Source organism: Patella vulgata, chromosome 5 (genome assembly GCF_932274485.2).
Source record: "Patella vulgata chromosome 5, xgPatVulg1.2, whole genome shotgun sequence".
Lineage (NCBI taxonomy): Eukaryota > Metazoa > Mollusca > Gastropoda > Patellidae > Patella > Patella vulgata.
The window spans coordinates 42,591,795-43,073,853 of NC_065883.2; the positions used below are offsets into that span (position 1 = coordinate 42,591,795).

Consider the following 482,059-nt stretch of genomic DNA (forward strand, 5'->3'; position numbering starts at 1 on the left):
TTTTTATGAATTTATGACTGATTTTCTACTGTTTTATGCAGACATAATTTTTTTTTCCTGACGAATTTTTAAAGGAGCTAAATCGCTAACATTTGGGACCTAGAAATTGACAAAAGTGGGTCGCAACGCATATAATACTGTAATATGAATGTATATAAACTGATTTACATTCAATGGTTTCCGTTTTTACTCCAATTTCAAATCAGTTATGTTCGGCGAAATAAGCCAGCAGTCTCAAGCGAGTGCAAATTTCTAGCGTCTGGTTATTCCAGTCTACATACGCCGTTAGATTTGGTGCAATGTGTCTAGCCTTGTCCCTCGAGTCTCTTGATACAACTGGGACTGAAGCGCATTATGGTACACGATTCGTGTACCAATGGTAAAATGTTTATTTTGTCTTAAATATTGGATATCAAAAGCACATCTTTTCCGGTAAGATCGCAACATGAATGTTGATTTAATTTGACAAATAAATCGTGTTTTCAATGTTGAAGATTTTGGATGATATTGAGTTAGAGACTTAGCTACTTTAACTGGTTAACTCCAACACTAACACTACGGTATCGTAGACTCACGCTAGATTGAACGAGATCGCCTGTCACTGTGTACAAGTAACATAGAGTTTCTCTATCGTACCATATCTATGATGGTACGTAATCGTCGTCAGTTCTTTCGCGCTTAGACTGGACAACCTGCTCTAAATGGCGTCAGGCTGGTTCCTACGTCACTGCGCTATTCTGACTTCAATATAGAGACAGGTAGCGGGCAGCCATCTTGCCAGGAGGAATTCCTCGTGCGCATCTCTTTCTGCGCACATTACCAATGTTTACAAACAAAAACATGATCGGACGCTGAAGATGTCAACACCAATTAAATGCAGCGGTAGTTTATGTTTAGCTTGTGGATTAGAGCCGAAACTATGCAATTTTTATACGCCCACATTTTCATATTGTCGTCGCCCCTGTCCGTCCGTCCACAATTGTTTGTGAACAGTCTACAGGTCACAGTTTTTATCCGATTTCAATGAAACTTGAAATATAGGTTTATCACCCTAGGATCTCGGTTCCTATCGATATTGGCATGTATCGGACTGTAACTTCATGGATTATGGCCCCTGATTGTACGAAAAATCACGTTTTTAGCTTGTGAACACTGTAGAGGTCACAATTTTTATCCGATGTGGTTTAAACTTGAAATGTATGCTTATAACCCAAAGATCTCGTTCCTTTCGGTATTCGCGCATATCGGAACGTAACTTCCTGAATTATGGCCCCTGATTGTACGAAAAATCGCGTTTTTAGCTTGTGGACCCTATAGAGATCATAATTTTTATCCGATTTAAAAAAAAAACGTATTATTGTATCACCGTTACACCCTAAGGACGGCTGAGTTCGAATTTCGTGACAATCGACCCAAAACTGACAGACAAAATGGCCGCCCTTCCTTCTCAAATAGCATAAAAATATGGTATATCAAGCTTGTGAACACTGTAGAGGTCACAATTTTTATCCGATTTTGTTGAAACTTGAAATATAAGTTTATAACCCAAAGATCTTGGTTCCTTTCGATATGCGCGCATATCGGACAGTAACTTCCTGAATTATGGCCCCTGATTGTACGACAAATCGCTATTTTAGCTTGTGGACCCTATAGAGATCATAATTTTTATCCGATTTAAAAAAAAACAACGTATTATTGTATCACCGTTACACCCTAAGGACGGCTGAGTTCGAATTTCGTGAAAATCGACCCAAAACTGACATACAAAATGGCCGCCCTTCCTTCTCAAATAACATAAAAATATGGTATATCAAGCTTGTAAACACTGTAGAGGTCACAATTTTTATCCGATTTTGTTGAAACTTGAAATGTAAGTTTATAACCCAAAGATCTTGGTCCCTTTCGATATTGGCGCATATTTAAGTTTATAACCCAAAGATCTTGGTTCTTTTCGACATTCGCGCATATCGGACTGTAACTACCTGAATTATGGCCCCTGATTGTACGAAAAATCGCGTTTTTAGCTTGTTGACCCTATAGAGGTCATAAATTTTTTCCGATTTAAAAAAACGTATTATTATATCACCGTTACACCCTAAGGACGGCTGAGTTCGAATTTCGTGAAAATCGGCCCCAAACTGACAGACAAAATGGCCGCTGTTCGTTCTCAAATAGCATAAAAATATGGTTTATCAAGGTTGTGGACCCTATAGAGTTCACAATTTTTATCCGATTTTGTTGAAACTTGAAATGTAAGTTTTTAATCTAAAGATCTCGGTTCTTTTCGATATTTGCGCATATCGAATTGTAGTTTTCTGAATTATGGCCCTTGATTGTAGGAAAATCACTTTCTTTTTAGCTTGTTCTCTATCCATCTCTCGAAAATGTGGGCGTATCCTGCCTGGCAGCCGCTGGTTTCTCAATAATGGAATTTAACGGAACAATAATTAATATTTTGGAATTTGAGAAATACGGCAATAAATCAAATGAAATATGAGTGATTTGCCATAGCCGGTAGGCCTGCGATTGTAACTGATAATAAGAGCTGATTTTAAACTGTCGCTTTGTTTGGGTTTAAGATAACAATAAGATGTCGCACGATCAACGTTTAATTTGGCTAGAGCAGCAATCTTAGACATTTAAGATAAGATTAACAAATCTTCTAGCTTACTCATTTTAACGCTGAACGCCATCATTAGGGATACCCGTTTATTTTTAGTAAAACTACGTCAAAACATGGCTGACCACTACCTGTCTTTATATGCAAGATTGCAAGTCAGAAAAGGAGTGACGTAGGAGCGAGTCTGACGTATTAGAGCAGGTTATCAAGTCTATTTCGCGCTATGGCTAGGTAGACTGGATAACCTGCTCTAATACGTCACTCCTTTTCTGACTTGCATATTGTGTAGGTACTATCTCCTTAGTTTTAAAAGACAATCTGAATAGTTTGTGAATTACAGATGAGTTCCTGCACGCCTCGTGATACCGGGATCTATAGTTTGGATCTGATGGTTGACATAATGGGAGGGGGGGCACAAATATACTCACTATATAGTCTAGTTGGTTACATACAAAACATTGTTAGCGAAATGAACTCCTCAAATGAGAAGGAGTATTCTAAATATAGTAAACCTACCGTGGCTCATGCGCGACAGACATCACTACTTATAGCTAAGCAGTTATATCGGCTAATCGCAATCGCTAACCAATAGGTCTCGGGTTCGCTCCCGGTGTTGGCTGATAAAGTTCATCGGGATTTTCCGGTGTTGTTCCACCTTGTAAGTTCCTTTTAAGGACAGTGTCTAGTTGTTCGGATGGGACAAAAGCCCGAGATCCCGTGTACACATTGGCGTACACCTAAAAGAATCCTTGACAGTTGGAATTCGAGTTTGTCAGGGCTAATTTTCCGTCACAGATCATTATATTGGGTAAGCTGTCTTGTTTTTTTAAACAATCTTTTTTCTATGTTTCATACAAAAGAATGGGGAGTTTGGTTATTTGTTGAAACAATCGACAGGTGACGAAGAGAACAAAAATGGTAAGTACTTCCATTTAAGTGAAGTAGTTTTCTCTATCAAATATAACCTTAGGCAATGGACTATGGAAGGGTATCGCTGCCAATATTAAATGCTCTGCGACAATGTCGTTTCCATTGATTATGTAAAAAGTAATATGTACAAAGTCCTAATACCGATAATGATAAAGTCAAAATACCTCTAAGGCAAGAGTTAAATGTAAAACGTCAAATGATAAGTGTTAAATGACAAACGTTTTGTGCGAAAATGCTTTTTTTGACGTGTCTACATTTTACATTTCTCTCATTACATTTTACATTTACGCTCTGCCACATCCCATTTGTCCTTCACGCATTTTACATAGCATCTTTCGCACAGCATCAACTTTCATATGCAAATGTAGGATATAATTTGACTTATAAACATATACGGAGACCCGGCACACTATAAACCAGCACACTATAAGGATATTCACCGCACGATAACAGTAAATCAAGCTGGCACACCATAAGAAACTATCTAGACGACCGTAAGTAATCATGAATGTGCCAGGAAATAATTGATAGATTCAAACAGCCAAAGAAACATACTTTCCAGTAATTTATAGAACAATAACTGGAATTTCGTATTAATACCCGTATTTTGATATTTTAAACACCCCCTACTCTTTCCGGTCTCTCTATAAACAGAGTTGAGTTCAGCCTAATTAACTTTGATCCATTAAAAAAAAAAACAATATATAAGCAGTGCCCAACAAATAAATAATATATTTAAAGAGAGGAATGACTATACATTTTTTAGTATGGACATAGAGAATTTTTGATTAAGCCCCGTATCTTTATTTAAGTTTAATTTAGCCCCCCCCCACCCTTCCTTCACTTCAACTTTAATCTTATTTTTTAAAGTTAAGCAAATATGAATATGCCAGAAAATTATTTGCATATTTGAAAAGAGCAATCAGTGATACGTAACATGGTATCTGGAATTTTGTATTTAGACCAGTATTTTTACTTGAATACCCCTTTAATAGTGTGATATTTATTGGATTTGAATTATGAAAATACGATTGTACCAGAACACTATTTACATATTTATAAACAGAAATGAACGTGCTTTTCACTAATATGTAACATGATACCTGGAATTTCGTATTTGGACATTGCACAGCCCCAAAGTGTCAAGGTAAGTAAATTTTTGTGTGCTAGGCTGATTTCCTGTTATAGTGTCGTGAATATCATTGATCTGGCTTATAGTGTGGCAGGTTTCCGTACATGATCCTACATTTGCATATGAAAGTTGATGCTGGGCGAAACATGCTATGTAGACTGCGTAAAGGACAAATGAGATGTGGCAGAAAGCAAATGTAAAATGTAACGAGAAAAATGTAAAATGTAGACACGTCAAAAAAAGCATTTTTCCACAAAACATTTGTCATTTAACATTTGACGTTTTACATTTAACTCTTGCCTTAGACGTATTTTGACTTTATCTTTACCGATATTAGGACTTTGTACATTGTACTTTTTACATATATATAATCAATGGAAAAGACATTGTAGCAGAGCATTTAATATTGGCAGCGATACCCTTCCATAATAGACACACACATTTTAGGTACCATATTTTATTTCCAGGTCCCAAGGAAAAGGAAGCACTAAGAGTAAGAAAATATGTAGATACCAATGATTACAGTAGTATAACAGTTGACAAAAGTTTAACTAGAGAAGAAAGTAAGAACAGATGAATTTATTTGAACAAAGTTTCACTTCAAACGAAGGGTCGCCAGGACAAATACAAATGAAATGGTATAGGATTTAAAGTGTGCAATGTGGATATTGTACCTGGACAGCGGCGTTGCCGCCATGTGTTCGTCAAATCCCAACTAACAAGGGTTCTTTAACGCGCACACCAATATGTACACGTATACAATAATTTTCACAAATCCGCCATTTTGCTTAACCTGCATCACTTTTATTTATAAAACAATACCTTGCTCTCCATTACAGGAATGAGTCGTGTTTTATATATATTTGGTTGTGTAGCAGCATTATTGATTTGTGCCATCATTTATTTATCTCTTTATCATTTATTTGGTAAAAAGTAAGTAAACATACCATTTTATATTTATTCATTTTCAATAATATATAGATGAATTTCTGAGGTGAATGGTTCAGACAGTAATTAGATGCACTACATGCATGAATCCCTATACAAAGAAACCCGCTTTGTTTCACTTACAGAAAGGCGATAAAGGCTCAAATTAAAAATAATGTATATATTTTTTTTTTCTTTGGGGGGGGGGGGCAGACTACCTATTTAGTTTGATAAACTCAGAACCATCATCAAATTATTCATTAAGAAAGAAAGATATAAGAGAATTCCGTTGTAGAACAGCGAGATATCCGATATCTTCTATAACTTTCACTAAAGTACATTAATTTTTTATACTCGCACAGTTTAGTCCACCAATGTTCGTCAGTCTGCCCGTCAACAATTGGCTTGTCAACAGGAAAGGGACTGAGTTTACAGTTTTTAATGGATTTTTTTTTTCAAAGTTGGCGTGAAGCATTGGGGTCATGAGAGAGCCAGTCCTATCGATATTCAGCGTCTCACCACCTTCCATTTCGCGGCTACCTCCCCATTCCCGAAAACCTTAGGGAATTTTCACATTTCATCAAGAATATAATTTCCAATCACAGGATCATGATTTCGAACAACTCAAAATTAGAATGGCTCGTTACGTATTATACAATAGTAATCTAAATTATTTTTTTTAATTTGCAACTCTACACATGCATGATGCACTTTACTATACCGCTCCGACGTGGTTTCCCCTTGTCAGTGGTGCAGAACTGAGGGCCAGACAAGGACAGCTGTCTTGTCTTTCGGATGATACGAAAACCCGAGCTCCCCTGTATACATTGGAATGCACGTAAAAGATCCCTTGGCAGTTGGAATTCGATATAAGAGTAGACTATAGTGCCGCTGCCCGGGCAAAATTTCCCTCATAGCACACTGTATGGCGTATGCCCGTCTTCATTAGCCCAGGTTAGGAGCAGAATAGTAGGACGTTAAACCCCATTTCATTTCTCTATACCGTATATAACAGTCTATCTGAATACGTTCGGTTCGGTTCTGTTATTTTATAATTTTAACAATTCAAGACGAGAAAGGGCTAAAATAAACAAAACAATTCTATGGATTTTTTATTTGTAGCCTATTATATATAATTATTAGTCGGTAGTCTAGAGATATCTTCTATATCTTTCACTAAAGTACATTAATTTTTTATACTCGTACAGTTTAGTCCACCCATGTCCGTCAATCTGCCCGTCAACAATTGGCTTGTCAACAGGAAAGGGACTGAGTTTACAGTTTTTAATGGATTTTTTTTTTCAAAAGTGGCGTGAAGCATTGGGGTCATGAGAGAGCCAGTCCAATCGATATTCAGCGTCTCGCCACCTTCCATTTCGCGGTTACCTCCCCATTCCCGAAAACCTTAGGGCATTTTTACATTAGGGTTGGGACAAAAAGTATTTATTCATTAAATCTCCCAAACGCATTACATTTTATGAGGCGAAATGGGCCAAATTTCATGAATTTGGTTGGGGCAGGTGTGAAAATTGAGTTTTTGGGTTGGGGCAGCGGCCATTTTCAAAATTGCGGTAAAAATTATTTTTTGCCGTTATTTTCGCTATAACTTGCGATTATCACGAACATAAGAACGAAAATAGGCGTGTAATATGTCTTTTTATTCGTTTTCCTGGGTGCTGAGTTCGAAAAGTGATGTTTCGGCAAATTCCAATAAACGGCCGCCATCTTAAATCCAATATGGCGGCCAAAATGGCGTCGAAAATGGCAAATTTGGCACTTTGTTCTTCATTATTCCGTTTCCATGACGGATAATATGTCTTTTTATAGGTTTTGAGAGGTGGCGATTTCAAAAATAAAGTTAACACAAATTCCGATATTTGTCCGCCATCTTGGATCCAACATGGCGGCCAAAATGTCTAACTAAACATGTTTTCTCAATTATTCGGTTTTCATGCCATTAATAGGATGACCCACCATAAATAAATATCTCCATATATCTCGACAATTACGCCACAATATTTATATATATGCCAAGCCTCAAATCAGTTTCACACAATTATAGTCACTAAATAAACGATCATGTTGTACTTAATAAGCTATGACCATTAATCATGTATAAATAATAGACTGAAAACTGGTTCCAAGAGTCGTCCATAACATCCAGACACTTTTGAGTAAAAGATAGGTTACGTGCCCTTGTTTTGAAATTAGTCTCGATTAACCAGTATATCGACCATTCTACGTCTGATTGACAGGTCGGGATAATCAAGACTACTTTTTTACGAAACATAACAGAAAGCTAGAACAAGAAATTGAATTTAGAAATAAGCACGTTAGGTAGCTCAACAATCGTTTTAAGAAGCTTGTAAAAGTAAAATGAAACTACTGCTAGTATCATGTTCCTGTCTAACCCGAGTGATTCAGAGATATTATTTGTACTAAACCAAAAGATGCCGCTCTTAACGGTACAGTTAATGATAAAGCGATTTAAAAAATGAAACGAACGTAATTTCTAAATCTGCTGTAATAACCAAGAAGCTTAATTTTACTGCTATTCAAAATCGTCAACAATAAATTTTTTACGGCTGTAATAGTTGATAGATTTGTAGAGAATTGCACGTGCCATGGCTATTTATAGTATCATACTGTCAGAAAGTTGGTCTCGGCTCGGCGAATGTGCACGCTTCAGTGGTAGTCTCGAACTATCAGCGGTGGACTGTATTTCTGTGAGTACATGGGTCACCCTACCATTAATTTGTTTTTTGTAGGTTTTGGTGGTTGAAAATTGCAAATTTGGCACTTTGTTCTTCATTATTCCTTTTCCATGACGGATAATATGTCTTTTTATAGGTTTTGAGAGGTGGCGATTTCAAAAATAAAGTTCTCACAAATTCCGATATTTTTCCGCCATCTTGGATCCAATATGGCGGCCAAAATGTCTAACTAAACATGTTTTCTCAATTATTCGGTTTTCATGCCATTAATTTGTTTTTTGTAGCTTTTGGTGTTTGAAAATTGCTATAAACGAGGCTAGAGTCAAACAAAGACTCCAGCAACGTTCTAAAAATCTATAGAAAGTATTTTAGAACGTTTCTGGAGTTACTGTTTGACTCTAGCCTCATTTATAGCAATTTTCAGATTCCTGGGGACGAGGTTGCTGAGATCTTCAAGTGGCTATAACTTTTGAACGGTTAGCCCTAGAGACGTTTTGAAAAAAAAATAATTTAGTAAATCGACCCCGTAGATATCGAGAATGGACACTAATTGGCACTCGAAAATCGGGAAGTACAATTTCCTGCTAGGTCTTCATTTTTGTAAAGGAAAAAGTCCAAAATGGCTGGCACCTTAGAGAATCACACGATTATGTTCAAAACTGGTGGGCATAGTCAGTGCACCTAACCCCCACATATACCAACTGGACCCGTGTATCAGACAAAATTTATGTTTTCGTTGTCACCCTAGGCTGCAAACTTGGTTCCAATATAGCGGCAAAAGTCCTAGGAAATGAAAACAATCTCGCGTAAATTTTCAGAAGATCAATCAAGAAGTGACGAAAGTATTGAATAATAATACAAGTATAATAGCAAACAATTATGAAATAAATATTTTTAAATTGCTTAAAACATCCACAAAGATGTACAAAGTACGACATTGATCACGATAACCAATAGGCCTACACTGTTACATTTGGGTCACTATTCTATTCAATCGCGTCCAAGATCAAACATGTGCAAAGTATTTCACTAACGTTGAGCATGATAATCAATAGGCCTACAATCCCATTGATTATCATAACGTTGTATATAGTGAAATACTTTGCACATCTTTGATCTAAGACGCCATTGAATAGAATAGTGAACCAAATGTAATAGTGATCTATTACGCCATCTGCAGCAAAACCAATATTGTTATTTTCAATTTTGATATTTTCAATATTTCCAAGACCATAATTTCAATTTTGGTTTTGCGTGCTGATGGCGTAATAGATCACTATTACATTTGGGTCACTATTCTATTCAGTGGCGTCTTAGATCTTTGTGGATGTTTTAAGCAATTTAAAAATATTTATTTCATAATTGTTTGCTATAGTATTTGTATTATTATTCAATACTGTCGTCACTTCTTGATTGATCTTCTGCGATTTTGAAATGATAATAAAGATGTGATAATATTTTAAATGAAAATTTACGCGAGATTGTTTTCATTTCCTAGGACTTTTGCCGCTATATTGGAACCAAGTTTGCAGCCTAGGGTGACAACGAAAACATAAATTTTGTCTGATACACGGGTCCAGTTGGTATATGTGGAGGTTATGTGCATTGACTATGCCCACCAATTTTGAACAAAATCGTATGATTCTCTAAGGGTGCCAGCCATTTTGGACTTTTTCCATTACAAAAATGAAGGCCTAGCAGGAAATTGTACTACGGGGTCGATTTAATAATTTTTTTTTTTCAAAACGTCTCTAGGGCCAACCGTTCAAAAGTTATAGCCACTTGAAGTTTTCAGCAACCTCATCCCCGGGAATCTGAAAATTGCTATAAACGAGGCTAGAGTCAAACAGAAACTCCAGAAACGTTCTAAAATACTTTCTATAGATTTTTAGAACGTTTCTGGAGTCTTTGTGTGACTCTAGCCTCGTTTATAGCTATTTTCAACCACAAAAACCTACAAAAAACAAATTAATGGCATGAAAACCGAATAATTGAGAAAACATGTTTAGTTAGACATTTTGGCCGCCATATTGGATCCAAGATGGCGGACAAATATCGGAATTTGTGAAAACTTTTATTTTTGAAATCGCCACCTCTCAAAACCTATAAAAAAACATATTAGTCATGGAAAAGGAATAATGAAGAACAAAGTGCCAAATTTGCCATTTTCGGCGCCATTTTGGCCGCCATATTGGATCTGAGATAGCGGCCACTTATCTAATTGTACCGGACTGCCAGAACACACTTTTTTGAGCTGACAGCTCACCCGAAATCCCCAAAAAATTATTTCATGCCATGAAATACGGTTAAATGAGAAAAAGGGGTAAAATTAGACATTTTGGCCGCCATATTGGATCTAAGATGGCGGACATTTATCGGATTGTGCCGAAACATCATTTTGTGAACGTAGCACCCCGAAAACCTGCAAAAAGACATTTGACACGCCTATCTTCGCAAGTTATATTGATAATAACTGAAAAAATAGCTTTTTGCAGCCATTTTGAAAATGGCCGCTGCCCCAACCCAAAAACTCAGTTTTCATCACTATTTCGACTAAAATCATAAAATGTGGTCTATTTCGCCTCGAAAAAATGAAATGCGTTTGTAGCCGATGTTGATTGTCCCAACCCTATTCACATTTCATCAAGAATATAATTTCCAATCATGGGGTCATGAGAGAGCCAGTCCTATCGATATTCAGCGTCTCACCACCTTCCATTTCGCGGCTACCTCCCCATTCCCGAAAACCTTAGGGCATTTTCACATTTCATCAAGAATATAATTTCCAATCACAGGATAATAATTTCGAACAACTCAAAATTATAATGGCTCGTTAAGTATTATACAATAGTAATCTAAATTAATTTTTTTAATTTGCAACTCTACACATGCATGTTACACTTTACTATACCGTTCCGACGCGGTTTCCCCATGTCAGTGGTGCAGAACTGAGGGCCTGACAAGGACTGCTGTTTAGTCCTTCGGATGAGACGAAAAACCGAGGTCCCGTGTATACATTGGAATGCACGTAAAAGATCCCTTGGCAGTTGGAATTCGTTATAAGAGTAGGCGATAGTGCCGCTGCCCGGGCAAAATTTCCCTCATAGCACACTGTATGGCGTATGCCAGTCTTCATTAGCCCAGGTTAGGAGCAGAACAGTAGGACGTTAAACCCCATTTCATTTCTCTATACCGTATATAACAGTCTATCTGAATACGTTCGGTTCTGTTATTTTATAATTTTAACAATTCAAGACGAGAAAGGGTTAAAATAAACAAAACAATTCTATGGATTATTTAATTGTAGCCTATTATATATAATGATTAGTCGGTAGTCTAGAGTTCAGTCAGCATGTTCATCGAACCCAACCATTCTGTTAATAAACGAAAGCTGATCCGCCACGTGCACATACTGTTTATTGTAGTTCATGTGACGTCACTCGCCAATCAACCTGATTATGGCAGTAATCGGAAAAACTGAAAAGCGTTTTAGAGCAGCTGACACACTAACTGCCATATATCGAAAAATTCAATCGGATTGGTGTGAAACGGGTGTAAAGTGCATAATAGCACAATGGCTTCAAGCACGTACCATTGTTGCAACTCGGTTAGCTGAGTCCAATATGTCTTCAAAACAAAGAGAAGCAATTCCAGCTTAACCTAATTCATGGCCATAAGCCACAAATGGAAAGATTGCAAATTCATATTCTAATAATAGGAGTAATCACAATGCCTGTCTGCGATATCACTACAGTGGAAGCAGATGTGAAACATCAACAACACGAAGAAGTATACCACTTGTATATGGTCATTTCATATGCTCTTTAATATTGCCAGCGCATCATGGTGTATTTCAAATTCTTTTTTTTACTAGTACACATATATGATTAAATCAAGTTGTTAAATACGTTAAGGGTGGAATTCATCTAATTTGCAGATTGTTCCAAAAATATAAAGGACTAACGCATTCAGCAAAGAATGTGTTGAATCAGGTGAGGGTTAATATCTTTAATTCTAAAATCTCAAGTCGAAAGTTTCGGTCAACTTTGTTATGGCTATAGCTATACCTCGTACCCTAACGGCCCTGTACATTCTGATGCCAGTTCCGCTAAATTCGCCACCCTATCCTATCACATGAGTACCGACTGAAACATATACTATAGCTTTTTCGAACTGACTGAAATTGCCAGATATCAACGATGTCCCTGTAATTCAATTATGAAGCCTTGGAGTAAAGACTTATGATAATTCAACATTTTCCACCGGAAAATAAACGGTAGATTCATATTTTCTAATCGGAAGGTGGAGCATCAAACTCACCTTATACACGGTGCATTTTATATTATATTTTTTTAATTCCAGGAGTTAGAGGAAATATCAGAAAAACTTGTCCCAAAAACATTTTGTCCTGATCATTCCCAAACAAATAACACCTTACTTGAATCATCAAACGATGGGGACTCTGTTGTAATACAGCAACAAGCTTCAATGCATTCTCGAGCTTCTATTGAAAATTTAGAAGAACACCAGATTACCGAAAATGTTTCAAAGCATTCATTAGAATCTATATTAATTGGTGAACTTCTAGAGTTGGAAAACGCATCTCGGTGGTCATTTGCTTTTGAGGAGGAAAAACCGCATGCTTTGTTTAATCCATTTAAACCCATAAGTTCGTATCCTTCGGTATCGCAAACATTTTGTGAAAGCACTGACAGTCTGGGCTTGCCACCTGCACTACCGCCGAGAAATGTAAACAAATTAATGGCAAATAACAAGCCATATAAACCCGATTTTCTCAGTTCAAAATCAACAAAAGGGCCAGCACCCCAACCCCCAAGACCATCACCATTAACTAAAGAAGTGTATCAAAAGAAATCACCAAAGGTAATCCCAACACCAATACCCGTGTCAAATATACCCAAACGTCATTTACCCAAAAGTAAACCAGCCCCCTTTCCTCCACTTACAGTACGCCCTGTCGATCCACCTTCATGTGTCTCATTGTCTCCTCTACCCAAATGTCTTAGCAAAAAGATGGGTTTGTCACCCAAAAATAAAATAGCGCCTCCTCCACCAACAACACTCACTAAAGATGGCACAAATGCATCTCTAGATGATATTGTTGCTTTTTCCCCAGTTTCAAGAACAGTTCCGCCAGCACCCACTCCACCCCCAGTACCACATATCGGACCTGCACAACCAGAGACGGCACACTTATCTACAAAACCTATTTTAGCACTGTCCAAAAAAGGACCTTTACCCTCGTTAAAATCTAAAATTGCGCCAAATCCACCCATGGATAGTCAACCTACAGTTCCTATAGCACCCCCACCTCCACCGACGCATTCAACGCATTCGAAGCCTAAGAGAGATTTTACAAAACCAAAGTCGAAGAAGGTGACTGCTACCCCCCATCCTGTACTTCAAAGAGAGGATACAAAGTCAAAATCTGTCGTGAAATCTCCCAAGAAGACTCTACACTTACCATCTCCACCACATGCGTTTCTTAATACAGAAAAACAGATACCCGGAAAATCTCTTGCCACAGTTCCTTTGCCTCCTTCGACCCCTCCAGTGCCTAATTTAGTCAGTACAGATCCAAGGTCAGCATCCATTCCTCTAAGAACTCCGGTTCCCTTCGTACCCCCACCACCAAATATCCTTGTAAAGCCGAATACACAGACTAAACGACCTACTACAATACAAGCACCGCCAAATTCTGCACCAAGTCCTACTAAACCAATCATCCCCTTGGCACCCCCACCACCCCCAATACAGAAAACTGTCACGAAAAAGCCGTATTCATCAAAGTCTGACAAGCCGGCTTCCCCAACATCATCTCAAATGGCTAAAACGAAGTCAAAGTCAACACCAAGTCCTCCAATTCCGTTAGCACCCGCACCGTCCCCGGTACCAAAAAGTGTCGTTGTAAAGCCGAAGTCTCCACCGTTAATGTTACATAAAAAGCCAAATTCTGCATCAAGCCCTCCCAAACCAATCGTACCCTTGGCACCTCCACCACCCCCGATACAGAAAACAGTCTCAAAAAGGCCATATTCATCAAAAACCAATAAGCCTGTCCCTTCAGCACCACATGCCCCAACAGCTTCTGAACTAGCCAAAACAGAACAGAAGTCAAAACCAAGCCCACCTAGATCCCAAATTCCCTTAATACCCCCACCTCCCCCAGTAACCAAAACCGCCAATGTAAATCCAAAGTTTGCGCTAAGCTCACTGAAATCAAACAAACCTTTGCCAATAGTATCATCAACGCCGTTAGTGTTAAATAAAAAGACAAATTCTGCTTCAAACCTTCAGAAACCAATTATACCCATGACACCCCGAACACCCCCAATACAGAAAACAGCCTCAGAAAAGCCAAGTTCTCTTAAATCCAATAAGATTTTTGGGCCAAAGCCACCAACCTCTCCTAAACAAGATTATGCACAGATTCCCCCAGACTTGAACAAGCCCGTGGTCCCTGGAAATCGTACGGTGCCAAAGTCCCTTATTACCAAAACCAAACCTGCCCCCCTTAAACCATCCGTTCCGTTAGCACCCCCGCCACCAGCGATTAAGTCTCCTAAAAGCCCCAAACCTGATGTTCCTATTGCCCCTCCTCCTCCACCTGTGTCCAAAAAAGGCAACACTAAATCTAAACCACCAGTAGCAAAACCCTTGCCAAACAACAAAAAACACACTACGGATGTTCTGAAGGGAATGAGGGATAATGCGATGTTAAAAGCAGCAGCAAACAAGTCTCCAGTCTTGGCGAACACACCCAAGACATCTAAGAAACAAGAGAAAATGACAGATATGATTAAGGGTGTCCAGTTAAAGCCAGGGGCTAAAGAAAAACCTAAAACAGATTTGTTAAAATCTTCTCTACAGTCTCGTCGCCTACGTGTAAGTTCTTCGGGACATATACCAGAAGAGTCATGGAATGACTAAGCATGCAGTTTCATTTTGGCAAGATGTAATACAAGTTGGTATTTTCCAGCGATGACAACCTATTTACTATTCAACCAGTCCGATTCTATGGTCAGCACATTCACAAACTCATAAAAACTCGACTTCATCGTGTCCGCATTTTTATGGGATCAAGCTGAAACATTATAGAAGAAATGTATTACAGGTGATGATTTATATTTAAAATCTGTAACACAATAGGTTTATATTATAATAAATGAATATTCACCACATTTAAATGTATTAATACTTTTACCATATAATATCATTATATGAAGAAGCTTTAAGCATTATCACTGTGATGATCTTTACACTCGAATCTGGCTACTGACGTGAACAGTATTTTGGATTTTCTTGTAGACAAAGCAAGTAAAATATTTTTACGGAACTATATACTGTAACCCAGGTATCGTTTAATCTTGTGTATCTAGCACTAATTTCTTTCACATTCGTTTAATATCAAATCTTTGTTTAAAAAATTCGTAAAAATTGTTTAAAATCACCAAAAATCATCTAATTTGTACATGTGTCCAGTTTATAGCTGACTGATTAATTTTGATAATGAGTGTCCAATTTACAAGTATTTAATTTCCTGATCACTGTTCAAAAATTAATCATTATACATCATTAATCAATTGGGTTGTTTATTTTTTTAACAATGATTGAGAAATTAAACACTTGTAAATTGGAAACTCATTATCAAAATTGAATGGTCATCTTTAAACTGGACAGAAGTACAAATTAAACGATTTATGGTGATTTTAAACAGTTTTTCAGATTTTTAAACAAAGATTTAATATTAAACGAATGTGAAAGAAATTAGTGCTAGATACACAAGATTAAACGATACCTGGGTTACAATGTTGCCCTTTGGGAAAATTAACGAGAAAGTGGCATGGTGGTTTGTTTGTTTCTACACGTTACGCAAAATTCTAAAAAGTATCCATCTTAAAAATTGCGTTCATACAGGCTATTTGTGGCGAAGTTTAACTGCGTCAAGGGCATTAATTCGTCTGAGATATTATGGGGGCAGACCACCATTAATTTCTCCATTGATTTCAATGTTAAAGGCTCAATACCACTCTTGTTGTAACTGAATAATATGTCCCAATCTTTATTCTGGTCAACAAATTGTACTATTTTAGAATATTCAATTAATTGATGATACAAATTTCATCTTAACACACCTTATTTAAAAATTTTGAAAAATTCAACATAATGATTTGAAACGTCTAACGTAAACCTTTTCAAATGAAACTTCGATTTAAAAATATTTTCGAACCCTCTGGACAAGTAAAATAGGATGTAATGGATAATTTACACAACAGGTAGGACACTTAAACATCTAGTACTTAGATAGAGATATTATTTATTTTCTGGAGCTTTCAAGCCAGCAGTGGTGTTATTGTCCCTTTAATTCTGGCCTCTTTGCCCACCTCCAACTTTTCCCCAAATTTTCGTTGGGCTGAATGCTTTTCACAAAACAGACAGAGGAACAAATGGTCATGTCTTTGCACTAAAATTTGTATGAGGTTGACCACCAACATTTTGCATTTTAAGTTATAATCGATCTTCGTGAAACGCATAAAATTTAAAATTTCATTTTGATTTTAGTTAAATCTATTTTAGTGATTTTAGTTTTTGTGAAACAGGGCCCATGGCCCTTATTCACGAAAAATTAAACTAAGATACAATCGAAATTTTAAGAAATACTGCAATTCGATTGGCTGACCAATATGCAAATTGGATATATGCAAATTGATTTTACTGATCAGCCAATCGATTTGCAGTATTTCTTAAAATTTCGATTGTATCTTAGTTTAAGTTTTCGTGAATAAGGGCCCAGCAACACAAATCCAAAAAGTTCCAAGCAATATGATTGCAATAACTCGATTTAGGGCCAGATCAAAATTGTGAAAATTGTCAAGTAACTAACAATTGTGAAGTTGACATAAAATTAAATATTGGCGAAAACACCCGATGCCTTTATCCTGTGCAAAGAATATGCTATTGCTTAAATTTTGATTTAAACCCAAACTCAGAAAACATAATGGACAGGTGAACATACGGACTTCTGGAAATCCATTTACGGTAAAAGGCGTTATCAACAATTATTGGTAACAATATTTTGTTTAAAGCGATAATTTTATATTTTCTAAAAAAGTCAAAACATAAGTATTACTATTGCTTAATAGGTTTGCAGTTCACTATTATACGATCATATGAATCATCCTAGCATTTAAAAAAAAAACATTCACATAAAAATTTGAAATACATGTATATTCTATTCGGCCGTAGGTGTTTGGAAATAAAATCATTTCATTTCACTGGAAAACTATGTCTACATAAGGAAGTAGGGAAATCCGCTCATTGCTCATGCTTGTATTACCGTAAACAATGGATTCTTGAGATAAGGGTGCCATTTGAACGTAGATGGGTAGTATCCATCTTGACTGTAATCATGATGACACTGTGAATATATTGACATGATAACCAAGTCTATAATAGTTTTAACCTGATATAAAAATAAGAATATTTCATGCAAGAACCTGATAAGCCTCATAAGATCTGATTTGTGTGCCAACGTGTCCATACAAGAACCTGATAACCCACTGGTCACACCCAATGTCATTTTTCTCGGGTTGGTTCCTTTCGATATTCGCGCATATGGCCACAGATCACTAATTATTTCCCCATTGACTTTAATGTTAATTCTCGTCTCTTAGACCGGCTCTAACTTTTTCCCAAATTTTCGTTGGGTAGAACGCTTTCTGCCACAGATGGAGCAACATGTGGCAAACTCTTGCCCAAAAGCATGTATGAGGTTCACCATGAAACACTTGAGATACACAAGCTGGAAGTAGAGACAAGTAAACATGCAATTTCCGGCCCTACATTTCAACGTAACCAACCTCACAACTCTTGTATCCTTCCGCCTCAGAATCATGAATATTCACCAAAACCTGGCAGAAAATGTATTTTCAAACCCTTTTTTTCGATTCTACACCAAAAAGTCAACAAAAATCGCTATGCAAAAGGGGAAAAAATAAAATAACTTTTGCCCTTGTTTCGTGGGGTGACGGCGTAGAAATATTTGGTAATCTGTGTCCATATTGGGTCGTAACTTCATGGATTATGGCCCCTGGTTGTGCGAAAAATCACGTTTTTAACTCGTAAACACTCTAGATGTTACAATTTTATCGGATGGTAACATCCTGGTGTAGTATACTGATACATACAATGTAAATAAATCACCACAGACTAGTACAGAACGATAAACCACAGAGACATCAAAACTGGATCGGGGACATGTATATTACCAGAAGCACATGTTACACTAAGACACTATGGGTAAAATGAACACCAAAATATTCTACTGGTATGACGCCATACATAATAATAATACGAAACGTAATCATAAATACTACATTCCTCCCCCTTTAAAAAGTTGTATTGTTCACATAAACTAAAATGTCTCTATTTGAGGGAACAAAACAAAATAAACGTTAATTATTTAAAAGTTCACACAAATAGTTCACATAGTTGTAGGTTACAGCTTTGTCATTTCTGGTCTACAGGGGTAAACTGGTTAGCCTATGTATTTTAGCTTATGCAATTCAGACCTCTCTTAGTCTTTCACTCATCAAGTAAAAACTTTCTTTTCTTTCTATACTTTATTGAGGACATTCTACTAAATCAGAACTGATTGCCTGAAAAGACAATAACAACAATTATAAATATATATACAAAGTAAGTGGGTAAGACGTTAGCTCGTTAACCTGGAGGTCGGGTGTTCGATCCCTGCATTGGCCGAACAAACACGATTTTTTTTTTAGAAAATCCAATTCGTAGTAGGAAACACACTAATGTGGCTCTCCTCGAGAGCCTCAAATTTATTCGTTTTCTTCTTCAGAAACAAAAATACCAGAATACCAGAAGTACCATCCAAGGAAGACCATCAGCGCCACCAACACCAAAAACAATGAAATCACTTTTGTAAATTAACCTAATGTATTGTATGTATTTTTAATAAAACTAGGAAATATCGCGAACTAACTTTTCATCATCCTAGGTCGGTGCTTATGTGGAGACTTAACCTCTCCCCCAAATTCTTAAACCTAACCCGTGAAAGATATTTTCCAGATCATACAATAATCTTTCGTTTCCGGGAAAAAATGATCACCTGACCAATGACCACAATCTATCGGGCGTACTGCTCACTTAAAGGCACACTGTCATGTAAATATTATCAAATACAAATTTAAGTATTTTGACCCTTACACACCGGCTCCCTAATATTAATCCCTTTAAAAAAGTTTTAATGTTAACCTTATAAGGGCAAAATTAAAGTAAACTAAACATATTAAATCAGTGTCAGTTCTTTCGTAATCTAAACAGTTTTCATAATATCCAACACAATATTAAATGAGGATATATCAATACTGATTAATATTGATACAATTAACGTTTCACTAACTAAAGTGTAAAGTTCTTTACTTAAATGTCCTGCTTAAAACATTATCGATCAAATTAAACACTAGCTTTCACAGATTTTGACAAACAGTTAATTTTTATGATCGTCAGACGTCGGTTCACCATTAGCTTCTAATATCAAACAAAGTTTATCAACCGGTCTCTGAAGTAAAGAATGTTTAGTTTTCACATTGACTATTCTTACAAGTCCTTTCTTGTCTTTAATATACTATTCAAAAAAAGTAGGGGATATTTGATTTTTAAGTGTTATTAAAGTCACCTAATGAAACTGACGAAGAAACAAATGACAAAATGAAATGAAGTTCACATTCATCGATTTATTCCAAATGATCGTTAGACTAAGTAAGGCACAGACTGACCATTATAAGGGTAAAATGATACCCGGGGTCAAACAGCAAAGTTACCACAGCATCACAACCAAGTCAGTAACGGGTAAATCCTCCTCTGTTTGCCAAACAAGCATTGATCCGACGTGGCATACTCCTAATGAGACGTCTAAGGTCATTTTGGTCCAGATCGTCCCATTCCTGTTGCAACGCAGCAGCAAGTTCTTGGACATTGGCAGGACGTTGTTGACGTTGACGTAACCTCTGTCCAAGCATGTCCCAGACATGCTCGATGGGGGAGAGGTCGGGACTCAGTGCTGGCCAAGGTAATGTGGTGATGTTCTGTTGTTGGAGGTAACCTGTAACGATCCTGGCCCTGTGACATCTTGCGTTGTCATCCTGGAAGATGAAACGGCGGCCATGACGTCGTGCGAACGGCACAACATGGACTGCCAAGATGTTGTCCCGGTAGTACTGGCCTGTAACACGCCCTGCAACAACATGTAAAGCCGTTCTTCCAGCAACAGTGATGCCTCCCCACACCATAACAGAACCACCCCCAAATCGATCATGTCTGATGACGTTAACGTCTTGGAAGCGCTCGTTTCGACGACGCCACACCCTCCTACGTCTGTCCAAAAAATCAACAGTGAACCTTGACTCATCTGAAAACATCACATTGCTCCAGCGTCGATTATCCCAGTGTTGACGATCCCTACACCTGAATGTGATGATCTCTCAAACAAGGGATCACGCGAGGACGTCGGGCGCAAAAGGTGACCCCTATGCAGTCGATTCCGAATCGTCTGGCCACTCACTCTCACACCAGTGTCTGTTTGAAGACGAGCGCTGATCTGATTTGCTGTGATGACACGATTTCTCAAGGCCAAGGTACGGATAAATCGATCCTGGGCTTGAGTTGTCGCCCTTGGTCGACCTGAGCGTGGTCTGTCCTGTACAGATTGTGTATCACGGTATCTGGACCATAGCCTGCTTATGACAGACTGAGAAACATTCATCGTCCGCCCCACAACCGCCTGTGTTGTGCCGATCTGTAGCATGCCAAGGGCACGTAACCTTTCATTTTGGGTAAGCCGACGCATATCAAAATTTGTTTTCTGGTCACTAAAACAATTAAACTGATGTTTCCACCCTGGAATTCAATGCCACAATGACTGTAACATTCAAAGTCAGAGTCGTGCAAATCTTGGGTTGGACCCCCATGATGTTTGGGCGTCACATGTAACTGGAAATGTTTCTTCTGTTAGGTTCTATAGTGACTTTGTTCGTAGTCATTTGCATATTTTAGTATTATGCCCCCAAAATCAAATATCCCCTACTTTTTTTGAATAGTATAGGTGGGAATCACGTGGCTAAGTGGGTAAGACGCTGGCTCGCTAGCCTGGAGGTCGGGTGTTCGATCCCTGCATTGGCCGAGAAAGTTCATCCAGATTTCCCGGCGTGGGTCCCCCTTGTCAGTGACCGAGGGCCTGACAAGGACAGCTGTCTAGTCCTTCGGATGAGACGAAAAACCGAGGTCCCGTGTATACATTGGAATGCACGTAAAAGATCCCTTGGCAGTTGGAATTCGATATAAGAGTAGGCGATAGTGCCGCTGCCCGCACAAACTTTCCCTCATAGCACACTGTATGGCGTATGCCCGTCTTCATTAGCCCAGCATAGGAGCAGAACAGTAGGACGTTAAACCCCATTTCATTTCATTTCATTTTGTCTTAATAGTGCTCTGTATGCGACCAAGTGACCAAGAATTACGTGTCTTTCTTGAAGTAAAGGTAAATATTCCTTGACAAACTTCCTCCAAAACACATCTGCAAGGTATTGAATTTGTCGCCATCTTTTCTGAACGAGTTGTCTTTTCTGTCAAACTTTCCTGGTGGTAGACACGGACCCTGACGCAACAGCAAATAATGATTTGGCGTCAAAACCTCCATATTTAAATCATTTGGGTCGTTCGATAATTCAGTTAGTGGTCTTCCATTCACGATGTTTTCAACTTCACAAAACAAGGTGACCAAACCTTCATCGTCACATTTCAGAGGTCGTTCCTTAAGAAGCGAATATAATACTTTCCTAACAGTTCTTATCATCCTCTTCCAAATTCCCCTGAAGTGGGAACCTGTAGGAGGATTGAAACCTCATAGTATTGACATCCATACTAACGGCAGTGAAAGAGGGTATTCAAAAATACTGTGACAAAATATACTCTCGTAGTGGTTTTAATCAAATGTGGATATTAAAAAATTCCAAAGAATTACTTGATGGTTTACAATCTAGATCACTTGCTTCAATCTCATCTTTTCAAACGTTTGACTTTTCTACTTTGTACACTAAAATTCCCCATAGTAAATTAAAAGCTCGGTTAAAAGACATTATTCAGTGTCTTTTCATCTAAATCAGGAAATGTTAGATATCAATATTTAGTTGTTAATTACAATTCCATATATCTTGTCAAGAACCATAGTGATTCCAAAAATAAATTCAACGCCAACAAGATAATTCAGATGTTGGATTTTTTAATTGATAATATCTTTGTTGAATTTGGAGGGGAAATTTATCAGCAAGTGGTAGGTATCCCGATGGGCACCAACTGTGCACCTTTGCTTGCTGATTTGTGTCTCTATTCCTACGAAGCCGATTACATACAGGCACTTGTTAAATCAAATAAACGATTAGTCAGACATTTTAATTTCACTTATCGATATATCGATGATGTTCTATCACTGAATAATCCAAAATTTAGTGATTATGTAGAATTCATATATCCTGATGAGCTCGAAATTAAAAACACGACTGACGGTGACAATTACGCTTCCTACTTGGATTTGCGTCTCGATTTTGACTATTGCCATAAACTTAGTGTTAAATTGTACGATAAACGTGATGACTTTGACTTTCCGATTGTTAACTTTCCATTTATTAGTAGTAACATTCCGATATCACCAGCTTATGTAGTGTTTGTGTCTCAACTAATTCGTTACGCGAGCGCTTGTTCATTTTATTCTGATTTTTTAAGTAGATCGAGGCATTTGTCATCTAAGCTTCAACTACAGGGATACTTGCGAACTAAACTTATTAAAACCTTTAAAAAGTTTTATGGCCGTCATATTGACTTGATTGGTAAATATAACATGTCTCTCTCGGCTATTATTCTAGATATATTTAATTGACGCGTATACTATCTCCCTGATAATGTATGTCTACTACATCGTTAACACTGTTCATCACGTGCATTTTGCATACCGATAGTCCATTTGCCAATCACGCTATTTTACCGAGATTTCGCCTAATAGTTTGGATGCAGCTATGGCGGGTGTGGCGCCAGGCAGGGTAAGCTTACTCTTCCGGACACCTGTTACCACTGTTTGTCGTGTATTTTGTACATGGTGAACAGTCCATATGCTGATTACACTTTTTTGCTTATAACGTTTTTTTAGGACTTCGAATTTTGTCTAATGGTTTGGATTGTTCGTACTTGGTTTTATTTTATTTATATCTTGAATAAAGGACTGCTGTATCTGTTCAACATCCCACTTTTCTATTTCTGACTTCAATTCCTCGTGTGCCCCCACTAAATTTGTATCATTGCCTGACACTATTTGCTTGGATGGACCTAGCTCTTCTTGACTGGAATCTACGAATTGCATTTATGCAAGAATTAGTGTCTAAAGAATGGGTCACTTCCAGATGAATGGCACCGGTAACCAGACAGGTAAAGATGACCCCATATCGCTTAACTATCGATCTTCCTCTCTTAATCTCAATGGGGCCAAAGTAATCCATTCCTACTCTACTAAAAACTGAATCTCCAATCTGTAGTCTATCAAATGGTAGGTCAGACATTTTCTGAGTACGAGCTTTAGCACTGTACTTTCTACACAGAACATATTTTGACATTATCACTTTTGCTGTTAAATTTACACCGATTATCCAATACTTCTGTCTGATATGTGCAATTGTAGATTTCTTTCCTAAATGCCCAACTGCCTTATGGCTATCTTTTATAATTAAACTTGTTAAAGGGCAACATTTAGGAATAACCAGTGGATATTTCTTATCGTAATTAATAGCGGCTCTTTACACCGATTATCCAATACTTCTGTCTGATATGTGCAATTGTACTTGACGCTGTTAGAGTTTTAGAATATCCGGACAATATCAGGAGATTAGTACAGAAATTTCCATATTATCTTCACGAAAGATTAAAAGACAATCATAAGCCTGTCTGTTTCAGTGAGTTTGCATCCTTTGTCAGAAACGTGTCTAGAAAGGCTAATGACCCAATGCATGGTAAGGAGGCGAGAGAGAGAGAGAGAGAAATGTGGATTAACGTCCACTCGACACAAACTAGGTCATTTCGGGACTAACATATGGTTTTTAATTTTATTTCAATAATTCGCTTGCGCGTAGGGGTCTTTAGCAGTGGGAGGAAACCGGAGGACCCGGAGAAAACCCACGAGGTTAGACAGGCGACCCTACTCCTTGTCACGTACAACCGGGGATTCGAAACCACGCCAGTCGACTCAGTGACAGACTTTATGATACAGCGTGCGCACGCTAACCATTCAGCCATCCAACCCCCCGGTAAGGAGGCACTTAAAGTTCATCAAGATTTTCCGGCGTGGTTCTCCCTTGTCAGTGATGCAGGACGGAGGGGCTGACAAGGAAAGCTGTCTAGTCGTTCGGATGGGACGAAAAACCGAGGTCCCGTGTATACATTGGCGTGCACGTAAAAGATCCCTTGGCAGTTGGAATTCGATATAAGAGTAGGCCGTAGTGCCGTTGTCCGGGCAAAATTTCCCTCATAGCACACTGTATGGCGTATGCCCGTCTTCATTAGCCCAGGTTAGGAGCAGAACAGTAGGACGTTAAACTCCATTTCATTTCGTATACAAACAAGCCAAAGTGAGGCTGATGTCCCCCGCCGAAATCCCAAAATAAATAGATGACACATATTAATTAATCGCACATTTATTTTTTTCAAAAGTATCAAGCACTCAAATTGATTATCAACTATACACCAAGTTTCATCCCTCTCACTTAACTAGAACTAAAGTTATCGTGTCCCAAAGCATCAACCAATCAAATTGCTTATCTCTGCTTACCCATCACAGCAGAATTTTCTATAGATTGGTCGCAAAAACAGGAATTGTAAGATTATTCAGCAGAGCAGGAATTGTCGTTAGATTATCCACCACAGCAGAATAATTTCATCACAATAGCCATCATAGCAGAATTTTCGCCACAATAGCCATGACAGCAGAATTTGTTTTCAGCTTGGTTCTCACAGCAGGATTTTCTATAGCCACAATAGCCATGACAACAGAATTTGTTTTCAGATTGGTTCTCACAGCAGGATTTTCTATAGATTGGTTTAAACAGCAGGCTTTTTCTTTAGAATATCCATTATATCAGGAATTTCTTTAGATTATCCATTACAGCAGAATTTTTCGTCAGAATAGCTATCACAGCAGAATTTTCTATAGATTGGTCGCAAAAGCAGGAATTGTGGTTAGATTATTCAGCAGAGTAGGATATTAATCCATGAGAGAAAAAATAAGCTTATCAATTTAGAAGAATGCATGAGAGAAAAATAAGCTTATCAATTTAGAAGAAATCATGGGCCAGCTATATTTATTCCCAAAATAAGATTTAATAAAAAAAAAGTCTATAGAATTCTATAGTACCCATTCCTACAGAAAACTATAGTGGCCCAATTTCCAAACTACAGAATACTACAGTATTCATTCCTATACATAACTGTAGAATTTCCTACAGAAAGTGCAATAAAAAACCTATAGAATACTACAGTATTTTCCTATAGAAATTTTGCCATAAATCTGTAGGAAAAACTATAGGATGTGCGCTACAGAAACTAGAATATTTGGGGCCGTTATTTCCTACAGGCCCCCAAAATTCTGTAGAATACTATTGAATTTTATCCTATGGAAAATGGGGCACGCCCCCCAAAAAACTCTATAGATTTTCTATAGAATTCTATACTGGTATTCTGTAGGACTTTTTGCTAAGGGTATGGCTGCCAATTTGCAACACATGGGCAGAAAGTAAATAACATTCTAATAAATTTACAAATACACCTCAATTTATGACTTATTTGGCAGGAAAGTTTAGGCACATTAAAGAGGGGTATTTTATCTACCTTTTTACATAAATTTAGTTTACATACCAAATTGTGTCCAACCAAAACTATAAATTTCAATTGGAACTAGACCAGCGCGTTTGGCAACATCAAAAACATACCAAAAAACCACATGCTAATAATTACGTAATACGTCATTAGTATCTGCGTACTGGGCTTATTCTTTTGGGCTTTACGTACATCCCAGACCTACTGGAGAGGCGTTTGGTCATTTCTTTTAGGGTACTTTTTGTGTGAAGTCTACAATTACGAGTCTTCGTTTATACAGCAGCAAATGAAAAAAGCCTTCAGAAATGAGAATATTTGTGGTGATGTCAAATCATTTTCGTAAAATGGTATTTTAAAATTACATTGATAGTTAAATCGCAACTAAAAGGCATACATAACTTCAGCGTATTGCGTACGTCACCGTCAACATATAACACATACAGTAGTTTCGTGGTAAGCACTGCCTTATATGGTAAGCGATTTTCGTGCGATAATCGAGATCGCAGGAAAGTGCCACTGTAGATGGGAATTTATATATGGTGTCTTAAAAAAAGTAGTTTCATTACGGAAAATAAGTTAACGGTTTAATAGCTAACAATAGACAGAGGTTTTGAAACTTATAATGACTGTCCATTGATTTATGGTGTTATATATGTGACAAAGTCAGTTTGACAAAGTCATTCAAGAAAACTTTATTAAATTAACAACAGATACAATCAAGAAATTTGACATAACAGCAGTGCTGTCCTTCACAAGCACTTTTGAGGTTGTTGACGCCTTCTGATCTTTGGTGGCAACGGCGACAGTGAGCTTTGAGAACACGTAAGTGATAACCAGAACATTTTCCAACCCATTTGAAGCAGGGTACAGCAAAGTGAAATCAAGCTGTTCTATACTCAGCCAAATTAAAAACTTGACACTCGGGATTTTTGGGACTAGATTTTTAATATTTGGTTTAAGGCAACTATTTTAGTGTTATGTTGTGCACAGACGACCTTGACATCAACAGAAAGCAAGAATACGTCTCGCCGAAAGTCCTTGACATTGATAACGTTCGTGATGTCACAGTGCCCCCCAAAATGAAATTCAGACTTGGAGAACAATCGGAATAAAGTGTTTAGTAACGGTTGTGGCCTCCTCTAGCGTCTCGTACTGCCACACAACGTCTTCTCATGGATCTCAGAACATTAGTAAACACTACCCGAGGAAGACGTCGCCACTGCTCAGCAAGAGCATGTTGAAGGTCCTGCAACGTTAGTGGTGGATTCACTTGCTGGCGAACACGTCGACCCAGTTCGCCCCAGATGTGTTCAATAGGATTAAGGTCGTATGGGGTCGAGCATTGTCTTGTTGAATCGTTAGTCCAGGCCCATTTCTGTGCATAAACGGAAGAACAGGTTGCAAAATCTGATCCCTGTACTGGACAGCATTTAAGTTCCCTTGGACAACAACAAGAGGAGAACGTCCATGTGCACAAAAAGAACCCCAAACCATGACGCTGCCACCACCAAATCGGTCAACTTCTTTGACGCATACTTGAGCGTAACGTTCACCTTGTCTGCGGTACACTCGGATCCTGCCATCGGCAAATCTCAAAGTGAATCGAGATTCGTTACTAAAGACAACCGAATTCCACTGTCTTTGAGTAAATCTTATGTCTTGTGGCCCACACAAGTCGGTTACGGCGATGAAGAGTTGTCAATATTGGTCCATTATAAGGCCTCCGACCTCGAAGACCAGCAGCCTGCAAGCGATTTAGAACAGTTTGTGCAGTAACTCTTCCACCAAACATCTCTCTACTTGTGGAGGTTGCAGTGACAATTCTGTTTCTAAGATGACGTAATCGTATTGCTTGATCTTCCTGGAGTGACGTCACACGTGGCGCTCCCGCCCTTGGGCGGTCGGCAATAGTTCCAGTTTGCAGCATTCTCATTCTAAGATTAATTATTGTCTGGCGTGAACAATTAAAGGCTCTTGCAACAGTGACCACAGACTGACCAGCATAGAGCCTACCTATAGCACTTCTAACAAAGAAGAAAAGAACAATTTTAATTTGTTTTCCAGTTCAAGTTACGTGTGCGTGTTCAGTTTAAGCAAACTTGCATCGATTGACCTCCCGAGTTTGTGTTTGCACGTGTTTTTCAGGTTTTTCATCTTTATATGCTCAAAGGTCACGTGATCCACGTGACTTTACAATTTTATGAAATTAAAGGCTTCTTACTACTTACTATCGTTAGAAACACTTTAAAATTTATTTGACTTACCAGAAGAAAAAAAAATTGTTGAAATTCATCAGTGTCAAGTTTTTAATTTGGCTGAGTATACAATACCGACGCCGGGATCATTTATTCGTCTGTACAACACATTATCCTTCAAAAATAGACGTTTACGCTGGCGGAAAAGCATTAAAACCACCCGTGGGAGGGTTAACCGTTCCAGTTTTGAAGGTATCCTATCATGGTCCCAAAATGATCGAAATGTTTTTATAGTTGCGTAAGCTTGAAAGTTGCTCCAGAGGATATGAGGGTAATGCCTGGTGGGTTTCACTTAATGCGAGATAGACAGGTTCGGGATTAGTATTAAAATGTACAGAATGCATTTCACGAGCCAAAATGTTTTCTTTGTGACTTCTTCCACCTTAGATTGTACATCACAAACAATCTTTTCAGAGTCACTGGATTCATGCGGCCTACGCGATAACGCATCGGCGTTGCTAAGTGTTCTTCCAGCTTTATATTTCAACTCAAAGTCAAATATGGCCAAATCGGACACTCAACGTTGTTCTACAGCACTAAGCTTTGCAGACTGTAAATGGCACAACGGGCTATTGTCTGAATACACGGTGAACTTCCGACCTAAGAGGTAGTCCCTGAATTTTTCACATAAAGCCCATTTTAGTCCTAGAAGTTCAAGCTTTAGGGAACTATAGTTTTGCATATTCTTTTCAGGACCTCGAAGTGTCCTACTGGCATACGCAATGATGCGTGACTGTCCATCCTGAATTTGGGATAATATGGCACCAAGACCCTCCATACCAGAACCAACCTCAACAACAAAAGGTTTTGAAAAGTCGGCAAACGCTATTATTGGAACGTTGACAAGTCTCTCACGAATGTCATCGAAAGCTTTGTTACACTCAGTTGTCCACAAAGATTTTAACCTTTGAATACCCCCGACAGAAACCACAAAATCCAAGGAAAGTCCGCAACTCCTTGACAGTTACACGAAGACACCGCAGAAACCTTCTTTAGATCCGTTGACACACCTAACGAAGAAACGACATGACCCAGATATGTGACTTCTGATCGACACATGTAACACTTGGAAGGCTTTAATTTTAACCCATGCGTTCTTAGCACGCGAAAACTCGATCATGCCTTTGCAAATGTTCATCAAAAGACTTTGCGAAAATTATTAGGTCGTCCAAATATATTAGAAGTATTTTAAAAACATCCTCCCTAAAACAGCCCTGCATAAGTCTCTGAAACGTTGGAATTCATTACACACACCGAAAGGCATAGGACGAAAATGAAATAATCCAAAAGGTGTCGTAAATGCAGTCTTGGCCTCATCCTTCTCATCCATAGCTATCTGATTGTACCCACTTGTTAGATTGAGGGAACTGAACCAAGATGCACCAAACATTGCGTCGAGGCTTTCCTCGATGCGTGGTAACGGGTAGGAATCTTTAATAGTCTTGGCATTTAAATGCCTGTAGTCCACGCACAATCGCAATTCGCCAGACTTTTTCCGAACAAGTACAATGGGACACGCGTAAGGACTATAGCTTGGTACTATAATCTGAGAATCTATCAGTTTGTTCAGTTGTTGTCTAACTTCTTCTAATTGTCTACGAAAAGGTAGTTTGACTGGCACGCCATCCTTGAGATGGATTTCATGACGTATGATATCCGTATACCCAATATCATCCCCATTACTAAAAACATGGCGATGACAGGCCAGAAGATCTCGCAACTTCAATTGTTGCTCGGCAGTTAGATGATTAGGAATATCCACAAGCGGCAAGTCAGAATGCTGCCCAACTTTGTCAGATAGACCTATCATTTCAACATTTACCTTATCAATAAATAGTTGTTTTGTACTGAAAGATGTATGCTGTCTGATTCAATGTTCCCTGTGGTTAATGTTCCAATTTTAGTGTAAGGTTGAGTCCATATGTCTGTATTTGAAAAGTTCGCTATCTGTACCGGGTATCTGTTATACGAGTGACCGACAACTGTATCACACACCAAAAGTCCATTAGGCAGATGTGTTCTATCTTGTAACTCCTTGAACACATAAATAGGTGTTTTTAGTGGTAGGGGGGCCTGTAGTCATAACAACATTTACGCTACATGCTGGAACACACACTGGACTTGCTCCCGAAACTTTCACAAAACCATAAATCTCCCTATCAACAGTCTTCTGATTACCAAAGGTAGCAGTCAAATGTCGAACAACAGCATCATGCTTGTCAACCTGGGTCTTTTCAACCTGTTCAAGAAAAGCACAACAATGGCGAATAGCATTCATTCCCAGAATTCCAGGTACCTCAGATTTACGCTTCTTGGTAGAAAGATCACTGGGGTCTTTCGTAACCAACAAACATTGTTTAGGTAACTGTTTCTCCATAACACACAAATCTGCATGCAGAACACCTAAATATGGGAGGTCAAAGCCATTAGCAGCTCGAACGCTAAGGAAGTCAGTTTTAATAATATCCGCACCCAACGGTAAGAGTTTTTCTTTATAGAAAGACTCCGTATGAAAAGATATTTGCGAGCCAGTATCGACGACAAATCGGCATGGAACACCAAACACACCCAGAACAATTGTGGGACAGTCTTCAACAGCATCCTGATAAGAAATTTGTTCATTAGAGCCAAATAATTATGATTGCCCTCGCCTTGGCTCACAGTTCAGGGCGTAGTTAGTGTTCCGCGGGTTTCTTTGAAGGACAATTCCGCTTAATATGGCCTGTCTCACCACAGCCATAACAGCGACAAAAGCTCCCACTGGTCGCTGAAAATTTTGACTGTTCCGCCATCATTCCCATTAGCTTGGTAAGTTGCTCCTGCTACGATGCTAACATCTTCTTCATCATACCGAACTCCCCATCGCTGATAGTAACAACTTCTGTCAATGCATCTTTGTATGCTGGGGTTGGTGGGTCAAAATTTGCATTGTCCTCTTCTGGCCAATCTAAAGCAAATTTCCGAATTGTTAGAAAAGTAATATTGGGACTTTCCCTCTTTTGTCGCTTGAGCTCCTTTCGAAGAAACGAATCCCGGATTTTGGTCAATCCTAGTTGGGTCACTGTTGCTGATTCACTCAGTTAATTCTCGTAGTACATAAGAAAAATCACGTAAAGACTCATTTGGTTTCTGCCGCCTCTCATAGAATTGCCGTAGCAATTGGGACGTCGCTAAAACCTCACCAAAAGCCTCCACTAATGCTGTAAATATACCTTTAACTTCGCTGACACGTCTGAGCTTCACCTCCGCCTTGGCATCTCCTTCAAGATGTGACACAATGTAACGAGATTCCTCCTCTGCAGACAGACCAAGCCCCGACATGATAGCTTTAATCTCCCCAATCCATTCATGCACTGATGGCTCACCCACCTTTTGTGGCCTACCACGAAACTTTCGAGCTTCACGTCCCCTTTCCATGTAAACAACAGACCTAAACGAAAACGATTGATTTGGTGAATCGGTCAATGGGGTTCTTAGAGAAAACCGAGGTGTTTGAGGTGTTGACGCAAGTGACCTCAGTCTTGAAGCAGCTAACTGTCTTTGTAAATCACGGATTTCTCCTTCATAATTTCGCTAATCACTAGGACTCCCAGCCATGGTTGCTAGTAAACAGGTAACAAAAATACAAATCAAATACATACACTTGTATATTCAAACCAATCCTCAATCAGAAAACAAGGCTATCCCCATCATCCGACACAAGAAAAATATATATAAACAGAACACGTAAAAAAATAATGATTAAGTATAGGTTATAGCAAAGCTATCTCCGCTCAACCTTATTTCTAAAAAATCAATCCACGACTACCGGTAACGACAGTCTCTGAAAACAACATACGATGACGTCACTAATTAAATGTCGCATCCAACACTGGGCCTATAAGCTATCTGGGTAGTTATGTGAATATCTTGCCCTCTTGCCGCGATTCTTCCGACACCGTAACAGGTCATTCGAGAATCCCAGAGTTGATTGATTCAGTTCGGAATTTAGAAGTTTTACTTCATTGTTTATTCGCGACAAATAATCTTTCACTCTACTATCTTCAACGAGAAATTGTTCCGGGTCCCTGTGGCCTCGTGATGAATTAAACGCACAAGCAGATATGGGGGACACTTCAATGAATTTAATTCTCGAATCGGGATATTCGCCAACAATTTGTATTGCTCGCCTATACTGACGTAAAACGGCACTCACTGGATCCTGATGTCTAGCATAAATAAAATCCCCTCGTTTTTCAGTGACATCACATGTTCCCAACCAAACATAAATTACAACAGTCTTACAATCAGCATGCCAAGAAGACAAATTTTGTTGAATAAAGTTAATACCACTTTCGGTGTTTCTGCCTTTGAACGCCTCGATTTTGATGTCAATTAAGTGACTGTGAGCAAAATGTCTCCTCAAATAATTACCCTTACTATCTGTTACTAAAACCGCCAAACTTTTCTGTTTACCCACTATATCTGGTAATGGTTTCGATATAAATTTTCTTAATTTGACTTCACTCATAGCACAGACAACAAAACATTTGGCAAATAATCAGGAAAAGTTTTGAATATGATAAGTATTGGAAAGCTCTCACCGAATGGACTGTTCTTCTAAACTTGAACTTGAAACACCGCAAATTTGGTTCTATCGTATCGGCTCGACGCCAATTGTGACAAAGTCAGTTTGACAAAGTCATTCAAGAAAACTTTAATAAATTAACAACAGATACAATCAAGAAATTCGACATAACAGCAGTGCTGTCCGATAGCCAATCCTCGTCTGTCCCTCTCTGTCAGTCTACTCCCGAGTGTGCTAAAAAATAGATCTGCAGTCAGCACTCAGGCCAACACAAGACCAATATCAACACAAGACCAATACAAGTTAATATATCAACCGGTCACATATACTATTAGGATAATATGTGACATCAAGGACTAGTACTACGGTGCTGTCGGTTGATATCAATGTGATTAAATTGTCCGGCAATGGAGAAACCACCGAGGCAATCACGTTGATAAGGTTGATACTCACTCTTATTGAATTGATAAATAGTCCGACAAAAGAGAAGCTATGACTTCTGTTCAAGATTAGATTGATGAATTTCCCGACAAAATAATAAGCCTGTCAAGCAAGGCAGATTAAGCTGGTAAACAAGGTAGGTGTATAGACGGTATAATACGATAAATACGCTGATCACTTAATTACCTAATCAATCCAGCATATTGTCAACAATAATCGGGATGAGTGGTAGTTATACACTCAGTACACTATATTAATCTTGAAATTCTGAATATCATTCATCATATCTTGATCCCCGATTGTAGATATTCCTGACCAGACATTTAGAAAATAGCGTAGGACATGTCCGGAATGTACGGACGAAATCCCAACACTTAAGATTTAAGAAACCGAAATTTGACACGAAAAGTGACGAATTTCGCATCTTTCGACACAAATTTTCTTACTGTTGAATGTTAGTTGACAACGATTTTATTTTTTATGTTGTTAGAACAGGTCAAGCTGCAAATAAAATGATTTCCATTTTTATCGCAAACCCTGCTCCAGTTGAGATATTGCAATTTGAAGAAAGGGTATAATTAAGGTGTCTGCAGACACTGAAAGAGAGGTTGCACTGGGTGACCATTATAATATGGTAGGGTGAGACCTGAACTATAATCACCCGGGTAGACTTATCACCGGAATTCATTTACAATCACCAGAATTCATTTACAATCACCGGATTTCATTTACAATCACCGGAATTCACTTCTAAAATCACCGATTCCTCCCACAAAACTCACTTATTTTAAATGTATAATAGATTTTGATCTCTCCACAGGCCAGATAAAGGCGCTGTAGGTGAATTTATTTGAAAGACTATTGACGCTCAGGCCCATTTCGAGTAATTTACTATCAAAGTGCCGATATATAGAAAAATACACTACGACAGTACGAGGTCAATTTTGAGATGTTGACAGAAATTGATTGTTTACTTTCTCAATTATCAGCTAAAATAAACTTTATTAAGATATTTGAAATAAAAATACCTAAAAATCGTGTAATTAGTAATCCAATCATTCCCTAAAAATTAAAAAAATGGGAAAAATTGACTTAAAACAAGCTATTTTCTAGCGGCCGTCATCGCTAAACTACTTGGGGAATCCCCATGTAAGTTACACCAAAATGCGCGGGAGATAATTCTCTCTGACGTCTTTGCAAAGAAAAACCGACCTGATCGCATTTTTAGCCAATAGAAACCAAGAAAAAAACTAATCCGGGTCGGCTTGTTGCCATGCTACGTCATCTAATTATTTATGCAGTGACTTCTGATTGGTTCAGAGCCGGGTCATTGCAGGTCACGGCTGCCCGCGCAATGCCTTGCTGGTAAACAAAGATGGCGGCGCCCATGAATTAAATTTTTAATCGTTGATATATCTTACAAATTACGCTAATTTCTTCGATGGTATGCTTGCCTATTTCTGATTAAAATATCTAGAATATGAGTAGAAGAGAAGCAGGTGTGGCTAGAGCTCTAAATGAATTGGAATCTTTTAATTTGGGGGCTGCTTGCACAGTTTCTTCTTGGACTGACGTGATTGCTACCTACTTTTTGGATGATGACGACTTCGTACCCTCTTCGTCAGATTCGGAGTCTGATTCTGACGATCCAATCGAAGTGAAAGACCTTGTTGTAGATCATAATGGTTCATTGCCTAGTTCCAGTTTTTTGGGATGACATTGACAGTGATGCTGCTGGAGGCTTAGGCCTAGTTCCAGAGGAAGAAAGACCAGGAGCCCCTGACCGGGTTGACGTCCAGGATGATGAGGTTGATTTTATTCCTGATGTTGTAGTTGACCAGGAAATACAAACCGTGACAATAGATATGGCAGGGTTCGTCGAGGACGAGATAGATAACGAGATAAAAAAAATTCAGGCTTTTCGCTGTGAGTGTTCTAAACGTGCAGACAAAAATAAGAACCAGGATATAAAACTCTCCTGTAGGCCTAGCTCTAAATTTGCTGATGGCTTTATATACAATTAAAATGTAGATTAGAAATTAGTGAACTAACATCTTATGAAAAGGACCTTGTTTTGCTCGGAAAAATCAGCACAATGGGAAACTTTAGCAAAATCACCCAGAGACCAAGAAAAAGAGCGCATTCGCAGACGTAAAGAAAACACCAAAAAACAGAGTATAGAGTTGAAGGCATAACAATATGCCGGGATACATTTCGATTTATTCATAAGTGAGTACACACTTCAGTGTTTTTCAAACTCTAATGTTTAATTGATTTCTCAATTATTAGGTCTACTCAAAACATGCCACCTTAGTGTTCAGTTACTGTTTGAATGTCAAACCCAATAATGATTTCAAGTTTAATTGACACAACATACTGACGAGGTCAGCTGGGGCAGTTTTAAATCTTTTGATCAGACAAGGGTCCCGGTAAGGAAAAAAACAAGTTCTTTGTTGGAGGATACTAAACGTATAGGAGTGCACATGTTAGTTGGAAATCGTAAAAAGAAGGAGAGATATCCTTGCTATTTAGGTAAAATTTCCTGCATTACACACCAATCGGCTAATGACCGTCTCAAATTAGCCTGATATGCAAGCTTTAGTGGGTCGTTAAAATGAAATGGTATAGGGTTTAACGTCCTTCTACTGTTCTGCTCCGACCGGGCTAATGAAGACGGGCACATCTTACCCTGGACAGTGGAGCTACGGTCTACTTTTATATCGAATTCCAACTGCCAAAAGGGACCTTTTACTTGCACGCCAATGTGTACACGGGACCTCAGTATTTCATCCCACCAGAACAACTAGACAGTTGTCTATGTCAGGCCCTCCGTCCTGCACCACTGACACGAGGAAACCATGTCCAAAAAATCCTGATGAACTTTCTCGACCAACCTGTGGGTTGTAAAGGAATGCCAGTCAAGTCGTCCACATGAAAAATCTAGTTAAGTCGTCCACACCCGTTGGTTGAGTCGTCCACATGACTAAGTTTAAAGGCGCTCAATCGATAATATTTGGTATCTAGAAATTGACACAAATAAGTAAATCATTTTATTCAATAAATATCATAAATAAACAACAAAGTAAATCATTTTATTCAATAAATGACATTTTCATAAATATAACAAATTTAATAAATAATCAATAACATCAAAATAATGACCATACAATTATCAAACAATACGATTAAATTTATTTTAAAAAACATCGGAGATCCGATCTGCAATCAAATAACAAAACAGTCAATGAGTACTAGCTATTTCTTCCATTGAATTAAATTGTGTACGAGTCTTATTCTTAGTTGTGGACAACATCACCAATAGTTGTGGACGATATCACCAATGCCTTGTGGACAACTCAACCAACGGGTTTGGATGACTTCACTGTGGACACCTTGGCTTGTGGACGACTTGACTGGCACCCTTTGTTAAGCCAGCAAAATTCAATTGATTGATTAAATTGTGTTTATCAATGGTGACTTTTTGCCACATATCTTTATTCTATTTTGTAAGTATAAATATTCTTCTTTCAGCATTTGCCAAGACACCCTCACACGACTTTTCAAACACTACAAAGAATATGGATTAACACCGCGCAAGAAAAAGAGTGGCGGTAGAGATAACTGCCGCCATCTTTTGAAGCATGAGGACATAGTTAAGGTAGTCACATTCATCACTAATTATGCGGAGGATCAGGCAGTGATACTACCTGGACGTTACCCTGGCCATAAGCGGTATGATGTAAAGTTGCTGCCATCAAATGTCACAAAGTCGATGGTATGGCGTTTATACAAGGCTGCCATGGATTCGCTAGGTAAGAAAATTTTGACTTTTGCTGTAAATTGAGAGCCACAGTGGCTCAATGGGTAAGGTGTTTGCCCACGGGGAGAAGGACGTTCGAATCCCAGTATCGAGTGATTAGGCAATGAGAAAAGAAAAGCACCAAGCCCTTCGGGTGAGACTATAAAGCGAGGTTCACCCGCATAAGAGTGCACATTAAAATGCCCTGGTAGTTGGAAATCGAAGAAAAGTAGGGAAGTTGTCCTTACTACCACTCTACCAGGCAAAATTTCTCGCATTGCACTTCGACTGGCATATATCTGTCTCAAATTAACCTGATAAATGGAGCAGTAATGGAAAGTTAAACACAAATCAATAATTCACGTTATTTCTTTTATTTCAGACTGCCGCGCAGTAAGACTAAGCACATTCCGAAAGTTGTGGAAGGCACTGGTCCCTCATATTCTTCGTACGAAGCCAATGGCAGACTTATGCTGGGTATGTCAGAAGAATAATTACCAGGTCTTCAGAAGCAACAATCTCCCAGAGGTAGTCAAGTCTGCAAAACTGAAAAAACAAGAGGAACACCTTCTTCTTGTTGAGAAAGAAAGAATATACTACCAAGACATGGTGAAGAAATCATAAGAAGTCTGTCAAGAATTAGATTTGAAGCTACAACCTTCACCCCCTGCCAGTAAAGAAATAAAAATGCACTACAGCTTCGACTATGCACAACAGGTATTTATTTTCACATTAGGCCGTGTTGAATTGATTCCTTGTTTCTCCTGCCACCACTCTGGCCATAATGTGCGGTAGTGCGGTAAACACAACACAAAGTGAATTTTAAAACACAAAGCATAATATCTATAGTCTGAGGGTTGTGTACCTCTTTTAATATTATAAATAATCTATTATTGGTTAATATAAAAGCACAGATATTTAATTGAATACATTTAATAACGACTAGAATAGGAAATAACCATATTTTGATATAAATTTTCCGTATTCTTGTGTTACATTTCAATGGAATCATTTCAGTAAGATGAAATTTGATGCGCTTGGAGTTTGTTAGTTTTGACAACAAAAAATTTATTAGATGGTATTAACATAATTTTTTTAATATTTTTTTTGTCTTATAAAAGGTAAGCGCACGATTTTCGGGGTCTTCAACCTAAGCGGGCGGGCAATAGAAACAAGGAATTAATTCAACACGATCTTAGATATTTTCTACATAAATACAGGATAGCATTCCTTTCGTCAGAAGGAATTGTTCAGTGTGCTGTATTTGTATCTCTCATAAACACGGGGGGGGGGGGGGGGTGGATGGCCGAATGTTTAGCACGCGCGCGCTGTATCATTTGATCTGTCAGTGAGTGAACTGACATGGTTTCGATTCCCTGGTGACAAGGAGAAGGGTCGCCTCTCCAACCTTGTGGGTTTTCTCCGGGTCCTCCGGTTTCCTCCCACTGCTAAAGACCTCTACGCGCAAGTGAATGATTGAAATAAAATTGAACCATGTGTTAGTTCCGAAATGACCTAGTTTGTGTCGAGTGGACGTCGTTAAACCCCATTTCTTTCTCTCTGTCTCATAAACACTGTGTAAACTGAAATTTATGATAGTCAGGCTTACACCCGTTCAGTTGTGTCTTTTTCTAGGTATTCTGTGGCATAATGGTACTCCTTTTGTTCCCTGTTCGGTTCTTAGACATGTGCTAATGATATCAATAATTGCTCAATTTATTTCAGGTACACTTTCCGTCCGATCCCTGGCAACCAGGACCAATGTATTTCTTGACGCCGAGGAAGTGTGGGTTGTTCGGAGTATGTTGTGAGGGGATACCCCAGCAGGTGAATTATCTTGTGGATGAAAGTATGGCTTCCAGCAAGGGATCTAACAGTGTTATAAACTACCTCCACCACTTTTTTGACAACTTTGGACTTGGTGAAAAAGAAGCAGGGCTACACTGTGATAACTGCTCTGGACAGAACAAAAATAGATTTGTTCTCTGGTACATGGCGTGGAGGACCATGCACAAGCTCCATAGTCATATAGGATTGCATTTCTTAATTGTTGGTCACACAAAATTCGCACCAGACTGGTGCTTCGGGCTAATTAAGCAAAAGTACAGACGGACAAGAGTCTGCAAGTTGGACGATATCGCTGTTGTAGTTCGTGAAAGTACAGTAACTGGAGTTAATATTCCTCAGCTTGTTGGATTAGAAGATGGCACGGTTTATGTGAAGGCTTATGACTGGCAGAATTTTTTTCAGCCCTACTTCCGTCCTTTGCAAGGTATCAAAAACTACCAGCACTTCAGGTGAGTCTCACATGTTTTGTTTTTACACCTGAAATAAAAAAAGGACACTTAGGTTAGAAAAAAAGAATACTTTTTGTATGTGACAGAGAGAAAAATGGGGTTTTTGCGTTTACTTGACGCAAACTAGGTCATTTCGGGACTTAACATATGGTTCAAATTTATTTCATTAAGAGCGTGTCCGCGAGAGCACCATGCAGGGGGTGATAACCCTTGGGTCAGGGATTTGGACCAAATTTTTTCTGTGAGATGGGTTAGTACCCAGATACATCCCCACAAAATATTAGATTGATTCAGTTGATACCGACCTGGAAAATTGGAAAAGTATTTTTTAATCGAAAAATAAGCCAAAAATAGGCAATTTTGGATCCAAATTTGAATGACCTGCTATTTGGACAATAATTGATTTGGATAGACAAAATTAGTAGGACCACTCAGGTTCCTCCTTCACACTGAGTTTGAAGTTTCTACTGCTAATGATACCTTGGTACTGGCCGGATACCCAACTCTCTCTGAAAATTGAATTTAATGAAAACCAATGTTTAAGAGGCTATAGCTCGTTCTTTGCAGGGACTAGGACCAAAGTTGAATGTTACCCACAACTAACAACCTTCCTACTAACAAAATAAAAAATAAAAATGACCGGAACAGTCATAATAAAAACAGGAGAAATATATTAAAAACATCAAAAATTAGGATAAAATGTCCCGTCTTTCAATACCCCAGATGAAGTATATGTATGGACATCTTTACAAATTTAATATATTCCATTTAGTCGTTAGCAAGGATGATTTAGACATGAGAGGAACAAAGTAAAATGAGATTTCAAGTCCACTGGACACAAACTAGGTCATTTTGGGACTAGCATAATATGGTGATGCATACTGTATCTATGGACATCATCACAAAGTTAATATATTCGTTAGCAAGGGTGATTTTGACTTAAGAGAAGAATGGGGTTTAAGGTCCACTCAACACAAACTAGGTCATTTTGGGACTAACATATGGTACAATTTTACTTCAATAATACACTTGTGGGAAAAGAGAATATCCATGAGGTTGGACAAACAACACCACACCACGTCACCGGCATGCTGTCACACCACTTAACTCAATGACAGACCTTAGGATCTAAAGTCTATGTGTTAGACCAGGGACAAGTTTCATGAATGTCCAATGCAATTTAAACAGAACAAATCGTCTTCTATAAATATGATATAATGAAAGGTGAAATATGATACACGATTCAGTGTAAGCATATTTTAGCTCTTGGGTAAAAGAAGTGTTTCTGAGGGATGTACGTGTTCGATCTTGTAACAGGTTTTAAAGATGAGGGGATTGTAGATGATCCAGTGACAGTAAGTCGTAGTCACACAATGAGCAAGACGACTATACAACACCTTTTCTACCAATGTTCCTTGTGCCAAATAGGTTATTTTGGTCAAACATATTTTAGGAATCAGACCAGCTTATTCCCATCTGTATTTAGGAGCCGATCATTGTATAGAAACATTTGGAAGTTTTCATGGAGAGTCATTACAGATCGGGAGGCTATGATGATTCCATATTGAAATCCCTGAAGGAGAAGAGGTCAAAAACAGTACTACAAAATAAAACAGTACTCTGGGGTCCAAAAACCTTGAAGGAAGGTCAGAGAGCATTTACACTCGAACGTAGGAATCTAAGTAAGTGAGCACTTCTGCTCGAACGTAGGTATATGTAGGAGTTTGGCACATGCGGTCAACATTATCCTGGAGTGCCATAAATCCTGTTGTGATCTATCTTTCCCTTCAGAGATTTCAATACCAGACATTAAATGTCCCTACATGAACACTTCTGAATGTTTCTTCTTATGGTTCTTCTTTACATGAGCAGGTGTACAAATTAATAGATATCAAGTTTATGATAGTCATGTCAGTCAAATTTATACGATGATCTGCTCATGAATACAGATCTTAATAACAGTGGTCTGATCCCTGCAAAATTACACACCACTTATGACTCTTCCCTATGGCTATCAAGCAAGCGTGAAAGTCAGATTTTGTCACAAAAATATTACGATTTTAAACAAAATAATCTATTTGACACGATTCACGTTAAAATTACGAAATATTACAAGTAATGGTGATGATCAGTAGTCATTTGAAGATAATCGTTGGTCATTGCTGAAAAGGTGCTGCTTTGGTTAAATTGTGCTAATATAAAAGCTTACTATGCCAGTCCTTACATTTATGCACTTCCGTGCTACTAACTAATGAATACAGATGAGAATAATCGTTGCCTGATTCTGCAAAATTATACACCAGTTAAGCCCCTTTCCTACGATGACCGCGAACGTCATATTTTGTCATAAAAACTTCATGATTTTTAACCAAGATAGTATATTTGGCACAAGAAACGTTCAAGTAACAAAAAATAGTACTAATGTTCATAATCAACGGTCATTGAACTCTTGAAAATAGTAGTCGGTCATCAGTGAAAAGACGAATTTCGTGGAAAATACCGTTTTTACACATTTTCAGAATATTACAGCACTCTAGTGGGTTGCGTTCCGGTCAGTTTTTTTCTTTTGACATTTACTTTGAGAAATGCCCTTCACAACCACACCAAGCAATTCTATGTCAGACCTGCAAAGAAGCAGCTACATCATGCATTTTAGGATAGCATAGTTTTAAACATATGTAAAATGACCACTTTATGATCACTCACAGAAAATTCCACACGATTCATTCATTCCCAAACGACTGCAGGATTTTAAGACGACTACTAGGCCTATCATACCTGACCAATATCAAAAATTTAGAGACACAACATTTCGGGTAGGAGCGTTTTGAAATTAGGGTAACAATTTGGTCGAAATATGTCAACTTTTGCCCCAAAACAACAATTTCCAGTTATACCGGAAGTTGTCCGTTCAAAATTTTTTCACTTCATCATGTGACTTCTGTCACCTAGGGGTGACCATAGACCAAGTATGGTTGAAATTTGCTGACCCCCCGGGTTATCGTTTTTTTTCAATTTCTGCATGGTGCTCTCGTGGACACGCTCTTAATTCGCTTCCGCATGGGGGTCTTTAGAAGTAGGAGAAAACCGGAGGACCTGGAGAAAACCCACGAGGTTGGACAGGCGACCCTACTCCTTGTCACCAGGGAATCGAAACCATGTCAGTTCACTCACTGACAAATCAAATGATATAACGCGCACGCGCTAACCTTTCGGCCACCCAACCACCTCTTTGTGTATGCAGACATTGATAGTCAGTGATAAGAAATAATGAATAGCTGAAAACTTTAAAATTAGTAACTTTAATGAATTATGATTAATGCACTTCACATTGTCATTGTACTTACATTGTTATTTTTGGTTTTTCCACCGTTTCTTCCTTTTTTATATCTTTTGTTTCAGAATGAATATCCCTTTGATACGTGTTTTTAGTTCTACTAAAAAGTTTGCATTGTTCATTTCAGTTTTGATTCCTCTACACCTGGACTGGTCATCGCAAGAGATTGTTCGGACTCTGAAAATGTGACAAGGTTTCAGCTGCTGAAAGATCCAGAGATCCTGCCCCCAGTCAATCTGCCACCAGTAATTCAACCACCAGGCTTGGATGATAAACGACAAGCCTACCTTTATGACCAAATCTGTGACTTCTGTGACGATGAATCAAAGGACATCTGTTGCCCGAAACCATGTGCTGAGGCCAAGTTCGGAGCAGAACAGTAGAACGTTAAATCCCGTCTGTCTGTCACACATTTTGGGACACAATAACTCTCTATCTAATTGAGCTAGAATGTTCAAACTTGGTGTAGGTGTTTATTAGGTCGATGCCTTGATGGAGTTCGAAGATGAGCATTTTCGGCTTAGGGTAAGCAGAGATAAGCAATTTGATTGTTTGATGCTTTGGGACACGATAACTTTAGTCCTAATTAAGTGGGAGTGATGAAACTTGGTGTATAGTTTCATTACATCAATACCTTGACTAAGTTCGATAATGAGCATTTTCTGCTCAGGGTAAGCAGAGAGATAAGCATGTGAATTATATTTCTAAAATAAAATATTTGTCAACTACAAGCTTCTCTGTTTTGTTTTAATACATTTACTTTCCACCAAGATGTGGAAATTACTCTTTCGGCCTTTTTATTATGAGAAACATTTTGTTCCCGAAATTTCCCAAAATTGCTTTTTGAAAATAAAAGTGCTGGGAGTATGCAATGTTATTTCAGGAAATTTCATCACAGTTTAAAGTTCAAACATGTTTGTTTTGTTTGCATATGCTCTCTAATATATCTGTGCAAAATTTCAAGCCTGTATCTTTAACCTAAGTATGTGGTTGCTATGGACATTTACCTGATGATTGAAATAAAACTTTGGCGGCCATTTTCTCAAAATCAATGTTTTCAAAATTCATTGAACATTACCACACATTTTCTGCTGTAGCTCAGCCAATTATTGAGATAATTCAATAATTTTTGCACCAATGCAAAGCTGAGGATATCTCCTTTTCAAATATGTACATATCTCAATATCTTATTGTGGAGCCATGTGACTGTTTTTGTCAGAGTGGGTCACATATATGCATCATGATTATGATAACGTAGGGCTCGTCGTATTACCCAATAGGCCGAACTCCAAAATAACACATAATAACAATTTGCGGCGAATTACCCAATAACTCCAAAATAACAGCCAATAACCCCAAAAATGTTTACTGTGGAAACACAATATAACAATTTAGTTGAATTTAAGAAGCCTCGCTGATTTGTGTCTAAATCGGAGGTTCACAGGAGATAACTCGTGTATGTGATTTTTGTTGACAAGAAACCGGCGCGTTGAATTACCCAATAACACCCAATGACTCCAAAATAACACCCAATAACTCCAAAATAACAACCAATAACTACAAAATGTTGACTTTGGAAACACAAAATAACAATTTGGTTGAATTTAAGAAGCATCGCTGCTTTGTGTCCAAATCGGAGTTTCACATTCACTCGCCTGAAGGGAGATAAAAATTTAAAAATGTTTCATATGAAAATATTATAAAGATAATAAAATAATTAGTCTGTAAAGAAATTCCAATTAACTGCCAAACATTCTACACACAAAGGCGCTACCTGACGAGGTAACGAGATACTTGGCGTTTAATTTTAATTCCTTTCCAAACCAATATTTTATTAAAACATTTAAACCTGTTTCATATGGAATATTTTATTAAAACTAACATAGCCACTCAATGAGTTTTTCTGCACGCCTTCGTTAACGTTGCCCTGGTTTTTTGCCAGACGTTTCTTTGGGCTTTACGCACCCGAAATCAACATTTTTTGAATTAACAATATTTACATTATATACATTTTTCTTCTTCATTAAATATTTATTCAATATGCGAGTTTTCTTGTCCGCTTCCATACAAGCCCATGTTTCAGGACGGATCTCAGATTTGTGGTCTACAAGTTGCCAATTGCCTGTCCCGTGTAAAGCCCGACGTATGTTGAGAATTTGAAATGTTGACACTCTAGCCAATTTTGTAACAAGGTCAGGTAAATTCTGAATATGCCAATCGGTTTCTTGTTTCAGTCTATTATGAATTGATTCTGCGTTGTTATTAGTCCATAAGTCTGAGATCAGTTTATTTTGGAGGGGCTTAATAACATATAATAACAATTTATGTTTTAAATATCTGTCCCAATGTTGTTCAAATCTAGGATATTTTTCAAAATAAACAGACAAATCATCTTTTTTCATTTCAAAATCCATGTCATTTTTCGAATATACAATTCCTTCCTTACCAAAAATTAAATTTCTTATAATTGAGCGTTCTTTTTGTGGTGTTCCCGATTTCTCTAAATATCGATATAAATTTTCCTTAATGTGTTTTGTACAAAGTAAGAAATTAGAATTTTGGAATACTTCATACAAAGATTTAGTCATAGATTTTTCTTCGTCGGTACCAAATATTATTTTATCACTAGCTAACTGGGAACGAAGATGTGAAAAGAAATAGTGATAGGTTGGTGCTTCGCCATCCCAATGGAGCATCACGGGGCCAAGCATTATGGGGTTTTGATTCGTTTTGCGATTAATAACAGCTTGGTTTTTATAAGACAATGGAGTAATGAAACATTTACCCAAATTGAAGGTTTGATCTATAATCCGAGCGAAACAATAAATTCAGGTAATATTTTCACAATATCTATTTCGTCCATTCTCAACTTATGAATTTTGGCAAATAGTCGATTGTTCGGAGAATTCTGAGACATTGTGGACCTAATCCAGGTTTTCAGATGTCGTAAGGTTGAAAAAATTCATCATTAGGGCATGGGTATACATGTATACCCCAGAAAAGAGCAGGGTACCATTTGGTACCCGGGTTCCGGCGCCCCTGCTTTCGTTGCAATTCTTTGTAATGTATTGTAATTAGATGTTGATTAATAGTTTATTAAAACAGTAATTATATGCATGAAACACATTATGGTAGATTATAGTGCAATAAACAATTTAATATTATAGCTATATTTATTTATTTATTTATAATTGCAAATTGTGTCGATTGTAACTTTCGGTCATCGACATCGTAACTTGTTTTGAAATAAATAAATTCTCATTTTCATGTTATCATAGTTTATTATGTTTGTTGGATGTGTGATTGTATGTGATTTGTCACCTTTTACAATGACAATTAACTGGTGAACGTTATCTATAGGTATACTATTTATGGCAGTGTATACAGGCGGATTGATAATCATAGCCGGCATTTTGTAATTTTGTAATAAACAACCACCTTAGCTGGCTTCAATCATAATTCAATTATTAATTTCTTGTCAACAAAAATCAAATATACGAGTTATCTCCCTTCAGGCGAGTGAGCGTGAAACTCCAATTTGGACACAAAGCAGCGATGCTTCTTAAATTCAACTAAATTGTTATTTTGTGTTTCCAAAGTCAACATTTTGTAGTTATTGGTTGTTATTTTGGAGTTATTGGGTGTTACTGGGCCGTTATTGGGTGTTATTGGGAAGTTATTGGGTGTTATTGGGTAATTCGACGCGCCCCAAGAAACAAAATTAAATATATACTTTTGTTGCAATTCGTTGTTATGTATTGTAATTAGAGATTGATTAATAGTTTATTAAAACAGTAATTATATGCATGAAACATATTATGGTATATATAGTGTAATAAACAATTCAATATAATAGCTATATTTATTTATTTATAATTGCAAATTGCACCGATTGTCACTTTCGGTCATCGACATCGTAACTTGTTTAGAAATAAATAAATTCTCATTCTCATGTTATCATAGTTTATTATGTTTTTTGGAGGTGTGATTGTATGTGATTTGTCACCTTTTACAATGACAATTAACTGGTGAACATTCTATACGCCTACTATTGGCATATTATTAAAATTACACTTCATTTTATCTGGACTTCTTCATGCTACAAAGGAATATCTATGAAAACTTCCAAAATATTATTGATGAGACTTTATAATTATTTGATTGGCTTATTATTACTAAGTTAATTTTCGAATAAACTTAGCTCATCTACATTCGAGAAATGTTAGGTTTGACATTCTACCTGGATTACTGCTGTGTTCTTATCATATTGTGTTTCCCCGAGTTGACCATCTGGAAATATCGTTTTACAGCAGATACGTTCTAGTATTAATATTAGTGCAAAATATAAGTAAATACAATTGTCTTAGGGCGAATTCCGATTTTGTCAAAGTGAATTCCGGTGTTTTAAAGTAATTTTTTATTAATGTAAAATATTAGTAAATACGAAGGTCTAAAGTGCGAATTCAGATATTTTGTAAGTGAACTCCGGTGTTTTAAAGTAACTTATTATTAGTGTAAAATATTTGTGATCGAGTACGAAGGTCAGAAGTGCGAATTCCGATATTTGAAAGTGAATTCCGGTGTTTATATGTTTTCAATGTGAATTCCGGTGATTTTCGGTGTTTAAAATTAATTTATTATTAATGTAGAGAGAGAGAGAGAAATGGGGTCAAACATCCACTCGACACGAACAAGGTCATTTCGGGACTAACATATGGTTTAATTTTATTTTAATAATTCGCTTGCGCATATATTTAGCAGTGGAATGAAACCGGAGGACCCGGAGAAAACCCACGAGGTTGGACAGGCGACCCTACTCCTTGTCACGTACAACCGGGGATTCGAAACCACGCCAGTTGACTCAATGACAGTCCTTATGATACTATTATTAATGTAAAATATTAGTTAATACGAAGGTCTTAAGTGCGATTTCCGATATGTTGAAAGTGAATTCCGATGTTTATATGTTTTCAAAGTGAATCCCGGTGATTTAAAGGACAATATTGGTGTCAGTCATTATAAAATATGTGAAGAAACAGGAAGTGACGACAAACACGAGTTATCCTACTATATAACTGATTGAAGCAACGAGCGATAACAGACACGCGATCGAATTTCATTTCACTGATAATTCAGTTGAAGATGAAAAGCTATTTTATGAGACGGTGAGAGGATATCTGACAATTCAAAAAAAGAATTGGCTGTCATTAGATAAAAGATAATGAACAAATTAGAAAAAGTCCGTGCATTACCATGTTTTTATTAAGAACAGAATGAATAAAAACAGGGGAATGCACAGGATTTTTTTATTTTTCTCGTTTATCCTTATCTAGTGACAGCCAATTCTATTTTTGAATTGTGAGATACCCTCTCACCGTCCCATATAAAAACTTTTCAACTTCAACGGAATTATCAGTGAAATGAAACTAGATTTATGGTCTGTTATCGCTCGTTACATCAGTCAGATACATAGAAGGATAACTCGTGTTTGTCATGTTTGGCGTCACTTCCCGTTACTTCACGTGGTTGTTACACATCTCCCGTAGCAATGATCTCTGTGTTAAAATTATATTTGGAATGTATTTAACCAGTTCTATCACATATGTAATTATGACTGACACCAATATTGTCCTTTAAAGTAATTTATTATTAATGTAAAATATTAGTAAATACGAAGGTCAGATATGTTGAAAGTGAATTCCGGTGTTTATATGTTTTCAATATGAATTCCGATGTTTGTGTGTTTTCAATGTGTATTCCGGTGATTTTATGTGTTTTAAAGTAATTCAATATTAATATTAATGGAAAATATAAGTAAATAGGAAGATTGTATAGCGAATTCTGACATCTCCAAAGTGAATTCCGGTGATTGTAAGTGGATTCCGGTGTATGGATTTGGTCAAATAAAATTGTAAGTTAAAATTAGGACTGAAATGCTGATAAAAGAGGCTTTTTGATGAATAACAAATAGATTCTACACATAATTGTTTTAAAACATCTCAAATTTGACGAGTTACAAGATTTTCTCCACATATGTCGAGTAATCTCCCTTATGGTCAAAATATCGGATTTACAAATCATATTAAATGTAAATATTGTCATTGTATAAGGTGACAAATCACATACAATCACAACATAATAAACTATCATAACATGAGAATACTCTGAGCAAAGACAATTAATTGTCAGCGGTACTTATTTATTTAAATTGATTTCATTTATTTATTTCAAAACAAGTTACGATGTCGATGACCGAAAGTGACAATCGACACAATTTGCAAGTATAAATAAATAAATATAGCTATTATATTGAATTGTTTATTACACTATATATACCATAATATGTTTCATGCACATAGGCGTAGGAGCCGGGGGGGGCATTTTATTTTCGGGCAATGAAAAATTCGACCTTTTTTTTCTATTAACGTTTAGAGAAAAAATATAACTAACTTATTTCTATGAGATCCACACTGCCCGATAAATATTTTCTCGTCTTTTTCTTGTCCACTGCATATGCCCGAAAATATGCCCGAAGCTCTCTTATGATAGGTATGCCCGAAAAAACGGTATTGCCCGAAAATAGGTATTGCCCGAAAAATGGGCATCGGGCCGGAAAGCGGCAGAGGAAACTAGCAGTAAAACGCGTTTGCGACCGTCAAATATTCCAAAATTTTCTTTTCAGGTCATTCGCCTCTCAAAGAAAACCGGCGCCGCTGTCTATAAATCCGAAATTTTTCGGGCATTTCTAGTTTTGCTTCCCTAACTGTCATCGAGCCCTAATAAAACACTAATTTTACTTTTCTTGTAATTGAATATCACGAATTTGTACTGAATTGACTATGGATTAAAACATTTTGTCTGGAGCCACTCTACTTTGTGCGACATTTTTCAGGCATCGATTATTATTTGTGAATGCAGATGCAACAGTCTGTTTGGATGGTTAGAATTCAGAGTGGGATTTCAGTTACAAAACCATTGGATACTTTTGGAGTTGCTTACACGGGCTAGAATAGCAGAAAACGCATTTACGGTGATTAAATTTTCAAATTTTTCTCTGGGAGGGTGAGGCCTCCATATACCGCGCGACGATTGATTGGTTGTTTGGAATTCGGGTCAGCCAGGTAGGCTATATTAGACCAAATTGAATAACAGACTGGAATAACAGGAAAACGCGTTTGCGGCAATTACATTTTCAAAATTTTCTCCCAACAGTCCCGTCTTCGTTGACTGTAAACGATTGATTGGAATTCGAGTCAGCCATCTTAATAAGGCTATAATATATATTCGACCACTTTGAAGTTGCTTTGTTCACCGGCTGAAATAGCAGGAAAACGTGTTTGCGACAGTTAAATTTTCAAAATTTTCTCCTTACGGTCCCGTCTTCGAGGACTGTAAACGATTGATTGGAATTCCGAGTCAGCCACCTTAATTAGGCTATATTAGACCGCTTGAAGTTGCTTTGTTCACTCTCTGATATTTTGGGAAAACATGTTTGCGGTAGTTAAATTTTCAAAATTTACTCCTAACGGTCCCGTCTTCGAGGACTGTAAACGATTGATTGGAATTCCGAGTCAGCCACCTTAATTAGGCTATATTAGACCACTTTGAAGTTGCTTTGTTCAACGGCTGCAATAGCAGGTAAACGTGTTTGCAGCCGTCAAATATTCCAAAATTGTCTTAGGGGGGGGGGGGTATACAAGGTCGCTGCTGTCTGTAAACCCGAAATTCTTTCGGGCATTTCGGGTTCTGCCCCCCTAACTGTCATCGAGCCCCTACGCCTATGTTCATGCATATAATTACTGTTTTAATAAACTATTAATCAATCTCTAATTACAATTACATAACAACGAATTGCAACAAAAGTAAACATTTAATTTTGTTTCTTGTCAACAAAAATCAGATACACGAGTTATCTCCTGTGAACCTCCGATTTGGACAAAAACCAGTGAGGCTTCTTAAACTCAACTAAATTGTTATTTTGTGTTTCCACAGTCGACATTTTTGGTGTTATTGGTTGTTATTGGATAATTCGACGCAAATTGTTATTTTGAAGTTCGGCCTATTGGGTTAATACGACGCGCCCTGCGTTATCATAACCATGATGCATATATTTGAAATGAATTCCTGCAGTCTTTCAAATAAATACACCCACAGATCCTTCTTTATTTGGCCTGTGGAGATATCAAAATAGTTATTCGTTACATTATAATGTATTATGCATTTAAAAAGAATTAGTTTTGTGGGAGGAATCGGGGTTTTCGAAGTGAATTCCGGTGTTTATATGTGATTGTAAATGAATTCCGGTGATTAGTCCGGCCCTAATCACCAACCAAAACTTAGTTCGCCATTTGTCGATTAACGGCTATGGCAATGCTACAAAAATGGTCAAAATTTGACCGGAAAATGACGAAAATCTGCCAAAAAACATTATCAAGCTGTATCTCAGAAACGGTTGATTTCTAAAATCGGCGATTTTGGCTGGGGAGTAAATATGAACTCAATCGGCCGACCCCCACCTTGGAACCTTCTGCATGGTTTTCTCGTGGAATGGCTCTTAAAAACAAATTTTATTTCAAAAATCTTTTTAAACTGTTTTGTTGTGAATGCACTTAGAAACACTCATGAAGCGATATATACATGTAAATCGAACAATAATAATTATAAAGTCAATCGGATGATAATTTTGGTCTTGAGAGTATCCACAACATTTTTCAAAATCATCAAGGGCCATAACTCAAGCAATAATTATCAGAAATTCTTTAAAAAATCAAACCAGCGGCTGCCAGACAGGATACGCCCACATTTTGCAAGAGACGGATAGAGAACAAGCTTAAAACAACAAGCGGCTGAAGGCAGGATACGCCCACATTTTGCGAGAGATGGATAGAGAACAAGCTAAAAACAAACAGGATTTTTTGTACAATCAGGGGCAATAATCCAGAAAGTTATGGTCTGAAATGCGCAAATATCAAAAGGGACTTAGATCTGTGGGATATAAAGATATATTTTACGTTTCATCAGAAATGGATAAAAATTGCGACCTGTGGAGGGTCGACAACCTTCGTATTGCATAGTTTTACACAATTTGCGTACAACGAGTGGCCATTTTGTTGGGCTGTTTCATTTCGATTTTCCCGAAATTGTGACCTCTAGAGGGACCTCAAGCTAAAAACGCAATATTTCGTAGAATCAGGGGCCATAATTCAGGAAGTTACTATCCGATATGCACGAATATCGAAAGGAACCAAGATCTTTGGGATTATAAACTTACATTTCAAGTTTCATCAAAATCAAAAAAAAGTTTTGACCTCTAGAGGGTCCACAACAATGATATACCATATTTTTACGCTATTTGACTACGAGGCGCTGCCATTTTGTCTGTCAGTTTTGGTTCAATTTTACGGTGATATATTCAAATGTTTTTTTAAATCGGATCAGAATTATGACCGCTAGAGGGTTCGCAAGCTACAAACACAATTTTTCGCACAATCAGGGGCGATAATTCAGGAAGTTATGATTCGATATGCACGAATATCTACAGGAACCAAGATCTTTGGGTTATAAACTTACATTTCAAGTTTCATCAAAATCAAAAGAAAATTGTGACCTCTATAGGGTCCACAACCTTGATATTCGTATATTTTTACGCTATTTGAGATAGATGGGTGGCCATTTTGTCAATCAGTTTTGGTCCGATTTTCACGAAATTCGAACTCGGTCATCCATAGGGTGTAACGGTGATATACTAACACGTTTTTTTAAATCAGATAAAGATAGGTTGCCAGGCAACGAAACATACGCCCACAGCAGCTAAATCGTCTGGGCAGTCAACAAGAGTTGTCGCATATTTTTACTTTTTTTGGTAATGAAACATTTATAATACACTAAAATTTGATTAAGAGCAACAAATCAGAAAACCATTAGAATTTGTTTGGTTTTTATAAACTTCTGCCCCATGCTAACGTTTTGTATACAAAACTTTTAATACTGTATCATGGATTTAGCTGTTCCAAGTCATAAAAAGTTGGATATTAACTTTGGCCTCTAGAGCGTCCACAAGATTTTTCAAAGTGATCAAGTGCAATAACTTTGGCAGTAATTATCAGAAATCTTTGAAAATCAATATGATTCTTCGCCTCGTGACCTCAAACACTGTGTATAAATTGAAAGTCAATCAGATATTAACTTTAGCCTTTAGAGCATCCACAAGGTTTTTTGAAGTGATGAAGGGCTATAACTCTGGCAGTAATTATCGGAAATCGCTGACAATCAATAGGCTTCTTCGTCTCATGACCTTCAACACTGTGTATAAATTTAAAGTCAATCAGATATTAACTTTAGACTCTAGAGCGTCCACAAGATTTTTCAAAGTGATCAAGAGCCATAACTCTGGCAGTAATTATCGTAAATTGCTGAAAATCAATAGGATTCTTCGTCTCATGACCTTAAGCACTGTGTATAAATTTAAAATCAAAAGGATATAATAACTTTGGCCTCTAGAGAGTCCACAAGATTTTTTTGAAGTGATCAAGAGCCATAACTCTGGCAGTAATTATCAGAAATCGCTGAAAATCAATAGGGTTCTTCGTCTCATGACCTTAAACACTGTGTATAAATTTAAAGTCAATCGGATATTGACTTTCGCCTATAGAGCGTCCACAAGATTTTTTGAAGTGATCAAGGGCCATAACTCTGGCAGTAATTATCAGAAATCGCTGAAAATCAATAGGCTTCTTCGTCTCATGACCTTAAACACTGTGTATAAATTTAAAGTCAATCGGATATTAACTTTGGCCTCTAGAGCGTCCACAAGATCTTTTGAAGTGATCAAGGGCCATAACTCTAGCAGTAATTATCAGAAATCGCTGACAATCAATAGGCTTCTTCGTCTCATGACCTTAAACACTGTGTATAAATTTAAAGTCAATTGGATATTAACTTTGGCTTCTAGAGCGTCCACAAGATTTTTTGAAGTGATCAAGGGCCATAACTCTGGCAGTAATTATCGGAAATTGCTGAAAATCAATAGGCTTCTTCGTCTCATGACCTTAAACACTGTGTATAAATTTAAAGTCAATCGGATATTAACTTTGGCCTCTAGAGCGTCCACAAGATCTTTTGAAGTGATCAAGGGCCATAACTCTGGCAGTAATTATCGGAAATCGCTGAAAATCAATAGGCTTCTTCGTCTCATGGCCTTAAACACTGTATATAAATTTAAAGTCAATCGGATATTAACTTTAGCCTCTAGAGCGTCCACAAGCAATTGTGGACGCCGGACCGACGGACGGACGGGGGCGACGACAATATACGACCACATTTCAATGTGGGCGTATAAAAATTATGACCTCTATAGGGTCCAGAAGCTAAAAACGCGATTTTTCGTACGGTTGAATATGCGCGAATATCGAAATGAACTGTGATCTTTGGGTGAAAAAATTACATTTCAAATTTCAACAAAATCGGATAAAAATTTGGACCTCTATAGGGTCAACAACCTTGATATACCATATTTTTTACGCTATTTGAGAACGATGGGCAGCCATTTTGTCAGTTAGTTTTGGTCAGATTTTCACGAAATTCGAACTCAGCCATCCTTAAGCTGTAACGGTGATATACTAAAACGTTTTTTAAATCAAATAAAAATTATGACCTCTATAGGGTCTACAAGCTAAAAACGCGATTTTTCGTACAATCAGGGGCCATAATTCAGGAAATTATACTATGAAATGTGCGAATATCGAAAGGACTCGAGATCTTAGGGTGATAAACCTATATTTCAGGTTTCGTTGAAATCAGATAAAAATTGTGACCTCTAGAGTGTTCACAAACGATTGTGGACGGACGGACGTCATGTGGCCGTATAAAAACGTTTTTTTGTACAATCTGGGGCTATAATCTAGAAAGTGATGGTATGAAATGCACAAATATCAAAAGGGACTGAGATATGTTTTAACTTTCATCAAAATCGGATAAAAATTGTCAAATTGTGTCCTCTAGAGGGTCCATAACCTTTGTATTACATACTTATACACAATTTGCATACAAAGAGCGGCCATTTTGTCGGGCAGTTTCATTTCATTTTTCCTGAAATTCCAATTCAATCTTCATTATGGTGGAATGGTGATACATCTAAAAGGTTTTTAGATGTGACCTCTAGAAAAACCACAAACTAAAAATGCGATTTTTCGACCAATCAGCGGTCATAATCCAGGAAGTTAAGTTCGGATATGTGTGATTATCAAAAGGAACCAAGATTATAATAAAAACATATATTTAAAGTTTCATCCACATCGGATAAAAACTGTGGCCTCTAGAAGGTCCACAACCTTAATATAACATATTTTTACACTATTTGCTTGCAAGGGACAGCCATCATGTCCGTCCGTTTTAGTCCAATTTTCACGAAATTGGAAATCAACCATATATTCACACGTTTTTATTTTAAAATCAGATAAAAATTGTGACCTCTATAGGGACCACAAGCTAAAAAAAGACGATTTTCGTAAAATCAGGGGCCATAATTCAGGATGTTAAGAATCGATATGCGCAAATATCGAAAGGACCCAAGATCTTTGGGTTATAAACATGCATTTCAAGTTTCATCAAAATTGGATTAAAATTGTGACCTCTACAGGGTCCACAACCTTGATATACCATATTATTTACACTATTCGACGGCCATTTTGTCAGGCAGTTTTGGTCCGATTTTCATGAAATTCAAACTCAACCTTCATTACGGTGTAACAGTGATATAATCAAACGTTTTTTTAAATTGGATAATAATTGTGACCTCTCGAGGGACCACAAGCTAAACAAGCCAACAGTGAGCCTGATGTCCCCCGCCGAAATCCCAAAATCAGTAAGATGACACATATTAATTAATCACACATTTATTTTTTTCAAAAGTATCAAGCAATCAAACCGATTATCAACTATACACCAAGTTTCATCACTCTCTCTCTCAGATAGAATCAAAGTTATCTGGTCCCAAAGCATCGGCCAATAACATTGCTTAGCACTGTTTAGCTTTAGCTCGAAATGTTAATCACTGAACTCAGTCAAGACATTCACCTTATGAACATCAACATCAAGTTTAAACATTCTACCTCAATTATGTTCCAAAGTCTTGACCAATCAAATTGCTTATCGATCCTTAGCCTAAGCAGAAAATTCTCATCATCAAACTTAGCCAAGGTAATGATATAATGAATCTATACACTGAGTTTCATCACTCTCACTTAATCAAAACTAAAGTTATTGTCCCAAAGCATCAAACAATCAGATTGCTAATCTCTGCTTACCCTAAGCAGACAATGTTTATCATCAAACTCTATCAAGGCATTCACCTAATGAATGCCTACACCAAGTTTGAACATTCCACCTCAACTAGAAGGAGAGTTGTTGTGTTCCAAAGTCTTAACCAATCAAATTGCTTATCGCTCTGCTTACCCTGAGCAGAAAATGCTAATTATCAAACTAAGTCATGGTAATGATGTAATTAAACTATACACCAAGTTTCATCACTCTCACTTAATTAGAACTGAAGTTATTGTGTCTCAAAGCATCAACCAATCAAATTGCTTATCTCTGCTTACGCTAATCAGAAAATCCTCATCTTTTAACTCCGAACTCCATCAAGGCATTTACCTAATAAACACCTACGCCAAGTGTGAACATTCTAGCTCACTTAGAAGGAGAGTTATTGTGTTCCAAAGTCTCAACCAACCAATTTGCTTATCGCTCTGCATACCTGAGCAGAAAATGCTCATTATCGAACTTAACTTAGTCAAGGTGTTGATGTAATAAAACTATTCACCAAATTTTATCACTCTCACTTAATTAGAACTAAAGTTATTGTGTCTCAAAGCATCAACCAATCAAATTGCTTATCTCTGCTTACGCTAATCAGAAAATCCTCATCTTTTAACTCCGAACTCCATCAAGGCATTTACCTAATAAACACCTACGCCAAGTGTGAACATTCTAGCTCAGTTAGAAGGAGAGTTATTGTGTTCCAAAGTCTCGACCAATCAATTTGCTTATCGCTCTGCATACCTGAGCAGAAAATGCTCATTATCGAACTTAACTTAGTCAAGGTATTGATGTAATAAAACTATTCACCAAATTTCATCACTCTCACTTAATTAAAACTAAAGTTAACATGTCCCAAAGCATCAACCAATCAAATTGCTTATCTCCGCTTACCCTAAGCCTAAGCAGAAAATGCTCATCTTCGAACTCCATCAAGGCATTGACCTAACAAACACCTACACCAAGTTTGAACATTCTAGCTCAATTAGAAGGCAAGCTATTGTGTCCCAAAGTCTTGGCCAATCAAATTGCTTATCGCTCTGCTTACCCGGAGTAGAAAATGCTCATTATCAAACTTAGTCAAGGTAATGATGTAATGAAACTATACACCAAGTTTCATCACTCTCACTTAACTATAACTAAAGTTATCATGTCCCAAAGCATCAACCAATCAAATTGCTTATCCTAAGCAGAAAATGCTCATCTTCGAACTCCTTCAAGGCATTGACCTTATGAACAACTACACCAAGTTTGAACATTCTAGCTCAATTAGAAAGAGAGTTATTGTGTTCCAAAGTCTCGGGCCAATCAAATTGCTTATCACTCTGCTTACCCGATGGACGGACGGACGGAGACAGACAGACCCATTTTAATAGTCCCCTGCTTTCTTCGAAAGGCGGGGGACAAAAAGGCGATTTTTCGTACAATCAGTGGCCATAATTCAGGAAGTTACAATCTGATATGCGCAAATATTGTAAGGAACCAAGATCTGTGGGTTATAAACATGCATTTCAAGGTTCATCAAAATCGGTTTAAAATTGTGACCTCTATAGGGTCCACAAGCTAAAGACGTAATTTTTCGTACAATAAGGGGCCATAATCAATAAAGTTTTGATCTAATACATGCCAATATCAAAAGCAATCAAGATCTTTTGGAGATAAACCTATATTTCAAGTTTCGTCAAAATCGGATAATAATTGTGACCTGTAGAGTGTCCACAAACAATTGTGGACGGACTGGGGCGACGACAATATATGAAAATGTAAGCGTATAAAAATTGTGACCTCTATAGGGTACACAAGCTAAAAACGTGATTTTTCGTACAATCAGGGGCCATAATCCATGAAGTTACGGTCCGATACATGACAATATCAAAAGGAACCGAGATCTTAGGGAGATAAACCTATACTTCAAGTTTTGTTGAAATCAGAGAAAAATTGTGACTTAGAGTGTCCACAAACAATTGTGGACGACAGGGGCGACGACAATATACGTCCACATGAAAATGTGGGCGTATAAAAAGGTTGTCGTCTCAGGACCATAAACACTACCTATAAATTTAAAGTCATCAGATGATAACTTTGGTCTGCAGAATATTCAAAGAGGTCAAGGGCTATAACTCTGACATTACTTATCGAATATCGGCTTCTTTGGGTCATGACATTAAACATTGTGTATAAATTTAAAGTTAATCGGATGATAACTATGTAGAGCATCCACAAGATTTGCCAAAGGATTCTTTGTCTCATGACGTTAAACACTGTGTATAAATTTAAAGTCAATCCGATATTAACTTTAGCCCCTAGAGCGTCTGCAAGATTTTTCAAAGTGATCAAGTGTCATAACCCTGGCAGTAATTATTGGAAATCGCTGAAAATCAATAGGATTCTTCGTCTCATGACCTTAAACACTGTGTATAAATTTAAAGTCGATCTGATATTAACATTTGCCCCTAGAGAGTCCACAAGATTTTTCAAAGTCATTATGGGTTTTAACTCTGGCAGTAATTATCGGAAATTGTTAAAAAAATCAATAGGATTCTTTGTTTCATGTTCTTAAATATGTCAATCACATATAAACTTTAGCGCCTAGAGCGTCCACAAGATTTTTCAAAGTGATCGAGGGTTATAACCCTGGCAGTAATTATTGGAAATCATTGAAAATCATTAGTCTTATTCGTCTCATGATCTTAAATACTATGTAGAAATTTAAAGTCAATCGGATATTAACTTTAGCCTCTAGAACATCCACAAGATATTTCAAAGTGATCAAGGGCCATAACTCTGGAAGTAATTATCGGAAATCGTTGAAAATCAATAGGATTCTTCGTCTCATGACCTTAAAGACTGTGTCTAAATTTAAAGTCAATCAGATATTACCTTTAGCCCCTAGAGCGTCCAAAAGATCTTTTGAAGTGATCAAGGGCCATAACTCTGGCAGTAATTATCGGAAATCGCTGAAAATCAATAGGCTTCTTCGTCTCATGGCCTTAAACACTGTATATAAATTTAAAGTCAATCGGATATTAACTTTAGCCTCTAGAGCGTCCACAAGCAATTGTGGACGCCGGACCGACGGACGGACGGGGGCGACGACAATATACGATTTTGCAAAGTCATTAAGGGTCATAACTCTGGCAGTAATCAATAGGCTTTGTCTCATGAACTTAAACATTGTGTATAAATTTAAAGTCTATCGGATAATAACTTTACTCCCATGCTTGTGGATGCTGGTCGGCCAGATGGACGGGGGCAATGACAATATACGACCACTTTTCAATGTGGGCGTATAAATCAAGAAATGGCACATGTAAAGAAATTTATTTACTTTTCAACAATGAAAGCAGCCAAAGAAAAGTAGTCCCCATTTGACATACATATAATATAGATACATACTTACATATATAATTCTCACAATATGCATGTAAATATTTATAATAATAAACAAAACGTTAGACAAAACCAGCTGATTATATAAAATCAAGATTTCCCCCATGTTAAAGTAATAGAAATTATCAAACCAAATATTAATGTTACTATACTAACAGTAATACTGCTCTATGATTAAGCTGTGAGTTTTTACATTCATTATGAAAGTGATGATTTCTATGAAAATAGTGTTACGCCAGAATAAAATATTTTGTTATTAAAGCAAAATAGGTAATATTATACTTCTATTCACAACTCCAACCTTACAAACAACAAGCGGTTACCATGCAAGATACGCCCATATTTTGCAAGAGATAAACAGAAAACAAGCTAACAAAAAATATGTAATTTTTCGTACAATCAGGCATCATAATCAAGTAAGTTAGGGTCCGATACCCGCAAGTATCGAAAGGAACCTCAATCTTTGAGATACAAACATGTATTTTAAGTATTTTTTTAAATCAGATACAAATTGTGACCTCTAGAGGGTCCACAAGCTAAAATTGTGATTATCGTACAATCAGGGGCCATAATCCAGGAACCAATATATCATAGACACATCAATAATCCATAACCCGGTCCTTTAGTTTTACTCATCTATAGAGCTTTGGGTTTTAAGTGAAAAATAATTATTGTGTTAGCTGCACAAGATTGTCCAAGTCTGCGACAATCTTGTGCAGCTAACACAATAATTATTTTTCACGAAAAATGAGAACCACAAAAAACTGGCAAGTGTTGGATGTTGTGTATAAATATTGAATGAGAAACATTTATAGTAACAATGGTTGTAGGTGATGCAAGCTAAGACCATGAAGAAATGGAGATTTATTTCAATTGTACAATGATACAGACAATTTTATATACACAAGATGCAGTGTGAAGTTTATCACATATAGGTTGAAGGTTTACAGTAGAAATGGATGTCTGATTATATACCAAATCAAAACCAATGATTTTTAATTACTTATCTGATTGTCCGGTGGCTGAAGGGGGGGAATCGCCAACCGAGCTGTGAATTTATGAGACCAAGTTTTTCTAGACCAGTTTTTTGCGTAGATTCCGAATCTGGGTGGTGATCAGGCGTTTGAGGGGGCGCTTTTTTGAGATATATGGGGGTCCAATGTCTACAATTGGGGGGCAATGTCATTATGTTGACATAAATGATTATCATGTTATATATTAATAAAACATAAATTTCTAGGCCTATATTTCAAGTTTCGTCAAAATTGGATAAAAATTTTGACCTGTCAAGTGTCCAAAAACAGATTGTGAATGGACGGGGCGATGGCATAATATCATAATATGTTCACATGAAAATGCGGGCTTACAATATCGATAATTTAGAACTTTCTACTAAAGACCAAAATAAAATTGACTAATTTACATATAGATGTTTCTTTTTAAGTTTTCAAGATAATCTGTTAATATTTGCATTAAAACCATAATCAAAATTTAACTAACCCGAATGTAAAATTAATTGATATTACAATATTAAACTAAAGCAAATTTTACATCCAAACTTTATCAAGCATAGTATTACTTTTAATAGATACTTTTCTGTTTAGAATAAAGTTCAATAATTTTTGTTCAGATTTAAAATCTACATGCTGGGTAAGATTAATTTTTAATCATATTCCATATGTTTCTTTAACCTGAAGTGAGACAATACAGAAATACACCTTATTTTATTCCATCTACGGCAGACAGTTCATTATAATCTGTATTCCTAAAGATCTGGGCCCATATTCAAAGGTTTCCTTAAAGTTATGTGAAAATACTTAATTTTTCTACTTAGCTATTAACAAGTTGCATAATTTCAATGCAAGTTATGTTCTTGTGCCAGCAACACTACTCTATTTATATCCTAGTTGTCTTTGCTAAAAAAATTTAACACATGGAGATATTCATACTACCTTCGAAAGGTAACGGTAGAATGAACATTTATGTCATACTCATAGGCTTATTGTGTATTTATTCTTTTTATTTAAATAGATTGAAATTACATTTTTTGTATCATGGTAGCATTTACAACACACTAAGATAGCCACGCAAAGCATGCAATACACCCACACAGCTGCTTTGTCTTAACTGCAGTTTATCCAAACGGAAAACTTGGATGTTGTGCAAATTTGATAAGGATCTAGGATCCGTGATAATCTCTAGGGTTCATCATCTTATGACCCCATTGCTTCCAACCAAATTAGAAAAAAAAATCTGTTAAAGTCTATAGCCTCTTTTGCGTTCAAACAGTTTTCAGCAAAGGGAGGATACTTGGGAACGTAAGACTGCGGATTATGAATAGTGATAGGGATCAATTAATGACCCCAAATTTTGTTAAAAAATGTAGCCTCTCTCTTGTCTTCACAAGGTTCTAATTAAAAGGGGGCATAACTCCGGAACGGAAAGTTGCGGAATGCTCAATATCGATAGGGTTCATCCTCTCATGACCCCAATGATTTCCACCAAATTTTAGAAAAATCTGTTAACAACTATACCCTCTATCGTGTTCACAAAGGGGATGACTCCAGAACGGAAACTAGCAGAACGCTTAATATCGATAGGGTTTATCTTCTCATGACCCCAAATTTGAAAGAGAGAGAGAGAAATGGGGGTTTAACGTCCACTCGACAAAAACTAGGTCATTTCGGGACTAACATGATTCAATTTTATTTCAATAATTTGCTTGCGCGTAGGCAATCCTACTCATTGTCGCATATGACCAGGGAATCGAAACCACGTCAGTTGACTCAATGACAGACCTTATGATACAGCACGCACAAGCTAACCATTCAGCCATCCAACCCCCAACCAAATTTGAGAGGAATCCATTAATAATCATAGCCTCTATCGTTTACGGGAAAATGAGGGGTGATTCCAGAACGGAAAGTCACGGTACAAGGAATATTGATAGGGTTTGTCCTCTCTTGATCACAATGATTCACACCAAAATTTGAAAACAGTCCGTCAAAAATCTTAGCAACTATTGCACTCACAAGGTTTTCAACAAAGGGATTGATAACTATGAAACGAAAAGTCGCAGAACGCTAATATCAATCGAGTTTGCCTTCAAATGACCGCAATGCTTATATCCAAATTTTACAAAAATCTGTCAACAATCGGTTGCCATGCAAGATACGCCCACATTTTGCAAGAGATGTACAGAGAAGAAGCTAAAAGCCAACAGTGAGGCTGATGTCCCCCGCCGAAATCTCAGAATAAACAGATGACACATATTAATTAATCGCAGATTCTTTTTTTTAAAAAGTATCAAGCAATCAAACTGATTAGCAACTATACACTAAGTTTCGTCACTCTCTATAAATAGAATCAAAGTTATCTTGTCCCAAAGCAATGACCAATGAACTTGCTTAGCTTTAGCTCGAAATGTTAATCATTGCATGAACTCAGTCAAGACATTCACCTAATGAACATCTACATCAAGTTTAAACATTCTACCTCAATTAAAAGCAAAGTTGTTATGTTCCAAAGTCCTGACCAATCAAATTGCTTATCGCTCCTTAGCCTAAGCAGAAAATTCTCATCTTCCAGGCAAGGCTCTACATGGCGACTAAAACACTCGCCATGGCGACCAAATATATTTTCCGGCTAATTAAAATTTTCACTTGAGTCGCCAGCTGGCGACTGTAAGTTTTTTTTCTCGTTTTAAAATAATTACAAAGTTTTTTTTTACAAAACTGAATTTGTTTATTCAGCGCTTCGTAAAACTGGAACTTACTAGGGGAAATAACTCCAATTTAACGACAATATTTACGACATTCATATATTTTCTTACCATGTGCCGAAAATCGTTCTAACTTCTAACTTACGGCAATGTATACAAAATGTCCGACTACGCATGTTGTTGACCCATTTTTCTAACCCATACATTAAAGTTATTCCCTATATATTAATAAAATGAATAAAAAACAAAATCTTTTAAGCTCTTTCTTTAAAAAAAAGGAAGATTCCTCTCTGACACAGTCTTCTGACGGAAATCTAGCCGGTAGTGGCAGTAGTTCAACTACGAGTCAAAGTGACCTTGTTGTTACTGACACTACTGACATCGTTAGGTCTAGTGCTTCGAGTTCTAATGTTAGTTCCATAAGTTCCACAGTAGCATCAATAGGAAATCATCAGGGAGTAGTCATAGAAACGCAGCCTACCCAGGGGTCTAGAAAGGGAAAACGAAAATTCATGCCTTCATGGAAGGATGAGTTTTCATGGCTCATGTTTGATGAAAGTCGGCAAGTAATGTTTTGTGATTATTGCCGAAAAGCTGGACCAGAGCTAGCTGGCAATACCGAATTTTTGACTGGTACATCAAGTTTTAAAAAAGAATCAATTGCTAGTCATAATAAAAGTAAAAGACATGAAAAATGCCGGTTTAAAATTTGTGGATCTTCTGAACCCCCCTTAAAATACTCCATTGTCCAATCTTTTGAAACTGGGATAGACAAACAGTCCCTAAAAGCTGAATCAGAATTAAAAATTAAATTCAATACTGCCTATGTAATTGCCAAAGAGGAGCTGGCATTTACTAAATTTCCAATACTACTGATGCTTCAGAAAAAGAATGGTTTGGATATAAGTGCCACTTATGACAATGATGTTAAGTGTGCTGAATTTATTTCCACCATTTCTCAAGATTTAAAGTTCTCTACTCTTCAAAAACTTCAATCTGCTAAGTTTATATCCATCATGATTGATGGTGCAACTGATAGGTCTGTGGCAGAAAATGAGGTTGTATATGTAAGGTTCATTGAAGGTGGCAAGCCAATTAATCGGATGATATCCCTGTGTGAAATTGAACATGCCCATGCCTCTGGTCTTGTAGAGAGCATAAATAAAGCTTTCACTCAGTTTGGAATTGAAAATTATTTAGAAAAATTAATTGGTTTTTGTGCAGATGGTGCATCTGTAAATTTAGGGCAAAGCACAGGGGTTGTAGCTAAATTAAGGGATTCAGTTGGTCATCTAATCGATATTCATTGCATGGCACACAGGCTGGAATTGTCTTTATTGGATATGAAAAACAAAAATACATTAATGCAAAACTTAAATGACGTTCTTCATTTAATTTGGAAAACAGTCCAAAAAATAAAAGAGAACTTAAAGTTATAGGAAATGAATTAGACTGTAGAGTTTATTCACCAGCACCAGTAAAAGGCACTAGGTGGGTTCCTCATATAGATCATGCCCTTAAAATCTTCTTAGATTCAAAAGGAGACATTTCTAAACAAGAATCTCAGTTTGCCATTATATACGCTCACATGGAACATTTAAGTGTGTCAAGTAAAGCAGCAGAGATGCAGGGAAGGGGTAAATTTGTTTGTAAAGAAATGTGTCAATTTTACTTTGTTACATTTGCACATTTTATTTGTGATGTATTTGGAGATTTGTCTAGAATTAGTCTCAATTTTCAGAAGCCTGACATGATTTTACCAAGTGCCATCAATATAATCAAGGAATGCACTCTTACTCTTAAAGAGTGTTCAAATAGTCCTTTGCCAGGGGGATATTTGCAAAAATGGCTCAATTCTGTTGATTCACAGTTAAGCACCTTAACAAACTCAGAAAATAGAATTATAACACTTAAATTTCAGGGTGTTGATATTAAATTTGGAAGTCAAGATAAGATAGCGAATTATGAAAACTGTATTATGGAGAAATTTTCTTCAGTTATTGATTTAATTTTAGCAGAAATAGATAAGAGATTTATAAACTTATTGGGGGCAAACAAAGATGACAACATTGCTAAGGTTGTTAAGGCTTTCTCAGTGTTCAATCATGACTCATGGCCTACTACATCAGACAGTGAATTATCATATTTTGGTTCTGATCTAATCCAAATTTTAATTGACTGGTTCCATGATTCTTTGGAAAAAGCAGGTTGTCAAATAGACTGCATTCTACTTGAGTGGAAACAATTAAAATTACTAGTAGGTAATGAATTTAAAAATAAGTCTTATAATGAGGTATGGGCTAAAATGTTAACTAAAACACCATACAATACAGACTTCAAAAACGTGTTAATGCTTGTTGAAATCCTCATGGTCCTTCCAATAAGTTCTGCTGATTGTGAGCGATGCTTGATGCTTTTCCGCTCAAAAGAGAATTAAGTCTGACACCAGGTCATCACTTTCAGTACAGAGATTGTCAGACCTAATATTTGTCAGTACTGAGGGTCCGGAAATAGCCTCTTATATTCCAGACGGCGCTGTAAAGAGATGGTTAGGAATGAAGAAAAGAATTTTAACAGCTAAACCAAAGTTTAATGATGATATTCATTTTGTACATTAATTGTTTTCTTTAAACTGTTCAGTATGTTGTGTTTCATTCATTATAAATGTCATTGTAATTTTTAATATTATTAAAATTAAAATTTATTTAAATCAAAACTGGTGTTCTTTTTTCTGCATTGTTTTATATTTAGCATTATGATAAAGATTAAAAAAAAACAACGCGTAATATCTAGTAGTGATTTACGTTACAGACTACAGTTAATAGCATTGTAATTTCTGGCTACTAAAATTTTGGTGCTGGCTAGTAAATTTTTAGCATTTAGTAGCCAGTGAAGACTAAATTTTCCATGCCCATATTGACCCTTGCTTCCAGGTAATGATATAATGAATCTATACTCAGAGTTTCATCACTCTCACGTAATTATAACCAGAGTTATCGTGCCCCAAAGCACCAACCACTCAGATTGCTTACCGTAAGCAATGTTTATCATCAAACTCCATCCAGGCATATATCTAATGAACACCTACACCAAGTTTGAACATTCTAGCTCAATAAGAAGGAGAGTTATTGAGTTCCAAAGTCTCGGCCAATCAAATTGCTTATCGCTCTGCTTACCCTTAACAGAAAATGCTCATTGTTGAACTTACTCAAGGTATTGATGTGATAAAACTATGCATCAAGTGTCCTCACTCTCACTTAATTACAACTTTCATCAACCAGCCAAAATGCTCATTACTGTTTACCCTAAGCAGAAAATTCTCATCTTCGAACTCGATCATGGCATTCACCTAATAAACATCTGTGCCAATGAGAGTTATTGTGTTCCAAAGTCTTGACCAATCAAATTGCGTATCGCTCTGCTTACCCTGAGCAGAAAATGCTCATTATCGAACTTAGTCAAGGTATTGATGTAATAAAACTATTCACCAAATTTCATCACTTTCACTTAATTAGAACTAAAGTTAACTTGTCCCAAAGCATCAACCAATCAAATTGCTTATCTCTGCTTACCCTAATCAGAAAATGCTTATCTTCGAACTCCATCAAGGCATTGGCCTAATAAACACCTACACCAAGTTTGAACATTCTAGCTCAATTAGAAGGAGAGTTATTGTGTTCCAAAGTCTCGGCCAATCAAATTCCTTATTGCTCTGATTACCCCGAGCAAAAAATGCTCATTATCGAACTTAGTCAAGGTATTGATGTAATGAAACTATACACCAAGTTTCATCACTCTCACTTAAAGATACATTATGGGAGATTTTTATAGAGAGTTGGCCATTCTTGCTATAACAGTTCAAAAGAAGATGATGAAAGAAGAATATATTGAAAAATTCAGTCAAATTACTTTATTCTGAACATAGTTATCATCGTTGTAATATTTGCCTAGAAATGGTAGCGAAATGTGTCTTCACCTTCCCCGATCGTTTGATTGACAGGCGTTAACTCCACCTACATATCTCGATTATCAAGTAAAGTTTTCAATGGCATACGGAAACGCTTTACAGCGGCCTCGCTAAGTACACTCTATCATTTAGCCTCGATCTAACTGACGTATTTTCATCAGGTTACCCCTTATTTGATTTAATCAATTAGTGAAATCCTATTTAAATCCGAGCTGTAGCCGAGCCATCCGTGGGTCTACAGAGTTGATTTTGGTCTTGTTGTTTAAATAAAGATCTAATTTATAATTTCTATAACATCTGAAGCCTAAATTAAGACTTGCAATAATCAGATTTAGCTCTTGCATAATGCATGTTTAATTAGAACTAAAGTTATAGTGTCCCAAAGCATCAACCAATCGAATTGCTTATCTCTGCTTACCCTAAGCAGAAAATGCTTATCTTCGAACTCCATCAAGGCATTGACCTAATAAACACCTACACCAAGTTTGAACATTCTATCTCAATTAGAAAGAGAGTTATTGTGTCCCAAAAAGTGTGACGGATGGACAGACAGACAGACAGGCGGACAAATCCATTTTAATAGTCCCCTGCAGGGGACAACAAAAAAAATTGTGACCTCTGGAGGATCCACAAGCTGAAAACGTGATTTTTCTTACAATCGGGGGTGATGATCCAGGAAGTTACAGCCTGATATGTGCGAGTACCGAAAGGAACCGAGATCTTTCAGATATAAACATTGACCAAAATCTGATAAACATTGTGTCCTCTAGAGGGTCCACAACCTTGGTATTACATAGTTTTACGTTTACACTATTTGCATACAGGGAGCAGCCATATTTTGTCAGGCAGTTTCGGTTCAATTTTAAAAAAATTCAAACACAAAACGTCCCTATGGTGTAACGGTGATATTTTTAAACGTATTTTCTTTTTTAAATTGGATAAAATTGCGACCTCTAGAGGGACCACAAGCTAAAAACATGATTTTTTGTAAAATCAAGAGCCATAATTCAGGAAGTTACGGTCTGATATGCGTTAATATCGAGCAAACTGAGATCTTTGGGTTATAAACATGCATTTCAAGTTTCATCAAAATCGGATCAAAGTTGTGACTTCTGGAGTGTCCACAACCTTGGTATTACATACATGAAAAAGTGGGCGTGTATCGCATTCACAAATTTTTCATCAAAGGGGGAATAACTCTAGAACGCTGAATATCTATAGGGTTCATCCTCCCATTACCACATTGCTTCCCATAAAATCAATGCTGGAATTAACTTTCGAATGTGTGTCTGACACCATGTCAGACTGGATGAACATTCTGCCTGACATTTAAAATTTTTTGGTCGGACATAATATTCTGACATTTGGGTTGGCACAATGTCTATCAAGATCTATTCTGTTGACTAATATCTTTTGCGATCCACATGACGTGAGCCAGGACAATTTTGCTTAGTTTTCGTTTGATCGAGGAAATAGGTTTTGATTCGTCACGCATATAACCAGCAGGATACACCCACATTTTTGAGAGATGGATAGAGAACAAGCTTAAACGAAAGTGATTTTTCCTACAATCAAGGGCCATAATTCAGGAAATTACAATTCGATATGCACAAATATCAAAAGGAACCAAGATCTTTGGGTTATAAACTTACATTTCAAGTTTCAACAAAATTGGATAAAAATTGTGACCTCTATAAGGGTCCACAACCTTGATATACCATATTTTTACACTATTTGAGAACTTACGCCGGCCATTTTGTCTGTCAGTTTTGGGCCGATTTTCACGAAATTCGAACTCAGCCGTCCTTAGAGTTTAACGGTGATATAATAATACTTTTTTTAAATCAGATAAAAATTATGACCTCTATAGGGTCCACAAGCTAAAAACGTGATTTTTCGTACAATCAGGGGCCATAATTCAGGAAGTTAAGGTCCGATTTGCGCAAATATTGAAAGGAACCGAGATCTTTGGGTTTTAAACTTATATTTCAAGTTTCATCAAAATAGGATTAAAATTTTGACCTCTATAGGGTCCACAACCTTGAAATACCATATTTTTACGTTATTTGAGAACGAAGGGCAGCCATTTTGTCTGTCTGTTTTGGGACGATTTTCACGAAATTCGAACTCAGCTGTCCTTAGGGTTTAACGGTGATATAATAATACTATTTTTTAAATCGGATAAAAGTTATGACCTCTATAGGGTCCACAAGCTAAAAACATGATTTTTCGTACAATCAGGGGCCATAATTCAGGAAGTTACAGTCCGATTTGCACGAATATTGAAAGGAAGCAAGATTTTTGGGTTATAAACTTACATTTCAAGTTTCATCAAAATAGGATTAAAATTGTGACCTCTATAGGGTCCACAACCTTGATATACCATATTTTTACGTTATTTGAGAACGAAGGGCGGCCATTTTGTCTGTCAGTTTTGGGACGATTTTCACGAAATTCGAGCTCAGCCATCTTTAGGGTGTAACGGTGATATAATAATACGTTTTTAAATAGGATAAAAAAATTTCATACAATCAGGGGCCATAATTCAGGAAGTTACGTTCCAATATGCACGAAAATATCGAAAGGAACCGAGATCTTTGGGTTATAAGCATACATTTCAAGTTTAAACCAAATCGGATAAAAATTGTGACCTCTACAGTGTTCACAACCTAAAAACATGATTTTTCGTACAATCCATGAATAATCCATGATAATCCATGAAGTTACAGTCCGATACATGCCAATATCGAAAGCTACCAAGATCTTTTGGAGATAAACCTATATTTCAAGTTTCGTCAAAATTGGATAAGAATTGTGACCTGCAGACTGTCCACAAACAATTGTGGACGGACGGACAGGGGCGACGACAATATACGTCCACATGAAAATGTGGCCGTATAAAAATGTTAACCATTAAATTGCCTTGAATGTCATGATACTTGGGGTAGATACGTGTCGGTTGAGAAATGCAGGGTGTTATTTTTTCTACGGAATCAAACACAAACACAGTGTTTAAGGAATGAATAATTGGGTCACGCTTCCTGTGGATTTAAAATACACACCACCCATTGAGAACTTAACTATTTGTTGTATGATTAAATACAGTATGATTGAGACTTTGAGTTATTGTTCATTACAATATAAATCCATAATTTCATCGGCACCCATCATTCGATAATATAGCTTCCGTCTTTGACAATGTTCGCCTAATCACACGACAATTTCCCGCCATTTTTATAAAGGGTTGAAAATACGATCTTATTTTGGGAAATTATTTGTTTGTTGTATTATTAATTAATAAAATATGATTTAGATTATCAGTTAATAAATGTTGAAAACGATACAAGTCTTGACCAATCTCCCATTTTATTTTGACCTTGCAAATCCTAAAATATAAATCCCTTTATAAACTGTAGTGGCTACGCAATCTATGTACACGTTACCGTGAAAACATGCAGAGATTACTACGCCGTAAATACTACATCGGAAAAATAATAATATAATATGGAACTACGGGGGTATGGATAATTATTTTACTGTAATATAAGAACATGTAAGAAATTATCAGGAAGCCTATTTTGTAAATATGCAGGAATATACATTTCATCAAAATTTGTAATAAAAGGTTCTATGCTGAAATACATACAACCAAATTACACAATTCGACTCACGACTGCTTAATGCATATCAGCATTGGATTTATTGAGAAAATATCAAATCCCTGAAGGGTGACATCATATAAATTCCACAACAATGTATGTTTCATCTCGTAAGATTCCCTTGAATATATGTGTCAAAAATCGTTAAATTTTAGTATTTGGTCATTTTACCGAAAATAAAGGGGCATAACTCTTATTGTTATTAAGAAGAATTCATACCACAATTAAAAATCACATGTCGACAAAATATTAAAATCCCGTACGTAATAAAAATTCATATTTACTTCCCGTACGGTATTCAATTCATACCACAATTAAAAATCACATGTCAACAAAATATTCAAATCCCATACGTAATAAAAATAGCTGAACCTCGCTATTTTTCATATTTAATTCCCGTGCGGCATTCAAATTTATGTCAGTAACATTCCTACAAAATTAAGCATTTTCGTAATACACTGAATGAAAGCTTGCCGATTCTGCTTCGGCATCAAATACACAACCGCAATATTCCTTCACATGACCAGGATGCTTCACGCCATATTTGAAAACAATCCGATAAAAACTCTAGTCTCTATCATATTCACAATCCAAAATTTGGGCGTATAAAAAGTGATCTAGAGTAACAACCCATAAGTAGTTATCAGAAATAATTATTGTTTGAAAAATATAAATGATGACCGCAGACTGTAAGATTTCCTTTAAATACAGACCCTGTTTTATTAGATGTATTTATAATACAATATCTATTATGACAATAAATCACAGAATTATAAACATGACTCCTATAGCATAATTACTTTTACTCCATTTTTGACATTTCAAACTTGGCGGTCATGATTTCTTCATCTGAATCCAGTAAACTTGGAAGTGCTCTGAAAAAGAAACAATAGATATTGCCTGGTAAATAGATGGTGCCTGGTCAATAGGATTCTCTATCAGAACACAAAATGGATTACAGAAGTTTTAAAAAGATTTCTCATCAACTGTAATTTATAACCTCATAACCTCATAGGTTATAAGTCCAGTAACTTACCTACTGCGAATAAGTCCAGGAAGTTTTAAAATAAACATTCTTGAAAGTTGGATTTGTGCAATGATTTATAGTTTTTGATCAGAGTTAAGGTGTAAATTAGGTGTAAATTGTCATTTTCAGATTATGACTATATATTTGACTTTATTCGCTTTTTAAGTAGATCTAATCAATTCTGCTTACAAAGCATTTTTTCAGATTCAAAATCGGATAAAACAGTTTTTTTCATAGAGGTTCAAGGTTGCGATTTTTTACTTTTTGTGGAAGAATTTAAGATTTGACATAGTTTGGAAAAAGTAATTTTTAAGGTTTTTTGTGATGCTCTATTTCATTTCATTGTAAATATCTATATGCCTTCTCTCAAGAGCTACTGTCTGTTCCAGGAGATACTCCGACTCTAAAATTCCTCGCCATTTCTTCAGTTTTTAATTTAAACAGCCAAACTTGGTGATATACCTGAAATTGTCATCCCGTTGCTCTCTTTGTCGAGCCTTAACGCCTAGAAGTTCGATAAAATTAACTATTTCGACATTGTTTCAGTCTCAAAACATAAACATTACAAAGTGCGTCTGCATAATGGGACACTTGCATTTTGCGTAAAGGGTAGACAGGGATCTCCGATACCGGGTACATTCGGTTAGAAATATTTAGTGAAGGAAAATTTGTCCGATTCTTTTGTGGCAGTAATACTTATTAGATTTCACATTGTGAATCCTGTGTTAAACACTCATGTGTTTTGGTTGGATTAATATTATGTTCTGTACGTTTCCACTCGGTTTTTGAGAGTAAGGTCTGAAGAGGTGACCTTTTAAATAAAAATTTTATTAGTTTTCCAAACTACATAGGTTCTGATCAGCCCTAAATAAATATTTAAAATATATTTATCTAAATTATCTCCCTTTGGCGATACAGTTTTTAGCAGTTATTTAGAGAAACAGAATTCTATACACAATAATTACATTCGTAAAATCCATTTTAAACTAAAGGAGGGCCCATCTACAAAACCGGGGGGGAGGGGGGACAAAATTATAGACCATCCATAGCCACATATGCCGTGTTCTGTAATGCATATTGGGGATCGCGTGGCTAAGTGGGTATGACGCTGGCTCGCTAGCCTGGAGGTCGGGTGTTCGATCCCTGCATTGGCCGAGAAAGTTCATACAGATTTTCCGGCGTGGTTCCCCCTTGTCAGTGATGCAGGACGGAGGGCCTGACAAGGACAGCTGTCTAGTCGTTCGGATGGGACAAAAAACCGAGGTCCCGTGTATATATTGGAATGCACGTAAAAGATCCCCTGGCAGTTGGAATTCGATATAAGAGTAGGCGATAGTACCGCTGCCCGGGCAAAATTTCCCTCATAGCACACTTTATGACGTATGCCCGTCTTCATTAGCCCAGTGTAGGAGCAGAACAGTAGGACGTTAAACCCCATTTCATTTCATTTCATTTCTGTAATGCATAACCTTGATTGAAGAAATGAAATGATGTAATTGATGTTTAATGGCACGCCAGCATCAACTGGGCGATAGTGCGCCAGACATAATTATTATATAAAAATCGTTTTCGCTTTTGTTGCAGACTTAATGAGAAATTAGGTTACGTATACTATTAGTTTGACCATCACCCCAGCCTAAATTCAACTTTTAAATTTCATGGGTTCTCAAGACAAAGTTTTAAGCAAAGGAATAACTATGCAACCTGCGATTACTTTCGCATTATTATGGACTGAGTTATTATTGTGTATGCCTATAGCCTCCTTTCAAATTTCCATCACGTTTCAGTTTAGAATAAAAATTTTATGTAGTTTAGGCTACACAAAATAAATGTCTTGTTTCTCGGGCAACTGACAGCTGAAACTGTAGGGGGGGAGGGCGGTTTCTTTTTTTTTTTTTACCTCATTGCTGGCTAGAGGATGGTGCAAAATAAAATTTGGCTATTGTTGAAAATTGTTGGGGCGGGAGGGCGGCCTTGTATTTTTTTTTTTTTTTTTTTTTTTTTTTTTTTAATGAGAAAGTCATTACTTGTCTACGGTTTTGCTTTCAGTTATATATTGTACATACTTAGAACATAAACCCAAAAATCAAGTCAACACTGACTGAAAGGAAAATAATTTTCCATATTTATTTCACGTAATGTAGCTTACAAATGGTAATGGTGACAACCATAATTGAAATTGTTTTAAAATAACATTCCGTACGACTATTAATAGCCGTCCATAATAACAACAATAATTTAAAGAGTAAGCCTCTGTCAGCATGTGTATCAAAAATAATCATCACGGTAAACGACACTTAGAACTAAATCTAGTATCGCTGGTTTGACCTAATTCCAACCAATGTATGTCACATGTCATCGGGATTCGTGAAATGACTGTTTCTCAGGATATTCGGTGTGTTTCTCAGGATATTCGGTGTTCTATCTGGGGTTTATATCGAATGACTATTTAAATTTAACTAACAACTGGTCAGTAAAACCATTAAATGTGTAATCCAATTATTATTTTCCGGATTATCAAAACTACCGTCATGTGCTAATGACCCAGATTCTAATTAAATAATTTGACTAAGGTTAATGGTGACTATAATCGTATCGTATTCGTAGCCACAAGTAATAATTAACCTGTTCTACGATTCATTGTTTTATAAGTAGGATTTTTCAAACATGGACCGACTGAAGCCGGCAATAATGAGCCGATTAAGATCGAATGATTGAAATACATTGCATTATTGTCAATGACTTTCGGTGTTTAACACTAATCAAAATCTAGGTCACCAGGGGAGGTAATTAAAATCACGTGATACAAAAATGGAGGTTCTTTCGATATCAATAAAAACGACCCGTAAATGAGCATTTACATCTGAATCAGTTTAATACATTTGAATGGATATACAAGTATGACGCATGTAGGTACATGCGGCATATTTTTTTTATGACTTGCTTATCGATGTTCGGGCGGGCGTTACATATTTTTTATTTTTCATCAAGACTAATAAATAGGCCGCACGCGCAACCAATTTTGCGTGCGGGCGGTGCCCGAGAAACAACTTATTTTATTTGTGTTGCCTTATATCAATATCAAAACGCTACAGCCCTTGGGGCCAATTAACAATTCAAGTCAGTTGGATAAACAACTGTGGTCTTAAATCCCATAAAAATGAAAGTTATATTCTACTGGGCCGAAACAACTTCATTAACATCCAAGTAGGCCGAAACGACTCAAAGCCAAACTTGCGCCCACACCCAAATCAACTATTCCAGATAACTAGGTCAAACATGGCTGATGTTCAATATCGCGATGTAAACAAACCACGATTTTTCAAGAGAGAGAGGTTATATAGTTTGATCTGAAATTGGTTCCCTCGTGTAAGAAAGTAATGGGATGGGAATTCCAGGTATGTCACTAAGTTTAGCCGTTTTAATTAATAATTGAAGAAATGGCAAGCAATTTTCGTGTCATAGTGTCACCTGAAACCGAGAGTAGATAATATGTTCAAATTGTTCATTTTTGTGGTCTTTTTGAGACATTAATAAAATAAAAAGGAATGGAGATAATACAAGTGAAATTATGTGAACATGTCAAAAAGTATGTGAATTTTTAAAATTACACATCTTTAATCTTGCATTTTGTTGTCATAGCAACCAAAATAGAAAAAGTGCAATTTTTGACCATTTTCAAAGATGTTTAACATAACAAAAGATAGGTTGCCAGGCATTTACAAGACACTCATATCAATTTCATAGAGATCAGATGATATATTTGTCAGCATATATAAAGGCTGTCAGTTATTTATAACTATAGGCAACAGCCTACAGTACAAATACAATAAATCTGAAAGATAATGCTATAAGTAATATCAAATTTTAAAATTAAGTTACAAGTTACTTTCTATATTGATAATACATGTGTTTAACGAAAGTAAGACATATCTCAACAAAATTGAAACTCATGAGATTTTAAATATAAATTATTCTTATTGTAGGCGATATTTACAATTTAAATCTTACTATTTTATTTAAAATATTCACAATAAATAGAGTAACTGAAGTTTGAGTTAATAGCAGAGCATTATTTGTCTTAATTCTATACCTTTTGATATAAACAAGGATAAATTCCTTATTACAATGTGATCAGTCGAATTGAATAGTGACACTAGATTACTTACTGTTGGGGATCTAATCTAATAAGAGAGAGAGAGAGAGAAATGGGGTTTAACGTCCACTCGACACAAACTAGGTCATTTCGGGACTAACATATGGTTTTAATTTTATTTCAATAATTCGCTTGTGCGTAGGGGTCTTTAGCAGTGGGAGGAAACAGCGCGCACGCTAACCATTCAGCCATCCAACCCCCCTCTAATCTAATAAACCATGACGGTAAGAAATTATGTCTTAAATCTTGCAAGATAGGACAGTATATCATGAAGTGGATTTCATCGCCCACTTGATAATGTTACACAGTTTTCATATACTTTCTACCCAGGGGGTTTTGTCCCTACGACCTTGTTCTACCTCGAGAAGAACTGTTGAACATTTTAAGTTTGCTAATGCAAATCTCAGCTTATGTGGAAGATTGCTGTTTAAGTATGATTCGCAATGTATACCAGATTTAAGTAGACTGTAAAACATACATTTTAAAGTAAGCCATTTAAAAAATATTTAAAACCAATGTAATATCAAATGATATGGATTGTGTATATACATTTGAGTAAAACAGTTTGGGTTGTTAACATAGCAACCACAGTTATTTTTTTTCAAAAATCACTACTTTCCAATAATTTTGACATCAATATTGATTATTGTATATTTTAAAACCAGCTACCAGGCAAAAGCCTGATGTCCCCCGCCGAAATCCCAAAATAAATAAGATGACACATATTAATTAATCGCACATTTATTTTTTTTCAAAAGTATCAAGCAATCAAACCGATTATCAACTATACACCAAGTTTCATCACTGTCTATCAGATAGAATCAAAGTTATCTGGCCCCAAAGCATCGGCCAATAAAATTGCTTAGCACTGTTTAGCTTTAGCTCGAAATGTTAATCACTGAACTCAGTCAAGAAATTCACCTACTGAACATCTACATCAAGTTTAAACATTCTACCTCAATTAATAAAAGCAGAGTTGTTATGTTCCAATGCCTTGACCAATCAAATTGCTTATCGCTCCTTAGCCTAAGCAAAAAATTCTCATCATCAAGGTAATGATATAATGAATCTATAGTCGGAGTTTCATCACTCTCACTTAATTATAACAAAAGTTATCGAGCCCCAAAACATTAACCAATCAGATTGCTGTAAGCAGACAATGTTCATTATCCAACTAGAAGTAGATCATGGCATTCTAGCTCAATTAGGAGAGTTATTGTGTCCCAAAAAGTGTGACCGACAGACAGACAGACAGACGGATGAAACCATTTTAATAGTTCCCTGCTGTCTTCAAAAGGCGGGGGACAAAAAATAAATAAACTGAAAACATTTAAATGCCTTTTCTCAAGAGCAGGAAAGTGGACCAGGAGTCCTAGGGCGTCAGCCTAACTTAAAAGTGTACCAATTTTTACTTATATGTTATCAATACATACATATCTGGTATCATCAGAATGTAAGTCTGCCGGGTATCTGGTGGTGGGTGTGGCTGTAAGGGCTGAGATTCTGGACATGAATTCCTGAGCTAAATTAGCTCAAAAGTGTACCACATGAAAATGGTACAGCAGTGTACTTTATATCTTCATGTATTACAACCAGCGGCTGCCAGGCAGGATACGCCCACATTTTGCAAGAGATGGATAGAGAACAAGCTAAAAACAAACAGGATTTTTTGTACAATTAGGGGCAATAATCCAGAAAGTTATGCTCTGAAATCAAGGGCCATAATTCAGGAAGTTACAATCCGATATGTACGAATATCGAAAGGAACTGAGATCTTTGGGTTATAAACTTAGATTTCAAGTTGCATCAAAATCAAAAGAAAATTGTGACCTCTAGAGGGTCCACAACATTGATATACCATATTTTTACACTAATTGTGTACGAGGAGACGGCCATTTTGTCCGGCAGTTTTGGTTCGATTTTCACGAAATTCAAACTCAACCAAAATTACAGTGTAACACTGATATATTTGAACGTTTTTTTAAATCGGATAATAATTGTGACATCTAGAGGGACCTCAAGCTAAAAACACGATTTTTCGTACAATCAGGGGCCATAATTCAGGAAGTTACAGTCAGATATGCGCGAATATTAAAAGGAACCAAGATCTTTGGGTTATAAACTTACATTTCAATATTTATCACAATCAGAAGAAAACTGTGACCTCTAGAGGGTCCACAACATTGATATACCATATTTTTACGCTATTTGAGTACGAACGGCGGACATTTTGTCTGTCAGTTTTGGTCTGATTTTTACGAAATTCAAACTCAGCCATCCGTAGGGTGTAACGGTGATATACTATAACGACTTTTTAAATCGGATAAAAATTATGACCTCTATATGGTCCACAAGCTAAAAACGCGTTTTTTTCGTACAATCAGGGACCATAATTCAGGAAGTTACTGTCCGATATGTGCGAATATCGAAAGGAACCAAGATCTTTGGATTATAAACTTACATTTCAAGTTTCAACAAAATCGGATAAAAATTTTGACCTCTATAGGGTCCACAACCTTGATATACCATATTTTTACGCTATTCGAGAATGAGGGGTAGAAATTTTGTCTGTCAGTTTTGGGCCGATTTTCACAAAATTCGAACTCAGTTGTCCTTAGGGTGTAACAGTGATATAATAATACGGTTTTACAAATCGAATAAAAATTATGACATCCATAGGGTCCACAAGCTAAAAATGTGATTTTTCGTACAATCAATAGCCATAATTCAGGAAGTTACGGTCCGATATGCGCGAATATCGAAAGGAACCGAGATCTTTGGGTTATAAACTTACATTTCAAGTTTCATCAAAATAGGATTAAAATTATGACCTCTATAGGGTCCACAACCTTGATATACCATATTTTTACGCTATTTGAGAACGAAGGGCGGCCTGTTTTTTTCTGTCAGTTTTGGGACTATTTTCACGAAATTCGAACTCAACCGTCCTTAGGGTGTAACGGTGATATAATAATACGTTTTTTTAAATAGGATAAAAATTATGACCTCTATAGGGTCCACAAGCTAAAACCCGATTTTTCGTACAATCAGGGGCCATAATTCAGGAAGTTATGGTCCGATATGCGCGAATATTGAAAGGAACCAAGATATTTGGGTTATAAACTTACATTTCGAGTTTCATTAAAATAGGATTAAAATTGTGACCTCTATAGGGTCCAGAAGCTAAAAACGTGATTTTTCTAGAAACAGGGGCCATAATCCATGAAGTTTCGATCCAATACATGCCAATATCGAAAGCAACCAAGATCTTTTGGAGATAATCCTATATTTCAAGTTTTGTCAAAATCGGATAATAATTGTGACCTGTAGAGCATCCACAAACAATTGTGGACGGAGGGGTGACGACAATATACGTCCACATGAAAATGTGGCCGTATAAAAACACTCTGACAGACATTTTTAGTGGTGTGGTACCCATGACAAGAGTTAAGTAATTGCCAGACCACAGCCAGGCTAGATTAGCTGAAATCTGTACCACCTAAAGCTGCTTGGAAGTTACAGAACTAACACAGTTATATGGGACAACATTCATTGGTTTATTATATACAAGCACGACTTTTGGATAAGTATTCTCTTATGTTATTAAACACAATGACATTTAGTTGTTGTTGTTGTTTATTAAAGATTTAACATCCAACACATTAGATATGATATTATGGACAGGTTGATTTAATTAAATTATTTACACTTAATGGGTTGAGAATTGGTAAAAACATACAATACAAACGTCCGTGTATATCAAAAGTCTCCTTAAAATTGGTCAACACACAAAATAAAAAGTCCTTGTATATTATAGATAGGTTGCCAGGAAACGAAACATACGCCCACAGCAGCTAAACTGTCCGGACAGTCAACAAGAGTTATCGCATATTTTTACTTTTTTAGGTAAAGAAACATTTATAATACATAGGCCTGCAGCCAAAATTCCTAGCGTAAAGTTCCGCTACAAAGTCCTCCCTAACAAACAAACTATACATTTTTGGAAAGCTTATAACACCAGGAACACAAATCCAGAGAGTTCCAAGCAAAAAGTTTGCACTAACTCAATTTAGGGCCAGATGAAAATTGTAATAATTATCAAGTAAATGCTATATTTATACGAACAATTGTGAAGTTGACATAAAATTAAATATTGTCGAAAACACCCGATGCCTTCATCCTATGCAAAGAATATGCTATTGGTTAAATTTTGATTTAAAGCAAAATGCAGAAATTATAAAGGACAGGGGAACATACAGAATTTCGGAAATCCATTTATGGTAAAATGAGTTTATGGAAAATATCAATAATTATTGATATAGTCCGATTTGGTTTGTTACATAATTCCCATCCGCTTTATTTTGTAGGTTTTGATGCTTGATTACAAAAAACCAATGTTGACATTTTTTCTTAGTAGGTCTTCATAGTATGGGAGGCCCTTATTTGAGGGTAGCCATTTTTTTGACAATATTCCAACTTATTTTTTTATTTTCATTTTATTTATAATGTCATCGACATATCAACTGTGATTTAACAGTATATTAATATTGGCGGCATTCATGACTATATTTCAGATTGTTTTCAAGCATTTCATGATGATATTTCCAAGGTGGCGACCATTTTTGGCGGATAATCGAACGATGTGCTGATTTCGATTAAGTAGTAGTGTTTGGTATCAATATATATGTTTTCTGGGTCACAGATTCCATTCATGACATTACCAACCTTGTAAAATGATCCGGGATCACATGGCTAAGTGGGTATGACGCTGGCTCGGTAGCCTGGAGATCGGGTGTTCGATCCCTGCCGAGAAAGTTCATCCAGATTTTCCGGCGTGGTTCCCCCTTGTCAATGATTCAGGACGGAGGGCCTGACAAGGACAGCTATCTAGTCGTTCGGATGGGACGAAAAACCGAGGTCCCGTGTCTTCATTAGCCCAGTTCGGAGAAGAACAGTAGGACGTTAAACCCCATTTCATTTCATTTCATTTTGTAAAATGATCACACGTTCATATACTTAGCATACTTAGCATATGGCGAGAAAATAGGACGATGTGTTGATATTGAGTAAGTAGTTGTCGTTGGTGTCAATTTTCAAAGGCACATACTCCATTTCGGTCAGTAACAACTGTGTAAAATGATTATAAGTTCACCTATTTTGCATATTTACAATATGACGGCCATTTTTGGCGGGGAAAATGGAACGATGTGCGGATATTGATTAATGTTTTAGTGGCGCAGATTCCATATCTGCCGTTTACAACTGTGTAAAATGATCGCATGTTCACATATTTAGCATATTTCTAATATGGCTTTCATGTGTGGCGGGAAAATGGGACAATGTGCTGATTTTGATTACGTAGTCGCGTTTTTGTGTCAATATTTTTTTTCGGGGGCACAGATTTGATTTCTGCCATTTACAACTGCGGGAAATGGTGGTATGTTCACACATTCAGCATTTTTTTGTTTGTGGCAGGACGTTTTCTAAACACATTACTGAAACGGTTTCTGAATACAATTCTGTGTAGAATGTCCCGGGAAGCCCGTGACTCATCCGAGTTGACCACTGAGCTAATATCGGTTTTGCAGGAAAATAGCACATTTACTTGGTTGATCGCATTGTAGTAGTTGAACTCCAATCTGATTTTAAGACTTGGTAGCGCCATCGAGACTTTCAGTTGATCTTGTCTGTCAGTTATCAATACAAAAGTAACGATGGTTAAAAATGTGAGACTTACAACTATTGAAAAGGTAATTAATAAATTAAAAAGTAGAACAGAAATGTATGATATTAAATATAAAGTGGTATACAAAGAAATAAAAACAAGGACTGCAAATGCAATAGTAATACTTGCTATAAGAAACCCTTATGGCATAAATTATACTATCAACTGACTCCAAGCTGCATGTGGAAGGAGTCGTTCGGAGGATTATTGTTGCCTTGGAAAAACAAACTATATCACCACTTAAACGATGCCGTGACCCTTCATTTAAGACATCTCTGCCATCTCCACTGAAAGAACTGATGGAGGTGATGTCAAAGTAGCAAGTATTTCATTTACAGACACGTCCCCACCACTATCATTCACGTTGCCACCAGGCTGGAACGGAGCTCCTGGCCATATGCTTGCTACGCTGTTACGACCTTTATGTCTATATAGGGAAGATACTAAGCTTCGACCATCAGCTCCAGTCAAGCATCCACGAAGGAAACATCAAGAAAACTATGAAGTGTTCTTGATTGCTTGACTTTTCGTTGTTCTCTGCTTTGAGAATGAATGAGGACGGGTGAGCATAACGCAGTCTCTATAGGAGTGGCGATAGAACGCCTTACGTCTGGTAGGCACATCACAGGAGTGTGGTGAGATAGTATTCCGGTCTGACTGTTAACCGCGAGATCATGGTGGGAACATTTTTCGTGTACTAAGATCTTGTAGTAAGCGCTTGGTGTGGTCGTGGCAGGAGCATGATGGGCACGTGGCGTAAGCACCACCCTGCCGCTATGCTCTCTTTCTCTTCATGCCAGGAATAGGCTTTTCTTTCCCAGGAAAATCAACATCAGCTCAGTGGTCATCTCGGATGAGGAATTTTCATTATTGGATAATAAACCAGATAGGTACGACACCGTACCGGCTTTCAGGAATGTGCCACAACCTAATAGCCTACGTACCAGACTTGGACTCAGAAACCAGTAAATATATACAAGTAAATAAATGATAATAATGTGTTTAGAAAATGTTCCACCATCTTGGAAATATGCTAAATTGGTGAACATACGACCATTTTATGTAGTTGTATATGACAGAAATCAAATCTTCCTCCCTGAAAACATATATATTGTGTGATAGAACATGTCTGGGATGAGATTGGACGCCATCTGTATCGGAGACCACAGATGCACAATATTGCTGCTTTAGAAGCTGCTCTTGTCCAAGAATGGAACAATTTGCCCCAGGTCTTCTTTCAAACATTGGTTAATTCCATGTGACGTCGCTGTACAGCGTGCGTAAGAGCCCGTGGAGGACACACGCGTTACTGACATCTGTGTCATACTTTTGGTTTTGACCTCTCTGACTTTGTACCGTTGATTACAGATTAAACATCCATAAGTCTCCAAATGTGTTGTTATTGATGTGTTCCCATTTGAATATTGTTCACGAAATGAAATGAAATGAAATGGGATTTAACGTCCTACTGTTCTGCTCCGAACTGGGCTAATGAAGACGGGCATATGCCATACGGTGTGCTATGAGGGAAATTTTGCCCGGACAGCGGCACTACGGCCTACTCTTATATCGAATTCCAACTTCAAGGGATCTTTTACGTGCACGCCAATGTGTACACGGGACCTCGGTTTTTCGTCCCATCCGAACGACTAGAAAGCTTTCCTTGTCAACCCCTCCGTCCTGCATCACTGACAAGGGAGAACCACGCCGGAAAATCTGGATGAACTTTCTGGACCAATGCTGGGATCGAACACCCGACCTCCAGGCTAGCGAGCCAGCGTCTTAGCCACCGTGATTCCCGAATATTGTTCACAATAAGAAGCAAAATAAATAAGATATGTTTACAGGGTCATTTTGTTATACGAAAAACTAAGTGATGCGTTTTCCATGGCGCTCAGTATATTTCAGTTTTTCGGTACAAGCATCAGAGAATGGAGAATGCAACCATATCTCATGGAAATATAATTGTGTAATTAATTAAAAATAAACAACCATCACAGCTTTGTGGAAAATTCATTTTAGTTAATGATTGATTCATTCAGAAAATTTGGGTGACAAAGAAATTTTTTTGGCAAATAGGCTCAGCCCCCAACCCCTAACTGAGATTGGCCCCCTACACCCATGTAGCCCCTTACCTTTTGTTCAATCCGATTCAGTTTGTTGAATCAAATATTGTTTAAACTATTGTTTTACCTCCAATCCGAACGACTGGGGATTGTCCTTTCAGCCCACTCCCATCCCGTACCACTGACAAAGGGGGGGCGGGAGTCCGCACCTGGGTTGTCTTGTACATGTACATATCTAATGTGAAATGTGAAAATGAAACAAAAAAGACTGTTAAAGAAACCGAATTTGATGTTTATACATGTAGTGACAGTGATGGTGATAACGATCAACTTTGATGACATTTAAAGTGCAGAGTAACTGCGTAATTTTGATTTTTAATAATTGTTTTACTTCAATAAATAATTAGTTTTTTTCTTATATCTATATTTGTTAGCAAATTACACAATTATAGATACGGTTTCAGTTTAAATGTTTGTGATTCGGCCTTAAATATCTGAACTAGTGGTTTACAGTTACCTGTAGTAAAAATAAAGTAGGGTATAATTGAAATGGTATGTGGATGTGGGTTTATGTTTTAGTGGAAAAAATCACATGGTTTCGATGCGTTTTGCAAAACTACAGACAGAGTCCGGTCTCCATTACTTCATAGACATATTGCTCAACCAATGTCAACATATCTTCTTGCTTATCAGACTAGGCGCTCCGCCGATAATTTCTGGGTAAACACCCACTCACCAACCCTAGCAGTCCCCTGGGACCCGATTAACAATATAAATAATGGGCTTGTGTGCTCACACATGCATGGTCTTGTGTGTGTGTGTCATACAGAATCAGCAGTCAACACACGTCTGAAATACTGTTATCAATTGCAGACATTTGACAGAAAGGGAGATAACTCTCTATTACCGTTAATGGATTTCCAAAATTCTGTATGCTCCCTTGTCCATTATGTTTTCTGCATTTTGGTTTAAATCAAAATTTAACCAATAGCATATTCTTTGCCGAGGATGAAGGCATTGGGTGTTTCCGCCAATATTTAATGTTATGTCAACTTCACGATTGTTAGCATAAATATAGCATTTACTTGAAAATTGTGTTTCTAAGCAAGCTAGAAATTTTGATTAAGAGTAACAACTCATAAGTAATTATCAGAAAATCATTAGAATTTGTTTGGTTTTTATAGAGTTCTGCCCCATGCTAACGTTTAGTATACGAAACATTTAATATCGTGGATTTAGCTGTTCAGTTATCAAACTTCATTGAAAATGAATATACTTCTTCGTCTCAAGACCTTAAACTCTGTGTATCAATCTGAAGTCAATCGGATGATAACTTTAGCCCCTAGAGCGTCACAAGATTTTTCAAAGTGATCAAGGGCCATAACTTTGGCAGTAATTATCAGAAATCACTGAAAATCAATAGGCTTCTTCGTCTCGTTACCTTAAACACTGTGTATAAATTTAAAGTCAATCAAATATTATCTTTAGTCTCTAGAGCATCCAAAATATATTTTGAAGTGATCAAGGGCCATAACTCTGGCAGTAATTATCTGAAATCAATAGGCTTCTTCATCTCGTGACCTTAAATACTGTGTATAAATTTAAAGCCATTCGGATATTAACGTTGGCCTCTAGAGCGTCCACAAGGTTTTTTGAAGTGATCAAGAGCCATAACTCTGGCAGTAATTATCAGAAATCGCTGAAAATCAATAGGATTCTTCGTCTCATGACCTTAAAAACTGTGTATAAATTTAACTTTAGCCTCTAGAGTGTCCACAAGATTTTTCAAAGTGATCAAGGGCCATAACTCTGGCAGTAGTTATTGGAACTCGCTGAAAATCAATAGGCTTCTTCGTCTCATAACCTTAAACACTGTGCAGAAATTTAAAGTCATTCGGATATTATCAACTTTAGCCTCTAGAGCGTCCACAAGATTTTTCAAAGTGATCAAGGGCTATAACTCTGGCAGTAATTATCAGAAATCGCTGAAAATCAATAGGATTCTTTGTTTCATGACCTTAAACACTGTGTATAAATTTAAAATTAATCGGATATTAACCCTGGCCTCTAGAGTGTCCACAAGATTTTTTAAAGTGATCTAGGGCCATAACTGTGGCAGTAATTATCGGAAATCGCTGTAAATCAATAGGCTTTTTCGTCTCATGACCTTAAACGCTGTGTATAAATTTAAAGTGAATCGGATATTAACGTTAGCCTCTAGAGTGTCCACAAGCAATTGTGGACGCCGGACCAACGGAAGGACGGGGGAAACGACAATATATGATCACATTTCAAAGTGGGCGTATAAAAAGTCAATTTAAAATGACATTTAGTAAACTGGAAGGTCTATATATATTAACATGAAACCATTATTATGTTGTGCATTATGATTAGAAGAGTTATTACATATTTAACAAATGTATAAACAACTAAGAATTTATAAAGACAACATGATTAACTAATTAAACCAGCGGCTGCCAGGCAGGTTACGCCCACATTTTCGAGAGATGGATAGAGAACAAGCTAAAAAGAAAGTGATTTTTCCTACAATCAAGGGCCATAATTCAGGAAATTACAATTCGATATGCGCAAATATCGAAGGGAACCGAGATCTTTGGGTTATAAACTTACATTTCAAGTTTCAACAAAATCGGATAAAAATTCTGACCTCTATAGGGTCCACAACCTTGATATACCATATTTTTACGCTATTTGAGAACGAGGGGGGGCCATTTTGTCTGTCAGTTTTGGGCCGATTTTCACGAAATACGAACTCAGCCGTCCTTAGTAGACATGGCAAGGTTTGGGGGCGTTTGGAAAAGTGGACAATGAAATATTTATGAAACATTTTATTTTTATTTCGCTGGAACAATAATAGTTTATCCTATCATCTTGTAAGATGTGGGGAAAATATATTCTACAAAATGTATTAATTTGTGGTGTTTTTCACCACAAGAGTTCCACAAGATATTGAACTTAGAAAACAAAATCATTTTTTTTTTTCCAAAAATTTCTTCTCAGACCTCCCCATGTGCCTGTGTGGTACCACATTCCACAAAATTTGCGACTTAGAATAGTTTTGATAGAGTGTTTTGGGTCTGTGGTGTTTTTCACCACAAGAGTTCCACAAGATATTGGACTTAGAAAAAATATCAATTTTTTCAAAAATTTCTTCTCAGACCTCCCCATGTGCCTGTGTGGTACCACATTCCACAAAATTTGCGACTTAGAATAATTTTGATAGAGTGTTTTGGGTCTGTGGTGTTTTTCACCACAAGAGTTCCACAAGATTTTGGACTTAGAAAAAATATTAATTTTTTCAAAAATTTCTTCTCAGACACCCCTCTGTGCCTGTGTGGTACTACATTCCACAAAATTTTTGACTTAATTCGACAAAAATCTCGGTTCCTTTCGATATTTGTGCATATCGAATTGTAATTTCCTGAATTATGCCTGGCAGCCGCTGGTTTAAAATCAGATAAACATTATGACTCTATAGGGTCCACAAGCTAAAAACGCAATTTTTCGTACAATCAGGGGCCATAAATCAGGAAGTTACGGTCCAATATGCGCGATTATCGAAAGGAACCGAGATATTTGGGTTATAAACTTACATTTCAAGTTTCAACAAAATCGAATAAAAATTGTGACCTCTATAGTGTCCACAACCTTGATATACCATATTTTTACGCTACTTGAGTAGCAAATGTACTAATCAATTGAGCAGAAGAGGAGTGCGCATCATGTGACTGGCTGTATTATATCGTCTGTTCTATAAATATCGTTTGTTGCTATATTTATAATGTGGGTTTTATGGATTTGGACTTTACGACTTTACTTACTTAATACGTAATTAATAATGACATGTTGCGTTAATTGAAATGTATGGAAACTTTATATTATATTTGTAAAGTAAAAGATTAAATCAACATTTTAAAAACGTGTTTGAAATAAAATTAAAATTTTATGTGTTTACCATTCTTGGTTGTACTTTATTAAGATCTTTATTAATATTATTTAGGGGTATTTCATGAAAACAAAACTTATAAACTAAGGCCATTTAATTATGAAATGTTCTTTTAATTAATAAATACGACAAATTTTAAAACGTTTTTATTTAACAATGTTTAAGACACTTTAAGCCTGCCAGGAAATTCAAGATTAATAACACTGAGAGAGACAGACAGGGGCAGAGAGGGAGGGAGAGAGACATAGATAGGGAAGAAGAGAAAGGCAAACAGACACACACAGACAGACCAACAGACCCGCAGAAAGACAGAGAGGGTGGAGGGAGAGGCAGGAGGGGGAGAGAGAGAGAGTGAGAGAGAGAGAGGGGGAGGGAGAGAGAGAGGGAGAAAGAGAGAAGGGAGAGACAGTGAGAGGGGGAGAAAGAGTGGGAAGAGGGGGGGGGGGCGAAGAGGGACAGAGGAGAGAGAGAGAAAAGAGGTGGAGGGAGAGAGAGGAGGTGGGAGGGAAGAGGCAGAGAGAGGGAGAGAGATGGACAAGGAGAGAGACAAAGAGAGAGAGAGAGAGGAGGGAGAGAGAGAAGAGACAGATAGAAGAGACAGGTGGGAGGGAAAGAGAGGGGCGATGGAGAGAGAGAGAAGGGGGAGGGAGAGAGAGAAGGGGAAACAGAGAAGAGAGGTAGAGAGACAGACAGGATAGAGAAGAGACAGAAGAGGGAGAGAGAGAAGAGACATAAGAGGGAAGAGGCAGAGAGGGAAGAAGCAGACAGAGAGAGAGATAGACAGAGGGAGAGAGAGAGGGGGAGAGAGAGAAGAGAAAGAGAGAAGAGACAGAGAGAGAGACAGAGAGAGAGAGGGGAGGGGGAGGGAGATAGGCAGAGAGAGAGAGAGGGAGAGAGACAAAGAGAGAGAGAAAGAGGAAGAGAGACAGACAGAAAGAGGGAGAGACAGACAGAGGGAGAGAGAGACATAAAGAGGGAGAGAGGGAGAGAGAGAAGAGACATAGAGAGAAGAGACAGAGAGGGAGACACACAGATAGAGAGAGAGAGAGAGTGGGAGAGAGAAAAGAGAGAAGACAGAGAGAGAGAGAGAAGACAGAGAGGGAGAGACATACAGATAGAGAGAAAGATATAGGCAGAGAGAGAGATAAACAGAGAAAGACAGTAAGAGGGAGAGAGAGAGAGAGAAAGAGATAGACAAAGAGAGAGAGGGGTAGAGAGAAGAGACAGAGGGAGAGACAGATAGAGAGAGGGAGAGAGAGAAGAGACAGAGAGGGAGAGACAGAGATAGAGGGAGAGAGAGAAGAGACAGAGAAGGAAGAGAGGCAGAGAGAGTGAAGGGGCAGAGAAAGTGAAGGGCAGAGGCAGAGAGGGAAGAGGCAGGGAGAGAGACAGACAGGGAGAGGGAGACAGACAGAGAAAGAGGGAGAGAGATTGACAGAAAGAAGGAGGGAGAGGGAGACAGAGATAAGATACAGAGAGAGGGGGAGGGAGAGAGAGGAAGAGAGAGAGAGGGGGAGAGAAGAGGGAGAGAGTGATAGAGGAGAGACAGAGAAGAAAGAGTGGGAAGAGACAGAGAAGAGAGGGAAGAGGCAGAGAGGGAAGAGAGACAGACAGGGAGAGGCAAACGGAGAGAGAGAAGACAAAGAGGGAGAGAGAGGAAGAGAGAGAGGGGGAGAGAAGGAGAGAGAGAAGAGATAGATAGAGAGAAAGACACAGAGGGAGAGAGACAGAATGAAAGAGGGGGAGAGAGAAACAGAGAGAGAGAGGGAGAGAGAAAAGAGAGGGGGAGGGACAGAGAGTGAAGAGGCAGACAGGAGAGAGAGACAGAGGAGAGAGAAGAGGGGGAGGGAGAGGGAGGAGAGGGAGGGAAGAGGCAGAGAGGGAAGAGACAGAGAGGGAAGAGGCAGGGAGAGGGGGAGAGACAGATAGGGGGAGGGAGAGAGACAGAGAGAAAGAGGGAGGGAGACAGAGAAAGAGAGAGAGGGGGAGGAAGAGAGAGAGAAGAGACAGAGAGAAAAGGGAGGGAGAGAGAGTAAAGGGTGGAGGGTGGAGAGAAGGGGGTGGAAAGAGGGGGGGAAGAGGGAGAGAGAGAAGAGAGAGATAGACAGAGGAAGGAGATTATAAATAGAAAGAAGAGGGAGAGAAAGAAGGGGGAGAGAGAAGAAAGAGGGGGAGGGAGGGAGAGAGAGTGAAGGGAGAAGGGCGAGAGAGAGGGTGGAAGGAAAAAGGGGGTGAGAGAAGAGGGAGAATGAAGGGAGAGATAGACAGGAGAGGGAGAGAGAAGAGGGAGAGAGAGAAGAGACAGAGAGAGAAGGAAGAGGCCAGAGAGAGAGAGAGAAATGGGGTTTAACTAGGTCATTTGGGAACTAACATATGGTTTAATTTTATTTACATAATTCGCTTGCGCGTAGGGGTCTTTTGCAGTGGGAGGAAACCGGAGGACCCAGAGAAAACCAACGAGGTTGGACAGGCGACTCTACTCCTTGTCACGTACAACCGGGGATTCGAAACCACGCCAGTTGACTCAATGACAGGCTTTATGATACAGCACGCACGTGCTAACCATTCGGCCATCCAACCCCCCCCCCCCCCCCGAGTGAAGAGGCAGAGCGGGAAGAGGCAGAGAGAGGGAGAGAAGACAGACAGGGAGAAGGAGAGAGACAGGCAGAAAGAGGGGGAGAGAGAGAGAGAGAGAAAGACAGACAGAAAGAGGGAAAGAGATAGACAGAGGAGAGAGGGAGAGAGAAGAGGGGGAGAGAGAAGTGAGGAAGGGAGGGAAGAGGCAGAGAGAGGAGGAGGGAAGAGGCAGAGAGAGGGAGAGAGACAGACAGAAAGAGGGAGAGAGAGAAAGACAGAAAGAGGGAGGGGGAGAGAGAGGGAGAGAGAGAGAGAATAGACAGACAGATAGAGAGAATAGACAGATAGAGAGATAGACAGAGGGAAGAGGCAGAGAGAGAGAGAGACAGACAGGGAGAGGGAGAGAGACAGACAGAAAGAGGGAGGAGGGAGAGAGAGAAGAGACAAAGGGAGAGAAGAGGCAGAGAGGGAGAGACATACAGATAGAGAGATAGAGAGGGGGAGAAGAGGGAGAGAGAAGAGAGAGATAGACAGACAGGAAGGAGAGGGAGAGAGAAGAGGGAGAGTGAGAAGAGACGGAGAGGGAAGAGGGAGAGAGAGGGAGAGAGACAGACAGAAAGAGGGAGAGAGAGAAAGACAGAAAGAGGGAGAGAGAGAAAGACAGAAAGAGGGAGAGAGAAGAGACAGAGAGAGAGAGAGAGAGAGAGAAAAGAGGCAGAGGGAAGAGGCAGAGAGGGGGATAGAGAAGAGGGAGAGAGAGGGAAGAGGCAGAGAGGGGAGAGGGAGAAATACAGACAGAAAGAGGGAGAGAGAGATAGACAGAAAGAGGGAGAGAGAAGAGAGAGAGAGAGCAAGAGAGAGAGAGAGAGCAAGAGAAAGAGGGCGAGACAGATGGATAGAGAGAGAGAATGAGAGAGACAGACAGAGAAAGAAGGAGAGAGAGAGGGGGAGAGACTGACAGAGAGAGGGAGAGACTGGCAGAGAGAGGGAGGGACTAACAGAGAGAGACTGGTAGAGAGAAACTGACAGAGAGACAGAGAGAGCCTGAACGAGAGGGAGAGACAGAGAGGGGAAGGGAGAGACAGAGATAGAGACAGAGAAAGGGAGAGAAAGAGGCATAGAGAGAGAGACAGACACACAGAGAGGGGAGAGAGACAGGCAAAGGGAGAGAGAGAAAGAGGCAGAGGGGGAGAGAGAGGCAGGGACACAGACAGACAGACAGGCAGGCAGGCAGAGACAGGCAGACAGACAGATAGACAGACAGACACAGAGAGGGACAGACAGATATACTGAGGCAGAGAGAGAGAGAGACATATACAGAAAGAAAGACAGACAGAGAGGGACAGAGAGAGACAAAAAGAGAGACAGAGAGACAGACAGAGAGAAATATCATTTCTTGGGTGTCAAAGCTCATGTGTGTAATGCTCTGTATTGAATTCTCTCAGTGCAAGAAAGACGTAATTTGAAGAGGTACCTCTGCAGGGTCTGAGGGAAAACATATAAAACTTTCAGGGAATTACCATGTTTAGGAGGTACATAGGCAGTGGTGTTCAGTTCTGCATTCTTTGGCAATTATATACCTTTTCAGGATATTCTCATGTATCACCCATGCTTTGTTTTGAAATATTGCAGCTATGAAGCTGAAATTTTTAGAGAATCATCCTACATGTATTCCTGGGTAGCTGTGACAATTTCTCAGCTTGCTAGCTCAAGTAGAACTTACATTTGAAACATTGACAACCTAAAATGATAATTTCAATGAAAAACTCCTTATATATATATTCGGTGGTTTTTTGATCAATTGCAAATGGTCGCAGTTCAGTTTGGCTGAAGCTAACAATGTTCAGGGTCTTCACATTATATCTATAGGAAGGTGGTGTTAAAATAGCAGGTTGCTTGCTGCAACAATAATGAAATGTGACCCTTTTCAATTGAGTGAAAGTGTTTTTTACTCAAAAACAGACTTGTTGACAGTTACTTCAAACTACAGGTATATACAGGAGTGTGGTATTAACATTTCAGCCTGCTGGCATCAAAATTAAGAAAATACAGTAGAACTTGCTCCGGCGTGCACTCCTAATCATTAAACAGACATTTTAGCGCCCCCTATAATATTACATACAGAGTTACATCCCCTGTAAATCAGTGATAAAATCAGCGATGTTTTTTGTTCATGTGCTTTTTTGATAAAATAAAATTAATTCATTGATTTTCTTCACAAAAATGAATAAATATTATCGAATGCATTACAATGGTAGACAGTAGTATCGAAGGTTGCTACAAAATGACAAGTTTACAGATGTTATGTTCGAGATTTGAGTAAAGAATTTTCATTCGGCGCAAGATTCAGCGACAGTCAAATTTATCGATGCAAGTATTGATGTTCGCTCCCAATGCACCCAAGCGTAATTAATTTATGTCAGCACAAAAAGCACCGAGATTTTATTAAGTGGTCGCGTAATCGCTTAAATAGTTGGGGTGGGAAATACTCAAATTCACGGCATTTTGAAACGCTATGATTCAGTATGATGAAAGTAAAAGAAATATTTTGGGGCCCGATTATCCAGTATTACTAAACAAACATGTATCCGCGACTACTTTGAATTCACAACTAGATGTATTGTTATTGTTATATTTTTACACTATTTGAGAACAAAGGACGGCCATTTTGTCTGTCAATTTTGGGCTGAATTTCACGAAATTCGAACTCAGCCGTCCTTAGGGTGTAACGGTGATATAATAATACGATTTTTTAAATCGTATAAAAATTATGACCTCTAAAGGGTCCACAAGCTAAAAACGTGATTTTTCGTACAATCAGTGGCCATAATTCAAGAAGTTACAGTCCGATATGCGCGAATATCAAAAGGAACCGAGATCTTTGTGTTATAAATTTACATTTCAAGTTCGAACAAAATCGGATAAAAACGAACGGCGGCCATTTTGTCTATCAATTTTGGGCCAATTTTCACGAAATTGGAATTCAGCCATCATTAGGGTGTAACGGTGATATAAAAATACGTTTTTTTAAATCGGATAAAAATTATGACCTCTATAGGGTCCACAAGCTAAAAACGCGATTTTTCGTACAATCAGGGGCCATAATTAAGAAAGTTACGGTCCGATATGCGCGAATATCGAAAGAACCGAGATCTTTAGGTTATAAACTTATATTTCAAGTTTCAAATAATTCGGATAAAAATTGTGACCTCTATAGGGTCCACAAGCTAAAAACGTGATTTTTCGTACAATCAGGGGCCATAATCCATGAAGTTTCGATCCGATACATGCCAATATCGAAAGCAGCCGAGATCTTTTGGGAATGAACCTATATTTCAAGTTTCGTCAAAATCGGATAAGAATTGTGACCTGTAGAGAGTCCACAAACATTGTGGACGGACGGAAGGACAGGGGCGACGGCATAATACGTCCACATGAAAATGTGGCCGTATAATAATTGTGACCTCTATAGGGTCCACAACCTTGATATACCATATTTTTACGCTATTTGAGAATGAACGGCGGCCATTTTGTCTGTCAATTTTGGGGCGATTTTCACAAAATTCAAACTCAACTGTCCTTAGGGTGGAACGTTAATATAATAATACGGTTTTTTAAATTGGATAAAAATAATGATCTCTAATGGGTCCACAAGCTAAAAACATGATTTTTTGTACAATCAGGGGCCATAATTCAGGAAGTTACGGTCCGATATGGGCAAATATTGAAAGGAACCGAGATCTTTGGGTTATAAACTTATATTTCAAGTTTCAACAAAATCGGATAAAAATTGTGACCTGTATAGGGCCCACAACCTTGATATACCATATTTTTACGCTATTTGAGAATGAACGGCGGCCATTTTGTCTGTCAATTTTGGGCCAATTTTCATGAAATTCAAACTCAGTCGTCCTTAGGGTGTAACGGTGTTATAATAATACGTTTTTTTAAATCGGATAAAAATTATGACCTCTATAGGGTCCACAAGCTAAAAACGTGATTTTTCGTACAATCAGGGGCCATAATTCAGGAAGTTACGGTCCGATATGCACGGATATCGAAAGGAACCGAGATCTTTGGGTTATAAACTTACATTTCAAGTTTCAACAAAATCGGATACAAATTGTGACCCCTATAGGGTCCACAACCTTGATATACCATATTCTTACGCTATTTGGGAACGAACGGCGGCCATTTTGTCTGTCAATTTTGGGCCGATTTTCACGAAATTCGAATTCAGTCATCCTTAGGGTGTAACGGTGATATAATAGAACGGTTTTTTAAATCGGATAAAAATTATGACTTCTATAGGGTCCACAAGCTAAAAACGCGATTTTTCGTACAATCAGGGGCAATAATTCAGGAAGTTACTGTCCGATATGCGCAAATATCGAAAGGAACTGAGATCTTTGGGTTATAAACTTACATTTCAAGTTTCAACAAAATCGGATAAAAATTGTGAGATCTATAGGGTCCACAAGCTAAATACCTGATTTTTCGTACAAACAGGGGCCATAATCCATGAAGTTTTGATTCGATACATGCCAATATCAAAAGCAGCCGAGATCTTTTGTGGACGGACGGACAGGGGCGACGGCATAATACGTCCACATGAAAATGTGGGCGTATAAAAACACACACATTAATTAGGGATTAAATAAATCTACCCAAAGATTTGGGAGAAAATGTCCCGAGTCCCTGTTTAATTCTGGCTTATGTTTTTGAACTTCTAGCGCTTCTCGTAGAATTCTATTTTTCCATGTTGATACATTTCTGGCTAGTACTTCTGTATTCTCCTATTTGATTTTGGGTTTTGGTACATGTGTTCTGCTATTGCTGACTTGTTATATTCTTGTTTTGTAACTGCCGTGTGATGCTCTTTTGTTCTCACTGAAATCAGTCGGGATGTTTCGCCAATATACGCCCCATTACACTCACAATTTATCTTGTATACAACACCCTTTGGATCATCTCTTTGGGTTTTGTATCCTACCACCAGTTTTTAACATAGTTTTGAGTGTGGTTCCGCTGCTGAATACTGCATCTGCGCGGATTTGTTCTGTTAAAATTCTTTTAATTTGGTGGCGAGCTGGTCCTATAAATGGGATGTTGAAAAATACTGGGGGATTTCTTGTAATGGGGAGAGAGAGAGAGAAAGAAATGGGGTTTAAGGTCCACTCGACACAAACTAGGTCATTTCGGGACTAACATATGGTTTAATTTTATTTCAATAATTCGCTTGCGCGTAGGGGTCTTTAGCAGTGGGAGGAAACCGGAGGACCCGGAGAAAACCCACAAGGTTGGATTCTTGTAATGGCATCGGGTGGTTTGCATGTATGCGTCAATAATGAAATAGATAAACAACTTGATGAGAAACTAAACATATCCCATCCAAAGCCACCTTATGCTAGAGTACAGGTTAAAATTCACAAAGACCCAATCAAAATTAGACTATTAGTATTAACATGTTCTCATGGATCAGTGTACTACAACACGGCACAGTATATTTCTAAACTATTATCACCCATTGCAACTAGTGCTAATTCCTATATCAAAGATTCAGCAGAATTCTGTCATAATGTGAATGGTCAGTTAGTTAGTTATGATGTTGATTTGTTTACGAATATACCTCGGGATGAAGCAGTACAAGTGTTAAGGCAAAAAATTGAATCCATTTACCAAGAACTAACCACAAATCTCAAAATTGACAGTATCATTCAACTAATAGAGCAATGCATCAATTCTTCATATTTCTCATGACAATCCGATATTCATGAACAGGTCCATGGATTACCCATGGGTTCTCCCATAAGCCCTCTCATATTATAACAGAAGTGTACATGACCTATTTTTAAGAATCAGTCCTAAAGACTACGCCTATCAGACCCTAAGTTGATGATGAATTTGCCATTTTGGAACCAGGTCAGAATCCACAACACCTTCTTGAAAATCTCAACAGCATCCACCCTCGAATGAAATTTACTGTAGGATTAGAAAAAGACAATCAATTACCTTTCCTAGATGTATTAGTAATCAATACATCGGCAGATAACCTAAAAACCACTGTTTACCGCAAGCCACCCCACGCGGACCAATACATACATAATAGTTCTAACCATCCAACCAAAGTCAAAACAGGAATCATAAGTATCTTAATAAGACGCGCAAAATAAGTATGTCATGATGATCTACTCGACGCTGAACTACAGCAATCAATCACGTCCTTACAGAATATAACAACTACCCTGTCAACACAGTTCAAACAACCATGAAGAAAACTCTCAAGCATATATACATGCAAACCACCCGATGCCATTACAAGAAATCGCCCAATATTTATCACCATCCCATTTATAGGAACAGCTGGCCACAAAATTGTTAGAATTTAACAGATCAAATCGGTGCAGATGTAGTATTCAGCAGCGGAAACGCACTCAAAACTATGTTAAAAGCTGATGGTAGGATACAACCAACGGCTGCAAGGCAGGATACGCCCACATTTTGCATATCTCCTTACCAAGATACGATATTTTGACGTTACATTCAAAGCAATAATAATTATATCAAATCTACTTTTATTTGCAGATTAAAGTGAAAAATGTCCCGGAGAATGCCGTCCAAGTCTAATATATTTCAGTCAAGAGGACAGATGCTACTAAAGATGGCTTTAGAGAAACGACATACAGTTTCAGAAACATCAACATGTGATTTAGCTGAAAGCGAAGTTGTTCCGACTCAAAATACAAATTTATGTAGTAATACACATATTGATGTGAAATTAATAAAAATGTTTCCGACCCATCCAAGTATTTTCAAATGAACTGCGAACTTCCAGAAAGACATCCGACACCGATATCTCCAATAATTCAGATTATAGAGCAGAATCTTACTGAAAGTTATGATGAACCGTTGGGGTCACCGCTAGACTCGACAGAAGAAATTGATTTAATCCAGTTAAATGACATTCACTCATCAGATGACGACAATGAACCGATCCTGAACAACAGTGTATTAGACGATATCAATCTATCCGATATTATTCCTTCTTTTGTTTTAAAAAATGATGAAAACAACATGGAATCTGATGTAAATAAATGCCCTGTTACGGTACCAGACGATGATAGTCCCAGTACACCAGAAATCGACCATGATGACGAAGTTTGTGACCCTGACTATGTTCCAGATGAAGATGGAACTGACAGTGACTCTCAAAAGGGAACTAAACCAAAACGTAAAATGGGCCCCCCAAAACTGGAGTTGGGAATCAAATAAACGGTTGCGAATGGAGGGAAGGGCTTATAAAGGTATGAAAAAAACTGGCGGACATTTTACTTTTAGTGCTGAGAAAGATTGCAGGAAAGTCCAAGACAGAAAGTGTACTGAAGCATGTGATAAAAGAAACCGACATTGTCGTGATTTTACAGATGACGGTAGACAGAAAATATTTACAGGTTTCTGGGAAAACATGGATTGGAAGGAAAAGAAAATCATCTTGAATGGTCTAGTTCATAGAGAGTGTGTACAAGAGGGGTGGGACGATTTACCCAATACTACTTAGTACCACCCAATACCACCCTAATACCATCTCAATATCACCACATACTACCCAATACTACAACATAATGATGCAATATTGACATATCATTTGATTTTTTTTCAAAAATAGAGAGTTATATCGCGGGAAATGTACTTCAAATGCGGTACCGATGTCTGTCTGTTCCATTTGCCTCCCTATACCACCCCAAAAAAGCTAATAATAACCCGATACTACCAAATACTCATCAAATACTACCAAATATAATCAAATAACAACCTAATATTGTCAAATTACAGCACATTAGTATAATTACTAAAATGAATATTCGATATTTTGCAGAAAATTGAAATGTTTACACAGTTATCTCCCTTTACAACCGGTAAATTGATTTTAGATTGCTGCTCGGCTTAATCATCTTCTTTGGCTTTGCAGTTGGTTTCCAAGCGACAAACTTAAAATAAGAAAAACAAGTATGACAATATACCATATATTATTCCCAAAATCCCAAAATCTATCTGTTACCACTTGATAAGGTCGTCTGTCAAACAACGTGGGTTTTCTCGGGTAAAGTGCCCTCAGGCCCAGTCCTCAAAAAATTAAAAGCTCAGTTACATATCGGCGCTCAATTCCATTATGCCATCATTCTTCAACTCCTTCTCTGTCTTATACTATCTCATCACTATAATATTCATAGTTACAGTGAATCGCCCAGTTAGTAGTACCACTAGTGAGTGAGTCGTGGGTCAAAAGGGTGTAGAATTGTTAGTTCTACTCTCACAAAACAGGCGACATTGACAGATAGGCCTCAAGATTCTGTCTCATTTCTTATCCTCTCGTTAACGAGAATTTGGATCCATTTGCCATGACATTAACTAAAATTGTCAGGCCCAGTCCCAAAAATTAAAAGCTTGGTTACACATCTGAAATTTTTTCGCGCCTGCAGGGATCCCAAATGACTCAAACCATCGACTCAAACACACCAGTCTGTGAAATAGCTCTTGGAATGGCTACAGATGCAAGGAAATGACGGATAATTTTCTTGGGACCCCCCCCCCCCACAGCGGCGTGCCCCGTCTCCGCGGTCAATGCCTTCATTTTGCAGCGCCCCCCCCCCCTTTTCAAAATTCCTAGATCCGCCCCTGGGCATCAGTCGGTCGCATTAATCGTTGACATGAAAAAATAAATATAAACATATGCATATGTGGGATGAAACTGGTGACTGTCTATTTATTTAGGTGGTAATGACATCGCCGCAACATCGTCACCTGTGGGTATATACCGTAGAATACTTAGAATTTGTTCAATAGTGTCGATATTCGAAGAATCGGTGAAAGTTTGACAAGAGGGTTTTATTTTTCAAAGGCCACTGGTTTGGAACCAGAATCATTTAAAAGACGAAGAAGACGCGTTAATAAGTCATTAAAAGACAGATGTAAAGATAAATTCATGTGCTTTCCTGACATATTATACGAAAATGATTTTTACAGGACTGCGTGATCTTGTAGACAGTGCGTTATCATACTAAAACCACCAGGATGAAGAAATAGTTATAGTATAAGAAGACTTTTGAGTAGGCCATGAGACCGTTAAATGAACATTTTTATATCAACCTCTAAAATACTCTTTTATTTGGATGCTTGGCTGTTTATTTTATAAACTGATTTTATTTTAATACAGTTTTAAATCTTTGTTAACTTCTTTTAAAACTCTTTTTTGTCTTGGAAACAAACTGCAAAGCCCAACAAGATGATTAATCTGAGTAGCAATCTAAAATCTATTTGTCCGTTGTAAAGGGAGAGAACTGCGTAAATATTTTATTTTTCTGTAAATATTTGTTGCAATTATTACATTGATGTGCTGCTAATTGACGATATTAGGTTTGCATTATATAATATTGGGTAGAATTAAGTAGTATTTGATAAGTATTTGGTAGTATTTGGTTATTATTTGCTTGATTTGGGTGATATAGGGAGGCAAATGGAACAGCCAGACATAGGTAATCACATTTGAAGTACATTTCCCACGATATATCTCACTATTTTTTAAAAAAATCAAGTAATATGCTCATTTGGCAACATTATGTTGTAGTATTGGGTAGTATGTGGTGATATTTGAGTGGTATTCGGGTGGTATTGGGTAATATTTGGTAAATCGTCCCACCGTACAAGAGCGAACAGTAGAAAGATAGGTTGCCAGGCAACAAAACATACGCCCACAGCAGCTAAATCGTCCGAGCGGTCGTCAAGAGTTGTCGCATATTTATTCCTTTGTAGGTAATTGGGGGCCTTTACAAGACAGTTCCATACAGATCAGATTATAAATTTGGTTGTTTAAGGGCTTACAAGGTTCTACAAACTGAAACTCTGGAAGTAATCTACAGAAATTGTTGAAATTTGACAGGCTTTTTCGTTTTACTAATTTAAATAATGCATATATATTTCATACAGATCACATGATCACTTTTGTCATTCAAACGTTCACAATCGCCATGAAATTCAATAGACCTGTTTCACAAATTCAAATGATGCATATAAATTTCATACTTATCGGATAACTTTCATCTATCGAGCATTAACAAGGTTTAACAAAGTGAAACAAGGGCAATAACTCTAGAAGTAATTATTGTAAATTGCTGAAATTCAATAGGCTTTTTCGTTTCACTAATTTAAATCATGCATATAAATTTCACAAAGATCAGGTGATAACTTTTTGCGTACGAGCGTTCACAAGGATCAATAAAGTGAAACAAGGGCCATAAGTCTAGATGTAATATACGGAAATTTCTGAATTTCAATAGGCTTCTTCATTTCAGTAATCTAAATAATGCATTATATTTCACAAAGATCGGATGATAACTTTTGGCGTTGGAGCGTTCACAAGGTTCAATAAAGTGAAACAAGGGCCATAAACCTAGACGTAATAAACAGAAATTGTTGAAATTCAATAGGCTTCTTCATTTCACTAACTTAAATATTGCATATAAATTTCACAAAGATCGTATGTTAACTTTTGGCATTAGAGCGTTCACAAGGTTCAACAAAGTGAAACAAGGGCCATAAACGGAAATTATTGAAATTAAATAGGATTCTTCATCTCACTAATGTAAACAACATATATCAATTTTAATACAATTGGATGATGAGTTTTGGCGTTAGAGCGTTCACAAGAAATTGTTGATGATGGACGGACGGACGGCAATATACGTCCACATTTCAATGTGGGCGTATAAAAAGGTGATACAGATTACAGATAACATCGATGATAACGGTATACCAATTAAATCGTCAAATTCACGTCGCTCAACGGATGATACTATCAAAGCTGACAGTGCCAAACAATTTCTGCAATTTCTACTGAAATTACCATCACATTACTGCAGATCAAGCAGCTCAAAGAATTATTTGGAACCAGTATTTTCCACAGGTACCGAGTTATACAGTTGCATTGAAAACGGCAAGGTTTGTTGTAGACGAAAGTTGTTTTTTGAAGTATTCAATGGACTGAACATGGCTTTGTTTTCTCCGAAAAAGGATAGATGCGACACATGTTGCTCTTATGAAGTAAAAAATCTTGACACGATTTATCGCGGGCATATCGAAGCAAAGGATATGGTGCGAGATGAAAAGGATCATGATAAGCAGCGTGTTGCAAATGATCCATCACTTGTCATACTTACAATAAAGTTGGGATGCCACAATTTCACGATTTATGATATTGTCAGCAAAGATGTCCAATGTTACTTTTCGTACGAAAGCCAGGGAGACCTCAGCACCAGCTCTTTTGCGTCAAAGTAAAATCAACGAAAGATTTCAAGAGATAATAATTTATTCCGATGGTTGTACGTACCAGAATAGAAATACTACTATGTCAAATATGCTGTCAAAGAAATGCGGTATAACAATAACTCAGAAGTTTTTAGAACGTGGTCACACACAAATGGAGTGCGACTCCATACATGCAGTTATAGAGCGAACAATTGCTAAGAAGTCGATTTATGTACCCCAAAACTATGTAGACAAGATACGAGAGGTGCGAGTGAAGCCATCTCCTTACAAGATGGAATTTTTGAATCACAAATTCTTCAAGGATTATACGTCTCTTGGATATTACACTTCAGTTCGTCCGGGAAGCAAGGTCGGTGATCCAGTTGTTACTAATGTTCGGGTACTCCAATATTCAGGTTCTCAAATTCAGTACAAAACAAAATATTCAGATCTCTTCCAAGATCTGCCTTGTCGATCAAAACAACGGGATCCAGAACCAAACGATGAAACACCAACTCTTCACCGAGCTGCAATTCCGTTAAAGAAAAAGAAGTTTGATCATTTGCAAGATCTGACACCTTTTATTCCTAAAGACTATCATGATTTCTACAACAATCTCCCCATTGAATAATCCTGTAGAATGTTTAACATCACTGTGTAATTATTTGTCGGGATCGATAATTATTAGCTCGTTGATAATTTAGTTTTTATTCTGTTCTTCACGTCAAATCCGTTTATCTTGGTTTATTGTATTGGATGAACAATCCAATTTCGTTTTTTTTGTTAGATATTTTTCTCTATTAATAAACTTCCAATTGTTGACTTTCAGTTTCTTGTTTCAGATGGGCTACCATAGGATTGGAAATGATAATGGTGGCGTACCTAAAAAAGTAACGGGGCCTGGGGTGGGGTGGGGTGGGGTACATACCATTGTTTGATTCCCCAATAATGAATTCACAGGCCCGTTCATCAAATATCAAGGATTTATTCATTCCGAAGTCAACTATCAATCCTAAATTACCAGCATACCCCAACCTGCCAAGATAGAGCACACCTCTAGTGCTATGCCATTGCATGATAGTACTTATATTCTAGTGTCATATTCACAGATATATACTCTAAATTGTTTCTATATTCGCATAATATTATGCTTAATCCTAGTATAAATCCAACGACACAAGATGCCTCTCCACCCCCCCCAGCCTTTATTGGATCCGAGCGAGAGATGTTTACCCACCACTCTGGGGTCAGTCACTGCCTTTTTGGAACCAATTATGCATTGCGAAACTGAAAATAGTCTGAAAATATTATTGATGAAAAGTCGTATCTCACTGAAATGATGTAATGGGGCGTCAAATAGTCTTATCTTGCGGGAATTGTCGTATCTTGAGATGTCGGCGGCGACAAAATGTTGTATCTCGGTACGCATTTCTCTCCGTCTTTTCAATGACATTTAATTTATTTCCATAAATTCATAGGAATTTCTCTTGTTTATACCTACAAGATGCTTTTCCTAGACAAAATATTACTAAAGTTATTTAGTTTTTTGTGTCTCCTGAAAAATTAAAAAATCTGATATACAAGGTTTTAGAAGCGCAGCGACGATATGTTTTAAGTTTTATCAAAATCGGATAAAAATTGTGACCTCTAGAGGGTCCATAACCTTTGTATTACATACTTCTACACAATTTGCGTACAAAGAACGGCCATTTCGTCGGTCAGTTTCATTTTGATTTTCCCGAAATTCCAATTCAACCTTCATTATGGTGGAATGGTGATATATCTAAACAGTTTTTAAAATCGGAGAACTCACAAGCTAAAAATGCGATTTTTCGACCAATCAGGTGCCAGGAAGTTACGTTCGGATATGTGTGATTATCAAAAGGAACCTTTATGATAAAAACATATATTTAAAGTTTCATCCAAATCAGATTAAAATTGTGACCTCTACAGGGCTCACAACCTTGATATAACATATATTTACACAATTCGTGTACAAGCGGCAGCCATTTTGTCTGGCAGTTTTGGTCCGATTTTCACGAAATTCGGCGTCAACCTTCATTACAGTGTATCAGTGATATAATCAAACGTTTTTTTAAATTGGATAATAATTGTGACCTCAAGAGGAACCACACGCTAAAAAAGGCAATTTTTTCGTACAATCAGGGACCATAATTCAGGAAGTTACGATCCGATATGCGCAAATATCGAAAGGAACCAAGATCTTTGGGTTATAAACATGCATTTCAAGTTTCATCAAAATCGGTTTAAAATTGTGACCTCTATAGGGTCCACAAGCTAAAAACGTGATTTTTCATACAATCAAAGTCCATAATTCAGCAAGTTACGGTCCGATATGTTCAAATATCAAAAGGAACCAAGATCTTTGGGTTATAAACATGTATTTCAAGTTTCATTATGAGCTCTAGAGGGTCCACAACCTTGATATAACATATTTTTACAATGTAATGGTGATATATTCAAACGTTTTTTTAAATCAGAATGAAATTGTGACCTCTATAGGTTCTACAAGCTAAAAACATGATTTTTCGTACCATCACGACCATAACAAATGAAATTTCGATCCGATACATGCCAATATTGAAAGCGACCGAGATCTTTTGGAGATAAACCTATATTTCAAGTTTCGTCAAAATGGGATAACAATTGTGGACGTCTGGACGGACAGGGGCGACGACAATATATGTCCACAAAATGACCGCCCCTCGAACTCAAATAGCGTAAAAACTTGATGAAACTTGAAATGTAAGTTTATTACCCAAAGATCTTGGTTCCTTTCGATATTCCCGCATATCGGACCGTAACTTCCTGAATTTTGCCCCTGATTGTACAAAAAATCATGTTTTTAGCTTGTGGACCCTATAGAGGTCATAATTTTTATCCGATTTAAAAAAACGTTTGAATATATGACGTTTACACCCAAAGGATGGTTGAGTTTGATTTTCGTATTAATCGGACCAAAACTGACAGACAAAATGGCCGCCCCTCGTACTGAAATAGCGTAAAAATAAAATATATATATCAAGGTTGTGGACTTATATCGGATCATGACTTCCTGAATTATGTCCCCTGGTTGTATGAAAAATCGCGTTTTTAGCTTCAAGTACCTCTAGAGATCAGAATTATTACCCAATTTAAAAAAAACGTTCAAATATATCACCGTTACACCGTAATTTTGATTGAGTTCGGATTTTAAAATCCATTTAAATATATCACCATTTGAATTTCGGGAAAATCGAAATGAAACTGCCTGACAAAATGTACGCAAATTGTGTAAAAGTATGCAATACAACGATTGTGGACCCTCTAGAGGTCACAATTTTTATCCGATTTTGATGAAACTTAAAACACGTCTTTATATCTCAAAGATCTCAGTCCCTTTTGATATTTGTGCATTTCAGACCATAACTTTCTGGATTATTGCCCCTGATTGTAGAAAAAATCCCGTTTGTTTTTAGCTTGTTCTCTATCTAGTGCTGATATCAAGTAAAATTTTACGCATCGATGCATCAGGAATTTGCCGCCATTTTGTTAATCAAAAATTACAGAAATAACATTAGTATTTCTGATAGAAACATAAATTTCCCTAACATTATCATTAAGCCTATTATAGAAATGTTGATTTATTTGAATAAATTTATTTCCACAATATTCTTCTGTTATTTATTATGACGTTAATATTGTCCGATTCACTTCAATTGACACTCGTTAGCCATTGTTCAAATTTGTTGTGAAGGCGTGAGGGGTGAGGTGATTACAAGAGACAGCATTTGCATTATTTATACGGATAGTATCAAAGCCTGTCTATAGGGGTTTATGAATTCTCTATTGCTCGTGGCAGAAAATAAGACTGAATCGTTTTAAAACTAGCGTTAAGAACCGACCGCAAAATATTATCCTTCTGACAGTTCGTTTGGTCATTTAAATGAACCGTGAAATTGACCTTGGGGTTAAAGGATACGATAGCCAGGGAACGTAACCAGCAAACGCAGTCTTTGTAGGCCTAGTCACTGGAAAATGGAGACAAACATAACGGAAGCGTCGGGTAAACAGGTCAAGCCTAATAATTCGTGCGGGATTCATTGAATTGTTCCGTTACATATATATTGTTTTATTTTGAATTATAAAAACATATTGAAAAGGTGTTTTTTTTATTCTAGTGGACGAACTTGTGACTCCTCGCATTCCTCGGACTCATAAAGCTAATTATTCGTATTTTTTGCTGATGCATCGATAATCCACTCGACACAAACTATGTCATTTTATTTCAATAATTCACTAGTGTGTAGGAGGTCTACAGTGATGACAGGAAACCGAGAAAACCAATGGATTGGAGATGCGAACCTACTCCTTGCCACGTACATTTGTGGATTCGAAACCACACGCTACTTTTCATAGATTCTCTTTGTTAGACCTAGATGATTTTGGCTTAAAACTATAGAACAGATGTATTTCTCATGGAAAATCATTTTATCTACTATTCTACAGTAATAATTATACAGATAGGTTGCCAGGCAATGAAACATACACCCATAGCAGCTAAATCGTCTGGGCAGTCAACAAGAGTTGTCGCATATTTTTACTTTTTTCGGGAATGAAACATTTATAATACACTAAAATCTGATGAAGAGTAACAACTCATTAAGTAATTATCATAAAATCATTAGAATTTATTTGGTTTTTATAAAGTTCTGTCCCATGCTAACGTTTAGTATACGAAACATTTAATTATGGAGTTATCAAAATTCATTGAAAATATACTTGTTCATATCAAGATCTTAAACTCTGTGTATGAATCTGAAGTCAATCGGAAGATAACTTTAGCCTCTAGAGCGTCACAAGAAATTTCAAAGTGATCAAGGGCCATTACTTTGGCAGTAATTATCCAAAATCGTTGAAAATCAATATGATTCTTCATCTCATGGCCTCAAACACTGTGTATAAATTTAAAGTCAATCAGATATTAACTTTAGCCTCTAGAGCATTTACAAGATTTTTTTAAGTGATCAAGGGCCATAACTCTGGCAGTAATTATCGGAAATCGCTGAAAATCAATAGACCTTAAACACTGTGTATATTAACTTTAGCCTCTAGAGCGTCCACAAGCAATTGTGGATGCCGAACCGATCGCCGGCCGGCCGGACTGACTGGGGCGTGGACAATATACAACCACATTTCAATGTGGGTGTATAAAAAGTACATAAAATACACTTACGATTTCTGTTTCGATCTTCAATAGACCTTAAACACTGTGTATATTAACTTTAGCCTCTAGAGCGTCCACAAGCAATTGTGGATGCCGAACCGATCGCCGGCCGGCCGGACTGACTGGGGCGTGGACAATATACAACCACATTTCAATGTGGGTGTATAAAAAGGACATAAAATACACTTACGATTTCTGTTTCGATCTTCAAAATTATCGCAGAGTGACACAATTAAACAGTCGCTTAGTGAACCAAATTAAACGCGAGGGAGTGTTATCTTATTACGTCATGGATATTTTCATTACGTCAAAATTGTTTTCTTTGGTATTTATGTCTTTAAAATCAAACGACAGTCAACTATCGCAAAAGAAAGAATTCCAAGAAAAATGTTAAATATTTTGGGCTACAATATCGATAAACACCTCCTGTTTAGAATTTAGAGGACTGTTCTAAACAGGAGGTGTTTATCTCCTAATCTAATACCCACAGCTGTTTTTTTAAATATATATATGTGTATATATATATATATATATATATGTGTGTGTGTGTGGGTGTGTGTGTGTGTGTGTGTGGGGGGGGGGGGTGTGTGTGTGTGTGTACTGCCCTACAAAAGAGAAAGGTAGTATCTGCAAAATCGTCATTTTGAGATAATCGACTGTAAAGTTTGTCACTTTCCTGCACTCATAGTTTTCAACAAAATAATGCGATTTTTTGAACGTAAGAAAATATTTTGTTTCTCTTTCGATATAACTTGTCGATTTTCATATATTTCTTTGTGCGACTGAGATAAAGCAGATACTGTGCATTTTATGACTCTGGACCAAGGTGAAATGCAGTATCTACATATACTTACTAATTGTTTCTGTGATGTACTGATAGTTTACAAACTGCATATTTAAGCATAAATATTGTTCGAGACATTTCCACATTCAGTTGAGTCTAAACACTTGACATAATTGCTCTTTTTCTCCTTAGTTATACCAGGGCAGTTTATATTTACTTTCAACGCCACGTCTTGGTGTTCCAAGGAGAACGGCAGTATCTACTCTTACTGCTTTTCTCCTCAGTTATAGCAGGGCAATTTCCATTTACTGCCATTTACTGGGTTGTCAGGTGTATTAAGGAGAACGGCAGTATTACACTTACTGCGTTTCTCCTTCTTTATACCGGGGCAATTTACATTTACTGCCCAAATTGACACTGTATATTTCTTTGCCTAATTTAGATACAGGCATAGGCGTTCGGGGGAATTTTTGACTGGGGGGGCGGTGGTGGTTGGTGCCCAAAAAATGTAGTTAGCATCTTAGTATGTTAGTATAGATTCATGTACCAGGCCTGTAGGATGGAAACGAAGTGTGCAGATTCTTTTACTAAACTAACGGACCGAGTACCAACTATATTTCCGATCCGAATCCTGCTAAGGGTGTCTGTGTTTTTTTTACAAAATCGCGTATGAATAAATATGCATTTTAAGTGATTCTGAGGAGTTTTTACCAAATAAAACAAAGTTCAATGTTTATTTGACAGGTTCTACAATATCTCTTTTGCGATGAATAAGTTCTTAATTTCTAATTCATCAATAAAAGAGAACTAAATTTTATTTACTTGTAATATATACAACTAAAACAGTTGTTTATGTAACTGTAACTCGTGACTTACTGTACTCCAAACAATAGAGGGTTTGAGTCTTAAGATTTCTATTTAATTGCCTAACTATAGACACTCTGAATTTAAATGGACTCATTCAAGAACACAATATTTTTTTATACAACTTTTACAAAGTACAATTGTGTGCCCAAATTTTCCCAGCATTTGGTGCCCAAAATATGGGGGCGGCCGACCCCCCAGCCCCCTCCAGCTCGTACGCCTATGGATACAGGATGCAATATTTTACATGTGATAGAACAGATACTGCTGATGACATTGATACCAAAAACGTATTTTGACCAAAAGTGTAGATACTGCCTTCTTCCTTTGCACGGCAGTATATATATATATATATATATATATATATTTGATCTCATTGTTGTTCTTATATTGTTTTGTTATGTTTCAAGGGCAGAATCATAAAAAGGCCTGGCCTAATTTCTTACCCTAATAAAGATATTATTATTATTATTATTATTACTTCCATTATAAAAATATGATGAGTGACAGAAGTGGTATGAGGTTTAATTGAAGGTATGTCCTTTCTGCCATGTGATAGAATGATGTAAATGTATTAAGAAACTTACTTATCAGCTACTGATGATGGAATGTTCTCCTCTACCCACTTTAAATCATCCTCCTACATAAATAATATATAAAATTGTCTAAATATGAAGCTACTACACTGAGTATGTCAAGAAACCATTGTTATTACTAAGATTATTATCGTTTTTGTTTTTTTTTTGGGGGGGGGGGAGGGGCACTTTATTTTTTCTCAGCAACTATAAGAGATGAGATCTGAAGTTTGATTTTCTCTAGGGAAAATGGGTGGTAGTTACTCCTTAAAGCTATTTCAAAATTTATGGGTTAGCAGAAATGCGTCAAATTTTTAAGGTGCATGAGATTTGAATATTGTACACAATTCTGTTAATTTTCAATCGATTTCTTAGATAGTTACATTTTTCAATAGCAGGAGACAAGACTGAGCAGATAGCAGTTTAAAATGATCGAATTAAGAAACTTTGTCATTCTCATTTTTGGGGTTTTCTCAGCAACTATAAGAGATGAGATCTGAAGTTTGATTTTCTCTAGGGAAAATGGTTGGTGGTTACTCCTTAAAGCTATTTCAAAATTTCTAGGCATAGCGGAAATGCGTCAAATCTTTAAAGATACATTATGGGAGATTTTAATAGAGAGTTGGCCATTCTTGCTATAACAGTTCAAAAATAGATGATGAAAGAAGAATATATTGCAAATTTCAGTGAAATTACTTTATTCTGAACAAAGTCATCACCATTGTAATTTTTGACTAGAAATAGGAGTCAACTCTCTCTTCACCATCTCGGAGAATGGCCGATCGTTTGATTGACAGGCGTTAACTCCATCTACATAATTTTGATTATCAAGAAATATTTTTAATGGCTGTGGTACCGTTAGCCTATCCGGTTTGAGACTGGGTTGCAATTCAATTCGTATCACATTTATTTTTACTACAAATCAAAAATAAGACTTTTAATATATAGATAAGAAGTGAAAGTTTGAAAGGAATGGACCAAATCAATGAGGCATAATTATAGCCGACTTCTGGTTAGCCTGCGTGTACTCTTGTACTGTAACTGGTAGGCCTACAGTACTAACTCCCGAAGCAGACAAATAGGAAACAGTGATCCAATGGGGTTGCAATTCAACTGGGGTGATGTTTATCAATTTTCTGTAAACGCAAGTGACAAAAGATCGTATAATACCGACATCCAAACTCTCATTTTAACCACAACTAAACATAATATCAAGGCCGTATATATCGAACTTTCAATCAAATTGACTGACATGCGGCCTCGCTCAACAGCGGCCTTGCTTCGTACACTCTATCATTTAGCCTCGATTTAAAATTTCCGGGAGTATGACGTCAACGTAACGGTTAATCTTCGCTTAGGACGCCATTTAAAAATAAAGACTTGCAATAATCAGATTTAGCTCTTGCATAATGTATGTTTAAGGTGCATGAAAATTATCCACAATTCTGTTAATTTTCAATCGATTTCTTAGATAGTTCCATTTTTCAATAGCGGGAGACATTGCTGAGCAGATAGCAGTTCAAAACGATCGAATTTAGAAACTTTGTCGTTCTCATTATTTGGGTGAAAATTGCAATTTTTTTTTTTAATTCTTATTTTTTGGAATTTTAACATTTTAATTATATTTTGGGATGGCGGACAACAATCCGATTAAAATACAGATCTATATTTTGTTTGTTATACTTTCGATGGCCTACACCACATGAAGATGCCATAACAGACCGTGTCATTGGCTAATTCCTCACATCAACTAGAACAATGTTATATAACAACTCTTGTGAAGACAAGTAAAATGTAATTTTGAACTATAAAAAATGAAACGAAATAGATTGTCAAAGAAAGGTTGCAAGGCAATGAAACATACACAAACAGCAGCTAAATTGTTCGGGCAGTCAACATGAGTTGTCACATATTTTTACTGTTTTTGGTAATGAAACATTTATAATACTATAACCGTGCTGGTTCTATTCAAATCTAGAATATTTCAGATAATACTTTAATTTTAAAGATAGGTTGCCAGGCAACGAAACATACGCCCACAGCAGCTAAATCGTCCGGGCAGTCAACAAGAGTTGTCGCATATTCTTAATTTTCGGTAATGAAACATTTATAATACACTAAAATTGGATTATAAATTTAAAGTCAATCGGATATTAACTTTGGCCTCTAGAGCGTCCACAAGATTTTTCAAAGTGATCAAGGGCCATAACTCTGGCAGTAATTATCGGAAATTGCTGAAAATCAAAAGGCTTCTTCGTCTCGTGATGTTAAACACTGTGTATAAATTTAAAGTCAATCGGATATTAACTTTGACCTCTAAAGCATCCACAAGATTTTTCAAAGTGATTAAGGGCCATAACTCTGGCAGTAATTATCGGAAATCGCTGAAAATCAATAGGCTTCTTCGTCTCATGACCTTAAACACTGTGTATAAATTTAAAGTCAATCGGATATTAACTTTAGCCTCTAGAGCTTCAACAAGATTTTTCAAAGTGATCAAGGGCTATAACTCTGGCAGTAATTATCGGAAATTGCTAAAAATCAATAGGCTTCTTCGTCTCATGACCATAAACACTGTGTATGAATTTAAAGCCAATCAGATATTAACTTTGGCCTGTAGAGCGTCCACAAGATTTTTTGAAGTGATCAAGGGCCATAACTCTGGCAGTAATTATCGGAAATCGCTGAAAATCGATAGGCTTCTTCGTCTCATGACCTTAAACACTGTGTATAAATTTAAGATCAATCGGATATTAACTTTGGCCTCTAGAGCGTCCACAAGATTTTTTGAAGTGATCAAGGGCCATAACTCTGGCAGTAATTATCAGAAATCGCTGAAAATCAATAGGCTTCTTTGTCTCATGACCTTATACACTGTGTATAAGATCTGGCAGTAATTATTGAATATTGCTGAAAATCAATAGGCTTCTTCGTCGGACGGACTGACGGACGGGGGCGACAACAATATACGACCACATTTCAATGTGGGCGTATAAAAATACAAACCTAATATCGTCAATTAGCAGCACATCAGTATAATAATTGCAATGAATATTTACAGAAAATTAAAGTATTTAGGCAGTTATCTCCCTTTTCAATAGTCAAATAGATTTTAGATTGCTACTCAGATATCTTGTTGGGCTTTGCAGTTTGTTTCCAAGACAAAAAAGAGTTTTAAAAGAAGTTAAAAGAGAGTTAACCAGCGGCTGGGCTGCCAGGCAGGATATGCCCACATTTTGCCAAAGATGGATAGAGAACAAGCTAAAAACAAACAGGATTATTTGTACAATCAGGCACAATAATCCAGAAAGTTATGGTCTGAAATGCGCAAAAATCAAAAAGGCTGAGATCTTTGGGATATAGAGATATGTTTTAAGTTTCATCAAAATCGGATAAACATTGTGACCTCTAGAGGGTCCACAACCTTCGTAACATACTTTTACACAATTTGCGTACAAATAGCGGCCATTTGTCGGGTCAGTTTCATTTCCATTTTCCCGAAATTCGAATTCAACCTTTATTATGGTGGAATGGTGATATATTTAAACGGTTTTTAAAATCAGAAAAAAAATTGTGACCTCTAGAGAATCCGCAAGCTAAAAATGCGATTTTTCGAACAATCAGGAGCCATAATCCAGGAAGTTACTTCGGATATACGCGATTATCAAAAGATAATATGGACTCTATATGGACCGCAAGCTAAAAACATGATTTTTTCTACATTCAAGGGCCATAATTCAGGATGATACAATCCAATACGCGCGAATATCGAAAGGAACCAAGATCTTTGAGTTATAAACATGTATTTCAAGTTTCATCAAAATCGGATCAAAATTGTGACCTCTACAGGGTCCACAACCTTGATATAACAGATGTTATACACTATTTGTGTACGAGGGGCGGCCATTTTATCTGGCAGTTTTGGCCAAATTTTCACAAAATTCGAACCATAACTCTAGAAGTAATTGACGGAAATTGCTGACATTCAATAGGCTTCTTCATTTCACTAATTTAAATGATTCATATGAATTTCATACAGATTAGGTGATAACTTTTGTCGTTCAAGCATTCACAAGATTCAACAAAGCTAAACAAGGGCCATACATATAAATTTCATACAGATCAGATAATAACTTTTGTTGTTAGAGCATTCACAAGGTACAACAAAGTGAAACAAGGGCCATAACTCACGTTGTAATTAACGGAAATTGCTGAAATTCAACAGGCTTCTTCGTTGCACTAATTTAAATGATGCATATCAATTTCAAACAGATCGGATGATAACTGTTGCCATTAGAGTGTTCACAAGATTCAACAAAGTGAAACAAGGGCCATAACTCTAGATGTAATTAATGGAAATTGCTAAAATTCAATAGGCTTCTTTGTTTTACTAATTTAAATGATGCATATAAATTTCATACAGATCGGATAATAACTTTTGTCGCTAGAGCATTCACATGGTACAGCAAAGTGAAACAAGGGCCATAACTCCTGGCGTAATTAACGGAAATTGCTGAAATTCAATAGGCTTCTTCTTTGCACTAATTTAAATGATGCATATCAATTTTAAACAGCTCAGATGATAACTGTTGTCATTAGAGAGCGTTCACAAGATTCAATAAAGTGAAACAAGGGTCATAACTCTAGATGTAATTAAAACAAATGGCTGAAATTCAATAGGCTTCTTTGTTTTACTAATTTAAATGATGCATATAAATTTCATACAGATCGGATAATAACTTTTGTCGTTAGAGCATTCACAAGGTACAACAAAGTGAAACAAGGGCCATAACTCACGGCGTAATTAACAGAAATTGCTGAAATTCAATAGGCTTCATTGTTTTACTAATTTAGATGATGCATATCAATTTCAAACAGATCGGATGATAACCTTTGTCATTAGAGCTTTCACAACATTGCTGAAATTCAATAGGCTTCTTTTTTTTACTAATTTAAATGATGCATATAAATTTGATACAGATCGGTTGATAACTTTTGTCGTTAGACCGTTCACAAGGTGTAACAAAGTGAAACAAGGGCCATAACTCCAGAAGAAATTAAATCCTTCTTCATCTCACTAATGCAAACAACATTTATCAATTTCAAAAAATTAAGATGATAAATGTAGTTTGTAGTTTGATTTTCAACGATTTCCGATAATGACTGCCAAAGTTACGGCCCTTGTTCACAAAATCAAATTTTCTCAGTTATACCTGCATGGATTTTCATCAAATTTGGCATGAACAATGCTAATTGCAAGTCCAAAGATAGGTTGACAGGCAACGAAACATACGCCCACAACAGCTAAATCGTCCGGGCAATCAACAAGAGTTGTCGCATATTTTTACTTTTTTCGGTAATGAAACATTTGTAATACACTAAAATCTGATTAAGAGCAACAACTCATGAAGTAATTATCAGAAAACAATTAGAATTTGTTTGTTTTTATAAAGTTCTGCCACATGCTAACGTTTTGTATACAAAACTTTTAATATCATGGATTTAGCTGTTCAAGACATAAAAATTCATTGAAAATCAATATACTTGTTCGTCTCAAGATCTTAAAGGAGCTAAATCCCTAATATTTTGGACCTAGAAATTGACCCAAATGGGTCGCAACGCATATAATAATGTAATCTGATTGTATATAAACTGATTTACATTCAATTGTTTCCGTTTTGACTCTTAATTTCAAATCAGTTATGTCCAGCGAAATACTGCCTGTGTCTCAACCCTATAGCAATTTCTAGCGCCTGGTTATTCCAGACTATTGAGCAGGTTCTCCAGTTGAATATGCCTAGCCTCGTTCTTTCTGGTCACTTGTTGCAAATGACGCTAAAGTGCACTATGGTACACGATTCGTGTACCAATGGTAAAATGTTTATTCTGTCTTAAATATTGGATATCAGAAGCCTGTCTTTTCCTGGTAAGATCACAACACCAATGTTGATTTGAATTGACAAATAATTCGTATTTTCAACGTGTATGACTTTGGATGATATTGAGTTAGAGACTTTGCTACTTTAAACCCTGTGTATCAATCTGAAGTCAATCGGATGATAACTTTAGCCTTTAGAGCGTCAAAAAATGATCAAGGGCCGTAACTTTGGCAGTCATTATCGGAAATCGTTGAAAATCAATAGGATTCATCATCTTATGACCTTAAACACTGTGTATAAATTTAAAGTCAATCAGATATTAACTTTGGCCTTTAGAGTGTCCACAAGATTTTTCCAAGTGATCAAGGGCCATAACTCTGGCAGTAATTATCGGAAATCGCTGAAAATCAATAGGCTTCTTCGTCTCAAGACCATAAACACTGTGTATAAATTTGGCCTTTAGAGCGTCTACAAGATTTTTCAAAGTGATCACGGGCCATAACTCTGGCAATAATTATCGGAAATCGCTGAAAATCAATAGGCTTCTTCGTCTCAAGACCTTAAACACTGTGTATAAATTTAAAGTCAATCAGATATTAACTTTGGCCTCTAGAGCGTCCATAAGCAATTGTGGACGCCGGACGGACGGACGGGAGCGACGACAATATACGACCCTAATATTTTGGACCTAGAAATTGACCCAAATGGGTCGCAACGCATATAATAATGTAATCTGATTGTATATAAACTGATTTACATTCAATTGTTTCCGTTTTGACTCTTAATTTCAAATCAGTTATGTCCAGCGAAATACTGCCTGTGTCTCAACCCTATAGCAATTTCTAGCGCCTGGTTATTCCAGACTATTGAGCAGGTTCTCCAGTTGAATATGCCTAGCCTCGTTCTTTCTGGTCACTTGTTGCAAATGACGCTAAAGTGCACTATGGTACACGATTCGTGTACCAATGGTAAAATGTTTATTCTGTCTTAAATATTGGATATCAGAAGCCTGTCTTTTCCTGGTAAGATCACAACACCAATGTTGATTTGAATTGACAAATAATTCGTATTTTCAACGTGTATGACTTTGGATGATATTGAGTTAGAGACTTTGCTACTTTAAACCCTGTGTATCAATCTGAAGTCAATCGGATGATAACTTTAGCCTTTAGAGCGTCACAAAATGATCAAGGGCCGTAACTTTGGCAGTCATTATCGGAAATCGTTGAAAATCAATAGGATTCATCATCTTATGACCTTAAACACTGTGTATAAATTTAAAGTCAATCAGATATTAACTTTGGCCTTTAGAGTGTCCACAAGATTTTTCAAAGTGATCAAGGGCCATAACTCTGGCAGTAATTATCAGAAATCGCTGAAAATCAATAGGCTTCTTCGTCTCAAGACCATAAACACTGTGTATAAATTTGGCCTTTAGAGCGTCTACAAGATTTTTCAAAGTGATCACGGGCCATAACTCTGGCAATAATTATCGGAAATCGCTGAAAATCAATAGGCTTCTTCGTCTCAAGACCTTAAACACTGTGTATAAATTTAAAGTCAATCAGATATTAACTTTGGCCTCTAGAGCGTCCATAAGCAATTGTGGACGCCGGACGGACGGACGGGAGCGACGACAATATACGACCACATTTCAATGTGGGCGTATAAAAAAAGCCACTGGAAATTTTTGGGCTATAGACTGTGGTTTGTCTGGTATCCATGGAAAAGCCCCATGCTAAAAAGAAATATCGATAATCACTACAGAAACTAGAACTGCGAACCAGTAATGACGGGTTTCACCGGTGCCACGTTTCCCTTGAACTTATGTCACTTCTCGTGCCGTGTTATCCTTGAACTTATGTCACTTACGGTATCAATGAACCCGTTAAACAGATTTCCAAATAAGCATTGCACAAATAGACGCAGAATCAACCAAATCTAGCAATATCAATTGCATCTATACATTTGTTACCATGTGTTACAAATGTCAAAAAAGTAATCCTGACAAAATTTGTCACTAACTTACCGATAACTTAGCTAACTTTCGAATGGGAAATTAAAATGGGAAAAAAAATTGTAAAAGTCATCCTGACAAAATTGGTTATTTCTCGACAAGGGAAGGTGTTGGAAGCCATTTTTGGACATCTATATGATCGTATTGAACCAATCTATATGTCCATTGGAATCAAATATCATAATGTCAAACGAATAATAAATATTACTCACTTCAAAACAAAATACAGTTTTTGCCCAAATGACATTACTTCCGGTGATAATGAAAACGTTAAATTAGTTCTATTAAATCATAAATGGCATAAGGCATCACATGGTGAAAGTTTTATGAAAATCAAATAATAATTTACACTTTTATAGACCAAAAACGTTGAAAAGTGACTTGAAGAAAATCCTCTATTTCTCTGCAACCGTATAAGTTAGAAACGTTGTTGTGGTATCTGTATGATCGTGTGGGTTCAATCTATTTGTTGATTGGAATCAAATATCATCATGTTAAAAACATTACAGATCAGACTCATTTGAATAAAATATCTGTTTTAAAGGCTAAAAATACAGTTTTTGCCAAAGTGACAGGACTTCCCGTGATAATGAAAATACTAAATTACTTCTATGAAATCGTAAATGGCATTAGGTATCACACAGTGAAATTTTTATGAAAATCGAATAATAATTGACACTTTTATGGACCAAAAACCTTGAAAACTAACCTGCGGAAAATCGCCTATTTTCCGCAACTGAACAAGTTAGAAAACATTTTGTGGTATCTATATGTTTGTATGGGTTCATTCTATTAGTTGATTGGGATCAAATATCATAATTTTGAAAACATTACAAATCAGACTCATTTGAATAAAATATCTGTTTTGAAGGCTATAAATACACTTTTGCCCAAATAGCGCCATTTCCGGTGACATTGAAAATGCTAAATTGGTTTGAACTAGTCAAAATTGACATTACGCATCAAATGGTGTCATTTTTATAAAAATCTAATAATACTTGGCTCTTTTACAGGCCAAATAGCGTAAAAAGTGAATCATGCAAAATTGACCATTTCTTGGCAAATACTCATATTACAAACTAATTTTGACATAGATTCTCTTCGTATGGATTAATGCTACAAGTTTATGAAAGTTGTGAAGAAAAATTTTGAAATATGAAAAGCCTGAATGGGTTGTAAATAGCTCATTTTTACACCTTTAAATCGAAATGGCGCAAATACAAAACCAAAATTAAAAAAACCGAGTCCGAGATTTTGTGCGCCTTTTGTAGGGTCATTTATCTTGATCTATCAGATTTGCAGAAATTAACATTTTAGCAAAATTGCGTCACATCCGGTGCCGATAGAAAACTTTACCGGTAATAAAACCAGCGGCTGCCAGGCAGGATACGCCCACATTTTCGAGAGATGGATAGAAAACAAGCTAAAACGAAAGTGATTTTTTCTACAATCAAGGGCCATACTTCAGGAAATTACAATTCGATTTGCGCAAATATCGAAAGGAACCGAGATCTTTGGGTTATAAACTTACATTTCAAGTTTCAATAAAATCGGATAAAAATTGTGACCTCTATAGGGCCCACAACCTTGATATACCATATTTATACGCTATTTGAGAACGAAGGGCGACCATTTTGTCTTTCAGTTTTGGGCCGATTTTCACGAAATTCGAACTCAGTCATCCTTAGGGTGTAACGGTCATATATAATAATACGTTTTTTTTAAATCGGATAAAAATTATGACCTCTATAGGGTCCACAAGCTAAAAACGCGATTTTTCCTACAATTAGGGGCCATAATTCAGGAAGTTACGTTCCGATATGCACAAATATCGAAAGGAACCAAGATCTTTGGGTTATAGGCATACATTTCAAGTTTAAACAAAATCGAATAAACATTGTGACCTCTACAGAATTCAAAAGCTAAAAACATGATTTTTCGTACAATCAGGGGCCATAATCCATGATGTTACGGTCCGATACATGCCAATATCAAAACGAACCGAGATCTTAGGGTAATAAACCTATATTTCAAGTTTCATTAAAATCAGATAAAAATTGTGACCTGTAGACTGTTCACAAACAATTGTGGACGGACGGATGTCCGGACGGACGTCCGGACGGACGTCCGGACGGACAGAGAGGGGCGACGACAATATACGTCCACATGAAAATGTGAGCGTATAAAAATTGAGAATTTGCACCATGGAGCATATGAACTTTGTTTTATAAAAATCGGACATTAAATAATTAACCTAGAACCGATAAACTGAATTAGCAAATTGCGGCCAAGAAAAATTATCAAGACAAAAAATGTTCACATTTTTTGTCTAATCAGATGACCTATTAACCCTGGGTAAAATGACATAAAAAAATTATTCATTATTTGTCCAAATTTAAATTTTCAAAATTTGGCGCCTAATATCTCCAAAGATTCGTCGAAAATCAAAAATCTAAACTACTGTAGCTATGTGCCCTGTCTCAGGCTATGTCAAAATGTATCCAATGTTAAAATCCGACCATTATTGTTAATATTACTGCAATATTTCAAAAAACGACAACTTCAGCAATTTCGGACATTTCGCATAGTCGCAGAACGTTCGAAATAGCTTTAATCTCTAAGTCACACCCACTTTCCCAGTAAAACCAAAGACATCGAATTGATCCGACAAGTAGTTTCTGAGATATGCTCAAGTGGAAAAAAAAAAATAATAATAATAAGAACTAGAACTGCGACGCAGTAATGACCGCTTTCACTGGTGCCACGTTATCCTTGAACTTATGTCACGTCAAGTGACACGTTACACCTGAACTTATCAGTTCCGGTACCACTTGAACCAATCAACAGATTTCCATATAAACATAGCAAACGTTTTATAAAATGGACACAGAATCAACCAAATCCAGCAATATCAAGTCTATTTATACATTGTTACATGTGTCAAAAAAGTGATCCTGACAAAATTTGTTACTAACTTACCACTAAGTTAGTTGACTTTCTAATGGGAAATTAACCAGCGGCTGCCAGGCAAGATACGCCCACATTTTCGAGAGATGGATAGAGAACAAGCAAACAAGAATTTTGGGCAGATTATCACGAAATTCGAACTCAGTCGTCCTTAGGGTGCAACGGTGATATAATAATACGTTTTTTTAAATCGGATAAAAATTATAACCTCTATAGGGTCCACAAGCTAAAAACGCGATTTTTCGTACAATCAGGGACCATAATTCAGGAAGTTACAGTCCGATATGCGCGAATATCGAAAGGAACCGAGATCTTTGGGTTATAAACTTACATTTCAAGTTTCAACAAAATTGGATAACAAATGTGACCTCTATAGGGTCCACAACCTTGATATACCATATTTTTACGCTATTTGAGAACGAACGGCGTCCATTTTGTCTGTCAATTTTGGGCAGATTATCACGAAATTCAAACTCAGTCGTCCTTAGGGTGTAACAGTGATATAATAATACGTTTTTTTAAATCGGATAAAAATTATGACCTCTATAGGGTCCACAAGCTAAAAACGCGATTTTTCGCACAAACAGGGGCTTTAATTGAGGAAGTTTCAATCCAATACATGCCAATATCGAAAGCAGCCGAGATCTTTTGGGGATAAACCTATATTTCAAGTTTCGTCAAAATCGGACAAGAATTGTGACCTGTAGAGAGTCCACAAACAAATTGTGGACGGCCGGACGGACAGGGGCGACGACAATATACGTCCACATGAAAATGTGGGCGTATAAAAAGGATAAAAATTCTTAAGGATAGGTTGCCAGGCAACGAAACATATGCCCACAGCAACTAAATCGTCCGGGCAGTCAACAAGGGTTGTCGCATATTTTTACTTTTTTTGGTAATGAAACATTTATAATACACTAAAATCTGATTAAGAGCAACAACTCACGAAGTAATTATTAGAAAACTATTAGAATTTGTTTGGTTTTTATAAAGTTCTGCCCCATGCTAACGTTTTGTATGCAAAGCTTTTAATATCATGGATTTAACTGTTTAAGTCATAAAAATTCATTGAAAACCAATATACTTGTTCGTCTCAAGATCTTAAACTCTGTGTATCAATCTGAAGTCAATCGGATTATAACTTTAGCCTTTAGAGCATCACAAGATTTTGCAAAGTGATCAAGGGCCATAACTTTGGCAGTAATTATCGGAAATCGTTGAAAATCAATAGGAATCTTCGTCTCATGACCTCAAACACTGTGTAAAAATTTAAACTCAATTGGATATTAACTTTAGCCTCTAGAGCATCCACAAGATTCTTTAAAGTGATCAAGGGCCATAACTCTGGCAGTAATTATCGGAAATCGCTGAAAATCAATAGGATTCTTCGTCTCATGACCTTAAACACTGTGTATAAATTGAAAGTCAATCGGATATTAACTTTGGCCTCTGGAGCGTCCACAAGATTTTTCAAAGTAATCAAGGGCCATAACTCTAGCAGCAAATATTGGAAATCGCTGAAAATCAATAGGCTTCTTCGTCTCATGACCTTAAACACTGTGTATAAATTTAAAGTCAATCGAATATTAACTTTCGCTTCTAGAGCATCCACAAGATTTTTTGAAGTGATCAAGGGCCATAACTCTGGCAGTAATTATCAGAAATCGCAGAAAACCAATAGGCTTCATCATCTTATGACCTTAAATACTGTGTATAAATTTAATGTCAATCGGATTTTAACTTTAGCCTCTAGAGCATCCACAAGATTTTTTGAAGTGATCAAGGGTCATAACTCTGGCAGTAATTATCGGAAATTGTTGAAAATCAATAGGTTTCTACGTCTCATGACCTTAAACATTGTATATAAATTTAAAGTCAATCAGATATTAACTTTGGCCTTTAGAGCATCCACACGATTTTTTGAAGTGATCAAGGGCCATAACTCTGGCAGTAATTATCAGAAATCGCTAAAAATCAATAGGCTTCTTTGTCTCATGACCTTAAACACTGTGTATAAATTTAAAGTCAATCGGATATTAACTTTGGCCTTTAGAGTGAGAGAGAGAGAGAGAAATGGGGTTTAACGTCCACTCGACACAAACTAGGTCATTTCGGGACTAACAAATGGTTCAATTTTATTTCAATATTCGCTTGCGCGTAGGGGTCTTTAGCAGTGGGAGGAAACCGGAGGACCCGGAGAAAACCCACGAGGTTGGACAGGCGACCCTAATCCTTGTCACGTACAACCGGGGATTCGAAACCACGCCAGTTGACTCAATGACAGGCTTTATGATACAGCACGCACGTGCTAACCATTCGGCCATCCAACCCCCCTGCCTTTAGAGTGTCCACAAGATTTTTTGAAGTGATCAAGGGCCATAACTCTGGCAGTAATTATCGGAAATCGTTGAAAATCAATAGGCTTCTTCGTCTCATGACCTCAAACACTGTGTATAAATTTAAGGTCAATTGGATATTAACTTTGGCCTCTAGAGCGTCCACAAGATTTTTCAAAATTATCAAGGGCCATAACTCTGGCAGTAATTATCGGAAATCGCTGAAAATCAATAGGCTTCTTCGTCTCAAGACCTTAAACACTGTGTATAAATTTAAAGTCAATCAGATATTAACTTTAGCCTCTAGAGCGTCCACAAGCAAGCCGGCCGGACGGGGGCGACGACAATATACGACCACATTTCAATGTGGGCGTATAAAAAGTGATCCTGAGAAAATGGTTATTTCCCGACAATCTATATGTCCATTGGAATCAAATATCATATTGTTAAACAACTAAAAAACATAACCCATTTCAAAAAAAATATTTGTTTTGAAGGCTAAAAATACAGGTTTTGCCAAAACGACATTATTTCCGGTGATAATGAAAATGTTAAATTAGTTCCATGAAATCATAAATGGCATCAGGCATCACATGGTTTAAATTTTATGAAAATAGAAGGCTATAAATACAGTTTTTGCACATATGACGCCATTTCCGGTGACAGCGAAAATGTAAAATTTGATCCACCCAGTCAAAAATGGCATTAGGCATCATATGGTGAAAAAACAAATAGAAAATCGGATTATAATTAACTCTTTAACAGGCAAAATAACGTGAAAGATGACTCATGCAAAATTGCCTATTTCTCGGCAACTGCTAACATTACAAACTAATTTTGACATACATTGTCATCGTATGGATTAATGCTACAGTACAGGTTCGTGAAAGTTGTCAAGAAATATTTTAAAATATGAAAAGCCTGAATGAATTGTAAGTAGCCCATTTTTACACCCTTTTTCAGCTTTAAATCAAAATGATGTAAATGCAAAACAGAAATAAAAAAAAGCAAGACATATTTTGTGTCTTTAGTATGAGCATTTATCTTGATCTATTAGATTTGTAAACATTAATATTTGCTTTTTAAAAGACCTTTCGACACGTCAAAATTGAAGTTTTGGGCAAAATTACGTCACTTCCGGTGCTGACAGAAACTTTTCTAGGTAGAAGTAAGTTGAGAATTTGCACCAGGTGGGCTTTTCTTTTACACAAATCAGGCAATAAATAATTAACCCAGAACCCATACACTGAAATTAAAATGCGAAAAATCTTAAAAAGTGATCCTGAGAAAATTGGTTATTTCTCAGCAAGGGAAGATGTTAGAAACAATTTTGTGATATCAATATGATCGTATTGATTGATACTATTTGTCCATAAGAATCAAATATCATAATTTTACACCAATAATGAATATCACTTACTTCAAACAATTACTTGTTTAAGAGGCTAAAAATACAGTTTTTGCCAAAGTGACAGGACTTCCCGTGATAATGAAAATACTAAATTACTTCTATGAAATCGTAAATGGCATTAGGTATCACACAGTGAAATTTTTATGAAAATCGAATAATAATTGACACTTTTATGGACCAAAAAACTTAAAAAGTGACCTGCTGAAAATCGTCTATTTCTCCGCAACTGAACAAGTTAGAAACCATTTTGTGATATCTATATGATCGTATGGGTTCATTCTATTAATTGATTGGAATCAAATATCATAATTTAAAACACATTACAAATCAGACTCATTTGAATAAAATATCTGTTTTGAAGGCTATAAATACATTTTGTTCCCAAATGGCGCCATTTCCGGTGACATTGAAAATGTTAAATTAGTTCGAACTAGTCAAAATTGACATTACGCATCAAATGGTGTCACTTTTATGAAAATCCAATAATAATTGGCTCTTTTACAGGCAATGTAGCGTAGAAAGTGACTCATGCAAAATTGATCATTTCTCGTCAAATACTCATATTACAAACTAATTTTGACATCGATTCTCTTCGTATGGATTAATACTACAAGTTTATGAAAGTTGTGAAGAAATATTTTAAAATATGAAAAGCCTGAATGGGTTGTAAATAGCTCATTTTTACATCTTTTTTCACCTTTAAATCGAAATGGCGCAAATACAAAACCAAAATCAAAAAAGCGAGTCCAAGATTTTTTGTGCCTTTTGTAGGGGCATTTATCTTGATCTATGAGATTTGCAAAAATCAACATTTGGTAGTGAACAGACGTTCCAACTCGACAAAATTGGAGTTTTTAGCAAAATTGCGTCACATCCGGTGCCGATAGAAAACTTGACCGGTAATAAAAAAATTGAGAATTTGCATCATGGAGCATATGAACTTTGTTTTATAAAAATCGGGCAATAAATAATTAACCTAGAACCGATAAACTGAATTAGCCAATAGCGGCCAAGAAAAATTATGGAGACAAAAAATGTTCACATTTTTGCTCAAATCAGACGACCCCTTAACCCTGGGTAAAATGCCATAAAAAATTATTCATTAATAAAAAAGTTTTTTGTCAAAATTTAAATTTTCAAAATTTGGCGCCTAATATCTCCGAAGATACGTCGAAAATCAAAAATCTAAACTACCGTAGCTATGTGCCCTGTCTCAGGCTATGTCAAAATGTATCAAATGTTAAAATCCAACGATTATTGTTAATATTATGGCAATATTTCAAAAAACGACAACTTCAGCGATTTCGGACATTTCGCATAGTCGCTGAATGTTCGAAATAGCTTTAATCTCTAAGTCACACCCACTTTCCCAGGAAAACTGAAGACATCGAATCGATCCGACAAGTAGTTTCCGAGATATGCTCAAGTGGAAACCCTAATAATCTTAACAAAAACAGTGTGAAACCCTAATAATCTTAACAAAAACAATAGTGTTTCACACAAGCTACGCAGTGTGAAACCCTAATAAGCTACATTTTGACACCAAAAACGTTGTTCATTATTTACTTTCAAACAAGATTTTGTGATTTTGGTTTGAATAAGTCCACAACAAATTTTAAGATTGGTTGCCAGGCAACAAAACATACACCCACAGCAGCTAAATCGTCCAAGCAGTCGACAAGGGTTGTCGCATATTTATTCTTTTGTAGGTAATTAGGGGCATTTAATAGGCAATTTCATACAGATGACATTATAATTTTCGTCGTTTCAGGGTTCACAAGGTTCTAAAGATAGGTTGCCATGCAACAAAACATACGCCCACAGCAGCTAAATCGTCCGAGCGGTCGACAAGGGTTGTCGCATATTTATTCCTTTGTAGGTAATTGGGGACCTTTACAAGACAGTTCCATACAGATCAGATTATAAATTTTGTCGTTTGAGGGTTTAAAAGGTTCTACAAACTGAAACAAGGGTCTCAACTCTGGAAGTAATCTACTGAAATTGTTGAAATTCAACAGACTTTTTCGTTTTACTAATTCAAATAATGCATATAAATTTCATACAGATCGGATAACTTTTGTCGTTCAAATAATCACAAGGAACAACAAAGTGAAACACGGGCCATAACTCACGGCGTAATTAACAGTAGATTGCTGAATTTCAATGGGCTTCTTCATTTCACTAATTTAAATGATGCATATCAATTTCAAACAGATCGGATGATAACTGTTGTTATTAGAGCGTTCACAAGGATCAATAAAGTGAAACAAGGTAGAGTGGTTCAATGGTCACTTATTTGTCCATATATAAACATGCACAGGTATCTGCCTGACTGCACCATCCATGAGATTTTCTGAAGTGAGCGGAATGTATTCTCGCGCACGTGAGTTTCGATGTCGCAGCAAATATACGTCATAAATAGCATTCCACGTGGTATTATACAAACATGAATTGGTATATAAAGCCAAGTAAAAATACACTCATTACACGCTTCGACTTTCGTGTTTATTTAATAGCGAACGTGAGCAAAAATTCCTATTGCACTCTTTGATTTAATTTTTAATTTTGGCGATTTCGGTACAGAGCTAGCTGTAATAGCTTCGTTTCGTTTCTAACTTTTTAATCCATGAGCGCGGCAAGATAAACTCATTACAACATTTTGGGATTTAATTTTATTTAGTGGTTAAAACCTTCGTTTCTGTAGCCATAAGCCTTGATCTGAGATTGAGCCCTGCAAGATGACGTCCACCGATGATTTGCTATCCAGCATTGGATTGGACAAGTACCCCTATGATTTAAGCACTATAACCAAACTACCCATGGCAAAAATCACAATAGGCTTATACTAGGCATTGTTAATAAATTTCCGACAACTACGGATTATCGGTCTATCATAGCTGCTTTACATGACGACTGTGTGACGTTTGGTGACAATTACATTTACAATAGACTGGTCAGACTGAAGACAAAGACTAGGAAGTTGGATAAAAGTAAGGCTAAGTCCAATAAATGTATACTGAGCGCCATGGAAAACGCATCACTTAGTTTTTTGTATAACAAAATGATCCTGTAAACATATCTTATTTATTTTCTTCTTATTGTGAACAATATTCAAATGGGAACACATCAATAACAACACATTTGTACACTTATGGATGTTTAATCTGTAATCAACGGTACAAAGTCAGAGGGGTCAAAACCAAAAGTCAGACACAGACGTCAGTAGCGCGTGTGTCCTCAACGGGCTCTTACACACGCTGTGCAGCGGCGTCGCATGGAATTTACCAATGTTTGAAAGAAGGCCTGGGGCAAATTGTTCCATTCTTGGACAAGAGCAGCTTCTAAAGCAGCAATGGTGTGCATCTGTGGTCGCCGATACAGACAGCGTTGAATCTCATCCCAGACATGTTCTATCGGTGCCATGTCCGGAGACATGGCTGGCCAGTCCAAGACATTGATGTTGTTAGCAGCCAGGTAGTCCATACTAAAACGGGCGGTATGCGGACGTGCATTATCCTGTTGGAAGTGCTGAAGTTGTGGGTGCGCTCGAAACATCGGAACAAGAACTGGTTGCAAGACATCATCACGGTAGGCTACAGCATTAACGCGATCCCATCAATTCGTTTCGAAGACGCAGCAGTCTGCAAGACGTTCCCCAAGATGTCTCGACACACGTTGACGGCCATCAACGTGATAAAGATGAAAGCGACTCTCATCGCTGAAGAGCACACTTTGCCAGTCTGCTCTTCTCCATGTCTGGTGTCCTTGAGCCCATATCAAACGCCGCTGATGGTGATGATCCCTGAGGATAGCTCCAACATAAGGTCGTTGTGCACGGAATCCTACTTCTCTTAGACGACGTCTTACGGTGTTGGCACTTACTGGTCCTTGTCTTCCGACGACTGCTGCACCTGTTTGAGTCGCTGGGCGGAATCTGTCACGCAGATGAACGACCCGGATGTAGCGGTCTTGAGCCTGGGTTGTAACGCGTTGTGGACCAGGACGTTGACGGTCACGTGTTGATCCAGTAACTCGAACACGTTCCACCAACCTTACAATAGTGGACTGATGACAATTGAAGTGTCTGGCAATAGCACGTGTAGACATGCCAGCCCTGGACATTCCCATGGCTTCATTCCGTTGATTGTCAGTAAGTCTCTAGCTCAATTCCTTCACACGTCCAACAACAAATTACGACAGATTGACGTTTCACAGTTCATGTACTGCACATTAAGTTGAAAACATGCTTTTAAAGGGCTCACACACAATGCTGCACGTGAATATTGGGTTTTTCATGTGCATCTCGTGCAATTTTTTTTGGTGCACACGGGCTGATATTTTTGCGTTTGGGAGCATTGTGTGAAACAATAGTTCATAGCATTGTATAATATTATACATACAAAACCACCTAGTAATAAAATATTTGGCACTCAGTATATGAAGTCATACGACAATTTTCTTGACACCCCATTTTTCCCGGGATAGTGGACAAGACTCCATCGGCAGATACTAGTGAATTAATTTAATAAATAGAGAGACTCAGACATCTGCCGATGCGACCTTGACTGATTTAAATAGCAAAAATAGGTATTTGCAGCGATTGTCAAAGTGTCATAAAAGCACAATCGCCCAGTTAAAAAAGCGACTTCGGAAGACTAAAAAAGAAATGATTCGCATGAAGGCTAATAATGAAAATAAAAAACAATGGGCAGGTAAAAAAAATGGTTGCAAGTCCAAAGCTTTTAGGAAGAACGAAGTAATTTTGTATAATGTCGAAAATCAAAGATACACAGCAGAATGTCATAATTTTGTCATGGAACTTGAAAATCTAAACATTTCGAATGGTAACGTAGCAGCGGTTATAACCGCAGGTTTGGCTGTCGCGGGACTAAAATCTAATTACACTCTATTAAAATCTACAGTTCAAAGAATATCATGTGAGCGCACCGGTGTATCTTTAAAACATGTTTCGGAAACCTTAAAGTCGGGGAAAAATACCACCCTGTATACTGAAAAAACTACAAAATTTAAATTGGTTGTGTGTACAGGCGATTACAATTAATAGATAAATTTAATATCAACTTAAATCATCTTTGGGGAACTTGTATTTATGTGGTATAATAGCTGACATGATAACATTGATTGTTATAAAAATATCTGAACAGACAGATATATGGTTATACTGTATAAGTACATGTATATGATTTAATGATGTTGCAAAAGACAACATTCGGTAGCAAATGCAGCTCTAACATACAGACATATTCATTCAGAGGGCGTTGGTCACGATGAAATGTGTTTTGGTAAATGTTATTGAGCGCTTGGAATGCCTGTATAAATGAATGCGACATAGAACAGATAACATAAATATTCGTGTGTAAATGCTAGCATACCACACAAGAGAACGTACTTGGTCCTAATTTTGAATTTTTTGTTAATATAAATTATCTTTTATGTTGTATTTATCCCTCCCCACTATACCAAATGCGAATTCAAATCTCCCTGAATCTCAATCGTTATTTTATTTGTAATCGTCCCCATACTTTATCCTACAATGTGTTCTTTTTTCATAACAAACATCATACGGCACTATATAGTTATTTATCTGTGGGACAAAAAATAAAGTGTTAAATTAATAGATTTATAGAGGTCTTTATCCCTCACTCTCTGCATTACATGCCATTATATTTTCCTTGTACTTTATCCGACAATTTATTTTTCATAACAAACATCATACTGCACAATATTTATTTATCTTTGGGACTAGCATTAAAGTGTTACATTATAAGATTTATAGACGTCTCTCTCCCTCTCTCTTTCGCTCCCGCTGTATAACATGCCATTATAAGCAGACCCGGTTGTCTGTGGGTATACAGAAATGAAATCACTGCTCTTTTCAATACATGCATTAGACTAATCTTTAAGCAATTCATGTCAAACTTCGATCTTTTCATATCCAGCTAAACTTGTATTTTAATTTATAAACATTATAAACAGTTAATATTAAGACATTTGAAGGCGTGGGTATATTGTTAAAACAACTAAGCGTTTGCGCATGCGCACAAATTCAATCGTCTCATCGAGTGTATTCCGTTACTTCACAGCAAGGAAATAAACGATGTTGTCCGACTGCAATAAATGAATTTCGTTTTAGGGGAGTATGTTTCAGTTTTACGGCTACCAAGGGACATAACTCTTATTCTCACCAAGAGTTATCTGCCTTCATTATGGAAGCCGGGTAGATGTTGAAGCATTTATAACATTATTTCTGAATGGTTATATTCTCAAAAATCAAATGTGGTAAGACTTCCATTGTTGATGAATGAAGTTTTTATGGTAAGTACTTATCATATGTTAAAATAATCCCGAAATAGTGTCTGTTTGTTGTTAAAAAAAATTGAGTATGAATCACTCTAAACAAGGGCCATAAATCCTGATGTAATAAACGGAAATTTCTGAAATTCAATAGGCTTCTTCGTTTCACTAATCTAAATAATGCACATACATTTCACAAAGATTGGGTGATAAAGTGAAACAAGGGCCATAACTCTAGACGTAATAAACGAAAATGGCTGAAATTCAATAGGCTTTTTCGTCTCACTAATTTAAATAATGCATATAATTTTCATAACTCCAGACGAAATAAACGGAAATTGCTGAAATTCAATAGGCTTCTTCGTTTCACTAATTTAAATCATGCATATAAATTTCACAAAGATTGGGTGATAACTTTTGGCGTTAACAGCATTCACAAGGTGCAGTAAAGTGAAACAAGGGCCATAACTCTAGATTTAGTAGACAGAAATTGCTGAAATACAATAGGCTTCTTCGTTTCACTAATTTAAATAATGCATATGAATTTCAAAAAGATCGAATGATAACTTCTGGAGTTAGAGCGTTCACAAGGTTCAATAAAGTGAAACAAGGGCCATAACTCTAGACGTAACAAGCCAACAGTGAGGCTGATGTCCCCCGCCGAAATAGGAAAATAATTAGAGGACACATATAAATTTATCACAAATTATCTTTTACAAAGTATTGAACAATCAAACAGTATATCTTTACTTATAGTCTAAGCATACAATGTTTTTGATGGAATAATTATAGCATATTAAGGGGAAAACATGCTCTATGCCTACAGATCTAGAGTTTGGTTGTATCAACGGGTCTATTTTCCATCTTGCTGCAAGTTGTGCAAAGTTCACTGTTTTCTTTCTGTCATTAAATGTCAATTCATTATTGCATACTACATATTTAATTAATTTATAATAGTTTCTTTTTCAATTTGTTTTTTCCATTTATTTGTTTATTTACCTTGCCTATATTCATTGTATTGGATTGTATTGGAATTGCTCAATTGATGCTTTTATCAATACCTGGTTATAATATTATGACATGTAATGTGGCAAGTTGAGTCGGGACATGTAGGCTATAATGTAACCTAAATGTATACATAAGTGGATTTCGTTTCATTTTTTTTGAAAATATTGTACAGATAAAAGAGGAGGAATTACAGGGGTAATACATTGGAAAGCTTCTTCAAGAACTAAAGCATAAACTATATAAACGAGCTTATAAAAAGGAAAAGTTTTAGTGGTATTAAACAAAACTCTCACAATATTCTACTACTTGGTGATTTTAATATGGATCCAACACAACTTGACAATATTCTTTTGAAACACAATTTACAACAATTGATTACATCTCCAACTCATTTCCATGGTGGTACATTGGATTTTATCATATCATCTATTCCTGATATAAATACTGGCTCATTCCCACTACCATATACAGATCATCATATCATATGAGCATCATTACCATAAAAATGTAAATCTTAAGTCCCATCACCATTTAACACAATTCTTTGCTCACTGCTCACATATAAATAGACATAGTTTTTGTATTTTATGATCTTTTCTTCTTCCATTCTCCCTCAAAATAATAACTAATGTGATTATTGTTATAAAAAATTTGAACAGTGAAAAATAAAGAGTTTAAAAAAAAAACAACATTGTCATTATTTATTCATAACTTATACCATGGATAAAAAGCAACTGCTAAAATGCACTACCTGGTGGCTTATTTGGCTTAGCCTTATGCAAAACTTAGTCAAGGCAGAACTTAGTCAAGGTATTCATGTAATGAAACTATAAACCAAGTTTGATCACTCTCACTTAATTAGAACTAAAGTTATCGTGCCCCAAAGCATCAACCAATCAAATAGCTTATCTCGGCCTATGCAGAAAATGCTCATTATCGAGGTATTCATGTAATGAAACTATAAACCAAGTTTGATCACTCTCACTTAATTAGAACTAAAGTTATCGTGTCCCAAAGCATCAACCAATCAAATGACTTATGTCGGCTTAGCCTGCGCAGAAAAGGTTCATCTAATTAGAACTAAAGTTATCGTGCCCCAAAGCATCAACCAATCAAATAGCTTATCTCGGCCTATGCAGAAAATGCTCATTATCGAGGTATTCATGTAATGAAACTATAAACCAAGTTTGATCACTCTCACTTAATTAGAACTAAAGTTATCGTGTCCCAAAGCATCAACCAATCAAATGACTTATGTCGGCTTAGCCTGCGCAGAAAAGGTTCATCTTCGAACTCCATCTAGGCATTGACCTAATAAAGGCCTACACCAAGTTTGAACCTTCTACCTCAATTGGGAGGAGAGTTATTGTGTCCCAAAAAGTGTGACGGACAGACAGACAAACAGACGACGGACGAACCCATTTTAATAGTCCCCTGCTTTCTTCGAAAGGCGGGGGACAATAAGCATACACACCAATTTTGAACATTTTAACTCAATTCGAAGGAGAGTTATTGTGTTCCAAAGTCTCAGCAAATCAAATTGCTTATCGCTCTGCTTAATCTGAGCAGAAAATGCTCATTATCGATCTTAGTCAAGGTATTACTGTAATGAAACTATACACCAAGTTTCATCACTCTCACTTAATTAGAACTAAAGTTATAGTGTCCCAAAGCATCAACCAATCAAATTGTTTATCTACTTAATTAGAACTAAAGTTATAGTGTCCCAAAGCATCAACCAATCAAATTGTTTATCTCTGCTTACCATAAGCGGAACGGACAGACAAACAGACAGACGGACGAACCCATTTTAATAGTTCCCTGCTTTCTTCGAAAGGCGGGGGACAATAAGCATGAACATTTACTCAATTCGAAGATCAACCAATCAAATTGTTTATCTCTGCTTACCATAAGCGGAACGGACAGACAGACAAACAGACAGACGGACGAACCCATTTTAATAGTTCCCTGCTTTCTTCGAAAGGCGGGGGACAATCAAAGTAGGAGAGTTATTGTTTTCCAAAGTCTCGACCAATCAAATTGCGTATCGCTCTGCTTACCCTGAGCAGAAAATGCTCATTATCAAACTTAGTCAAGGTATTACTGTAATGAAACTATACACCAAGTTTCATCAATCTCACTTAATTAGAACTAAAGTTATCGTGTCCCAAAGCATCAACCAATCAAATTGCTTATCTCTGCTTACCCTAAGCGGAAAATGCTCATCTTCGAACTCCATCAAGGCATTGACCTAATCAACACATACACCAAGTTTGAACATTCTAGCTCAATTAGGAAGAGAGTTATCGTGCCCCAAAGTATCAACCAATCAAATTGCTTATCTCTGCTTACCCTAAGCGGAAAATGCTCATCTTCGAACTCCATCAAGGCATTGACCTAATAAACACATACACCAAGTTTGAACATTCTAGCTCAATTAAAAGTTATCGTGTCCCAAAGCATCAACCAATCAAATTGCTTATCTCTGCTTACCCTAAGCGGAAAATGCTCATCTTCGAACTCCATCAAGGCATTGACCTAATCAACACATACACCAAGTTTGAACATTCTAGCCCAATTAGGAAGAGAGTTATCGTGTCCCAAAGCATCAACCAATCAAATTGCTTATCTCTGCTTACCCTAAGCGGAAAATGCTCATCTTCGAACTCCATCAAGGCATTGACCTAATAAACACATACACCAAGTTTGAACATTCTAGCTCAATTAGGAAGAGAGTTATTGTGTCCCAAAAAGTGTGACGGACAGACAGACGGACAGACAGACAGACAGACAGACGGACGAACCCATTTTAATAGTCCCCTGCTTTCTTCGAAAGGCGGGGGACAAATAAACAGAAATTGTTGAAACTCAATAGGATTCTTCGTTTCACTAACATAAATATTGCATATAAATTTCACAAAGATCGTATGTTAACTTTTGGCATTAGAGCGTTCACAAGGTTCAACAAAGTGAAACAAGGGCCATAACTCTAGACATAATAAACAGAAATTATTGAAATTAAATAGGCTTCTTCATCTCACTAATGTAAACAACATATATCAATTTGAAAACAATTGGATGATAATTGGACGGACGGACGGACGGACGGACGGGGGCAACAGCAATAAAAGTCCACATTTCAATGTGGGCGGATAAAAACTAAAACAAGGGCCGTAACACTGGAAGTAATCTACAGAAATTGTTGAAATTCGACAGACTTTTTCGTTTTACTAATTCAAATACTGCATATAAATGATAACTTTTGTCGTTCGAACATGCACAAGGTTCAACAAAGTAAAACAAGGGCCATAACTCTAGAAGTAATCGACAGAAATTGCTGACAGTCAAAAGGCTTCTTCATTTCACTAATTTAAATGAGCATATGATTTGGGTGAGAACTTTTGTCGTTCGAGTGTTCACAAGATTCAACAAAGTGAAACAAGGGCCATAACTCTAGATGTAATTAAAGGAAATTTGCTGAAACTCAATAGCGTTGTTAATTTTACTAATTTAAACGATACATATCAATTTCATACAGATCGGATAATAACTTTTGTCATTAGAGCATTCACATGGTACAACAAAGTGAAACAAGGGCCATAACTCCAGAAGAAATTAACGAAAGTTATCGAAATAAACATCATCTCACTAATGCAAACAACATATATCAATTTCAAAACAATCAGATGATAAATGTAAAAAGTAAATATCTACTTCAGTGCACTACTCTGTCGCTCTAAAAATCATTTTATACATTCAACCAGCGGCTGCCAGGCAGGATACGCCCACATTTTCGAGAGATGGATAGAGAACAAGCTAAAAAGAAAGTGATTTTTCCTACAATCAAGGGCCATAATTCAGGAAATTACAATTCGATATGCGCAAATATCGAAAGGAACCGAGATCTATGTGTTATAAACTTACATTTCTAGTTTCAACAAAATCGGATACAAATTGTGACCTCCATAAGATCCACAAACTTGATATACCATATTTTTACGCTATTTGAGATCGAAGGGCGGCCATTTGGTCTGTCAGTTTTGGGTCGATTTTCACGAAATTCGAACTCAGCCGTCCTTATGGTGTAACGGTGATGTAATAATACGTTTTTTTAAATCGGATAAAAATTATGACCTCTATAGGGTCCACAAGCTAAAAACGTGACTTTTCGTACAAACAGGGCCCATAATCCATGAAGTTTAGATCCGATACATGCCAATATCGAAAGCAGCCAAGATCTTTTGGAGATAAACCTACATGTCAAGTTTCGTCAAAATCAGATAAGAATTGTGACCTGTTGAGTGTCCACAAACAATTGTAGACGGACGGACAGGGACGACGACAATATACGTCCAGATGAAAATGTGGGCGTATAAAATTGGCAGTCTTCAATTCCTTCTGGCGTCATATCTAGATACACTTCAATGATCCAGTGTGAAACTGCTGCTGGACATGGCCATGATTGTTTACAGCGGATGACGTGAACTGTGTATACAGGGTCATAATTTATTCTTGTTTGCTGTAAATAGTTTTTCTTTCCGCTTGTACCTCTATTTTCTTTGAGCGGCATTTAACAATTGACATACGTAATACAAAAACATATGGAACACAATTACTATTTTAATTAAAGCGATGTTTCGTTGAGGGTTCTCTCAACGTTTTCAAGCAAATGATAATGAAAATAATGTACAGAAGGTTTATATACAAAAACAAGTAACAACTAGAACTGCGATGCAGTAATGACGGGTTTCACTGGTGTCACGTTACCCTTGAACTTATGTCACTTCCGGTGCCTCGTTACCCTTGAACTCATGTCACATTCGGTACCAATGAAACCGTTAAACAGATTTCCACGTAAGCATTGCACACGCGTTATGAAATGGATGCAGAATCAACCAAATCCAGCAATTTCAATTCCATTTATACATTTGTTACCATGCGTTAGATATGTCAAAAATGTGATCCTGACAAAATTTATTACTAACTTACCACTAAGTTAGCTGACTATCTCATGGGAACTTCAAATGTTAAAAAGGCTTAAAAAGTGATCCTGACAAAATTGGTTATTTCTCGACAAAGAAAGATGGTAGAAGCAATTTTTGGACATCTATATGATCCATTGGAATCAAATATCATAATGTTAAACGAATAATAAACATAACTCACTTCAAAAAATATTTGTTTCGAAGGCTAAAAACACAGTTTTTGCCAAAACGACATTACCTCTGGTGATAATGAAAATGTTAAATTAGTTCCATGAAATCATAAATGGCATCAGGCATCACATGGTGAAAATTTTATGAAAATCAAATAATAATTGACACTTTTATAGACCAAAAACCTTGAAAATTGACTTGTAGAAAATTGTCTATTTCTCTGCAACCGTAAAAGTTAGGAACCATTTTGTGGTATCTGTATGATCAAATTGGTTCATTCTATTTGTTGACAGCAATCAAATGTCATAAATTTAAAAACATTACAAATCAGAGTCATTTGAATAAAATATCTGTTTTGAAGGCTATAAATGCAGTTTTTGCCCATATGACACCATTTTCGGTGACACTGAAAATGTAAAATTGGATCCGCCCAGTCAAAAATGGCATTAGGCATCATATGGTGAAAAAATAAAGAAAATCAGATTATAAGTAACTCTTCTACAGGCAAATTAACGTGAAAAGTGACTCATGCAAAATTGCCTATTTCTGACATAAATTGTCATCGTATGGATTAATGCTACAGGTTCGTGAAAGTTGTCAAGAAATATTTTAAAATATGAAAAATCTGAATGCTTTGTAAATAGCTCATTTTTACACCTTTTTTCAGCTTTAAATCAAAATGATGCAAATGCAAAACCGAAATAAAAAAAATAAAACAAAGCAAGACATATTTTACGTCTTTAGTATGAGCATTCATCTTGATCTATTAAATTTGTAAACATTAATATTTGCTTTTTAAAAGACCTTGTAGAATTGAAGTTTTGGGCAAAATTACGTCACTTCCGGTGCCGACAGAAACTTTTATATGTAGAAGTAAGTTGAAAATATGCACCAGGTGGGCTTTTCTTTTATACAAATCAGGCAATAAATAATTTACCCAGAACCCATACAATGAAATTAAAATGCGAAAATCTTAAAAAGTGGTCCTGACAAAATTGGTTATTTCTCGGCAAGGGAAGACGTTAGAAACAATTTTGTGATATCAATATGATCGTATTGATTGATACTATTTGTCCATAGCAATCAAATATCATAATTTTACACCAATAATGAATATCGCTTACTTCAAACAATTACTTGTTTTAGAGGCTAAAAATACACTTTTTGCCATAGGGACGGTACTTCCGGTGATAATGAAAATACTAAATTACTTGTATGAAATCGTAAATGGCATTAGGTATCACACAGTGAAATTTTTATGAAAATCGAATAATAATTGACACTTTTATGGACCAAAAACCTTGAAAACTAACCTGTGGAAAATCGCCTATTTCTCCGCAACTGAACAAGTTAGAAATCATTTTGTGATATCTATATGATCGTATGGGTTCATTCTATTAGTTGATTGGAATTAAATATCATAATTTTGAAAACATTACAAATCAGACTCATCTGAATAAAATATCTGTTTTGAAGGCTATAAATACATTTTTGCCCACACTGCGCCATTTCCGGTGACATTTGAAAATGTTAAATTGGTTTGAACTAGTCAAAATTGACATTACGCATCAAATGGTGTTATTTTTATGAAAATCCAATAATAAATGGCTCTTTTACAGGCAAAAGTAAAAAGTGAATCATGCAAAATTGACCATTTCTCGGCAAATACTCATATTACAAACTAATTTTGACATAGATTCTCTTCGTATGGATTAATGCTACAAGTTTATGAAAGTTGTGAAGAAATATTTTGAAATATGAAAAGCCTGAATGGGTTGTAAATAGCTCATTTTTACACCTTTTTTCACCTTTAAATCGAAATGGCGCAAATACAAAACCAAAATTAAAAAAAGCGAGTCCGACATTTTGTGCGCCTTTTGTAGGGGCATTTATCTTGATCTATCAGATTTGCAAAAATTAACATTTGCTAGTGAAAAAACGTTCCGACTTGACAAAACTGGAGTTTTTAGCAAAATTGCGTCACATCCGGTGCCGATAGAAAACTTGACCGGTAATAAAAAAATTGAGAATTTGCACCATGGAGCATATGAACTTTGTTTTATAAAAATCGGGCAATAAATAATCAACCTAGAACCGATAAACTGAATTAGCCAATATCGGTCAAGAAAAATTATCGAGACAAAAAATGTTCACATTTTTGCTCAAATCAGACGACCCTTTAACCCTGGGTAAAATGCCATAAAAAATTTCATTAATAAAAAAGTTTTTGGTCAAAATTTAAATTTTCAAAATTTGGCGCCTAATATCTCCGAAGATTCGTCGAAATCAAAAATCTAAGCTACCGTAGCTATGTGCCCTGTCTCAGGCTATGTCAAAATGTATCCAATCTTAAAATCCGATGATTATTGTTAATATTACTGCAATATTTCAAAAAACGACAACTTCAGCAATTTCGGACATTTCGCATAGTCGCAGAACGTTCGAAATAGCTTTAATCTCTAAGTCACATCCTCTTTCCTAGTAAAACCGAAGACATCAAATTGATCCGACAGGTAGTTTCTGAGATATGCTCAAGTGGAAAAAAAAAAATAATAATAATAAGAACTAGAACTGCGAAGCAGTAATGACGGGTTTCACCGGTGCCCCGTTACCCTTGAACATATGTCACTTCCGGTGCCGATGAAACCATTAAACAGGTTTCCATATAAGCATTGCACACATCAAATAAAATGTATGCAGAATCAACCAAATCCAGCAATATCAATTCATTGTATACATTTGTAACATGTAAGTGATCCTGACAAAATTACATTACTTCCGGTGATAATGAAAATGTTAAATTACTTTTATGAAATCAGAAGTGGCATAAGGCGTCAAATGGTGAAAATTTTATGTAAATCGAATAATATTTTCCACTTTCATAGACCAAAAACCTTGAACAGTGACTTGTAGATAATCGTCTATTTCTTTGCAACCGTACAAATTAGAAACCATTTTTTGGTATCTGTATGATCGTATGGGTTCAATCTATTTGTTGATAGGAATCAAATATCACAATTTTAAAAACATTACAAATCAGACTCATTTGAATAAAATATCTGTTTTAAAGGCTAAAAATACAGTTTTTGCCAAAATGACGTTACTTCCGGCGATAATGAAAATCTTAAGTTACTTGAATGAAATCGTAAATGGCATTAGGTATCACACGGTGAAAATTCTACGAAAATCGAATAATAATTGACACTTTTATGGACCAAAAACTTTGAAAAGTTGCCTGTTGAAAATCGTCTATTTCTCCGCAACTGAACGAGTTAGAAACCATTTTGTGATACCTATATGATCCCATGGGTTCATTCTATTGGTTGATTGGGACCAAATATCAAAATTTTAAACACATAACAAATACGACTCATTTGAATAAAATACTGGTTTTGAAGGCTATAAATACAATTTTTGTCCAAATTACGTCATTTCCGGTGACATTGGAAATGTTGAATTGGTTTGACCTTGTTCAAATTGACATTACGCATCAAATGGTGTCACTTTTATGAAAATCGAATAATAATTGACTCCTTTACAGGCAAACTAGCGTAAAGGGTGACTCATGCAAAATTGCCCATTTCTCGGCAACTGCTCATATTACAAACTAATTTTCACATACATTCTCTTCGTATGGATTATTGCTACTAGTTTATGAAAGTTTCGAAAAAATATATTAAAATATGAAAAGCCTGAATGGGTTGTGAATAGCTCATTTTTTCGCCTTTAAATCGAAATAATCCGAAAACGAAATAACAATTAAAAAAACTGAGCACGATGATTTCTGCGTCATACCAGATTTGAAAAAAATAATATTTGCTTTCAAAAAGTGGTACCGAACTGTCAAAATTGCAGTTTTTGCTAAATTTATGTCACTTCTGTTGCCGAAAGGAAAATGTACCGGTAACAAAAAAAATGACATTTTGGACCGCGGAACATATGAACTTTGTTTTATACAAATCGAACAATAAATGATTAATCCAGGACTGAAAAACTGAATTAGCCAATGGGGGCCAAGGAAATCAGATGACCCTTTAACCCTTGGTAAAATACCACACAAAAATATTCATTAATAAAAAAGTTTTTCGTAAAAATTTAAATTTTCCAAATTTGGCGCCTAATATCTCCGAAGATGCGTCGAAAATAAAAAATACAAAGAACCTTAGCTATGTGCCTTGTCTCTGGCTATGTCAAAATGTATCAAATATTACAATCCGACAATTATTGATAACATTACGGCAAAATATCGAAAAACGACAACTTCGGTGATTTTGGACATTTCGCATTGTCGCAGAACGTTGGAAATAGCTTTAAAATTTAAGGCAAACCCACTTTCCCAGTAAAACCGAAGACATTGAATCGATCCGACAAGTAGTTTCTGAGATATGCTCAAATGGAAAAATAATAATAATAATAATAATAATAATAAGAATAAGAATAAGAATAATAATCCAAACAAAAACAGTACGCAGTGTGAAACCCTAATAATCTTAACAAAAACAATAGTGTTTCACACAAGCTACGGAGTGTGAAACCCTAACTAATTAATCATAATCAATAGGGAAACCATTTAATATATTAAGTCAATCTTTATGTACCTCTATTATTACACAACACACAGTCGGACTGTTTTGTGTCGTATGGGTTATTTTACACATGGAACAAGTGTGCATAGTAACATACCAGACACCAGCTACATAGTGTTTTCTATTCACAGGCATTACGATTTTTGACAATATGTAACAATAAAGAACTATTTCTTTCCTGAATAAACTCACTTTATTTTAAGTGCACTGCCAAAGGCGGTACCGGTACACAATTACGCATTTTAAAAGAAATTTCTAAACTTCCATTTCTTCAACATGCCAAGTTTGACATTTCTTATATAACCAACTACATATTGGATAATGATTCAATTTCAATTTTTATTTTAAAGGGACTATCCCGATATCAAGAGAGTCTCAACAAGCCAACAGTGAGGCTGATGTCCCCCGCCGAAATAGGAAAATAATTAGAGGACACATATAAATTTATCACAAATTATCTTTTACAAAGTATTGAACAATCAAACAGTATATCTTTACTTATAGTCTAACAATCAAAGTAGGAGAGTTATTGTTTTCCAAAGTCTCGACCAATCAAATTGCGTATCGCTCTGCTTACCCTGAGCAGAAAATGCTCATTATCAAACTTAGTCAAGGTATTACTGTAATGAAACTATACACCAAGTTTCATCAATCTCACTTAATTAGAACTAAAGTTATCGTGTCCCAAAGCATCAACCAATCAAATTGCTTATCTCTGCTTACCCTAAGCGGAAAATGCTCATCTTCGAACTCCATCAAGGCATTGACCTAATCAACACATACACCAAGTTTGAACATTCTAGCTCAATTAGGAAGAGAGTTATCGTGCCCCAAAGTATCAACCAATCAAATTGCTTAGCTCTGCTTACCCTAAGCGGAAAATGCTCATCTTCGAACTCCATCAAGGCATTGACCTAATAAACACATACACCAAGTTTGAACATTCTAGCTCAATTAAAAGTTATCGTGTCCCAAAGCATCAACCAATCAAATTGCTTATCTCTGCTTACCCTAAGCGGAAAATGCTCATCTTCGAACTCCATCAAGGCATTGACCTAATCAACACATACACCAAGTTTGAACATTCTAGCCCAATTAGCATCAACCAATCAAATTGCTTATCTCTGCTTACCCTAAGCGGAAAATGCTCATCTTCGAACTCCATCAAGGCATTGACCTAATAAACACATACACCAAGTTTGAACATTCTAGCTCAATTAGGAAGAGAGTTATTGTGTCCCAAAAAGTGTGACGGACAGACAGACAGACAGACAGACGGACGAACCCATTTTAATAGTCCCCTGCTTTCTTCGAAAGGCGGGGGACAAAAATAAAAGTTGGAGTACGTATGAAATTTAAGCGCCAAAATATAGAGGAATGGGGTATTTACCTTCTCTCAAAATTCCAGCTCAAAATATTGAGTCGTTTGGACGTGATTGTCAAAATTGCTCATCCGGACACGTAACCCTTTTAAGATTTCGGGTCAGTTTTTTCGTTTGGTGACCTGATAATCGATTCCCGTTCCTTGAGAGGTCTATGTAGTGAATGACCCATGTGCTGTACTTGATAACGAAGGGTAAATTTCAACTACACGTTATTTTTATAAAATAAAAGTCTGGTTTTATCCAGACACCACATAATACAGCTTGGGACACGGGTCTCCATTTCCAGACGAAGACTGAAGGGTTTAAGTGGTTTGAAAATATTGAGTTAGTTGCTCGGCCCTCAGCTAGAGGATTTTAAGGGATTTTTAACACAAAATTAAGCAGTTTTATTCTCCAAAAAATATCGGGATTAGCCCTTTACCTAATCCTTTCTGGATTATCACCCTTATTTTTATGCCTTTACAAATACACTTACAGAATACTATTTCTTCAGCATACCTGTTTTGCATTTCTTGTGTGGGGTATTATATATTATAAATTGTACAATTACATAATTTAATAATTCTGATTACTAGTCGCTAAAACTTGTAGTTTATTAAGCTTTTAACGTTATTTTATCTGGATTATCACCCTTTTTATTGTGATTATTTGTCACCTTTTAAACAAAATAACGGGATTTTTTTGTCACGCCATTCGGTCAGCAGGTGGCTGTCTTTCGAGACAGTCTACATTTCCTATTTGCTTCTTTGTATTCAGTTTTGTTTGTTTTTGTGACGGGTGGAACATGTGCCCTAAATGTATTCAATATACCTCAATTCTGTTGAATACCTAAACATTTCTTGATTGATTTAGAGCATTTAGTTTTAGACTAATTTTTTATACATTTCACCGCTGTGGTTACCTGTATAGTTGAATTTTACTACAATATACTTACATTTGTATTTCTCGTAGCATATGGCTGATCATGACTCATACTGGCATTAGACAATGTTTGGGGGGGGGGGGCTATATTCCTGATGGTTTTCAAATTTGAATGAAGTCTGTGTCACTACTACAGGCCCGGGACCGTACAGCGCAGTGGATGCTTACGGTTAGCCCTCGGATACATTCACTTTTTTTTAATTGTTTGTTTATTTGTGGTTTCTGAGTATGATGTCTTGTCCATGTATTTGTTTCTGTGTAAATTATGTGTGGTGCAGTCCTCCTGCACTTACTATTAGTAAAATTGGTGTTGAAAAGTTGGTGTGTATCTTAGCACTAAGAACTGCTAAAGGGTGAATCTAGCCACCTTATAATTTTCAATCATCGTTGTTATTTGTACGTGTATCGAAAGAAAATTAATTTTCCGACTATTACTCAGTATTACCGCGTTAAAACTGTAAATAAGGTGTGTTAATTAACAAGGGTGAAAAATTGTCTGAGAGGTGAGTTAATTAACGCTAGGGGTGAAAAACTGTGCGACAGTGCGTTTTCAGTAGAGGTGTGTTAATTAACCGACCTGTAAAAAATGAATGTCAATGTTGTGTATTGTTTAATTGGCGTGTTTTCTCGCTAGTTGCAATAACTGCATCAAAAGGAGTATAATCAAGGAACAAAAGGCTATATCTGACATGTACGTGTTACATCAAAATCTGGGAAGTAAAACTGTTTTACCGTGCGATTTATCATTCGACCGTGTGTTTTACGCAGGTCTTTGTATAATTAAAGGCAGGTCTTTTGACAGGCGTGTGTGCTCGCTATGATCTACGTTTCTCTTATGTGTCTTTGGTATTGCGTACCATATATATAAAGTTGAATTTAATGAAATAAAAGTATGGATCTATCGTATACGGAGCATTTGGAAAGGCGAATGTAATGTCGTCATTTATAAATACCCAGCAGTCAGCGCCCATATTGAATATCCATGGGAATATAGAGAGTAAATCCAGCAAAAACAACATAAATATATTTCTGCTTTATTACTAAAAAGACGTTAAATGATTTCTTCATCTTTATTATTAAGCTGGATTGGTTTCAAAGGTCCCTTGTTCTCAATAAATGATAGCTGCTCGGAATACCTGGGTGAGCTCTGATCAGTCTCACTCAACACCCTCTTTTATAACCCCCTAATTTCTGCACGTCCTAGACTGACCTTGACTTTAATTTCAATCTAAAATATGGAATAAACCTCCCCATTTCCCAAGACCAGGGGGGGGGGGGGGACATTACCTTATTTGGTCTACCAACCATATGTCATAAACAGATAGAATTTGATGGATATTTTGACAATGGTTAGGATTTTACCAAAATATCACTGTTTTTTTTTACATATACATTTATTAGTACGTGGGATTTGACTCTATAGAAAGAGTTAACCAATATTGTCTTAAGGACCAAAGTCTTTCAACTTGTCTTCTATTCTTTCGACTATACCTGGCGTTTATACTGCGTGCCATATAGTCACGCTACTTATAAAGTTGCATTTAATAAAATAAAAATATTGACCTTAATCTATTGCACGAAATGCAATGTTGTCATTTATAGATATTGAACAGGTAGGCCCCAATTTAAATATCCCCGTATATATAGCGAATAAGCCAAATTTGCCGTATGGAAATATACTTATTCTTGTAAATATACTTACTCTTGTAAATATACTTATTCTCGTAAATATACTTATTCTCGTCTTCCGACAAGTTATTATTTGTGTCTTCTAATTAATTTGTACCATTCAAATGTCAACCGAACCATTTCAGACTTCACGTCTAACCGTTTCACGCATAGTCCGTGCAGAGCAATAACAGCTCCTTGATCAAAGTAACAATTCTATCACATGTAACGGCGTGCACAAGCTTATTCGCTCGTATTGCTATTGAAGGTAAGATGCACAATTTACTCTTGTGCTTGTCACATACATATAACATCCACATTATCATTTGTATTTGAAGGTGATAGCTCCTTGGGATGGTTAAAGCAATTTTTTATCCCTGATTACTAAATAATATATCACGATTCCAAGGGAATTTGATGTGGTCAATGTTACCAACTCTTTTTACCCAGGATATGTAATATATGTTTTTTTATTAGATGGTACAATCAACAGGTCAAAAACTGTACAAGGCAAATAGATGTATAATATTAGGAATTAATTTCCAAAGGAATTTGATGTGGTCAATGTTACCAACTATTTTTACCCAGGATATCTAATTGTTTTGTTTTATTAGATGGTACAATCAACAGGTCAAAAACTGTACAAGGCAAATAGATGTACAATATTAGGAATTGATTTCGCATTTTTTTTATGAGTATTGTTTTATAGAACTATAACGTGTGTTTTTGGTAATTGTTACCCGCAGACTCATTTTGAGAGATGTTGTAAAATAAATTACATCTTTTTACATTTTGATACCACCAAATGATAGATACTTTAGTCTTGAGTACTCAGTTGCCTTTAACTATGATTTATTTATCTTAACATGAAGAAAGAGAGGACAATATTTTGTCAATGTTACAAACATTCATTTTAGTATGTCAGCGTTTTTACAAAAAATTGTAAAGTTTTTATATTTTTACTACATTGGTACATCAGGAAACATTCAAAACAAACAATGTGTTATTTACTCTCCAAATACATTTTGAAATTTTAATGCCCATGTCACACTTTAGGTGTCAACTTCATGGAATGACCCATATTCAAAAACATGGTTTCATATGGCACCCAGGCACTTGATCACAGGTGTGAATTAATAAAACAATAGCATTCGACCAATCAAATAATTAATCTATACTGTAATAACGTTCATTTATGATGTTGTCTTTGATGTTGTTTATTAAAGATTTAACGTCCAATACAATGAATATGATATTATGGACAGGTTGATTTAATTAAATTATTTACACTTGAAAATTGTTAAAAACACAAAATAAAAAGGTACTGGGTTACCAAAAGTTTCTTAAAGCACACTTATAAATTCGCTGTCGAGAGAAGAGAGGGCGGGTCGTCTTCTCCCTTTGCCATAGTAGAGTTAACACATAACTCCATCCTATATTCCAAATAACAATCGGCTGACCAAAAGGTGAATAGCTCATAATACCGTGTATACACAGGCCATTTCTGTAATTAATGTGTATGGGAATATAGATTAAGAGGAGATTAGTGAATAATATGATAATTGTCTGCGATATCACCTCGGTGGAAGCGGGCGTTAAATAAAGCTATTTCACACATAATATGATAAGCGTAGTTAAAAGACGACTTTCACAACATAAAAGTTGCGTTTATTTTGAATACTAAAATAACTCTGGCTTAGTTTGGCTTGGCTCTGAATTTTGTTTGAGCGGAAGATTTTTAAAGACACAGATTTTTATTAACAATTTTAACAGATTGTGGTATAGGATTTAAATGGTTCATTTACATTATCAATACATACAATTTGCTTGTTTTCCAATTTTGATTTCTATTTGTGCATGCTGCTATTTCTTTATTTATAAACCAGTGATTGTTTTCCAGTGTTGTGTTTGTGATTGTTTTTAGTATTTTATAGTGTACATACATATAAATACATACAATTGGTTTTTGTTATTAGATTATCATAGCTAAATATATGTTCTGTTTTATTTATAAACCCTTTTCTTTTTCGGGAATGTTGATTTTGAATCAGTACCAAAATTTAACACCTGTACCCAGTAATCAACTAAATTGCACACAAGCCCCCAATCAAGTAATTACGCCGTCTGAAAATGGGCAACAGCTTGTCTATAGAGATTGACAGTGACTCTTTTGACTTATGACCAAATGTACAGATGGAAGACTAGTTAATTCATTTGTGATTTAAAAAAAGATAGATTACTGGGACGTGACTTGTCTATGATATCACCTTGGGTGGAAGTGGACGTAAAACTCTAGAAACGAATGAACGAAGGGGACGTGATTTACCGATTTCCAATTGTATAATTACCTGGGACGTGATTTACCGATTTTTGATGTATTTGTCAGTGGTGAAATACTTATTTTATAGGGTAATGGATAATAAATAATACTACAACCACCGTAAGGTGAGACTCTATGGGTGTTTTTTTTTTTTTTATATTCACCTTTTTTATTCGTACTTCATATGTAAATAATCGTAATCAAAATGAACCGATCGGATAAATGGCTTGCGGGAAATTAAAAGGTTTAGCTAATAGTTCAACGCCGTAAATAAATTAATCGTGTGTTGATTTTTCAACGTATCTCAGGAAAGTAAACGGATCGTCTAATAAGTAAAGGCCGTGGATAAGTAAACCGTGTATTGATTTTTCATAAACCTGTAGCATTAATCCATACAAAGACAATGTATGTCAAAAATAGTTAATTTTGCAGGAGTCACTTTCCACGTTATTTTGCCGATAAACGAATTAATTATATTCTGATTTCCGATTTTTTTTCCACCATGTGATGCCCATTTCCACATTTGACAAGGGGGAACCAATTTTACATTTTCACTGTCACCAGAAATGGCGTCATTTCGGCAAAAACGGTATTTTTAGCCTTCAAAACAGATATTTTATTCAAATGAGGTGTATTTGTTACTTATTTAAATTTTGTTATTTGATTCCAATCAACAAACAGAATGAACCCATACGATTATATAGATATCACAAAGTGGTTTATAACTTGCTTAGCTGCGGAGAAATAGACGATTTACTACAAGTCACTTTTCAAGGTTTTTGGTCCGTAAAAGTGTCAATTATTATTCAATTTTCATAAAATGTTCACCATGTGATATCTAATGCCATTTACTATTTCATACAAGTAATTTAGGATTTTCATTATCACCTGAAGTAATATCATTTTGTTTATAACTAATATCATTGATTTCAATTAACAAATGGAATAAACCCATGCGATCCTATAGGTATCACAAAATGATTTCTAACTTGCGGAGAAATGGAGGATTTTCTACAAGTCACTTTTCAAGGAATTATGTCGATAAAAGTATTCATTATTATTCGATATTCATAATACTTTCACCATGTGATGCCTAATGCTATTTGCAATTTCATAAAACTAATTTAAAATTTTCACTATCACCGGAAGTATTGTTATTTTGTAGGGTGCCCCACCATAAATAAATATCTCCAAATAGCTCGACAATTACACCACAATATTTATATATATACCAATCCTTAAATCTGTTTGGCACATTTATAGTCACAAAATAAACAGCCAAGTTGTACTTAATAAGCTATGACCATTTAACCATCAATAAATAATAGACTGAAAAATGGTTCCATGTGTCGTCCCTAACATCCAGTCACTTTTGAGCAAAAAATAGGTTACGTGCCCTTAACCAATCTACCAACCATTCTTCATCTGATTGACAGGCTGGGAATATCAAGACTACTTTTTTACGAAACATGACAGAAAGCTGGAACAAGAAATTGAATTTAGAACCAGCGGCTGCCAGGCAGGATACGCCCACATTTTCGAGTGATGGATAGAAAACAAGCTAAAACGAAAGTAATTTTTCCTACAATCAAGGGCCATAATTCAGGAAATTACAATTTGATATGCGCAAATATCGAAAGGAACCAAGATCTTTGAGTTATAAACTTACATTTCAAGTTTCAACAAAATCGGACAAAAATTGTGACCTCTATAGGGTCCACAACCTTGATATACCATATTTTTACGCAATTTGAGAACGAGGGGCGGCCATTTTGTCTGTCAGTTTTAGGCCGATTTTCACGAAATTTGAACTCAGTCGTTCCTTAGGGTGTAACGGTGATATAATAATACGTTTTTTTAAATTGGATAAAAATTATGACCTCTATAGGGTCCACAAGCTAAAAACGCGACTTTTCGTACAATCAGGGGCCATAATTCAGTAAGTTACGGTCCGATATGCGCGAATATCGAAAGGAACCAAGATCTTTCGGTTATAAACTTACATTTCAAGTTTCAACAAAATCGGATAAAAATTGTAACCTCTGATATACCATATTTTTACGCTATTTGAGAACGAAGGGTGGCCATTTTATCTGTCAGTTTTTGGCCGATTTTCACGAAATTCGAACTCAGTCGTCCTTAGGGTGTAACGGTGATATAATAATATGATTTTTTAAATCGGATAATAATTATGACCTCTATAGGGTCCACAAGCTAAAAACGTGATTTTTCGTACAATCAGTGGCCATAATTCAGGAAGTTACAGTCCCATATGCGCGAATATCGAAAGGAACCGAGATTTTTGGGTTATAAACTTACATTTCAAGTTTCAACAAAATCGGATAAAAATTGTGACCTCTATAGGGTCCACAACCTTGATATACCATATTTTTCCGCTATTTGAGAACGAACGGCGGCCATTTTGTCTGTCAGTTTTGTGCCGATTTTCACGAAATTCAAACTCAGCCGTCCTTATGGTGTAACAGTGATATAATAACACGGTTTTTTAAATCGGATAAAAATTATGACCTCTATAGGGTCCAGAAGCCAAAAAAACGCGTTTTTGCGTACAATCAGGGGCCATAATTCATGAAGTAACGGTCCGATATGCGCGAATATCGAAAGGAACCAAGATCTTTGTGTTATAAACTTACATTTCAAGTTTCAACAAAATCGGATAAAAATTGTGACCTCTATAGGGTCCACAACCTTGATATACCATATTTTTACGCTATTTGAGAACGAACGGCGGCCATTTTGTCTGTCAGTTTTGGGCCGATTTTCACGAAATTCGAATTCAACCGTCCTTAGGGTGCAACGGTGATATATTAACACGATGTTTTAAATCGGATAAAAATTATGACCTCTATAGGGTCCACAAGCCAAAAAACGCATTTTTGCGTACAATCAGGGGCCATAATTCATGAAGTTACGGTCCGATATGCGCGAATATCGAAAGGAATCAAGATCTTTGTGTTATAAACTTACATTTCAAGTTTCAACAAAATCGGATAAAAATTGTGACCTCTATAGGGTCCACAACCTTGATATACCATATTTTTACGCTATTCGAACTCAACCGTCCATAGGGTTTATCGGTGATATAATACTACGTTTTTTTAAATCGGATAAAAATTATGACCTCTATAGGGTGCACAAGCAAAAAAACGCGTTTTTACGTACAATCAAGGGCCATAATTCAGGAAGTTACGGTCCGATATGCGCGAATATCGAAAGGAACCGAGATCTTTGAGTTATAAACTTACATTTCAAGTTTCAACAAAATTGGATAAAAATTGTGACCTCTACAGTGTTCACAAGCCAAAAACGTGATTTTTCGTACAATCAGGGGCCATAATCCATGAAGTTAAGGTCCGATAGATGCCAATATCAAAAGGAACCGAGATCTTAGGGTAATAAACCTATATTTCAAGTTTCATTGAAATCGGATAAAAATTGTGACCTGTAGACTGTTCACAAACAATTGTGGACGGACGGATGGACGGACGGACGGACAGGGGCGACGACAATATACGTCCACATGAAAATGTGGGCGTATAAAAACGTATGGTAGGAAACTCAACAAATGTTTAAGAACCTTATAAAAGTTAAATGAAACTACTGCTAGTATCATGTTCCTGTCTAACCGGAGTTTTTCAGAGATAGTATTTGTACTAAACCAAAAGATGCTGCTCCTAATGGTGTAGTTAATGATAAAGCAATTTAAAAAATTAAACGAACGTAATTTCTAAAGCTGCTGTAATAAACAAAAAGCTAAATATTACTACTATTCAGAATCGTCAACAATAGATTTTTTTTTATGGCTGTAATAGTTGATAGAGGTGTTGAGAATTTCACGTGCGATGGCTATTTATAGACTCAAAGAGAGTGCGCGACTAGCCAGAAATCAATTTGAGAAACGCCACTGAAGCGTGCACAATCACTTTGTCGAGTACCACTTTTAGTAAGGAAAATTTTCCGCACATGGGGCACACTATATTTTGGCAAAAAAATGTATTTTTAGTCTCTATAACAAATATTTGTTTGAAGTAAGTCATATTCATTACAGTGCACTCTGTCACATCCGACATCGTACGGGATCGTTACGGTATGTCGGATTACGCAGAGTGTTGGAATACCCAGTTTTCTCAAAACCGACCAATTGTAACCGGAAGTATTATTATAATGTAGCTTCGAACATTGAACTTCGAATCACCAGAATGTTATTCCCTTTCTGTACATTCAAAATTTTATTACATTAATTTTTATTTCATTTAACATGCGTAGGCATTTTGAATAGGTCAAGTCTGTCGTTAATTTATCTTCTTCGCCGTCTTCAGTTGATCACATTCTTGTCTTTACTATCATGTGTTCATTGATAATGGGCGTACTCGATTGAACGTTCCGGAATTGAATTCTCTCAATCCCAAAAATAGTGACAATCGAGTGAAAATGGGTACTTCGGGCTACAATGCATGCGTCGACTGGATATATAAATATCTCATCTAACCATTCGTTCGTTTCAGGAGCAGGGCGTAAAACTCTAGAAACGAACGAACGAATGCAGCCGAAACCTGTTCGTTGTGTTTAATTACGTCACAATTCTACTCACACTACCTCCGTCGTCGGGACTGACAGAACTGTGACAGGACTGAATTCCGCGTCACTCGATTGCAATTATGTCAATTCGGGACATTCCGGACTGTGAATTGAGCATCCCCAAGTCGTCGTCACAGGGTTCGAAGAGATCTGTAAGGTGACCATAGGTTATTCAGGTTCAATCGACATGCGCAACGAATGTTTCCAACAGGTGCTAGGAATATTTTTACGACTGTGAATTCGGGGGAAAATTCGTGGATATTCTTGAGTATTTGTCACAACTGTCGTACAAGAGATTAAAATTATCAAAGTAATCAACAAAGACCCACAGTAGCGAGTTTTAATCTCACAGATAATTGATTGGTGATTGCTTGTTACTCTTTTGTGGCTTCACACCCATCCAGTTTTAATCTCACGGATAATTGATCGGTAAGTGTTTGCTTCACACCCACCGATTGAAGGCCGGATTTCACGGTGTCGATTCAATGGAAATCGTCTGACGGGACGGCTGATTGATGTCGTAATCCGGAACGTACAGAGGTCGAATTACCCAGAGATTTTTTGGCTGAAGTAATAAGGAAATAAATCGTGACATGAAAATGGTGTTGGATGTAACAGAGTGCCCGAGTGATCAGAGGTCGGATGTGACAGAGTGCACTGTATTTGTATAAAATTATGATATTTGATTCCTATGGACAAATAGTATTAATCAATACGATCATATTGATATCACAAAATTGTTTCTAACATCTTCCTTTGCGGAGAAATAACCAATTTTATCAGGATCACTTTTTAAGATTTTTCGCACTTTAATAAGGCTTTATTATAAAGGGTTATTTCTGTTCAAATTTAAATCAATTTTCTGTCACGCAAAAGACAATCAAAGTGGTTATTTCTGTAATACAATTTAAATATTTTGTTGATAACGAAAGTTATGTCATTGTGTCGAGTCTATGTTGTATAAATGGAACTGATATTGCTGGATTTAATTCTGCATCCATGGACAAGGCTCATGTGGAAATCTGTTTAACGTTTCCACTGGTATGGGACGTCAGTTCAAGGGTAATGTGGCACTGGTAAAACCCTTCATCACATTTCTAGTTAAATTTCTAAATAACAATTTGTATTACATTTAGTTGGAGCTGAACAGCAGGACGTTAAACCCATTTCATTTCATTTTTATACACCCACATTTTCATGTGGACGTATATTGTTGTCGCCCCTGTCCGTCCGTCTGTTCACATTTTTAGCTTGTCACAATTTTTATCCGATTTTGATGAAACTTGAAATGTATGTTTACAACCAAAAGATCTCGGTAACTTTTGATATTCGTACATATCAGACAGTAACTTCCTTGATTATGGCCCCTGATTGTACGAAACATTGCGTTTAAAAAAAAAACGTTTGAATATATCACTGTAACACCCAGATGATGGTTGAGTTTGAATTTTGTGAAAATTGGACCGAAACTGCCAGACAAAATGGCCGCTCCTTGTACACAAATAGTGTAAAAGTATGTAATACCAAGGTTGTGGACCGATGAAACTTAAAATATATGTTTATATCCCAAAGATCTTGGTTCTTTTATACTCAAAGCCATTAAAAATGTAATGCCTATTTCGTGAAATATTTCTGGTAAACGTTTTCTTGGGCTTTGCTATCTTATGGCACATAGGTGAAACTTGTGATGGGTCTCTTTTTGTGGAGTTCTGGGTTTGAACCCAATATCAGTTCTCGAAAAAATGACATGCCTTACACAAGAAAACAGGAACAGAGCTATTCGCATGCTGGATCAGGGGGCTTTATAGGTAGCCGTCGCCAGACACTTTAATGTCCACCAATCGACTATTGCTCGCCTCGGACAACACTTCCATGCCAATGGAAGAGTTGCCGATCAACCCTGACCTGGAGCGCCACCTGTAACAACCGCTGCTCAAGATCGCCACATCCGACTTCAGCATCTGCGCAACAGGTTCCAGTCAGCTACTGCTACTGCCGGGGAACTGTTGGAACACGGCAACGTCAGATCAGCCCTTGAACAGTCCGAAGGCATCTGGCAGCTCTTGGGTTACGCTGCGGTCGACTGTACCAAGGTCAAATCCTTTTGCATCGTTATCGTCTTGCTAGACAGCAATGGGCTGCAAATCAGGGGTATCTGCATAACACACCATGGCGAAATACAGTTTTCCTGATGGACGTCACCGTATCTATCGACCTCGACATGAACGCTTTGCTCGTAACTGCGTGCTGGAAAGGGATCGTTTCAGGGGAGGTGGCATCATGGTTTGGGCCGCTATCAACGTCAACTTCTGGTCCCAGTTGGCGGTGGTCCAAGGCAATCTCAACGCTCAACATTATGTTGGCGCCATCCTTCGTACGGTGTTGCTTCCATTGCTGGCTCAACATGGCATCTGTCGACAGATGGCTTTCCAGCATAACAACACCCGACCCCACACTGCCAGGTTGACAAGAGACTTTCTGAACAATCATCATGTCCGTGTTATGGATTGGCCCGTTATGTCTCCCGAGATGAACTTAGATGACAGGTTCGAACTCAAGCCGTGCCACCACGAACTGTTGCAGAGTTGGCACAGGCACTCCAAAATCATTGGCAAACAATCCCACAATGTGTAATGAGACATCTGTGCCAGTCAATGCGAAGGCGACTTTAGGCATGTGTAAGAGCTCAGGGGGCACATACCAATTATTGACTTCAACTGACCCCTGCTTTGTTTCATGGTTCTCTGATGTTTCGGTTTTGTGCATTTGTAGTGAATTCTTTCATGAAATTATCCACAGAAGCTTGTTATCTCGATTTTGTCAGTTGTTATTACATGTGTAAAAAGTTGTTGCAGTAAATAAACTTTGAATTTGGCATTGCATTTTTAATGGCTTTGAGTACACTACAGTGCTGGAGTTTTCGACTAGAATCGACGAACACTGCGGAAAAACTCTCTATTTCGTGGTGGAATCGCTAGCGAAACGGCAGCTAGCCAAATCCCTGCGAAATAGGGTGTTTCGCGGTGGAACAGAGTGAATAGCTTGAGTGCCGATATCATCGCGATGTAACCATGTTGAAAAAAAAAATGTAATTTATTTAAGTTGAATACAAGGTATGTTAACCGTTGGCGAGGAAGCTAGGGTGGCATTTTTTTTCTAACGCACCGTACATGCATAATGTAGGGCCAAAATGTATGCAAACAATGACAACTTACAATTTTTTAAACTATCATTTCATCTTCGTCTATAACTTAGATGTTATAGAGTAGTGGACTTGAGCGCATAAGGCTGCTTTTTCAATCTGATTAAAATACAGATCTATATTTCGTTTTGTTTTTTGATACTTTCGATGGCCTACACTACATGAAGATCGGACAAGTTATAGCGATAGGTCAGGTCAGGTCAGGGGTCAAAAGACCGACTTTTGACCTATGACGTCAGACATTTGATTAACCAATCAGCATTGATGTTACTAGTGGATTACCCACAGTTCCGGCCAAAAAAGGTCAAACACTCAATTCGACAGACCATTTGATTGGCTGACCCCTCATTTCAAGCAGAACACGAGTTAAACAAGCCAACAGTGAGGCTGATGTCCCCTGCCGAAATCCCCAAATAAATAGATGACACATATTAATTAATCGCACATCTATTTTTTTTTCCAAAGTATCAAGCAATCAAACTGATTATCAACTATACACTAAGTTTCATCACTCTCTATCAGATAGAATCAAAGTTATCTTGTCCCAAAGCAGGAAATTGCTTATCTCTGCTATGCTTTAGCTCGATATGTTAATCATTGAACTCAGTCAAGACGAACATCTACATCAAGTTTAAACATTCTACCTCAATTAGAAGAAGAGTTGTTATGTTCCAAAGTCTTGACCAATCAAACTGCTTATTGCTCGTTAGCCTAAGCAGAAAATTCTCATCATCAAACTTAGTCAAGGTATTGATGTAATGAAACTATACACCAAGTTTCATCAATCTCACTTAATTAGAACCAAATTTATCGTGTTCCAAAGCATCAACCAGTCAAATTGCTTATCTCTGCTTACCCTAAGCCGAAAATGCTGATCCTCGCACTCCATCAAGGCATTGACCTCATAAACCCCTACACCAAGTTTGAACATCCAAGCTTAATTAGAAGGAGAGTTATTGTGTTCCAAAGTCTCGGCCAATCAAATTGCTTATCGCTCTGCTTACCATGAGCAGAAAATGCTCATCATCGAACTTAGTCAAGATATTGATGTAATGAAACTATACACCAAGTTTCATCACTCTCACGTTAGTGGAACTAAAGTTATCGTGTCTCAAAGCATCAACCAATCAAATTGCTTATCTCTGCTTACCCTAAGCAGAAAATGCTTATTTTCACACTCCATCAAGACATTGACCTAATAAACACCTACACCAAGTTTGAACATTCTAGCTCAATTAGAAGGAGGGTTATTGTGTTCCAAAGTCTCCGCCAATCAAATTGCTTATCGCTCTGCTTACCCTGAGCAGAGAATGCTCATCATCGAACTTAGTCAAGGTATTGATGTAATGAAACTATACACCAAGTTTCATCACTCTCACTTAATTGGAACTAAAGTTATCATGTCCCAAAGCATCAACCAATCAAATTGCTTATCTTTGCTTACCCTAAGCAGAAAATGCTTATCTTCACACTCCATCAAGGCATTGACCTAATAAACACCTACACCAAGTTTGAACATTCTAGCTCAATTAGAAGGAGGGTTATTGTGTTCCAAAGTCTCGGCCAATCAAATTGCTTATCGCTCTGCTTACCCTGAGCAGAAAATGCTCATTATCGAACTTAGTCAAGGTATTGATGTAATGAAACTATACACCAAATTTCATCTTTCTCACTTAATTAGAACTAAAGTTATTGTGTCCCAAAGCATCAACCAATCAAATTGCTTATCTCTGCTTACCCCAAGCCGAAAATGCTCATCTTCGAACTCCATCAGGGCATTGACCTAATAAACACCTACACCAAGTTTGAACATTCTAGGTCAATTAGGAGGAGAGTTATTGTGTCCCAAAAATTGTGACGGACAGACGGACAGACAGACAGACAGACGGACGAACCCATTTTAATAGTCCCCTGCTTTCTTTGAAAGGCGGGGGACAATAACGAGTCTTCCGGATCCAAGTGTAGTAAAGACACGTAAAACGAAATTTTGAACTATAAAAACAAAACGAAATAGGATCTGTGTTTTAACCAGATTGGCTGCTCGTTTTTTCTCTACGACATTTTTAAGAAATTCTACAGTTTCACGTTTATTTTAGTGTTTGAATTTTTACATGGATAATTCTATGACTATATAGTACTCACCAATAAGGTAATTTTAGTGAAACTTTTTGAAATTTGTGAATTATTGGAGAAATAAGATGTTATATGGTTATTTATAGTGATCATTCATGTGTATCATTGAACACAAACTCTGTCTAGGTGATGAGCGATTTCTCTTCATTGAACAAACTCACTGATCAATATGACCAGATTATACTCAAAGGACCAACTTTTACAATACTCTACGTATGACTCATTGAATAAGAACCAGATTCAATTCCTCAAGCATGTTACGAAACCAATCATAAAGCGAACCAGGCGAGGTTGTACTGCTGGGCGAAAATGCAGACAAGCAATTCCTGTTCGTGTTTTCCAAATACGCAACCATGTGCATACTTTGAGAGCTGTAAATCATTCAAATCTAACAGAACCAAAATTCGTAAAAGGCCTTACCACACAAAAGTTCAAGGTTTTACTTTTAAATGCCAGATCTGTGAACAACAAAGCTTCAGAGTTCAATGACACTCTTATTGATTCCGTATGTGACCTGTTTGCCATAACAGAGACCTGGCTAGGTACTGTCAATGACAATGTTACATTGGGATCTCTAGTTCCAAAGGGCTACAACTTTAAGCATGCTACTCGGCTTAAGAGGAGAGGTGTTGTCTCACTAATATACAAATCAACCATCTCCGTAAATGTTCAGAAACGTTTAGATCGGTCTTCTTTTGAATATCTTGATTCTATAGTATCGATTGTAAACTTAGGGTAGTGTTGGTGTACCGACCCCATCTAAATCACTGTTATTAGACGAATTTAAAGCATTGCTGAACTCACTTTCTGTATCTAAACTCAACCTGCTTATTCTTGGCGATTTTAATTGTCATGTTGACAACCTATCAAATCCATTTGCGTCCAGTTTCAAAGAGGTTTTAGACCAGTATCCCCTTCAACAACATGTGTCTTTACCAACACACCAAAACGGCCACACATTTGATCTGGTTATAACGCGGGATGGTGAACTTCTTGTAAGAAATCTTGGGGTTAATAACAGTCTTATTTCTGATCACTTTCTTATCAGTACTAACTTGAACATTGAAAAGCCCAGATATTTAAGGTAGATATTTATAATAGTTCAATTAAGTGTGTTATTGAGAGTGTCCTCCCGCTCCAGAAGAAATCTGTAGTGTTGCGACCTGGATCGGAATGGTATAACCCCAACATTGATGCAGCCAAAATGGTCTGAAATTCCAGTGAAAAAACATGGCGCCTTACTGGGTTACAAGTCCACAAGGACATTTATAATTCTGCTCGATTAAATGTACAAGCTAAAAAGAAAGTGATTTTTCCTACAATCAAGGGCCATAATTCAGGAAATTACAATTCTATATGCGCAAATATCGAAAGGAACCGAAATCTTTGGGTTATAAACTTACATTTCAAGTTTCAACAAAATCGGATAAAAATTGTGACCTCTATAGGGTCCACAACCTTGATATACCATATTTTTAAGCTATTTCAGAACGAGGGGCGGCCATTTTGTCTGTCAGTTTTGGGCCGATTTTCACAAAATTCGAACTTAGCCGTCCTTAGGGTGTAACGGTGATATAATAATACTTTTTTTTAAATCGGATAAAAATTATGACATTTATAGGGTCCACAAGCTAAAAACGCGATTTTTCGTACAATCATTGCAGGGGCCATAATTCAGGAAGTTACGGTCCGATATGCGCTAATATCGAAAGGAACCAAGATCTTTGAGTTATAAACTTATATTTCAAGTTTCAACAAAATCAGATAAAAATTGTGACCTCTATTAGGGTCTACAACCTTGATATACCATGTTTTTACACTATTTGAGAACGAAGGGCGGCCATTTTGTCTGTCAATTTTAGGCTGAATTTTACGAAATTCGAACTCAGCCGTCCTTAGGGTGTAACGGTGATATAATAATACGATTTTTTAAATCAGATAAAAATTATGACCTCTATAGGGTCCACAAGCTAAAAATGCGATTTTTCGTACAATCAGGGGGCATAATTCAGGAAGTTACGGTCGGATATGCGTGAATGTCGAAAGGAACTGAGATCTTTGTGTTATAAACTTACATTTCAAGTTTCAACAAAATCGGATAAAAATTGTGACCTCTATAGGGTCCACAACCTTGATATACCATATTTTTACGCTATTTGAGAACGAACGGCGGCCATTTTGTCTGTCAATTTTGGGCCGATTTTCACGAAATTCGAACTCAGCGTCCTTATGGTGTAACGGTGATATAATAATACGTTTTTTTAAATCGGATAAAAATTTTGACCTCTATAGGGTCTACTGTTTGAATGGCATTTAGTAATTGAACACATTAAAATAAACACAACAGTTCTATGGATAACAATTACTAGATTTAATTAAAGCTACGTTTCAACAATGATTCTCTTGTCGTTATCAAGCACAATACTGATACAGACGTTCGTTCGTTCTTGGTGAGAGCCGAAGCTGATTCCTGTTTTTTAGAATATGATTTTGCAATCTTTCCATTTGGCCTTAGGCCATGGATTTGGTTTAGTGGGAAGTTCTTCTCTTTATTTAATATAAAACATATCGTTTGGTAGATGATCTCGTCTGCTTCTGGATTGGTAGATGTCATCGTTTGGGGTTAGTGTTTAGGTGCCAGGCCTGTCTTATCGTGGCCTCCCCTTACTCCACTATCCCACTCTCTGGGTTTGGTATCAGTTTTATTTGCGGAATAGTGTTTAGGTGCCAAGTTCGTCTGACCGTAACTCCCCCTTACTCCACTATCCTGCTAGTTTGGTAGATGTCATCTTTGTGGGGTTTGTGTTTAGGTGCCAGGCCCGTCTTATCGTGACCTCCCCTTACTCCACTATCCCACTCTGTAGGTTTGGTGTCTGTTTTTGGTGGAATAGTGTTTAGATGCCGAGTCCGTCTGATCGTGACTCCCCCTTACTCCACTATCCTGCCAGTTTGGTATAAATCCCCTATGTAGTTTAGTGTTTAGATGCCGGGCCCGTCTAACCGTGACCCCCTCTTACTTCACTATTCTACTTAGTCCAACTGTGTCCATTAGGGCGTGGATTTGTTCGAAGATTTGCAGTTTCAGATCTGGTCTCGGGAAGAGTAGGTTCTTAGTGTTGAATGGTATGTTGTTGGACTCCATTGTTCTCACTAGTTCCCTTCTCTCCTCCTTGTATATCTCGCAGTCTACCAGGACATGGTTGGTGGTACATTCTTCTCCGCACTCACAGATGATGACTTGGTGTTTGTAGTCTCGCAGCTGCTCTTTCACCCTTAGCTTCGATATAAGTCTACAAATATCTCTTCTAGGGTGATTGAGTGTTGTCTTTGTGTAGATCTTGTCATCCAGCCGGAATCTGTATGTGTCAAGTTCAACGAGATTTAATTCCCAGATTGAATTGACGTGTCTTGACCATACTGTAGATTTCCGTGGTGCTGTAATCTATGGTGCGGAGTGGTGCTGTGTCCTTGAGACCTTCATTGGCGAGTCGATCTGCCTCCTCGTTTCCTCTAATGTTGACATGTGATGGAATCCACACGAGTTCTACTTTGATTCCATTCTCTAAAACCCTCTGGTACAGCTGCCTGATTTCCAAAATAACTTCTAGTCTTGAGTCCGAGTTGTCATTTTGGATTGAAATCAGACTGCTCAGAGAGTTGCTTGGAATGACGAACTTATTAGTCTTTTGATGGGAAATCCATGATATAGCGTCACGAATGGCCACAAGCTCTGCAGTGTACACCGAACAGTTATTGGGCAGTTTCCTGCTTATTCCCTGTTCCCGGTTTGGCAGGTATATTCCAAACGAGCTGGTGCCCCTTTCAGGATTGCGTGAGCCATCCGTGTACACATGGTCCCAGTCATCAGACGGCCAGTTGTCTTCCAGGTGTTCTAGAGAGAAAGCACGTGCAGCAGTGGGGTTGTTTTTCTTGTCGGTTTTCTGTAGTAGATCTAGATTAACCGGCGGTATAGGGAGCGTCCAAGGGGCGATCACTGGGGGGTCGTGTTCATTTATCACGAGCTCCCCCAGTCGCAGTTCCTTGATTGTTTCCCTGATACCCTGGCCGAAGCTTTTCTTTCTAGGATCTCTCACATATCTTGTATTTTGTAGACTGACAAAGGTTGGGGATCTTTCGCCCAGTTGCGAGATCTTAGCCCAGTACCTTGTCGCTAGTTCTTTTTTTCTTAGGGATAGGGGCAACTCCCCGACTTCCTGCAGTAGTGCCTCTCTCCCAATCCCTTGCCCTACGCCAGTCGCAATACACAGAGCTTTGTATTGGATGATGTCAAGCTTCCTTAAGAGTAATGGCACGCAGTTCATGAAGGCCAGAGAGCCGTAGTCTAATACAGATCGTATTAGAGCACGATACACCATCATTAGTGTGACTCGGTTGGCCCCCCAAGTGCTGCCCGTTATTTTCCTCATTAAGTTTAGGATTTTGGTGCATGTATCTACAGTCTCGTCGATGTGCGGTTTCCAGGTCAGCCATCGGTCAAAGATTACGCCAAGGAACTTGGTTTGGTCTTTAAACTCGATGGTTTTCCCGTTCATACACAGAGTCATTCTGCTTATCCCTCTATCCCTGCTTACAGGATGATAGGATGATTGGATTTATAATTGGAGGGTCTAGAGCACAAGTGATCTAACTACCAACCATTTTAGTTGGTTGTTAGATCACTTGTGCTCTAGACCCTCCAATTGATGTATTGATCGGTGTGCGTGGGCTTCCGATATACACTGGTTCCACAGTTTTCTCTCTCCATCGTGAATTTGATTCTTGGATGCTGGTTGTTAAGGTGTTGTAGAAGGCAGTCGGGGTCATCTTCTTCTTTCTCTATAGGGTCCACAAGCTAAAAACGCGATTTTTCGTACAATCAGGGGCCATAATTCAGGAAGTTACAGTCCGATATGCGCGAATATTGAAAGGAACCGAGATCTTTGGGTTATAAACTTACATTTCAAGTTTCAACACAATTGGATAAAAATTGTGACCTCTATAGGGTCCACAACCTTGATATACCATATTTTTACGCTATTTGAGAACGAACGGCGGCCATTTTGTCTGTCAATTTTAGGCCGATTTTCACGAAATTCGAACTCAGTCGTCCTTATGGTGTAACGGTGATATATTAATACGGTTTTTTAAATCGGATAAAAATTATGACCTCTATAGGGTCCACAAGCTAAAAACGCGATTTTTCGTACAATCAGGGGCCATAATTCAGGAAGTTACGGTCTGATATGCGCGAATATCGAAAGGAACCGAGATCTTTGGGTTATAAACTTACATTTCAAGATTCAACAAAATCGGATAAAAATTAAGACCTCTATAGGGTCCACAAGCCAAAAACGTGATGTTTCGTACAAACAGGGGCCATAATCCATGAAGTTTCGATCCGATACATGCCAATATCGAAAGCAGCCGAGATCTTTTGGAGATACACCTATATTTCAAGTTTCGTTAAAATCGGATAAGAATTGTGACCTGTAGCGTGTCCACAAACAAATTGTGGACGGACGGACAGGGGCGACGGCATAATACGTCCACATGAAAATGTGGGCGTAAAAAAATCCTTTATTGAATCTTCGAAAGCGCCTTTTATTCCGAAAAGATATCTAACAGTACAAATCAACAGAAGGACCTTTATAAAGTTGTTAATACTTTGTTAGATCTGAACTACGGCAAAAATACACTCCCTACAGAAAATTGTGCCAATCTTCCAAACAGATTTGCTGATTTCTTTTCTGAAAAAATATCTAAAATACGTAATGATCTAGCTATTTCAACTCCAGTGATTATTGAAAAGGTGACTAAAACAAATGACATTTGCTCTCTTGATAAATTTAGTGATCTAAGTGAAAAAGAACTATGTAACATAATCAACTCCATGAAATCTGCATCTTGTTCTTTGGATCCAGCACCTACCTGGCTCATCAAACAGAGCCTACCCCTTTTCCTCCTTACCATAATAGATATTGTGAACACTCCCCTTCAACTCGGTATATTTCCACAACCTATGAAAATAGTGCCTTATAAAGAAGACGTCACTTGACCCAAAGAGGTGACCCAAATATCGCCAAAAATTACAGACCTGTATCAAATTTAAGTTTTCTTTTCGAAAATCCTTGAAAAGTGTATTGCCGATCAGTTTAAGTCTCATTTGTGTCAAAATAATTTGTTAGATAAGTACCAAAGTGCATACAGAAGATTTCACTAAACCGAGACTGCTCTACTAAAGGTTCAAAATGATATCTTGATGTCCATGTACAACAACAAATGCGTGATGCTGGTACTGCTAGACTTGTCAGCCGCATTTGATACAGTGGACCATGAAATGTTACTGTCTAGGCAGTGGCGGATTAAGCTCCACCAAGGCCTGAGGCGGCAGTTGCTGGAGGGCCTATTTAGTTTTTAAAGTTAGAGCCAAGGTAGTTGCTAACATTAACAAGCGGTTGCCATGCAAGATACGCCCACATTTTGCAAGAGATGGACAGAGAACAAGCTCAAAAAAAGAAGTGATTTTTTCGTACAATCAAGGGCCATAATTCAGGAAGTTACAATCCGATATGCATGAATATTGAGAGGAACCAAGATCATTGGGTTATAAACATGTATTTCAAGTTACATCAAAATCGGATCAAAATTGTGTCCACTCTCTAGAGGGTCCAAAACCTTGATATATCATATATTTACATTATTTGCGTACAAGGGGCAGCCATTTTGTCCGGCAGTTTTGGTCCGATTTGTACGAAATTCGGACTCAACCATCATAAGGGTTTAACAGTTATATATTCAAATGTTTTTTAAAATCGGATAAAAATTGTGACATCTAAAGGGATCACATCCTAAAAATGCGACTTTTCGTACAATCAAGGGCCGTAATTCAGGAAGTTATGATCCAATATGTGTGAATATCGAAAGGAACCAAGATCTTTGGGTTATAAATATGTATTTCAAGTTTCAACAAAATCGGACCAAAATTGTGACCTCTATAGGGACCACAACCTTGATATTTTTACACTATTTGAGAACGAACGGCGGCCATTTCGTCTGTCAAATTTGGGCCAATTTTCACGAAATTCGAAGTCAGTCGTCCTTAGGGTGTAACGGTGACATAATAATACGTTTTTTTAAATCGGATAAAAATTATGACCTATATAGGGTCCACAAGCTAAAAACGCAATTTTTTGTACAATCAGGGACCATAATTCAGGAAGTTAAGATCCAATATGCGCGAATATCGAAAGAAACCGAGATCTTTGGGTTATATAAAATTACATTTCAAGTTTCAACAAAATCGGATAAAAATTGTGACCTCTATAGGGTCCACAACCTTGATATACCATATTTTTACGCTATTTGAGAACGAACGGCGGGCATTTTGTCTGTCAATTTTGGGCCGATTTTCATGAAATTCGACCTCAGCTGTTTTTAGGGTGTAACAGTGATATAATAATACGTTTTTTTTAAATCGGATAAAAATTATGACCTCTATAGGGTCCACAATCTAAAAATGCGATTTTTCGTACAATCAGGGGCCATAATTCAGGAAGTTACGGTACGATATGCCGCGAATAATGAAAGGAACCGAGATCTTTGGGTTATAAACTTACATTTCAAGTTTCATCAAAATTGGACAAAAATTGTGACCTCTATAGGGTCCACAACCTTGATATACCATATTCTTTGAGAACAAACGGCAGCCATTTTGTCTGTCAATTTTGGGCCGATTTTCACAAAATTCGAACTCAGTCGACCCTAGGGTGTAAAGGTGATATAATAATAGTTTTTTTTTAATCGGATAAAAATTATGACCTCTATAGGGTTCACAAGCTAAAAACGCGATTTTTAGTACAATCAGGGGCCATAATTCAGGAAGTTATGGTCCGATATGCCAAATATCGAAAGCAACTGAGATCTTATGGAGATAAACCTATATTTCAAGTTTCGTCAAAATCGGAAAAGAATTGTGACCTGTAGAGTCTCCACAAACAAGATCAGATCTCCAAACAATAGGGCCTATTTAAAATGGCGTGGGCCTAATTAATTTCGGGTGAGGGCCTATGTTGATTCCCGTTGGGCCTAAACCCCACCCCCCTAACATTCATTGTCTATGCGTTTTTAATCGTATCAGACAAGTCTAAAAAATTTTTTTTTACAAAATCTTTGGGCCTGAGGCTACAGCCTCATCAGCCTCACTGATAATCCGCTACTGTGTCTAGGCTATATTCTGAATTTAGAGTGTCTGGCTCTTCTCTAGCATTTTTTCGGTCTTATCTTTCACTTTCACGCCGACTGTACCCAAATATACTATTCAAAAAAAGTAGGGGATATTTGATTTTGGGGGCATAATACTAAAATATGCAAATGACTACGAAAAAAGTCACTATAGAACCTAACAGAAGAAACATTTCCAGTTACATGTGACGCCCAAACGCACCAATAGCTACCGCATGGAATGCATGTGATGCTTGGGATCATCATGGGGGTCCAACCCAAGATTTGCACGACTCTGACTTTGAATGTTACAGTCATTGTGGCATTGAATTCCAGTGTGGAAACATCAGTTTAATTGTTTTAGTGACCAGAAAACAAATTTTGATATGCGTCGGCTTACCCAAAATGAAAGGTTACGTGCCCTTGGCATGCTACAGATCGGCACAACACAGGCGGTTGTGGCGCGGACGATGAATGTTTCTCAGTCTGTCATAAGCAGGCTATGGTCCAGATACCGTGATACACAATCTGTACAGGACAGACCACGCTCAGGTCGACCAAGGGCGACAACTCAAGCCCAGGATCGATTTATCCGTACCTTGGCCTTGAGAAATCGTGTCATCACAGCAAATCAGATCAGCGCTCGTCTTCAAACAGACACTGGTGTGAGAGTGAGTGGCCAGACGATTCGGAATCGACTGCATAGGGGTCACCTTCGCGCCCGACGTCCTCGCGTGATCCCTTGTTTGAGAGATCATCACATTCAGGCAAGACGTCGTTGGTGTAGGGATCATCAACACTGGGATAATCGACGCTGGAGCAATGTGATGTTTTCAGATGAGTCAAGGTTCACTGTTGATTTTTTGGACAGACGTAGGAGGGTGTGGCGTCGTCGAAACGCGCGCTTCCAAGACGTTAACGTCATCAGACATGATCGATTTGGGGGTGGTTCTGTTATGGTGTGGGTAGGCATCACTGTTGCTGGAAGAACGGCTTTACATGTTGTTGCAGGGCGTGTTACAGGCCAGTACTACCGGGACAACATCTTGGCAGTCCATGTTGTGCCGTTCGCACGATGTCATGGCCGCCGTTTCATCTTCCAGGATGACAACGCAAGATGTCACAGGGCCAGGATCGTTACAGGTTACCTCCAACAACAGAACATCACCACATTACCTTGGCCAGCACTGAGTCCCGACCTCTCCCTCATCGAGCATGTCTGGGACATGCTTGGACAGAGGTTACGTCAACGTCAACAACGTCCTGCCAATGTCCAAGTACTTGCTGCTGCGTTGCAACAGGAATGGGACAATCTGGACCAAAATGACCTTAGACGTCTCATTAGGAGTATGCCCTGTCGGATCAATGCTTGTTTGGCAAACAGAGGAGGATTTACCCGTTACTGACTTGGTTGTGATGCTGTGGTAACTTTGCTGTTTGACCCCGGGTATCATTTTACCCTTATAATGGTCAGTCTGTGCCTTACTTAGTCTAACGATCATTTGGAATAAATCGATGAATGTGAACTTCATTTCATTTTGTCATTTGTTTCTTCGTCAGTTTCATTAGGTGACTTTAATAACACTTAAAAATCAAATATCCCCTACTTTTTTTGAATAGTATATATATCGCTTTTAATCCTGCCTCGTCTAATTATTCAAAGCAACAAATAATATTTGTGTATATCAGAAATTAAATCCTGGATGTCTGTTAACTTTTTAAAATTAAACAACGATAAAACAGAGTACATCCTTTTTGGATCCAAATCGTCTGTGTTGAAATTGAAAAGTGATGTTAACATATTTATAGGATCTCACATTAATTATCAAACCTGTTGAGTCAACCAGAAACATTGGTGCATTTTTTAACAGTTATATGGCCATGAGCAATCAAATCAATAATATTTGTAAAGAATGTTACTTTCACCTCAGAAACATAAGTAAAATTCATACAAATTTAGCTCCTGATGTTATAAAAACCATTGTAAATTCACTTGTAACTTCTAGCTTTAACTCACTCTTAGCTGGTATTCCTGATAATTTAATTCACAATCTTCAAATGGTTCAGAACTCAGCTGCTAGGCTCATCCCTAAATCTAAACATACCGATCATATTACCCCTATATTAATTAAATTACATTGGCTGCCCATTCGTTTTAGAATCGCATATAAATTGCTTCTCTTAGTTTTTAAATGCCTCAATGGTTCTGCCCCTTCATACTTAAGCAATTTAATTCAAATTTACACAAATTTGAGGTTCTCAGCTGATTGTTTACTGTTATGTCACCAGTGATCAAGATTCGAGATAGGTTGCCAGGCAACAAAACATACGCCCACAGCAGCTAAATCGTCCGAGCAGTCGACAAGGGTTGTCACATATTTATTCTTTTGTAGGTAATTAGGGGAATTTGATAGACAATTTCATACAGATGACATTACAATTTTTGTCGTTTGAAGGTTCACAAGGTTCTAAAAACTAAACCAAGGGCCATAACTCTGGAAGCAATCTACATAAATTGTTCAAATTCGACAGGCTTTTTCGTTTTACTAATTCAAATAATGCATATAAATTTCATACAGATCGGATGATAACTTTTGTCATTGGAAAATTCACAAAGTTCAACAAAGTAAATCAAGGGCCATAACTCAAGACGTAATTGACGGAAATTGCTGACATTCAATAGGCTTGTTCGGCTTCATTTCACTAATTTAGGTGATAACTGAAACTCAATAGGCTTGTTCGTTTTACTAATTTAAATGATACATATAAATTTCATACAGATCGGATAATAACTTTTGTCGTCAGAGCATTTACAAGGTACAACAAAGTGAAACAAGGGCCATAACTCACGGCGTAATTAACGGAAATTAATGAAATTCAATAGACTTCTTCGTTTCACTAATTTAAATGATGCATATCAATTTCAAACAGATCGGATGTTCACAAGGTGCAACAAAGTGAAACAAGGGCCATAATTCCAGAAGAAATTAACGGAAGTTATTAAAATTAAACAGGCTTCTTCATCTCACTAATGCAAACAACATATATAAATTTCAAAACAATCAGATGGTAAATGTAGTCTGATGGACAGTCGGCAATATACGACCACATTTCCATGTGGGCGTATAAAATTCAATAGGTGATAGAGCATTCAGTATTCATGCACCAAAAGTTTGGAATTCATTACCTTTTAACATCAGAAATTCTACAACAATTACAATTTTTAAGAAAAATACTAAAACTTATTTATTTAAAGAAGCTTTTAATTTATAACTAAAGTATTTTTTGAAGAATGTATATTTTAATCCAGATCGCGATATTTAAATAGTCTTATTTTTCTATTCAATAGTTTTCTTATATTATATTATTTACAGTTTTATGTATAAGTTTATTAAATTTTATGTTAGTTTATTTTATTTCTGAATTATTGTATTGTACCTTGTTTGTTTTATATTGTTTTTACTTTGTAAAGCGCATTTGAGCACTATGTGAATTGTGCGCCATGTAAATGTTCTTAATAATAATAATAATCCATCAATTATTGGCTGCTATCAAATCCAAACTTTAAATTATATACGATGAGCTTTTACACATTACTTCATTACTCGCAGCTTCGGTTAATCTAAATCAATCATCCATACAGCACAGTGCCATAAATCACTCCGCAATTCGCTTAACGGTAAGTCACGTGGTCAGAAACATGCCAAAACATGAGGGACTATATTCTTACGCCGTGTTACTTGGCGAAAAGTATTTAGCAAGTCTTGACCATCCCCGGTATCTGATAATAATGTATTCTGATGCATTAAAACGATATGGATGGGGGGGGGGGTACACTGTGAAGGTCAAAAAAGTAACAGCGCCATGTATTTATTATTTTACAAATTATGTATAATACTGTACATGTACATGCATTCAACCAAGGGATATTAACTTACAGGATTTTGCCCAGCCGTCGAAAAATCTCCACTGTATGTGGCCCATTTCATTTTGGTGGAAGTGAATATTAAATAAAGCCATTTCACACACACAGACAGGTGTACATTACACGCACATGTCATAACAATCGCCACGAGTGTATTAATTCTCACCTTCACCTGTTATAATTATATAGTCCCCGTGTCGAACCCACACTAGAAGAATGGTATCGTTTAGAACAGGGTTTTTAGCGCTGGAAAGTATGCATATAGTTTACTTTCAAAACATCGTTCGATAATTGATAAAAAATAGTTTAAGAATTACAAAACTGGTTTAGTTAGTACCATGGCTTAGTTCAGTGGTTCTCAACCTTTTTTGCTAACTGCACACTTTGGAACACATGGAAAAATAGCGGCACACCTGGCTAAATATGTATGAAAAATATTTGAACTTTGCAACATAAAAACATGGTAGTCAGATGACATACAACTGTAGACAGAGACTGGTCATAGACACATAGAACGACTCAGACTAAATAAAGAGAAACACAGCTATGAACTTATCAGCAGACACCCGTGAATACTCAATTGGGATCACATAGTTTTTCGCATAATCTTACTGTGTTGTTCAAAATTTTGCGGCACACTTAGGAAGATCTCGCGGCACACCTGTGTGCCTTGGCACACTGGTTGAGAATCACTGGTTTAATGGTAACGGGTTTAGTTTTCCGAGAGGCGTTTATAAATGGACGACCCGTTCACTTATTTACAGCGTTTATTTATTAGACGAGCCGTTCACTTTTTTATTCGTACTTCATATGTAAATAATCGTAATCAAAATGAACCGATCGGATAAACGGCTCGCAGGAAATTAAAAGGTTCATCTAATAGTTCAACTCCGTAGATAAATTAATCGTGTGTTGATTTTTCAACGTATCACGGGAAAGTAAAGGGCTCATCTAATAAGTAAAGGCTGTAGATAAGTAAACCGTGTGTTGATTTTTCAACGTATCTCGGGAAAGTATATGGCTTGTCTAATAAATAAACGCTGTAAATAAGTGAACGGGTCGTTCATTTATAAACGCCTCTCGGAGAAACTAAACCTGTTACCATTAAACTAAGCCATGATACTAACTTAACCATTTTTGTAATTCTTAAATGTTTTTTTTATCAATTATCGAACGTTGTTTTGAAAGTAAACTATATGCATACTTTCCAGTGCTAAAAAACCCGTTCTAAAGGATATCATTTTTCTAGTGCCAACCACTCAATCTTTTGGCGCGTTTATGACCATGTGACTTACCGGTATGCACATTGCGGAGTGATTTATGATGTGCTGTATGGATGGTAGATTAAGATTAACTAAAGCTGCGAGTAATGAAGTAATGTGTAAAAGCTCATCGTATATAAACTAAAATTTGGATTTGATAGCAGCCAATAATTAATGGAATTACATCTAAGTTATAGACGAAGATCAAAAGATACATTTAAAATACATTTAAAAGATAGGTTGCCAGGCAACAAAACATACGCCCACAGCAACTAAATCGTCCGAGCAGTCGACAAGGGTTGTGACATATTTATTCTTTTGTAGGTAATTAGGGGAATTTAATAGACAATTTCATACAGATGACATTATAATTTTCGTTGTTTTAAGGTTCACAAGGTTCTAAAAACTAAAACAAGGCCTGTAACTCTGGAAGCAATCTACAGAAATTGTTGAAATTCAACAGGCTTTTTTTGTTTTACTAATTCAAATAATGCATATAAATTTCATACAGATCGGATGATAACTTTTGTTGTTCGAAAGTTCACAAAGTTCAACAAAGTAAATCAAGTGTCATAACTCTAGACGTAATTGACAGAAATTGCTGACATTCAATAGGCCTGTTTGTCTTCATTTCACTAATTTAGGTGATAACTGAAACTCAATAGGCTTGTTTGTTTTACTAATTTAAATGATACATATAAATTTCATACAGATCGGATAATAACTTTTGTCGTTAGAGCATTTACAAGGTACAACAAAATTGCTGAAATTCAATAAGCTTCTTCGTTTCACTAATTTAAATGATGCATATGAATTTCAAACAGATCGGATGGTAACTGTTGTCATTAGAGCATTCACAACATTCAACAAAGTGAAACAAGGGCCATAACTCTAGATGTAATTAATGGAAATTACTGTAATTCAATAGGCTTCTTTTTTGTACTAATTTAAATGATGCATATAAATTTCATACAGATCGGTTGATAACTTTTGTCATTAGAGCATTCACAAGGTGCAACAGAGTGAAACAAGGGCCATAACTCCAGAAGAAATTAACGGAAATTGCTGAAATTCAATAGGCTTCTTCATTTCAGTAATTTAAATGATGCATATGAATTTCAAACAGATTGGATGATAACTTTTGTCGTTAGAGCGTTCAAAAGGTGCAACAAAGAGAAACAAGGGCCATAACTCCAGCAGAAATTAACAGAAGTTATTGAAATTAATTAGGCTTCATCATCTCACTAATGCAAACAACATTTATCAATTTCAAAACAATCGGTTGACAAATGTAGTCTGTAGAGTGTTCACAAGAAATTGTGGACGATGGACGGACGGACGGGGGCGACAGCAATATACAACCACATTTCGATGTGGGCGTATAAAAACTGCAAGTTGTTCATTGATCGCATACATGTTGGCCCACTAATGCATGTACATATGTACAGTGCGTTAGAAAACGTTTTCCCGAGATTACATAACTCATTTTTTTATTATTCAAACGGCCTGTACGTTATACATGTACACATTTTCATGACGAAAGGCTCGCGAATTCCTTGCGTGAAGCATGGCAAAACATGATGTATTCTTAGCGAAACACGGCAAATTCTTAGCGATACAAGGTAAATTCCAAGCAAATCTTAGCGAAAAATGGCTGCAGAATCAAGCGAAATTTCACCACGAAATTTAAGAAAATTCTGTGTGGGTTTTTTTTCGCTGCGTCGCCACGATTTTGGCACAAAAAATTTGAGAGGGACTGTATAGATATTCACGCATATCGGACAATAACTTCTGGATTATGGCCCCTGATTTATAATATTTATCCAATTTTGATGAAACTTAAAATATATTTTTATAACCTAAAGACTGGTTCCTTTTTGATATTGTTGCTTGTCAGACTGTAACAACCTGGATTATGGCCCCTATTGTATGAAAATTGCTTTTTTAGCTTGTTCTTGGAAAATATGGACGTATCTTGCGTGGCAACCGCTTGTTTATAACATTTGAAGCCAGGAAAAAAAACTGCAATAGACAAATTTAGGTCTAACATAATGCATCTTTAACAAAGTAGATAACAGATTGCAGTAACAGTGAATATAGCAATACTTACAACTTTATACTGATTATCTTTTTGTTTTGGTGAACCATTTGCTTGTGATTTAGTTCCTCTCATCTTCATACCCTCTTTATAATAATAATAATAATAATAATATATATACAAGTTACTAATACAGGTCTACAGTGATTCTGATCGTAAAATGATTAATCCATGCTTGCATCAGCTTGGATTCAATCAAATTAACTAGAGCATCGCTAACGCTGCAATATACGTCCACATTCCTGCTTTCATTGATATGTTACTTTTTAAAATCAAAAGAATGAAATATGAAATGGCTGCAATGACTGTAATATGACAAGAGGCAAAGAAGGTAATGCGTTAGGTTTGTTTTGCCAAATTTAGCGCCAAAATAAACAGTTGCTGTCTTTATGGTATAAGGAATCAAATTCAAAGTTCCAAGATGATCCATTCCGAATTGTAAATTGTAGCCTGTCGATGTTAACTACAACCAGCGGCTGCCAGGCAGGATACGCCCACATTTTCGAGAGATGGATAGAGAACAAGCTAAAACGAAAGTGATTTTTCCTACAATCAAGAGCCATAATTCAGGAAATTACAATTCGATATGCACAAATATCGAAAGGAACCAAGATCTTTTGGTTATAAACTTACATTTCAAGTTTCAACAAAATCGGATAAAAATTGTGACCTCTATAGGGTCCACAACCTTGATATACCATATTTTTACGCTATTTGAGAATGAGGAGCGGCCATTTTGTCTGTCAGTTTTTGGTTGATTTTCACGAAATTCGAACTCAGCCGTCCTTAGGGTGTAACGGTGATATAATAATACGTTTTTTTAAATCGGATAAAAATTATGACCTCTATAGGGTCCACCAGCTAAAAACGCGATTTTTCGTACAATCAGGGGCCATAATTCAGGAAGTTACAGTCCGATACATGCCAATATCAACAGGAACCGAGATCTTAGGGTGATAAACCTAAATTTCAAGTTTTATTGAAATCGGATAAAAATTGTGACCTGTAGACTGTTCACAAACAATTGTGGACGGACGGACAGGGGCGACGACAATATACGTCCACATGACAATGTGGGCGTATAAAAATTGGGAATGGTTAGATTTGAAACAATATAAATAGGTACCACCTTGTTATTGAAATGATTGATATGCTGAATTTGAACAAAATCTGTCAATTATAGCTACCTCTAGCGTATTTACAGACAAAAAAGTGGGTGTGGTAGCACACCCCTGGGGGTCAGGACATGTACCAAAATAAATAGTTGCTATCCTTACAGGAATAAATATGCCAAGTTCCAAGATGATTCATTCTGAATTCCAGCTTGTAGACAAAAACCACAAAAATTGGGCGTGGTTCTGCTGCTGGGGGTTGGACATGGACCAAACTAAATAGGTACAACCCTATGATGGATCATTCTGATTTGCAGGGGAGATTGGGGGGGGGGGGAATAAGCATACCAAGTATTAAGGTCATCCATTCAGAATTGTGGCCTTCGGGCGCTAAACACATAAATTGGGCGTGGCTCTGCCTCTGGGGATCGGGACCATAGAAAAAAAGACTAGAATAGCAATCACGTGACTTTTGACGTCTGGTGACGCGACTGTCAGGCGTCATCTTGGAAGGTGTAGTCAGTGTAAACAATATGGCGGATCACTCGGAGCACTTAACTCAACCACACACGAAAAACGATATGCGTGGACTCCAGTGTTTTGCTTTTGGATGTTTTCTCCACAAAAAGCCCTCGACGAAAGCACAGGGTGTTAGTTTTCACAAGTAAGTATGAACATTTAATTAAATAGGTTAGGAAAAGCCAAATCATTCTACGCTACCCACTAGGGCCTTGTGCAATTTTACCGAGCAATCGTAATAATTAGTTATAGATTATTTTCTAAACTCAGATTTTTAACAAATAAATCTAACAAATTGCATTGCATTTTCTCATGTGGTGGTGTTTTGATTTTTACCGCTAACTCCATACATCTAGGCCTATTGACAAATATAATATTAATTAATACACAAATGTAAACATTATGCCGAGGTTTCACAATTCACATACCGGTGCCGTCATACTCATACACAATAGCCTAGCTGTAATCCAGAAATTAGGTATAGGCCCAATCAATATCGATTATGAAGTTACGCTTAAATTTTAAATGAAGAGAGGTTGCTTAATCATATGAAGTGTAGCCTAACTCTAGCTTTTTCTATTTTAGGCCTAGATCTACTAGGCCTATACTATTTTAATTTTAAGTAAACTTTTACTCCTGTTTGAATAATCGCACACACGGTTTTTCTCGCATGCATATTTGAGACAATAACTACAGATAACAACGCGATCTCTTGACAGGCCAAAGATTAAAAATTAAAAACTTGAATATATAAGTTTTGACAACTTTTTAACTATTTCCAAGACTTTGGGAAAGCAATGTTTATAAGTACATGTAATCATATTTCCTCATTTCGTGAACATGTTATGACGTGGTATTTGTTTATTTATTTCATAATTCGTAATATTCCCCCCCCCACTCTCCCAATGAATTAGATCAGATATCGTTCACATAAGTTTTTGTTTATATTTTGTAGAAAACCACTGGTCAGTCTATGACACCTCAATAAAAGATCGACACACAGGCATAATTTTTAACATGTTTTTAACATTTCCCGAATTAATTCGACAACCAAATCATCCAGTCAGCTGTATTCTATAGCCCGGTGGTGACACAACAAATTTAAAATGGAAGAACCGACAGACTGACAGCACTACACACAACCAGGAATACTCTCTCCATCGCAAATGTCAGAGAGAGAGACGTTCACAAATTGGCAAGGCTAGGGCGGCCTTCTCGTCTATTGTACAGAACATTGACAAATTCCTCACAGCGATAGAAACTCGTTTGGATAAAGTAATAAAATCTTGATAGAACTTAACGTCCACAGAATTGAATTTACCGAAAGTTTTAGTAAAATTGAATATCTAACCCTTCAAGATGAGACTGTTCTTAAAGAAGACACTACGCTGTATGATATTACTGCAGAAAGAATACTGGGGTTCTAAAGACAGCTTAATGTAAAAAGAGATATTTTACCAGACAGAAATTTTGATGCCGAGACTGGAGCCCAAAGGACTCGTAGTTCCAGAAGTGGTAAGCGTATGACACACTCTCGGAAATCTGACAGACGACGTTCGGCTATTCTAGAATCCGCGATAGTCGAAATAAAGTCTCAGACTGAAAAGGAGAAACAAGAAGCAGAGATGATCAAGCTTAAACAAGATGAAATTCACTGACAAATAGAGTTGGAACACAACATGTTAAGAATCTGGAATTGAAAGTAGAATATTTGCAGTTAAAGGCAAAGCTGGAATCCGTCGATGATGACAAAATAAATGAATTTGAAGATCGACCAAAAAGTTTAATCGATACTTTAAAATCCTGACACCCAGCATCAATTGTAGATCTTGAAGAACTTACTAGAGAATCAGTGATACCGACTCCGATAACGGTAACTAAATGCGGTCAAGAGCACACATCCCATTTTTAAAGGAAGAAGTTTCATCATCGATTGATGTAGAAAAACATGGTCAATTAATGGCTACAACGACTCTTCCACCCCTCAAGCCTATTGTGTTTAAAGGTGACCGCCTACAATTCCAGAAATGGCGAAGCAGTTTCAAGATTTGTTTCGAAAAAAGGACTAGTGACCCGGAAGAACTTTTAAGTTATCTAGCCGATTACACATCCGGTGATGCCTACAGAATACAGGCTAATATCCCTTCTACGAATAACTTCTCAAAAGCCATGAGAAAACTTGACGAAGAATATGGTAATCCCATCGCAATTTGTAAAACCTACATGAAGAAATTGGAATCTTGGGAGAAGATAAAACCTAACGATGCAAAGTCTCTACAAAGTTTGCGAACTTTAATGAAAACTGCTCCGAGTCACTGAAAGGTTTTGGATATACATGTACATGTACTGGCCATGGACTTATTCCCTGTCTACATGAAAGGAAACTTCAGAGAAAAAATTCAACGACTGACACAGAGTAAAGAATATGGAACCTGCATTCGACATGTTGTTATAACAGATACGTGTAACTAAAAGTTTGTTATTACATACTATGTGTAACTAAAAGTCTGTTGTTATTACATGCATGTGTAAGTTATTGTAAAAGTTTATTGTTATTACATACTATGTGTAATTAAAAGTCTGTTGTTATAACACGTATCACAGAGAACTGCTAAAGGGTGAATCTGTGCACAGCCACCCTAAAATTCTCAATCATCGTTGTTATTTGTACGTGTATCGAAAGAAAATTAATTTTCCGACTATTACTCAGTATTACCGCCTTAAAACTGTTAATAAGGTGTGTTAATTAACAAGGGTGAAAAATTGTCTGAGAGGTGCGTTAATTAACGCTAGGGGTGAAAAACGGTGCGACAGTGCGTTTTCAGTAGAGGTTTGTTAATTAACCGACCGGTAAACAATGAATGTCAATGTCGGGTATTGTTTAATTGGCGTGTTTTCTTGCTAGTTGCGATAACTGCATCAAAAGGAGTATAATCAAGGACCAACAGGCTTTATCTGACACGTACGTGTTGCATCAAAATTTGGGAAGTAAAACTGTTTTACCGTGCGATTTATCATTCGACCGTGTGTTTTACGCAGGTCTTTGTATAATTAAAGGCAGGTCTTTTGACAGCCGTGTGTGCTCGCTATGATCTACGTTTCTCTTAGGTGTCTTTTGTATTGCGTACCATATATATAAAGTTGAATTTAATGAAATAAAACTACGGATCTATCTTATACGAAAAGGCGAATGTAATGTCGTCATTTATAAATACCCAGCAGTCAGCGCCCAATTTGAATATCCACGGGAATATAGAGAGTAAATCCAGCAAAAACAACATAAATATATTTCTGCTTTATTACTAAAAAGACGCACACTCACCGTTTGACATTTATTAAATTTTTAAAAACGTGCCACGTTGCGTAAATTGTGCATCTTACCTTCAATAGCAATATCCATAAAACAGAAATCTCCATATTGATAAATAATACGGCACAACCAACCGAACAGTGGTAATTTCCACACAAATGATATATTTAAACTAAAATTACTTTAGCTTTTCACTAAATTTACATCGCATACAATCCAACGATCCTCATTCCAAAACTTGTAATTTATATTTAAACTAAAATTACTTTAGCTTTTCACTAAATTTACATCGCTTACAATCCAACGATCCTCATTCCAGAACTTGTAATTTATAATAGCCGCTTTTACGCAATTACAGAATTGTCCCGTGATCTAACATATCAAAAAAGGACATACACCCGATATGACACATAATCATTTTTCGACACATGTCTTCTATTCTTAGGACTATACTTGGCGTTTATACTGCGTACCATATAGTCACGCTACTTATAAAGTTGCATTTAATAAAATAAAAATATTGACCTTAATTTATCGCACGAAATGCGATGTTGTCATTTATAAATATCCAACAGGTAGGCCCCAATTTAAATATCCCCGTGTATATAGCGAATAAGCCAAATTTGCCGTATGGAAATATACTTATTCTCGTAAATATACTTATTCTCGTATCTCGTAAATATACTTATTCTCGTAAATATACTTATTCTCGTAAATATACTTATTCTCGTAAATATACTTATTCTCGTAAATATAATTATTCTCGTCTTCCGACTAGTTATTATTTTTGTCTTCAAATTAATTTGTATTATTCCAATGTTAAACTGAACCATTTCAGACTTCACGTCTAACCGTTTCACGCATAGTCCGTGCAGAGCAATAACAGCTCCTTGATCAAAGTAACAATTCTATCACATGTAAAGGCGTGCACGAGCTTATTCGCGCGTATTGGAAAACTGTTCGGTTGCTTTATTTGAGAAGATACTGATATTACACTATAAAATTTGTCAATCTTTTCTTTGAAAATTCTGACAAATTGGTAGCTCTTCGGGAAGGTTGATCATATCGCTTACTTTGTTTGTGTATTGTACGTTTTTATAATAGCTAGCAAATAATTTATGATATCTGAATACTTTCTGAAAGAACATATAGCTCGTTATCAGATGTTAGTTTTTAATAGGCCATTTTTTTTATGATAGTCGGATATCAATCACAGATATCAAATATAAATCCCATTAATTAGATGAACAGCCCAACGCAGCTTTGAAATGAAATGAAATGAAATGAAATGGGGTTTAACGTCCTACTGTTCTGCTCCGAACTGGGCTAATGAAGACGGGCATACGCCATACAGTGTGCTATGAGGAAAATTTTGCACGGATAGCGGCACAACGGCCTATTTTTATATCGAATACCAACTGCTAAGGGATCTTTTACGTGCCCGCCAATGTGTACACGGGACCTCGGTTTTTCTTCCCATCCGAACGACTATAACGAGCTATAATTATGTTCTTTCAGAAAGTATTCAAATATCATAAATTATTTGCTAGCTATTAAAAAAACGTACAATACGCAAACAGGGTAGGCGATATGATCAACGCTTCCCGAAGACCAATTTATCAGAATTTAAAAAAAAAAATGACAAATCTTATAGTTTAATATCAGTATCTTCTCAAATAAAGCAACAGAACAGTTTTCCAATACGTGCAAATAAGCTCGCGCACGCCTTAACATGTATAAATAGAATTGACAGCTGTCCTTGTCAGATCCTCCGTCCTGCACCATAGACAAGGGTGAATCACGCAGTAATATCTGGATAAACTTTCCCGGCCAATGCAGGGATCGAACACCCGACCTCCAGGCTAGCGAGCCACGTCTTACCCACTTAGCCATCGTGCCCCTCAACGAACGCAGCTTTGAAACAAACAGCATTGTAATTTTATATTTGATTAAACTTCACATTTCATTTAGACCTTAGACAATTACATTTCCAACTGGTATGGAGAAGTAATCCAAATTTATTATTATCATCAGAGAGATGTTTTGCAAATAAAGGGGACAAAGTAATATTAATACTATAAATCGAAATTTTGTTACTATATATTATTATAGTGCACCCTTCCATGTAACTTACTTAGGGACACTTTACAAAGTGACAATTTAATCTTAAAAAAATCAAGATTATGGACATGTAGCGTTAGTCAAAGCCCGTTTAAATAACTGTGTTTCAAATAGTTTTTTTTAAAAAAAACATAGATATGTACAACATCTTAAACTAAATGGTAGATTATTCCATAAAACAGATACGCCTGTATCAAGAGATAATTTGTTACTGGTTGCAGTAAATTTTACTATACACGTTTCAATGTATTCATTCTATTTACATGCCATAAAAAGTTTTAACCATAAATTACCTTATTTTTCAGTTTGCACGATTTTTTAAGTTAGCGAAAACAGTCAATGAATAAATCTATAGACAAAATTAACAACCGTAATTCAGACAGCAACTTCTAATACACATTTTGGTTAAAATAAATAATCCGCGTGTAGTTTGTTAATTAGTTTATTACTTTATGACCCCAATCAAGTATCAAAACACCACATCAACCATAACAAAAAGATGGCAATACTTTCCCCCAGTTTGACTGTATTTACAGCATACTAGTACTCTAATATTGTAGTTTAAAAAAATGATTGGAAATGTAGACGGTGTTATTGATGAACTATTTAAATGTTCACATCAGGGATCTTAATCGGCTGTTTTTTGTCGGCTTAAGCCGATTGATCTTTAATCTAGCCGATTGGTAAAACAATGAACCGGTCACTAAATTATCACGAATCAATCTACTTTCGGCCGATTTACAAAGAATTAATTATCAGGCCGATTGGTAAAACAATGAACCGACCACGTATCATAAATCAATCTACTTTCGGCCGATTACAAAGAGTTAATTATTACTCGTCGATTAAGAAACCCATCAAAGAGTCAATCATTACAATGAATACCTTCGGCTTATTTCATAAATAAACAACTTAATTGAGGTAATCATGCCAAGTACTTGAACAACTCGCAGAATAACACCAGGAAACGTAAACGAGATTTAACCTAAGATAGTGATGGTAGCGTTGACCTTGAACTTCAAGCATGTGCGTCGTCAATGGAAATTCCAAAAGCTGGAGATCCTCCCACGTCCAATATAGGTCAACCAAATTATCGGCAATAAAAGACCATTTTAATCTCACGCAGCAAAGAAAGACGATGGCATAACAAAGAGTTTAATTCCCAAATCTATAGAAATTATTTCAAACCGGCCGTTAATCCGAAATGCGTATTTCATAGCAAAAAGAAACATTGCCATCGAAAATTATGAACAATAATTGAATAGCAGGGACATGAAACGACAAAAAAATTTATATCGTGATTTTAATTGTTTTGGTGAAATATCCAGTGAAATTGAGGAAGAGATCCTCTCAGATATCCGAACTAGTCCTGCTGCATTAAATCCGGACAATTGTATACTGGTAACACTAATAATATAAACTAATCTGAATCACGACAATTGGCCACGTGACCTTTCGCACACACAGCATATTTCCGACTTCCGACTATACACGGAAACTGATTTGTTCTACTTTGTTATTTATATACTTTGTTATTTTTATATATATATTAACATGTGCTTACAAATAAAATAATTTAAAAAAAAAACATTTGTATGTACTTGTAGTTTTTACTAATTTATAACTTCTGTTTACTTGGATGAAAGCAAAAGTAGGAATATGCAATGCAAGTTGCTGAAATAATAATATGACTATAAATGGATTAAATTTCGATATTATAGCGATGTATGAATACAAATATGCAGTTACAAAGGTCTTGTTTATTCAGAGTTTCAGCTATTATATCCCGAATACGTTATGCAATTAGTGAATTATGCAATTACTGTCGTGAATAGAGTATGCATAAACCAACATGGTTGTTGTTGAAAAGACGACTATTCGTTAGGCCTACCCGTGGCCGGTTCATTTCAAAATGGATTAAGAACCCTGGTTCACATCATGTCCCAAGTAATTATATCGTCTAGTTCTGAATCCACGGGACAGATACAATACCATGCTGATTTTTATTTTTCATTTCATTGCCAACGGCTCGGCCTTCAATGCATACCACCAATCAAAGGTCAATATGTGAACTTGCGCGTTTAATCAAATGAAACAATGTCTAAAATGATTATAAAATAAACCTGATATTGCTTTCTGATGTGGCTGGGTTATTTCAGGTGCCCGTCGTAACAATAAGAAGACAGTACATGTATATTTACATACGGCAAATTTGACTTATTCGCTATATACCCGGGGATATTCAAATTGGGGTCTACCTGTTCGATATTTATAAATGACAACATTGCATTTCGTGTGATAGATTAAGGTCAATATTTCTATTTTATTAAATGCAACTTTATCTATAAGTAGCGTGACTATATGGTACGCAGTATAAACGCCAGGTATAGTCGAAAGAATAGAAGACAAGTTGTAAGACTTTGGTCCTTAAGACAATATTGGTTAACTCTTTCTATAGAGTCAAATCCCACGTACTAATAAGGTAATGTCCCCCCCCCCCCCCCCTGGTCTTGGGAAATGGGGAGGTTTATTCCATATTTTGGATTGAAATTAAAGTCAAGGTCAGTCTAGGACGTGCAGAAATTAGGGGGTTATAAAAGAGGGTGTTGAGTGAGACTGATCAGAGCTTACCCAGGTATTCCGAGCAGCTATCATTTATTGAGAACAAGGGACCTTTGAATCCAATCCAGCCTAATAATAAAGTTGAAGAAATCATTTAACCTGTAGTTTTATATATTAGGATCACGAAGAAAACACAAGGAAGTCCAATCTACAAAGTCTCGAAAAATGATTACGTGTCATATCGGGCGGATGTGCTTCTTTGATATGTCAGATCACGGGACAATTCTCTAATTGCATAAAAACTGCTATTATAAATTACAAGTTCTGGAATGAGGATCGTTGGATTGTATGCGATGTAAATTTAGTGAAAAGCTAAAGTAATTTTAGTTTAAATATATCATTTGTGTGGAAATTACCACTGTTCAGTTGCACTTTACGACTGGTACCGTGGAATCTCGGGTAAATAGTGTTATTATCTAATCTATGTTAATGTAGAATTATTCATAAATATCATTGAATTTGTCCTTGTATACAACTTAAATCTCAACGTGCAATTTTGATTACCAAGCGTTAAATAACTAGTGTTTAGTTTGTCGACACGTGTCTAATTATAAGCGTTCTGCTTAATTTTCACGACTGTTCAATAATTAGTTGGACCGTTCAATTTCCCGAGTTGTGATTGTTGTTATACATGTACACGTTTTCACGGCAGCATTACTATATTACAACTCCTTCAATATAATCATTTCGTTAAAATCTGAACAACCATGTGAAATTGGATGTTCGGCAACAGAATTGAATAGCTGGCGTAATTGGACACCTTGACTAATTTTAATTATACGATACATCCGTATTTTTATTTCATTAAATTCAACTTTATATATATGGTACGCAATACAAAAGACACATAAGAGAAACGTAGATCATAGCGAGCACACACGCCTGTCAAAAGACCTGCCTTTAATTATACAAAGACCTGCGTAAAACACACGGTCGAATGATAAATCGCACGGTAAAACAGTTTTACTTCCCAGATTTTGATGTAACACGTACATGTCAGATAAAGCCTGTTGGTCCTTGATTATACTCCTTTTGATGCAGTTATCGCAACTAGCGAGAAAACACGCCAATTAAACAATACACAACATTGACATTCATTTTTTACCAGTCGGTCAACTAACACACCTCTACTGAAAAGGCACTGTCCCACAGTTTTTCACCCCTAGCGTTAATTAACTCACCTCTCAGACAATTTTTCACCCTTGTTAATTAACACACCTTATTTACAGTTTTAACGCTGTAATACTGAGTAATAGTCGGAAAAATAATTTTCTTTCTATACACGTACAAATAACAACGATGATTGAGAATTATAGGGTGGCTGTGCACAGATTCACCCTTTAGCAGTTCTCAGTGTATGTGTAACTAAAAGTTTACTGTTATTACATACTATGTGTAACTAAAAGTCTGTACTTGTTATTACACGTATGTGTAACTAAAAATTTATTGTTATTACATACTATGTCAATGTGTAACTAAAAGTCTGTTGTTATTACACGTATGTGTAACTAATAGTAAGTGCAGGGGGACTGCACCACACAAAATTTACACAAAAACAAATATACGGACAGGACATCATACTCAGTAAAACACAAACATACAGACAATTCAAAAAAAGTGAATGGATCCGGGGGCTAGCCGTAAGCGTCCACTGCGCTGTACAGTCCCGGGTCTGTAGTGACACAGACTTCACTCAAATTTGAAAACAATTAGGAATACAACCCAAAGAACCTATTGTGTAATGCCAGCATGAGTCATGATCTGCTATATGCTACACGAAATACGAATGTAAGCATATGTAGTAAAATTCAACTATACAAGTAACCACATCGGTGAAATGTATAAAAAAGTAGTCTAAACTCTTAAATTCAATAAAGAAACGCTTCAGAATTTAATACATATAGGGTACATGTTCCATTGTTACAAAAAACAAAAACAAAACTGAATACAAAGAAGCAAGTAGGAAATGTAGACTGTCTCGAGGGACAGCCGTCTGCTGACTGAGAATGACGTCATATCTTAGAAGGTGATAAAAAATCACAATAAGGGCGATAATCCAGATAAAATAACGTTAAAAGCTTAAAAACCATAAGTTCTAGCGACTAATCGGAATTATTAAGTTATGTAATTGTACAATATATAATAATATATTAATATAAAACCCCACACAAAAATGCAAAACAGGTATGTTGAAGAAATCGTACTATGTAAGTGTATTTATAAAGGCATAACATTAAGGGAGGTAATTCAGACAGGGTAAGGTAACTACAGAAAATCTAAAATAAAATTTAAATTGGATCATTATTATCCAGTATGTAGTCGGTTATATACTTAAAAGAAATGTCAAATTTGGTATGTTGAAGTAATGGAAGTTTTGAAATTTCTTTTAAAATGCGTAATTGTGTAGCGCCTTTGGCAGTGCATTTAAAGTAAAGAGATTTTATTCGGGAGAGAAATAGTTCTTTATCGTTACATAGAAAACACTATATAGCGTGGTATCTGGTATGTTACTATAGATTGACGGGTATTTTACTACTTCAAAACCAAATTTGTCTGTTTTGTCGAAAATACCGACATTAAAATTATTAGGGTTTCACACTGCGTAGCTTGTGTGAAACACTATTGTTTTTGTTAAAATTATTCTTATTATTATTCTTCTTATTATTATTATTTTTTTTTTTCCAATTTGCTTATATCTCAGCAACTTCTTGTCGGATCGATACAATGTCTTCGGTTTTACTGGGAAAGTGGGTGTGACTTAGAGATTAAAGCTATTCCCGGCATTCTGGGACATTGCGAAATGTCCGAAATCACCGAAAATGTCGTTTTTTGAAATATTGCCGTAATATTAACAATAATCATTGGATTTTAGCATATGATGCATTTTGACATAGGCAGAAACAGGGGACATAGCTATGTTACTTTTGATTTTTGATTTTCGACAAATCTTGGAAGATATTAGGCGCCAAATTTTGAAAATTTAAATTTTTACAAAAAACTTTTTTATTTATTAATATTTTTATATGACATTTTAACCAAGGTTAAAGAGTCATCTGATTTGAACAAAAATGTCAACATTTTTTGTTTCCGTAATTTTCCTTGGCCGCCATTGGCTAATTCAGTTTTTCAGTCCTACATTAATTATTTATTGTTCGATTTGTATAAAACCTAGTTCATATGTTCCGTGGTTCAAAATGTCATTTTTTTGGTTACCGGTAAAGTTTCCTGTCGGAACCGGAAGACGCGTAAATTTAGCAAAAACTACAATATTGACAGTTCGGTACCACTTTTTGAAAGCAAATATTATTTTTTACAAATCTGATATTATCCAAAAGATGCGCACTGTTAAGGTGCACAAAATCTCGGACTCAGTTTTTTTAATTTTGATTTCGTTTTCGGGCCATTTCGATTCAAAGGTAAAAAAAGGGGTAAAAATAAGCTATTTACAACCCATTCAGCGCCTTCATATATTAAAATATTTCTTTGATACGTTCATAAACTTGTAGAAATAACCCATACGAAGAGAATGTATGTGAAAAATAGTTTGTAATATGAGCAGTTGCCGAGAAATGGGCAATTTTGCATGAGTCACTTTTTACGCTAGTTTGCCTGTAAAAGAGTCAATCATTACTGGATTTTCATAAAAGTTACACCATTTGGTGCGTAATGTCAATTTTAACTAGGTCAAACCAATTCAACATTACCAATATCACCGGAAATTACGTAATTTGGGCAAAAACCGTATTTATAGCCTTCGAAACAAATAATTTATTCAAATGAGTTGTATTTGTTATTCGTTTAAAATTTTGATATTTGATTCAAATCAACTAACAGAATGAACCCATACGATCATATAGATATCACAAATTCCTTTCTAACTTGGTCAGTTGCCGAGAAATAGACGATTTTGAACAGGTCACTTTTCAAGGTTTTTGGACCATACAACTGTCAATTATTATTCGATTTTCATAAAATTTTCACTGTTTGATACCTTTTACCAATTATGATTTCATACAAGTAATTTCAGATTTTCATTATCACCGGAAGTAACGTCAATTTGGCAAAAACTGTATTTGTAGCCTTCAAAACAGATATTTTGGTCAAATGAGTCTGATTTGTAATGTTTTTACAATTATGATCTTTGATTCCGCTCAACAAATATATTGAACACATATGATCATACAGATACCGCAAAATGGTTTCTAACTTGTACGGTTGTAGAGAAATAGACGATTTTCTACAAGTCACTTTTCAAGGTTTTGGGTCTTTGCCATTTCTGATTTTAAAAAACTAATTTATCTTTATCATTATCACTGCATATAATGTAATTTCGTCAGGACCACTAAATGTATAAAATGAATTGATTACCAAAAGATGTTGGTTCCTGTGGTAATTAGCTCATATCAAATTGTTACTTCCAAAATTATTATTATTGTATGAAAAAACTTTCTTGTTTAACTTTCTTCTCTATCCATCTCTTGCAAATTGTGTTTGTTTTTCTTTCCTCCAATTTAAATGGCTGATATTTACCATATTTGTTGGAAAGATTTATAAAAACCTTCAGAACCATTTGTAGGCTATGGTCTGGTATCTTAAAGTTATTATCTGACGGTGTTGATACCCGTCAGTCATTATGCCTTAGTTTAGTACGTTTTTCACATTTGGCCAAAATAGGGGAAAGAATGAAAGAAAGTGGTATTATATTGGTTTTATGTATTATCAATGCGGAATTTTTAAAGGGCAGATTAACGCGTTTGTCTTTATTCACACGGGGAGCGTACATGTAATTTGTTGATGCCAATTCCATAATATTATTGATACAGTGCGCTTTGGTCGTGCGTATTGTTCTCCCAAGCAGAGTTGTCTTCCCTTGCAGATCACACCTGCGCTGGATGGATAGCGAGATGCGTGCGCATAAGGACCTGAAAAGACGCCATTTTGATTTGAGTTGGTAAGTAAGTACTGTACTGTATTAATTCGTTGGACGTTTTTTTCTTCTTTTGTTTTGAGTAGATCTCAGCAACTGATTGTCGGATCGTTACGATTTCTTCGGTTTTATCGGAAAAGTGGGTGTGACTTAGAGGATAAAGCTATTTTGAACGTTCTGCGACAATGCGAAATGTCCGAAATCACCAAAGCTATCGTTTTTAGAAATATTGCAGTAATTTTAACAATAATCATTGGATTTTAACTTTCGATGCATTTTGGCATAGCCGGAGACGGGGCACATAGCTACGCTACTTTTGATTTTCGGCAAATCTTCGCAGATATTAGGCGCTAAATTTAGAAAATTTAAATTTTTACAAAAAACTTTTTTATTTATGAATATTTTTTAGTCGTGTTTTACACAAATATAACGAGTCCTCTGACTTGGGCAAAAATGTGAAATTTTTTTGTCTCGGTAATTTTCCTTGGCCCCCATTGGCTAATTCAGTTTTTCAGTCCTAGATTAATTATTTATTGTTCGATTTGTATAAAACAAAGTTCATATGCTCCGTTGTCTCAATTGTCATTTTTTTTGTTATCAATAGTGTTATCTGTCGGCACCGGAAGTGGCGTAAATTGACAAAAAACTACAATTTTGACAGTTAGGTACCATTTTTCGAAAGCAAATATTATTTTTTTCAAATCTGGTATAACTGAAATTGTGCGCCCTTTAAAGGCGCACAAAATGTTGGGACCAGTTTTTTTAATTTCGATTCCGTTTTCGGGCTATTTCGATTAAAAGGTGAAAAAAGGTGTAAAATTAAGCTATTTACAACCTATCCAGCGTTTTCATATTTTAAAATATTACTTCGTAACTTTCATAAACTCGTAGCAATAATCTATACGGAGAGAATGTATGTGAAAATTAATTTGTAATATGCGCAGTTGCCGAGAAATGGGCAATTTTGCATGAGTCACTTTTTACGCTAGTTTGCCTGTAAAAGAGTCAATTATTATTCGATTTTCATAAAAGTGACACCATTTGATGTGTAATGTCAATTTTAACTAGGTCAAACCAATTTAACATTTTCAATATCACCGGAAATGACGTAATTTGGGCAAAAATTGTATTTATAGCCTTCGAAACCAGTAATTTAATCAAATGAGTCATATTTGTTATTTGTTTAAAATTTTGATATTTGATTCAAATCAACTAATACAATGAACCCTTACGATCATATAGATATCACAAAATGGTTTCTAACTTGTTCAGTTGCGGAGAAATAGGCAATTTTCAACAGGTCACTTTTTAAGGTTTTTTGTCAATAAAAGTGTCAATTATTATTCGATTTTCATGAAATTTTCACTGTGTGATACATAATGCCATTTACGATTTCATACAAGTAATTTAAGATTTTCATTATCACCGGAAGTAACATCATTTTGGCAAAAACTGTATTTTTAGCCTTCAAAACAGATATTTTATTCAAATGAATCAGATTTGTAATGTTTTTAAAATTATGATATTTGATTCCAATCAACAAATAGAATGAACTCATTCGATCATACAGATACCTCAAAATGGTTTCTAACTTGTACGGTGGCAGATAAATAGGCGATTTTCTACAAGTCATTTTTCAAGGTTTTTGGTCTATAAAGGTGGCAATTATTATAGGATTTACATAAAATTTTCACCATGTGATGATGCTATTTCTGATTTCATAAACCAATTTAACATTTTCATTATCACCGGAAGTAATGTAATTTTGACAGGATCACTGACATGTAGCAAATGAATTGATTGCTGGATTTGGTTGTTTCTGCGTCCATTTTAATTCATGTGTGCAATGCTTATGTGGAAACCTGTTTAACAGTTTCATTGGTACCGGAAGTGACATAAGTTCAAGGGTAACGTGGCACCGGTGAAACCCGTCATTACTGCTTCGCAGTTCTAGTTGTTAATTATATTGATGTTAAGGTCAAGAACAGATGCATTTATAGTACTGGAATTTTCTTTATTTAATATTAGTTGAGGAGGATATATTTCACTTTTATATTCGTTGAAATTTCTGTTATCATTGATAGGTGTTATGTCATCAATGTATCGGAAGGTATAGTTTAGACTTTTAGCTTCTTTGTAATCTGTTTTTCTTTTATGGTCTTGAAAGTCGAATTCGTATAAATAAATGTGCGTTTGCCATAAATGGGGCGGGGTCAGTTCCCATTGGCAAACCAATGGTTTGTTGCATTATCTGATCCCCAACCTCAAATATGGCATTATCAATAAGGAAATGTATGATATTTTGAAATTTTTCTTTATCAAAAACTACAGTGTCGGCATTGCGACGTTTTATAATCCATTTAGCATCTTCTGCATAAATGGCCATCAAGTTTCTGCCTTTCCCGAAAGCTCCATTAAAGGCTTTATCTACAAACCAATCTAAATTATCTTTAAGATCTGCATGTTGAAGCATAGTATACAAAGTAGAAAAATCGAACGTTTCTATTGTGTTTGCATTCATTTTTTTATTGATTTTTTCTAAAGTGTCTACTATAGGTTTATTTTTATCAATTATAAAAAAACTATTAATTCCAGTATAGCTACGAAGTGTTCTGCACCAAATGGCATGTTGGGTTTGGCATAAGTTAAGCCCTTTGGTGATAGTCTTGGCTAATGGTTTCGTTTGGCAGATACTGGAGGATATTATATATCTGAATTTTTCTAGGTTTTTATGGAATTTAGGTATAGAATAGATGTAAGGTAGTGCATCTATTTTCACATTGTCTTTAATATCATTACTCCTGTTAAATGTATATTGGTTAAGTAAAATATCTAGTTTAGTTAAATCCGTAATGGATTTATAAGTGTCATTATGGGTATTGGGCCAAAGTCAGTAAGAATATTTCTAATATAGTATTTTTTACAGATAAAGGCAATATTATTGCTGGCCTTATCGACAGGCGTTAGAACAAATCTATCTTGAAGAGAAGCAAGACATTCAACTACGGATGTATTATTTAGGATTTCGGGTGGCGGGTGTCTTGGGTTAAGTTTTATATATTTGATTCTTTTTGACAAGAGATCAAAAACAGTGTTTTTCCATTCTCCAAAAGATTCTAATGGTGCACGAAATTTATCAGACCAAGCTACTATGCATTTCCTGATTTGAGATTTAAGATTATTATGTAACTTTTTGAAATTAGTTTTACTAGGTTGTTCTCGAAATTGTGGTCCAAAGCGAAAAAGTTTTTTAAGATTTTTATCTTCAACAATATCGAAGTTTCCTGTCAGTATATGGTCATGAAACTTGTCTTTAAAGGGAGAGTTGGCGCATTGACATCTAGTATTATCGTAATTATTAATAAATTCTTGTACGTTAAGGTTTTCAATAGTTTGATGGTAGTTAAATAATTTATTACGAATTGGAGGTAAAAATTTGTATAGGACTGTAGGTGAAATTTTAGGAATAGTATCTGGTATAGATTTAATTACTGATTGGTCTCTAAAGATTCTATTCAATCCAATGTCTTGTATATGTTTATCTGTAAAAATGATTTTACATAACACGTCAGGTTTTTTCTTTTGCGCTTTATGAGGCTGTATTGAATGCTTAGGTGAAAATTTACTATTTATCAAATCGGTTATAACATCGTAATATTGAGGAATAAAGCGTTCATTAAGTTGATTAGAATAGATGATATCCTGTATGAGGACACCAAGTTTCTTATCTGTAGATTTTTTCAAAGTGTGTATAATTTGTCGGGCTAGGTTGAGTACACAAGTTGCACAGGACAATTTATTGGAAGTATGGTTATTACATACTATGTATAACCAAAAGTCTGTTATTGTTATTACATGTTTTTTAAACATACATTTTGTTCGAGCTAGATCTGCCTATTGCAATTGCCGGACTTTCTTTAGGCCAGAAATGTTACATAATCCATGATTAACTGCAAAAGTGGATAATCAAGACTTTCTTTACTATCGTTACAGCGGTAACAATGACAATCGAGTTTACAGTGTTTTTAAAATGAGATTTTTGGGTCGCTGAGTGAAGTAATTTGACTCTAATTGTCGGCATATCCTCTTTATATAAGAACTGCCTACTCTTTATCTAATCTCCTATAATGTATCTTTAAGTTACAACTTGAATTATGGTATATTAATTGTTGAAAATGAACCATTGTATTTCTTGACAATGTTATTAGTTGATTGTGAACCATATCTGGGATTTCCTCCCACTGCTAATTAAGACCTCTATTATTATATATTGTTGAAATAAAATGTGGTTTAAAGCCTACTGTTCAGCTCCTAATGAACTTATCTTGGTCAACACTGGGATCGAACATGGAACTTTAAGCGAGTCAACATCTTACTCACTGAGCCCCCATGTTCCTTGTATCAAGCCTGTAAATTCCATAAAGATATTTCTAACCAAAACATGTGTGATAGTCCAGGGCCTATTTTAACGTACCTCCTGATGAAAAATCTGTTCTTCGAAAAATTATATCTATGGTTGTGAACGGAGAAACGGCATTCGTAATAATTGGGATTGGTATCTAATCTTGTCTCACAATTTTTTTCCACTTGTGATTGTGGACACCCACCAGTCTCAATTTCTTTGTTCGATTTCGTTTTGGCTCAGATCTGCAACAATTATTGGCTTTTTATGCCCCCACAAGAACCTGTTCAACATGCAAAATAAACTGTTCCCAAACCCAGGGCCTCCCCTTTATGAAAATATGGTCAAAGCATTTAATGCATATACTTTGGGTTATGACCCCTGACTTTTAACTTTTACACAGAACGTCAAATATGTACTAAGTTTGTGTATCCTCCCATCATTTGTGTCCGGTTCTGCTGAAACTTCTGTGTCCATCATTCTATGAATTTTTGGGTTATGGACAAAATGTACGTGGAACAAAGTTTGTGGGCTTTCGTTTTTATATCAATAAATATATATTGAATAATTCGTAAATTGTGTTATCTTTAATAGAAAAACACTGTGGAATGTAGGACTGCTTTTTCACGACTTCATTATCTTTTATTTATGATTAAAATTCAATTGTCGTGCGACATTCCTTTAATGCAATTGATTGCCGCAATAAAAGTGGACTTTTATATTGAATATATAAAATAATATCGTTAATGAATGTCTTGAGTTCAAAGAATTTAGGCCTAATCTGATACAAGATTTTAATTGTAAGTATTTAACTAAAATTTTTAGAACCCAATACTCTTTCGCAACATATTAATTCTTCGGTAAATTCCACGCCAAATGATGAAATAACCGTACGGGCAAGATAATATAAATTGACACTACTTAAACAATTACATTCATTAGAAATTGTAACAAAAATGTGAAAACATAATTCGTCGCACGATCATAGTTCAATATAATAGGCTGCACTATCATAAAGACGCAAAGAATAGAAAGCGCTTCACACTATATAGTGCGAGTTGCAGTGTTTACTTTTCACGTCATACAACTTCCAAGATGGCGGACTTATGACGTCGTTGTAAAAGACGTCATTGCTATTCTAGTCTATATTTCTATGATCAGGACTTGCAGTTGTCATCCTTAGGCTATAAGGAATACATATCCCAAGGTTGAAGACGACCCATTAAGAATCGTAGCATGTATATGATAAATACAAAGATAGACTGCCAGGCAACGAAACATACGCCAACAGCGGCTAAATCGTCCGAGCGGTTGACAAGGGTTGTCGCATATTTATGCCTTTACAAGACAGTTCCATATAGATCAGATTAGAATTTTTGCCATTTAAGGGTTCACAAGATTCTACAAATTGAAACAAGGGTCTCAACTCTGAAAGTAATCTACAGAAATTGTTGAAATTTGAGAGGCTTTTTCGTTTCAAAAATTTAAATGATGCATATAAATTTCATAAATATCGGATGATAACTTTCACCAATCGCGTATTAACCAGATTGAACAAAGTGAAACAAGGGCCATAAGTCTAGAAGTAATAAACGGAAATTGCTGAAATTCAATAGGATTCTTCTCTTTACTAATTTAAATGACACATGTAAATTTCATACAGATCGGCAGATAACTTTTGATGTTAGAGCATTCACAAAGTTCAATAAAGTGAAACAAGGGCTATAACTCTAGACGTAATAAACAGAACTTGCTGAAATTCAATAAGTTTCTTCGTTTCACACATTTAAATAATGCATATAAATTTCAGAAAGATCGGATGATAAATTTTGTCGTTAGAGCGTTCACAAGGTTCAATAAAGTGAAATAAGGGCAATAACTCTAGACGTAATACACAGAAATTGCTGAAATTCAATAGGCTTCTTCGTTTCACTAATTCAAATAATGCATATAAATTTCAGAAAGATAGGATGATAACTTTTGGGGTTAGAGCTTTCACAAGGTTAAACAAAGTGAAACAAGGGCCATAACTCAGTAATAAACGGAAATTGCTGAAATTCAAAAGGCTTCTTCGTTTCACTAATTTAAATATTGCATATAAATTTCACAAAGATCGGATGTTAACTTTTGGCATTAGAGCCTTCACAAGGTACAACAAAGTGAAACAAGGGCCATAACTCTAGATGTTATAAACGGAAATTATTGAAATTAAATAGGCTTCTTCTTTTCACTAATCTAAATAATGCATATAAATTTCAGAAAGATAGGATAATAACTTTTGGGGTTAGAGCAGTCACAAGGTTAAACAAAGTGAAACAAGACCCATAACTGTAGAAGTAATAAACGGAAATTGCTGAAATTCAATAAGCTTCTTCGTTTCCCTAATTTAAATATTGCATATAAATTTCACAAAGATCGGATGTTAACTTTTGGCATTAGAGCGTTCACAAGGTTAAACAAAGTGAAACAGGGGCCATAACTCTAGACGTTAAAAACGGAAATTATTGAAATTAAATAGGCTTCTTCATCTCACTAATGTAAACAACATATATCAATTTTAAAACAATTGGATGATAACTTTTGGCATTAGAGCGTTCATAAGAAATTGTGGACGACCGACGGACAGACGGACCGACGGCAATAAACGTCCACATTTCTATGTGGGCGTATAAAAATTGGGTGTTGCTCTGTTCCACAGGGTCGGACATGCACCAAAATTAATAGATGTCATCCTTAGGGCATAAGGAATAAGTATGAAAAGTTTTCAAGACAATCGATTAAGAATTGCGGCCTGTAGGCGACACATAGACCCACAAAAAGAAAATGGGCGTGCCTCTACCCCTGGGGTTTGGGCATGCACCACAAACAATAGGGATGTTCCTTAGGGTATGAAATAAGTATGAAAAGTTGCGAAGATGATACGTTAAGAAATGTGGTCTGTAGACGACAAATACAAGAAATAGGCGTGGCTCTGCCCCTGGGGGTTGGGCATGCACCAAAGACAATAGGGATGGTTAGGAAATGAAATTAAGTGAAATCTAGTTTTATGGCACGTCAGCACCCACCGGGCTATATTGCACTTATGCGAGACAGGTTAAATAAATATCACAGAAAAAGTATTATATGCATAAATAAAAACAATATCACAGTAAATAAAATTAACCAGCGGCTGCCAGGCAGGATACGCCCACATTTTCGAGAGATGGATAGAGAACAAGCTAAAAAGAAAGTGATTTTTCCTACAATCAAGGGCCATAATTCAGGAAATTACAATTCGATATGCACAAATATCGAAAGGAAACCGAGATCTTTGGGTTATAAACTTACATTTCAAGTTTCAACAAAATCGGATAAAAATTGGGACCTCTATAGGGTCCACAACCTTGATATACTTTATTTTTACGCTATTTGAGAACGAGGGGCGTCCATTTTGTCTGTCAGTTTTGGGCAGATTTTCACGAAATTCAAACTCAGCCGTCCTTAGGGTGTAACGGTGATATAATAATATGTTTTTTTAAATCGGGTAAAAATTATGACCTCTATAGGGTCAACAAGCTAAAAACTTGATTTTTCGTACAATCAGGGGCCATAATTCAGGAAGTTACGGTCCGATATGCGCGAATATCGGAAGGAACCAAGATCTTGGGGTTATATACTTACATTTCAAGTTTCAACAAAATCGGATAAAAAATGTGACCTCTCCGTTGTTCACAAGCTGAAAAAGTGATTTTTCGTACAATCAGGGGCCATAATCCATGAAGTTACAGTCCGATTAAAATTGTGACCTCTATACACTAGGGACTGGGTATCATTCAGATTTGATGAAAAAAGGAAAGAAACTGAGCTTACCATCTATAATCTAATACCATCAAGATTCATCAAATAACGCCCAGTTTGTGCTACCGTTTAGTTTAAGAACCACCATTTAGTTTTGACATTGGTCATCTAGTTTATGACCATTTAGTTTAATTTTGATATTGGTCATCCAGTTTATGACCATTTAGTTTCATAAACTAGACAACCGATGTCAAACTAAACGGTAGCACAAACTTTGCAGTTTTTGATGAATCTTGATGCTATTTAAGAATGAGTTTGCGAGAGAATCGCGCAAAATTTAAAAAAAACGGCACAAGCGGTGTCGGGCGATTTTGACCAAACTTTGCAGATTTGGTCATTGGGTACCCCGTATACCCCACATGAAATATGAGGTTCAGTTTCTGGAGGAATGTGTCTATTATTCCAGTTTAATCAAATAGCTCCTACGTACAGTCTTTCGTTTAATCTGGGGTCTTTCCTAAAACTTTGGACAGTGATTTAAGGTATTAAAAACGGTGAAAGTATTGTTAGTCTCCAAACGGTATCGTTTACATTGTAGCCGTTTTGATAGCCTCGTTTGTCACGCAATTAGTTTTTCTGCAATATTCTGCTATGCACTGGTTAATGGGCGTAATAAATTTCGTGAATCATGACGTAACGTTATGTAAACACATTTGGAGCTCTGTTTAAACCCGAATGATATTGTTACGCAGTTAGGTATTGGTAATGTTAATCGGACTATTGACCAGTCATAATTTGGAACTGAAATTTGCCTACATTACGGCAGTGTTGAGTGGGATTCGGTCTAATCAAACGAAACACTGCGTGGAGTATGCTACAACAGTGACCTTATGCTCATATACTATTTGTATTTACCTTTTTTGAAATATCGCTTGATTCGCTTGTCAAGTATAGACAGATGTACATGACTACTACACTATTTAGTTTTTACGATTTGCTGTTCAAAAATTCATCATCCTTCTACTAGATCATGAGATTATATTGCCGAATTACTAAAATGTTGAAAAATAGTCTAGAGAGATTAATTGTATTTACCAAGAACAGCTCTTTTGGCATTTACAGTAAATTAAGCTTTTCAAAATTTTAACAGTGTAATTGTGAGCTCAGTTTTCGTGATTAGATACTTATTAGACATATATATAATATATATAGATAGATAGATAGGTAGATAGGTAGATAGACAGATAGATAGATAGGGAGAGAGAGAGAGAGAAAGAGAGAGAGAAATAGGGTTTAACGTCCACTTGACACAAACTAGGTCATTTCGGGACTAACATATGGTTTAATTTTATTTACATAATTCGCTAGTGCGTAGGGGTCTTTAGCAGTGGGAGGAAACCGGAGGACCCGGAGAAAACCCACGAGGTTGGACAGGCGACCCTACTCCTTGCCACGTACACCCGGGGATTCGAAACTAGATAGATGATTGATTAGATAGATAGTAGATAGTAAAGTATAGCGATATTTTTTAATTTGAAATACTTATTGATAATAAGTATTTGTAGTTTTGATAATGGAACATTTTTTAAACGTGAATTGTTTGATGAAAGTATAAAATGCGTTTATATTTATTTGTTTATTTCTATTTCTATTATGGCTCGTCCTTATGGAACTGGAACCCACGTTAATTTGGTTTCCAGTGCCATGTTGCACTTTTCAGTGTGTAAACCAGCGGCTGCCAGGCAGGATACGCCCACATTTTCGAGAGATGGATAGAGAACAAGCTAAAAAGAAGGCGATTTTTCGTACAATCGGGGGCCATAATTCAGGAAGTTATGGTCCGATATGCTCGAATATCTAAAGGAACCGAGTCTGTTGGATTATAAACTTACATTTGAAGTTTGAACAAAATCAGATAAAAATTGTGATCTCTATAGGGTCCACAACCTTGATATACCATATCGCTAATTGAAAACGAACGGCGGCCATTTTGTCTGTCAATTTTGGGTTGATTTTCACGAAATTCGAACTCAGCTGTCCTTAGGGTGTAGCGGTAATACAATAATACAGTTTTTTAAATCCGATAAAAATTATGACCTCTAATGGATCCACAAGCTAAAAATGCGATTTTTCCGTAAAAAGGGACCATATTTCAGGAATTTACGGTCCGATATGCGCGAATATCGAACGGAACCGAGATCTTTGGGTTAAAAACTTACATTTCAAGTTTCAACAAAATCGGATAAAAATTGTGACCTCTATAGGGTCCACAACCTTGATATACCATATTTTTTACGCTATTTGAGAACGAGGAGCGGCCATTTTGTCTGTCAATTTTGGGCCGATATTCATGAAATTCGAACTCATTCGTCCTTAACTGACCCAAGGCGACTTTTGTCGACACCTATAACGTTACCGTTAAGTACCCACAGCGACTTTTGTCGACAAAACCGGTTAGCCGAATGCAACGTTCCTAGCGTAATGAGAGTTATTTCCCTTATGAACAGAAGACTTTATCTCATTTGTTTACTTCCTGTTTGACATTTTGACAGTTAAAAATCTTACTGTTTCTCCTTGAAAAATTATAACAAAACGGTGATACATGTATGTCTAGACCTATTCGGCAACGTTCTCCTAATGACGGATTACCATCCTTATTGAATGACAGTGATTCAGATTTTATCTGTAGTGTAGATTTTTACAGTTTTACGTTAGGCCTAGAATAGAAGTAGGCTTAGTTAATCAACAAATTTCTATTAGTATTACGGTACTTAAATAAGCTTAAAATAAAAGAGATTCGTGATGAATAATTTTTAGTTCACAGCTGTCGAACAAAAAAAATAGAAATAACCATTATATGCATGAATTTTGCATGAAATGTCTAAATTAATTTTTTGTATAAACTTATATTTATGAAAATGGCATTAAATTTAGATTATTTCATCCATTTACATTAAGGGTGTATCTACAGTTGTTTATTAATGATATGACTTTAAAATGCATATCTATATTTTAATACTATTGACCATTATGACGTGGGTTTTTATGACGTTATGACGTCAAACCTCTGGGTCGTTTAAGAGTTAAGGTGTAACGGTGATATAATAATACGTTTTTTTAAATCGGATAAAAATTATGACCTCTATAGGGTCCACAAGCTAAAAACGCGATTTTTCGCACAATCAGGAGCCATAATTCAGGAAGTTATGGTCCGATATGCGCGAAGATCGACAGGAACCGAGATCTTTGGGTTATAAACTTACATTTCAAATTTCAACAAAATCGGATAAAAATTGTGGCCTCTATAGGGTCCACAACCTTGACATACCATATTTTTACGCTATTTGATAACGAACAGCGGCCATTTTGTCTGTCAATTTTGGGCCGATTTTCATGAAATTCGACCTCAGCTGTTTTTAGGGTGTAACTGTGATATAATAATACGTTTTTTTTAAATCGGATAAAAATTATGACCTCTATAGGGTCCACAAGCTAAAAACACGATTTGTCGTACAATCATGGGCCATAATTCAGGAAGTTACGGTACGATATGCGGCTGATTTTCACAAAATTCGAACTTAGTCGACCCTAGAGTGTAACGGTGATATAATAATACGTTTTTTTATATCGGATAAAAATTATGACCTCTATAGGGTCCACAAACTAAAAACGCGATTTTTCGTACAATCAGGGGCCATAATTCAGGAAGTTACTGTCCAATATGCGCGAATATCGAAAGGAACCAAGATCTTTGGGTTATAAACTTACATTTTAAGTTTCAACAAAATCGGATAAAAATTATGACCTCTATAGGGTTCACAAGCTAAAAACACAATTTTTCGTACAATCATGGGCCATACGGTACGATATGGGCCAATTTTCACAAAATTCGAACTCAGTCGACCCTAGAGTGTAACGGTGATATAATAATACGTTTTTTTATATCGGATAAAAATTATGACCTCTATAGGGTCCACAAGCTAAAAACGCGATTTTTCGTACAATCAGGGGCCATAATTCAGGAAGTTACAAGCCAATATGCGCTAATATCGAAAGGATCCAAGATCTTTGGGTTATAAACTTACATTTCAAGTTTCAACAAAATCTTGGGCTCACTGGCCAAGCCAGCTATGCCCTTGGTTATTATGAATGATGATACCTTCGATAGGTCAGTAGAGGGACTCTCAATTCAAAGAAACCTCGGCCATGTCTTTGATATTCTCAAAGATCATCGTTAGGGTATAAGGAATAAGTATGTAAAGTTTCAAGATGATCAGTTAAGAATTGCGGCCTGTAGGCGAACCACACACACACATACAGGGGCAATCTTTGTAATACTGAAAATAATTGGACTAATGTTTGGAGTGATATCATTAGAGACTCAACTGTCAGAATTTTGTAGTTTGGAAAGGATTCAAAATCCCTAAAATGACAATCAGAGTCTTTAAGAGTCAGACAACAATTATTATTATTCCTACTTAAAGCGTTCTCTACATTGTTTATTAGCTGATGAAGGATATCTCTATATTGTTCATTAACTTACGAACAATACACTTTGAATCTATTTGCGGAGAATGGTAGGCTACATACCGAATGCATCGTGCATCACATTTTCTTCTTCATCATCTTCAGCAGCATCTAACAATGGTGAGAATGCATACCTAAAACAAAATATTACAAGACAATTCTTAGTTTACCAAATAAATGATGTGCAGTATCAACTATTAGACACTTTATAAATAGTAAATAGGCACTGCCTTGTGGACGAAATCCATTATTACTTCAATCAAAGATAGGTTGCCAGGCAACGAATTATATGCCCACAAGGGCTAAATCGTTATCCATTTCATACAGATCGGTTAATAACTTTCGTAGTTGGAGTGTTTACAAGGTTCAACAAAGTGCAACAAAGGCTATAACTCTAGAAGTAATTAACAGAAATTGCTGAAATTCGTTGTTAGAGCTTTCACAAGTGAAACAAGGGCCATAACTCTAGAAATAATCTACGGATATTGTTGAATATCAACAGGCTTCAAAAGTGAAACAAGGCCCATAACTGTAGAAATAATTAACAGAAATTGTTGAAATTCAATGGGCTTCTTTGTTTCACTAATTTAAATAAATGCATATAAATTTAATACAGATCGGCGATATGATAACAAGTGAAACAAGGGCCATTGCTGAAATTCAATAGAATTCTGTTTCACTAATTTAATTAATGCATACACAATTAATACAGATCGGATGATAACTTTTGTTAAACAAGGGTCATAATAAACGGAAATTGCTGAATTTCAATAGGCTAAGTCTTAGTACTGTAAACAACATAATATATAAATTTAAAAAATATCCTGTGATAACTTTTGTTGTTGGTGCCTCCACAAGGTTCAAGAAAATGAAACAAGGACCATAACTATTGCAGTAATAAACGGAAATTGCTTAATCAATAGGCTTCTTTGTTTTACCAAATCAAATGATGCATACAAATTTAATGCAGATCAGGTGATAACTTTTGTTGTTAGAGCGTTCACACGGTTCAACAAAGTGAAAATTGTTAAAATTTAATAGGCTTCTTCATCTCACTAACGGATGGTGTGACGACAATATACGAGTACATTTAAAGCATTTAAAAGTTCAAGAGTTAATAATTTTTATATTAAATCTGACCCCAAGTTCACAAAGCATTCTTAGACTTATTCTATAAATAAATATTCTATTCTATAAATAAATATACTCTTCAAAAAAAGTAGGGGATATTCAGAAACAATACAAAACTGCAGAAATGCACTGCTGTTTTTATTAGAGATAACCAGTGTATGTTAATAACAGGAAAATTGCCTACACATGAACATAAACAGTTCATATGGGTGGTTATCTGACGGCCCCATTTCACTCGCAGAGAAATACTGTCAAAGGTGAAAATGGACGTTTTTGATTTTTGTCTTAATAATGAGTAATTGCTCCACTAATCCTCAGACATTCAGCAATTCGTCGTGGCGTACTCCTAATCAACCGTCCAATCACGATTTGGGGCAATCTGACCCACTCCTCTTGCTGTGCCACAGACAATTCTTGCAGTGTTGTCGGTTGAAGTTGACGTTGACGAACACGTCTACCGATCAAATTAAACGCAACACACTAAAGCAAAGATACGCTAAACAGTAAATCTTATGCAAGAACCGATAGGAAAGCAAACATGGATAGGATAAACCAGCAAGTGGCAGTTTTCATCAACCCTTCCTTGAAGTGTAGAATTTGACAATGAACCCCTCCCACGTGTATGGCGCTATTGCGTGTCGAACATGCAGCTCAGTGGTTCTGTTGGGGCGATAAGTTCTTCATCTGTGAACATACTCTCAAAGCATGTCAAGTGTACATGACTATTTATCATATCACAAACTGCATAGGTATTTGCATTTCAATATCCCCTACTTTTTTTGAAGAGTATATAATGAGGCCAGTTATCTTCTTTATATACACTAGGGACCGGGTATCGTCCAGACTTTACGAAAAAAGGAAAGAAACTAAGCTTATCGTCAAGAATTTAATACACGTATCCAGCTAATAGATTGCCGTCAAGAATGTGTTAAATGCCGTCAAGATTCACCAAAAACCGCCCAGTTTGTGCTACCGTGTAGATTAAGAAACACCGTTTACTTTTGACAACGATCGTCTGCTTTACGACCGTCCAGTTTCTCGGGATGTTTTTTTAGAAATGAACACTACCATTTAGATTTGAAAGGGGTTTAGTTTTTAGACAAGGCGTTTATTTTCAAGAAATGAACAGAGTGTTTAATTATTTAAGGCGTTTAGATTTTATGCCAAATTACCGCTTTACCGAGAGTCGTCTAGTAACTTACGGGTGAGTAGTAATGCAATGCCGTTTACTTTTCATGTCTTGTAATTAGTTTGCACAGTGTCATCTAGAAACTTAAGGCGTTTGTTTTTGTGTGAAATATTTAATTTCTGTCTCCCAATTTTAGAAACTCTGTTCAGATTTAGAATCTGAGTATAGTGTCTAAAATTCTCGAATGAATTGCATATTTGTTGAATATCGTCCATTCTTTGGTATTGCCGACGTCCGTTGGGAAAAGTCGATTTACAATGAATTGACAATTTTCCCGGCGTAGATAAAACTCACATTTTATTTATTAAAAAATAACAAAACAATGGACGTATATCTTGTTACTTATAATCTTGCTTTCTGTGTTATTTACCCGCTTCCGCAATTAATAACAAATGTATTTGTGAATTTACAAATTAATGTGTGCAGTTCTCGTTTTGGCCACAAATGAAACGTCATTTTCGCCATTTATCTAGACATCTTTGGGGGACTATTTTCGCCAACATTTATTTTTGTATCCCCACCCCTTGGGAATGTTAAAGAAATACCGAAGGAGGGGAATTGCTAACAATTGTAGGTACAGTTTCCCCACATTGAAACAGGCAAGGACCGCAAATCGTATCTAGTTTATAATTGGTCTTGTCACAATAAAATCGAGTATTTCTAATCAAAAAACAAAAGCAAAACAAGCAGGGTCATTATAATATCTAATATCCAAATACATGGAAAGTTCCTCTACAAACTATATGCACATATATTGCACATATAACACTTATCAGTTTACACACTAACATTCGGGATACCTCACATCCAAGTCTAAAACCTAATCCACATATTGTTTACAAACACAAAATATAAAAACATATTTACACAAAACTCCAAAATTTAATCGGCGATATCAGATTATATTCTTTGAATGACCTACTGCTATTGTTTTATAAATGACAAATTCCAGCCACGTCCTAGCTGTCTCTGTTCCATCCGAAACCATAGCCTTTGCCGTCGCTTGGAATATACAGTCATAAATGTTCGTCATTACAATTTAGATTATATTCTTTGAATGACCGCCTGCTTATATCACAAATTCTAGCCACCTGTCTCGGTTCCGTCTGAAACCATATCGCTCACAGACGTGTAATTACACCACCATCGCATGGAATATACAACAGTCATAAATGTCTGTCGTTAGATTCTTTGAATGGCCGCTACCTATTGTTTAATTAATCCCCTAATCCAGACATATGGTTTTGTAGTGAAGTATATTCGTGTTGTTATTTAATTGCTATTATGATTTTAGGTTTTTAGAATACTTCACCGATATTTTTGTAATAAAGTATACTCGTATTGTTTGTTAATTGGCTTTATGATTTTAATGTTTAGACAACATTTAATTGACTTAATATGAAATCTGAATATAAATTATTAGATGGATAAATAAAAGGTATTTTAAAATTACATATTGACAACTTAATCTCTCGCTAAAATACAATTGGATTGATATTATTTGCGGCATCATAATTAATTTTAAAACTAATCGTTGATTTAATTTCCGCACACAAAATGGAACTAAAGAATTCCGTATATGAATCAATTTAGAATACCAAAATGCGAATCGAAACACGTTGTGGTCAAAACTATGTAATAAATTATAAAATAAATCATAAATGAATGGAACCTGTTGTGAGGTGGACACTGCATGCTTTCTTTTAACGTTGGGTTATTTGAGGTGCCAGGTAGTCTGACCAACTGAAAATAACACGTGTCGAAAAAGTGACTATGTGCAGTTTATTCTTTGATCACAGGGCAATTCTGTTAGGGTGAAACCAACCTGCAGGAAAGGGATATATTACAAGTTGAAAGTTTTGCATTGAATATCGCTCGATTGTAGGCCATGTAATTTTAGTGAAATTGGTGCCGAGAATTGGTGTGTTCGGAAAATAAGCTAAAGCGTATGTAAAGGAAGACGTTGGACACCATTCATGATAAAATATTTATAAAATGGGAATTATATGAACTGGGGAAGAAAAGTGTACCTAGACTATAGAGGTGAGTCGTTTAGTGGCTGTGTAGTGATGTTATTTATTAATGAAATTGTTATTGAATAAAGTGATTTATTTTGTTGTTTGTTATTTATAAATGCAACCGCTCTAGATTGGCGAGTCTGTCACTTGGCGTAAAGAAAATTATACTTATATCAAACACTCATATTATACTGACTATGAATATTTCTGCGTCCCTAACATTACACAATGTCGCGTGGAAAAGTCAACCAATGCAGCGTGGATGACTTAACCAGATTTTTCGTGTGGACGTCTTGACTAGCATATATCTGACAATCGAAAAAAAAAATATTGACTGTCAATATGAGAAAAAGTCAGTGCATTACCATGTTTTTATTAAGTATAGAATGAATAAAAACAAGGGAATGTACGGACAATTGTCAATTCATTGTAAATCGACTTTTCCCAACGGACGTCGGTAATACCGAAGAATGGACGATATTCAACAAATATGCAATTCATTCGAGAATTTTAGACACTATACTCAGATTCTAAATCTGAACATAGTTTCTAAAATTGGGAGACAGAAATTAAATATTGCACACAAAAACAAATGCCTTAAGTTTTCTAGATGACACTGGGCAAACTAATTACAAGACATGAAAAGTAAACGGCATTGCATTACTACTCACCCGTAAGTTACTAGACGGCTCTCGGTAAAGTGGTAATTTGGCGTAAAATCTAAACGCCTTAAATAATTAAACACTCTGTTCATTTCTTGACAACGTCCTTGAAAATAAACGCCTTGTCTAAAAAATTAAACCCCTTTCAAATCTAAATGGTAGTGTTCATTTCTAAAAAACATCCTCAGAAACTGGACGGTCGTAAAGCAGACGGTCGTTGTCAAAAGTAAACAGTGTTTTTTAATCTAAACGGTAGCACAAACTGGGCGGTTTTTGGTGAATCTTGACGGCATTTAACACATTCTTGACCGCAATCTATTTATTAGCTGGATACGTGTATTAAATTCTTGACGATAAGCTTAGTTTCTTTCCTTTTTTCGTAAAGTCCGGACGATACCCGGTCCCTAGTGATATAATTCTCACAGTAGATTATTACAGGCTTCCTATAAGTGGTATAAATAACCAATGATGGATAACAACATTACCTTTGATTATTTGTTGATGGCCTCCATAATATCATAATAATAAATAAAACCAACAAGAACAACATATGCCAGAAAGCTTCATCCACCCATAATTCCTTCCAGTCCTTTAAAAAAACAAAATTCAAATAAACTGATAATACATGTTATCAGGAAAATGGTGAAAAGTACAATATTTCTGTTTATAATACTAGTCATTTATTTTAGCTGTGCATTGCTCCTATACAATATAGGCTGCAGTTTTTGGCAGATTTTTTTATTTTGGTGTGAGAAGTCACAAGAGGTCGAACCCTATCCATATTCAGCGATCTACGTTTTTCTGTTCGGTTATTGTTACTCTTTTTCGTTAATGACTTATCCCTTTTAAATTTGGTGAGAAGCATTGGGGTCATGAGAGAATGAACCTTATCGATATTAAGCGGTTTGCGACTATTCATTCTGGAATCATCCCCCCTTGTGAACCCGATAGAGGCTCTAGTTTTTAACAGATAAAATTTGGTGTGAAGCATTGGGGTCATGAGGGGATGTACCCTATCGATATACAGTGTTTTACAACTTTCCGTTTTGGAGTTGTGCCCCTTTTTCCGAAAAGCCTTGTGAACGCGATAAAGGCTAGTTTTTAATGGTTCTTTGTCATATTTGGCTTGAAGAATTGACGGATCGCGAGTGCAGACGTAGCCACGCCCCTTATAATAAAGCGAGATAACCCAATTTAAGCCCGTCACCAAGCCAAACAATAATGGCGGCAGTTTTAATGTATCTATATTGATTTGGGCCTGTATAAGTTTTTCAGCCAAACAGCTGATGCAAAACCGTAATAAAAACAATATCACTAGTTAACCCCCTCTGTTTTCAGTACCATAACAAAAACACAATGCGGTATTTTATATTCCATTTTTATTTCTCAATAAGGAATGGCATAAAATTCGTTTAAACACAACAGACAAGCCATACTTGATTAACACAGCTGAACAAGCCCAGGCTAACTTTATTGGTTAGGAGTTTAAACCCTATGTTCAGCTATTTTAATTGTCTCTGTAACGGCTGGGACACTCATTTGGGAGGCAGATGATGGCACAAATGGTGGAATATTTAAGCATAATCCAACATTATTGATTTCTTTTTCTATCGTAAATCCTTTATCGGCCATAACTCCATCACCTTCTTGAAGTTTACCACTTTGTAATAATGATTATAAAGTGTCCAAAAACCCACTTCTGTGCGTTATTTCTTTGTCTGAGATTGATCCAGAAAATAACATAGATGCAAACACAATAGATCCCCTTGGCTTGGGTCGACACCAACAAGACCCTTCAATGTGGTACAAGATTTATAGTCTGAATAACATTGGTCTCTGAATTTTTATTTCTGTGCCATCAATTATGACCATTGTGTAATTGGGATAATCAGTTTTAAATTGTTCTGGCATATTTTAATGATAATGTCTCTGTGTGGCCATATAGCAAGAGAGCCAAGTCTGAAAAACATAGTTGATCCAATTAGTAAATAAACAGCTACAATCTTGAGAAGAAATTCCAAACATATCTGATATGTGTTTAAAATCAAAGTTCTGTCTTAATTTTATTAACACTAATAAAAGCTGATCATCTAAAGAAACACTGACTAAGCTGCTAATATTCTTAGAAAATTCAAACGGTAAATCATTTGCTGGTACAAAGATAGGTTGCCAGGAGGTCGACAAGGGTTATCGAATATTTATTCCTTTGTAGGTAATTGGGGGCCTTTACAAGACAGTTCCATACAGATCAGATTATAATTTTTGCCGGTTGAGGGTTCACAAGGTTCTACAAATTGAAACAAGGGTCTCAATTCTAGAAGTAATCTACAGAAATTGTTGAAATAGGTAGAAAGGCAACCCCTTTAACCAGAGAAGATAGACGAACTCCTGGTAGATTATAAACTAATTTATTCTAAACGTTTCGGACTAAAGGTGTCCTTCCTCAGTAATGATTTGATGGAGCGAAGCGTACAGTATTTATAGGTAAAATGATTGTGACGTAATAAGAGTGTTTAGGATTGGTCTTGAGTGAATTGGATTAATCCTGATCAGCTAGGAATGATCAGGATTATTCAAGATGATTAGTTTATTTTTTGGAGATAGGTGTGCCAATAAGTGTAATTTTAGATTTTCAGAAATAAAGATAGGTTGCCAGGCAACAAAACATACGCCCACAGCAGCTAATTCGTTTGAGCAGTCGACAAGGGTTGTCACATATTTATTCTTTTGTATGTAATTAGGGGAATTTAATAGACAATTTCATGCAGATGACATTATAATTTTCGTCGTTTGAGGGTTCACAAGGTTCTAAAAACTAAAACAAGGGCCATAATTCTGGAAGTAATCTACAGAAATTGTTGAAATTCGACAGGCTTTTTCGTTTTACTAATTCAAATAATGCATATCGTCGGTGTCATTCTAAAACCTTGTAAGTCCGATCAACAAAATTTTACAGGAGGAACAAATAACTTCATAACTTATCAAATACTTGGCGGATTGGCTTAACATTTTCTTTTTGTACCTTTGAAAATAACCCCTATTTGATGTTCTGTCAAATATAAGCTGACGTTTGTTCATTTTTAAGATTTCGGACTTACGAGGTTTTCACCCCCAAATCTGTTTTTTTCTTACGACATACAAGGTTTCTGAACGTTTTTGTACCAAAACTGTATGATTTACGAGCTTCTATATTCGCGTTGCTAGAGATAAATTGGGCATAAAAATGAAGGGAAGTCATAAGTATTGTATTATGCCATTCTCTTTTCGGGTATTGACAGTGGGTAAGTAGGGGCGGCAAGTTACATGCGAATTTCGGCAACAGGTAGATATAGATACAAAGTAGACCCAAAAGATCAATACCTTAAATTGAGGGATTTTGAAGGTGGATCCAAGTCTTCAGGAGGGTACTTTAATTGAGGGATATTGCATGCAGCTAGTTATATACATTGTATGTTCAGTGGGGTAAGTGGCGTGAGGGATATGGCCCACAGGTAGATCTAGATGCTCAGTGGGGTAAGCTGCCTGGGGCGTATTGCCCACAAGTAGGTCTAGATGCTCAGTAGGGTAAGTTACTTGAGGGGTATTGCCCACAGGTAGGTCTAGATGCTCAGTAGGGTACGCTATTGATGGGTATTGCCCACAGGTAAGTCTAGATGCTCAGTAGGGAACGGTATTGATGGGTATTGCCCACAGGTAGGTCTAGATACTCAGTAGGGTAAGCCTAGGTGCTCAGTGGTGTCATTTACTGGAAGGGTATTGACTACCGGCAGGTAAAAATTTTCAGATGGCTAAGTTAGCTGAGAGATATCATCTATAGGTAGGTCTATATGCCCACTGGGATAAGTTACTTGATGAGTATTGCCCACAGGTTAGTCTAGATGCCCAGTTGGGTACGTTACTTGGGGTTTATTGCCCACAGTTAGGTCTAGACGCTCAGTCGGGTACGTTACTTGAGTGGGGTTATTGCCCACAGGTAAGTCTAGATGCCAAGTGGGGTAAGTCACTTGAGAGATATCGCCCACGAGTAGCTTACTTAAGGGGTACTGCCCACAGTTGAGTAAGTTACTTAAGGGCTATTACCCATAGGTAGGTCTAGATGCTCAGTAGGGTAAGCCTAGATGCTCAGTGGGGTAATTTAATGGAAGGGTATTGCCTACCGGTAGCTAAAAATGTTCAGACGAGTAAGTTACCTGAGAGATATCACGTATAGATAGGTCTATATGCCCACTGGGATAGGTTACTTGAAGAGTATTGCCCGCAGGTATGTCTAGATGCCCAGTCGGGTACGTTACTTGGGGGTTATTGCCCATAGGTAGGTCTAGACGCTCAGTTGGTTAAGTTACTTGAGGAGACTTATTGCCCACAGGTAGGTCTAGATTCCTAGCAGGGTAAGTCACTTGAGAGATATTGCCCACAGGTAGCTTACTTGAGGGATACTGCCCACAGTTGATTAAGTTACTTAAGGGTTATTACCCACAGGTAGGTCTCGATAATCAGCATGACAACTTACTAGATGGGTATTGCCTACAGGTAGGTGTAGGTGTTCAGTAAGATAACTTACTTAAGGGATACTGCCCACAGATAGGTCATGATACTCAGTGGGGTAATAACGTACGTGAGGGGTATCAACAGTAATATGAGAATTTTAGATGATTCCGAGAGACTTATTTGCTTGAAAACTGAAAAAAAGATCCATGTCAGAATTATAGAATTTGACTAAGAGATTATCGTGGGACGTTATTATTGCAGTGGCTTTTGTATATTCAATATAGAAGCGTAAAACTGACACATCTTATTACATCATATATCCTGCGAAATTTTGTCATATATACCGCTTTAAGGCCTTTGACATCGTCATCGATAACACGTTGCCTAGATACGACATTTAGAAAAGAACAAAATCAGGCCAATCGTGATACGAGGTTTGGTCACACGCTAATAAAATGAAAAGTATTTATCGCAGAACTCTGATTTTTTGATATATCATGTATTTTATGTTAAAAAATTAAATTATGCAAAAAAGTGATTTTCGAAACAATGCCGACTTACGAGGTTTTGTAATGACACCGACGATATAAATTTCATACAGATTGGATGATAACTTTTGTCGTTCGAACGTTCACAAAGTTCAACAAAGTAAATCAACGTAATTGACAGAAATTGCTGACATTCAATAGGATTCTTCATTTCACTAATTTAAATGATGCATATAAATTTCATACAGATTAGGTGATAACTTTTGTCGTTCAAGCGTTCACAAGATTCAACAATGTGAAACAAGGGCCATAACTCTAGATGTAATTAACGGAAATTTGCTAAAACTCAATAGGCTTGTTCGTTTTACTAATTTAAATGATACATATAAATTTCATACAGATCGGATAATAACTTTTGTCGTTAGAGCATTTACAAGGTACAACAAAGTGAAACAAGGGCCATAACTGACGGCGCAATTAACAGAAATTGCTGAAATTCAATAAGATTCTTCGTTTCACTAATTTAAATGATGCATATCAATTTCAAACAGATCGGATGATAACTGTTGTCATAAGAGTGTTCACAAGATTCAACAAAGTGAAACAAGGGCCATAACTCTAGATGTAATTAACGGAAATTGCTGAAATTCAATAGCCTTCTTTGTTTTACTAATTTAAATGATGCATATAAATTTCATACAGATCGGTTGATAACTTTTGTCGTTAGAGCGTTCACAAGGTGTAACAAAGTGAAACAAGGGCCATAACTCCAGAAGAAATTAACGGAAATTGCTGAAATTCAATAGGCTTCTTCATTTCACTAATTTAAATGATGCATATCAATTTCATACAGATTGGTTGATAAGTTATGTCATTAGAGCGTTCACAAGATTCAACAAAGTGAAACAAGGGCCATAACTCTAGATGTAGTTAACGGAAATTGCTGAAATTCAATAGGCTTCTTTGCTTTACTAATTTAAATGATGTATATAAATTTCATACAGATCGGTTGATAACTTTTGTCGTTAGAGCGTTCACAAAGTGCAATAAAGTGAAACAAGGGCCATAACTCCAGAAGAAATTAACGGAAGTTATTGAAATTAAATAGGCTTCTTCATCTCACTAATGCAAACAACATATATCAATTTCAAAACAATCGGTTGATAAATGTAGTCTGTAGAGTGTTCATAAGAAATTGTGGATGATGGACGGACGGACGGACGGACGGGGGTGACGGCAATATACGACCACATTTCCATGTGGGCGTATAAAAATGATTAGAGTAATTAACAAGTAAGAATATATAGATGAATAAACAATTACTTAAAATAGTTATTACAGTTCATAAGTGTTCTTCAAAAGATGATGTTATATTCGTTTAGTATGGCGTTGAAATCGAGGTCGTGATGTGCTGGTGCTGCGACATCATGATCTGAAGCAATCTGTCTTGAGGAGGTGCTGGTGCTGGGATCTAGTTTGCCGGGATCTGTGGTGTTGGTGATGCTGTTGAGATATTCGTCGAAATTAACGGCTAGGTCTGTGTTGGAATGATCCGGACTGATGGTGATCGCCGTGGCTTCGGTGTTAGAGATGACTTTGGCAGATTTGGGTGGTCGCACTCAAGCTTCAAACAGAGGGATCCATTGGCTCGGTTTTCCGGGACACAAGAGGAAGGTGTGTCTGGACGAAATTTGCTGAGTGAGCGGTCCGTTATGAGTTGTTTCTTGAGTTCGTTGCAGTGTTTAAAATTTCCGTCGGTCCGTCGGCAAGCCGACATCTTTTTATTTTGAAGATGGTGGGTCGGCTCTGTGAGCCAACTGTTTTTGTCAGGAAAAATATGTGTCATGGATATTTTGTTCATGGTTCTATCAAATTCTCCTTTGAAAATATTTATATTGTCCCTATTTATATCCGTAATATATTTCATCAAGATATTTAACTGTATTTCATTATTGGAAATGAAAATAAAATTGTCTACCGAAAAAAATCGTTGTAGGAGTGAGGTTGTGGTTGCAAATATCAGCACACTCCCAGAGTTCGGCAGAATATTATTTAACCATTTTGATCGAGTATGGAATAGATGAGTGTGTGTTCCGATAGTATGCCTTACTTACTGTCCTATTTGTCTTTATTGGATATTGAATACACATGCATAATCCGGCATATTATATTTCTTCAATTGTGAAATCCAAACGTGTACTACTAAACTAAGTCAGTCCATCTACTGTACTGTCATGAATCTAAGAATAAAAATTCACATGATATAAATTCTTTGTCTTGTAAAAATGAAATTGAAAAAGCAGAGCTGAAAATTCCCTGAAAGCCTAACTACTGGTAACAATACAATCCCAGTAAGGTAAAAACGAGTGGCCTTTCCCGCCATTCTTTCTAAATCTCGTGATTTACTAGCAGACTTGATTATCAAGTCTATTTCTTTAATGACGATTTCACTACCGTAATGGAGACCAAAGTCTTCAAGAACAGGCACATACAATATGTCATATATAGAAAGAATAACAAAGAGTTTATGGTTTCATAACGTGTGACATCAGGTCAGTTTAATAATGATAAAAAATGATGTGTCTTCTGCCAAACAGCAGTGATAGTTTACTTTCATTTTGAAAGAGGTCACAGTCTTTCATTTCACAGTTCCACACGTCATGATGAATGAAACAAATAAAATGATTGTTGCTACCGGACAGTAAATTTAACATGTTTATTGAAATGTAAGACATTAATCTATGTCTGGAAGAACCTGAATGCCAGTTTTATTTCATTCCATTTAAATGAACAATATTTTCTGTTAATTCTCGGAGAGTGTAAAGGGCCATTTTAATCCATAATCTTCAGATTTCTATGTGAATGGAATTTCGAGATATTATATTGTCAGTACTAGTAGACCTATATATAATCATTAAGATTATTACAACTACAAGTAAATATTTATTTATTACAGAAAAAATAAATATCAAGTCTGGGGTAAAATAGGGGTGGAATGATTTTTATCTTTCTATACACGAAGTATTAACATTAAATCCTTCAAAAGTTAAAATTGTAATGTGTACAGTCAATCAATATTGAATACATATTTTAATTTTTAAACCTGTCCCAAATGGCTAGAACTTAGAAATAAAGGCATTTCGGGTGGGGTAGTGTACGTATGTTTTGTTAATATTTATTGGGCCCAAAACTATATGTTAGAGCCTACAACTTTCATGAATGGCGTCTACCAGTGGGTCCTATTGGCCTACAACTTTTCTTGACCAATTTTATACACTGGTTCGTTGATTTCTGTAGTAGTGAAATTGTGGTCTTTTCTGAGGTGACGGTATAAGTTGGAGCGCCACTTGTACCGGCGGCCGCATTCTGAACAATGTTGAATGTGCATGATGAAATCTCTGTGTTTTTAAGTATGATCATTAATCCCTCCTGGTGAGCTGGTTCCTAAAAGTGAATCAGACTTTCTTCTTGTCTTAGCCGTTTGTTTAAATTACGTGACGTTGTAGTTAGAATAATGACGTCAGGTTTGTGACTGGATTCCTGGAAATAGTTGCTGACCGGGGTTTCTTTATTCCGTCTAATGTCGCTGAGTTGATTGAGGAATCTTTTGTTGCAATTATCACTGGTTTGGCCAATGTATTGTTTGCCACAAAAGTAGCAAATAATAACGTAAATAAGCAGTTTAAGTGTTCTTTGATGGTGAAAATAAATTAATTTATAATCTACCAGGAGTTTGTCTATCTTCTCTGGTTAAAGGGGTTGCCTTTCTACCTATTTCATCTTCTTCCTGAACCCCTTGTTTATCGCTGTTGTTGTAGTCTTCTACCACTTTTTTACCTGTTTCATCTTACTACGAACTGCATCTTGGTTGATCCTCTCATATCAAAAGAGACTTTTTGAGTGCCCTTGCGCCACACTCTATCTGGTCTTCATCCCGAACGCAAACGCCGCAGAGACGAGGATAGTCCCATGGGCGTACGGGGAAATTATTGACTGGAGGGGCGGTGGTGGTTGGTGCCCAAAAAATGTAGTTAGGTTCTTAGTATGTTACATAATAATAATAAATTCGCTGTTAAATTGGACACATTCAAAAAAAAAATATCTTTTTTTATACAACTTTTGCAAAATACAATTGTGAGCCCAAATTTTCCCAGCATTTGGTGCCCAAAATGGAGGGGCGGCCGCCCCCCGAGCCCCCCCAGCTCGTACGCCTATGGATAGTCCTATACCTTTCTTTTAGGCTACCACTTTACAATCTAATGCACGCTTACCTGACCTTTTGGTTCCTTACTTTCGAGCTTTACGCCGACTACGAATCAGCGAATTTAAATGCACTAATTCTTTTATTTACATTAAAACAGCTGCCATCCAGTACTATAGAAAATCGTGAAAATTCGGTAACCTTAAAGTCCTTAAACACTGTGTATCAATTTAAAGTCAATCGGATATTAACTTTAGCCTCTTGAGCGTCCACATGACTTTCAAAGTGATCAAGGGCCATAACCATGGCAGTAATTATTGGAAATCGCTGATTATCAATAAGCTTCTTCGTCTCATGACCTTAAACACTGTGTATAAATTAAAAGTCAATCGAACATTAACTTTAGCCTCTAGAGCGTCTACAAGATTTTTCAAAGTGATCAAGGGCCATAACTCTGGCTGTAATTATCAGAAATCGCTGAAAATCAATAAGCTTCTTTGTCTCATGACCTTAAACACTATGTATAAATTTAAAGTCAATCGAACATTAACTTTTGCCTCTAGAGCGTCCACAAGATTTTTCAAAGTGATCAAGGGCCATAACTCTGGCTGTAATTATCAGAAATCGCTGAAAATCAAAAAGCTTCTTTGTCTCATGACCTTAAACACTGTGTATAAATTTAAAGTCAATCGAACATTAACGTTTGCCTCTAGAGTGTCCACAAGATTTTTCAAAGTGATCAAGGGCCATAACTCTGGCAGTAATTATCGGAAATCGCTGAAAATCAATAGGCTTCTTCGTCTCATGACTTTAAACACTGTGTATCAATTTAAAGTCAATCTGATATTAACTCTAGCCTCTAGAGCGTCCACAAGATTTTTCAAAGTGATCAAGGGCCATAACTCTGGCAGTAATTATCGGAAATCGCTGAAAATCAATAAGCTTCTTCGTCTCATGACTTTAAACACTGTGTATAAATTTAAAGTCAATTGGATATTAACTTTGACCTCTAGAGCGTCCACAAAATTTTTTGAAGTGATCAAGGGCTGAAAATCAATAGGCTCGTCGTCTCATGACCTTAAACACTGTTTATAAATTTAAAGTCAATTGGATATTAACTTTAGCCTATAGAGCGTCCACATGCAATTGTGAATGCCGGACGGACAGACGGGGGCGACAACAATATACGACCACACTTCAATGTGGGCGTATAAAAATGATGATGCAATAGTCAAGTACAGGTTTTTCATTTTGTTTGAAAAAAAATATAGTAGGCAAGAAAGTCTATAGGCCTAAATGTTTAACGAAATAATAACCTTTGACCTTTCTCCGCTCACCCAGTATCGCTTCGTTTAACTGCTCGAAAGGCCGGCCGCATAAGTGTATCCATCGTCTGGCTTTATCGCGTGTTCTTCCAAGCTTTGGAAAAGGAATAAAGGTTATCCCTCCTGTCAGTCTCTCCGGGTATCTACTAACCCAATTACACGTACCCCAAGCACATCTCTTTACCATTATGACGGGTTGATGGTTAACGTCTGCTGGAAAAACGTTTATTTACGTCTGGCGGGCTTAGTTGACGGGCATAATGATGCACAAAATACAGCTGGCTCGCGCAGAAGGGAAAACGTTTTTTGATTGGTTGATATATTATTTTGATTGACAGCTGCGATCGGTCAATTTGGGTCATCGATCTCTATTGATATTTATAATCCACAGCCTTCCCTTCCTGAGTTATACCCCATTGCTGAAAACCTATAGGTTTTAACAGATTATTTTCCAAATTTTGGTTGGAAGCAATGGGGACATAAGAGGATGAACCCTAGAGATTAGATTTCTTCAATGATCCTAGTTCCTTATCAAATTTGCTCAACATCCAAGTTTTCCTTTGTGAAAAGCTGCAGTTGAGGCAATGCTGCAGTGTGGGCGTATTCCATGCTTTGTGTGGCTATCTTATTCCAATGTCCTGTGCGCAATGGAGGAAAATTGTGCTCAAAAAACTTTATTTTGAGCTTGCTCTTCTAATTCCAACTGCATGTGCTCTAAAAATCTGTAGAGTGACCATTAGCAACCTGGCTTGAAAGATCATGATCATTTTGCTTATGGTATATCAATATGTAATTTTTTAGCCTAAACACATGCATCCAGTAACACAGGACTACAGCAACTCTCAGAAAGAATTTAGTATATTTATTTTTGTTTTACAATGCTCTACCCCTGAGTGTTCCAACTTTGGATTTATATTTAGCCTTTTAACCCTCACAGGTGTTACCTCAACACCTTGTCTATATACTATCCCTTTATTGTTATGACAAGTAACAATGTTACAAACCAACCAAAGGCATCCTAGTTAGCAAAATTCGGGACACTAGCACTTCAGTCTAAATGATCAGTTCAGTTGTCAAACTTCTATATAACCCCGGTAAGCGAGCTACTGATCCCAGTAACAAATTCGCAAACCCCGCCAAGAGGCCAACCCCGGTAACCCCGCCAAGTTGTCAAATCTCTGTACAACCTCGGTAAGTCAGCTACCGACCAGCCAATTAGTAACAATGGAAACCCCACCAGGGTTTCGGAATAGTATAAATAAAAACACTCGCCAAGTGAGTCCAATCAGTCTTATCTGTTATAATTGTTTTGAGCTATAACCTATTTTGCAAGCTTGAAGAAATTTGAATGAAATATTGAGTTTCTACCAGTGGTATAATCCAGTGATTTTAAAAATATTAAGGTTGAGAAAATAAACCTACTACTTACAGTTAAACATACTTTCAGTTTATGTTGAGTTATAGACCAAATCATAAAAGCTATAGATGCTGAAATAATCAATAATTCATGTATGAATTTTACATTTCAACATTGCGATATTTCAGTATTCATATTGCGAGATCGAGAGAGAGAGAGAGAAATGGGGTTTAACGTTCACTCGACACAAACTAGGTCATTTCAGGACTAACATATGGTTCACTTTTATTTCAATAATTTGCTTGCGCGTAGGGGTCTTTAGCAGTGGGAGGAAACCAGAGGACCCGGAAAAAACCCACGAGGTTGGACAGACGACGCTACTCTTTGTCACGTACAACCCGGCAATCGAAACCACGCCAGTTGACTCAATGACAGACTTTATGATACAGCGCGCATGCGCTAACCATTCGGCCATCCAATCCCCCTAATAATAGGCAGCGATTCGTATGGATCCATTTTGTGTATATGTATGGAACATTTTGTTGTCCGTGAATGGAAAATACTTAAAATATTGTGTAATGGCAAATGGGCTGCCAGGTGTAACCACGTAGCAATTCTTACAAAGGTTACAGATAAAATTGAAGTAGAACAGCGACACAGGCGTGTCAGCATCGTCACGTTTGGGCAGTAGATAAGAATCAAAGCATTTTGAAAGTTATAATGACTGTCCATTTATTTGGGGTTTTATATGGTATGAGGGTCAGTTCATCCCACAACCGTTTCACCTTGGGCTATTTCATCCCCCTTGTTATTATAATAGTCAATTAACTGAGTTGTACTTATAAGTTATTGTTAAATAAACTGTTAAACACTTGCTTATAGTTAAAGATGGGTTCCCAGAAAAGTATTTATCGGGTGGTTATTTCCAATAGAAGTATGGCAATTTTGGTATATATGGAAAGTAGAGATATCCAATCTTACTAGAAAAATACTGGATTCCCCGAAAAACACTCATGGAGTGTGTACAGGACAAAAATGTAAGGGTTCCCCTAATCGACACCCCGACGATTAGGAATTTCTGCATGCGTGATGTAAAAAGTCACACGCGAATATTGAGCGCTTGATGTACAAGTTGATCAACTTTATGAAGAGTTAGACGTACAACACTTTCTGAGATAAAAATGACGGAAAAAGACGTGGGTAGTGGATAATCTGAGAATTTAATTAGGATTCGATATTTGTAATAAATAGTAAGCGATTAAGTGCTAGTCCACGAGAAAACCATGCAGAAATCGAGAAGGTGAGGGGTCGGCCGATTCCATTTATATTCACAGGTCATGCCCATGAGACTACTCGATAGCCAAAACCGCCGATCTCAGAAATTGACCATAGCTGATATACGGCAAACAGGTGATTTTTGGGGCTTTTTGCTCATTTTTTCGTCAATTTTAGGCAATGTTAGCTGCTGTTTTTCAGGTTGTAAATGAGTACTTATGAAACAAATGATGATTCGATATATGAGGCTAGGTAGTAATGTTTCAAAAGATAGGTTGCCAGGCAACGAAACATACGCCCACAGCAGCTATATCGTCCGGGCAGTCAACAAGGGTTGTCGCATATGTTTACTTTTTTCGGTAATGAAACATTTATAATACATTCAAATCTGACTAGGAGTAACAACTCATTAAGTAATTATCAGAAAACCATTAGAATTTGTTTGGTTTTTATAAAGTTCTGTCCCAAGCTAATGTTTAGTATACAAAACTTTTAACATCATGGATTTAGCTGTTCAAGTCATAAAAATTAATTGAAAATCAATATACTTGTTCATCTCAAGACCTTAAACTCTGTGTACCAATCTGAAGTCAATCGGATGATAACTTTAGCCTCTAGAGCGACACAAGATTTTTCAAACTGATCAAGGGCCATAACTCTGTCAGTAATTATCCGAAATCGTTGAAAATCAATATGATTCTTCATCTTATAACCTCAAACACTGTGTATAAATTTAAAGTCAATCGGATATTAATTTTAGCCTCTACAGCATCCAAAAGATTTTTCAAAGTGATCAAGGGCCATAACTCTGGCAGTAATTATCTGAAATCGCTGAAAATCCATAGGCTTCTTCGTCTCATGACCTTAAACACTGTGTATAAATTTGAAGTCAATCGGATATTATCTTTAGCCTCTAGGGCGTCCACAAGATTTTTCAAAGTGATCAAGGGCCATAACTCTGGCAGTAATTATCGGAAATCGCTGAAAATCAATAGGCTTCTTTGTCTCATGACCTTAAACACTGTGCATAAATTTAAAGTCAATCGGATATTAACTTTAGCCTCTAGAGCGTCCACAAGATTTTTCAAAGTGATCAAGGGCCATAACTCTGGCAGTATTTATTGGAAATCACTGAAAATCAATAGGCTTCTTCATCTCATGACCTTAAACACTGTGTATAAATTTAAAGTCAATCGGATATTAACTTTGACCTCTAGAGCATCCACAAGATTTTTTGAAGTGATCAAGAGCCATAACTCAGGCAGTAATTATCGAAAATCGTTGAAAATCAATAGGCTTCTTCGTCTCATGACCTTAAACACTGTGTATAAATTTGAAGTCAATCGGATATTAACTTTGACCTCTAAAGCGTCCACAAGATTTTTTGAAGTGATCAAGGGCCATAACTCTGGCATCTCAAGACCTTAAACTCTGTGTACCAATCTGAAGTCAATCGGATGATAACTTTAGCCTTTAGAGCGTCACAAGATTTTGCAAAGTGATCAAGGGCCATAACGTTGGCAGTAATTATCGGAAATCGTTGAAAATTAATAGGCTTCTTCGTCTCATGACCTTAAACACTGTGTATAAATTTAAAGTCAAACGGATATTAACTTCAGCCTCTAGAACGTCCACAAGCAATTGTGGATGCCGGACGGACGGACGGACGGGCGGACGGGGGCGACGACAATATACGACCACATTTCAATGTGGGCGTATAAAAAATGAAAAAAGAAAAATCTATCTTTCCACTGAGGGGTGCCATTTGGTTATTCCTGAAGGGTATAAATCGAACCCTATAAAGTACCCAACTTTATGCCCCGATATCTCCACTGCCGTGGGGTCCCATGAATTATTTTTGTGGTTGTTAGTAAACGGGTACAAGGTCTCTCGATTAAAAAAATATAATTTCATATATCTTCATACGCATGCGCGATAACATTGTCTACGTTTTGACAATTTTGATATTGGATCATCTGATACTTATATGTTCTAATCAATATAGTGACAAAATATGGATGCTAAACGACTCGATAGAATCGGCAATTGACAGACTAGCGTTTCGAACCCGCTCAGGCAGTCGTAGAACCCGCTCTGTCAAAACTATCAGTTCTGGTATCCAGCCATCCAAGATGGTGGCTGCTGTATGTGGTTTTTCGCAGTTTTCTACTTCAAAATGCGGCGTTTTCAATGTGTATCCTAAAGAGACTGAGCATGTTTTATTGAAAAAGTGTACTAAAGACATCAGAGGGTATCTATCATTGGTAGCAGTGGATTTATTATGCGGACGCTAAATACTAAGAGTGATTACTGGTGATATCTGAGGGAGCGTTTCATTGATATTTACTATTTACCAATGATAGTAACATCGTCCTGCTCATGATTTACTATTTATCAATGATAGTAACATCGTCCCGCTGATATTTACTATTTTTCAATGATAGTAACATCGTCCCGCTGATGTTTTCTATTTGTCAATGATTATAACACCGTTCTGTTGATATTTACTATTTGTCAATGATTATAACACCGTTCTGATGATATTTACTATTTGTCAATGATAGTAACACTGTTCTACTGATATTTACTATTTGTCAATGATTATAACACCGTCCTGATGATATTTACTATTTTTCAATGATAGTAACATCGTCCCGCTGATATTAACTATTTTTCAGTGATAGTAACACTGTCCTGATGATATTTACTATTTTTCAATGATAGTAACATTGTTCCGCTGATATTTACTATTTGTCAATGATAGTAACACCATTCTACTCATATTTATTATTTGTCAATGATTATAACACCGTCCTGATGATATTTACTATTTGTCAGTGATAGTAACACCGTCCTGATGATATTTACTATTTTTCAATGATAGTAACATCGTCCCGCTGATATTTACTATTTGTCAATGATAGTAACACCGTTCTGCTGATATTTACTATTTGTCAATGATTATAACACCATCCTGACGCTATTTAATATTTTTCAATGATAGTAACATCGTCCCGCTGATATTTACTATTTGTCAGTGATAGTAACACCGTCCTGATGATATTTACTATTTTTCAATGATAGTAACATCATCCCGCTGATATTTACTATTTGTCAATGAAAGTAACACCGTTTTACTGATATTTACTATTTGTCAATGATTATAACACCGTCCTGATGATATTTACTATTTTTCAATGACACCGTCCTGTTCATATTTACTATTTTTCAATGATAGTGACACCGTCCTGTTCATATTTACTATTTTTCAATGATAGTAACATTGTCCCGCTGATATTTACTATTTTTCAATGATAGCAACATCGCCCCGCTGATATTTACTATTTGTCAATGATTATAACACCGTCCTGATGATATTTACTATTTTTCAATGATAGTAACACTGTCCTGCTGATAGATCCTGATATACACTGAGGAGATTAGATTCATGAGGTGCTTCCACTATTTTATCCTTCTGATATTTTGTAAAAATTTATGAATGTAAATTGTGTATGATATTTTGCGAGGGTTCATGAATGTAAATTTTGTATAATACTGTATTTGATATTTTGTAAGGAAAGGACTCATTGAATGTCTCTGATATATTGTGAAAAATTATGAACGTAGTTTTTGTATTACATTTGATATTTTGTGAGGGTTCATGAATGTAATTAGATGTGATATTTTGTAAGGATTAGTATTCCCTCCCGAAAGTAAATTTTGTATATATTTGATATTTTGTGAGGATTAAGGATTGACTCACGGGGTCAATAACGGGCATTGCCCAATTTAGTATTTAATCTGCAATTTGTATATTCTTACCTCAGAGAGCAATCTGCGCTTTCTGCTTACGTACAACAAGTTAAAAAAATGTTATGAGTTAGACCAACATGTATAAAACTACTCTACTACTAGTACCAATAGTTGCTGTTCAATATTCTGATATATACGTACACCTATTGCTACATTAAGCCAATTGAAAAAAAAAAAAGTTTTTTGTTTATTTTTGGGGCTTTTTGTGAAGATGATGATCACCGTACTTTAAGAGTGTAGGACTACTACTTGTAGGTAGGGTATAGTCTAAATATAGATGATTAACTCATTGGTCGCAGGTAGAGGTAAAGATAACATCGGTCCTGAAAATTGAAAGAAAGGACAAAATCTTGCCTTTTTAGTTGTGCTGACCTGGAACTTTTTAGAGTGTAGAATTTATTTTCCAATCCTGAGGATTTAGGCCTACATTTTACTATTCAATGGCTACTGTGAGCTATGACAGTTCTCTCAACTGCAGCTTATAATAAGATCTGTACATATCAAGAGATTTAAGAGTGAAATAATGCGAATTTTAGCAAATTTTCACTTCCAGTTGCAGTAAGAGTTGTCATACGAACATTATGTTGCGAAAACATAGCAGCTGTGAAGGCGTCTGTATTATACTACATTTGTTTGAATATCAGTTTGATAATATTGGGGATAAAGCTTCGTAAAATTGTCGAATTTATCTGATTTTTGTCAAAATTACCCACTATTTTTGAGAGTGTAGTTATAGACATATATGAAATTTTATTTTTTTAATCGAGAGACCTGATATCCAGTTACTAACAACCACAAAAAGAATTCATGGGACCCCGCGGCAGTGGAGATATCGCGGAATAAAGTTAGGGTTCTTTATAAGGTTTGATTTATACACTTCAGGAATAACCAAATGGCACCCCTCAGTGGAAAGATAGATTTTTCTTTCTTCATTTTTTTGAAACATTACTACCTAGCCTAATATATCGAATCATCATTCGTTTCATAAGTACTCATTTACAACCTGAAAAACAGCAGCTAACATTGCCTAAAATTGACGAAAAAATGAGAAAAAAGCCCCAAAAACACCTGTTTGCCGTATCTCGGCTAGGGTCAATTTCTGAGATCGGCGGTTTTGGCTATCGAGTAGTCTCATGGGCATGACCAAACCCTATGAATATGAATGGAATCGGCCGACCCATCACCTTCCCGATTTTGCATGATTTTGCATGGTTTTCTCGTGGACAAGCACTTAAAGACAACATCGTCTTATGTATGCAATGAATTCTCCTCTGACTTCCAAGAGAGGTAAGTCATGTGACGTAAACATGACCTGGTTTGATCAAATTTTTATAGCAGGGCAATTCTTCGCAATTACAATGTTTGAGAAGGATTTGAAGCAAAATTATGATGACAAATTAATTAGTTTGAATATGTTTTTAGTCCATATATACCACTAAATCACACAGTTTGTACGCGGGACGTATCTTTAAATAAACAATAATGTATGAAATAAATAAGTTTTATTCGTCAATTTTTGTTGATTACCCCTTTTAAATAAGACAAATTAGATTGATATTATTTCGAAACCATAATTCATTTTAAAACTAATCGTTGACCTGCTCCCTACTATATATAGTTCATTACCTTGTGGTTCCCCATTTCATACATTTTAATCTCCTTGATATCAGCCGACTGTATGTATAAACTAGTGATTATAGATGTCACATATCCTAATAGTATATATTATATTCCACTATAGCACTTCGGGCTTCTCCAATTTATGATTGCATGTTTCTTGTGACGTCAATATAGATCTTTGCACTACATTCCATGGGTTTGTATTTCAGAATCGCTGATTCGTTTACCTTTTATCATCCATATTAATATTATACCTCTTTTATCATTGTTGTAGGCAATCGTGGACTAATCGTTGATATGTCCCTTATTTTTTTATTGTCTTATCGCTATCAATCCGTTGGGTTTATAATTACATTGTATTCAGCAGATATGGATAATTTTAAAGATGGTCACATACCATCTAATAACAACGATCTAATAATTGATTATGATCCTCTGGATCTTAATAAGTTTAATTTTGGGGCGACCTTAATTATCAATCGTCCAATGGAAACACAGCTGTTGTCAGCAATGTTTCTGTAGGTTTCCACGGCAGTAGTATTGCCATGGACCGTCTATATATCATGGTATTGCCAAGAAAGAATGTAAAACAAACCCTGGCGAATACAAGAAAACGAAAGGAAGGTAAAATTACATCTAAATAGCAATCAAAAGTCACAAAAGTCCCAAAATTGAGGGTAATTTAGTTAGTGCGATTGATACGACTGTTGTCGAGTCGTCTGAGAAGATCGCACCCAGAATATTAAAAAAAAAAAAAAAAAGCTGCAAATATTTCAAGGTCACTCAGCGTAATACTAATACCAAGCAATCTAACACTAGTAGTTTTCATACTCATGTTTTGGGCTCTACTTTTAGGAAGATAGGTTGCCAGGCAACCAAACATACGCCCACAGAGGCTAAATCGTTCGGGCAGTCAACAAGAGTTGTCGCATATTTTTTACTTTTTTCGATAATGAAACATTTATAATACATTAAAATCTGATTAAGAGTAACAACTCATTAAGTAATTATCAGAAAACCATTAGAATTTGTTTGCTTTTTATAAAGTTCTGCCCCATGCTAATGTTTAGTATACAAAACTTTTAACATCATGGATTTAGCTGTTCAAGTCATAAAAATTCATTGAAAATCAATATACAGTGCACTCTGTCATATCCGACATCGTATGGGGTCGTTACAATGTCGGATTACACAGAGTGTCGGAATACCCAGTTTTCTCAAAACCAGAAAGATAGGATGCCAGGCAACGAAACATACGCCCACAGCAGCTATATTGTCCGGGCAGTCAACAAGAGTTGTCGCTTATTTTTATTGTTTTCGGTAATGAAACATTTATAATACATTAAAATCTGATTAAGAGTAACAACTCATTAAGTAATTATCAGAAAACCATTAGAATTTGTTTGGTTTTTATAAAGTTCTGTCCCATGCTAATGTTTAGTATACAAAACTTTTAACATCATGGATTTAGCTGTTCAAGTCATAAAGATTCATTGAAAATCAATACACTTGTTCATCTCAAGACCTTAAACTCTGTGTACCAATCTGAAGTCAATCGGATGATAACTTTAGCTTCTAGAGCGTCACAAGATTTTTCAAAGTGATTAAAAATAACTCTGGCAGTAATTATCCGAAATCGTTGAAAATCAATATGATTCTTCATCTCATGACCTCAAACACTGTGTATAAATTTAAAGTCAATCGGATAATAATTTTAGCCTCTACAGCGTCCACAAGATTTTTCAAAGTGATCAAGGGCCATAACTCTGGCAGTAATTATCGGAAATCGCTGAAAATCAATAGGCTTCTTTGTCTTATGACCTTAAACACTGTGCATAAATTTGAAGTCAATTGGATATTAACTTTAGCCTCTAGAGCGTCCACAAGATTTTTCAAAGTGATCAAGGGCCATAACTCTGGCAGTAATTATCGGAAATCGCTGAAAATCAATAGGCTTCTTCGTCTCATGACCTTAAACACTGAGTATAAATTTAAAGTCAATCAGATATTAACCTTAGCCTCTAGAGCGTCCACAAGCAATTGTGGACGCCAGACTGACGGACGGGGGCGACGACAATATACGACCACATTTCAATGTGGGCGTATAAAAATTGTAACTTTGAAAACCGAAAGTATTATTATAATATAGATTCGAAAATAGAACTTCGAATCACCAGAATGTTATTCCCTTTAAAAATGATAAACCTTTCTGTACATTCAAAATTTTATTACATTACTTTTTATTTTATTTAACATGCGTAGGCATTTTGAATAGGTCAAATCTGTCGTTAATTTATCTTCTTTGCCGTCTTCAGTTGATCGCACTCTTGTCTTTGCTATCACGTGTTCATTGATAATGGGCGTACTCGATTTTACGTTCCGGAATTGAATTCTCTCAATCCCAAAAATATTGACAATCAAGTGAAAATGGATACTTTGGGCTACAACGCATGCATCGACTGGATATATAAATATCTCATCCAACCATGCAGCCAAAACCTGTTCGTCGTGTTTAATTACGTCACAATTCTACTCACACCACCTCCGTCGTCGGGACTGACAGAACTGTGACAGGACTGAATTCTGTGTCACTCGATTGCAATTCTGTCAATTTGGGACGTTCCGGACTGTGAATCGAGCATCGTCACGCGGTTCGAAGACATCCGTAGTGTGACCAAACTTATAGGTTATTCAGGTTCAATCGGCATGCGCAACGAATGTTTCCAACGAGTGCTAGGAATATTTTTACGACTGTGAATTCGGGGGAAAATTCGTGGATATTCTTGAGTATTTGTCACAACTGTCATACAAGAGATTAAAATTATCAAAGTAATCAACAAAGACCCACGGTAGCGAGTTTTAATCTCACAGATAATTGATTGGTGATTGCTTGTTAATCTTTTGTGGCTTTACACCCATCCAGTTTTAATCTCACGGATAATTGATCGGTAAGTGTTTGCTTCACACCCACTTGTTTGTCTCAAGACCTTAAACTCTGTGTATCAATCTAAAGTCAATAACTTTAGCCTCTAGAGCATCACAAGATTTTTCAAAGAGATCAAGGGCTATAACTTTGACAGTAATTATCGGAAATCGCTGAAAATCAATAGGCTTCTTTGTCTCATGACCTTAAACACTGTGTATAAATTTAAAGTCAATCAGATATTAACTTTAGCCTCTAGAGCGTCCACAAGATTTTTTGAAGTGATCAAGGGCCATATCTCTGGCAGTAATTATCGGAAATCGCTGAAAATCAATAGGCTTCTTCGTTTCATGGCCTTAAACACTGTATATAAATTTAAAGTAAATCGGATATTAACTTTAGCCTCCAGAGCGTCCACAAGCAATTGTGGACGCCGGCCGGCCGGACAGACGGACGGGGGCGACGACAATATACGACCACATTTCAATGTGGGCGTATAAAAAACAAGATTTTACGTACAATCAGGGGCCGTAATTCAGGAAGTTATGATCTGATATGCGCAAATATCTAAGGAACCAAGATCTTTGGGTTATAAACATACATTTCAAGTTCATCAAAATCAGATGAAAATTGTGACCTCTAGGAGTGTCCACAAGCTAAAAACGTGATTTTTCGTACAATCAGGGGCCATAATCTGTCAAGTTATATGCCAATATTGAAAGAAACCAGATCTTTGGGAGATAAGACCTATATTTTAAGTTTTGTCAAAACGAATAATAATTGTGACCTGTAGAGTGTCCACAAACCAATTGTGGACAGATGGACGGACAGGGGCGACGACAATATACCTCCACATGAAAATGTGGGTGTATAAAAACCCAAGCGTTTGCACATGCGTACAGATGTTGAAAATTCAATCGTCTCATAGAATGTATTCCATTACTTTGCAACAAGAAAATAAACGATGTTTCCCGACTGTGATGAAGAAATTTTCGTTCCTGGGACATAATTCTAACTTTTAATGTGACCAAGATCCATAACACGTTTGTCACAAAGAGTTAACTGCCTTGATAATGTGCTCAGAACATATTTTCAACCAATTTTTCAAACATGCCAAAATGATTATATCTTCAAAAACCAAACGTGGCCAGACTTCGATTGTTGACGAATGAAGTTTTTATGGTCAATCTTATCATATAATGCTAAAATAAGCTCGAATTATTGTCTATGTGTTGTAAAATTTGTTGAGCTTGGACCACCCTAACATCAGATTAACTTTTTAATCACTGTTATTGGATTGATAAATAGTCTGAGAACAGAGAAGCAACAGCGTCTTTCGTAATTGGGTACCGGGTATGCGCATTTTAACAACATTTTATGATACCCGGTACTACCGGGTAGACGCAATGAAAGGGTTAATGAATGGTCCGAGAAAGGATAAGTCAGTCAATCAAGGCAGATTAAGTAGTTAATCAAGGTTGGGGTATAGACTGTATAGCATGATAAATACTTTGATCACTTAATCAATCCAGCCTTTTCCAGAGAGAGAGAGAGGGGGGTTTAACATCCACTGGACACAAACTAGGTCATTTCGGTACTAACATATGGTTCAATTGTATTACAATAATTTGCTTGTGCGCAGGGGTCTCTAACAGTGGAAAAAAACGGAGGGACTCGGAAAACCCCCCACGAAGTTTGGACCGTTATACACTCAGTACAGTCAATATATTTTGGAATTTTGAATACTATTCACCATATCTTGATGTCCAATTGGGGATATTCCTGGTTGGATGTTTGGAAAATCACGTAGGACATGTCCGGAATATACCGGTGAAATAGCATTCCTGTGCCTAGTATACGTCCGACAACCACAACAACCATAGTTTTAACATTGTCATAACAATCCATGTCCATTCAACATGGAAACTGAAGAGATGCATCGCCACACAACTATATCCAGCATAAAAGCCTCCTAATGTACAGTATAATGTAGTCTCATTATACCAGGGCAGGATACTCACCTAACACAGCAAATATAAGTGTATTGGTAAAATGTCTATACAAAGACAATTTCACAATATTTCTTCGTAATCGAAGAGTTCTTGTGGTTTGAACTAATGCTGAGAATATGTGATTTACATTAAGGAATCATACTATCAGATAAATCAGTGTACAATACAACTTATAACAGTAAGCAGAAACACATGTGTGATTTACATGGAGGGGAAAGAAATGAAGTGAACATTGTACATGTTTACTGTTGTAACTTACCTCAATGCAAATATTGCCATAGGCCTACACTAAATAAAACCCAAGAACACATTCTGTTCTAGTCAAACTGGCAAATCATATAAATATCCCAACAACTGAACTTGCCATAGTAAAAATGTCATCTACTTAATTACTTGCAGTCTATGTCATAAACAATGTGAAGATGAAACCAAAAGATTGTTCTGCATTAGGCTGAAGGACCACTATGCATATATAAACTATAAGAGAGACAACCTGTTCGCCTCTCACTTTCTCTTACCGAGACACTCCAGTCGAAATCTTGAGTATCAAATAATTAAACAACTTGGTACCAAACCTGATCTCTCGAAATCTACTACCAAAAGACGCACCATTTAACTTCATGAATTATACAATTGAAAACCTTTCAACTACATGGTATCAACGACAAAATCTGAACTTGGGCATACCCCCATTTATTTTCTTTGTTGTAAAAAGTAGTTACAAGAAAAAGAATATAACTGTGTCAATGTATTATGATACCAAGAGGAATTGGAGCAAATTTTGACAGTAGTACCAAGTATATTATAATATAAAACACAAATTTATATGGAAAACAATCACTGGATTTATTTCACACTACATTTCAACAAGTTCCTCTTGTCGTTCTCAAGTAAGTAATAACAGTATAATACGTTCGTCGTTTCTGGAGTTTTACGTTCACTTCCACCTAAGGTGACATCGTAGACAAGACAGTATAATAGCAAGAAATCAAATATATACAACAAGGTAACAAAAACAATAACTAATATGAAACCATCAAAGGGCTAATAAAAAAGCAATAATAACATTACAAAATGAACATCAAAGATATTGATTAAGGATTAATTAAGGTATCATATCTCCTTGGAAGATATAATCCCTCATCGCTATTCAGTTGAGGTTTAAATCTCTTGATTTGGATGGCTTCTTGTAGTTTTCTGGATTTCTTATCATGAAGATGTTTGTTTAATACTTGCACTTCAGAATAGTTGACTTAGTGGCGTTTGTTCAGTTTCAGATGTTCATATACAGTGGATTTGTTGTCTGTGCTTCTCGATTGATGTTGTAATGATTAATGCATCGGATGATTCAAATTCTTTACTGGAACCCTTGAACAAGCAACACCCAAGGGCTGTGTGTACCAAATCACGTGTTCCTGTTCGAAGAAATACATTGGTGAAACCAAATGCCCACTAGTTAAGAGGTTGAAACAATATCAATCGAGAAGCACAGACAACAAATCCGCTGTATATGGACACCTGAAACTGAACAAACGCCACCAAGTCAACTATTCTGATAGAGACAAGGGATTATATCTTCCAAGGAGTTATCTTAATTAATCCTTAATCAATATCTTTGATGTTCATTTTGTAATGTTCTTATTGCTTTTTTATTAGCCCTTTGATGGTTTCAAATTAGTTATTGTTTTTGTTACCTTGTATATAATTTCATTTCTTGCTATTACACTGTCATTACTTAACTTGAGAAAGACAAGAGGTACTTGTTGAAACATAGTGTGAAATAAACCCAGTGATTATTTTCCATATAAATTTGTGTTTTATAAGGATTTCTTTAGTAACTAGTACTGTATAAATGGGGTTAATTAGAATTGAACCAAGTTTCCTAGAGATCGTCCTTTGAGGATTTAATAATATCTTTGATAAGATGTTTGTATGAATTAAATGTCCCCCGCCTTATAGAACTGTGATTTAGACCTTAAGATAGCAAACTAAGGGTTTTTATGTTTTGCATGGTGTAAGTCAATACGTTTTTCCCACAGAAGTTGAGCCTTTATTTTTTTACTCCATATTGACTTACAATGTAAGTTACATGTACATATGGATGAAATTTTTAAAAAATGACATAAAAAAAGATACGCCCACAGCAGCTAAATCGTCCGAGCGGTCGACAAGACTTGTCGCATATTTATTCCTTTGTAGGTAATTGGAGGCATTTACAAGACAATTCCATACATATCAGATTATAATTTTTGTCGTTTGAGGTTTCACAAGGTTTTACAAACTGAAACAACTCTTGAAGTAATGTACAGAAATTGTTGAAATTTGACAGGCTTTTTCGTTTTACTAATTTAAACAAGCCAATAGTGAGGCTAATGTCCCCTGCCGAAATCCGAAAATAAATAGATGACACATATTAATTAATAGCAGATAACTTTGATTCTATCTGATAGAGAGTGATGAAACTTAATGTAGAGTTGATAATCAGTTTGATTGCTTGATACTTTTGAAACAAATATCTTGTCCCAAAGCATCGACCAATGAAATTGCTTAGCTCTGCTTAGCTTTAGCTCGAAACGTTAATCATTAAACTCAGTCAAGACATTCACCTAATGAACATCAACAACAAGTTTAACCATTTTACCTCAATTAAAAGCAGAGTTGTTATGTTCCAAAGTCTTGGTCTAAGCAGAACATTCTCATCATCGAACTTAGTCAAGGTAATGATATAATGAATCTATACTCGGCATTTCATCATTCTCACTTAATTTAAACTAAAGTTATCGTGTCCCAAAGCATCAAACAATCAGGATGCTTATCTCTGCTTACCGTAAGCAGACAATGTTTATCATCTAACTCAATTAGAATGAGACTTATCGTGTTCCAAAGTCTCGGCCAATCAAATTGCTTATCACTCTGTTTACTCTGAGCAGAAAAATGCTCATTATGGAACTTAGTCAAGGTATTGATGTAATGAAACTATACATTACTTTCATCACTCTCACTTAATTACAACTAAAATTATCGTGCCCTAAAGCATCAACCAATCAAATTGCTTATGTCTGCTTACCCTAAGCAGAAAATGCTCATCTTCGAACTACATCAAGGCATTGACCTAATAAACACCTACACCAAGTTTAAACATTCTAGCACAATTAGAAATAGAGTTAATATGTCCCAAAAAGTGTGACGGACAGACGGATAGACAGACAGACGATTCCATTTTAATAGTCCCCTGCTTTCTTCGAAAGGCAGGGGACAAATATAATCACCATTTAGAATATTATCATAATGGCTAGAAAATGTCATTAAAATAGAATCTTTCTGCCAACATTACACATGTTTACATTTCTCACGAGAATTCTACTTTGTTTTTCATCAGTTCAATTAATCAATCATAAAAATTCTACTTTGCAAGCCTGTAATTATTTCTTTATTGTCCAATCAATAGATGCCTTCTATTTTACATATTCTATTATTAGTAACATTGTGTAAAGGTAATATTATCGCCATGCCTGGTGCAAAGAGAAACAGTGTGTGTATATGACGATACGACTTATTTCCCATAAAATATGGTATTCCAGTTAAATACGGTAATAAGTTAGATATAAAGGCTTGTATAAAAGGATATCCACCAACATATTACAGCATCTACTACAGCTAATGGTACTGCAGCTAATAATGAATCTTTCTGTGGAGCACTTTTTTTCTAAAAAAAAACCGAACAAAATAACATCATACTGCACTAAACATAATTATTAAGCAAATTAATCTTTGAGAAAAAATAATATTTGTATAATAACATTTGTATTTACAAATTGAACAGATAGTGTCATATATTTATGTCTACAGTTTAAACTAGTATCATTGTAATATTTATACAATATAGTCCGGTTGCAAAACCCAATATTTCGAGTTAACCTGGAAATTGTATACAATGTTTTTTTATGATTGATTTTAGTAGCCTAGGGTGTCCGCTTTCAGAATCTGCCGGGTGAACGTCGGTCACCCTTGAGCGCTTTGAAAAATTCAAGATGGCGTCCAGGACGGCCCCATATCAAATAATCAACTATAGCTCCCATAGTATTTATTCTAGGATGATAATTTTGGTGCCTAACCGTACATTTCTGGGGTCAAGGAATACACACTGAAATCGTTCATTACGTTGTGGAATGATTAGCTGACGGTAATATCCAAAATGCCAGAGTATGACACATTATCTCGTTAGTGGCCATTATTTCACCAAAATATCTAGAGACAAATTATATATTTCTGAATATAGGAGCATGGAAGAGATAGGATAACACCATATACATGTCTATCAGGGGCTCCAGGGCCACATGGGTCAGTCCTGAAAAGGGAGGCCCAAGCTGATTGTTGAAAATTTAAAAAAACAAATTCTACCCGCAAAACAGGAACATGAACTCCACAAAACTAGGTAATATCCAGTTTAATCCTTTAGTTGTGTTTCTGGCTGCAACCCGTGACAGCAGAAGCGCAAAATATGGTATATACTAAGTCATCCCTAGGGCTGCTACAAGCACAAGTACTACATAAGCTGTCACTCTTGCATCCACATCTGATTAGCAACATGGCAGACCTTGGAACAAGTTGGCCGGTTGTAATGTTCTCAATTTGATATCCTTCTCGGTGGATTCCAATCTTCCAGTGAACGTCACACAATAGCTTGGTGATGACCTCTTTTTACATTCTCTCCAAATTTATCATTCGTTGAGCAAGATTACATGGTTTGAGTGGGGAATAATGACGATACATTTCCAGTTTTAGATGTGTTTCAGACATAGATTTCTAGAACTTTATCTATAACAAGCTTATATAAATACAGTGGCCTGTGCAACTGTGTAAGCAATGATTCTATTGGAGTGTCTATTACTCGACGAGTGAGAGAGAATACAATCAAGCTCTAACCACTTTCAAAGCTGTTCCTTTTCCCAGTAACAGCATGAGCTGGCAGGATTTCAATGGTAATTGACATGTGTTTCTCCGTAGATTGACCGATGACAACGGTTGTTCTTTCCTCAATTGGCGATTCCACTGTAAGCTTGTTATGGACCGAGCTCTTGCAAATCGATGACTGAAACACACTGGGGGGTATAGGCATCTAAAACTGGAAATGTATCGACATCATCCCCACCTAAACCATGTAGTCTAGCTCCAACAGATGATGCATTTGTAGCGAACGTAAAAATATGTCATCGCAAAGCTATTGGGTGGTGTTCACTGGACACTAAATTGAAAACATTACAACCGGTAAACTTGCTGGGGAGTCTGCAATGTGGCTCATCACACTGAGAACTGCTAAAGGGTGAATCTGTGCACAGCCACCCTATAATTCTCAATTATCGTTATTATTTGTACGTGTATCGAAAGAAAATTAATTTTTCGTCTATTACTCAGTATTACCGCATTAAAAAGGTAAATAAGGTGTGTTAATTAACAAGGGGTGAAAAACTGTCCGACAGTGCGTTTTCAGTAGAGGTGTGTTAATTAACCGACCGGTAAAAAATGAATGTCAATGTTGTGTATTGTTTAATTGGCGTGTTTTCTTGCTAGTTGCGATAACTGCATCAAAAGGAGTATAATCAAGGACCAACAGGCTTTATCTGACACGTATGTGTTACATCAAAATTTGGGAAGTAAAACTGTTTTACTGTGCGATTTATCATTCGACCGTGTGTTTTACACAGGTCTTTGTATAATTAAAGGCAGGTCTTTTGACAGGCGTGTGTGCTCGCTATGATCTACGTTTCTCTTATGTGTCTTTGGTATTGCGTACCATATATATAAAGTTGAATTTAATGAAATAAAAATATGGATTTATCGTATACGGAAAGGCGAATGTAATGTCGTCATTTATAAATACCAAGCAGTCAGCGCCCAATTTGAATATCGACGGGAATATAGAGAGTAAATCCAGCAAAAACAACATAAATATATTTCTGCTTTATTACTAAAAAGACGCGCACTCACCGTTTGACATTTATTAAATTTATAAAAACGTGCCACGTTGCATAAATTGTGCATCTTACCTTCAATAGCAATATCCATAAAACAGAAATCTCCATATTGATAAATAATACGGCACAACCAACCGAACAGTGGTAATTTCCACACAAATGATATATTCAAACTAAAATTACTTTAGATTTTCACTAAATTTACATCGCGTACAATCCAACGATCCTCATTCCAGAACTTGTAATTTATAATATATTTAAACTAAAATTACTTTAGCTTTTCACTAAATTTCCATCGCATAAAATCCAACGATCCTCATTCCAGAACTTGTAATTTATAATAGCCGTTTTTATGCAATTACAGAATTGTCCCGTGATCTAACATATCAAAGAAGCACATCCGCCGGATATGACACGTAATCATTTTTTGAGACTTTGTAGATTGGATTTCCTTGTTGTGTTTTCTTCGTCATCCTAATATATAAAACTACAGGTTAAATGATTTCTTCAACTTTATTATTAAGCTGGATTGGCTTCAAAGGTCCCTTGTTCTCAATAAATGATAGCTGCTCGGAATACCTGGGTGAGCTCTGATCAGTCTCACTCAATATCCTCTTTTATAACCCCCTAATTTCTGCACATCCTAGACTGACCTTGACTTTAATTTCAATCTAAAATATGGAATAAACCTCCCCATTTCCCAAGACCGGGGGGGGGGGGGGACATTACCTTATTTGGTCTACCAACCATATGTCATAAACAGATAGAATTTGATGGATATTTTGACAATGGTTAGGATTTTACCAAAATATCACTGGTTTTTTTTACATATAAACATGTCATTCGCTTTTATTAGTACGTGGGATTTGACTCTATAGAAAGAGTTAACCAATATTGTCTAAAGGACCGAATTCTTACAACTTGTCTTCTATTCTTTCGACTATACTTGGTGTTTATACTGCATACCATATAGTCATACCATATTGACCTTAATCTATCGCACGAAATGCAATGTCGTCATTTATAAATATCGAACAGGTAGACTCCAATTTCAATATCCCCCGGTATATAGCGAATAAGTCAAATTTGCCGTATGTAAATATACATGTACTGTCTTCTTATTGTTACGACGGGCACCTGAAATAACCCAACCACATCAGAAAGCAATATAAGGTTTATTTTATAATCATTTTAGACATTGTTTCATTTGATTAAACGCGCAAGTTCACATATTGACCTTTGATTGGTGGTATGCATTGAAGGCTGAGCCGTTGGCGCCGAAATGAAAAATAAAAATCAGCATGGTATTGTATCTGTCCCGTGGATTAAGCGAAGATTTTAAAGTTCCATAAACTTATAATTACTGAACAAATGGATCTGCTCCCGATAGAACTAGACGATATAATTACTTGGGACATGATGTGAACATTTAAATAGTTCATCAATAACACCGTCTACATTTCCAATCGTTTTTTTAAACTACAATATTAGAGCACTAGTATCCTGTAAATACAGTCAAACTGGGGGAAAGTATTGCCATCTTTTTGTTATGGTTGATTGATAAGAATGTTTGAAAACGTTGACCTCTAGGTATTGCGTAACAAATGTGGTGTTTTGATACTTGATTGGGGTCATAAAGTAATAAACTAATTAACAAGCTACACGCGGATTATTTATTTCAATCAAAATGTGTATTAGAAGTTGCTGTCTGAATTAGGGTTGTTAATTTTGTTTATAGATTTATTCATTGACTGTTTTCGCTAACTTAAAAAATCGTGCAAACTAAAAAATAAGGTAATTTATGGTTAAAACTTTTTATGGCATGTAAATAGAATGAATACATAGAAACGTGTATAGTAAAATTTACTGCAACCAGTAACAAACTATCTCTTGATACAGGCGTATCTGTTTTATGGAATAATCCACCATTTAGTTTAAGATGTTGTACATATCTATGTTCTTTAAAAAAAAACTATTTAAAACACAGTTATTTAAACGGGCTTTAACCGACGCTACATGTCCATAATCTTGATTTTCTTAAGATTAAATTGTCACTTTGTAAAGTGACCCTAAGTGGGCACACTATAATAATATATAGTAACAAAATTTCGATTTATAGTATTAATATTACTTTGTCCCCTTTATTTGCAAAACATCTCTCCGATGATAATAATAAATTTGAATTACTTCTCCGTACCAGTTGGAAACGTAATTGTCTAAGGTCTAAATGAAATGTGAAGTTTAATCAAATATAAAATTACAATGCTGTTTGTTTCAAAGCTGCGTTCGTTGAGGGGCACGATGGCTTAGTGGGTAAGACGGTGGCTCGCTAGCCCGGAGGTCGGGTGTTCGATCCGTGCATTGGCCGGGAAAGTTTATCCAGATATTACTGCGTGATTCCCCCTTGTCTATGGTGCAGGACGGAGGATCTGACAAGGACAGCTGTCAGTTCTATTTATACATGTTAAGGCGTGTGCGAGCTTATTTGCACGTATTGGAAAACTGTTCGGTTGCTTTATTTGAGAAGATACTGATATTAAACTATAAGATTTGTCAATTTTTTTTTTGAAAATTCTGATAAATTGGTAGCTCTTCGGGAAGCGTTGATCATATCGCCTACCCTGTTTGTGTATTGTACGTTTTTTTAATAGCTAGCAAATAATTTATGATATTTGAATACTTTCTGATAGAATTGTTACTTTGATCAAGGAGCTGTTATTGCTCTGCACGGACTATGTGTGAAACGGTTAGACGTGAAGTTTGAAATGGTTCGGTTGACATTTGAATGGTACAAATGAATTAGAAGACACAAATAATAACTTGTCGGAAGACGAGAATAATTATATTTACGAGAATAATTATATTTACGAGAATAAGTATATTTACGAGAATAAGTATATTTACAAGAATAAGTATATTTACGAGAATAAGTATATTTACCAGAATAAGTATATTTACCAGAATAAGTATACTCAGCCAAATTAAAAACTTGACACTGATGAATTTCAACAAATTTTTTTTTCTGTTAAGTTAAATAAATTTTAAAGTGTTTCTAACGATAGTAAGTAGTAAGAAGCCTTTAATTTCATGAAATTACAAAGTCACGTGGATCACGTGACTCTTGAGCATATAAAGATTAAAAATCTAGTCCCAAAAATCCAGAGTGTCAAGTTTTTAATTTGGCTGAGTATATATTTCCATACGGCAAATTTGGCTTATTCGCTATATACACGGGGATATTTAAATTGGGGCCTACCTGTTCAATATTTATAAATGACAACATTGCATTTCGTGCGATAGATTAAGGTTAATATTTTTATTTTATTAAATGCAACTTTATAAGTAGCATGACTGTATGGCACGCAGTATAAACGCCAAGTATAGTCCTAAGAATAAAAGACGTGTCGAAAAATGATTACGTGTCATATCGGGCATATGTGCTTCTTTGATATGTTAGATCACGGGACAATTCTGTAATTGCATAAAAGCGGCTATTATAAATTACAAGTTCTGGAATGAGGATCGTTGGATTGTATGCAATGTAAATTTAGTGAAAAGCTAAAGTAATTTTAGTTTAAATATAAATTACAAGTTCTGGAATGAGGATCGTTGGATTGTATGCGATGTAAATTTAGTGAAAAGCTAAAGTAATTTTAGTTTAAATATATCATTTGTGTGGAAATTACCACTGTTCGGTTGGTTGTGCTGTACTATTTATCAATATGGAGATTTCTGTTTTATGGATATTGCTATTAATGGTAAGATGCACAATTTATAAATTTAATAAATGTCAAATGGTGAGTGCGCGTCTTTTTAGTAATAAAGCAGAAATATATTTATGTTGTTTTTGCTGGATTTACACTCTATATTCCCGTAGATATTCAAATTGGGCGCTGACTGCTTGGTATTTATAAATGACGACATTACATTCGCCTTTCCGTATACGATAGATCCGTATTTTTATTTCATTAAATTCAACTTTATATATATGGTACGCAATACCAAAGACACATAAGAGAAACGTAGATCATAGCGAGCACACACGCCTGTCAAAAGACCTGCCTTTAATTATACAAAGACCTGTGTAAAACACACGGTCGAATGATAAATCGCACGGTTAAACAGTTTTACTTCCCAAATTTTGATGTAACACGTACGTGTCAGATAAAGCCTGTTGGTCCTTGATTATACTCCTTTTGATGCAGTTATCGCAACTAGCAAGAAAACACGCCAATTAAACAATACCCGACATTGACATTCATTGTTTACCGGTCCGTTAATTAACACACCTCTACTGAAAACGCACTGTCGCACAGTTTTTCACCCCTAGCGTTAATTAACTCACCTCTCAGACAATTTTTCACCCTTGTTAATTAACACACCTTATTTACAGTTTTAACGCGGTAATACTGAGTAATAGTCGGAAAATTAATTTTCTTTCGATACACGTACAAATAACAACGATGATTGAGAATTATAGGGTGGCTGTGCACAGATTCACCCTTTAGCAGTTCTCAGTGTCAGATGTAGATGCAAAAGTGACAGCTCCTGTAGTAGGTGTGCTTGTAGCTGCATTAGGGGTGGCTTAGAATCGGGGATGGTTTTGCTCCTCCCAAAAATAACTGAAAAAAAAAAGTCACGCCTTCGTCCCGCTTAACTAGGGGGTCCAGGAGCATGCCCGATAGGAAAATTTTGTTCAATTTAACTTGAAATGGTGCATTCTGGAGACACTTTTTGGTCAAAATTGAAGTAGCAGTATATTCAAGTGGTACATCAAATGCCAGTGAAGTCAAAGAAAGAAAGCAACAAAAACTTCTAAAAATCATTTATTTGCTTGCAAAAGCAAGTCTGGCCTTCTTAGCTGCAGACAGCAAATGTCTTTTGATCTTTTTTTGGATAAAAGATTTGTGGTTATTTGCAACATGTTTTTATTTTCATCCTTTCTCTTTTGTTTTTTGCAATAATTCTTCTTTATATTTTCTACATGATGACATATTTTTAACCAGTTCGGGGTTGACTTTGTCATGAACAAAATCTTTTTTGGAGTAGTACTTAATAGCAGACTTGCCAGATGCAGTTAAAGCATATTTAACATGTTGTATTGAGTTATATATTCAGTCTACTTGTTTTTAAGTCGATGACATTGTTCATGACACTGAAGGAAGACTCAACTTGAGGCCCATGGAAACAGCTCAATAAAGATCACACCATCTTGAATGAAAGAGGATACTGATTACATAATTCCCCTTGTGCCCACCATTCATCTAATCTATCATTGTCACTGTAGGGAGGTAGTTTTTGATCAGTGATGTCTTTCCTAACTCCATATTATAAAAATCTTCTTCAGATTCTTCTAAGATATTTGTTACCATTGCTGGAAGTCTGAGAATTTAATTTAAAGTTACTGTATGATCTTGTGTGTGAGGATGAAGAACAGCTCGAGATTTAAGTAGCGTGTTTGTTTGTAAAGATTTTCCACAATTGATGTAAGCCTGCATCACCTGAAATGAGAATGTAATAGCATATATTTATTAAATGTCACTCACATACACATTCTATCAGATAATTACAGAACAATATAACTGATAATACTTAGATGTGTAACTAAATGCATCAATAGTATTTTCAGTCAAAATAAATTTTATGTTAGTATCTATCTTGTCAAGAAATAGATGCAAAGGAAAACTAACACATACTTTTGTCTGTAACTCTATCTTTTGGTTTTTATTCATCATCTTTAGCATATTTTCTGCCTTAACTCCTATAAAAAGATATTTTCCAGCAAGATGGTTTGCTGTATTTGACAGTTCAACAGCTTTCAGCTGCTTCGGAGAATGATTCTCAATCAGAACTTCTGGTCTCACAAAGCACTGGATGAATCCTTTGAATAACTTCACCCGAAACAGTTTAGAGCGACTAATTTTGTGCTTAAAAATGCCTGTGTGTTGTGTCCAGTTGTCGTTTAAGATTGCAGTCTATTTTGAATGCACTTTAAATGGTTTTACCGATATGTTTTTAATGAAACTTGAACATTCATTTTGTGAAAATATATTCACAAATCGGTGTACACTGATCATTAAATCAAGTGTGTCGCAAGTGCAGACCCATCAACCCCTCAGAGCTAAAATGCAGTAGGGTAGTGTAAAAAAAGCAGTAGAAACCATGATTTAGCAGTAGATTTCCAAAAACGAATAAATTCGCTCTTCCAAGCTTAATTAATTTAGGAATGATACACTGAACAATACAAAAATTGCATCAAATGGGTAATAGATCAAATATACACAAGCAATGGTAACCATATCTAAAATTATTTACGTAATTAAACCAAAATTGAATATATAGGCTACAGAAAGAAATAATTAGTAGCGTAAAAAAAAAAAAAAGAGATTACACCTGAATTAATTTTGGAAAAATGAAAAAACAAAGTTCAACCCAAGTTGCTATTAGCACAACTCTTGATATTATTTAGACCAAACATTTGAGAAATTTGTTTATTTAAGACAAGATCTAGCTCAAACATGCGCAAATCTATCAATGCTAGTAGTAATAATAAAGGTGGTCAACAAGCCATAGAAGCTTAATGGTAGACCGAAGAAAAGGTATAAAAGGTATTGTGTTGATGCAATATGAGGTTATACATAGGGGCATTTGACCGACATTCCAGTCTGTGGGAATCACAACTCCCGGTGAATGCATTCCTGGGGATTTTCTAAAGCAGTGAGCTACTGTGAAAAGTGTTTTTTGTAACGTAATATTATCTAAAGAGTTACTGTGTTGCACATTTGCGGTGCTTAGTTTTTACTGTGGCTTATCTGGTTTTTTTAAGTTGTTCGTGTGTTTCGATTTCTAATCATTTTACTTTTCTTTGTTTGCCGTGGCACTCGGATTATGTTTTGTTTTGTCACAATAATACGGGTGCCAAAAAATAGCGGCGGACAATAGTATTGTACTGTCAGACAGGCTTGTCTGTGTTTTTGTATTGTGAGCGTGTGCTGCGAGTTATGAACAAATTCCTTTCCTTTGTTTGCCAGTGGGACTTCCGCTTGGTGTCAGGTTTTGCTACAAAGGAAACTGTAAGTTACTTGTAATGGTGGATCCCCATCATAGATTAGAATATTTAATTGTCCATGTTTGGCTGCTATTTAATTGTCCATGTTTAGCTGCTATTAAATTGTCCATGCTTGGCTGTTATTTACTTTTGTCCAGGTTTGGCGGCCACTTATTTGTCCAGGTTTGGCTGCTATTTAATTGTCCAGGTTTGGCTGCTAATTAATTGTCCATGTTTGGCTGAACTGTTTAGTCCATGTTTGACTGAATTTCAATTCTCTATGTTTGGCTGAGTTTTAATGGTCCTGTTGCCTCAGCCTTTATATTGCCATGTTTGACTGACTTCTTTGTTTACCCTTTACAGTGGAGGATACCTTGCCCAGGTTTACCCATGGACTGGCTCATGTGTGGCTTATGTGTTTAATATTAACACATTTTTTTTACCCATTTCCCTTGTTTGGGCTTATGTCCCTTTGTTTTCAGATTCAAGATGTCTAAGAGAGCAGGCGGTAAGAGAGCAGGTGGTACCTGTACTAATGAGAGAGGTGGCAGTAATACACAATTCCTCTGCTTACACCAGTCGAGGACACATTTGTCATGGGGTCAAATCAATGCCGATTTGTGGCTTAAAGCTACGACTCTGCATGGTGCACAACTGGGAAAATTACAAAATATGTCAGGCCCAGTCACCTCCAGTCGAGATTTTCGCCAACAAGTGGGTAATTTTAATGAAGGGATCTGCTGGCAGTTCAACCGTCCATCTGGTTGTAGGCGGCAGTCTTGCATTTATAGCCATGTATGCTCTAGATGTGGTCATAATCATTCTGTGACTAATTGTTATGCTGGGATGCGCCAGGTCTCACGGTTTGGTTCTGGTGTTTCCTCCCTTGACTCTTCATTTCTCCCTTCCTCTTCGTTTCAACAGTCCCCTAGACCTGGTGGTGCTGCTTTGCCATCTGGTCAGGACCCGAGATTTCCTGTGCTCTTCAAGAACCGCTACTCCTTTCGTAGGGGTAGTTCATCCTCCGCAAAAGGTACCAACGCCGGTAAACGCTGATAGACTAAGGACCAAATTGTCTGATTATGACCCACTAAAGAAAAAAATTTTAATTGATGGATTTGTTGAAGGTTTCCGCATTCCTTTTCAAGGTGTTCGAACTTTGAGCGTGGCAAAAAATCATTTATCTTCTTTAAAAAATCTGGACATGTTGTTTTCAAAAATAAATGACAAATTAGCCTCAGGGAGAGTGATGGGCCCTTTTCTTACACCCCCCTTTTTGGACTTGAGATGCTCCCTGCTGGGTATAATTCCAAAAAGTGAGCCAGGAGCTTATCGTTTGATACACGACTTGTCTTTTCCTGAGGGGGACTCTATAAATTCTGATATTGATGTGTCTCATACCCAGGTTGGGTATGAGTCTATAGATGATGTTGTTAGATTAGTAAGGAGAATGGGTAGGGGTGCGATGATGGCGAAAACGGACATAGAGAATGCCTATCGTCTCTTGCCCATTCATCCACATGATTATAATCTGTTGGGATTTACGACAGAATATCATAGTGAACTTTATTATTTTGCTGATATGTGTCTACCTATGGGTTTAAGCTTCAGTTGTCAAACGTTTTAGAAATTCAGCTCGGCCCTTCACTGGTACATGGAGACCATGCAGGGTGCTAGCCTGAGTTACATGAAAGATGACTTCTTCTTTATTAGCTCAGCAGATTCAGATCAATGTGCCAATACATTGAACACATTCGTGCAATTGGCAGACTTTCAGTGTGTACCAATAAAGAAGGCGAAAACAGTTTATCCTACTAATAACATAACAATTTATGGTATTGAAGTAGACTCTGTAGCTATGGTCTATCGTTTACCAGCTGATAAAGTGGCTAAAGTTAGGCTTGCTCTTAAGGGGGCCTTACAAAAGAGAAAGATTACTCTGAGAGATTTGCAATCCTTAATCGGTCTTCTTAATTTTGCTACTCTTGTTGTGGTTCCCAGACGAGCCTTCTTGCGGCGCCTCTATGACCTCACAATAGGTATTGCTAAAGCACATTATAAGATTCGCATCACCAACGCTTCCAGATTGGATCTACACGTGTGGACCGAATTCATGCAAGGTTTTAATGGCCGCTGCATGTTTTTGAATGATGCCTGGACAGGATCAGATCACATTAAATTATTCTCCGATGCGGCTAAAACCAAGGGCTATGCAGCTGTCTTGGGGTCAAAATGGTTTTATGGAAATGGCCGGATGGCATGCAGGATTTGAACATAAGCGTGTTAGAGCTTTTTCCAATTGTTTTGGCCATTGAACATTGGGGAGTGCTATCACAGAACCACAAAATTTTGCTCCTAACTGATAATGCTGCCATTGTTTTTGTAATCAATAAATCCACATCAAAGTGTCCTTATCTCATGTCACTTATTCGACGTTTGGTGGCTACATGTATAAAATATAATATTCTGATTCGGTCTAAGCACATTGCAGGGAATTCCAACTTGGTTGCCAACTGCATTTCTCGTTTTAATTTTCAGGATCCGGCCTCTTTAAGGATCTGATGCCCACGGCAGTGCATTTAGTTGGAGCAGCTTTGGCACCATCCTCAAGAGAATCATACAATAGAGCATGGAAAAAATTTATATCATATTGTAGTCTGAAGTGGCTGTCTCCTTCCTTTCCAATACTCAATATTTTTGTTGTAAATTATTTAGCCTGTTTATTTGAAAGGGGCTGCTCTCCCAGTACAATTACATCGCAGGTTTCCGTTCTTGCATTTGTGCAAAAGATACTTGGCTATCCTGATACGATAAATTCGTTTCTAGTCAAGAATTTGTTGAAAGGAGCTTGTAATCGTCATTTTACAGACAAAGCTAGATTACCAATCACCGCAACTATCTTGGCACAGTTGTTAAGAGCTGTCCCAATTGTTTTCCCACTACGTTTTCACCAGATTTTATTAAAATCGATCTTTTCACTGGCTTTTTCAGGTTTTTTTTAGGATTGGTGGATTAGTGTCAAAATCTAGACTGTGTGAAGGGAATATTATTCAGACACGTAATATTCAGTTTGTTTTTCAACATAATGGAGTTTCCCATGATGACTTAACACAAAAAATCCAAGTCTACTTTGACGTATGCTCTCACTAATACTGTCGTTATGTCGTGTTGTCGGGTTATGAAAATGGCCAAAAATTATATGGCCACTATCAGCCACCATAGTATAGATGAAAATCTGCTTGATGTTTCTACTGACTAAGTACATAAATTTATAGGTTTTCACCATAAAAATACTCTTTTAGATAAGAATTTTCCCGTTTACTTTAGATTTTCTACTTTTTACTGTTGACTTTCTGCTTTTTACTCTAGATTGCATTTTGAACCCGATACCCCGCCATATAGGTGTCATAGGTACTGGAACTGTTTTTTTAATTTGTAATGTCTTAAACATAGGGTGGACACCATATGGTACTTGACCTTTTGTTCCATTTGTTCATACATGTGATTGGCCACAAGTAAATTGTCAGGAGATTTTTGTAAAAATGTCAGGAGAATTAAGGTCAAAAGAGGGAGACTTTAATCATGCGTTAAAATTACCCACCCACCATGAATAAAAGACAAATTAATTTACATATTTTATATATTTTAATATCATTTTAATATGCATGTAGGCCTACATTAATAAATTTAAAAACTTTTGATTAGCAGTTTTGGTCATTTGAGGTGCAGTTACATATATATACTCAATATTAATTAAATGTAACAGTTTACTTTTAATTTGCCTTGATAGCCCATTTACATTACGGTAGCTATGGTTATTAAATTTTGGTGGTTATTGTCATTTTGGAAAATATTATTCATATTTTGTGCATAACTTGCAAGTTACTGATATCGCACGGTATGAATTGTATTGTGGATGATATTTTCAACACCATTCATGTACGACCCTTTACGTGTGCTAAACAAATTCCAACTGCAGACAACATAATGTTGATGTCACGTGGTCTGAATTACCTTGCTGTCCACATTGGTAACATAACCGTAATGAGTTTGAAATCACACATTACAAATTAAAAATGTATGTAAAAAAAGCCCTATTAATTCATCCTGTTCTGAACATTCACAATACTATTTAATTATGTTTTATTGTGCAGAAATTGCCGTGAATACGAGACTGACGAAAGCGCGCGATGTCAAAGTTTCAGTTTTGCAAAGCGGTAGCTTCCGGGGCCCGTAGCTTCCGACTAATTACGTAATATTAGAGCGTTGTGTTGGTCATTGTAAAATTTATTTAACATCGAAAATCATGAATATTATGACCAGGACTTTATTAATTTCGTATAAAAACAATAATTATAGTGTTATTTAAATGGTATTGTTCCAAATACAAAAACATCGAAAATGTATTCAGACCGTGTTACTAATTATAGTAACGCCGTGTTACTAATTATAGTAACAACATTCAACACTTAACAAAAAAAAAGTCTGTCTCGTTTTATTTCGATGCTATTTGATTACAATTTTGACTCCCAAAAAATAAAATTACAAGAATTGAAAAAGTGGGTGAAATCGGGAGACTCCTGCGAATTGCGGGAGGTATCACATGTATGTTTGTTGAGGGCGTTCCAAATGCATCTTAAATAAAAAATAAATTGAGTTTGACACATCTCAACCAGGGGGATAGAATGTGTTAAGTTTTGTCAGTTTTACAGAACAATAAATTAAGAAAGAGCTGTAATATGTACATGTTTTTAGTATGGTACTTCAAGTTTGTGTATCTCAAAATTTTGGTGGTCAACCTCATACAAATTGGTGTGTAAAGACATGGCAATTTATTTCTCTGTCTGTAGTGAAAAGCATTCAAATCAACGAAAATTTGGTGAAAAATTAAAGCCAGACAGGAAACGGAATTAACATTGAAGTCAATGGGGAAATTAATGGTGGTCTGCTTCCTACATTGACCACTGGATAAAATTGTCCTAACCTACTCATTCGGCAAACCTTGACAGACTCCTGTACTCTATATATAACTAGCGTACCGGAATTAACCAATGTTTTCCAAATGCTGATCTACTCACACAAACAGCCCTGCTAGGCTACAACATCAAAATTTAAAAAAAAAAACAGTATTAATAAATTTCCTACCTGACAAACTCTGGTTCTGATCCCGTATCTTAACTAGATCGCAGTGTATTTTTTGCGTAAGATGCTGCTCCAGGGCCTTCCACCCCCCAACTTCAGTAATTGATTTCTTTGCTGCATACGTGGCAGTAGCCTTTTCACGCCTGACCCAATTTTCTGATGAAAAGGCCCACCGCCTTCCTGCCCACATCCTTCTCTAACCAACTCCATTTCCATGGATTCTTTACATCATTAATTGCCTTTATACCATGGATGTCATCTCAATAAATTATTTAACAACATTTCATTTTACTCAAAGCCGAGAAATCATTTGAATAAAATACCGAGGTGTACCGAATGTTCGACCAGCGGCTGCCAGGCAGGATACGCCCACATTTTCGAGAGATGGATAGAGAACAAGCTAAAAAGAAAGTGATTTTTCCTACAATCAAGGGCCATAATTCAGGAAATTACAATTCGATATGCACAAATTTCGAAAGGAACTGAGATCTTTGCGTTATAAACTTATATTTCAAGTTTCAACAAAATCAGATAAAAATTGTGACCTCTATAGGGTCCACAACCTTGATATACCATATTTTTACGCTATTTGAGAACGAAGGGAGGCCATTTTGTCACGAAATTCGAACTCAACCGTCCATAGGGTTAAACGGTGATAAAATAATAAGTTTTTTTAAATCGGATAAAAATTATGACCTCTTTAGGATCCACAAGCCAAAAAATGCGTTATTGCGTACAATCAGGGGCCATAATTCAGGAAGTTACCGGCCGATATGCGTGAATATTGAAAGGAACCAAGATCTTTGGGTTATAAACTTACATTTCAAGTTTCAACAAAATCGGATAAAAATTGTGACACTATAGGGTCCACAACCTTGATATACCATATTTTTACGCTATTTGAGAATGAAGGGCGGCCATTTTGTCTGTCAGTTTTGGGCCGATTTTCATGAAATCCGAACTCAGCCGTCCTTAGGGTGTAACGGTGATATAATAATATGTTTTTTTAAATCGGATAAAATTTATGACCTCTATAGGGTCCACAAGCTAAAAACGCGATTTTTCGTACAATCAGGGGCCATAATTCAGGAAGTTTCAATCCGATACATGCCAATATCGAAAGCAGCCGAGATCTTTTGGGGATAAACCTATATTTAAAGTTTCGTCAAAATCAAATAAGAATTGTGACCAGTAGAGAGTCCACAAACAATTGTGGACGGACGTCCAGCCGGACAGGGGCGACGACAATATACGTCCACATGAAAATGTGGGCCTATAAAAATGGGATATTTCGTCTCACAATGTTTATTCGTAGACCGATTCGTATTACAGGTTTCATATCCAAAGGTTTCAAATTTAATTTTAACACCTACAAATGGCTTGGACGACAGACCTGACTTGATACGAAACCACCCCTCAAGACAATTTCCGCAGATTATGATTTCTTGGAATTTCATTGGAAAATTATTGTAGTCTCGATCACCTTGATAATGAAGTAAACTGTGTTTACATATATAACATAATAACGTCTCTCCTAACTCTTAACACTTGGTCGACATGCATTACCCCCCCCACCACCACCTTTTTTTTCAGATAAATCACGGGAACAACCCATGGACGACTGTAATAGCGCAAATCCGTTAAAAAAGAGAAAAGAAATCATGCCTGAACTTAGAATATACAATATTTTGCGCTTGTGCTGTCACATGTGGCAGCCAGAAACACGACTAAAGAATTAAACTGGATATTACCTAGTTTTGTGGAGGTTATGTTCCTGTTTTGCGGGTAGAATTTGGTTTTATAAATGTTCAACAAACAGCTTGTGTCTCCCTTTTCAGGACCGACCCATGTGGCCCTGGAGCCCCTGATAAGGATGTATGTGGTGTTATCCTATCACTCATACGCTCCCAAGTCCAGAATATATAGTTTGCCTCTAGATATACTTCGGTTCGGTGAAATAATCGCCCCCAACCGCCATTAACGATGTTAAAGGGCCATATTGTCTGGCATGTTTGATTTTACTATCATCTAATCACCCCACAACATAATAAATGATTTCAGTGTATTCCTGAAACCTCGGTTAGGCACCAAAATTATCATCCTAGAATAAATACTATGGGAGCTATAGGGGATTATTTCATGTGGGTTTACCCAGCAGATTCTGAAAGAGAACACCCTAGGCTACTAAAATCAATCATAAAAAAAAACTTTGTACACAATTTCCAAGCATAGGCGTATGAGGCGGGGGGGGGGGGGGGGGCCGGGAGGGCCCACCACCCCCAATATTTTCATGAAAAATAATAGAAATCTGAAAAGAGCTCAGAGTTGTGTGATCGGTCATTAGCCGAGGAGTTTTTGAAAATGGGGTGGGGGTAGGGGTATGGCCTTGTCGGGGAAGGCTATGGTCTTGTCGGGAATGAATGCTCAGTTTGTCGGGAAGCGTCGCGCGGTTTGTTGGGTTTTGAATATTTTTAATAATATGGAAGCGGAAAGAAAGCAGTCCAGTCAATGATGAACACGTACGCCATCTGAATAGAACTAGCACGTACACATGGCCTTTCTCAGTTCTTGAGTACTGTGTTCCTGTATACTGGCATCCAACTCCATGCACCGGATGAGCCAAGTGAATGAAGTGAGCAGCTGAAAAGCAGTATAAACCCTCTGTTTATGCCTTCCCTATCCATACATACACTTCATATGCTACCTGTGGATGCCAGAGGAGGAGATATAGATATTGATAGATACCACTGATACCCCCCACTGCCAACATCAAAGAATATACAAGTCTCCTATACATCTGAGATCTGGATAAAAAATGTGAAGTCTCATAAAATGAAAAATGTGGCAAAAGTAAATCGTTCAACTTGTTCTTGTTTTCGTAGTAATAGAGCTTGTATTTTAAAGATGACTTTTTACCAGTTTTAATGCTGAAACTGACATAATTTACTACTCGCTCCAAATTACTAGAAAGTATTCGGAATGCCTGGAAATCGCGTCTACGGCCTCTAAAGATATATATTTGTCTGGAAAATATGCTGGTCCCCCCAAACAAGTTCGGCAACGTACGCCTATGTTTCCAGGTTTAGCCATAGTTCTGCTGGACTAATACTGTATATCTTAAAGGACAATATTGGTATCAGTCATTATCTTATATGTGATAGAACTCGTTAAATACATTCCAAATATAATTTTAACACAGAGATCATTGCTACGATAGATGCGTAATATGTTTCAACAATCGGAAGTGACGAACACAATAGGAAAATACGAGTTATCCTTCTATATAACTGACTGAAGTGACGAGTGATAACAGATACAAGGATAACGAGTTCTATCACATATGTGATGATAAGTGACACCAATATTGTCCTTTAAACAGCCATTTTTCCAATTGCACAAAAATAGTGAAAAGTTCAATCTGATCAAAATACAGATCTATATTTCGTTTCGTTTCTTATACTTTCGATGGCCTACACTACATGAAGATCTGACCGGTTGTTGCGATAGGTCACGTCAGAGGTCATACGAGCGACTTTTGACCCTATGTCGGACATTTGATTAACCAATCAGCATTGATGTTACTAGTGGATTACCCACAGTTCCTTGCAAAACACGCCTAAAGCTTGCCGTAACAGACCATTTCATTGGCTTATCCCTCACATCATTCAGAACACGTTAATGATAACAACTCTTCCAGATCCTAGTGTAGTAAAGATAAGTAAAACGAAATTTTGAACTATAAAAACGAAACGAAATAGGATCTGTGTTTTGATCAGATTGTGAAAAGTACAAACTTTAATGATATATTGGCTAGCTTTTGATTATTTTATGGGTATGGACCATCACTGTGTTTAATTGATAACAAGCCAACAGTGAGGCTGATGTCCCCCGCCAAAATCCGAAAATAAATAGATGACACATATTAATTAATAGCACATTTATTTTTTTTCAAAAGTATCAAGCAATCAAACTGATTATCAACTATACACTAAGTTTCATCACTCTCTATCAGATAGAATCAAAGTTATCTGTCCCAAAGCATCGACCAATGAAATTGCTTAGCTCTGCTTAGCTTTAGCTCGAAATATTAATCATTGAACTCGGTCAAAACATTCACCTAATGAACATCTACATCAAGTTTAAACATTCTACCTCAATTAAAAACAGAGTTGTTATGTTCTAAAGTCTTGACCAATAAAATTGCTTATCGCTCCTTAGTCTAAGCAGAAAATACTCATCATCGAACTTAGTAAAGGTAATGATATAATGAATCTATACTCGGTGTTTCATCACTCTCACTCAATTAAAACTAAAGTTATCGTGCTCCAAAGCGTCAACCAATCAGATTGCTTATCTCTGCTTACCGTAAGCAGACAATGTTCATCATCGAACTCCATCTAACTCAACTAGAATGAAAGTTATTGTGTTCCAAAGTCTCGGTCAATCAAATTGCTTATCGCTCTGCTTACTCTTGGCAGAAAATGCTCATTATCGAACTTAGTCAAGCTATTGATGTAATGAAACTATAGACCAAGTTTCATCACTCTCACTTAATTACAACTAAAGTTATCGTGTCGCAAAGCATCAACCAATCAAATTGCTTATCTCTGATTACCCTAAGCAGAAAATGGTCGTCTTTGAACTCCATCAAGGCATTGACCTAATAAACACCTATACCAAGTTTTAACATTCTAACTCAATTAGAAAGAGAGTTATTGTGTCCCAAAAAGTGTGACAGATATACAGACGGAAGGACGAACCCATTTTAATAGTCCCCTGCTTTCTTCAAAAGGCAGGAGACTAAAATTATCATAAAAACAACATACCTTAAGAGCTCTCATACACCCTTCAACTGAACTTAGAATAAAAAATATTCCTCCCACACATAACACTTTATGGAAAGTCTGACCTAATCTTGGCCTAGAAAGTTCAAGAAAATTTATAATCTCAATACACTGAAAAATTGGCAAATAATTGTTCAAAATCTCTGTTCATCACAAAATATTTCACTGGTCTTCATCATTCTTGATATAAGGAATAAGTCTGTGTATGAATCATGTTGTGTTTTCAGTAATCTTGAGTTTACAGATTTGAAATTTTATCAGTAATACTTTTATACGCCCACATTTTCATTTTTATCTGATTTTGTTGAAATTTGAAATATAAGTTGCTTTCGATATTCGCACATATCCTGAATTATGGCCCTTGACTGTTCGAAAAATCGCGTTTTTAGCTGAATTATGGCCCTTGACTTACAAATAATCGTGTTTTTAGCTTGTAGTCCCTCTACAGGTCACGATTATTATTTGATTTAAAAAAACATGTGAATATATCACCATTACACCTTAATGATGGTTGAAAATCGGACCAAAACTGATGGACAAAATGGCCGCCCCTCGTATAACGCAAATGGTGTAAATATGTTGTATGTCAAGGTTGTAGACTCTCTAGAGGCCACAATTTTTTTCCGATTGTGATGCAACCTTAAATTTATGCTTATATGACAAAGGTCTTGGTTCCTTTCGATATTCGCGCATATCGGATCATAACTTCCTAAATTATGACCCTTGATCGTATGAAAAATTGCGCTTTAAGCTTGCGGTCCCTCTAGAGTTAACAATTTTTATCCAATTTAAAAAAACGGTTGAATATATCAACGTTACACCCTAATGGTGGTTGAGTTCGAATTTCGTGAAAATCGAACAAAAACTGCTGGACAAAATGGCCAGCCCTTGTACGCTAATAGTGTAAAAATATGGTATATCAAGGTTGTGGACCCTCTAGAGGTCACAATTTTCACCAAATTTTGATGAAACTTGAAATGCATGTTTATAACTCAAAGATCTTGGTTACTTTCGATATTCGTGCATATTAGATTGTAACTTCCTGAATTGTGTCCCCTGATTGTACAAAAAATCACGTTTTTAGCTTGTGGTCACTCAAGAGGTCACAATTATTATCTGATTTAAAAAGATAGGTTCCCATGCAACGAAACATACGCCACAGCAGCTAAATCGTTTAGGCAGTCAACAAGAATTGTCACATATATTTCTTTTTTTTTGGTAATGAAAGATTTGTAATACACTAAAATCTGATTAAGAGTAACAACTCATTAAGTAATTTTCAGAAAATCATTACAATTTGTTTGGTTTTTATTAAGTTCTGCCCCATTCTAACGTTTAGTATACGAAACATATCAAAATTGTGACCTCTAGACGGTCCACAGCCTTCATATACCAGATGTTTACACTATTTGCGATCGGGAGGTGGGGTGGGGGAGGCGTCCATTTTGGTCCGATTTTTATGAAATTCGAATTGAAAGAGACACATATTCAAACTTTTTTTAAATCAGTTAATAATTGTGACCTCTTGAGGGACCACAAGCTAAAAACGCGATTTTTCGTACAATCAGATGCCATAATCCATGAAGTTACGGTCCGATACATGCCAATATCGAAAGGAACCGAGATCTTAGGGAGATAAACCTATATTTCAAAGATAGGTTGCCAGGCAACGAAACATATGCCCACAGCAGCTATATCGTCCGGGCACTCAACAAGAGTTGTCGCATAATTTGACTTTTTTTGGTAATTTAACATTTATAATACATTAAAATCTGATTAAGATTAACAACTCATTAAGTAATTATCAGAAAACCATTAGAATTTGTTTGGTTTTTATAGATTCTGCCCCATGCTAACGTTTAGTATACAAAACTTTTAACATCATGGATTTAGCTGTTCAAGTCATAAAGATTCTTGAAAATCAATATACTGGTTCGTCTCAGGATCTTAAACACTGTGTATAGATTTAAAGTCAATCGGATATTAACTTTAGCCTCTAGGGCATCCACAAGATTTTTCAAAGTGATCAAGGGCCATAACTCTGGCAAAAATTATCGGAAATCGCTGAAAATCACTAGGCTTCTTCGTCTCATCGTCTTCAACACTGTATATAAATTTAAAGTCAATCTGATATTAACTTTAGCCTCGAGAGCGTCCACAAGAATTTTCAAAGTGATCAAGGCCATAACCAGGGATCTTAATCGGCTGTTTTTTGTCAGCTTTAGCCGATTGATCTTTAATCTAGCCGATTGGTAGAACAAAGAAACGGCCACTATGGTATCATATATTAATCTACTTTCGGCCTATTTACAAAGAGTTAATTATCAAGCCGATCGGTAAAACAATGAACCGGCCAGTATGGTATCATTAATCAATCAATTTTCGGCCGTTAACAAAGAATTAATTATTACTTGTCGATTAAGAAACCCATCAAAGAGCTAGTCAATACAATATGAATACCTTCAGCTTCAATCCTTATCGGCTCATTTCCTAAATAAACAACTTAATTAGTTGAGTTAATCATGCCAAGTAAAAGAATGTATATAATCCGATGTCGATTCATTCATTTCTATCTAACACAATGTTGAAGTACTTGAACACCTCGCAGAATGACAACAGAAAACGTAAACGAGATTTAGCCGAAGATAGTGATGGCGGCGTTGACCTTGAACTTGAAGCATGCACGTCGTCATTGGAAGTTCCAAAAGCCGGAGATCGTCCAACGTAGGTCAACCAAAGTCGAAGTCCGGAAGATATTTTAAATCCGAATGGTTAACCACTTTCAAATGGCTTTCGTTTGACAAAAATTCACAGAAAATGTTTTGTCTCGTAAGTTATTAATTATTAATCTTCTTTTTTTTTAAGTCACTTAATAAACTACTGATCTCGTATATTATTATTATTATGTTAGCGTAGAGTAAATCTGGTAATAACCTACTGACCCGTATATAATTATTATGTTCACGTCAAGTTAACCTATTATTTTCACGTATCTTATATTATATTATTGTACCAATTTCAGATCTACCAGAAGCACAACCATAAAAATAAATTTGTAAGTGGCTCTATTAATTTCAAATTATCGGCAATAAAAGACCATATTAAATCCGAAGATCATACCTGCGCAGTAAAGAAAGACGATGACAGAACAAAGAGTTTAATTCCCAAATCTATAGAAACTGTTTCAAACCGGGCTAATAGTACAATGATTGCGTTAATCCGAAATGCTTATTTCATAGCTAAAAGAAACATTGCCATCGAAAATTATGAACAATTGATCGATTAGACAAAACAGCAGGGACACGAAATGACAAAAAAATTATATCGCGATTTTAATTCTTGTGGTGAATTTATTTCGTTAATATCTAGTGAAATTGAGGAAGGAATCCTCTCAGATATCCAAGCTAGCCCTGCTGCAAGTTTTATGCTTGACGAAAGCACAGATCTGTCTTCCGAGAAACATTTAATTTTGTATTTTAATTATTTGAAGGGTGGACACTTGCTGACTAAATTTGTAAAATTGATAGAGGTCAAAGAATGTAATGCGGTGGCAATTACTAATGTTATTATTGCATTCTTACGAACCAACAAGATAGATGTCAAAAAGATATTTGGCATGGGGTCAGATGGGGCTGCAGTGATGCTGGGAAAACCGGGTGGTGTAGCAGCCTTACTAAAGGAATATGTCCCACTTATAGAAGTTCATTGTGTTGCCCACCGTCTAGCCCTTGCTATTGTTGATGTATCGAAGGCCGATGCAGACATAGCCTTCTATGAAAGTACCCTGAATACCGTCAGGAACTGCTTGACCAACCTATTGTAAAGCCATCGGAAGTTCATAAAGTCTGATGGCTATCTATGACAAACGCCATAGAATCACTCGTAAAAACATTGCCAGCATTGTTGAAAATGTTGGAAGATAATGCAGAAACAGACATAATGGCCGATGCCTTATATTCGCGTTTAAAAACATATAAATTTCTTTTCTATACAGCATTTTTGCAAGATTTGTTTGGGTGTATCGGGGCACTGAGCAGAGCATTACAGGTACGCGACTTGGGGTACGAGGGTACGAGACAGACAGTAGACAGATTTTAAGCAGCAATGACCAAAACATACCTGGACGACGAACCCTCCTATGGACCTAAATTGGCGACATTTTTGCAAATTACTGAAGGGACAGACAAGTATTTGGGCGAGACAATGACAAGGACACATAAAGACGCTACGCTTTTAGACAGGGTACGCAAGACAGTGACTAGGGTGGTGGACAATGTAACTTCTCGGTTCCCCGACAACAAAATTCTCTCCGCGTTCACAATATTTGATCCAAAGAATGTTACCACTGATTCTAATTACGGCTTTGAGCAATTGGATATTCTAAATGGACATTTTTCAAAAGCTGAAAACTGTCCATATGACACCTGTGCAATTTTATCGAAATGGCCCATTATGCGCCAAATGATTATTTTTAATCTTAAGGGGTTAAATCATTCTGAATTACTTGTAAACTGTCATAGCAATTCTCTGAGAGAACACTTTCCCAATGTGGTAAGACTCATGGAAATAGGGAGGACCCTACCAGTTAGCAGCGTAGAGTGTGAGAGAGGTTTTTCCAAACAGAACCTTATCAAAACTAAGCTTAGATGCCGCCTAAATGTGGACACGTTAGATCGCTTGATGCGAATAAGTCTGGAAGGCCCCCCTTTATCTTCTTTCAATCCACATAAATGTCTACAAAAGTGGAAGTGCATTAAATCCCGGCAATTGTATACTGGTGATATTAAAAATAAACTTATCTGAATCATGACAATTGGCCACGTGACATTTCGCACATACGTCTTATTTCCGACTTTACACGGAAACTAATTTGTGCTAATTTGTTATTATTGATATGTGCTTATATACTTTGTTATTTTTATATATTGACAAGTGATTACAAATAAAATAATTGAAAAAAAAACATATTTATATTTACTTGTAGTTTTTCTTTTTACTAAATTATAACTTCCATTTGGTTGGATGAAAGCAAAAGTAGGAATATGCATTGTGCAAGTTAATGAAATTTGACTGTAAGTGTCGATATTATATCGACGTATGAATACAAGTATGCAATTAAAACAAAGGTTTTCTTTATTCAGAGTTTCAGATATTATTATTCCAAATACGTTATGCAATTATGGTCGTAAATAGAATATGCATAAATCAACATTACTGTTGATGAAAAGACGACTATCCGTTAGGTCTACCCGTGGCCGGTTCATTTCAAAATGGATTAAGAACCCTGGCCATAACTCTGGCAAAAATTATCAGAAATCGCTGAAAATCAATAGGCTTCTTTGTCTCATGACCGTAAACACTGTGTATCAATTTAAAGCCAATCGTATATTAACTTTAGCCTCTAGCGTCCACAAGATTTTTCAAAGTGATCAATGGCCATAACTCTGGCAGTAATTATCGGAAATCACTGAAAATCAATAGGCTTCTTCGTCTTATGACCTTAAACACTGTGTATACATTTAAAGTCAATCGGATATTAACTTAAGCCTCTAGAGCGTCCACAAGATTTTTCAAAGTGATCAAGGGCCATAACTCTGGCACTAATTATCTGAAATCGCTGAAAATCAATAGGCTTCTTCGTCTCATGACCTTATACACCTTTAGCCTATAGAGCGTCCACAAGAAATTGTGGACTCCGGACCGACGGACGGACGAACCGACGGATTGACGGGGGCGACAACAATATAAGACCACATTTCAATGTGGGCGTATAAAAATTGTTACCTGTAGAGTGCCCACAAACAATTGTGGACAGACGTCCGGATGGACAGGAGCAACGCCAATATACGTCCACATGAAAATGTGGGCGTATAAAAATTGGTAAGCATTATTACTCAATTGAAACAATCCGGATTATCAGCAAGTTGATTGACACTCATTGTAATGGTTAACCTAGGATATATATGATTAGAATTTTAAGATTTTTTCCGCCAGTTCTGAAAAAGAATTGTTATCGCCAAAATCCAAATTTTATTCACCACTTTCATATTTTTATCACAAATTGCGACTTTGGCGACCGACAGCGTGAGCCCTGAGAATTGCGGTGTGATCGGGGTTGAAAACAATAGCAATTGGCCAGATCAGTGGCTCAGGTAAACTTTTTATTTACTGGATTGGGAAGGGGCATCACTGCCAAGATGTTCGGCAGGGACAAAATTGATATTGAAAGGGCACCACCGGCCATGGTTAATTTCGAGGCCTGTCATTACCTAGAAAGAAATATATTTTGATATTTTTGTAGATAAAGATACCTGTCTGTGAGTAGCAGTTTCAAAGGATTGATAAACCATACCAAATAATTACATAAACATGATTTTTATACGCCCGCATTTTCATGTGATATACAATAATTAATAGAATCAATAAGATTTAGCCACCCATGTAGAGAAACAATATCAACACAATTCAAAAGTCGTATGCTCAAAAATGGCGGCGTATCGCCAAAACAACTATTTACTGTGGACATCACCAATCCAACCCGAATGCTGGTACAGAAAAGTCAACGACACTTTTGTAATGATTAATGCATCAGATGATCCAAATTCTTTACTGGAACACTTGAACAAGCAACACCCAAGAATTAAGTTCAACTATTCTGAAATCCAAGTATTAAACAAATATCTTCATAATAAGAAATCCAGAAAACTACAAGAAGCCATGCAAATCAAGAGATTTAAACCTGAATTGAACAGAGACGAGGGATTATATCTACCAAGGAGTTACGATATCTTAATTAATCCTTATAAACCGAAAGAGTTCAATTGTTTAAGCCTAGAAGTCTGATTCAGTGAAGCCGTCAAAATCCTCGCCTTCAGTGTCGGAATTAAAAATCCGAGCAATTTCTTTGGTTAAAACTGGTGCATCGCCATCATTATTTTCATCCACATTTTCATCAAAATTTTCATTTTCATCCGTCCTATTGATTATCTCAGCTTTAATAAATCCATTTATTATAACAGATTTCGATATTGAGGCCCAAGCGTTGCTAACCCACTGAGCTACTTCACTGTGGGTGGCACGATGCATCCTTTGTGCTGAAATAAATTAAATATTACGCTTGGATGCATTGGACGTGAACATCAATACTTGCATCGGTAAATTTGACCGTCGCTGAATCTTGCGCCGAACGAAAATTCTTTACTTCAGTCTCGGACATAACTTCTGTAAACTTGTCATTTTGTGCCAACCTTCGATACTACTGTTTACCATTGTGATGCATTCGATAATATTTATCCATTTTTGTGAAGAAAATCGATGAATTAATTTTATTTTATCAAAAAAGCACATGAACAAAAAAACATCGCTGATTTTATCACCTATTTACAGGGGGTGTAACTCTGTATGTAATAATATAGGAGGTGCTAAAACGTCTGTTTTACAACAAAGTGGCAATGGAAAAGAGACACTAGATGATCGTGACAAAACTCGGTACTTTTATTTTATTCAATCAGTATCAAATAATGTGTCGTTACGCGTGAAAACAATGATCAGGTTAGTCTTTTAATAAAACAAAAGATTAATTAACAGATAATCCCGGGTTGATTGTTATGTTTACATTTCTTTTTACCTGATCAGTGGGGGTCCAGTTCATTAACTACTACTCATGGGATTAGCGGGGGTGTTACAAAGAATGACAAGATGGTATCATTCAACAATGGCCGTTGAATTGGCGCTGTTTTGTTGAATTTATTAGTAAAATAGTGACCGCTGGCCGCGTTAGAGGAGTGACCGTTGAATAAAGAGATGAAACAATAGAATTTTTACTGGGGGAATTTATCGTGACCGCTTACAAGGAGATGTCGCTGAATAGGAGTGGCTGCTCATACAGATTCTACTGTATTTGTAAAACTGTGCTCCCCATCAGACATCCCATGTTCAGTTAATAACTTTCAGATCTGAAATCACAAGCCATTTGGGCTAGTAGATTACAATTTTTTACAAGCCCGGACCCGATTTCACTGGCCCAAAAATTCAAAAGTAGTAATACAACTTTTGTTTTAAATTCTTTATTCTCTTGAATACAAATATAATGGATTTTCATGTTTATTTTTCGAATCTCGTTAATGAAGAGCGGACCTGGAAAGCAAGATTCCATCTCATTTCGGACTCCAAAAAATATGGCCTTAACGATTTCGGACTCAGAAATAAGTTGAAAGGAAAGGTTGAATACAACTGTCAAATCAATTTATAGTAAGTCAAAAACGATTTTATAAAAATAACATGCGGGTAAAATTTAACGCTCAGAATCAAATACAGCACGTGGAGTCATGGATCACGCACAGTATAGACCTCTTATTAAGAAACGGCAAAATTTCCAATTTTGAATGTTTATGAAAAGAATGTTTTAGTTATTTGTGTCTGTAATATGTATATAAAAAAGCAGTTGATGAATTTATTCGAAATAGGCCAATTCAAAAAACAAAAGAAAATATTAGCACGAAACACTTGGTTATTAAAAGGCTCCACCAAATTGTAAAACATTAGACATTAGTTGCACAGGTAGCTTTTCTTCATACATGTCGCTTCAGTAACTAACCTGTAACTCTAAATTATCAAAGACCAGTCACATCACACAAATCCATACATGTAGGTACACAGACACTCTCTACGTACAATGTTCCATATAAATGTCGTAATATGAAACCTATGGGAATGCCTAAAAATTCTCGAAAGTCCACGAATCTGCTTTGCCTCGGCGACACCCAGATTCGTGCAATTCTATAATTCGTATCCACGTAAATTTATCCAAGTATCATGGTGCCAAACTTCCGTGCTAAATTGAATACTTCGCCGTTGACGTGTAGAATTCAGATTCTTAAATATCCGTAATAAATCTAATATCAAAACATGACTTGACACCTGTGGCTGTGCATGGCTGCATATTTACATGTACCGCGTGCGGAGCACAGGTAACGCCCCCTGGAATTTCTTTCTCACATCCATGTCTATCTTTACGCTACAAATTATATTTATATATATGGAACTTTTTCCCCGACCTAATTATTTGATTTTGTCAAATTTTCTAGTAAATTATTCATACTATAGCCTTTATTTATGGACATTGTTTTAAAATGATTAAATACACCAGACAACGAGCTGTTTGCATTTCCATTCCAGATATTTACTGTGGGGTTGTTATGGTAGAATAAGTAGTTCACATGACTTGGGGTGCGTTTTAATTTATTTAGACATAATAATTCATAATGCTATAAACTAGTGTTAAACAGGCGAAAACAAGCGTGGATGGTGTGAAATTTATTGTTATAAAATTGGCTACTTCCGACAGTGCGCAATGGACACAATGCAAATGGCGGCTTTTCGTGGTATTTCCGAGCTTAATTCTTGCATTTAGAAATGAATAATTAAATGTACGTGGCGTAGACGTGAGTATTGTGGTCTCAAGTCAGTTTACTGAACATAAAATAGTTTTTCTTGCTACCTGTCAGACGTAAAATTCGCCTGTCGCCGACAAGATAGGCGAACATTTCGAGCTGTGACTGATTTTTCAATCGAGAACCCCATTGCGGTTTCATGCCAGATCGCGTGACCTTGTAAAGGAAAATGTGTTTTCCATATAATATTTTGAGAAAAAGGCGAATATTTATCTTTCTTTCTCGAGTAATTTGGAATAAAAACGGTTGAAAGTTTTAAAATTTTCCACAAGCCAGTGCTTTTTAAATTTTTACTGGCCAAATCAAAAATCTACTGGCCACGGGCATTCGGGCCAGTGCTAATTTCGCACACTGAATGTTCCCAGGTCTTACGGAGTTCGGCCTTAAAACACCGGTTAACACTGATATCTAATGGTTGCAAGAGTTTTGTCATCCCTCCAGGAATTATTCCAAGAATTGTTTTCGTCGCTTTCACTTTTGCCTTTGTATCATCACTGATATGCGCACGCATCGAGTCCATGACTAGCATGCTTGTTTTGGTACGAAAAAGGCCACCGGCACGGCGAGAAAAGCATTTTTCTAACCATCTCCCTATCATTTTATTGTCCATGCACCCTTTGGGATTTACTTCAATGACCAAGGAGCTGGGAAACTTCTCTTTTGGCATGGTTTTTCTTTTAAATATTATCATTGGCGGCAATTTGCCGCCATCGGCAGAACAGGCTAATACTATGGTAAAACTTGACTTTTCGTGGCCAGCCGTCCGGATAGTGATTGTGTCCTTTCCCTTGGCATCTATAGTGCGGTTCATAGGGATATCAAATGTCAGAGGAACCTCATCCATGTTTATAATGTTTGAGTCACTCAAACCAATTTCTCTTATCTTTGTCTGGACAAAGTTCCGGAAACTGGCCAGCTTTTCTTCGAAATTTCTGTGGCATGGTTGTTCTTTGACGTATGCTTAGACCCTTTCTTCTCATAAATCTGAAGCACCAGGAAGGATTACCGTTGAAATTTTCAACGCCGAGATCAGTGGCAATCTGTCTAGCTTTTAGCCGTAACTGCACGGTGTTTAAACCCCTACACGGGGCACGTTGTGTCAAGACATATTCTTCTAATTTGTCTTCTATGTCACCCTATCTAGCTTTGCAGCCTCTGTTAGCTTTCTTTGTCTTTTTTGTCTTTCTCAACACCTCCTTCGTTTTTCTCCAGTCTCTTACACACTTTTCACTCACTCCATACATTCTATGCGCTGCCATGTTTCCACCATTCTCTTCGGCGTAGTTTACCACTTATAGCTTAAAAGCTGCTGTATAGGATTTGCGTGTCTTTACGGAAGGCATTTTGAAATATGACTGACAAGTATTTAAAACATCTTATTTACATACGTTGGGATTTATTTTGAAAAGTACACACATGCTTTTAATTTGATTACTTTGAACCAATACAATTTTGCCGACTTCGATTCATGTGTTTTAATCGCACGTGATCTGGTAAACTGTATATCCACGTTTGGGGGGGGGGGGGGGGTATGTAGGGGACAGGAATTGGTACCTAAGTGGGTGGCAGTAAACAAATCCAGGATGTTTGAGAAGCAGATCTAGCTACCTGATTTTTCTTTGATGACATAATGACATATGCTCCTAAAAAACATACACGCCATAATCCAGTGGTTAGGTTCGTTTGTTTAATCCTTATTTAAATACGCTAGTTTCCTCCAATAAACCATCTGATTCCACAGCTAAGCTAGTAACTTGAGTAGCCTACTAGTAGAATTAAAAACTATCAGATACAGGCTGGATCACCGGTATTATATTTTTTTTATTTATTAATCGGGAATCACTGAAATAAGTGTTGACAAAGAAGAGGGCAAAAATAAAATTAATTGTGAAATAAATTTGTTGGATTTAATACCCCGTTTCCGTTCTTTCACTAGTTAACTGTCTCTCAAACTAACGCGATAACTCGCGTGACTTGGTTTAACATGCGTACTACATGGCATTATGATTTTTCACTAGGATATTAGCGAGTATATGTTGACATATTGACGGCTATAAAATGCTAAAAAAGAGTCGAAGCAATTTTTCGAGCTTCATCCACATATACATCGAGGCAATTTTTCGACCTTCATCCATATATATGTCGAAGCAGAGTATAAGAAAAGCTCCCGATCATCATGAAAAAAAGTATCGACTCATACCCTGTAAAATACGGTACTTGTTCATCTCAAGACCTTAAACTCTGTGTATCTGAAGTTAATCGGATGGTAACATAAGCCTCTAAAGTGTCACAAGATTTTTTGAAGTGATCAAGGGTCATAACTTGGGCGGAAATCGCTGAAATCAATAGAATTCTTCGTCTCATGACCTCAAACACTGCGTATAAATTTTAAGTCAATCGGATATTAACTTTAGCTTCTAGAGCGTCCACAAGATATTTTGAAGTGATCAAGGGCCATAATTCTGGCAGTAATTATTGGAAATCGCTGAAAGTCAATAGGTTCCTTCGTCTAATGAGCTTAAACACTGTGTATAACACTGGCAGTAATTATCGAAAATCGCTGAAAATCAATAGGCTTCTTTGTGTCATGACCTTAAACACTGTGTATAAATTTAAAGTCAATCAGATATTAACTTTAGCCTCTAGATCGTCCACAATTCAGGAATGAAGTTAGTATTTTTACTGATCAAACGTTGGATAAAACGATGTTTTTTTTATATTGTATTCTATTAATTATTATATCAACTTATCTGAGTATCAAATGCATCAATTTCACTTAGTCAAAATTGATCCCATCAAACCGTCTGTAATTGGTTTGTGTTACCTATTTCTATTGATTGGTAGTTTCACATTTTCATGTAGACATATTGTCCTTCCACAATTTGAAATACAGGTCTATCTCCCAGAGAGAGAGAGAGAGAGAGAGAGGAATGGGGTATAACACCCACTCGACACAAACTAGGTCATTTCGAGACTAACATATGGTTCAATTTTATTTCAACAATTCACTTGTGCATAGGGGTCTTTAGCAGTGGGAGGAAACCGGAGCACCCAGAGAAAATCTATGAGGTTGAACTGGCAACAAGACTCCTTGTCACGTACAACCGGGGAATCGAAACCAGGCCAGTTGACTCAATGACAGACCTTATGATACAGCGCGCATGCGCTGACAACTCGGCCATTCACCCCCACCCCACCTCTCAAAGATCTTGTTTCCTTTTGATATTGACATGTATCGGACCATAACTTCATAGCTTGTTATGCATGTTTATAACCCAACAAGATGAAACTTAAATTATATCGCTTTTGATTTTTGCATATCAACAAATGTGGCCGTATCTTGCCTGGCAACCGCTCGTTATTTACTTTATACTAATTTATAGGTACAATTTTTAGATCTATCATTGTACAATATGATTTCTTCTATAGACATATATATATATGAATTAAAGGTGTTTTGGGTTTCATTTGTTGATTCAAAACTAAAATCTATCAGCTGTTGTACAACACATGTAAAAGATAGTCTTCCAAACAAAATTTTATAATTTGTGGCAGACAATATCTGTGTTCGGCTGCTTTTATTTCACTAATCTTTTGAAAACATTTTTTTACCAAATTCTGCTGAATTGTACATTTCATGATGAAAAGTAACTGAAACAATGAAATTATGTTTTTAACTTACTTGACAATACCAAATCCTAAACTAACAATTATCACTAGCATCCTTGCTAATGTTCTTTTGAATGAAGAAACTATTTCTCCTAAAATAACAGCTCCATCAACTGAAGATCCTGTTTTGGATATATTCTCATATTCACCAAAAAATACAGCTGCTTCTAGCATACCTAAACATAGGAAATATATAATACAGTCGGTTTCATTTAATAGAACAAAAATTTCACGATCATTCTTTATCAATCGAAGTAGATCTCAAGATGCTCGTTATTTGGAAATGATCATTGTAGGAGTCATAATTATGAGGAGAAGAATTCAGTGGTAAGCCAAAATCCACGCTGATTAATTTGTAAACAAAGGCGAATAATTTCATGAACGTGAGTTCAAGCAATAATCATAAAAGACAGTTTTTAGAAAAGAGAGCTAACCCCAATGCTTCACACTAAATTTGTAAAAAAAAAGATAGGTTGCCAGGCAATGAAACATATGCCCACAGCAGCTAAATCGTTCGGGCATTCAAAAAAAGAGTTATTACATATTTTTACTTTCGCCGTGTTGAGTTCAACTTTCTATGGGAAAATTTTCTCTGCATGGGGGCACCCTAACAATGTATGACACAACCCTACAAATTTCACAGGAAAGTTGTTTTGTTCGTGATGCATCATGTACATGCAAGGCCTCAGTTATGGGTAGGTGTAATCATGTCTGTGCCCTTTTGTTTGCCCTCGAAGATTTTATTGAAACAAAAGGAACAGATTCAAATGCATGTACCTCAGTACTGTGTGAGTGGAATAAAGGACGTAAAAAACAAAAAGATCCAAAGCGCATCACTAATGCAAGTCATGGTAATCAAAAGAAAAAACGGGTTGATGATATCATTTCACATGATCCCACACCAAAATATACCGGGACCCAAATATACCAGAGGATCCCAAGACACAGTAAATGACTTTGTACATCGCATGGAATCAGGGTCTTCAATTTCATTAAAGTCTATGTCCATGTGGCTCAATTTGCTAGTAAGGCAATATGAGGACTACCAGGTAAGCAGTGACCTTAAGGACAATTTAGTGAACAGGACAAAAGTACTACTGCATGAAATCTCAATAGCAGCCATCGGCGATGACGTCATTGAAATGCGATATGCGCATCACATGATACTCAACTCTGGCAGGGTCGTACAAACATTGGCACCAAGCATTGTAAACAATGGCCGAGTCTAAGAAAATACTCGTAATAAAATTATCTGAAAATGATGTTCCAGGGGCTAAATTTAGATGTAATGAAATCAAATAACATTCAGTTTGCGAATTAAAGCGTTGGCTGCAATGTAGAGGACTTCCCGTAACTGGAAATAAGTCGGAACTTGTTCGAAGGTTTGTGTACTTTGTTATCGTATTGTCAATGTCAGCATGGCCGATCTATTAGGCCTAGTACTATTACTACTATTATTTTTGCAAAACTTATCATTTACTTATCATTTATTTATTCATAGAAACATGTGAAACTATATTTGCACAAGCTATAATTTCCTTTCCAAGCTTTAACAAGTAATCAAATCAAAGTAAAGAAAACACAGAGTAAATCATTCAATCAGGCAAGTTTCAGTTTGCGACAAACTATGGAATTATAAATAGGAATAGGACGCTTGGTATTTCATTCGATATTTTACTTGATTTATACATATTTTGTTGCTTTTAGTTTTAAATAGTAAATATTATTTCAACTTGTGCTCAGTCTAGCAGAAAACACTAATTTTTAATTTATTTAACTTCAGATGTCTGTGCTGTATAGAAGCAAGCGAAGATGGAGAAATTGTAGTGTCTATTGATGGTGGAAGCTGGTACCAGAGAAAAGTTACTAAAGTTCTACAAGCTTCATGTGCTGATCAGTTGTCTGAAGTTCCACTTTTGCCAACTACAGGGTGGAGTAAATTTCCGTCAAAAAAGGTGCCAAGTGCTTTTTCCTATGGTATGAGTCATGACCACATCATAGCCACTGCTGTAGTGCATGAACCAGATGGTGATCAAACGTTAACTGACTTTGGCACATCAAAACCTATGCATAAAGGTCGACAATATTTTGCTAACGGACATGTCAAGGACATTGAAGACCAACAAAAGCATGGATGCTATTTTTTAAAATGCAAGGTATTAGCTTCATACGAGACCGATAAAAACTATAATGTAACTTTAACCTTAGACTCAAATTCGGCTAAAGATTTAGATGCCTCATGCTAATGTCGTGCGTCAGCCATGAGCAGGTGTAACCATGTGGCTGGTATCTTGTTTGCACTAGAAGATTATACGATTCGCTTCGGATATCAACCAACAAGTGCAACAAGTGAGTTGTGTAAATGGAATGTGGGACGGAAAGCGAAGCGTGATCCTAAACCATGCCATGAAGCTGCATACAACAAAAAGCTGAAATCCGACAGGATTATATCACATGACCCTCGTCCCCAACATATGATTGCAGATGATGAAACTTTCGTTAACAACTTTGTGGCAACAGTCCCAAATGCAGGCAGTAATTCCATGTTTGTGCAGATCATGGAGATCAAATACAATGACTATGTGGTGGACACTGACCATCTTCGTAAACTTTCCCAGTTAACAATAAATAGTTTAAAAGAGAGCATTCAAGGAAACCAGCCTGTAGAAATAGGCAATACGAAGGGGCAGACAACCTCGGACAGCTGGTATGAAACACGCTCACTTCGAGTTACTGCTTTAAATGCAAAAACTGTCACGACAACTAAGTCCAAGCAAGGACAGTATAATTTATTGAAGCGACTTCTTTGGAGTAAAAAAGTGCTGGACCTCAAAGCGCTAAAATATTAACGGGACAATGAGGACCACGCATTTAAAAAATTCCAAGAGGGAAGTTTAAAACCTGGACATACTCTGACCAAGAGTGGTTTTTGAGTAAACCCAAAATATCCAGATTTAGGTTGCAGCCGCGATGGCTTAATCTGGGATTGTAATAAAAAATTAGTGGGTGTGCTGGAAATAAAGTGTCCCCTTGTGCTAGAAAATAGTGGACCCACTGATTTAGAAAACTTATCAAAAAAACAAATAAACAATCTGTGTTATAAAATAGAAAATGGGGAATTAGTTCTGAAACAAACACATTCATACTATTTTCAAATTCAAATGCAGATTGCAATTTGTGAAGTTGACTTTTGTGATTTTAACATTTGGTCTCAAAAGGGAATGTGTATCGAGAGGATACAAAGAGATATTGGATTTTGGAATGCACTTTTTCCAAAACTGATAGATTTTCACCACAATATATTATTGCTAGAGTATTTGGAGCAGAGAATCCCTCGCCGACTGTTACCAGTCAATTTAAGCCAATCAGCCCAGTGATAAATAAAAACATAAAACTATTCATTTGATTGTACTGTATTTTCGCGACTGGAGAACTTCTTTAAAAAGGAATCCTCTGTCTGCTATTACTAAATCACCCAGGTTTAAATATTCTACCAATCCAGACTTTATGAAAATTTCTTTGTACGATATGCTCCCTTATAAACGTCCGACAAGAAGGAAATGCCTCCTGTCAAAGCAATTCCAGCAAGACATTTCAATGTGGAGTGGTGTTTATATGACGAGTACAAATTCCCATGTTCTGCAAAGTTCCTTGATGACTGAACAAAATTCTCGAAGCAGTCTATTATCACTCTAACATTCTTAAAAGATTTAAAAGATGCTGGAAGGTGTTCTCTGATTAATTCTCTGGATGGAAACATTCTCTGTCTGATACAGGCGGTCTGTTTATATAAAAAATGAATCCATGTGTTGATAATTTCAGACACACAGCTTATACTCAAATCAAATCTGTACGCTAAGTCTTCATTAGGGAAGGCATGTCTAAGTTTCATCAGGGTTAAGAGCAGTTGATTTTTTGGAGTTATTTTTCGGGTGATTGGTTTTCTAATTTTTATACTAATTGAACGTGTTTTTTTTCCTTTCCAGTATATATACTGAGCGCCATGGAAAACGCATCACTTTTTTTCCCAAATATTTTATTACTAGGTGGTTTTGTATGTATAATATTATGCAATACTATGAACTATTGTTTCACACAATGCTCCCAAACACAAAAAATATCGGCCCGTGTGCACAAGAAAAAATTGCACGAGATGCACATGAAAAACCCAATATTCACGTGCAGCATTGTGTGTGAGCCCTTTAAAAGCATGTTTTCAACTTAATGTGCAGTACATGAACTGTGAAACGTCAATCTGTCGTAATTTGTCGTTGGACGTGTGAAGGAATCGAGCTAGAGATGCCGAGACTTACTGAAAATCAACGGAATGAAGCCATGGGAATGTCCCGGGCTGGCATGTCTACACGTGCTATTGCCAGACACTTCAATTGTCATCAGTCCACTATTGTAAGGTTGGTGGAACGTGTTCGAGTTACTGGATCAACACATGACCGTCAACGCGTTACAACCCAGGCTCAAGAGCGCTACATCCGGGTCACTCATCTGCGTGACAGATTCCGCCCAGCGACGCGAACAGGTTCAGCAGTCGTCGGAAGACAAGGACCAGTAAGTGCCAACACGGTAAGACATCGTCTAAGAGAAGTAGGACTCCGTGTACGACGACCTTATGTTGGAGCTATCCTCAGGGATCATCACCATCAGCGGCGTTTGATATGGGCTCAAGGACACCAGACATGGAGAAGAGTAGACTGGCAAAGTGTGCTCTTCAGTGATGAGAGTCGCTTTCATCTTTATCACGCTGATGGCCGTCAACGTGTGTTGAGACGTCTTAAGGAACGTCTTGCAGACTGCTACGTCTTCAAAACGAATCGATTGGATGGGGGAAGTGTAATGGTGTGGGGAGGCTTCACATTTCATCACCGGACCGCCCTACACATTTGCAGGGGTCGCGTTAATGCTGTAGCCTACCGTGATGATGTCTTGCAACTTCAGCACTTACAACAGGATAATGCACGTCCGCATACCGCCCGTTTTAGTATGGACTACCTGGCTGCTAACAACATCAATGTCTTGGACTGGCCAGCCATGTCACCAGACATGGCACCGATAGAACATGTCTGGGATGAGATTGGACACCGTCTGTATCGGAGACCACAGATGCACACCATTGCTGCTTTAGAAGCTGCTCTTGTCCAAGAATGGAACAATTTGCCCCAGGCCTTCTTTCAAACATTGGTTAATTCCATGCAACGAAGCTGCAACGAGTGTGCGTAAGAACCTGTGGAGGACACACGCGCTGCTGACATCTGTGTCATACTTTTGGTTTTGACCCCTCTGACTTTGTACTGTTGATTACAGATTAAAAATCCATAAGTGTACAAATGTGTTCCCATTGATGTGTTCCCATTTGAATATTGTTCACAATAAGAAGCAAAATAAATAAGATATGTTTACAGGATCATTTTGTTATACGAAAAACTAAGTGATGCATTTTCCATGGCGCTCAGTATATGATTAATAACAGTATCGCCAAAACAATTAAATAAATGATTAAATTGGGCAACTGTTAGCCCTGAGTAAAACTTAAACAGTTTTCCACTTTTTGACAATTTTGTATAACTAAATTTTTGCACAGGTTTACTGTTTAATAGATGAATTATTTTTGTTAATTATTTGATGTATTTTTCCAGCAACTACATCACTGCAGGCATACGTCATTTGTGTTTTTTTAGATTCTCTGTAGCTACATGTACCGTTTGTCGTCCTGTCTGCCGTGTTGTCTTCTAGCACAGGGCTAGCACCAAATGATGACACATTCGTTAACGAAGGGCCAATATCCTGGAGAGACAATAGAGCTTCCGAAACCTTGAATAGCTGCTTCTTAGAAACTGGAGCAGATCTTGGTGTTGGTGTTTTCCTCTTCCTAGAAAATTTTTCCCTCTGAAACGAGACAAACAATAATATATTTAGAAATAATCGAGTAGTAGAAGGAGTACAAGTATGTGTCCTGTACAGGCCTATTATTGGGAGGGTGGGGGGAATAAATGAAAACAATTAAATCATAATTCAGTTGTTTTTTTTTTAGTACGGTACTCACTCCTTGCTTACTACACATCATACTGATTACTGTGGTAGACACGGTGCAACACTAGGTAGTTAGGGGTGGGGTAACTTACTGTTTAATTGTCGACAACCTACTTGTCAGTAAACAACTAGTAGTTCAATTTATCTATTCAATTTCATTGTGATTGGTTCTTAAAACTAGTCGACACCCGTACTACTTTACTAGTCCGTAGTCGACTACACAGTACAGTAGTCCAAACAAAAGTCAATACTTCAATAATTACTTTTAGTGTTTACTGGTACATTCATTGTTTATGATTTAATAGGCCTAAGTAACAAAATACATACCTGTTGCGGTGTAAATAAAGCTGGTATTGGATCAGGATGATCGTTTGTGGGACCATTTTCACCAACAAAATGCTTACTGCATATATAAGTCCATTTCTTTACGTTTTCTGTGGTGAAATTTTCTCGTCCACAAGCATGTGCCCACCACTGACATTTTTCAAAGTTTGTTTTAGGTTTCGGAAAAGTTAACCAAGTTACATTATTCATATAATCCCTATCAGAATATCTAGTATCACCTCTTTTAATATCATGGGTTTAGCTGTTCAAGTCATAAAAATTCATTGAAAATCAATGTACTTGTTCGTCTCAAGATCTTAAACTCTGTGTATCAATCTGAAGTCAATCAGATGATAACTTTAGCCTTTAGAGTGTCACAAGTGATCAAGGGCCTCTAGAGTGTCCACAAGATTTCTTGAAGTGATCAAGGGCCATAACTCTGGCAGTAATTATCGGAAATTGCTGAAAATCAATAGGCCTCTTCGTTTCATGACCTTAAACACTGTGTATAAATTTAAAGTCAATCGGATATTAACTTTGGCCTCTAGAGCGTCCACAAGATTTTTGAAGTGATCAAGGGCCATAACTCTGGCAGTAATTATCGGAAATCGCTGAAAATCAATAGGCTTCTTTGTCCCATGACCTTAAACACTGTGTATAAATTTAAAGTCAGTCAGATATTAACTTTGGCTTCTAGAGCATCCACAAGATTTTTCAAAGTGATCAAGGGCCATAACTCTGGCAGTAATTATCGGAAATCGCTGAAAATCAATAGGATTTTTCGTCTCATGACCTTAAACAATGTGTATCAATTTAAAGTCAATCGGATATTAACCTTGGCCTCTAGAGCGCCCACAAGATTTTTCAAAGTGATCAAGGGCCATAACTCTGGCAGCAATTATCGGAAATCGCTGAAAATCAATAGGCGTCCTCGTCCCAAGATGTCTTCGTCACAAGCAATTGTGGACGCCGGACTGACGGACGGAGGGACGGGGGCAACGACAATATACGACCACATTTCAATGTGGGCGTATAAAAAGGCATTGTGGGAAAATTATGATAAAGATTTTACAACAAAGGCCATGTTGTATGGCATTACAAATGAAACGAGTACTTTACAAGCATATAAAAAACAATGTGGTTTTCAGGTTCTAGAAACTGGTTTTTGGCTAAATTCAAAGTGCCCTGAATTGGGATGTGAGTCATCAAAATATGAAGTCCTAGAAGTCAAGTTCCCTTTTGTTTTAAAAGGAAAGGATGTGAGACATTTTGAAAATGAGCTTACAAGTAAGCAACAAAACACTTTCTGTTTACAGAGGTCAGGGGACCAATTCCAACTGAAGCGCAGCCATGCATATTTTTATCAAGTTAAAATGCAGATGGGTATAATGTGACTGGAATGGTGCGATTTTGTGGTGTGGTAAGAGATGAGTTTCTTAACTATACGATTCGAATTTGATAATGTCTTTTGGCTAGAACTGAAACAAATCAATTTGCTTCCATCATAATTGGCTATGTGCAGAGCTTTTGGAAATGCGTCTTTTGCCAATAAATTTGAATACGTGATTCTTTTAGTTGCAGAACTCAACATGTACATGTTGATAATAGTTGTCACAAGTAGCTCCTGAAAATTAATTTAACAAATTAACAACAAATATAATTTGAGTCATCAAAGCCTCCAAATTTAGTGGAATAATTTTTTGTAAAATTCTGAATTTTATTATTCTCTCAATGGACCGCTCGACATGTATTCTGTAATGGCAATGTCTTTTGTCAAGGCTTCTTCTTGAGGTCTTAGTTTTTCACGGCCAGCTAGAAATGGGGGAATGATAAGATCTACCTTTCGAGAGTTCGGTACATCTCTAATATTGTACCCCCTATTTGCCATAATAACATCACCTGGCACTAGATAATCCAAGTACCCTGATTTTAAAACAATGTCTTTGTCAGATATGGAGCCTTCAAAAGTATCGCTTACAAACATGAATGCACCATTTGGTGAAATAGTAGTTATCACTTTATATGTTGTGTGGGCTTTATAACCAGAATATAGATTACCCTGTCTATGAAAATTTCCTGGTCTCTGTGAAAAAAAACCCTGTACAATCAATAATACATTGTATATTCTTGTACTTCTTAAATGACAAGGGAATGTGTTCTTTGATTTGCTGTCTCGTTGCAAACATGTGCTCCTTGAGTGGGGTGAATTGTTTATAAAGAAATTGTATCCCGGTTAAGACTATACTTGATACTGTTGACAGGCTCACTGGAAATCTGTAGGCTAAATCCTTAGCAAGAAATCTTTGTCGGAGATGCATTAATGTCATTCATATGGCATTCTTAGGTGATATAACTTATAAGGTATTTAGATGTGTTTGCAGATCCACGGTTTCAATATTGCAAAAGACATACCGCTGATTCTAAAGATAGGTTGCCAGGCAACGAAACATACGCCCACAGCAGCTAAATCGTCTGGGCAGTCAACAAGAGTTGTCGCATATTTATAATACATTAAAATCTGATTAAGAGTAACAACTCATTAAGTAATTATCAGAAAACTATTAGAATTTGTTGGGTTTTTAGAAAGTTCTGCCCCATGCTAACGTTTAGTATATGAAACTTTTAACATCATGGATTTAGCTGTTCAAGTCATAAAAATTCATTGAAAATCAATATACTTGTTCGTCTCAAGACCTTAAACTCTGTGTATCAATCTGAAGTCAATCGGATGATAACTTTAGCCTCTAGGGCCTTACAAGATTTTTCAAAGTGATCAATTATCGGAAATCGTTGAAAATCAATGATTTTTTGGCTCATGACCTCAAACACTGTGTATAAATTTAAAGTCAATCGGATATTAACTTTAGCCTCTAGAGCATTTACAAGATTTTTTGAAGTGATCAAGGGCCATAACTTGCGCAGTTATTATGGAAAATCTTGAAAATGAAATGAAATGGGGTTTAATGTCCTACTGTTCTGCTCCTTTGCTGGGCTAATGAAGACGGGCATATGCCATACAGTGTGCTATGAGGGAAATTTTGCCCGGGCAGCGGCACTATCGCCTGCTCTTATATCGAATTCCAACTGCCAAGGGATCTTTTACGTGCATTCTAATGTATACACAGGACCTCGGTTTTTCGTCTCATCCGAAGGACAAGACAGCTGTCCTTGTCAGGCCCCCCATCCTGCATCACTGACAAGGGGGAACCACGCTGGAAAATCTGGATGAACTTTCTAGGCAATGCATGGATCAAACACCCGACCTCCAGGCTAGCCACTGAAAATGAATAGACTTCTACGTCTCATGACGTTAAACACTATGTATAAATTTAAGGCCAATTGGATATTAACCCGTTAAGCGTGACATTTTTAAACCGTTAACTATCCCCTATTGTGTACTTAATTTGACAAAGTGACGAAGAACTATGTACTATGTTCTAAGAATAGGTTGGGGAAAATACCTCCAAGGCGTTATAGTACACCCTACAAAATCGGATAATAATTGTGACCTCTAGAGGGTCCACAAGCTTCGTATTACACACTTCTAAACAATTTGCATACAAAGAGCGGCCATTTTGTTGGGCAGTTTCATTTCGATTTTTCCGAAATACGAATTCAACCTTCATTATGGTGGAATAGTGATGTATTTAAATGGTTTTTAAAATTGGAAAAAAAATGTGGCCTCTAGAGAATCAGCAAGCTAAAAATGCATTTTTTTCGAATAATCAGGGGCCATAATCCAGGAAGTTAAGTTCTGGTATCCGCGATTATCAAAAGGAACCAAGATCTTAGTGTGTAATGGTGATATATTCACACGTTTTTTTTTAAATCGGGTAAAAATTGAGACCTCTACAGGGACCACAAGCTAAAAACATGATTTTTTGTTGAATCAGAGGCCATAATTCAGGAAGTTACAATCCGATATGCGCAAATATTGAAAGGAACCGAGATCTTTGGGGTATAAACTTGCATTTCAAGTTTCATCAAAATCGGACCAAAATTGTCGCCTCTAGAGCGTCCACAGCTTTGATATACCAGATGTTTACACTATTTCCGTACGAGGGGCGGCCATTTTGTCCGTCAGTTTGGTCTGATTTTCATGAAATTCGAACTCAATGGTGATATATTTGAATGTTTTTTTAAATCGGATAATAATTGTGACCTCTAGAGGAACCACAAGCTGAAAATATGTACGAAAATAGAAAGAAATCAAGATATTTGGCTTATAAACATACATATCAAGTTTCATCAAAATCAGATGAAAATTGTGACCTCCTGATAAACAATATTGTGACACTATTTGCGAACGAGGGGTGGCCATTTTGTCCAGTAGTTTCGATCTCAACCACCCTTAGGGTGTAACATTGATATAATGTAACGTTTTTTTAAATTGGATAAAAATTGCGACCTCTATGGTGTCCACAAGCTAAAAACATGATTTTTCGTACAATCAGGGGCCATAATTCAGAAAGTTATGGTCCAATATGCGCGAATATCGAAAGGAACCAAGATCTGTTGGTTATAAACATACATTTTATGTTTAAACCAAATCGGATAAAAATTGTGACCTCTACAGTGTTCACAAGCTAAAAACGTGATTTTTCGAACAATCAAGGGCCATAATCCATGAAGTTACAGTCCGATACATGCCAATATCGAAAGGAACCGAGATCTTAGGGTGATAAACCTATATTTCAAGTTTCACTGAAATCGGAAAAAAATTGTGACCTGTAGAGTGTTCACAAATAATTGTGTATGGACGGACAGGGGCAACGACAATATACGTCCACATGAAAATGTGGGCGTATAACAAAATAAGATCTGTGTTTAAATCAGATTGCTAGAGGGTCCAAAACTTTCGTATTTCATACTTTTACACGATTTGCATACAAGGAGTGGTCATTTTGCCAGGCAGTTTTGGTCCGAAATTCGAACTCAGCCTTCATTATGGTGTAATGGTGTTATAGTTAAACAGTTTTTAAAATCAGATAAAAATTGTGACCCTTAGAGGGACCACAAGCTAAAAACGCCATAATCCAGGAAGTTACAGTCTGATATGCATAAATATACAAAGGACGCAAGATCTTTGTGATATAAACATATACTTTAAGTTTCATCAAAACCGGATCAAAATTTTGACCTCTACAGGGTCCACAACCTTGATATTACATACTTTAACACTACTTGCATACAGAGAGCGGGCATTTTGTCGGGAAGTTTCAGTCCAATTTTCACGAAATTCAAACTCAACCATCATTATTATGTTGTAATATATTCAAACTTTTTTTTAATTGGATCAAAATCGAGCTAATAACGCGATTTTTAGGGGTAATAATCCAGGAAGTTACGATCCGATATGCGCAAAGATAGAAAGACTCTGAGATCTTTGTGGTATAAACATATATTTCAAGTTTCATCAAAATCGGATAAAAATCTTGACCTCTAGAGTATCCACAATTGGATCAAGATAGGTTGCCAGGCAACGCCCACAGCAGCTAAATCGTCTGGGCAGTCAACACAAGTTGTCACATATTTTTAATTTTGTTGGTAATGAAACATTTATAATACACTAAAATCTGATTAAGAGTAACAACTCATTAAGTAATTATCAGGAAATCATAAGAATTTGTTTGGTCCATGCTGACGTTTAGTATACTAAACATTTAATACCATGGATTTAGCTGTTCAAGTTACCAAAGATAGGTTGCCAGGCAACGAAACATACGCCCACAGCAGCTAAATCCTCCGGGCAGTCAACAAGAGTTGTCGCATATTTTTACTTTTATTCAGTAATGAAACATTTATAATACACTAATATCTGATTAAGAGTAAAAACTCAATATACTTGTTTGTCTCAAGACCTGAAACTCTGTGTATCAATCTGAAGTCAATTGGATGATAACATAAGCCTCTAGACTGTCACAAGATATTTCAAAGTGATCAAGGGCCATAAATCTGGCCGTAATTATCAGATATCATTGAAAATCACTAGGCTTCTTCGTTTCATGACATTAAACACTTATATTAACTTTGGCCTCTAGAGCATCCACAAGACATTTTGAAGAGATCAAGGGCCATAACTCTGGCAGTAATTATCGGAAATTGCTGAAAATCAATATGCTTCTTTGTCTCGTGGCCTTAACACTGTATAAATCTAAAATCAATCGGATATTTACTTTAGCCTGTAGAACGTCCACAAGATTTTTCAAAGTGATCAAGGGCCATAACTCTGGCAATAATTATCAGACATTGCTGAAAATCAATAGTCTTCTTCGTCTCATGACCTTAAACACTGTGTATAAATTTAAATTCAATCGGATATTATCTTTAGCCTCTACAGCATCCACAGGATTATTCAAAGTGATCAATGGCCATAACTCTGGCAGTATTTATCGTAAATCTGTGAACATAAATAGGATTCTTCGTCTCATGACCTTAAACACTGTGTATGAATTTAAAGTCAATCGGATATTAACTTTAGCCTGGAGAGCGTCCACAAGATTTTTCAAAGTGATGAAGTGCCATAACTCTGGCAGTAATTATCGGAAATCTGTAAAAATCAATAGGCTTCTCCCTTTCATGACCTTAAACAGTGCGTATAAATCTAAAGTCAATCAGATATTAACTTTAGCCTCTACAGTGTCCACAAGATATTTCAAAACAATCAAGGGCCATAACTCTGGCAGTAATTCTCGGAAATAAATGAAAATCAATAGAATCACACGTCTCATAACCTAAAACCCTGTGTGTAAATTTAAAGTCAATTGGATATTAACCCGTTAAGCATGAAGTTAACTTTGATGAAGTGACAAAGAACTATGTACTATGTTCTAAGAATAGGTTGGGGAAAATACCTCCAAGGTGTTATAGTACGCCCTACAAACAGTGAGTGGCAGTTGTCTAGGATGTTATATAACGACCTACGCAGTTAACGGGTTAACTTTAGTCTCTAGAGCGTAAAGAGGAGATATTTCAAAGAGATCAAGGGCCATAACTCTGACAGTAACTATCGGAAATCGCTGAAAATCACTAGGCTTCTTCGTCTCATGACCTTAAACAGTGCATATAAATTTAAGGTCAATCAGATATTAACTTTAGCCTCTACAGTACAGTGTCCACAAGATATTTCAAAGTGAGCAAGGGCCATAACTCTGGCAGTAATTATCGGAAATCGTGTATAAATTTAAGCAATTGTGGACGCCGGTCCGACTGATGGATGGATGGCAACGGCAATATACGACCACATTTCAATGTGAGCGTATAAAAATTGTGACCTCGGATTTATATGCGTCAGTATTTCAGTTTGAACGTATTATTTAAATAACAAGCCAACAGTGAGGCTGATGTTCCCCGCCGAAATCCCTAGCATTAGTGGACCAGCGGCTGCCAGGCAGGATACGCCCACATTTTCGAGAGATGGATAGAAAACAAGCTAAAACGAAAGTGATTTTTCCTACAATCAAGGACCATAATTCAGGAAATTACAATTCGATATGCGCAAATATCGAAAGGAACCAAGATCTTTGGGTTATCAACTTACATTTCAAGTTTCAACAAAATCGGATAAAAATTGTGACCTCTATAGGGTCCACAACCTTGATATACCATATTTTTACGCAATATGAGAACGAGGGGCGGCCATTTTGTCTGTCAGTTTTGGGCTGATTTTCACGAAATTCGAACTCAGTCGTCCTTAGGGTGTAACGGTGATATAATAATACGTTTTTTTAAATCGGATAAAAATTATGACCTTTATAGGGTCCACAAGCTCAAAACGCGATTTTTTGTACAATCATGGGCCATAATTCAGTAAGTTACAGTCCGATATGCGCGAATATCGGAAGGAACCAAGATCTTTGGGTTATAAACTTACATTTCAAGTTTAAACAGAATCGGATAAAAATTGTAACCTCTATAGGGTCCACAACCTTGATATACCATATTTTTCACTATTTGAGAACGAAGGGCGGCCATTTTATCTGTCAGTTTTTGGCCGATTTTCACGAAATTCAAACTCAGTCGTCCTTAGGGTGTAACAGTGATATAATAATATGATTTTTTAAATCGGATAAAAATTATGACCTCTATAGGGCCCACAAGCTAAAAACGTGATTTTTCGTACAATCAGGGGCCATAATTCAGGAAGTTATGGTCCGATATGCGCGAATATTGAAAGGCACTGAGATCTTTGGGATATAAACTTACATTTCAAGTTTCAACCAAATCGGATAAAAATTGTGACCTCTATAGGGTCAACAACCTTGATATACCATATTTTTACGCTATTTGAGAACGAACAGCGACCATTTTCTCTGTCACTTTTGGGCCGATTTTCACGAAATTCGAACTCAACCGTCCATAGGGTTAAACGGTGATATAATAATAAGTTTTTTTAAATCGGATAAAAATTATGACCTCTATAGGATCCACAAGCCAAAAAATGCGTTTTTGCGTACAATCAGGGGCCATAATTCAGGAAGTTACGGTCCGATATGTGCGAATATCGAAAGGAACCAAGATCTTTGGGTTATAAACTTACATTTCAAGTTTCAACAGAATCGGATAAAAATTGTGACCTCTATAGGGTCCACAACCTTGATATACCATATTTTTACGCTATTTGAGAACGAACGGTGGCCATTTTGTCTGTCAGTTTTTGGCCGATTTTCACGAAATTCGAACTCAACCGTCCTTAGGGTTTAACGGTGATATAATAATATGCGCGAATATCGAAAGGAACCGAGATCTTTGGGTTATAAACTTACATTTAAAGTTTCAACAAAATTGGATAAAAATTGTGACCTCTACAATGTTCACAAGCTAAAAACGTGATTTTTCGTACAATCAGGGGCCATAATCCATGAAGTTATGGTCCGATAGATGCCAATATCGAAAGGAACCGAGATCTTAGGGTGATAAACCTATATTTCAAGTTTCATTGAAATCGGATAAAAATTGTGACCTGTAGACTGTTCACAAACAATTGTGGACGGACGAATGGACAGACAGACAGGGGTGACGACAATATACGTCCACATGAAAATGTGGTCGTATAAAAATGTGCATGAACAAATTATGTCAAGGCATTCACGTAATAGTATGAATGAATGAAATGTTGTTTGATGGCACGTCAGCTCCAACCGTGCTATATTGCGCCAAACATACGGTGAGGTTTCTCGAGACAAACTAGAAATAAATTATCACAATATTATCTATATATACATAAATAAAAACAAATATCACAGAAAATATCAAATAAAAATAAATATAAACTTTATGTGTATATATTTAAAACAAGAAAGAGAAAATCAGATATATAAAATTAAAATTTTCGATAAGAATTTCTCTTTTAAAAAATCTAGCGCTTTAAAATATAGACCTGGTTGGGCAAACAACCGATGAAGTCATTGGCAACGGTAATGCCGTAATCTAGTATCTTTGAGATGCTTGCACTCAATCACCAGCGGCTGCCAGGCAGGATATGCCCACATTTTCGAGAGATGGATAGAGAACAAGCTAACAAGAAAGTGATTTTTCCTACAATCAAGGGCCATAATTCAGGAAATTACAATTCGATATGCGCAAATATCGAAAGGAACTGAGATCTTTGTGTTATAAACTTACATTTCAAGTTTCAACAAAATGTGATTTTTCGTACAATCTGGGGCCATAATTCAGGAAGTTACAGTCCGATATGCACGAATATCGAAAGGAACCGAGATCTTTGGGTTATAAACTTACATTTCAATTTTCAACAAAATCGGATAAAAATTGTGACCTCTATAGGGTCCACAACCTTGATATACCATATTTTTACGCTATTTGAGAACGAACGGCGGGCATTTTGCTATCAATTTTGGGCCGATTTCTACGAAATTCGAACTCAACCTTCCTTAGTGTGTAACAGTGATATAATAATACGGTTTTTTAAATGGGATAAAAATTATGACCTCTATAGGGTCCACAAGCTAAAAACGCGATTTTTTGTACAATCAGGGGCCATAATTCAGGAAGTTACAGTCCGATATGCGCGAATATCGAAAGGAACTGAGATCTTTGGGTTATAAACTTATATTTCAAGTTTCAAAAAAATTGGATAAAAATTGTGACCTCTATAGTGTCCACAAGCTAAAAACGTGATTTTTCATACAATCAGGGACCATTATCCATGAAGTTTCGATCCGATACATGCCAATATCGAAAGCAGCCGAGATCTTTTGGGGATAAACCTATATTTCAAGTTTCGTCAAAATCGGATAAGAATTGTGACCTGTACAGAGTCCACAAACAATTGTGGACGGACGGACGGACGTCCGGACGGACAGGGGCGACGGCATAATACGTCCACATGAAAATGTGGGTGTATAAAAATGTGCTTAAGTGTCAAAGGAACATGACAGTGTTCACATTCTGGTTGAGGTTCTCGCTTTAAGATGAAAATGTGCGTTAAAAGAGTATGACCTATGCGAGAGCAACACAAGACAACTTCATCTCTCCTGTTCGCACGTAATAGACACCTACACCAATTTTGAAAATTCTAACTCAATTAGAAGTAGAGTAATTGTGTTCCAAACGTCTAGACCAATCAGATTGAAGTCTCTACTTTGCCTAAGCAGAAAATGCTCAACATCGAACCTTGTTAAGGTATTGATGTACAGTGGACTATGTCATATCCGACATCGTCCGGGATCGTTACAATATTTCGGATCACACAGCATGTCGGAATACCGAGCATTGCTCCAAAACCGGAAATACTGTAACTTCGAAAACCAGATGTATTTTTATATTGTAGCTTCGAATCACGGCTGATTGATGTCGTAATCCGGAACATACAGAATCCGGATTTACCAGCGATTTTTTGGCTGAAGTAATAAGGAAATAAATCGGGACATGAAAATCATGTCGGATGTCACAGCAATCCGGAGTGATCAGACATCGGATGTGACAGAGTCCACTGTAATACATGTGTAACACCACTATCACTCAAACAGCATCAAAGTTTTCGAGCTCCAAAGTCTTTGCTTAACTTGAGCCGAAAATGCACTCCTAATCAAACTTATTGTCTGAACCATCGTAAATTTAAACGAATTTCTTCGATTATGATCAAACTACTTAACTTTGGTTATTATAAACTTACCTGTGTGTTTGAAATCAACTCCCATTACGATGGTTCAGACAGTAGTCAAGGTATTAATGTGATGAAATTATACACCAAGTTTCATCAATCTCACTTAATTAGAACCAAAGTGTGCCAAAGCATCAACCAATCAAATTGCTTATCTCTGCTTACCCTAAGCAGAAAATGCTCATCTTTGATCTCCATCAAGGCATTCACCCAATCAATACTTACATAAGTTTGAACATTCTACCTCAATTTCACGGAGAGTTATTGTGTTCCAAAGTCTTGACCAATCAAATTGCTTATCGAACTTAGTCAAGGTATTGATGTAATGAAACTATACACCGAATTTCATCACTCTCACTTAATAAGACATAAAATTATCGTGTCCCCAAAGCATCAACCAACCAAATTGAATATCTCTGCTTACCCTAAGCAGAAAATGCTCTTCTTCGAACTCCATCAAGGCACTCACCTAATAAACACCTACACCAAGTTTGAACATTCTAGCTCAATTAGATGGAAAGTTATTGTGTCCCAAAACGTGTGAAGGACAGACAGACGGATGGAGACAGACAGACAGACAGACTAACCCATTTTAATGGTCCCCTGCTTTCTTTGAAAGGCGGGGGACACCAATCAGATATCAACTTGATCAAGGGCCATATTTCTGGCAGTAATTATCGGAAATCGTATGTCCTGAAACATTGTGTATGAATTTAAAGTCATTCGGATATTAACTTTATTCTCTAGAGTGATCAAGAGCCATAATTCAGGCAGTAATTACCAGAAATCGATGAAAATCAAAAGACTTGTTTGTCTCATGACCTAAAACACTGTGTATTAATCGGATATTAACTTCAGCCTCTAAAGCGTCCACAATGTGGGCGTATACAAACTGTCTCTACTGCATTATCAAGCCAATTCTTGATAGACTGATGGACATACAGGGGTGACAACACAATATGGCCATAATGAAATGTGAATGTATAAATTCAGTTACACACAATAAGTAGTATCCTTGTGATGGAATAGTGCACCTATTTAAGAATTTTGCTTTAAAACATTTTTGAATTTGGAAGTGGGTACATTTATAACTGTTTATTTCAAATTAACAAAATTCATGTTTGAATATAATGTTTCTCCAATAAAGCAACAGTAATATCAAACATATTTTAATGAATATTTGAAATACTTCACCTACCTAATACGATAACTCCACCAATCCAAAATTGAACTCGTAAAAGATCTCTCCAGTTACAAGCTAACAAAACTAACCAAACTAATCCTATGATTATATACAGTAAACCAACAAGCCCAAAAAACTGTAAATTAAACAGCAATACAGGTTACATACAGTAGAAAATATATAACAAATAATACACACTGTAGTATTACTAGTATTTAGTATCTAAATTGGCTGCATGACCTGTTGTTTTTTTTTCAAGCAAGTCAACAGTGAGGCTATGTTTCTCACCTCAATCATAAAACAAGCCAACAGTGAGGCTGATGTCCCCCGCCGAAATCACCAAATAAATAGATGACACATCTATTTTTTTCAAAAGTATCGAGCAATCAAACTGATTATCAACTATACACTAAGTTCCATCACTCTCTATCAGATAGAATCAAAGTTATCTTGTTCCAAAGCATCAACCAAAAAAATTGCTTTAGCTCGATATGTTAATCATTGAACTCAGTCAAGACGAACATCTACATCAAGTTTAAACATTCTACCTCAATTAGAAGTAGAGTATTTATGTTCCAAAGTCTTGACCAATCAAAATGCTTATTGCTCCTTAGCCTAAGCAGACAATTCTCATCATCGAACTTAGTCAAGGTATTGATGTAATGAAACTATACACCAAGTTTCATCACTCTCCCTTAATTAGAACTAAAGTTATCGTGTCCCAAAGCATCAAACAATCAAGTTGCTTATCATTACTTACCCTAAGCAGAAAGTGCTCATCTTCACACTCCATCAAGGCAATGACCTAATAAACACCTACACCAAGTTTGATCATTTTAGCTCAATAAGAAGGAGAGTTATTGTGTTCCAAAGTCTCGGCCAATCAAATTGCTTATCGCTCTGCTTACTCTGAGCAGAAAATGCTCATTATCGAACTTAGTCAAGGTATTGATGTAATGAAACTATACACCAAGTTTCATCACTCTCACTTAATTACAACTAAAGTTATCATGTCCCAAAGCATCAACCAATCAAATTGCTTATCTCTGCTTACCCTAAGCAGAAAATGCTCATCTTCGAACTCCATCAAGGTATTGACCTAATAAACACCTATAGTCCGATCGTTAATGTAAATCCGTCGGCTTTTCGGGTAGAAATCGTGGAATAAGCTTTATTTTGTAGGTTTTGATGTTAGATTACAAAAAACCAATGTTTTTGAGTAGGTCTTCATAGTATTGGAGGCCATTATTTGAGGGTAGCTATTTTGCGATAATAATCCAAATTATTTTTTATTTTCACCTTATTTATAATGTTATCGACATATCAACTGTGATTTGGCAATGTATTAATATTGGCGGCATTCATGACTATATCTCAGATTGTTTACCATCATTTCATGATGATATTTCCAAGATGGCGCCCATTTTTAGTAGGAAAATTGGTTGATGTGTTGATTTGATTAAGAAGTAGTGTTTAGTGTCAATATATATGTTTTCGGGGTCACAGATTCCATTCCTGACATTTACAACCTTGTAAAATGATCACATGTTCATATACTTAGCATATTACCAAGATGGCGGGCATTTTTGGCGGGAAAATGAGACGATGTGCAGATTTTGATTAAGTGATAGTGTTTGGTGACAATATATATGTTTATGGGGGCACAGAATCAATTTCTGTCATTTACAACCTTGTAAAATGATCACATGTTCACATATTTAGTATATTTCCAATATTGCTGCCACTTGTGGCCGGAAAATCGGACGATGGGTTGATTTCGATTAAGTAGTTGTCTTTGGTAACAATATATATGTTTTCGGGGAGGCAGATTCGATTTCTGTCATATACAACTACAACAAATGGTTGTATGTTCACCAATTTAGCATATTTCCAAGACAATGGAACGTTTTCTAAACACATTTTTAGCATTTATTTATCATCGATTTTCCTGGGAAAGTAAAGCCTATTCCTGGCATGAAGGCAAAAAGAGCATAGCAGAAGCGTCTTGCTTACGCCAGGTGTCCATCATGCGCCTGCAACAACCACACCAAGCGCTTACTACAATTAAGATCTTTCTACGCTCATGCCCAAGATCTGGCTGCGCGAAAAGTGTTCACACCATGATCTCGCGGTCAGACCGGAACACTTTCTCACCACACTCCAGTGACGTGCCTACCACAAAAACGCGACTACGTAATCAAAATCAGCACATCGTCCCATTTTCCCGTCCGACATGAAAGCCATATTGGAAATATGCTAAATATGTGAACATGTGATAATTTTACACAGTTGTAAGCGGCAAAAATGGAATCTGCTCCCCAAAAAATATATCCTGATACCATAGACGACTACTTAATCAATATCCGCACATCGTTCCATTTTCCCGCCAAAAATGGCTGTCATATTGTAAATGTGCAAAATAATCATTTTACACAGTTGTTACTGACCGAAATGGATTCTGTGCCCTTGAAAACATATATATTGACACCAACGACGACTACTTAATCAATATCAACTCATCGTCCTATTTTCCCGCCAAAAATGACCGCCATCTTGGAAATATGCTAAGTATATGAACATGTGATCATTTTACAAGGTTGTAAATGTCAGGAATGAAATCTGTGGCCCCGAAAACATATATATTGACACCGATTTTCCCGCCAAAAATGGTCGCCATCTTGAAAATATCATAATGAAATGATGGAAAACTATCTGAGGTATAGTCAAGAACCCTGCCAATATTAATACATTGCCAAATCACAGCTGATGTGTCGATAACATTATAAATAAGGTGAAAATAATAAAATATGTTGGAATATTATCGCAAAATGGCTACCCTCAAATAATGGCCTCTCATACTATGAAGACCTACTCAGAAAAAATGTCAACATTGGTTTTTTGTAATCAAACATCAAAACCTACAAAATAAAGCTTATTTCATCATTTCTATCCGAAAAGCCGACGGATGGGAATTATGTAACAAACCGAAACCGTCTACTACACCAAGTTTGCAATCGAAAGTACGATTTCATACTCGGCATACACAGACACTCATATTACGATTAAAAACGCATAGACAATGAATGTTAGGGGGGTGGGGTTTAGGCCCAACGGGAATCAACATAGGCCCTGACCCGAAATTAATTAGGCCCACGCCATTTTAAATAGGCCCTATTGTTTGGAGATCTGATCTTATTTTTTAAACGTAGGTCTACAATGTACGTTAAATCCTTGTAAGTTTTCGGTTATGTCTTGCTTAATATATTGTATCCACGTGAAGTCATTTATGGGCATAAAAAGTTACGTTACCAATATCAAACGACTTTGGCTTGTATAGTCTAAGACGCATTACTAGTTATGACGCGATTGTAGGCCCCTGGATAACCTCAGTAACGTATCTCGTTTTTAATGTTAGCAACTACCTTGGCTCTAACTTTAAAAACTAAATAGGCCCTCCAGCAACTGCCGCCTCAGGCCTTGGTGGAGCATAATCCGCCACTGATTCTAGGTCAATTAGAAGGAGAGTTATTGTGTCCCAAAAAGTGTGACGGACGGACAGACAGACAGACAGACAGACAGATTTTAATAGTCCCCTGCTTTCTTCGAAAGGCGGGGGACAATAAATGCATGACACATAAAAACACTCATGGATTAACTCTACAAAACATTTTCCATTAAAAGCAGACATGTACCAGAGTCTCAATTATCAAGAAAGCTTACAAAAAACTATTCTGTTAAATGTTATTTAAATGACACTGGATATCATAAACGGATGCGTATTTATGAGGAAATGGCAACCATCCATTTGCCTGCCCAAGTCTTAAGGATCTTTTAAGAGAATTCTACATGCAGTAATAAGACTTGAGAAAGTTATTCCCTGCTTGTAAATGAATTTTTTTGCATTTAGCTTAATGTACAGTAACAGAGGTATATTTAGGCTGATTTTACTTTTTAACAAGTGGTTGCCAATCAAGATGCGCAAACATTTTGCAAGAGATGGACAGAGAACAAGCTAAAACAAAAAAAGAAGATTTTTTGGACAATCAGGGGCCATAATCTAGGAAGTTACAGTCCGATACATAAAAGTATCAAAAGCAACCCAGATCTTTGGAATATAAACATATATTTTAAAGGGGCGTTATGTAAGACTTGGATAAAGACCTAGCTGTTTTCGCTACAATATTTAAAAGATTGGTTGGCATGCAACAAAACATATGCCCACAGCAGTTAAATCTCCCGGGCAGTCAACAATAGTTGTCGCATATTTTAACTTTTGTCGGTAATAAAACATTTATAATACACTAAAATCTGATTAAGAGTAACAACTCATTAAGTAATTATCAGAAAATCATTAGAATTTGTTTGGCCCACCTAAGGTTTAGTATACAAAACAATTGATATCATGGATTTACCTGTTCAAATTATCAAACAGTGGCTGCCAGGCAAGATGCGGCCAAATTTAGCAAGAGATGGATAGAAAACAAGCCAAATAAAAAGAGATTTTTCTTACGATCAAGGGCCATAATTCTGGAAGTTACGATTCGATATGCATAAATATCGAAAGGAACCAAGATCTCTGGGTTATAAAGATATATTTCAAGTTTCATTAAAATCGGATCAAAATTGTGACTTCTACACGGTCCACTACCCTGGTGTAACCGTGATATATTCAAGATCTTTGGGTTATAAACATGCATTTCAAGTTTCATCACAATCAAATCAAAATTGTGACCTCTAGAGGGTCTACAACCTTGATATATACCGGGCCCTGCCCTGTTTATAAAAACTTAAATTAAAATCACTAAAATAGATTTTAACTAAAATCAAAATGAAATTTTCAATTTTATGAGTTTCACGAAGATCGATTGTAACTTAAAATGCAATTTTAATAGATTTTAATTAAAATTGCTTGCGTTCGCGCAGTGCACAATTCCGGCGAGGGCACTCAAGGTGTAAGCTTAAACGCTTCGGAACTGAAAACTGTTGCCAGGTTAAACTAACCGTTACAATACCAATGAGGAGAGTTTCATACTTTGTAACAATGTCTGCACATGGTCAGACAGTATTATTTTAGTGGATTTTATCTAAAATGCTTAAAATCGTTTTGTGAAACGCATCTATCTTAAGTTAGGATGGAATTTTAGTTTAAGACGATTTTAAGGAGACTTAAGTTTTTGTGAAACAGGGCCCAGATGTTTACACTCTTTGTGTACGAGGGGCAACCATTTTGTCCGGTAGTTTTGGTCCGATTTTCACGAAATTCGAACTCAATCTACATTATCGTGTAACGATGCTATAATCGTACGGTTTTTATTAATTGGATAATAATAGTGAAATCTAGAGAGACCACAAGCTAAAAACACTATTTATCGTACAATCAGGGGCCATAATTCAAGAAGTTACTATCCGATATGTGTAAATATCGAAAGAAATCAAGATCTTTGGGTTATAAACATGCATTTCAAGTTTCATCTTTTGGAGATAGACCTATATTTCAAGTTTCGTCAAAATTGGATAAAAATTGTGACCTGTAGAGAGTCCACAAACAAATTGTGGATGGATTTATGTCTGGACATAAAGGAGCAATGACATAATCATCCACATTAAAATGTGCGCTCAAAAAATAGATAATGCAAAATGAATATATTGAAAATTTCATTCAAATTACTTTATTCTGAGCGAAGTTATACATTTGAAGCCAAAATAAAGAGCTGCAATTTCAGATTTAGCTCTTACATAATGCATCTTTAAATTACTTTTGGGGAACAAAAAAGATAGGTTGCCAGGCAACCAAACATACGTCCACAGCAGCTAAATCATCCGAGGGGTCAAATTTGACAATGAACCCCTCCCACGTGAAGGCGCTATTGCAGCTCAGTGGTTCTGTTGGGGCGATAAGTTCTTCATCTGTGCATATACTCTCAAAGCATGTCAAGGCGCTATTGCAGCTCAGTGGTTCTGTTGGGGCGATAAGTTCTTCATCTGTGCATATACTCTCAAAGCATGTCAAGTGTCCATGACTATTTATCATATCACAACCTGCATAGGTATTTGCATTTCAATATCCTCTACTTTTTTTGAAGAGTATTGTGGATGACGGACAGACTGATGGACGAACCGACAGACTGGAATGATGGCAATATACGTCCACATTTCCATTTGGGCTTATAAAATCCAGGTCAAATTCCATTACATCTAATAACAAATACCACTAGAACTGCGATGCAGTGATGACAGGCTTTACCCTTGAACAGACGTCACTTCCCTTACCAAAGGATCCGTTAAACAGATTACCTCATGAGCATTGCACACATGTTATAAAATGGACGCAGAAGTAGCCAATAAATCCAGCAATATCAGTTCCATTTATACAACAAAGACTCGACACAATGACATCACTTCTGTCATCAAAAAAATATTTAAAGTGGATTACAGAAATAACAACTTTAATCTTTGCATGACATAAAATGGATTAAAAATTGGAGAAAATTAACCCTTTATTAAAGCCTTATTAATTTGCAAAAAATCTTGAAAAGTGATCCTGACAAAATTGGTTATTTCTTGGCAAATTTAAATTGTAATCAAGTTGATATAATGCATATTTGCTTTATGCATCAAATTTAAAGTCAATCGGATATTAACTTTAGCCTCTAGAGCGTCCACAAGATTTTTTGAAGTGATCAAGGGCCATAACTCTGGCCCAAATATACCTCCAGTTCCCGTCTTCCCTTCTCCCTTAATTTGAAATTAATCCTGGCATCCCGTAGTGTAGGGACAGGCTATTATCAGATCAAAAGGTTTTTTAGCATCATGGGTGTTCCAAATATGCCACATTTGAAAACTTTCCAAAATTTGGAAAGCAAACTCCATGATGCCACAAAAACTTCTGTTCTGAAACACTTGTCTCAAGTGAGAGAAATTGTCGATAGAACATATGATAATGAAGGGTTGTATGAAGATCACGATAGTCTAAATACAGAATTAAAAACAACAAGGGAAAAGGGGGACATTGCAGTTATGTACGATGGTACGTGGCAGAAATGAGGGCATGAAAGTCATAATGGGGTGGGGACATGTCTTGATGTGGCCACGGGATACGTACTTGACTACCAGGTATTATCAAATTATTGTCAGGGTTGTTCATCAGCCCCTAATGAAGACGATGAAAATTATGCAGACTGGCTTATTGAACACAATCCCAAATGCACAAAAAATACCGACTCGTCGTCACATGCCATGGAGACTACGGCTGCTAAATATATTTGGGAAAGATCAACCACACAAATTCCCAAACTCAGATACCGTCAATTTCTTTGTGATGGAGACAGCAAGGCATTTCAGGCTGTTTCCTCTTTATCTCCATATGGAGACGATGTTGACATTATTAAAGAGGATTGTGCTAACCACGTAGCAAAACGCCTTGGCACAGCTCTACGTAAAATTACTGGTCTGGGGCAGGGAAACAAACTTTCAGAAGAGACAATAAAAAAATTAACTCCCTACTATAGGATCTCGATCTCTAATAATCGAGGTAATGTAGAAGGAATGTATAAGGCTATCTGGGCATCTTTTCTGCATTCAACATCCTCTGATGATGCCTACAACCATAATTATTGCCCACCGGGACAGGAATCTGACTTTTATGCTATAATACAATTTTGTGGACACAGTTTCTCAAAAAACATTCAACGGATTATCCTGAAATTTGGAAAATGTAATCACTGATATGTGTTGTATGCAATGAAAGAGTTTTAGCATTCTGATTTGAAAATTACTATATGTCGGTGAAGGTTGAAAATTTGATTTCCTACAGATTTTCGATCATTCGAATTTCAAGGGGCACAAAATATTTCAGAATCATCCCAGCAGGATATAATTGTTTCATTGCACAGTTTAGACTATCAGTTAAGAATTGCAGTTGGAATTTGCAAAATATATGAATTAGGCTTTAAGAAAAAGCTTCCACAAAAAAGGTGCGACAAAAAGTGGGCGTGGCCCGTTACCATGGCAACAGGCGAAAATTGGGAGATAAAATTTTTGCATTCCTGATCAACTACCCAGAGGGGATAATAATAGCACAAAATTGCAAAAATTCAGACATAAATATAGAATTTGACTTTTCGATGAGTGGGTCCCCTTAAACTCTGTGTATTGTGTATAAATTTAAAGTCAATCGAATATTAACTTTGGCCTCTAGAGCGTTCACAAGATTTTTTAAGTGATCACGGGCTATAACTCTGGCAGTAATTATCGGAAATCGCTGAAAATCAATAGGCTTCTTCGTCTCATGACCTTAAACACTGTGCAGGGATCGAATTTGACGGACGCATACATGCCAAATGTGTGTTGATTTTGTAGACTGCGTGTTACAAAATATGTCACACGAAAAAAAATGTGTGTAACATTTTTCGCTTATTGTTACTGAATAACATGATTTCTTCTACACACAATCAAGACCATAGTTATGACAAAAAATGTAAATTCTTTTGATTATTTTCCTTCCTTGCAAAATGTAAATAAAGTGATGTCTATATCTGGCATTTTGTGACATACGCGCATGCGTCATGTATTCAGATTTCTTCGTCAGACATTCGGAATTGTTCAGTTTTTTCCCGAACTGATTGTTTTTATTGTGGTAAAAATCTTATATTTTATCGGCTAGGAGTTTACCCTATTCAATGAAAACAATACACACATATCATAATTGACCTCTTTTAGTGTTCAACTATCTGTCCTTTCATTATTGTTATTCCCCCAGCGTTTTAAACCTCATGTCCATACCCATGCTCATACTCATATTCTCAAGTTGAAGTACATCGTAAAAATAAACTTTAAATCAAAAACCAAAACGAGTGTATTAATAGCTGGGACAATTGCTACCTTGAACCGTTTCCATGTAGCTATGCTACATTCAGTTTAATATGACCTGGACTTATTGATGTTAATATACCAAGTGAAACAAACCCAAATAAATACCTATTATACTTTATCAACATGTCGAACCAGGAAGAGAATTCAAAACCTACAACTTCTACACCTAATTATAATCCTGATAATCTCAACCTGGCAGAGACACAAGATGAAAGAATAAGAAATTTGAAATCTAGACGTGGCGTTGCTAAAGGATCGCTTACATGTTTAATGAACCAAATAGAATCCTTAATGGTAGATAACCTCAATACATCTCAGATTGCAGAACGTATGAAAACATTTGATCAAGCTTTAAAGGATTTCGGACAAGCCCATACAGAATATCACATTTTATTAACAGATGAAACTGAAAAATCAGAATCTGAGAGATACAGATTGGACGTCGTTAAAACAACAAATGACTTTAAAGATGTAGCTGGTACTTGGTTGGCTAGTCAGTATGAAGATGAGCCTCATACATCGGCATCAGATGTTGGTAAACAATCACAAATATCTGCAACACCTTCTGTTTATGAGTCTAGAATCAAGGCTACAGCTGAAAGAATTGCTTTAGGGAGAGAATCGATTGTTTTAAGAGAACAACGCGATTTAGAGTTAAAACAGTTTGAAGTTAAACACCAAGCCGAACAAAAGAAACTTGAAACAGAAAAACTTCTATTAGATCTCAAACAAAAACGACGTGAAATTGAATTGAAGTCCAAACTTGTTAGAGCTGAATCTTTAGAGCAGAGTTACACAGAGCCTTTTAACGATGTAGGTCCTACTGAAAATCCTTTTACTCACTCAACCCCAAGAAACCGAGAACATATCCCGACATCGGCTACACCTCAGTCTACTACTCTACACAATAATGCAACATATTCTGGTGTAAGACATCAACCAAAACCCAGACTGTCATGGGGAAATTCGACAATAAAACCTCCTCCAGTGTCTGCAGAAACTTGTGCCGCTGAAAACTCGCTTTAAGCTTCAGTACAATTCGTAGAAGCATTACAACTCCCAAAGACAGAACTTTCATACTTCGACGGAGACCCTTTGAAATACTGGTCCTTCATGAGATCTTTTGAAAATACTGTGGATCTTGATACTATCATTGACAGTGCCAAACTATCGCGCCTCATACAATATTGTACAGGACGAGCGAAGAAACTTCTCCAATGTTGTCTAGTCAAAGCACCGTCAGATGGATATAAATTAGCACTGCAACTTCTTAAGGAGCGTTTTGGAAATGAAAGTGATATATCGCAAGCCTGGATATCGAAGATTACAGCTAGACCTAGAATTACCAATAATGTAAGCCTTTTAGACTTTGCAGACGATTTACGATGTTGTAAAGAAACTCTAGACGCCATGGGATATTTGAATGAAATAAATAACAGCGCAAGTCTGCTTTCTATTATAGAGAAGTTACCCAATTATCTACAAACGCGGTGGTTAAAGGTTAACCACAATATAAAACGAACCCATCGCCAAATATTATTGATGTTGTTAACTTAATTAGCTCTGCAGCTGAAGAAGCCACTGACCCTGTGTTCTGGAAAATAGCTAGACGTACCACAGATAGGAAATTCGAGATAAATAACAAGGATCGTCGAGATAAAAGTCGTGCTAACTTTGCGGTGCAGACAAACAATACTGTTGAATCCTCTTCGGCACGAAATACGACTGACACACTAACAAACCCACCTTGGTCGTCAACTTGTCCCCACTGCGGACAGAAGCATTTTATTACCCAATGTCCATGTTTTCGAGCACTAAGAATCAAAGATAGAATATCTTTTGTACAATCAAAGGGACTTTGCGTCAACTGCTTTAAACCAGGCCACAGTGGAAAAAATTGCACGAGACAATTCGTCTGCAACATTCACGGTTGTGGACAAAAACATAATAGATTTCTACACCTACCAAAACTTTCTGATGACGCAACTGAATAAAGTCTATCTTCTCCAAGTGCTTCCGCTCAAAATAATACTAGAGAGTCAACTCTACCTCCGCCTATAAATTGTAACTTTGTAGGAGCCACCACAGGGAAAGTAGCCCTTCCAATCGTTCCCATATTAGTAAGAGGACTTGGTTATAGAAATTATATTGAAACCTACGCATTGTTGGATTCTGGATCGACTCAGTCTTTCTGCTCAGATGAACTCATTCACCATCTTGGTATTCCTCGAAAGCATAAAGTTACGAGACTAACTACACTTGACTCAAAAGATATGTGTGCTGATACCTTCGTCGTTGACCTACAAATCTCTGATTTTGGTGATACCCAAACCTTTGATATGCCACACGTTTTGTCAAGACCAAAGTTGAATATTGGTTTAACAAGTCGTGTGCGTCAGGACGAAATCAACAAATGGCCACACCTAGAGGATATTGCGATACCAGATGTAAATACTAGTGATGTTCATGTCTTGATTGGTCAAGATATGCCAGATGTATTAATACAAAGAGAAGTACGTATTGGTCGACAAGGAGAGCCATACGCCACTAAAACTCTACTGGGATGGACGCTCAACGGGCCTATAGAAAGTAAAGGCCTATCTACCCCATTAACATATTTTGTTAAAAATGACTATGATCTTCAAACACAAGTTGAGAGATTTTGGAAAATTGATGACCTAAAGGAAGATACCAATGCTTTCTCAATTAGCGATAAAAAGGTAATATCTGTTTGGGAAGATTCTCTGGAATTGTTGAATGGACATTACTCTATGAACATTCCCTTCAAAATAAGACCACCACATTTACCAAACAATTTACCTGTGGCAGAACATAGGTTACGATTGCTAAGAAGACGTCTTGATAATAACCAATCGATGAAAGAAAAATATACCTCTGGAATCACAGACCTATTGGTAAAGAAGTATGCTGAGATTGTTCCACCAGAACAGTTAGACAGAAATGACGGATATGTCTGGTACCTCCGACATCATCCAGTTATTCACCCTCGTAAACCAGATAAACCAAGAATCCTGTTTGATTGCTCATCGAAGTTTAGAAACATATCCCTTAATGATAAAGTCCTACAAGGACCTAATTGGAGTTCTTCGTTTCCGCCAAGAACATATCGCCCTAATGGCCGATGTAGAGGGTATGTTCCATCAAGTACGTGTCAATGAACCTGATCGTGATGTCCTCAGATTTCTTTGGTGGAAAGACAACGATACAAGTATGGAACCTGTTACGTACCGTATGACTGCACATCTGTTTGGAAGTATATGGTTTCCCAGTTGTGCTAACTTCGTACTGAAACAATGCGCTGAAGATAATTCCGGAGACTTTGATGCTTCAACTATTTCTACAGTTGATAAGAATTTCTATGTCGATGACTGTCTTAAGTCAGTAAGCAACGTAAAAGAAGCTATTTCTCTTGCCCATAGCTTACGGGATATTCTACAACGTGGAGGATTTCGTTTTACAAAGTGGATAAGTAATTCCCGTGAAGTCCTGCAAAGCATACCTGATACCGAACATGCCAAAACTTTTCCATCACTCGAACTTGATGACAACACACTTCCAGTTGAAAGAGCGCTTGGTGTACTCTGGAAAGTAGAGACTGATAGCTTTGGATTCAACACTTCATTACCAGAAAAACCACATACCAAACGAGGAGTTCTAAGTTTAGTAAGCTCAGTTTACGATCCTCTTGGATTTGTTAGCCCAATTATTCTTAAAGCAAAAATTATGTTCCAGACAATGTGTCGTATGAAATGTAACTGGGATGATCCTATATCTGACGTTTTAGCTAAACAGTGGAACCGATGGCTTCAAGATCTACCCTCTATTGAAAACTTTACCTTGTCTCGTTGCATCAAACAACATGGATTCGACGTAGCTACTGCACAATTACACCATTTTGCCAATGCCTCTGAACAAGGTTACGGAGCGGTATCATATCTACGTCTCACCAACCTTGATGGTAATGTCTACTGTGCATTCATCATGTCCAAGTCAAAACTTGCACCTTTGAAACCAATGACAATACCTCGCCTAGAACTGGCCACCGCTGTAGAGACAATTAGACTAGACAAGATAATTCGAAAAGAACTCGAAATACCACTTGTTGAATCAGCATATTGGTCCGATAGTATGATTGTGTTGTGGTACCTTAGAAATGAAGAGAAAAGATTCCAGACATACGTTGCAAATTGAGTGGCAACTATTAAGGATCACGCCTAGTCTGATCAATGGAAACATGTTAAAACCGAGGATAACCCAGCAGACAACACATCTTGAGGACTTGCAGCTGTTGACCTGATTAGTAAATCCCAATGGCTCCATGGACCCCAATTCCTTTGGCGGCATGAAGATACGTGGCCTTCTCAACCGAATTTTGAAATGGACATTGATACTAAGGCAGAGTTAAAGAATGAACCCTAGGGGTATGCTGTTACTGCGCAAATCGACATCATCAACACATTCTTCAATAGATACTCTTCGTGGTTTAAATTGAAGAAAGCTGTTGCTTGGATATTACGTCTAAAGACCATACTCCATAAGAAGAATAATGACTTCCCTAAAAACCTTACTGTCACAGAAACCCAAGCGGCTGAATTGGCAATTGCTACATACTTACAGCGAACTAACTTTACCGAAGCTGTCATCAAAGAGAAGAACCTTCGGAAATTATGTCCTTACTACAATGAACAAGGTGTTTTAAGTGTAGGTGGAAAGCTACTACTGAAGCTAAGCACCAGAAGATTCTACCCCCGGGCCATGTTACAAGATTGATAATTGAATACTACCATGCCCTATCCGCTCACGCAGGTGTTGAAAGGGTATTAGCCGATATAAGACAACATTATTGGATCCTTAGAGGTCGTGTGAACGTGAAAGGTATCCGGTCTAGATGCCTACCATGCAAGAAACTCAAAGCCCTTCCTGAATCTCAGTTCATGTCAGATTTACCAAAGGACAGGGTTACTGCAGGCGAACCTCCATTCACACGCACTGGTGTTGACTACTTTGGACCATTCCTGGTAAAACGCGGTCGCAGTGAAGTTAAAAGATATGGCTGTCTATTCACGTGTTTAACTACCCGCAGCATTCATATTGAAGTAAGCCATACTTTGGACACACACTCTTTTTTAAATGCGCTTCAACGTTTTATAGCTCGACGGGGTGAACCTCAAGAAATACGCAGTGATAACAGGACCAACTTTGTCGGAGGTCAAGCAGAATTAAGCAAGTCAATAAAACTTTAAAATTCGGATAAAATCCACAATTTTATGCTTAAGAAGGAAATCAAGTAGATTTTTAATACACCAGCAGCATCCCACATGGGTGGCGTTTTGGAACGCCAAATTCGAACTGTCCGATCTGTACTGAAAGGTCTACTCAATCAACAACCGCTTGACGATGAAGGACTAGCCACACTTATGTGCATCGTTGAAGGAATAGTTAACAGCAGACCCATTACAAAGCTCTCTGATGACCCCAGAGATTCAGAACCACTGACACCAAATCACCTCCTTCTACTAAGATCTGGTCCAACTATACCTTCAGGCATCTTCGTCAAACAAGATCTTTATCAACATCGTTGGAGACAGATTCAATATCTCGCTGATATATTCTGGCATCGTTGGTTACGGGAATATCTACCAGCTCTTCAAGCGCGTCAAAAATGGTTAGTACCAAAACGTAACCTGGAAGAAGGTGACCTCCTCCTTATCAAAGACGACAAGACTCAAAGATATCAGTGGCCGCTGGGGTTGATAGTAAACACTTATCCTGGAAAGGATGGCTATGTCAGATCCGTCAAGGTTAAGACTCAAATAGGTGTGTACGATCGTCCTGTGGATAAAATCTGCTTTTTAGATGGACAATTAAGTTACATCAAATCATGTTGATGATACCAGTGTTGAACCACAGTGAACTTAAAACCTTAACTTGTGAAACCATTGACATTTTTAACTGTTTATTGATAGTTCGCGCTTTACTTTGGATGACAGTTTGAGCTGTCATCAGGGGCGGAATGTTACGCTCACACTTACTGCATCTTTCATTTTATTGTTGTGCTACTTTCATTTTATTATTTTCAATTCTAAACAGGAAGTATGATTGAGTTATGTGCCCCTAATGAAAATGTTTGTTAAACCATGTGCTTTTGAACAAGCCCTTTTTGTACTTTTTGACTAAGATTATTCCCCCAGCGTATTAAACCTCATGTCCATATCCATGCTCATACTCATATTCTCAAGTTGAAGTACATCGTAAAAATAAACTTTAAATCAAAAAACAAAATGAGTGTATTAATAGCTGGGACAATTCCTACCTTGAACTGTTTCCATGTAGCTATGCTACAGTTTATACGTCACGTAACTTCTCGCTCACTTTTCCACCCATTAGCATTATCGGTTTCTGTTCAATTTCTATACATCTTGACAAATTGTTTATACGGATACTTTGATTTTCCAAAGGAATCATCGATTTTCAGATTGAAATAAATTTTAATAAAGCAGAAATATAAATAATGCCAACATTGCCAACTATATATTTTGAGAGTTCCGGTAGACAGATATAACTATCATTCACTGATTCAGTGTCGGACGTGTCATGCATAGCTGTCCGTGATCCGAAAAATCGCTATTTGACTAAATCAATGGACACTTTTTGACATAGTACTTATGTTTTATAGTTTAATTTACTATCCTTGTATTATATAATGCATCTTCAAGAAGGTATACGCTTGAATGAGAAAAAACAACTTTTCAAGGGTAGCTATAAAAATATGCACCACCGAAAGAACACAAACGTTTTTATATATATTTTTTGTGCCTCCGTCATATGTAAATATTTTTGATTTAAATAAAATATACTATTCAAAAAAAGTAGGGGATATTTGATTTTGGGGGCATAATACTAAAATATGCAAATGACTACGAAAAAAGTCACTATAGAACCTAACAGAAGAAACATTTCCAGTTACATGTGACGCCCAAACGCACCAATAGCTACCGCATGGAATGCAGGTGATGCTTGGGATCATCATGGGGGTCCAACCCAAGATTTGCACGACTCTGACTTTGAATGTTACAGTCATTGTGGCATTGAATTCCAGGGTGGAAATATCAGTTTAATTGTTTTAGTGACCAGAAAACAAATTTTGATATGCGTCGGCTTACCCAAAATGAAAGGTTACGTGCCCTTGGCATGCTACAGATCGGCACAACACAGGCGGTTGTGGCGCGGACGATGAATGTTTCTCAGTCTGTCATAAGCAGGCTATGGTCCAGATACCGTGATACACAATCTGTACAGGACACACCACGCTCAGGTCGACCAAGGGCGACAACTCAAGCCCAGGATCGATTTATCCGTACCTTGGCCTTGAGAAATCGTGTCATCACAGCAAATCAGATCAGCGCTCGTCTTCAAACAGACACTGGTGTGAGAGTGAGTGGCCAGACGATTCGGAATCGACTGCATAGGGGTCACCTTCGCGCCCGACGTCCTCGCGTGATCCCTTGTTTGAGAGATCATCACATTCAGGCAAGACGTCGTTGGTGTAGGGATCGTCAACACTGGGATAATCGACGCTGGAGCAATGTGATGTTTTCAGATGAGTCAAGGTTCACTGTTGATTTTTTGGACAGACGTAGGAGGGTGTGGCGTCGTCGAAACGAGCGCTTCCAAGACGTTAACGTCATCAGACATGATCGATTTGGGGGTGGTTCTGTTATGGTGTGGGGAGGCATCACTGTTGCTGGAAGAACGGCTTTACATGTTGTTGCAGGGCGTGTTACAGGCCAGTACTACCGGGACAACATCTTGGCAGTCCATGTTGTGCCGTTCGCACGACGTCATGGCCGCCGTTTCATCTTCCAGGATGACAACGCAAGATGTCACAGGGCCAGGATCGTTACAGGTTACCTCCAACAACAGAACATCACCACATTACCTTGGCCAGCACTGAGTCCCGACCTCTCCCCCATCGAGCATGTCTGGGACATGCTTGGACAGAGGTTACGTCAACGTCAACAACGTCCTGCCAATGTCCAAGAACTTGCTGCTGCGTTGCAACAGGAATGGGACAATCTGGACCAAAATGACCTTAGACGTCTCATTAGGAGTATGCCACGTCGGATCAATGCTTGTTTGGCAAACAGAGGAGGATTTACCCGTTACTGACTTGGTTGTGATGCTGTGGTAACTTTGCTGTTTGACCCCGGGTATCATTTTACCCTTATAATGGCCAGTCTGTGCCTTACTTAGTCTAACGATCATTTGGAATAAATCGATGAATGTGAACTTCATTTCATTTTGTCATTTGTTTCTTCGTCAGTTTCATTAGGTGACTTTAATAACACTTAAAAATCAAATATCCCCTACTTTTTTTGAATAGTATATTATAATTAATATTTTGAAAATCAAAATTGTAATTTAACAACAACTTTTGCAAGTTTGTAAATTTTGTTTATAAATTTGGTACTGTGTGCTAAAAATAATATTGACAATAAAATTGACTAGAAAGTGTTAAGTGAATACTCCAGGGGTATTTCCAACTTTTTATGCATGTTTATTTACATTTAAAAGATGATCAACTGAAAGTATTGACATTTCATAAAATATCGCAATATAGTGAATATATCACGTTATTCCCAACTCTAGTGTTGAGGGCAGTTTTGGGTGTTCATCATTGTGTTTTATTAGCCATTAGCTTTTTAATGAAATTGTAAGGAACATGTGTACACCCCAATGTATAACATTACTTGTATACGTAATCCAAAGATAACAAAAATATTTTCGTCGAAGGCTGATGTCCCCAAATAAATAGATGACACATATTAATTATTCGCACATCTATTTTGTTCAAAAGTATCGAGCAGTCAAACTGATTATCAACTATACACTAAGTTTCATCACTCTCTATCAGATAGAATCAAAGTTATCTTGTCCCAAAGCATCGACCAAGGAAATTGCTTATCTCTGCTTAGCTTTAGCTCGATGTGTTAATCATTGAACTCAGTCAAGACGAACATCTACATCAAGTTTAAACATTCTACCTCAATCAGAAGCAGAGTTGTTATGTTCCAAAGTCTTTACCAATCAAAATGCTTATTGCTCCTAAGCCTAAGCAAAAAATTATCATCATCGAACTTAGTCAAGGTATTGATGTAATGAAACAATACATCAAGTTTCATCACTCGCACTTAATTAGAACTAAAGTTATCGTGTCCCAAAGTATCAACCAATCAAATTACTTATCTCTACTTACCATAAGCATAAAATGCTCATCTTCGCACTCCATCAAGGCATTGACCTAATAAACACATACACCAAAATTGAACATTTTAGCTCAATTAGAAGGAGAGTTATTGTGTCCCAAAAAGTGTGACGGATGGATGGACGGACGGATGGATGGACGGACAACAGCCAGACGGACCCATTTTAATAGTCCCCTGCTTTCTTCGAAAGGCGGTGGACAAAAAACAAATTTAGTTAAAATGAAATGAAATGGGGTTTAACATCCTACTGTTCTGCTCCTAAACTGGGCTAATGAAGACGGGCATACGCCATACAGTGTGCTATGAGGGAAATTTTGCCCGGGCAGTGGCGCTACGGCCTACTCGTACATCGAATTCCAACTGCTAAGGGATCTTTTACGTGCATTCCAATATGTACATGGGATCTTGGTTTTTCATACCATCCAAACGACTAGACAGCTGTCCTTGTCAGGCCCTCCATCCTGCATCACTGACAAAGGGAAACCACGCTGGAAAATCTAGATGAATTTTCTCAGCCAATGCAGGGATCAACACCAACCCCCAGGCTAGCGAGCCAGCATCTTACCCACTTAGCCACGTGATCCCCAAATTTTGTTGATGTAGGCTATATAAATTTGCAAGTGGATTATTGTGTATAACAGTTGCAATTGTTGATTGTGAACGAGGGTTCAGTAAACAAAATTTAATTAAAACGGCCAGTAGAAATTGTTTAAAACACGATACTTTATCAAATTTAATGTCCATCACTCTAACTAAAGATAGGTTGTCGCATATTTATTCCTTTGTAGGTAATTGGGGGCCTTTACATGACAGTTCCATACAGATCAGATTATAATTTTTGCCGTTTGAGGGTTCACAAGGTTCTACAAACTGAAACAAGGGTCTCAACTCTGGAAGTTGTTGAAATTTGCCAGGCTTTTTTGTTTTACTAATTTAAATAATGCATATAAATTTCATACAGATTAGATGATAACTTTTGTCAAAAGGTTCACAACCGCCATAACTAAAGAAATTATTGACAGAAATTGCTGAAATTCAATAGACCTCTGTTTCACAAATTTAAACGATGCATATAAATTTCATACATATTGGATGATAACTTTCATCAATCGAGCATTAACAAGGTTGAACAAAGTGAAACAAGGGCCATAACTCTAGAAGTAATAAACAGAAATTGCTGAAATTCAATAGAATTCTTCTCTTTACTAATTGAAATGATGCATGCAAATTTCATACAGATCGGCAGATAACTTTTGATGTAATAGCATTCACAAGGTTTAATAAAGTGAAACAAGGGCCATAACTCTAGAAGTAATAAACGGAAATTGCTGAAATTCAATAGGATTCTTTTCTTTACTAATTGAAAAGATGCATGCAAATTTCATAAAGTTCGGCAGATAACTTTTGATGTTAGAGCGTTCACAAGGTTCAATAAAGTGGAACAAGGGCCATAACTCTAGATGTAATAAACGGAAATTGTTGAAATTCAATAGGCTTCTTCGTTTGACTAAATTGAATAATGCATATAAATTTCAGAAAGATCGGATGATAACTTTTGGCGTTAAGGAGTTCACAATGTTCAATAAGTGAAACAAGGGCCATGACTCTAGACATAATAAACGGAAATTGTTGAAATTCTATAGGCTTCTTCGTTTCACTAATTTTGAACGTTTGAGTAAATTCGATAAATATGGGTCCGGATATAGCGGTATGGAGAATGCAGATAGCGTGTTGCCGATTTAAAATGACATCGAGAAAGTTTAAGAACGGGTCAATCAGAGTGAATAGTTTGACATTGGCAGTTTTTCTTGTGATGAATGTTTTATTAGTGATATCAGGAGATGTCGAAACAAATCCCGGTCCATATACAAGGCAAGGTCAACTCTCAAAGACGGGGGAAATAATAGATCCAAATAACACCGAAAAAAGTGAGATTAAGTTGTTGACTGAAATGTTCCAGTCTTTGAAACAGGACATAGCAGATCTTAAGCAGGAGGTGAAGGATATTAACATTAAGGAAGAAGTGATTAAAATCAAATCGGATGTAAAAGATCTAAAAACTGAGACAGTAGATTTAAAATTAAAAGTCGACATGTGTGAAAATAAAATAAAGCAAAAGAATTTATTAATATTCGGAGTAAAGGAAAATAACCAAGACAGTGTTGAGGATTGTGAAAAGTTAGTTCGTGAGATTATGGTGAATGAATTTCAAGCTGAAGAGGCACGCGACACAAGTCTGATGGGTATTGAACGAGTTCATCGAATTGGTAGGAGAAACAATAGAGCACCCAAGCCAAGACCCATACTGATTATGTTTGAAAAGCTCAGGGACAGGGATACAGTACTAAAGAGTGGCAGAGAACAGCTTAAAACATCAAATAGTGAACTTGGGGTGAGTGAAGATTTTACAGTTCGTGTGCGCAAAATTCGTAAAGCACTAAACCCGAAACTAAAGGAAGCGAAACAAAATGGAAAGAAAGCTTTTCTGAGATCCGATAAACTGATTATCGAAAGTGAAATGTTTACATACGATTTGGATACAAATGAGATTATCAAGTTGACCCACGCTGATAAATAGCAGATAAACCTATCAGAGAAACACTCACCTATTAAAAACATAGAATTTGTTTCATGGAATATTGGAGGCTTGAACAGTAAATTAAAACAGAACCCAGTTGAAATTGTTAGTTTTATAGAGGCTTATGACATCGTGGGATTTGTTGAAACTTTTCATATAGTAGAAGGCGAATTTAATAACTTATCGGATAGAGTATATACCATTGACAGTGCTCGCAAAATATCAATAGGAAAGTATCGGGTGGGGTTGTGGTATTTATTCAGAAGTGGCTTGAAAAATATGTCTTACAAATTCTGTCGGATAGTGTTTATGAGGAAATGGTGTGGTTCAGAATTCACTTAGTGGAATTGGGTCGGGATTCAAATCTAGTTGTCGGTGTGGTTTATATCCCACCGGAGGGATCAGTTTTTTATAATGACAGGAATATAACTTGTAATATCGAACATGTCGAGAAAGTTGTTTTTGAGGTTAAGGACAAATTTCCCGATGATGATATACTTATAATGGGAGATATTAATGCCAGGACTGGAACACGCCAGGACTTTGTCGTACAGGACAGTGATCACAATCCATTTCTTAGATCATTCTATGAAGTTGTCACTTGTGATAGTCCCAAAGTGTCACGAAATAATAAAGATAAAATATGTAACAAATTTGGAACGATTCTTTTGGACTTATGTTGTGAGAACAACCTAGCTATTCTGAACGGACGTACACAAGATGATTCAGCTGGAAACTTCACGTATCTGAGTTCTTGTGGGACAAGTACAATTGACTATATCATAGTAAATGTCGCCTTATTAAATGTGATAATTTACTTTGCTGTGCTGGATACCGACATGTCTAAACATCACCCCGTCAGCTGTAAGATCCCAATTCAGTTTGTACAATCAAACAAGTCACACGGTTACTATTCAAGGCTCGTATGGAAACCACAAAATACGATAAAATTTCAACAAGAGCTTGAAACAAAGCAATTTGGAGACACTTTATCGAACATACACAGTCTAATTGATAGCGATATACAAGGTGCTGTTAATGAACTTGTTATGCTTATGGGGAAGATTGGAACATCATCGGGAATGTGTGTTCGCAGCAGGTGGTGAACAGAGGACTATGGATAAGCCATGGTACAACGACGAGCTGAGAACATTGAAACGGCACAAGGATCAGCTATTGAAAGAATTTTGTAGAGAAAACACTTCCGATACACTGAATGATTATCTTGAAAGTAAACGCCTGTACCAACATGCGTGTGCATATAGTAAGAATCAATATCAGGAACAACTGAAAGAAGATCTGGTGAACTTATGTAAAAATAACAACTCAAATGGTTTCTGGCAGAAGATTAAAGGCTGTCTGTCCTGGAAGAGACCACATATTCCAGATTTAGAAGAAAACACTTGGTTGTCCTATTTCAAGGATCTACTGAATCCAGCCGTGGAGTTTGATGATTTAGATTTTAGTGTCTTTTCGACGACTTATGTTCGCGATCATAATTTGGAGTGTCAAAAGTGTGAGTATGATACATCCCAGTTAAATGTACCAATAACTGTTACAGAAATTAAAGACGCTATCAAGAAAATGAAAAACGGTAAAGCGAGCGGCGAGGATATGATCCCATTAGAATTTTATAAGGTTGGGATTGACAAGTTGTTGCCAGTGTTGCTTAAACTCTTTAATACAGAATTTTTTAGTGGAACATTTCCAGAGAGTTGGACTTCGAGCATAATCCTCCCTCTACACAAAAAAGGTGATCGAAACAATCCGGGTAACTATAGAGGTATATCACTTCTTAACTCTATTAGTAAAATATTCGTATCGATTTTGAAAACTCGACTAACATTGTGGTCAGACGAGCAGGCGTTGATAGTCGAAGAACAAGCAGGTTTCCGTGAGGGATACTCCACAATAGATAATGTGTTTATTCTAAATGCCCTAATTCAAAAGTATCTATCGAAATCAAAAGGTGGTATATTTTACTGTGCTTTTATCGACTTTCGTAAAGCTTTTGATTGTATAAATAGATGTAAATTGTTTTACTTATTGATAAAAAACGACATTCATGGTCCAATGATAGACACACTCCAAAGTATATCCCACATTATTACTGCTAAAATCAGGATAAATGGCAATTTATCTACTCCCTTTACGTGTAACTCCGGCGTAAGACAGGGGTGCATTTTAAGCCCTTGGTTGTTTGGAATGTATATTAACGAATTGATAGAAATGTTGAAAACTGATAGTGGCCATGGGATATTTATTAACAACTCTATCAATGATATTTTTGCACTCTTATTTGCCGATGATCTGACTTTGTTTGCTGAAACGGTTGGGGACTTACAAAAGAGACTAAATATGTTAGATAAGTATTGTTTGAAATGGAACATGTCTATGAATGTTGATAAATCTAATGTTGTTGTTTTCAAAAATGGCGGTGGGTTATCACATATAGAAAAGTGGTATTATAGGGGAATTCAGATGAAAACTGTTAATCATTACAAATACCTAGGTATCATGTTTACCAGTCGTTTAAAATGGTCTTCTTGTTGTAAAACACTAGCCCTACACGCCTCCAAATCGTTGAACACAATTAAGCATTGTATGTTAAAATTAGGTAATAGAAATTGTACCCTAGCCTTTAAACTGTTTGACGCAATGGTTGCTCCCATCCTATATTACGGTTCTGAAATATGGGGATTGTCATTTCAACCCGAAATTGAAAGTGTACAAAATTCATTTTGCAAATGGCTGACTTGTACCGGGCAAAAAACTACGAATGCTATAACACGAGCTGAGTGTGGCAGATACGAACTAAGTGTAAACTATATGTGTAGACCTATAAAGTATTTCTTAACATTAAAGCAAATGGAAAATCACAGGCTCCCTAAGCAGTGCTACGAAATGTTATACAACTTGGATCTTGTAGGTAGGACAAATTGGTGCTCTGATGTTAAATTAATGTTATATAGACTTGGATTTGGTTATGTGTGGAATGCGCAGGGCGTAGGGGATACAAAACATTTTATGTCTGTTTTTAAGCTGCGACTTCAAGACATCAATTTCCAAGACTGGCATACATTCACTAATCAATCAAGTAGATGCGAATTTTACTCTGACATAAAAACAGAATTATTTTGTGAACCATATTTAAACAGTATCCTATCTCATGTTCTAAAATTTGCATTGGCTAATCTAAGATGTTCAACCCATACTCTTAGCATAGAAATGGGGCGCCGATCCAATACACCACGTGACCAGAGGTTATGTAACATATGTAATATGCATAAAATGGAAGATGAATTTCATTTCATTCTCGTATGTCCAGTCTTAAGAGATCTTCGTTTGAACCTCTTACCATTATACTGTCACAATAACCCTTCTGAATATAAGTTACGTAAACTATTTCAATGTAAATCAGAATTTGTATATAAAAATCTAGCTATTTATATCAAATTAGCATTAGACGTGAGAACCGAAATATTAATGTATTGAGTATACTGTACTATATTGTGATCTGTGTATATAGAATTGTATAAACGGCACATGCGATAAATATGTATTTTCATATTATTTATAATATTGGATTTTGTTTTGTTTGTAATATTGATCACTTTAGATAGGTTCTGTATTTTGATTGTTACACATGCTTTACTTGTACTATAGGCTGAAGGCCAAAGGTATTGAATAAACTGTATTTGTATTTGTATTTGTAATTTAAATAATGCATATAAATTTCAGAAAGTAGGATGTTAACTTTTTGGCATTAGAGCGTTCACAAGGTACAACAAAGTGAAACAAGGGCCATAACTCTAGACGCAATAAACGGAAATTATTGAAATTAAATAGGATTCTTCATCTCACTAATGCAAACAACAAATATCAATTTTAAAACAACTGGATGATAACTTTTGGCATTAGAGCTTTCACAAGATATTGTGGACGATGGACGGACGGATGGATGGACGGGTGCAACGGCAATATACGTCCACATTTCTATGTGGGCGTATGAAGACGTTAGTTGACATGTCTGATAACACGTGACATGCATCGGTAGAAATTGGGTCAATAAATCGGCATTACATACTTTTACACAATTTGTGTACAAAAAGCGGCCATTTTGTTGGGCAGTTTCATTTCAATTTTCCCGAAATTCGAATTCAACCTTCATTATCGTGGAATGGTGATATATTTAAACGTTTTTTAAAATTGGAAAAAAATTGTGACCATTTTGTCGACAGTTTTGGTCCGATTTTCACAAAACTCAACCAACATTACGGTATAATGGTGATATATTCGAATCACAAGCTAAAAACACCATTTTGGTACAATCAAGGGCCATAATTCAGGAAGTTATGCGCTAATATCGAAAGCATGAATTTCAAGTTTCATCAAAATCGGATCAAAATTATGACCACTAGAGGGTCCACAACCTTGAAATACCAGATGTTTACACTATTTGCATAGAGGGGTGGCCATTTTGTCACAAAATTCAAACTCAAACAAAGTTACGTTGTAACGTTGATATTTTCGAACAGTTTTTTAAATCAGATAATAATTATGACCTCTAGAGGCACCACAAGCCAAAAAACGAAATTTTTCGTACAATCAGGGACATAATTCCGGAAGTTACAATTCAATATGTGCGAATATCGACAGGAACCAAGACCCTTGGGATATAAACATGCATTCCAAGTTTCATAAAAATCAGATGAATATTGTGACCTCTAAAGGGTCCACAACCTTGATATACCATATTTTACACTATTTGCCTATGAGGGGCGGCCATTTTGTCAGACAGTTTTGGTCCGATTTTCACGAAATTAGAACTCAATCACCATTAGGGTGTAACGGTGATATTTTAAAACATTTTTTTAAATCGGACCACAAGCTCAAAGAGTGATTTTTCGTACAATCAAGGGCCATAATTCAGGACGTTACAATCCGATATGTGCGAATATCAACAGGAACCAAGATCTGTAGGTAATAGACATACATTCCAAGTTTCATCAAAATCGGATGAAAATTGTGACCTCTAGAGAGTCCACAACCTTGATATACCAGATGTTTAGTACTGTTTACACTATTTGGGTACAGGGTGGGGGGGGGGTGTCATTTTGTCTGGCAGTTTTGGTTCGATTTTCATGAAATTTAAACTCGACCAACAATACCGTGTAACGGTGACATTCGAACGTTTATTAAAATCAGATAATAATTGTGACCTCTTGAGTTACCACAATCTAAAAACGTGATTTTTCATACAATCAGGGGCCATAATTCAGGAAGTTACGATCTGATATGCCCGAATATCGAAAAGAACCAAGATCTTTGGGTTATAAACATGCATTTTAAGTTTCATCAAAATCGGGTGAAAATTGTGACCTCTAGAAAGTCCACAACCTTGATATACATATTTTTACACTATTAGCGTAAGGGGGGGGGGGGGCATTTTGTCTGGTGGTTTTGGTCTGATTTTCACGAAATTTGAACTCAACCACCATTAGGGTGTAACGCTGATATATTCAAACGTTTTTTTAAATTAGATAAAAATTGTTAACTCTAGAGGGACCACAAGCTTAAAACGCAATTTTTCATACGATCAAGGGCCATAATTCAGGAAGTTACCATCTGATATGGGCGAATATCGAAAGGAACCAAGACCTTTGTGATAAAAGCATAAATTTAAGGTTGTATCAAAATATGAAAACCAGCGGCTGCCAGGCAGGATACGCCCACATTTTCAAGAGATGGATACAGAACAAGCTAAAAAGAAAGTGATTTTTCCTACAATCAAGGGCCATAATTCATGAAGTTACAATTCGATATGTGTAAATATCGAAAGGAACCAAGATCTTAGGTTATAAACATGCATTTCAAGTTTCATCAAAATCAAATTAAAATTGTGATCTTATAAATGGTATTTAAAAAAAATGGAAAAATTCTGTTGGGTGGATGGTGTTCTCAAAAATTTCACTTTCCGAGAGACTGGTAAAACATGCCACAAATCGGAAAAGGGGGAATCCCAATGTTGCGCATGCGTAATGTGTCAAATACGCTTACGCTTTTCGCTTTATAATGTTTATAGCTGACAGTTTTAGAAGGATAGGACAATTAGATCTTAACAGAAGCTGCAATTACATGCAAGGTCATCCGAAACTACCACACCACGACCAAAAAGAGGGAAAAAACAAAAAGAGAAAACTGAGCATCAAGGGAGAGGGTCGAAAGACTCAAGAAAGAATAAACTGAGGGACTCAAGGTAAGAAAAAACTCTTTTTTTTTAATAAAAAATCTGTAAATAGGCGAACAGCCTTTCCAGATTTCTCTCAGCTACTAGTTTCATTCTTATTCGAACTCTTCAGACTTAAATGAGGATGTATGTAGTAGTATCCTGGTGTTTTACGTCTGCTTCCACATAAGTGATATCGCAGACAAGAAATAGGAAAGCTGAAGCTGCTTCCTGTTTTTAGAATATGATTTTGCAATCTTTCCATTTTCGGCCTTAGGCCATGGATTGGGTTTTGTGGGAAGTTCTACCCTTTATTTAGTAAAAAACATATCGTTTGGTAGATGTTTTCTTCTGCTTCTGGATTGGTAGATGTCTTCGTAGTGGGATTAGTGTTTAGGTGCCAGGCCCGTCTTAACGTGACCTCCCCTTACTCCACAATCCCACTCTATGGGTTTGGTATCTGTTTCTTTTGCGGAATAGTGTTTAGGTCCCGAGTCCGTCTGACTGTAACTCCCCTTACTCCACTATCCTGCTAGTTTGGTAGATGTCATCTTTGTGGGATTTGTGTTTAGGTGCCAGGCCCGTCTTATCCTGACCTCCCCTTACTCTCCTATCCCACTCTGTAGGTTTGATGTCTATTTTTTGCCGGAATAGTGTTTAGATGCCGAGTTCGTCTGATTGTGACTCTCCCTTACTCCACTATCCTGCCAGTTTGGTATAAATCCCCTATGTAGTTTAGTGTTTAGATGCCGAGTCCGTCCAACCGTGGCCCCCTCTTACTTTACTATTCTACTTAGTCCAACTGTGTCCATTAGGGCGTGGATTTGTTCAAAGATTTGCAGTTTCAGATCTGGTCTCGGGAAGAGTAAGTTCTTAGTGTTGAATGGTATGTTGTTAGTCTCCATCATTCTCACTAGTTCCCTTTTCTCCTCCTTGTATACCTCACAGTCTACCAGGACGTGGTTGGTGGTACATTCTTCTCCGCACTCACAGACGATGGCTTGGTGTTTGTAGTCTCGCAGCCGCTCTTTCACCCTTAGTTTCGATATAAGTCTGCATATATCTCTTCTAGGGTGATTGATCGCTGTCTTCGTGTAGATTTTGTCATCCAGTCGGAATCTGTATGTGTCAAGTTCAACGAGTTTTAATTCCCAGAATGAATTGACCTGTCTTTTAACCAATACTGTAGATTTCCGTGGTGCTGTAGTCTATGGTGCGGAGTGGTGCTGTGTCCTTGAGACCTTCGTTGGCGAGTGGATCTGCCTCCTCGTTTCCTCTAATGTTGACATATGATGGAATCCACACAAGCTCTAATTTGCTTCCCTTCTCTAGGACCCTCTGGACGTCGAGAGAGTCGGTGCTGGAGCTTTTTTTGGTTCCACCACCGGTTCTCTGACTACTTTTGCTTCTCTCTCCTTGTTCTTTACTTGCTGGGTTGCCTCCCTAAGGGTAAGTTTATCTTTGCTTTGCAGACGTAGCGCTGCTTTGGTCGCTTGTATTCTTGGGCATTGCGGGGAGTTGGCTGCATGGCTGCCCTTGCAGTTTGAGCAGTTAATTTTGCTACCCACCCTACACTCAGCCACCGCATGTTCTCCTCCGCATTGGGCGGATACGGTTTTTCCCTTACAGTACTTTACTGTATATCCTAGTTTCTGGTAGTTGGCGCACTGCCTCACCCTCTGAACATAGGGGTGAGTACGGCGGTTGAGGTACACGATTTTAAGGGCCTCAGGTGCGGTACCTTTCTTGAATGATAGGGCGACGCTTCCCTGATCCTTCCCCTGGGCCACATTAAACCGATATACCTCGGTAGCTTGGTACCCCCTCTCTGTAAGATCTTCCAGAATTTCCTCCCCGGTATATTCGGCCGGTATCCCATGAACAACCACCTTATCAATAGACAAGGTGATTGGTTCGGACACCGTCACGGTCATACCAAGAAGTACGTTATGAGCCAGCGCCAGATCCATCTCAGACCTACTTTTTAAGGCAAGTCTAAGTTGGCCTGACACAGTGATCTTTAAGTCGGGTATGTTAGTAACACCCCACTTACCCTTTAGTTCCTTCCCCACAGCCGTAAGTTTGGCTCCTTGAAAGGACTTGTCTTCCAGTGGCCTCACTAGTACGACGTGAGACTGTTCCTCGCTCCTTTTTGCCGCAGGAAAGAACTTCGGTGCAGGGCTGCTGTAAAAAAAGTCAGCCATGGACCTAGGTGCGCTAGCCTCTATCGCCATCGTTCTTATGCTGCCGAAAGATACAATCGAAAACAAAAGGAGGGACTGAACAGTGTTGATTAAGGATGTATTCTGTTGTTAATTAATGACGTAAGCTGATATACCTGTTGTTACCCCTTTCCACAAAGAAGCGCTAGTCAATCTGTGTTATTAATACTAATTAACTATGGGTTCCTATTGTTTGTATGAGTGTACTTAACAGTTATCAGGCTTATTAGCTATAGAAATAAATTAGCTTGTTATTGTTTTAAGAAGCTTGTGACGAGTTCAATCTGTTGATTGGCTTGTACACTGAGCTTCTTTGTTAGTAGATGATAGAAAGAAAAGTGAAATGATTAAATAAATACAGAATAGAGAAAAATAGAAATAAATAGATAAATAAATAAAGATAGAAAGGTGGTATATAGAGTTGAAAAAAGGGGTAAAAAGAAGTAACAAAAAATAGATTAACAGAACACAGTTTTTATGGGATACTATCACTAGTTTATTCTAAAAGCACGACGTTTCGACAAGTATCCTCTTATCGTTATCAAGCACAAATGACAATTTAGTAAACTTGTGGACAATATATATGAAATTAATAAGAAACCATCTGCATGGATTAAGAATAACAGTAATAGGATACTTGGTAAGACAAGAGGATACTTGTCGAAACCTCGTGCTTTTAGAATAAACTAGTGATTGTATCCCATAAAAACTGTGTTCTGTTAATTTGTTCCCTGATCGCTAAATGCCACTTAAAGAAAAATAGATTAGATTAAAAGTGGAGAAATATGAAATAGGAGAATTTAAGAAAATTAGCTTATATCTAATATATAGAAATAAGTTAAAAATAATATCCTAACAATTTCCTAACAATAAAGCACTGAGGAAGGAGGTAAGGAAAAGAAAATAAAGTAAATTAAAGAAAATAAAGTAAAATAAAATAAGATAAATTAAGAATGCAAAATATAAAGAAAATAAACCTTATACCTTGTGAAGGTAAAAATAAAAATAAAAACAAAGACAACCATAAATCTATTTTTGGACTAGATGATCTTTGTAGTATCTAGTAGTCTTTCTGGATTTGAGAAGTCTTTTTGGAGTCTTAGCTAGGCTACTTTATCTGAGATAAATTTAGTCGATAGCTTTGGAGCTCTGGTGCATTAGGTGTTATCAGTACGAGTATTAATTAACTAGGAAAAATGAGGATGTGCTGTGGCCCTCTATATATAGTGTCGGTGGGCACCGGAGCACATGTGATGTCACAGATGGGCCGGAGTCGATCTTTGGCACCGGAGTCGATTATTCCGAAAAGTGTGCAAAGATATTTGGCTAAGAATTTGCCGTCATGATTATGCTTATTTGCATTGACTCAAGGTTTAAAGTTTCCTAAACTAACGAGGGCTTAAAAATAACTCTACTTGGTTATGGGCGTGTATGCACTAATTTTTTATTAGCTTTCGCCGTAGGGGTACCACGGCTAAATTGATTGGGAACTCGTCCTTGTTTTTCACATTCGGCCTTGAGTTAGGCTAAGAATTATGCTACTATTTCGCATACTTTGAAAAAGTGGCTCTAGGAAAATATTTCTTAAATTCAACTAGGAGCTCACGAGGTTGAATTGATGGCAATGTGTCAGGTATTTTGAGCAGAGTCGATGATACGAGTTCCAAAAATGGGGATGCACACAAGAGAAATAGCTAACAGAATTTTAAGAACGTAGTGCAAAGGGGTCAGTGGGGAAAAAGAGTAAACAATAAAGTGGGGGGACCCCTCGGGACTACATCTTATCGTTAATGCCATCCGGTGCTAATGTTCTTAAAGTGTGAATCCATTTGAATTCATTGGCTTTCCTTACGGCATCGTTTTTGCCGTTATCTGGGTCAGTCTTAAAAGGCTCTATAATTTTAATCATAACATTTCTACTCGTATGTCTATCTAAGTTGAAGTGTATTGCGACCGGCTTTGGCCTGTTGTGTCTAATATCTGCATAGTGTTCCTTTATTCGTTTTGAAAAGACACGTTTGCTTTCTCCTACGTACGTATTGTTTTTTGGAGGAGCATGTTAATAGGTAGACTATAGTTCTACTTAAACAATTATAGCCCGTGCGGCAGGAATATTTCTTGCCAGTTTTACCACTAATAAAGTAGTTATTTTGGTTTAATTTGTAACAGATATCACAGTCCTTCTTGATACATTTTTCGAATAGATTTTGAACTGTGACTCCGCTGGTTTGCGGGTCCCGTGGTGGATAGATGAATCTTGCTTCCATTTTGATGAAAGCAAGATTCATCTATCCACCGCGAGTGTTAATAACAGCAGCGCAGCATCTGTACATGGAGTGGATCAGACGACTGATGAATGCCATTGGCACCTGGAACAACACTCTCAGAAAAGCCTGGCACAATCCATCGGCTGTGTTTGCTCTCGGTACGACGTTATTAAGTCTCTTCTGAATTACATCCCAAAGATGTTCAATTTGGTTCAAGTCCGGACTAAGGGCTGGCCAGTGTATAATGTTGACACCGTTCTGCTGTAAAAAGTCCCGAGTAACTCTGGCAGTGTGGGCATGGGCGTTGTCATGCTGGAAAACATTGTTTAGATGACGTGCGAAATGTGGTATGACGTGGGGTCTGAGAGCTTGATCGATGTAGCACTGCTGTGATGGACCAAGATTTTGGAACACCACAGGACCCACTCTCTGGTTCAGGCTGATTCCACCTCAAATGATTATGCTTGGACCTCCCCATGGGTCTCGTTCCATGACACATTGGTCAGAATAACGCTGGCCACGTCGATGCCATATTCTGGTCCTGCCATCTGCAGTTGATACGCAATACCGACTCTCATCTGTGAACAGAACAGTTCTCCATTGCCTGTGTCGCCAGTTCTGCTGTTGTTGGGCAAACAGTAGATGTTTGCGTCAATTGCGAGAACCGGTCCACGGTAAGGTCTACAGCAATGGATGTTCTCTTTGGTGAGATGTCGGCGCACTGTATCGGTACTGATGGGTCTTCCGTGTGTTCCCACTGTCTGACTTGCTGTCTTAGATGCCTGTGTGAAGGGATTCTGCACGTGCTGTCGCATAACATGGCGGTCTTGACGCCTTGTGGTAACCCTTGGTCTACCAGTTCGGGGGCGATCATCCGTGGTGTTGGTGGCCCGAATGTATTGTTGAAGCCTATAGATGGTCCGAACATTGACCTGGAAGTGATTGGCAACGGCTTAGGCACTGTGGCCAGTGTCGAGTCTTCCAAGCGCCTGGTTCCTCTGAGCTGTCGTGGCATGCTGCTGACATTGTAGAGTAAATGATTCAACCAGGTATGGGCGTGCATTTTATAGGGCTGGTCCTGGTGAACAGCATGTGCAGCATGAGATACATGAAAATCATGGAGAACACATTACCATCTCAGAAGTCAGGTTGCGTTTTTGAGAAAATTTCCTGGGTTCAATTCTGTGTTTGGGAAGGAGCCTTATTGCTCAGGTAAACTTGGAGATGTGGTCACAAATATACAATTTATGCAAAGCGTCTATTCAGAGTAACATACCAACCTGACAATTCTTTTGCTGCTTAGTATATATTTCAAGTTTCATCAAAATCTAATCACAATTGTGACTTCTAGAGGTCCACAACCATGGTATGACATACTTTTACACTATTTGCGTACAATGAGCTGCCATTTTGTCAGGCAGTTTTGGTCTGATTTTCGCGAAAATGTAACTCAACCACCATAAGGGTGTTACAGTGATAAATTTAAATGTTTTTAAAATTGGATAAAAACTGTGACCTGTACAAACAGGGGCCATAATCTAGGAAGTTACGTTCGGAAATGCATGATTATCAAAAGGAACCAAGATCTGAGTGTTTAAACGGTGATATATTCAAATGGTTTTTTTTAAATTGGATAATAATTGTGATCTCTACCTGGAGGACCATAAGCTAAAAATGCGATTTTCGTACAATCAGGGGCCATAATTCAGGAAGTAATGATCAGATATGCGCAGATATCGAAAGGAACCAAGATCTTTGGGTTATAAACATGCATTTTAAGTTTCATCAAAATCGGACCAAAAGTGTGACCTCTAGTGGGTCCACAACCTTGATATACCAGATGTTTATACTATTTGCGTACGAGGGGTGACCAACTTGTCCGGCAGTTTTGGTCTAATTTTGACGAAATTGAAACACAAACAACATTACGATGTAACGGTTATATATTCAAACGTTTTTTTAAATTGGACAATAATTGTGACCTCGAAAGGAACCACAAACTAAAAACGTGATTTTTGTACAATCAGGGGCCATAATTCAGGAAGTTATGATCCGATATACGCGAATATCGAAAGGAACCAAGATCTTTGGGTTATAAACATGCATTTCAAGTTTGATCAAAATTCAAGTGTGACCTCTAGTGGGTCCACAACTTTGATATACCAGATGTTTATACTATTTGCATACGAGGGGTGGCCATTTTGTCCTGGGGCCTATTTCACGAAATTTTAACTAAGATAAAATCCAAATTTTAGTAATTTGATTGGATAATATTTGGTTGATTTTAGTGCTTAGCCAATCAAAATTGAAGTATCTACTAAAATTTGGATTTTATTTTTAGTTAAAATTTCGTGGAACAGGGCCCTGCAGTTTTGGCTCGATTTTCATGAAATTCTAACTCAACCAACATTATGGTGTAACAGTGATATATTTGAACGTTTCTTTAAATTGGATAATAATTGTGACCTCTAGAGGGACCACAAGCTAAAAATGCTATTTTTCCTACAATCAGGGGCCATAATATAGTTATAAACATGTACTGGGTATTTCAAATTTCATCAAAATCCGATCAAAATTGTTTACACTATTTACGTACGAGGGCGGCCATTTGGTCTGGCAATTTTGGTCTGATTTTCACGAAATTCAAATTCAACCGACATTTCGTAAAATCGGCGGTCATAATTCATTATGTTACGATCCGATGGGTTATAAACATGCATTTCAAGTTTCATCAAAATCAGATGGAAATTGTGACCTCTAGAGTGTCCACAAGCTAAAAGATATGTTGCCAGGCAATGAAACATACGCCCATAGCAACTAAGTTGTCCGGGCAGTCAACAAGAGTTGTCACATTTTTTTTCTATTGTCGGTAATGAAACATTAATAATACACTAAATTCTGATTAAGAGTAACAACTCATTAAAGGGACTATCCCGATTTGAACAGAGTCTCAAAAACAAAAGTCCGAGTTCGTATGAAATTTAAGCGCCAAAATATAGAGGAATGGTGTATTTACCCTACCTCAAAATTTCAGCTCAAAATATTGAATTGTTTGGACGTGAACATCAAAAATGCTTATCCGGACATGTAACCCTTTTAAGATTTCTGGTCAATTTTTTCGCTGGGTGACCTGATAATCTATCGCCGCTCCTTTAGAGGTCTATACAGTGATTTGTTTTTATAAAATAAAAGTCTGGTTTTATCCAGACACCACATAATACAGCTTGGGACACCGGTTTCCATTTCCAGATGAAGACTGACGGGTGTAAGTTGTTTGAAAACATATCACAAATATTGAATTAGTTGCTCGGCCCTTAGGTACGGGATATTAAGGAGTTTTAACACAAAATTAAGCAGTTTTATTCTCCAAAATATTATCGGGATTGACCCTTTAAGTAATTATCCGAATTCATTAGAAATTCTTTGGCTTTTAGTTCTGCCCCATGCTAACGTTTAGTATACTAAACATTTAATATCATGGATTTAGCTGTTCAAGTTATCAAAATTCATTGAAAATCAATATACTTGTTCATCTCAAGAACTTAAACTCTGTTTAACAATCGGATGATAACTTTGGTCTCTAGAGAATCCACAAGATTTTTCAAAGTGATCAAGGGCCATAACTCTGGTAGTTATTATTGGAAATCGTTGAAAATCACTGGGCTTCTTCGTATTATGTTAAACACTGTGTATAAATTTTCGGAAATCTGTGAAAATCAATAGGCTTCTAGGTCTCGTGACGTTAAACACTGTGTATCAGTCTAAAGTCAATCGGATATTAACTTTAGCCTCTAGAGCGTCCACAAGATATTTCAAAGTGATCCTGGGCCATAACTCTTATCATTATTTAAAGATACATTATGGGAGATTCGATAACGAGTTGGCAGTTCTCACAATAATAATTAAAAACTAGATAACGTAAAGGCAATTTGCTTAAAATTTCATTCAAATTGATCCACTATGAACTAAGCGAATGAAATTTCTGCCTAGCCTCGGTCATCATTACAAAAATCATTACGATAAACAGCATAGTCTCGATTATCCACTTAATCGTTTAATCGAGAAGGAAAGTTATGCAGTAAATCGGCTCACAATCCACTTAAGATCGCAGGCTAGCGATGCCATCTAAAGTTGATTATGGTCTGGATAGGTTAATTAATGTCTAATGAATAACATTTCAGGCCTAAAGAAAGACCTGCAATAAGCAGATTTAGCTCTTGCATAATGTATGTTTAAGCAGGCGGTTACTGAAATCAATTAAAAATCATGTGTCAACAAAATATTCAAATTCATACATAATAAAAAAAATAGGTGCACCTCGTTATTTATCATATTTAATTCCCATACGGTATTCGAATTTATGTCAGTAATATTCCTACAAAATTACACGTTGTCGTAATACAATAGAATGAAAGCGTGCTGACCCGTACCCGTTTTAAATTCCTCCAATATTACCATATTTCTGGTGTATAAAATAGATACATTTTTCAGTAGAAGTCCGGCACTCGTCCTATACTTCGTTTCGACTTACATATGGAAGTTAAAAAAAATGACATCCCCAAATTTATTTGGTAGTAACCGTCACTCTACCACAACAAGCGAGTGACATCTGTCTGAACCATCGTAAATTTTAAACAGATTTCTTTGATTGTGAACAAACTACTTAACTTTAGTTTTACCTGTGTGTTTGAAATCAACTCCTGTTCAATAAGATCCATTGCACAACTAAATATACAAACCAATAAAAAAGTTCTCTCTTGACAAATTTGAGTATTTACTTGTAATTTCGACTGCGAGAAACACAATAGTGCTTTCATCACGTGTTGGGCTAAACCAATGCAGCTGTTGCGGGGGTGGTTTAATTTTGACAGATAGTTTGACAATAACGAGTTGCAATGAAAACAAAGCGCGATCATTACGATCGTTTGAGTTTGGGCGACGAAAATATATAACTGAAGGCAATTACATAGGAGATTTATATTGAAACCATTGATCGTCAGTCTATCAAATTTTATTCACAATGAAAATATCACTGATTGCACGGATACTCGTAAAAATGAAGTCAATTATAAACTAAAAATCTCCTATCTTCTTTATGTTATAAATAATTTAACAAGGATCATGAAGCTCACCTCCGAAGTCTCCAAATGTATTGTTAACTTACTTGATAGCATTCTTTCGATCAAATAATAACCGCTTCAATAACATTTACAAGCGTGTTGCTTACATATATCATATTACAGATAATCATAGGTAATATTTAAGGCCGGTAAAATGAATGTAACTGTTTTTGTGCCGCATGTGCGTTCAGAAGGAAATTATCCCATCCGAGTCGCTAATCAAATAATAATTAAAACAAAATATTCCAAAAGGTAAAGTTAGAAAATTTGCAGAGATTTTACTAGAATGTAAAAAACGGTAACAAAATAAAAGAATACAGACAGTTATGTGTGTGAACGCCAATACTCAATTCTGAGCCGAGATTTGTAGCTTTTTCTTAAACCAAACTTGAATTGTCGTAAAAGTGCCGAAAACCGTTTCGATTTGCTATGCTGTCAACCTGTGATGGGATTTCGCCCGTATATTCCGGATATGTCCGACGCTATTTTCAAAACGTCCTAAATTGTCCGACCAGGAATATGTCCAATCGGACATCAAGACGTGGTGAATAATATTAAAATTCCAAAATTAATATAGTGTACTTAGTGTATAACTACCACTCAACCCGATTATCGTTGATAATACGCTGGATTGATTAGGTAATTAAGTGATCAACGTATTTATCGTCTTATACCGTCTATACACCTAATCTGCTTTGATTGACTGACTTAATCCTTTGTCGGACAATTCATCAATCTAATCTTAAACAGAAGTAATTGCTTCCCCTTTGTCGGATTATTCATCAATCCAATAAGAGTTATTATCATTTTAATCTACGTGTTTACCTTGTGGTTTCTCCATTGTCGTAGATTTTAATCCCATTGATGTGAGCCAACAATATGTATAAACTAATCATAGATGTCACATATTGTAAGAGTATATAACACCCCAAATCAATATATTATCCGTTAACTTGTAAATCAATATATCCGTTAATTTGTCTGCGATATCACTTCGGTGGAAGCGGACGTTAAATAAAACTATTTCACACACACACACACACACACACAAACACATGGTTATAAGACAATAATCGAAAACTAAAGTAGAAATCTCGCGAGACGCGTGAAATTACAAGAGATGTAAACGTGACAATTATCACGTTAACTTATAAATCAATATATCTGTTAATTTGTCTGCGATATCACTTCGGTGGAAGCGGACGTTAAATAAAGCTATTTTACACAAACACCCACACGTGGTTATAATACAATAATCGAAAACTAAAGTGTGAAACTACAAGAGATGATAATATTTTGAATGGGGTTTATGTTTAAAAAAACGAAATAAACAAGCTGAGAAATGTCGACAAATATTTCGATTGGAATAGTGTACATGTAAGTAGTTAATTGTTTTACACGATAGCGCGTGCGAGTGCTATTATTTATCAGATGATGTCAGTGGCTCGATATCATGGAGCGACGATCACTGCCCAAAAAATTTTGGGATGTCTTTCTTTTTTTTCTTTTTTTTACCTCCGTCCGTATAGAAGTCAAAACGTAGTATAAGATGAATGCCGGATTTCTGCTAAAAAATGTATTGAGTTATACCCCGTAAAAAGGTTAATTTTGGAGGTGATTTTGAACAAACTATGGGTCAACAGTGTAGTCGGCACGCTTCCATTCTATCGTATTACGACAACACGTAATTTTGTAGGAATATTATGACACAAATTTGAATACCGTACGGGAATTAAATATGAAAAATAACGAGGCGCACCTATTTTTTTTATTACGTACGAATTTGAATATTTTGTTGACACTTGATTTTTAATTGTGGTCCGAAACCACCTGCTTAAATAATAAAGAGTTATGCCCCTTTATTTTCTGTAAAAATGTCCGACATGAAAAATTTTGAAATTCCATCACTGCTGTCACCCCTTATACAAAATGATATCTCCCGAAGAGTGACATAATTAGCTTCCATATTAGTATTTTTCTATGTCAAAAATTTGTGGGATTTCAATTTTTCAAGAGAGAACTTTTTTATTCGTTTGGATAATTAGTTGTGCAATGGATTTTATTTAACGGGAGTTGATTTCAAACACACAGTTAAGTTTATAATAACCAAAGTTAAGTAGTTTGTTCATAATTGAAGAAATGCATTTAAAATTTACGATGGTTCAGACAGTAAGTAAATAATCGCTATCAACTCTAGCACGTGCAATCAAAAACAGTGCTTGCATTGTCTAGTATTTATCGGATATGTGTGTGTGTGTGTGTGTGTGTGTGTGTAATAGCTTTATTTAACTTCCACCAAAGGAATATAACAGACAAATTATCGGATACAATGTATATTGATTTGGGGTGTTATATACTATTAGGATATGTGACAAATATGACTAATTTCAACAAGATTAAAATGTCCTAAGATGGAGAAATCAAGGGTTAATCACGTAGATTAAGTTTATAATCACTCTTATTGGATTGATATATAGTCTGACAAAGAAGTATTGTCCGACAAAGGATTAAGTCAGCCAATCAAGGTAGGTGTATAGACGGTATAACATGATAAATACGTTGATCACTTAAATACATAATCAATCCAGCCTATTATCAACGATAATCGGGTTGAGTGGTAGTAAGTTATGTACTCAGTATACTATGTTAAATACGTTGATCACTTAAATACCTAATCAATCCAGCCTATTATCAACGATAATCGGGTTCAGTGGTAGTTAGTTATGCACTCAGTATACTATGTTAATTTTGGAATTTTGAATATTATTCACCATGTCTTGATGTCCGATTGGGCATATTCCTGGTCAGACAATTTAGGACTTTCGGAAAATAGTGTCTGACATGTCTGAATTATAGGGGCGAAATCCAATCACTGCTTCTTCGTCAAGGGGCATAACTCTGGCAGTAATAATCGTAAATCAGTGAAAATCAATAGGCTTCTTCGTCTCATGACCTTAAAGACTGTGTATAAATTTAAAGTCAATCGAATATTAACTTAGCCTCGAGAGCGTCCACAAGATTTTTCAAAGTGATCAAGGGGCATAACTCTGGCTGTAATTATGGGAAATCGGTGAAAATCAACAGGCTTCTTCGTCTTATGACCTTAAAGACTGTGTATAAATTTAAAGTCAATCGGATATTAACTTTAGCCTCTAAAGCATCCACAAGCAATTGTGAGAAACTTCCAATCAATAGAAAGAGGTAACACAAACCAATTACAGACGGTTTGATGGGATCAATTTTGACTAAGTGAAATTGATGCATTTGATACGCAGATAAGTTGATATACAATAATTAATAGAATACAATATAAAAAAAACAGCGTTCTTGAAAGAAAATAAGTTGAGAACTACTAATAACAATATTAAGGACAAAAGTTCATACCGATGTCAACCTTCTTTAAGAAAATTATGTAAATCATGTGTACAAATCAAGAAATAACCAGCAAATTCATGAAATCATTGAAGATTAGAGACTCTGTCAACTGTGCCAGTACTTATGTTGTTTATTGTTTAACATGTAAAACCTGTAGAATGCAATATGAAGGCCAAACCATTACTCTATTCAGCACTCGGATAAATAAGCCCAGAAGTAATATAAAGCTTAAAAAACGTGGTCATTTACCCCATTTTAATATACCTGGTCATAATTTCGTGTATACCATAGTACAAAAAATTCATGACAATGATAAGAAAAGATAGGTTGCCAGGCAACAAAACATACGCTCACAGCAGCTAAATCGTCCGAGCAGTTGTCACATATTTATTCTTTTGTAGGTAATTAGGGTAATTTAATGGAAAATTTCATACAGATGACATTATAATTTTCGTCGTTTGAGGGTTCACAAGGTTCTAAAAACTAAAAAAAGGGCCGTAACTCTGGAAGTAATCTACAGAAATTGTTCAAATTCGACAGGCTTTTTCGTTTTACAAACTCAAATAATGCATATAAATTTCATACAGATCCAATGATAACTTTTGTTGTTCAAACGTTCACAAAGTTCAACAAAGTAAATCAAGGACCATAACTCTAGACGTAATTGGACGGAAATCGCTGACATTCAATAGGCTTCTTCATTTCACTAATTTCAACAAAGTGAAACAAGGGCCATAACTCTAGATGTAATTAACGGAAATTGCTGAAATTTAATAGGCTTCTTTGTTTTACTAATTTAAATAATGCATATAAATTTCATACAGATCGGTTGATAAATTTTGTCGTTAGAGTGTTCACAAGGTGCAACAAAGTGAAACAAGGGCCATAACTCAAAAAACGGAAATTGCTGAAATTCAATAGGGTTCTTCATATTACTAATTTAAATGATGCATATCAATTTCAAACAGATCGGATGATAACTGTTGTCATTAGAGTGTTCACAAGATTCAACAAAGTGAAACAAGGGCCATAACTCTAGATGTAATTAACGGAAATTGCTGAAATTCAATAGGCCTCTTTGTTTTACTAATTTAAATGATGCATATAAATTTCATACAGATCGGATGATAACTTTTGGCATTAGAGCGTTCACAAGGTGCAACAATGTGAAACAAGGGCAATAACTCCAAACGAAATTAACAGAAATTGCTGAAATTCAATCTAATTTAAATGATGCATATCAATTTCATACAGATCGGTTGACAACTTTGGTCATTTGAGCGCTCACAATATTCAAAGATAGGTTGCCAGGCAACAAAACATACGCCCACAGCAGCTAAATCATCAGAGCGGTCGACAAAGGTTGTCGAATATTTATTCCTTTGTAGGTAATTGGGGGTCTTTACAAGACAGTTCCATACAAATCAGATTATAAATTTTGTCGTTTTGAGGGTTTACAAGGTTCTACAAACTGAAACAAGGGTCCCAACTCTGAAAGTAATCTACAGAAATTGTTGAAATTTGACAGGCTTTTTCGTTTTACTAATTTAAATAATGCATATAAATTTCATACATATCGGATGATAACTTTCATCAATCGAGCATTAACAAGGTTTAACAAAATGAAACAAGGACAATAACTCTAGAAGTAATTATTGTAAATTGCTGAAATTCAATAGGCTTTTTCATTTCACTAATTTAAATCATGCATATAAAGATCGGGTGAAACAAGGGCCATAACTCTAGACGTAATAAACGGAAATTGCTGAAATTCAATAGGCCTTTTCGTTTCACTAATCAAAATAATGCATATACTTTTCACAAAGATTCGGTGATAACTTTTGGTGATGGAGCGTTCACAAGTTCAATAAAGTGAAACATGGGCCATAACTCTAGACGTAATTAACGGAAATTGCTGAAATTCAATAGGCTTTTTCGTCTCACTAATTTAAATAATGCATATAATTTTCAAAAAGATCGAATGATAACTTTTGACGTTAGAGCGTTCACAAGGATCAATAAAGTGAAACAAGGGCCATAACTCTAGACGTAATTAACGAAAATTGCTGAAATTCAATAGGCTTTTTCGTTTCAGTAATCTAAATAATGCAAATAAATTTCAGAAAGATTGGATTATAACTTTTGACGTTGGAGCGTTCACAAGGATCAATAAAGTGAAACAAGGGCCATAACTCTAGACGTAATAAACGGAAATGGCTGACATTCAATAGGCTTCTTCATTTGAGTAATCTAAATAATGCATATAAATTTCAGAAAGATCGGATGATAACTTTTGGCGTTAGACTGTTCACAAGGTTCAATAAAGTGAAACAAGGGCCATAACTCTAGACATAATAAACAGAAATTATTGAAATTAAATAGGTTTCTTCATCTCACTAATGTAAACAACATATATCAATTTTAAAACAACTGGATGATAACTTTTGGCGTTAGAGCGTTCACAAGAAATTGTGGATGATGGACGGACGGACGGACAGACGGACAGACTGGGGCGACGGCAATATACGTCCACATTTCAATGTGGGTGTATAACAAAGTGAAACAAGGGCCATAACTCAAGATGTAATTAATGGAAATTGCTGAAATTCAATAGGCTTCTTTGTTTTACTAATTTAAATGATGCATATAAATTTCATACAGTTCGGTTGATAACTTTTGTCATTAGAGCGTTCACAAGGTGCAACAAAGTGAAACAAGGGTCATAACTCCAGAAGAAATTGACGGAAGTTATTGAAATTAAATAGGCTTCTTCATCTCACCAAAGCAAACAACATACATCAATTTCAAAACAATCAGATGATAAATGTAGTCTGTAGAGTGTTCACAAGAAATTGTGGACCATGGACGGACGAACGGACCGATGGACGGGGGCGACGGCAATATACGACCACATTTCCATGTGGGCGTATAAAAATTGAACATAGCAGAAAGTCTGTGGATTCATAAACTTGATCCATAAGCAATTGTGGACGCTGGACCACAGAAGGACCGACGGACGGGGGCGACGACAATATACGACTACATTTCAATGTGGGTGTATACAAACTAGAAACTGTGTAAAATTTGTGGCCTGTAGTTTGAAAATTGACTGAGTCAATTTTACACGGTTCCTAACATATTTTTTTTTCTAGATTTTTTCGAGGGGGGCAATTTCCCACCCTTGGTCCACTTGACATGGAATGACCCAAATAAGATTGTTTGATTCGTGCATGCATGCTGTCAGCCAATTGTTACTGTAAATTTTCCCGCAGTTAGATGCTTCAAAACCAATCATAAAACAGTTATTTGGGGCATATATCACATGTAAGCCGATACCGTTGACTAATGACAATTTTTGTCATTATATCATATAAGTGGTCAGTATTCTAAACTAATGTTTAGTATGTATAGAAAGTGGTTAAAAATTATACAGTTGTTATTAATTAGCAAGTGTGTAACTAGCTGTAAAAAATGGGACTATTTATTACACCCATGATAGTCCGGCAGACCTATGACTGAACCTGGAAATTGTATACAAAGTTTTTTTTATGATTGATTTTAGTAGCCTAGGGTGTCCTCGTTCAGAATCTGCCGGGTGAACCTTGGTCACCCTTGAGTGTTTTGAGAAATTCAAGATGGCGTCAAAGACAGCCGCCACATCAAATAATCCCCTATAGCTTCCATAGTATTTATTCTAGGATGATAATTTTGGTGTCTAACCATATCTTTAAAAAAAACCAAGGCTCCGTCCTTGGCCCCATTCTTTTCAGCCTATATACTAAACCGCTTGGGAATATTGTTAGAAAACATGGTTTATCTTGCCATTTATATGCTGATGACACCCAACTTTACATATATTTTTTAAACCGTCTCAAAGTTATTTTGATATTTCTAAACTCAATATACAAAATTGTATATCAGATATTAAAATGTGGATGTGCAACAACTTTTTAAAGCTCAATGATGATAAAACCGAGTATTTAATTATTGGATCTAACACAAATTGAAATAAATTAAGTGATACTCCTGTGCAAGTTGGTCATAATTATATAACTCCTTCTAAATCAGCCAGGAAAATTGGCGTAATTTTTGATTATCAGATGTCTATGGAATCGCACATTAACAGTATTTGTAAAACCGGTTATTTTAATCTCCGTAACATCAGTAAAATAAAAAAATATATTTCAATAGATGGAATGAAAACCTTAATTAACTCCCTTGTTACTTCTCGAATTGATAATTCTAACTCACTTTTATACAGCACTCCAGCTAAACATCTTGATAAGTTACAAAAACTACAGAATTCTGCAGCCCGTTTTATTTCAGGATCATCTTATCGAGATCATATTACACCTGTGCTTTATGAGATGCATTGGTTACCAATTGTTTTTAGAATAGAATATAAGATTTTATTTTTAACCTATAAGTGTTTAAATAATTTGATCCCTTCCTATTTATCCGATCTTATATACTTATATAAACCTAGTCGTCAATTAAGATCTTCTGCAGATTGTTACCTCCTTGTTGAGATAAAGCAAATCTTGTGTCTTTTGGAGATAAAGCCTTTCAACTGTGGAATAAACTTCCTTATATTATTCGCAGCAGTGTGTCCTTACCCGTCTTTAAGAGTCAACTTAAAACTTTTTTGTTTAAGAAAGCTTTTAACTAGCTCCTGATGATGTCTGTTGTTATATATTTTAGATCAAATCTATTTTATATTCTATATTTAACAGATTTTAACTTTTTGTCATTTCTATTTTTTATATCTTAGATCAAATTTATTTATATTTTCTATTTAACAGATCTTAACTTTTGTTATTTCTATTTTTTGTATTTTATCATATCTTTGTGTGTATCATATTGTAAAGCGCTTCTGAACACTGTTGTGGAAGTAGCGCTATAGAAGTGTATGTATAATAATATAATAATAATAATAATGATGACTTTGATCTATTAGAGAATAATTATTGAAACTCAAAATAAATACGTATAAAAAAGAAAGGAAATAGATCCAGTCAGAACAGTGATCACATATGCAGTTGTATCCAGCTTCTCACATGATTTTCTATAATAAGCGTGTGTGTGTTTTTTAATGGTTTAAAGAAAAGAATTTACATTTTAATATTCCACATCACACATTATACATGTAGACAGACAAACACAATTAAATTGTTTTGGTTCTTTTTTTGATCCATATGAATATCATAATATGTTTCTTTGACATGACAGAAAATTTGAGCAAATCGTCGAAATAGCTTCCAGTTGGTGAGGGGTGGGGGTGGGGCAAGGGCTTCTGGAGGGCATCGATGTACCCAGGGATCGAATTTGACGGACGCAAACACGCAAAATGCGTGTTGATTTTGTAGACTGCGCGTTACAAAATATGTCACACGAAAAAAAATTGTGTGTAACATTTTTTTCGCTTATTGCTACTGAATAACATGATTGCTTCTTTTACTCAAAATCAAGACCATAATTATGACAAAGATGGGTTGCCAGGCAACAAAACATATGCCCACAGCAGCTAAATCGTCCGAGTGGTCGTCAAGGGTTTTCGCATATTTATTCCTTTGTACATAATTGGGGGTCTTTACAAGACAGTTCCATACAGATCAGATTATAAATTTTGTCGTTTGAGGGTTTACAAGGTTCTACAAACTGAAAAAAGGGTCTCAACTCTGGAAGTAATCTACAGAAATTGTTGAAATTTGAAAGGCTTTTTCGTTTTACTAATTTAAATAATGCATATAAATTTCATACAGATCACATGATCACTTTTGTCATTCAAACGTTCACAATCGCCATAACTCTAGAAATTATTGATGGAAATTGCTGATATTCAATAGACCTGTTTCACAAATTTAAATGATGCATATAAATTTCATACATATCGGATGATAACTATCATCAATCGAGCATTATCAAGGTTAAACAAAGTGAAACAAGGGCAATAACTGTAGAAGTAATTAATGTTAATTGCTGAAATTCAATAGGCTTTTTCGTTTCACTAATTTAAATCATGCATATAAATTTCACAAAGATCGGGTGATAACTTTTTGCGTTAGAGCGTTCACAAGGATCAATAGAGTGAAACAAGGGCCATAACTCTAGACGTAATAAACAGAAATTATTGAAATTCAATAGGCTTCTTCGTTTCAGTAATCTAAATAATGCATATAAATTTCAGAAGGATCGGATAATAACTTTTGGCATTAGAGCTTGCACAAGGTTCAACAATGTGAAACAAGGACCATAACTCTAGACGTAATAAACGGAAATTATTGAAATTAAATAGGCTTCTTCATCTCACTAATGTTAACAACATATATCAATTTTAAAACAATTGGATGATAACTTTTGGCGTTAGAGCGTTCACAAGAAATTGTGGACGATGGACGGACGGACGGACGGACGGCAATATACGTCCACATTTCAATGTGGGCAGATAAAACCAGCGTTTTGTGACATCTTCGTCAGACATTCGGAATTCTTCAGTTTTTCCCCGAACTGATCGTTTTTATTGTGGTAAAAATCTTATATTTTATCGGCTAGGAGTTTACCCTATTCAATAAAAACAATACACACATATCATAATTGATCTCTTTTAGTGTTCGACTATCTGTCTTTTCATTATTATTGTTATATTCAGTCAAAAAAATTCCAACATCGGTCAAAAATATATGTTATTGGCGAATGGTTTTAATATTTGTGTCCGTGATAATTAATGGAAACTGAACTTTTTTTTAAAATTAGGATATTAGTGTCTATGGCATGAAAACGATAAGCAGTTTGTATTTGGAATTTACCGTATCGCAACAGGTCAGTACTAAAACTAACACTTATTACAGTATTTCAACATCGTGCAGCAAAATAGACCATCGACGGCAAAACTGAACGATGACCCACAACGAAACACATCGTAATATCTGAGCATCGCACTGGAAATTAGATGTTTGACAACAAAATTGAACACCTTGCGTAATTGGACACCTTGACTGATTTTAATCACGGCTCGGGAAATTGAACGGTCCAACTAATTATTGAACAGTCGTGCTAATTAGACGGGACGCTTATAATTCAATAAGTGTCGAGAAACTAAACACTAGTTAATTAGACGCTTGGTAATCAAAATTAAACAGTGAGATTGAAATTCGATAGAAGTACAAATTGAGCACTATTTGCCGAAATTCAACAATATTTATGAATAATTAGACACAGAGTAGAAATTAATGCTATTTACGCCAGATTAAACGGTACCAATGTTACAGTAATTATTTACATTTAAAAGATGATAAACTGAAAGTATTGACATTTCATAAAATATAGCGAGGTCACAATTTTTATCCGATTTTGTTGAAACTTGAAATGTAAGTTTATAACCCAAAGATCTGGGTTCCTTTCGATATTCGTGCATATAGTACCGTAACTTCCTGAATTATGGCCCCTGATTGTACGTAAAATTGCGTTTATAGCTTGTGGACCCTATCGAGGTCATAATTTTTATCCGATTTAAAAAAACGTATTTATATCACTGTTACATGATAAGGACAGCTGAGTTCGAATTTCGGGAAAATCGACCCAAAATTGAATGACAAAATGGCCGCCCTTCGTTCTCGAATAGTGTAAAAATATGGTATATCAAGGTTGTGGACCCTATAGAGGTCACAATTTTTATCCGATTTTTTTGAAACTCGAAATGTAAGTTTATAACCCAAAGATCTTGGTTCCTTTCGATATTCGCGCATATCGGAGAATAACTTCCTGAATTATGGCCCCTGATTGTACGAAAAATCATGTTTTTAGCTTGTGGACCCTATAGAGGTCATAATTTTTATCCGATTTAAAAAACAATATAATTATATCACCGTTACACCCTAAGGACGGCTGAGTTTGAATTTCGTGAAAATCAGCCCAAAATTGACAGACAAAATGGCCACCGTTCGTTCTCAAATAGCGTAAAAATATGGTATATCAAGGTTGTGGACCCTATAGAGGTCACAATTTTTATCCGATTTTGTTGAAACTTGAAATGTAAGTTTATAACACAAAGATCTCAGTTCCTTTCGATATTTGCGCATATCGAATTGTAATTTCCTAAATTATGGCCCTTGATTGTAGGAAAAATCACTCTCTTTTTAGCTTGTTCTCTATCCATCTCTCGAAAATGTGACCTCTATAGGGTCCACAAACTTGATATACCATATTTTTACGCTATTTGAGAACGAACGGCGGTCATTTTGTCTGTCAATTTTAGGCCGATTTTCACGAAATTCGAATTCAGCTGTCCTTAGGGTGTAACGGTGATATAATAATACGTTTTTTTAAATCGGATAAAAATTATGACCTCTAAAGGGTCCACAAGCTAAAAACGCAATTTTTCTTACAATCAGGGGCCATAATTCAGGAAGTTACGGTCCAATATGCGCGAATATCGAAAGGAACAGAGATCTTTGGATTATAAACTTACATTTCAAGTTTCATCAAAAATAGGATTAAAATTGTGACCTCTATAGGGTCCACAAACTTGATATACCTTATTTTTACGCTATTTGAGAACGAACGGTGGCCATTTTCTCTGTCAGTTTTGGGCCAATTTTCACGAAATTCGAAGTCAGCCGTCCTTAGGGTTTAACGGTGATATAATAATATGTTTTTTTTAAATCAGATAAAAATTATGACCTCTATAGAATCCACAAGCTAAAAAGGTGATTTTTCGTACAATCAGGGGCCATAATTCAGGAAGTTACGGTTCGATATGAGCGAATATCGAAAGGAACCGATTTGGGTTATAAACTTACATTTCAAGTTTCAACAAAATCGGATAAAAATTGTGACCTCTATAGTGTCCACAACCTTGATATACCATATTTTTTACGCTATTTGAGACCAAACGGTGGCCATTTTGTCTGTCAATTTCGGGCCGATTTTCACGAAATTCAAACTCAGCCTTCCTTAGGGTGTAACGGTGATATAATAATACGTTTTTTTAAATCGGATAAAAATTATGACCTCTATTGGGTCCACAAGATAAAAACGTGATTTTTCTTACAATCAGGGGCCATAATTCAAAATTGGATAAGAATTGTGACCTGTAGAGAGTCCACAAACAATTGTGGACGGACAGACAGACGTCCGGATGGACAGGGGCGACGGTATAATACCTCCACATGAAAATGTGGGCGTATAAAAACTGTATTATTATATCACCGTTACACCATAAGGACGTCTGAGTTCGAATTTCATGAAAATCAGCCTAAAATTGACAGACAAAATGGTCGCCGTTCGTTCTCAAATAGCGTAAAATATGGTATATCAATGTTGTGGACCCTAAAAACGTGATTTTTCGTACAATCAAGGGCCATAATTCAGGAAGTTACGTTCCGATATGTGCGAATATCGAAAAGAACTGAGATCTTTGGGTTATAAACTTACATTTCAAGTTTCAACAAAATCGGATAACCAGCGGCTGCCAGGCAGGATACGCCCACATTTTCGAGAGATTGATAGAGAACAAGCTAAAAAGAAAGCGATTTTTCGTACAATCAAGGGCCATAATTCAGGAAGTTACGGTCCGATATGCGCGAATATCGAAAGGAACCGAGATCTTTTGGTGATAAACCTACATTTCAAGTTTCAACAAAATCGGATAAGAATTGTGACCTCTATAGGGTCCACAACCTTGATATACAATATTTTTACGGTATTTGAGAACGAACGGCGGCCATTTTGTCTGTCAGTTTTGGGCCGATTTTCACGAAATTCAAACTCAGCTGTTCTTAGGGTTTAACGGTGATATAATAATACGTTTTTTTAAATCAGATAAAAATTATGACCTCTATAGGGTCCACAAGCTAAAAACGTGATTTTTCGTACAATCAGGGGCCATAATTCAGGAAGTTACTGTCCGATATGCTCGAATATCGAAAGGAACCGAGATCTTTGGGTTATAAACTTACATTTCAAGTTTCAACAAAATCGGATAAAAATTGTGACCTCTATAGGGTCCACAAGCTAAAAACGTGACTTTTCGTACAAACAGGGCCAGGGGCCATAATCCATGAAGTTTCGATCCGATACATGCCAATATCGAAAGCAGCCGAGATCTTTTGGAGATAAACCTATATTTCAAGTTTCGTCAAAATTGGATAAGAATTGTGACCTGTAGAGAGTCCACAAACAATTGTGGACGGACAGGGGCGACGGCATAATATGTCCACATGAAAATGTGGGCATATAAAAATGACTTCGCACCTGTATATGACACTATTCTATTATTAACCATGCGCAGAGGACAGCTGATTGCAACCCCGGAATTCCTTTCTCATATCACAACTAATTTACTCCAAAAATCATATATCTTTTAAATACTCTTTTGACCAAATTGTTTTCTATTGTCAAATTGTCCAGTAAATTATACACAAACTCTATTTTTGGATATTGTTCTGAATTTTTTCAATGTTTAAATTTTCATTCAATACAAAATGGGGAACATCAAATTGTTACGGTGCAGGCTTTGTGCCAAACTTAGTGTCAATAATTATCAGGGGATCAAAGTTAAACTTCAGTTTTTCTTTCGGTGACTTCTGAAATTTGACTTTTTTTTATTTATTCTTATAAATATTGAAACATGTATCTTTATTTTCTAAGTATTAATGGTCAATAAATGGCTTCATCTGTGGTCAAAGTATAAAATACATAAATGGCTGCTCTATTTTGAAGAGTCTTTTTTGCAGGAGTAATATTCAGCTGTTGTAATTTTAGAAGAGATTTTTATAGCTTATCTATGTTTTTCAAACATAAAGCACTGCTTTACATGCACGCCAATGTGTACACGAGATCTCAGTTATCATCAAATCCAAATGACCATGTTGTCCCTTGCCAGCCCCTCTTGTCCTGCACCACTGACAAGGGGGGGGCCATGCTGAACTTTCTTGGCAAAACACCAGACTCAAAAACAGGATCTCCAGGTTAGCGAGCCTCATCTTACTCAGTTAGCCACTGCGGCTCCCTAGTCAGTTGGTAATACAGCTTTGATACAGATATAAACACATAAAACCTATCGATAATGAGATGATAATGTTTTAAGTATTCCATTTGTTCTACAATGTTTAAATACTTACTACAAGAAGAGGCCATTCAACAGCTGATATGTATCCATATTTACTCTCAAAAGAGACAGTTACTGAAATTATTATTATTATCATTATTATGAACTTTACAAAATGTGGTACAGAAAATGAAATTTACAAATAAAATAAATAGACTAAAATACAAATAAGACATACATATAAACATTGAAATCAAATTAAAATCTTATAAATTTCACTAATGCATAAACTATCATTACTAATCGACAAGAAATAAATGCATAAATCACATGCGATTGCAAAGCAAGATACGCCCACATTTTGCAAGAGATGGACACATGGTTAGATGCACAGTGTGTAGAACTGATCCTTGGGTATTTACTAACTGGGTTCTTTGTGAGTGTATCCTCATATCGCATAGAATACGTTAATTGTGGTTAGTATGTAAAAATAAGACGAGTCATTAAACAAATGGTACTGGACATGTGTTTATCAGTAGTTGAACCAATGTCAACGATTGTTCTTTCCTTGTTATGGACAGCGCTCTTGCAAATTGATGCCTGAAACACGTTGGAGGGTATAGGCATCCCAAACGGGAAATGTATCATCATTATCCCCAATTAAACCATGTAGTCTTACTCCAAAGAATGATGCATGTGTACAGAAGGTAAAAAGATGTCATCACCAAGCTATTGTGTGGCGTTGACTGGAAGATCGTAATCCGCCGGAACTTAAACAGGAACTATATTGCTGGGTTACGACAACATTATAACCTGTCACCGTGCTCCAGAGTCTGTCATGTGGCTCATCAGATATGGATGCAAGAGTGACAGCTCATGTAGTACATGTGCTTGTAGCTGCACTAGGGATGGCTTAGATTATATAGTACTTTGCGCTTGTGCTGTCACAGGTTGCAGCCAGAAACACGACTAGGATTAATTTTTGGGGTGGGTTCAAAGTTCAAGGTCTACCAATCAGAAAACACCGGTCAATATCTCAAAAACTATCAATGTTAGACCCTATAAATGAATTCCTATTATCAAGATATAGGAAGTCTATATTTCCGAGTCGAATAAAGCAGTCTGTACTAATGGACTTAAATGCCAGTGCCTGGGCAATGTTCCACCATAGAAAAAACAACCCATGGGGTTTTCCCAAAATGACAGGGGTAATGTGTTGACGAAAAATTTAACTGAATTTTATTTTATTTTTAAAAAAATTAAAGGAGCATTAGGCAAGTTTATAGTAAGGGAGCTACGAAAGATATTTGTGGGGGCTTTGGACACATGCTACTTACTTCGGAGGTCTAGGGTCGTTTGAATTCACCAATGGATTCTCCACATCTACAGTTAATTTGGTAGACACAGCCTTTTGGAAAGGTATAGGCTTTGCGAGGTTTGACTTTCCATTAGCATTTACTAACTCCTTAGTTGTTGCGCCTTTGGGGGTTGTGGTTTCTATGCCTGCTTCTGTTTTAATTACCTTCTAAATTGATTGGGGGTGTATGACGTTTTTGGTTTATCAAGTTTTGATAGGTTGGATAATGTGGCTTTGGTGAACTTGTTTACCATATGTTCTGAATAGTCGTTGTGTTCGATAAAGACGTCTTTTAGGTGTTGTACTACGGGTTGAGGGGTCACAAATGGTTTTGACTCTTTTAGTAAACGTGGTCGATGTGTGTTGGTTTTCTGAGGTGGTGGTGACATTGGAGTTATCTCTTCTTACCATTACATTAAAAACTTGGAGGCTGCTGTTGGTTTTATTATCCATTGTGAACTTCATTCTTGAATGTTAGTTGTTCAAGTGATTCAGGGGGATGACAGTATCATTTACTTTTGTAACATGATGAAGGTGTGATCCATCTTTCTGAACCAGAAAATAGGTTGAACTTTATATTATATATTAACTTTAGCCTCTAGAGCGTCCACAAGATTTTTCAGAGTGATCAAGGGACATAATTCTGGCAGTAATTATCGGAAATCGCTGAAAATCCATAGGCTTCTTCGACTCATGACCTTAAACACTGTGTATAAATTTAAAGTCAATCGGATATTAACTTTAGCCTCTAAAGCGTCCACAAGATTTTTTAAAGTGATCAAGGGCCATAACTCTGGCAGTAATTATTGGAAATCGCTGAAAATCAATAGACTTCTTCATCTCATGACCTTAAACACTGTGTATAAATTTAAAGTCAATCGGATATTAACTTTAGCCTCTAGAGCATTCACAAGATTTTTCAAAGTGTTCAAGGGCCATAACTCTGGATCGTAAATCGCTGGAAATCAATCGGCTTCTTCATCTCATGGCCTTAAACACTGTGTATAAATTTAAAGTCAATCAAATATTAACTTTGGCCTCTAGAGCGTCCAATAGATTTTTTGAAAAGTTCAAGGGCCATAACTCTGGCAGTAATTATCGGAAATCGCTGAAAATCAATAGGCTACTTCGTCTCATGACCTTAAACACTTTGTATAAAATTTAAAGTAAATCGGATATTTACTTTAGCCTCTAGAGCATCCACAAGATTTTTCAAAGTGATCAAGGGTCATAACTCTGGCAAAAATTATCGGAAATCGCTGAAAATGAATAGGCTTCTATAGGTTGAGGGGTCACAAATGGTTTTGACTCTTTTAGTAAAAGTGGTCGATGTGTGTTGGTTTTCTGAGGTGGTGGTGACATTGGAGTTATCTCTTCTTACCATTACATTAAGAAATAACTCTGGCAAAAATTATCGGGAGGACGGGAGCGACAACAATATACGACCACATTTCAATGTGGGTGTATAAAAATGGATGAAAATAACAAATAATGACTTTGGAATTTGTAACTTTTGAAAATATGAAGCAAATATACCATTCAGCACTGCGCAGCTATAGGGTAAACAACTCAACATGAGAAATCACAAAGTCTCACAGAGATACCTGAATATATACACTACAACCATCAAGACTTCAAATTTTGAAAACTATCTTTGTTTTAGCACACCACAGCCATATAATTAAACTTTTTTTTAAAATATCCTCCATTTTTTTCAAGGGACTACTTTCATGATGTATAGAAATTGTGACCTCCATAGGATCCACAACCTTGATATACCATATTCTTAAGCTATTTGAGAACGAAGGGCGGCCATTTTGTCTGTCAGTTTTGGGCCGATTTTCACGAAATTCGAACTCAGCCGTCCTTATGGTGTAACGGTGATATAATAATATGTTTTTTTTAAATCGGATAAAAATTATGACCTCTATAGGGTCCACAAGCTAAAAACACGATTTTTCACACAATCAGGGACTGTAATTCAGGAAGTTACGGTCCAATTTGCGCGAATATCGAAAGGAACCGAGATCTTTGGGTTATAAACTTACATTTCAAGTTTCAACAAAATCGGATAAAAATTGTGACCTCTATAGGGTCCACAAGCTAAAAACATGATTTTTCGTACAAACAGGGGCCATAATCCATGAAGTTTCGATCCGATACATGCGAATATCGAAAGCAGCCGAGATCTTTTGAAGATAAATCTATATTTCAAGTTTCGTCAAAATCGGATAAGAATTGTGACCTGTAGAGTGTCCACAAACAAATTGTGGACGGATGTCCGGACGGACAGGGGCGACGGCATAATACGTCCACATGAAAATGTGGGCGTATAAAAAATTGCCCCTTGAATTTTTTCAAAATCCTATTTTTGCTTGTACATTTGATATCAATCAGCAAAATTTTGCTTGTGTTTTTCAAATTAAGTTCTATCCCTGGATGTACGTACACTTGACAGTCTACAGTGCTTTTTCCCCCGGAAAATAGGGTTTGCACCTGAGGAGGGGAACTATGAAAATAATGGGAAATTTCAATTATGAGGCTGAATTTGTGTTATTGGCGTATTATGATATTTTGATATGAACATCATAAAAATTTGAAGGAAGGAATACGAATTCATTCGTGGGTGCCTAACCAATCTTACTTGCCATTATGGGCGCCCCACTAATTATGGAATGGGCGCATATGATCTCGTCGTGGGTGGCCCCTTCTGGGCACGTTGGTAGTTGGCTTCATATTACGTCCAATGGAAGGGGCGCCTTTGGCGCCTATTGGGGGCATCAATTTTTTCCAAGTTAAACATATATGTCCAAAATCATGCTTTGTATTTAATGTAAAGGCCAATGTCCATGCTGTTGAGAAGGTGTAGAATTTGGTATAAAATTTAATATATTATCAAAAATGACTTCGCACCTGTACATGACTCTATTCTATTATTAACCTTGCACAGAGGACAGCTGATTGCACCCCCGGAATTCCTTTCTCATATCACAACTAATTTACTCCAAAAATCATATATCTATAAAATACTCTTTTGACCAAATTTTTTCTATTGTCAAATTGTCCAGTGAATTATACACAAACTCTATTTTTGGATATTGTTATGAATTTTTTCAATGTTTAAATTTTCATTCAATACAAAATGGGGAACATCAAATTGTTACGGTGCAGGCTTTGTGCCAAACATAGTGTCGAAAATTATCAGGGGATCAAAGTTAAACTTCAAAGCACTTACTTAAAATTGGAGTGCCGTAGTAAAGTTTTCGGGTAGCATTTTATGTATATATTCACAAAAGCTTTCAAAAAAAAAAATATCTGTCATTAGAAATAAAGTACTAAAGAATGATGAATGAAAATGAAGTTATTTGATGAAGAAAAAAAAATCTCCTGGATTCTCCTGTTATTTCATTGCTGGTCTACTGTTTTTTCATACCTTGGGGTTGACACATCTGCTAATGTCTACCCACATGAATTTGTAATCTGCATCTACCAAGGCCATTAAGGTCAAGGTAAAGTGACAACATCTTGTTGCATAGTAGTCTCAACACCAACAAGGCTGAAGATATTTTTTCCCAACACAAAATAGTGGCCCTTGGATAAAAACGTTCAAAATAAACTCTTTTACTCACAATACACTATTTCACTGAAAATACCCCTTTAATTCGTACATCCGCGTGTTATCACATAAACAAAAATTTCAGTTTCATCACTTTCTTGCCCAATCGCGGTTACAAAACGATAAAACTTGGGAACAGCTATTATCTGTCTATACTCTGATCTATGTAATACAGTAGTCGAGTCTTAGATTTTTGAGTTGCTTTCCTATTTCCTTGTAGTGTGATTTTTTTTAATTTAAACAACTGGGAATGCGATTAATTCATAACAAAATACAAATGAGGTGTCATTTACGGGATTTGATCAATCTGATTAAAATACAAATCTATATTTCGTTTCCTTTTTTATAAGCCCACATTTTCATATGGACGTATATTGTCGTCGCCCCTGTCCGTCCGGACATCCGTCCGTCTGTCCACAATTGTTTGTGGACACTCTACAGGTCACAATTCTTATCCGATTTTGACGAAACTTGAAATATAGATTTATCTTCAAAAGATCTCGGCTGCTTTCGATATTCGCATGTATTGGATCGAAACTTCATGGATTATGGCCCCTGTTTGTACGAAAAATCACGTTTTTAGCTTGTGGACCCTATAGAGGCAGTGACCGCCCTAGACATTCGCCAATTCGTCAATGGCGACAATTATTTTTATTGGCGAATAAAGTGATGATACTGGCGAAAAATTTGGCGAATGAATTTTAGAGAGTGTTATTTCGTAAATCTGCTAATATTAAACTTGAAATCGTCTCGTTAAACGCTTCTTTCGATCGACTCGATGGAGTGTCTATTTTTAGTACATTAATTACTCTAGTCTCAATCTTACAAGTCGCAAATCAGTCAATGTTACAATATTACGCATTAAAACGACCGAAAGATCGAGTCTGGAGACTATAAAACACAGTTACGCCCCTTTTGTGTGGCACTGCGTTGTTTACATTCGCTTCACTACAAGTTTTCTTTACTTACGCAGCAAATAAATAAAACGCACATTAATGACAACTAATACTAGTAAACCCAAAATAAGGATAGATTCCTTTTTCCTTCCTACGACTACTGTTAGTCCAGAATCTACTTCCGTGAGTGAGCGTGTCATCTCGGACGCAAGTCCTTCGTTGGCTTCATCAACATGTGGACAAAAATTAGACCTTTAACCGAGACCGTCGAGCTAACCCTCAATGACCTCATGCTTATAAAAATGGATGGACCGGACATAAATTTCAAATCAGCGGTGTCTTAAAAAGAATCGTCGTGTCTTTTCTGTTATGACGATGAAGTAAATTAAATCATGTGACTGTGAAGTACGTCCTATAAACATTTTTTTGTTATCTGCATTCATTCTCTCAATAATGTGAACTTTTGCATGAACAAGGAGATAAAATAATATTCTTGTGTACTATATATAGAGGATATTTGTCGTTTTAGAGTGAATAACATATTTTATTTCATCGAGAAGCAAGAAAACTTATATTTTCACGAATGCGTAGCATGAGTGAAAACATGAACGTTTTCTTGCTTAGAGATGAAATAAAATATGTTATTCACGACAAAACGACAAATGTTCTATTTATTTTATGATTTTACAATCATTTTAGGTAAAAACAACTAGCCAGTGGAATAACACTTTTATTTCACTGATAAAACGCGATATTCCACTACTGATCATAAAATAAAAGTGCATATTAAACATTTATTTTGTCCGCGATATCACCTCGGTGGAAGCGGACGTAAAATACAACAAACACACACACACATTTATTTTCATTTTTAATTAACAAACATATGAATAAAAATGATATAAAATATTTGGCTAAAACTTTCTGAATTGGCTAATAAAATTTTGAATTGGCTAAAAATTTGGCTAAAGGTTTTAAGAGTCTAGGGCGGTCACTGTAGAGGTCACAATTTTTATCTGATTTTGTTGAAACTTGAAATGTAAGTTTATAACCCAAAGATCTCGGTTCCTTTCGATATCGCGCATATTGGACCATAACTTCCTGAATTATGGCACTTGATTGTACAAAAAATCACGTTTTTAGCTTGTGGGCCCTATAGAGGTCATAATTTTTATCCGATTTAAAAAAACGTATCATTGTATCACCGTTACACCCTAAGGACGGCTGAGATTGAATTTTGTGAAAATCGGCCCAAAACTGACAGACAAAATGGCCGCCCTTCGTTCTCAAATAGCTTAAGAATATGGTATATCAAGTTTGTGGATCCTATGGAGGTCACAATTTCTATACATCATGAAAGTAGTCCCTTGAAAAAAATGGAGGATATTTTAAAAAAAAGTTTAATTATATGGCTGTGGTGTGCTAAAACAAAGATAGTTTTCAAAATTTGAAGTCTTGATGGTTGTAGTGTATATATTCAGGTATCTCTGTGAGACTTTGTGATTTCCCATGTTGAGTTGTTTACCCTATAGCTGCGCAGGGCTGAATGGTATATTTGCTTCATATTTTCAAAAGTTACAAATTCCAAAGTCATTATTTGTTATTTTCACCCATTTTTATACGCCCACATTGAAATGTGGTCGTATATTGTTGTCGCGCCCGTCCTTCCATCTGGCGGTCTGGCGTCCACAATTGCTTGTGGACATTCTATAGGCTAAAGTTAATATCCGATTGACTTTAAATTTATACACAGTGTTTAAGGTCATGAGACAAAGAAGCCTATTGATTTTCAGCAATTTGCGATAATTACTGCCAGAGGTATGGCCCTTGATCACTTTGAAAAAGCTTGTGGACGCTCTAGAGGCTAAAGTTAATATCCGATTGACTTTAAATTTATACACAGTGTTTAAGGTCCTGAGACGAAGAAGCCTATTCATTTTCAGCGATTCCCGATAATTTTTGCCAGAGTTATTTCTTAATGTAATGGTAAGAAGAGATAACTCCAATGTCACCACCACCTCAGAAAACCAACACACATCGACCACGTTTACTAAAAGAGTCAAAACCATTTGTGACCCCTCAACCTATAGAAGCCTATTCATTTTCAGCGGTTTCCGATAATTTTTGCCAGAGTTATGACCCTTGATCACTTTGAAAAATCTTGTGGATGCTCTAGAGGCTAAAGTAAATATCCGATTTACTTTAAATTTTATACAAAGTGTTTAAGGTCATGAGACGAAGTAGCCTATTGATTTTCAGCGATTTCCGATAATTACTGCCAGAGTTATGGCCCTTGAACTTTTCAAAAAATCTATTGGACGCTCTAGAGGCCAAAGTTAATATTTGATTGACTTTAAATTTTTACACAGTGTTTAAGGCCATGAGATGAAGAAGCCTATTGATTTCCAGCGATTTACGATCCAGAGTTATGGCCCTTGAACACTTTGAAAAATCTTGTGAATGCTCTAGAGGCTAAAGTTAATATCCGATTGACTTTAAATTTATACACAGTGTTTAAGGTCATGAGATGAAGAAGTCTATTGATTTTCAGCGATTTCCAATAATTACTGCCAGAGTTATGGCCCTTGATCACTTTAAAAAATCTTGTGGACGCTTTAGAGGCTAAAGTTAATATCCGATTGACTTTAAATTTATACACAGTGTTTAAGGTCATGAGTCGAAGAAGCCTATGGATTTTCAGCGATTTCCGATAATTACTGCCAGAATTATGTCCCTTGATCACTCTGAAAAATCTTGTGGACGCTCTAGAGGCTAAAGTTAATATATAATATAAAGTTCAACCTATTTTCTGGTTCAGAAAGATGGATCACACCTTCATCATGTTACAAAAGTAAATGATACTGTCATCCCCCTGAATCACTTGAACAACTAACATTCAAGAATGAAGTTCACAATGGTGAATAAAACCAACAGCAGCCTCCAAGTTTTTAATGTAATGGTAAGAAGAGATAACTCCAATGTCACCACCACCTTAGAAAACCAACACACATCGACCACGTTTACTAAAAGAGTCAAAACCATTTGTGACCCCTCAACCTGTAGTACAACACCTAAAAGACGTCTTTATCGAACACAACGACTATTCAGAACATATGGTAAACAAGTTCACCAAAGCCACATTATCCAACCTATCAAAACTTGATAAACCAAAAACGTCATACACCCCCAATCAATTTAGAAGGTAATTAAAACAGAAGCAGGCATAGAAACCACAACCCCCAAAGGCGCAACAACTAATGGAAAGTCAAACCTCGCAAAGCCTATACCTTTCCAAAAGGCTGTGTCTACCAAATTAACTGTAGATGTGGAGAATCCATTGGTGAATTCATTGGCTAATACTTCATAAAATTAATTATGAAATCAATATAAGAAAGCATACCTTTGGATTTTTAAATACAAAATAAGTTTGATTATTCAACATCATCAAATTCCAAAGAATTTACTACACGTGTTACTATCACAAGCCATGCTGTATGGTATGGTACCAGTGACCCGTATGTCAATCTTGACCCCACAGCATTGCGCACTCAGTGATAATATAAACAATTTTACTATTCTATTTTAATATTATTTCATCACCTCATACTTGTTTCCATTTGAGATTTTGTTTATGGAGTGATGAGGTGAATCCTGTAACAATTAATCTGTCAATCAGTTGAGGCTATTTAATGCTTGGCAGCGAGTGCTAATAACGTATACAAATGTCAAAACTTCGAGCGGGGGGGGGTGGGGGTGGGGGGGAATTTAGAGTCATTAACTTCTCGAGACTTATTACAAATGGCAAGTGCTATTTGAAATATTTATGTGGTCTTAGTGAAAGAAACCAATGTTGTGTCTATCATTTCTGGGTTTGAAAGTCAGGTATCATATGAAAACGAATACCGATTAGTAATTTTTTGAACAGGTTCAACAGTGCAACCGAACCGTGACCGGTTAACCGAGTGACCGTTTACATCCTTAATTCTTACCAGTAATGCTGGCATCAGGGTGGTACGAATTAGTGGAAGGCACGACTAGACCAACTCCTCCCTAGGTAACAAAAAATCGCATCATAAAACAGCAAGTATCATCAAAAGCGAGTTAATAAATCTCTGAATAGTTCGAGTTGAAGTTCCAGGTTTAACCGCTATGTGTCCTAATCACCAAACGAAATGGGCAACGTTATTCGGGATTCGCCACTAAAACAGAACGACCTACGTTGCATTCAACCATTTCCTCTCTACCCCCGGCCATAGGGGTAAGTGAACGTTGAGTGACCAACTCACAAGGAGACGACCGTTTGTCGAGTGAATAGGGTGTTGGCTGGTTTGTTGGCGTGCACGGGGCTGTCATCTCCACCAATCACCTGTTGTATTGCCGAATCCCAAATCCCGAATAACGTGCTGGCTCGTTATTCGTGATTCGCGAATAGAATAGTAATAGAAAATAGATATTAAATAGATATTAATATTAAAATAGAATAGTAAAATGGTTTATATTATCACTGAGTGCGCAATGCTGTGGGGCCAAGGTTGACATACGGGTCACTGGTACCATACTATACAGAACGACCATTTCCTCTCTACCCCCGGCACCAGGGGTAAGTGAACGTTGAGTGACCAAGTCACAAGGAGACGACCGTTTGTCGAGCGAATAGGGTGTTGGCTGGTTTTAACGAAAGTCGAACTCAGTCGTCCTTAGGGTATAACGGTGGTGTAATAATACAGTTTTTTAAATTGGATAAAAATTATGACCTCTATAGGGTCTACAAGCTAAAAACGCGATTTTGCGTACAATCAGGGGCCATAATTCAGGAAGTTACGGTCCGATGTGCACGAATATCTAGAGGAACCAAGATTTTTAGGTTATAAACTTACATTTCAAGTTTCAACAAAATCGGATAAAAATTGTGACTTCTATAGGGTCCACAACCTTGATACACCGTATTTTTACGCTATTTGAGAATGAACGGAGGCCATTTTGTCTGTCAATTTTAGGCCGATTTCCCGAAATTCGAACTCAGTCATCCTTAGGGTGTAACGGTGATATAATAATACATTTTTTTAAATCGGATAAAAATTATGACCTCTATAGGGTCTACAAGCTAAAAACCCGATTTTTCGTACAATTGGTTGGCCATAATTCAGGAAGTTACGGTCTGATATGCGCGAACCGAGATCTTTGGGTTATAAACTTACATTTCAAGTTTGAACAAAATCGGATAAAAATTGTGACCTCTATAGGGTCCACAACCTTGATACACCATATTTTTACACTATTTGAGAACGAAGGGCGGCCATTTTGTTTGTCAGTTTTGGGTCGATTTTCACGAAATTCAAACTCAGCCGTCCTTAGTGTGTAACGGTGATATAATAATACAATTTTTTAAATCGGATAAAAATTATGACCTCTACAGGGTCCACAAGCTAAAAACGTGATCTTGAAGGGTCACATGCTCTTGAAGGGTCACGTGCTCGTGATATATGATTTCTTTTTCGTCTTGACATGTGAATTTTTTAGTGTTGACATGTGAATTTTTTAGTGTTGACATATGAATTTTTTCGACATGTGAAAAATAATTTTGTTGAATTGTTTATAAAAACCGAATATAGTGGTAAAATATTTCCATGAACAGTATAAACTGACTTGACTATAACAAAATACAAGAGCAGCAATGGAAAAAAATAATCTTTATTGAATCATTATACGTCGTTTTGTACAGAAAAGATGCTTGGAAGGTGATGAAAAAATTGTTATATACTCGATTTTTCCTCTTTCCATGCAGAAAAATGGTCTTGCAATTAATTCCACTTTGGCTTGCCATAATTTTCACTTCAAAATAAATAAGAAAGGTCTCTCTTGTTATTTATGATGACAATTATATGTCAACAACATGGAATCTTATATCCTTTTGAAGAGAAAATATACCTATTTGTTGGAGGGAACAATAGTTTGCTACTTTAGATATATTTTGGAACGATGACACTATACATTATGAGGCAGAAAATTAATTGGTGTTTGTACATTTTTGTGCAAAACATTACACGAAATAAGAAATAAATTGGTTGGTGTTCATTGGTAGAATTGTTATTGTTTGGGGTAAGGCAGTTTTTCTGTTATTTTTAGAGCAAAAGGAGATTCTGGTTGACTTATTTTGTCTTTACCTGATCAGACATAATAATTTTGTAGCAATAATTTTTCAGTTAGCTGATAGTAGTGAAAGTGAAAGAACTTCGATCAGTCAGAAGGTAATTGGTAGTTGACTAGCTAACCGCATGTGGACAGTTTGCTTAACACTGCATGTACTGAACGTGGGCGTGGCCTGTCTGTTTTTGTTACCCCTAAGCGATCGCAATGTTTCTTCTACAAATTGAAAACAAGTATGGCGGTCGTTTAGGGCGTTACCTTTTTTTATTTAATTATTTCTGTAGTTTTGTAATCAGAGTTCAGCTTTAAGAATTGCGGCCTGTAGGCGAAACACAAGTCATACATAAAAATTGTGTGTGGCTCTCTCCCAGGCGGTCGGAAATGCTCCAAACTGGGCTAATGAAGACGGGCATACACCATACAGTGTGCTATGAGGGAAATTTTGCCCGAACAGCGGCGCTGCGGCCTACTCTTATATCGAATTCCAACTGTCAAGGGATCTTTTACATGCACACCGATGTATACACGTGACCTCAGTTTTTCGTCCCATCCAAACGATTAGAGAGCTGTCCTTTTCAGGCTCTCCGTCCTGCATCACTGACAAGGGGGAACCACGACGAAAAATCGGGATGAACTTTCTCGACCAATGCAGGGGTCGAACACCCGACCTCCAGGTTAGCGAGCCAGCGTATTATCCACTTAGTCACCGTGACCCCCTCCAGGGGCTCGAGTATGCACCAAAAATAATAGAGGTCATCCTTAGGGTATAAGGAATAAGTATGAAAAGTTTTCAAGACGATCAATTAAGAATCGTGGCCTGTAGATGACACACAAAAAGAAAATGGGTATGGCTCTGCCCCTGGGGGTTGGGCATGCATCACAAACAACCGAGAGAGAAGAGAGAGAAATGGGGTTTAACATTCACTCAACACAAACTAGGTCATTTCGGGACTAACATATGGTTCAATTTTATTTCAGTAATTAGACTGCGTGTAGGGGTCTTTAGCAGTGGGAGGAAACCGGAGGACCCGGAGAAAACCCACTAGGTTGGACAGGCAACCCTACTCCTCGTCACGTACAACCGGGGAATCGAAACTACGTCAGTTGACTCAATGACAGACCTTATGATACAGCATGCACATGCTAACCATTCAGCCATCCAACCCCCCTCCACAAACAACAGGGATGTTCCTTAGGGTATAAGGAATAAGTATGCAAAGCTTCAATAGTTTCGACCTAATAAACACCTACACAAAGTTTGAACATTCTAGCTCAGTTAGAAGGAGGGTTATTGTGTCCCAAAAAGTGTGACAGACAGAAAGACGGATGGATGGACAGACAGACGGACGAACTCATTTTAATAGTCCCCTGCTTTCTTCGAAAGGTGAGGGACAATAACAAGACAATATTACCTTTAGCTGTGGTATCTGATCCATTATATGTCATCTGTAAAATAAATACATAGTAACCATCCACCCAGGCTTTTGCCAGATAATCTATTTCCTGAAAATACCAAAAATCAAATTTAATTAAGCAGTCAACATTTACCATTTTTCTATGAATAACATAATGAGTTTTGCCTGGACATTTGTGCTATTTCGAATTCCAACAGTCAAGGTTTCTTTCAAATGCAAGTCAATGTGTACACAGGACTTCGGTATTTTGTTGTCTTATTCCGAAGGACTAGACACCGTTTGGGGAGAGGCCCTTGTTTGAACCACTGACACAGGGGACAAGGGGAAACCACAATGGACATCTAGAGGTACTTTCTCTGCCAACACCGGGATTGAACCCAAGATCTCCTGGTTAGTGAGCCAGCACCTTCCCACTGAGCCTCCTATCAAAACACATTATAATTGTCTCAGAGGAATTCTTCAGAGGAACAGAATTTTTAAAACTTAACTTACAGATGTGTTTGTAGTAATCATTTGCATCGCTGTTGTTCCAGTTGCTCTTCTTTTCCTTTTATTTTGTTTAGGCAATACTGGAGTGGACTTTAGAGGTGTAGGTACATCAGGAGCCTGGGTAACATCTTTTGTAGCTGAACTATTGGGTTCCTTCAAAATATTCAAGTAATACAAATAAACATTTAAGAATCTGAAAAACCTCATGATAGTAAAGATAACTATATCATTAGACGGATCTAAAAACAATGTATGGGTACAAAAATGTCTTTGTACATTGGACAACTGAGAATCTTAATTTTACGGTAATCTTGTAGTCGAAAAGTTAACTTGGCTATTAAAATATTCAGATAAAAATACATGTTAATTAACTTGCATACTCAAAAAAAGATAGGTTGCCAGGCAACAAAACATGCATGCACAGCAGCTAAATTGTCTGAGTAGTCCACAAGGGTTGTTGCACATCTATGGTTTTGTAGGTAATTGGAGGATTTAACTGATCAAGAGTAAAAACCTATTATGTCATTATCAGAAATAATTCAAATTTGATTGGCTTCTAGATTTTCAAGATGCTAATATGTACTATACAAATCATGTACCAGTAACAATGATAAATTTAGCTGGTCGAGTCCTTAGAAATTGTTGAAAATATATGTTTCATCACATAAACACTGAGTGTTAATTTTAAATCAATCAGAAAATTATTTTAACCGCAAAGTGCATCCACAAGATTTTAAAGATAGGTTGCCAGGCAATGAAACATACACCCACAGCAGCTAAGTCGCCCAAGCAGTCCACAAGGGTGGTTGCATATTTTTTCTTTTGTCTGAAATGAAAGCATTTACAAGACACTAAGCAGCGGTTGCCAGGCAATATATGCCCACATAGAGAATAGAGAAAAATTTTTTTTATTTTTTATACAATCAGGGGCCATAATCCAGGAAGTAACGGTCTGATATGCACAAATATCGAAAAGAACGAAGATCTTTTGGATATAATCATATATTTTAAGTTTCATCCAGATACGATAAAAATTGTGACTTCTTGAGGGTCCACAACCTTGGTATTACATACTTTTACACTATTTGAGTACAATGTGATTTTTCGAACAATCAGGGGCTATATAATCCAGGAAGTTACATTCCGATATGCACGATTATAGAAATGACCCAAGATCTTTGTGATATAAACATAAATTTAAAGTTATCAAAATCAGATAAAAATTGTGACCTCTAGAAGGTCCACAATTTAAAAACGTAATTCTTCATACAATCAGGGGCCATATTCCATGAAGTTACAGTTAGATACATGCCAATTTCGAAAAGAACCAAGATCTTTGGGAGACCTATATTTCAAATTTCGTCAAAATCGGATAAAAATTGTGACATGCAGAGTGTCCACTAGTGCTGGGTATTGCGACTGCAGTCACGATACGATACGTATTGCGATTCATGTGCCACGATACGATACATATCGCGATTCATAACTAGGTCATAGATTTCACAATAAAACAACAGATTAAATATGTGATTGTGTTTTTAAAGAAGCTTGAACTTCTCCGCAGGTTGAAGTGACCGTCTTCTTAATCTTAGCAGACAAACGTAGACAGTCGCCACTATGGTGTCTTGTCAAGTGAGTGCTAAGATTGGTTGTATTACAACAATATTTTAGAATAGTTTTGCATATTCTACAAACAACTTTCGTTGTGTCACCTTTTAAAACCCCAAAGTTTTCCCAAACTTTAGATTTATATTTCGCTGGAGGATTTGTTATTGCGACTGTGTTTTCCGCCATTTTGATTTTTACAAGAGCTACTATCTATTATATTTACGTTCGAAATTGATAAAATTCTAGAGTAAAATGTTGCTTTATGTATTTAAATATGTATGTTTTATTAACTAAGCCTTATAACAAACTTTAAAATTCGGAAACAAAATGAAAAGGCGTTAAAATGTTGTTAATCTAAACCTACGAAACTAACGGTAATTACAGTCGTGCACTATCTATAGTAACACACATGTCAAGACTACTGGACATTCGTTTGCGAAGTGTCATTGTTTCAAATAAAGTTTAGGGTATAATTTAAAGTTTTTAAAGTTCATAATATATTTGAGAAAACGCAAAAAAGAATCATGAAAAATCGATTCGGCATCACGCGATTCAATACAGGTATCGTGAGACAGTGAATCGCGATACATTGATTCAACGATATATCATGCCAGCACTAGTGTCCACAGACAAATTGTGGATGGACAGGGGCGACAACAATATACATCCACATGAAAATGTGATATACAATAATTAATAGAATACAATATCAATCCAGCGGCTGCCAGGCAGGATACGCCCACATTTTACAAGAGATGGATAGAGAACATGCTAATCAAAGATAGGTTGCCAGGCAACAAAACATACGCCCATAGCAGCTAAATTGTCCGAGCGGTCGACAAGGGTTGTCGCATATTTATTCCTTTGTAGGTAATTGGGGGCCTTTACAAGAAAGTTCCATACAGATCAGATTATAAATTTTGTCGTTTGACGGTTTACAAGGTTCTACAAACTGAAACAAGGGTCTCAACTCTGGAAGTAATCTACAGAAATTGTTCAAATTTGACAGGCTTTTTCGTTTTACTGACTTAAATAATGCATATAAATTTCATACAGATCACATGATCACTTTTGTCATTCAAACGTTTACAATCACCATAATTATAGATGGAAATTGCTGAAATTCAATAGACCTGTTTCACAAATTCAAATGATGCATATAAATTTCATACATATCGGATGATAACTTTCATCAATCGAGCATTAACAAGGTTTAACAAAGTGAAACAAGGGCAATAACTCTAGAAGTAATTATTGTAAATTGGTGAAATTCAATAGGCTTCTTCGTCTCACTAATTTAAATCATGCATATGAATTCCACAAAGATCGGGTGATAACTTTGACGTTAGAGCGTTCACATGGACCAATGAGGTGAAAAAAGGGCCATAACTCTAGATGTAATAAACGGAAATTGCTGAAGTTCAATAAGCTTCTTCGTTTCAGTAATCTAAATAATGCATATAAATTTCAGAAAGATCGGATGATAACTTTTGGTGTTAGAGCGTTCACAAGGTGCAGTAAAGTGAAATAAGGGCCATAACTCTAGATGTAGTAAACAGAAATTGCTGCAATTCAATAGGCTTCTTTGTTTCACTAATTTAAATATAAATTTCAGAAAGATCGGATGTTAACTTTTGAAGTTAGAGCGTTCACAAGGTTCAACAAAGTGAAACAAGGGCCATAACTCTAGACGTAATAAACAGAAATTATTGAAATTAAATAGGCTTCTTCATCTCACTAATGTAAACAACATATATCAATTTTAAAACAATTGGATAATAACTTTTGGCGTTAGAGCGTTCACAAGAAATTGCAGAAGATGGACGGACAGACGGACGGACGGTATACCGATTACAAAGAGTTAATTATTACTCGTTGATTAAGAAACCCATCAAAGAGTCAATCATTTCAATTAATACCTTGAAAAGAGTCAAGCATTTCAATAAACAACTTAATTGAGGTAATCATGCCAAGTAAAAGAATGTATATAATCCAATGTCGGTTCATTCATTTCTATCAGGACACAGATCACCAAATATTCCTACGCCGTCACCCACGAAACAAGGGCCAAAGCTATTTTTAGTCTTCCTCTCCTTTTTCCTTTTTCCCCCTTTTGCATGGCGATTTTTGTTGACTTTTTGGTGTAGAATTGAGGAAAAGGGTTTGAAAATACATTTTCTGCCAGGTTTTGGTGAATATTCATAATTTTGATGCGGAAGGATACAAGAGTTGAGAGGTTGGTTAGGTTGAAATGTAGGGCCTGAAATTGCATGTTTACTTGTCTCTACTTCCAGCTTGTGTATCTCAAGTTTTTCATGAAGAACCTCATACGTGCTTTTGGGCAAGTGGTTGCCACATGTTGCTCCATCTATGGTAGAAAGCGTTCTACCCAACGGAAATTTGGGAAAAAGTTAGAGCCGGTCTAAGATACGAGAATTAACATTGGAGTCAATGGGGAAATCTTTAGTGATCTGTGTCCTGTCTGTGTGTGATAAGGCTGTCACTGATATGCCTTAGTTTTGAAAATATGAAGATTAAATTCTCAGAAAATATGAATAAAATAGTTGGCTACAGAAAAACTAAAAAAAGTTAATTAAAAAAAAAAAAAAATCAAAGTTGTGAAGAAAAATTGTGATTTTACTGCAAATTTCTCAATTTTCAATTTTTATTGAATTTTTAACAGTAAGTAAAATATTCTAATGCCCAATGTTGGCTTATTCAGTCTCAGAAAGCACAGATAAAGTGAACAGTATTGAAATTTCACCAAATTTTGTCTAAAGATCAGGAATATTCACAAAAAATCTTGAGATTCCCCCCCATTTCGATGTAGAAATTAATATTTTCATGACTACTAAAATGAGTCAAAATGTCTAAAAATGCCCATATTTTCTTTGCTAATATAACTTAGATGGGATCTACATGTTTGTCAGGTTTAGAAATAGCTCCAGCTTTCCTACAGAAAATTGAAAATTGGTAACACTGAGTTAATAATGTACAGCAGATGGGTTTGTACAAAATGTTCAAAACAGGGGTTGGCTCAATTTTGCCACTATTTTACCCAGAATAAGCATTTGTGGTTGAATTACAGCTAAGAATGTTATTTTTCACCCAAAAATATTTTTTTTGTGCATTTCAAGGATTTCTAACCCTTATTTGTTCAGAGTCAAACGTAGAACCCTGAGGCATTTCAGGCCAATGAGACCAGACTCAGATATAAAACTGGTGTAGATGTGTAAATGTCAGTTTAATGTTCAATATTTTCTTATCAAAATCCAGCATTTGTGGTGTTTGCTGCATTTATGTTGCCTATAAAACAATAAAATGTTAATTTTTCTCCTTTTCAGGCCTCTTTTTATGTTGTCAACTCTGTCATGACTACTTTTTTGACTTCTTTTTTCAGGAAATTAATGTAAAGTTCCAGACATCTGGCTTCAGCACAAGGATTGCAATACAAATTTGTAATATGCCTCTGAGGTTTGAGATGTTGGAAACATTGAAATATTCCCAAATTTGTGAAAATTGTGTATTCTGTGACCCTTCTGTTAGAGAGGGGTGATCATAGACCAAATATGGCATTTTTTTCATTCATCAAGGCCTATTTTTAACCATAATTCATATTTATTGCACCTATTTTAGTTTATATGTGCATATGTTAGCCAGGGATGGTAAAACATAGCTGTTAGACAGATTCCTTTGGTAACGTAAGTTCTGCAACCATAGATTAGATTAATTCAATCAGTGGCATGTTCAGGGGGTAGGCATACATGTTTCAGTATAGATCTCTAATATTACAATCATTGCAACTGGTTTGCATTTTTTCTGTTTGCATATTGTCCACAGATTCTAAAAATATATTTCTTGTCCGTCCTGATATTTAAAAAAGTGGAAAATTATTGGTATTTTGAGAGATGCTACATGTAAATTTTGTACATTTTTCATCACATGGCAGTAAAAAATTATATTTTTGAAAAAAATTCCAAATTATGAGTGTTTTCTATGTAGTTTCTTTGTAACTTGTCTAATTTTTTCACAGAACTCAGATACTGCCTTTAATAAGAAAGATTTTTAAATTTTAGCACAAAAGGCCTACGGACCTGAGATGCACCAGTGTACATAAAGCAGCATGTGTACTTAAAGGGCCATCATTTTTACAGTTATTCTTTGATTTTGATTTTCTTTCACCGGCATGTTACCAGAACACATGGGAAGGAAATAAAAAGGGCCTTTTGGTGATACAGAACTCAGATACTGCCTTTAATAAGAAAGATTTTTAAATTTTAGCACAAAAGGCCTATGGACCTGAGATGCACCAGTGTACATAAAGCAGCATGTGTACTTAAAGGGCCATCATTTTTACAGTTATTCTTTGATTTTGATTTTCTTTCACCGGCATGTTACCAGAACACATGGGAAGGAAATAAAAAAGGCCTTTTGGTGATAACTGAAGTTTCACCCCTATATAGGACACAGATCACCAAATATTCCTACGCCGTCACCCACGAAACAAGGGCCAAAGCTATTTTTAGTCTTCCTCTCCCTTTTCCTTTTCCCCCTTTTGCATGGCGATTTTTGTTGACTTTTTGGTGTAGAATTGAGGAAAAGGGTTTGAAAATACATTTTCTGCCAGGTTTTGGTGAATATTCATAATTTTGATGCGGAAGGATACAAGAGTTGAGAGGTTGGTTAGGTTGAAATGTAGGGCCTGAAATTGCATGTTTACTTGTCTCTACTTCCAGCTTGTGTATCTCAAGTTTTTCATGAAGAACCTCATACGTGCTTTTGGGCAAGTGGTTGCCACATGTTGCTCCATCTGTGGTAGAAAGCGTTCTACCCAACGAAAATTTGGGAAAAAGTTAGAGCCGGACTAAGATACGAGAATTAACATTGGAGTCAATGGGGAAATCTTTAGTGATCTGTGTCCATCAAACACAACGTTGAAATACTTGAACACCTCGCAGAATGACAGCAGGAAACGTAAACGAGAATTAGCTGAAGATAGTGATGGCGGCGTTGACCTTGAACTTCAAGCATGCACGTCCTCAATGGAAGTTCCAAAAGCCGCAGATCCTCCCACGTCAAATATAGGTTAACCAAAGTCGAAGGCCGGAAGATATTTTAGATCTGAATGCTTTCGTTCGACAAAGATTCAGAGAAAATGTTTTGTCTCTTAGGTTATTAATTATTATTTATTTCATTAGTCAGGTAATTATGTTAACGTAAAGTAAGTCAGGTAATAACCTACTGACACGTATATTATTATTAATATGTTCACGTCAAGTAATAGCCTATTATTTTACCAATTTCAGATCTGGAAGAAGCACAACCATCAAAATAAATTTTTAAGTGGCTCTGTTAATTTCAAATTATCAGCAATAAAAGACCATATTAAATCTGCCGATCACACATGCGCAGCAAAGAAAGACGATGACAGAACAAAATAAACTAATCTGAATCACGACAATTGGCCACGTGACCTTTCGCAAGTGCAGCATATTTTCGAGTTCCGACTATACACGGAAACTAATTTGTGCTACTTTGTTATTTATATACGGTACTTTGTTATTTTTATATATCAACATGTGCTTACGAATAAAATAATTCAATCAGCGGCTGCCAGGCAGGATACGCCCACATTTTCGTGAGATGGATAGAGAACAAGCTAAAAAGAAAGTGATTTTTCCTACAATCAAGGGCCATAATTCTGGAAATTACAATTTGATATGCGCAAATATCGAAAGGAACCAAGATCTTTGGGTAATAAACTGACATTTCAAGTTTCAACAAAATCGGATAACCAGCGGCTGCCAGGCAGGATACGCCCACATTTTCGAGAGATGGATAGAGAACAAGCTAACAAGAAAGTGATTTTTCCTACAATCAAGGGCCATAATTCAGGAAATTACAATTCGATATGCGTATATATCGAAAGGAACTGAGATCTTTGTGTTATAAACTTACATTTCAACTTTCAACAAAATCGGATAAAAATTGTGACCTCTATAGGGCCCACAACCTTGATATACCATATTTTTACGCTATTTGAGAATGAACGGCGGCCATTTTGTCTGTCAATTTTGGGCCGATTTTCATGAAATTCAAACTCAGTCGTCCTTAGGGTGTAACGGTGATATAATAATACGTTTTTTTAAATCAGATAAAAATTATGACCTCTATAGGGTCCACAAGCTAAAAACGCGATTTTTCGTACAATCAGGGGCCATAATTCAGGAAATTACAGTCCGATATGCGCGAATATCGAAAGGAACCGAGATCTTTGGGTTATAGACTTACATTTCAAGTTTCAACAAAATCTGATAAAAATTGTGACCTCTATAGGGTCCACAACCTTGATATACCATTTTCTTACGCTATTTGAGAACGAACGGCGGCCATTATGTCTGTCAATTTTGGGCCGATTTTCACGAAATTCAAATTCAGTCGTCCCTAGGGTGTAACGGTGATATAATAATACGTTTTTTTAAATTGGGTAAAAATTATTACTTCTATAGGGTCCACAAGCTAAAAACGTGATTTTTCGTACAATCAGGGGTCATAAGTCAGGAAGTTACGGTCCGATATGCACGAATATCGAAAGGAACCGAGATCTTTGGGTTATAAACTAACATTTCAAGTTTCAACAAAATCTGATAAAAATTGTGACCCCTATAGGGTCCACAACCTTGATATACCATATTCTTACGCTATTTGGGAACGAATGGCCGCCATTTTGTCTGTCAATTTTGGGCCGATTTTCACACAATTCAAACTCAGTCATCCTTAGGGTGTAACGGTGATATAATAGAACGTTTTTTTAAATCGGATAAAAATTATGACTTCTATAGGGTCCACAAGCTAAAAACGTGATTTTTCGTACAATCAGGGGCCATAATTCAGGAAGTTACGGTCCGATATGCACGAATATCGAAAGGAACCAAGATCTTTGGGTTATAAACTTACATTTCAAGTTTCAACCAAATCGGATAAAAATTGTGACCTCTATAGGGTCCACAACCTTGATATACCATATTTTTACGCTATTTGAGAACGAACGGCGGCCATTTTGTCTGTCAATTTTGGGCCGATTTTCACGAAATTCGAACTCAGTCGTCCTTAGGGTGTAACGGTGATATAACAATACGTTTTTTTAAATCGGATAAAAATTATGACCTCTATAGGGTCCACAAGCTAAAACACGATTTTTTGTACAATCAGGGGCCATAATTCAGGAAGTTACGGTCCGATATGCGCGAATATCGAAAGGAACTGAGATCTTTGGGTTATAAACCTACATTTCAAGTTTCAACAAAATCGGATCAAAATTGTGACCTCTATAGGGTCCACAAGCTAAAAACGTGATTTTTCGTACAAACAGGGGCCATAATCCATGAAGTTTCGATCCGATACATGCCAATATCGAAAGAAGCCGAGATCTTTTGGGGATAAACCTATATTTCAAGTTTCGTCAAAATCGGACAAGAATTGTGACCTGCAGAGAGTCCACAAAGAACTTTATTTGACAACACACAAGCAAAATTTTGCTTGTTGATTTCAAATGTACAAGCAAAAATAGGATTTTGAAGAAATTCAAGGGACAATTTTTTTCTTTGATGAAAATACTTTTGTTATCTTTGGATTACATGTACAAGTTATGTTATACAAACAAGTGAGGCTGATGTCCCCCGCCGAAATTCCAAAATAAAAAGATGACACATATTAATTAATCGCACATTTTTTTTTTTCAAAAGTATCGAGCAATCAAACCATACACTCAGTTTCACCAATCTCTATCAGATAGAATCAAGATTATCTTGTCCCAAACCATCGACAAATGAAATCGATTAGCTCTGCTTATCGTCAGCTCGAAATGTTAATCATTGAACTCTTGTCAAGACATTCACCTAATGAACATCTACATCAAGTTTAAACATTCACCTAATGAACATCTACATGAAGTTTAAACATTCACCTAATAGACACCTACACCAAGTTTGAACATTCTACCTCAATTAGAAGGAGAGTTATTGTGTTCCAAAGTCTCAACCAATCAAATTGCTTATCACTCTGATTACCCTGAGCAAAAAATTCTCATTATCGAACTTAGTCAAGGTATTGATGTAATAAAGCTATACACCAAGTGTCCACACTTTCACTTAATTAGAACTAAAGTTATCATGTCCCAAAGCATCAACCAATCAAACTGCTTATTTCTGCTAACCATAAGCTGAAAATTCTCATCTTCGAACTCCATCAAGGCATTCACCTAATAGACACCTACGCCAAGTGTGAACATTCTAACTCAATTAGAATGAGACTTATTGCGTTCCAAAGTTCTGACCAATCAAATTGCTTATCGCTCTGCTTACCCTGAGCAGAAAATACTCATTATCGAACTTAGTCGAGGTATTGATGTAATAAAACTATACACCAAGTTTCATCACTCTCACTTAATTGAACTAAAGTTATCGTGTCCCAAAGCATCAAACAATCAAATTGCTTATCTCTGCTTACCCTGAGCAGAAAATGCTCATCTTCGAACTCCATCAAGGCATTGACCTAATAAACACCTACACCAAGTTTGAACATTCTACCTCAATTAGAAAGAGAGTTATTGTGTCTCAAAAAGTGTGACGGACGGATGGACGGACAGACAGGCAGACAGACAGACCCATTTAAATAGTCCCCTGCTTTCTTCGAAAGGCGGGGGACAAAAAACATGCATAAGAAGTTGGAAATTCCCGTGCAGTATTCACTTAACACTTTCTAGTCAATATTATTATTTCTAGTCAATATTATTTTTAGCACACAGTACCGAATTTATAAACAAAATTTACAAAATATTATAATATTTTATTTAAATCAAAAATATTTACATATGAGGGAGACACAAAAAATATATAAAAAAAAGTTTGTGTTCTTTCGGTCGGGCATATTTTTATAGCTACCCTTGAAAACTCGTTTTTTCTCATTCAAGCGTACACCTTTTTTGAAGATGCATTATATAATACAAGGATAGTAAATTAAACTATAAAACATAAGTACTATGTCAAAAAGTGTCCATTAATTTAGTCAAATTGAAATAGCGATTTTTCGGATCACAGACAGCTATGTATGACACGTCCGATGCTGAAATAGTGAATGATAATTATATCTGTCTACCGGAACTCTCAAAATATATAGTTGACAATGTTGGCATTATTTGTTTTTTCTGCTTTATTTAAATTTATTTCAATCTGAAAATCAATGATTCCTTTGGAAAATCAAAGTATCAGTATAAACAATTTGTCAAGATGTATTGAAATTGAACAGAAACGGATAATGCTAACGGGTGGAAAAGTGAGCGAGAAGTCATGTGACGTATAAACAAAGCTCTGTATCGGCATATGCAAACTTCGTGGAATGAATACTCGGGAGTTTATAACAGTATTTATTCATCATTAAGCAATAAAATATGGCAGTGGATATTTAACCGTATACAGCACTTTACTTTATTTACTATTTTGCCGTTCACTTCCGTTTAACATGCGCAGTTCTCTGATACCTGGACTTAGCAGTTTTCGCTTTGGCAATGCCGACTGACATTAACCCATAACCCAAACCCAAAACCTAACCCTAACCCAAAACCAAACCTAACACTTCTATTTGTTTTTTGTCTAAAATTACTTCTTTTTCCATTTGTTAAAAAGGAACGAAATAGCCATACTTGAATTTCTATGGTAGAAACTGGAGAATTATTTTTAAAAGAAAATAAGATAATAAATGTAAATTGTAGAAAAGCATTTAGAATATTATTCTATTTTGGTCGAGGGCGCATTTCTGCGGATTTTGGTTTTTAATTAAGTACTAAGACTGTCAGTGGTTTATGTTTTTCCCGTAAAATCGTGCTTCTGCGCCGAACTTGAAAGACCAGTTACCAAAATGGCGGAATATATCTGTACTTTCCGCCATTTTGAATAAGAAAAAATGTACCGTAAAATAGCGGAAGTAGATACCTTGCCGTATACGATTAAATATCCACTTCGATAAAATATCGTAAATAACATCAAAAGGAAAACAATCTTTCAATATTTATGTTAAATATCATCCAGAAAAATCCAAACCGCGATATATCGTGATTTTTTACTATTAATATACTGTTTGTGTTGCGTGAAACTTGAAAAGGTTTCGCCAATAACGTATATTTTTGACCGATGTCGGAATTTGTTTAATGGAATATTACGACAATAATGAAAGGACAGATAGTCTAACACTAAAAGAGGTCAATTATGATATGTGTGTATTGTTTTTATTGAATAGGGTAAACTCCTAGCCGATAAAATATAAGATTTTTACCACAATAAAACGATCAGTTCGGGAAAAAACTGAAGAATTCCGAATGTCTTGACGAAGAAATCTGAATTCATGACGCATGCGCATATGTCACAAAATGCCAGATATAGACATCGCTTTATTTACATTTTGCAAGGAAGGAAAATAATCAAAAGAATTTACGTTTTTTGTCATAATTATGGTCTTGATTTTGTGTAGAAGAAATCATGTTATTCAGTAACAATAAGCGAAAAAATGTTACACGCATTTCTTTTCATGTGTGGTAGTGCCGCTCGAGGTGCATAAAGAATTTCAAACCAGTCGCCCAAACTCATCGATTTGTCTACTTGCTTGGCGTTGGCGAGCCAATCAACTATCGCGCACGTGCATGCTTCGACTATAAAACTGGGCGAGTATCATTCATCGGGGGAGTTTCAGTTAGTAACTCCCGAGGTAAGGTAACCTTATCATATGTAGACACAGACCGGTTGTCAGAGTCGATAATCGCCTCATATCAACCAGATTGTGTTGATTTTCATTTCTTTTATATTTGGGCTACATTGTTTGAGCGCATCACTACAAGATGAATAGTGTGTAAAACTGAGCTCTGAGTATTGAGTAACTGGCCTCTGCATTGGAATATCCTTCAAAAGAGTAGAAATGATTAATTGTGGTTACTATTCATGGAAACTCATGAGAAATATACGTGTTGTCAGTAGTCGCTTAATCCCGTCAGTACATGCACCGTACGTCAGTATTCCTCTAAATGGTCAGTAATAAACATAAGGTGAGTATTTAAGTCAATTGGTTAATATTCCTTACTTGTGTCAGTATACAAAAATAACGTGACTAATTAAACAAATTGAGTTTATCCGAACATATCACTAGTCAGACGCGTGCGGGAGAAATTGGAAAAAGCGTGACTAATTAAGAAACCGTCAGTATTTAGGCTAGCGCTTACTACCTGAGTGAAACCGCCAGTTATCTTTGATGTGCGTCATTAAGTGGAACCGTCGCCAGTAGAGCGTGAATTCGTTAACTATATAAATTTCTGAGTAGTGGTACTATAAGTGATTATTAGTATCCTGAATAAATTAACTATTAGTTATTAATATTCTCGAATTGGAACAAATTTTTTAAACAATAATGGATGGCACTGAACGAAGGGACTATTGTCGACGATTTCGATTACCGCCGTAGTTTACAAAAGACACCAAAGATGGTTAGATAGATTGATCTAATATAAATACCTTCATATTTAAATATGAATTTAAATGCTCAGTGGCAAGGTTTGATTCGTCGCACTATTTGTACCGTTCCTGTTCTTACAACGGGTTCCCCATGCAGAATACGGCGCGATGTGTATTGTTATTTAATTTACAATTGATATTTATCCTCGTTACATGCGGATTGGCACATGTTTTGGGGCAGGCGTCACTTTGATATCTGTATGGATTATTAAATTTGTAATGACAACTAATGGTTAAAAAAAAGATCATCAACACCAATCTGTTGTTGCAAATTTTATTGAAACAGATAATATGATAGCAGATAATATTGAATTTCATACACATACATATATACAAGCTGAAATTCTGAGCACTGAAGAATCGTGTGAATATCTATTTACATTTGAGAAATAGTAACTATCAAACAATATATATATAACGACGCAAATAGTAATAACATATAATAAGGCACGATATACAATGTTAAAATACAATATGATCGTACGTTACAGAAAAAAATGAATTTCATACATACAAGTAAACCGAAATTATGAGAACGGAAGAGTCTATTACTATTTTAGAAATTGTTTTATGTAGCACGCGATAAACATAACTGATACATTGCATGCAATGGTGAAATAGTAAAACCATGTGCAACGTTCGATCTTGGGATATCTCTCTTGTGCGAAATTCGAAAGTCATGTACATATCCCGGCCGATTATTTTTTTATTAAAACTAAGGCTGATAGAAATGCACATTGAAAATTATAAAAAAAAAAAAAAAAATACCACACAAGAAATTACGAACACTATAGCGAAACTTTTGTTAAAATATTTTCAACAAATAGAGAATTTTTATGTCTTAAAATTTGTTAGTTACATATCTGAAATTTTCGTTTGAGTTCCTCTACAATAGTCACACCGATAACAAATTTTCATTTAATGATACAGTTTATCAATAAACTTACCAGAAATTTATATAGTTAATGATTTTATGCTCTACTGACCCAATCAACATTTGCTGTTTTGTCGTTGAATATATCTTTCCATGGGTTTTCGGGGTGCTGAAGACGAAAATCATAGTAAAAATTTGATCCAACGATTTCCGCAATTTATTTGCTATTTTGTCCTTTAATGTTTTTTATTTAGGATTTCAAGGGTGCTGACGACGAAAATCGTAGTAAATGCACTCCTTTCGTAACGAAACATCCACAACACATACGGCATAATATTCACTTGATAGTGTTATATTGAAGAACAATCTATACATTAGTAGTCTGTTGTGCATATGTATATTTTAAGTTAATCTCATCAATTAAATAGCACCTTAGTGCCAGCTAGTGGTCAGGAGATGAAGATTGTTGATTGGATAATCATCAAAAAAGCCGCCACAGCTGTACGCGTGTTCATTTAACATGTGAATTAAAATAAGATTTTGCGTGTACGATAGGTCTATTATTATTTTCAGGTACCGTGACGTTATCAAAATATGAGTCCCTATAGAAATATCAATTTCATAGTCAAGAAATGCTTCCATTCCCTTTCATGCATTTTGGCTTTGATGTAAATATCAACATTATTCAGAGGATACCCAATGGCAGACTCGAGTATCCTCGCATTTCGGTTCGTTGGCCGTTCGCAATTTTTCGACCCATGGTAATATGAAGAAGCGACAGTAAACGGACTTCAGCTATCAATAAAATTCTCTTCGAAAAAAGAATTTTGGGACATTTTATTTATTTTCATTGAAGGCCTATAAATTATTTTGTTAAAGATGATTTGAGATATCAAATAATCACCACTTGGATAAATTATTCGGAGTAAATAATGAGTTGTCAACGGCTTTATCATTGACCCGTGACAGTTGATTAGTATTACTCAATGACACACTCAATAGACTATTCCGTGCTCATAATTTCGGTTAACTTGTATGTATGAAATTATTTTGTTTTCTGTAACGTACGATCATATTGTATTTTAAAATTGTATATCGTGCCTTATATGTTATTACTATTTTCATCGTTATATATATTGTTTAAAGGAGCTAAATCGCTAACATTTGGGACCTAGAAATTCACAAAAGTGGGTTGCAACGCATATAATACTGTAATATGAATGTATATAAACTGATTTACATTTAATGGTTTCCGTTTTTAGTCCAATTTCAAATCAGTTATGTTCGGCGAAATAAGTCAGCAATCTCAATCGAGTGCAAATTTCTAGCGTCTATTTATTCTAGTCTACATAACTCCATTTGATTTGGTGCAATGTGTCTAGCCTCGTCCCTCGAGTCTCTCAATACAACTGGGGCTGAAGCGCATTATGGTACACGATTCGTGTACAAATGTTAAAAAAATTATTTTATCTTAAATATCGGATATCAGAAGCTCATCTTTTCCCGGTAAGTTTACATCATCATTGTTGATTTAAATTGACCAATAATTCGTGTTTTCGATGTCGAAGATTTTGAGTTACGGACTTAGGTCCTTTAATAGTTATTATTTCTCAATGTAAATAGACATTCAAACGATTCTTCGGTGCTCAGAATTTATGCTTGTATGTGTATGAAATTCATTATGTATGTGTATGAAATTCAATATTATCTGCGATCATATTATCTGTTTCAAAAAAATTAGGGAAAACATATTGGTGTTGATGATCTTTTTTTAACCATTAGTTGTCATTCCAAATTTAATCCATACAGATATCAAAGTGCCGCCTGCCCCAAAACATGTGCCAATCTGCATGTAACGAGGATAAATATAAATTGTAAATTAAATAACAATACACACTGCACCGTATTCTGCATGGGGAACCCGTTGTAAGAACGGGAACGGTACAAATAGTGCGACGAATCAAACCTTGCCACTGAGCATTTAAATTCATATTTAAATATGAAGGTATTTATATTAGATCGATATAATCTAAGCATCTTCGGTGTCTTTTGCAAACTACGGTGGTAATCGAAATCGTCGACAATAGTCCCTTTGTTCACTGCCATCCATTATTGTTTAAAAAATTTGCTCCAATTCGAGAATATTAATAAATAATAATTAATTTATTCAGGATACTTATAATCACTTATAGTACCAATACTCACCAGAAATTCATATAGTTAACGATTTCACGCTCTTCTGGCGCTGATGCCAGTTACTAACGCACATCATCAATAGTGACGTTTTCTTAATTAGTCACGCTATTCTCAATTTCTCCCGCACGCGCCTGACTAGTGATATGTTCGGATAAATTCACGTTTGTTTAATTAGTCACATTATTTTTGTATACTGATACAAGTAAGGAATACTAACCAATTGACTTAAATACTCACCTTATGATTATTATTGACCAGTTATATGAATACTGACGTAAGGTGCATGTAGTGACGGGTTTCAGCGAATACTGACAACACGTATATTTCTCACGAGTTTCCATGAATAGTAACCACAATTAATCATTTCTACTCTTTTGAAGGATATTCTAACGCAGAGGCCAGTTACTCAATACTCAGAGCTCAGTTCTACACACTATGCATGTTACCGTGTTAGATAATAGTTATGATTTGGGGATAAATAGTAAATTTGTATCTACTTCTCGCTTCACTGTGGGGACCGCTGAATCGATCCACGTACTAAACCATATTGGAATTTGGTCACTTGATTCGTGAAGAATTCAGTGATTTCGTTTTTAATGGTGTTCTAGTAGTTTAGACATTGCGTTCTACTGCTAGACACTGGAGATATAGGCATTGCGGCCTTTTCACTTGATTCGTGAGGAAGAATTCGGTGATTTCGATTTTAATAGTGTTCTAGTAGTTTAGACATTGCGTTCTACTGTCAGACACTGGAGATATAGGCATTGCGGCCTTTTCACTTGATTTGTGAGGAATAATTCGGTGATTTCGATTTTAATAGTGTTCTAGTAGTTTAGACATTGCGTTCTACTGTCAGACACTGAACGTATAGGCATTGCGGCCTTTTCACTTGATTCGTGTGGAAGAATTCGGTGATTTCGATTTTAATAGTGGGTTAACGGGCTGTACAGGATCGATGAATCGATTCACCACAGTGAGTTAATTCATTCCGTAGTTTGAGAAATAGACGTTGGCGGATATAGATTTCATGATTTCTGTTTAGTATTTCGGGCAAATCAATCATTTGAAACATTAAAGGCACACGTCACATTTCCATAATCCATTGTTGTTTAATTTATAATAAAAAGTATCAAATTATATCTTGTTTATTGTTTGTTTCATGACATTAGCTGTCGCTGCATCCAGTATCCGAACCCTGTCCTACTACACATATGACATATTTTATAACACGCAGTCTACAAAATCAACAGGCATTTTGCGTGTTTGCGTCCGTCAAATTCGATCCCTGAAATACTTGTAGTTTTTCTTTTTACTAATTTATGACTTCCGTTTAGTTGGATAAAAGCAAAAGTAGGACATGCAATGCAAGTTGCTGAAATAATAATATGACTATAAAAGTCGATATTATAGTGATGTATGAATACAAGTATGCAATTACAAAGGTCTTGTTTATTCGGAATTTAGCTATTATTATCCTGAATATGTTATGCAATTAATGAATTATGTAATTACTACCCGATATGCATGAATATCAACAGGAACCAAGACCTTTGGGTTATAAAGCTATATTTCAAGTTACATCGAAATCAGATCAACATTGTGACTCCTAGAGGGTCCACAACCTTGATATACCATACATGGATCTTAATTGGCTCTTTTTTGTCGACTTTAGCTGATTGATCTTTAATCTAGCCAATTGGTAATACAATGGTAATACTAAGGTATCACAAATCAATATACTTTCGGCCTATTTACAAAGAATTAATAATAATTGGTAAAACAATGAACCGGCCACTATGGTATCATAAATCAATCTACTTTCGGCCGATTACAAAGAGTTAATTATTACTCGTCGATTAAGAAACCCATCAAAGAGTCAATCATTGCAATGAATACCTTCGGCTTATTTCATAAATAAACAACTTAATTGAGGTAATCATGCCAAGCAAAAGAATGTATATAATCCAATGTCAGTTCATTCATTTCTATCAAACACAACGTTGAAATACTTGAACACCTCGCAGAATGACAGCAGGAAACGTAAACGAGATTTAGCTTTAGCGATGGCGGCGTTGACCTTGAACTTCAAGCAAGCACATCCTCAATGGAAGTTCCAAAAGCCGGAGATCCTCCCACGTCAAATATAGGTCAACCAAAGTCGAAGGCCGGAAGATATTTTAGATCCGAATGGTTAACTACTTTCAAATGGCTTTCGTTCGACAAAGATTCAGAGAAAATGTTTTGTCTCTTAAGTTGTTAATTATTACTTATTTTATTAGTCAGGTAATTATGTTAACGTAAAGTCAGGTAATAACCTACTGACCCGTATATTATCATTAGTATGTTCACGTCAAGTAATAGTCTATTATTTTACCAATTTCAGATCTGCCAGAAGCACAACCATAATAATAAATTTTTAAGTGGCTCTGTTAATTTCAAATTAGACGATGACAGAACAAAATAAACTAATCTGAATCACTACAATTGGCCACGTGACCTTTCACAAGTGCAGCATATTTCCGAGTTCCGACTATACACGGAAACTAATTTGTGCTACTTTGTTATTTATATACGGTACTTTGTTCTTTTTATATACCAACATGTGCTTACGAATAAAATAATTTAACCAGCGGCTGCCAGGCAGGATACGCCCACATTTTCGAGAGATGGATAGAGAACAAGCTAAAAAGAAAGTGATTTTTCCTACAATCAAGGGCCATAAGTCAGGGAATTACAATTCGATATGCGCAAATATCGAAAGGAAGCAAGATCTTTGGGTTATAAACTTGCATTTCAAGTTTCAACAAAATCGGATAAAAACTGTGACCTCTATAAGGTCCACAACCTTGATATACCATATTTTTACGCTATTTCAGAACGAGGGGCCGCCATTTTGTATGTCAGTTTTGGGCCGATTTTCACGAAATTCGAACTCAGACGTCCTTAGGGTGTAACGGTGATATAATTATACGTTTTTTTTAATCCAATAAAAATTATGACCTCTATAGGGTCCACAAGCTAAAAACATGATTTTTCGTAAAATCAGGGGCCATAATTCAGGAAGTTACGGTCCGACATGCTCGAATATCGAAAGGAACTGAGATCTTTGTGTTATAAACTTACATTTTAAGTATCAACAAAATCGGATAAAAATTGTGACCTCTATAGGGTCCACAACCTTGATATACCATATTTTTACGCTATTTGAGAACGAACGGCGCCCATTTTGTCTGTCAGTTTTGGGTCGATTTTCACGAAATTCAAACTCAGTCGTCCTTAGGGTGCAACAGTGATATAATAATACGATTTTTTAAATTGGATAAAAATTATGACCTCTATAGGGTCCACAAGCTAAAAACATGATTTTTTCGTACAATCAGGGGCCATAATTCAGGAAGTTACAATCCGATATGCACGAATATCGAAAGGAACCAAGATCTTTGGGTTATAAACTTACATTTCAAGTTTCAACAAAATCGGATAAAAATTGTGACCTCTATAGGGTCCACAACCTTGATATACCATATTTTTACGCTATTTGAGAACAAACGGCGGCCATTTTGTCTGTCAATTTTGGGCTGATTTTCACAAAAATTCAAACTCAGCCGTCCTTAGTGTGTAACGGTGATATAATAATATGTTTTTTTAAATCGGATAAAAATTATGACCTCTAAAGGGTCCACAAGCTAAAAACGCGATTTTTCGTACAATCAGGGGTCATAATTCAGGAAGTTACGGTCCGATATGCGCGAATATCGAAAGGAACCAAGATCTTTGGGTTATAAACTTACATTTCGAGTTTCAACAAAATCGGATAAAAATTGTGACCTCTATAGGGTCCACAACCTTGATACACCATATTTTTACACTATTTGAGAACAACGGGCGGCCATTTTGTCTGTCAGTTTTGGGTCGATTTTTATGAAATTCTAACTCGGCCGTCCTTAGTGTGTAACGGTGATATAATCATACGTTTTTTTAAATCGGATCATAATTATGAACTCTATAGGGTCCACAAACCTCAAAACGCGATTTTTCGTACAATCAGGGGCCATAATTCAGGAAGTTACAGTCCGATACGCGCAAATATCAAAAGGAACCGAGATCTTTGGGTTATAAACTTACATTTCAAGTTTCAACAAAATCGGATAAAAATTGTGACCTCTATAGGGTCCACAACCTTGATATACCATATTTTTACTCAATTTGAGAACAAAGGGTGGCCATTTTGTCTGTCAGTTTTGGGCCGATTTTCACAAAATTCGAACTCAGCCGTCCTTAGGGTGTAACGGTGATATAATAATACGTTTTTTTAAATCAGATAAACAATATGACTTCTATAGGGTCCACAAGCTAAAAACGCGATTTTTCGTACAATCAGGGGCCATAATTCAGGAAGTTACGGTCCGATATGCACGAATAGATTATCTATAGATTTATCATAATTGTATTATAATATTATGTCCTATATTCAATTGATTTAATGCATGCCCAAAATACAAGTAAGAATGAAAATTTACCCTCTCACTCATTTTGTCCAATTGTTATAAAAATCCAATAAGGTAAAACACAAATTCGGATATGATGACAGCAGACAAAAGACGGCAGAGATTATGTAGGTGGAGTTAACGCCTGTCAATCAAACGATCGGTCATACTAAGAATCGGTGAAGATGCAATTCAATCCCATAAAAATTACACTGGTGATAACTATGTTCAGAATAAAGTAATTTGACTGAAATTTTCAATATATTCTTCTTTCATCATCTATTTTTGAACTATTATAGCAAGAATAGCTAACTCCTTATAAAAATCTCCCATAATGTATCTTTAACTATTACTTATTTTATTAGTCAGGTAATTATATTAACGTAAAGTAAATCAGGTAATAACCTACTGACCCGTATATTTTTTATACGGGTCACAATTTCGACTAGGCTTCTCTGGTCATTATCAAGCATCATAGCTTGATAATGACCAGAGAAGCCTAGTCGAAACGTCGCTCAGTAATAAGCAGTAATTGTATTCCATAGAATTGTGACCTGTTTACTCCAGTTCAATTACTAAATGCCATTGATAGGGTGGCCCATGCACCTACAGAAATACAGTCAACCGCTGATAGTTCGAGACTACCATTGAAGCGTGCACATTCGCCGTGTCGAGGCCAACTTTCTGACAGTATGATACTATAAATAGCCATGGCACGTGCAATTCTCTACAAATCTATCAACTATTACAGCCGTAAAAAATTTATTGTTGACGATTTTGAATAGCAGTAAAATTAAGCTTCTTGGTTATTACAGCAGATTTAGAAATTACGTTCGTTTCATTTTTTAAATCGCTTTATCATTAACTTTACCGTTAAGAGCGGCATCTTTTAGTTTAGTACAAATACTATCTCTGAAACACTCGGGTTAGACAGGAACATGATACTAGCAGTAGTTTCATTTTACTTTTACAAGCTTCTTAAAACAATTGTTGAGCTAGCTAACGTGCTCATTTCTTAATTCAATTTCTTGTTCTAGCTTTCTGTTATGTTTCGTAAAAAAGTAGTCTTGATTATCCCGACCTGTCAATCAGCCTTAGAATGGTCGATAGACTGGTTAAGCGACTCTAATTTCAAAACAAGGGCACGTAACCTATCTTTTACTCAAAAGTGTCTGGATGTTATGGACGACACATGGAACCAGTTTTCAGTCTATTATTTATAGATGATTAATGGTCATAGCTTATTAAGTACAACATGATCGTTTATTTAGTGACTATAATTGTGTGAAACTGATTTGAGGCTTGGCATATATATAAATATTGTGGCGAAATTGTCGATATATATGGAGATATTTATTTATGGTGGGTCACCCTACCATTGAAACACCGTGTATTATTATTAGTATGTTCATGTCAAGTACATGTAATAGCCTATTATTTTACCAATTTCAGATCTGCCAGAAGCACAACCATAAAAATAAATTTGTGAGTGGCTGTTAATTTCAAATTATCGGCAATAAAAGACCATATTAAATCTGACGATCATACATGTGCAGCAAAGAAAGACGATGACAGAACAAAATTGTATATGGATAACACTAAAAACAAGCCAACAGTGAGGCTAATGTCCCCTGCCGAAATCCCAAAATAAATAGATGACACATATTAATTAATCGCATTTCAAAAGTATCGAGCAATCAAATTACACATTAAGTTTCATCAATCTCTATCAGATAAAATCATGATTATCTTGTCCAAAACACCGACCAATGAAAAATTTATCAGCTCTGCTTAGCTTTAGCTTGAAATGTTAATCATTGAAATCAGTCAAGACATTCACCTAATGAACATCTACATCAGGTTTAAACATTCTACCTCAATTAAAAGCAGAGTTTTTATGTTCCAAAGTCTTGACCATTCAAATTGCTTATCGCTCCTTAGCCCAGGCAGAAAATTCGCACAATCGAAACTTAGTCAAGGTAATGATATAATGAATCTATATTCAGAGTTTCATCGCTCTCACTTCATTATAACCAAAGTCATCGTGCCCCTAAAGCATCAATCAATCAGATTGCTTATCTCTGCCTACCGTTAGCAGACAATGTTCATCATCGAACACCATCAAGGGAATCACCTAATGAACACCTACACCAAGTTTGAACATTCTACCTCAATTAGAAGGAGAGTTCTTGTGTTCCAAAGTCTCGACCAATCAAACTGCTTATCGCTCTGCTTACCCTCAGCAGAAAATGTTCATTATCGAACTTAGTCAAGGTATTGATGTAATAAAGCTATACACCAAGTGTCCTCGCTCTCACTTAATTAGAACTAAAGTTATCGTGTCCCAAAGCATCAACGAATCAAATTGCTTATCTCTGCTTAACCTAAGCAGAAAATGCTCATCTTCGAACTCCATCAAGGCATTGACCCAATAAACACCTACACCAAGTTTGAACATTCTAGCTCAATTAGAACTAGAAGGAGAGTTATTGTGTTCCAAAATCTTGGCCAATCAAATTGCTTATCACTCTGCTTACCCTGAGCAGAAAATGCTCATTATCGAACTTAGTCAAGGTATTGATGTAATGAAACTATACACCAAGTTTCATCACTCTCACTTAACCCATCAACTAGTATTAGTTTATTCAATCAGTATCTAATAATGTTTCAATAAGTGTGAAAACAATAGTCAGGGTTTGTCATTTAATAAAACAAAAGAATGATTAACAGGTAATCCCAGGTTTATTGTTACTTTCACAGTTCGTTTTCCCTGATCGGTGGGGTAGTAGATAATTAACTATTATCACGGGATTAGTGGAGGTGCTACAAAGTACGACAAGATGGTATCACTCAACAATGCCCGTTGAATAAGCGCTATTTTGCTAAATTTATTAATAAAATAGTGACTGCTGGCTGCGTTAGAAAAGTGGCCGCTGATTAAAGAGATGAAACAATAGAATTTCTACGTGAGGAATTTATCGTGATCGCTTATAAGAAGATTCTACTGTATACACTATTTGCGTACGAAGGGTGGCCATATTATTGTCCGGCAGTTTTGGTCTGATTTTCACGAAATTCAAACTCAACCATCATTAGTGTATAACTGTGATATATTCACACATTTTTTTTTAAATCGGATAAAAATTGTGACCTCTATAAGGACCACAAGCTCAAAACGCAAATTTTCGTACAATCAAGGGCCATAATTCAGGAAGTTATGATCCGATATGCGCGATTATCAAAATGAACTAAGATCTTTGGGTTACAAACAAGCATTTCAAGTTTCATCAAAATCGGATCAAAATTGTGACCTCTAAAGGGTCCACAACCTTGTTATACCAGATGTTTACAATATATTATTTGTGTACGAGGGGTGGCCATTTTGTCTGACAGTTTTGGTCCGATTTTCACGAAATTCGAACTCGACTATCATTAGGATGTAACGATAATATACTAAAATAGTTTTTTTAAATCGGATAAAAATTGTGACCTCTAGAGTGACCACAAGCTAAAAGTGTGATTTTACGTACAATCATGGGCCATAATTCAGGAAGTTACGATCCAATATGTGCGAATAGCGAAAGGAACCAAGATCTTTGGGATATAAACATGCATTCCAAGTTTCATCAAAATCAGTTGAAAATTGTGACCTCTAAAGGGTCCACAACCTTGATATATCATATTTTACACTATTTGCGTACATGGGGCGGCCATTTTGTCCAGCAGTTTTTGTCCGATTTACACAAAATTCAAACTCAACCATCATTAGGGTGTAATAGTGATATACTAAAACGTGTTTTTTTTCTGATAAATTAGTGACCTCTAGAGGAACCACAAGCTAAAAACGTGATTTTTTACAATCAGGGCCATAATCCATGAAGTTATGGTCCGATACAGGAACCAAGATCTTTGGGAGATAGACCTATATAAAAGTATATTTCAAGTTTCCTCAAAATAGGATAAAAATTGTGACCTGTAGAGTGTCCACAAACAAACTGTGGACGGACTAGGGCGCCGACAATATACGTCCACATGAAAATGTGGGCGTATAAAAATTGTGACCTGTAGAGTGTCCACGAACACATTGTGGACGGACGGACGGACAGACAAACAGGGGCGACGGCATAATACATCCACATGAAAATGTGGACGTATAAAAACCATCGTTTTATCCTACGTTTCATTAGTAAAAATACTTAAATTTAAATACAAAATTCCAAATTTGTACATCAACTTATCTGAATATCAAATGCATCATTTTGACTTTAGCTGTTCAAGTTATTAGACATCACTATAAATCAATAGGAATCTTTTTCTCATGATCTTAAACACTGCATATAAATTTAAATTTAAAACAGTTGTGGATGCCGGACCGCCAGGTCAGGGCTGTCGGTAATTTTTCACAGTTGATTACCAGCACTGCTAATTAAAAAGTCAATTTTGCCAAATTTGATTAGCAAATTCAAAAACTGATCAGCAGTTTTTCAGTTTCAACATAAAACATCTAAATAACAAATATTACTTTCATTCATAACAAATGATTAGATTTCATTCTTAGATTTTTTTAGCACTGCTACAAGTAGTTGTGACAGTTTGTGAAGTTATTGTAATGTAGAGGTGTGACGATTAGTCGGTTTAGTCGGAGTGGGTTCGGTTTTACCTACAAACCGGTTCAAGTTTCGGGAAATTGATAGTCGTCTAAAAAATACAGCATGATATAAACCAGTCGCCTGAATATTATAGCATGTTTTTTTATAAAAAAGATACATGTATTAACGATCGACAATTATGGGGGCGAATAAGCAATACGCTACATCATTGATAAATGGTCGTTAATAATGAGACAGTATATTCCATAATCGGTCGTAGATATTCCCGCGATAAAAAAATAATAATAATAATTAGCATTTCTAACGATTCCCACGATGTTTGTTAAATAAAATGTAACGATCATCAGTTACAACTTCAGTATATCGGCCGTGGATTATTGTGAATATTGACTATAGTTATTTAGTTAAACAGCATGTGTAAAGAGTTGATATATTTACTACCACATGTTTATCGTCAAGTAATAAAATACAACGAAAGAAATGCTTACCGTGTTTGTAAGTAAAAAATAAATTCATATCGTTTCCAGTTATTTTTAATTATTATCACAAGAAATAAATAAAACACTATGTCTATTGTAACGGTTTGGGTTTTTTTTCACAAAAAGAATTATCTAGTGGAGAGATTTAAAGTCGTATATCGTAGACCGCATTTACGTTTCTAATACAACTAGACTTATCCCAGACTGAGCTTACTTGGTGTCATACACTTGTAATACACTGTATAGTCATTTGCATGCATGTTGGTTTCACTATAACAGGATTGCCAGTGATAGAACAGATCAAAGGATAAAATTGCACGTAGACACTATTTCGACACGTGTTATCTTTAGATGTTCAGACTACCAGGCGTCTCAAATAATCCAACGTTAAAAGAAAGCATGTAGTGTCCACCTTCCAACAGGTTCCATTGATTTACGATTTATTTTATAACTTATCACACTGTTTCCACCCCAATGTGTTACGATTCGCATTTTGGTATTCTAAATGAATTCTTATTCGGATTTCTTATATTTGGAGATGTTTAGTTTCATTTTGTGCACAGAAATTAAATCAACGTTCAGTTTTAAAATTAATTATGGTTTCGAAATAATATCAATCTAATTTGTCTTATTTCAAAGGGGCTCCTGCGCAATTTAGTTGATTATTTGGTAATACGTAGAGTCCATGATGTATTTTTGGCGAGTGATTCAGCTGTCAATATGTAATTATAAAACACCTATTTATAAAGAAGATAAATGATGTTAGACATCATAAACTAACAAACAATACGAGTATACTTTATTACAAAACCATCGGTGAACTAATCTAAAATCATAACGGAAATTGACTAACAATATGAATAAACAATACGATTATACAGCGGTGAACTAATCTCGGCCGTGATCGGTAATCAACAAAAATCGACGAGTAAAGCTTATTTATTCCATACATTATGTCCGCCCTATTACCTGCATAATATGTTAATAATAATATATAAAAGGAAATGGAATGAATTTACATTCATATTATAATTATAGCGTAAGGTAGGCAGGCATATGAATTCTATATGCCGTGGTGGGGGGAATAAACACGCGAACCGTGGATAATGTAAAAGAGAAAATCGAAGTCTATTTTTATATGTTGTATTTATTACTTTTATTAAAAAGGTTAAACAGGAGATTTGAACAAACTAGTTAACTACATAGTACAAACAAAATTTTTTTAATGTACCGGACACATAAAACATAGAACTGTATGTCGCCATTACAGTTTTAAGCTCCGTATATAAAGGCCAGTATATTAGCGTGTATTGTAGACTATGGAAGACTAATATTTTTCAGTTAATTTTCATTACCGACTAAACCGAATTGGTTCGGTTTTTTAGCCGCCGACTAACCAGTTCAAGTTTTGCTTAGTCGTCACACCCTTATTGTAATGTAGACTTTTGGTTAGGTCTTATGTCAAAAACCAATTTCTTGGCAGTGGCTTCTGAAGCCCCACTCATTTTATTTGTTATTTCTTCGTTACGTTAGAAATCTTCGTCAAACCAGCGCCTACCAGGCAGGATGTGCCCACATTTTGCAAGAGATGGATAGAGAACGAGCTAAAAACAAAAACTAATTTTTTGTACAATCAGGGGCAATAATCCAGAAAGTTATGGTCTGAGATGCGCAATTATCAAAAGGGACTGAGATCTTTGGGATATAAAGATATGTTTTAAGTTTCATGAGATTCGGATAAAAATTGTGACCTCTAGAGGGTCCACAACCTTCGTATTGCATACTTTTACACAATTTGGGTACAAAGAGCGGCCATTTTGTCGGTCAGTTTCATTTCGATTTTCCCGAAATTCGAATTCAACATTCATTATGGTAGAATGGTGAAATATTTACACATTTTTTCAAATCGGAAAAAAAAAATGGTGACCTCTATAGAATCTGCAAGCTAAAAATGCGATTTTTCGAACAATCAGGAGCAATAATCCAAAAGGTTACGTTTGGATATATGCGATTATTAAAAGGAACCAAGATCTTAGTGTGTAATGATGATATATTCATGTTTTTTTTAAATCAGATAAAAATTGTGACCTGTACATGGACGGCAACCTAACAACGTGATTTTTTGTACATTCAAGGGCCATAATTCAGGAAGTTACGATCCGATACGCTCGAATATCGAAAAGAACCAAGATCTTTGGGTTATAAACATGTATTTCAACTCGCATCAAGTTGAAGGGGTCCACAAGCTTGATATACCAGATGCTATACACTATTTGCATACGAGGGGCGGCCCGATTTTCACAAAATTCGAACTCAATAAACATTACGGTTTAAAGGTGATCTATTTTCGAGAGATGGATAGAGAACAAGCTAAAATCAAGGGCCATAATTCATGAAGTTACAATTCGATATGCGCAAATATCGAAAGGAACCAAGATCTTTGGGTTATAAACATGCATTTCAAGTTTCATCAAAGTCGGATTAAAATTGTGACCTGTACAGGGTCCAAAACCTTGATATACCATATTTTTACACCTTTCGCGTACAAGCAGCGGCCATTTTGTCCGGCAGTTTTGGTTTGATTTTCAGGAAAATTGAACTCCATCTTTATTATGGTGTTACAGTGATATATTCAAACAATTTTTAAAATCAGATAATAACTGTGACCTTCAGAGGGACCACAAGCTAAAAGATAGGTTGCCAGGCAACGAAACATACGCCCACAGCAGCTAAATCGTCCGGGCAGTCAACAAGTGTTGTCGCATATTTTTTACTTTTTTGGGTAATGAAACATTTATAATACACTAAAATCTGATTAAGATAACAACTCATGAAGTAATTATCAATCTGAAGTCAATCGGATGATAACTTTAGCCTCTAGAGCGTGACAAGTTTTTTCAAAGTGATCAAGGGCCATAAGTTTGGCAGTAATTATCGGAAATCGTTGAAAATCAATAGGATTCTTTGTCTCATGACCTCAAACATTGTGTATAAATTTAAAGTCAATCGGATATTAAATTTAGCCTCCAGAGCATCCACAAGATTTTTTGAAGTGATCAAGGGCAGTAATTATCGGAAATTGCTAAAAATTAATACTCTTCTTCGTTTTATGACCGTAAACACTGTGTATAAATTTAAAGTCAATCGGATATTAACTTTGGCCTCTAGAGCATCCACAAGATTTTTGAAGTGATCAAGGGCCATAACTCTGGAAGTAATTATTAAAAATCCCTGAAAGTGAATAGACGTCTTCGTCTCATGACCTTAAACACTGTGTATAAATTTAAAATCAATTGGATATTAACTTTGACCTCTAGAGCGTCCACAAGATTTTTCAAAGTGATCAAGGGCCATAACTCTGGCAGTAATTATAGGAAATCGCTGAAAATCAATAGGCTTCTTCGTCTCATGACCTTAAACACTGTGTATAAATTTAAAGTCAATCGGATATTAACTTTAGCCTCTAGAGCATCCACAAGATTTTTCAAAGTGATCAAGAGCCATAACTCTGGCAGTAATTATCGGAAATCGCTGAAAATCAATAGGATTCTTCGTCTCATGACCTTAAACACTGTGTATAAATTTAAAGTTAATTGGATATTAACTTTGGCCTTTAGAGCGTCCACAAGATTTTTTGAGGTGATCAAGGTCCATACCTCTAGCTGGCAGTAATTATCGGAAATCGCTGAAAATCAATAGGATTCTTCGTCTCATGACCTTAAACACTGTGTATAAATTTAAAGTTAATTGGATATTAACTTTAGCCTCTAGAGCGTCCGTCGACGGACGGACGGGGGCAACGACAATATACGACCGCATTTCAATGTGGGCGTATAAAAAGGTGATTTTTCGTATAATCAGGGGCCATAATTCAGGAAGTTACGATCCGATATGCGACAATATCGAAAGGAACCAAGATCTTTAGGTTATAAACATGCATTTCAAGTTTCATCAAAATCAAATTAAAATTGCGACCTCTACAGGGTCCACAACCTTGATATACCATTTTTTGACACTATTCGCGTACAAGCGGAGGCCATTTTGTCTGGCAATTTTGGTCCGATTTTCACGAAATTCAAACTCAACCTTCCTTACGATGTAACGGTGATATAATCAAACGTTTTTTTTAAATCGGATAATAATTGTGACCTCCAGAGGGACCACAAGCTAAAAGATTTATTCCTTTGTAGGTATAATTGGGGGCCTTAATTACAAGAGAGTTCCATACAGATCAGTTTATAAATTTTGTTGTTTGAGGGTTTACAAGGTTCTACAAACTGAAACAAGGGTCTCAACTCTGGAAGTAATCTACAGAAATTGTTGAAATTTGACAGGCTTTTTCATTTTACTAATTTAAATAATGCATATAAATTTTATACAGATCACATGATCACTTTTGTCATTCAAACGTTCACAATCGCCATAACTCTAGAAATTATTGACGGAAATTGCTGAAATTCAATAGACCTGTTTCAGTAATTTAAATGATGCATACAAATTTCATACATATAGGATGATAACTTTCATCAATCGAGCATTAACAAGGTTTAACAAAGTGAAACAAGGGCAATAACTCTAGAATCAACTATTGTAAATTGCTGAAATTCAATAGGATTCTTCGTTTCACTAATTTAAATCATGCATATAAATTTCAAAGATCGGATCATAACTTTTGGCGTTAGGGCGTTCACAAGGATCAATAAAGTGAAATAGGGGCCATAACTCTAGACATAATAAACGGAAATTGCTTCAATAGGCTTCTTAGTTTCACTAATCTAAATAATGCATATAAATTTCACAAAGATTGGGTGATAAATTTTGGCGTTGGAGCGTTCACAAGGTTCAATAAAGTGAAACAAGGGCCATAACTCTAGACGTAATAAATTAAAATGGCTGAAATTCAATAGGCTTCTTCGTCTCACTAATTTAAATAAGGCATATAATTTTCAGAAAGATCGAATGATAACTTTTGACGTTAGAGCGTTCACAAGGATCAATAAAGTGAAACAAGGGCCATAACTCTAGACAGGGTGTGCACAACTCAGAACACTTAAAATTCCCAGAGTTTTCCAGGAGTTTCCAGGAGTTATTTACCAGATTCCAGGAGTCCCTATATAGAATTCTACATCATAATGTATCTTTTTTTTTACGCTTGAAGAACATTGTTTCCCCAGGACTCGAAGAAATAAAGGATCATATCAAAATTAGATTGACGAAATACCGAAGACGAGTCCATTTACAGTATAGAATCGCTCGTAACAATTTTGAAACTGAAATCCTTGAATATTTGCCAGCTAAAACGTATAAAAATCGTAATAATTTGAACGATAATATATAAAATATTTAAACATGTAGTCTATGGCTGTAATAGCGTGAATGGAAATCCCTGGAAACATGATTTCAGAGCGGTAATTTCCCGCTAGTGTTTCCTGTACATAAACGATAATTGCGCTTATATTTCGATAACTTTTGATTCAGATTATCTGCATGTATGGAGATCGATATCAAATTATTATAATACTATTGCTAGTAATATAATGAGATGAAAAAGTAATCCAAAATCGCAGATTGAAAGTCGGCTGAATGTCAGTCAATGGCTTCCGATTTCACGCTTAAGTCACATGGCGACGGCAATATACGTCCACATTTCAATGTGGGCGTAAAAAAAAGGCGATTTTGCGTACAATCAGGGGCCATAATTCTGGAAGTTACTATCCGATATAAGGAAATACCGAAAGGAACCATGATCTTTAGGTTATAAACATGCATTTCAAGTGTCATCAAAATCAAATTAAAATTGTGACCTATACAGGGTCCACAACCTTGATTTACCATATTTTTACACTATTCGCGTACAAATTATGATCTCTATAGGGTCCACAAGCTAAAAACGTGATTTTTTTTCGTACAATCAGGGGCCATAATTCAGGAAGTTACAATCCGATATGCGCGAATATCGAAAGGAACTGAGAACTTTGTGTTATAAACTTACATTTCAAGTTTCAGCAAAATCGGACAAGAATTGTGACCTATAGAGAGTCCACAAACAAATTGTGGACGGACAGACGGACGGACAAGGGCGACGACAATATACGTCCACATGAAAATGTGGGCGTATAAAAACGTGATTTTTCGTACAATCAGGGACCATAATCAATGAAGTTTCAGTCAGATACATGCCAATATCAAAAGCAACCGAGATCTTTTGGGGATAAACATATATTTCAAGTTTCGTCAAAATCGGATAAGAATTGTGACCTGTAGAGTGTCTACAAACAATTGTGGACGGACGGACGGACAGGGGCGACGACAATATACGTCCACATGAAAATGTGGGTGTATAAAAACAAATGCTTCTGCTTTTCATTTTCGTTCAATCGGACACACGAGAAGATTAACGAATAAAGTCAATTAACTAGACACACGCGATATAAACAATAATATTTTACTGGAATTCTTACTTTGATTTCTCATTTTACAACACGTTTACATATATTTATTTTTATATATTTCATTTACAACACGTGGGAGATACAATGGAAATTGACATGTCTTGCAACATGAGTGGTACTACTTCATTCCCTATTTCTGGTTTAATAGTCCCTAATCATAGAGTTAAAGAGTTATATCCCTGTATTATATAGTATAATGAATTGTGTCTGGGTAGTTCGAAAAGAAAATGACATACGAGTGACATCGAGTCAATCGAGTGAAAAGGAAAATTTCGGAGTACAACTTATGTGCCGACTGCATAAAAAAATATCTGAACCAATCATGGCAGCTGTAACATATTTGTTACAGCACCTCAGCTGTCGGGACTGACAGAACTGTGACAGGACTGAATTCCGTATCACTTATTTGATTGCAATTCTGTCAATTCCGGTCGTCCCGGACTGAGAATTGAGAACTCTCACGGAGATTTCGGTTTCGTTTATTAAATTATATTTGACTTTTTATACATATTGAAAGTGTTGAGAAAGCCTTCTACTTTTCAAAATATGAATAAATGTTCGTGTCAATATCCAAAATTACAGGCATATTAATGATTCGCAGTTAATTTTAATTTTTGATTAGCAACGGACAAAATATGTATTGCAAATTGCACTGCGATACTGGTTGTCGGCAGCCCTGCGCCAGGTGGATCAACAGACAAGGGTGATGCCAAAATACAACAACATTTCAATGTAAGCACATAAAAACAAAAAGAGCTGAAAATGATTAGGAGAAAATTAAGTCTACTGTATAATTACCATCGATTTCATTGGTTCTGTAATGTATTGTTTACCATTTCCCTGAAAAAAATTAAATATACCTTATTACCTTTATATGTAATGACTATACATTATCCCTTGCCAGACCCCCGTCCTGCACCACTGTCAAAGAGGAATCACTCTGGAAATGAGGTTTAATGTCCTACTTTTCTGGTAATCACGGTGACTCAGTGAGTAAGACGTTGGCCTGCTACACTGAGGTCTCGTGTTGGATCACTTCGTTGGCCGAGAAAGCTCATAGGGAATTTTCCGGCGTTTACAGTGGTACAGGACGGAGTGTCTGGCAGGGACAGTGGTGGCGTCAAGGGGGGGGGGGGGCATTTGCCCCCTCTTAAATCTGGTCTTCCCTCTGTTTGCCCCTACTGTAATTTTGGAAAATAAAAAAACAGCGGTTGCCAGGCAAGATACGCCCACATTTTGCAAAAGATGGATAGAGAACAAGCTAAAAACAAAAGTGATTTTTGTACAATCTGGAGCCATAATCCAGAAGTACAGTCCGATCAGCACGAATATCGAAAGGAACCAAGATCTTTAGGAGATAGACCTATATTTCAAGTTTCGTCAAAATCAGATAAAATTTGTGACCTGTAGAGTGTCCACAAACAAATTGTGGACGGACCTCTGGACATCCAAGGGGCGATGACAATATATGTCCACATGATAATGTGGGCGTATAAAAAGTGATTTTTCGTACAAACAGGGGACATAATCCAGGAAGTGACAGTCCAATACATACAAGTAGGTCTACCGAAAGGAACCCAGATCTTTGGGTTATAATCATACATTTTAATTTTCATTGAAATCTAAGGGTTTTGCTCTACTTTAGCAAAATGTGCGATTTGACATTTTACATGAAATACTAATCATGTTGTACTTCTAATAAACTTGAGTTGACAATCTGGAAAGAACGTTCTTGACTTGTAACATGGTTTTAAGTGAATTTCAGGGTTTTACAGGATTTTTTTATTCATTTATTTGAATTAATTTCTTGCATATAATCTTTCCTGGTATAAAATGGACTGGCTGTCCTGACCCCCCTTTATGCTAATATATGGTATCTTCTGCTTTATATACATGTTGCAGACCAACTCCTTACATCACCTGCAATGGTGTGGTAAAGCAGTCAGTAAAGCATGCATAGTTCGGGACAATAGGATTTTTTGATTTAAAAAAAAAAAAGAAAGGGGTTTTAAATAAGTTTATATAATCCACAAACACATAATACAGTATATATATTTTACGATAAGAGAAAAAGGAGTAAACAGATGTTGGTTAATATGTCTCAATCTTCTATACCATAAACGATAAAACCATTAAAAACCAATTATGATGACATTAGTGACAGCTACAGACACACAAACATATTTTATGCTTGCCCTGAAAATACATACAATAGTTGCCATAATTTGTGTGTACATAACCAATATTTCTGACAATATTACCATACAGTATTACATATTTACTACATAATTATATTTCAAACAAACTATTCTCATACTCCACTTTCAAAGTTACATAATCAAAAAATTAAATGAAATCTTTATAAAGTAATTAGCTTACCCATTTGTGGAATTTCTCTACATTAACACATGGTATTAGTTATCTTCCAATATCTCTGTCAAATACATAAGAGTATCCAAAGATAATATCTTCTGCTTTATACACTGGAACCAGTGTATTAGCCTTTTATCCAAATTTTCTACACTAATACATGGTATTAGTTTATCTAACAATATCTTTGCCAATAATACAACAGACAACAGTAATAAAAGATATCTTCTGCTGTCCAAATTGCATTTTTCTACAATAATACACACCAAGACCATGGTAATACGACCAGTGGAGTATGTACAACTAATGTATTTGATCATTTAGCCACTGTCTTGGAGCCAGAGTTGCTAGATCTATTCTGGTTATCTGATAGCCATACTTTCTGACTATTACATCGTCAACCCACATTTCATTTTGAATGTCAGTCTTTCTCATTTCTTTTTGTGGGAATATTTTTGTCCACTAAAGAATCCTTTTTAATTTCCTTAACACTGTGGGGTTTCCATATATTTTCATTTCGAACATTACAGACAACAGGAATGTTGTTGTCGACATCATTCTCATCATTACTAAATTTTTCATTACTGATCATCAGATAGATCACTTTGTGGTCTGAGAAGTAATTTTCCTGAACTCCAGACCTTGTATGATCTTTTGGCACATCAGTGTATATCAAATCTATCACTGTATCTGAATCAGTGGTAGGTTCATCAATCAACTGCTTCATGTCCTTCAACATTTCCCCAACCCTAGAGGTCTTAAATTTTTCAAATTTAATATTGAAGTCACCAAGAACTATAGTGAAATCAGTTTTATCTGATGTTTTGTTCACATCTCTAACAGTTGAACAAAAATGACTTCCAGACACTTTAGGGGGGTTCATATATCCCAAGTTTCTTTATATTGCTAATTTCAATATTTAACGTTATAACGTTCATCTCAATACCATTCATATTGAATGGTTTAACAACAACTCCTTCCAGTTTCATTTGATCATTGACATGTACAGCCATGCCATGATTGCTTTTCATTATTTTCTTTACAAGCATCATTTCTATACAAGGTATAACCAGGTATGTTATAAATATCTGAATTTATACTTGCTTTTACTCTTGTCTCTGCCAGTATGACGACAGATGCATTTATTTTACAAAGACTTGCTTTTACATCTTCAAAATATTTCTGCAATGATCTAACTTTGTTATAAACCACAATTATTTTATCTGAGCTCAGAGAACTTAAATCTCGCGTTCTTCACATGACTTTACGTATTGTACGCAATTCGTTCATTTCTACTTTTACATCATTACTGACTGATATTTTCTTATCAATCAGGTTTATGATGTGTAAACCTTCAATAGTTTTCACCCTGCTTAATCCAACATAATGAATATGTGGAGTTTTCCTGCCTTCGAAATCAACGACCACATTTTCTAAAGTATCCCCTTGTGACTGGTGAACAGTTTTAGCAGCAGCTGGTCTCAAAGGTATCTGCATTCTCACTACCTCAGCATTCTTGTAATTCCCAATTCTAAACTGTCGTGAAACAGCCAGAATAGGTGTCCACAAGGCATCAATTTCTGCACTGCAATGACTTTTAAAATCTTTTCTAGTTAATTTCCCCACATCTGGATTTTCCAACTGGACCACGACAATGGTGCTACTTGCAGACCTAGAAGCGCTCGACTGGATTTTTTTTACTACGCAAGACGCCCCATTTGTCAACCCATCATCCAATCTAGCATTTAAAGCTATTTCACACTTCAAACCAATTACCAATCTTAAAGTGGAATGTAGTTGCATGGTTTTTCTCGGATCTTCCGGAACTTTCTCTAGTATAGCTTTGCCCACAACTTGCGAAGCAGACCCAACTATACTATCTTTTGTCAAAATTACAATTTTTTCACCCACCATGTTATGAAAAACTTTATCATTAAAGTTTTTCATCTTTTTGTTACTTAAAAAGAAATGTTGTATGGCAAAAGGATACTCACTCTTTTCATTAACTTTCAACAATCTTGATTTAAGAATGTTGATATCAATACATTTTTCTTCTTCAGATATATAATTGCCTTCTCTTAATCTATTCAATAGCTCAGCAAAGCCTTTGCCATCTTTTTACCTCATAATTTCTGTAAGTTCATACATGCAGAAATTATCTTTTCATATATTACTCGCTAATGGCCCATAGGCACTATCGAGATTTTCAAATATATAGCCATCAAATACCAGTTTCAACTGAAACAGATCTCCAACACAGATAACATGACATCCACCGAATAAATGTGGACTGCCTTTGATATCTTGAAATCTTTTATTGACAAAATTCATCATTCCACTTCCTACCATGGATATATCATCAATAAAGACAACTTTCAAACCTCCAAGGCTACTTCTTAACGTATTTAATCTGCTACCATCAAAGCTTTTTTTATTGCAATGACTGACACACAGGGATTTTAAGAGCGCTGTGGAGAGTACTACCATTGATGTTGTAAACGGCGTTGGCGCTAACAATATTTGCTTAATAGTTTCAAAATCATCACCTGCTTTAGTTTTGTAATACCTCAACACACTTTGATACAAAGCAGTTGTTACAAAACTTTTGCCTACACCAGCTCCGCAACTGAAAACCTGATTCTGTGACAGTTTTATTTCATTCAAGGTATCATATACAAAATATAGCTGTTTCTGATTCAATGACCTCATCAGAGATCTGTATTTATAATCGGGCATTTCATACAGTGCCACCTGTTCAACATTACTTTCAGTGGGAAGTCCCAGATCCATACCAATATCATACTAGTATTTGGTAGGCTTACCACTTTCAGAATCATTCTTTATATCTAACATTTCTTCTATTTCATCATCCTATTCAACTTCCTGGGTAACAGGTGCCTGTTGATCCCAGGCATCTTCCAAATTCTGGCCTTCAGCAAGAACAGCTGCATATACAGCATCCCTATTCGCATCATATTGCTTAATTTGCTGAGCTCCATGGAAAACGCATCACTTTTTTTTCCCAAATATTTTATTACTAGGTGGTTTTGTATGTATAATATTATGCAATACTATGAACTATTGTTTCACATAATGCTCCCAAACACAAAAAAAAATATCGGCCCGTGTGCAGAAAAAAAAATTGCACAAGATGCACATGAAAAACCCAATAATCACGTGCAGCATTGTGTGTGAGCCCTTTAAAAGCATGTTTTCAACGGTTTTTATACCTTTCTAGATAATTACTTGATTGGATATTTTCACCTTCATCACCAAGGTTATCTAGTTGATCTTGCGATTTCAACAGATATACCCTTTCACACGGAGGATATGTGTTAATAAACACAACTTCCCTCGATGCTTTTCTCATAGGAAGTTGCAGTATGATATATGCAGCTTCCTGGGCACTAACTTCTACATTATTCAGAAACTTATTGCCAATTACCTTGACTTGGTCTCTGATGCCATAATTACCATTTCTCACTTCTTTCATTGCTTGCTTTAGCAAATCACTAATACCTCTTTGTGACTTGGCTATATATGAGGCTATATACATAGCACAAGCATATACATCAAGCACAAATTGAATATCGAGATTTGCTCTCCATGCCTTCAGAAGAAGAGGATTATAGGAATTAATCCTCAATTCATTCAGCGTTATTTTCAAAAAGACAGTTGCTGATCTAATTGATGAATGTACTGCCATAATACACTGCTCATAAGTGATAAAGACCTTTCCCAAGAAATCTTCAAAAGAAATGTCTTCACCCGCTTTCATTTCATCTAAAACTACCTTCACTTTGTCATAATCACTTTTATGTGAATTAATGACATTCTCCCCAACTGTTGCATCCAGCGGTTCTAGAATTACAGTGTTTAGCATTGGTGGTTTGTGAAATAAAACCTACAAATCTTTTGGTTCTTCCTTCTACATGCATGAGATTGTTTATGTGTCTGATAATTTACTCGTGGCTGTAAATCATCGTCGTCCACAATTCTTCTACATGATATCTTGCTATCAATGTACTCAAAAATTTCTTCATTTTCACTGCACTTGTATTTAGGAGCCCCATCAACCCGTAACAAAGCATGAATGTGAGGCGAGCCTCTGTGCTGGAACTCAACCCTGTAAAAAAAAAATCACTTATTTTTCCCAAGGGTGAGTTCTCTGCTTTCGGTACACCTCCCCGAACAAAAGATTGACCTGGTAATCAAATTGTCTAACACATTAAAAAAACAACACAGTTTATATGGAAATACAATCACTGTAACTGGGTCTGACGAAATAAGCTTACACTCTTTCTCCCAGTCCATGTTATCTATTTCCTCATCAGTATATTCCTCATCATCTTGCATCTTGCCTAACATTTTAAGCAAATGCTTCCACTTCGTTTCAGCGGCACTAAAACTACAAAAGTAGATGGCCTCTCCCAACATTCTTATCATCCCGAATAGATCGGATTTGGCTTTTTTAAAGTATGGTGGCGAACCTCTCAATGTTTTCAATACCATATAGCCATCATCAAATTGCACTAATTTCTCCAAATGACCAGGTGTCCGGAGATCACCAGCCACAAATGTTTACCAGCAGTTTTGTTTGACAAATCATAGTTTTCATTTGCAACTTTTTCAACTTGAAAAAGATATCGTCAACACAATTGGCAGCTCTTCTATGGTTCCTTCTTAACTCGGACTTACAAAGCTCACTGTAGTAAACTTTTGCTTTCCTTTCCTCTGGATCTACTCTTGCCTTTCCTGCAAATATTTGTGGAAATGACAGTTCTTAAGAGTATTTGTCTATAAAGATACTTAATGGAATGTTACCTGGACCAAACGAGTATATCTTTTCCTTTTCATCATCTTCAATGAAGTCAGGGGAGGTCAACATGGTATCCTTAGATCCAAGAGCTTGTTCACCTTCATCCTCACTCCAATCATCAACATTGCCATCTTCGGGTTTCCCCGAAGTAGTGGCTTCTTTTCTTGGGTTGTCATTCACAGTGACATCTTTCTCTGCTCATTCTCTCACCCTGGAGATATTTTATTACTTTCATCACAGCGGTCAACATGTTTGACCACGTGTTCATCATTTGCATTATTTGGTATAATCACTTCATTAAAAAGAACCTCTTCTTTACGGAAGAGATCACCATTTGCTTCCAACTACGCTACAGCTTCCCTTATCTTATAGGGTCTGATATTTTCAGTCATGACAACATGGTTGTACTTGAGTTGTGGTTTCAATTTAGCAGCTATTGTGAAACAATAGTTCATAGTATTGCATAATATTATACATACAAAACCACCTAGTAATAAAATATTTGGGAAAAAAAAGTGATGCGTTTTCCATGGCGCTCAGTATACGTTTTTTCACAGGAGCAGTTGATTTTGTAGATGGCTCCTTTACGCTGTGCGGGAATGGTCGGTTGCAGCTTCCCATTTGCTTTTAGGATCTGTTTTAAATGAGTCCATATATTTATCGTCTCTCGATAAAAGACCTATCTCTGAAAATTAAAATTCCCCGATTTGATTATTCTTTTAATATAACGTAATTATGTAACCTCATATAAAATATGGTAGAGCGTATACAAACAAATTATATGAATAGATTCATTATCAGAAATATTACAGGCCTTTCAAACGAACAGCCGCCATTTTTAGACCAACATAGATGTACAAATATATCTTTATCGTCTCGGGCAAGGTCAAGGTCACGATCTGTTCACGGTTGATGATTGTGTTTAAATCGGTTTACATCATATTATTTCTATTCACATTACAATATTTTTTTATAGGTTACGGTTATTGTTGTTATTTATCTAAATTGCTTCAATTATTTATTAAATATTTTTTGTTTGTTCGTTTGACCGGAACGTACGGAATTCTGGGATTTAAAATGGCGGCATAGGTTATTATTTTTCCCAAAGAAGAAATGATGCCCTGATTTAAAGTTAAATAAAGCTATTCCACACATACACACACGATTTTGGATTCAGCAAAGTAAAGTTGAAGGCAAGTGCACTTTTTATGCGAACTTCCGTTGACAGTATACCGATAGATCTAATGTTGATAAAAGAAATAATCTGGCCGTGGAAAAAGTTTGCAAGCAACTTTGTATATCAGACAGTCAGTATTTGTTTTTAACACGATGCAGTTACATTGTCCGTAAACCATACTATTCATAAACAAAATCAACATTGCTTTAAGTTATCGAAAGTAAGGCTGACCTTAAAAATATCTTTGTTTCGCCTAACGCGACCGACTAACTAAAACCACCCCCGACTTAAATTATTTTATTGCACTTTTCCGCGATCTTTTTATTTTATTTTGTGTGTCAACCTGAAATATATCACGAGAGTTATTTCCCTTTACTATGGCTATGGTTTGATTCATTATTGAAACTGGTTGATCAAGACGAAAGCGTCATAGGTGTCGCTTCTCAACAAAATGGTTGCAGACGAAAGCACGTCCATTCCCACGAAATGATTCTGCCTCTATGTCTGTGGGGCGTCGTTTTAAACATGACGACGATATTTTCAATATCCGTTTTCGAGAAAAATAAAGGCACAACCCGCACGATCGTTAAAAACGTGTTGAGGGAGTTTCAAACGTGAGTTTGTCGCAATTTGTGTGCGAGTCGTGCATCAAGAAAAATCCCGATGTCATTGATTTGTTTGCCAATAAAAGAAGACGAATGTTTGCACCCGGAAAATTATCAAGCTGTCAAATTAGCTCTTAAAAAAAAAAATCTGAAAAAAACCCCGACCTACCGACCCTTCTCCTCGATTGTGGGTCGGGTTTGGTGAAACAAAGATATTTTTAAGGTCAGCCTAATAGTGGTTCCAAAATTGTTTTTAAAAAATCTGGATCCAAAAATTATCAAACACATAACGAATTTATTAATGATGTAGACTGTTAAAATTCAGGCTGTGCTAATTATAATATAAGTACATGTAGTATTTTCTAAACATTTTTATGGGTGTTTCAGGTTGGGTTTTTTTGTTGTTATTGTACTGATATTTTTGCAAATTTAATAATGCATAATGCAACGTAGGTTAAGTAGGTATTTCTTGAGACTGTAAATGTTAAATTTTTTTAGAAGACATTTTAATGTATTAACTTGCTAAGTCTATAATCAAGTCTCAATGCCATCGGGTGCTCGAGATGTTCACAGATTCAAACACTGGCGGTTAATGTTAATGATTTAATTTAATTGAAAAATGGATAATCAAGACTTTAAGCTTATATACATAGGCCTATTTATATGATATAACATTAAATAACAAGTTTGCCCGTACATACTTGTACATAAAGGTTTCAGTCCTACTCCCCTGCTTATTTTTTCTTGTGGTGGCCAAGAAAGTTCATCAGGATTTTCTGGCATGGTTCCTCTTTTAACTGGTGCAAGACAGAGGGGCTGGTAAGGGCTAATGTACAGTTGTTCGGATAGGACAAAAAACCAAGCTCTTTTGTACACACGGTCCAGTCAAAATTTCCTCACAGCACACTTTCAAGCATTTGTCCAACTTCTTTAGCCCAGTTTGAGCAGAACAGTATGATGTTGAACCCCATTTCATTACAGATCCACAGTAGGTTGGCTGTCAGCTCAGTTGGAGCTGAACAGTAGGCCGTTTAACCCAATTACGTTTTTTTTGGGGGGAGTATAAAGTTGCTTTTTATTTATTTTGTTTTTTTTACAGATCCTACATGTATATTTGAGCACCCTTGGTGGCAGTAATGACAAAGAAGTTCTAAAAAGATTTATATGGGCTTTATAATGAAAGTTAGACAACAAACACTACTACTTGTCACATAATGTAATGATATAAATATATACTATTCAAAAAAAGTAGGGGATATTTGATTTTTAAGTGTTATTAAAGTCACCTAATGAAACTGACGAAGAAACAAATGACAAAATGAAATGAAGTTCACATTCATCGATTTATTCCAAATGATCGTTAGACTAAGTAAGGCACAGACTGACCATTATAAGGGTAAAATGATACCCGGGGTCAAACAGCAAAGTTACCACAGCATCACAACCAAGTCAGTAACGGGTAAATCCTCCTCTGTTTGCCAAACAAGCATTGATCCGACGTGGCATACTCCTAATGAGACGTCTAAGGTCATTTTGGTCCAGATTGTCCCATTCCTGTTGCAACGCAGCAGCAAGTTCTTGGACATTGGCAGGACGTTGTTGACGTTGACGTAACCTCTGTCCAAGCATGTCCCAGACATGCTCGATGGGGGAGAGGTCGGGACTCAGTGCTGGCCAAGGTAATGTGGTGATGTTCTGTTGTTGGAGGTAACCTGTAACGACCCTGGCCCATCTTGCGTTGTCATCCTGGAAGATGAAACGGCGGCCATGACGTCGTGCGAACGGCACAACATGGACTGCCAAGATGTTGTCCCGGTAGTACTGGCCTGTAACACGCCCTGCAACAACATGTAAAGCCGTTCTTCCAGCAACAGTGATGCCTCCCCACACCATAACAGAACCACCCCCAAATCGATCATGTCTGATGACGTTAACGTCTTGGAAGCGCTCGTTTCGACGACGCCACACCCTCCTACGTCTGTCCAAAAAATCAACAGTGAACCTTGACTCATCTGAAAACATCACATTGCTCCAGCGTCGATTATCCCAGTGTTGACGATCCCTACACCAACGACGTCTTGCCTGAATGTGATGATCTCTCAAACAAAGGATCACGCGAGGACGTCGGGCGCGAAGGTGACCCCTATGCAGTCGATTCCGAATCGTCTGGCCACTCACTCTCACACCAGTGTCTGTTTGAAGACGAGCGCTGATCTGATTTGCTGTGATGACACGATTTCTCAAGGCCAAGGTACGGATAAATCGATCCTGGGCTTGAGTTGTCGCCCTTGGTCGACCTGAGCGTGGTCTGTCCTGTACAGATTGTGTATCACGGTATCTGGACCATAGCCTGCTTATGACAGACTGAGAAACAAACATCGTTCGCGCCACAACCGCCTGTGTTGTGCCGATCTGTAGCATGGCAAGGGCACGTAACCTTTCATTTTGGGTAAGCCGACGCATATCAAAATTTGTTTTCTGGTCACTAAAACAATTAAACTGATGTTTCCACCCTGGAATTCAATGCCACAATGACTGTAACATTCAAAGTCAGAGTCGTGCAAATCTTGGGTTGGACCCCCATGATGATCCCAAGCATCACCTGCATTCCATGCGGTAGCTATTGGTGTGTTTAGGCGTCACATGTAACTGGAAATGTTTCTTCTGTTAGGTTCTATAGTGACTTTTTTCGTAGTCATTTGCATATTTTAGTATTATGCCCCCAAAATCAAATATCCCCTACTTTTTTTGAATAGTATATATGTATCTATGGTAGCACAAATATCATCAGAATGTAGGCCAAAGCTTTACAAGCATTGTAGGCCTAAAATACTTTCTGTCTGAACTTTTGACAGTCAATTCTTTGATGACTAGTTAGTTTAGAGCAGATATCCTGTCACAGTATTATATAACAGCTCTTTGGCTTAAAGTTTAAACTGAGTTGTATCAGTGAGTTGAAAATCATCTGTGTTCCTGTTATTGCTCCCTGCTGCAGCCAGTAAACAATAACCTTTTGCGTTCCTTACAAATCTTCCAATTTTTACTGATAGATCAACTATAGCAAAGATCTCTATTAAGATTACATTTGTAATGTGTGTAACAAATTCTATGACATTGGTATAATATTGGTGTAGTTAAGTATATACCATATTTATGCACACATTTCAATGTTGGCATATTATTAGTCTCTATCATCTAGAAAAAAATATTCTATATTCTACGAATATTAGTGTGGTTGCGTTGTCAACAATTGAGAATAATCGTTCATAGGCTAGATTATCCGGTCTTTTACATTATCATAAACAAAGTCTAAGGGAGGTAACTAGTCCTAAAACAAGATGTTGACGCCCATGAAATTTATATAAGAATGCCATTTCCGAAAATCCATTTGATTGCATTGTCAGTTCAATATCCAACACTCTTAATTTTTTTTTATTGTAAAATTTCTCTCTTCATGGGCCATATCTATGTTGTTTTTTTTATTGAATCCTAATTCGTCATCACGATTCATGTTTGTTTATAAATGCAAGTGTTATTGACAACTGTCCCAGACCCTCATTATTTATATGGCCCAACTTTTCTTCGGCGTACACCGGCACGGTTTTAGACTAGGATAACAGTCCCGAAACTCGTGGAGTTAAAAAACATTAGTCTTATATATACCGCCTCTACTTAATTATGGATGTAGGTCGGAAAAATGCAAAATTTGGCAATTTGACTTATACTCAACATCGACTTATACCCTGTATGGTAATGTTATGATGCCCCCTCTTCCAGACAAGACATAGGCTATAACTGTTTCAAATGACAGGTGCTAAATGAAGTATTTATGTGGTCTTTGGTGAAAGAAATGAAATGAAATGAAATGGGGTTTAACGTCCTACTGTTCTAGCTGCTCCTAACCTGGGCTAATGAAGACGAGCATATGCCATACAGTGTGCTATGAGGGAAATTTTGCCTGGGCAGCGGGGCTACGGCCTACTCTTATATCGAATTCCAACTGCCAAGGGATCTTTTACGTGCACGCCAATGTCTACACGGGACCTCAGTTTTTCGTCCCATACTGACTAGACAGCTGTCCTTGTCAGTCCCTCCGTCCTGCATCACTGACAAGGGAAACCATGCCGGAATATCAGGATGAACTCACAGGGATCGAACACCCGATCTCCAGGCTAGCGAGCCAGCGTCTTACCCACTTAGCCACTTGATCCCCCCCTTTGGTGAAAGAGAGAGAGAGAGAGAAATGGGGTTTAACATCCACTCGACACAAACTAGGTCATTTCGGGACTAACATATGGTTTAATTTTTTATTTACATAATTCGCTTGCGCGTAGGAGTCTTTAGGAGTGGGAGGAAACCGGAGGACCTGGAGAAAACCCATGAGGTTGACAGGCGACCCTACTCCTTGCCACGTACAACCGGTGATTCGAAACCACGCCAGTCGACACAATGACAGACTTTATGATACAGCGCGCGCGCTAACCATTCAGCTAATGAAGATGGGCATACGCCATACAGTGTGCTATGTGGGAAATTTTGCCCGGACAGTGGCACTACGGCCTTCTCTTATATCGAATTCTAACTTCAAGGGCTCTTGTACGTGCACGCCAATGTGTACATGGGACTTCATTTTTTTGTCCCATTTTAATGACTAGACAGCTGTCTTGTCTAGCCCTCTGTCCTGCATCACTGACAAGGGAGAACCACGCCGGAAAATCTGGAGTAACTTTCTCGGCCAATGCAGGGATCGAACACCCGACCTCCAGACTAGATAGCCAGTGTCTTACCGACTTAACCAACGTGATCCCCGTTGTGGCTACAATTCCTGGATTTGAAGGTCAGGTATGATATGAAATGAATATTTTGAACCGGTTCACCAATGCAACCAATCCGTGACTGGGTAACTGATAGAGGGTTACATCCTTGATATAAATATACTTGTCGCGGGTTTTAAAAATAGAAATATATATACTATTCAAAAAAAGTAGGGGATATTTGATTTTGGGGGCATAATACTAAAATATGCAAATGACTACGAAAAAAGTCACTATAGAACCTAACAGAAGAAACATTTCCAGTTACATGTGACGCCCAAACGCACCAATAGCTACCGCATGGAATGCAGGTGATGCTTGGGATCATCATGGGGGTCCAACCCAAGATTTGCACGACTCTGACTTTGAATGTTACAGTCATTGTGGCATTGAATTCCAGGGTGGAAACATCAGTTTAATTGTTTTAGTGACCAGAAAACTAATTTTGATATGCGTCGGCTTACCCAAAATGAAAGGTTACGTGCCCTTGGCATGCTACAGATCGGCACAACACAGGCGGTTGTGGCGCGGACGATGAATGTTTCTCAGTCTGTCATAAGCAGGCTATGGTCCAGATACCGTGATACACAATCTGTACAGGACAGACCACGCTCAGGTCGACCAAGGGCGACAACTCAAGCCCAGGATCGATCTATCCGTACCTTGGCCATGAGAAATCGTGTCATCACAGCAAATCAGATCAGCGCTCGTCTTCAAACAGACACTGGTGTGAGAGTGAGTGGCCAGACGATTCGGAATCGACTGCATAGGGGTCACCTTCGCGCCCGACGTCCTCGCGTGATCCCTTGTTTGAGAGTTCATCACATTCAGGCAAGACGTCGTTGGTGTAGGGATCGTCAACACTGGGATAATCGACGCTGGAGCAATGTGATGTTTTCAGATGAGTCAAGGTTCACTGTTGATTTTTTGGACAGACGTAGGAGGGTGTGGCGTCGTCGAAACGAGCGCTTCCAAGACGTTAACGTCATCAGACATGATCGATTTGGGGGTGGTTCTGTTATGGTGTGGGGAGGCATCACTGTTGCTGGAAGAACGGCTTTACATGTTGTTGCAGGGCGTGTTACAGGCCAGTACTACCGGGACAACATCTTGGCAGTCCATGTTGTGCCGTTTGCACAAAGTCATGGCCGCCGTTTCATCTTCCAGGATGACAACGCAAGATGTCACAGGGCCAGGATCGTTACAGGTTACCTCCAACAACAGAACATCACCACATTACCTTGGCCAGCACTGAGTCCCGACCTCTCCCCCATCGAACATGTCTGGGACATGCTTGGACAGAGGTTACGTCAACGTCAACAACGTCCTGCCAATGTCCAAGAACTTGCTGCTGCGTTGCAACAGGGATGGGACAATCTGGACCAAAATGACCTAAGACGTCTCATTAGGAGTATGCCACGTCGGATCAATGCTTGTTTGGCAAACAGAGGAGGATTTATCCGTTACTGACTTGGTTGTGATGCTGTGGTAACTTTGCTGTTTGACCCCGGGTATCATTTTACCCTTATAATGGTCAGTCTGTGCCTTACTTAGTCTAACGATCATTTGGAATAAATCGATGAATGTGAACTTCATTTCATTTTGTCATTTGTTTCTTCGTCAGTTTCATTAGGTGACTTTAATAACACTTAAAAATCAAATATCCCCTACTTTTTTTTGAGTAGTATATATAAAGGTAGCTCAAAATTCATCTCTACATGTACATAGGCCAAGGGGGGATCATGTGGCTAAGTGGGTAAGACGCTGACTCGCTAGCCTTGAGGTCGTGTGTTCGATCCCTGCATTGGCCGAGAAAGTTCATCCTGATTTTCCGGTGTGGTTTCCCATTGTCAGTGATGCAGGACGGAGGGCCTGACGAGGACAGCTGTCTAGTCGTTTGGATGTGACAAAAAAAAAACAAGGTCCAGTGTACACATTGACGTGCACATAAAAGATCCCCTGGCAGTTGGAATTCGATACAAGAGTAGGCCATAGCGCTGTGGCCCGGGCAAAATTTCCCTCATAGCACACTGTATGGCGTAACCTTTTGCGTCTCTTCAAAATATTTCAAATCTTTTGTCAAGGATCAACCATTGCAAATATCCGTGTTACAATTATATTTGAAATGTGTTAAACCAATTCTGCAACACATGTAATATTGGTGTAGTGTATATCTTTGTTTATACACCCACATATCAATTTTGGCCCTGTTTGTCCGTACACTAGGTGTGAAATGTGAATCATTCCGATTGTGAGAGGACAAGCATTATCAATATACAGCTTTTCAGGACTTTGCCTTCCTTGGTTAATTCTCCCTTTTTCAAATGCAATAGATGCTGTGTTTATTCTTAATTGATCTTTTTCAAATTTGTGTTACACACTGGAATCATGAGAGGACGAAACCTATCAATATTCAGCATTCCACAACATTCCATTCCAGTGTCGGCCGAGAAAGTTCTTCGTGATTTCCAGACTTGGTTTCCTCCCCTTGTCAGAGGTGCAGGACAGAGGGCCTGACAAGGAGGGACAGCTGTCTAGTTGTTTGGATGGTACGAATGACCGAGGTCCTTGGCAGTTTGAATTCAATTTAAGAGTAGGCTTTAGCGCCGCTGTCTGGATAAAATTCCATAATAGGACACTGTATAGCATATTTCCATGTCATTAGCCCTGTCGGAATAGGACATTAAACCCCATTTCATTTCACTCATTCCAAAGTTAACTCCTATTCCATCAATACCTTGAGCAAATAAGATAGAGGCTATAGGTTTTGGCCCAATTTGGTCAATATCCCAGCTTTTTCTTTCTTATATGCATATCAACACTTTCATAGCGCTAATGTAGACCTTTTTCGTGAACATTTTCCCTTGTCAGTGATGCCGGACAGAGGACCTGACATGGATGGCTGACTCAAGTGTAAACTCAAGTGTGTGTGTGAAAGATCCCTTGGCAGTTGGAATTTTATATAAGAGTACGCCATAGCTCTGCACACTGTGTGGCATATGCCCGTCTTCATTTCTCAAACAGCTGTGGATAAAAACTGTTAATATTTAAATGTGTATTTTGTATTTTATAACATTATATTTTTGTCTTTTAAATAAAGTATATGTATACATACTTGTAGTATATTTTGTCATATAATTCTGCAAGATTTTTAACTTTTCTATGCAATACATTTAGAATTCTGACTGGTTATGGGTAAAACATCCAATAGACATAAACTGTCCTTTGGGACTAAGTGATTCAATTCAAGTTGAATAATTCATCCGCACCAGGAATCTTTAGTAGTAGGAGGACCCAGAGAAAACCCATGTTCAAGTTGGGTGTGGAAACAAACCACTTGACTCAATGACAGACCTTATGATCTAAAGCGCACACGTTGGACCACTCAACTTTTAGCCTCACCCACGGGTCAGGAAAATTTGATTATTGGTTGAATGTACTTCCCATTTACTGCCGCAAATAATGAATAATTTTGAAGGTTTTAATGGTTGGTTATATTTTCGTAACTTTGCTCATAAAAATTTGACATTAGAATTGCATCCGTAAATGATGTTAATTTATTGTTAGATTTACGTTATAATGGTCGGTTAGATATCCATCATTTTGCTCATCCTTTTAACGACAATTTAACGTCAGGAAATGACGTTAATCTAGCATAAAGTTTACGTCATTTTTACGTTATATTTACATCATTTTCTGACGTAAATCTAACGTAAAGTTTAAGTCATTTTCTGACGTAAATCTAACGTGAACCTCCGATTTGGGCACAAATCAGCGAGGCTTCTTAAATTCAACTAAATTGTTATATTGTGTTTCCACAGTCAAATTCCAAATTCCAACATAAAACCCTTTATTTAAAATACATGATAATGAAAGAGACAAAAGCCTGATTATTCACATTCTCGTATCATGAGCAATTCATCTCATAAAAAATTATTTTTAATTTGACCTTCAATACACCAATCTTCATCAAGAAAATAGAATAAGCTTTTTGAACGAGACAGTAGATTTAGAGACACGATTCTTGCAAGAGCTCATATTCAAGAGCAAGTGTTGACGAGGCACTATAATGTGGAACTAATCCAGGTTTCAGATGTCGCAAGGTTGGAAACATTCATCATTAGGGCATTTGTATACCCTGGTACCCGGGTTCCGGCGCCCCTGCTTTCGTTGCAATTCTTTGATCAATAGTTTATTAAAACAGTAATTATATGCATGAAACATAATTATTATAGTAGATTATAGTGCAATAAACAATTTAATATTATAGCTATATTTATTTATTTATTTATAATTGCAAATTGTGTCGATGGTAACTTTCGGTCGTCGACATCGTAACTTGTTTTGAAATAAATAAATTCTCATTCTCATGTTATCATAGTTTATTATGTTTGTTGGATGTGTGATTGTATGTGATTTGTCACCTTTTACAATGACAATTAACTGGTGAACGTTATCTATAGGTATACTATTTATGGCAGTCTATACAGGTGGATTGATAATCATAGCCGGCGTTTTGTAATAAACAACAAGAACAACATAGCCGGCGTATTTGTAATAAACAACAACCATAGTTGGCTTCAATCATAATTGACACGTTTTGCTCAATTACTTTATTTACATGAAGGGCCTATATATAACAGAGATATCTTTAATCTCTCATGGTCGAAGGGAAAAACTCCACAAGAATGGAAAACTGCCTCAGTTATTCCCCTACATAAGCCCAGTCTCACACCCACTTTATGTAAAACACTAGAAACAATAATTACAAACAGACTAAAATTTCACTGGGAAAGCAACAACATCTTTACAAAACAACAAAGTGGCTATCGTTCCCACAGGTCGACAGCAGACCATATCATTAGATTACAACATGACATATCAAAAGCTTTCACAGCTAAACAATATCTTTGCGCGATTTTTGTCGATTTAACAAAGGCCTTTGACCTTGTATGGGTGGATGGTCTCTTACACAAACTCTATAACGCGAAAATCAAAGGCAGAATGTACAAATGGATAGAAGACTTTCTAAACGATAGGCACATTAGAGTACGTGTAGGTAACTGCTTAAGTGACAAATTTAAAATGGAAAACGGAACGCCGCAAGGATCCGTTATCAGCCCAATACTATTTAACTTAATGATAAATGACCTTCCTAGCTACGGGGGAAAAGGCACTGAATCCGCACTATTTGCTGACGACAGCTCGTTCTGGAAAGCTTCAAATAACATAGGCATAATCAAAATATCGCTTCAATATACCCTAAAACAAATCTCAAAGTGGGCAGACGACTGGGGTTTTAAAATCTCAGAAGGGAAAACAGTAGCAATGCTGTTTCACCCGACTGACACTAACAGGAAGATAGACTTAAATCTTAACGGCTTAAAAATTGAATTTAAATCAGAAGCCAAATTTTTAGGAATGATATTTGATTCTAAACTTTCTTGGAAAGCACACATAGACAGCATAGTAAGTCGCACATCAAAAACTCTCAATTTAATGAAATACATCAGAGGAATGGAATGGGGCGCAAGCAGAAGCACTATTATGCTAATATACAGAGCACTCATCCGCTCGGTAATCGACTACGGATGTCTAGCTTATGCAAATGCGAGTGATACACAACTCAATAAATTAAACATAATACAAGGTAAAGCATTGAGACTAGCTACAAGAGCCGCAATAGGAACCAAAACAGTTGCCCTTCTACAAGAGATGGGAGAACTCCCGCTTGATCTCAGACGAGAGGAACTGTCACTCAAGTACTGGGGCAAACTGCAAACGCTAAAGGAAAAATGTCCGACATATAAGTGCCTCCAACAATTCAAACGAATAGGATATAGAAAAAATACGCGTCCCATGACATACGGGCAAATGTCAAACAATGTCTTAAATAAGCACGGTCTAAAAGGAACAATAATAGAAACAAAAACTTATCCCGTCACCCCACCCTGGCAACTAAACAATCCAATCATCAAAACGCACCTAATTAACGTAACAAACAAACACGCTAATCCCATAGAGGCTAGAACAGTAACATTAGAACTAATAGACAAAAAATGGGCAGACTATCTTAAAATCTATACAGATGGGTCGAAAAACAATACACAGGGATTAACAGGGTACGGCATTTTCATCCCCAAAGCAAAGCTAAACATCAGGAAAAGGATACCAGAACATTGTTCTGTGTACACCGCAGAATTGATGGCCATTAAAACTGCAATAGAATGGCTCGCCACTCAAACACACCAAAAAGCCGTTGTCCTATCAGACTCCCTAAGTAGCATTAAATCCATCGAATCAGACTATTCCAAAAGCAGACAGGGCATAATCCACCAAATTATGGATATTATTCAAACAATCAAAAATAACGGAAGAGAGGTAGTTCTTGCATGGATCCCCTCCCACATCAATATCTTCGGCAATGAACAGGCTGACAAGCTAGCCAAGGAAGGGTTGTCATTAACTGATATAGAAAATTTAGAATACAGCAGTCAGGAATTCACAAGCATAGCTTAAGATAAAATTAAAAATGCTTGGAAGACCCGTCTAAAACAAGAGAATACTCATCGCTATCAAATTGATAGCAATCTTGTAGACAAGGTTTACACCAATCATCCATCAATCAAAATATGCAAACTCATCACGAGGCTTAAAACGATAAACGTAATAAAAGACTTCACCTATACACCAATTAAATGCCCATGTGGACAAATCGCGACAACGTCTCACCTGCTAATCGACTGCAATCAATTGGACAAAGAACGTCAATCCGTAATTAAGAATCTAGCAGAGAGGGGAAACACTCTCTGTCTCAAATCACTCCTTTCTCCACAAGCCGACGATAGACACTGGACATCACAACTTGTCTGGGATTTTATTCAGAATATAGGGATGACCAAATATATAAAATAATGAATTTAATCAATTAAAACTTTAGGGCGGAGCGCAAAAATGTCCTCTAGAAGGAAGCGTAAACCGCCCTACACAACTAATATAACTCCGATAAAATTAATAAATCAACTAATAAAACCAATCAATTAACAGTAGGGTGGAGTGCAAAAATGTCCTCTAGAAGGAAGCGTAAACCACTCTACACAACTAATATAACCCCGATAAAATTAATAAATCAACTAATAAACCCAATAAATTAACAGTAGGGTGGAGCGCAAAAATGTCCTCTAGAAGGAAGCGTAAACTGCCCTACACAACTAATATAACCCCGATAAAATTAAGAAATCAACTAATAAACCCAATTAATTAACAGTAGGGTGGAGCGCAAAAATGTCCTCTAGAAGGAAGCGTAATAACCTACCTACACTAATAATAAAACTCTGATAAAATTAATAAATCAAATTATTAACTGAACAAACTCCCCCAAAGATCTTTTAAATTTATGTCAAACCAAAAATCATTAATCTACCATTAATATAATTCATGAGTAATTTATTATTCTCATTATTACCATCAATCTACCATTAATATAATTCATAAGTAATTTATCATTCTTATTATTTATCTGCAATTCAGTTAACAATCTATTTTCTCTTATGCTCACTTACTATTTTTATTATTAGTTTATAATGATTCCCCCCCCCCCCCGAAGCCTTACTAGATAAAAATAACCACAAAACCGCAATAAGATCAGATACTCTCTTTTCTCTAGCTTTCTTTTTCAGGTGCTGGATTCTTCCTTCAGAGAACCAACAATAAAAGGAATGAATAACAGAAATAAAGATGTAACAACGCCACCATACCGGACAACAAAACCAAATGGAAGGAAGAATGGACCAGGACTCATACTCACCAACAAAGCCCCAAGGAAGAGTTGCACCGCCCTGCCATTCTACCGGACAGAACGACCAGACTAACCCAAACGACCCAATATATATATATATGTACATAATATGTTTATGTCTGTAAAAATGTCCGTCTTTGTCCATGTCTGTTCCGTCAATTCGCATGCTTGTGAACGTCTACTGGCACATCTCTCGTCCTTTGCACATGTCTATTGTCCTATGTACATATATATGAAAACCTAATTATCCTATTTTCTCATTAATCACATTGTAAATTAATGCACCTTGTATACATAATATGTCAATGTCTGCTATATCACCTCGGTGGAAGCGGACGTAAAATACAACTAACTCATCATCATAAAAGTGGATATTACCTTGGTGGAAGCAGACGCTAAATAAAGCAGAAGCAGATGTTAAAGGACCTTTATTGACTAAAGATATCTTCAAAGTACTATGGCAGTTGCAGTTTTATTTGGTAGCAGTTTTATCGTGAGACTAAGGAGATATTGTAGTGGGGACATGGGTGTACCAGGAGTCAGCATATTTCGTGGCAAGGGAGGTTTAAGAACTGACAGAATGGACAGTCAGTTGCTAGACAGTGCAATAAGAACAAATGCGGACACAGGATTTGTTCACCCATGGATATATACAGGAGAATTTGTGCAATTGTGACATCTTTCGAAGAATCGGGAATGACGGTGTACGTCGGTGAAATTTTGACAAGGGGGGATTTTTCAAAGGCGCCAGGGTTAGAACCTGAATCGTATAACAGACAAAGGAAGCGCATTAACAAATTATTAAAAAACAGTTACGGGGATAAATTTGTGTGCTTTCCGGATATTAAATACCCAGACGATTTTTTACAGGACCGCGTGGACTTGCAGACAGAGAATTCTCACACAAAGAACACCGGCATGAAAAAATATAGTTGCAGGTTAAGAAGAATTTTGTGTCCGCGATGAAACCGTTAAAATGAACATTTTTACACCAGCTTTATTCACTTATTTTAAACCCCATTATATTTTATGTTACATTTCCTTTTTCAATTCTTATGTAATCTGTATTGATACAATATTTCTTTTAAAGTCTATTATGGTATAATTTGGCTTGATATAAAATAACTATAACTAATTATTTTATTATATTTATAATATTTTCATAGGAAACATTTTTGAATATGTGTATGTTTTAATAAAATATTGGTTTGTAAAGGAATTAAAATTAAACGCCAAGTATCTCGTTAGCGCCTTTGTGCGTAGAATGTTTGGCAGTTTATTAGAATTTCTTTACAGCCTAATTATTTTATTATCTTTATAATATTTTCATATGAATAAAATATTGGTTAGTAAAGGAATTAAAATTAAACGCCAAGTATCTCGTTACCTCGTCAGGTAGCGCCTTTGTGTGTAGAATGTTTGGCAGTTTATTAGAATTTCTTTACAGCCTAATTATTTTATTATCTTTATAATATTTTCATATGAAACATTTTTGAATATGTGTATGTTTTAATAAAATATTGGTTTGTAAAGGAATTAAAATTAACAGCCAAGTATCTCGTTATCTCGTCAGGTAGCGCCTTTGTGCGTAGAATGTTTGGCAGTTAATTAGAATTTCTTTACAGACTAATCGTTATGTCGTCGGGTAGCACATTTTTGCGCTGAATTATTGGAAGTTAATTTGAATTTCATGAAACACTATAGTGGGGACATCTGTAATAACCTTTTGTTATTGCAACCGCCTGACGATACCCATTGAGGGGTTGAAATAGTTATTCCACATTTGACGCCCATGTACAATTAAAACGAATTGCAACGAAAGCATACATTAATTTCTTGTAAACAAAAATCACATACACGAGTTATCTCCCTTCAGGCGAGTGAGCGTAAAACTCTGATTTGGGCTCAACGTTGTGAGGCTTTTAAATTCAACTAAATTGTTATTTTGTATTTCCAAAGTCAACAATTTGGTGTTATTGGGCAGTTATTGGGCAGTTATTGAGTCTTATCAACAAAAATCACATATACGAGTTATCTCCCTTCAGGCGAGTGGGCGTGAAACTCCGATTTGGACACAAAGCAGCGATGTTCTTAAATTCAACTTAATTGTTATTTTGTGTTTCCAAAGTCAACATTTTGTAGATTTTGGTTGTTATTTTGGAGTTATTGGGTGTTATTTTGGAGTTATTGGGTGTTATTGGGCAGTTATTGGGTGTTATTGGGTAATTCGACGCGCCGTAGGGAATAAGTCAATTGCATGATGATCAAAATCATAGAATTGGAGAACACAGTCAGTACATCGCGGAGACCCCTCTTCGATCTGTTTTCAATGTGTACTGATCACAAACTAGAACAATACCTAATTAGGCTATTGAATTTTCTATTTAAATTGTTTCTGATTATTAAGAACAAATTTATTAACTATATGAAATAAACAATGGTCCTCACAATAGTTATTTGTCTATCACGATTTTCGATAATAAAACCAAAGAAGATGTCACCAAGGGCCATTCATTGCATACCTGGCTGATATGAAGCGTTACAGTACGGAGATCGTGAAAGTTTGACCAAACACGATTATTGTGTCTTTTTTTTTTTGTTGCCACGATAAATAACTCGGTGTAGCAGTCGCCATTGTGTGCAACTATAGTCGCGTGATACGATCGGCCTGAGTGTAATTTGATATGTAAAATTAACGATATTTATCAGTCATAAACAATTGATGTCAAAAAGATATACTGCCACGATGTTACAATCTAACGGGCTTTTAAATAATAAAATAAACAGAATTATGGCTGTACCGATACATTACTTCATCAATATGTTCGACATTTTTAAGACTTGCATCGATCGACTATTTCAAAGTCATTCAAATTACGAAAATTTCAAAATTTACACATATAGATGCTGGTCTTACCGTGGGCGAAAGTTATGTCCATCGAAATAGCCATTCCCATTCTGACAAATAAGTCACACAATGCATTTTAAATTGATAAATCACACCTGAACAAGTAATATAATATATCTTCGGGTTTAAATCACAAATGAGTTAAATGCCTTCATGTCCTGTTTTTAAGCACACAAAGCAAGAAGTCACAGTTGTAGTTCTATAGGACTTCTTCTTGTTGTGTTTACTTTCTGGTGATCTTTAATAAGACTACAGCATAAAATGGTTTCACAACTTTATTTCTAAGTTGTACTGGCTTTGCAGGTTCCTGGTTCTCAATGATAATGGCTGGTAGGAATTTCTGGGTGAGCTCTAATCCAGCTTGCCTCCACGTCTACACCCTAATTTATACCCCCAATTTCTGCAGGTCTTCGATAACCTCGACGTTAATTCCCACGCCATATAAGGAATAAAACTCTTTATTTCCCACAAATAAGATAGGTAACGTTACCCATTTTTGGTCTATCAACCATAGGTCAATAAACAGCCATATTTTGACAATGATTATGATTTAACCAAAATATCACTGTTTTTTATGTATAAATAACTATATATTCACGTTCATTAAGTACGTGTGATTTAACCCTATAGACAGAGTAAAGTAACAATTTTGCAAAGAACCAAAATTGTCTCAAGGACCAAAAGTGCTACACCGTCAACCTTGCTGAACACATGTACATTAACAGTATCAGTCGGATAATACCTTGATGGACTTTTCATTTCGGCACCAAAGAGACTGAGTCAATGCATACTGTCAGTCAAGATTCCTAATTAATTACGTGAAGTCACACGTGCCATCAAAAGGAATTGATAATTGACTAAAATAGAAGCCCCTTTAACAACAAGATGTTACCATGTCCTATTTTTATTCTAAATTGTCAGTACGGTAAGTAATCATTATCCAAAATAGTTGACCTCATTATTAAAGAACAATTACAATTGGGACGTGACCAATCTGGACTCTGAGGAGGAGTTAAATAAGGCTCTTTCCCTCAAGAAGGATAGTGCGGCTGGTGAGGACAAAGTAAAGTACTTGATGCTCAAACATCTGCCTAAAAATGCCAAAAGGATACTACTAAACTTCTTCAACACATCCTGGCTGGCAGGAGACGTACCTAAAGAATGGCGGAAAGCCAACGTCATCCCTCTTTCAAAACCAGGTAAAGAGAGAACAAAGGCAGAGTCCTATCGACCAACATCTACACTGTGCAAAACTTTGGAAACAATGGTTAACATACGACTACAGTTCTATCTGGAGAGCAACCGACTGATTGACGAAAATCAAAGCGGGTTCAGGAAAGGGCGTTCAACAACGGACCACTTGGGGAGACTACAGCAAGTCATGTCGCAGGCACTCCTCTCTGGGAACCTGTTATGTGTCGTGTTCGTAGATTTAACTAAGGCTTTCAATTTAGTCTGGCTAGACGGGCTGCTCTTCAAGTTAGGAAGTATTGGTATAACGGGCATAATGTCCAGGTGGATCAAAAGCTTTCTGAGCGATAGAAGGATACAGGTGAATGTTGGCAGATTCCTAAGTGCCGTGCAAACATTAGAAAATGGCACGCCTCGGGGGTCGGTTATCAGTCCCACTCTCTTCAATTTCATGATCAACGACATACAGAAATCTTCCTACCTCGACGCCAAAACTGAGTTAGCTAAATTTGCTGATGACAGTACCATATGGAGGAAAGGGAGGAACTTCTGTGAACTACAAAAAAACATGCAGAAGGCCTTAGACAAATTCATGGCATGGGCAAACGATTGGGGATTCAAAGTCTCGGAGAAGAAAACAGTCGGCATGCTTGTAAGCAGGGATAGAGGGATAAGCAGAATGACTCTGTGTATGAACGGGAAAACCATCGAGTTTAAAGACCAAACCAAGTTCCTTGGCGTAATCTTTGACCGAAGGCTGACCTGGAAACCGCACATCGACGAGACTGTAGATAGATGCACCGAAATGCTAAACTTAATTAGGAAAATAACGGGCAGCACTTGGGGGGCCAACAGAGTCACACTAATGATGGTGTATCGTGCTCTAATACGATCTGTATTAGACTACGGCTCTCTGACCTTCATGAACTGCTGCGCCATTACTCTTAAGGAAGCTTGACACCATCCAATACAAAGCTCTGTGTATTGCGACTGGCGTAGGGCAAGGGACTGGGAGAGAGGCAGTACTGCAAGAAGTCGGGGAGTTGCCCCTATCCCTAAGAAGAAAAGAACTAGGGACAAGGTACTGGGCTAAGATCTCGCAACTGAGCGAAAGATCCCCAACCTTTGTCAGTCTACAAAATACAAGATATGTGAGAGATCCTAGAAAGAAAAGCTTCGGCCAGGGTATCAGGGAAACAATCAAGGAACTGCGACTGGGGGAGCTCGTGATAAATGAACACGACCCCCCCAGCGATCGCCCCTTGGACGCTCCCTATACTGCCGGTTAATCTAGATCTACTACAGAAAACCGACAAGAAAAACAACCCCACTGCTGCACGTGCTTTCTCTCTAGAACACCTGGAAGACAACTGGCCGTCTGATGACTGGGACCATGTGTACCAAATGGCTCACGCAATCCTGAAAGGGGCACAAGTTCATTTGGAATATACCTGCCAAATGGGGAACAGGGAATAAGCAGGAAACTGCCCAATAATTGTTTGGTGTACACTGCAGAGCTTGTGGCCATTCGTGACGCTATATCATGGATTTCCCATCAAAAGACTAGCAAGTTCGTCATTCCAAGCGACTCTCTGAGCAGTCTGATTTCAATCCAAAATGACAACTCGGACTCAAGACCAGAAGTCATTTTGGAAATCAGGCAGCTGTACCAGAGGGTTTTAGAGAAGGGAAGCAAAGTAGAACTTGTGTGGATTCCATCACATGTCAACATTAGAGGAAACGAGGAGGCAGATCGACTCGCCAATGAAGGCCTCAAGGAGACAGCACCACTCCGCACCATAGACTACAGCACCACGGAAATCTACAGTATGGTCAAAAGACAGGTCAATTCAATCTGGGAATTAAATCTCGTTGAACTTGACACATACAGATTCCTGCTGGATGACAAGATCTACACAAAGACAACACTCAATCACCCTAGAAGAGATATTTGTAGACTTATATCGAAGCTAAGGGTGAAAGAGCGGCTGCGAGACTACAAACACCAAGTCATCATCTGTGAGTGTGGAGAAGAATGTACCACCAACCATGTCCTGGTAGACTGCGAGGTATACGAGGAGGAGATAAGGGGACTAGTGAGAACAATGGAGACCAACAACAAAACATTCAACACTAAGAACCTACTCTTCCCGAGACCAGATCTGAAACTGCAAATCTTCGAACAAATCCACGCCCTAATGGACACAGTTGGACTAAGTAGAATAGTGAAGTAAGAGGGGGTCACGGTTAGACGGGCCCGGCATCTAAACACTAAATTACATAGGGTATTTATACCAAACTGGCAGGATAGTGGAGTAAGGGGGAGTCACGATCAGACGGACTCGGCATCTAAACACTATTCCACCAAAAACAGACACCAAACCTACAGAGTGGGATAGTGGAGTAAGGGGAGGTCACGATAAGACGGGCCTGGCACCTAAACACAAACCCCACAAAGATGACATCTACCAAACTAGCAGGATAGTGGAGTAAGGGGGAGTTACGGTCAGATGAACTCGGCACCTAAACACTATTCCGCAAATAAAACTGATACCAAACCCAGAGAGTGGGATAGTGGAGTAAAGGGAGGCCACGATAAGACGGGCCTGGCACCTAAACACTAAAACGATGACATCTACCAATCCAGAAGCAGACGAGATCATCTACCAAACGATATGTTTTATATTAAATAAAGGGAAGAACTTCCCACTAAACCAAATCCATGGCCAAATGGAAAGATTGCAAAATCATATTCTAAAAAAACAGGAATCAGCTTCGGCTCTCCTATGTCTTGTCTGCGATATCACTTATGTGGAAGCAAACGTTAAACACCAAGAACGAACGAACGACCAATCTGGATTTTCACACAAAATATGTGCTGTTTTCATGGCTAAATTACGAACGGACTACAATGATAGCACACCCCCACCCCCTACAATATACATCATGTATTACCAGTAGGTTACAAGGGATTTTATTAATTTTATTTACGATAAAACTAGGGATTTAAAATATGTGGATATAAGAGATAATTCAATTTTTGAATCAGTACAGACTTAAAGGTTGGCGTATGCACTGTGTGAAAAGAATACTTAATCATCATATTCTGTTAATAAAATCATTCGTTGAACCGGTGGTGATATTTTTTATTTAATTTGGCACAAAAATCATCCCTTATATCTCACCATGCCCCTTTAACTAATGCATGCTTTTTTGTACTCTTTCATGTGTTCTCTTTGATGTTACTAATTGTCGCCTCAGTTACTATTAATAATCTAAATTATGTCCGACAAGATTTCATTCATAAGAACTTGTTGTTAGGTGTTTTATTGAAAGCGTCTTCGATATGTTCACGGAAAAAATGAAAATTAATATTTGTTTCTGTGATAATTATTGGAAACCGAACCGGATTATTATTTAGGATATTTATCGACTACTGTATAAATACGGTAAGCAGTTTGTACATTGCATTTATAAATAAAAGTATAAAAAAAGAAATATATTTAAAGGGGTGAAGGGGCTATCATGAGATAACGTCAATCAATAAACAATACGAGTTTACTTTATTACAAAAACATTGGTGAACTTATCATTATGTCTAAAATCATAAAGCTAATCAACAAACAATACTATTGCTCTTTATTACAAAAACATTGGTGAACTTATCTTGGTCATGATCGGTTTGCCAAGATAATTAATTATTGGGTAAATAAAACAATATAAACAACAGATTTACTCCATACAATTAAATTATTAAATATTAGATGTGGACGACATAACCAATACCCCCCTGTGGACGACTTACATTGTAACTGCGTACGTGTTTGCTTGTGGACGAGTTTACTGACACCCGTTCAATATATGAATGCAACATATAAACAGCTGACCGTATTCATGCAATAGACCATAATTATCGATTTTTACCGTAAAACAGTAATCACAATTTCTCGTTACATATTGGTATTACATGTAGGGATGGGGCGGGGGTGTCCAGCCAAATACAACAACCCTTTGAAACGTCGACGAATAACTTCATAGTTAGTCATTTTATAAGTGTTGCGTTGTTTTCTTTATTTTGACATTCTGCTAATTGAGAAAATATTTGAATAATAAATACGGGTTATTTTACAAGACATCTCTTTTGAAAATTTCCCTTACGTTTAATTTTAACCGAAACGCCCAAATTGATTGACATGCAAAGAACAAACCATTGTGACCCTTCTTGAATGCCAACCATTTGCATATCAGAACCATATTAACAACTGTGATTGTTTTTTTAATAAAGATGTCAAACCTTTTTTGGTAATTTTCACTACTGACAATTTACAGTACGACTTGTATTTATACAAGTCGTACTGTCAAGACGACTACAACAGGGTAACAATTTGTTGTAAAATGGGCGTCTATTTTCTTTTGATGTCAGGTGCCAATTCACATTATGAAACCTTGATTGACAGTATGCATTCCCCAGACTCTTTGGTGCGGAAATGAAAAAGTCAGCATTATATTATCGCCTTTATCGGACTTATACGTGACCATGCACATGTATTCAGCAAAGTGTGCTTCATATCAGGTGACGAAGAGTTTTAATTCATTTGTGATTTAAACCAGAAAAGATATATTAGTTGAGGTGTGATATACCAATAATGTATGCACCGTGTGACTTATTTGTCAGTATGTGAATTACTATTTGGATGGATAAAACTACACCCTGGTAAGACCACAATCGATTTGTGTGCATTTTATCATTTTTCCGTAATATGAATGAATTTGTAATAGTCGATTGACGCAAGTATTCAAAATATGGAACATATTAAAGAAGTAATAACGTATTGGTATCTTTAGGCATATTCTGTTTAGAAAAAGAATGAATAATACCCGGGGTTTTCCGAAAAATGTGTTTATTCCTGTTTCGATTTCGAACTAGCCGTCAAATATTTGTGATCAATGGAAAAATGCCAACGTAGTAACTGATCTATAATAATTAAAGTGCTACATGTATTTCACCTAAAATTAAAACACCGAGTCACACCGTGTTTTCAACATCGGGGCAGTGCTATCGTGTCACTCGATGTTCACTCGATATTCACTTGGTAAATCATGGAATTCCACGATAGAAAACACGGTAATATCGTGTTTTGTCAAACTTTCACGATCTCCGTACTGTATGTCGCTTTGTGAAATAGTTCCAAATCTTACTGCTGGTATTGTCTGGACACTATCATAATGAGTAGAAGTTTTGGAAAAGGCGGGAAAATATGGTTTACACGTGATTGGAATGAAAGGGGGTATATCCCTTTGATGGCACGTGATTTCTTGTCTGCGATATCACTTATGTGGAAGCAGATGTTAAACACCAGGATACTACTACTACTACGATTACTGTCAGACATTCAGACTTCGAGCGTAGATGCTGATAACAATTTAGAAATAATTTAGTGATTTGTATTGTTATGTTAGGCTACTTTAAAAATTTAGACATAATTTGTATCAATAAATAATAACTTATAATATAGATCATACTAACAACAAATGAGTTTCCATTAGATGGTTTTATTTTTAACTATAGTTCTAGAAATGGCGGGAGAATATCACGTGATTGCCACTGTTGACAGGCAGGTCAGGAAGCTTAGTCGCTTTGATGTTTCATTCATTACCGCATGAACCATTCCAACATCTATTATTGACATACAGGTGCCGATCACTCTAGAGAATGATATCGTAATCAACACTTAAAATATGATAATCACAACATGACCCAATTTTATTACTTCAGAAACACAGTGTTCGTGTTTGCTTCGTGAGGTAAAATAGTATCATGTGTTTCCCGACTAACAATGAAATATATCTACATATTAAAATTATCAGTAATTGTATCTGTATCGGCGATATATTTCAGTCAATATTTGAAATTGGTAAAACCGATAGGTGCCATATCGGACCATCACTAGAGAGAGAGAGAGAAATGGGGTTTAACGTCCACTCGACACAAACTAGGTGATTTCGGGACTAACACATGGTTCAATTTTTTTTCAATAATTCGCTTGTACGTAGGGGTCTTTAGCAGTGGGAGGAAACCGGAGGACCCGGAGAAAACCCACGAGGTTGGACAGGCGACCCTACTCCTTGTCACGTACAAACGGGGAATCGAAACCCCGCCAGTTGACTCAATGACAGACTGTATGATACAGCGCAGCGCGCACGTGCTAACCATTCGGCCATCCACCCCCCCCCTCCATCACTAGAACTACTATTATATATAACAAATACTTTGGGCGGAGGTAGCATTCCCTGAATTAAGATAAAGATAGGTTGCTAAGCAACGACACATACACCCACAGCAACTACATTGTCCAAGCAGTCAACTAGGGTAGTCGCATTTTTTTCTTTTGTAGGTAATGGGAGTATTTACAAGACACTGATATCAATTCAATACAGATCAAATAATAACCTTTGTTATGAAAAAGCGTTCACAAGATTCAACATGGGCTTCAATAGGCTTCTCCATTTTACTAAACTGAATGATGCATATAAATTTAATACAGATCTGATGATAACCTTTGTCATTAGGTAGAGCATTCACAAGGTTCAACAAAGTGAAACATGGGACATAACTCTCAAGTTATTAACAGAAATTGCTTCTTTGTTTAACTAAGCCATAAAAATTTCATACAGATCAGATGATAACTTTAGTCATTAGAGAGTTTACAAGGTTTAACAAAGTGAAACAAGGGTCATAATTCTACAAGTAATTAACAGAAATTCAATAGGCTTCATCTTTTTACTGATCTAAATAATGCATACAAATTTCATACATAACGGATGAGAACTTATGTCAATAGAGCATTCACAAGGATCAACAGAGTGCAACGGAAATTGCTGAAATTCAATAGGCTCCTTCGTTTTACTAATCTAAATAATGCAGGTAAATGTGATACAGATTGGATGATAACTTTAGAGCGTTCACAAGGTTCTAGAAGTAATTAACCCAAATTGTTGAAATTAAATAGGCTTCTATGTATCACTAATGTAAACAACATATATAAATTTCAAAATAATCAGATAATAAATGTAGTCTGTAGAGTGTTCCCAAGAAATTGTGGACGACAGCCCGATGAAAGAGCGAAAGCGTAAAAAAAAAACCTTAAAAGAAACAATTGGGCCTAACTTCCTAAACCTATCATCAATGTTATAGTTGAATCTTATGCATTAACTTACTATTAAGCTTGGGTGATCCTCACATCTCAGAACAGCGATACCTTTTAAAAAATCCACTACGTTATAGTTCATTTCATATGCTTTTTTATTTGGTGTAATCATGTAAAACTGTTGGAGTTCCTGCAATTAAAGATGTAACAGTTGAAAAATCCTTGAACTGGTTAACTGATCATTAAAAACCCAACCGTAACCGGTTAACCCATAAAAATTTTCTAACAAAATATTTGTTGCACCAAAATAAGACTTAATAATATATTTTTAAATTATTAGTATTACAGCTTTTAAGTTAACAGTCAGTACAAATTCCATTCATTCATTCATTCTTGATATTTCATTTCTCCATCTTGCAAGCTGACAGGTCAGGTAATGACATATAGACCAGTTGAATTGAAATCATGTTGATTTTTTTTTAAAAAAGCTTTACTAATACTTCATAAGATTAGTTATGAAATCAATATTTGAAAGCATACCTTTGGATTTTTAAATACAAAATAAGTTTGATTATTCAATATCAGCTAATTCCAAAGAATTTACTACACATGTTGCTATTCACCAGAATTCATTTACAATAGAGGCGTTTTTGTGAGTCGATTAGATTAGGTTTTGATTTGCTAGTATGATTTGGTATGATTTCGATTTGATTAGGTATGGTCCACAAATGTGAAATTTGATAATTACGATTTGGTAAGACGGCTGCCACCACGGACACCGATCAGAAAAAAAATTGTCTCTGCTAACATGACGAGTGGGGCGTGTGTTTCACGTGTAGTCCAAGTTACCTACAGATTACAGTGACACTGCTGGCACCCAGAGGGCCTAAAATTGCTTAGAGCCAGAGGTGATCTAACATTCTTGTGGACTATAAAGTTAACATTAAAGGAGCTAAATCGCTAACATTTGGGACCTAGAAATTGACAAAAGTGGGTCGCAATGCATATAATACTGTAATATGAATGTATATAAACTGATTTACATTCAATGGTTTCCGTTTTTACTCCAATTTCAAATCCGTTATGTTCGGCGAAATAAGCCAGCAGTCTCAAGCGAGTGCAAATTTCTAGCGTCTGGTTATTCCAGTTTACATACGCCGTTTGATTTGGTGCAATGTGTCTAGCCTCGTCCCTCGAGTCTCTTGATACAACTAGGGCTGAAGCACATTATGGTACACGATTCGTGTACCAATGGTAAAATGTTTATTTTGTCTTAAATATTGGATATCAAAAGCCCATCTTTTCCCGTTAAGATCACAACATGAATGTTAATATAATTTGACAAATAAATCGTGTTTTCAATGTTGAAGATTTTGGATGATATTGAGTTAGAGACTTAGCTACTTTAAACACATCAAATGCGTTTTAAAAAAACATTTTTTATGGAGAAAAACAACAATAAGCATTAAAAATTACTTACGATGTCAAACATTCCGCCATTTTGAAAACGTCAAATCTAATCGCCTAAACACCTCCTGGGACGATTAGGTCGATTTGCCTAATCAGTTGAGTTAAATCGTCTCACAAATGTAACGATTAGCATAATCAACTTGGTTCACAAATGCGTATAATAGCTAATCGGTCTAATCTAATCGGTTCACAAAAACGCCTTAGGTGTTGCAGCTAAATCGTCCAGGTATTCAACAAGTGTTGTCGCATATTTTTACTTTTTTTTGGTAATGAAACATTTATAAATCACTAAAATCTGATAAAGAGTAACAACTCATGAAGTAATTATCAATCTGAAGTCAATCAGATGATAACTTTAGCCTCTAGAGCATCACAAGATTTTTTAAAGTGATCAAGGGCCATAACTTTGACAGTAATTATCGGAAATTGTTGAAAATCAATAGGATTCTTTGTCTCGCGACCTCAAACATTGAGTATAATTTTAAAGTCAATCAGATGTTAACTTTAGCTTCTAGAGCATCCACAAGATTTTGAGAAGTGATCAAGGGCCTTAACTCTGGCAGAAATTATCAGAAATTGCTTACAATCAATAGGATTCTTCGTCTTCTAACCGTAAACACTGTGTATAAATTTAAAGTCAATCGGATATTAACTTTGGCCTCTAGAGCGTCCACAAGATTTTTTTAAGTGATCAAGGGCCATAACTCTGGCAGTAATTATCGGAAATCATTGAAAATCAATAGGATTCTGTGTCTCATGACCTTAAACACTGTGTATAAATTTAAAGTCATTCGGATATTAACATTGACCTCTTCAGCGGCCACAAGATTTTTTGAAGTGATCAAGGGCCATAACTCTGGCAGTAATTATCAGAAATTGCTGAAAATCAATAGGCTTCTTCATCTCATGACATTAAACACTGTGTATAAATTTAAAGTCAATCGGATATTAACTTTGACCTCTAGAGCGTCCAAAAGATTTTTTGAAGTGATCAAGGGCCATAACTCTGGCAGTAATTACCAGTAATTAAAGTCAATCAGATATTAACTTTAGCCTCTAGAGCGTCCACAAGCAATTGTGGATGCCGGACGGACGGACAGGGCCGATGTCAATATGCGATCACATTTCAATGTGGGCGTATAAAAACTACCAGAATTCATTTAAAATATATGCATCATGATTATAATAACGTAGGGCGCGTTGAATATAACTCCAAAACCACACCCAGTAACTCCAACCAGCGGCTGCCAGGCAGGATACGCCCACATTTTCGAGATATGGATAGAGAACAAGCTAAAAAGAAAGTGATTTTCCGTACAATCAGGGATCATAATTCAGGAAGTTACGGTCCGATATGCGGGAATATCGAAAGGAACCGAGATCTTTGGGTTATAAATGAGATGGGGTTTAAGGTCCTACTGTTCTGCTCCTCTACTGGGCTAATGAAGACGGGTCTTTGGGTTATAAACTTACATTTCAAGTTTCAACAAAATCGGATAAAAATTGTGACCTCTATAGGGTCCACAACCTTGATATACCATATTTTTACGCTATTTGAGAACGAAGGCGACCATTTTGTCTGTCAGTTTTGGGCCGAAATTCGAACTCAGTCGTCCTTAGGGTGTAACGGTGATATTATAATACAGTTTTTTAAATCGGATAAAAATTATGACCTCTATAGGGTCCACAAGCTAAAAACGCGATTTTTCATACAATCAGGGGCCATAATTCAGGAAGTTACGGTTCGATATGCGTGAATATCAAAAGAAACCAAGATCTTTGGGTTATAAACTTACATTTCAATTTTCAACAAAATCGGATAAAAATTGTGACCTCTATAGGGTCCACAACCTTGATATACCATATTTTTACGCTATTTGAGAACGAACGGCGGCCATTTTGGGTCTATTTTCATGAAATTCGAAGTCAGTCATCCTTAGGGTGTAACGGTGATATAATAATCCGTTTTTTTAAATCGGATAAAAATTATGACCTCTATAGGGTCCACGTTTTTTTAAATCGGATAAAAATTATGACCTCTATAGGGTCCACAAGCTAAAAACGCGATTTTTCGTACAATCAGGGGCCATAATTCAGGAAGTTACGGTCCGATATGTGCGAATATCGTAAGGAACCGAGATCTTTGGGTTATAAACTTACATTTCATGTTTCAACAAAATCAGATAAAAATTGTGACCTCTAAAGGGTCCACAACCTTGATATACCATTTTTCGTACAATCAGGGGAAATAATTCAGGAAGTTACAGTCTGATATGCGAGAATATCTTTGGGTTATAAACTTACATTTCAAGTTTCAACAAAATCGGATAAAGATAGGTTGCCAGGCAACGAAACATACGCCCACAGCAGCTAAATCGTCCGGGCAGTCAACAAGTGTTGTCCAGGGGGCAACTGTAAAAAAAAATGCAAACAGCAACTGGGGGTGGGGTGGGTCTGCCAGCTGAAAAAAGTGCAAGAAAAAGTGCATTTCCGGGTAAGAAAATTGGGTGGTCTAACGGAGTTCTGCAAGAAAAAAAGCATTTCTGGGTAAGAAAATTGAGTGGTCTAACTGAGTTCTGCAAGAAAAAAAGCCTTTCCGGGGTAAGAAAATTGGGTGGTCTGAGTTCTGCAAGAAAAAAAGCATAATGTGTAAGAAAATTGGGTGGTCTAACAGAGTTCTGAAAGAAAAAAAGCCTTTCCGGGTAAGAAAATTGGGTGGTCTAACAGAGTTCTGAAAGAAAAAAAGCATTTCTGGGTAAGAAAATTGGGTGGTCTAATGGGTCCCTGCAAGAAAATTGCATGAAACGGGATACGAAATGTTTCAGTTCATATCAATAACCACTCCATCAAAATAGAATCGTATTTTAGACCGTATCTAAAATTATAGTTTACGTACATATACGTCTACAAAAAAAATAGGGATACAAAATTGAAAGCTATATCCTACTTTTTGCCTCAGTAATTACAATAATTGCGCTGTTTTGAGCTCCAAATGAGTTGACGTTAGGTCATTTGGGTATTATACGACTAGATATCATGGTGGCCAAATGCAACAAAATCTGAATTCTATAGAATTGATATGTAATAACAACGGCAGTTCTAGAAACTACGGCTCTACTCTTTCAATAGAGAATGATCATGGAAAATAAGCTTTGATTGGTCGCTGGTAAATAAATTATGAAAGAAAATGCTATTAGAATATTTTGAAGATTTTTAAAAAGATTAGTAAATTAGCCTTAGTGTGGCCTTTTTGACCGGTAGTGCCAGTCGTGAATGAATTAGTTACGGCCTGTTAATCGAGACTACACAGGGATAACTCTTGGCAACAACCGGCAACAATGATGGCTACACTTTCGAAGTTTTGATAACTTTAACATGGTTGAGTTTTTAGCCTTTATTATTTTATTTGCAGACCGTCAACACAATTTTATTGCTAGTTCTTGTTCAGAGAAGAGCAGTTCTTGCAAACACCCCTCAGAATACCCTATAAAAATATGTGATGCCTAGGATTCAAGTGGTTGCTATGTATATCGTTCTGACGTGTTGTCAATCATTCTCATTGTCAATTTTAGCAAAATTTCCCGTTATCCTAGGCCCAAATCAGCTGCTATTTCACCTCCCCTAGTGACTATATTTTCAAACAATTTCTTGAGACTAATGACTCATTATCAGGCGGATCATGTTATTCAGAATTTGGGCAAACTTTGATTTAAATTGTTCACTTTAAAGTAAACACTGCAGAGTGCAAAAAAACAAAACAAAATTGTCCACACTGCTGAGTTACGAATAATTTATGATGCCTGTTTATGACTGATTTTCTTCTGTTTTATATATTTCAGAGATCTGTTTGGATGAAGTTTGAAAATAGTGTGATGGTCATTTGAGCAGAATTTCTTGAAGATATTTGTTAATAAAGATTTGAGTTGAGGAAGATGGCTGAGCACAAAATGAAAAAAAAAGTACACTGTAATATTTATATACGCAGTTATTCGCCTTGCTAAAACAGAGGGGTGTTATATATTGTCCAATCGACAGTGTCTAATCCACCAATCAAAACGCAAGATTCACCCTTAAGCATGTTACAATGCCGTGTTGATATTTATTTTTCCCTGTCTCGGAGGTGGTGTTTGGTAACTATGTTTTTAGGACAATCGTGATACTTAAGTAAGATGACGACTGTGATTAACTTTATAATTCCTCCGGGAAAGTGAACTTAAGTTTCGTGATAACCCATGCTTTCTAACATGGCGGATCTCCATAGACATCGTGAACTCTGTGAACCATGAACTCTGTCTGAACTGTGAATTCCGTGACTCGTGAACTCTAATTATTGAATTAGAACTGTCAACAAAGAAAACTGTCAACTTGTTTATGTTTGTACTGTAACTCCTGTTTCTTGTATATGTTTATTTACATAAATATTAATTAATATTTCAAAGCCTTATCATTTCATTCAAGTGTTATCCCGTGATTTGATCGACTGTTGTCCTGTCAATTTGGTTTGCCAGCCCACTCGTGTGGAGAGGGTCAACATCTTTTTTATCCACAACACCGCAGCATGCCGAGATGAGGTTAGGGTAATCTTTTACTTCTTCACACTCTGGTCAAAATTGGTCAACCTGTGATCAGTAGATTTGAGTGGATATGGGAAAGCACAATAAATGAATAGGTACAAGCCTAAATTCATATATTTTAGCCTGTCTCTGCATATGGGTAGTCTTATAATTCAGACTCAGAATTTTGTCGAACATCAACTCAATATAAATACTTTTGGGTGGTCTAAAATGAGATATTTCAAGAAACACATTTTCTTGCACAAGATTTTAGGGTGGTCTAATAAGCAACTGTGAGGAACACATTTTCTTGCGCGTGATTTTTGGGTGGTCAATTAAGCAACTGTGAAGAACACATTTTATTGCGCAAGATTTTAGGGTGGTCTTTCTTAAAAATGATTGTGCATATTTTTTTACGCAAGATTTTAATGGGTGGGTGGTCAACCCAGGTGCAGTGCATATTTTTCGACTTGACGTATGATGTTTTTTTTTACTACTGCCCCCGTGTTGTCGCATATTTTTTCTTCTTTCGGTAATGAAACATTTATAATGCACTCATGAAGTAATTATCAGAAAACCATTAGAATTTGTTTGGTTTTTAATATCATGGATTTAGCTGTTCAAGTCATAAAAATTCATTGAAAATCAATATACTTGTTCGTCTCAAGCTCTTAAACTCTGTGTATCAATCTGAAGTCAATCGGATGATAACTTTAGCCTCTAGAGCGTCACAAGATTTTTCAAAGTGATCAAGGGCCATAACTGTGACAGTAATTATCGAAAATCACTGAAAATGAATAGACTTCTTTGTCTCATGACCTTAAACACTGTGTATAAATTTAAAGTCAACCGGATATAGACTTTGGCCTCTAGAGCGTCCACAAGATTTTTTCAAAGTGATCAAGGGCCATAACTCTGGCAGTAAATATCGAAAATCACTGAAAATGAATAGACTTCATCTCATGACCCTAAACACTGTGTATAAATTTAATGTCAATCGGATATTAACTTTAGCCTTTAGAGTGTCCAAAAGATTTTTCAAAGTGATCAAGGGCCATAACTCTGGCAGTACTTATCGTAAATCGCGGAAAATCAATAGGCTACTTCGTCTCATGACCTTAAGCACTGTGTATAAATTTAAAGTCAATCGGATATTAACTTTGGCCTCTAGAGCGTCAAGATTTTTTTGAAGTGATCAAGGGCCATAACTCTGGCATTAATTATCGAAAATCACTGAAAATGAATAGACTTCTTCGTCTCATGACCTTAAACACTGTTTATAAATATTAAAGTCTAATGGATATTGACTTTAGCCTCTAGAACGTCCACAAGATTTTTCAAAGTGATCAAGGGCCATAACTCTGGCAGTAAATATCGAAAATCACTGAAAATGAATAGACTTCATCTCATGACCCTAAACACTGTGTATAAATTTAAAGTCAATCGGATATTAACTTTAGCCTTTAGAGCGTCCGCAAGATTTTTTGAAGTGATCAAGGGCCATAACTCTGGCAGTAATTATCGAAAATCGCTGAAAATGAATAGACTTCTTTGTCTCATGACCTTAAACACTGTGTATAAATTTAAAGTCAATCGGATATTAACTTTAGCCTCTAGAGCCTCCACAAGATTTTTCAAAGTGATCAAGGGCCATAACTCTGGCAGTAATTATCTGAAATCGTTGAAAATCAATAGGCTTCATCGTCCCATAACTTTAAACACTGTGTATAAATTTAAAGTCAATTGGATATTAACTTTGACCTGTAGAGCGTCCACAAGATTTTTTTAAGTGATTAAGGGCCATAACTCTGGCAGTAAAGATTGGGACTATATTCTTAGTCTGTCTGTGTTAATCGGCGACAAATCTCCGCTGTGACAATATACATCTACTTTAAATGTCACCCAATTCATTTCGGTGGAAGCGGATATTAAATAAAGCCATTTCACACAATTATCTGAAATCGTTGAAAATCAATAGGCTTCATCGTCCCATAACTTTAAACACTGTGTATAAATTTAAAGTCAATTGGATATTAACTTTGACCTGTAGAGCGTCCACAAGATTTTTTTATGTGATTAAGGGCCATAACTCTGGCAGTAAAGATTGGGACTATATTCTTAGTCTGTCTGTGTTAATCGGCAACAAATCTCCGCTGTGACAATATACATCTACTTTAAATGTCGCCCAATTCATTTCGGTGGAAGCGGATATTAAATAAAGCCATTTCACACACGTGTACATTAAATGCGCATGTCATATATTTATACAATGTCGGACTGCAGTTATTTATATATTTGATCTTTTTTGTGGGTTTAATTTGTTTACAAATTATCGTGCGTACCACTGAACTATAAATGTCGGACTGCAGTTATATATACATATTTGAACTTTTTTGTGGGTTTTTAGTTTACAAATTATCGTGTGTACCACTGAACTATAAATGCTTGTATCTTAAAATTGATCACACGCAGTACCGTCATTTCCCGATATCATAATCAACCCCAATTTGATTATCCGATATATTCTAATCGCCATTGTTATCAGATTAACGAATCTTGTTTCGAAATCAAGTTTATAAATGTAAAATTTTACAATTAATGAAAATCTATAAGTTTTTGTCACTGCTATATTTACTACGAGTTGGCGTATTAATATATAAATGTATCCGATATATTCTAATCGCTATTGTTATCAGATTAACGAATCTTTTTTCGAAAGCAAGTTTATTAATGTAAAATTTTAAAATTAATGAAAATCTATAAGTTTTTGTCACTGCTATATTTACTAAGCGTTGGCGTATTAATATATAAATGTATAGCTTCTTGCCTGGGTCATAGATTAGTGCTGGCACGATATATCGTTGAATCAATGTATCGCGATTCACCGTCTCACGATACCTGTGTTGAATCGCGGGATGCCGAATCAATTTTTCATGATTCTTTTTTGCGTTTTCTCAAATATATTATGATCTTTAAAAACTTTAAATTATACCATAAACTTTATTTGAAACAATGACACTTCGCAAACGAATGTCCAGTAGTCTTGACATGTGTGTTACTATAGATAGTGCACGACTGTAATTACCGTTAGTTTCGTAGGTTTAGATTAACAACATTTTAACGCCTTTTCATTTTGTTTCCGAATTTTAAAGTTTGTTATAAGGCTTAGTTAATAAAACATACATATTTAAATACATAAAGCGACATTTTACTCTAGAATTTTATAAATTTCGAACGTAAATATAATAGATAGTAGCTCTGTAAAAACACAGTCGCAATAACAAATCCTCCAGCGAAATAAAGTTTGGGAAAACTTTTGGTTTTTAACTCATTCGGTCCAACTTACGCCAGGCGTCGACCTAATTAGCTATTGAATTTCACCGACTTACGCCACCTGTCGACTACCTAATGTCTAGTCACTTTTCCGAACAACGACTGTTGTCGGCCTCTTTGGTATAAAGTTTTATTGATCAAGAAAGTTATCAAAAAAGGCCAATTGGATTCCAAAAAGTAGTTATCCAATAAATATATAGTTTGAACTAATTACTGGAATTATAAAATTTGTAGGTCACATCAAAGGTTTTGGGGTTATAAAGGTCGTAAACTCGCGAGACAATTTGCCCATCAACTGCTGCTGTCGGCCTTTTTGATGTATTGTTTTATTGATCAATAAAGTTATAAAAAAAGACGATTGGCTTTCCAAAAGTAGTTATCCAATAAGCGTATAGTTTGAACTAATGATTGAAATGATAAAACATATATGTCACATCAATGGTTTCGGGGTTATAAGGTCGTGAACTCTTGAGAAAATTTGTGTCATAGGGCGCCATTTTGTACGCAAGTTTAATATTTTCACGCTGGTTCATCTAATAATTTCTTTGCTATGGAAAGTGATCCCGATTCAGAATTTGAAGGAATTTTATCAAAGGATATTTATTTACATGTGAATATTAATCTCAGTAATGGCAAATGTTCCAGGGAAAGTGATTTTTCCGAGATATGAAACAGAGAAGAAGATATATGTGATATACAGCGTATCAAAAATGGCAGCCACTCTTCGTCGAATTGTAGTATCCCAGCGCTCACTCTTTTAATAATTTCTTCGCTATGGAAAGTGATTTCGAATCAGAATTTGTAGGATTTTTATCAAAGGGTATTTTAGAAGTGAATATTAATCTCAATAGTGTTCGTGAGATTGTTTTTTCCGGGATTATAAACGGAGAAGAAGATGACCCAGATACGACTTACTACGAAAAAAAATCAAAATGTCGGCCCGTGGTCGGCGAATACAATACCGACTTTGTTCAGCAAACTAAGTTAAATACAGTGATTTTTTCAACATTTTTAGGACATTCAAATAAGGATAAAAATAGTTTGATTTTTTAATTTGCTCATTGTAGTAAACCTTGCACATTTTGATCGTCAATTAAACGAATACCTACGGAAGCATGCTATGACCTGTTGTACAATGTGCGTGTGCTAAACATTGTTGAATTTAAATAAAGAATAACTTTGTTGTTATTTTGTATTAGTGCTTAAAAGTTAGACCATTTTGATGCCCAATTATATATCTTCATTTGAATATATGAACATTTTTTGACTGGAATAATAGTTTGTGGGTTATTTTGTGTTCTCTGCAATATATTGGATTAATGGATAATCCTTTAATTAGCTCCAGGGAGAGAAGCTATTGTCTAGTTAATTGGCTTAGGGAGAGACAGTAGTAGATAATGAATTCAGTCTAGGGGTCAATGAGTTAAAAGGTGACACAACGAAAGTTGTTTGTAGATTATGCAAAACTATTCTAAAATATTGTTGTAATACAACCAATCTTAGCACTCACTTGACAAGACACCATAGTGGCGACTGTCTAAGTTCGTCTGCTAAGATTAAGAAGACGGCCAGTTCAACCTGCGGTGAAGTTCAAGCTTCATTAAAAACACAATCACATATTTAATATGTTGTTTTATTGTTAAATCTATGACCTAGTTATGAATCTGGATATGTATCGTATCGTGGCACATGAATCGCAATACGTATCGTATCATGACTGCAGTCGCAATACCCAGCACTATCATAGATAGGACTACCGAGAAAAGGTAATTTCCTCACTATATATAACAAATGATAACTCACATATCAAAAAACACTGATGAAAATAGAGACATGCGCCCGCTTCCACCCACGGTAATATTGCCCATTGCCGAACATTATTCAGATTCGATCGAACTATGTGTAACAAGCTCGTCTTTGAAAGAATAATACTGATATATGACCTTATATTGAGACGCTTGTTCATCTAGCCGCTTGTTTTCCATTGTATGAAATAGCTTTATTAATTTACTCCACAGTACTAAGAAACCACAGGTTCTGTGTCGGTTCATGCACACTTTTCACACGGAACTGTTCTTTGATGTTGACAGGCACACACAGTTAGCTCTGCTCTTTGATGTTGAGAGGCGAGCTGTTTCTCGTGCTCGAATGGATTCGCTGATAAAGTTGGTTCGAATTGTTACAGTTTATTTCAATAAGTACAACAAAAAGGATAATTTTGTAATGTGGGTGAATACTGTGGTATATTCACTTTTGATCTTATTGCAATGGATAAATGTGTGGTTCACTTTTCGAGCATCTCATTTAAATAAAGCTTATACATAATATGTATATATTATATTTTTTCATTTCATTTTTTTTCTCATAGGAAATTTCGGTTAGTATCTGAAACGAAAAAACTGTCCAAGTCATTATATTATGTTGTAATCAGAGAAATGTTCAAACAAAGAAATGAACTAGACAAGATAAAGAGTATAAGCAATACCATTATTTGTTGTCACATTTTCATGTTTATATGCGTTCATAATTAAATGTTTTAATTAAACCATAACGTATGAATTGTGTGCTTTATTTTTCATCGAATTGGCAATTGGTATTAGCCAAGACATTTGCTGCTACTGCTACACGCATATTTGCTCCAATAATGATAGTTTGTGGAATTTTATGGGGTTTTAAAAGAAACATAGTCAATGGGTGGAATTTAAGACTGGGCAGGGCGAAGACGGGGAAGAGTTATCAAGTTGTTATTCAAATTATTCAAAGAAATATAAGGCCAAGAAATACGCGATGACATTGAAAAGGAGAAATGCTTATGCTACTATGCCGACATTATCACAGCGTACATGGACTAATGCTAAATCATAGGACTATGATATTTTGCTATCATATTTCCACAAACAAAAAAAAATCTTTGTGGAAAATTTAAAGTCTTTTCTAATAATATTAACAAATTATTTTTTGTTTGGTTGTTCTTCTTTTTGGATTTGTTTTTTAATAATTAAAAGGAATTTCCAATTCACATAGTAGAAATTTACATTTCTAATTATAATCACCAAACTGACACCAGAGCATGAACTATACGCTTCGCTGATCACCAACTTGTAACAACGTTGACCTAGATGTTATATAACTGCTGCCAGACTTTATTAGGGGCAATAAATAGACACACAATTCCATTGTAACTGTATAATGTGTATTATAAACCAAAGGTAAATTTATAGATTTCAGAACAGAACAATAATATTCACTGTCTTGTTATATGATGACTTTTTGGTTTAATAAAATTTAAAATTTGTCATGACTCTTAAGTTAATAACGATGTGTTGTGTATCCTATTTAAAAACTGTAATTTGTCAGCGACACAAACGCCTCAATGGATTATGTACATAAGCTATAGATATTTTAATTACATCAAAGGTGTATTAGAAATTACTGTTGATCTGAAATAGTTTCCTTTTAAAAAATTCATAACGTGGAACTCAATAGAATAATAAATAGCCAGAAATATTGAAAATGAAGCTATATAGGTTTAAAACTATGATTTTAAAATATAGTGAATATGTCGAAATGGGTAACTCCAGCAATAAATTATTATTGCCTAATTATATAAATATATTCCTATAAAGGTAGTGGCCTAATTCTTTCACCCAATTTTACATGTCGATGTGAATAGAATACATATCAAATATAGTGAAATTTACTGAAATATACATGATAAACCATCTCTTTATGCAAAAACTTTGGTGTGCATCATTATTTTTTTTTTTGAGTTATCACATTGTTAATTCCCCACGCCCCCTTTATGTTTATAATATTTTCTCTGATTGTAACAGCTTTAAGTGATTTCTCGGTATCATTCAAAATAACAAGTCTTTGCTCTGCAAAAGGAGATCAAACAGTTATAAATGGGATTTAGACAAAAGGGAAACATATTTACGCATACACTTGAAGACTTTCTGTTTCAAATCTACGTTGTATTATTCATCTGTTTTATGTGATTTATTTTTGGTATATACGGACACATATTTAATATTCCATATTGTTCATACCGTATTAACAGGCCTTTAACAAATACATGTAGATCATGCTATAACCCTATTCTAAACCCGTATCCATGATTTGTTTTACGTCAAGTTTTTAGATTTCGAAGCGCACACAATTAAGCAGAATTGGCAGTAAAAAAAAATAAAAAATTACTACGGCTTATTATGAAAATCGTTTCAAATAAAGCGACTGAAATAAAAAAAAAGACACCAAAGTGATTTCCAAAGGCGATTGCATGCTTTTAGAATGGAACAAGCTAGGCGACACATGGAGCCGTGCCTAATTGTCCAAGGAGGGTCATCTAAGCTGTTGAAAGAAGGGAAACAAACATACCCTAATGCGAATATATCGGGAAGACGTCATGTAAATCGGCGAAAAGCTGTTTTGTATGAAAATACGATTACAATATAATGGCTGCTTCGAAAACAGATTGGTTAATCTGATAACAATGGCTAATAACAATGGATAATCAAATTGGGGTTGGTTATGATATCGGGAAATGACGGTACTGCGTGTGATCAATTTTAAGATACAAGCATTTATAGTTCAGTGGTACGCACGATAATTTGTAAACAAATTAAACCCACAAAAAAGATCAAATATATAAATAACTGCAGTCCGACATTGTATAAATATATGACATGCGCATGTAATGTACACGTGTGTGAAATGGCTTTATTTAATATCCGCTTCCACCAAAATGAATTGGGCGACATTTAAAGTAGATGTATATTGTCACAGCGGAGATTTGTCGCCGATTAACACAGACAGACTAAGAATATAGTCCCAATCTTTTGGCGCGTTTCTGACCACGTGACTTACCGTTAAGCGCCCCGTGGAGTGGATCGAGTGCTCTATGAATGATTGATTTAGATTAACTGAAGCTGCAAGCTCATCGTATGACGTATATAATTTAAAGTTTGGATTTTATAGCAGCCAATAATTGATGGATTACATCTAAGTTATAGACGAAGATGTAATGATACGTTGTAAAAAAATTGTAAGTTGTTCATTGTTGCATACATTTTGGCCGACGTTATATGCATGTACACTGTACAGTGTGTTAGAAAAAAATTCTAACCGAACTCATTTTGTTGTTATTCAAACCGGCCTGTACATTATACATGTACACGTTTTCACGGCAGCATTACTATATTACAACTCCTTCAATATAAACATTTCGCTAAAATCTGAACAACGCATGTGAAATTGGATGTTCGGCAACAGAATTGAATACCTGGCATAATTGGACACCTTGACTAATTTTAATCACAACTGGGAAATTGAACAGTCCAACTAATTATTGAACAGTCGTGAAAATTAAGCGGGACGCTTATAATTACACACGTGTCGACAAACTAAACCCTAGTTAATTAACGCTTGGTAATCAAAATTGCACGTTGAGATTTAAGTTGTATACAAGGACAAATTGAATGCTATTAGGCCAAATTCAATGATATTTATGAAAAATTCTACATAGATTAGATAATAACGCTATTTACCTGAGATTCCACGGTACCAGTCGTATAGTGTCAATAGTCTGATTAACAACCAATAGCTAACTGCGTAACAATACCAAACAGAGCTCCAAATTGGACCAAATATGTTTACATAACGTTACGTCATGACTCATGATTTTATTATGCCCAATTAACCAGTGCATAGCAGAATATTGAAGAAAAACTAATTGTGTGACAAACAAGGTTATCAACTGTCAACACGGATATAATGTAAACAATATTGTTTTGAGACGAACAACTTTTTCACTGGTTTTAATACCTTCAATCACTGTCCAAAGTTTTAGGGAAGACCCCTGATTAAACGAAGGGCTGTCATGTTGCTGTGCTTTTGGATAGATTTGATTGAATGGGGAGAATAGACACACTCCCTCAAAAGCGCAAGTATCAGAAGCTAATCCAGCACTTAATTACGTAATCAATACAGCGTATTATCAACGATAATCGGGTTGAGTGGTAGTTATACACTCAGTAACAGTGTTTAAAATTTACGTTGGTCCGTCGGCCCAGCGCGAATATATATCTTGGCGAGCCGACATCTTTTTATTTTGAAGATAGTGTGTCGGCCCTGTGACCGACTGTTTTTGTCGGGAAAAATATGTGTCATGGATAATTTGTTCATGGTTCTATCAAATTCTCCTTTGAAAATATTTATATTGTCCCTATTTATATCCGTAATATATTTCATCCAGACATTTAACTGTATTTCATTATCGGAACTGAAAATAAAATTTCCACCGAAAGAAATCATTGTAGGAGTGAGATTGTGGTTGCAAATATCAGCACGCTCCCAGAGTTCGGCAGAATATTATTTAACCATTTTGATCAAGTGTGGAATAGATGAGTGTGTGTTCCGATAGTATGCCTTACTAACTGTCTTATTTGTCTTTATCTGATATTGAATACACATGCATAATCCGGCATATTATATTCCTTCAATTGTGAAATCCAAACATGTGCTACTAAACTAGATCAGTCCATCTATTGTACTGTCATGAATCCAAGAATAAAAATTCACATGATATAAATTCTTTGTCTTGTAAAAATGAAATTGAAAAAGCAGAGCTGAAAATTCCCTGAAAGCCTAACTACTAGTAACAATACAATTCCAGTGAGGTAAAAACGAGTGGCCTTTCCCGCCATTTTTTCTAAATCTCGTGATTTACTAGCAGACTTGATTATCTAGTCTATTTCTTTAATGACGATTTCACTACCGTAATGGAGACCCAAGTCTTCTTCGAAAACAGGCACGTACAATATGTCATATATAGAAAGAATAACAAAGAGTTTATGGTTTCATAAATATGGACTATCCCAACGTGTGACATCAGGTCCGTTTAATAATGATAAAAAATGATGTGTCGTCTGCCAAACAGCAGTGATAGTTTACTTTCATTTTGAAAGAGGTCAGGGTCTTTTATTTCACAGTTCCACACGTCATGATGAATGAAACAAATAAAATGATTGTTGCTACCGGAGAGTAAATTTAACATGTTTATTGAAATGTAAGACATAAATCTATGTCTGGAAGGACCTGAAGGCCAGTTTTATTTCATTTCATTTAAATGAACAATATTTTCTGTTAATTTTCGGAGAGTGTAAAGGGCCATTTTAATCCTAATCTTCAGATTTCTATGTGAATGGAATTTCGAGATATTATATATTGTTAGTACTAGTAGACCTATATATAATCATTAAGATTATTACAACTACAAGTAAATATTTATTTATTACAGAAAAAATAAATATCAAGTCTGGGTAAAATAGGGATGGAATGATTTTTATCTTTCTATACACAAGTATTAACATTAAATCCTTCAAAAGTTAAAATTGTAATGTGTACAGTCAATCAATATTGAATATATATCTTAACTTTTAAACCTGTCCCAAATAGCTAGAACTTAGAAATAAAGGCATTTTAGGTGGTGTAGTGTATGTGTGTTTTGTTAATATTTATTGGGCCCACAACTTAATGTTAGGACCTACAACTTTCAAGAATGGCGTCTACCAGCGAGTCCTATTGGCCTACAACTTTTCTTGACAAATTTTATACACTGCTCAGTAAACTATATTAATTTTGGAATTTTGAATATTATTCACCATGTCTTGATGTCTGATTGGGCATATTCACAGTCGGACAATTTTGGGCGTTTGGAAAATAACGTCGGACAAGTTCGGAATATAGGAGCGAAATCCCATCCCTGGTCCCTCTTAATGTCACAATTTTTATTCGACTTTTATATTCCAAAGATCTTGTTTCCTTTAGATATTGGCCCATGTCGGACTGTAACATACTCGATGATGGCCCTTGGTCGTACGAAAAATCGCGTTTTATTAAACTTGTTCTCTGCCCATCTCTGGCAAAATATGGGTGTATCTTGCATGGCAACCACTTATTCATATTTAATTGCCACATGGTACTCAAATTTATGTCAGTAATAGTCCTACAAATAGTACTCAAATTTATGTCAGTAATAGTCCTACAAAATTATGTGTTTTTGTAATACGCTAGAATGAAATTTGCCGATCCGTGCCCGTTTCAATCAAATTCACGGCAGTAATATCCCTCCAAAATAACGAGTCTTCGTTTATACGGCAGCAAATGAAAGAAAGGCGTCCGAAATAAGAATTACTTGTGGTTATATCAAATCATTTTCGTAAAATGGTATTTTAAAATTACATTAATAGTTAAATCACTTTTAAAACGCATACATAACTTCAGCGTATGGCATACGTGACCGTTAACATATAACTATAACACATACAGTAGTTTCGTAGTAAGCACTGCCTTATAATTATATAGTAAGCAATTTTCATGCGATAATCAAGATCGCGGGAAAGTGCCACTGTAGATGGGGAATTTATATATGGTGTCTTAAAAGAAGTAGTTTCATTACGGAAAATAAGTTAACTTAAAGGTTTAATAGCTTCAAGAAAAGAGGGGCGGGACATTATGAAACAAATGCTAAATTGGGTCTTCAATTAAAATATTTTACATAACAAATTATTCTGTCGTCAATTGTTTTATTTAATTAGGGGATTAAGGAATCAGTCAGGCGTTAATGAATACACACGCCGGCTTTATATAGGTAATTAAGGAATAATTATTCCGAATATGCATTCGGTCACTGTGACGTCACTGGCGTCTGAGGGGATTAAGAGTGTTTTCGATAATTGGCAAAGGTCTCTTTTTGCGACTTTGAGTGAAGATAGCCGAATTAATTTTAATCAGATTGGTGTAAACTTGCCGTAAAGTGGATATAGTAACCATTGGCTATACGTACCAAAAAGTAATGTCGTCCAATCTTATGTGCCCTTTCATGTTACAATAAAAATTTCAACTTACATTGTCATACTCTACACTTTCATATTCATTAGAACAAGGACTTCGCCTGATTATCCACTTTATATCCAAACTTCCTGTGTGATCATTACAATGAACTGAAAACATAAGCCAACAGTGAGGCTGGTGACCCCTGCCGAAATCCCATAATAAATAGATGACACATTAATTTATCGCACATTTACATTTTTTCAAAAGTATCAAGGAATCAAACTGATTATCAACTATACACTAAGTTTCATCACTCTCTATCAGATAGAATCAAAGTTATCTTGTCCTAAAGCATCGATCAATGGAATTGCTTAACTCTGCGTAGCTTTTATTTGAAATGTTAATCATTAAACTCAGTCAAGACATTCACCTAATTAACATCTACATCAGGTTTAAACATTCTACATCAATTAAAAGCAGAGTTGTTATGTTCCAAAGTCTTGACCAATCAAATTGCTTATCACTCCTTAGCCTAAGCAGAAAATTCTCATCATCAAACTTAGTTAAGGTAATTATATAATGAATCTATACTCTGAGTTTCATCACTCTTAACTTAATTAGAACTAAAGTTATCGTGTCCCAAAGCATCAACCAATCAGATTGCTTATCTCTGCTTACTGTACGCAGACAATGTTTATTATCAAACTAGACCAAGGCATTCACCTAATGAACGCCTACACCAAGTTTGAACATTCTACCTCAATTAATTCTGTTCCAAAATCTCCACCAATCAAATTGCTTATCGCCCTGCTTACCCTAAGTAGAAAGTGCTCATTATCGAATTTAGTCAAGGTATTGATGTGATAAAACTATACACCAAGTGTCCTCACTCTCACTATCAACAAATCAAATTGCTCATCTCTGCTTACCCTAGGCAGAACATTCTCATCTTCGAACTCTATCAAAGCATTCACCTAGTCAAAGTCACGACCAATCAAATTGTGTATCGCTCTGCTTACCCTGAGCAGAAAATGTTCATTATCAAACTTTTAGTCAAGGTATTGATGCAATGATACTATATACAAAATTTCATCACTCTCCCTTAATTATAACTTAAGTTATCGTGTCCCATAGCATCAACCAATCAAATTGCTTATCTGTGCTTACCCTACGCAGAAAATTCTCATCTGTCAACACCTACACCAAGTTTGAACATTCTACCTCAATTCGAAGGAGAGTTACTATGTTCCAAAGTCTTGGCCAATCAAATTGCTTATCGCTATGATTACCCTGAGCAGAAAAATGCTCATTGTCGAACTTAGTCAAGGTATTGATGTAATGACACTATACACCAAGTTTCATCACTCTCACTTAATTAGAACTAAAGTTATTATGTTTCAAAGTATCAACCAATCAAATTGTTTATCTCTGCTTACCCTAAGCAGAAACTGCTCATCATCGAACTACATCGAGGTATTGACCTAATAAACACCTACACCAAGTTTGAACATTCTAGCTTAATTAGAAGGAGGGTTATTGTGTCCCAAAAAGTGTGACGGACAGACAGACAGACGAACCCATTTTAATAGTCCTCTGCTTTTTTCGAAAGGCAGGCAACAATTATTTCAAACAGCTGAAGGGTTATGAGAGAGTGGTATTTTAATATTTGGTTTCAAAATGCTGTTTGATACACGTATCTTAATTCATAATAATAACTCACTTGCTACTTTTACTTTGGTATCAGTATATAAACTTCTTGGAAATGCATGAATTTTAGCCTGTAAAAAAAGAAAGATAGGTTGCCAGGCCCACAGCAGCTATATCATCCGGGCAGTCAACAAGGGTTGTCGCATATTTTTACTTTTTTCGGTAATAAAACATTTATAATACATTAAATTCTGATTAAGAGTAACAAATTTGTTTGGTTTTTATAAAGTTCTGCCCCATGCTAACGTTTTAACATCATGGATTTAGCTGTTCAAGTCATAAAAATTCATTGAAAATCAATATACTTGTTCGTCTCAAGAACTTAAACTCTGTGTATCAATCTGAAGTCAATCGGATGATAACTTTAGCTTCTAGAGCGTCACAAGATTTTTCAAAGTGATCAAGGGCCATAACTCTAGCAGTAATTATCTGAAATCGCTGAAAATCGATAGGTTTCTTCGTCTCATGACCTTAAACACTGTGTATAAATTTAAAGTCAATCGGATATTAACTTTAGCCACTAGAGCGTCCACAAGATTTTTCAAAGTAATCAAGGGCCATAACTCTGGCAAAAATTATCGGAAATCGCTGAAAATCAATAGGATTCTTCGTCTCATGACCTTAAACACTGTGTTTCAATTTAAAGTCAATCGGATATTAACTTTAGCCTCTAAAGCGTCCACAAGATTTTTCAAAGTGATCAAGGGCCATAACTCTGGCAGTAATAATTCGAAATTGCTAAAAATCAACAGGCTTCTTCGTCGCATGACCATAAACACTGTATATGAATTTAAAGTCAATCGGATATTAACTTTGGCCTCTAGAGCGTCCACAAGATTTTTTGAAGTGATCAAGGGCTATAACTCTGGCAGTAATTATCGGAAATTGCTAAAAATCCATAGGCTTCTTCGTCTCATGACCTTAAACACTGTGTTTAAATTTAAGATCATTCGGATATTAACTTTGGCCTCTAGAGCGTCCACAAGATTTTTTGAAGAAATCAAGGACCATAACTCTGGCAGTAATTATTGGAAATCGTTGAAAATCAATAGGATTCTTCGTCTCAAGACCTTAAACACTGTGTATAAATTTAAAGTCAATCGGATATTAACTTTACCCTCTAGAGCGTCCACAAGCAATTGTGGACGCCGGACCGACGGACTGACCGACGGATGGACGGGGGCGACGACAATATACGACCACATTTCAATGTGGGCGTATAAAAACTGTGTATAAATTTAAAGTCAATCGGATATTAACTTTAGCCTCTAGAGGGTCCACAATATTTTTCAAAGTGATCAAGGAATATTACTCTGGCAATAATTATCAAAAATCGCTGAAAATCAATAGGATTCTTCGTCTCATGACCTTAAACACTGTGTATCAATTTAAAGTCAATCGGATAATAACTTTAGCTTCTAGAGCGTCCACAAGATTTTTCAACATGATCAAGGGCCATAACTCACTGAAAAGCAATAGGCTTCTTCGTCTCATGACCTTAAACACTGTGTATCAATTTAAAGTCAATCGGATATTAACTTTGACCTCTAGAGCGTCTACATGATTTTTTGAAGTGATCAAGGGCCATAACTCTGGCAGTAATGATCTAAAATCGTTGAAAATCAATAGGCTTCTTCGTTTCATGACCTTAAACACTGTGTTGAAATTTAAAGTCAATCAGATATTAACTTTGACCTCTAGAGCGTCCACAAGATTTTTTGAAGTGATCAAGGGTCATAACTCTGGCGATAATTATCGAAAATCGCTGAAAATCAATAGGCTTGTTCTTCTCATGACCTTAAACACTGTGTATAAATTTAAAGTCAATCGAATATTAACTTTAGCCTATAGAGGGTCCACAAGCAATTGTGAAAGCCGGACGGACTGACGGACGGATTGACGGGGGCGACAACAATATACGACCACATTTCAATGTGGGCGTATATAAAAATGATAAAATTCTAAGCGTATTTCATCCTAGAGTTACCTGTGTCAATCACAATCATGTGGCAGCATATTACAAATTAAAGAACAATATTGGTATCAGTCATTTATCACATATGTGATAGAACTGGTTAAACACATTCCAAATACAATTTTAACACAGAGATCAATGCTATGATAGATGCGTAATGAAGACTTCAAGAAAAGAAAGGGACAAAAGCAAAAGGAAAACACAAGCTATCCTTCTATATAACTGACGAAAGTGACGAGTGATAACAGATACATGGGTGAATTTCTGCTCACGAAGACCAAAAGTTGCTATATGAGATTGTGGGAGGATATCTGACAATTCAAAAGATAGGTTGCCAGGCAACAAAACATACGCCCACAGCAGCTAAATCATCCAGGCAGTCAACAAGTGTTGTCGCATATTTTTACTTCTTTCGGTAATGAAACATTTATAATACACTCATGAAGTAATTATCAGAAAACCATTAGAATTTGTTTGGTTTTTAATATCATGGATTTAGCTGTTCAAGTCATAAAAATTCATTGAAAATCAATATACTTGTTCGTCTCAAGCTCTTAAACTCTGTGTATCAATCTGAAGTCAATCGGATGATAACTTTAGCCTCTAGAGCGTCACAAGATTTTTCAAAGTGATCAAGGGCCATAACTCTGGCAGTAATTATCTGAAATCGCTGAAAATCGATAGGCTTCTTCGTCTCATGACCTTAAACACTGTGTATAAATTTAAAGTCAATCGGATATCAACTTTGGCCTTTAGAGCGTCCACAAGATTTTTCAAAGTGATCAAGGGCCATAACTCTGGCAGTAATTATCGAAAATCGCTGAAAATGAATAGACTTCTTTGTCTCATGACATTAAACACTGTGTATAAATTTAAAGTCAATCGGATATTAACTTTAGCCTCTAGAGCGTCCACAAGCAATTGTGGACGCCGGCCGGCCGGCCGGACAGGGGCGACGACAATATACGACCACATTTCAATGTTGGCGTATAAAAATGGATTAATCAAGCAAATGAAGGACACTAGAGAATGGCTGATTGATATTCATTGTGTTCTTCATCGGATTGAGTTATCATTGAAATACTCTATCATGAAACTGTCCCTGTTTAGTGCTGTATATGAATTCATGGTCCTAATATTTTATGAGTTTAAACGATCTGAAAAACTATTCAAGCATTTTCACAAAATGGCACAAATTTATGGTGTTCGAGTTTTGAAATTCCCCAAAGTTCATGGGACTAGATTCATTAGTCATCAAAGACGTGGTTTGATACATCTTTTAGAAAACTGGATAATTCTTGCTTTGACTCTTAGAAGATAGTGTAAAGACAAGTAAAAATGCCAAGTCAGCAGCAAAACTGAATGGAATTTTGAAGAAGTTACAGGATTTTCAGTTTCTATATACCTGTGTGTCATATCTCTTGATTATTAGCTGTGTATCTGAACTATCTTTATGTTTAGAGAAGATAGGTTGCCAGGCAACGAAACATACGCCCACAGCAGCTAAATCTTCCGGGCAGTCAACAAGAGTTGTCGGCTTGTCGCATATTTTTACTTTTTTCGGTAATGAAACATTTAAAATACACTAAAATCTGATTAAGAGCAACAACTGAGAAAACCATTAGAATTTGTTTGGTTTTTATAAAGTTCTACCCCATGCTAATGTTTTGTATACAAAACTTTTAATATCATGGATTAAGCTGTTCCAAGTCATAAAAATTCATTGAAAATCAATATACTTGTTCCTCTCAAGATCTTAAACTCTGTGTATCAATCTGAAGTCAATCGGATGATAACTTTAGCCTTTAGAGCGTCACAAGGTTTTGCAAAGTGATCAAGGGCCATAACTTTGGCAGTAATTATCGGAAATCATTGAATATCAATAGGATTCTTCGTCTCATGACCTTAAACACTGTGTATTAATTCAAAGTCAATTGGATATTAACTTTGGCCTCTAGAGCGTCCACAAGATTTTTTAAAGTGATCACGGGCCATAACTCTGGTAGTAATTATCGTAAATCACTGAAAATCAATAGGCTTCTTCGTCTCATGACCTTAAACACTGTGTATAAATTTAAGATCAATCAGATATTAACTTTGGCCTCTAGAGCGTCCACGACGGGGGCGACGACAATATACGACCACATTTAAATGTGGGCGTATAAAAAACAATCTTTTAGTGACAGAAGTCATGCCAGCTGTAGACAGAACTAAGGAGGCACTTACTTTTAGATCTATCTCAACAAAGTGTCAAAATAAATTTCAAGAACTCACCCATTGTGAAACATAAATTATAACCACCACAATGAAAACAAACCCTCTTAACCAAATGAAGATACAATCAAATATAGTATAATTGTCATTTATATGGAAGTTTTGCGGGATAGGCCTAATTTCTCTGATTTCACATAAATTTGCTCATTGTTTTTTTTCGTAAAAATTTCAGATAAAATTCACTAAGACTATGCCAATGATATGCTGAAAAGTAAAAGCTTGGATATTATTTTAATATTTTCAGAAAGTACATCAACTGGCGGTAATACATATAGTATGAGTAAATCTGGACTTCAGGATGGACATGCCAGAAAGAAGAATGAAAATCAGGAATACATAAATATTTCTATGACAGGGGTTAGATATCAAGAAAGCAACATTAAACATGTTGATGATAATTTAAAGAAGGCAGTTGCGTCAGTTGTTGAATGCTTGGACCAGCGATTTTCTTCATTTAAAAATGTTATAATTTTTCAGAAATTGCTGTGGATAGACCCAGCAAATTGGTCTTCGGATGAATTAGAACGAGAAGGCATCATGTGGTGTTATAAACACTTTAAACCATCGCTAGTACATTCTGAATTTTATCCCGAAAGACTAAGACTAGAATGGAAAGACTTTAAAAGGACTGTATCCTATACTGTAATGTGTATGCTAAGTGATAGACGATTAAGTCTCAACCATAGCAGTATGGAGGATCTGTTAATCATAAAGATAGGTTGCCAGGCAACAAAACATACGCCCACAGCAGCTAAATCGTCCGAGCGGTCGTCAAGGGTTGTCGCATATTTATTCCTTTGTAGGTAATTGGGGGCCTTTACAAGACAGTTCCATACAGATAAGATTATAAATTTTGTCGTTTGAGGGTTTACAAGGTTCTACAAACTGAAACAAGGGTCTCAACTCTGGAAGTAATCTACAGAAATTGTTGAAATTGTTGAAATGATCACTTTTTTCATTCAAACGTTCACAATCGCCATAACTCTAGAAATTATTGATGGAAATTGCTGAAATTCAATAGACCTGTTTCACAAATTTAAATGATGCATATAAATTTCATACATATCAGATGATAACTATCATCAATCAAGCATTAACAAGGTTTAACAAAGTGAAACAAGGGCAATAACTGTAGAAGTAATTATTGTAAATTGCTGAAATTCAATAGGCTTTTTCGTTTCACTAATTTAAATCATGCATATAAATTTCACAAAGATCGGGTGATAACTTTTTGCGTTAGAGAGTTCACAAGGATCAATAAAGTGAAACAAGGGCCATAACTCTAGATGTAATAAACGGAAATTGCTGAAATTCAATAGGCTTCTTTGTTTCACCAATTTAAATAATGCATGTAAACGGAAATTGCTGAAATTCAATAGGCTTCTCCGTTTCATTAATCTAAATAATGCATATAAATTTCACAAAGATCGAATGATAACTTTTGGCATTGGAGCGTTCACAAGGTTTAATAAAGTGAAAAAAGGGCCATAACTCTAGACGTAATAAACGGAAATTGCTGAAATTCAATAGGCTTCTACGTTTCACTAATTTAAATAATGCATGTAAATTTCAGAAAGATCGGATGATAACTTTTGGAGTTAGAGCATTCACAAGGTTCAATAAAGTGAAACAAGGGCCATAACTCTAGATGTAATAAACCGAAATTGCTGAAATTTAAAAGGATTCTTCGTCTCACTAATTTAAATAATGCATATCATTTTCAGAAAGATCGAATGATAACTTTTGACGTTAGAGCATTCACAAGGACCAATAAAGTGATACAAGGGCCATAACTCTAGACGTAATAAACGAAAATTGCTTAAATTCAATAGGTTTCTTCATTTCAGTAACCTAAATAATGCATATAAATTTCAGAAAGATCAGATGATAACTTTTTCACAAGGATCAAAAAAGGTGAAACAAGGGCCATAACTCTAGACGTAATAAACGGGAATTGCCGAAATTCAATAGGCTTCTTCGTTTCAGCAATCTAAATAATGCATATAAATTTCAGAAAGATAGGATGATAACTTTTGACGGGAAAGCGTTCACAGGGATCAATAAAGTGAAACAAGGGCCATAACTCTAGACGTAATAAACGGAAATTCCCGAAATTCAATAGGCTTCTTCGTTTCAGTAATGCATGTAAATTTCAGAAAGATCGGATGATAACTTTTGGAGTTAGAGCGTTCACAAGGTTCAATAAAGTGAAACAAGGGCCATAACTCTAGACGTAATAAACCGAAATTGCTGAAATTTAAAAGGGTTCTTCGTCTCACTAACTCTAGACCTAATAAACAGAAATTGCTGAAATTCAATAGGCTTCTTCGTTTCACTAATTTAAATAATGCATGTAAATTTCAGAAAGATCGGATGATAACTTTTGGAGTTAGAGCGTTCACAAGGTTCAATAAAGTGAAACAAGGGCCATAACTATAAATGTAATAAACCGAAATTGCTGAAATTTAAAAGGATTCTTCGTCTCACTAACTCTAGACGTAATAAACAGAAATTGCTGAAATTCAACAGGATTCTTCGTTTCACTAATTTAAATAATGCATGTAAATTTCAGAAAGATCGGATGATAACTTTTGGAGTTAGAGCGTTCACAAGGTTCATTAAAGTGAAACAAGGGCCATAACTCTAGACGTAATAAACAGAAATTGTTGAAATTCAATAGGCTTCTTCGTTTCACTAACTTTAATATTGCATATAAATTTCAACAAAGATCGTATGTTTACTTTTGGCATTAGAGCGTTCACAAGGTTCAACAAAGTGAAACAAGGGCCATAACTCTAGACGTAATAAACGGAAATTATTGAAATTAAATAGGATTCTTCATCTCACTAATGTAAACAACATATATCAATTTCAAAACAATTGGATGATAACTTTTGGCGCTAGAGGGTTCACAAGAACGGACGGACGGACGGACGGGGGGCGACGGCAATATACGTCCACATTTCAATGTGGGCGTATAAAAATTAATAATTTAATGTGGAAAGAATCTGAAAGAGAATCCATCATCGGAAATGCTTTAATTTCTTTTGTTGAGGACAAGAGACGAAAAGGCATTCTTGAAAAAGATAGAACGAGAGATGTTAGTGCTACTGCTACAAGTGCTAGTCAAGTTGGTAAGTGTAACGAATTCGGAAAACCTGATATTATAATTAGTGATAGTGATGGTGACAGTGATGAAGATGATAGTATGATGGACGATGATGATATTCAGATTGATACAATCGTTGACAATTTGCTTCGTTGCCAGTAGTAGTCATAAACTGTGTAAAAATACTCAATGACAATGAACAATGCTAATTTTATATAATTCAAACTCAATGGTCAATGTTGTCTAATGGTTGAAATTTGTGGATGAGTTTCGTTTGAATGAGTGTAAAACACATATATACATGTACAGGTATGAATGTGCTGGCTGACTGAATATTTGATAGAGAGAGAGAACGCAAAATGAAGGACAGAGTGAGATTTTTGTATTTTGTTTCCCAGTAAATGTTAAGCCACACAATTTTCTTTTATCTGCCAAAAAGCAGCCTAATTATAATTTTTATTTTTATGAATGTTAATAATTATGGACAGTGTGAATGCTGATTGAAGAATAAAGTTAATAAAATAAAAAGTAATCAGTCTTTTCTTCAATTTTACTGACATTATCTCCCATAATTAAAGTATAAATGACATAGATGTACCTGTACATTGTATAAAGAGAATATCAAACAAGACTAAAAGCATAAATACAATTTGGCTCCCCTAATTCAAGAAAATGTAGAATTACTCTTGCAAAATAATTTAGAAGAGTTTTTTTACGGGAGCTTTTTTCTCATTTTTGAAATTGGCAAGAGTTTTTTATGGCTCCCGTATCATTTTGTAAACGTGAAGGACTGCAACATTGCAACATGCTTAATGTGTCACAGTCAGTGATCAGTAGACTGTGGAACCGGTACTAACAAACACACAATGTTGATGATAGACCTCATTCAGGTCGTCCTAGAGCCACTACACAAGCCCAGGATCCATACATTTGTACACAGGTCCTGCGAAATCGAGGACAAACGGCCAATCAGCTTTCTGTAAACTTGTACCAAGTTACAGAAATTCGAGTTACACCCCAAACGATTAGAAATCGGCTACATGCAGCCCATTTACATGTGCGAAAAACGTGTGTTGTGCCTCCATTAACTTGCCAGCACTTGGCAAACAGGTGTCAATGGTGTAGGCAGCGTAGAAATTGGGGTAATCGTCGATGGGCGCGTGTAATATTCTCAGATGAGTCCAGATTTACTCTGGATTTCACCAATAGGCGTGCTCGCATTTGGAGGCGGGTAAATGAGCATGAGATTCGGGCGTTGGTCTGTTACGGTGTGGCGAGGACTCACCATGACTGGCTGGCACCGATAGTTCTGCCCTTTGCTCAACGTGCAGGTCGATGTTTCATCTTTCAAGATGATAATGCCCGTGCCCACCGTGCTCGTGTAGTGAATGACTACCTCCAGCGTCACCATATTGTCCATATGCCTTGGCCAGCCATGAGTCCCGACCTTTCCCCTATAGAGCATGTCTGGGACATGATCGGGAGACGTGTTCGTCGACATCAAAATCAACCAACAACACGGCAAGCATTGGCCGTGGCACTGCAAGAGGAGTGGGTCAGATTGCCCCAAATCGTGATTGGACGGTGGATTAGGAGCATGCCACGACGAATTGCTGAATGTCTGAGGATTGGTGGAGCTTTAGTCATTATTATTAAGACAAAAATCAAAAACGTCCATTTTTACTTTTGACACTGTATCTCTTTGCGAGTGAAATGGGGTCGTCAGATAAGCTACCCATATGAACTGTTTATTTTCACGTGTAGGAAATTGGCCTGTTATTAACATACACTGGTTACCTCTAATAAAAACAGCAGTGCATTTCCGCAGTTTTGTATTGTTTCTGAATATCCCCTTCTTTTTTGAAGAGTATATTTGAAGATGTAACCCCTAGCTACTACCTACATTAACAATTAACATAAACAGAACAATTTGGACATAGATTAAAATATTAAAAGAATACAAATAAGATTATAGACATAGAAAATAAAGTTATAATATTAACTATATACATGTATCAGTGTTAAGGTAACCCATAATTAATTCAACCATAGCAAGATAATTACACTGTATAAGTTGCTGACAGAAAGTGGTGACAGTTGTCTAAACATTTTAATTGGCTTTATGATTTTAAACCAGCGGCTGCCAGGCAGGATACGCCCACATTTTGCAAGAGATGGATAGAGAACCAGCTAAAAACAAAAACGATTTTTTGAACAATCAGGGGTCATAATCCAAGAAGTTATGGTCTGAAATGCGCAAATATCAAAAGGGACTGAGAATTTTTGGAATATAAAGATCTGTTTTAAGTTTTATCAAAATTGGATAAAAATTGTGACCTCTAGAGGGTCCATAATTGTACATGTACACAATTTGCGTACAAAGAACGGCCATTTTGTTAGTCAGTTTTATTTCGATTTTCCCGAAATTCCAATTCAACCTTCATTATGGTGGAATGGTGATATATCTAAACATTTTTTTAAAAATTGTGACCTCTAGAGATCCCACAAGCTAAAAATATATTTTTTCGACCAATCAGGGGCCATAATCCAGGAAGTTACGTTCGGATATGTGTGATTATCAAAAGGAACCAAGATCTTTATGATAAAAACATATATTTAAAGCTTCATCCAAATCGGATAAAAACTGTGACCTCTAGAGGGCCCACAACCTTGATAATGATATACCATATTTTTACACTATAGTTCGACCCCTAATATAAATCCGTCGGCTTTTCGGGTAGAAATCGTAGAACAAGCTTTATTTTGTAGATTTTGATGTTTAATGACAAAAAACCAATGTCAACATTTTTTCTTAGTAGGTCTACATAGTATGTGAGGGTATTATCTGAGGGCAGCCATTTTGCGATAATATTGCAACTTATTTTTTTATTTTCACCTAATTTATAATGTTATCGACATATCAACTGTGATTTGGCAATGTTTTAATATTGACAGGGGTCATGACTATATTTCAGATTTTTTTTCCATCACTTCATTAAGTTATTTCCAAGATGGGGACCATTTTTGGCGTGAAAATCGGACCATGTGCTGATTTTGATTAAGTAGTAGTGTTTGGTGTCAATATATATATATGTTTTTGGGGTCACAGATTCCATTCCTGACATTTACAACCTTGTAAAATGATCACATGTTCACATAATTAGCATATTTACAAGATGGCAGCCATTTTTGACGGGAAAATGGGACGATGTGCAGATTTTGATTAGTAGTGTTTGGTGTCAATACCCGGTATATATGTTTTCAGGGGTGCAGAATCCATTTCTGACATTTACAACCTTGTAAAAGGTGCATATGTTCACATATTTATCATATTTACAATATTGCTGCCACTTGTGGCGGGAAAATCGGCCGATATTCTGATTTCGATTAAATAGTTGTCGTTGGTGTCAAAATATATGTTTTCGGGACACAGATTTGATTTCTGCCATATACAACTGCGTAAAATGACGTATGTTCACCAGTTTCGCATATTTCCAAGATGGCGGAACGTTTTCTAAACACATTATCATTTTTTTACTTTTCGTTGTTATTTACAGGTTTCCGAGTCCAATTCTGCTACGTAGGTTATTAGCTTGTAGCACATTCCTGAAAGGCGGTACCGTGTTGTACCCATTTGGTATATTATCCAACGATGAAAATTCCTTATCCGAGATGACCACTGAGCTGAACTCGATTTTCCTATTCACTCGGTCTCCTGGCATGAAGGCAAAAAGAGCCTAACGGCAGCGTGGGGCTTGCGCCAATAAGCGTGGCAAGAAATTGACACGCGCCCATCATGCTCATGCCACAACCACACTAAGCTTTACTACGCCCAGCGCGCTCCAGTGAAGCTCTGGCTACGCGCAAACTGTTCCACTGTGATCCTGCAGTTACCCGTCAGACCGGGATACGTTCTCACCACACTCCAGTGATGCGCCTACAGGGGGTAAGAAGTTCTCTTGACACGCCTACAGAGACTGCGCCATGCTCACCCCGTCCTCATTCACTTTCAAAGCAGATAACCATCTAAAGTCAAGTAATGAAGAACATTTTATAGTTTTCTTGATGTTTCCTCTTTGGGTGCTAGACTGGAGTTGATGGGTGAAGCTCGGTGTCTTCCCTATATAGACATAAAGGCCGTAACAGCGTAGCAAGCATTCGGCCAAGAGCTTCGTTTCAGCCTGGCGGCAAAGTGGTTAATGATGGTGGGGACATGGCTGTAAGTGAAATACACGCTAAGAAGCCCTCGTGGCATATATCAAGTTATCAACTGACTTCCAAGCTGAATGTGGAACGAGCAGTGGAATGCTGTTGAGTTGGAAACGTAAAGTATGTTACCACTTACAGAACAACGTGGCCGGCCACTTTGACATCACGGCCACCAGTTCTTTCAATGGTTATGGCAGAGATGGCATAAATGACTTGCACGCCGTGATATACATGTAGTTTGTTTTTCAAACGTGACAGCATTCCTCAGAACGACTCCTTCCACACGCAGCTCAGGACCAGTTGATAATATAATCTATGCCACAAAGATTTCTTATAGCAAGTATTACTATTTCATTTGCAGTCCTTGTTTTTTATTTCTTTGTATACCGCTTTATAACATACATTTCTGTTCTACTTTTTAATTTATTAATTATCTTTTCAATAGTTTCACATCTTTAACCATCGTTAATTTTGTATCTATAACTGACAGACAACATAAACTGAAAGTCTCGATGAAGCCACCAAGTTTTAAAATCAGATTGGAGTCCAACTACTAAAATGCGATCAACCAAATAAATGTTCTATTTTCCTGGTACTGGCTTTCAGGAACATGCTACAAGCTTATACATGTACATAGCAGAAATGGATTCAGAAACCATTTCAGTATTGTGTTTAAAAAATGTCCTGCCACAAAAGGCGACCATCTTAGAAATATGCTGAATGGATGAACGTACCATCATTTCACGCAGAAATCGAACTGCCGCCGAAAACATATATTGCACAAAACCCGACTACTTAATCAAAATCAGCACATCGTCCCATTTTGCCGCCACAAATGGCAGCCATATTGGAATTATTCTAAATTTGTGATGATTTTACACGGTTGTATATGGCAGAAATGGAATCTGCACCCCGAAAACATATATCCTGATACCATAGACGACTACTTAATCAATATCAGTGCATCGTCCCATTTTCCCCGCCAAAAATGGCCGTCATCTTGGAAATATACAAATAAGTAAACTTGAGATCATTTTACACAGTTGTAACTGGTTGAAATGGAATCTATGCCCCTGAAAACATATATATTGACACCAAACACTACTACTTAATCAAAATCAGCACATCATCCGATTTTCCCGCCAAAAATGGTCGCCATCTTTGAAATATCTTCATGAAGTGATGGAAAAATATCTAAAATATAGTCACGACCCCTGCCAATATTGATACATTGCTAAATCACAGTTGATATGTCGATAACATTATAAATAAGGTGAAAATAAAAAAATAAGTTGCAATATTATCGCAAAATGGCTGCCCTCAGATAATACCCTCACATACTATGAAGACCTACTCAGAAAAAATGTCAACATTGTTTTTTTGTCATTTAACATCAAAACCTACAAAATAAAGCTTATTCCACGATTTCTATCCGAAAAGCCGACGGATGGGGATTATGTAACAAACCTAATCGGACTACTATTTGCGTACAAAAGGCGGCTATTATGTCTGTCAGTTTTTTCTGATTTTCACGAAATTCAAACTCAACCATCATTAGTGTATAACTGTGATATATTCACACTTTTTTTTTAAATCGGATAAAAATTGTGACCTCTATAGGGACCACAAGCTCAAAACGTGACTTTTCATACAATCAAGGGTCATAACTCAGGAAGTTACGATCCTATATGCGCGAATATCAAAAGGAACCAAGATCTTTGGGTTACAAACATGTATTTCAAGTTTCATCAAAATCGGATCAAAATTGTGGCCTCTACGAGTCCACAACCTTGATATACCAGATGTTTACACTATTTGTGTACGAGGGGCGGCCATTTTCTCCGAAGTTTTGGTCCGATTTTCACAAAATTCGAACTCCACTATCATTAGGGTCATAATTCAGGAAGTTACGATCCTATATGCGCGAATATCGAAAGGAACCAACATCATTGGGCTATAAACATGCATTTCAAGTTTCATCAAAATCTGATCTAAATTGTGACCTCTAGAGTGTAAACAAGCTAAAAACGTGATTTTTGTACAATCAGGGGCCATAATCCATGAAGATAAGGTCAGATTTTTGGGAGATAGACCTATATTTCAAGTTTTGGCAAAATTGGATAAAAATTGTGACCTGTAGAGTGTACACAAACAAATTGTGGACGGACGGACAGGGGTGATGACCATATACGATCACATGAAAATGTGGGCGTATATAAATCATAAGGCTAATTAACAAACAATACGAGTATACTTTATTACAAAAATATTGGTGTACTGATCTAAAATGACAACGGCAATTAAACAATACGAATATGCATTACTACAGAAACATCGGTGAACTGACCTAAAATCTAAAATCATAACGCCAATTAGGCGACACTTTTTTGATTTTTCGTTTTACGGACCCGCCGACTGAAGTGTGAACCTTCCGATAAAAAAATAAATATGTAACTTGAGAATTTAATTTTATTTTATTTCCGACCCATACACGAAATTAGGGCATATCTGTTTCAAAAATAAAAAAAACATCTTTGTTTGTTGTCATATATTTTTTTATAACGGTTTATCAATTTTCATTTTGATGAACCCTACATTGGCTTCAATGTATACCGTATTTACTAGCAAACATCGCGTGCTGTGCAGTAAGACATGAACGAGAACTGTCATTCAAAATGGCGGGATATCTGTGCCTCCACGTGGGGCAAGAAACAGGAATTAATCAAAGATCATTTGTGAAAATAAATTCATCGGACACTATACACACTTATATGGATATACTACTTCTGAATTTATTAACAAGCTACGTTTCGATACACATACAGGTATCGTTGTCAAGCTAAATGATTAATAACAAAATATGGTACAATATATAGAATAACTAAATAAACAATGATTGGAAACCCTACTATGATTAGAAACCACAATCTACACTTAATTAATAACAATTAACACTTAAAAAGAAAGAAAACCCTTCACTGATTAAAGTTATTAGTGTTCACTGATTGTCTAGTAAATCCACCCAAAGATTTGGAAGATAATGTCCCGAGTCTCTATTTAATTTTGGCTTATGTTTTTGAATTTCTAAAGCTTCTCGAAAAACTCTGTTTTTCACAGAGACTCAGGACATTAAAATCTTTCATTAATTGTTGTGGCTACAGTAGAAACTATTTTTATAATCTGTCAACGTCAACACTTAATGCCTCTAATATTAAAGATTTAAATTACTTGTTAAGTCGATTAAACTGGATAGTTTGTGACACCTTATAGTGGTTGATACATAATATATTGTCACACTCTTATTTTGTTTTGTTAACAATAAAACTGTTAAAAAGTAAACTTCTAATATTGTGTGTTTTTTTGGGTTTTTTAACCGACCTACCCAACCAATACGATAACCCTGTGCTGAAAAAAAAATCTAATGTTTAAATTTATTTTTATTTTGACCTACCCAACCTAAAGTGCTGCCAAAAAATCTGTAAACCATGAAATTAAAAATGTCTGGCCTTAACAAACAATACAAATATACAGCAGTGAATTAATCTTGGTCATTATCGGTAATTAACAACGAGTAAAACTTTATTCTATACATTTAAATTGTGTAGGCAGGCCTTGAAATTAACAGCGGCCATTGCTGGGGGTGCCCTTTCAATTGGCCACCGTGCCCTCAAAATCTTTACTTTACATCTCAGGATTCGCGCTAATAGAACACTGAATACACCGAGAAACACTCATTAATAATATATTTTTTTCCGACAGAATCTCCAATGTCGAATCCCTATGACACGTAACATGCATCAGTTGGAATTCGGTCAATAAACCAAGCGATGCTAGATTTAGTTTTAAATAGCATTCGTCGTTATGAATATTCGTTATGATAAAAAATCCTAATTCCCATTGACTGATAACCTACTATTATTACGAACATTTCGCTTTATCCATAGAATACATGAAGACAGTGCATTTTACTGTCGTTATTTTTTGTGGTAATCACATATATTATTATTAGCCGGTACTATTTCAGTAACGTACCTCTACCAGGGGGTGTTAATGGGGGCTAGTTATGACCTCACACCAAATTTCAGCTGAATCGGTCAATAACTTTTTATTTTACCGTGGTTTAGCTTCTAACTAGAGAAAGTTTATCCAATTTTGACGCCATTTTGTTTGTTGGCTTACCCACAATCCACATATGACGTCATAAAATGCATAGGAACGTCTCCGATCTACAGGTCCTAGCCCTTACTCTTACCCATATCCTAACCCACAATCCACATTTGACGTCATAAAATGCGCAGGACCGTCTCCTATCTAGCGTTCTCCCACGCATAAACCCCAAGCTCAATAGGAAATTTGAAGACAGGGTCAAGGTCACGACGATATTCACATGTAAAGGCCACTCCATCTGGTCAACGCTAAATAGTCGTTTATGGAAATTGGTGGCTTAGCACAAAGATAGGTTGCCAGGCAACAAAACATACGCCCACAGCAGCTAAATCATCCGAGCGGTTGTCAAGGGTTGTCGCTTGAGGGTTTACAAGGTTCTACAAACTGAAACAAGGGTCTCAACTCTGGAAGTAATCTACAGAAATTGTTCAAATTTGACAGGCTTTTTCGTTTTACTAATTTAAATAATTCATATAAATTTCATACAGATCACATGATGACTTTTGTCATTCGAATGTTCACAATCGCCATAACTCTAGAAATTATTGACGGAAATTGCTGAAATTCAATAGACCTGTTTCACAAATTTAAATGATGCATATAAATTTCATACATATCGGATGATAACTATCATCAATCGAGCATTAACAAGGTTTAATAAAGTGAAACATGGGCAATAACTATAGAAGTAATTATTGTAAATTGCTGAAATTCAATAGGCTTTTTCGTTTCACTAATTTAAATCATGCATATAAATTTCACAAAGATCAGGTGATAAATTTTTGCCTTAGAGCGTTCACAAGGTTCAATAAGGTGAAACAAGGGCCATAACTCTAGATTTAATAAACGGAAATTGCTGAAATTCAATAGGCTTCTTTGTTTCACCAATTTAAATAATGCATGTAAATTTCAGAAAGATCGGATGATAACTTTTGGAGTTAGAGTGTTCACAATGTTCAATAACATGAAACAAGGGCCATAACTCTAGACGTAATAAACGGGAATTGCTGAAATTCAATAGGCTTCTTCATTTCAGCAATCTAAATAATGCATATAAATTTCAGACAGATCGGATGATACCTTTTGATGTGAGAGCGTTCACAAGGATCAATAAAGTGAAACAAGGGCCATAACTCTAGATGTAATAAACGGAAATTGCCGAAATTCAATAGACTTCTTCGTTTCAGTAATCTTAATAATGCATATAAATTTCAGAAAGATCGGATGATAAGTTTTGGCGTCAGCGCGTTCACAAGGTTCAATAAAGTGAAACAAGGGCCATAACTCTAGACTTAATAAACGGAAATTGCTGAAATTCAATAGGCTTCTTCGTTTCACTAATTTAAATAATGCATGTAAATTTCAGAAAGATCGGATGATAACTTTTGGAGTTGGAGCGTTCACAAGGTTCAATAAAGTGAAACAAGGGCCATAACTCTAGACATAATAAACAGAAATTGTTGAAATTCAATAGGCTTCTTCGTTTCACTAACTTAAATATTGCATATAAATTTCACAAAGATCTTATGTTAATTTTTGGCATTAGAGCGTTCACAAGGTTCAACAAAGTGAAACAAGGGCCATAACTCTAGACGTAATAAACGGAAATTATTGAAATTAAATAGGCTTCTTCATCTCACTAATGTTAACAACATATATCAATTTTAAAACAATTGGATGATAATTTTTGGCGTTAAGAGCGTTCACAAGAAATTGTGGACGACGGACGGACGGGGCCGACGACAATATACGTCCACATTTCAATGTGGGCGTATAAAAATTAATATATATGAAATTAGTGTTATTATCATGAACTACAACGTTAGACAGGAAGCCCAGTGTGTCGGAATCCGTCTTAGTGTCTTGTTATTCGAATGGATTAAGAATTCTGCTTCTTCACTCATTCTTTGTTACTCATTTATTGATTTAACAACTATTTTATTCCACATGCGATTTTTTTGGTCTTCATTAGTATGCAGCTTACTGCTCACGTAAAGCTAATTTGCTTGAGTAAATTTAACCACTTCCCATTACTCGCGCAAGGTTAATTTTGAGTGAGTGCTTAATTACTCGCCATCATTTTCTTCGTGGCAAGCCTTGCAGTTATAAAAAACACATTTTTGTCTCAGTGCCCTGCTGCTGAAAACTTTTTTGGCCTTGATGCCCCTATCATTGGCATTGGTGCCCCTAAACTTGGCCAACAACCTGAGGCTAATTTTAAAGTGGCAGTGCTCTAAAAAGACTAGAATTCGAGACCTGTGTACGAGTCCAGTATTAGTTGTGGACGACTTAACCATTTTGTGTACGAGTCAAGTATTAGTTGTGGACGACATAACCAATGCCTTGTGGATGACTTAACCAACGTTGTGGACGACTTGGCTTGTGGTGTAGACATAATAGCATGATAGTTAATGAGGTCAAAACAAAATCCATGTTAATTACAACTAGACAGAAGCGTAAACATTTATAGTCTGAACTTAGTATTAAAATCAATGACTCAGTCATCGAAATTGTTCCTAGGTTCAAACTTTTGGGAATTATTTTAGACCACCATTTACAGTGGACCGACCATGTAGATTATGTAATTAAAATTGTGAATCAAAAGATTTTCCAACTTCGCAAAATCAAGCAGCTACTACCACTTCAATATCGGTCTCTATTCTACAAAGCATATATACAAACCTATCTCGATTATTGTTCACCAGTTTGGGATCGGGGTGACTCTACTGCTTTGAGTACACTAACTCGTCAACAAAACAAAGCCTTTAAATTGATTCTAGGTATAGAACATACAAAAGATTTGGCTCCAGGCCTTGCCCAAATCAAACTCTTAAATATTAAACAGCGTCACTTAGTGAACAAATATGCATTTATTTACAAAATTATTAATCAACAATGCCCTTCATATTTAACCAACATCCTCTGCTACTACGATACTCCATACTCTAATATCAATAACAAAATTGTCATTCTACGGCCTAATCTATCTGTTGTTAAAAACAGTATTAGATTTACTGGTGGCCATTTATGGAATTCATTACCTGACTGTTTAAAATATTGTTAAAGTAGCTAAGTCTCTAACTCAATATCATCCAAAATCTTCGACATTGAAAACACGATTTATTTGTTGGTTTGAATCAACATTGATGTTGTGATCTTACCGGGAAAAGATGGCCTTCTGATATCCAATATTTAAGACAAAATAAACATTTTACAATTGGTACACGAATCGTGTACCATAATGCGTTTCAACGCTATTTGTAATAAGGGACTCGAAAACGAGGCTAGGCATATTCCACAAGTCATGTCAAACGGTGACGCTATATTCTTTTCTGGAGAGCATGTCCAATAAATACTATCGGCGTAGACTGGAATAACCAGACGCTAGAGATTGAAATTCAATACTGGCGTATTTCGCCGAACCTCACTGATTAGAAATTACAGTTAAAACAGAAACAATTGAATGTAAATCAATTTATATACATTCATATTACATTATTGTGTCAATTTCTAGGTCCCAAATATTAGCGACTTAGCTCCTTTAATCATATTATTCATTTCGAAGGCGATTATTTAAATTTTTAACTACGTAGAGACCTAGTATAGTCTTCTTTGTAGTAGTACTTCTATACATTGGGAGCGGTCGGAAGAAATATATTATGGTCATTTCCATTAATTAATTTGTTCTATTTATATGTACCATAAGCATAGTATTAGATGATGAATATATGATTCGTGTGAGACAATTTTATTATATTGTGATTGTAATTGATATTTTCAATTGTGATTTTGTTAATATTCTTTTGTAAATATTGCTCTTCTGTTTTCAAATTTCATTTGTAACTTCTTTAACTTCTGTTATAAAGGGCAAAATGTAAGACAGGCCTCCTGGCCTTATTTTTCAACCCTTTGAAAATAAATTTACTAGGGTTTCACACTGTGTAGCTTGTGTGAAACACTATTGTTTTTGTTAAGATTATTCTTATTATTAGGGTTTCACACTGCGTAGCTTGTGTGAATCGCTATTGTTAGGGTTTCACACTGCCAATTTTTTTGTTACCGATAGAGTTATCTGTCGGCACCGGAAGTGGCGTAATTTTACCGAAAACTACAATTTTGACAATTAGGTACCACTTTTCGAAAGCAAATATTGTTTTTTTCAAATCTGGTATAACTGAAATGTGCGCCCTTTAAAGGCACACAAAATGTTGGGGCCAGTTTTTTTAATTTTGATTCCGTTTTCGGGCTATTTCGATTAAAAGGTGAAAAAAGGTGTAAAATTAAGCTAATTACAACCCATCCAGCGTTTTTATATTTTAAAAGTGTCAATTATTATTCGATTTTCATAAAATATTCAATGTGTGATACCTAATGCCATTTACAATATCATACAAGTAATTTAAGATTTTCATTATCACCGGAATTAACGTCATTTTGGCAAAAACTGTATTTTTAGCCTTCAAAACAGATATTTTATTCAAATGAGTCTAATTTGTAATGTTTTTAAAATTATGATATTTGATTCCAATCAACAAATAGATTAAACCCATACGGTCATACAGATACCAGAAAATGGTTTCTAACTTGTACCGTTGCAGAGAAATAGACGGTTTTATACAAGTCACTTTTCAAGGTTTTTGGTCTATAAAAGTGGCAATTATTATTCGATTTACATAAAATTTTCACCATGTGATGCCTTATGCCATTTCTGATTTCATAAAACTAATTGAACATTTTCATTATCACCGGAAGTACTGTACACTTACATGTAACAAATGTATAAAATGAATTGATATTGCTGGATTTGGTTGATTCGGCGTCCATTTTATTTGATGTGTGCAATGCTTATGTGGAAACCTGTTTAATGGTTTCATTGGTACCGGAAGTGACATATGTTTAGGGTAACGTGACACCGGTGAAACCGTAGTCATATAAATATATTTGATATTAAAAAAAAACCCAGTTAAAATCGGTGCTCTTGCAAAAATCGTGATTTCACGGTCGGGTGTGACCGGATTAAAACACCTAAAGTATCGTTTAGTAGCTCGATGAATGGGCTATTGTATGACACACTTTCTGTCTGATTCCTGAAAGCCGGTTCAGTGCTGCTTGCAGGTCTAGTTTATTATTATTATTCCAATTTATTTTTGATTAGGTTCCCATACCACTTGTTAAAGCTATCCCGATAATGATCCGTAAACAGGAAGTAGTAAAAAAAATATTCGATATTTAAAAAAAAAAATCGGTGCTCTTGCAACAATCGGGATTTCACCGTCGGGTGTGACCAGATCAAAACATCTAAAGTATCGTTTGGTGGCTCGATAAATGGGCTATTGTATGACACACTTCCTGTCTGATTCCTGAAAGCCGGTTCAGTGCTGCTTGCAGGTCTAGTTATTATTATTATTCCAATTTATTTTTGATTAGATCTCAGCAACTGCTTGTCGGATCGTTACGATTTCTTCGGCTTTACTGGAAAAGTGGGTGTGACTTAGAGGATAAAGCTATTTTGAATGTTCTGCGACAATGCGAAATGTCCGAAATCACCGAAGCTATCGTTTTTAGAAATATTGCAGTAATTTTAACAATAATCATTGGATTTTAACTTTCGATACATTTTGGCATAGCCGGAGACAGGGCACATAGCTACGCTACTTTTGATTTTTGATTTTCGGAAAATCTTCGCCAATATTAGGCGCCAAATTTCGAAAATTTAAAGTTTTACAAAAAACTTTTTTATTTATGAATATTTTTTAGTCGTGTTTTACGCAAAATTAACGAGTCATCTGACTGGAGCAAAAATCTGAATTTTTTTTGTCTCAGTAATTTCCCTTGGCCGCCATTGACTAATTCAGTTTTTCAGTCCTAGATTAATTATTTATTGTTCGATTTGTATAAAACAAAGTGCATATGCTCCGTTGTCTCAATTACCATTTTTTTTGTTACCGATAGAGTTATCTGTCGGCACCGGAAGTGGCGTAATTTTACCAAAAACTACAATTTTGACAGTTAGGTACCACTTTTCTAAAGCAAATATTATTTTTTTCAAATCTGGTATAACTGAAAGGGCGCGCCATTTAAAGGCGCACAAAATGTTGGGACCAGTTTTTTTAATTTCGATTCCGTTTTCGGGCTATTTTGATTAAAAGGTGAAAAAAGGTGTAAAATTAAGCTATTTACAACCCATCCAGCTTTTGCATATATTAAAATATTTCTACGTAACTTTCATAAACTCGTAGCAATAATCTTTACGGAGAGAATGTATGTGAAAATTAATTTGTAATATGCGCAGTTGCCGAGAAATGGTCAATTTTGCATGAGTCACTCTTTACGCTATTGTGCCTGTAAAAGAGTCAATTATTTTTGGATTTTCATAAAAGTGAAAATATTTGATGCCTACTGTCAATTGTGATTAGTTCAACTCTATTTAACATTTTCAATGTCACCGGAAATGACGAAATTTGGACAAAAACTGTACTTATAACCTTTGAAACAAATAATTTATTCAAATGAGTCGTATTTGTTGTTTATTTAAGATTTTGATATTTGATTCTAAAAGAATGAACCCATACGATCATATAGATATCACAAAATGGTTTCTATCTTGTTCAGTTGTGGAGAAATAGGCAATTTTCAACAGGTCACTTTTCAAGGTTTTTTGTCCATAAAAGTGTCAATTATTATTCGATTTTCATGAAATTTTCACTGTGTGATACCTAATGCCATTTACGATTTCATACAACTAATTTACGATTTTCATTATCACCGAAAGTTACGTCATTTTGGCAAAAACTGTATTTTTAGCCTTCAAAACAGATATTTTATTCAAATGAGTCTGATTTGTAATGTTTTTAAAAATTTTGATATTTGATTCCAATCAGCAAATAGATTGAACCCATACGATCATACAGATACCAGAAAATGGTTTCTAACTTGTACGGTTGAAGAGAAATAGACGATTTTCTACAAGTCACTTTTCAAGGTTTTTGGTCTATAAAAGTGGCAATTATTACATAAAATTTTCACCATGTGATGCCTTATGCCATTTCTGATTTCATAAAACTAATTGAACATTTTCATTATCACCGGAAGTACTGTACACTTACATGTAACAAATGTATAAAATGAATTGATATTGCTGGATTTGGTTGATTCGACGTCCATTTTATTTGATGTGTGCAATGCTTATGTGGAAACCTGTTTAATGGTTTCATTGGTACCGGAAGTGACATATGTTTAGGGTAACGTGGCACCGGTGAAACCCGTCATTACTGCATCACAGTTCTAGTTAGGGTTTCACACTGCGTAGCTTGTGTGAAACACTATTGTTTTTGTTAAGATTATTCTTATTATTATTATTTTTTTTTTTTCCACTTGAGCATATCTCAGAAACTACTTGTCGGATCATTTTGATGTCTTCGGTTTTACTGGGAAAGTGGGTGTGACTTAGAGATTAAAGCTATTTCGAACGTTCTGCGACTATGCGAAATGTCCGAAACGCCAAAGTTGTCGTTTTTTGAAATATTGCAGTAATATTAACAATAATCGTCGGATTTTAAGATTGGATACATTTTGACATAGCCTGAGACAGGGCACATAGCTACGGTAGTTTAGATTTTTGATTTTCGACGAATCTTTGGAGATATTAGGCGCCAAATTTTGAACATTTAAATTTTGACAAAAAACTTTTTTATTAATGAATAATTTTTTTATGGCATTTTACCCAGGGTTAAAGGGTCGTCTGATTTGAGCAAAAATGTAAACATTTTTTGTCTCGATAATTTTTCTTGGCCGCTATTGGCTAATTCAGTTTATCGGTTGATTATTTATTGCCCGATTTTTATAAAACAAAGTTCATATGCTCCATGGTGCAAATTCTCAATATTTTTATTACCGGTCAAGTTTTCTATCGGCACCGGATGTGACGCAACTTTTCTAAAAACTCCAATTTTGTCGAGTCGGAACGTCTTTTCACTAGCAAATGTTAATTTTTTCAAATCTGATAGATCAAGATAAATGCCCCTACAAAAGGTGCACAAAATGTCGGACTCGCTTTTTTTAATTTTTTTTTTGTATTTGCCCCATTTCGATTTAAAGGTGAAAAAAGGTGTAAAAATGAGGTATTTACAACCCATTCAGGCTTTTCATATTTCAAAATATTTCTTCACAACTTTCATAAACTTGTAGCATTATTCCATACGAAGAGAATCTATGTCAAAATTAGTTTGTAATATGAGTATTTGCCGAGAAATGGTCAATTTTGCATGAGTCACTTTTTACGCTATTTTGCCTGTAAAAGAGCCAATTATTATTGGATTTTCATAAAAATAACACCATTTGATGCGTAATGTCAATTTTGACTAGTTCAAACCAATTTAACATTTTCAATTTGGGCAAAAAATGTAATTATAGCCTTCAAAACAGATATTTAATTCAAATGAGTCTGATTTGTAATGTTTTCAAAATTATGATATTTAATTCCAATCAACTAATAGAATGAACCCATACAATCATATAGATATCACAAAATGATTTCTATCTTGTTCCGTTGCGGAGAAATAAGCGATTTTCCGCATGTTAGTTTTCAAGGTTTTTGGTCCATAAAAGTGTCAATTATTATTCGATTTTCATAAAGATTTCACTGTGTGATACCTAATGCTATTTACGATTTCATACAAGCAATTTAGTATTTTCATTATCACCGGAAGTACTGTCACTTTGGCAAAAAGTGTATTTTTAGCCTCTAAAACAAGTAATTGTTTGAAGTAAGCGATATTCATTATTGGTGTAAAATTATGATATTTGATTGCTATGGACAAATAGTATCAATCAATACGATCATATTGATATCACAAAATTGTTTCTAACATCTTCCCTTGCCGAGAAATAACCAATTTTGTCAGGATCACTTTTTAAGATTTTTCGCATTTTAATTTCAGTGTATGGGTTCTGGGTAAATTATTTATTGCCTGATTTGTATAAAAGAAAAGCCCACCTGGTGCATATTCTCAACTTACTTCTACATATAAAAGTTTCTGTCGGCACCGGAAGTGACGTAATTTTGCCGAAAACTTCAATTTTGACGTGTCGAAAGGTCTTTTAAAAAGCAAATATTAATGTTTACAAATTTAATAGATCAAGATGAATGCTCATACTAAAGACGTAAAATATGTCTTGCTTTGTTTTATTTTTTTTATTTCGGTTTTGCGTTTGCATCATTTTGATTTAAAGCTGAAAAAAGGTGTAAAAATGAGCTATTTACAAAGCATTCAGATTTTAAAATATTTCTTGACAACTTTCACGAACCTGTAGCATTAATCCACACGATGACAATTTATATCAAAATTAGTTTGTAATATTACCAGTTACCGAGAAATAGGCAATTTTGCATGAGTCACTTTTCATGTTAATTTGCCTGTAAAAGAGTTACTTATGATCCGATTTTCTTTATTTTTTCACCATATGGTGCCTAATGCCATTTTTGACTGGGCGGATCCAATTTTACATTTTCAGTGTCATCGGAAATGGCGTCATATGGGCAAAAACTGCATTTATAGCCTTCAAAACATATTTTATTCAAATGACTCTGATTTGTAATGTTTTTAAATCTATGACATTTGATTGCAATCAACAAATAAAATGAACCAATACGATCATACAGATACCACAAAATGGTTCCTAACTTTTACGATTGCAGAGAAATAGACAATATTCTACAAGTCAATTTTCAAGGTTTTTGGTCTATAAAAGTGTCAATTATTATTTGATTTTCATAAAATTTTCACCATGTGATGCCTGATGCCATTTATGATTTCATGGAACTAATTTAACATTTTCATTATCACCGGAAGTAATGTAATTTTGTCAGGATCACTTACACGTAACAAATGTATACAATGAATTGATATTGCTGGATTTGGTTGATTCTGAGTACATTTTATTTGATATGTGAATGCTTATATGGAAACCTGTTTAACGGTTTCATCGGTAACGGAAGTGACATATGTTCAAGAGTAACGGGGCACCGGTGAAACCCGTCATTACTGCGTCGCAGTTCTAGTTATTATTATTATTATTAATAGCATGTACCAACCAAATTTTATTTTTTAAGCAATTGCTTTGAAGCATGGCAGAAATAATTGCCCAAACATTAGAATTTCAAAACCGTTTCAATTTTTAGAATCGGACTCATACTTTTTTTAATATTTAATTTTTATTGATTTTGTTTTTTCGGTCCGAAATCAAAATTTGGTCCAAAAAGTGGTAATTTGACTTCAGTGCAATGTAAAAAATTTATTTTTCAATGAATTTACATGAAACTTGGTAGAATAAGTTTCGTTGCTCCTTATTAAATTCACAATCATTCAGATAACAAATAAGAACCCTTTTTTCAGGAAAAGTGGTTACCAATGAACAGGGTTAGGCTTAAATTTGACGATTGTTTGCTATTTAAACATTTGCTCCCATCACACAAATCCTAAAATATGCATTTCAAGCAGGGGAAAAGAAAATATATGGAGAAATAGAAAGAAGGATGCAGAGGGTTTTAACTGCACTTGACTCAGACTAGGTCATTTTGGGACTAACAAATACCACTGTTTTAATTCAATAATTTCCTTGTCAGTAAGGGTCTTTAGCAGTGGGGATTCCGCAGAGAAAATCCATTAGGTTGGGCAGTTGACCCTACTCCTTGGAAACTGAACCTAAACACATAATACTTTTAATATGATTTATTTAAAGTTAACAATTTTTTTTTAATTGAAAAAAAAAGTAAGAAAAAATGTACATTTATGAAACATGAAATTGTAAGAATGTAAAATTTGTTTTTAATGCAACGGATTTGTTATACCAGTACCTGAAAATAGATATAAAATAGTAAAATTACAACAAGGCTTTTATGATTTCATCCTACGAAATATTCAGTTAAATCCAATTTAATTCTTAATAAATAAAAAATAAATAAATACATAAAATAAATAGATATTGGTTATTTATATAAAATGATAACAATACATGGTATTATATAATAATAAATAAATAAATAGATATTTTTTAGATATATAAAAAAATTATATTATAATATTTGGAAAGTTTCAAACAACAATTGTTTTTTGCTAGCTGTTTCTTTTTTTTATCAACTAGTTGAGGTAATAATTTTTGATATGACAGATAGTCTGGTCACTGAACGCATGAGGCCTCTGCTTCAGAGTCTATCGTAAACAGTGGCATAGAAAAAATAAATAAAATGAAATAAACTAAACAAACTAGTGCAAAGGATTAGTTTTCATACCCACCTAATCTGATACTACTAGTGACAAGCATATTATTTTTATAATTTAAAAAAGACAGCCTACTCGCAATATCGCATGACATTATGTCATATATCAGTAATAATAAATTAGCCTAACATTTCACTTTAGTGTCTATGTGAGTTATTCTTTGTTAATACAAATTCTGCTTTTAAAAACGTGCGTTCATACTGTTTTATTTATGCCGTTTCTTCGGGTCGGTTTCGGTCCATTTTCTACAGATCGAATAATATCGGCTAAAATTTTACCATTAATATATTATAAACATGGGTAGTTTTATTTTCTAAGTCATGTTGTAACCGATCTATGTAAAAAAAAAGACAGAATAAGCACATTTTTACGGAATGAAAACAAATAGCTAGCCTACAGCGCTCGCTCGCCATAGGCTTCCATGATGGATATTCAACTTCCGGTTTATTGCCATGTCCGTTGTTTGCTGAATTTTTACTTAATTCTCAATTTAACGCATGATTACGTCCATGACAATTCGGTTTTGAATTTTTTATGAATAGAATATTCTCTAAAGTGTCATAAAATCGTAAAATTATGTTGGAATATTCTTACGTAAAGAAATGGAAATATTTGAACTTTTTAAAATTCTAGAAAAAATCGTTCCACTCACTTGATACGGGTCCAATTGTCATATTCCACAGGCCCAACATTCTCCCGAACATCTCCCGCCAAGTTACACCACCCGCCAACAAAAGTAAAGGTACGGTCAAACGTAATTCGATACCTACTTTTCCGCTTAAAATCAAATATTAAGCCAAACATCTTGGTACACGCTATTATTAACTGGCACATAAAATAACATACGTTCTAGGCTACTTTACTAGATCTACGACATTCGACATTTGCTTTGTTGTGTTTTTCATGATGTAAATACCGACCTCATTCTTTCCTAATTTATAATCTTGTTTCCAAACACCTTGTTCAGGTCGGCTTACTACAACATTCATCAATGTTGTGGACCAAACCAAAACAAAAACCCACATCGACTCCATTTTTTTTCAATTACCCCTAAGTACCACTAGGATTTCCAGTCAATAAACTCGGTCGATGGTTGGGCTAAAATTTGGGAATAGTTTGTTTGACTGAAATAAAAAACGCACTAACTCAAATATGATTACATCGTTTTTTGTCTATTTTGTTTATTTTCCCCCAAGTTCAAATCTGACAGTTGAAATCAAAACTTTATTGAGATTTTCCTTCAATAGCAATCCCCTAAACAACCTGTTGACCTCTCTTTGCTAGTAAGGTCGTCATATAGGGTTAAGGGTCAACGACTGAGGTCATCGACTGAAAACGATGGCCGTACTAATATAAACAACTTGTTTTTAGTCTGTGTAAAACTGATGACAGCCTAGTATCTTGTCGCTTCGGAATAAAAACAACGACGTGGAGGCATTAAAGTTGCAATTTCATATTTTTAAGTTATATTTTTAAAATTGATTAAAATAAAGCCTTAAAATAGATGGTATCTATAAACAGTCCTACGTACCTTGTTAAAGAATAATCTTATTAATCCTATATTGCCAGTTGAGAAATTGGCAAAAATATCATTTCCATCTTCAAATTCAAACGTTTAAAGATAACTACTCCAAGGCGGAAAATAGAAAACAAGGGGGGTAATTGTGTTATTATTTCCGGTGTAAATGAGTTTTAAGTGTGAGAATGACACCTATGATCGTATAATAGCCTAGTGAGTTGACAACCTATTGAGCAAAACACATAGAAATAATTATGTTTTGACTTTCTTAGAAAATATGCAATTGTAACTTTAATAGAGGAATAGGCTACATGTTGTAATCTATGGTGTTCAATTCGCGTCGTGTCGCCTAGCTTTCCTAATGCGCATGTACCAGGAGAATTCATTTGCAGTTTATTTGCCGTTTGGTATTTTATTTTCAATACATTGATTTATATTTGACACAAGGAACTGCCATTAATATCCTTTATATAACAAGACATTTCTATAATATCCAGATTATATGTTATATTTTAAATCTCTGTTCTTAAACTTAAAATCGTAAAATCTGGTGTGAAAGAGTGACCTGCTGTCTGCAGATACAGTAATATACAAACGATGAAAGTACAGATAACGATGTTGTGGGTATGGTTTCCGTTATTTACATCAGTTGTTTTATAGGTTCTCAAGACAGAATTAATACGAGAATATTTTTATTGTGGATATCCTACGACGAATATATTAGCAACCCTAAAGTAATCAGGTTAAGATCGATGTTGAAAGAATCCAAGATTAGGTTCGACACTTCTGCACTAGTTAACCTAGTCAACACAGGCAGCTACTAGCAGGGCCCTCAACAGCCTATGTGGTGCCCCAGGGCAAACGTCTCAGTGACGCCCCCCACCCTTGCATACTGTAACTGCTTTGTTCAGTGTCTTTGCTCAGTTGAATTTTGATGATCAAATAAATTTTAAAATATCACCTTTTATACTTTTAACACCTTGTCTAAATAACTATTCATTAAATTTATTAAAATTTTTATATTTATTTCCCTGTCAACTTTCCGTTTGATCGAAAAACCCTATAATATGTCTTGGAAAAATCATAATTCTACCCCTCCGTTTGATGAAATATGTCCTGGTTTACACATGTTTAGGAGAAGCGAAGGCACTTAGATAAATTGTCCCCCCCCCCCAAGAAGAGTCGCCCCGGGCGTATGCCCCACTCAGTACCGCCCCCCCCCCCCCTTGCTAATATATTCGTCTTCGGATATTCTCATATTAATTCTGTCTGTACAAGTGTACTTCAGAACCTGTAAAACACCATACCCACAACTTTATCAGTACCCTGTCATCGTGTGTTTAACTACTATAGTGTATGGCTGTTACTGCAGACAGCACGAGGTCACTCATTCACACTAGATTTTACGATTTTAAGTTTAGAACAGAGATATAAAATATTACATATAATCTGGATATTATAGAAATGTTTTGTTATTTAAAGGATATTAATGGCAGTTCCTTGTGTCCAATGTAAATCAATGTATTGAAGATAAAATACCAAACGGCAAATAAACTGCAAATGAATTCTCCTGGTACATGCGCATTTCATCACCTTAGAAAAGCCGACGTCGTTTTTTTTCCCCTATAGCTTAACATTGAAAAGGGCGGCTTTTCTTCAAGGGCGACGCGCGACGCGGCCGAAATAGAACACCATAGTAATCTTAGTTACTGCCACCACTGCTTAATAGTCAAGCTTTACGTTTTTCCTCGTCATCATATTGAGCGACTGGATTATTCGACTGGATTATTCGATGAATAATTATCTGCTTGGTTTTTTTTTCGACTGCATTATTTGACTGTTTTTTTCTACTATCGTCGGCCCTAAATACCTAATTAGACTAATTTTCCCCTATAAATCGAATTTGAAACTATTTGGCAGGGGAGGGAGGTGCAACCGGCTCTTTTACAGCTATGGCTATGGGTATGCCTGGACTACTCGATATTATCTTAGTTCACTGCCATTGCTGCTTATTATTGAACGACTGTTTTTATCGACTCAGATATGCGACTGAGCGCAGTGGAAAGAAAACTTCTCATCATATAACTGTCAAAAGCACATTGTCAACTTGATCTGGGATGAAGACCATGCATGTGTGTGGATTTATCTAAAGACAACTGTGCTACATTTTACTATCTTAGTTTACTCCCATCAGAGTATTGTTTTCAGTTTTTCACCATCAGGTTCAGTGACTGGTTTTATCGACTGTGATATTCGACTGGTTTTATCGACTGAGATATTCGACTGGTTTTATCGACTGTGATATTCGACTGGTTTTATTGACTGAGGTATTTGACTTGTTTTATCGACTGAGATATTCAACTGGTTTTATCGACTGAGATATTCCACTGGTTTTATCGACTGAGATATTCCACAGGTTTTATCGAATGAGATATTCCACTGGTTTTATCGACTGAATTATTTGACTGGTTTTATTGACTGAGATATTTGACTGGCTGTATCGTCTTGATGAGGCTACAAGAAAGTAGTTTTATCGACAGGGATATTTGACTTTTTTCGACGAGAAAATCAGTCAAATAATTCAGTTGACAGAACCAGTCGAATAATTCAGTCAACAAAACCAGTCGAATAATCCAGTCGAAAAAAACAGTCATATAATCCAGTCAATAAAACCAGTTGACTAATCCGGGCGAAAAAACAATCAAATATCCCAGTTGATAAAACCAGTCGCTCAATATTAAGCACAGGTGGCAGTGAACGAAGGTAATATAGAATAGCCCAATCATGTTCGTAGCCAGGGGCTTCACCCCCCGTCCCTCCAAACTACTTTAAAGTCCGATTTTTCGGGCAAAAGTAGTCTTATGATCTAGGTATTTAGGTGATACATGTACTTAACTGGAGAGTAATGTTTTTGGCCCCGTCTTCTAAGTGAATAGAATCCTACATAGGCCTGTAGTCAGGGGCTGGAGGTATTGGACGAGACAGGGTTTTTTTGTGACCTCGTCAAGTCGAATATTTCAGTGTATATTTAAGTCGAAAAAAGCAGTCGCTTGACATGATGGTGGAGAACCATACTTTATGTAGCACTAATGGGAGTGAACTAAGATAACAATAAGTAGCCTGGAGCCCTGGTGGCTAAGTAAGTAAGACGCTGGCTCACTAGCCTGGAGGTCGCGGGTTCGTTCCTGGTATTGGCCGCGAAAGTTTCTCAGGATTTTCCGGGTGGTTTCCCCCTGTCAGTGGGGCAGTCATTCGGATGGGATGAAAAACCAAGGTCCCATGTACACATTGGCATGCATGTAAAAGATCCCCAGCCAGTTGGAATTCGATATATAAAAGTAGGACACTGTATGGCGTATGCCCGACTTTATTATCCCAGTCGGTGCACAACAGTAGGACGTTAAAGCCCATTTCATTTCATTGAGTAGCCCTTTCATGACTTTCAGGGAATGTATCTGGTCGAGTCCGGGAGCCCTTTGAGATTTAATCAAAATATTGAGTCCAAAAGGTTTGAGGTCTACAACACATATTTTACCCCTAGATCATTTTGGAAAGGAAAGTCTTAAGTTTTGTAACCTGTGCATATACCTGGGAGCGCCCCCCCCCCTAACCCTCCCAGTTAAAATTCAATATCCATCCACAATTTTCTTGCAAACATTTCATACTTAACACTAAGAAACAGAATGCATGACTTAAGAGCATAAAATGTTGTGCTAATGCTACTTAACTGAAACAAGGCCTAAAAGCTAGCTAACCAAGTCATGAAACCAAAAATATCACTTAAGAGCGACAAAAGTTGAACAAACCTTGCTTAAGAGCGGTTCAAAGCCGACAAAGGTCAATGGTCACTAATTAGTGGCTGTAATTAAAATTTAGAGTCCATAACTGAAACAAAGCCTAAAAGCTAGCTAACCAAGTCAGAAAACTAAAAACATGACTTAAGAGCAACAAAAGTTGAACAAACCTTGCTTAAGAGTGGTTCAAAGGTGACGAAGGTCAAAGGTCAAATTTTGGGTTTGAGTGGATTTGATTAAATTGTCTTGTCCGGATTATTTTTCTTTCTAACACCATTTCTATGAGTTCCACTGCACAAAATGACTGCTTAAGAGCATAAAATGCTGTACTAATGCTACTAAGAGCTAATTAATTAGCACTAATCTGTGACCATAATTAAAATTTAGAGTCCATAGCTGAAACAAAGCGTAAAAGCTAGCTAACCAAGTCAGGAAGCCAAAAACATCACTTAAGGGCGAAAAAAGTTGAACAAACTTGACTTAAGACTGGTGACAAAGGTCATATTTTGGGCCACATTATGACCATCAACCAGTTAAATTGCTTAACTCTGCTTGCCCTAAAGAGACGACGAAAAACTATGCGACGAATCATGCTTTCCTTATAGCAAATGAAAAGAAAAAACCGTAAAGTTTTTCCAATTATTCTAAATATTGAGAATGGAAGTATAGAACTGGATAATTCTCTGGTTTTAAAAAACGCAGACAATTGAATAAAAATAATCCATATAAAGACATATATGATTCAAAACATTTATGTGTTCTCCTTAACATGGATATTTACGGGAATTAGTTAAGACTAATGCCAAATTGGTGAAAACAGGGTCGAAATCGGAAGGTTGTTTTCGGTATAATGCTATCAAGATTGGCTTATATACTGTTTACTTACAAGATGTCTGTCTTAGATAAGATAAGATAAGATGTTAATTGCATCAAAATGTCCATTTAGGACAACATGCTTACATATCTATTTAGACATAGTCGTATACATTTAATAATACATATAACATAGAAAACACATACATGTACACACAAGTAATACACTCATACAGACATGCGATACTCTTGTTGGCTGATAATCTTGTTTCATCAATTTTCATTCTATTATGGCTTGTCACTCCTAAATATTTCCAATTGTAAATTAGATTTACTGTGGAGTGAGGCACAGATTTCGGAATGTAATGCTGTTTTGGGAGATTTCAACACTAGAGATGCTTCTTAAAGAAGGCATACAATCCCTGCGGTCGACCCATGACAATTTCTAGATATCAAAAGTAGTTTAGAGCTGTCTATGTGATTAATTACAAAATAATATTTGTATTGTCATCATTGTGTTCCATACATTTTTGTTTCCTCATTAACTGTATGTCATGTATCTGTTCGTAACAATATTATATTGTTAACGATTGTAAATATGGATCTTGTACTGTTTCCCATAAAAACTGTGTTCTGTTAAATAAAAGGGTGTTGATAAGAAAACTTGTTCGCAAACTTATTTTTATTTGAAAGTATGATGTTTTTAAGCACCCGCGCAATCCAAATTCAATATTCTAATTTATTCCACAATAAATATGTACTTTAATTTTAGCAGCGCACACACCTGAGACATTATCGACAACGCGGAAATAATTTAAAATGGCTGTTTCACACACCCCACCCCCGTCAAAAACAGAACAAAACAAACCGTGTAGAATATACTATGGCAGGCGCAAATGACTTCTGTTCGATTTGGATTGTTCGCGTATTTCACCGAACATAATAAACATACATTATGCAAGAGCTAAATCTGTCAGTTGCAGGTATTTCATTAGTTATATGTTGTATAATCTATTAATTAGACATATATTAACATGACAAGACCATAATTAACTCTCGATGTCATCTGATGGGTCCAATTTTACACAAATTTAAATCTGATTTGCTGTTCGACAATGCATGGTGATTAACCGTAAAAATGGATAAGCGAGACTTGTCTATTATCGTTGCAACAGTAACAATGATAACTGAGGCTACAGTGTTATTGAAATGAATTTTTTCTCGACTCAGAGTTAAGCAACTTTTCTGAACTTTTCAGCATATTCTCTTTACATTATCTATTTTTTAACTATTATAGCGAGAAGTGTCAGCTCTTTATCTATTCTTTCACAATGACGCTTAATAATTGATTAGAATATACAATAAAATAAATTCAAAATTGAGCATATTACTTTACACTCATATTAATAGTATGTGCTTTCCGATCCACTTTCGTCTATTCAAAAGAATAGAGCTAACCACCCTTTAAACAGTTCACTCACAGAACTATATCTGGAACTACTCCTTTAAATCGAATAATGCCTAAAAGGAAATTTAGTCTCCTTCAATTTTACAATTCTTTGTTGTACTGATAATTTTGCCATCCTTTCAAGTGCATAATTATTGCTGACATCAACATTATTGTCACCCGCCTTTCGAAGAAGGCAGCGGACTATTAAAATGGGCCTGTCCATCTGTCTGTTCGTCAAGCTTTTTGGGACATAATAACTCTTCTTCTAATTGAGGTAGAATGTTCAAACTTGGTGTCGGTGTTGATTATAGGTGAATGGCTTGATGGAGTTCGAAGATGAGCATTTTATGTTTAGGATCAGCAGAGATAAGCAATTTGATTGCTTGAAATTGGTCATAATGTGGCCCAAAATATGGCCTTTGTCACCAGTTTTAGGCCAAGTTTGTTCAACTTTCGTCGCTTTTAAGTGATAGTTTTGGCTTCCTGACTTGGTTAGCTAGCTTTTAGGCTTTGTTTCAGCCATGGACTCAAAATTTTAATTATGGTCATAAATTAGTGCTAATAAATTAGCTCTTAGTAGCATTAGTGTAGTATTTTATGCTCTTAAGCAGTCATTTTGTCAGTGAAACTCATAAAAATGGTGTTAGAAAGAAAAATAATCCGGACAAGACAATTTAATCAAATCCACTCAAACGTCATGATGTGACCCAAAATTTGACCTTTGACCTTTGTCACCCTTGAACCACTCTTAAGCAAGGTTTGTTCAACTTTTGTTGCTCTTAAGTGATATTTTTGGTTTCCTGACTTGGTTAGCTAGCTTTTAGGCATTGTTTTAGTTATGGACTCTAAATTTTAATTACAGTCACTAATTAGTGACCTTTGACCTTTGTCGCCTTTGAACCGCTCTTAAGCAAGGTTTGTTCAACTTTTGTCGCTCTTAAGTGATATTTTTGGTTTCATGACTTGGTTAGCTAGCTTTTAGGCCTTGTTTCAGTTAGTGCTAATTAATTAAGCTCTTAAGTAGCATTAGCACAACATTTTATTCTCTTAAGTCATGCATTCTGTTTCTTAGTGCTAAGTATGAAACAGAAGAAGAAGAAGAAGAATTGTTTTATTAACGTGTCACACATTGTACAATAGCAATAAAAACACAATTTGAGGAAAAACAAAAACTATAAGTGTACAATGTCCGGCCTTTAAGGCCTACGAGACACAACAAGCATGATTTTAATCATCTACATTCGAAGATAAACAAAATAAATACATGTAGTAACAAAGATAAAAATAAAATATAAATTTGAATCGTACTAACAATAACATTTTACTATTAGATGTTCTTTAGTATGTTAGCAATCACAATATAAATCGATTAGAATAAGAACACATTAAGTAACTAAAAACAAATAGGCATATAAAATAAAAGTAATCAAAGTGTCATCATATGTTAAAATATTTTCTATGATAAAACATTTTTTTAACAGTGGCGTTACGGTCCGACGTGCGCGAATATCGAAAGGAATTGAGATCTTTGGGTTATAAACTTACATTTCAAGTTTCAACAAAATCGGATAAAAATTGTGACCTCTATAGGGTCCACAACCTTGATATACCATATTTTTACGCTATTTGAGAACGAACGGCGGCCATTTTGTCTGTCAATTTTGGGCCGATTTTCATGAAATTCGAACTCAACCTTCCTTAGGGTGTAACGGTGATATAATAATACGGTTTTTTTTAAATCGGATAAAAATTATGACCTCTATAGGGTCCACAAGCTAAAAACGTGATTTTTCGTACAATCAGGGGCCATTATCCAGGAAGTTACAGTCCGATATGCGCGAATATCGAAAGGAACCGAGATCTTTGGGTTATAAACTTACATTTCAATTTTCAACAAAATTGGATAAAAATTGTGACCTCAATAGGGTCCACAACCTTGATATACCAAATTTTTACGCTATTTGAGAACGAACGGCGGCCATTTTGCTGTCAATTTTGGGCCGATTTCTACGAAATTCGAACTCAACCTTCCTTAGGGTGTAACGGTGATATAATAATACGGTTTTTAAATCGGATAAAAATTATGACCTCTATAGGGTCCACAAGCTAAAAACGCGATTTTTCGTACAATCAGGGGCCATAATTCAGGAAGTTATGGTCCGATATGCGCGAATATCGAAAAGAGCTGAGATCTTTGGGTTATAAACTTACATTTCAAGTTTCAACAAAATCGGATAAAAATTGTGACCTCTATAGGGTCCACAAGCTAAAAACGTGAATTTTCGTATAATCCATGAAGTTTCGATCCGATACATGCCAATATCGAAAGCAGCCGAGATCTTTTGGGGATAAACCTATATTTCAAGTTTCGTCAAAATCGGATAAGAATTGTGACCTGTAGAGAGTCCACAAACAATTGTGGACGGACGGACGGACGGATCAACAGGGGCGACGGCATAATACATCCACATGAAAATGTGGGCGTATAAAAATGGTTCGGAGTGTCGTCCATGACATCCAGACATTTTTGAGCAAAAAAAAGGTTACGTGCCCTTGTTTTGAAATTAGTCTCACTTAACCAGTCTACCGACCATTCTCCGTCTGATTGACAGGCGGGGATAATCAAGATTACTTTTTTACGAAACATGACAAGAACAAAAAATTGAATTTAGAAATAACGCCCGGTGGGCGACACAACAATTGTTTTGAGAACCTTGTAAAAGTAAAATGAAACTACTGTTAAATTCCGACCAGAGCTTTCAAAATCAACAGCTGATGTCAAAATCATGTGGACACATACACTTGGTGCTCCGTCATCCGTACGTTATTGGTCTCCAAACCATTTCGTTTATGTTAAACCAGTTGTAGGAGGTAACATCAGTTTCGAACCGAAGTTATATAGTTCAACCATATCGAGTGATTCGTCTTTTTGTATCCCCAAACCCCTACCAGATCTTAACGGTTCCGAGAAATGTGAAGACGATCGAATATCTGACATTTTTGATCAAACGCTGATTCGAACTGAACCGATCGACCTAGACTTTTCCGATCCTTTCCCAAGCCCGGAAAATGTGCATACCCTTCGAAACAATAATTTTATGTCAGGAAAGGAATGTTTCAAGGCCATTCAAGATCGTGAACATGTGTTTCTGGAAAATTCCGCCTGGTGACAAATCAAACGTGTGGTTTTTAGTTGATAACACAGACAATTTACAGAGACAGAGGGAGGGAAAACATATGACATATTATGATGACTGTGGTGTATGGGATTCGGGAAAGGGTAGGTGTCATTCGCAGGATTATCTGTCGGGTAATTTGGGGTGTGTGTGAACGAAAGCGAGTTGGTGGGAAAACTGTATTTATACCTTTGGTTCCACAACCCACAGACATTATTACAATGCATCGTTTCGAGACTGCTAGTAAGCTGAACCCAACATTCAAAAAACATGTTTCATATTTCACTCAATCCAGTAATCCGATTCTATCTGATATTGCAGTTTATGAGTATTGTGGTACACAGAAAGTGGAGGATAAGGCTCGAACCAATCCAAACGTACTAAAAGAGATCATACAAAACAAACAAGTTCCCCCCAAACAGATGCTTATAGACATGAAAGCAAATTCAACACAGCATGCACCTGCAAGCATAAAACAAATCCAAAACACGTTATACAGAGAAAAACAGAAATCAAAACCTACAGTGCATGCATCCAACGTAGCAGATGAAATACTGGAGGTCATCGGTATGCTAAACACCCACCCTTTTGTTCAGCAAATAGTACATAGAAAAGGTGAAGTCCCCTCGGTAAAGTGTTATACCAATGAACAAATTGTAGGTATGAAGCTCTTTTTAAAAAGCTCGAAGTCTCCAATTTTGGGAATAGACCGGACGTTCAACATGGGGACATGCTACGTGACCGCGATTGTTTACAAGACTGAACGTGTAATCAGGAAAAACCCCAAAGATTATTCCATTATAGTCGGTCCTATCTTACTCCACAAGGATGCAACGACTGCAACATATAAACAATTTTTGTCACATATCGCGGATCAGTTAAGGGTGGTTAATGAAGTTGAACTTAACATGCCTAGTAGTTTTGAATTCGGTAGTGACGACGAAAAAGCCTTAACTAACGCCATAGAGCAAGTATTCCCCAACGCATCAAGAAGATTGTGTAGTAAACACATTAAAGATAACTTGCAATTCCACCTACAAAACAAAGTCGGACTAAATATAAGTGAGAGAACTGAAATAATAGAGAAATTCTTTGGAAATGAAGGACTTGCTTGTGCTAACGACACGTTCGATTTTGAAAAAAGGAAACATGCACTTTCGACCCTGTACGAAAAATATCAGGATTCAAAGAAGTACCTTGAGACTGTTACCAACAGAATAAACAAATTCGTTTACACTTCAAAAAGAAAAAATGATGAAGTTAAATTGTGGACAAACAATAACGCGGAATCCGCAAATCATATTTTTAAATGTGCAATTGACAGGAAACCAAAAAAGGCCCCGGAATTGATTGAAAAACTATATATGTGTATTAATTACCAGTTCATTAATTTAAAATCATCCCTGTATTTTTCCGGAGAATACGAACTCTGTGGCAGATACAAGGCATATTCAGTCTCGGAACAGAAGTGGCGTTGTTTCGGGGAAGAACATAAAGACAAATGTTTTAAAAACTTTCTTAAAGATTCGAAAAGAAACAGGGAAGCGGATGAAATGATATGCTCAAAAAATAAAAAATTCAGTGTAGTGAAAAAAGCAAAATTACCGGCCAAAAAACCGCATCAAATAAAACGTGCACGAAGCGTTCGTGCAACGCGAAGATAAAGTATTTAATTTATTGATTGTGAACAAAATGTGAAATGCCTTCGATATTTTGTATTATGTATTAAATGTATTAAAAACTTGTAAATATATTCCAAATGAATATCATTTTTGTTATGCTCTTCTAAAAAAATAATATCGTCAGATAAGACATTTGGTCGGCGGTAATTACGCCATGGTCGGCGGTAGTTTCATTACGGTCGGCGGTAATTATATGGCAGTCGGCGGTAAAAAGTATTGGTCGGCGGTGGTCGGCGGTGGTCGGCGGTAAAAAGTACCACCCAATTCATCTTACATACATTTGTCTTTTTATATAAATTAGTTACTATGAAAGTGTTGACATAAACATATAATTATTGAAGGATTAAGGCATTTAAACAATAGTAAATGAAACTTAACAGATCAACCACTTTAGTTGCCAGTCTAATGATTAACCAAGCATTATAAATCACTAATGGGAGTGAAGTGAACTAAGATAACAATAAGTAGCCTGGAGCAAGGCGCTGGTTCACTAGCCTGGAGGTCGCCGGTTCGCTCCTGGTATTGGCTGAGACAGTTCCTCGGGATTTTATCCAGGTGGTTTCCCCTTGTCCGTAGGGCAGGACGGAGGGTGTGACAAAAAGGACAGCTGTCTAGTCTTTCGGATGGCACGAAAAACCAAGGTCCCATGTACACATTGGCGTGCATGTAAAAGATCCCTTGGCAGTTGAAATTCAATATATAAGAGTAGGCTGTAGCGCTGCTGTCGGGGCAAAATTTCCCTTGTAGCACACTGTATAGCGTATACAGTAGGATGTTAAACCCCATTAAGTAGCGGGAGTTTACGGTGGTTAAGTGGGTAAGACGCTGGCTCGCTAGTCTGGAGGTTACATGTAGGTGTTCGATCCCTGCATTGGCCGAAAGAGTTCATCCAGACTTCCGGTGTGATTCCCCTTTGTCAGTGATGCAGGACAGAGAGCCTGACATGGTTAGCTGTGTAGTCGTTTGGATGGGATGAAAAACCGAGGTCCTGTGCACACATTGGAGTGAATGTAAAAGATTCCTTGACAGTTGAAATTCGATTTAAGAGTAGGCCGTAGTGCACTGTCCAAACAAAATTTCCCTCATAGTACACTGTATGGCGTACGCCCGTCTTCATTAGTCCAACAGTAGGACGTTAAACTCTATTTCATTTCATTTCATTAAGTAGCCCTTTCATGCTCATAACACGGTTCGACTTTCTGGGAATGTATCGCGTGGATTGTGTTCTCTAAGTATCGGAAATGAATACAGATTCTTCGAATAGATTTTCAACACTTTATTTCAGGAGCAAATAAATAACAGCCACAAGTAAACAACTTATAACTTCCTATCAATCGGTTCTCCAACTAAGCTGCTCTCTCCAACTATAATTCATCCTACATACACTTGTCTTTTTATATAAATTAGTTACTATGAAAGTGTTGACATAAACATATATTTATTGAAGGATTAAGTCTTAAGCCATTTAAAACAATAGTTAAAGAAACTGAACAGATCAAACACTTTAGTTGCCAGCCTGCCATAATTTATATCCAGTGACAAATTAATTGTTGTATGCTTCTAATGACTAACCAAGCATTAATGAATATGAAAATATAGATTTGAAATTAAAAATAGAATTAAAACTATAATAAAATAACATATGACCTATACATTAGTCATGTGTATCCACCTTACTTCAAACAAAACCATGACCCCATGTTTTAATCATTAATACAATCAAAATCCTGATTTTTCCATTAATCAAAATAACATAATCTATTACTATTTTCACGATAATAATTTCTATTTCTGTACAAAGGATTCCTGCTGTAAGGCCTAAAATGGCTAGAACCTTTTCGGACACTTCTATAGGTGGATCTGCTGAACAAATGCCTGCATATCTGTGATCTTGAGTCTTGACTGCTGGTGCTTTTGGCACTAAAACTTGAAACTTCTCGCATAGCTGCAACCTTTATCATAGCAATTGGCAGGATGACACCATTAACACAGGGTTATTAAAAACAGATACATCGTTAGTATCCCGAACATTTTGAACACCCGCATCCTTTTACTGGAGGTCACAGAAACCTATACTTTTTGGGCATCCTTCTTTGCAAAAAATGCCAACTCTCGCTGTCTATCCCTTTGTATTTGGGCAAAAGAACGATATTTCTTTTCCGGACTGGGTAATTAATTTTCTGAGAAGTCCCTTTTAAAGCCCATTTAAACCCCTGGTTGAGACTCCAAGACACTGATAGTTGATCAAGATTTCTTATTGCTGCTACTGCTGCTGAAGGAAGAATAAAGTTGATATCCATCTACTGTTTGAACGGCATTTAGTAATTGAACACATTAAAATAAACACAACAGTTCTATGGATAACAATTACTATATTTCTATAAAGCTACGTTTCAACAATGATTCTCTTGTCGTTATCAAGCACAATACTGATACAGACAGAAGGAACGAAATATATATACAATGTACAATCAAAACATTCAATGAAACCATAAATTAGGAGAACAGTGACCTTTGATCTTGATGATGAAACCATATCATTAGTATAAACATCTAATGTAATGTACACATAGATGGAAACAACTTAATTAATATGGGGTTAAAACCCTAGATGTGTGATAAATTACCTTAACTATAGACAACCTAGCAACGCCATTAAATTGACTCTTATGTGATTATAATACCTATCCGTACAACAGTATACAAATATTTACAGAAACAGCTTAATAAATGTCCTATATAATGTTATGAGTGTACCCTCAAGAGGTGACGTCATCAATAATTCTTGTGTGCTACATATTAAATGTAACAATGTGTGATACATTAAACTAAATAGCTTGAAATAAGTAATACTCCTTGTGGGGTAAATAGTTATATGGATGTGGGGTTAACGTCTATGTTAATTTCCTGGTTTTGTTCTATTTGTGATTAATTAATCATAGGCTCTGGGGATATATATACCACTATCTCTATTTAGTTCTGGTTGATGTCTCTTTATTTGGACGGCCTCCATTAATCTACGGGTTTTCTTTTGGTTGATATTGTTGTTAAGGGTATTTACAGCTGACCAGTTCACTCTGTGGCGTGGATTATTTTTCAGGTGTTCTGATACAGCCGAGTCATTGGTGGTTCCTTTGGACTGGTGCTCTTTGAGGCGGATATCTAATGGCCGTTTAGTTTCACCTATGTATATTTTCTTACAGGAGCAGGTAATCTGGTACACACATCCCTTTGGTTGGATAGGTATGGTTGCTCGGCATTTACCATTAGCGCTAAGGATATCTTTTATTGTTGTACCACTGTAGAAGCTGGTATCTATTCCTGCTGGCTTAAGGAGTCTCCGGATTTGGTAGGATAGCTTGTTGTGGAATGGAATGGAAATGCGAATTTGTGAATCTTGGTTAGTCTTGGCTGGTTTAGGTTCATTGCTAGTGGCTGAATTGATGACTTTCTTAACTAACTGTTCGGGATATTGGTTGAGATTACAGAATGTGTGTTTTATATGTTCTAGTTCTTTATTGAGGAGTTCCGGGTTGCAGATTTTCTTAGCTCTGTGGGCGAGGGTTGAGATGATAGCTGCTTTAACTTCAATAGGATGGTTGGATTTAAAATTGATGTATTGATCGGTGTGCGTGGGCTTCCGATATACACTGGTTTGGATGGTACTGCCAGTTCTCTGCACAAGGACATCTAGAAAGGGAATGGTTTCACAGTTTTCTCTCTCCATCGTGAATTTAATTCTTGGATGCTGGTTGTTTAGGTGTTGTAGAAGGCTGTTGGGGTCATCTTCTTCTTTCAGCATTACGAACGTATCATGGACTTTTCTGTAATAGCAGATGGGAGATATTGGTGAGGACTGCAGTGCCTTCTTTTCCAAGGAGGTCATGTAAACTTCAGTCAGTAGCGGAGATAGGGGGCTCCCCATTGGAAGGCCATGTATCTGTTGGTATAAATCATCACCCCAGGTGAAGTAGGTAATGTTGACACAGTCTGTGATTAATTTGATTATACTGTCTGTGGTGAGCTGTGTCTTTAAAGGCGTTTCTAGTTGGTCTAGGTGTTGACGGAGTACTTCTATAGCTTTAGATCTGGGGACATTTGTGAATAGGTCCACTACATCATAGGACACAATTTCCCTGGATTTTGTATATTTTTAATTTCGTCACAAAATTCTGAAGAGTCACGAATAAAGGATTTAGCGGACTTGCCCAGGGTTGATAAGAGTTTTGAGAGGTATTGGGCTGTGTTGTAGTGGACAGAATCACGCGAGCAGACTAGTAAGCGAGCTTTGATCGGATCTTTATGTATTTTTATGGTGGTCCTCGCATAAGACGGACGGGGGTGGTTAGGTCGCAGTTGAAGGCCATGTATCTGTCGGTATAAATCATCACCCCAGGTAAAGTAGGTAATGTTGACACAGTCTGTGATTAATTTGATTATACTGTCTGTGGTGAGCTGTGTCTTTGAAGGCGTTTCTAGTTGGTCTAGGTGTTGACGGAGTACTTCTATAGCTTTAGATCTGGGGACATTTGTGAATAGGTCCACTACATCATAGGACACAATTTCCCTGGATTTTGTATATTTTTAATTTCGTCACAAAATTCTGAAGAGTCACGAATAAAGGATTTAGCGGACTTGCCCAGGGTTGATAAGAGTTTTGAGAGGTATTGGGCTGTGTTGTAGTGGACAGAATCACGCGAGCAGACTAGTAAGCGAGCTTTGATCGGATCTTTATGTATTTTTATGGTGGTCCTCGCATAAGACGGACGGGGGTGGTTAGGTCGCAGTTGATAAAAAAGATTGTTGTCAATTTGGTTCTTTTCTTTAAGTTCGTTTAGGGTTTTAGCATGTTCTTTACTTAAGGTGCTTGTTGGGTCTTTCCTTATTCTGTGATAGGTGGTAGTATCTTGTAGTAAGTTGGAAACTGTTAAGTGGTAATCATCTTTATCCATAATGACCGTCGATTTGCCTTTATCTGCTTGGACAACTGTAATGTTTTTATCTTCTTTTAATTCTTTTAAGGCTTCCCTTTCTAGTCTGCTGATATTGGTAGGTTGTGGAGTAGATTTGGCTATTAGTTCGGCTATTTGGTGTCTAATGTAGTCTACCTTTCCACCTGGAGCTAACTGCCGGAGACCCTTTTCTATGTTCACTATGTACTCATCATGATTCCGTTCCTTCTGTCTGTATCAGTATTGTGCTTGATAACGACAAGAGAATCATTGTTGAAACGTAGCTTTATAGAAATATAGTAATTGTTATCCATAGAACTGTTGTGTTTATTTTGATATCCATCCTTTCTTCCAGTGGCGTCGTGCCCATTCTCAGGGAAATACAAATATTTTTATTAATATTATTAAGACAGAGGACCTGTCCATTTGTTTTAGTCACCACACGGTCTCCAGGAATTGTATAATTGTCATTATCTGTGTTTAGTTTATTGCACTTTAGTTTAGATGTCATTTGTTAAGGCCTCGCTCAACAGCGGCCTCGGTGATGCGACGGAATGCCTCACGCGTACATCTAGGCTACTGAGAAGATGCATCTCGTAGATGAGCTGCAAAAGTTCTACCCTGGTGACATAACATACTGCATTCGATCAGAGTATGAACTAACAGTGACATTAATTCGTTATATATACATATATAAACAATTCTCTAGTGAATATGTATCCCAACGTTGCAAGATTATATCAACTGACACTAACACTTCCAGTAACCTCATGTGGATGTGAACGTGCCTTCAGTGCACTGAAATTTGTTAAAAACTCCCTGCGCACAACAATGACACAGACACGACTCAGTCATCTGATGATTCTTGCCACACATCCCATCAGGATAGTTGGAAATACCATATCTGGTGAACCGCCGTTGAAGTTAAATAAACTGTGTCCGAGAATAATGTATATATGTATTAATAAATGCCACTATCTCAAATTCAATGGTTATTTTACTTAAATTAATATACAAAAAATAACCCATTTTTTTCGTCAATCCTCCAGAAATGCAGAACCAATTGGATGTGTAGGGGGCAGGATTGGGGTCAAGTACATTTCATTAGCTTTCCAAATACAAATACAACACAAATTTTTCCGGTTACCATTGATCAAATATACAACAAATATAAATACCTCAGTTAAACACACTCTGATAAATGATAAAAAAAATCTTTATCTACATAATATTAAGAAAGTTAGAGTTCGCTGTAGATAGAAAATCCCTATTTATGATTGTATGTTGTATTTGATAAAATATCCATATACGAGTGTCAAAAATAAAGACTGAAAGTATTTTTTATTAAAACACAAATACATCTAAATCAGTGACGGTGCCCCCTCCCCCCATAAATCTGGTCTGCCCTCTGTTTGCCCCCCCCCCCAATAATTTTAGAAAATAAAAAAAAAGTATTTGTGATACGTTTCGGTAATCAATACCTTCTACGGTGAATAAATCCCACATCCCCACTCAGTCATAAACGTGCATGTTGTAGAGCATTTCCGAAAGTCTATTCTTCAAAATTTTCTTAGGGAGGTCTCCAATGGACTCGCTAGTTTGGCGCTCACAAGGGGAATTCGTTGAGGTTCGCAAGTCCGTTCATTTGACATTTTGTGATCAGGCAACGGACGGTATCTGGTAGATCTATTTATCTCGACGATCGGTGCCTGACTGAATACTGACAGACAGCATTTCAGGCAGTCTATTTTTCAAAATTTTCTTGGGAGGTCCCCCATACCCTCTGTAAGGACTCCCTACTTTGACGCTCGTGAGTGGGCTTCGTCGAGATTCGCAAGTCCGTTCGTTTGACACTTAACCTCAACGATCAGTGTCTGAAATACTGCCAGGTTGCATTTCCGGCAACTTGTTTTTCAAAATTTTCTGGGGAGGCCCCCCCTACCCGAGCAGGTAGGGCTCTCATATTTTCGTTACTAAAGTAACTATCCCTACCCCTAGTTGAAGCTCGTGCCATTGCCCCCTGAACCTTGGACTTTGTCCCCAGCTTTGCCCCTCCAATCACCCACGGCTGGCGCCGCCACTGGTCTAAATACGTATTTGACCATAACCCTGGCAGAGGTTGGGGTGGGGGAAGGAATGGGGTTTTGCATGAAGTTGTTCGAAATGTCCATTCAATAATTAAATCTAATCCATCACAGGCGATACATGTACTTAAGTAGATACTAATATTGTCGACCCCCACCTAGAAAAGAATAGAGTCCCTTATATGACCATAGAAAGGGGGTGCGGGTGGGATGGGAGGGGGCGTGTGGGTGGGGGCGAAAATACTAGTATCTACTTAAGTACATGTATCACTTAAGACTTGAAACTAGTTGTGAAGCCCCCCGGCCCCTATCCCATGCGCCCGAATCCTTCAGCTATGGCTACGAGCATGATTTGCTACCTCATCCCCACACGCCCCCTCCCACCCACCCCCCATCGCATCCCCTTTCTCCGGTCATGTCATATATAGGGACTCTATTCTTTTCGAGGTGGGGTGGGGCGAAATATCACTTAAGACTTGAAACTAGTTGGGAAACTCCCGGCCCCTACCGCATGCCCCCGGCTCCTTCGGCTATGGCTACGAGCATGATTTGCTACTATATTATCTTAGTCCACTACCACCGCTGCTTAATATTGAGCGACTTGTTTATTCGACTGAATTATTCGACTGAACTATTCAACTGGATTATTCGACTGAACTATTTGACTGATGTTGTAGACTGAACTAAATGACTGATTTTATCGACTGGACGAGGCCACATGAAAATGTCAAATACTTCATCCCCACACGCCCCCTCCCCCATCGCATCCCCTTTCTACGTTCATATCATATATAGGGACTCTATTCTTTTCGAGGTGGACAAGGACAGCTGTCTAGTCTTTCGGATGGGACGAAAAACCGAGGTCCCGTGTAAACATTGGCGTGCACGTAAAAGATCCTTTGACAGTTGGAATTTGATATAAGAGTAGGCCGTAGTGCCGCTGTCCGGGCAGAATTTCCCTCATAGCACACTGTATGGCGTATTCCCGTCTTCATTAGCCCAGTTCGGAGCAGAACAGTAGGACGTTAAACCCCATTTCATTTCATTTTATTTCTTTTCTAGGTGGGGGGGCGAAAATATTAGTATATACTTAAGTGCATTCATCACTTAAGACTGATGATTTGCTTAATATTGAGCGACTTGTTTATTCGACTGAATTATTCGACTGGTTTATTCGACTGGATTATTCGACTGAACTATTTGACTGATGTTATAGACTGAACTAAATGTCTGATTTTAACGACTGGACGAGGCCACATGAAAATGTCAAATACCTTATCCTCACACGCCCCCTCCCACCCCACACCCATCGCATCTCCTTTCTCTGGTCATGTAATATATAAGGACTCTATTCTTTTCGAAGTGGGGAGGGGGCGAAAATATTAGTATCTACTTAAGTACATGTATAACTTAAGACTAGTTAAGACCTCCCCCCCCCCCCGAGCACCTGGTTCCTTCAGTTATGGCTAACTATTGCCATACCTTAATTATCAAACTACTTTTGCCCGTAAAATCGAACTTGAAACTAGTAGGGAAGCCCCCCGGCCCCTACCCCATGCTCCCGCCTCCTTCAGCTATGGCTATGAGCATGATTTGCTACTCTATATTATCTCAGTCCACTGCTACCGCTGCTTAATATTAAGCGACTTTAGACCGGGAGCCCAGGGGGTCAACCTAGCTGAAAAGTGTACCAATTTTCTCCTATATGGTATCAATGTATGTATATCTGGTATCATCAGAATGTAAGTCTGCCGGGTTTCTGGTGGTGGGTGTGGTATTCCACGCCCTAAATGCCATGACCCCCAACTAGGCTAGATTAGCTCAAAAGTGTACCACATGAAAATCGCAAAGCAATGTACCATACATCTTCAGGTATTACAAAAACACTCTGACAGACATTTCTAGTGGTGGGGTACCCCTGACAGAGCTATGTAATTGCCAGACATTTGTAGTGATGGAGTGTCCCTGACAAGAGTTATCTAATTTCCAGACCAAAGCTAGGCTGGATTAGCTCAAATCTGTACCACCTAAAACAGCTTGGGAGTTGTTCAGTACCACGAGAGGAATCATGAATGACCACTCCCAAACTGTTTTAGGTGGTACAGATTTGATAAATGATAAAAAAAAATCTTTATCTACATAATATCAAGAAAGTTAGAGTTCGCTGTAGATAGAAAATCCCTATTTATGATTGTATGTTGTATTTGATAAAATATCCATATACGAGTGTCAAAAATAAAGACTGAAAGTATTTATTATTAAAACACAAATACATCTAAATCAGTGGCGTAAATCTGGTCTGCCATCTGTTTGCCCCCGCCCCCCAATAATTTTAGAAAA

At 36.4% G+C, this 482,059-nt stretch overlaps 2 protein-coding genes and 1 long non-coding RNA gene across 7 annotated transcripts; 2 read left to right on the forward strand and 1 right to left on the reverse strand.

Annotated features, from left to right (window-relative positions):
• The first annotated feature begins 14,167 nt into the window (after positions 1-14,167).
• On the forward strand, positions 14,168-15,274 carry LOC130012890 (uncharacterized). The gene has a single exon (XM_056100991.1). It carries the CDS (start codon positions 14,168-14,170, stop codon positions 15,272-15,274), a length of 1,107 nt encoding a protein of 368 aa, XP_055956966.1.
• A 1,857-nt stretch (positions 15,275-17,131) lies between these two features.
• Positions 17,132-461,308, reverse strand: LOC126820261 (transmembrane protein 87A). Of its 5 annotated transcripts, none has more exons than XM_056100809.1 (20): positions 461,170-461,308; positions 433,250-433,307; positions 431,602-431,696; positions 413,409-413,528; positions 381,307-381,348; positions 348,251-348,400; positions 347,756-347,846; positions 334,401-334,462; positions 283,347-283,467; positions 264,668-264,830; positions 251,516-251,609; positions 232,149-232,230; positions 228,534-228,638; positions 216,954-217,012; positions 205,508-205,611; positions 200,086-200,156; positions 172,718-172,791; positions 109,307-109,359; positions 71,826-71,900; positions 17,135-19,002 (listed from the first exon to the last, which is right to left on the reverse strand). In XM_056100809.1, exons 1-19 carry the CDS (start codon positions 461,281-461,283, stop codon positions 71,828-71,830), a joined length of 1,731 nt encoding a protein of 576 aa, XP_055956784.1. In that variant the 5' UTR covers positions 461,284-461,308; the 3' UTR covers positions 17,135-19,002; positions 71,826-71,827. The 5 variants fall into 5 exon arrangements, with proteins under 5 accessions (XP_055956786.1, XP_055956784.1, XP_055956785.1 ...); XM_056100810.1 differs by lacking the exon at positions 17,135-19,002 and adding an exon at positions 36,816-37,886; XM_056100808.1 differs by lacking the exon at positions 17,135-19,002 and adding an exon at positions 59,593-61,369.
• Positions 37,099-43,662, forward strand: LOC126820289 (uncharacterized). Its single transcript, XR_007679912.1, has 4 exons — positions 37,099-37,353; positions 37,723-38,057; positions 39,066-39,637; positions 43,102-43,662. It is a non-coding gene; the product is annotated as an uncharacterized LOC126820289 (long non-coding RNA).
• Positions 461,309-482,059: the final 20,751 nt, after the last annotated feature.

Coding starts and splice junctions, on each gene's coding strand:
- LOC130012890 (XM_056100991.1), top strand. CDS start 14,168: ATGGCTAAAACGAAGTCAAAGTCAACACCAAGTCCTCCAATTCCGTTA.
- LOC126820261 (XM_056100809.1), bottom strand. CDS start 461,283: ATGGAGTCGATGTGGGTTTTTGTTTTGGTTTGGTCCACAACATTGATG. Junction 431,697..433,249: donor TACCAAAGTAAAAGTAGCAA/GTGAGTTATTAT, acceptor TTATGTTTTCAG/TTCATTGTAATGATCACACA. Junction 217,013..228,533: donor ACTTATATTTGCTGTGTTAG/GTGAGTATCCTG, acceptor TGATTATTTCAG/CATCTATAGCTTTTATGATT.